The sequence below is a fragment of the Phocoena phocoena genome, chromosome 15 (assembly GCF_963924675.1).
Source record: "Phocoena phocoena chromosome 15, mPhoPho1.1, whole genome shotgun sequence".
In the NCBI taxonomy this organism is placed as follows: Eukaryota; Metazoa; Chordata; class Mammalia; order Artiodactyla; family Phocoenidae; genus Phocoena; species Phocoena phocoena.
The window spans coordinates 13,617,897-14,176,265 of record NC_089233.1 but is presented as its reverse complement, the minus strand read 5'-3'; the positions used below and the strand labels follow the sequence as shown (position 1 = coordinate 14,176,265).

The window sequence follows — 558,369 nt, the reverse complement described above, 5'->3', positions numbered from 1 at the left end:
AATACCCAGTAGTTTTTAAGAAGTATTATAGTTATTTTAAAAAATTCCTTTATCCTAAAATTTTAGTAAAATATCTTTTGTGAAGACTTGGACCACACATTTTCTTTTGAGCGCTTATTTTAAAGATGCTTCTAGTCCCGTGGTTCTAAGCCCTGTCAGACCCATCTCCTCCTTATATTCCTCCTCTATTCTCTGCTGAAGTAAAGTTCATAATAATATAATCTACTTACTCATTTAGTTGAAAACTGGGCACTGTATTTATTTCTAAGTAATAGAGTCTCTCTGTGCCATAGGATGAAATCAGATGTTCTTGAAGTCACCACATCTTCAAGCATGCGTTCAGTCTCCTGTTGACCCCTGAGACAGACAAGAGATGGGAGTGGTCCAGGCCAGTGAGGCAGGAGCTCACTGAAGCTCAGATGTGTTAATGGTCGTTGAGTAGAGATGGAAAATCTCTATTCAAACCTTAAATTAGAGCAGAATATTAAAAAGCAAGATCTCATGCTAAGGAGCGCACAGATGGGCTCCTGTTTGTGACAGCTAACTGGGCACACAGCTGTAGGAAGACCCCTCTGGGGCTGCCGTAAGGAGCAGGGCAGGCGGCAGTGCATGCTTGGCTTTGGACTGTCCCTCAACCTCTTTTTCAACCGAGCAACGCTGCCTTTATTTTTTATGCATTGAGGTTCTGCTCAAGATTTAATTTGAACGAAGATATTCTGTTGCTTCAAAGAAAAAAAACAAAAGCAAGCCTCTCACCACCAGAATGAGCCCTCCTGACTCCATTAACTTTAGGCACATAAATGAGCAGTTTTTCCTCCCTCTGCCACCCAGGAAGTGTTTGCTTTATATTTTAAAAAAAATAACATGGTATATTAATCCCAGTTCACAGTCACAGCAGAAAATTTTAAATGCCTAGGGGAAAAAAATACAGTGGAATCTGGATGAAAAAAACTAAATGTTTGCTGAGCAGTATTAAAGTAGAAGAGATGGGGAAGTTTGAATATTCTTAGAAGGTGAGCTATTTGAAAAGTAGCATTCTAGATGTCCAGTGGAAGTTATTGTTGGAGTTTGAGCAAGCGATTCTAAAATTCTGCCGAAAAACTAGCCAGGTAAGAATAGTTACAAGATTCTAGAAAAATAATTATTCAAGGAAAATTGCTTTACAAGATATTAAAGAATGTTGTCTAAAATAATTCAAACAACATGAAACAAGAGATCAGCTTCCAAAATGACAGAGTGAGAACCTCAGTGAACTCACTCTCCCTCTAAAACAGTGAAAATATGGGCAAAACAACTAAAATCAAAGAATTTTAGAACTCCGACAGTTTAACCAAAGCTTTGCCGTGAGCTGAAAATCATCTGTTAAGAGAAACTACTGAACCTTAATAAAATTAACAGTTTACTTCTCATCAGAAAGCATGGCGGCCAAAAGACAGTGGAATGGTATCTTAAAAGAGCTGGAAGAAGAGACTTTCAACCAAAAGTTCTATGCCTAGCTTAATCTTCCTTCAAAATTAAAGAAGAAATTAAGACATTTTCAGATAAGCAAGAAGTAAAGAATTCATCACCAGCAGACCTGCCTACGAGGAGGAGTCCTCAGGGCTTAATGAAAGTACGTTAGGCTTGAAACCACGTGAAGAAATAGACAGCACTGGCGGAAGTAACTACGTAAGTTTTATAGAAGACAATATAAATGTACTTTTGTTTGTAACTCTCCTATCTGTTTTATAAGATAGCTGCGTAAAGCAATATTTATAAAACTGTATTGATGGACTTAGAATGTATAAAGATGTAATTTGCGTGACAGTAATGACATGAAAGAAGTGTGAGGGGAACAGAGGTATATTGGAGCAAGTCTTGTCTACCCACTGTTGAAATTAAGTGGGTATGTTTCCAAAGCAGATTTTTTTAAGATGCTAATTGTAATCCCAAGAGCAGCCACTAAGAATAAATTTTGAAAGTTATAGTAAGAAAAAATACGATTCTGCTCACAGTTTCAATGTGTGGATTTTCCCCCCCCACCACCAAACATTTCTCCAACACCAGCTGGGTGTCCTGCAGTTTAGCTAATTCTGACACTGTCTACCTGGAGATAGCATCAGATCCCACAGGTTAAGTGCTCTGCCCCCCAACTTCAGATGCCAGTCACAAGTCCAGGTTGTCACCTGTGCTTCTGACCAACCAGCTGTAGATTGGAGGTTCCCGTGGGTTTGATAAATGTGCTAGAGCGGCTCACAACTCAGAGAAACATTTTACTTACTAGATTATTGGTTTATTATAGAAGGGTATATATAACTCAGGAACAGCCAGATGGAAGAGATACACAGGGCAACGTACGTGGGAAGGAAGATAGGGCTTCCATGCCTTTTGCAAGCACGCCACTCTCCCAGATCATGTGTTCACCAATCTGGAAGCTCTCCAAACCCAGTCCTTTTGGGTTTTTTTGTTTTTTACATCTTTATTGGAGTATAATTGCTTTACATTGGTGTGTCAGTTTCTGATTTCTTTTGGGTTTTTATAGAGACTTCATTACATAGGCACGATTGATTAAATCATTGGCCATTGGTGATTGACCTTAATCTCCAGCCCCTCTCCCCTCTCTAGAGGTCCAGGGGTGGTTCTGAAAGTTCCCAACCCTCTAATCACTTGGTTGGTGGCCCTGGCAACGAGTCCCCTTCCTTAGGTTACTAAGGGCTTTCCAAAAGTCGCCTCATTAACATAACAAAAGACACACGTTGTTGTTGTTATTGTTGTCATCGCTTAGGAAATTCCAAGGGTTTTAGGAACTCTATGCCAGGCACTGGGAGAGAATAAGTATATTTAATAATTTAATATTTATATTTAAATAATGTATATTTCTTATTATAAATCACAATATCACAAAGAAATGAGAATTTAAAAGGTACACTAGAAAATATCTATTTAGAAGACAGTAACAGTAACAAAACAACAAAGATCTAAGACATTCAAAAAACAAATAGCAAAAATGTCAGGCACAAATCTTGCCTTATTGGGTTAGTATATTATGTAAGTAGATTAAATACCCCAGTCAAAAGAGGCAGAATGTATTTTTCTTTTAAATCCAATTATATGCTGTTCGCAATAGACACACTTTACATTCAAAGACTAAAAGGATCGAGAAAGGTATACCATGGAAGCAGTTACCAAAAGAGAGCTAGAGTGGTTTTACTAATATCAAAAAAATAGACTTTAAGACAAAAATAAATTGTTAGTGGGGACAAAAGGGACATTTTATAATGATAAATTGTAATTATTTTAATTATTTATAATTACACTTTACTAGAAAGATGTAATGATTTTAAACATGCGTGGACCTAACTAACAACAGAGCCCCAAAATATGTGAAGTGAAACCTGACAGAGTTGAATCAGTAATTGGAGACTTACATAAGCCACTTACAACAATGGATAGAGCAACTAGGCCAAAGCCCAAAGAGGAAATAAGAGATTTGAGCAACACTATAAATCAAGTACACCTGAAGGCCTCCATAGGACGCTCCACCAACAACACATTATTCTCGAGTGCCATGGAACATTCTCCAGTATAGACCATATGTAAGATCATAAAACAAGTCTCAGTAAGTTTAAAAGGATTGAAATTATGCAAAGTATAGTCTCTGACCAATGGAATGAAATTAGAGATCATTAGAAATCAACAAAAGAAGAAAATTTTGGAAATTCATAAATATATAGCAGTTAACCAACGTCCTAAACAAACAATGGGTCAAAGAGGGAATCACAGGGAAATTAGGAAAGACTTTTGAGATGAATGAAAATGAAAACACAACATACCAAAACTTATGGGATGCTGCTAATATAGTGCTAGAGGGAATTTTTTTTTTTTTTTTTCCTTTGGTTACGTGGGCCTCTCACTGTTGTGGCCTCTCCCGTTGTGGAGCACAGGCTCCGGACGCGCAGGCTCAGGGGCCATGGCTCACGGGCCCAGCCGCTCCGTGGCATTTGGGATCTTCCCAGACCGGGACCTGAACCCGTGTCCCCTGCATCGGCAGGCGGACTCTCAACCACTGCGCCACCAGGGAAGCCCTGCTTAGAGGGAATTTATAACTGTAAATGCCTACATTAAAAAGAAGATACATCTCAAATTAATAACCTTCCATCTTAAGTAACTAGAAAAAGAACAACTAAACTCAAAGTGAGCTAAAGGAAAAAAACAATAAACACTAGGGGCAGAAATAAATAAGAGAAAGGAAAGAAAAGCAAAAGAAAAAATTAGTGAAACCGGAAGTTGGTTCTTTAAAAAAATCAACAAAATTGGCAGACCTTTAGCTAGACTCACCAAGAAAACAGGAAGATGCAAATAGCTAAAATCAGCTATGAATGCACAACTTTCTGAATATACTAAAAACTATACACTTTAAATGAGTGGATTTTAAGGTATATGGAATATATCTCAATAAAGCTTTTTTTTAAAAAGCACAGAGGCAAACCTTAATGTTTATGAAAAGCAGTATAGGATATAAGATAAGGAATATAGGATAAATCAATGGAGATTTGGGAGAAAAATTATGTAGTTTTGGTCTTTATACTAAATACCAAAAAGAGTCAAATAAAACAAAAAGCTCAGAAGAAACCTTGGGTGACGAAGGCCTTTCTGGACCAATGGCTTTCCAACTTACTCATGCTTCAGAGTCACTCGGAGGGCTTGTTAAAACATATTTGTGGACCCCACTCCAGAGTTTCTGATATAGTAGGTGTGCAATGCAGAAGAATTTGCTTTTCTAACAGGTTTCTGGGTTATGCAAATGCTGCTAAGAGACCACACGTTCAGAATCCCTTGTAGATATAAAAGCAATGTGAGATATCTAAGGACAGGGGAAGAAGAACACTGCAGGTAGAGGACTGAGCATGCTCAAAGGCCACGTGGGGGAGGGTTGTGGCACATTTGAGTAGCTGTAGGAAGGCCTCAGTGGCTGGAGAATGCTGCAGAAGATGTAGAAGACCAGGCCACGCAGGGGAACCAGGAGAACATAACAGTGATGACTCAGGGAGATGCAGGCCAGTCTAAGCCCTAAGAGCAATTATGCAAAGGAACAGCATGATTAGATGTGCATCTTAAGATCACTGTAGCTTTGGGTTAGATAATGGCCTGGAAAGACCAAAAGGGAAGGGGATGAGTTGGTAGGTGTTCTTGTAGAACAGGCCAGAAGTGATGGCCCGGGTGGTGGCATTCGTGCAGTGCACGCCCCTGCATGCTGACCCTGGTGGTTGGAATGGAGGGCAGTGGGTAGATTTGAAAGAGACCTTAGGAGGAAACACTGGTGGATCTGGCCACAATTTGGCTAGATGGGGGTGGGGGAGTGTGGGCAGGCAGGAGGGATGAGTCGTCAAGGATGACTCCTGGGTTTCTGGCTTGAGAACAGTAGAGAGGATGGTGGTGCTCTGTAGGCTGAGACTGGAAGAGGGCCAGGCCTGCGGGAGATCCTGAGTTCATTTGTGGACAGGTAGGCTTGGAACTGCCCAAAATTTCCAAGGGGAAGGTCAAGCCAGCGGTCAGGCATACAGGTCTGGGGTGGAAGAAATGTGTGAATCATCATGGTGTAGGTTATACTTGGAGCCTTAAGGAGGGCGGAGGTCATCTTCGGAGAGAGTATAAAATGAGGAGGAGGGGCCATGTCTCCAGGAACTCTAGCAGGTAGGGGTGGGACAGGGAAAGAAGTCCCCTGACATCTTCAACAGGGGAGACATTAGAGTAACCAGGCCTGTGGAGTCACAGAAACCTGGGGGAGTTGGGGGGCGGGGACAGATCAAGAAAAGACTGGAGAACAGTTCCAGAGGCCAGTGAGAAGTGAGCCAAAGAGGATGACAGCAAAACATCCCTTGCATAGGGGTCCTCATCAATACTTGTAGTGCAGTGCTCGCACCAGTGAAAGTTTTTAATGACAGAAGATGTTTATGATATAACGCTAAGTTTAAAATACAGAATACAAAATCGTAGTTATCCCCTTAATTATATAAAAATCCTATGTATGAAGCAACATATAAATGGATATGTATTATCTTAATTAGCACAATAAAAGGTATGAGGGAATGTGTTTTCTACCTTGTAGAATCAGACTCTAAGCTTTTTCCTTAAATAAGATCCTGAAGTTGGAATTCAGCCTATAGTTGGAGTTAAATATATTCAAAACTGCATATTTTGTCAGCTGAAAGATTCGTCTTTTTTTGTTTTTCTTTGCTGGGTTGCTTTTCTCACTTTTTATTTAAATACAAATTGATGAACCCCTCCCTGGGCACCGTTGATTTAATCTAAGTCGGCAGTGACTAATCTTGTTGGCTCTTAGCCTGCTTGGTGTTTTTGTCCTTTACTGATTTCCTTTCATTCATTATGAATAAAGTACGCTACTCTCATGACTAGGTTTTGAAGCTGTTTGGTACCGTGTTGTAAATTTCACTGCCTTTTCTGGAGAAAAAGACCCTCTTGTTTGGAAGGAACCCTAGCGTGTTTAGATTTCTCCTCACCGATTCCAAGAATTCCAGCTTAGATGTTAGAGAAAGAGAACTTGTAGTAGCCGCAGACCTCAGTCTAAGGCAGGTATGTTTGCAACGGGCAGTGAGGGAAGCTATCCACTTCCGGGTGAGACAGGAGCATGTATTTTTGCAAAATCGGAGCAGGCAAACATCTTGTGATTCCTTCTCTAGTTTCTGAGAATTCTCATCAAGACCCTGTGAAGCTCCAGCTAACGCTTTCACTTTTCTCTCATTGAGGAAGTGAGTTAATTGCGCAGCTATTAACTGGCTCTCATTGAGGACTACTAGATTTGTACTCTGATCGCTGGCTAAGAAGTGGGAAAAAAATCACTTGGACTGTTGAAAAAGGGAACTTTTTTTTTTTTCAGAAACTGGTCCCTCCCCTCCCCACTCTTGCCAGGAGGAGCTGCAGTTTCCTGATCTGCTCCCTACTCAGGCAGGAAGAGGGCCTGGGATGTCCCTCACTGTGTCCCCCGGCTCAGGGAGGGATTAGGAAATGCCAGTCTCACCGTGTTCACACCCCCCATCTGCCCCCAGAGAAGGGGGAAGTGAGGCCACAGAGAGGAGGGCTCAGGAGCATCACGCTGGAGCAGCGGGGCAGAAGGGGCTTCATGAGATCATGCCAGCAGGGTTCAGCTCACCCAAGCACTGCACTGGGGGCGTTCAGCACATCTGGCTTGAGCGGGGGAGCCCTACAGTCGGGTTGTGGTGTCTGAAGGGTGCGGGGTGGCCTTGGAACTCTTGCCACTTACCTGCCGCGCACAGAATAGGGATCCCTGGGGGCAAGGCCTTAAGGCACCTGGCACATTTCTTGCCAGGACCTTGGGCTCCTCTGACTAGTCTCTGACCCGGCCCCTTCCCAGGAGACCAGAAGTCAGCACTGCCTTTGTGCCGCAGTCTGAGCCCCAGTGTGGGGCTGGGAACTAGGCTTCAGGTCTGAAGAGCAAGGCCTCATGAGTCTGCTGGGCAGCGCAGGTGGGGAAGGCGCAGCTCTGAGGCCACGGGAGCAGGTTCCTGGCAAGCGTGTGCTGCATCTTTGGAGTTGGAGTGTTTGGCGTGGCAGATGGAACCCAGCGGCGTTCCTCTGGGGGCTGTGCTCTCCTTAGCCCCCAGCCTGCACACGGTGCTGGGGGGACACATGATCAGAGAAGGAATACCTGGCCGTTTATTGAGAGCCCTTTCTACTGATAACCAGAAAAGCTTATCAAAACTCCAGGCTCTTGTTCAACTCATCCAAAAGAATTGGGGCAAGGAACACAAAACACAAAAGAAGAAACACACACACACACACGCACACACACGCAAGCACACACTGAGGCTGAGGAGCAAAGAAAACAAAGAAGCAGGTTATGGAGGCAAAGAACACAGAGAAGAATGTGGGCGTCCTCATGAGCGAGGGGTGCACTGCAGGGTTATTTATTTATTTATTTTAAATATATTTGTTCGTTTATTTATCTTTTTATTTTTGGCTGCATTGGGTCTTCCTTGCTGCACACGGGCTTTCTCTAGTTGCAGTGAGCCAGGGCTACTCTTCATTGCGGTGGCTTCTCTTGTTGCAGAGCACGGGCTCTAGGAGTGCGGGCTTCAGTAGTTGTGGCACATGGGCTCAGTAGTTGTGGCTCGTGGGCTCAGTAGTTGTGGCTCGCGGGTTTCAGTAGTTGTGGCACGCGGGCTCAGTAGTTGTGTCTCAGAGGCTCTAGAGTGCAGGCTCAGTAGTTGTGGCGCATAGGCTTAGTTGCTCTGCAGCATGTGGGATCGTCCCGGACCAGGGATCGGACCCGTGTCCCCTGCATTGGGAGGTGGATTCTTAACCACTGTGCCACCAGGAAGTCCACTGCAGGGTAATTGATTCACCCTTTTATCTTATTTTACCCCTTTGAATGGATGGGGGTCTTTTGATTAGGGGTAGACTATTCATTGAGGGGAGGGTTGAGGTGGGGCCTGGATTGCACCAGGTTGCATCAGCGCATTTGTCTCCTGAAGCCACCACATATGTGCTCTAAGAGCTGTTTTCCCTTCAACTGTCCCTTAGTAGTCTAGTGGCCACACGTGGAAGGTTGTACAGGGTCATTGGCAACCTGCGCATTTTTACCGCACGTGCTCCACGGTTTCCATGGTCAGAGTTTCTTGTGCAGATGCTACAGAGGTTCTGTTTTAGATGCCATTCCTCCACGCGTCATGGCCTCATTAAGTGCAAACCAAGGAGGTGCCTTTGCCTTCTGCCTAATACCTATGCACGAGGAGGCTGTCCTTGGGCCTGGGCCTGTCTTTCCTGCCTGACTACATGCCAGGCTCTGTGCAGGACCTCTGCCTCCAGGCTGGGGGGTTAAATGGCAGGCACTGGTCAGAGCTGTAACTCCCTGCCTCACCCCAAACTCCGCCTCCCTCCTCTGTCTAGCCACCAGACAGGCTGCTGGAGTGAAAGTTCTCGAATGCACATCTGACCATGTCCCTTCCAAAACCCTCCCATTCCTCCTTTAAGCCCGTTGTCAAGTCCACACTCCTCAGCCTGACACACCTCACCACCGGTCCTGTGGAATAGCTCGTGCTGCTGCTTCCATCTCTAATCCCATCCTTTCCTCCATCCCCCTGACCGGCTCCTGCTCAGCTTCTAAATTCAGACTTTTGAGTTTGCAGTTAACCTCATTCAGATGATTTCATTGGCTTGCTCGTTAAAGTACACATTGGCCTTAAGTTTTTTCACCCAAGGCAACTTAGCACAGAGCTTTTCAACGCATTTCCAGAACTCATAGACTTTGAGCATCTTATTGAGTAAGATATTACCCTGGTGGCAGTGCATCCTTATTCGTATCGCCCTTTCTTCAGGATCAGAGCCTTGGCTGTGATGGTCCCCAAAGGACAGGAGCCATACCGAGCAGGTTCAAGTGGCTTAGACGCACATGCTCAGGAGTTCTGACCTCTGGGTTTATGCTCAAGCCAAAGAACATTATTGATCACTCTGTACTTTACTTGAAATGATTGATAGTTGGTAACAAAACATGGGCAATATTTTCATGTTTGATTTTTAGGTGGTTTTGTCCTCTCATTTTTCTAAACTGGTACTAGACGGAAAAAGATGTTTATACTATAGAGTCCCGAACTGCTGTCATGGCATGAAAGCATATAGCAGTCAGCATGCTCTCTGCTACCAGTAACAGAGTTAGTGGTTTTGAGCTAGTGGTTTCAAACAGTAGGGATTTTTATTGTCTCGTATAAGCAATCTGGAAGTAGGTGTTTCCAGGTTGAATCTAGGGATGAATAATCGAAGACCCAGGCAGTGTCCAAGCTTTCCACCACACCCTTTAGGACATGTTGATTTTTGTTTTCAGACTGTTGCCCCATGGTCTCAAAATGGCTGCCAAAGTTCCAGGCATCACATTCTCTCACAGCTGTGTTCAAAGCCTGGAAGGAAATGGATGAGGAAGAGAGCTCTCCTCTATTGAGTTGCTCTATTAACCAAAAAGGGAAAAACCCCTTAGAGACTTCTCTTTAAGTCTATTAACCATAAATGGGTCAGTTGACAACCTCCAATTGCAAGGGATGTGGAGAGCACAAGCATCTGGCATTTTCAGCCTCTAGTGTGGAAGGTAGGTACTATTAGGAGCGAAGAAGGTGGACAACAGCTCCACCTGCCGCAAAGAATATATATCTTGTGGGTGTAGTTCACCAGCACACCAAACAGGTATGGAGCACCTGCTGAGGGCCAGGTTCTTGCTCTGGGTGCTGGAAGAGGAGCTTCACGTCGTAAGACTTGGTCCCTGCCCTGTCCAGGAGAAAAGCAATACCCATGAGCCAGAGGTTAAAAATCAGCAAATTAAATGCAAAGTAGTCTTAGAACCTGGGAGTAGGACTGAGAAACTAGCTTTGTCTTGGAGAATGGAGAGCTTCATGGAGGAGGTGACATTTGAACTGTGTCTTCAAGGATGAATGGGAGTTTACCAGAGCAAGAAGGCAGGTAAAGGCCATTTCCGGCCAAAGGGCAGCATGGGCAGATTCAGAGCTCTGAAAAAGCCCGCTTTTGTTTTACTGATCGCCACCTCTTCCACCACCACCCCGGCTCTGAAGGAGAGCCACCCTTAATCAGAGCTGAGCCTCACGGCCCATTTGGTGGTTCTGAGAGCAGCAGTGATGAGTGCTCACTCCACTCGGGAACTCTTCATTCAGAGAGATGTGAAGTCCTTCAGACCTGCAGTGGGTGGTGTGGGCTGCTCTGTGGGGCATTTATTCTTTGTTCAGCCCACGGTGACACCCTGACTTTTGGGGTATGCACGGGTCCTCACCCACTGTATGGGGGAGTGTCTGGTGGAGGCTATGCTCTTAGTCTCCCCTTGCCCCTCCTGGCCCTGAGATTGGTCATATGACCCTGAACCAGGGCAGTAGCTATGCCTGCCCCCTGGGTCTGGTGATGGGTCCGGACGTGAGTGGGACCGATGGAAGGCCTTCCCTGGATTTCTTCAAGTCAAGCCTGCGGAGGCTGATCTGAGAGACGGAGCCCGTGTCCTGCCAGGGCTCTATGCCTGTATCCAGGTGTCCCTCTGCACAGCTTCCCCACGCGCCACCCTTATGGGGAGCGACAAGTCACGTCTTTCACTTGGGTTCATGGAGCTGGTTTTATCAGTTGCAGTAAAGTCTTGGCTAATCTAGTAGCACATCACTAGCGGAAGCCCACTGTCTGCCACCTCTCCTGGTAATATCCCTGACCCAGAGAGGCCTTCTCTTCTGTCCTGCTGAGTCTGGTTGGAGGAAGATCTCCTGTGAGGCCTGGCTCAGCAACTTCTCTCCCATTTCTCTGGGGCCTTCCCTCTGTGGCTCCTTTCACTCCAAGCCAGCCCCATGGCTCCTGTGACCCCAGCAGCCCAGGGCTGCCATGCTGCAGGCCCGTGTCATCCCACAGCTACGTGAGCATCCATGCTGCAGCTGGAGCCTGTACAGATGATAAAACTCTCTCCACCTTTCACTCCTTGGGACATACACACCTTCCCCTGGGCCTGGGGACCCTCTTCTTAGGTTCTTTCTTGCTCCTTTGCCTTGGGTGCCTCTGTCTGGGTCTGTCTGCTGCTGACATGCTGTGTGCAGGCCGTTAGGTAGAGCCCTACCCGGCTCTTGTTTCAGAGGCCTATTATCTTAATTCCCAAAGCTTTCACAGGGAACAGGCAGCAAATAACTGCAGCGGCAGCATGCACTCTGCCTGCCTCCTAATTATGACAGTTCATGACTCAGAATCTCAAACTGGTCATTTCTTTGGCCACAGACAGCATCCTGTCCCACTCTTCCCTGCATCCCCTCCGAAAGAGTCAGCCCATTGTTCCAGGAGGAGGGGATGCTGTTGCAATTCATCATGGTACAGATACTACTGTGCGGGGTGGAATAGCGATGCTGTCTGCAGCAGGGCAGGGCATGAAGGGAGGAATAAAACGTACTTCAGTAAGAGAAAATTGCATCAAGCCCTCATCCCTGCACACTCATTTTACTGTGCTCTGTTTACCAAAGCTCATGTGGGTTTATTTAATTTTATTGGAAAATAAGAAAATGCCCCCCAAAATCACTGCCTCACACAAACACGCCTAGCAATAAAATAAAGTGTGTGTGTATAATGCTTTTAGATTTTATCTCATTAACAGGCCACTTCCCTGACCCGGTGGGATCTGCATACTGTGGGGATGGGGAAACAGGCATCGGGGTATTTGTGCGTGTGCAGGGCAGGCCCCTTTCTCCTGGGGGTGCCGAGGCCCCCGCCGCCCTCCCTCTATGGTTAAAAAGCTTTCAAACGTTTTCTATTTCATGAGCCCTGACCCCGTCCCTCATTGTTTCATGTTCCCCCTAAACAACAACTGGAAATTTTTGTGTGAAATCAAGCTTCGTTTTTCCCATCCCCTGAGGAATACAAAGTCAGGCAAGGTGAAGAAACCCCCTTTCTCACCTCCAGTTAGTTCCCTGCGTTGTCTGCTCCAGCCACATCACCAAATCCGCTTCAACGAAGTCCCCGGTGATACCTCAACCTCAAAGCTAACAGATGCCCCCCTTCATCCCGCCTGACTCTCTAGCTTTTGGTCCCAGGACCACTTCGCTCTCACCTCCCCCTCCCGGCGTCCTGCCGGCACCTCCTGCCCGCCATGGTGATTCTCGCCCTGGCTTTCCATCTCCCTGTTCCTCTCCACCCCACACCCTGACCTCAGCCTTCCCGCCTGGCCCTCTCGAGTCTGTATCACTTCCACGTGGATGGCCCCAACCCCGGGTTCTCTTCTGAACCACAAGCCTGTTTATCCAAGTGCCTTTGAGGTTCCCTCACCTTGAGTCCCCTCCCAGCCCCGCCTTTTCCTGCTTGCCTGTCCCTTCAACACACGGTCAAGGTAGTAGGGCCCCTCAGAGGCCCTCTGTGCTCCCACCCGAAGGAACTGCCCCTTTGTACACAATTCTTTTTTGGGGGGGGGGCCGTGCAGCATGTGGGACCTTAGATCCCCAACCAGGGATTGAACCCGTGTCCCCTGCATTTGAAGGGTGGAGTCTTAACCACTGGACCACCAGGGAAGCCCCTGTACATACTTCTAATATTGTCCATTGCCCATGGGTTGTCTTTTATTGATCTAAATGTTTGCCTCCCCTCCCCCACCCAGACATGACCCCCAGCGGGAGTCTGAGGTGCCATCACCTTCCTCGGCAGTGCCCGGCTCTGGGCAGGCCCCTTGCGAAGCCATGATCGCCTGCCGAAGAATCACCACGGGCATTATTTCCTTTAGCAAACTCACCAGATAACAGATTTCTAGCTGTCCTCCTTCCCTCCTATTCAGGCAGTTCTCAGAGCCCTAATATCTCACAAATCCTTCCTAATGGCCTCATTTATAAAATCATTCTCTTTTTTAATAAGTCAGGGGTAACTTGCCATGTCTATTATTAATGGCCTCTTTCAAAATGCCTTGGCACCTCTTGGTTTTCGAAAGGCCCTAAGTGGTTTTCTGAGTTTGAGCGGCACCAGTTTTTCCTTTTAAGGTATACCAATCTGCAACAAGAACATTTCTGAATGACTCATAATTTCTATATCGCGGTTTTCTTCCAGTGGATTCAAAATATTTTGTACCTTTGATACTTTTGCCCTGATATGCGGTGTCAGCAGACCAGGGCCCCCTTTCAAGTGACTGTGGCTGCCTGGGGGCTGCAGTAGTTTATACGATCTGTCCACATATTCACTGCCTCTCTCTGGGCCCATCACTTCAGCAACCTCCCTGGTGCCTCCTCTATGGGAGGGGTGGACGCCCCTCCTGTCCCGCTGGCTTCAGGCTGGGCTGTTGGACTTACTTTGGCCAGTGGTATGTGATCAGATAGGACATCCAACGTGGCCCAGCAGAAGTTTTAAGAACCAGTGAGTGTTTCTACCCACTCTTTTCCTTCCCCCTTTGCCAAGAAAATGGCCTGTCCCCTTCTGCTCACCTCCCTAGAATGGTGAAGACACTTGGACCAGAGCCTCAGCCAAGCAGCAGAAGTTTGTGGTTATAAGCTCCTGCGATTTTGGAGTCGTCCATTGCTACAGCACGACAGGGCAAAAACGGACTGATACAGATGCTCTTGGTCACTCAGAGAAGACAGAGATTTATATGTTGAAAACTCTAAGGAGATTTTCTTACTAGCCCATTGGATCATGGGACACCTACTAGCTTGCTTTTTTAAAAGGAGTGCATTTTGGAGAAGACTCATTAAACCTTCAAAACCTTCATTTCCCATTGTGATGTCACCATCTCCCAGTTTTAGCGTCCATTCCTCCCATCACCATAGCAACACACATTCGGGGACAGGAGCTGGAAAATCCTCGAAAAGGATTGGGGGGGGCAATTTTCAATTCCTCCTTGGACCTCAGAAACCTCATCTTATCTTCTGTAGCTTTATTATCTCAGGTAAAGATGAAGGCGGAATGTTCTAAGACAAAGGGGGTCTGCTCAAGTATAAGGAAATGCCGTTCCTGCCCCTGGAGGAGGAGGAGAGGAAAGATTACTCAGAGCATGCTCCACTGCAAGGGAATGGCATATATGGGGCTCCAGAAGAGCTCCCCCAAATCCAGCTGAGTTGCACTCCACCGCCTCCAGGTGGTACTTTGCTGAGGATGTGTCTTTTTTTTTTTTTTTTTTTTTTCCGGAGTGAACAGACAAAGCCTTTATAAAATGTGTGAGATGGTTCAGAACTAAGATGAACTTTACACGGGAGCAATAACAAAACACGAGGATTATGATGCTTTCAATAGACATTATGAAAAAGCAAAGAAATCAATGCGTGTGAAAGAACACTGGAACAGATTGCGTTAAAAACTTCAAAGGGCTGTGATTCCTTCACTCAGAAGAGCCGCGGGACGGCGAGGGGCCGAGCGCAGCAGAGCAGGGGCAGCGCCGGAGCGGAGGGCGGGCAGCGCTGCCGGCCTGAGGATGTGTCTTGATTGGGAGTCTGCCCTGTGTGTCACTAGGATCACCTACATCTTGGAACCCGGCAACCCCAGATGCTCTGATGAATCGTGTATTTTGAGGTCCTTACATCTAAACCGGTGCAAACAGCTTATAACTCTGTCAGGATCTGGCAAGTGTATCCTCTCTTTCTTATATGGAAGCCTGAGTTTTGGTTGTCAATTCATTTCACCAAAGAGATAACACAAGAATTTTTTTTTCACCTGAACTTTTTATTTTTATCCTCTTATAATCCTTTTATTGTTAAATAATATCTTTTTAATTTATTTTTAATTTACTTTTTATTGAAGTATAGTTGAATTACAATGCATTAATTACTGCTATACAGCAAAGTGACTCAGTTATACATATATATATGTACATTCTTTTTCATATTCTTTTCCATTATGGTTTGTCCCAGGATATTGAATATAGTTCCCTGTGCTACACAGCAGGACCTTGTTGTTTATCCATTCTATATATACCAGTTTGCATCTGCTAATCCCAAACTCCCGATCCAACCCTCTCCCACCCCACCTGAATTTTTTAAAAGAGAAGATACGATGCTGGGCTTTGGAAATAAATGTCCTGGTAACTTTCCATGCTTACACCTGACTCAGAACCAAACCAGGGCAGATGGGAGCAATGACGTGTATCTGTGCCATGTGTGTGCATCCTGGTCTGGAGAACTTGGCTTTGAGACCCAACAGGAGGGCCTCAGCAACATGGGCCTGCATGGTAGGGAGGTAGGTGTACCAGTCAGGGTTCTCAAGAAAAAGAGAATCAATAGGAGGTTAGACATTTTGGTTAAAAGAAGTTAGTTCATGCAATTATGGGGCCTGAGAAGTCCTACAGTCTGCCATCTGCAAGCTGGAGACCCAGGAAAGTGATGGTAAAATTCAGTCTGAGTCTGAAGATCTAAAAACCACGGGAGCCAGTGGTGTAAATCCCAGTCCAAGGTCAGGAGAAGATGAGATAAAATACTCAAGCTGAAGCACTGAGGCAGAAAAGCAAAAGGGGGTGAATTCCTCCTTCCTCGCCTTCTGGCCCTCAATGGCTTGGATGATGCCAACCCACACTGGGGAGGGTGGATCTACCTTACTGAGTCCACTGATGCAGATGCTAATCTCATTGGAAACAACCTCTTATGGGGCATTCCCTGGTGGTCCAGTGGTTAGGACTTGGCGCTCCCATTGCCAGGGCTCGGGTTCGATCCCTGGTTGGGGAAATAAGATCCTACAAGCCGCATGGTGAGGCCAAAAAAAAAAAAAAAAAAAAAAAAAGGAAACCTCATAGAGACACCCAGAAATAACGTTTCACCTGGGCGTCCTATGGCCAGTCAAGTGGACACATAACATTAACCATCACAGGAGGGAAGCCAGAAGCAGCCCCCAAGCCTGGCCCCAAAGGATGGCACGTGAAGAAATGCCAGCAGCCTGAGAGGACGTGGGAAACAGAATCACACCCAGGGAGGCCCGATGGGGCCGGGGGCACACAGCCCGGGATAGGGGTACAGAGACCTCCACAATGTGATCTCAGGGTCATCCCTTATTAGCCAGACTCTCACCAGCACCTGGAACGAGAAGGGAGAGTTGGAAAAGAACTCAGAGGAAGGTGGGTGGCAGGAGTGGGCAGGGGCCATTGCCTTATTGGAGCAGGGCTGGATTTCTAGTAGGACCTTCCGGGAAACTAAGGCAGACTTCCGGCAGCCAGTTGTGCGCTGGACAAACGAACTGGGGAGGGTTGGGGGAGGGCCCTGTGACTTGTGAGCTTTGGGGCCCCCAAGGCTGCCCCCAGAAAGTTGAGACACAGGTTCCGGTGGAACGACCCCTTCCAGCCTCCCTGCGACGAGCTAGCCTGCCCCCTTGGCTGTCACAAGGTGTTTGCAGATTGCGCGGGAGCCTGCCGCCCCTCAGCCCCCCTCAACTCAGCCGCTTGTTTCTCTCTCCCACGCTGGCGATGGCATGTGACAGTTTCACTCTCTTGGGCTGTTAAGATGTTCATTTCCTCTCAGGTATAAATGGAAATTAGAGGAAATAAAATGCCCTAGAATTATTTGATGTTTTTCTGATTTGATTCCCAACAGCCCTCTGAACCTAATCATCTCATTGTTGCCACAGAAGGAAACACGAGAGTGCTGCTGGAGAATTTGGTCTCTGTCCTCTCCTCAGACCGCGCAAACCAAAGCTTCCCCTTGAGAGAGAACCTGTCCTGTTTTATCACAAATATGTGGATTCCCAGAAAGAGCTGAAAGACACTGAGTAATTCTGAAGGAATACTAAGAGAATTGTGTTCCTGTTTATGATCAATTTCTATCAGTTTCCTCCCCTCTCTTTCCCTGGGGGGAGACATCTGCAGGAAGCTTCATTCAAGAGTCATAGCCATCATGGTGCTTTGAGCATCGTGAGATGGGCAGTGGTTCCATTTTATGAGTCCCCTTGAATATTCCTCTCCTGCCACGTGAAGCAGAGGGCTGGGCTGGGCATCAGAATGCTGGTTTACTTGGGAATGCTGGTCTCCCATTACAGCTTTGAGAAGAGCCCCTGCTGTACTTCCTGGTATAGGGGTAGCAACTCCTGTTATCTGCTCCTCAGGCTACCAGATCTGGTTTAGAGGCAGGTACATCTCTTCCAGAATAACTTTCCAGAATTCTAGTGGAAGGCAGTGTGATGAGGGCTAACACTCAGCAAAGTGAGTTTTGAAGTTAAGCCTTTTTTTTTTTTTTTGGCCGCACCACATGGCTTGTGGGATCTTAGTTCCCGACCAGGTATTGAACCCATACCCCCTGCGGTGGAAGCGTGGAGTCCTAACCACTGGACCACCAGGGAATTCCCTGAAGTTGAGGCTTTTTAATGACTGTGTGTGTGTGTTTCTTTCAAATCTTTCCTATGGAATCTTCCCAATGTCAATGTACTAATAACCTGTCTAGTAACCACTGCACACAGAATACATGGAGATTTTAAGTAGAAAATCAAAGATTTAAAGGGCTGGAAGGGTCCCTCAAAGTCCTGGAACCCAACTTCCTGAGAGTGTTCCCATGATTTCTACAGAATCCTAACCCGGCATTATCCAGTCTAGAATGGAATGCCTCTGGTGATGGAGACCTTACTGCCACTCAGAGGGATGAAACCACTAACGAGAGATTTCTTTGGTTGAGGTGAAATAATTCTCTCACAGTAGTTCTCAGGCCCGGTCCTGGTTCTCACCATTGGGCAGTTCAGAGCCAGATAAAACTACTCCCTGAGGTTGTCTTCTCTGGACGGTCAACCAGTTGCTTCTACCATTGCCCAGATGAAAAGGGCTCAAGTCTCCTTGGGTTTCTGGCACATTCTGCTCATCAGTCCCTCTCTAAGGAAAACCAGGAGCCCAGGTTTCCTGAGCAGGGCAGCTGCTCCCTGCAGTTTGAGAACTTGGGGGGCATCCTGCCTTCCGTCAGGCGAGAGCCTCCTCATGCCCTCAATACAAACGTGCAAACAAGGGCTAAGGACCACGCAGCACACAAACCAGGCCTGCTGAGGACTTCAGACTCCAGCAGCAGGACCCCAGTCCTTGACTTGAGGGCCATTTAAAAATGGTTGTTAATGAATTTATTAAGGTATATTTGACCTAAAATAAACCACACATATCTGAAGTGTAGAGTTTGATCAATGTGACCTATGTATATATCCATCCATGAAACTATCACCTCAATCAAGATAATGGACAGTCCATCACCCCCCAGAATCTCCTTGTTGCCCTTTATAAACTCTCCTCTCCTCCCTCCCAGGCAACTGCTTGTCTGCTTTCTGTCACTAAAGATTAGTGTGCGTTTTATGGGGCTTTGTATAAGCTGAATCGTATGGTATGTACTCTTTATTTTCTGGCTTCTTTTACTCAGCATATTTATTTTGAGATCCATCCACGTTGTTGTTTACCTTCCCACCAACAGTGCACAAGTGTTCCCTTTTCTCTACATACTCACCAACACCTGTTATCTCATCTTTTTGACGACAACCATTTTATAGGTGTGAGGTAATATCTCTTCGTGGTTTTGATTCGCATTTCCCTGATGATTTGTGACATTGAGCACCTTTTCATGTACCTGATGGCCATCTGTATGTCTTCTTTGAAAGAATGTCCATTCAGGTTCTAAGTCCATTTTAAAATCAGATTGCTTGTTCTGTAGTTCTTTTTTTTTTTTTTTGATGAAGAGAGTATGGCATTTATTTTATTTATTTCAGTTTCCAGTTGTTCATTGCTAGTATTTAGACACATAGTTGGGGTTTTTGGTATATTGATCTTGTATTCTGCAAACTCTCTAAACTCATTTATTCATTCTAGTAGCTCTTTTGTAGATGCCACTAATCATGCCATCTGTGAATAAGTTTTGCTTATTCCTTTCTAATCTGGGTGAGTTTTGTTTCTTTTTCTTGTTTTATTCCATTGGTTAAAACCTCCAATAGAATGTTGAATAGAAGTGGTAAGAGCAGAAATGACTGTCATCTTCCTGATCTTTTAGGGAAACTGTTCAATCATGATTAAGTATGATGTTAGCTATAGGTGTTTTGTAGATGCCCCCTTTCAAGGCTAAAGAAGTTCCCTTCTATTCCTAGTTTTATGTGAGTTTTTTTGTTGTGGTGGTTTGGTTTTTTTAATAAATTTATTTATTTTATTTTTGGCTGCGTTGGGTCTTTGTTGCTGTGTGCGGGCTTTTCTCTAGTTGCGGTTAACGGGGGCAACTCTTCATTGCCATGTGCGGGCTTCATTGCGGTGGCTTCTCTTGTTGTGGAGCACGGGCTCTAGGTGCATGGGCTTCAGTAGTTGTGGCGCGCAGGCTCAGTAGTTGTGGCACACGGGCTTAGTTGCTCCGTGTCATGTGGGAACTTCGTGGACCAGGGCTCGAACCCGTGTTCCCTGCATTGGCAGGCGGATTATTAACCACTGCGCCACCAGGGAAGCCCTGATGTGAGTTTTTATTAGGGATGGATGCTGGATTTGGTCAAATAATTTTCTGCATCTTCTGGGATATATGTGCAGTTTTCTTTTTTTATTTAGTCTGTTAACGTGGTGAATTACACTGATTGGTTTTTGAATGTTAAGCCAACTATGCATTCCTGGGTTAAACCTCACTTGGTCATGATGTATCGTTTTTATGTATCATTGGATGGAATTTTCTAAAGTTTTGTTAAATTTGTTTGCAACTATATCTGTAATGGATTTTGGGCTGTGTAGTTTTATTTTCTTGTAATGTCCTTGTCTAGTTTTGGTATTAGGATAATGTCAGACTCATAGATTGAGTTGAGAAGTATTCCCTCTCATTCAATTTTCTGGTAAAGATTGAGCAGAATTGGTCTTATTTTTTGTTAGATTGTAGGCTTCAACAGTGAACCCATATGCGCCTAGCAGTTTCTTCGTATGAAGTTTTAAAACTACAGGTTCACTTTCTTTGATATGAACTTTTCAGGTTACCTGTTTCTTCTTCAGTGAGCTTTGTGACTTTCAAAAACTTTGTGCATTTCATCTAAGTGATGTAATCTATAAGCATAAAGATGTGCGTAATATTTCCTTATAATCCTTGTGATATCTGTTGAATCTATAGTGACATTATCTCTCCATTCTGAATGTCTTCTCTATGACTTGATTCCTTCTAACTTTATTGTGGTGTGCTTTATGGCCTAGACTATGGTCTGTCTCAATAAGTGTACTCTGGGCACCTGAAAATACCATGTAGTCTGCTGTAGTTGGGTGAAGTGCCCTCAAATGTCTACTATATCCTTGCTGATTCTGTTTATTCTGTCAGTGAGAGAATGGGCACTGAAATATATGCCTGTAATCATGGATTTTTCTACTTCTTCTTGCAGCCTCTGAGTTTTTGCTTCATTTATTTTACAACACTTATTATTCACATTTAGAATTGTCATGCCCTCTTGATTAACTGACCCCTTCATCATTACGAAATGACCTTCCTGGTAATATTCATTCCTCTGAAATCTACTTTGCCTGATATTAGTATTGCTGCTCCAGCTTTCTTTTGACTACTGTTACATGGTATATCTTTTAAAATGTATTTGCTTTCTTGTTTATTTATATTTATTTATTTGTTTATATTTAAGTGCAATTTAAGGGCAGCATGTAATTAGGTCTTGCTTTTTTACCCAATCTGACTATCTCTGCCTTTTATGTGGAGTGTTCAGAGCAATTTAGATTTAATGTTGTTATTAATTTTTTTAGGCTTGAATCAACTATCAATTCACTATTTATTGTCTATGTGTCCTATGTACTCTTGGTTCCTTTTCCCTCTTTTTCTGCCTTCTTTTGGTTTAATGGGTATTTTTTATGATCTCATTTTATCTCCTTTGTTGGCTCATTAAGTCTTAACACTTTTTAAAATTTTTAGTGGCTGCTTCAGGGTTTATTGAATACATTAAGTGATCTTATATGACTTCACATAGACAATAAGAACCTTTTAAGAGTAGACTTCCATCTCTCCCCCATAACCTTTATGCTACTGCTGCCCTGTGGCTTAATTTTTTTTTTTTTTTTTAATTTTTTCTTTGCGGTACGCAGGCCTCTCACTGTTCTGGCCTCTCCCGTTGCGGAGCACAGGCTCCGGACGCGCAGGCTCAGCGGCCATGGTTCACGGGCCCAGCTGCTCCGCGGCATGTGGAATCTTCCCGGACCGGGACACGAACCTGTGTCCCCTGTATCGGCAGGCGGACTCTCAACCACTGCGCCACCAGGGAAGCCCAAAAAGATGTTGCTTTATTGTTGTCTTGTTTGTTTCTGACAAGAAATCTCCTGTCATTTTCTCTTTGTTCTTGTGTGTGTGACATGTCCTTTTTTCTCTGGCTGCTGCTTTTTTTTTTTTTTTTTGCAGTACGCAGGCCTCTCTCACTGCTGTGGCCTCTCCCGTTGTGGAGCACAGGCTCCGGACGCACAGGCTTAGCGGCCATGGCTCACGGGCCCAGCCACTCCGTGGCATGTGGGATCCTCCCAGACCGGGGCACGAACCCACGTCCCCTGCATCGGCAGGCGGACTCTCAACCACTGCGCCACCAGGGAAGCCCTGGCTGCTGCTTTTAAGGCTTTCTTTTTTGTGCTTGGTTTTCAGGAACTGATAATGATATGCTTTGGGGTAGTTTTCTTCATGTTTCTCGTTTATAGTTTTCATCACAGTTGTAAATTTTTCAGCTATTGTTTCTTCAAATATTTTTTCTGTCCCTTCCCCTGCTTTGGGAATTATAATTACATGTATATTAGTCACCTGACATTTTCCCACACCTCACTGAGGCTCTTTTCATTTTTTAAAATTCATTTTTCTCTGTGTATTTCATTTTGGAAAGTTTCTCTTGCTAAATCTCCAAGCTTTCTTTTCTTCTGCTATGTCTAATCTGTCATTAATCCCATCCACTGTATTTTTCATCTTAGACATTGTGGTTTTCATCTCTATAATCTTTTTTTTTTTTAAACATCTCCCATGTCTCTACTTAACTTTTTGAACTTATAAATGTCCCTGTCAGATAATTCTAGTCTCTTTTTCACTTCTGGGGCATTTTCAGTTGATTGCCTTTTCTCCTCCTGATGGGTCCTGGTTTCCTCCTTCTTTGCATGCTTGGTAATCTTTGATTGGATGCAAGACATTGTAAATTTTACCTTATTGGGTGCTGGATATTTTTTTTTCCTGTATTCTTTGCTTTTGTTCTGGAATGCAGTGAAGCAACTTGGAAACAGTTTGATCCTTTAGGATCTTGCGTTTAAGATTTGTTAGGTGGAATCAGCAGTGTTCAGTTGAGGGTAATCATTCCTCATTATTGAAGCAACACTTTCCTGAACACTTTACCACAGGTCCCATAAGTTATAGGGTTTTCTTCCCCATCTGGGTAGTGGGAGCAGACATTACCCCTGTGCCTGTGTGAGTACTGGGTACCACTCACTCTAATCCTTTTGAATGGTTCTTTCCCCAGCCTTAGGCAGTTTTCCCTATACTAACATGCTGATCAATTTGGATGAATTCTCCAGGGGAACTTTCTACAGATCACTGAGGTTCTCTTTCTGTGTCCCTCTCTCCTTTCCTTTACTCAGTTCTGCAAACTCTAACTGCCTTCATCTCCCCACACTCTCAAGCTGAGAGATTTTTAAGCTACATAATTAGAAAAGCACTAGGCAAAACATACACTTCACATAATCAGAGGCTAAGATAAAATAACAATTTGACATGACAGAATCTTAGGTTTACCCCCATCCTACCAGCTCAAGATGTGTGTTTGGGGGAACAGACATCAGCTCCTATCCTGGCATGATCAGGAGGCTAGGGATTATTCTTGCAATTGCCACTGGCGGGGTTTATCACTGAAGTGCTCACAGTTGAGGCAGCACCTCCTCCTGTGATGCATGATGGGGAGGTTGGGGTCTAAGCCTTGTGGTTGAATGGGATTATTGCTTTAAGCACTGGGCTGTTAGTTTCTGTGCTTTGCAGGAGCTCCTTTCCTGTAAGGCTATCCTGCAGGGGATCAGTCTTGGAAAAGTTAATTTTTAAATTAAATTTTAAAATTTATATCAAAAACAATGCAGCAAAAATAAAACCAAATTTGTGCAAAATACATGTCAGAGTAAGTGGCTCAGAAGCAGCACATATAAAAGAACTAAGAGTATTAGTTGACATTATGTGAGTCAGACTTGACATGGCTGCCAAAAAAAAAAGCTAATGTGACCTCAGGTTAAATTAAAAGAAATATTTCATCTAAGGCAAAGGAGGTGACATTTACTCCACTCCAGCATCCTGCTAAGGGGGCAGGAACTGCAATGATACTGTTGACCTCCTCATTAAATCCGGAATCCTTTCCCTCTACACTTCTTGATTTCATAGATAATTAAATATCTGTAATTTAAAGCTGCTTTTGGCTTGATATTCTATAACTTGCAGCTGAATATTCCTCACTAATGCAACCTTCCCAAGTAAAATTAATTGTTCCCCACTCTAAGCAGATATGTCCTTTCCTCCTAGACTGTGATCTGATGGGACTAGACTCATTGCCTGGCACACTGTAGGAAATACAGATATATATTGAATGATGAACGAAAAAATGAAATTCTCTACACATCTGACTAGCCTTGGCCATTTTCCTCCATTGATGGATAATAGCAGAATATGGAGAAATGATCCTCAGAGTCTAAAGTGTGTCAGACTTCTTGGTGGGTGTTAAAATCCAGATTCCCAGGCTCCACTGCCCAGAGATTCACCTTTGGTAGATCTGGGGTGTGACCACGGAGTCAGCATTTTGAACCAGCACCAAAGATGAATCTAATGTTTAAGGTCTTCACGCTACTTTGAGAAATACTGATAAAGAAAATCAAGGACTGCTCAAATATATACATGGAGATTCTCCAAATTTGAAGGGTAAGTTTTACAGTCGCTGCCCAAATTATCTTTAAAGGCTCTTTATATGTCTTTAAAACTCTTGATGTGTTTTAAAGTGATGTGGACCAAAATCTCTTTTCCAGGATATCATAAAGATCTAGTCCAGCCCAACCCAACCTCATTCCTGGGATGTCCTCAAGATAGATGTCCTCCCATTTGTCCTCAGATGGCCCTCTGAAGTCTAGCTCATGCCTTCTCTTTTCATGACTCAGAAATTTCTCCCTGCCATTCCTTACATCTCCTACACACTGCATATTGTCTTTCCCTCCAAACAGGTTAGTCTTCTAGACTTGGCTTAGCGCTTTGTTCCAAGTCTGGAACACAGGGGAGAGAGAAAGAGGGTGAGAGAAGGAGGAGGGTTAGGGGAGGAAGAGGGGGAGGGGGAGGAGAAGGAGAAAGAGAAAAGACCATCAAACACAGATGGTGCGCTAAGTCTGTTTTTTCTTCAGAGAATTTATTCAGTTCTTCCGGATGGGTCGCTTAAGAACTTTTGAAAACATTCCCTTTTTGTTCAGAAGAAAATCTGTGCACTTAATCACTCGCACAGCAGGAAGGCACCTGACAGATAGGAACATTGGGACCAAAAACGTGATACTGGAACAAGAAAAACATATTTTCAGTCCCATAAGCCACGTGCAAGTCACACAGAAATTAGAACTTTTTAAAAGGAAATATTCAGTGTTATTTTTGATCATGTTTATTGTAGAATATTTAGATAATATGAAAAACACAAAGAAGACAATAAATATCATTATTTATAGCTCAATAACACAAATAAAACCACGGTTAGAGTTTCTTTGCTTACACAAACATATACTTTTTAACTGTTAAACAATGAGAATGAGGGACTTCCCTGGCGGTCCAGTGATTACAACTCCTTGCTTCCACTTCAGGGGGCACAGGTTCGATCTCTGGTCAGTGAACTAAGATCCCACATGCTTCGCGGTGCAGCCAAAAGGAAAAAAATGAGAATGATAGTTTTTAGCCTATATTTTCCACTTAAATTCTTTATGCACATTTTCTCTATGCCATCAAACATTCTCTAAAAACCTATTTTTAATGACTACAATATATATATAAATGTATATTCTAACATCTGCTTGTTGCTAGATATCAAGATTATTTCTTACTTTCCTCCATTAAATATAAATACTGTTCTTCCTTTCCTTTTTTCTCTTTCCTTCTCATATTCTCTTTCCTTCCTCTGTTTCTTTCCCTGCTCTTTCCCATCTTGCTTCCTATCCTAGTGTAAGGATGGCTTCACCCAGCATCCAGGGAAGCAGGTTGGCAAGGGGAAGAGGGGTGCTGTGGAGGCCCTCATGGGGTGCCACATGGAGGACTTGATGGCAGTGTACTCAGTGACTTTTGCCCCCATTTCTGATTACTTCCCAAGTGTGAACTTAATGGGTCCAAGGGGCTTCACTTTTAAGTCTTTTCAGATCAGTTGTAGGATATCATACATCCGTGTGTCGGGGATCTGTCTAATGATATCTGACTAGTGTTATGCCTTAGACCCTTGCCAGTATGACCGGTTAAAAAAAAAGTCTTTGATTACCAGTAAAGTTCAAAGTTCTTTACCCAAAAAATAGTATTTCTTCTTTTTGAATTGTCAGAGCATGTCTTTTGACCATTCTTTAAAAATTGGTGGGTTAGTATTTTACATACTGATTAAGAAGTAATTGATTTTGAAGGCTGTTGATCCTTTGTTTCCTTAGACATCTTTTTCTCAGCTTGTCAGTTTCTCTTTGCATTTTTAAATAAGTAATCGAATGATTTTTAGTCAAAATATGTCTTTTAAAAGCAATGTGTCCAGTTTTCCCAGCACCACTTATTGAAGAGGCTGTCTTTTCTCCATTGTATATTCTTGCCTCCTTTATCAAAGATAAGGTGACCATATGTGTGTGGGTTTATCTCTGGGCTTTCTATCCTGTTCCATTGATCTATATATCTGTTTTTGTGCCAGTACCATACTGTCTTGATTACTGTAGCTTTGTAGTATAGTCTGAAGTCAGGGAGCCTGATTCCTCCAGCTCGTTTTTCTTTCTCAAGATTGCTTTGGCTATTCAAGGTCTTTTGTGTTTCCATACAAATTGTGAAATTTTTTGTTCTAGTTCTGTGAAAAATGCCATTGGTAGTTTGATCGCATTTGATAGCTATACCAATTGATAGCATTCAGTTGGTAGCATCGAATCTGTAGATTGCTTTGGGTAGTATATAGTCATTTTCACAATGTTGGTTCTTCCAATCCAAGAACATGGTATAAAACTGGACAGCTACATGTAAAAGAATGAAATTAGAACACTCCCTAGCACCATACACAAAAATAAACTCAAAATGGATTAAAGACCTAAATGTAAGACCAGACACTATAAAACTCTTAGAGGAAAACATAGAACACTCTATGACATAAATCACAGCCCACCCCCTAGAGAAATGGAAATAAAAACAAAAATAAACAAAGGGAACTTAATGAAACTTCAGAGCTTTTGCACAGCAAAGGAAAACATAAACAATATGAAAACACAACCCGCAGAATGGGAGAAAATATTTGCAAATGAAACAACTGACAAAGGATTAATCTCCAAAATATACAAGCAGCTCATGCAGCTCAATATCAAAAAAACAAACTACCCAATCGAAAAATGGGCAGAAGACCTAAATAGACATTTCTCCAAAGAAGATATACAGATGGCCAACAAACACATGAAAGAATGCTTAACATCACTAATCATTAGAGAAATGCAAATCAAAACTACAATGAGGTATCACCTCGTGGACAGAATGGCCATCATCAAAAAACCCAGAAACAATAAGTGCTGGAGAGGGTGTGGAGAAAAGGGAACCCTCTTGCACTGTTGGTGGGAATGTAAATTGATACAGCCATTATGGAGAACAGTATGGAGTTTCCTTAAAAAACTAAAATCAGAACTACCATACGACCCATCAATCCCACTACTGGGCATATACCCTGAGAAAACCATAATTCAAAAAGAGTCATGTACCACAATGTTCATTGCAGCACCATTTACAACAACCAGGACATGGAAGCAACCTAAGTATCCATTGACAGATGAATGGGTAAAGAAGATGTGGCACATATTTACAATGGAATATTACTCAGCCATAAAAAGAAATGAAATTGAGTTATTTGTAGTGAGGTGGATGGACCTAGAGTCTGTCATACAGAGTGAAGTAAGTCAGAAAGAGAAAAACAAATACTGTATGCTAACACATATATATGGAATCTAAAAAAAAAAAAAAAGGGTTCTGAAGAGCCTATGGGCAGGACAGGAATAAAGATGCAGACGTAGAGAATGGATTTGAGGACTCGGGGAGGGGGAAGGGTAAGCTGGGACGAAGTGAGAGAGTAGCACTGACATATATACACTACCAAATGTAAAATAGGTGGCTAGTTAGAAGCAGCTGCATAGCAAAGGGAGATCAGCTCCATGCTTTGTGACCACCTAGAGGGGTGGGATAGGGAGGGTGGGAGGGAGACACAAGAGGGAAGGGATATAGGGATGTATGTGTACGTATAGCTGATTCACTTTGTTATACAGCAGAAACTAACATACCTTTGTAAAGCAATTATACTCCAATAAAGATGTTAAAAAAAAATAATGTCTACCTCTTTGATATTAAATAAAGGATTAAATAAGGCGATAAAGAAAAAAAAAAGTAATGTGTCTTGAATTAGATATATCGAATCCTGAACAGGAAAAAAAAGACATTAGTAGAAAAACTGATGAAATCAGAATAAAGTCTAGAGTTTAGTTAATAGAAATGTACCAATGTTGGCTTCTCAGTTTGACAAAAAGTCCCATGAAAATGTAAGATGATGACATTAGGGGAAAATGGGTGAGGGCTATATGGAAACTTTTTATACTATTTTTGTAATTTTTCTGCAAATCTGAAATTATTCCAAAATAAAAGTTTATCAAAAGCAAGCAAAAAAAGTCACCTTTGAATTATTTTTACTTATACTTTTTTCACTATTTTTAGAAAGTTTTTGCCCATATAGTAATCATGAATATAGTCATCATATTTTCCTTTAATGTTTTCATGTTTTAAGGTTTAGAATTTCATTTTACAATTTTGCCTCTGTGGAGTTTATTTCAGTGTATCTAATGAAAAAAAGGTTTAATTTGATATTTTCTCATATATTTAATTGCTTTCTCTAAAACAATTCATGATGTAAGATATCCTTTACCATTGATTTGATATGCTTCCTTTATCACATATAAAATTTGTATGTGTGTGACTTTTGGTTACTGGTCAAGAGGAAGTAACGGGGATTGGATTTACCCACTTGCCTGAAACAAGCAAAAATTGGGCAAAATATCCAAAATATATTTTTATATAAAAATATAAAATCAGAAAAATTATATGAAATAATGACTCTCAAGACAGTGCAAGCAGGCAATGAATAATGGTAATCTCTGAAAGACGAAACAATGAGATGAGCCCCATCTTGCCCCAGCTTGTAGCCTAAGGAGAGCTTCCAGGCCGTGGTGCCTGGAGGGAAAACCAGGCAGAGCCCAGTAGTCTCCTGGCTTGAGGATATAGTGCTGGGGTTCCAGAGAGAGTAAGAGGTATAGAGTTTTCAGGGCAGGGTATCGGAGAAAAGAGAGCTGCATAGAGAGAAAATGCCCGAGATCTGCAGAGTGTGCTTAGTCTTTAGCTGAGTTCCAATCGGAGGAACCACTTGGCATTGAGAAAGAGTCCTTTGAAAAGAGAAGCAGGAATAATCCTCAGAGTTCAGACAGGAGCAGAAAGAGTTCCTGTTCCCACCAGCCATAATAGCACTGGACAGAGTACTAGGAAGGTGAGGAAAATGGAACAAAGAACATATGGGATAAATAGAAAACAAGTCACAAAATGGTAGAATTAAATTCTACCATATCACTAATCACATTGAATATAAATAGTATAAACACCTTTTAAATTAAAGAGCATATACAGGTACCCTTTTATTTAAAAGGCAGAGATGGTCAAATGGGACAAAAGATTATGATGTAACTATATCCTGTCTTCAAGAAACCCACTTTAAATATAAAGACACACAAATAAGTTAAAAGAAAAAAGAAGGAAATAAATATACCATGCCAACTCCAACTTTTAGAAAAGCTAAATAGCTATGTTAATATCAAACAGAGTAGATTTCAGAGCAAATAATATTACCAGAGATAAAAAGGTCATTTCATAGCGATTAAGAGCTCAATTCATTAGGAAGACAAAATGATCCTAAACACTTATGCATCTAAAAAGAGCGTTTTGAAATATATGAAGCAAAAACCAATAGAGGTGCAGACAGAAGTGGCTGTAACCACCATTGTAGTTGGATATTTCAACAGTCTTCTCAATAACTGATAAAACAAGCAGGCAGAAAATCAGTAAGGATGTAGAAGAACTTAAACAACACTATCAATCAGCTTGACTTAATTGATATTTATAAAACACTCCATCCAACAGCACTATAGGGGAGGAAAAACTCCCTTTGACCCTTTAGGTTCTGTGGCTGGCCTAAGAATTAAACTGACATAAGGAAGATAAACAGGAGAAAAGCGTACAGATTTATTTAACATTTTTCCATGTAGATGGGAGTCTTCAGATGGGAAATGAAGACCTGAAGAAGCTGTTAAGCCCTAAAGCTTATATACCTTTTTACACAAAGAACACTGAATTGTGTGAATGTGACAGGCAAAGGGGCTTGGACTAGGGGCAGTAAATTGTAGAACAGGGACCAGAGAATATATGAGGAAGCTAGTGGAAGGTAAGGGTTATTTTAGTAACTTTGTTTGTACAGGTGCATTTTGGCATTGACTCCCAGTCTCTGATGATAAGAATAGTCTTCTCTTCCTGGTGCAGGGAAGGTGGCTTTCTCATGGGAAACTTTATGCCAGCTTTTAGGTAAAAACGGGGTCAGAGAGCCCTTCTTATCTGCTGTGTCTCAAGTGCCTTCAGCTCAAAATAATCAATAGGCCAAAGCAGCATGTTTTGGGATGGCAGTTCTGAACGCTTGCAACAAGAAAATACACATTCTTTTCAGAATAGACCATATTCTAGGCCAGAAGTTTTATACTTTCAAAAAGATGCAATTAATACAAAGTATAGTCTCTGATTACAGTGGAGTTAAATTAGAAATTTATTACAGAAAGATATCTGGAAAACCCCAAATATTTGGAAACTAACACATTTCTGAATAATCCCTGGGTCAAAGAAGAAATCAGAAGAGAAATTAGAAAATATTTTTGAACTGAATTAAAAGGAAAATAAAACACATCAACATTTGACATTCTAAGCAGAGCTTAGGATATTTATAATAATAAATGCTTATAATCAGAAAAGAAGAAAGGCCTTAAACCAATAATTGAAACTTCCACATCAAGAAATCAGAGAAAGAAGATCAAAATAAACCCAAATCAAGCAGAATGAAGGAAACAGTAGGGAAAATCAATGAAACTAAAAATTCATTCTCTGAAAAGATCATTAAAATTAACAAATTTTTCTCAAGTTTGGCAAAGTTAAAAGAGAGAAGATGGGCTTCCCTGGTGGCGCAGTGGTTGAGAGTCCGCCTGCCGATGCAGGGGACACGGGTTCGTGCCCCGGTCTGGGAAGATCCCACATGCCGCAGAGCGGCTGGGCCCGTGAGCCATGGCGGCTGAGCCTGAGCGTCCGGAGCCTGTTGCTCCGCAACGGGAGAGGCCACAACAGTGAGAGGCCCGCGTACCGCAAAAAAAAAAAAAGAGAGAAGATACAAATGACTAATATCAGAAATGAAGGATGGGACATCATTACACAACTCACACAAATTTAAGAAATAAAAAGGAAATAAAAAATCTTTACACCTGGGAATTCCCTGGCGATTCAGTGGTTAGGACTCTGTGCTTTCACTGCCGAGGGCCTGGGTTCGATGCCTGGTCAGGGAACTAGGATCCCACAAGCCATGCGGCGCAGCCAGAAAAATAAAGTATAAGACAAATTTGCCTGATATCAAAATATATGTTAAAAAAATTTCATACCCATAAATTTGATAACCTAGATGAATGGACCAATTCCTCCAAAAACTACAAACTACTAAAACTGAATCAAGATGAAATAGATACTCTTAATATTCCTATAACTATTAAAGACATTGCATTTGTAGTTCAAAATCTTCCAAAAACTAAATTCCCAGTGTATTAGTTTGCTAGGCTGCCATAGCAAAAGCACTATAGACTGGGTGGCTTAAACAGCAGAAATTTGTTTTCTTACAATTCTGGAGGATAGAAGTCTGAAATTAAGATGTCAGCAGAGTTGGTTTCTTCTGAGGCCTCTTTCCTTGGCTTGCAGATGGCTGTCACAGTTGGCCATTTTCTCCCTGTGTCTTCTCATAGTCCTCTCTGTGTGTTTCTGTATCCTAATTTCTTGGTGTAAGGATACCAGGCATATGGGATTAGGGCCCACTCTAATGACCTCATTTTATCTTAATTACCTCTTTAAAAATCCTATCTCTAAATAAAGTCGCTTTATAAGGTTTTGGGGGTCAGAACTTCAACATATGAATTTTTAGGGGGTACAATTCAGCCCGTATCACCAGCCCAGATGATTTCAGTTGTGAATTCTACCAAAACTTTAACAGAGAAATAACACCAATTCTATAAAATCTCCCAGAAAATAGAGAGGAAAACTTCCCAAATAATTTTACAAGGCTAGCATTATCCTAGTATCAAAACCAAATAAAGATAATACAATAAAAGAAAACTACAGAACGATATCCCTCATAAACATAAACATAAAAATACTAAATGAAATATTAGTACATCAATTTCAGCGATATAAAAAAGAATAATAGACCACCATCAAGTGGGCTTTATTCCAGAAATGCAAGGCTGGTTTAGCATTCAAAAATCAATCAAGGTAATCCTATTAACAATCTGTGGGGGAAAAAAAACACATGATCATATCAATTGGTATAGAAAAAGCATTTAACTCAATTCAGTACCCATTTGTGAAAACACTCAGCAAACTAGAAATAGGAAGGAACTAACTTCCTCAACTTGATAAAGGACATCTACAAAATACCTACAGGTAATATCATACTTTATATTGAAAGATAGAATGTGTTTCCCATAAAATTGAGTGCAAGGGAGGAATAGCCACTCTTACCACTCCTGTTCAACATAGTACTGAAAGTCTTAGCCAGTGCAATAAGTCAAGAAAAAGAAGTAAAAAGCATACATATTGGAAAGAAAGCAGTAAAACTGTCCACATAATTATCTGTGCAGAAATCCCACAAAATCTATAATAAAACTGCTAGAACTAGTAAATGAGGTTATTAGCAAGGTCACAGAATACAAGGTAAACATGTAAAAAATAATTGTCTGTCTATATATTAGCAATGAATGATTGAAAACAAAAATTAAAAACATAACACAATAGCTCCCCCAAATAAAAATTTTAGCTGTAAATATAACAAAACATGTACAAGCTTTGTATATTGAAAAGTGCAAAACAGTGATGAAAGAAATCAAAGACAAATAAATGGAGCAGCATACCATGTTCATGGATTGGAGGACTCAACAAAGTAAAGATGTCAGTTGTTCCCAAATTGATCTAGTATGTGTAATAAGGAATTCTGTGTCACCCAAAGAGAGGTCTAGCCATTGTCCCTGGCTCACTTCTAAACTTTTGGCATTTCCCAAGTGTCTGTTATTCATCATGGGCCCTTCAGATCACACCTGATAGTGTATGCTATTGAAGTTATTTGTGGTAGGCTTCTTGGACCACATGATATGAGCCCAGTATCTGGGGTGGGGAGGGTGTTGCTGAAGTTGAATTCAATCACATGGGCAGTGAATCAGTCAGTCATGCCTACGTAATGAAACCTCCATAAAACCTCTAGACATCAAAGCTTGAGTGGACTTACCTGGTTAGCATTTGTGTGTGTGTATTGTTACACATCATGGCTCAGAAGACATAACATCATCCATGACTCCACAGGGAAAGGATGACCCATCTTAGACTCTGCCCTATGTGTTTCTTCCTTTGGCTGGTTCTAATTTGATCATTGTACTATGGTTCCATTGGGGGAAGCTGAGTTTTAGCAACTTTGATGTAATCTAAAATTATTTCAAAGTGGAAAGGAAAAGAAAAAGCAATTAGATCTTTAATCCCCACTCCCACCCTTCTGTATAGCCCATAACTTCCTTCCTCTACTTGGCAAAGGCCAGAGGTTTATTATCAGAGAAGTGGGTATGGGTTGTAGTGGATGGGGGCCACTAGCCCAGCTGAAGGCAGGTGAACTGTGCTGAAATAAAATGATTATTTATATTCTGAATACAGAGACCCACCCCCAGTCCTCTTCCGTACTAAACCCCCATATTCAGACCACCTCCCGCTGACAGTCCTGACCAGACCAGGGAAAAGACTTAAAGATCCTGACACTGGGTATTTCCAACGAAATGGCCCCGTCAGACCATCTTCCATGCAAGGCCACAGTCTGTGGGTTCACACATTTCAACCAGCTGCTTAGTCCTCAAGTTCTAAACATGAGTAGAACACCAAGTACATCAGGCTAAGGAAATGCTCTAATGTGAAAAATTATTATGCAGACAACTAGCAAGCACCTGGGAGGAAACATAGACAATTCAGGAACAAGAACACTTTAAAAAGAACAGTCAGTAATAATCTCAGAGAAGTAAGAGAGCATAATACTTTCATTAAGCAAGAACAGATGCTACTTAAAAAAAATGTGTGGGGGGGAGACACAGAACAAAAAGGAACACCTGGAAATTAAAAGCAATGATAGAAGACGTGAGAAATGCAATAGAATGTTTGAAAAATAAAATTAAGAAACCTCCCATAAGGTAGAGCAAAAGGAGATGGAAAATAGGAGAGGAAAAGATGAGAAAATTCAAGGACTACTTGAAGCAGTCCAATATCCGAAGAATGGAAGTTCTAGAGATAGAGCACAGAGGAAAAGAAGGATGTATATAAGGAAATTAACAGATCCAGAAATTTCTCCAGAACTGAAGCTACAAATGAAAATAGACCCACACCATGGCCACTCATTCATTCATTCATTCGTCCGGCAACAGATACTCTGTCCTCACCTGGACTTTCCTGTGCATGCATGGGGAAAGAGAGATCTCTGGTCTCTCTTCTTTTTCTTCCAAGGACATCAGTCCTATCAGATTAGGACCCTACCCTTATATCATCCCGTTTAACCTTAATTACCTCCTTAAAAGTCCCATCTCCAACACAGGCACATTGAGTGGCAAGGGGTTACGGTTAGGGCTTCAACATATGAGTTTTGGGGAAACACAATTTAGTCCATAACAACTCCCAGCATTGATTTCATAGCAAAATTTATTTTTGACACATATGCACTTTTTAGATATATAATAGCATGTGCAGCTACTTATTATTTTATTAACTACTGTTATACGTTTTGAGTCAGTGTCAAGTTTGCATCAGTCAGAACGTCCACAGTGCGGTAAAAGAGTAATCGTGCTTTTCACAAGCAATTTCACAAGTACCCAGTTAAAGTGAGGGGAGAACAAAGCTATTTTTGGACGTGCAGGGTTCTCAAAATACAGCTCTTCTGCCCACACACCCCCTTTCGTTGTGCTATCAGAGAGTACACTCCAACAAAATGAGGGAAACAACCAAGAAATACCAAGAACTGGTACCCAGGAAACAGGGCATCTGATCCAGGAGAGAGGTGAAGGGAATCCCCAGAATGATGGTGCAAAGGGGTCCCACACTGATGCCTGTCATCCGGGCCAGAGGGCAACAGGTCCTCAAGGGAGCAGGTCAGGAGACACTGGAAGAAATTATGATTTTTCTTATTGGACCTAGTTTTTATGTCATTTCGTAATATTAGACATCTTAGTAGTCAACTGTCTTCAATACCTGAGATAAATTCTAGCGGGCCATGACTCTTTAACGTACGGTTAGATTTGGTTTGCCACTATTTTATTCTGTATTTGTCATTGAGGTTTGGGTAGACTTTTCCTCATTTCTATTGCTGTTTGTTTTCTCAGATTTTGGTGTTAGGGTTCTAGCTTTTTTCCTCCTTATCTTTGTATAGCATCAAAATCATTTATTTGAAAAGTATAAGGTGTTCTTGTTTAGGACATTGGACTGAACACACATTTTCCTTTCCTGTCCCCTAATTCCCTTTTAAATGAGCATAAAGAAGTACAAGGAGATATGTAGGCTGGGTGGGAATTTAAGAATGGAGAGAAATCTTAGCTGACCAGAGATACTGAGGATCTGCTGGAGGATTCTGCAGCCTTGATCCAAGAGATGCTGGAATCGGGGGGTTCTTCTGCCAGGCGCCCCAGAGAAGTCTCAAAGCCAGAGTGCGGGATGCTAAACAAAGCGGGAGAGGGCACAAATCCAGGTACAATCTCAAGGTTGGTCTGTGGAGTAGCTGCAGCATGGTAGCCAGTCCCCTGCCCTGCCCTGAGCCTTGTGTGTGCCAACAGCAATATCCTGCCTGTGGATTTCATTCACCCAAGACTTCATTTACTATCAGATCCACCATCTTTTTAGGTAGCATTAATGAAATGATGACACAATGTTTTCTTAAGACTTAGAATTCGTATTTTTTAAAATTTTTATTGAAATATAGTTGAATTACAATGTCGTGTTAGTTTCAGGTATATAGCAAAGTGATCAAGTTATTATATACATTATATATATTATATATATTCAGAATATATGTATATATATTCTTTTTTAGATTCTTTTCCGTTATAGGTTATTACAAGATATTGAGTATACTTCCCTGTGCTACACAGTAGGTCCTTGTTGGTTATCTATATTTTATATAGTAGGGTGTATATTTCAATTCCAAACTCCTAATTTATCCTCCCCCCTCCCCTTCCCCTCTGGTGACCATAAGCTTGTTTTTTACATCTGTGAGACTTAGAATTCTTATTTTTATACCTACACAAAGATTTTTTAGAATTTTTAGCAATAGATTTTTAAATCATATCTTTTTGTTACACATACATGAAAAGAAAAATATAAGTGAAGTGATTGAGTAAAGGATTGATTCTCAAACTGGAACATACATCAGTATCACCTGGAGAGTTTGTTAAGATACAGATTGCTGGGCCCCACCCCCAGAGCTTCTGATTTGGGAGGTCTGATTCAGTGGAACCCCCACATTTGCATTGTTACAGGTAAAGGCGATGCTGCTGGTCCAGAAGCCATGCTTCGAGCACCACAGCATGAATGACTAATACTTCTTCACATTCAGAGTTCACTCTTCTGAGTCATTTTTTTTTTCTGAATCATTTTTTTAACTCAAAGTCATTAGTGTGCATGATTTTCCCACAATTTTATGAACACTTAAGAGCATAGGTGGTGCAGTATTGTTAATGAGAATCCATTAAAGAATAAGGGCCATTGGTGCTGGGCTCCGGCTGCTTTTGCAATTATACAGAGCCACTTTTAAAAAAGAGCGTTATTGAAATGTAATTTACGTAATATAAAATCCATCCATTTTAAAGGTACGATTAGGGCTTCCCTGGTGGCGCAGTGGTTGAGAGTCCGTCTGCCGATGCAAGGCACACGGGTTCTGGGAGGATCCCACATGCTGTGGAGCGGCTGGGCCCGTGAGCCATGGCTGCTGAGCCTGCGCGTCCGGACCCTGTGCTCCGCAACGGGAGAGGCCACAGCAGTAGAGAGGCCCGCGTACCGCAAAAAAAAAACCAACAAACAAACAAAAAAAAATAAAGGTACAATTAAATGATTGTTAGCATATCTACAGAATTGGTCAAACATTGTCACAATGTAATTTGAGACCATTCCTGTCAGTCCAAAAGAAAGCTATAGATTTGCCTTTTCTGGACAGCCAGTATAAATGGAACTACACACTATGTGTTCTTTATGTGTTTGGCTTTTTTTCCACTGAGCGTGTTTTGAGTTTCATTCATGTTGTAGCTTGTATCCGTACTTCATTCTCTTTTTTTACCAAATGGTATTCCGTTATACAAATGTGCCATATTTTATCCATTTACCCGTTGAGAGACATTTGGGTTTTTTCCACTTTTTGACTACAAGAATAATGCTGCTATGAACATTCGAGTACAAGTCTGTGTACGTTTCTTTTGGAAACGTACCTAGGAGTGGAATTCTGAGTCATATGGTAACACTGTGCTTAGCATTTTGAGGAGCTGCCAGACCGTTTGGCAAAGGGGCTGCACCGTTTTACATTCCCACCTGCAGTTTATGAGGGTTCTGATTTTTCCACATCTAAGCCGACAGTTGTTATTATCTGTCCTTTTGATTGTAGCCATCCCAGTGAGTATGAAGTAATACTTCATTGTGGTTGTGTTTTGTGTTTCCATGATAACTAACGATCTCAAGCATCTCTTTGTGTGCTTATTGGTCATTTGTATCTTTTCTTAGGACAAAGAAGAGATCGTTTGCCCGTTTTAAAATAATTTAACTTTTTATTATTGAGTTATAAGGTTTATTCAAATATCCTGGATACGAGTCCCTTATCAGATATATGATTTGCAAAAATTTTCTCCCATTCTGTGAGTTGTCTTTTTACTTTATTAATGGTACTGTTTGGAGCATGAAAGTTTTAAATTTTGATGAAGGCCAACTTATCTATTTTTTCCTTAGTTGCTTGTGGTTTTGGTGTCATAGCTGAGAAACCATTGCCTAACCCAAGATTATGAAGGTCGTCTCCTCTGTCTTCTAAGAGTTTTAGCTCTTACATTTGAATTTTTGATTCATTTGAGTTAATTTTTGTGTATAGTGTCAGGAAGAAGTCCAGATTCATCTTTTTTCATGTGACACACGATTTTCCCACCACCATTTGTTAAAAAGGCTATTCTTTTATTATTGAAGCTTCTTGGAATCTTTGTTGAAAATCAATTGACTGTAAATGTAGAGATATATTTGGGGGGGTTATCTCAATTCTCTTCCATCTATCTATCTATCTATCTATCTGATCTTTATACCAGTACCACTTACTGGCAAAACTTACAGCACTAACATTGTAACAAGTTTTGAAATCAGGAGTTGCAAGTCTTCCAGCTCCTGGGTCTTTTTGAATTTTCATATGAATTTTAAGATCAGCTTCTCAATTTCTGCAAAAAATCCAGCTAAACCGGCCCACTTTTTATTCTCGCTTTTGTGAATGTTGTTAAACATCTCTTTCATTTCATCCACTCTCCTTGTCCTCAACCCATTGCTTTCTGTAGCTTAGGTGGTCACGTTTTTCTTATAAACCGTTGACACTTGTTTTGGAAGTATTGATGCAGGCATGGAAGTATTGATGCAGGCACTTTTAATATCTGGGTGGGTTAGGGGCAGGACAAGTTGCCTCTCCTGATAAAAAGACTCAAGAAAAGTTCTCTTTTTGCCCTAGTGATTTGAGGTGTCACCTTTATCATACATGAAAATTCCACATGTACTTGCATTTATTTCTGGATATTCTGTTTTTTTCACTGGTCTGTTTATCTATTCATGTACTAACACTACACTATTTTAATTATCAAAGCTTTCTAGTATATTTTAATACCAAATAGGACCAGTTGCCTTTCAGTTTTTATTTTGTGGTCGTTTCTGGGCTATGACTGAATGCTTATTTTTCCAGATGAAGTTTATTGTCATTTAGTGATATTTTCTTTGTTACCTAATGTTTGATGAGTTCTGGTCAATATACCACGTGTGCTTGAGAAGATGGATTTTCTACTATCAGAGGTGAAGTTTGATACATATCCATAAGGCCTATGGGATTTTAAAAAATTATCATATTAATTTCTTTTAGATCCTTACTTATTTTTTGTCCACTTATCCGGTGTCATTGAGCAGGTGAGACTTATCCAAGGGATACTTCAATCCTGATGACTTTGGGATTTAGCCTTTTGTTCCATCAGTGAGATTTTCACTGGTTCATGCTGTGATTTGTAGAATCTCATCTTGATACCCTGCTCACGCAGCCCCCTGCTGTCCTTGCAGTTTTTCTTAGATTAACACTATGAAGCTTGGCTTCTTTTTCCTTCTACATTCCCATCAATTAGTTGGAAGCTTATTTTCCTGGCAAAAAAATTCATGGTGATCATGAGTAATGGTTTAATATCACTTTTGTCATTTTCTGGTATGTACTTGGATCTGGGGATGATGGAGTATCTTGGGATGTAACACTGAGACACTGTCTGGGACAGAGTTGTGCTGAGGATTCTGGAGACAGTCATGGGAAGATAGTAGGGGAGGAGCTCAGAGGTTTGGGTATAAGGGTAGCCTGGAAAACACTGGACAAATGCTTGATGGAAGTGAGGTTAACTTCACGCCAGCCCCCTTCTGTTTCTCCAGGTTTGCCTTTGGCACATCTGGTTCCCAGGGAGACCTCTAGAAGACATGCTGGGAGGAGAGTGAACTCCATGGCTATTTTAATGGATTTTCACCTCCCTACCCCCAGACCCTCTAAGGTCCCTCTACTCAGCGGTCAGCAGAGACTGGCAACTGGTGATAAAGAAGACTGGCATTTCTTAATGCCCCAAAGACCAAAGCTCTTGGGCACTGGCCTTCTGTATCCTCAGCTCCCAGCTGCTACCCCTTTGTAACCTATTTTCTCCTACAAAGTGCCTTTTGTGAACTTTTCCCCTGAATTTCCATATAGAGGTGGCCTGGAGTGACTGGTGTCACCTCTGGCTTTCCTTCCATGACCTTAGAGCTACGGGGCGAGACCCTGCACACTCCACATGTGTGGGGGAAGAGGTAGAGGGAGAAAGGGAAGCCCCGCGAGCTCTTCTGGGAGGGAGCAGGAGATTCATTTGCAGACAGAGGGAAAGTAATCTGCAGTACCAAATGAAGACCTGTGTGATGAAAGGAAATCATGCTGCCAACCTTGAACCAGTGATCCCGGATGACATGCATTTTTACAAAGCCTGTGTTTCGATCCACTTCAAAGGACTCATTGGAGTTAGTTTTGTAAGTTTCCCAATCCATCAGCCAGCTGGGCTTGTGGAATAATATTTCATCTTGAAAACAGATTTATCAGGGAGAGGGTAAGAAGAATCAAAGACACAGGACATTTATGACCCCACCCCCCGCCCCAGGTCAAGCAGAGCAATCAGTTGGCCGTCATCACTTTAACCTTTCTGTTGCGGGAGTCTCGGCCTGGGCCTCAATCGTGGAGTTCACCCTGGTGTGGAGGTCTCCCCACTTGGGATATGGACACCTGCGTGAGGGAAGGGGACACCATAATGGCGACTCGGGACACAGCAGGACAGCAGTCCATTCGCCTTGTGTTCCCCCTTTTCTCCCCTTTGTTTTTCTCTCTCTTTTCTTCTCCCTCTTCATCCCCTCTATGGGTGACTTGATTTGTTTCTAGAACTCTTGGAAATAGGAGCAGTAACAAAAAATTTGAAAAAAAGTTTTTGTGCAATTCTCAAGGAGCCACTGAGAAACCAAGACATTTCCACCTTGACCGACGGCCTCGGTCCAGCACTAGCATTTCCAGCACGTCCTCAGCTCTGGCCATAAGCCCTCAGAGATCCTCGCAGCACACGGGATGATGCTGAGATGATGCGTGTGAACCCAGGAACCCAGGATGCCGCGGAGGATAGCAGGACTGTTTCACTTAATAGATGCGGAGGCAGACTCAGAGAAGATTACTGGTGTTGGATTAATCGGTTTTCAGGAGAAGTCATGATAGAAACAAAGTATGGGAAGCTGGAAATAAGAACGAATGGAAAGGAACTTAGCAACCTGGAGAAAGCGGAAACTCAAGCTTGCAGAGGGGAAAGGCTAAGTGTAACATGGTGGTGCCTGTCTGAACTCCAGAGGCCACAGGCATCTCTGAAAGTGGAAATACAACTTGGGTTCAAAATAGGAAGGTTGTTGGAAAGTCTCTAAGAAGAAGTTGAATCTCCATGTCCTCCCCAACACCCTGCAGCTGTGGTCAACTCTGTCCACCTTAGCAGAACCTTGCAGGGCTCTTCTTTGGAGAGCTTGATCTAAGTGGAATCTGGACTGTGGGGCACTGGGCCAGGGTACTGCAGGGAAAACAGGGGGATTAAGTACAAATGAACACACCGAATGGTATAGCGTCCCAGTCCTTGCCTTCCATCTGCTGCTTAGAATAACTCATAGCCAGAGTTATACATTTATATACAATTACTGATAGATGTAGAAAACAAGCAGATGAAATAATGAGACAATCATGATTAACTCCAAGGTGATGTTGCATAAGGGAGAAATTGTTTCCATAGTACACCACTCAGCCATGAATAATACTTATATAGGTTCTGAATATTGATTTCACCCAAAATTATAACAACATGCGGGAAGGTTTATAAGAAAGTTAAATCCTCATCTTCCATATTAGGAAGTCAATAGTTAATACTTAAAACTAAACAATCAAGAAATAGGATAAATATGCCATTTTCTAATGTGAAAATGGTGCAAAATGGTGAAAGTATTTACTCTGTGGAGGGAGGATGGGGGAATTTATTTTAAAGTTTTGAATGTGAATAATAGTAGTTAATGAGACTTGATAAGGTGGCTGAATTATAATTATAATATGTACTATATACAATATATGTGTAAACCCACACATACATAAAATGTTATAGGGTGGAGAGGCTGTCACAGTTTGAAAAATATGTTAAAGTGCTCAGATGTTTAGGAAATTATACCTTATATTTTCAGACCTTAATCATAAAATGTTCTGAAGGTTCTAAAGCCAAACATCTATCATCACGGTATTTAAATGAAATTCAGCAAGGAGAAGGTAGTATTTTGACCACTCCTTCCCAAAGTTATAAGGTTTCTTCCAACAGTACAGCAGGAAAATACATTTCAGTAATTGTTAAGTATGTAACTCAAATGAATCTTGAGGCCCTGAGTACAATGAAGAGACAATAGTCAGCAATTAAAAGTTTTTTAATTCCAATGTTTACTTATTTAAAGAATATTATAGTGGGTTTATTTATAACCCACAGCCACTGTTCTTAGAATGTCTGTTCCTTTCCACTGAGGCTCCCTCTCACCTCTGATTCACTTGAGTCAGCTAACCTTAAAACCCTTGATTATTCACCCTTTACCCCAACTTATCTCTAAGCATTTTACGTCTCCAGTCCTGGTGTCTTTCTGCCCATTCTCCTGAATTCATATCATCAAAGCTCTTCTTGGAAGGTGTGGGCAGAGAGGAAAGACAAAATTGTCTTCAGCAGGTAAAGGAGAAGAGAGATTCCTGAGACAATTAATTAATTAATTTCATTCTCATCACAAATGCCAATACTTATTATTAACAAATTCCCCATTTTGATAAATAAGTAACGTGGTAACTTAGGTATCGTTCTTTTGAATGTTTTCGTATAAATATTCTATGAAATCATGCATGTAAATTATTATTTTGATAAAAAATGATTTCAAGAGAAATTGACTCATACACAGTGACTCTGAAATGGAAATCACTGGAAATTTTTAACGAGAAGTTTTTAAACGTAGAAATGCACAAGGAATAAATAATAACACCAGTGCCTCACCACCGAGAATTAATATATGCTAACAAGTTTTCATGTTTGCTTTAGGTATTTTTTTATTTTAAGAAACAAGAAGTCAACCATTAAATTAAATAAATAAGGAGCAGACTCAAAAGATTTGAAGAGGTTATATAAGCAGAGGAGGGGGTTAGTAGGGAAAGGAAGGTAGGAAGGAGCAGAGTGTTATGAAAGTGAGTCCATGAGGCCCACAAAAGAGAGGCACAGAGAGGTATAGCTGGGAACTTACAGCAAAGTTCATAACTGATGGTGACTTTAATGTTAAGTGAATAAAATTAGTTATAACTAATTTTCAAATGAATAAATGGCACTATTTATATAAACTTATTTAGAAAGACGGGGAGTTGAGTAGGAAAATCATATACTTAGTTTCTATAGGAAAACAACTTTTTTCCCGACGTGTTCAAGTTGTTTTGATTAAAAAAACGAAACTCTGGAGAGCAGGCTTTATTATATGAAACTATATCTTCTTGGATGATCTGTTCATTGCTTGATTAAAGCCATATCTAGGAAAAAATCATTCCTTTTAGAAACAATTATTCTTGTAAATTTGCCCACATATTAACCATTTCCAATACTCCTCATGCCTTTTTGTAGATTCAGATTTCCAAGACAATTATTTCCCTTCAGCTTAAAGAACTTCCCCTAGCACTTTTTGCAGTGCGGGTCTGTTGGCAACAGATTATCTCAACTTTGATTTACCTGAAAATATCTCTTAGTTTTCAGTTTTGAAGAATGGTTTATACTGGGTATAGACTTCTGAAGTGACAGTTTTTTTCTTTCCACACATTAAAGATATTATTTCATTGTCTTCTGTACTCCATTTATCAGAAGAGAAGTTGCTTGTCAATCATTCCCCCGTATATGATACCTCATTTCTGCCTGGCTACTTGTAAGATTTTCTATTTCACTTTTATTTTTATCTGTGATGTGGCTAAGTGCAGGTTTTTGTTTTGTTTTGTTTTGGTTTGGTTTTGGTATTGATTCTTTTTGGAGGCTTGTTAAGCTTCTAATATATGATGTTTGATGTTTATAATTAAGTTTGGAAACATTTCTGCCAATATTCTTTCAAATATTTTTTATTCTCTATTCTCCTCTTTTCTCTTGAAACCCCAATTATACATATATTAAGATGTTTAATATTCTGGCTCTATTTGGTATTTGATATTGAGATTCCATTCATCTCTTTTTTAAATACTTTACTCTCACAGATTCTTTTTGGATAATTTCTATTTATTTCTCTTTAAATCAATAATCTTTCTTCTTTTTTCCCCCATGTGATCGTCTGTTAATCTCATGCTATTATTTTTTTTTAATGTTTTCATATATTGTATCTTTCAGTTCCAGGGATTCTACTTGGTACCTTTTTAGAGTTTTTGTATTTTTCTGAGATTCTCTGTCTCTTCCTCCAGTATATCCATTCTTCTCGTAAAACTCTTTAACATATTTATCACTTAAAGTCCTTTCCTCCTAAATCCTAAATGGTGGATCTTCTTTGTTGACTGCTTTTTTTCTTTTGACTTGTCATCACATTTTCTTATTTCTTCATATGTATTGTACTTTTTTATTGTATAGACATTGTGGTTGATTCATTGTAGAGAATCTGGATTCTGTTATCTTCCTCTGAAGACTGTTGGGTTTTGTTCTAGCCGATCTAGCAGATCTGCTGGCAGATCACCTGAATTTTGTGAAGGCTTGGTTTTAGGCTTTGTTAGGGTGGGTCTCTTTGAATTTTGCTTTTAGTTCTAAGGTATAGCACTTAGTCCTGGGATGTGCTTCCTAATCACAGGGCACGGCCTTTTTAGAGTTTTGTTGAAAAGCTTGAAGTGTTTACCAAACTCCTCTAATTTGGAGAGACTCGAACTCTAAAGTGTGCCTTTCTATTGAAATTTCTGCCCAGCGTTTTCCACCTTCCAGCTATACTTTTCCTGTGGGCTCATTAGAGTCTCTTCCTATGGATATGCATTTACAAAGTCAGCAAGGACTTGAGGGGGTATCCATATATAGATTTTTGGCCCCCTCCTTTCCCATATTTTCCCCACCTCTCAATTGCAAACTTCTCTGGCAGCTCCAAACTCTCATCTCAGATTCTTCAGCCTAATAAGACTGCTCCTTTTTGCTTGGACACTAGTCCTCACGCTCCAGGCAGACTGGGGAGTGCCTTCAGGAGAAAAGCTGGTTAAATGTGAGTCTCACAGAGTTTACTTCCATTCTTTCAAGGCTTGCATCCCCCTAATTTCTGCCTGCTTTTGGTTACTCTCTGAGGACATTATACAGTTATTTTAATATTTTGTCCATAACTTATAGTTGTCAGCATGTGGGTTTCATCTGATACAAGCTACCCTGCCATTATCAGAGCTGGAAGAAAAAAGAATTGATAAATAAAGTAGTCATGTCTACTATCACTGCTTCTATTCCATATTATAATGGAGGTCTTAACAAGTACAATAAAACAAGAAAAAAGAAAAGGTATATGAATTGGAAAGGAAGAAACAGAACTTGAATGATTTGCAGATGATATGAAAATCCAAAATAATCTATAGAAAAAGCCTTTATAATTACTGTAATTAGTAAGAGTTAAGGAAGGATGCTAGGTATTAGAGCAGTATTTTAAAAATCTGCTGCTTTCCATCAATCAGCTTACTATACTTTAAGAACATGAAAGATTTGTCTCAGATTTGGAGCAACTTTACCATCCCAATTCTTGTTCACATTTATCTGCTTTCTTGAAGCAATCTGAGTTTTTTTCTCTGTTGTTTGCTACCAGAAGAGCTTTGGCAAAAGAGAAGAGATTTCTCTGTGATCAGATATAGAGAAGATGGACAAGGGGTCCCTTGCTCATAGCGGGTGGTGTGGGCCTGCTGGAGTAGAGTGAGGAAGCTAAACCAAAAATGAGCTCTTTGGAGGCAAAAACTGTATCTTGTTCACTGCTGTATCCCCAGCTGCTAGCACACTGGGTCTGATGCTGACTAAGTCAATGTCTATTGGTGGAACATGGCTGCTCTTGATAAGTATTTGAAGGTCTCACATAGAGGAGGAACTGACTCAACCTGCAGAGGACGTCAGTGCCATCTGAGGACAGAGTGTTCAGAGTTGGAGGACCTTGAACTCCTGCCCAGAAGGATTCAGGCAGTGGTTGAATGAATACCTGGTAGAGGTTTAAAGAAGGGATTCAAACAGCAGCTAAGAATTTGTACTTTGACCTTCAGGGTGGAAAATGGAAGAAAAACTGAATAGTATTATGGTAGCCAGCCTCTGAGATGGCCCTCAGTGACTCTTGCCTCCTGGTTTTCATGTCCTTGTGGTCCCTCCCACATTGACTTGGGGCTGGCTTTGTGACTGATAGAATATGGTGGCAGTCATGTAGGTGACTGACTAAGACCAAGTCATAGAAGGCATTGCAGCTGTTAGCTGAGTCTCTTATATCATTCACTCTGGAGGAAGCCAGCCCTCAGGTGGTAAGGGCACATAGAGTCTTGTGGGAAGCCCATGTGGAGAGGAACAACCTTGCCAGCATCAACTTGCCAACTCTGGGAGTGAGCCACCCAGCAAGTATACCCTTCTGCCCCAGTCAAACTTTCAGATAATTCCAGCCCCAGCTGATATGATTACAGCCCCCACAAGAGACTCAGAACCAGAACGACTCACTGAGTTGCTCTTGAATTCTTGACCCATGAAAACTTTGAGAGATAATAAATTACTATTATTGTTTTAGGCCACTCAGGGTTTTTGGGTGATTTATTACACATAACCTTTGAGATTTGGGACTGTGGGATCTCACTCCAGTTCTCTTTCACTAAGGATCTATGCTGTTTTTACATCTTATCATCTCCCTCTGGGTTGCCTTTGACTTGCCAGCAGAGACAAGTGTTCTGGGCAGCGTCCCAGTCAAGGATCTCCTGGAGGACAAGGATCATTGCCCCATGTTTGTATTACTATTACTGCTAGCTCAGTGCCTACACAGTGTAGGTGCCCTTTAAATTGTTTCTGAATAATGAACAAATAAAGGTGAGTCTGTCAGAAACAGGTCCTCTGGCTCTTTGGTGTCTCTTCATATTCTTCTGACTTTTAGTCTTCCTGACATACTACTCAGCAGAGGGCAGGATAGTGTATCCCTAAGATGCAGGAAAATTCATCTGTTGAAATAGGGAGTTTTCCCAAGTTCCACAGCTCTGTTATTTTGGGAATAACTGCTTCTTGCAATAAGCCCCAGATTGATATATTACCAGAAAACTATACCCAAAAAGCACAGCTAAGCATTTCTGAAGCTGAGGTATCTAGTGACTGTTGGTGCAGGTACACAAACTGATTTACCTCATCTTAGAAATAATACAATGCCACCTTCATTAGCACACCAAAAGTTTGGATAAATAGAATTTATTTTCATTCTGATTTCCAATAATAACCAAAATGTTTGAGGATGGCCCAGAAAGCCCTGAAAGATCCAGAAAAGATGCTGTAAGAACTATGAAAAGAAGAATTAATCCAGAGCATAAATGAACCTTGAAAACATTATGTTAAGTGAAAAAGGCCCATTACAAAGGACCACATACTGTGACTCCATTTCTATGAAATGTCTAAGATAGGCAAATCTGTAGAGACAGAAAGTAGGTTAGTGGTGGCCTAGGGCAGGAGAAGATTGGGGAGCTGGGGGATGACAGCTAAGGGATGAGAAGTTTCTTTTTGGGGGTGATAAAAATGCTCTGAGATTAGGTTGTGATGATGGTTGTAGAATTATGTGAATCTATTAAAAACCATTGAATTGTATACCTTTAGTGAGTGAATAGCGTGGTATGTGAACTATATCTGAAAACTTTAACAAATAATTAATGATGTGCAGCTAAAGGTTTGTGTACATCTCGTTTATCCCCCAGTTTAGTCTCTGAAAATGTTAGTCATCAGTGATGGAGGTGATGACTTTCCAAGGACCAAACATATCATTGTCCACACAGCATGGATAGCACCCATGCAGAAACATGTCTGTTCCAGCACTTGGCAGTCAGTCTATCTTCTGATCATTACCATGGTTTTTGTGAGGGGCTCATCTGTTGTTCCCATCCACAGATAATGACCAGGCTGGGAAAGAAGTCAGTGTTCTCATTCTCATCACCAGCCCCACTGCTGGAGCCATGGAGACAACAACTGGAGGCTGGCATGGTGTCTTCTAGCCCTGCTGCCATTTGTTTGGGGTCTGCAAGAGCAGCCCCAGGACAAGACAAGTAGGAAGGCTTTGCTTCCAATTCTTACCCAACTGGCATCCAAGATCTGCCTTCTTCCAGTTTGTACAATGGCCTCTGTAGTAAGCACCTTCAGGAAGGTGGCACTTCCCAGAACCAGTAATCTCAGCAATTTGAGGCAAAACAATATCCATCTTTGGAGGAAGCATCCCTGGCTAGAAACTAGGAGGCTTGGCTTCTAGTCCTGGCCCTGCTATTTGAATTGACCTAAATCACTCCCTGAGTTCTCACTGACCTTGGGTATGTCAGTAAATCAAATTTCATACGGGAATCAATGCTTAGAACTGTAAGGTCATCCTCAGTTCTAAATTCCACGAGCTGTTGGTTTACCCTCTTGGGGACAAACGTATTTCACCTGTTGAAGGCCGACAGAAAAGGCAGTGAATCTCCACTTGTCTCTTTCCTGTTTGCTGTCTCTGCTGCTTGTAATTGCCGTAGTTGGAAGAGCTTTGGTTACTTTGCCTACTGCCCAGCCAAGGTGCCTGAGCCTTTGTGCCCACCAGGAGACGTGAGGCCGGGGGGGTGATGGGGCTCCAGAGAAGCTGCCTTTGACCGCTTGAGCCCTTTGTTTGGTCTCCATGGTTTGCCCCATATCTCAGGCAAGGGATATGGGGCAAACCATATCCCAGTGTCACATAATGGGATTCTGCCCATTATGTGACATTGGCAGGAAAGGAATGTAACTTAGAGCATCTTGGATGGCATAGTGCTTGAAAGAGCATCTCAGTGTTTTCTTGCTACTTGCACGTAGTGATGCTTGGTGTTCTTTCAGGGTCTTTGGTCACTTAGAGAGAGGAAAACAACACAGTTGTCTTCAGGGATGTTCCTTTCTAGTCCTTTGGGTCCCATTATCCCACTGGTCCCCATTGCAGAGGTTCCTCCAGCAGAAGAATGGTTTGCGCTCAGCAGGCCTGAAGACCCTTGTGAGGAGCCTCATTGACTAAGCCTAGATGGAAAGAACCCTTGTCAAGCTGCCAAGCTATGGTTCATCATATGTAATACATGTTCATCGTACAAAATATGGATGATACAAGCAAAGAGAAGGAAAAAGTTACCCATAGTCTCACTGCTTAGAAGCCACAGTAATCAATTGTTTCCCATTTTTAAGCATTATTTTAAGGACTAGGCACTCTGCTGTGTACTTGCAAACATTATGTAATGTAATTTTCACAACACCTCTCTCAAGTTTGTGCTATTATTTCCCTCTGCAGAGATGAAAACTGGGGTTTAGAGAAGTTAGACAACATACCCAAGGCAGCACAGCCGGTAAGTGGCAAAGCTGAGATGAAAATCCAAGCCTGGCTGACTCCAGGGTCGATGTCGTATGTAATCTAATTTCCTAACATTTTGTAGTCTTCTCTGCCAGTCTTTTTGTCTGCACAGTTTTTGTTTCTCTTTATCCTTGCATAATCATGGTCCTGCTGGGTTTTCTGGGGGTCTTCTACCTGCCAGACCCCCAAGCCCTCGGGGGTTCTTGGCTGTTGGAGCTCTGCAGAAATCCACACCATAGAAACCGTTTCTGGAGGACTCTAGTGCACTCTACCAATGTGGCGGGTCTGTTTCTGTTTGGCAAGGAGAAGACAGAGTCTCTTTTTCAATCTTTCTTCAGTCCTTAATCTCTTAAAGCTTTACTTGCAATTCTTTTGTCTAAAAAGCAAAGACCAAAGAGAGTTACCTGTGTCTCAGATGATCTCCACGGGGTGGTCCAGAGAGCCATGCAAGGAGCCAGGAGGGCTGGCCACATGTGCTGGCTCAGGCATGTGTGGGCTCCCCAATACCTGAGGCGTACAGTAAGGACATTGGGGTACACATCCCGGCAGCCCTGGGATGGGGGAGTGTTGAGGAAGAGTCTGTGTGGGGCCCCTGCAGGGAATGCAGCCAGATTCTACCTCATGAAACTTCAAACGTCCCTGCCCAGGCAGGGGGCTGCAGTTTGGGGCTGCAGCATGGATACAGCACCCTGTACAGGGCATCTCTCCACCAGGCCTTCCCTCCCATCCTCACTGACTCCCGGAGCTCGCTCTATCACCACCCCCCACCCCCGTGTCTTTTTGTTCCTTCCAGTTTTCAGGAACATCAAATAAAGGCTCTTGCAAGAGGCTCCCTTGAGGCCAACAGCCAAGAAACCACATTTCATTCTGCCGTTCCAGCAGACGAGCCGGCTTGATGGGATTTGGCCCCTTTAACAGAGAGAAGCTCTTCCCTGAGATTAGACTGTGTTGGGCCTGATCCCTCAACTTCGTAGGACATCAGGCTTAAGCCATGAGAAAAATATTATAAAGAAAAAGTGAGGGAGACCTTCAAGATGGCGGATGAATAAGACGTGTAGATCACCTCCCTCCCCACAAATACATCAAAAAATACATCTACATGTGGAATAACTCCTACAGAACACATACTGAACGCTGGCAGAAGACCTCAGATTTCCCAAAAGGCAAGAAACTCCCCACATACCTGGGTAGGGCAAAAGAAAAAAGGAAACACAGAGACAAAAGAATAGGGACGGGACCTGCACCTCTGGGAAGGAGCTGTGAAGGAGGAAAAGTTTACATACGCTAGGAAGCCCCTTCAATGGCAGAGACGGGGGGTGGCTGGGGGGAAGCTTCAGAGCCACGAGGGAGAGCGCAGCAACAGGGGTGCAGAGGGCAAAGCAGAGAGATTCCCGCACAGAGGATCAGTGCCGACCGGCACTCACCAGCCCGAGAGGCTTGTCTGCGGGGCGGGCGGGGGCTGAGAGCTGAGGCTCGGGCTTCAGAGGTCAGATCCCAGGGAAGGGACTGGGGTCGGCTGCATGAACACAGCCTGAGGGGGCTAGTGTGCCACAGCTAGCCGGGGGGGAGTCCGGGAAAAGGTCTGGAACTGGCTAAGAGTCAAGAGACCATTGTTTCACAGTGCGCGAGGAGAGGGGATTCAGAGCACCGCCTAAACGAGCTCCAGAGACGGGCGCGAGCCGCGGCTATCAGCGCGGACCCCAGAGATGGGCGTGAAACCCTAAGGCTGCTACTGCAGCCACCGAGAAGCCCGTGTGCAAGCACAGGTCACTATCCCCACCTCCCCTCCCAGGAGCCTGTGCCGCCCGCCACTGCCAGGGTCCCGTGATCCAGGGACAGTTTCCCCAGGAGAACACAAGGCGCGCCTCAGGCTGGTGCAACGTCACGCTGGCCTCTGCCGCTGCAGACTTGCCCCGCATTCCGCATTCTGTACTCCTCCCTGCCCACAGCCTGAGTGAGCCAGAGCCCCCTAATCAGACGCTCCTTTAACCCCCTCCTGTCTGGGCGAAGAACAGACACCAGAGGGCGACCTACACACAGAAGCAGGGCAGAATCCAAAGCTGAGCCCCTGGGAGCTGTGCTAACAAAGAAGAGAAAGGGAAATCTCTCCCAGCAGCCTCAGAAGCAGCAGATTAAATCTCCACAATCAACTTGATGTACCCTGCAACTGTGGAATACCTGAAGAGACAACGAATCATCCCAAAATTGATGTGGTGGACTTTGGGAGCAACTGTAGACTTGGGGTTTCCTGTATCTGACTGACTAGTTTCTGATTTTTATGTGTATCTTAGTATAGTTTTTAGCTCTTGTTATCATTGGTGGATTTGTTTATTGGTTTGGTTGCTCTCTCCTTTTTTTTTTAAAATTACTTTAAAAACTTTTTATTTTAATAATATTTAAAAAATTTTTACTTTAACAACTTTTTTTTTTTTTTTTTTTTTTTTTTCCCCCGTACGCGGGCCTCTCACTGTTGTGGCCTCTCCCGTTGCGGAGCACAGGCTCCGGATGCGCAGGCTCAGCGGCCATGGCTCACGGGCCCAGCCACTCCGCGGCATGTGGGGTCTTCCGAGACCGGGGCACGAACCCGTGTCCCCTGCATCGGCAGGCGGACTCTCAACCACTGCGCCACCAGGGAAGCCCCTTTAACAACTTTTTAATTCAATTTATTTTATTTTATTTTCTTTCTTTTTTTTTCTTCCTTTTATTCTGAGCCATGTGGCTGACAGGGTCTTAGTGCTCTGGCTGGGTGTCAGGCCTGAGCCTCTGAGGTGGGAGAGCTGAGTTCAGGACAATGGTCCACCAGAGACCTTCCAGCCCCATGTAATATCAATCGGTGAGAGCTCTCCCAGAGATCTCCGTCTCAACACTGAGACCCAGCTCCACTCAAAGACCAGCAAGCTCCAGTGCTGGACACCCCATGCCAAACAACTAGCAAGACAGCAGCACAACCCCACCCGTTAGCAGAGAGGCTGCCTAAAACCATAAGTTCACAGACACCCCAAAACACACCACCAGGCATGGTCCTGCCCACCAGAAACACAAGATCCAGCCTCAGCCACCAGAACACAGGCACTAGTCCACCAGGAAGTGTACACAATCCACTGAACCAACCTTACCCACTGGGGGCAGACACCAAAAACAAGGGGAACTATGAACCTGCAGCCTGCAAAAAGGAGACCCCAAACACAGTAAGTTAAGCAAAATGAGAAGACAGAGAAACATACAGCAGATGAAGGAGCAAGGTAAAAACTCACCAGACCAAACAAATGAAGAGGAAATAGGCAGTCTACCTGAAAAAGAATTCAGAGTAATGATAGTAAAGATGATCCAAAATCTTGGAAATAGAATGGAGAAAATACAAGAAATGTTTAACAAGGACCTAGAAGAACTAAAGAGCAAACAAACATTGATGAACAACACAATAAAGGAAATTAAAAATTCTCTAGAAGGAAACAATAGCAGAATAACTGAGGCAGAAGAACGGATAAGTGACTGGAAGATAAAATAGTGGAAATAACTACCGCAGAGCAGAATAAAGAAAAAAGAATGAAAAGAATTGAGGACAGTCTCAGAGACATCTGGGACAACGTTACATGCACCAACATTCGAATTATAGGGGTCCCAGAAGAAGAAGAGAGAAAGAAAGGGACTGAGAAAATATTTGAAGAGATTATAGTTGAAAACTCCCTAATATTGGAAAGGAAATAGTTAATCAAGTCCAGGAAGCACACAGAGTCCCATACAGGATAAATCCAAGGAGAAACGTGCCAAGACACATACTAATCAAACTATCAAAAATTAAATACAAAGAAAAAGTATTAAAAGCAGCAAGGGTAAAGCAACAAATAACATACAAGGGAATCCCCATAAGGTTAACTGCTGATCTTTCAGCAGAAACTCTGCAAGCCAGAAGGGAGTGGCAGGACATATTTAAAGTGATGAAAGGGAAAAACCTACAACCAAGGTTACTCTACCTAGTAAGGGTCTCATTCAGATTTGACAGAGAAATTAAAACCTTTACAGGCGAGCAAAAGCTAAGAGAATTCAGCACCACCAAACCAGCTTTACAACAAACGCTAAAGGAACTTCTCTAGGCAGGAAACACAAGAGAAAGAAAAGACCTACAATAACAAACCCAAAACAATTAAGAAAATGGTAATTGGAACATACATATCGATAATAACCTTAAATGTTAATGGATTAAGCGCTCCAACCAAAAGACGTAGACTGGCTGAATGGATACAAAAACAAGACCCATACATATGCTGTCTACAGAGACCCACTTCAGACGTAGGGACACATACAGGCTGAAAGTGAGGGGATGGAAGAAGATATTCCATGCAAATGAAAATCAGAAGAAAGCTGGAGTAGCAATTCTCATATCAGACAAAATAGACTTTAAAATAAAGACTATTACAAGAGACAAAGAAGGACACTACATAATGATCAAGGGATCAATCCAAGAAGAAGATATAACAATTGTAAATATTTATGCACGCAACATAGGAGCACCTCAATACATAAGGCAAATGCTAACAGCCATAAAAGGGAAAACCAACAATCGAAACTGTCGAAAATCGAATTGACAATCATAGTAGGGGACTTTAACACCCTAGTTTCACCAATGGACAGATTATCCAAAATGAAAATAAATAAGGAAACACAAGCTTTAAATGGCACATTAAACAAGATGGACTTAATTGATATTTATAGGACATTCCATCCAAAAGCAACTGAATACACGTTCTTCTCAAGTGCTCATGGAACATTCTCCAGGATAGATCATATCTTGGGTCACAAATCAAGCCTTGGTAAATTTAAGAAAATTGAAATCGTAGCAAGTATCTTTTCCAACCACAGTGCTATGAGACCAGATATCAATTACAGGAAAAAAACTGTAAAAAAATACAAACACATGGAGGCTAAACAATGCACTACTAAATAACCAAAAGATCACTGAAGAAATCAAAGAGGAAATAAAAAAAATACCTAGAAACAAAAGACAATGGAAACACGGTGACCCAAAATCTATGGGATGCAGCAAAAGCAGTTCTAAGAGGGAAGTTTATAGCAATAAAATCCTACCTTATGAAACAGGAAACATCTCTAATAAACAAACTAACCTTACAGCTAAAAAACCCAAAGTTAGCCAAAGGAAAGAAATAATAAAAATCAGATCAGAAATAAATGAAACAGAAATGAAGGAAACAATAGCAAAGATCAATAAAACTACAAGGTGGTTCTTTGAGAAGATAAACAAAATTGATAAACCATTAGCCAGACTCATCAAGAAAAAAAGGGAAAAGACTGAAATCAACAGAGTTAGAACTGAAAAAGGAGAAGTAACAACAGATACTGCAGAAATACAAAGGATCATGAGAGATTACTACAAGCAACTATATGCCAATAAAATGGACCACCTGGAAGAAATGGACAAATTCTTAGAAAAGGACAACCTTCTGAGACTGAACCAGGAAGAAATAGAAAATATAAACAGACCAATCACAAGCACTGAAATTGAAACAGTGATTAAAAATCTTCCAACAAACAAAAGCCCGGGACCAGATGGCTTCACAGGCAAATTCTATCAAACATTTAGAGAAGAGCTAACACCTATCATTCTCAAACTCTTCCAAAATATAGCAGAGGGAGGAACACTCCCAAACTCATTCTATGAGGCCACCATCACCCTGATACCAAAACCAGACAAAGATGTCACAAAAAAGGAAAACTACAGGCCAATATCACTGATGAACACAGATGCAAAAATCCTCAACAAAATACTAGCAAACAGAATCCAGCAGCACATTAAAAGGATCATACAGCATGATCAAGTGGGGTTTATCCCAGAAATGCAAGGATTCTTCAATATACGCAAATCAATCAATATGATTCACCATATTAACAAATTGAAGGATAAAAACTACATGATCATCTCAATAGATGCAGAAAAAGCTTTTGACGAAATTCAATACCCATTTATGATAAAAAAAAATACCTCCAAAAAGTAGGCATAGAGGGAATTTACCTCAACATAATAAAGGCCATGTATGACACACCTCAGCCAACATCATTCTCAATGGTGAAAAACTGAAACCATTTCCACTAAGATCAGGAACAAGACAAGGTTGCCCACTCTCACCACTATTATTCAACATAGTTTTGGAATTTTTAGCCACAGCAATCAGAGAAGAAAAAGGAATCCAAACTGGAAAAGAAGTAAAACTGTCACTGTTTGCAGATGACATGATACTATACATAGCTAATCCTAAGGATGCTACCAGAAAACTACTAGAGCTCATCAATGAATCTGGTAAAGTAGCAGGATACAAAATTAATGCACAGAAATCTCTTGCATTCCTATGCACTGATGAAAAATCTGAAAGAGAAATTAAGGAAATACTCCCATCTACCATTGCAACAAAAAGAATAAAATACTTAGGAATAAACCTACCTAAGGAGACAAATGATGTGTATGCAGAAAACTATAAGACACTGATGAAAGAAATTAAAGATGATACAAACAGATGGAGAGATATACCATGTTCTTGGATGGGAAGAATCAACATTGTGAAAATGAATATACTACCAAAGCAATCTACAGATTCAATGCAATCCTTATCAAACAACCAATGGTATTTTTCACGGAACCAGAACAAAAAATTTCACAATTCTTATTGAAACACAAAAGACCCCGAATAGCCAAAGCAATATTGAGAACGAAAAACGGAGCTGGAGGAATCAGGCTCCCTGACTTCAGGCCATACTACAGATCTACAGTAATCAAGACAGTATGGTACTGGCACAAAAACAGAAATATAGATCAATGGAACAGGATAGAAAGCCCAGATATAAACCTACGCACATATGGTCACCTTATCTTTCATAAAGAGGCAAAAGTATACAATGGAGAAAAGACAGCCTCTTTAGTAAGTGGTGCTGGGAAAACTGGATAGCTACATGTAAAAAATGAAATTAGAACACTCCCTAATGCCATACACAAAAATAAAATCAAAATGGATTAAAGACCTAAATGTAAGGCCAGACACTATAAAACTCTTAGAGGAAAACGTAGGCAGAACACTCTATGACATAAATCACAGCAAGATCCTTTTTGACCCACCTCCTAGAGAAATGGAAATAAAAACAAAAATAAATTAATGGAACCTAATGAAACTTAAAAGCTTTTGCAAAGCAAAGGAAACCATAAACAAGACGAAAAGACAACCCTCAGAATGGGAGAAAATATTTGCAAATGAAGCAACTGACAAAGGATTAATCTCCAAAATATACAAGCAGCTCATGCAGCTCAATATCAAAAAAACAAACTACCCAATCGAAAAATGGGCAGAAGACCTAAATAGACATTTCTCCAAAGAAGATATACAGATGGCCAACAAACACATGAAAGGATGCTCAACATCACTAATCATTAGAGAAATGCAAATCAAAACTACACTTAGATATCACCCCTCACTAGTCAGAATGGTCATCATCAAAAAGACTAGAAACAATAAGTGCTGGAGAGGGTGTGGAGGAAAGGGAACCCTCTTGCACTGTTGGTGGGAATGAAAATTGATACAGCCACTATGGAGAACAGTATGGAGGTTCCTTGAAAAACTAAAAATAGAGCTACGATATGACCCAGCTATCCCACTACTGGGCATATACCCTGAGAAAACCATAGTTCAAAAAGAGTCATGTACCACAATGTTCATTGCAGCACCATTTACAACAACCAGGACATGGAAGCAACCTAAGTATCCATTGACAGATGAATGGATAAAGAAGATGTGGCACATATTTACAATGGAATATTACTCAGCCATAAAAAGAAATGAAATTGATTTATTTGTAGTGAAGTGCGTTGACCTAGAGTCTGTCATACAGAGTGAAGTAAGTCAGAAAGAGAAAAACAAATACCGTATGCTAACACATATATATGGAATCTAGAAAAAAAAAACGTTCTGAAGAACCTAGGGCCAGGACAGGAATGAAGACACAGGCATAGAGAATAGACTTGAGGACACGGGGAGGGGGTAGGGGAAGCTGGGACGAAGTGCAAGAGTGGCATTAACATATATACAGTACCAAATGTTAAATAGATAGCTAGTGCGAAGCAGCTGCCTAGCGAAGGGAGATCAGCTCTGTGCTTCGTGACCACCTAGAGGGGTGGGATAGGGAGGGTGGGAGGGAGAAGCAAGAGGGAGGGGATATGGGGATATATGTATACGTATAGCTGATTCACTTTGTTATACAGCAGAAGCTAACACAACATTGTAAAGCAATTATACTCCAATAAAGATGTTTAAAAAAATAAAAAAGTTTTAAAAAGTTAAAAAAAAAAAAAAGAAAATTTGAGTTAAAAAATAAAATGCTCCGAACTCTGCTTTCTGACTTGTGCTGAGAATAATAACAGATAAGATTGTGTCAGAAATCCAAGCTCCAGGAGCGCCTGGAGCCACACACTCAGCAAATGTGTCTTGTTTTGAAGTTAGAGAAGCTATAACGATTCTTTCTGGTAAAGAGGGAGTCATTTTCCCTTTTTTCTGCATGTTTCCAAAGTGGAGATGCCCTCTGGTCTGTGTCCTGGAGGAGAAGTGTTGGGGTGAAAACCTCCACACCCGTTTCCACCACTTACTCAGTTCTTCACCTGGGCAGGGAGTGGCTTATGTTCTCTCAGATCCCATCAGGCCTTGATCCACATCATTGCGGGTTGTCACTGTTCTTCCAAAGCAAAAAATATTCCACCGCATCTCTCTAGGCCGTCTGCCTCCTGGGTGGGTAAGAGAGTCCATGGGCTCTCCTCGACTTCTGACTCCCGCGAGTATGCACACTTGGGTCAGGACAGAGACCCGTTTTGAGAAGTAACTGGGCGTATGAGTCCAGCCTGGGGTGCTCCATGAAGCTGGCAGGGTATGAGGAGATCCACCAGGAATATAGCCCAAGGCGCATGTGCTAACATAGTTTAGCAGAAAGCCCTATTCTTTGGAGTCATTGGTACTATCTGGCCCACTAGTAAGGATGATCCTCTGGTGTCCATTTGGCACCCCCATTGTGTGTGTTCTCTTACCAGTGAGAATCTTGGAGAAAGAGGAGAGTGAAACTTGGGTCCTCTGACCTCCAGCAACTTCCAAAGTACTTGACCTTGAACTCATGCTCCAGCTGCCCTCCATGCAGGTCTTACTTTCTCATCCCCTGTGGGGCGGTTTTCTTTCCTAGAGTCAACGTCCAGAAGAAGCTTCTCCAGTCTTTGTCATATGTGTCAAACTTTTATAACCTCCTTTTGATCCTTTTCCTATGCCTACTCCTCTTTTCTTTTTTTGTAACACCCTCCTCAACTTGACTATCTCTGCAAGTTTTTATCCATCCCTGATCCACATCAAAAAGCAAGTAGAGATACACCCACATCTATGATGATTATGCTTACGTGTGATACATGCATGGTGCATTGTGTCTACCTGTGCATCACATTCCAATGAATATCCCTGGATTTTGAATGCTGTAATGTTCTTTATAGAAGCAAAAAAAAGTTGCCCCAGATGCATTTTATAACTTTGTAATTAAAATAGCCATTAAAATAATTAAATTTGGTGTTTTATAAGGACTAGCATAGTACAGTACTAGGCAATTAGTGAATATTTGTTGAATGAATGTTTGAATGGAGGAAGGCTATGAAGGAAAAATAAACGGTGGTAATAAAAGTTTAAAAACATTAAATTTTATTTTTAACACTATATACAGTGAAGAGACAGCATAAATGGATCTTACTTGTATTGTAGAAAAGGATATGATTAACAGATTTACATATATTATTACCATAGTACCTTTGTTGAGAATTTCATCTGCATTATTATTATATGTATATTTGGTCTAGCAACAGTTCACTTTCAAATTACGCAAAATGACCATGGATCAATCTCGCTTATGTACAACGTGTATGTAGACAGCACCCCTTAAACTTTCTTCAGTTCCTTATTTTTAATGAGATTTATGCATAGATTTTAAAAATGTTTTAATTAAAATAGTGAAAATTTTCAATATAAATTCTGTGATTATTCATGATCACAACTATTAATGATGCATCAAAAATGGTGACATAGGTAAGAGAAGCTGTGGGTTATTTGCCTGTCTTTTAGGCCAGGTATTAGGTTGGCCAGAAAGTTCGTTTGGGTTTTTCTGTAAGATGTTATAGAAAAACCCAAACGAACTTTTTGGCCAGCCCAATATAGAATCACCACTTTCTCTCTCTTCATAAGAAAGTGTAGGACTTTCACTTCTGGTCATGGTGGAGTAACAGGGACCACATTTACTAACCAGCCTTAAATAACCAGCCAACAAATAGTATATATACTATATATATATATATATATATATATATATATATATATATATATATATATAACATTTTCAAGACAGTGGACACAGCCAAAAAATGAGTTTTCTTTAAGAGATGAAAAAAATGTGGTGGGCCCTGTAACTGCCTGGATACTCCTTTGAGAGAGTATCCAGGCAGTGTTGCAGGGAGGGGAAAGCCGGGCAGAGGCTGGCAGGCTCCCTGAGTTGAGAAGAGATAGCTGACAGTTTGGGGAGATGAAGGTGGCTAGAATTCAGAGGGCTGGGCACGAGGGAGGTGAAAGCCACACAGAGGAATCCTGAGATCTGCAGAGGGCAGCCCCCAGGTATTCAGCTGAATACTGACTGGTGCATGGATTATGAGGAAACTACTCAAGGCTGGTAAAAGAACCATCTGAAAGAATTAGAGGTAACAATGCTTGACACTCACACAGGATGGGAATAAAGCTTGCTCCCACCAGCCAGAACAGAGAACCTCATGATTCATGGGACATTTGGTAGGGTACATAAAGTGTCTTTCCTCAATAGAATAATTAAGTCTAATCACGGTTCTGGGTCCACCTAAGAAATCTTAAAGTCAAGTCCCAAATAGAGGGGAATTCCCTGGCAGTCCAGTGATTAAGACTCCATGCTTTCACTGCCAAGGGCCTGGGTTTGATCCCTGGTCAGGGAACTAAGATCCCACAAGCTGTGCAGTGTGGCCAAAACAAACAAACAAAGAAACAAAACCAACCTCAAGAATATTTATAAGAATTTAAAAATAGGCATCACCCAACAAGATAAAATTCAGTGTCTGGAATCCAATAAAAAATTACCAGACATGTAAAGAAGCAGGAAAATATCTATAATGAGAAGAAAACTCAATAAACAAAACCAAGGCAGAACTGCCAAAGATATTAGAATTAGCAGATAAGACATTGAAGCAATTATTTGGATGGTATTCAGTATGTTTAAAAAGTAGAGACATGGGGGATATAATAAAAAACGCAATCAAACTTCTGGAAATAAAACAATGTCTGAGATGAAGAAAACACTGGATGAGATTTATGACAAATTAGAAATTTCAGAATAAAAGTGATTTTTTTTTAGTGACTTGGAGTTATAGCAATAAAAATTATCCAAAATGAACCACAGAGAGAAGAGAGAAAAATAAAGAACAGAGTATCAGTGGACTTTTGGGACCTTAAGCAATCTAATAAATGTATAACTAGAAGCCATTAAGGAGAGACTCCTTCATAAAGCAGAAAAATATTTGAAGGAAAAATGGCTGAAATTTTCTAAATTTAATAAAAATTATAAACTCACAGATACAAGAAGCTCAATAAACCTAAAGCATGAGAAACACAGAAAAAAAAATATACCAAGGTATATCATAATCAAACTGCCAAAAACCAGTGATAAATAGAAAATCTTAAAGTCAGCCACAATAAAAAGACATGTGATGTATAAAAGAACAAGATTAAGATGATAGTGGATTTCTTGTTAGGAACAAACCAGCTGAGAGGATAGTGGAACAACATCTCTAAAATAATAAAACACTGAAAAACAAACAAAAAATACCTTTCACACTAGAAGCAAAATATCTTTCAAAAATGAAGGTGAAAGAAAGAGTTTTTTGGATATAGAAAATTGAAACTGTTAATCACCAGCAGACTCCCCAGATGTGAAATGTCTAAGGAGTTCCTTCAGGCAGAAGCAAGATGATACTGGAAAGAAATACAGGTCTACACAGAGAAATGCAGAACACTGGAAATGGTAACTACTCATATATGTAATATTGTTCATTATTACTTAACTTTGTTTAAAACATATTGACTGTTTAAACAAAAACATGAATAATGGAATATTGGGCTTATAACATATGGAAAAATAAAGTGTATGATAGCAATAGTGCATGGGTTGGGAGTAGTGAAACAGAAGAATACTACTATAATATTCTTACATTATACGTGAAGTAATATCATGTCACTTAAAGGTAGACTGTCATAAGTTAAAGATATATCCTATAAACCTGAAGCAACCACTAAAATAACAAAACAAAGCCAGCAAAGCAGATAGAAAAAGAGGAAAAAGTGACTAAGACCAATGGAACAAATAGAAAGGAAATACCAATATGCTAGGCTCAAACCTAATCATGTTAGTAATTACACTAAATGTAAATAATCTAAGCACTCCAATAAAAGGCAGAGACTTTCAGATTGGATAAAACAGCAAGACCTAAGTACATGCTGCCAACAAGAAACACATTTAAGTATAAAAATCCAGTTAGGTAAAATGTAAATTATGCCAACATTAATCAAAATAGAGCTGAAATGGCTATAGTAGTATGAGAAAAAGTAGATTGCAGAGCAAAGAGCATTCCCAGTGATTTAAAAAAATGTTGATTTCATAATAATAAAGAGATTGATTCATGAAGAGGACATTATGATTCTAAATGTTTATGCTTCTAATAAGAAAGCTTCAAAATATCTGAAGCAAAACCAGATGAAACTGCAAAGAAAAATAGACAAATCCACAATTATAATAAAAGGTTTGAATAACCCTCTATCAATATATAAGGAAACAGGTAAACACAAAATCAGTACAGGTGTAGAAGATTTGAACAACACTGTCAACCAAGTAGATCTGTATGACACTTATAGAATATATAAGTCTCAGTAAATTTCAAAGAATCCAAGTAATAGAGATACTTTCTATGACCACAATGGAATTGAATTAGAAATCAAATTAAATTCTAAGTCAATAACAGGAAAATCTTTTGAAAATCTCCAACTATTTGGAAACCAAATAACAAGCTTTTAGATAAACCATATGTCAAAGAAGAAATTGAAAATGAAATTAGAAAGCATTTTGAGTGGAATGAAAATCAGAATAAAACAAATCAAAATTCTGGGATGCTACTCAAGCAGAACTCAGAGGGACATATACAACACCTATATTAGAGAAGAAGAAAGGTCTTAAATCAGTAACCCCAGCTTCCACCTTAAGACCCTAGAAAATGAAGGGCAAAATAAATCCAAGGCAGGGTAAAAAAAAAAAAAAAAAAGAAATGATAACAGAATGAAAATCAGTAAATGGAAAACAGAAAACAATAGAAAATATCAATGAAATCAAAAGTTGGTTTTTAAATAATATCAATAAAATTGGCAGACATCTAGCCAGACCAGTCAGGAGAAAAGGAGAGAAGACATATATACATTGTCCATATTAGAGAAGACATATATACATTGTCCATATTAGGAATGAGACAGATAACATCATTAGAGATTCTACAGACAGTGAATGGATAATAGGAAATATTCTGAAGTACTTTTTTGCCAAAAAATTTGACAATAAAAGTGAAACAGGTGAATTCCTTGAAAGATACACTATCAAAACTCACTTGAGAAGACATAGATAACCTGAAAAACCCTGTATCTAGTGAAGAAATTGAATTTGTAGATTAAAACATTTCCACAAAGTAATTCCCAGGCCTAAACATCTTCATTGGTGAATTATACTAAACATTTAATGAAGAAATAGCACCAATTTGTGCAAATTCTTCTGGAAAATTGAAAGGGAGGGAATATGTCCCAACTGATTACCCTGACACCAAAACAGGACAAAGACATTGTTAAAAAAAAGAAAATTGCAACCCAATATCCCTCACGAACATAAGTGCAAAAATTCTAAACAACTTTTTGGTAAATCAAATCTAACAATATATAAAGAGGATAAACAAATGGAGTTCATGCCAAGGATGATGGGTTGGTTTAACATTTGAAAATCAACCAATACAACTTATAACAAAATCCAACATCCATTCCTGAAAAATAATTTCAGAAAACTAGGAACAGAAGGCAGCCTGATAAAGGGCATCTATGTTTTCCCCTAAGATTGAGAACAAGGTTAGGATGTCCACTCTTACCATTCTGTTCAACATTGTACTGGAAGTTCTAGCCACAATAAGGTAATGAAAAGAAATAAGAGGCCTCCTTATTGGAAAGAAAAAAAAAGCTAGAAAACTAACACTATTGATCTCAAGGCTTACTATAAAGCTTCAGTAGTTAAGACGGTGTGTTATTGGCATAAAAGAAGAAAAAACTTCAATGGGATAAAATAGAAAGTCCAGAAATATACCTGCACTTATATGGACAATTAATTTTCAACAAAGGTGCAAAGACAATTTCGTGGACAACGGCTAGTATAGTCTAGTCAATTATATCCATATGCGAAAAAGGAACTTAAATCTATACCTTATATCATATGCAAAATTAACTCAAAATGAATCAAAGACCCAAATGTAAAACCTAAAATTATAACATTTCATAGTAGAAAATCTTTGCAACCTGTTTTTTTTGAGCATAATGGGGTATCATTTATATACAAAACCCACATATTTAATATATATCATTTGATGACTTTGGACATATGTACACATCCATGATACCATCACCCAATTAAAGTGATAAACATATCCATCACTTCCAAAAATTTCCTTGATCAATTTTTTTGATGTGTGTGTGGTAAAAACACTTAACATGAGATCTACACTCTTAAAAAAATTTGAAGTCACAACACTGTCTTTAACTATAGGGATTATGTTGTACAGCAGGTCTCTAGAACTTATTCATCTTGTATAACTGTAAATTTATACCTATTGAATAGCTACTCCCTACTTCTCCCTCTTCTCACATCCTGGCAACTGCCAGTCTATTTTTTGCTTCTATAAATTTGACTATTTTAGATATCTCATATAAGGGGAATCAAATGTCCCTCAACAGATGAATGGATAAAGAAAATGTGATATATACATACAAAGGAATCTTATTCAGCCTTAAAAAAGAAGGAAATTTGCAACTACATGGATGGATCTGGAAGACATTATACTAAATGAAATAAGCCAGTTACAGAGGCAAAATTTTATTTGATACCAAAAGCATGATCCATAGAAGTACAAATAGATAAATTAGAGTTCATCAAAATGTTAAAAGTTCACTTGTCTATAAGATACTCTTAAGAGAATAAAAAGGCAAGGTACAGAAACATATTTGTGGGAGAAATATGTTAAAAATTATCATATTCAGAATATATAAAGAACTTTCAAAACCTAATACTAAGGAAACAACCCGTTAAAATGGGTAAAATATATGAACACACACTTCACTAGGAACTCATATGCGTAAGAAATAAGGCTGTGAGTAAAAGATTAGTACATTAGTCTTTAGGGACGTGCAAGTCAAAACTACGGTACTCCCCCTGTAATTTATTATTTTAATTAGATTATTTGCAAATGTTGATTTTATTTTTGGTATCCAATTATTCATGATACACTCACAATTCATCCCTGTGTACCAGGGTGTCAAGATACTATACTAGTTGGAGGGGAATCAGTGGTGGGCAGTCATTTGAAGACAGGAGGACAGGCACCCTCACTAGGCTCTGAGGTGTCAAGGGCCTCCTCTGGGCTTGCTACCCTCATTGAGATGAATCTGCCCAGAATGGCTGGTCTGCCCGTGTCATGTCCTGGTTACAGATGTTCTAGAGTTGTACTCAAATCATTCATTCACTCATGCATTCATTTATTTCCTGCCTATTCTGTTCTAGGCAATGTGCGAGGCCCTGAGGATATAAAGATGAACACCACACAATCCCCGTCTTAATGGAGCTTAGAAATGGATGGGTAAGATGAGGATGTAAGAAAAGAGTTTTGCTAACCTTTTCCACCTCCAGCTCCTAGTATGGTGTTTGGCACAGGGTAAGTGCTTAGCACCTTTGTGTGGAGTGAATGAATGAACAAACGAATGAATAGTTTGAAGAGAAGCTGAAGAAGCAGCCCTAAATGATATAGGCTGATCGTGTTTGAAGGCTGAGGGGCTTGGTCGTGCAGGCCCCCAGAGTGCTGACAGGCTCAGGCTGAGACATGATATGGGCACATCCAGTAGAATTCCACTATCTGCAAGCGACCTGAGAGATCTCCATCGGGAAGTGACTCACAGCACTACACTTCACCCAAGGGCCAGGCTTTGCCAGCTGAGGTCATTCCAGAGTTCCTAGGGACTCGCACCCAACTCCACAGTAGATGCCCTTTTCCCATGTCCTTCCTGTCTCTCTGTGGGAGCTGGGCTTGTCCAATTTCCAGATAGCCTTGGGCATTTTGTGCAGGGGACATGTGCCATGAAACTCGTTCCCTTGAATTCATGAAAATCGGCGTTAACAGTGTGAAAAATAAGGCATTCTAGAGTAGCGAAACAAATAGAGCTGTGCATCCGGAAGATCTGTGCTTGAGTCTTGCCTTGACCACTTTCCAACTGTGTGATCTTTAAGTGGGAAGTGGGATAAAATTATCTTTGTTCAACCATTCATGCAAGGTTTAAATTGGATAAGATCAGTAGATTATTTCGGACAAAGACTAATGTATGGTAAGAACCCAGTAATTGGTAGTGTCGCCAGAATTACCACTGTAAATACCGTATTGGGAGGGCTTGATTCCCCAAGTTTGGAGGAGTCGAGGAAGGATTTCTGGAATAAGTATTCCTTGAGGCAGGTCATGACGTAAGCATAGGAGTCATCCAGATGAACAAGTGGGGGAAGAATGTTCCAGGTTGAGAGTATAATGAGACTCGGGCAAAGTCAAGGATGGAAGAGGCCAGTATGTTCAGGGGTCTGCATGGGTCAGAGGGCTGGGTGCCTGTGCAGAGGTGGCAAGAGGTGGTCTGGTGAAGGGTTCAGTGCGTGCAGGGCTGTGGGTGTCCCGCCCAAGAGCTGGGCTTTATCCTTGAAGGAGACAATGAGGTGTCATTACAGGGTTCTAAACTCTGCAGGTCCATGTTTTAAGATATATTCCTGAGAGCCTAGCTCTCCTAGGTCTTAGGGAGACCTGCACAACCCATCCACAGAGTTCACACAAACAAACAAACAAACATCTAAATCTTGGAAATAAGGCAAAGAAAGGACAACACCTTTCAGCATCACACAGGGGCATTGTTGTGCAAGCCCCCCAGGTATTATTTAATTATAGGAGACTATTTCATCACTGGTTGAAAGCCCAGATACTATGGAATTACACGTTAACTCGATGTTTTGTTTTGTTTTGTTTTTCCCTAGTGGAGAGACAATTGATTTTTACCTGGTAGGAACTATAAATCCAAATGTTAAGGCCTTATTAGACTATCAGGACATTAACCAGTTTTGTATCTAACCTAACAACTTTATTCTTTTCTTTAAAACCCAGTTCCTCAAATGCTTTTTGAATCAGCTTTACCCAATGCTCTTATCTTCTCATTAATAAGTTAAATAAGTCTTTGACGTGTTTTCCTTCTATGTTTGCATGATAACTGTGTTCGCTTTTTGAAAGTCACTTTGGCGTCAGTGTTTTAGCCAAAAATCCCTGTGAAAGAGCAAGTGATGGAACTGGAAAGCCTGGAGCTGTTTTCTTAGTCTTTAGCCTTGGGATGCCCAGTCCCTGAGATCATTGGAAAGGTTACTCTGGGCATTAGTAGGGAGTACTGTGACTCAGGTTGGTACCCTGGGACCTCGGCAGCTTTGGTTGATGGTGAGAAGCAGCGAGCACAGGCACAGGGGAGCTGACTCAGCTCAGCTTGGTGAGAGGGGTTTGATTGGGGCCAGCGTGGACTCTGGTCCAGCAGATGGGACAGGCAGGAGGATTCCCTGCAGCAGGTGATATCAGAGTCAGACCCCTAGTAACACCCCTCCCTGTATGTTGCTAGATGTAAATCTCTTGAAGGCAGGACTCGAGCCAATAGCTGGCCAACATCAGGGATGCGGGCTGCATCCAGCCTCTTGTGGGAGGGTTAGCAAGGGTGTTCAGGCTGCAGGGACCCACATCCCAGTGGAGAACTGAAAACAAGCCCAAAGCACTGTCTTTCAGATCTGGCCAGTGGGTTAGGAGCAGGTGAGAGTGGGGAGACTACAGCTCAGGACTATAGCTCCTGGGGCCCAACCCCAGACCTGCCAGATACTGTGTCAGAGGCAAAGAAGCTCTGCCTACACTGTCTCATTTGTCCTTTCATTTATTCGTTCACCAGTACAAGGAGGTATTGCTGAGCAAATGCCAGGCTCAAGAGACCCAGTAGGTAGGAGTGTTTCCGTGACTACGTTGATAGGACTAGGGAAGATGCCCCTGTCATGTCCCATCTTTCTATTGACCCATTTCCCCTGCCTTCCCTGCAGTGTGATTGGGAGCAGAAGAGCGGTATTATGTTTACAAAGGCTAAATCGGACCTCATTAAGACACCCCGAGTGGTGAACAACTGTCATTAACATTCAGCTCCTTTGACCACCCAACCTGTGTTGGGAGAATCCCTCCCATGATGTGTCAGTGCCTCTCCAACGCAAAGCTCAGGAATAAGCTTCTCCGGATGCCCTTGCGGCTGGAGGCAGGCATGTGACGAGGCTCTGTCAGTCACAGGCACGCTGGACAAACTTCCGTTTGGAAGCATGTGACCCACAGAGGCAGGGACCACATGGGCTCCACTTTGGCAAGGGTGGTACAGAGACCCCCGGCCTCCAGAAGCAGCACAGGTCCAGCCTGTGCCCGGTGATGGGGGGGGGGGGGGCGCGAGTTTCCCAGGGAGGCTCAGGGATAAACACCACTGACTGTTGGCAATCTCTCTGTAGTACTTGGCTCAGGCCAGTTGCCCTGAAGCCCTGAGGGTTTCCAGGCCCATAATGGGCTCCTTCTCCAAAGAAGAGTCCAATTCGATACATCTGTCTCCATTTAGGCATTTACGTGAACCTCTAGGGAAGTTTCACACGAAAGAAATTCTGGGAAGCAGTTAGATAACCCTATGAGCTCTGTCTTGCCTCCTTCTTTAATAGAAACGTAGGATGATTAGTTATATTGGATCCCTTCCATCAGGAACGGAACAGGGATTGGTTATCACTGAAATAGACCCTCATTCTGTATTTGCTTTCCCTGTTCACCAAGCTTCTGACAACATTATTTGTGGACTTACAGAAAGCCTAACTTACCGTATGGTATCCCATAGAAGACTGTTCATTCATTCATTAGTAAAGGAGCTCATTTACAGCAAAGGAGGTAAAGACATATTAAAAAAGATCTATGTTGTCTCTTGTACTGCCTGGCTTGGCTCAGGGTGTGCCTGGGACGGATTAAAGCAGTCACGAGATCTACCCTCAATGAACACCCTTCCAGAGTAGGTATATCAGATCTTTGAGTAGTCAGGATATGCCGTGTTTCCATGGTCATTTCCCAATTCCATTCTGTGCGATTTATTCAGCAGATACTCTGGGCCAGATGCTTTATGTACCTTGTTGCACATATGCAGTTCTCACAACAGCCCATTTTCCACGTGACAAGACCAAGGACCAGAGAGCATAAGTTGTCCAAGACTACAAGCTAGTAGCTTCAGAGTTGGGCTGGAAACCCACCCATGCCCACATTCTTTTCACTTCATTATGCCGCCTCCTTTCATGGGGAACCGAAGAGACTAATTCCTGCATTGCCTCTCATGGCTCTCCCTCTTCCCCCTCCTTACTCTTACTCTAACTTCAGAATTAGAGTCATAATCCACAGTCCCAAAGGACATTTGAGAGTATGGCACTACTTATGAGGTATCCAGTTAGGGAAAGGAGCACTGCTTTAGGTCACCTCCCCTTGACTGGGTTTAGACAATATTAAGGAAAGAGATTTCACAACTTATTATAAAGCTATAGTAATCAAAATTGGTATTGGCTGTGGTATAGCACAGCGAGCTCAGCTTGGTGCTCTGTGATTACCTAGATGGGGGGGGAAAGGGAGGTCCAAGAGGGAGGGGATACATATGTATACATAGAGCTGATTCACTTCATTGTACAGCAGAAGCTAACACAACATTGTAAAACAATTATACTCCAATAAATAAAAAAAAATATATATATATAAACAAAAAACAAAAAAATGAAAAACAAAACAAAAAAGCTGGTGCTGGCACACGATAGACAGATAAACCAATGAAATAAAATCAAGGATCCAGAAATAAACCCATATATCTATGGCCAGTGAATTTTTGCCAAGGGTGTCAAGACCATTCAATGGGGAAAGAATAGTCTCTTCAACAAATGGATTGGGACAACTGGAAATTCACATGAAAAAGAATGAAGTTAGGAGGAGAGGTGGCCAAAATGGTGGAGTAGGAAGACCCTGAACATACCTCCTCCCATGGACACACCGAAATTACAGCTACTTACAGAGCAACTACCTGTGGGAATGACGTAAAGACTAGCAGAAAAGATTTTCCACAAATAAGACATAAAGAAGGAACCACAAGAGATGGGTAGGAGGGGCAGAGACACGGTATAGGGAAGACCTACACCCCAGGCCAGTGACCCACAAACAGGAGAAACACCACTATTGTAGAGGTCTTCTCCAAGGAGCAAGGGGTGTGAGCCCCACATTGGGCTTCTCAGCCCGGGGGTCATGCACTGGGAATATGAGGCCCCAGAATGTCTGGCTTTGAAAACTAGTGGGCCTATGTTTGGGAGAGCCAGAAGGCCACTGGAAACAGAGAATACACACTTAAAAAGTGCACACAAAATCTCACACACTCCGAGTCCCAGCCTAGAGGCAGTAGTTTGAAAGGAGCCTGTGTCAGACCCACTTGATGATCTTGGAGAACCTTCTGTAGAGGCAGGAGGCAACTGGGGACAGAGATGCTGACAGCCGCCATTAGTGGAAGATGGTTCTACTGTCATAACACCAGTGAGCCAACACCAGCTCTAAGTCTCACCCCTGGGACCAGGCAGACAGCCGTGTGGGGACCTGGCCCTGCCTACCAGCAGGCTGGCATCAGCCCCAACTGCCCCTGGGCTAAGTAGACAGCTGTGCTTGGACCCAGTCCCACCGATCCTGGCCACCCCCCACTCCCTGGGTCTGTGCAGCCAATTCTGCAGGAAGCCTACCTGGCCCTCAAGTAGGCCCACAGCTCTTGCATGAGGCACAGCCTGGTTTGGGGAACCAGCCCCACCTACCCACATGCCCACAGTAGTCAGCCCCGTCACAACAGAAGGGTGCAGGCCCATGTTTTTTTTCTAGTAGTTTTATGGTCTCAGGTCTTGCATTTAAGTCTTTAACCTACTTTGAGTTTATTTGTGTGAATGGTGTGAGAAAATAGTCCAGTTTTATTCTTTCGCATGTTCCTGTCCAGTTTTTCCAACACCATTTATTGAAGAGGCTGTCTTTTTTCCATTGTATATTCTTGCCTCCTTTGTTGTAGGTTAGTTGACCATATAAGTGTGGGTTTATTTCTGGGCTCTCTATTTTGTTCCTTTGATTTATGTTCATTTATTTTCAGTATGATACTGTTTGATTATTGTAGCTTTGTGGTATAGTTTGAAATTGGGAAAGGTGACGTAGGTTTTAGAAATTTTTTTTTCTTTTTGGATATGTCTCCTAAGGCAAGAGAAACAAAAGCAAAAATAACAACTGGGACCACATCAAACTAAAAATCTTTTGCATAGTGAAGGAAGCTATCAACAAAATGAAAAGGCAGCCTACTGAATGGGAGAAGATATTTGCAAACAATATATCTGATAAGGGATTAATACCCAAAGTATAAAAAGAACTCATACAATTCAGCATCAAAAAACCCGGCAGTGCAGTTAAAACTGTGCAGAGGATCTAAATAGACATTTTTCCCAAAGAAGACATGCAGATGGCCAACATACACATGAATAAATGCTCAATATCACTAATCATCAGGGAAATGCAAGTCAAAACCACCATGAGATACCACTTCACACCTGTCAGAATGACTATTCTCAAAAAGACAAGAAATAACTAGTGTTGGTGAGGATGTGGAGAAAAGGGAGCCTTCGTGCCCTGTTGGCAGGAATGTAAATTGGTGCAGCCACTATAGAGAACAATATGGAATTTCCTTGAAATATTAAAAATAGAGCTACCATTTGATCAGTAATTTCACTTCTGGGTATTTACACATAGAAAACAAAAACACTAATTGGAAAAATACATGCACCCCCACGTTCACTGCAGCATTATTTACAAAAGCCAAGACATGAAAGCAACCTAAGTGTCCATCAATAGATAAATGAATAAAGAAGATGTGGTACACATATACCATGGAATACTACACAGTCATACAAAAAATGAAATCTTGCCATTTGCAACAACATGGATGGATATAGAGGGTATTATATTAAGTGAAATAAGTCAGCTAGAGAAAGACAATTACCGTACGATCTCACTTATATATGGAATCTAAAAAAACCCCAAAACAAATGAATGCATATAACAAAACAGAGACAGACTCATAGATACAAAGAACAAATAGGTGTTTGCCAAGGGGGTGGGGGTCGAGGGGTGAAATAGATTAAAGGGATTAAGAAATGCAAACCTCCAGTTATAAAGTAAATAAGCCATGGGGAATGTAATATACAGCATAAGGAGTATGGTCAGTAGTATTGTAATAACTTTCTATGGGAACAGATGGTTACTAGACTTATCGTGGTGATCATTTCATAAGATATGCAAATGTCAAATCACTATGTAGTACACCTGAAACTCAGATAATATTATATGTCAACTATATTTTGATTTAAAAAAAGACCTCTGCCATGACTAGTCATTGGCTGGGAGCAGCCCAGCAGAAGCACGGCCTCCCTCTGTATGAATGTGATGGTAAATCCAGGTGGACCACAGCCAGGCTGCCAGTCATTTATGCTACCTACACTAGGAGCCCTGAAAGGTGAATTTTCATGGATGCCACACTGTTTGGCTGAGTTCCAGCCAATGGAATGTGGGCAGGACTGATGTGTGCCTCTCCTAGGTCTGGCCTATAAATGCTTTATGCTCATTTCTCCTTGTCTACTTGATATGAACAAGTATAGGAACCAACCTTGGAGCCATGTGTTGAAGAACCAAAGATAGAAGAAGCTTGACCCACCACTTGAAGAAGAGCCACCCACCAATCAGAAACACTCATTTAGGGCGAACCTTAAGTGAGAAGGTTCTATTGTGTTTATAAAAAAGAAAAGAGAAAGGAAAAGAATGAATTTGGACCCCTACCTCTACAAAAATCAACTCAAAATGGATCAAAGACCTAAGTATAAGAGATAAAACCATAAAACTCTTAGCAGAGAGCATAGGAGTAAATATTCATGACCTTGGATTTGGCAATGGATTCTTAGATATGACAGAAATAGCGCAAGCAACAAAAGAAAAAATAGATAAATTGGACTTCATCAAAATTTAAAATTTTTGTGCAACAAAGAACATTATCAAGTAAATGAAAAGACAGCCTACAGAATGGGAGAAAATATTGGCAAATCATATGTCCGATAAAGATCTGGAATATATAAAGAACTCTTACAATTCAACAGCAAAAGACAACCAATTTAAAAATGGGTGAAGACACCCTAACACCATACACAAAAATAAACTCAAAATGGATTAAAGACCTAAATGTAAGGCCAGACACTATAAAACTCTTAGAGGAGTGAAGGGTGAAGGATTTGAATAGACATTTCTTCAAAGAAGATGGCCAACAAGCAGGTGAAAAGACGCTCAACATCATTAGTCATTAAAGAAGTGCAAATCAAAACCTCAATGAGATTGCACTTTACAGTCACACAGATGACTATTAAGAAAAAAATAAGTGTTGGTGAGAATGTGGAGAATTTGGAACTCATGTACATTACTGGTGGGAATGTAAAATGGTTCAGTCATTGAAGAAAACATTGGTGATTCCTCAGAAAGTTAACATAGGGGCTTCCCTGGTGGTGCAGTGGTTAAGAATCCGCCTGCCAATGCAGGGGACACGGGTTCGACCCCTGGTCTGGGAAGATCCCACATGCCGCGGGGCAACTAAGCCCCGTGCGCTATAACTACTGAGCCTGCGCTCTAGAGCCCGCAAGCCACAACTACTGAGCCTGCATGCCTAGAGCCCGTGCTCCACAACAAGAGAAGCCACCACAATGAGAAGCCCATGCACTGCAACAAAGAGTAGCCCCCGCTCAGCCCAACTAGAGAAACCCAGCGCGTAGCAATGAAGACCCAACACAGCCATGAATAAATAAATAAATAAAATTTTTTTAAAAAGCTAAACTTAGAATTACCATGTGACCCAGCAATTCCACTCTTAGATCTATACCCCAAAGAAATGAAAACAAGTACTCAAAGAAGTGTACCTGAATGTTTACAGTAGCACTATTCAGAATCACCAAAAGGTAGAAAGCCAAATATGCATCAGTGGATGAATGGATACAAATATTGTGGTGTATACATACATGAAGTGCTATTTGGTTATGAAAAGGAATGAAGTACTGATACTTCGTACACCAATGTAGATGAACCTTGAAAACATTATGCTAAGTGAAAGAGACCAGACACGAAAGGTCACGTATTATACAATTACAATAGGCAAGTTCATAGAGGTGGAACACAGACTGTGGTTGTCCGGGGCTGGAGGGGAAGGAAGTGACTGCTTTATAGGTATAGGGTTTCCTTTTGTGGTCATGAAAATATTTTGCAACTAGATAGAGATGGTGGTTGCATAAAATAGTGGGTGTATTAAATGCTACTGAATTCTTCACTTTAAAAAGGTTAACTTTCTTTTGTGTGAATTTTACCTCAGTAAAATATATATTGGAAAAAACAAAAGGATTAGAGTGAGACAACAGCCAGTCCCGTAGCGGAGAACTCTACCCAGGGTGCGTGGCAGGTGGGGTGAGGCAGGAAGTACAGCTCAGATTTAAGCAGAGCTTAACCAGGAGCGTGTCTAGAAGGAGATGCACCCTCACCTGCCTGGGTGGCGCTCTGCAAGCGGCTCCTTGGGTCAGCCCGCTAATTCTACAGCTTCTCGCGAGTTAATCTGAGCCTCTGGAGGTTTTATCAGGCTCTCGCCAGCTCCTCCTCCACCTGCCTGGCTGGCCAGAGGGTCCTGGCCAGGCTCCAGGGAGCTCGTGGCTCACTTCTCCGTCTTGCAGCCCAAGCAGCCAGCCTCACCAGGGTCTGGCACACCTTCAGTGGGTTCCAAGGGGCCAGGCCGGGGCCAGCTCTGGAGTGGGGCTCCCCAGCTCTTCAGACACTGCAAATCCTTCTTCTTAGCACAGCTGGAAGGATTGGGACCACTTTGGCAGCTCTGGGAAAAGGGCTTGGGACCACCTCCAGGAACACCGGTAAGTGATAAGGTCTGAGCTCTGGGGCCTCACCAGGGGAGTAGACTGGCTCTCACACATTTGAGGTGTATCTCCTTACCTTAGACCCACAAGAGGGCTTTAGCTGTGTTCTGGGGGTAAGGGCGGGGGATGTCTCATGGACATGCTTCTGGCTAACTTCTACTTTATCTTCAGAGTTTAACACAGACATCACCTTCTGCAGGAAGCCTTCCCAAGCCCTAAGGTGCCCTTTCTCTGTGTCCTCAAGGCATCCTGCACTTTCTATATAGCATTTTCTATACTAGCTTACAAATGTCATATACTAGCCGGTGGACTCCCTTGTTGCTGGGTGCCCTCTTCCGGGGGTCCTCTTACCTCCACATCAGTGACCCTGTCTGTGTCTTGGGTGCCTGCTATTGATCTGGGGAAGGAGGGCTAGTCCCTTCTCTTAATTTGCCAGGCAAGTACCTGTTCACTCTTGTGTGCAAATGTACACACACACACACACACAACGTCAAGGAAAGTTCAGTCTGTTCCTCAATCCAGGTGCCTGTGATAGAATCTAAACTATACAGAACTGGGGTGGCAATGGGCCGAGTGATGGGCATAAGCTCAAATCCTTGCACCACACCAGGCATAGATCTCCCTGACCAGACCTTCAGGGCATTGACCCCCAAGTAGATGTCCTCTTGGTTGCTCAGATCTCCCACTTGGACCTGTTTCTCATCCTCATTCTTCTCCATCTTTCTTCTCTCCTCTCCCGGGTGGGAGCTGTTCCCTCCGTTGGGGTATCCCAGCTCCTCCTCAGTATTAGAGTCCCCGTTCAGTTATTGCTGCTCCGAGTGAGGGGGAGACTTGGAGCCTGGAAGTCAGACAAGAGAAGGGAGGGGACCCTGACCTCTGGGGGGAAGCTTGCTTTTTCTTTTTGTCTATGATCACTCCAAACTCTTTTAAACGACCAATCACTTATACTGCAAGTGTTAATCTCCTGCCCACAGACTTCAGTGATCTATACACAAGATTCATGTCTTCCTGCTGACATAATTTTTGGACTTTATTATGCTGGAAGAGTGTCTGTCTCTTTCCCAACCTTGACTGTGACATTACCAAACCCCCTTCTATTGGTTTGACCTTGGAGAGCTCTGTTTTCAAATCCCACTTCTCGTTTCCCCCCATTGCAGCAATTAGGGCTGGGGGTGAGTGGCAAGCTGTTAGTCTTGGTGCAGATAGACACAGGCCAGGTCTTAAAACTCAAGTTTTGGGCTGGGAGCAGCCAGGCAGATGCAGGAGGTCATGGCTATAGCCTCCCGTACGAGTGAGTAAGACACAGCCCCTAGGCTCAATAGCACACAGTCTAGTGTGTGTTTGGGTGCAGAGAAGCCCCTGGGAATTCAGAATGTGGTGTAATAAGTCTAAAAGGGAAGTACATGATGCTTTGAGAGCACAGAGAATGGGAGCCTAACCTTGTGCATGAAGGAAGACTTCCTGGATGAGGTGATGTCTGGGTTGGGCCATGAAGAGCAAACAGAAGTTATCCAGGAGCATATCCATCTGCACCATGATCCCCAAGTTCTCTCCTCTCTCAAGTTCTGGAGACACTAGAGAGGCATCTGAGATGCCCCCCTGTGCTTTGTCCGGGATAATTTTGTTTGATAACCTTCTGAAGCATTAGCTGGACCGAGGCACCCATGGCTATTCCTCTCTAACCCTAGGCAGATGTGGAGACCTCTAGAGGGACTGGAGGTTCTTGGAAAGGCTTGGGGTTGCCATATGTGGTACCACTCCTGATTTCTGTCCAGGAGAGTCTCAGATATGAGATGAATCCGAGTTTGGGATGTAGGATATTAGTGGTTTCCACTCTCAGCACCTTTGCTATGTGATGGCATCCGTCCCAAGGGCTAAAACATATGAATCCAAGTGGGAGCCATAAGCCATCCTCACAGTGACTGTTCCTCCTGTGGCTAAGGAAGGGAGCTGGAGATATTGCTCTAACCTTGCCTGAGTGGTGTACTTCCCAAAGCTGGAGTCGTTCAGGCTACAATATCACCTGGGACAGCCGCAACTAGAGAGTCCAGAGCAGGCTTTGCTCTGCCAAGTTCAATGAACAATCTCAGATGGGCTAAGGAAAACTTAGCTTAAGGGTTTGGTGGGACCTTGGCCACATGAAACAGAAGGCAAGATGAAAAAGCCGGGAGTATGTGGGATTAGCATGCCGGGATGGGCTAGCAGTGGGGTGCCCTTGGGGTGGATGTGTCTAATATTGCTATTTGGCCACTATCATAGTATGAAGTCAAGGGAGGGACCCTTTTCCTTCTTTTTCTTCTTCCTGTTGAGGGGGCTTGTGGTCTAGGTGGGCTGGGGGATGAGAATATACAAAATAGGGATGGCGTTTTTATTATTTTGCAAAGTAATATTAGTCGTACTTTACCCTAGCTTTTAGCTGTGTCCCTGAGTCCAGTTGCATACAGAACCCAATAAAGAGATACCTATCTATTCACGGCTGTACAAAGACACAACAGAGCCTTGACATTACTGGTTTTCAGGGTGCAAGGGGAACCATATAAGTATTTACCCCTTCTGCACAGCTACCCTGGGGTAGTGGGGCGGGGGTGGGGGCCGTTTGATGTAACCAACAGTGAGGTGGGGGCTCAGTGAGAGATCAGATCTGTCCCTTTCCCAACCAGTTTGGACTCAGCAATCTCAGCTTCTTCCATGTTTTTCCCTTTAAGCTCATAGTGATCTCCTCTAATCCTGCAGTGATCTTCCTCGCTCCCCTCTGAGCTGTCCTTGGATTCTTGGAGTTCTCTGAGTTCCTAGAAGAAATGGTAGTTGGCTCCAGGGTGGTCTTTTATCTCCTTAAAATGTGCTAGTTCTTGAACCTGAGAAGGCAGATGAGGGGGGTCCAGTCTTGACCTCCAGAGACAGCCTGTCCACTCAGGTGTTGAGCCCCTGTGGCCCAGCCTCTGCCCCCAACTGGCTCAGCAGGTGGGGCGCAAGCAGGCTGGGTCCTCCAGAAGAGGCTCAGAGCCCAGTCACCTTAGTGCCTGGTCACAGTTTATAAAGAAGCGGGCGATGGAGAAGGAGGCTTTTGCCAGGCTCTTATTGGCAATAAATCAAATAAATTTTCATGGCAGTGACCCTTGATTGGCAGCATTTGGAAAGATTCCCTCTGTGTTTTCCAACCTGCAAAGATGAGTGTGCATTAGTTGTGTCGAAATTGCACGGAAATTAACAAGGACTCTGGCCAGGGAAACCTCAGAGTGTACTAAGACAGGTGGCTGGACCGGAGAGAGCCACATGGGGGTCTTTTGTTTGGGGGAGGGGAGTGGGTGCTTTGGGCATCCTAGCAGCTCCCATCCCATTCCCCACTCAAGCTTCCTTGCACGGCTCCTGTCTCTTGGCCGGAAAAGACCCTGGTTGCAATGCTGGCTGGGGGCCATTCATGCCCCTGACAGGGCTGCCCTTTGCCTGGAATCTCGCCGCTTGACTGTAGCCCTCTCTCCACAGTGGGTTTTCTGTGTTTGGAGCCAGGATACTGGGGCTGTGGACATTGCTCTGCTTCACTTCTTCTGGCCTCAGCTTGTGTCTGAACACACAAGCTTGTCTGACTGGTTTGTTTTCTTAGAAGCCAATGGTTTTATTGTTGAGTTTGGCATCTCGTCCGGCTCTGAGATAGGAGAGGAAGTTTGGTCTTTGAACGTTGGTAGATGGCCTTGCTAAGTGACAGCAGTGTGATTTAGGGAAACGACACTGACGCTCGCTCACATCCACAGCACCCTGCGGGGCTGCTCTACTCCTAGAGGCTTGGACAGTTCGGCCGGCTGTGCTGATGCCCACGATCAGGTGGACAGAGCATGGCTATCCGTCAAGCTGCAAGCCACTCATCCCCTTCAGAAAGTTCACCTGGGGATGTCTCCCCACCTCCCCAGGCCGCTGCGTGAGCCAGTGAGCCGCTTGGGAGCCTAACATCTGCCCAGGCTGCACCTCTGTGTCTGGATTTAGAGGGGCTCCTGAGGCCCTAACCCTCCATGTTCTGGGAACAGATTTCACTAATAACTCCTCGCACGTCCAGTTCATGCTCTGAGTCTGTCGTGCCCTCTCATAAGGTGTTTGTGGCACCAGGTGTGCCACGCTCTCAGCCCAGGGAGCGGGACAGAGAGAAGGAAGGAGGAAGGAGAGGGGAACTGGAGAGGGAAGAATCTGGCCACTTGGAGAGAACAAAGCAGGCTGCCATTCCTGCTATTTGCAAATCCTCTGAGCCCTTGAACTGCAGGGCAGTGAAGCAGAACTCAGATTCACCAGGGATTCAGGAAAGCAAAGCTCTTTGCCCTGTAGTGGGGGATGGGGAGCAGAGCAACATCTGTACCAGATCCACATCCACCAGGTAAATGTGGCCATGGAGGCTGATATGTTAGAAAGCTGGGCATAAGAGCAGATCAAGAAGTTAGAGCTGGGATTCAACAGGAGACTTCAGCCAAGACCTTACGTTTATACAGTTGATCCCACGGGCTTACAGAAATCTCCTGGGGCAGTAAGCTTGGGGATTTTCGTCTCTGCTTTACCACTGGAGGAATGAGGTGGACGTCTTTTTACCTTCGTGGGAGAAGGCTGTACGTTGGCGCTTGGACTTTGGTGCTTTGTAAGCTGGTGGCTCCAAATCTTGCACGCCTGTATCCCATACACATGGAAGCCATGCCACGTTGGAGCACTTTCCCTTTAAACTGGGACCCTATACATTTACTTTGATTCGGCAACCCATGGGCAAGCCTACAGGAGCAGGGGCCTCTTGTTCTTGCATTGAGGGGGCATGTCTAGCCTACTGCTGCGGGCAAGGACACAGTGAAACCACTCTAGAAAATTTGACTAATGTGCGTAAAACGAGAAAATGAGTAAATCATTACTTGTGGTTTATTCCAACAAAGAAGACAACTATTTACTTACTGAGCAGACTTTCCCTTGATTATAGGCCATTAGTGGCTCCCAGATTGTTGACATTTGATTCGAAATTCATAGGTGTGAGTTTTACAAAGTTTGCATTTTACACCAGGGAGGAGCTAAGCTCGCTTAGTTTGTTAATGTGGAATTATATACTCTAGTTCATTTGAAACAGAATTTGTGGGACTGCCTTGTACGAGGCACTAAGAATAGGAGGACACCTGCTGGTACTCTTAGGGAGAACGAGGCAGTCATGTGGCTGTACAGGGTGGTAATTGCCCCCGGGGAGGTAGGTACCCTTCTCTGCCTGGGGGAAGCTGGGAGGAAAGGTGATCCCTGGGGTGACATCAGAGTCGGCCCTTGAGGGATAAGTAGGAGTTCACTAGGGCAGCAAGGAAGGACATTCCAGGATGGAGGAACAGCAGTGCTAAGGCTCCATGTGTGAGGCTGGCCTATTCTGGGAGTTGCAAATGGTTGCATGTGGCTGGAGCTGATTGAGGTGTGTTAGGAGGGGACCTGGGAGGAGATGAGAGGGGGATGAAAGGTAGATTGGTGCCACCAGTTTACAAAGGGCCTTTTAGATAGAATAAGGAGTTTGATCTTATCCCACACAACACGGGTAACAAATGTTTTGTATTTTAGACCCATCGATCCAACTGTGCTCCGACTGTCAAGCCTTGTTCACGTTTCCTTCGTTGCTTACTTGAATTGCACCGCAGATTCCTTAGAGAATGCGTATTGATGAAGGATCGTTTAGGTACATCTCACGATCCAGCCTAGCCCCATCACAGCTTCCTCTCTCCTTTACCGTGAAGCACGCAGGCCTCGCGGGTGTCCCTTGCTTACTTACTTCTCCACCTGACCACGAACCAGTGTCTCCGCTTGGTCAGTGTTGGCATCCTGCTTGCCTGGTGCCTGGTACCCTAGAGCCTGTTCTGTCTTTCGGGAGCAATCCCTCCCCCGTCACATCATCAACACCTACTTATTCACCAGGTCCCACCTCAGGAGCCTTCCCCAGTTCCTGCAGAGTAAATCAGTCCTCAGATGAGAGCTGGCCATCGCCCTGGGCATTTCTTGTTCTTTGTCCTTGTTCCCTTTTGCAATGGCTTTGATATTTGTCTTTCTCAAGCTCCTGAGCTCCCCAAAGGCTGGGCTGCATCTCCCCTACCTGCCACCATATCTCTGGTGCCTAGCAGGACACCAGGCATTATTGGTGAATGGAGGGAGGGGGATTCATTTAGAACTTTCTCGTAGGAGATCAGCTGAGAGAGAAAAGGGCTTGCGTGAAGCCGGTGACAGTGCGAATGGAGAGGAGAGGGCTGCGTAGGGCCATATCTCTAGGGTAGCACACGCTGACCATGCTGGATGTGGTGTCCTGGAAAACTGGGCAGAGGTCAAATGATGTAGTGGACTGCAAAAACATTTTGCCTCCACATTCTTACCCCTGCCCGAGGAACAATTTTGTCTTGATCTCTGTTCTCAGATCAGAACCCCAAGGGGATGAAATGAGAGATGAATTAAGGAGCTCCAATACGCTAATAGCCTACATGGTCCAAGTTCCAAAATATTGATGAAGCGTACTAAGATTTACTCAATGAACCTAACGTAGCATCTACCAGTAAGCAGAACGATCATGTGTAAGTTACCCTGAGTTCTTCCCCATTGGGCTGGCGTTCAGTTCAGTTCTGAGGTTGACTTCCTAAGTTGCCCCTGAAGAATCTTTTGTTTTGAATTCAGTAACTCTAAAATTGACCAGGAGTATTTTTTTTTTTTTTTTTTTTTTTTTGCGGTACGCGGGCCTCTCACTGTTGCAGCCTCTCCCGTTGCGGAGCACAGACTCCGGACGCACAGGCTCAGCAGCCATGGCTCACGGGCCCAGCCGCTCCGCGGCATGTGGGATCTTCCCGGACCCGGGCACGAACCCGTGTCCCCTGCATCGGAAGGAGGACTCTCAACCACTGCGCCACCAGGGAAGCCCTATTTTTTCTTTTTGATATCTGTAAATTTGGTGTAATAAATGACAAATATGTAACATAAGGATATGCCAGTGGGCTGCAACATGAGGAACAATCTTAAAACTTTCCTCTCTCTCGTAATTTCTTTTAACCTGCAAATGTTAACATTGATTTCCAAAACGTGTGGTATATGCCAGAATGTTCCGATTCTGACTTGAACATGACTATAAGAACGCTCCAATTTGGGATCTCCAAGGAAAATTCTTGTCCAGTCAGGAAAACAAAACCACACGAGCTATTTCAAACAGATGGCATTTAACACAGAGGATTAATTACACAGGAACTGGAAAGCTGAAATAATCCAAGAATTAATCACTGTGAGAACAGCTACCATCTCTAGGGCTGGGGAACACGAGAGAAGAGGTGGTCTTACCTGGCCTAAGAGAGGCCCTGATGGAGGCATCAACCCAGCAGGACTGCCACAGTGGAGGGGATGCGGCAGTTGGGGTGGAGTGTGGATGGCTGGTGAGTGGTCTGACTGCAGGGGGACATGACCCAGCTGCTGGCACCTCTGCGAGGCGGGCAAAACTGGTGCTGGACCTCGGAAGGGGTGCAGTGACGCTGGTCTCACCAGTAACGAAGGAGGCTGGGGGTGGGAGCCATCCCTCTGCGCTCTCTCCCTCCTGGCTTTCCCATCTGCCTCCTTTGGCTGAACCACTGGAAGCCAGTGGGCAGGGGTGCCTGGGAAGAGTAGTCTAGAGAAGGGGTGCAGTGAGGCTGGTCTCGGCAGTAACGAAGGAAGCTGGGGGCGGGAGTCATCCCTCTGCGCTCTCTCCCTCCTGGCTTTCCCATCTGCCTCCTTTGGCTGAACCACTAGAAGCCAGTGGGCAGGGGTGCCTGGGAAGAGTGGTCTAGAAAGCCCGGTCCCAGCATGGCAGAGCATCTGCGACTGGCCTGTGCCTAGGGGCCAGGGTGGATAACCAGATTCACAAAAACAGATTTGGGGGCAGGCCAATTTCGAGGCTCCACGGAATCAGTCCCACCGTTTAAAGAGTGAGGCCTCCTGAGTTGTATTCTGGTAAGCTTATCTTGCAAAAGTCAGATAAAGTTAAGCTCCTGCAGATAGGAATGAAGGGGGTGGATATTCTCATTTGTCAGTCACTGGAGGAGAGCCAGGTCATCATTTGGGCCAAAGGAGCGGAAACGGTGGACCTCAGACAGGTGGGGAGGGACCACCTGTCTCTTTAGGCCATGGTCTTTTCCGTTTGGACTTGGAGAGGTCAGGATCTTCCCAAGGGCACTTCCCCGTGGTGGGGGCCTCGGATGACCTCCCTTCCTAAGGGCCCACTGGGGGCTGTGGTGAGGCTGAGTAAGCCACTGTCTCTGCCCCGGGGGCCTAGATCCTGTCACTCTCTGCATTCATAGCTCTTTGTTCTGAGGAAAGACGTGTATTGCGCCATCATGGGGCACCAAGGGCCACGGGGCCATGGCACTGGCAGCTGTGGTCCCATGGGGAGAGTACTCCAGGGGTCCCCGAGCGAGGGGTATCGAGGCCACTGTTCCTCCCCAGGGAAGCACTCTCTTTGTTGCCAGTCTCAAAGATGTGGGGCTTGATTTTATTAATGAAAACTGGGGAAGAGACCCCAAGGATCTGATAGTAGGAATGGAGCTTGGAATTCCCTTGTTCCCTCCAGATACTTCCTTGTCATGTGGCTTTTCTTGGACACGTCTCTGCTGTGCCAGCTCTGTCAACCCCAGAGGCCACCTTCCTCAGAGATGCCCCGAGGGCCAGAGGGCTCTGGGGCTGTGAGTCTGTGGGGACACTTTCTGTGCCAGGCACACATCTCCCACCTCAGCCCCCAGCCCCGATCTCCCCATTTTTCTTGGTCACTCTCATTCAAGGCAAGAGAAGATGCCATATGCAAGTCTCCCCGGAGGATGGAGACAGGAAGTTACATGGAGCTGATGTCTAAGCGGGTGAGGGCAGGGTCTTTGCTAAGAAGGTTTGTATTGCCAGGGGGCTTGAGGGCACTGGCATCTGAGGGTGAGAGGAGGGTACCAGGCAGGGGTAAAGTGGGTATGGGCAAGGTGGGGAGAGACTGGAGCTGTCAGTGATTTTACCTGAGGCTCGGCTGGAATTGCAAGCACTTGCTTCCTGACGTGTGCAGGACCCATGGCTCAGAGGAGAAGCTGCAATCAGGGAGCGTGTGTCCGCCCCACTCCATCCCTCACTGACTCGGAGGCCTTTGGAGATAATCCCGCACAGTGTTTTTCTAGATTTTTTTTTAGCGGATGCCCTCTGCAGTGCACCGTCCCCATCAGCCGAGGAGAAGATGTGGTCCAGCTTGGTGTTTGGATAATGGAGCGTGCTTTCTGAGAGTCCCCACGTCTCCCTCCTTGCTTCCCCTCTCGGGGAAGGGCGCTGGCTCAGTTCAACCCTGTCATTTTACAAATGAGGAAATCCAGGCTCAAGATGGGGAGAGGGTCGCATCTGTGCTCGTACCAGAGCTGGGCAGGATCTGAGGTTCACCCGCATCCGGCGCTCAACTCCCCTCCCCACCCCACCCCCCGCCCCTGAGGGCTGGGCCCTGAGTCTGCTGAGCCCCAATTGGCCGGATTTCTTTTGGGTGCTTACTGGGAGAGAATGATATTAAAAGTATCACACTAGGTGCTGCTGTATCGGCTGAAGTGTCACAGAGAAAATCAACTCTTGTAAGGATGCCAAGCCCAGGATAGGTAAGTGTGAGGATGAGACAGTGAGGTCTTATCCAAGGTGAGGCCTCACGAATAGACAGCAGGAGCAGCTGGAGAGAGGCCATGTGGCCAGCGGGGCTCTGGGGGTCTTGGTCTTGAATTGAGACTCTCCCTGGCATAGAGCCCTGCTCCTGGACAGGCAGCATAGAGGCAGGGACCCCCCGGCCCCCCCACCCCTTGGGTCATACCTCCACCGCCTTACCCTAGACTCCCTTCTGGCTGTGCTCTGTGTTACAACTATTTCCCTTGTTGATCTACCTGTAAAATACAGGTATAGGACAGGACGTCTGGCTGGCTGCAGGTCATGTGCCTTTGTACCTGGGGGTCTGGAAGATGGGCATGTGTGCGTACCTAGATAGGTGTGTGTGTACCTGGACAGATATGTGTGTGCTCAGGCAGGCATGTGTGTGCATGGACAGGGGTGTGTGTGTACCTGGGCAGACGCTGGTACATGTGCAGGTACGTGTCTGTGTGCATGGACAGGGGTGTGTGTGTACCTGGACAGATACGTGTGTTTATGGGCAGGGGTGTGTGTACAGCGTACACGGTAGCTGTCACCCAGCCGTCCTTTCAGGAAGGAAGCACACAGCAGAGCCCCTGCTGCCCACTCTTCCTGGGCACTGTCCATCCAACCCCACATCTGGAGAGGGGGTTCCTGCCGTCACCTGCACCCAAGGAGCCCAGCTCTTCTCCCCGGTCTGGGAGACTGTGCAGGACTCACTCGGATGGGCAGTGCCTGGGTCCACGGCCCCGCAGTTCTGATTCAAACCACATAGCCCAAGATCCCCCCGGGGTTCCTGGCTGCACTTTTCCACCTTCATTGCTCCGCTTCCTTGCTGAAGAGAGAGGTCTGCAGGAAGCTGTTCCGGCAGCTGGGAGCGGTGGACGGAGCAGCAGCAAAGGCAGCAGCAGGCACAGCACCGGCACCCTCCAAATTGGGACTCTAGCCCTTTAAATCTTCTCAGTTACCAAAAAAGAAGAGGCATCAGACCCTGTTAATTAAAGCTCGCCCTGGTCCATCATTCTGAGGAGCTGCAGTGCTCCGCTCCTTCCTGATGGCTTAGAGATTCTCCTGAACTCCCAGCCATGGATCTTGGAGAGTTTCCCCCGAGATCAGCAGGAGGTATGATCCTTGTCGATGGCACTCTGGGGCTTGTGTGGCTCTAAATCAATAACACAACTGACTGCATGGACGCTGCCTGGCCCGCCTTTCTTTCCTGCTTCCCCTCTGCTTCCTCTCCAGTTTCCCAGCTTGTGTTTAGTCGAAACAAATCAAGTTTTCATGGGTTTCGGAGGAAGGGGAGGGGTCGGGGTCTGGAGGGAGCTCCCAATGTGTTTGTTTTGGCCCTGTCTTCACCTAGCTGCCCAAGTGGCTTGGAGGAGCCAGGAAACATGTTTCTTCAAGCTCGGGCTCCTGCCAAACCATTTCCTCCCTGGCCGGGTCCCCTGTCTCAGGTCAGCATGAAAAGGGCATAACCCTGACTTTGACTCGCTTCTTAAATCAATGACCTGCCACTGGGTCAGTCTGACAATGGCCGTTCCCCTGTGTTATTGGAAAACTCATCGCATAGAACTTTCTCTCTGTAAATTGTCCCGGCAGGAACACCGTGCGGCACCTCCCTTCCCCTTTACATTGAATGCGACTCGATTAAAATGCTTGCTGTAGTATTTCAGGAATCCATAACCCTTTCCCGGTGACTTTTGAGGAAACTCACTTCTAGCCGAGTCTGAGGTTCTGTGGCAAAGAGTTGCTTTGCTTCAGGAATCTGCTCTAGGCTGGCAGAGAGAGGGAGATTTATCTTCGTTCCCATTGCATTTTGTAAATTGTACTTGGGCCCAGAGAACATCTATCTGTAAATCCTTCATTGATTTGTTTTCATTCCTTCTGGGTGAAATGCTCTTCTCGAGTCGTACCCGAAAGAGAGGTTTCCTCTTAATCAGCTTGACACGACCTCACAGATGTCCCTGAAAGCCAGGCCCTGGCAGAGGGAGCCATTTTCATCGTCCTGGGTAACAGTCCCCGGGAGCCCGAAATACGGGGTCCATGTGCTTTGAGAGGAGGCTTGCAACCCCTGCCCCGGGAAAGTAGCTTCGGATGCAAAGCACTTCTACTGATGTTTCCAGGGGCTTTAAAACACTCTGGATGATTAACATTGCTTTTCCAATCTTGAGAGGGATCTGGGCCAAAGCATAGCTCACGGAAGTGGGGATTTCCCCACAAAGTCATTGCCTGCAGTGTCCCCAGCTGTTCACAGGAACAGTAGTTAGGGTGTGTGCAGTGAAATCCTTTCCGATCCCCCAGCAAAGAATGGGAACTTTCTCTGGGTGAGTGGCATGGGCGTCAGTGTCTGTGCCTCCCGGAGACCAGGGTTGCAATGTGATTCGTATTCTCAGGGCAATAAAACTCTCAGCCATGGCAGAAACACTCTGGTTAGGAGAGGCTATTCAGAACCCACAAATGAAGCACTTGATGGCATTCCTAATCGCTGTGCCCATCAGTGGATTCGTGTAGTAATCTGGAGGTTCTGAGGGAGGCATCCAGGGAGAGATGTTTCCTGTAAACTGAAAGCCACACGGGAAGCAGGATGACGGGGGGAGGCCTGTGGAGGGTTTCGTACCCCCTTCCCAGCTTTGCTTCCAGCTGGTCCGTGAATGGCATCGTGAGGGTTGGGCTTCTGCCTGGTGCTGGGATGCTAGGCGGGACCGTGGCCATGGCGAGCAGGGTACTTCCCTGAGCTCATAGACAGAGGGTCCAACCTGGGTGCTTCTCAGGCAGAGACGGGCCCCTCTTCCTGCCCTTTGCCCTTCACCCGGCTTGAGGCCCAGTGGTTAAATAGGTAGACTGTTCCTTTGTGTCAGTTTTTCTCTTCACCTTAATGATGTGTGTGTGTGTGTGTGTGTGTGTGTGTGTGTGTGGTCAAAATTTATTGGATGGCTGCTGGCTTTCAAGGCGCTATAAAGAGATCCCAATGGAGTTTGTTTAGACCCGGCAACTTCTTAAGAGTTTTGTGGTCCATGGGAATTCATTTAATGGCCTTGGCGGGCTCTCACATTACCAGGGTGATGGAGCAGAAAGGACGTGGCCTTCGGGGAAGGACAGACCTCTGTTGGAATCTCAGGTCCACCACTTACTAGCGTGTGGCCTGGGCCAGTTACCTAATCTCAGTGAGCTTCAGTTTCTTCAACTGTGATATGGTAAAGTTGTCAGGATTCAATGGAATAATGTAGCTAAGGTCTGAGGACACAGCAGGTATAAAAGAAATTGTTCTCTCCTTCCAATGAAGGCAGCCACCTTCAGTTAAGTAAACTGTATCACCGAGGATGGAACTATTGATATTTAAATAGCTCCAATGTCTCCTTCACTGGCTGCTGGCCCGTGCCTTCTCTCGGGGCAGGGACGACCTCATCCGTGCCATCACACCGCTCCCCATGGCTAGCACGGGGCCTGGCGCGGCCCTGAAACTACAGAAAAGTTTATTGAATAAACACATGATGGTCTGTGGACAGGTAACCTTCAACATAGGTGATCTTTAACGGCTAAACCAAACCACTGCTCACTCACTTTACTTAAGAGATGCAGTGGAGCCAGATGCGTCAAAGAGCCCCGTGACTGTCATAAATTGGGACTCAAATATGTCCTTTTATGGGGAAATCTGAACTAATACAAAATATCTCCTGCACGAGGACCTGGAGAAGGAGCCTGTGGACCCCAGGCGTGTCCTGGAAGCCGTTCGGCTTGCTGGGCGTCGAAGTCCCCACTGCCTTCCCTCACCGTGGGCTACCCCCTCTTTGTCACGTTTGAAGAAGAGAAGAGCCTTGAAAAGGGAAAACCGCTCTGTCACTCTGGTGTGTAGGACGAGTCAATTAATAGATCCGTCAGTTCATCAATCAGTTGATGTGTATGTAGACAGTGCCCATTGGGGAGAGTCACTGATTTAAATATTTATCAAAGATAATAGTAATTGTAATAATAATATAATAATAACAACAACAACTGATACCATCGCTACCTAGCATTCACCCAGGGCATCCAGCCCAGGATGACGGCACCTCTGCTGTCAAGTGGGAGACAGACAGTTGTGTCCATGCAGATGATGCGGGTTATGAGAGGCAGGAGTCCAGGGGACCACAGGCGCACAGCGGTAGGGCCCTAACTTGGGCTCAGCTCAGTTATTTGGGTGACCCCCAAAGTGAGTCCCCAAAGAGGTCGCTTTGGAAGAGCATTCTTGACAGAGGAGATGACACAAGCAAAGGCCAGAGGTGGAAGAGGCACTTGAGGGGGTGGTGGGTGATTCCACCTGGCTATGTTCTGGAGGGCCAGGTGGGAGAGAGGGGCCAGGCCCCAAAGGGCCTTGGGTGCCCGCAAAGGAGGGAACTTTATTCTAAGGGAGATAGGAGAGAGAGCCACTTGGGAAAATGGAATTCAACCAATACGTATTGAGCACAAAACGTGCACGGAGCTGCGGTCTAGGCGCAGCAGTGAACAAACCAGACAGAAAGCCCTGATCTTGTGAAACTTTCATCCAGTGGGGAAGACAAAAAGTAAGCAACAGCAGGGTGAATTGTAAATTGTAAATAGCATGTGCTGGAGAGAACATCACTCAGGGAGAGTGATGGGCCTGGGTGGGTGCAATCCCAGACAGGATGTGGGGAGAAGGCAGCGCTGGAGTAATGCCCTTGGAGGTGTCACCAGAACTTGGGCTCTGACTCTGAGGGAGGTGGAAGTTTGCACCGGGTTCTGAGCAGAGGAGGGACATTTAAAAATGATTCTTCTAACTACCGTGTTGGGAAACAATTGTAGGTGATGGGGTGGAAGCAGGAAGACCAGCTGGGAGATGATTACCAAATCCCAGTGAGAGGGGACGGTGGCTGGATGGGGGTTAACAGTGGATGTGTGCAAAGTACTAGGATTCTGTTTTTTTGTTACTGTTTTTTGTTTGTTTTGTTTTTTTGTTTTAAGAATGGAGGCAATGGGATTTGCTGATGGATTGGGTAATTGTGTGAGATGAAAAGATGAGTCAAGGATGACTCAAGCTTCTTTGGCCTCTGGTGGGGACAGCTGTGGGTGGAGCAGGTTTGGGAGAAGATCAGCAGTTGGTTCTGCTCACTTTGCAACAACGTCTGTTGAGCATCCCGGCAGAGATGTTGAGTGGGCTGTCCTGAGTTCACAGGAGAGATCTGGGCTGGGTACAGCCTTGGGGGCCATGAGCCCAGATGGTATTTAAAGCTTTATCAGATGAGATCATCAGGAGACAGGCTACGGATGGAGAGGACTCGGGACTGGATTCTGAGGCATTACAACTATTTACAGGTTAAAGAGAGGAAACTAGCAAAACCAGTCAAGGAGACGGAAAAAGAGGTGTCTCTCCTGTTTAAGACAATTCATCCCCTTCCTGTATTCTGTCTCTTCTCCTGGGAACAAGGCTCATAGATCATCCTCCCCATTTTCCACTTGTCTTTTTCTCTTGGCTTCTTCCCAACATCCTTAGAGATCTGCTCAGGTCTCCTTCATCTTAAAAGGACCCCTTTCTTGACTCCTGAGATCTCCATTTGCTTTTGCCCTATTTTTCTCTTTTCCTTTACAGATAGACTTTTCTTTCTTTCAATGTTAATTGAGTAACTACTATATGCCGGGCATGAAGGATGCAGAGACAAAAAATAGACTTTCTCCACTTGAAAGAAGATCTATTTATTTCTACCTTGGCTACTTCCAGAAAGCATTTTGGATAGCATTTTGGTGGTGGATATATAATGAAGTAGAAAATATATAAATCATAAACTAAGGAGAAAAATTCTGTACCAAGGAGAATACAGTTTAGAAGCACAAGATCAGAAAAAAATAGAATGCACAATTGAAGGTCAAAGGGTTGTATAAGAGTATAATTGAGGGACTTCCGTGGAGGTCTAGCAGTTAAGACTTGCACTTCCACTGCAGGGGGCGCGTGTTCGATCTCTGGTCAGGGAACTAAGATCCCACATGCCGCACGGTATGGCCAAAAAAAAAGAAAAAAACATAATAGAGCCACCAATCTGATCAGAACTTCTGGTCAGGAAAAAGGAAAATGGGCCAACAAGTACGTACTGTATAGCACAGGGAACTATACTCAATATCTTGTAATAACCTGTAATGGAAAAGGATTTTAAAAAGAGGATTATATATATATATATATATATATATATATATCACTTCGCTGAATCTAACACAACACTGTAAATCAGGTATATTTCAATTTTTTAAAAAAGAAAAATGGGAATTCTTTAAAATACTTACAGAAGTACAGTATGTATCCCAAAGGTCTCGTATCATTAATTATACAGCTTCGTACATTTTTACCAACTGAACACACTAAGCAGTACCCAGATCAAGAACTAGGACAGTATTCACACCCCAGATCCCTCCTCTCTCCATAGAGACTGACATTGTCGATTTGCCTGTTTCAAACTGTTGTGGGGAATTGCTTCTTGAGTTCCATTGTCCATGAGATGATACGCTAGTTCCGCAAGGATCCGTTGTCCATGAGATGATGCGCTAGTTCCGCAAGGATCCGTTGTCCATGAGATGATGCGCTAGTTCCGCAAGGAAAAGAAAATTTTCCTGGCATTTTGTTCTAAAAGAATATTTTCTTCTGGAGTTTCATTCAAGGGACACCGAAAAAATTGGGTAGACTATACCTTGTCTATTTCCCTAACATATTTTGGATAGTATAATGTATACATGTGTATGTAATGAAACATCAAATGTAAAAATTTAAACTAAGGATACAAAAGGTCGAAGGGTGGCAGTTACTTAGCATCAGAAGGCAGAACCTGGAGAGGATGGGATGTCATAGAGAACGAGGGCAGGGAGCAACCCTCGGGTTTGGAAAGTAGGAGGCGCCGAGCACACTTTCCTGGAACGATGGAGGTGGAAGCCAGATTGAGGGAGGTCAGGGAAGGAACTGGAGCTGTGAAGTGATGCCTTTGATTGGAGACCACTATTTCAAGGGGATTCATTCTGGTGGGAAGGAGAGAGAGGGTGGCAGACAGAGGGAGTTGCAAAACCTCAGGAAGCGTTGAGTTTACTTCTCAGTAGAATGGGAGAGACTTCATCATGTTCTCGGAGAAACAGATGGTCAAGAGATAGAGGAAAGAGATAAAGGGGAGAGAAAAGAAAACCAAAGGAGCAGGGACCTAGCTAAATTCTCCTAGTACGCATGTGCAGACACACACACACGCTCACACATTCAGCCTACCTTGCTTTCTCTCCCTCTGTCACTCTTGCTGGTCGTGGACCCCTCTCCTTGCCGTTGTTCTCCTTTGTTTGGAAGCTAAGATGCATTTAGCAACCACACACCCCAGTGGGGGCTGTAGGACGTGATCCACTCGGGCCTCTCCCTAAAGACAGGGGCACTGTGGGCACCTGCTGGGCTTCATTTCAGCCATCTGTCCCGGATGTCAGGGCTGCCTTAGTGAGGTCCAGCCTGTGTCCTTATCTTTCTAAATGAGGAGACTGAGGCCCAGGTTTTCCTGGCAGCGTAGAGACGGCAGCACAGAACTCACCCCCAGACCTCTGGACGGCTTGATCACAGCTTCAACAGACATTTCTAGAACGCTCTCTCTCTCTCTCTCTTTTTTTTTTCTCATGTTTTCCCACATCAGTTTATTTTACCTGAAGAGCAGTGAGAGGTTACAGCACTACACCCACATGGATAAGACATTTTATTAAATTCCATGTCATTCTGAAATAGCACATAAAGAAAATTTTTGTTTTCACTTGAGAATGCCGAACAATGCTGTGTGTATGTGTGTGTGTGTGCGTGTATACGTACACACACTCATATATACATATACTGATATCTATATACAAACATATGTATGTATGTATTTACATATGTATTTATGTATGTATCTACCTATTACTATCTTTTAAATAAGATTGGCAATAGAATGTAGAGGTCATGAAATGTGATTTTAAAGGCTTTGGAACTGAGTCCCATTAACTTGTAAGCATTCCTGGTGGCACTAGAGAATGCTCTCTCTTGACCTTTCAAACTTGAGTATTTCTCAAATTCCAGCGTGCATCAAAATCACCTGGGGGGTTTGTTAGGACACAGATTCCCTGAGCTCCACCCCCAGAACGTCAGATTGGGTTCTGAGGTGGGGCTGAGAACTTGCATGTCTAACAGCTTCCCAGGTGATGCAGAGGCTGCTGGTCTGGGGGCCAGGCTTTGAGAACCCTGCTGGGGACGTGCTGTGGGCAGGAGAGGCAGGGACGGAAGCTGGACCTAGTTCCTAAGAGGTTTTCATTTGGGCTGATCTCCTTTCCCTCAGGTCAGGCCTGAATGAGGTGGAGGTGGCCAGCTGCCAGCCCCAAGAAGATGAGCCATTCCACCTTCTAGCCACCAAAAGATCTAAGGAATGCGGTGGGGCAGGCTGTGTGCTCTGAGACTAATCCCGGCAGAGTCAGGCTGTCCTTAAACACGGCACCGTCCGGGCTATTCCATCCCTCCTGCCTGTCCTTCCGTGGGGGACAGAAACACAGGGAAACCCGCTGCTTGGACCCAGGTTGGGACCCCAGGTCACAGTCCACTCCCAGCAATTCTGAGAGCTGCTTTCCCTCCCGGATCCCCAGGGAAAGGAGGAACGCCTTGCTGGGTGTGACCCAAGGTTCTCCCTCTGCATATTCCATTATCTTAGCTCTCAGCGCATATGTCAAGTGAATTCTGTGTCTCTGGCAGGTTATTAGGTACTGAATTAGTGCGGTGAAATAAAAACTGTAATAAAGCTGTACCAGACTCTTAAATTGTTAAAATTTATTATAAAACGTGCATAGTTATTAACTGATTTTCGCCTGTGTGCGTTTGCTGGCTCCCGAAGCCAAAGAAGATGAAAAGTGGCTCTGTCAAAGGGAGGCCGAGGTTTGGCTCCTGGAATTCTCGAGTCCCAGCGGGGCAGCAATTCACAGATTCACGGAGAGCACTGGCTGGCCTCTCACTGATGGTTGCTGCCCCTCCCTGGCGCTGCCTGGAGCTCTCCAGGGCTGCAGGTCACGGTCGCATGGGAAGGCAGCCCCTCTGTCCACTTCAGGGAGGTCCTGGGGAGGCCGAGGGACACGTGGATACATGGGGCCTCGCACCTCACCAGTGTTTGCACTCAGGAGGCCTGGGTTCTCCCCCCTCTCTAATCCTGGGACCGAACATTTGAGCTTGGAAAGCTGCTGCCCGTGGCCTTCTACCACATTCTCTTCTGCCGTATCCTCAGGCTTATTTCCCACTCTGTCTTTATTTTTATTTTTATTTTTTCGTCCGCGTGGCATGTGGGATCTTAGTTCCCCTGAGGAGGGATCGAACCCGCGCCCCCTGCATTGGAAGCTCGGAGTCTTAACCACTGGACCACCAGAGAAGTCCCCCCGACCCTCCCCGCCTCTGTCTTTTGAGAACCAGATGAAGGGACCAAATTTTCCTCCACTCAGCTAAGGCTGTTTCCCGGTGGTTCCATCACCAGGGAGCTGGTCATTGGGCTGTCCGGGTCTCCCAAGCATTCTCCGGAAATGAGATGAGCGTGTTTTCCCAGCTGCTCAGTTCTGTGGGAAGTGGGAGGGTGATGTGTCCTCTGTTGCAGAGGGAGATGTTCTCTAGAGACCTTAGGATGGAGGGAGGGGATCCCTGGCTTCCAAGGTGCATTTTTTTTTTTTTTTCCAGTACGCGGGCCTCTCACTGTTTGTGGCCTCTCCCGTTGCGGAGCACAGGCTCCGGATGCACAGGCTCAGCAGCCATGGCTCATGGGCCTAGCTGCTCCGCAGCATGTGGGATCTTCCCGGACTGGGGCACGAACCCGTATCCCCTGCATCGGCAGGCAGACTCTCAACCACTGCGCCACCAGGGAAGCCCCCAAGGTGCATTTTGAATCAAGTCCAAGGTTGCTGTCTTGACCCTGGCTCCAACCCCCTAAGAGATGCTTTTGAGCCAATGCTGGTGTCCTGATTGGTGTTTTAGCCCTGAGTTCCTATTGCCACCTCGAGACTAGCTAGATTGTAAATTCACCTGAACCCAGAGGCACCTCTGCCTGAGAAAAAGTGAGAAAGAAAAGCTCAGATGTTTCCCAAATGCCAAGGCTGAGAGTTTTCTTGCATCTCTGCCACTGTGCCCTGCAGTTGCCCTCAGGGGCTTATCAATCCACTGGTACCCTGTAGATTTCCGCCCGTAACATACCAGGAACCACACACGCCCTCATGGAGTCCTTGGGGTGGGGGGGAAGGGGATTGGGCCCTGCGCTTAGGGAGCTCCCAGCCTTGCCATAATCTGTGTGGTTCAGGGTGAGCTGAAAAGCTCAGGGCCAGCATGGGAGATCTCCTTGTCTTTACAGTCCCTCTGGGAGAGGTTTTCCTCCAGCATGTTTCTGTTTAGTCCCTATGTATATAGTGTAGCTGATGCCTAAGCCTCAGAGCTCACCCTCCTACTAAGAGCTGGGGAAGCCCAGTAATTGAGTTCCTGCTTTCTTGTGGATACACTGCTCTTGTTGGGACACTGGTTTGTTTTTGTTTTTGTTTTTTGACCCCAGGTCACTAAGACTGCCCCTTGAGTGGGAGGTTGCTGGGAGCATGACCTATATTTTAAAGACTCCTGGATGGGGCAGATGGCTTTCTCCCTTCTAGTCACTGATTTGGAGGAAAGTGAAATTATACCAGCAAAAATGTAAGACATCTAAGCTTCAGTGATTGTCCAACACTCCAAATCCTCCCTTTCCTTTGCTCTGTCCCATCAGAGCCTAAGGGTAGTCCATGGCACGTGTAGGGAGAGTAACAAATATTTGGGATTCAAACAGAGTCATGAGTTTCTTCCTTCCTCACCTCCTCTTGGCATGGTTGTACCGTGCACAAGGAAGCTAACAAGATTACATGAATATGTAATAAAGTGAAGTCTAGCTAGTGCATCAGCATCGTCTTTTTGGCCAGGCAGAATGATTTCCTGGTTTTAAAAGACAGTGAAATTGCTGATGTGGGAGCTGGTCCCTGCTGAAGTCGGTTATAAAGTGGCCAACTTGAGAGCCATGGCGCACTGCAGAAACCCCACGTTTAGGATCCATTTATATCTTCACTACCTTGTTCCAGAAAGGATGCAAGGAGGTTTGCAAAGATGCATATCCAACTGCAAGGCATAATTAAATGAAAAAATAAATGGACAAAGAAAATAAGACAAAGGGAAAACAAGACAGCAAAAGCAAGAGTGGAGCCAGGAATGAGGTTAGGACACAAGATTCATGACATCAGTTCCTGTGCATTTGCTAGAGGTGGAACTCTGGGGCAGCCCTGAGCTTTCTCTCAGCCAACACAGAGAAGGAAGCGGTCCTTTATTAAAGCATCCTCGCCATAAGAGCCAACCAACTGCTCAGAAAAGGCACAGCTATTTCTGTTTCTGGAGGCAGAGAGAAATGTTCCCCGTGGGTCCTCAGAGAAGGGACACGGTGTAATACAACATGCAATGTCCTGAATGGCCTTACTGTCCATATGGCTGCCTCTTGGAACATTCCTCAAGGTTGGGGGGGGGATGGTTAGGGAGAGAGAGCTGCCCCAAAATACTCTCAGGAGGTCTGACTCAGAATTGAGATGATCGATGATAGGCTGCCTTCCCCTCAAGCCTTTTTCCATGATGAGTGATTCCAAGGCGTGGCATCAGAGGCTGCTGTAGTGTTCAAGGGTGTGTGTGTGTGTGTGTGTGTGTGTGTGTGTGTGTATGGGAGGGTGGTAAAGATGGCTGTGCTGAAGGTTTACCTACCCCAAACCCTCAGCTTCGTCCCTGTCATTTTTCATATTGGGGTTCCTCATAACATTTACCTGAAGAAAGGGTTTCCCCACTAGTCATAATAGCTTGAAAATCATGGTTTAGGAAAATGGCTTAAGTTAATTCGATGGGTGGGTTTTCTCCCAACAGCATGAGCACTGGGCAATGAATTCTGAGGTAATTCTCCTTGACAAGTTCTTGGAGGGCAGCTTCCCTGGGCTGCTGGATGGGTACAATCCCATATGCTTTAACAGGTGGTGGAGCTGGAGGGGGCCCTGAAATCCTCTTATGGAAACTGAGGAGGTGACCAGGACACCTTCCTGAGCAGGATGCTGTTTGGGATGCATCTTCCGCCACACCAGCTCCTTCGAACTGGCCTCTCTTCCGATTGGTTGGTGCTCGACTAGCGTCCATTTTGATTGGTCAGTGTCTGCGCCCTACGTGGTTGCTCATTTTGAATATCACCCTGTCTGCAGTGCGGCTGAGAAACTCCTCAGGGAGAATTTGGGGTCCCCTGTAGAGTCCAGACCAAGGGTCTAACAACTCTGACTATGGCAGAAAAACTTCTAATCCAGAAAGAAATGTAAACATCCACCTCAGTGATTAACCTCCCCATAAAAAAACCCATTATATTTAACTTAGGGCTTAACCATTTCCTCTGAAATAAACTGGCCACAAATTAAACTTGTAGGTCCCAGAATGAGCTAATTTTATATACATATTTTTGACTCCAAGGCAGTTAAGTGATGAAGAATGATTTCTGAAAAATGATGACATTGGATTTCAGAGTAGCTGATCTACATGCTTTCTTTTTGGCAGTGATTAGAGATCAAAGCCACTTGTCTGTAACAGCCCCTACTAATTCACGACCATAAAATCATGCCCTCTTTTCAAAAGGGAATAATGATCATTCTGTTCTCTGTTGGTGTTCAGTTCATCTAAGAGGGGCCTCGAGTGATAAAGACAGAAAATAAGGAGGAAGAAATACAGTCCTAGTTTGCATCACGTTTATATGCGTTCTGTGCACCATTTGCTATTCTGGGTGCTGGGTTAGAGCAAGGGACAGAGCTGATGAGGTTCCCACATTTGAAGAGCTCATGCTTTAGAGGGAGAGACAGACAATAAGCATTGAGCAAATATTTTCTTTTATGTCTTTGAACTAATTCCAATATCTGAGTCAGCTTGAGCTTGGTGTCCACCAGCTGCCTTTTCTCTTGAATACAGGTCACATTTGCCGGGTTGTATGTATGTCTAGTAATTTGAATTGCGTCCTGGGCTTTGTGAACGACACATGGCAGAGACTCTGGGTTCTGTTATGTGCATCTGAAGAGTGTCCACTTGTTTGTCAGTTTGTTTGTTTCGGCAGGAAGTTAACTTGGCTGGACGGGAGCTGAAACATCCTCTCAGTTCTCTGAGTCTTAGCTGGGCTGCCTGAGTCTGCCCTGGGTGTATAGTCCTGGGATTGACCAGAGGTTCGGCAGAGTTACTTGGGGTATTTGGGTCTCCCCTCTGTGACTCTCTCCCTTCTGGTACATCCCTGCTGCTGTTGACTCCCTGAACTCTTGTCTTCTGATTCCTTAACGGTAAGGTTTCAGTTTCTAGCCTCACAGGGCACTGACAGGGGGCTACCTTCAGGTGAAAACCATAAAAATGGGAAATCGCTTTCCCTCCTCCGAATATCAACTCCCTATCAGTTTCTTCCTATTTGCGGTCACTCTCAGTGACTTTTGAGCGTTGTCTTTTAGATACTCCCCAGAATTTGTGATTGTTATTTGTTGGAGAGTTAGTCTTCTGTGAACTGCTCTGCAATTATTATAAGTAGAACTCCCAAATTTATCAAGTAGATAGATAGATGGATAGATAAGATCATTTCAGATAGTGATAAATGCTATACTGGAAAAAAATAGGACAGAGAGCGTCTGGAGTGTCTGTGGAGGGGGCACTTCACCTGAGTGATTGGGAAGAGCCTCTCTTAGGAGGTGACATTGAGCGGAGACCTGAATGATAAGGAGAGGCAGGATGTTCATGGATCTGGCATGAGCCCTCCGGAGGGAGCACGAGGTATGCGAATACCCAGGCAAGCATGAGCTGGGTGCGTAGGAGGGCCAGGGATTAAGTGATGGGAAGAGGAGAGCAGGTGGTCAGAGGCTGGATCACACAGGGCCTCGTAGCCCACGGTAGGGCACTGGCAGTTTATCCTGCATATGATTGGAAAGTTAAACGAGCCATGATGTGATCTATTTTGTGCTTTGCAAAGATTGCTCTGACTCTTCGGAGAACAGGCAGGAGTGGGAGCAGGCTGCCGTGGTCATCTAGATGGGAAGGATGGAGGCTTGGACGATGGGCCCAGTAGTGGGGAGTCTGGATGAGCCCCAGACACCAGGGGTCAGTGCTGACCATAGCTAGACACTGTCCCCAGAACAAAGACCTAAATGAGGTTGTCAGAAGTGCTTCCTAAGAGACCACTTCTGGGGTGATCAGTTCAGCCCAGTGGTCATAGCAGAACAGCCCTGCCTGGCCCTGTCTGGCTTTCTGGGAAATTGGGGCTCACAGTTTCTCAAGCAGAGAACTAGTAGTCATGAGATGGGACAAGAGTCTCATCGAACTGGGCCGGGCCAGGCTCGTACCCCCTTCTGGTCCCTTTGCCCAGGTGAGGCTCTTCCATGCAGTCTGAGGGTAAGTGAACTCAAGTCTGGACCTCATATTCTGCCGTATAACAGTCCATTTCTAGAAGTCAGCAGCAGAAAGTCCCTCCTGGTTTCCTGGCCTAAGCCCAAGAGAGAAGCCCCTGCGTCCCACGCAGCCAGGGTGACCCCAAGACCCACTGATGAGACCCCCGCGACCGTGACTAATGGACACGAAGAGCTAATGGACTCCCCTCCATTCTCAAAGCCTCTGCCAACACTGCCACCAAGAATAACAGGCATTTAGAAACCAATTATGCATCTGGACAAATCTGTTTCAGTCTACTGGATTGAACATAATCATATTAAAATATAATGAATACGTTTCAACACATAGTGGAACCAGCGCCGGCAGGGGAGGCTGGCGTTTCAGAGAGTGGCGCTGGCGGAGCCCAGGGCTGCAGCATGTGGGAGCCGAGCCCCCCGCAGGCCGGTAACTGGTTTCCTTGTCACTTTTAGTTTAGGTCCTAATCTACCGCCTCCTGCCCGGACACGGGCTTGTCCACGCAAACTGGTGGCGGTTCTGGCCCTGACTTTGTTGTCTGGCGTTTGATCTTCGTCTCGTTTGGGTTGGAGAGGTGGAGTCGGGATTGCAGGATGTTTGGGGTGATGTGGTGACCACAGCCCTCTACCCTCTGGGCAGCCACAGTCCCTGGGAACGGGGGGTGGAGGGCACCAAACGACACTGGTGCTTCCCAAACCCCGGCCTCCAGATCCAGCCTGGACACCCTCAACCGTCCTCATGGAGCATGTCTCCTGCACTCCAGCTTGGACGAAGCCTCAGCCCTCTCCTGGGGATCCCTGAGAACCTGAGCCCCCTCTGGCAGCTGACCCGGCACCTGAAGCACGTTTTGGCCACGACACCCTGGACCAAGGCCTTGGCCTCAGCTCCCTGTGGCTTCTTGCTGCTGCCCTGTGCCACCTGTACCAGCCAAGCCCAGCCCAGCACAGTCCTCAGCTGGGTGTGATGTTCCAGGTGACTGGAAAGTGTCAAGGGTGGGGTGAAGGGGCCCCTGTAGGCATCAGTAGCCAGCTTCCGGAAGAGCAGCGCCACAGCATGGAAGCAGATTGGGTCTAGGGCTGAGGCTGTCTGTCTCTTTTGGTGCTGCCTCTAGGTGGAGGGTCCTGGACCCTGGGGAATACATCAGAGGCAGGCATCGGGGTGACCACTGCCGAAGGAAGCCACAGGTGAGAGCTTGATTGTACGTCCCAACCGGGTCCCCACGACGAGGCCAGTGGCCCAGTTGGTGACCTGCAGCCACACATCATCTCCCAGGCCTCTTCCCACTGCCTGGGGTCCCAGCATCTCAGTCACCGCTGTGGCTTCCAGAACTGTCCCAGGAGGTTCTTCTAAAATGAGATGGTGAACTGGGGGCTCCTGGGCAAAAGCCAACCCACAAAGAGGTTGGCCATTGTTGTTGTTTGGTTTTGAGTTGTTGTGTTTTTTAATTTTGTTGTTGTTTTCTCACAAAGTGTTTTAAACCTTTGAAGTAGGTGCCAGCACTTAAAAATCAGTCAATTTATTGTTTTAACCGTCTGGACTTCTAGCTTCTCTTTAACATTACGTCTGGCCGTGCCGTGCCAGACTCCCTCACAGCAGCAGTCAGTAGGTGATGAGCTGTGGCTACTCCTTTGGACAAGGTGAGCCATTCCACTGTGGCCACCTGCTTGCTTGACACTTGGCTGCTTTGCCTCTTTACATTACTGCCCAATCCCTGTAGGCACCGGAGTTGCCACCCCCTGTCTTATAATAAGAAGGAAATAATACTGATGCATCAGCAGTGGATCACACACTAGTATGAATTAGATTCTAGTGCCCCAGCGAAGAGAAGGATGCTAACTTCGTATAAGTCAGCCTGGGCTGCATAGCAAAGTACCATTGCTGGGGTGCTTGAACAACAGACATTTATCTTTTTCATAGCTCTGGAGGCTGAAAGTCTGAGATCAGGGTGCCAGCATGGTCAGGTTCTGGTGAGGGCTCTCATCCTGACTTGGAGATGTCCACCTTCTCACTGTGTCCTCACATGGCAGAAAGAGAGAGACAGAGTGAGAGAAAGAGAGAGATCATTTCCTCTTCTTTTAAAGCCACAGTCCTATGGGATTAGGCCCTTACACTTTTGACCTCATTTAACCTTCATTACTTCGTTAAAGGCCCTGTCTCATATACAGTCATGTTGAAGGTTAGGGCTGCAGTGTATGACATTGAGGGGGACACAGTTCAGTCTATAGCATACTTGGAATTCAGGATATACATTTGGAGGCAAGAGTCACGGGAAAGGGAAATTAAATGACTAATGGAGTCTCAGGCCATCCAGGCATGTCACAGAAATGGAAAGAGATGCTCGTGGAAGACTCAGCGGCTGAGAAGGCTGGGGGCAGGCAGCGGATGTCCCCTGGGCCGCGTGCTGGCAGTTTACATTGGACATTTCCAAACTCTGCTCTTCTGTCACATCTCTGGAAAGTTCTGTGCTCCCATATTGGGGTGAAGGTGAGAGCAGTGGGGGGTTCTGGGAGGGTGGTGTGAGTGTCTTTCTACCACCCAACGCAAGAGCCCTTGGGCTTGCATCACAGCCCTCTGGCCTGTGAGAGAAGCTGTGTAACCTTTGGAAGTGGATTGACCTCTCTGAGTTTTAGTCTCCCCAGCTGTGAGCTGTGACTGGATTGGTCCCTTTCCCTGGTTGCGTGTTGGATTTTAGCACATAACTTTAAGCCCTTGTTAAGGACCCAGCCCTGGGGGGGACACACAAAATGGCTGATCCAGCCCCAATCCCGACACGAGCTGTCCGGGGCCTCCAGCTGAACTCCCTGGTCTCAGATCCTCCCACAGTCTGATTCCGGCCTATGAATCAACCTCCTACCCCACTGCTCCCCACCTGGTGAGAGCGATGAGAAGATATATTAGCTGATAAGTAAGTTATTAGTTGCCAAAGCTTCATTGCTCTCAGAAGTATTTTAATTTTAACAGGGGACTCTGAAAAGCGGAAAGCCTTAGACACAGCAGAGACGTCCTGGAAGCAGAAGGAAGGGGGAGCGTGTGTGTGTGTGTGTGTGTGTGTGTGTGCGCGCGCGCGTGCGCGCGTGTATGTGTGTTTAGAGGATTCCGCCTCTGTAACCTCTGCCAGGATGCCCAGCAGTGAAAAAGCAGATACTGACACCTGCCCATGCATGAGGCGGCCCCCATGTCTGAAGGTGAGACTGCTCTGCTCTAGCTGGGGTCCACGTGCAGCCTGCATGGCCTGCAGGGAACATTCTCAGGAAGCCGGCAGCAGCAGGGCCAGCTGTGGCCAGGAGGTGGGTGGATGACTGTGGTCCTACAGGGAAAGCCAGGCCTGGGCTGTAGCCTCCATGATCTGGAAGCTTCTTTTCGCGGGGTGGGGAGAGGTATCCTCCAGGGAGAGCTGGGGGCGCTGGGGATTCCTCGCTCCTATGGTTGACTGGCTCTGGAAACCCGTCTTGGGGCTGGGGACAAAGGACTTGGACCAAGGCCTGGGGTTTCATTTGGAATGTGGGGTGGGTATGATGTTCCAGTCTGATTTTACTGAAGCAGGTTCAGTGGGGCAGGGTGGGGGGACAGGGGCTGGGGGTCGCCTCATCCAATGTCTGGCCCTGGGGGAGGGGCACTGGAACCAAAGGGCGTGGCAGGCTCAGCTACGCTGCAGATGACAGCTGGGGCCCAGCTGTGCCAGGTGGGGTCCAGGAGGCAGGCAGCACTCTGAGCCCGTATCTGGGACTCATCTGAGTACCTTTCACTATCCGAGGACAATGAAGCTTCCCTGCAGCCCGATTCCAGCTGGGAGCCTGGGTACCCTGGGGGCAGGGCCTCATCCTAGTGAGGGGAACAGGGTGGAGGAGACAGGGGACCAGGGCCCACACCAGAGTTCACGACAGAAGGCTGAGCGCCCGAACGCAAAGGTAGCACCCCCAAAGTTCTTGGCATGCTTGAGAGGCGGTGTGTGCTGTGTTTGCCGACGGCACATGTAGGAAGTGACAACATTTGTACAGAACACTAGGTAAAGAGAGAAGCTGGGAATTCCCTGCTGGTCCAGTGGTTAGGACTCGGTGCTTTCACTGCAGGGCCCCGTGTCCAGTCCCTGGTTGGGGAACTAAGATCCCGCAAGCCACACCAGGTACGGCCAGAAAAAAAGAAAAAGAAATAGAGAAGCTGCTGGTGGTCAGAAGGACCCTGCCGGGATGCTCTGGGCCCCCCGAGGGCTGGGAGTGGGAGCTCAGGTGAGGAGTGGTGTTTGGGAGCACAGCTTGCCCTTCTGCCACTCACCACCTCTGGACCTCAGTTTCTTCATCTCTGAAATGGGGACAGTATTAATCTTAGCACCTGCCTCATCGGGTTCTCATGCAGGCTAAATGAATAAATTCATGAAAAGCTCCTCGAAGTATACCTGGCATACTTGAGCAAGCACTCAACTTGTGTAACTGTTACTAGCTGTTTTGTCCAGTTTAAGATGCCAGTGATTGTAAAAGGCACCTTGATTTCAGAGCTTTTAAACCATGAAATAATCAGTCTTGGAACTGATGATAGATGGTGTCAGTTGGTGTTGATGATGAGGGGGTCAGGACAAAGGGGGCCTGCCTAAAGGGAAACCTGAGCCTGGGTCTGTGCCCACACGGCAAGCAGGGCTCCATCTGACTCCGAGACCCTTCAGGTCCCATGTCCTTGTGTCAGAGGCTGGATGCGGTGCCAAGTCATCAAGGGCCTGGGTGAGATTAAGGTGGGGGGCAGCATGGGGTCCCAGCCGAGTGACTCGGCCCGAAGGGCTGGGGCTGGTGGAATCGCTGAACACCAAGTCCCACTGGGTCTGCTGGCCTGGGAGAAGGGGACGTTCTGCCTGTTGTGCTTGGACCCTGCGTAGGAGTGAGAGCCTCCCAGGGCCTTTGAAGGGGGAGTAGATGTCCCCCCTGTTTTGTGCCATTCCACGCGAGACTCTCTGGTTATGTTAATATCCTCGTACTAGGAAGTAAGACTAACAACATACTTCTCTTAATTGTTTTACTATTATTAGTAACAACTTACTGGCCATTTACCTTATAACCAGTTAGGACCCTTCACTGTGTAGAGATCCCACATTTGAGAACAATCGCTATGACAACGCCAGCGACCGAAGGAGCGTCTATGATTGTGCAAATTAGAGTCATCGTCATAGGTTAGAGTGAGAGGGATAACTGTGAGCAGGGGTGAATTGTTTAAAATGCATCACAGCACAGCCTGTAGATGGTTGACTTGATAACATCTGACATTCATTCAACAAACATTTACTAGGTGTCTACCGATGCCGAGCTCTGAGCATACCTGTAGGGACAGGCCTAGCAGTGATCATAGCAAGGATGGCAGAAACCCTCTGATGCCATCTTACTCAGCCCAGGAAAGCTATGAAGAGACCCCTGTCTTGTGCCCTGGTTTCTAACCTGGCTTCCCCATCTCCATAACTGCTCATGTTAGAAAATGCTGTTAAGTGTCAGCCCCACTTGAATGCCAAATTGCCCTTATGTGTCCAGAGTATGTTTCGTTGCCCTTAATACACAAGATACCGTGCCAAGATCCAGATTCACCAAGCTCTGTTTCCAACCGTTTAAAAAACTTCTTACTATGGAAATTTTCAAATATACACAAAAGTAAGACAGACACGTGTAATGAAACTAATGTATCCAAACACATACTTCAGTAATTGCTGATGTTCTTTCAATCTTCTTTTACTTTTCTTCTTCTAACATGTAATTTCACATGTAAATACTTCTCTAACAGATAAAGATGCCTTTTATTTACTACAACTAAAATACTACTGTCACTCCCAACACAATTAACAATAATTCTTCAGTATCATCTCCGTGTTCTATATTCCCTGTTGCCTCAATTATGTAGTTTATTCATAGGGTCCGCACATCACAGCTGGTTGATAGTTCTCTCAGGTATTTTTTAATCCATAGTAGTTGCCCTCCTTTTCTTTCTATACCATTAATTTGTTGTTAGAAATGGTGTAATTTCCCTGTAAATTTCCCACATTCTGCTTTTGGCTTGCTCTCTTCTCACGTGTTGTTTACCATACTTCTCTCTGCTCTTGTGACCTTATATTTATAACTGAGGGTTTGATTAGATTCAGACTCTAGTCTTTATATAAAGAACTCTTTTAAGTCATGCCACGTGCTTCCTCTTGCCTCACATCAGAAGGCACTTTGTGTCTGGTAGTCCCACTTTGTTGATGCTAATTAAGGTTGTGGTTCCGTCAGCCTGATTCATCCGTCATCAAGTTCGCTATCAACCTTACACCTAATGATTTTAGTAGCCATTGATGATCATTACCTAGAGCTATTATTTCATTTGAGGTGGTAAAATGGTATGTTCTCATTCTATCATTCCATCTTAATTTATTAGTCATGATTCCTCGCTAAAGAAGGACTTTGTCTGATCAAATGTTTGGTTACCTTATAATGCAGTCTGTATAGAAAAGGCAGAGTAATTGCTCAGTTCTTTCATTTGTCATTTTTTTTTTTTTTTTACGGTACACAGGGCCTCTCACTGTTGTGGCCTCTCCCGTTGTGGAGTGCAGGCTCCGGACGCGCAGGCTCAGCAGCCACGGCTCACGGGCCCAGCCTCTCCACGGCATGTGGGATCTTCCCGGACCGGGGCACGAACCCGTGTCCCCCGCATCGGCAGGTGGACTCTCAACCACTGCGCCACCAGGGAAGCCCTCATTTGTCATTTTTAAAAATAATAATTAGTTGTTGCCTTAGCAGTTAACATTCATATCAATTTTCAGATTAACGAATTTCCCCATATCTGGCCGTTGGACATTTCTTCAAATTTGTTCCTCTGTCACTTGACATCACTGGGAGCCTACTTGCATTCAGGCCTGATAAGAAGTCCCAGTCTGACTTTTACATTTCCTCCCTTGGAGCTGATTACTTACAGCTAGAAATGGTATTTAGAGATCACAGTTTGAATGCTAGTGATGCTGTTGCTACTGAGTTTTATTACTTTGAAGCCTTCACAGAGGCAAAACTGGGACACACATTATCTTGAAAGAGAAAAATTAATCCTGAATTCATACTAATATTCTTATTCAAATTAGATTTCAGGCTTTTAATTTCACTTTATTTATTATTATTTTTTAAAATATTTATTTTTTTATTTATTTAGTTGCGCCGGGTCTTAGTTGCAGCACGCGGAATCTTCTTTGCGGCTTGTGGGATCTTTTGTTGCGGCATGCGAACTCTTAGTTGCGGCATGTGGGATCTAGTTCCCTGACCAGGGATCGAACCCGGGCCCCTTGCATTGGGAGCACAGAGTCTAAGCCACTGGACCACCAGGGAAGTCCCTATGTCACTTAAAAATTTTATATTTATGTTTCTTTTCTCTAAAACACAAAATCTTGATTCCTAAGGACGTTAACTTATATATACTTTCCCTGGGTTTTGTTTGTTTGTTTGTTTTGTCCTTAGGATCTGTCTCACTTTGAATTTATTTATTTATTCATTTTCTTTTTTTGCGGTACGCGGGCCTCTCACTGCTGTGGCCTCTCCCATTGTGGAGCACAGTCTCCGGACGCGCAGGCTCCGCAGCCATGGCTCACGGGCCCAGCCGCTCCGCGGCATGTGGGATCTTCCCGGACCGGGGCACGAACCCGTGTCCCCTGCATCGGCAGGCGGACTGTCAACCACTGCGCCACCAGGGAAGCCCTCACTTGGAATTTAGAGTCAAAATATTATGGGTTAAAGTAATTTGAAAAACTTCTTCCCTCCGCAGTTAAGCCATTAACCTGAAATACAGTTGTGTTTGCATGTTTTCGTTTATTTCCTGTTTTTAGGAATTGCTTTACTTCTCCTTTTGATATAATTGAAAAATATGTAAACATTCTAATTTATTTAATTATTTTTGCCATTGTAAATAGGTTCTGCTCAATGTATTGTTTCTTCTACCTCAGTATTGTATCTATATACGAAGTCTAATAAGTTCTGTGTGTTAATTTTATGCCCCCCAAGTTTACTAAATTCTGTTGTACTTTGTAATTGGTTTTAATTTTTCTTAAAAAATTTTTTCTTCCGGTTTTATTGACGTATAATTGACATACCGCCCTGTATAAGCCGCACAGCATAATGATTTGACTTACATACATCATGAAAGATTATCACAAGTTTAGTGAACATCCATCATCTCGTACAGATACAAAATTAAAGAAATAGAACATTTTCCCCTGTGATGAGAACTGTTAGGATTTACTCTCTTAATAAGCTTCATATGTAACATACAACAGTGTTCATTATATTTATCACATTGTACATTACCTCCCTAGTACTTATTTATCTTACAACTGGAATTTGTACCTTTTGACTGCCTTCATCTAATTCCCACTCCCCCGCAATCCCTGCCTCTGGTAACCAAAAATCTGATCTCTCTTTCTATGAGTTTGTTTGCTTTTGTTTTTGAAGTATAGTTGATCTACAACAGTATTTTAGTTTTGTTACACAAGATAGTGATTCGATATTTCTATACATTTTAAAATGATCACCATGATAACTCTAGGTGTCATCTGTCACCATATAAAGATATTACATAGTTATTGACTATATTCCCCACAATGTCCATTTAATATGTGTAACTCATTTATTTTGCAACTGGAAGCTTATACCCCTTAATATCCCTCACCTACTTCTTTCATTCCCTCACCCCTCTCCCCTCAGGCAACTACCTGTTTGTTCTCTGTATCTATGATTGTTTCTGTTTTGTTATGTTTGTTCATTTGTTTTTTTTTTTTTAGATTCCACTTATAAGTGAAATCATACACTTGTCTTTGTCTGACTTATTTCACTTAGCATAATACCCTTTAGGTCCATCCATGTTACCACAAATGGCAAGATTTCATTCTTTTTTACGGCTGAGTAATAATCCATTGTATGTATACACTACCTCTTCTTTATCCATTCACCTATTGATGGGCACTTAGGTTGCTTCCATATCTTGGCTATTGTAAAAAATGCTGCAATGAGTACAGAGGTGCATATATCTTTTTGCATTAGTGTTTTTGTTTTCTTTGCATAAATACCCTGGAGCAGAATTGCTGGATCATATGGTAGTTCTATTTTTTATTTTTTGAGGAATCTCCGTACTGTTCTCCATAGTGGCTGCACCGATTTACATTCCCACCAACGGTGCACGAGGGTTCCCACATCCTCACCAGCAACTGTTATTTGTTGCCTTTTTGATAATAGCCAACAGGTGTGAGGTGGTAGCTCATTGTGGTTTTGATTTGCATTTCTCTGATGATCAGTGATGTTGAGCATCTTTTCATGTGCCTGTTGGCCATCTGTATGTCTTCTTTGGAAACATGTCATTCAGATCTTTTGCCCATTTTAAAGTTGAGTTGTTTGTGTGTGTGTGTGGTTTTTTTTGATGTTGAGTTGTATGAGTTCTTTGTATATTTTGGACATTAATCCCTTATCAGATATATCATTTGCAAATATCGTTCTCCCATCCAGTAGGTGGCCTATTCATTGTGTTGATAGTTTCCTTCAGTGCGCAAAAGCTTTTTATTTTAAAATTTTTTTAATTTATTTTTTATTTTCTTTTTTTGGCCATGCTGCGTGGCTTGTGGGGTCTTTGTTCCCCAACCAGGGCTTGAATCCGGGCCCTCGGCAGTGAAAGCGTGGAGTCCTAACCACTGGACCACCAGGGAATTCCCCTGCAAAAGCTTTTTAATTTGAAGTGGTCCCATTGGTTTGGTTTTGCTTTTGTTTCCCTGTCTGAAGAGACATATCCAAAAAAGAAATTAGTAAGACCAATGTTAATGGGATTACTGCCTATGTTTTCTTCTAGAAGTTTCATGGTTTCAGGTCATACATTTAAGTCTTTAATCCATTTTGAATTTATTTTTGTGCCTGGTGTGAAAGAGTAGTCCAGTTTGATTCATTTGCATGTAGATGTCCAGTTTTCCCAGCACCAGTTTTTGAAGAGGCCTTCTTTTCCTGGTTGTATATATTCTTGCCTCCTTTTTGTAGATTAATTGCCCATATAAATGTGGGTTCATTTCTGGGCTCTGTATTCTGTTCCTTTGATCTATGTGTCTATTCTGGTGCCAGTACGTTATTTGTAATAGATTTTTCATGAATTCTTTTGGGTTTTCCAGATAGATGGTCATATCTTCAGGGAGAGTTTCATTTTGTTTTGTTTCTTGCTTTGCAATCTTATGTCTCTAATTGCTTGTCTAATCATGTTGGTTAATGCCTACAATACAGAGTTTCTAGTAGAGAAGGCAGTGAACAGGGCAGTGAATGGTCATCGTGACAGTGACTTTTTCCTGATTTTAACAATTAAGTCTCTGGTGTTTCTTCATAAGTAAGAGACTGGATGCTGCCTTTTTGTAAAAAATTTATTTATTCTTGGCTGCGTTGGGTCTTCGTTGCTGCACGCAGGCTTTCTCTAGTTGCGGCGAGCGGGGGCTACTCTTTCTTGCGGTGCAAGGGCTTCTCATTGCGGTGGCTTCTCTTGTTGCGGAGCACGGGCTCTAGGCGCGGGCTTCAGTAGTTGTGGCTCGCGGGCTCTAGAGCACAGGCTCAGTAGTTGTGGCACACGGGCTTAGTTGCTCCGCGGCATGTGGCATCTTCCTGGACCAGGGCTCGAACCCGTGTCCCCTGCATTGGCAGGTGGATTCTTAACCACTGCGTCAACAAGGAAGTCCCATGGATGCTGCCTTTTGAACTGATGTGGATGTGTGTGTTTATGTTAAGGAAATGTCCATTGTTTCCTGTTTTATTGTGGTTTTCAACTTTAATTGCTCTGATCTTTTTACAGTTCTTGGTTTTCATTTTGAGGAAATAGGGTTTAGGATGTTTTGCTCATGTGGCTCAGTACGTGAAGTGACATTAGGGCTCCTGAGATGTAGCACTCACAGAATTGTGTTGCAGGTGCTTTTGAGGGACTAGTTCTAGTTTTCTGACTTGGGCTTAGAATCTTGGCTTCACCTGGGTATACATTTTATTTTCATGATATCAAGCTGGTTTTGGACAAAACAGGGAGAAAATGACATTTCATTTTTATGTCACATTGAAGGGAGCAGTTAACGTGTGCTTTTGCATTTTTCAAGAACTCAGTGAACATTTCCTATGTGCTAGACCAGCAGGTTATTTTTAATCTTTTATTTGTGTTTTGAATACTCCTTAGTATTAAAATGCTTAAGAGACTGGTGAGCAATTACCTCCCAGGATGACAGTGTCTCAGAGTCAGTAAACACCAGCACAGTGGTCAGACCTTTTTGTTCATCGTCACTCTGAGCACGTCTCCTCTGTAGAAGGAGCTCCAGTGCTCGCGTGTTCCAGCGAAGGCAGGACTTAGCTTGGGGGCTGGCTGGACCTCACTACACTATGCCTCCGGCTTCCTGCTCTCAGCAAGTTCCTCGCTAAATCCCACGTGGCATGACCGACTCCACTCAACACTTTGTCCAGAAGGTACCTTCAAACAGAATTAGATTAACGGAAACCCTTGGGCACTGTTGGTGAGAACGTAAATTGGTACAACTGTGGAAAACAGTATGGAGGTTTCTCAAAAAATTAAAATAGAACTACTATAAGATCCAGCAATCTCACTTCTGGGTACATAGCCAAAGGAAATAAATCATTACCTTAAAGAAATAGCTTCACTCTCGTGTTCATTGCAGCATTATACACAGTAACCAAGATACGGAAACAACCTGTGTGCATCAACAGATGAGCAGATAAAGAAAATGTGGTGTATACATACAATGGAATATCGATTGACCATATAAAAGAAGGAAATACTGTTATTTGCAACAACATGGATGAACGTGGAAGACATTATGCTCAGTGAAATAAGACAAATCCAGAATAACAAATACTGCATGACCTCATTTACATATGGAATCTAAAAAAAAAGAAGTTGAACTCGTGGTAACAGAGTAGAATGGTAGTTAGCAGGGGCTGAGGGGTGGGGGCAAAGGGAAGATGTTGACCACAGGGTATAAACTTTCAGTTATAAGGTAAATAACTTCTGGAGACCTAATGTACAGCATTACGTAATAATAATGTATTAGCATTAGGTAATAATAATTAGGTAATAATAATCAGCATTAGGTAATAATAATGTATTATATACTTGAAAGATGCTAAAAACAACCCCAATAACAAGTTTTTAAAAAGTGATGAACAAAAAAACAGGATTATATTCAGTGGTAACAAAAATAAATTTTATTTGTGGATCGAATCTGATGACATGTGTGGAGGGTTTTGAGAGAAAAAACTCACATGCAAAACCCTTGTCAAGCAGTACAGAGGATACAATTATTATAACGTGGCTGTCAAGAGCCGTCAAATGTTTCAGGGGACACAAGACACAAGAGCCTCTAACCTGATGCCCAGTGTGATCAGAGTGGACAGGGCATATCCTGGTGAACGTTAGAACTAGGTCTTAGAGTATCAGCTTGGGAAGCACTGTTTCTTAGGTTTTCCAGAAACTAAATAGAACCATCTACCCCGTATTTATGAATTATTCATGCCAATAAACAATGCAGGCTCATACACTCTGTTCATAAACATTAGGTTTTCATCCATCCCCTGCTCCCACAGTGACTGTAATTTTAGATACGCCAAAAGGGACTGAAATCTGTGAAGGACTGAGTTTGCCTGTGACCCATGCACCCAACTGGATGCTCAGAGCCGCAGATGCTGGAATGCCGAGGTTGACCAGTTCTCCCAGACTGTATCCATATGCCCCCCTTCCTCAGAGGCAGTCGTGGGATCCATTTAAGAACATATTTGGTGACGCTGAAGAGGAGAATCAAAACCTCCCCCTCCCAAAATACCCTCAGGGACAAATTGACTCTTTTTTTATTTTATTTATTTTATTTTATTTTATTTATTTATTTATTTATTTATTTTGATTGGAATATAATTGCTTTACAATGGTGTGACAAACTGACTCTTCAAACTGAAAGAGCAGGAGCGGCCTCCTTTGGTCTGTGTATTTGTGTCTGTGTCTGCAGCTTCATTCTGAGCTCTGTGGGGCTGTATCTATGGTGGATTCACTTCTGCCCCTCCCCGCATTTCACTCTGGGGTCATCCCAGCACCATCTGAGCAGAGTGAGTGCTCAGCCACTGCCTGTTAGGTGCAAAAGGCAGGAATGAATAACGATAGCTAGGGGCTTCGCTGGTGGCGCAGTGGTTAAGAATCCGCCTGGCAATGCAAGGGGCACAGGTTCGATCTCTGGTCTGGGAAGATCCCACATGCCGCAGAGCAACTAAGCCCGTGAACCACAACTACTGAGCCTGCACTCTAGAGCCCGCAAACCACAACTACGGAGCCCGTGTGCCACAAATACTAAAGCCCACGTGCCTAGAGCCCGTGCTCCGCAACAAGAGAAGGTACTGCAATGAGAAGCCCGCACACTGCAGCAAAGAGTAGCCTCCCCTCACCACAACTAGAGAAAGCCTGTGCGTAGCAACAAAGACTCAATGCAGCCAAAAAGAAATAAAATAAATAAATAAATTTATGAATAACGATAGCTAGTGCACGTGGTACTTACTCTGTGCCAAACACTTTATATTACACGTACATAGTAGGTGCTATTATTAGGCCCGTTTTGCAGGTGAGGGAACTGAAGCACACAGAGTTTAGATCACACAGCCCATAAGTGGCAGAACCACTTTGCACTGCATGGTCTGATTCAATTAGCCACGTTCTTAACCGCGTCCGTCACTACCCCAATCCCTGCATATTATGGGTTGGTAAAAGTGACAGGGCCAATGGAGTACCTTGAGGGCAGAACCAAGGTAGCATCACATTTTGGGTAGCCTAGAGTGACTCACACTGGTTGGCCGGTGCTCAGGGAACATTTTAGGTGCTAAAGGAAGTGGGTGGGTCATTTGCTGAAATGAAAAGCTGAAAAGAACACACATATGGGTCCAGGAATTAGTCCAAAGCTCTAACTTCAAGACTTGGGCTCAAAAACCAGCTCCTGGCCAATCTTTCAGATGATGACAATAAAGACAACTGTCAGACAGACTCAGAGGAGAAATTCTGGAAATTAATTGCCCTTAGGAATCTCATCAGGACATGAGGTAACCAGTTAATTCGGGGACAAAGAGTAATTCCTGTAGGTACTTACTGTAGGCCATTGGCGACTTGGGAGGTGCATGTGCCATGGCTCAGTCTTTGAGAAGCTCCTAGCAAAATGGGGAGATGCAGGTCCATCTTCTATCCAGATGCCAACTTAGGGTGGCTCATTAGTTGGCCATGGGCGGTCAGTCCCAGCTTGTGGAAGGCAGCTTGGCTTCCGCCATCGTGTGTCAGGCCAGTCGTGACCTGGAGAGGAGCATTCTGGTGAGACGGCTTCTGGATGGAGGAGCCCACTCCCTTTTTGGCTGAGGGGCCAGCCCCTGGCTTCGCGTTTCTCTGGCACATCACGAATGCCACAGTGAAGGGCACCAGAGGCCAGCTGAACGGCAGGAACAATTGTTCCTTATGGGAAGCTGCCACCCCCAGTGCCATGCTCCTGTTGAGCTATGAGCAAGTTCCAAGTAATTAAGGGGATTGGGTTCTGAAGCCACCGTGACCATCGTCTGGCACATCCTTGCTGAGAGCTCCTGGCAGGTCCTATCACCTGCCGTCTTGGCAGCCAGACCAGCACTGCGGGCTGCTCCTGCCCTGGTGTCCACTCTGCCTGGAGGGAACTGACAAGGGAGGGCACTCGGTGTATTTGGAAGTTCGTGTATATAGGGAGCTAATTACTCTCTTTAGAAATCTGCATTTGCCACCAATCACAGCTTTCGCGGTGCTGGGACTGTCATGGCAACTAAAAGCATATCTGAAAATAAAATGTCACTTTTCTTTTGCATTTCTAGGATAATGACACAGGAAGCTTGTTTTTCCTTTTTAACTTAACATGATAACTAGAGACTCAGAGTATAGGTGTGTGCGCAGCACGTGTGGGTAAGCAGGCGCTGTAGTATGTGTGAACATGTGAGTTGTGTGTGTGTAAGGGTGTGTATGGGTGCTCATGTTGACGGGGGTGGCGTGTGCAGCTGTGTGGCTGTGGGGTGAGTCCTTCTTGTGTGTGTGTCCGAGGTTAGGGGCTGAATTTGGGGTTGAGATCACACACAGGCTGTGAGTGTTCGAAGGCTGGTCTGGAGAGTGTGTGTGACAGTGCTGGTGTGTGTGTGAGTGTGTTTGCGCCTGAAGACAAGTAGCGCTGGGGGAGGTGAGTCTGCAGACAAGTGCTAGTGCGTGAATGTGTTACACTCCCGTTTGGTGAGACAAGGCTTCTGGCTTTGGGAAGCTTTCTCTCTATAGGGTATCCCTGTGGTTCCAATCTTTGGGAGGTTCCAGCCCAATCACAGGAGATAGAAGCCCTCTTTTCGGGGAGGACCCAACGCTGTGCCTCAAACCTCATAGAATCAGGAGCACCCAGACACCATCTGGCCCAGCCCTGACCTAGATGATGGGGATTTCTGCTCAAGGTGGAAGGTATAAAACACACAGACAGTTTGTGTGTCTCTCATTCATTCATTCTACTAACTGACACACGTTAGGCATAGGGCTGAGCCTGTCCCATTTGACCTGGGGTGGGGCTGACACTCAATGCCTACCACATGTACAGATTTACAACCATGATCACATTTGCACACACCTCTCCAAGGCTTCATGCTTCCTAAGACCATTTTCTGAGCCTCATCTCCTATGGGCTGGCTTCTCCAGGAGGACACTTCCCAGGCATGGAAATGTACCTCTGGTCAGAATCAGGAGGCTGCAAGGGAGCCTTTTTCCAGGATGCGAGGTGCAGGGGCCGAGCTGTGAGGGATGGAAGATGGGGGTGGACGTTGCTGGGAGAGGCCACTGCCCACTGCCATGTGCAGACCATCCCACGGGACAGCTTTCTCAGGCAAGGACTCGATCCACAGTGTCCAGGGCTCGTTCAGTCCATCACCAGGATTCTTCCAGTTAACCTCTCTGTACTTCACATCTCTGGAGATTCTTTGTTTTATTATTATTATTTTTTAACTTCAATGTGAAACCAAAGAGAAACCAATATCAAGTAAATGTTAGTTCAATGAGTGTTTTATCGATCACTGCTTATTCTCAGGTCATCCCTGCCTGGGCCCAGGTGACACAAATGCATCTGAATGATTCCCTGCCTGGAGCTTTTCTCAGTGCAGTGTTGGGAGGAGAGAGAGATAGAGGCCATGGATGACAGCAGATGTAGGCACAGATGAGGGGTGCCGTAAGCCAGCCAGGTGCCTTAACCTAAGCAGAGTTGTAAAGGACAGTAGAGGTTGACCCGATGTCAGGGGTGGGGAGAGAGAGGAAGTCACCACTCGGTGACATCAAGCCCACCCAGAGGCTCCATACACCTGGGAAGCAAGTCTGGACTGGAGTTGGTAAAGGGCCATGTAGTCTGGGATGCTCTTTGCTTTGTCTAAGGAGGTTAGGATGACGTTGCCCTGGGATGGCAAGCGGCATCACAAGTTTAAGAGCTTTGGCAAGAGTCCTCTCCACTAGATGGCTGTGCTAACTTCTCTGCCCCCCCCTCCCCCCCGCCGCCACATACACTTTGTTTCTGTGGCTCTGTTGGTGTCAACGGCAAGGAAACAAATTCTGCTGGCAAGGCGCTGGGCTTTCTTGCAGGTTGCAATCACACTGGCTGTTCTAGCTCCCTCCGCATAGCTTACACCACAGCAAAGCCCGCAGGAGCGGGAGTGGAAAAGAACCTGTAAATATGTTGGTCGGTTCCAAAGGCACATTATTGGCTTGTTGTGTAATACCCCCTGGTGACATCGAGGCCTTATTAATAACTACACATCTGTCACAACCGCAATTATATTTCTTGTGCCAGGATTGTGTTTCTACGATTGTCCTGTTTAAATGTGGAAGGGAGGGTGTGAGTTATTGAGGCAACTGACTTTGAGTAGATTACCACCAGCACTGTACAGGCAGTAAGTTTCTGTCAACTCCTTGCAGAATCTCAGTGTCTCTGCTGACGTTCCCTTGCTGTACTCACAAATCTCTCTGAGAACATCGCCCTGGACCCCCGATGCGGCTGCCTGAGCAACCTGGAGAGGGGAAGCCTGAGAATGAGGAAAAGGGGGGCAGAGGAGCCCCCGGAGGGGGAGAGGAGCCGCTGAGGACCCGGGCCCCCGACTTCCCCACTTGGCAAGTCTTCTCCCCCAAACCCCCGGAGAAACGAGCTTTCTTGAATGTTTGCTCAGGACTTGATTGTGTTCAGCCCGCAGGTAGGGGGTGGCGTGGGGGCTGGAAGCCTTTGTGCCGAGTGTCTGGGGACAGGACACCCGGGAGGGGTCCCAAGGGGATGCGCGTCCCAGCTGGGCCAGAGATTTGACGATCCATCTTGAGCCTGACAGCTATCCATTGATTTTATCTGAGATGCGTGCAGCGGCAAGGGGATGGGTTTGAAAGCTGACTCTATTAGGGACTGATTAGGTTGGAGGGGGTTGTTAGAAAAAAAAAAGCAACGTGCCATTTATAGTGTGTGTACTCTGTGGTGGCATAGAAGCAGGAGCTCTGCATAGATAATTTCAATTAATCCTTACAATAACCCCATACGGGTGTTATTAACCCCATGTTTTACAGGAGAACAGTAAGACAACCAGTGAACAACGTCACATAGGCCAGATCAAACAGGCAAAGGTCAGCCCGGGACTCCTACCCATGTCTCTGAATCCAAAAACTTGTTCCTAACCGTTGGACTCCCCTGCCTCTCCCCCGATTATGGGTGAGAAGGTCAGCTCAGGGGGAGGGGTTGTATGTGTTCTAAGTCACAGGCTTCTGCGGGTTTGATCCTACTCTCTTCCTTTTCCTTGGAGACATTCATGGCTGTAAAAACTCAAGAGGAATTTCAACTCTGGGTGGTTTTGTATAGAAAGAAATTTTGATCTGTGTGAAGCTGACATTGGTCTGGGTGAGTCCTTTAAACGGGTATGCTCTGCAGTGATCTCCCCAAGGCTGTTCGGAATGGAATCCCCAGCCCCCTCTGTCACCAGCTCCTAGTGGGGGCCACGAGTGTTTATGGTGGGGACCGTGAGTTCAGGGTTAGGCTTCTGGGGGAATAAAGGAAGGGGACATGTTCCTGCTCTGCAGCAATTTCTCTCCAGAGCTGGAGGCTGGACAGCAGGGACCAGCACAGGATGCTGTAAGACTCTATCCAGAACCTTCTCCAGTACAACTCATTGTTTGGGAAATCAAGGTGGGAGCTGATAGGATCTTTGGCCAAGGGTGTGCTGACCTGCAGGGTGAGCCATTCTCATCGACTCTGAGGGAAGGTCTGGAAGAGGGCAACGTGAAGCTGAAATGACATATACTGAAGACAGGCTCAGAGGGAGGTTCTGCTCAGGAAAGTTGGTCAGGGGTCAGAGGACGACCTGGCCTGGGCCTCCCCAGCCTGGAGAGGAGCCCCAGCAGGAGGCATGATCCAGTCCAAGGATGAAATCCCTGTTTGGTTTATTCTCAGTCTGGAATAAGTGATAGCGTCCTGCGCACTTGCCCTGGGAGGGAAGGAGGGAAGGACTGGGGCAGAGAAATGGTTCTGCGTGTCCTATGGGGTCTGTGGCAAATGACATATGTGGCTGATGCTACAGAGGATAAGGAGAGTTTCCCACCTTAGTGGATGAGAAGATATCATGCAGCAAACAGAAAAAGAAGTCCAGTGCAGTCAGAAACCTTTTTTTTTTTTTTTTCCCAGCCCGCGACCCCCGAGAAACCTTTTTTTACTCAACATATTCCCACATTAAAAAGTATTTCCCTATTTGTTCCTGTGACTTTGGGATTTAGAGTTTCGGGGCCAGAACTGTGATGAGCACGAGTTAGGCAGTTTAGTTTCCCTCATTTCTGGGGGCAGCAGTAGCCCAAGAGGAATGAATCTGCTTCTCCCAAGCCATCAGCTTCTCCGTGGGGGAGAGCATGAACTCCTCTTGGACCCAAGGGCTGAGGGTCTCTAGGCTCCTGGCTTGTTCTCATCACACATTCACAGTCATACCCACACACCAACAGACATAACACTTTTGCTTACTCCTTCCTTGGGGGCAGATACACACATTTCTCAATGATTTCTTGGTGCAGTGCACAGAGAGAGACAGCTAAAAGGAGGAGGGGTGAGGTGGGGCCAAGGAATGAACTTCCACGGTCACAGTCTCTGCACCGGGGCTTGGATGTGGAGGGGAAAGGGAAAAGAGCCCACCTGGAACATGTTTTGTGTAACTTTCCATCAGCGAAGTCTTGCAGAGTAGAGAAGGTTGCATCCCTGTCCTCCGGTTCCTTGGCTGGGAACCTCCTTCAGATAAAACACGGATATTGAGTACTGGGACCAGTTTACAGAGCATCAGCGGCCTCAGTCCTTAAACACTGTGGGTCCAGGTGGTTGTGCCTGGGATGGGCAGGATGGGCAAAATTACTAAGTCAGGAGGGGTCTCCTCCATGTGTCCCACCTTCCTGCCCCAGATCATTTTCCCATCTCCTGGTACCAATTTGGTTCCTAGTAACAGAAGTCCAGTAGAAGACTCCTAAGTGAAAAGAGAAATATCTAACATCGTAACACAAGATCCCAGGCACTGGTGGAGGGTGGGAGAAGGCATGTCAGAAAATCCAAAGCCTCAGGGAAGTGAAAAACCCAAGAAAGCTGTTTCTTTCTGCCTGTCTATGTCTGTCTGGTTTCTCTGTCAATATACAATAAAAATTATCAAGTTGCTGCCAATTTGGCAGTCAGCCTCAACTGGGAATTAGTATGGTCCTAATTCCAAAATCCCCGGGGAACAGGCTCATAGCTGCCCACTCCTGATCAAATCAAGTGTCCAGGGGATGAGGGCAGAGAGTATGAACATGGTTGCTTCTGCTATAAATATGTGGGTGGAACCGGTGGAGAGACAATGAGAAGTGGGGCAGCTCCTCACCCCAGTTCCTTCAGATATTGGTTTTGTATTCCATTCTTGAAGTTGGTCAGCTACTCACAAGGTGCAGGTAAGGTGCTTGTTTTTCATACTCTTAAGTTGGAGCCTTTCAAAGAAGGTGGTCCCCAGGAGACGCAGAGGAGTGAACTATCACTGGTGGGACAAAAGCAGTGGGGTAGATGAAGCTGGCTGGGGGCACTGCAGTGGCCCGTGGAGAGAGACGTCATGCAGAGGCAGGGACGGGAGAGGTAGGACCCTCTAGCCTCCTCCCAGCCCATTCTCCTGCCTGTCAGTCTGGAAGATTACAGAATTCCCCAGAATGTCTACTCCTATGTCTTTGCCAAGGTGTGGCCAGGCTTTCTCTTGATGGATCTGGAGTTGGCCTGTAGCTGGGGACCTTCCTTCTCTTCTACTCTGAAGAGTCTTGCAAGGGCCCATAGCAGTGGAGCCCTGCTTCTCTCGGGCCCACCAAGGTGCTGACTCCTTGGGCTGGAGGCTTGAAAGGATGCTCTTCCCGTTTTGTCCAGACTCTGAGACCTGGAACTCTTTTGACCGGGTCTGGAGCTGACTCATGAATGGTCAGGAGGCCCAGGAGACCAACTGGAAGAGAGTCACCAAGGATAGAGAGATACCCAGGTAGCTTCAGAAAACCACAGCTAGTAAACAACCCCACTACCATGGTGCTGCTCCAACCCAGCCCAAAGGAAGCTTTTCTAATATGGGGAGAAATGGATGTGCACTATTGATACCCGAGCTAAAAATAGCCCATGTTCCAAACGAAGTGTTTTTTAGTATTTTGACATGAAAACGTGTAGACAAAGCAAGGATTTAGAATGCATGACTCATTAAATTGCTGGCTCTGAAAGCAATAGAAATTCAAAGGGAATTTTTCTCTCCCTATTACTCCCTCCCACCCCTGCTCTGAATAGCTTATAAAGAGAGTTTCTACATAAACAGGACCTATAAACTCCTCCATGATTTAAGGTCCTGAGCAGTGAGAGGCAGAACGAACTCAAGTTTTATTGCCTGGTTACTAAGTTGGCTTCCCTAGTTAGGTTGGAATCACCAACCAGAGTCCCGCCTGGTCTGCCCATCCTAATTTCTCCTCCTCATGTCCCTAACAGGTGTCCAGGGGATTCCATGGCCCCACCACGGCCACTGCTCCTCCCTCCCCACAATGCCCATCTCTGTTGGACCCCAGCAGCATTCATGTCACCAGCCCTAATGGGGATGTTTCATCACCGAGCATTAGCTCTGGGGGCTACATCCTCAGGGAGAGCACACACCATATGGTTCTGTAGAAGGATGCAGGAGTGGGCACCTCCATCAACTCACTGGGAGCCTCGGGTTCTTTCTGGGGTTGAATGCAAGGGTTGGGTCTCATCAGTGATGTTCATTTTTGTTTTGTTTTTTTTTTCCTCACAAAACCTTTCCAAAATATGTCTTCTGGGGAATCCCAGTATGTAAGGCAAAAAAAAAAAGAGAAGACCCATTCTGGTTGGAGCAAGGTTTGTGTGCGTTTGGGAGAACGGGGAGGTACTTCAGGGCCCCTGAGATGAACAGTGAGACCTTTCACTTGGAGAGACTATTGGTCGACCTTCATAGCATGGTTCCTAGAAAGCTGTGTAAAAATCTCACCTCTGACCTCTCCTTGCTGTCATCACCTGCTTTCCTTCCAATCATTCCCGTGCTCCTTGAATATCTTAGTGCTTGTTCCGTCTCACATCTGCCCAGAGTCCTGATGTCACGTGAGGAAGCTAAAACTTCCTTGTGGATGACAAGGCAACATTTCCACCTCATGTTCCTTCAGATTCAACTCACAGAACTCACACTGCAATACTCCCCTCTTTAACAACCTCCTTGATGGTGTTTACCACTGTTATTCCTATTTCAGGATAGAGAGCGTACTGAGAGAAAATCTTACATGGATATGGGACATGGGTAGGTGATACTCATAGCCTTCAACTCCAGCTGGTCTTCAGTGGGACGCAGAGGTCCTCCTAGGGACCAGGTCTCCTCCCCATTTTCCACCATGACTGCTTCGCCCACTGCCCACTCATCTAAGAATGATGCTAATTGCTCATTCCCAAATAAAACAAAGGCCCCAGGAGGAAACTTCTCAACTTCCTGAGCACCTGTCTGTCACCTTTTCTGCATCCAAGCTCATCTTTGCCCCTCCCTGCCCATCATAGTGGAGGAGGACGCCTTTCACCAGGTCAAGGACCACCTGCCACCTGTGCCCAGGCATCTGTTCCCTGCCACCCTCTCTTCAGGGACCTTATTCCATCAATTGTACCTCCTCGGTTATTCTTCAACCTCTTTCTTCTTCCCCTAAGCATAAACATTCGTTCTGATGTCACTTATCTTTAAAAAAAAAAGGCTGATATGAACTTTAAAAAAAATGTTCTTCAAACTTCTTGAAAAAATCGCCTACACTTGTTCTCTTTCTCCACCTTTCATTTACTTCTCAGCCTTCACTTGCTGTGATCTGGCCTCTGCCCCCATCAGTCCACTGATCGTGTTCTGGCTGGAACAAGGGATAGTGTTAGAGCAGAAGGACCAATGCCAAGGAGTGAGCAGTTCAAAATTTAGCTCATCGTCAAAATTTATCTGGTGAGTTTACAAAATCTATACGTTTGTGGGCTCTACCTACTAAACCAGGAGATTTTCAACTAGGACCTGGAAATCTGGTGACCCCAATTTCCTTCTCCCTGGGACCTTCACCGACAGGTCCCCAGAAGAATTGGGAGGGTCTCTGCTGAGACAATGTTACATCAGCGAGTGTACTTTGCCCTCTTTTGTTATGACGGCCAACTCTTTTCCCTTTCCCTTTCTCTATCAGTTCCAGCCGTCCAACTTGAATTTCAAATGATCTTGGCTAAGAAACTTTTAATCACTCTTTCATTCTCCTGGAGATTGACCCTATCTCTTGGAAATCTTCCTTTCAGGACCTATTTACTTCCTTTCTGATTCTTCAAATACAACATGTTCCAAGGTGATGATCCTCAGAATATCAATGTTAATAAATATTCTTCTAAAAGTGCTTCATGGTTGGTCAAATTCAGGAGATGCTCCATACTGTATCTACCTGTTAGAGAATATCAATGCATATTAATATCTTAGCGATGTCATACAGCAAAGAAAATGGTTTATCTTGGCTTAGCTCAGCTTTTCCAAACACACTTTGAGCCTGGAACACTGGGTATGAGTAAATATGTGTGTATGTGTGTGTGTAAAAGCCAAGAAATCACCTGCTAAGTGTTTATTTCCTCTCCCTAGGACACGCCTAGTTCTATGCAAATGATACATAACGGATATACCCTGGGCCCAGGGAATGCTAGCACCCATATTCAACCAAACACCATTAATTGGTGTGCCAGGATTTGTGCTGGGTGTTGGGAATTCGGAGACAAATAATCCCTTTCCTCTTACAGTTTATAGGCTCATGGAAAAGATGGATTAATACTCACCATAGAGTTTATGTGTTAGGGTAAATTCAGGCACAGGGTGTGCCTTGGAACACGTCACACACGCACACACACACACACACCAGGCAGTTGTACGGCTCCAGGCACACCATTCAATTATGAAACAAGAATACAATGTGAATGTCACCCCCCGAAGTTGTGCAGTATGCCTAGAATAAATAAACCTATATCCCCCTAAATATTCATAGTTGGTTCTCACTGATGTGGTCACATTACCCTGCAAGATTGTTTTCACTCAACAATTTATTACCGACATCCTTTTCTGTTGTACTCTGATCGATTTCACCAGTCCCCGCTCGATGGCTGTTTAGGCTGCTCTGTTTTGGGTCTCACAAGCAGTGCTGCGATGAGCATCTCTATCTATTTATCCCTTTGAACTTGTGCAAGTATATCTAAATATAAACTTTCTAGAAGTGAAATTTCTGGGTCAGAAAGTATACACTTTTTTTTTTTTCCTTTTGCTAGATTTGCCAAATTGCTCTCCAGAATTAGGAACCAATTTACCTAAGGGAAGGGCTTCTGAGGACAGGGGACACTGGAGTGGAGGGGAAGGAGGCAAGAGAGGAGAAGGCCTTGAAGGTGATAATTAATGGAGCGGTGTCTCTTAGGAAGCCAGGGGGCATGGGATCAAGAACACAGTCTTCATGAAGAAAAAATCTACACACACAGCCAAAGTGTAAATTCTGGACTCCATAGAAAATGTTACAAATGATCCTAGCTGAGAAATTCTGATCACTCTTGCACCCTCCTGGAGATTCTCTAACTCAAGTCTCTTCAAAATCCTCCTTTCAGCCAGGATCCATTATTTCCTGCATGATTTTTCTAAGAAAACATACCACATTTTTAAAAAATGTAATTTCTATTTTATATTGGAGTATAGTTGATTTACAATGTTGTGTTACTTTCAGGTATACAGCTAAGTGATTCAGTTATACATATACATACATCCGTTCTTTTTCAGATTCTTTTCCCATAATATTATGGGAAATATTATGGGTTAATACAGAATATTGAGTAGAGTTCCCTGTGTTGTACAGTAGGTCCTTGCTGATTATCTATTTTATATACAGTAGTATATGTTAATCCCAAACTCCTAATTTATCCCTCCTCCCTCACGTTTCCCCGTTAGTAACCATAAGTTTGTTTTCAAAGCCTGTGAGTCTGTTTCTGTTTTGTAAATAAGTTCATTTGTATCCTTTTTTTAAACAAGATTCTACATATAAGTGATAGCATATGTTATTTGTCTTTGTCTGGTTTACTTCACCTAGTATGATCGTATCTAGGTCCATCCATGTTGCTGCAAATGGCATTATTTTATTATTTTATGTGAAACATGCCACAAATTGATGGTTAATATTGTTATTAATAAGTATTCCTCTAAAAGTGCTCCATGGTCAGTAACCCAGTTGGCCCCTAGGAACCTGATTTCTTTGGAAGAGCTTTGGGTATCAGGATGCTATATGGCTATCTTCCTGGCATTTGCATGGGGGATGCAGCAACGGACCAGAGCATGTCCAGCATCATAGGATAAACAGGGTACATGTTCATGCGATGTACTTTTCACCTCATGGCTGGTAATCTAGGACAGCTTAATATTAAAACAAAGCTTGGTATGTTCTGGTGCAAGATACTAGTTTTTAAGACAAAAATCCTGGGCTTCAAAACTGGGTCCTTGCTTGCAGTGGGATGTTTTGGGCTATGACCCCGTCATTCTCTATCATCAGAAGCCCTTTTATGGAAAAATTGAGAAGCCCTGGGCCAGACCAAATTCATGTAGCACACTCCCTGTGTTTGTATCAAATTTTAATTTGAGCATTTTGCTCCTATCTGGAAAGTGGGGCAGGGGGAGGGGGAGACAGTGAAATCCATGCCCTGACAGACGTGCTGTCAGCAGAAGACTGTAGAAAACAGCACTTTCCCTCAGGGTTCAGTCAGTCCTCCCCGTCGTAGAGCTCAAAGGGGACTGGAGGGACACAGAGGCCCCGCAGGCCTGTCCCACCAGATGTCCCTTCCCCAGTCTCTCCCACCGGAGCCACATCCAGCTCTCTACCCATGGTCCACATGTGGCCATTGCAGGAACCTTTTCCCCCGGACCTCTGGGTTCTTCTTAGTCCAGCTACTACTGCTTTGCAATAAACCACCCCAAACTCAATGCCATAAACCAACAAACATCTTATGCTCTTGGGATCTCTGGGTCAGGAGTTCAGTGGGGATGGCTTATCTCTGCTCTGTGATGTCCGGTGCCTCTATTAGAAAGACTCCATGGCCAGGGGCTGGAATCGTTTGGTGACTCATATGTTTGGTGCCTGAGCTGGGCTGGCTGAAGGAGCAGCTCAGCTGGGAGTATCTACATATGACTTCTCCACATGGCTTGTCCTTCTCCCAGCATGGCCTCTGGCTGCTACGACAAGCATCTAGGGATGAGCCTTCCAAGAGCATCAGCTGGGGCCTGGTTGGCCTTTTATGACTTGGCCTTGTAAGCATCCCTTCTGGCATATTCTGGCAGTCAAAGCCGTCCAGATCCTCCTAGATTCAGGGGGTAGAGGCATAGAGAGCACATATCAGTGGCGAGGAGATTCAATTTGGGGACCACATTGTAAAATGCCCACAGTTTTCCTTCATGGATCCTGGATCGTTATGCTACTTGTTCCCAGTGATGTACCTCTTTCAGCGTCTTCTGGATTCCTGCCGGTGGCATGGAAGAATAAGAATCTGTGTGGCGGGGAGTCAAGATACCCACAATCCTGTGGATAACTCAGAACATTATTACGTTAGAAGAGCATTTGTCTGTCTTTAAATTATCCTATCCTGGTGTGTGCCAGACTCCAGAAGGAGAAAGGACAGGGCAGAAAGAGCCACGTTGGCAAATAGAGGAAGTTTCGCCACATGGGCAGAGACATTAACCAGGACAGGATTTCAGGGAAATCGATAAAATATGTTCCAGGAGAGAGAGTGGCCAGCCCATGTCATGATACAAGTGGTCCATTCCACAACTCTAAGGGTCACTCAGAGTGTCATTAATCGGGCCCAGGTCACACAGATCTTTGATGGGACTTACTTAAAGAAAAGGAGTAGCTGGTACCACTGTGCTGCTGTTGGCCGAATATCTGTCTCATTCCCTTAGCAGGGTCATCTCCTCATATTATATTTGGGGGAAACAGGTGGGCCTTCAGTATGTATGTGAGTCAATCCACCTGTAGCTGATTCTGGTTACCTGCCCCATCTAAGGGCTTAGCACCATCTCAGCCCCATTGCTGCTTCCCTTCCAGTACACACCTGGGACTCTGGGGCCTCCGTGTTTTCTCAGTAAGCAGGAGCTACCAAGTCATCAGCCCCTGGAGGGGTGGTGCTGGAGCAAGGGCGCGATTTCCTTTGCCTTCTCTCAATTCCCCACCCGGCCATCATCACACAGCAGATGGATATAAATCACAGATTTCACTGAAGGCTTGGGAATAACCAGAGTAGGGAAAATTTACCATCTACAAAGGAATCTTCATAGAGTCAGAAAAAATAATTTCAATGTAGGGAAAAATTACCATCTACGAAGAAATCTTCTTAGAGTCGGAAAAAATAAAAGTATTTTTAGAGGGGCTTTTCGTGCGTGCATCCTTTTGGCAGTCTGGTGAAGGCTGTGAATTATGTTTTTATTTATTTTTATTTTTAAATTTTATTTATTTATTTGCGGTACGCGGATCTCTCACTGCTGTGGCCTCTCCCGTTGCAGAGCACAGGCTCCGGACGCGCAGGCTCAGCGGCCATGGCTCACGGGCCCAGCCGCTCCGCGGCATGTGGGATGCTCCTGGACCGGGGCACGAACCCGTGTCCCCTGCATCGGCAGGCGGACTCTCAACCACTGCGCCACCAGGGAAGCCCCACAATGTTATTCTTATTACCTACTGCCAGGGTGGATTGATTTCTATGGCTTGTCCCTGCGGGGGAGGAAGTCAGAGGGAGCTGTGTCCTGTAGTTGGGGAACAGGTTTCCTACAAAGAGATGGCGACTTGCCCAGTAAAAGCCTGAAGAAAGGAGCCAGGAAACAGGACTAAGAAATGCACCAGACAGGGATCCTGGGGGACTCTCACCCTTGGCGGCCTGAGGATAGAATCAAAGGGCCCATGAATTTGGATGAGAAAGAATGTACCTTTACTTCCATCAATCTCTAAATGGAATCTAGCATTTCCTTCAATTACGAATGCAGACCACATGGTGCAATGGAATTAGCAGGACTGTGATTTTGCCGCTGTTTTCCTACCACGTTACAGTTGTCAGAATTACCTCCCCATGTTGTTTACACTTACGACTACAGTATTTCAAAATTATGATTGCTATTACACCCGCTGTCAGATCTTATTATTTAATGCACCAACAAGGAAGCGCAAGTATTATTACATCACACATTTGTTTTATCTAATAATTGTGACACTGTACTTAAAAATAATTGATTTCCTTTACTGTTCCCTTGATTATTCTATTTCATGCTTTTAAAAACATAATTCAGGGCTTCCCTGGTGGCGCAGTGGTTGGGAGTCCGCCTGCCGATGCAGGGGACACAGGTTCGTGCCCCGGTCCGGGAAGATCCCACATGCCGCGGAGCGGCTGGGCCCGTGAGCCATGGCCACTGGGCCTGCGCGTCCGGAGCCTGTGCTCCACAACGGGAGAGGCCACAGCAGTGAGAGGCCCGCATACCACAAAAAAAAAAAGAATAACATTGTGGCAAATATTACACGGGTGCATGTTAATATGAAGGCTGAGGCTAAGTCAAGAGCCTTCTTACCCCAGGGCAGGATGACAGGTGTTTGATTTCTTGGGGAGGCAATGGGCTTCCAAGCCAGACTTCATGGGCAGAGAAATCTTGCAAGATTAAAGTTCATTGGGAAGACTCAGACCTTTGGATTCTTCTCCTAGTGTAAAGAAGGTATCTCTGACCACCTTTCAGGCTTAACGGTGAGGCTGGAGCCGGGAAGAAGGAGCAGATGACACAGGAGAAGTAAAGGAAACTTCTTTATTTTCTGGTTAGAGTTTGGAGGGAGGAGGAGAAATGAGAAACAGGCAGGAGAGCTAAGGGATGCGCTGCTTCCATCTTCCTCTCGGCGCCCAGGGGCTGCATGAGGTCAGCACTAAGGACAGAGTCTCTGGTCTCAGCCCTCCATGGGGACCTTGGGAGCCCACCACATAGGGCACCTGCCCCAAGACGTCACCTCTGGTCTGGTTCAGTGTGTGGAGAGTGGAACAGGGTAGCTGTGGGGCAGAGACACTGAATGAAGAGGCGGCTGGTCTGCCACAGAGGCAATGCCAAGGTGTCCCCAGAACAGAGGATGGGTGTAGATTCCTGGGCCAGTCTTGGATGGAGGGTAAAGCAGAGACCCAGGGATGTCAGACACATAGAGCTGAGAGGAGGCCAAACAGGAAGGGCAGATACCAGGACTCCTGGGAGCATTGCACCAACTACAAGAAGGACCCCCAATCCGCCAGTTCTAAACTTCAGGTTTGGAGGCCAGCAGGATACCTCTGACTGTGTGACAAGACACATCACCTATGGGAGACAATATGAAAGACTAAACATTTTTTTAAAAATAAATTTTATTTGGGGGGAACACTTTTAGATTTACAGAAAAATTGAGACGATAATTGAGTTCCCATATACCTAACACTCAGGTTCCTCCCATTCACATTTCACACAGTACGGTATGTGTGTTGCAGTTAATGAATCAATATTGTTACAGTATTATTAACTAAGGTCCATACTTTGTTCACATTTCCTTAGGTTTTATCTCATGTCCTTTTTCTGTTCCGGGATCTCATCCAGGATATGACATTACATTTAGTCGTCATGTCTCTTCAGGCTCCTCTTGGCTGTGACAGTTTCTCAGACTTTTCTTGTTTTTGACGACTTTGATAGTTTTGAGGGGTATTGGTCAGGTGTTTAGTAGAATGTTCTTCAGTTGGGACAATAAAAAGATCAATGGTTGCTAGGAGTTTGTGGGGAGAGGGGAGATGAATACCCAAGAGTACAGAAGTTTTTATGAGCAACGAAAATACTTTGTATGACGTTATAATGATGGATATATGTCATTATACTTTTGTCCAAATCCATAGAACGTGCAATACTATTCACTTCATTAAAGTGAACCCTAAGATGAACTGAGGACTTTGGTGCTTATGATGTGTCAGTGCAGTTCATCCTTGGTTTAAAAAAATCTTAAAAAAAAAAAGAACACTCAGGGTAGACGTTTTTGGCAAAAGTTTTGTTTCATTTTTATATATGTATACATATTACATATGTGTGTGTGTTTGTTGGATTGTGATGTAAAATGTACTTTTTAGATCGAAAAAGTTTGCAGGCCACTGTAGGTAAATTATACTGGCAAATAAAAACACAAATTAGGGCTTCCCTGGTGGCGCAGTGGTTGAGAGTCCGCCTGCTGATGCAGGGGACACGGGTTCGTGCCCCGGTCCGGGAAGATCCCACATCCCACATGTCGCGGAGCGGCTGGGCCCGTGAGCCATGGCCGCTAAGCCTGCGCGTCCGGAGCCTGTGCTCCGCAATGGGAGAGGCCACAGCAGTGAGAGGCCCGCGTACCGCAAAAAAAAAAAAACAAAAAAAAAACACAAATTAATCTCAAAAAAAAAGTGAATGTCCCTCACTTGGGATTTGTCTGCTGCTTTTCTCATGATTAGGCTGGGGTTATGGGATTGGGGAGGAAGACGACAAAAGTCAAGTGCCATTTTCATCACATCATACCAAGGGTGCATAATATCAACATGTCTAATCGACGTTGACGTTGACCCTGATCACCTGGCTGAGGTGTGTTTGTCAGGATTCTTCACTCCAAAGTTACTAATTTTTCCCTTTTGCATACTGTACTCTTTGGAAGGAAGCTGCTCTACACAGGCTACCCAAGAAATGAGGAGTTATGCTGTGTCTCCATGAAGGCAGAGTATCTACATTAATTATTTGGAATTATTCTGTACAGGAGATTTTGTCTCTTTTTCCCCATTTATTTATTTCTGCAATCATGCATTTATTTAGTATGGACTCATGGGTATTTATTTCATATTTTAGGTAAAGATGCAATACAGCTTTCTTTTGTTGCTCAAATGGTTGTAGCCTTAGCCACTGGGAGCTCTTGGTTCCTGTGTTTTGAACACTTTCTCACTTCCTTACGGTACAGGATGCTCCAGGCTCATCTTGTGTATTTCCTGACCCAGTTTCCTGGCCTGGTTTCTTTTATTAGAGAATGGTGTTAGAGACCAAGGTCTGAGCCCTAGGCATGCTTGTTGCTACTGAAGCATTGTTGCTTCTAGGCCCCCTCAGCTAACAGAGCAAGAAAAAATATATGTAGGTGTTAACCTGTGTATATACACATATCTATACGTATTTCTATATATAACATCTGTAGCTATATCAAGCTAAATATAGCTCTATACTGATGTCTCCAACGCTACTCCATTACCACATGGATCCTTCTACCAGCCTTCCCTTTCTTACCTGTAAACTCCCACTCCAACAGAGAGAAATCAAGCTCCTATCATCCACCATCCATTTACTTAATTGTTTAACTGCGCTAACATGTATAGCAGTATCAGAACTGTTAACACGTACACCTGTGGGAAACAACTTTATCAACTAAAATGCTTTATAGCACCTTTGCCTTTAGTTTTCCAAATTCCGCTCATTTCCAAAGTTACTTATGTCAGCACTCCTCCCTTCAGTGAGGTTGCTTCATACATGTGTAATACAAATTGATTTGTCACATTCTGCGTTCCATTCTGGATATCTACTGACCTCCTGATTTCTTAACGTTGCATACATTAAGGTTCACTGTGTGCTGAAGTGATTTTGACAAGTGCATATTGTCATGTATCCACAATGACAGTATCATACGGAATAGTTTTGCTGCCCTAAAAATACCCTGAGCTTCACCTAGTCAGTCTTCCTCCTTGATTTCTGAACTTCGGCAACCACTGATCTTTTCTATATCTACAGTTTTGCCTTTCCAGAATGTCAAATAATTGGAACCATACCGTATGTAGCCTTTTTAGATTGGCTCCTTTCATTTACAAATACCCGTTTAAGATCCGTCTATGTCTTTTTGTGGCTTGGTATCTCATTTCTTTTTATTGCTGAATCGTATTCCATTTTATAGATGCACCACAGTTTATTCACCTATTGAAGGGCATCTTGGTTGCTTCTGATGCTTTGGTGATTATGAATAAAGCTGCTATAAATCTATATATTTACATTTGTATGTATAAATATATTTACAAGTAGATATAATGCTATAAAACAGCATGCAGATTTTTTGTGAACATAAGGTTTCAAGTTAGTTGGCTAAATACCTAGGAGCATGATTGCTGTATGGTATGCTAAGACTATGCTTAGCTTCGTAAGAAATTTCCCAACTGTCTTCCAAGGTGGCTGTACCACATTTGTATTACACCAGCAAGGAAGCAAATTCCTTTTGCTTCATATTTTTGATAGCAATTGGTATTGTCATTTTTGTTTTTGGTTTTAGCCATTCCGATAGGCGTGTAGTGTTATCTCATTGTTGTTTTAATTTGCATTTCCTGATGACGTATGATTCAGAGCATCTTTTCATATGCTTGTTTGCCATCTGTATATTTCCTTTGGTGAGGTATCTGTTCACATCTTTTCCCCATAGATTTCATTGGGTTGTTTGCTCTTTTTATTGTTGAGTTTCAAGATTTCTTTGTATATTTTGTCTATAAGTCCTTTATCAGATACATGTTTTTCAGATACTTTTTTCCAATTTGTTGTTTTGTCTTTTCATTCTCTTAGCAGTGTCTTTTGCAGAGCAGAAGATTTTGATCTTAATAAAATTCAACTTACCAAGTTTTTCTTTCATGGATCATGCTTTTGGTGTTTTACCTGAAAGCTCATTACCAAACACAAGATCATCTAGATTTTCTCCTAGAAATTTTATAGTTTAGCATTTTGCATTTAGGCCTGTGATCGATTTGAATTAATTTTTATGAAAGGTGTAATTTCTGTGTCTAGGTTCATGGTTTTTTTTTGCTTTTTTTGTTTTTTTTGCACATGGATCTCCAATTGTTCCAGCTCTATTTGTTGAAATCAACATATGCTTTCATTCTCTTTGTGATCTTCTGGTCTCCTAGGAGGGAATATGCATGCATGCCCACATTTGCAAATACTCACCCCACAAGGACAATCAATAATTCCCAGAGATCGTTCAGGATAAGTCCATATAAAACAAGAAAACTATTTTATTAAGGGTAACATAATCTGCAAAATGTCCCCTGCCCATAATGGAGAAAGCATTCTGCCTCCTTCTTTCTCTAAGTCATTCTCCGGGATGAAATTATGCACAAGAAATGCGGATTATATGATGATCATGTTACAACAGGGTCAACCTGCTCTATATTCCCACCCTTAGCTACGCTATGGATTGGAAATTAGCTATGAATTCACCGCTGTTTCTCTAGACTGGGCAGGACTCAATGTCTATATAGGACTTTTCTCCTCAGTATAAAGACTACCTCCACCCCTTCCCAGAACAACCCCCAGGAGGTGTGAATAAAGACCTGTATTTGCAGCTACACAAGGACCTTCTGTGCCAGCTACAGGGGACAAAAGTGGAGACAGTATCACATAGGTCCTGCTCTCCAGGGCTCACATTCTAACCAAAAATAGACCTGAGTTTTAAAAGCAGTGATGAGAACAGTCACCAAGTAGTCATTTTTCTGACTGCCTGCCCCTCACTTTTGAGGAACCTAAGCTCACCAAAGCCTCCAGAGGTGTTTCTCACATGCGTGTGTACCTGACGGTTGACATATTTCTATTTTCATCATCAAGGTGATGCCTCCTCTCCTGTGAACCTCTAGTGCCTGATAGGAAAGTTTCTATTGCTGAACCTGTGGATGTGGCCAGGGCTGGGACGTGACTGGACCACGCCCATGGACTTCAATCAGCTAGAGGGCTTGTCACCAACACGTACAGTATTCATTCAACTTAGAGTCCCTCCGAGAGGCTTGGGTTTTTTTTTTGTTTTGTGTTGTGTATTGCCTATACATTACAGTGATCCCCCCCCCGCCCCCATCCTTGAATTAAAAAAATTTTAACAGCACATCTCTATGTGTGAGTTTCTTCTTATTAATTTTGCCAGCAACATGTGATCCACTTTGATCTTCATCCGTATTTTTTAATCCATTCAAAATTTTTTCTTTTTTTTAATTATAACTGCTTTTCTATAGTTTTGGTTTATTTCTTGGGACCACCTATAATTCTCCATTAGGTTGCATCTCCATTTCTTTGCCCTACATACATAATACATTTTTCTTTCAACATATTAATATCTCTGTCCTTTCCTTGTGTATTCTGAGAGGGCTCTTCTCATTTTTCTCCCACATCAAAGCTTTGATTTGTTTTCCAATGAAACAGCTACTCTTTATTGCCTCTGATGAGGACCTGCATTCTGCCAGATATTTCTTTCCTTTTTCCTCCTTTTCCTGTTGGCCTCTTTGCCTTCACCTTGATTTGTCCTCTCTGTGTCCCCGTCTCACAAAGTTCACGCCTTCTTTATCCTTATGATGACTCTGAGGACATGGTTTCTAAAATTTACTTCTGTTTCTTAAGACGGCATCTTCAAGAACAGGCTCTTTCCCTGAGCCTTTAGGACAACATTTCCCTTCCTATATATTACAGTGTCATCTGATAGCCTTCATCTGAAACAGTAACAACAACAACAACAGAAACTAGATAAGTATATGAAACAATGGTTTTCAAGGTATTATAATAGGGCAATGAAAAATAGGGAGACCTAAGAAACAGGAAACAAAGTGAGTGCTATGATTGCCCCAAATTACTGCCTGAAGGGTTTCCAGCCCTCAGTGCGGGGAGGAGGACCTCAGACATAGCAGAGTTTTAAAATGCTGGAGTAAAATCTGATATGACTTTAAGGAGAAATAGACATATCTACGGTTATGGTTGGATATCTTAACACTGTCACAGACTTGAGTTGAATAACTCTACCATTCAACTTGATGTAATTAGAGTTTTCAGAATACGTCCAACAGCAGCAGAATACACATTCTTTTTATGTAACTATGGAACACTTACCAAGATGTATCATACTGTGGGCTATAAATAAATAAATAAAAGAATTCAAGTCACAGAAGATATGTTCAAATATCATCATGAAATTAAATTACAAATCAATAGCAGGCAGATATTTAGAAAAGCCCCAAAGTATTTGGGAGATAAATAATGTACTTCTACATACATTACCTATGAGTCAAAGAACTCAAAAGAGAAACCAAAAGTATGTTGAACTGAATGAAAATATATGTGGCATGTAGCTATACCAGTACTTAAAGAAAAATTTATAGCACTAAATATCCATTTTAGAAAAGAAGAAAGGTCTCAAACCTAAGGTCTCAAATCTAAGCTTCTACTTCTGCATGGTAATTTTTTTGCTCAGGTGTCTACTTTGTCTGATATTAACATTGCAACTTTAACTTTCTCTTGATTAGTATTTGCATTGTATATCTTTTTTCCATTCTTTTACTTATAACCGATCTATATCAATACATATGAAACTAGTTTCTTATAGATAGCATATAGTTCAGTCATAATCTTTATCCATTCTGGCAATCTCTGTCTTTTCATTGTACCTAGACCCTTTATATTTAATGTAATTATTAATATATTTGGATTTATGTCTATAATTTTATTGTTTCTTAGTGTTTATATACTCTGTTTTCATTCTTCTATTCCCCACTCCTTCCTGCTTTTGGTTTATTTGTTCATTTAGTATTTCATTTTAATTTATCCATTATTTTTTACTGTATCTCTTTGCATAATATTTCTACTTTTGCTTTAGGAATCACAATATACATAATGAACTTTTCACAATCTAATTAGAATCTGTATTTTAAAAATTTGTTTATTAAAAATTGTTTTATTGACATAAATATCATAGAATAGCATAATATTCAACATTTTAAAGTGTATACCTCAGTGGTTGATAGTATATTCATAGTGTTGTACAGCTGTTACAGCTAACTAATTCTGGAACATTTCCATCAACCCAAACAGAAATCCCATACCTCCCGTTTCCCTCTTCTCCCCATTCTATGGCAACCACTAATCTACACTTTGTCTCTATGGATTTGTCTATTCTGGACATATCTTATAAATGGAATTATACCATAAGTGGCCTTTTGTATCTGATTTCTTTCACTTAGCATAATGTGTTCAGATTCAGCCATGCTGTAGCATGTATCAGTGCTTCATTCTTTTATTTGGCTGAGTAATATTCCATTGTATGGATACAGTATATTTTGTTTATTCATCAATTGATGGACATTTGGGGTGTTTCCAGTTTTTAGCTATTATGAATAATGCTGCTAAGAACATTCATATATAAGTTTTTGTGTGGACATATGTTTTCAGTTCTTTTTGTATATCCCAGGAGCGGAATTACTAGGTTGAATGGTAGCTCTATGTTAACTTTTTGAAAAATTGCCAGACTGTTTCCCAAAGCCATGATATCATTTTACATTCCCACCAGGAATGCACAAGAGTTACAATGTCTCCACATCCTTGCCAACGTTTATTAATTTCACTCACTATTATTATTAAAAATTTTTTTTATTATTGCCATCCTAGTGGATTTTGATCTCATTTTGGTGTTTTTTTGTTTTGTTTTTTTTTTTTTTCGGTACGCAGGCCTCTCACTGTTGTGGCCTCTCCCGTTGCGGAGCACAGGTTCCAGACGCGCAGGCTCCGCGGCCATGTCACGGCATGTGGGGTCTTCCTGGACTGGGGCATGAACCCCTGTCTCCTGCATCGGCAGGCAGACTCTCAACCACTACGCCACCAGGGAAGCCCCTCATTTTGGTTTTGATTTGCATTTCTCTAATGACTAATGACATTGAGCATCTTTTTGTATATCTACTGATCATTTGTAGATCTTCTTTGAAGAAATAGCTATTTAAATCCTTTGCTCATTTTAAAATGTGTTGTCTTTTTGTTATTGAGTTGAAAGAGTTCTTTATATTCTAGATATTATACCATTATCAGATATTTGATTTGTAAATATTTTCTCCCATTCTGTGGGTTGTCTTTTCTTGATAGTGTCCTTTGCTTCACAGAAGTTTCTAATTTAAATGAAGTCCAATTTATCTGTTTATTCTTTCACTGCTTGTGATCTCTGTATCATATTTAAGAAGCTGTTGCCTAACCCAAGGTCATGAAGATTTATACCTATATTTCCTTCTAAGAATTTTATAGTTTTAGCTCTTTCATTTGTGTCTTTGATACACTTTGAGTTTATTTTTATATATGGTGTGAAGTAGGTGTTCACATTTGTCCTTTTGCGTTATGGATATCCAGTTGTCTGCACACCACTTGTTGAAAAGACTGTTTTTTCCCCAGTGAGTGATCTTGGCACCTTGTCAAAAATCAGTTGATCATAAACATATGGGTTTTATTTTTTTGGACTCTCAATTCTATTCCATTGATATATATTTTTATCCTTATGCCAGTACCACACTGTGTTGATAACTATAGCTTTGTAATAAGTTTTGCAATCAGGAATTGTGAGTCCTCAAACTTTGTTCTCTTTTTCAAGCCTGTCTGGATATTCAGGGTCCCTTGAAATTCCATATGAATTTTAGGATAAGCTTTTCCATTTTTGTAAAAACTCAGTGGAAATTTTGATATAGATTTCATTAAATCTGTAGGTCAGTTTGGAGAGTACTGTTCTTTAGTTCTTTAGATATATTTTCCTTTAGCTATTTAAACAGTTTAAAAGTAGCTAATTTAAAGTCTTGTCTAGTGAGTCCAACATCTCAGCTCCCTCAAGGATATTTTCCATTGATTGTCTTTTACTCTGAGGACCATATGAGCCATACTTTCTGGTTTCTTTGCATGTCTTATATTTTTTCTTAAATACTAGACATTTTGACTATTATAATGGGAAAATTTTGGAATTTAGATCCCCTTCCTCTCCCCAGAACTTGTTGTTGCTACTTGTTTTAGTTGTTAGTTTTTGTTTGTTTAGTGACTTCTCTGAACTACTTTTGTAAAATCTGTATTCTTTGTCATGGGTGGCCACAGAAGTCTCTTTTCTGTTAACTTAGTAGTCAGCCAATGATGGACAGAGATTTCCTTAAATTCTTGGAGCCAACAAATTTCCCAGTCTTTGCAGAGGGGCTCAGTTGGGGTATGCCTTTAACATTCAGTCAGGAAGTTAATGACTCAGCCTCAGTCTTCACTTTCTGCTTGAATAGAGCCTAAAGATCAGCCAGAGGTGAGTACCTTCAGGGAAGTACTCAGGTCTTTCCTGAGCATGCCCACAACCCTGGGAATTCATGTTGCCTTCTAAATTCCCAGGAATGTATTAGACCTTTTCAAAGTCCTTTTCCCCCCAAACATCCAGTTTCCCAGGCTTTCCTCCCAAACGTTTTGGTTAATCTATTGTTTACCCCAACTCTTATCTACTGGTTTAACACAGCAGTAGCTAAACATTTGTCTGAAAATGTTTTCAACTAATGACCCCTGGGCAGTGGCGTTAGAACTGAACAAGTTCCAAGTTAGATGAGATAAAGTCAAGTCTCTTGAGGCACCAGACAGGTACAAAATAAAGCAAAATAATTAAATTATTTGTGAGTGAGATCCATTCTGCTATCTCTGGTACCAGAACTGAAGATGTGGAGTGCCATTTTCAAGGCTACTATTGATCTGCGAAACAGGGACTAGGATAAGTTAACACACCACAAAGCTCATTGTTCTTACCAAGATTCACCCATTTTTCTTGAGTAAGTGGTTCCTGGTTTCTGCAAGCTTTTGGCTAGTTTCCAGACTTCCAAAATAGTGAATTCTCTCTCTTTTTTGGGCCAGTTTTTTTCATTACTTTTTTGTAAGGGCAGAATTGTAGAGTTCCCTACTCTGTCATTTTCACTGATATCACTTCCTATTTTATCACTTCAGGTGGAAAGTAGAAATCTTGCCACCATGTAGGCCCTTTATTCTCTTCTTTTATGTAGTGGTTGTCTTATATATTACTTCTACATACATTGGAAACCCCCTCAGATAGTGTTATAATTGTTACTTTCATCCATTAAGCATATTTCAACAGAAGAAGAATATAGTCTATTACATTAATTCTGATATTTACCTTTATGTTTCTTTCCCTTCATTCCCAATGTTCCAAGTTTCCTTTGTATCATTTACCTTCTGTCTGAAGAACTTCTTTTAGAGCAGGTATGCTGGCTAGAAATTCTCTTTGTTTTCCTGCATCTGAGAATGTCTTTATGTCACCTTCATTCTTGAAGGATATTTTTACTGTATACAGGAATCTTGGTCAGCAGTTCTTTTCTTTCAGCACTTTAAAAGTATTGTTCCATTTCCTTCTGACCTTCATGACTTCTCATGAGAAATCCATAGTTATGTGATTCACATTGTTCTCCTACAAGCAGTGGACAATTTTCGTTTGTCTGATTTCAAAATTTTTTTTGTCTTAGTTTCATCAATTGATGGTGTGTTTGACACGATTTCTTTGGATTTACCCTGTTGTAGTTCTCTGAGCTTCTTGGATCTGTAGGTTCATATCTTTTGCCAAATTTGGGAAGTTTTCAGCCATCATATCTTTACTTTTTCTATACCACATTCTTTTTCTTCTCCTTTAGGACTCTGGTAACGTGAATAGTATTATACCTTTCGGCATTGTCCCATAGGTCTATTAGGCTCTGTTCACTTTTTTTCCAAACTTTTTTTTCTGTGTTGTTCAGATTGCATGATTTCTGTGGGTCTATCTTCAAGATTTCTGGCCCTTTCCTTTATCATCTCATGTGGCGCTCATCAATGTGTTTTCATTTTGGTTACTGTATTTTTAAGTTCTGAAATTTCCATTTTGTTATTCTTTATATCTTCTATTTCTTTGCTGAGGCTTTCTCTCTTTTCATTCTTTTCAAAAGTTTTCACCTTTACTTGGAGAATTTTATGATAGCTGCTTTAAAATATCTGTCAGAATTCCAATGTCTGGGTCCTTTTGGCATTGACATTTGTTGGTTATTTTATTTCAAGCAAGTTTAGATTTTCTTGGTTCTTTGTATTTTGAGAATTTAGGATTGTATACTGGGCATTTAGAATACTTTGTTATGTGGTTCAGGGTCTTGTTTATACACTATGGATAATGTTGATTTTTTGGTGTGTTTTAGCAGGCAATCAGCCTGGTTGGATTCAGGTCTCAAGTTCTGACCAATTTTATATTGGTTGTAGTTCCAGTTGCAGTTAAGTTTTCAAAGCCTTTGCATTGCTATTCAGATCTGTCACACTGGTGTGTGATACCAATGACTAGTTCTGCACCTGGGCTATTATCTAATCCATTATTCAGTTCTTAAAGCCTCTGTGTGCTCGTTAAGGTCAGATCAATCTATTCATGTGGAATTGAGTCCCAAAGTTCATAAAAAATTCGAAGTAACCACTTTAGCAAATTTTTTCTACCCATGATCTTTTCAGCAGTTTTTACTTCTCTGATACCCTCTAATTTGGTCCTCTAGCTAGAAAGCTGCAACTTTAGTTACCCCAATCTACTGTACCCTTTGTGCAACTGCACTTATGTCCGGGACAAGCCAAGAGAGGACAGAAGGAGACAAGAAGAAATGGAGATTCTTGCTGTGCTTTTGGGACCACATATTATCTTATCATAGAGGATGGTTCTCCTTCCTCAAAGTTTTAGGCTCCAACCAGCTCTCATTGCCACTGCTACTTCTCCTTCCAAGTATTGTTTGGGGGCTGAGGCACAAAAGTACAGAGAAAAAGTAAAGAATGATGGGGAAATTCCATTCTGTGTGTGTGTGTTTGGAAACCACTTTCCTGTTCATCCACCCAGAACCTGAGGCATCTCATGGAGCCCCTTCTGTTGTGCTAATGCTCATTTTCAAGTTTCAGACTGCACTGAATTCAAGCCTGTAAATACCAGAAGAAAGAAAGGATAAACTCACCATCATTTGGTGGTCCTTTGAGTTTTCATGTTCTTCCTCAATGTGCCTGTTAGGAGTTATTTTCAGAGTCCTCAAATAGGTGCTCCATGAATTCTGCTCTGACTTTAGGCTTCCTTCCGTGGAAGATATAGGTGCAGTATGTTTACTTCATCTTACCCCGAAGTGGAAGCCTGGCCAACTGATTTTTCAAGAAAAGTGCATAGTTTTGTCAAAAAAAACTATGACAAAAGCATAGTTTTGTCAAAAAAACCTGTTGAAACACCTGGATACCCATATGTAATACATACATATATACATATATTCTTCAATCCCTACATCTCACTATATAATGCAACTCAACTCATAATGAATCATAGACCTAAATTTAAAGAAAAAAATTATAAAACTTCTAGAAGAAAACATAGGAGAAAAACTTTGTGACCTTGGATTAGGCAAATATTTAAAAAATATGACCCCAAAAGAATGATCCATAAAAGCACAAATCAATAAACTAGACTTCATCAAAGTTAAGAACTTTCTCTTTGGAAGATACTGTTAAAAGAATGAAAAGACAAGCCACAGACTCAGTGAAAATATTTGTAAATCACATATCTTATAAAAGACTTGTATCCAAAACATATAAAGAGCTTTCTCCTGCACTCTAGAGCCCACGAACCACAACTACCGAGCCCACGTGCCACAACTACTGAAGCCTGTGCGCCTAGAGCCCGTGCTCCGCAACAAGAGAAGCCACCGCAATGAAAAGCCCGCACACCACAATGAAGAGTAGCTCCCACTCACCGCAACTAGAGAAAGCCCACACGCAGCAACGAAGACCCAACACAGCCAAAAATAAATAAATAAAAGTAAATAAATTTATATATAATAAAACATATAAAGAGCTCTCCATTTTCAATAAAAAACAACCCAATATAAAAGTGGGTAAAAGATATAAACAGATAATTCACCAAAGAAGATATACAGATGGCCCCTGAGAAGATATTCAACATCATCAATCATTAGGGAAATGCAAATCAAAAATATGATGAGGTGCCATTACACACCTATTAAAATATCTAAAATTACAATGAGTGACTATACCAAGTGATGGTGAGAAAGCAGAACTGCTGGAACGCTCATGCACTGCTGGTGGGAATGTAAAATGGTAGAACCACTTTGTGTAACAATTTGACAGTTTTTTAAAACAGTTAAACATACATCTTAATACATTATTTTTTGCATTCTTTATACATCTGTCATATGATCTGCCATGCCACTTCTAGACATTTAACCAACAGAAATGAAAGCATACGTTCATACAAAGACTTAAACATGACTGCTCATTGCAGCTTTATTTGTAATAGTCAAAACTGGAAGCAACTTAAATGTCCATCAATAGGTTAGTGGAATAAAGATGCAGACCTAGTAGAGAATGGACTTGAGGGCACGGGGAGGGGGAAGGGTAAGCTGGGACAAAGTGAGAGAGTGGCATGGACATATATACACTACCAAATGTGAAATAGATAGCTAGTGGGAAGCAGCCGCATAGCACAGGGAGATCAGCTCGGTGCTTTCTGACCACCTAGAGGGGTGGGATAGGGAGGGTGGGAGGGAGGGAGATGCAAGAGGGAAGAGATAGGGGGATATATGTATATGTATAACTGATTCACTTTGTTATAAGGCAGAAACTAACACACCATTGTAAAGCAATTATACTGTAATAAAGATGTTAAAAAAATTCAAAAAAGGTTAGTGGATTAACAAATTACGATCTATTCATACAGTATAATGCTACTTAGCAAACTATTGTTACATACAAAATTACGGATGATTTTAAAAATAATTATACTACAGTAAAGAAGCCAGATAACAAAAGTGCATATAGTACAATTCTGTTTCTATAAATTCTAGAAAATAGAAACTGTAATCGTTCCTGTGGGTGAGGGGAAAAGGTGAAGTAAGAGGAAGGAATGGATTACAAAGAGATATGAGGAAACTGGGAGGCAGTGGATATATTTGTCGTCTTGATTGTGGTGATTGTTTCACAGGCGTATACATGCATTAAACACTTATCAAATTGTACACTTTATATGCAGTTTAATATATGTAAATTATATCTCAATAAGCCTGTTTTTTTTTTTTTTTTTTTTATTCTTTTTTTTTTTTTTTTTTGGTACGCGGGCCTCTCACTGTTGTGGCCTCTCCCGTTGCGGAGCACAGGCTCCAGACGCGCAGGCTCAGCGGCCATGGCTCACGGGCCCAGCCGCTCCGCGGCACGTAGGATCCTCCCGGACCGGAGCACGAACCCATGTCCCCTGCATCTGCAGGCGGACTCCCAACCACTGCGCCACCAGGGAAGCCCAGCCTGTTTTTAAAATGAGTTTTCAACTCATTCTCTGTGACGGTGAAATCAGGAGAAATCCCCTAATTCTTTGGTTTATGGTTAAAATGCTATTTTCCACTTTGTCTTTTTCTGTAAAATCATAAGTTCATTAGTGGTCATTTGAAATCAAATGTATCAAGCACTTCCAGGCTACCTCCATATTTTCTGATTGTTTTTTAGCTCTTGATTACTGCATTCAACCTTTTTCCCATTTTGATTGTTTATTTTTCCGACTTCTTGAGGCGAATGTTCATTCAGTAAATTTATTTTCATCCCTTCAGTTAAGTTGTATTTTTTTGTATATGAATCTATTGATACAGACAAATTATACAGAGGAAGCCAAATAATGCTAAACTCCCTCTCCAGATAAGACCACTATTAACATTTCTGCCAGCATCCTTCCTGACATCTTTCTGCGTGTGTATACCCTTTGTGTGCTTTTGTGTGTGTATGTGTTCAGAAAAGTGCACAAATCATGAGTGTACAGATTACCACAAACTGAACACACCCACGTAACCAGGACTCAGTCAGTTAACAAAAGCTTGCCGCATTCCAGAAGGCATCTTTGTATCCACTCCCGGTCATCGCCCACTCCCCACCAACCCAAGGATGACTACTGTCTTGACTTCTAATGGCATAGATTACTTTTGCCAGATTCAAAATTTTATTTAAATGTAATCATGAGCACGTATTCAGCTTTATCTTTCTGCTTTCACTCAATGTTGTATTTGTGAGGTTCATCCATAACGTTTTAGGGGTTGTATGTAGTTCATTCACAGTGGAGGTTCATTCTCACTCCATTGTGTGCATATATCATAATTTATTTATCCATTTTATTGTTGGTAGGCATCTGGATGGCTTCTAGTTTGGGGCTATTATGAATAGTGCTGCTATAAATACTTGAGTGTATGTCTTTTACGAGCAAATGTATGCCTTTTTTATTGGTTATATACTTATGAAAGAAATTGCTGGGTCCTATACCTGCAATTAAAATGTATATAACTTTGAATAAATGGTATCATACTAGGCAAACTATTTTGTAACTTGCATTAATCACTGAACAATAAGTCAAATGCGTCTTTCCATGTCAGTTAATATTATTCATTATATGGATGTACCAGGCTTTAATCATTTAGTTGTTTATGGATGGGCTTCTACTTTGCTTTCAATTTTCAATAATATGCAGTATTTCATATCCTTAGAAACATATTTACTCAATAGACTGAGTATCATCTTCAGGATAAATGCTTACAACTGAAATTCTGTGTCCAAGAGTATGCCCACATACATTTAAATTTTTATACACATTGTCCAGTTTCCGTCTTGAAAACAGGTACAATTTACAATCTCACCAACATTGACTAAGGGAACATTTTCCTATTTCTTCACTCATAGTGGATTTTCTCTATATTTTTAACTCCTGTCAATCTGATAAGAGAAGAATAACGTTACATTTTGATTATATGTAATACAATTAAAAATCTTTTTTTGGACTTCCCTGGGGCACAGTGGTTAAGAATCCACCTGCCAGTGCAGGGGATATAGGTTCGATCCCTGGTCTGGGAAGATCCCATATGCCGTGGAGCAACTGAGCCTGTGCGCCACAACTACTGAAGCCCGTGCAAAGCAACAAATACCCAACACAGCCAGATAAATATATTTTTAAAAAATCTATTTTTCTCTTTGGTGCTTTGGAATGCATGTTATATGGATATTTAGTTCCACTAATTTATAACTTTATTTTACATGCTTAAACATGTTTTTCAATTAAACAGTTTGAAATGAAACAGGTCCTATTTGAACCTTTCCTCTGGAAAATAAGGAATCAGGTTATTTTCTCCCAACTCTTCCCCTTATTTCTCTTCCTTCTCCTTCCCCCCTTCAGTTAACTCGTCCTGAGTCCAGTGTATGATAACCTGGTAAACTATGTTATCATGTATGTGTGGTACATACAGTGTATGATATCATGGTAAACTTTTTAAAAACATCTACAAGTTAACCTCTAGATAGGTGGAATCTTTATTTAATATTCATTCTACATATTAATGGATTTTATGGGAAGTGATTTTCAAATACTTAGCATTCAACCCTAGGGGACAAGGTTCTAGAAGCTTCTTGCTGAGCCTGGTTGTTGGGTCTGGGAAATCCAGGGGCTCCAGAAGTGGGGTGAGAGGGATTGGGCATACTTGGAGAGATGCTTAATCATTGATGTTTAATCCTGATTTGTACATGAATAATCAATGGACATTTTTTTTAATGAAAAAAAGTAAGCTTTTTAAAATACAAAATATTAAAAAAATACATTCTCATTGTAGCAAATGCCAACAAGGCAGAAGTAAATAGAATAAGGAATGTGATAGTAGTTATCCCTCATTCAAATTCCACCCCATTCTACCCCCCAGAGGTGAATGACAACCACTGCTGCCAGTGTGGTTTTTATTAAACCCATTTTTTATGCTTATATAAGCATGTATGATGTTTTCATTCTTTATCTAATTTTTTATTTAATTAATGTTAAACCTAGAGAAAGATTGCAAAAATAGTTTTTAAAAAAACCCTTCTACCCTTTCACATCATCCCCACTCATTCTTTCTCTCTCTCTCATTCTCTGTCCTCTGAACCTTTTGAAAATTAGATGAGAATAAATTGAAGACATCATGACAGACTTCACCCCTAAATATTCAGCATATATTTCTTAAGAACAACTACATTCCTTTACATGACCACAATATAATTATCATACTCAAGAAATTTAACATTGATGTAGTAAATACAGAACAACATAATTGCCATCATGTCCTTTACAGTTGTTTGTTTGTTTTAAATCTAAGATGCAATCATAATTACACATTACATGTAGTTGTCAGATCTTTAATCCAGAACAGTTTCCTAGCCTCTTTTTATGTATTTTGTGGCATTGACATTTCTGCAGAGTTGAGATCAGTTGTTTAGCAGAAGCTCCTTCAGTTTCAGTTTGTATGATGTTTCTTTGTGCTTGGTATCAGGTTATGCATTTTTGGCAAGAATACTACATATGTGATGTTATTCTATCAGTGTATCATGTTAAGACCTACATGCCAGTATGCCCCACTATTTGTTCTGCTAAATTCAAAACTTAGATAAAGCCACACCTGCCAGATTTCTCCATATTCTCTTCTCTAGCTTTCATCTAATGCAGAGGTAGGCAAACTTTTCTCTAAAGGGCTAGATCATACATATTTTAGGTTTTGCAGACTGCATAGGATCTCTGTCACATATTCTATTCTCCCCCAACCATTTATTTTTTAATTTATTTTTAGTTGCATTGAGTCTTCGTTGCTGCGTGTGGGCTTTCTCTAATTGTGGTGAGCGGCGACTACTCTTTGTTGTGGTGCGTGGGCTTCTCATTGCAGTGGCTTCTCTTGTTGCAGAGCACTGGCTCTAGGTGCGTGGGCTTCAGTAGTTGTGGCACATGGGCTCAGTAGTTGTGGCTTGTGGGCTCGAGAGTGCAGGTTTAGTAGTTGTGGCACTCGGGCTTAGTTGCTCTGTGGCATGTAGGATGTTCCCAGACCAGGGCTCGAACCCATGTCCCCTGCATTGGCAGGTGGATTCTTAACCACTGTGCCACCAAGGAAGTCCTACCCCAACCATTTAAAAATGTGAAATGTGAAACCATTCTTAACTGGAGAGCTGTACATAAACAGATAGATTGATAATTCTTGCCTATGTCAATCGTTACTGCAGTGGTTGTGAAGTGGTGACTTAAATTTCTATTATTCCTTTTTGTTTGTTTGTTTGTTTGTATTTTTGGCAGCATTGGGTCTTCGTTGCTGTGCGTGGGCTTTGTCTAGTTGCAGTGAGCGGGGGCTACTCTTCATTGTGGTGTGCAGGGTTTTCATCGCGGTGGCTTCTCTTGTTGCGGAGCACAGGCTCTAGGCGCGTGGGCTCAGTAGTTGTGGTACGCAGGCTCAGTAGTTGTGGTGTATGAGCCTAGTTGCTCCGTGGCATGTGGGATCTTCCCGGACCAGGGTTCGAACCCATGTCCCCTGCGTTGGCCAGCGGATTCCCAACCACTGTGGCACCAGGGAAGCCCTCTATTATTCCTTTTATATTTATTAGTTGGCATTCCTCTGCAAAAAGAACTGCGCCTCCTTCCCTCCCTCTTAGAAAATGTTTTGGGAATCAGTAAGGAGTTACGGATCCGTTTCCATTTTTTCAATGGCTGCAAAATATGCTGAGTGTGTTAATTTATTTTTCAATTAGAATTTATAGAGTGCCAACTGTGCTAGTCCCTGGAGATGCAATGCTGAACATAAATATAGTCCCTGTACCCATGGAACTTACCTTCCAATGGGGGAAACAGACATTAATCAAAGGATCACATAAATTAATGTAAACTTTCAGCTGCAATTAGTTCTGTAACTGGGAGCATTTAACAGAGTTATGAGCTGGTCAGGGCAGTCAACAGGAAACAAATGCTGCCCTGAGGAGGTGATGACTAGGCTGAGATCTGGAGGATGAATCCCATTAGTTCTGTGAGGATGGGGCTGCACGAGCAGGTCCTGAAGACAAAAGAACACAGAGGAACATCTGAGAGATGGGCGGGAGCCCGGCACGCAGGTAGAACTAAATGACGGCCGGCAGTGTGGAAAGGCAGAATGAATACACAGTAAAAAGTGACATCAGATGAGCACAGAGAGGTCATGGAACCAGACCATGGGCGGGGTGGGTGGGGTGGGGTCACTGTCTGTGGAGGAATTTGGGTCTTCATCCAGAGAGCGAAGAAAAGTCACAGAAGTGTATTTTATAGATGGAGTGGTGCCCAGACCAGATGAGCCTTTGAGAAAACCACTCTGCTGGAGTGTGATGCTGGGAGCCCCATCCCTTGGCCGCCGGATAAGCTGGTAGAGAGAGGATGGCAACTTGGATAGAGTATTCTATTGGCTATGGAGACAAGGTAACAAACTAAGAAATGCGTACGGTATGAAACTAAAATGACTCCGGGTGATGGAAATATTTGAATCTTGATTTTAAGGTGGTCACATAGGTGTATCATTTATCAAAAGTCATCAAATGGGCACACCTAAGGTCCAAGCACCTCACTAGATGTAAATTTTACTGAAAAACGGTATCCTTCCAAGTGAAAAAGAAGGGTGCAAAACAATCTGTGTACAGTGTGGTACCGTTTGTATAAAGAAGCAGCATATATCTGTACAATATCTCTGGCAGGACACACAAGAAGGTAATAATAGTGCTTGCTTGATGGGAGGAGAGCAGAGTATCTTGAAGGCAGGTAGAAGGGAGATGTTTTCCTGAATATTGTTCTTTACTTTGGAATTTTGAACCATTTGAGGAGACTTAGAGATGGATTGGATACACCTAATAACATATGCTGAAAATATATAAAGCAAAATTGATAGAATTAGACACATAGCCTAGCCCAATCCAACTGATACAGTAAATAATCAAAGATCTAAAAACAACCATAAATCAAAATATAAAAGAATCAAAATATATAAAATCTGTAAGTTAAGGAAAAAGTCTGAACCTATTATTTTAGTCTGTACATGTTGAAACAGATCTGTTTCAACATAGTTGCCTCAGGGTGGGTGAGAAAGCCTGGAGCAAGCATTCATTGCTTTTCAATGTAAATACTTCTGAGCTTTTTTTTTTTAATTCAGGGGTGGAAGGAGGGACTTCCAGGAAACATGGCAGCGAAAGTAGATATTTTTAAAGCTTCTTCCTTGAAACTTACAAAATCAACAAAAGCATTACCAACTAAAACGAAAACTAAGCTGAAACTTTGGGACAAGCTCATCCTCTTCCTAAAATGCTGAGGAATAGTTGCCAGACACAGCACAACTGGAACCAAAATGAAATAGGATGCTGGGGGCTGACCAAGTTTCCTGAGCTTGAGAACCAGCACAGTGCTGTCGGCCTAACAACCTCCCTGATAGCATTCCCCACCCCAAGCTAGAGCACAGATATGGAGAGGCGGGTGGGCCCAGAAGGAGCCAGGCTCCCCCTTCACCTCAGATCAGCTACAGCTGAGAGGCTAGGGAGTTGGGAGGGGGGGCTTCTGTGTCCCGGCACCACCAATTTTCATGTATCCCAGCTTTCTGATTGGGAAAGGGAGGAATTCGATTGGAAATAGAGCAAGTTTCTAATCAAAGCAGAACATCCAAGGTAGAGAAGAACATTAGCTGCCACCAATTCATCCGTCCCACAATAAAATGTCAGGGCTTTCTCAATCTTAGCTGTATAACACGATTGTCAGGAATGAGATTTTTGAATGTTTTAAAATGTTTTAAGTGTGTCATGCCAAACCAACCGCATCTGAACCTTACAAAAATGAGGCCCAGGCAACAACTGTAGTTGAAAAATTTCTCCATGACGAGATAATATTTTTAGCCCAATCAATTGGTAAAATTTTAAAGTATTCATAGCACCCAATATTGGTAGAAGTGTAGAGAAATAAACAAGGATAGGAATACTGAATGAAAAGTGAGTGGTAGGAAATCTTTTCTTGGATTCCATGTTTCCACGTGGAGTGATATCAATTAGTGTAGCTCTGCTCCCTCACTCACATCTCTAATTGTTAAGTTTGGAGGAAGAAAAAGCCTGATAGCTCAGCGTCTTGTTCTCTCCCTTATGGGCTCTTCCTGTCTGAAAAGAGCACTGCTGGCCTGGAGCTTGCATTGGCCCATCACCTCCTGTGAATGGCCAGGTGGTAAATTACCTAATTCTGCATGCAGCATATGGAAGCTGACATTTTGATCCCTGTCTTCCTGACCCCAGCATTTAAAAAAATTTCAACCAGAGAGAGAAGAAAAATGCAGTTTATTGATTCCTCTCCATCTGTCATCAGTGGCAAAGTCAACAAAAGATTTATGTAAAGATAATGTTGACTGCTACCTACTAAACACACCTACCACCTTCATGGCATGCATCCTGCATCCTGGATTCCTTCTTACCCGCAGAAAGGCCCTAAGTCTCTTCCTGCCTTAAAATTTGCTCCGTTTGATAACAGCACACCTGTCCCAACTTTCTTTCAGGTAGTGTTGCATATACCATCCTTTCATGTTTGACAATCCCACAGCCTCCTATTTAATGTGTGTTTATTATGAGCAAAATCTACAACTAATCTACTTATATCTAATCTAACAATCTTTGTCTGGAGGTTAGAATATATTTAGTCTGATAATATTGAATGCGATTCCTGATTTATTTGGATTTCAATCAACAATCCATTTACTTTCTGTTTATCTCATATGTTCTGTGTTCCCCTTTTCTCTTTTGTGGTATTAATCAAGTGCTTTTTATTATTCCATTTCCCCCTTACTAACTATACATTCTTTAAGCGATTATCCTAGAGATTGCAATGTATATCCTTGACCCACTGGTATATATCCTAAATGAGTACATTTATCACTTCAATATGATGGAAGAACCCGAGAACACTTTTAACTCCATTCTCCCCACTCCTACCGTTTGTACAATTGTTGTCATGGATTTTATTTCTTCATATACTTAACAACCTACCAAACATTGTTATTAAGATGTATTATTATAAGATTAAAATATAATAATTGCTATTTAGATTTACCACCTATTTATCATTACCAAGCTCTTTATTCTCCTGTTTCCATTCTTCTGTCTGGAATCATATTTCTTCTGCCTGGACAACTCACTCTACCATTTCTTTTAGGATGGGTGTTGGTGAAAAATTCTCTACCTGTGTGTCTAAAAATGTATTTACTTCACAAATAATTTTAAATCATAATATTTTTAAGGCTTCACCTTTTTTCTTTTAAAATTAAGTTCATTGAGGACAATTTATACACAATAACATGCATTCATTTTAAGTGTACAGTTTGATGAGTTTTGACAAATGTACAAACATTTGTATAAACATCAATCAAGACATAAGCATTTCCATCAATCCTAAAAAATTCCTTGGTGTCCCTTTGCAGTCAATCCCCCTCCCAGTCTCTACCCCAGGCATCCACTGAATTACTTTCTGTCACTATAGATTTATTTTGCCTGTTCTAGAATTTCATAAGAATGAAATAACGGGGTATGTATTCTTTTGTGTCTGGCTTCTTTCACTCAGAATAACATTTTTAAGGTTCAGCCATGATGTGGTGGGTATCTAGTTTTTTCCTTTTAATTACTGAGCAGTATCTCATCGTATGCATATACAATAATTTGTTTATCCATTCATCTATTGATGAACATTTGGATTATTTCCAGTTTGGGACTGTTATGAATAAGGCTGCTATGAACATCCACATAAAAGTCGTAGTGTGGACTTCATTTCTCTAAGAAAATTACCTACAACTGAAATCGCTGAGTCAGTGTAACTGTGCATTTAACTTTATAAGGAACTGATAGTTTTTCAAAATTATTTGATTATTTACATTCCCAGCAACATTGTATGAGAGTTCTAGTTGCTCCATATTTTTGGCAACACTTGGTACTGTCAGGTGTTTAAAATTTATCCATTCTACTGGCTGTGTAGTAGTATTCCATTGTGGTTTTAATTTGCATTCCCTGATGAGTAACAATGTTCAGCATGCTTTCCTGTGTGATTAGCCATTCCTCTATCTTGTGAAGTATTGTTCTATCATTTGCCCATTTAAAAACTGAGTTGTTTCTTTTCATTTTATTGAGTTGCAAGATTTCTTGATATAGTCTTAATTCAAGTTCTTTGCCAGATATACAGCATTATATACATAATATATAAATATAAATTATATAATATATATTAATTATATGTACATAATTTTTCCCTATCTGTGGCTTTTTTTTTGAAATGATAAATAATCTTTGGCCTTTTTTTTTGGCCGCACTGCATGGCTTGCGGGATCTTAGTTCCCCGACCAGGGATTGAACCCAGGCTATGGCAGTGAAAGTGCCGACTCCTAACCACTGGACTGCCAGGGAATTCCCAATATTTCCTATTTGTGGCTTTTTTCATTTTTTCAAAGGTGTCTTCTGAAGAGTAAAAGATTTTATTTTTGATGAAGTAAACCATCAATATTTTCCTTTTATAATTTGTGCTTTTTGTGTCCTGTTTAAGAAATTTCTGCCTTCTCCAAGTTGCAAAGATTTTTCTCCTATGTTTTTTTTAAAGGTTCTGTGGCTTTAGCATTTATTATTTAGGTCTGTGATCTAATTTTGAGTTATTTTTTGTGTATGGATAAGGTAAGTATCAAAGGTCATTTATTTCTACATGAATAAATTCCAGCAGAATTTGATGAAAAGACTAGCCTTTCCTCCATTGAATTCACTTGGCAATTTTGTCGAAAGTCAATTGATCATGTACCTGTAGATCTATTCCTGGTCTATAATATTATTTCCTTGGGTCTATACATCTATTCTTTTGCCAAAACCACACCCTCTTAATTAGCTTTATAGTACATCTTAAAATCAGGTAGTCCTTTCCAACTTTCTTCTTTTTAAAAATTGTTTTGGCTATTGTATGTCCTTTGCATTTATATATAAATTTTAGAACCAGCTTGTCACATTCTGAGGAAAAGCTTTCTGGCATTTTGACTTGGATTATGTTGAACCTAAAGATCAGTTTGGGGGACAATTAACATCTTAAAAATGTCAAAACTCTAAATCATGAACATGTTGTATCTTTTAATTTATTTTTGATCTTTTAAAATTTCTCTCAGCAGCGTTTTGTAGTTTTTAGCATACAGATCTTGGACTTATTTTGTTAAACGTATCCCTAATATTTCATGTTTTTGATACTATTGTGAATGGTGCTATTTCCCCAATTTCATTTTCCAGTTGCTTATTTGTGGTATTGATCCTGTATTCTGCGACCTTGCTAAAGTCACTTATTTAGTTCAAAAGCTTTTTCTGGTAGATTCCTTAAGATTCTCTACCTATACAATCATATTGACTTTGAGTAAAACAGTTTTACTTTTTTCTTACCAATTTGTATGCATTTAATTTATCTTAATTGACTTACTTCACTGGCTGGAGACCCCAACAAATTTTCAATAGAAGTCTTGTTCCTGGTTTTACAGGGACAGCATTCAATCTTTGACTATTTGGTATGATGGTTGCTGTCCATTTTTTGTAATGCACTTTATCAAGTTGAGGAAATTCCCTTCTATTCCAATTTTTCTGAGAATTTTCAATTGTGCGTGGGTGTTGAGCTTTGTCAAATGCTCTTTATGCATGCGTTAAGATGGTCATGATTTTTTCTTCTCTGAATATGATAAATTACACTGATTAATTTTTTAAAATTTAAACCAACTTTGCCGGCCTGGGAAAAACTCCACTTTGCCAAAAGGTGTGTTATCCTTTTGATACATTGCTGGGTTCCATTTGCTACTATACTGTTAAAGCTTTTGCATTTAAATTTATTTTATTTTCTTGTAAAGCCTTTATCTGATTTGGTAATGGGGTAATATTGAACTCATAAAATGACTTGAGTTGTGTTACTGTATTTTATGAAAGATTTTTATAAGATTGGTATTTGTTCTTTATTAAATGTGTGTTAGGATTCAACAGAGAAGTCATCTGGGCATGAAGGGATTTGCTTTTGTGTTTGGAAGGAAGAGGTTATTAATTATGAATTAAATTTCTTTAAAAGATATGAAACTATTCATATTTTCTATCTCTTCTTGGATCTGTTAATTTGTATTTTTCAAGGAATTTTTCTATTTTGTCTAAGTTGTCAAGTTTTTTGGAATAAAGTTTTTTATAATAGTCCCTTGTTGTTTTTAATGTCTTTAGGATCTATAGTGAAGCCCCTTCCATTAGGCCTGATCTTGGTAATTTGTATTTTCTCCAGATTTTAAAATCAGGTTAGAGATTTACCAATTTCATTGACATTTTCTCTATTATTGGTACATTTTCTATTTTATTGATTTCTGTTCTTATTTTTATTATTTCCTTCCTTCTATTTTCTTGGGGTTTAATTTGCTCTTTTTCTAGTTCTGAGAGTGGAATCTTAGAATATTGGTTTTAAACCTTTCATCTTTTTCTAAAATAAACACTTTAAGCTATAATTTTCCCTCTAAGCACTGTTCTAGCTGCATTTCACAAATTTTAACACATTGCATTTTCATTTCATTCAGTCTAAATTATTTTTAACTTCCTTTGTTTTTTATTCTTTGGCTTGTGCATTATGTAAAACTGTGTTTTACTTATAAAATATATGAGCATGTTCTAAGTATCTTACTGATTTCTAATTTATTTCCATTGTGGTCAGATAATGTTTTCTGTATGATCTCAGTATTTTGGAATTTATTGAGGATCCTCCCGAGGCCCAGCATATTGTCTTTTATGAACATTCCACGTGTACCTGAAAAGATTGTGTATCCCGCAGTTGCTAATGCAGTGCTTTATAAATTCAGTTTGGTCAAGTTATTTGCTAGTGTTTGACAAGTCTTCTATATCTTTACATGCTTTATCCGTGCTGAGGGAGGTGTGTTAAAGTCTCCCACTATGTTTGTGGATTTGTTGTTTTCTTCATGTATTGTGCGTCATGTATTTTAAAAGCTTTGTTATGGGTACATTTTGGATTACTATATTTTCTTAATGAATTGGCTCTTTATCATTATGAATTAATGCTATTTATGTCTGGCAGTACATCTTGTCCAATATTAATATAGCTGTTCCAGAAGTCTCATGATTAATATTCTCATGATATGTATTTTTCTATCCTTGTACTTTTAACCTATCTGTGTTTGTATATTTAAAGAGTGTATCTTGTCAATAGTCTATAGTCGAATCTTACTGTATTTTTATCCAGCCTGATGTTTTCTGCCCTTTAATTGTAGCATTAGACTCTTTAAATTAAATGTAATTAACAATATATTTAGGTGTCAATTTATTATTCTGCTGTTCATTTTCTCTTTGTCCCATCTCTACTTTTTCCTCTTTTCATGCCTTCTTTAGCATTAATTATTTTTCAAATATCCCATTTAATCTCCTCTATTGGAGATTGTTTGCTATCTCTTTGTGCTCTAGGGTTTACTATATGGACCTTCAACATATAGCAGTCTAATATCAAATAATATTATACTACTTCATGGACAATGTATCTTATAAGAGTATACTTCCATTTCTTCCTTCCCATCCTTTGTGCTGTTATTGTCATACACATTGTATTTATACATTTATTATAAATTCTGTAGTACATTGGTATTATTTTTGCTTTAAACAGTCAATTATCTTTTGGAGAAACTTAAAACTGAGAAAACCATATTGTTTATATTTGCTCAGATATTTACCATGTCCAGCTGTCCTCATTCTTGAGTTTCTAATGGTTATCATTTTACTTCAGCCTGATAGCTATAAACTCTTTTTTTTTTTTTTTTTTTTTTTTGCAGTACACGGGCCTCTCACTGTTGTGGCCTCTCCCGTTGTGGAGCACAGGCTCCGGACGTGCAGGCTCAGCGGCCATGGCTCACAGGCCTAGCCTCTCCGCTGCATGTGGGATCTTCCCGGACTGGGGCACGAACCCATGTCCCCTGCATCGGCAGGCAGACTCCCAACCACTGCGCCACCAGGGAAGCCCGCTATAAACTCTTTTACTTTTTGTTTATCTGAAAAACTATTTCATCTTCAAATTTGGAGAATATTTTTGCTGGATAGAGAATTCTATGGCTTCTTTTTTTAAATTTTGAAATGTGGTATTTTATATTATATTTTTTAATTTTATTGGAGTATAGTTGATTTACAATGTTGTGTTAGTTTCAGGTGTACAGCAAAGTGAATCAGTTATACATGTACATATATCCACTCTTTTTTAGATTCTTTTCACATATAGGCCATTGCAGAGTATGGAGTAGAGTGCTGGATAGAGAATTCTAGACATTTTTGTTTGTTTTTGTTTTCTTTTTCAGCACTTTAGATGCTGTTTCATTGTCTTCTGGCTTGCATTATTTGTGAAAAGAAGTTAGTTGATTCTTACCTCTGTTCTCCTGATAGAACATGCCCTTTTTTCCTGGATGCTTTAAGATTTTCTCTTTGCCACTGGTTTTCAGCAGCTTAATTATGGTGTACATTGGAGTGGTTTTCCTTGTGTTCTTCCTATATGGAGTACATTAAGCCACTTGGATCTGTGTATTTATAGCTTTTATCAAATTTGAAAAATTTTAGCCATTAGTTATTCAAAAAATTTTTTTCTGCCTAACTTCCTCACACACACACAGACTTAAGGTATTGAAATTGAACATATGTTATCAATATTGCTTGACATTGTCTCACAATTCACTGAGCTCTATTTTTTTCAAGGATTTTTCTCTGTGTGTTTCTGTTTCTATTGCTATGTCTGAAAGCTCACTTGTCTTTTTTTTCTACAGCATCTAATCTTATGTTAAGTCCATCAGGCAACTTTTTAATACTAAATACTATATTTTTCAGCTCCAGAATTTTATTTGCTCTCAAAATAATTTATACTCCTTTATTTATAGTGTTTATATTTTCCTTTAAATCCTTGAACATATTTATAATAGCTATATGAAAGCCCCCATTAGCTAATTCCATTATTCCTGTTATTTCTGCTTCCTTGTCTATGGATGCTGTGAATGTTACACTAGAATTTCCGGATTTTGTTGTTGTTCTTAAAGAGTTTTGAAGTTCGTTAGGCAAATAAGTTACTTGAGAATTAGCTTGATCCATTTGATGATTTTTTTTTAAGCTTGGTTGTAGTACTAGAATAACTTCTATTCTAATGCTAGTTCAGTACTACTTCTAAGGTACAATCTACCTGGGGTCTCTACTGGAATCCCAGGTATTTTGTCCACTCAGGCTCATCAGAACTTAAATGTCTTCCATTTCTTTCTTACCCTAGGAATTGTTCAGCTTACAGCTCTCTACCAGCTGTTCTTTGCCTGACCTCGTGGAATTTTATCCTGTGACTGTACATCTTAGTTATCAACCAGGAACTCAAGGGAATCCCTATGAAGATTTTCTCAGCTATTTGCTGCATAGTTTTCTCTCTCCAGTTTTCTACCTGACAAATTCCAGCTATCTAAGCCTCCATGAAGTGTGATCTCTGTTTCCTCAACTCAGTGAGACCACTGTGCTGTGCTTTGGTTTCTTTTCCCTTTGCAGTGTACAGAAAATGAATCCAGGCAGAGAGTAGGGCTCATCTCATTTCTTTCTTCTTTTCTTTTAAAATTTAATTTAATTAATTAATTTTTTATACAGCAAGTTCTTATTAGTTATCAGTTTTATACATATCAGTGCATATATGTCAATCCCAATCTCCCAATTCATCCCACCACCACCCCGCCCTCACTTTCCCTCCTTGGTGTCCATACGTTTGTTCTGTACATCTGTGTCTGTATTTCTGCCTTGCCAATGAGTTCATCTGTACCATTTTTCTAGATTCCACATATATCCGTTAATATACGATATTTGTTTTTCTCTTTCTGACTTACTTCACTCTGTGTAACAGTCTCTAGGTCCATCCACATCTCTACAAATGACCCAATTTTATTCCTTTTTATGGCTGAGTAATATTCCATTGTATATATGTACCACATCTTCTTTATCCATTCGTCTGTCAATGGGCATTTAGGTTGCTTCCATGACCTGGCTATTGTAAATAGTGCTGCAGTGAACATTGGGGTGTATGTATCTTTTTGAATTATGGTTTTCTCTGGGTATATGCCCAGTAGTGGGATTGCTGGGTCATACAGTAATTCTATTTTTAGTTTTTTAAGGAACCTCCATACTGTTCTCCATAGTGGCTGTATCAATTTACATTCCCCCCAACAGTGCAAGAGGGTTCCCTTTTCTCCACACCCTCTCCAGCATTTGTTGTTTGTAGATTTTCTGATGATGCCCATTCTAACTGGTGTGAGGTGATACCTCATTGTAGTTTTGATTTGCATTTCTCTAATGATTAGTGATGTTGAGCAGCTTTCCATGTGCTTCTTGGCCATCTGTATATCTTCTTTGGAGAAATGTCTACTTAGGTCTTCTGCCCATTTATTGATTGGGTTGTTTATTTTTTTAATATTGAGCTGCATGAGCTGTTTATGCATTTTGGAGATTAATCCTTTGTCCATTGATTTGTTTGCAAATATTTTCTCCCATTCTGAGGGTTGTCTTTTCGTCTCGTTTATAGTTTCCTTTGCTGTGCAAAAGCTTTTAAGTTTCATTAGGTCCCATTTGTTTATTTTTGTTTTGATTTCCATTACTCTGGGAGGTGGGTCAAAAAGGATCTTGTTGTGATTTATGTCAAAGAGTTTTCTTCCTGTTTTCCTCTAAGAGTTTTATAGTGTCTGGTCTTACATTTAGGTCTCTAATACGTTTTGAGTTTATTTTTGTGTATGGTGTTAGGGAGTGTTCTAATTTCATTCTTTTATATGTAGCTCTCCAGTTTTCCCAGCACCACTTATTGAAGATATTGTCTTCTCTCCATTGTATATCCTTGCCTCCTTTGTCATAGATTAGTTGACCATAGGTGCGTGGGTTTATCCCTGGGCTTTCTATCCTGTTCCATTGATCTGTATTTCTGTTTTTGTGCCAGTACCATATTGTCTTGATTACTGTAGCTTTGTAGTATAGTCTGAAGTCAGGGAGTCTGATTCATCCAGATCTGTTTTTCATCTCATTTATTTCTGTTCTCATATGGATTACAGTCCTTCACTGGCTATTGTCCAATTATTGAAAACAGCTAATTTATATATCTTTATATATAGTTTTCTAGTTATTAACAGTGGGGGGCAAGTCTGGTAGTAGCTCAGAAGCAAAAATTCCTCAGCTTTCTTTTTAATAAATATTTTTACTGCATTCAGAATTTTAGATGAACAGTTATTTTCTTTTAGCACATCAAAATTATACTGATGGTTGCAAGTTATACTAACTTTTATCATTTCTGTTGAGGAGTCATCTGTTGTTCCTTTGAAAGTACTGTGTGTGTGTGTGTGTGTGTGTGTGTGTGTGTGTGTGTGCATGTGCTTGCAAAGGTGGAAGGGACTGGCTTCTGTTACTATTTTGTCATTGGTTTTTAGAAATGTAATTATGATTGCCTATGTGTGCCTTTCTTTGTACCTATCCTGCTTGGAGTTATTAGGACTTCCTGAATCTGTAGCTTAATCAGTTTTTGGAAAATTCTCAGCCAAGATTGCATCTACCACATCCTTTCTCTCCCCCTTTTTTTTTTCAAACTTCAATTACTTGTTTGACTATTCATGATGTTCTATGTATCTCTCAAGCTCTTTTCGCTATTTTTCATTCTTTCCTCTGAAGAGAGGAAAGATACTTCAGTAAGATATTGTCTCCTGACCTAATTAACAGTTCACTGCTCTCTTTTGCTGTGTTGGTTCTGCTTTAAGAAGACCTACTGGATACATTTTTGTTGTTGTTGTTCTAGAATTACTATTTTATTCTGTTTTTAAAATAAATTCTAATTCTTCCCTGGTAAATTTATTCATCTTATCATTCATTATCTTGAACATTTATCACAGTCGTTTTAATGTTTGTTTTATATAACTCCAATATGTGGATAACCTATGTTTTTACTGTCTGTTTTTTTTTTCTCTTGATTTTTCTGAGTTTGGCCTTGTCCCCTGGCATGTTTGGCAATTTTTTATTAAATGCCAGATATTATATTTGAAACATTGTTGTGGTTCTACATGTTGTTCTCTCCCCTCAGATTTCAGTTTTCATCTGGCAGGCAGATAGGATAGATGTAGATCACCTTTTACTAATCAATAATTGAGGTAATTTGAAGATGGATTTGATTCTCTGAAAGCGTCTGGTTTTCTATTCATCTTAATGCATACAGTCTTTCAGGAGCCTCAACTAGAACCTTAGGGTGTGTATTTGTGCCCTTCCTTCTTGCAAGGTTCTAAACTCCAATTTTTGTTCTGCTGGCATTGTGACATTCCTGAGTATTCTTCATTGTGTAGCCACTTAGCTGCTGCTTGATTTCTTTTCTTTGCCTTTCACTCTGTGCAGGTTAAAATGAGGCAAATGCCTTTAGGAGGAAAGTGGAGCAGAATAATACGTTCGCTTTTCTGAGGTCGTCTTTCCTTGAGTTTTAGTCCCTCAGGTCCTGACTGTCTTGGTAGCACTGCGACCTGATTATTTTCTCTCCAAGCCTGTGGTATTCTCAAAATCTCTGAGATATTATTATCTTTTTGGCCTTTTGGTCCAATGTTACTTGGAAATCAGCTAATGTTTCAAAAGCAAAGGCAGCAGAGAATGTCAGGTTCACACCAATGCCCTTTCCTTCTCTCTGGGTTCTTGGCCCCATTCTCAAGCTCTTAACTTTGATTCCATTTTTTTTTTTTTTTTTTTTTTTTGATACGCGGGCCTCTCACCGCTGTGGCCTCTCCCGCTGCGGGGCACAGGCTCCGGACGCGCAGGCTCAGCGGCCATGGCTCACGGGCCCAGCCGCTCCGCGGCATGTGGGATCTTCCCGGACCGGGGCACGAACCCGTATCCCCCGCACTGGCAGGCAGACTCTCAACCACTGCACTACCAAGGAAGCCCTGATTCCATTTTTTTAATTGGCTAATAGAAGTCTTCGAGTATTTTTTCCAGAATATGTAAAAAAGCCATTTACTTTCTTACCTGTTTCATTTGGAAAATATTTTTCTCTTCCTTTCATACATGTTAACAACTTAAATGAATGTATAAGCCCTGGGTGATACCAATTACCCTCTCTCTCTTGTTTCATTTTTCATCTGTGATCTAGTGTTACATACACTCTTGAAGCTCTTTTTTTCCCTTGGTTGAGAACTTGTTTTGTTGATAATTTAAATTTTCTTATCCTAGAAATCAAAAGAATTATCAGCATATGTGTCAATATAATCTCTTTTCATTAATAATCCAGTCACAGAGTAAACCTTTTGTTTTTTGAAAGGCAGAGAGTGTGTTATTCTTTTCATAGGTATATACTAATGTTTATTGCTTTGAGAAAAAAATACAGGGTATTTTTCTCATTAAAAATATTAAGCCAATATTAAAAATATTTGTTGTAGCACATTCATATAATATATACCTAAAAAGTAGAAGTCTCCTTAATACTGATTCTCCAGAGTTAGGTAGGTAACAGATAGCATTCCAATAATATTATGTAACACCTTACAGAAAAATCTGAGTGAACTTTTTGGCCAACCCGGTATTTATGGACACTATGTATAAAGTTTTCTTTTTCAAAAATGGTATCATGCACATTATTTTGCAATTCGCTTTTTTCACTTTACAATATAGTTTGGAAATCTTTCCAAGTTAGCAAATTTTTCTGGTTATCTACTGCTGCATAACAAATCACCCCAAAATTAAATGGCTTAAAACATCAATGTATTACTACCCCTTTTAGTCTGTGGGTCAGAAATTCAGACAGGGCACAGTGTGGATGGTGTCTCTCTGCCCTATAATATCTGGGTCCTCAGCTGGGAAGACTCTTACAGCAGGGTCTAGAATAGCTGGGGAATGGCCAGATATCTATCTCTATCTTTCCCTCTTCCTCCCCCTCTCCATTTCTCCTTTATTAACTTGCTACCTCCTATCCTCCACACAGCTAGCTTGGGCTGCCTTGCAGTATGGCAGACTCTGGGTAATTGGACTCCTTACATGGTGACTTAGGGCTCTAAGAGAGTGTTCCAAGAGACAGGACATAAAAGCTTCCAGTTTAAGTCCTAAGCCTGGAAACTGGAACAAAATAACTTCTTTATTCGATTAAAGAAGTAACATATCCTGTCCAGATTCAAGGGAAGGGCGATGTAGATCCCAACTTGATGACAGGAATATTAAAGAATGTACAGCCATATTTAATGCAACACGGTAAAAAATTCACCTTCAATCAAGCATTATTTACATTCTTCTAACATGAAACATACCCAGACACATCCAAAAGTTCCAAAAGTCTCATCTCCTTGTGGCACCAGGTTCAGGCTTGAGGTCGTGGATCAGTTCATCTAAAGCAGGTTCAGGGGAGGTTCTTCTCAATCTGAAGATCTGTGAGCTCCTCCTTCCTCTTCACTAAATACCCTCCACACACCCGTGAGGCAGAGAGATAGTAACTGCAACAGACACCCCATTCAATAAGGGAGGATGTGGGTGGTGTTTCCTATAGCAGCCACACTGGTTCATAGCAATTGTGAAATCCAGCTGGGAATGTGTCATCGGTTCCTTAATTAAGGCCCAGTCCTGCTTCTTGGGAATGATTCTTCACAGCTCTTGGCCTCATCTTTTGGGCTTTTGGTTCCTCTATCAGCCATTCTCCCTCTCTCATAACTCTTCTTTGCAGCGTGTTTATTGTCCACGGACGGTCAGGGATCCAAAGGCCTCCTTTCCTTTTGTACTGTCTCCGTCCCTTTCAGCCCCAAACTGGTATGTTTTCTTTAAAAACATTGAGGGCTTCCTGTGAGTTAAACTAGAATCCATCCATTAGAGAGAAACTACACTTACACCCCTCTTTAAGAAGAGGCCCTTCTCTATTTTCAGCCCCTGGTGAGGCTGCTGAGGGACCATGTCTCTCAGATTCTTAAAAGCTCTTTTAGGCCTGCCCTTAGATTTGTGTGAGGTCTTAACAAAGGATTTGACTGTACCACATCCCCAACTTAATCTTTATCTGGAGACCACATTTTACTGCCCTGGATTTGAATGTTTTTGCCTGGAGATGTCAGAATGAGTAACAGTTCTCCTCTCGAACACAGCAAGTCCTGGTTCTTTCTACTTCCTCTAAATTCTACTCAGAACAATGGAATGATTTCTGCTTTAATTCCTCTCTGCTTGTCTTTTATCATAGGCATCTAGAAAAACCCAGTTGGCTCCTTCTATGCTCTACTTGGAACTCTTCTAGTCAGATCCATGAGTTCATTAGGTAGCCTTCTCATCTGTGTCACATTACTACAGGCAACTGTTTTGCTAACTGACCCACCAGTACATGGCTCAGGTGCTCCGTTTCCCAGCTTCCAGGAACAGTCTTCTTGGCGTCCTTCAAGTCATTTCCAGGAGTCTTCCTGAGGCCCTTGCGGCTTTCACTAACAGACTTACGAGGCACTTCTGCGTTGTCCAATCCCAAAGCCGACGTTTTAAGTGTTTGTTACAGCGCCAGTCTACTTCCAGATACTGGATTTTGTTCTGGTTTTCTGTTGCTGCCTAACAAACCACTCTAAAACCTCCTGCCACAAAGTAGAGAATGTGCGTTGTAAAGAAGCCAATGCATTCCATTGTCCGCATTTTGATAGGATACATGAAAAATGTTACCCTCCAGCACATACCCAAATGATTTTTTCTTTTTCTGCCTATTTCTCTTCAGAATGCAACAGACCCCGTCATCCCCCTCTACCCTTGACTGTCTTGGGCACTTGAAGTAGATGTAGTTATTGTAGTTATTATGTAGAACTGCTTTTTCAGGTAAAACAAAAGAAGGAAAGACAGGGGAAGGGCTGAGGTAGAGGTGGCAGTGACTTTGACCATGTTAGAAAATGTTTACCACTTGGTAAGGTAGCAATCGTCCAGGTGTCTGATTTGTATAACTCTGAGTCCCAAAGCTAGAGGTAGGTGATAGGACAAAGTTAATGCTTACTCCCAGCTGTTTGCTGGAGGGCTGTATTATTCTGGGTTGGACAGAGTACTTATGCCAAATCAAGGTACAAATGCATGGAACCCATTTTGTTCCATGTTGGTTTTAGCTTCCATTGTGATACTTGGTACGAGATTTTCTTTGGCAATTTAACAGGAAGGAGCTGACACATTTTGACCCTTAATAAATATATATTGAACAAATAAATAAAAGTTGGAGCAAGGGTACCAGGGCCTGAGAACCTGCAACCCTCTTAACCTGGAAGTCTCAAAACGGTCATAGTTGGCGAGGACCAGGAAACTGTATTTAGTGTAAAGTCTGCCACCTGGCTTCCTAGTTCTTGATGTCCACTGAGATCCTTGATTTTGTTTTCCCCTCAAGGTTATGTCTTTGACGTGTGTTAACTACTCATGAATAATGCCAATAGCCAGCATTTGTTGAACACCTACTATGCCTGGAGCTGAGTTAACTGAGCGAATGGCTATTCCAGGTCATCACATTTAATGGTTACAACAACCTTATGGAGTAGATACTCTAATTATCCCCATTTGACAGATGAGGACCGTGAGATTTAGAGAGAACCAACAGTTTGCCCAAATTCACACAGGCAGTGAGGGAAGAGATCTGACAGATGTGTCCTGCTCTGGTTAAATGGTTAAATCTACTTTCTACCAGGAACTCCATGTGTGTATATAGACTTGCTTAAGGGACTTTGGTGACTTGGTTGCCATCCAGAAAACGACAGAACAACTGCTACAGAGGCAACAGATTACTAGAAGATGCAGCTTTCATCCAAACTAAGAGATCGGTGGGAAAGATCATTCTGAGACTCTATCCACTCTTTTAGTTCATCTGCCTGTGACCCTTCAGGGAAACTCTTGGAAGTGCCTTCTCTGTATTGATACATCTCTGAACTAGGTAGGTAAGATTCAGCCAATGGCTTACGAAGATAAGTTTGGAAGTAGGGCAGGTACAAGGAAAGATAGTAAGAATACGAGATAGCAAATGCTAAATGCCAAAGGTATGGTACCAGCAATGAGTGCTACGAGGGCTCAGAGGAACCACGCCCAGGCTGCAAACCAGGAGGTGCAGACAAGGAGGGGACCCTGATTAACTTGGGCTGCTGGCTGGCAGCACCAATGCCCACGTTCTCTTGGCAGCCGCCCCAGCAGGAATAGAGGTGATTGCTGAGTTGTTTGGACAAGAGGCTTATGGCAGTATTGCCTGCTTGGCTCCTGATTGGTGTGAGAATTTTTATATATATCTTTTCTTTGATTCTGGGAATTGGAAGACTCTCAGTTGGTGGCACAGTCTTTCTGCCACCTAGAGGGGACAGGAAACTAGGGACCCTGGAAAAGAGAGTGCTGTGAGGAAAGAGTAGCCTGCTCCAGCCAGGTGGCTTCCTTCTCCTGTGGCGCACCCTTGGGAGGAGCAGAAAGGGACTGGTAGGTGCCTGATTCTGTCTATGGGACAGACAGAGATGCATCTTGGTGTTCTGGTTTTTCTTTTCTTTCTTTTCCTTTTTTTTTGACGACACAAAGCTTGGTAGCACTGTGTATTCTGTCAGCTTCTGGGCACATGAGAGGTAGACAGGTGGGGACCAGAAAAGGTGACTGGAGGCTCTAAGCTAACGGGTTGCCCTTGAGGCACAGGGCAGAGGAGGAAAGGGGTCTGTCTGGGTATGGGCTTGGCAGGGGGCAGTGCCAGGGCAGGTTGCAGACGGTCTTTGAGATGCCTAGCTCACATCTGTGTCCAAGCACCCTCTCCCCCTCGTCAAATCCATTCTGTGACCTTGGAAAGGGAAGTGGGGGGCCAAACCACGTGTTCTCAGGCCCTGGGGAGAGGGATCAGAGGTCGGTGGGCGATCGCCGCAGAAGTGCCTCCCTAGATGGTGCTGGGGTGAGCACCTCGAACCCTCCTCCTCCCCCGGTTTTGGCCGCCGGCACCTCAACTCGGCGCCCGCCCTCCCCCCGGGCGCAGATGCAGGTGTGATCCTGGCCCTGGGGATGAAGTAGTTAAGGTGGGGGGCGCTTGGGTAAGTTGTCCAATACCGAGGAACAGCAGTTTGCCGGAGTTAACGTGGGCAGCTTCTTTGGGGAGGAAGGAAGGAGGACCGTCTGCCAAGCTCCAGTTCGCCCCCCGCGCGTGTGCCTGTGTGTGCAGTGCGTGTGTGTGTGTGTGTATGCGCGAGTGTGAGTGCGCGCGCGCCGAGGCGTTCCTCAGGTTGCGCTGCCTGGAAACCGAGGGAGCCATTGGCAAGGCGGAGGGGTGGGGGTGGTGTCTTCCAGACCCCCCGAGGCGAGGCGCGCCCCGAACCCCGGCTCCTGACGCGGGCGAAGGCAGGGCGGGGAAGGCGCCGCGGGCGGTTTCAAGGCCCCGGGGGGCCCACCGGGGAGGAGCCGGGGAGGAGGCCGGAGCTGCATGGAGTTTCTAGGGCGCGCAACTCCGGCGGGGCCTCGGCCACTGGGCTCCGGGGCTCGGCGAGGCAGCCGCGCACATGGGCTGAGCCCGCGCGCCGGGGCTCTGCACGGCCAGCGGGAGCGGGAGGGGTAGAGGAGCGCGCCGAGCCGGGGGTGCGGGGCAGCGTCCCCAGACGGGAGCCGAGGACAAGGACAGGAGGAGCGCGCCCAGACCGCGCTCCGAGCCGACGAGGGGCTCGCGCCGGCCCCGGCGCGCGCTTGGGGAGCGGCCCGGGGCGCCGTGGGAGCCGGCGGCAGCGAGGATGCCGGCGCGGGGCCGCGGCGGCCGGCCGGGGGTGTGAGCGTGAGGCTGAGCGCTGCCCGCCGGCGCCTCCCCCCGCGCCGCCCCCTCCCTGCGGGCCTCGGAAGAAGCCCCCGGCGCGCGCGGAGGCGCCTCGGAACCCGGGCTTCGGGGCGGCGGGCCCGCGCGGCCGGCCCCGGCCCAGCCAGAGGTGAGTGCCGCCGCCCGCTCGCTCCCGCCCTCTCCTCTTCCCTCAGTCCTCGCCCCTCTGTACCGTACCCCAAACCCGCGGCTGTCGCGCGCCCCTGGCCCCGGAGTGGGCGGGCGACAACGCCTCCCATACCTGTTGGCGCTGGCAGAGGGCACCGGGCGGGCTGGGGGTTGTCCGAGCTGCCTTGCCCTCCCTGGGGGTGGCTGCTGGCCGCCAGCCCCAAGACGTGGGGCCGGGGCAGGGCCGCGGGTGTCCCACCCGGGTGTCCCGGAACTGTGCGGGCTGCAGGCTGGGAGCTGCTCCCCGAGTCCCCCGCGCCGGTGGCCGCTAGTCTGCGCGCCCCCGGCCGCGGGCGCCGGGGCGGTGGAAGGGAGGGGAGCTGCACCGCAGCCCAGGTGGGAGAGCGGGGCGGCTTCCAGGTATCCGGGAAGCCGGGAGTCATGGCGATCGGCGGCGGATTGTCTCCATCTCCAGCCCAGGCGCGGGCTGCTCGCCCTCCGGGGCGCACGCTCCTCGCTGCCACCCGCCCGGCGTCCGCGGGCCCTGGGGAGCGCGGGATCACCCGGAGGCCTCCGGCAGCCCAGCCCGGGACTTGACTGCCACTCAGCTGGACCCTGGGTCCCCAGCAGCTCCCTGAGTCCCGCTCTCGGGTAGAGGCGGGCGCCGACTCTGCCGGGCAGTCTGGGTTTACCGGGTGCCCCAGCCTCCCCGGACTGGCGCGACGGGGAGTGAACTTCCTCAGACTTGGCCTGAGGGCGCCTAGGCAGCAGCAGGTAGTTCTGGGGCCGGCGTCGGGGCCAGGGAGAGCGGAGGACGCCTAACCCGACGGGGTGGGGCCGCCGAGAGTGGACGGAGGGCCACTTTTTAGCATCGAGGCGCCAGCCACGTGTGCCCTCTGCCCCCACGCCCAGCATCATTTCCCTCTGCTCTTTTTCCTTTGCGGACCAGTGTGTGGGGCAAGCGCCTTCCTTGCCCTTGGTGTTGAAGCCCTTTGCCCCGGGGAACGGTGCCTGCAGTTCCTGAGGTGCCAAGACTGGGGCGCCATCCCCAGCCCCTGAGCTTGATTTTTGGCAGAATAGGACACTTTGCTGGGCTCGGAGAAGAGCAGCTCAGTGCCGGCTGTGTGTGTCTGTGTCCCCTGAAGTCTGATTAGCGGTACTATAGGAACTACATTCTAGCGTGGATAAGAGCAGCCTCGGAGATAGAGTTGAGGTGCCCTTCTCTGGGAAGAATGGGTAGATTTCTTCCCTCTGTGTGTACAGACACACAGACCATTTGTGCAAATGTGAAAACTCATAACTCTTAGGATTTCCACGTTCTGCTTCTTTAACTGCTGACTTCGGTCCAAAAGATAAACTCCTTTTCAATTTAGGCATCAGAGCTTTGGAAAGGGTTTTAAAGCCATTGGTGTGAAATTGTCTTGGGGCTGGAGCCTGATTCCAGCTCTCCTCCTTGGCTTGTTGGTGGTTTTTATTTCATCTTTGGGGGTGTTGGGAGAGTGGGACTCAGGGAGCTGCTGGGGACCCAGGTGTTGGTGGAGTCCCCATTTTCTTTGCTACGTGTTTCTTTGAGGCTCTGAAGTCTGGAGGGCAACTTGGACCTCTCCTGTGCTTGCTGCTCTATTGGGACACCCCGGCTAAGGATCCATTCCTGGGCTCCAGGAGCCACAGAGCTTTGCTGGTTCCTTAGGCGGCTGGGCCCCACGAGTGCCCGATGGATGCCCCCGGGCCATGTTCACCCCGCAGCCTGCTCTGGTGGAGGCCCAGCCGAGCGGCCCCCCCACCTTTCTGAGCTCACTGCAGACATGTGGGTTTTTCATGGCAGTAGCTGCCTGAAAAACAGACATGTTTACTGAGAAGCTGGTCTTCAACACTGGTGTTGGTTACTGGCTGTATCCAAGTGGAGTAATGAAAACAAAACTCTCTGGAAACCCAATCCCTCGGATATTTTATTGGAGGAGTGCTCAATCCGCTTAGAATTGTTCATAGAGATCACCTTTCTCTGACCTCGGACTGTAACTATTGCCAGTAATCAGGCCTTCGGTTTGGGTGCAGCATTAGGGCTTTGTAGGAAGGAAATCATTTCATTCAGCTGGTTCCGAGGAGAACGCACGATGGGCGGGACTTGATGGAGACCCACGGCTCCCTTTCCTCGCTGAGGGGTGATGGGGGTTGCGGGGGGGCGGTGAGGCTGCGCGTGTGACAGCTGCTTGGCCGAGTTTAACAGTTATCTCCGCAGTGGGAGGCCTCTGATAAGCGCCCAAGTATTGGGCAGGGTTCGGCTGAAATCTAGAAATTTCTTTTCCATAGCAAGTGGCTTTGGGAGGGACAGTGTGCTCCTGGGTCAACAGCCCGGGAGAGGTATCTGACGGCTGGTACTTCGGCGTCCGCGGTCTTGCTGGCTTTGCCAGCCCACTCCAGCGCTGACAGCCTCTGCAGTGCTCAGTGGGTGGCAGAAGGGGGCGCTAGTTCTTATACTGAGAGAAATTCTGGTGGCTCAGCGAGAACTTTGGACATTTACGGTCTTTGCAGACCCTCTTAATTCGGATTTTTGGGACCCTTCTTGATGCCAGGCACTTTACACATTGGAGCTCATGGAACTCCCATTTCTTCTTATTTGGAAACTGATGCTGAGGGTGGTTAACTAACTTTCCTGAGGCCACGTAGCTTGTGGGTAAGAGGCAGGGGTACGGTTTCATTCAAAGAGGCTGGGGTTCCTGATTGGAAGTCCAGGGATCTTTCCACACTGCTGCCTATGATCTGAAGAGCGGTTAAGTAACCTTTGACCTTCGGTGCCTCGTCTAGGGTCAGACCCATGGCGGGTGCCCCCTCTGTGTTTGCTGAGTGAATCTAGGGCAGCATCTCATTCCTCACTCCTGACGAGGAAACTCAGGCACGGGAGGAGCTCTGCCTGGTGCAGTGGGGTCAGGGGAGGAGGCCCTGCCCTCCACGTGTGCCCACACTGGAGCCACGTGAGGCTTGAGCCCAGACTGGCTTCATTATAGGCTGCCGCGTCTTTGTTTGTTTGCATGTTCCCTATCTGCGCCCACATCGGTATGGGGTGGGTGGCATCTTTGCTCTTCCTTCGAGGCTTAACCTGATGTAGTCATAGTGTCTGAAATGTCCTTTTGCAATGGAGAACCATGAGGCAGCGCAACCAGCAACAGCCCCCGATGCTCGTTAAAACCGCACGCGTCCTGACTCTCAAGCGATGAAACCATGCCTCGAGACGGGCAGGGCGTTGGCCGATCCCCCGGTTGCCCCACTGGAGGGTAATTCTGCATGTGGTTAGAAAGGAGGAAAATGAAAGCACAGTTGTTGCATCCAACCTGGGGCTTTCCGAGTGAATTATGGTTTTAATCATTTAACATCTAACAAAAATGTATTCAGTGTCTATTATGTGGTACGGATAGAGAGATGAATATGACACGGCGGCTGCCATCAAAAAATTCACAGATTAGTGGGGAAGGCAGACCATGTGTGAGGCATGCACATTTGCGAGCAGAGACGCAAGGCAGCCAGCCTAGCATGGCAGCGATGTCTGAGCAGAGCCTGAAGGATGGTTATGAAGTGGCCAGCCTTACTTGGGGATCCCAGTGCAGAGGAAGTCGGGTGAGAGATAAGAAAACATATGGAAAATGTGAGGAAGCAGCTGGTAGTTTGGAGCTCCTGGAGCTTCAAGGGTGAGGCAGGGAATGACAAGAGAAGAGGCTGGAATGGTAGAAGGAAGGTTTTGGTCAGGACCAGGGGGCAGGCGGCATGGTCAGATCTGAGTTTTAGGTAAGTCCGGTTGGGGCCCTCGTGGAGAGCGGATTTGGCATTGAGGAGACCAGAGGCGTGATGCCAGTGAGGCAGCTGGAGCTGAGGTTCTGGTGGGGAGTATGGAGAAGAGATGGACCGAGCAGACATTTAGGAGAATTCTCAGTTAGGGTTCCTGGGTTGCAAACAACAGAAACTAACTTGGGCTAGCAGCTAAAGCAAACAAGGAGAATGCTGTAGAAGTACTAATGGGAATTCACAGGGCTGAGGGCATGCCTGAAGAACCAGGCTTGGAGCAGCTGGGAATTAGGCAGTCGAGGGGATCTTGGTGGCTGGAGTAGTCTTTCGGTTTCTCTCAGGTGATGCTATGGAAGTAAATGATCTCCAGCCTTTTCCTCCATCATCATCATATTTATTATTATTTTTTAATTTTTATTATTCTGCTACATTCAGAATGCTCAGAGGAAATGTCTAACTGGCATAGCTTTGGGTCTTCATATCAGGAACAGTTTTCTGAAAGTTCATCCGAATGGGGAGAGGTAGTTTTTCGGAAAAAGGAAGTTGGAATGATCCTGCTAGAAGACTTGGGCATGTCCTCCACAGGAGGGATAGTTGGTGGGACTTACTGATCGATTGAGTAGGAGTAAGAGAAGGGAAGGGTATAGTGTGTTACCACAGAGTTTCTGGTTTAGGTAACGGGGTGGATAAACAAAATGAAAGTCTGGCCCAGACTAAATAACCCACTTGTTTTCCCGCCGGCAGGGCTGTGGGCCGCTCTCCGTTACCAGGCCACAGGAGAAGGTGACGGCCTATTTTAAAAAGTCTCATTAAGGGGCTGTGCTGCTGAGAATAAGGCCTGTTTAAGTAGGTTACTTAAGCTCATGCCACACAAATCTGGGTACTTTGAAAACATTTTCATTCATTCAACCAATATTTATTGAGCATCTGGTGTGGGTACTGGGGACAACGGTGAGTAGACAGAGGTGGGACTCTCATATTCTAGTGGTGTAAGACACAATAAAAAAATAAAAATGGAAAATAAAATTAGATGATATCATGGAGACAGATACAGGGGCCGCTTCGGATTGGGTGGTCAAGAAAGTTCTCACCGAAGAGCCATATTTAAGCTGGGTAGATCGGGGGAAGATCTGGGGAAGAACTTCCAGGCAGAGACAGCAGCCAGTGCAAAGGTGCTGAGGTGGGAACCACAGGGTGCTTTAGAGGAACAGGAAGGAGGCCAGTGTGGCAGGAGATGTGTACCGAGAAGCAGGGGCTAGTTCCTGAGGGGCCTCAGAGGTCACCCTGTAGAGTTTGGGCTTGATACTGAGTTTGATGGGAGCACAGGAGGGTGTTAAATGGCAAAGTGACATGATTTAATTTATGTTTTCAAAAGATCACCCTGGCGGCTGTGCATTCTGTGTGCACTCCCTTGGTGCAACAAAGTGAGTCTTTGTTCACTAGAGTATAAATGAAATGTAGTGTTTAAGAGTAACAGATGGAGAGAAAATGCTTTGGTGACCTTAATTTAGTGGTTTCTAATGTACCAATTAAATATGGGTATGGACAAAACCACATTTCTAGTATGATTTCAGTTTTGTTTAAAAACTTGGTACAGAAGAATAATAGAAAGAAGTGGACTAAATATGTTAACATTGTTGTCTCAAGGAGTTGGCATTATGAATATTTGTTTTGTTTTTTTTAAATGAACTCAAATGTGTTTTATAATCAGAAACAAATTGTTTTAAAATGTAGATGCCGATGACCACTAATGTCTTGAATGAATGGGGTGTTGTGAGACTATATCGACTAAACACTTTCTCCCTACCATTTTATTTCTGGAAATTTTAATGTCAAAAACCCATGGTCCTGGTTGGGGCAGAAATTAGGATGCTTCTTTTGCACCAGCTGTCCAATGGGTGACTTTTTTTTATGCTTAAAAAAATATTTTTCATTATGAAAGCCAACATTCTTCTTTTTAAAAGAAATTAAAGCCGTACAGAAATGTTACATAAAAAAATGAAAGCACCTTTCTGCACTCTCATTCCCCAGACCATTCACATTTCCGTACATAGGTTGTTAGATTTTCTTCCTTTGGATTTCAAATACCTATATCTATATTTTGTCGAAGTGTTTTGGAATATTGCTGTAACAGGTCACCCTATCTCCGAATGACTCTCCCAAATTCCTTCCTCTAGAGCTTGAAACCTTGATGACCTTTTTCCCCTTGAAACAAAATCATTAGGAAACTTGAACACATAACTTAGCTAGGAGAAAGGGTATCTTGTCTTTTATAGTATTCAGAGTGTTTACTGAAAGCATGCTTTATACTTATAAAGGATAGAGCAATTAAATATTCGTTAAAAGTTCATCTCCGAGCATTTAAACAATATTGCTCTAGTGTTATAGAGCCCCAAAGTTGGGTTCATGATTACAGATCACTTCTACTTTTTCATTAACACAAGTTAGCTCATATGAGAACTTAGAAGTGCAAGTCAGGGAGCTTGGTTCATTATTTTGGTGACGTATTTATTACCACGGAATATTATCCTTTGAAAACGGGAAAAGCAAAGTATTCCACTAAGTGTTACTTAGAGCTGTTGATGTGTTTGGGAAACGCTGTCCTGCGTGGTCTCACCACGCAGACTGGCTTTGGGGATTGCAGTGTCAGGAATGAACTGCTACCAACCCCATGCTAGTGTGTTGGATGGGAGACTCATTATGCGGTTCAGCAGAATTACTACCTTTCCTATCAGTATTTTAATTAAACACATCCTTTCTTGGGGGAAGAGAAGAGTGAAGACGTGCTTAGAAGGGAATGCTTGTAAAGTAATAGAACCATGGAGTTTATGAGAGAGCAGGGACCTCGGTTATCTCAGTTTACAGATGGGGAAAAAGAAGGACCAGAGAGAGCAAACAACATGCGCTCCGTTACACAGCCACTTTCCCCACCCCAGCGCCTCTTCCTTACACTCCGCACCGGCTCTGTGTTGTTAGAAAAATGAATTTATTTTGGTAAACCCGAGAATTAGGAAAGCATGCTGAACCTGATGAAAAATGGGAGGGTTTTTGTGCTGTTCGTTCATTCTGTAATCTGTGTACTGATAACAGGCCTAATTACTGTGTAAACATTTTTACAGGCTGGTAAGAAAACCTAAAACATCTGTCCTGCACATTGATGGAGCATTTCAGCCTCCAGCACCCTACTACTTGTTCTTAAAACCAGTTGCTCTGTTATTTCCTCTGGTCTATGGTGGATGATTCATTTTATGCACAGACACGTAAACACATATTCCGGATCCGGTGGGAAGTGACAAGTAGTCATAGCAAACTTGCATCGTGCTTACTACGTGTTGTCCACTCTCTGATTATTAGTATTTCCCCCATTTTACAGATGAAAAAATGAAGAAGCAGCTCAGGGGACCAGGTTAGCCCGCGTTGGATGGGACCCACCACACCATAGTCTCCCTTCCAGAGGCATGTTAACTCGCTAGGTAAAATCTGCACCTTCCCTTGCCTCCCAAAGACAAGCAGGCTTTCTGCAATAAAGATCAGGTGGGACTTTGTGAAATCACTTCAGTTAAGTCGCTTTTCGTTTGGGCAAACCCATGAATGTAGAGCTGCCAAGAGTTCCCCACGGGGATGACGTTTTCAAGTCTGCTTGGTGGGTTGCCGCAATCCCTTCCCTTCCTGAGTCACTTGGCAGTAACTGGTCCAGGACAGATCATCTGCCCTCAGCCGAGGATGGTGGCTCTGTTTGCACTCCAAGACTCAACCCTCAAGTTTGCTGTACCAATACTAACTGACCTGTGAGCCCTGGTAGATTCAAGAACTGCTGGCTCCCAGCTTGGCTCCTGTGCTGTCTTTACATAAACACCAAAGTCTCAGCTTCTCACACCTAAGGAGAGAAGTGCTTTCAATAACCCAGAAGCACAGAAACCATGGGGCCCTCAAAGGGCAGTAGGTAACAGGGAGGAATCATAACGGAAGGAAACACAGATGCTGGTGGTTACTGTCAGTGGGTCCTCCCTCAGAGATCTTAGCCTTAAGTTGTTAGGAATGATGCAGGCTGATTCGGAATCTTGCACACCAGAAGGGACTGAAGCCGAGGAGGATTTGCACTGGATTCTTCTGGCTGCCTGAGTTCCAGCTGCTGGCCCGAGGGTTCCATGTGCTTGGAGGTAGATCCCTGCATGGAAGGTGCTACTGTAGAAGCAGGTTCTGTCCTGTGATCTGAAGCACTGCGTTTGCCCTAAGAGACAGAGAAAGAAACAGAGAGAGAGAGAGAGACAGAGAGAGAGAGACTGAGCGCACCAGTGCTGCCATGTAGCTTTTCCTTGGAGGACGTGGAATGGTGACCCATCATCAACTAGCACTCCAGCTAGCGGGTGACCCTGCTGTGGCCTTGGGAAAGGTGATACAGATCTTCCTAGAGGGAGGTTAGTTGGCTCTGGATTTGAGTTTTCGAACCTGAACCTGAGAATTTCGTTCAGTGCTTCTCAGACTTCGCTGCGCGTTAGAATTCCCTGGGCAGCCTTAAAAAAAGTCCCAATGCCCCATCACACCCCAGACCTGTGAAATCTGAATCACTGCTGCGGGGAGGATGGGAGAAAGCCCCCCTCTCCCGCCCAGGTGATTCCACTGTGCAGCCAGCTTTGAGAACCAAGGCTTTAGGACAGCTTTTCTCAAAGGAAAATGCCTGCACGTTGCCAGGGGATCTTGTTCAAATGCAAATTCTGATGCCCTGGAGCAGGCTGAGTGCACCTGCATTTTTCACCAGCTCCACGTGCTGCTGGAGGGCAGGGCCTGGTTAAGAAGAATCCTGTTCTTGGCTTACTTAGCTTCACACGAGTGGCTTCTGGAATCGCCTTTTCATGAGAGTATGGCCTCTTTGGTTCATTCAAGGCAGGGTTGGAGAACAGGGGGCCCGGATCCTGCCTCCCCTCACTTTGTATTCTTATAAAGAAGAATAGAGCAATTAAATATTCATTAAAAGTTCATCTCTGAACATTTAAACCTTATTGCTCTAGTATTAGAGCCCAAAAGTTGGTATCGTGATTACAAATCACTTGCATTATTTGTCTTTCTGGATCCAGCACTTTGTCCCGTCCCTGGTCAGCATTTATAGAGTCAGAATCAAAGGCTCAGAGAGCTGGAAGGGACGTTAGGAATTTTCTAGTCTACACCACTCAGTTTTGGAGAGGGGGGTGCCGAGACTCAGAGAGATTTGTCCAGAGTCACAGATCATCAGGCTAGGGCTGCTGTGGATGCGAGACCAGGAGGAGGGACGCGGGAGGATGAATCCTGGAGGGAAGACACCCCCGAGCTGCTCCTGGGGCAAGGGAATCACAAGACACAGACATGCAGAAAGACCATGGATATAGTTACGTTCAAACACCGGTGAATCCAGAAACGTCACTGCCAGTGATACCTGTGATTCGCCATCCCCTCCTTCCAAATTTAGGTAAGGACACAGAAGTGTGACCAAGTTGTTTGCTTCTGTGGTTGGAGTTGACACCTTGACAGATATTCAGTAGCCTGGTCCCAGGCGGGATGCACACACAGGCTGCCTTACTTCATGCAAAATAATTACATTTACCATTTCCACCCCAAATATTTTCCTCCTGTCCAAACAAAGAAGGAACATTCTCGACATACAGGTTTCTGGATGTCACGGTGGCTTGTGTTAAACCCGCTGTAAGAATAGTTCATAATTGATGTTCTTGGCATTTATCACCTAGCCGTGACATGTTCAGCAGGTGATGACTAATAAATTATATTTTGTTGGATCCTTTTTTCCACTTTTTCAACTCCAGGCACCTGTTTCAGCATGTCAGTGTTGACAGAGACGTTTTCCTGCCCCTCTCTTTATGCTTCTTAAACTAACTTGAGATACAGACAGCGGGCGTGAAACCCAGGGGCTGAAATGGACATTGCTTTCTTAGGGTGTTTTATTTTGCCCTAGAAGGTCAGATTTTTTCTTTTTCTTTCTTTTTCTTTTTTTTTTTTTTTTGGCTGTGCCATGCTGCTTGCAGGATCTCAGTTCCCCGGCCAGGGACTGAACCCAGGCCACAGCAGTGAAAGCCTAGAATCCTAACCACTAGGCCACCAGGGAACTCCCAAAGGTCAGATCTTTAAACAGAGTGGGAGAAGACTTCTTAGGGGCACATGAAAGTTAGTATAAAGACTGAGGCAGTATAATTATAGCTAATGGTTATATAAGTCCTCCTTTCTGAGTACTTTACATGTGTTAACTCATTAAATCCTTTCAACAAGGATTTAATGAAATAGGTACTGCTGTTGTCTCCATGTGTATGGATGAGGACACCAAACCAGAGAGAGGTTAAGTACTTTACTGAAGGTCACACAGCTAATGAGTAGTGAAGCTTGACTCTAAAAGCTATGCCCTTAAGCTGTACTGCCAGCTTAACCAGGCTGTACTGCCTCTGTAATTCTGATTGCCCAGGACATGCCAGGGGCTGCAGAGAACTTCCACAGGACATTGTCACCCAGACCCCGACTCTGCCATTCCCCTCCTGGAGCACCCTTTGGCCTTTGAGTGGAGGCCTGCTAATTCCCACCGCTGGGCTGGGTCCTGATGGCATTGGCCTGGTCCTGTTTCCCCCGTCTTTGCTTTTCTAGCTCTCTGTAGATGTGTCCGCTGATGGGCCTACCTCTGGGCCGACCCTAGTTCATAAACTAAACTCCAGTTGGTAGGATTGGAGTGTCGTTTAGGGCAACTGTGTGTACGGTAGCATCAGATACCTGTGTCCCATTGGACTTTCAGACTTTACACCTTGCCGTGTTGGCCATGCATGGACTCAGTTCTGGCCTTCAGCCTCCCACTGAACTCAAGGGTGAGGACTGGGCCTTGAGTCTGTGACTCACTCTTGCTGGACTGTTCATATCGGTTGATCATATTCCCCTAACATGAGCCTCTAGTGGGGGTTCTGCCCCTGGCAAACAGATGGAACCCCTGGGTTCTCCCTCACTTCAGGCTTGTTCTCTGGCCTGGATCTCCTGGGTCTAGTCCTTGCCTGAGTTGTGCCATGATTGCTCTGCCCTTGGCCGTGGGCTTGGGGCCGCCCGATGCTTCACTGTCCCCAGCCCATGCCCACTGCCTTGGTCATCGGCTTGGCCTGGTCTTGGCTCTCCCTCTCTTCCTGTCTGTCTGGTGTTGCTGCCTGATCTTCACCTCTGTTCCTTTAGGGGCTGGCAGACTTTTTCTGTAAAGGGGCATAAAGTATATATTTTGGGCCTTGCAGGTCCTCTGGTCCCCGTTGCAATGACTCAGTTCTGCTGTAGTAGCTGGAAAGTAATAACCACGGACAAGATGTAAATGAACGCGTGTAGTTGTGTCGTGATACACTTTATTTACAGAAACAGAGGGTGGACTGGATTTCAGCCCGTGGTCGTAGTTCGCTGACCCCCGCTTCAGGATGCCATTGGCTGCCTCTTTCTTTCAGCCTACAGTGATTCTGTCTCTCTAGAGATCACTGGCATGCCTAGCCTAGAACCCTGGACCACAAATTCTACCCTGAATTCCCCATACCTGTGGACCTTCCTATAGCACCTATTGCTATATTCAGTTTGCAACCCTTGACCTTGAATAAAACCAACCATTCATTTTTCTAAGTTCTCAGTCGGCTAAATTGATTCCATTAAAAATATAGGTCATTCAACAACAGCTGGGTCTTAAATTCTTTTTACAAATCCTGGTATTGAATTCTGGATGGTTTCTTGACCAGAAATACAATGGCCGTATTCCTGAGTCTCTTCTCCTTTTAATGCCCTCCTCCCCTCCCCCACATGCATTTTAATCAGCTTCCATTTCTCCTTGGCCCAAATCTCAGATTTTCCTTCCTTTAACTCATCAGTGTAAGTCTCTCTAAAACTTTGCTTGATCTCGCTGTATCCCCAGGCTGCCATCCTATTTCACTCCCTCTCTTTAGGGCAAAGCTTCTAAAAAGAAGCCTCTGCCCCTGCCACACTCACTTTTTGACCTTATTCTTGTCTTGTCCATTAACCCTTGGCTGCTGTCCGACCCTACTGTTGGGCCCCTACTATAGTAAGTCTTATATACTTAATATATTGTAAACTTGCTTTTTGAAAGGTCACTGATATCCTCATTTTTAAAATCCAACGATGTGGACTCCTTTTTTTTTTTTTTTTTGCGGTATGCGGTCCTCTCACTGTTGTGGCTTCTCCTGTCGCGGAGCACAGGCTCGGGACGCGCAGGCTCAGCGGCCATGGCTCATGGGCCCAGCCGCTCCGCGGCATGTGGGATCCTCGCGGACAGGGGCACGAACCCGTGTCCCCCGCATTGGCAGGCAGACTCTCAACCACTGCGCCACCAGGGAAGCCCTGGACTCACTTCTCATACTTGGCAACATTTGACACCATTGACCGCCATTTCCTCAGGTAACTCCCCCCTGAATGAACTCCCCTGGCTTTATTCTCACCTCTAAGCTTTTTTTTTTTTTTTTAAATATTTATTTATTTGGTTGCACTGGGTCTTAGTTGCAGCTCACAGGCTCCTTACTTGTGGCTCGCCGGCTCCATAGTTGCAGCTTGCCAGCTCCTTAGTTGTGGCATGCATGTGGGATCTACTTCCCTGACCAGGGATCAAACCCAGGCCCCCTGCATTGAGAGCGTGGAGCCTTATCCACTGCACCATCAGGGAAGTCCCTCACCTCTTAGCTTTTTATATTAGTCTGCTAGGGCTGCTGTAACAAAGCACCACAGACTGGGCGGGTGAAGCAACAGAGATTTATTTTCTCACAGTTCTGGAGGCTGGAGTCCAAGATCAAGGTGTCAAGCAGGGTTGGTTTCGGAGGCCGAGGGAAGGATCTGTTCCAGGCCTCTTTTCCTGGCTTGCTGATGGCTGCCTTCTCTCTGTCTTCATGTGATCTTCCCTTGTCTGTGTCTGTGTCCAATTTCTTCTTTCTTATAAGGACACCAGTCATATTGGACTAGGACCCACTCTGATGATCTCATTTTAACTTAATTACCTCTTTAAATCCTATCTCCAAATATGGTCACATTCTAAGGTGCATTCTGAGGTTAGGACTTCAACATATGAATTTTCGGGGAGACACTATTCAGTCCATATCACTTTTCCATCTCCACGTTTCCCTTTACCACCCCTCAAATGCTGCTATTCCCAAAGTCCATTTCTTGGCCCCTTTCTTTTCATGCTCTCTCAAGTTTCTCTCTTGGAACAATCTTCTTTCCCTTCACGCTTTAACTAGCTCTTGTAACATCACATCTTATCAGACGTGAGATGTAAATTATCCCACAGGCACTCCAAACTCAACGTGGCCCAAACAGAACGGACCATTTCCTGTGCAATACACAGCACGTTCTCCTGCCTGGCCCGAGACCCCCAGCCCCGCAGACACTCAGAATAAGACGCTTGTTGTCATCTCTGGCCCTCTCTCCCCACCCACCGGTGACTGATGGGTGTGTCACTTCTGTTGTTTGGCACCGACATTCCGATCCCACTGGCACAGCTGTTATTCTGGGCTGGACGTGACCCTGCCCCTCCAGGTCCATCCACTGGAAATGCAAGGTGAGTAATGCCACTGTGGACCCTTCCAGACCCTTCCAGTTGCATCTCACTAAGGTTGAAATTCCAACGCCTTAGTGACTTTCATTTGGCCTCCTTGGCCGTTGACCACTGCCGCCTTCAAGTCCCACCAGACCACAGACTCCTGTACCTTTGCTCCTGCTGCTTCTGCAGCCTAGAAGCCCCTTGACATTTAAAGGCAGTTAAATCTGACTTTCCCGGTGGAGTGTTCCTTGATCCCCACGATGGATTTAATTTCTCCTTCTTCTGTGTTTGTGTAATTTTTATGACACAAATGTGTTTGTTACCTCGACATTTACTGTAATGCTTCTTGGCTTGGGCTAGGTATCGTATTTGGAATTTCAGAGTACAGGAAAAGTAAAAATAAAGGGATTTTAGAAGGTGTCTGCCTTCTTCCAATGAGGAAATACGCCCTCTACAAATTAACCTGCAGTTACGTCTTTGAGGGGAGAGCCTTGGTGGCGTGTGTGCGTATGTAGATGTGTGTGTGTGCGCACATGTGTGTGTTTTTCTCCACTGTTCTTGGCACGGTGCTTTGCCCATAAGACGTGTTTGGAGATGTTTCTTAATTTTAGTTAGAGGGCAGTGCTGTGGGAATCTAGCTGTGCGTTTGGCACTCTGTGGTCTTAAGACTTGGACATCGACATAGGAAGAACAGACCTGTGTTGGTCGGCAAGATGGTTCTCACTGCAGGTAACCTTTGTCTCCATCACTTGCTCTGTGATGATTTGCTGTAGTGTACACTTCTCGTACTGGGGAGGGGGCTGTAGAGGAGGAGAGGAAATGAATTAAATGAACCCCTTCTTTCCGGTCCTTGAATTCCTTGGAGAAGAGGTGGGAGAGGAAACAAAGGAAAATTAAAGTGTTTCTTAAAGGGACCTTTAAAGTAAATCTGAACAGACAAATAAGGGAGTCATTATTTGCAATGAAATCAAATAATTCACTGTAGGGTCCTCTTAAAAAAGGAAGTCCTGTCCTGAATTTGAGTGAGGTTTCCAGATCATTAGGTAATTGACAGAGGCAGGAAAAACCATCCCTGTGAACAGCTAGAGGAAGCACAGTTAGAAGTAACAAGCAAGCAGGTCAGATATTATAATGTACATCACTGGGAAATAGGGTTTGACCTATTGCACAGAGTCAAAGATTTTTCTGAAAGGGTGTGGTGGTTTAACGGTCTCTTTTCCGCCTTTCCAATGCATGCTCGAATCTCTACGTTTCACGCTTCTCAAGAAAGTCTTTGGGGTCCCGCGTTCACCAGGACTGGTGGCCAGCGGTGCGTCTTGGAGGGTCACCAATCCTTTCCCCTGGACGGGCTGGAAGAAGTGCACACACCCCTCGCCCCTTCCTTTCCTCTGGCTCAGAGCTCCTGGCTGTATCTGCGGGACATTTCCTAGACCAGGACTGTCTGGGGGCCACGAGGGCTCACCTTATGGTCACCGCTCTGTCTCCAGCGTTTGTTGTCCAGCTATCCTGTCCTGCCAGATGCCAGCTGTCATTGGTCCCCCGCTGGAGCCAGCCAGGCAGAGCGAGCAGAGTTGTGGGAACAGTTGTAGCACCAAATTGCCCGGTTTAGATCCATTCAGGCTTCGTTTAGAAACGTTTGGGAATAAAATCCCCTGTGGCATGATGGGCGCTCAGACTCACCAACCCCTCGGGGCTCTCTGAAGGAGAAAACTCCTGCCATTCTGGTCTTGGCCTTCTTGTATTAAAATGTTGCTTTAAGTACAAAAGTAGAAGATGTGTGGTCAAGCTTTGGAGAATAAGCAAAGAGAAGGACAATAAAACTTACTCTTAATCCTGTGAATCCAGAGGTAACTTGGGGATCACAGCTTAAGGATAAAATCTCCCAGAATTTGTGTTTGTACATGTGGGTGTTTTATGTGTGTTTACAAAGTATTCCTCTATTTATTTGAAGGGGTTGTGATACGAATACTCTTGTGCAAGCTGGTTTCTAACTGACTATATTGTGGATGTCTTCTCGCCGGGTTGTTGTATGTGTTCCCCACCTCATCATTTTTAATGCATGTATTCTATTCCACAAACAGGTGTGTGGTGTGTTATTTTTGACCTGTGTTATTTTTCTAAGGATAAATTCTTAGAAGTGGAATGATCAGGTCAAGGATTTGGGGACCTCTCCTAAAGATTTTCCCATTCCCACTTCTGATAGTGTGGGATGACTCATTCCAGATGGCTTATTTCCATACGTCCTCACCATCCACTATGGGCATTAACTCTTTTTAGAAATTCAGTAGCCAGATGGTTTTGCATTATTGTTTTATTCTGGATTTCTGGGATCATAAACAAACATGCACATTTTTTCATGTACTTATTGGCCTTTGATTTTTCCTTTTGTGAGTTATCTATTTATATATATATATATTTAACATCTTAATTGGAGTATAATTGTTTGTAGATTTTTTTGATGATGGCCATTCTGACTGGTGTGAGGTGATACCTCATTATAGTTTTGATTTGCATTTCTCTAATGATTAGTGATGTTGAGCATCCTTTCATGTGTTTGTTGGCCATCTGTATATCTTCTTTGGAGAAATGTCTATTTAGGTCTTCTGCCCATTTTTGGATTGGGTTGTTTGTTTTTTTGATATTGAGCTGCATGAGCTGCCTGTAAATTTTGGAGATTAATCCTTTGTCAGTTGCTTCATTTGCAAATATTTTCGCCCATTCTGAGGGTTGTCTTTTTGTCTTGTTTATGGTTTCTTTCGCTGTGCAAAAGCTTTTAAGTTTCATTAGGTCCCATTTGTTTATTTTTGGTTTTATTTCCATTTCTCTAGGAGGTGGGTCAAAAAGGATCTTGCTGTGATTGATGTCATAGAATGTTCTGCCTATGTTTTCCTCTTAAGGGTTTTATAGTGTCTGGCCTTACATTTAGGTCTTTAATCCATTTAGAGTTTATTTTTGTGTATGGTGTTAGGGAGTGTTCTAATTTCATTCTTTTACATGTAGCTGTCCAGTTTTCCCAGCACCACTTATTGAAGAGGCTATCTTCTCCATTGTATATTCTTGCCTCCTTTATCAAAAATAAGGTGACCATATGTGCATGGGTTTATCTCTGGGCTTTCTATCCTGTTCCATTGATCTATTGACATTTTATGTCTGTTTCTGTTGAGGGATTCTTCTGTAAAAATGATTTGTAAGAACTCTAATAGGAAGAATAGTACCCTGTGTTTATTCTATGTTGCAAAAATTTCCAGGTTTGCTGTTTATCTTTTTATTTCTTTTATATTAGTTTTAACTTACTTTTTTTTTTTTTAACGTTTTAAGCAAATTTTTTTCCTCCCCTTTTAAATACTTAAGTTCTGGAATCATGCTTAGAAAATGCTTCCTCACCCCCAAGAGTACATAAATATTTGCCTCTAAATTTAACATTTTCCTTCTAAATTAAAAAAATATATTAATGTAATGTATCGCACAGAGCTTAAAAGTTGAGTAGTATTCAATGGCTTCTTACACCAAGTGGCGTGGCGTCTGTGACTGTATTTCTGTTTTGTAAATAAATTCATATGTACCATTTTTTAAACAAACTTATGGTTACTGGGGGGAAGGGGGGGAGGGATAGACTGGGAGGTTGGGATTGACATATACACACTACTACATATAGAATAGATAACTAATAATGACCTACTGTATAGCACAGGGAAGTCTACTCAATACTCTGTAATGACCTATATGGGAAAAGAATCTACAAAAGAGTGGATATATGTATATGTATAACTGATTCACTTTGCTGTACAGCAGAAATTAACACAACATTGTAAATCAACTAGACTCCAATAAAAATTTTTTAAAAAGTGGCATGGCAGTCCCTTGCCGTCCTGGGGAGGTGCTCTGTGAAGCAGGGGTCCAAGGAGCTTGGGTGCAGGAATTCTGCCATCAGGTTGGGGCCCCCTAGTCCTGTGCACAGACTGACCCCTACATCCTTGTGGGCAGTGGGCACCTCATCCCAGCCCTGCGCTGGGCCTGGGATGCCCTCTCATTCATTTTTGCCGAGGCTGGCCTGCTGACTCTCAGGACACAGGGCACAGGAACCCTGGGGACAGGGCTCTTCTGTCTGCCCATGATCTGGGCCCCCGAGGCACCGGCAATGGCCAGTGTGCACCTCACAGGGTCCTGGCGCTGACTGGCTGGCTTCTTCCTAGTGTAGACCCTTGACAGGCACAGAATTCCTGTTACCCTTCTCTCTGTGAAGGTGGTAACTCCTTCTGCCGTCTGCCTTTCACATCTCCTCTGAGACCTCTCCAGCCACTTCCCTTTGTCCTTGTGGCTTACAAAGGAATAGCTCCCCTGCCTCCCATCCTTCATTTGTAATTGAGCAGCATTTGGGGAACGAAAGGTGATAAATGAGTAAGATTGATTTGACAGTGTTTACCAGTAATCTAATATATATTTTTATCATTAAATTTTTAAATCCATCTGAAATTTTGGCTATGATATGATATAGGGATCTAACTTTATTTTTTTTCCCAAATTGTTGTCAGTTTTTCCAATACTGAATTGAAGAATTTATTGAATTCTAAATTGAATAATTTAGAAATGCTGGTTTTGTTATGTACCAAATTATCATACTCATTTGGGCTCATGTCTAATCTGTTGGTTCTCCTCCACTGTAGCATCTATTCATTTTCCTGGTTTAATTATAGTAACTTTAAAAATCCTTGATAGGGCAAATTTCCCCTTATTGTTTCTTATATTTTTAAATTACCAATTTTTTTAATGGGAAAATAATTATGATTTTTTATGGTCACTATTTATCCAGATGTCCCAGAGCTTTCAACTTGTCAAAACCATTTTTTCTTAAAAAAGCTGCAGTTGTCATTTTGTTCCTTTGACTCACTTGTCCTTCCTGAATTTTCTAAACCTGAGGCATCTTTTCTGAAGTTATATTTCAAAAAAGTTATGTTGCAAAAAAACCCCCCAAAAAACCCTGGAATGGAATTTCTTGGTGTGTGTGGCTTACCTGTAACCCAGTCTTCTGTCCCCTCAAGTTCAAAGTGGCACTGTGCTGTCAGTCATGGGGAACAGAGTTTGTGCGTATAACCTGGGTTCAAAAGCAAAAACACCACAACATAGAGGAGTGACTCACTGGGACCAGACTTCTTGTAGTCTGGGCAGGTGGCCCTTGGCAGTGCTGGGAGGGGTCAGCTGAATGTTCCAGGCGTGAGTGGATCTTACATGGCTGGAAATGGCTGCCTTGTGGCAGGTGCCTTCTGTCATCTTTGGTTTGCTCCTTCCCTGTTTTCTCACCACTTTCCTGTGCATCTTTCCTGTTCCCTTGAATCATCTCTATTTTTCTTTAAAGTCTGGGCCTGGCTATGGCATCTGAACCTTTACAGATCACCTTACTCCTCTTAAACAAAAAAAAAGTATATATATATATATATATATATATCCATCCCATGTTTTTTGATCCTTTCATAATAGACCATCTTCATTTTCCTTGTTAGCCACTTCTAAGACGTCACGCTGTTCCTGGTGTGCTTCAATGCCGATGTCATCAGATGCATCAGATTTCCCCACTGCCATTCCAGTTGCTGACTGAGGTCTGGAACTCCCGGAGGTCTTGTCTAAGGTGGAGCCGGGGGATGTCAGCATCGTAGCCACTGAGGTCACATTCTCTTTGCTCTTCCCTCCCTTCCCCGCCTGGACCTTCCTTGCCCACTGATGTTAGTGAACACTGCCAGATTGAGACCATTGCTGTGGGTAATAGGATCCTGAGTGCCAGGAGCCGGATGTATTGCTTACTATGTGCCAGGCTCTACCCTAAGTATTTTCTGGAGAATCCCAGGCAATACTTATCACTGCTCAATGAGGTAGATACCTTGTGACTCCCATTTCATGGATGGGGAAACTATGCCTCAGAAGGGTTGCGTTGCCTAGGGTTTTACTGCTAGAACGTGGCAGAGCCAGGACTGGGTCAGGGGTCTGATTGGCTTGAACGTCAGTCGGCGATGCTGCTTCTTTGTGAGTGTTTAGAGGCCTAAGGGTTGGGAAGGGCCTCCTCCCTGAGCAAGTCCTTGAGTTGGAATTAGGAAGGGCCACCGATAGCAGAGGCTGATGACCTGAAGGGGTGGTACGTGGGGCACGATGGGAGACTCTGGCAGGGCACTCAGGTGGGAGAGGGCTGGCAGGTGTCCCTTTGGAGGTGTTGGCACCTTAACCGGAATCTGCTTCTTTCCTCAGCCTCCGGGCTGAAACCCCCTGCCCGCCGGGCAGCCTTAAAGAAGGAGGCACAGGCAAAGCACATCCTCATTTAAACTTGGACCATCTTCCTGGCCCTGGTGAGTAAGGTCATTTCAGGAGAGAGTGAGGAGAAGATGACTAAATGAGGTTGGCTTTTGTACCTCTTTGGCTTGGAGTACAGTGTGGGAAGCGATCCAGCGTTGCTTTTCCTGGCTGGCTGGAGGACAGAAGAAGACAGCAAACAGTAGGGGACCTTGCCCTCCTGTTTGTTTTGCCTCTTAGTGCCCTTTGCTGCCTGCCAATCCTGATCCGTCAGCTTCCCTCAGATGCCCTCGGCCAAGGGCTCTTAAAGGTGGCTTCCTTTCCTCCGCGATGGCCGCCACCCCCGAGTTCCATGAGTCCCCATTTGTTAACCTAGGCGAATGCTTCCCTACGCCATGTCTTCTGTACTGCCTTTTACACCCGATAGATTTGTGTTTCCAGTCCACATGACCTTGGCTGGGACCCTTTGTCAGAGGAGAGGGTTCCATTCCTGAATTTCTTGGGCCTTTTGAGTCTCACGCTGGCCTCCTGTGTATTTCTTTGTAGACAGACTAGTGTGTATGTTTCAAAGAACAGAGGACCTCCCTCATATTACAGCGTCAGAAAGATGAATACACATTTCTAGGATAAATGAATGCCTTCACTGGTGCTTTCGGTCCATCCCAGGATGAGCTCTGCGCATTCTGTCATTGGAACTGGCCTCTAGGTCGCTGTCTTAGGAGGTGGCTGGGGAGGTTTTCCTTAAGTGTGGGCTCTGGAGCCAACCCACTTGGATTTGAGTTCCTGCTCTACCACTGACTCGCTCTGCACTTTTTGGAGCCGTTTTAACATTTGCACGTGCTTCATTTTCCTCATCTGTAAAATGGGGATAATATTAATCCCGCCTCACAAAGTATAACCGAGATGTTACTTAACATTGCTTAATTAGAATTGCCTATCACACAGTAAGCCCTCTAAAAAGAGTCACTAATCATGCCTGACCTATTCTGAGAAATTTTCCTTTGGTCTTTTCAGGCCAGATGGGCATGGTACCCAGAGAAACTTCTAGCATCGTTACGGCTCCATGAGAGTTCTTGGTCCTGAGTTTTACTTTTCTGCCCCTACTGGCCCCAGGGACGTGTTTTGTTCCAGGTTTACTATGGAAGCATAGTAACTCCAGGGAATGGATCATCTTATTTCCTCTCTGTCATGGTGGTTCTCTGAAGGACAAGCTTCTTCATATCATTCATTCATTTATTCATGTATTCAAGCATGCGTGCATCCAGCAGACATTTTGAGTACTCCTTGTATGTCTGACACTGGGCTCGATGCTGCGACAACGTTGTGTCTGAAGAGCTCAGAGTCTGGTTGTACTTTGTGGATTTTTGCTGTTGTTGATGTTTGGTTTTTATGTCTCTTGAGCATAGAATAGCTTCTCATTTCTTTCAGCAGATTCCTCTCCATCACAGGGTCTTTGTGAAGGTTGGATCGTGACCAAGAGGGCTCACGGGATGTCCTCCCGATGAACTCAGCATCTTGGGTTGTGTCCATTTTTGGTCTCTGCATTTGGCGTCTCCTGTCAGCAGGGACCCTGCTCTTGCCAGCAGAAGTTCCTGAGGTGACTGCCACCCTGCCTTCGCTGTCCTCTGCCCGGCTGCTGGGGTGACCTTGTGTCCTGTTTGTGACATTCCTGGGGCCACCCGCTATCTTGGGCACTGCTGTCTTCAGGGCCCCAGTGTCTAGCCTGCAGGTGAGAGGCCTGTGCCCAGGGTCAGCCTCCTGCTACCACCTGGACCACAGGCTCAGCCAGGATGCTTGCTTCTGAGCCTCACTCTTTTCCAAGTGTCCAGCTCTCAAGCAATTGTGTGACTCAGATAGTCCTTGATCTTGAGGACCTGGGTGGTGCCTCTGCTGTTAACACCATCCTGGATCACAGCATTCTAGATGACCTAAGTCCACGCTGCTTGAACAGCTGAATGGATGAACGTGACCTCCCTTGTGGCTAGATCTGCTTCAAACCCCCACCCCCCCATCCTCAGGCATACCCCCAGTTTTAAGGCAGAATGAAATCTCAGAAAAAGTAAGTCCTTGTTCTCAGTGCTATAGCCTTATTTCCAAATATTCTTACGCTGTCAACTCCAAAACAATAAGTAAATTTCAGGCCACTTTCCATTCCAATGATGGATTGAATGAATCTAATTTACATGCTTTTCATGTAAATTGGCCCAAATGAGGCTAAATCTCCAGGGGTCCTGTACCTTTCTCTGTCAATCTCTTATAGCCTCTTCTGGGTAAAACAGGGCTAATTCAAGTTTAAAAAAATAACAGGAAGTGGCAGACTTAGACTTCTGCTTGGTCTTGTCCATCTTCAACTATATTTGCTCCCAACTTGGTTAGTCTCTATGGACAGAATTGTGTCCCTTCCAAAATTTATATCTTGAAGCCTTAACCCCCAGTGGGGTGGTAATTGAAGGTGGGGCCTTTGGAAGATAATTAGGTTTAGATGAGGTCATGAGGGTGGGATCTTCGTGATGGGATTAGTGCCCTTATAAGAAGAGACCCCACAGTTTGCTTGCTCTCTCTTCCCACCATGTGAGGACACAGTGAGAAAGCAGCTATCTAAAAACCAGCAGGAGAGCTCTCAACAGAAACCAATGCTGGAACCTTGACCTTGGACTACTAACCTCCGTAACTGTGAGAAAACAAATTTCTGTTGTTTAAGCCACCCAGTCTACGAAATTTTGTTATGGCAGCTAGTAAAGAATTGGAAGCGCCATTCTGAAGAACTCTCTACAGTCAATATTGGGGACCGTGTACAGCTATTTTCCGCAGATCCAACAATCTCTTGCTTCCCACTGGCTTGGGTGGTGGGCTCCCAACTCAGCCAACAGGAACCCCCACCTTTGCAGAAAGGTGTCTAGGGCTCTCAGTTTGATACAGATGCCGGAGCAGCCAGAAGTGTCTAGAAGAGGTAGCAGGACATCTTTATATGAGGATTGCAGAAGAAGAGGCATAAAATATATTAAAATTAAATCCTTTCACATTCAACTTATTAATTAAAGAAGATTATAATAGCCTTCAGGGGGAGCCTTAAAAAGCAGCTGAACTTTTTGTGTAATTACTTTCAGAAAGAACAACTCAAAGTCATCTGCCAGAAGCATTTCTGTTTGCAGGCGAGCTTCAGTATCCCTGTGACACTGGTGGACACTTCCTTCCACCAGGTGCATTCATCTAATCACCAGCCAGCTCTCGATCCTTGGAAATTCACGGACAGACGGTGCCATTCAAAATCAAGATTGGTTTAGGAGATGCACATCCCTTCTGGTCGACACAGCCTGTACTTGACGCTAGCCCTTTACGTTCTCTGGTCAAGGCTCTCTCTTCCAAGGTCTGTGCTGCAGCCACATCGTGTGCTCACACTTGATGGCTGTGGGTCATTTTAGTCCTGGCCTTGAAGCAGCCTTGGTTCTGCCTTCAGGCTCCCTGGGGCCCTACCCCCACGTGGAGGAAATTCCAGGCAGACTCTTTAGTTTGTAAAATGTTGTTAGTTTCTTTCTAGCTATAAAAATGAAATAGACCGGGTACAGAGTGTGGAAAGTTCAAACAAATAAGAATACAATGACAGTAAATCCATCACTCAGCAGTGACTAGTATTTACATTTTGGTTGATTCCCTTCCAATAACTTTTTCTGTGACTAGGTATATCAATATATATCATATATATATATATACTAGACTAGGCGTAATAATTATATTTATATAGTTGTGATTGTGCTCTCCATATAATTTTATGGCTTGACCTTACAAAAGTAATAGAAGAATAGGATAATAAAAAAACAATAGAAGTGGGTACAAATGAAATGTAAGAGTCCCCACCAGCCAAACTCTACATGTCAGAGGCAACTATTTTTAATCATTTGTCATCGTGAGTGCCTGTGGTGGGTGAAATCACTCTAAATGAAGTGCTTCTGTGTTTTTGATTCTCCACCTTAAATGGAATCTCTCCACCTTCTCTTATGAACCATAGATTCCTGCTGCCTTACAGCACTCCTCCCTTTCACCTTCCAGTGACTTTTATTTTTAAATCTTTAGATTAACTAGCTTTATTGCTTTAGCTCGTCTATTTAAATCTTTATTGCTTCATTCATTTTAAGCAGTACCTTCTGATCTCCCACCATGAAAGACAAGGTACTTCACACCCCACAATCCTTTATCCTTTTTTAAAAATAGATTTATTTATTTATTTATTTTCCGCTGCTGTTGGGCCTCCGTTGCTGCACGTGGGCTTTCTCTACTTGCGGTGAGCGGGGCTACTCTTCATTGTGGTGCGTGGGCTTCTCATTGCAGTGGCTTGTTGTGGAGCGTGGGCTTTAGGTGCACGGGCTTCAGTAGTTGTGGCACACAGGCTTCAGTAGTTGTGGCGTGTGGGCTTCAGTAGTTGTGGCTTGCGGACTCTAGAGCGCAGGCTTCAGCAGTTGTGGCACACGGGCTTAGTTGCTCTGAGGCATGTGGGATCTTCCCAGTACTAGGGCTTGAACCAGTGTCCCCTGAATTTGCAGGTGGATTCTTAACCACTGAGCCACCAGGGAAGCCCTCTTTTTCCTTTTTTAACCACTTTTGTCACTAGACCATCATGGGGTCAAACACACTCTGTTCTCTGTCTGGAATCGAAACTTCCATGATTCGTCTATTGATTTCAGGTTCAAAAACAAAATAGTGTTTATAATACTGTGATTATGTAAATATTATTCCCTGCAGAAACAAACATTGCATCATTAACCCTGTGCCGTTTGTAGGAGAAATGTATAAAAAAAGACTCAAACAAATCGTAACTTGGAAGGAAGAGTGAAGGGGGGGGGGAAGCCCACTTTACTTGTATTTGACATTTTTAAATAACTTTTTTAGAAGTTCTGTTTTATATTGCTAATATAAATAGTATTTTAATTGAAATATAGTTGATTTACAACATTATATTGGTTTCAGGTGTGTAACACAGTGATTCAATATTTTTATAGATTATACTCCATTTAAAGTTATTACAAAACAATGGCTATATTTCCCTGTGTTGTACAATATATCCTTGTTGATTATCTATTTTGTATGTAGTTGTTTGTATCTCTTAATCCCCTACCCCTATTTTGCCCCCCCCCTTCCCTCTCCCCACTGGTAACCACTCATTTCTCTGTATCTGTAAGTCTGTTTCTTTTTTCTTATATACATTCGTTTATTTTTTAGATTCTGCATATAAGCGATAACTTACAGTATTTGTCTGTCTGACTTATTTCACTGAGCATAATGCTCTCTAGGTCACCCACGTTGTTGCAAATGGCAGAATTTCATTCTTTTTTATGGCTGAGTAGTATTCCATTGTGTAAATATACCACGTCTTCTTCATCCATTCATCTGTTGATGAACAGTTAGGTTGCTTCCATATCTTGCCTATCGTAGATACTGCTGCTGTGAACATTGAAGTGCATGTGTCTTTTTGTATTTGACATTTGCTATGGACGTTTGGCCTCTCCTTCTTTTCCAGCAGATGATCCAGCTTCCGCTGCTGTTGGCTGCTGCGAGTCCCTTTTCTCCCTGCCCTCGGGACTCTGTGTCTTATTTGCTCCCACAGTGGTCCTCTGGGATTGCACCTCATCCATAGATTTCACCCACCAATTGTATCCCAAGTTCTGTCATTTCTTGGATTCCTTCTGTGTTTTGCTGAAATAATTTTTTGAGTGATTCTGTTAGGAAGTGTCTATGGATGGGAGACTTTCTAAGCCCCTATCCTGATTGGATTTGTCAATTAACTTTTCCTGTGAGGCTAAAGGGCTTGTTCCACTGTCACCTAGTATCTGATGATGCCAATGTACACCTAATGCTGGTATGATTGTCATTCATTAGAAAGTTGTCTGTTCTCTCTGTTAGAGGCTTGAGAGTGCTTTCTTTATGCTTGTGTTCTGAAACGTTATGAGGTTTTAGATGGATGAAGTTCTGGCTATTTGACAGGCCTTTTCAGTCTGAAGGTTCATATCATCAGCTCTTGAAGTTTTTTCTTCTATTGCTTCTTAAGTGGATGTGGCCCTTCTGTGTTAATCCTTACTGTTTATTAATTAAATTTTTTATTTCTATTTTGCTGTATTTTCTGTGCTTTCCATGACTTCTTGCTCTAGTGCTTCTGATTTTTTCTCCAGTCAAAATTTTCACTTCCCTGAATTCTTGATCTCAGACTGCACATTTTTCGTGGAAGCCTTTCAGATCTCCCTGAAGTGTTATGTGAACATCCTTTCAACTTGTCTAATTGATTTATTTTATTTTTGGCTGCATTGGGTCTTCATTGCTGCTTGCAGGCTTTCTCTAGTTGTGGCAAGTGGGGGCTACTCCTCGTTGCAGTGTGCCAGCTTCTTATTGCGGTGGCTTCTCTTATTGTGGAGCACGGGCTCTAGGCATGTGGGCTTCAGTAGTTGTGGCACACAGGCTCAGTAGTTGTGGTGCATGGGCTTAGTTGCTCCGTGGCATGTGGGATCTTCCCGGACCAGGGTTGGAACCTGTGTCCCCTGCATTGTCAGGCAGATTCTTAACCACTGAGCCACGAGGGAAGTCTCTGATGCTGATTTCCTTGAAGTCTCTGGGAATCCTTGTTTGACCATTGGCATTTCTGACATGTCTGAATGAAATGTGTCAAGAGTCAGGTTTCCTCTGAACACCAGCCTCCCCCACAAATGATAGGGATGGCAGCAAACCTTCAGAGGGTGGACCATGTTGATGAGAAAGATTCATTTTAAGGTTCAAGACTGGGAAGGGGTGAACACGTTGCCCCCATGCAAAGGCAAGAGGAGGAGGGTCTCACCCCGGGGCACCCACACCAACCCTCAGGCACATCACTCCTTTTATTTTATTTTATTTTATTTTTGCGGTATGTGGGCCTCTCACTGCTGTGGCCTCTCCCATTGCGGGGCACAGGTTCTGGACGCACAGGCTCAGCGGCCATGGCTCACGGGCCCAGCCGCTCCACGGCATGTGGGACCCTCCCAGACCAGGGCACAGACCCGTGTCGCCTGCATCGGCAGGCGGACTCTCAACCACTGCGCCACCAGGGAAGCCCACATCACTCCTTTTAAAAGAGCTTGTTCTCTGGGTGGGAGACCCAGCTCACTGTTCCAAGTAAAAGGCTCCGGGTCCACCCCATCTCCATCCAGCTCTTCGTACCAGTCACCTCGGGGTGCTCTGTGGCATCCCACCACTCCTGTCTCCACAGTGGCCTTCCCTTGTCACACTTTCAGCCCTGCCTCACTCTGCTTATCTTCGTCAAGATGAGCAAAATAATTCTGCCTTCCAGAGATTTGCCAATTTTTTGGACTGACAGTGGTCTCCCTCTCCCCCATATTCAAAGCCTTTATGATTTTATTACATTTTGTTCCTCTGTACCATGATTTTAATGGCATTTTAGGAGAGAGACGTATGTTCAGTTTTCCTTCTTGAAATACTTCGTAGAGTTAACAGCATGTTATGAAGATTTCTGACATCATTAAAAATTTAGGGAACATCACTGATGAACAGCATACACTGATATGAATGTACTTTGCTTATTGATTTCTATACTTTTAGATTTTTGTCTTGTTTTCTTCTTTCTTCCTTTCTTTTCTCGTCTTTGTGTTTCCATTTTAAATACAATGCAACACAATTTTTTGGTGCACAAATCTTTGACCATTTCTCAGGATAGATTTCAAACAATAGACTTTTGGGGTCAAAGGGTGAGAACCATTTTTTGAATGGATACCTAATTGCGCAGTTGTTTTCTCTAAGCTGTTGTTTTAACTGCTACAGAGTACTAGTCCCATTACAACCTCACTAGCATGTTAAAAACAAACAAAACCCTCCCACACTGAAAAAGCACATAGCAGCATAAAAATTACATTTCTTGATTACTTATGAGCTCAATTATTGTTGTCATATGTTTTATTGTTGTTTTTCCAGTTTAGTGAATTGTCTGCTGTGTCCTTTTTGTACTCCCAGTTTGCCTCTCACTCTTATTTATGGTGTTTATAATGTTTAGAAGTTTACATTGTTATAATGGCAAGGCTCTCAGTCTTTTCCTTTGTAATTTCTTTAGCTATATTTCAACTTTGAATGTCCTTTAACTATAAAAGATGAGTTAAAGTTTTACATATATTTCACTCTAGATTTTGATTATATGATGTTTTCTGGGTCTACTCCTTTTAAATAGTCTTGTGGTTTCCTTTATGTCTTACTGCATTAAGTAGAACTTGTAGAATAGTGTTACTTAACAGTAGAAGTAATGGGCACTTTGTCTTTTTCCTGATTTTAACAGCAATGTCTCTGCAGTGATTTTCAAAGTGGGGTGTGTAAGGTGTTCTTTTGGGGCGTAGGGAGAAAAGGGAAGAAGGAAGAAATTACACTTTACTAATATTCATTGTAGAGAGTGATACCGACAGTGCTCAGTTGTCCATATGTGTGCTGGTCTGGTGTGACAGGTGTGTTGTGTTCAAGAAGGTGGGCATCCTATAAAGTGAGATATTGCTGTAGGACCTTCCTCATGCACTTGTTACCAGTTACTTGAGACACCAGTGCCTGGCTGGGGGATTTACAGGTAATATTAGTCAATTTTAACTAGACTAACACCCAGAAAATAAGCAAGATGCCTGCCAAGGAGCCCCAGCTTTTAGATCATACTGATCATGCAGGCCCAAGAGGACCACAAGACAATGGCCAAGTTGGCATTTCCTGTGCTTCCCAGAGGAGACCTTCATCAGCCACTTCATGGGTTAAAATTGACAAGCCAGCAGATTGGGCAAAAACTTAAAAAACTTCTAAAAGACTACTTAAAATGTTGATCTATATTAACTTTCATGAATAATGAAACCTGGTCTAATCTTTGAAATGAGATGGAAAATGACTCTCAGTGGCCTTTGTACCCCAAGAAACTGTGCAGCTTCTATCAGGGCAAAGTTCTTCAAAGAGTTGTCAAACAGAAAGCAGAGTCACACTTTCTGTCATAAACAGGCAAATGGTCCATGTCTGTGATCTCTTCTGAGATGGCAGGATGTTGCCTGCTACACACACTGAAAGATGACATTTTAACAAAGATAGAGGAAATAACTGCTTTTTTAAAAAAAACATCTTTATTGGAGTATAATTGCTTTATACTGATGTGTTAGTTTCTGCTGTATAACCAAGTCAATCAGCTATACATGTACATATATCCCCATATCTCCTCCCTCTTGCGTCTCCCTCCCATTCCCCCATCCACCCCTCTAGGTGGACACAAAGCACCGAGCTGATCTCCTTGTGCTATGTGACTGCTTCCCACTAGCTATCTGTTTTACACTTGGTAGTGTATATATGTCCATGCCACTCTCTTACTTTGTCCCAGCTTACCCTTCCCCCCACCCCCATGTCCTCAAGTCCATTCTCTAGTAGGTCTGCGTCTTTATTCCTGTCCTGCCCCTAGGTTCTTCAGAACCTTTTTTTTTTTTTTTAAGATTCCACATATATGTGTTAGCATACGGTATTTGTTTTTCTCTATCTGACTTACTTCACTCTGTATGACAGTCTCTAGATCCATCCACCTCTCTACAAATAACTCAATTTTGTTTCTTTTTATGGCTGAATACTATTCCATTGTATATATGTGCCACATCTTCTTTATCCATTCATCTGTCAGTGGACATTTAGGTTGCTTCCATCTCCTGGCTATTGTAAATAGAGCTGCAGTGAACATTGTGGTACATGGCTCTTTTTGAATTATGGTTTTCTCAGGGTATATGCCCAGTAGTGGGATTGCTGGGTCATATAGTAGTTCTATTTTTAGTTTTTTAAGGAACCTCCATACTGTTCTCCATAGTGGCTGTATCAACTTACATTCCCACCAACAGTGCAAGAGGGTTCCCTTTTCTCCACACCCTCTCCAGCATTTATTGTTTGTAGATTTTTTGATGATGGCCATTCTGACCAGTGTGAAATGATACCTCATTGTAGTTTTGATTTGCATTTCTCTAATGATTAATGATGTTGAGCATTCTTTCATGTGTTTGTTGGCCATCTGTATATCTTCTTTGGAGAAATGTCTATTTAGGTCTTCTGCCCATTTTGGGGATGGGTTGTTTGTTTTTTTGATATTGAGCTGCATGAGCTGCTTGTATATTTTGGAGATTAAACATGGAGGCTAAACAATACACTACTAAATAACCAAGAGATCACTGTAGAAATCAAAGAGGAAATCAAAATGCCTAGAAATAAATGACAAAGAAAACATGACGACCCAAAACCTATGGGATGCAGCGAAAGCAGTTCTAAGAGGGAAGTTTATAGCAATACAATCCTACCTCAAGAAACAAGAAACATCTCAAATAAACAACCTAACCTTAAACCTAAAGCAATTAGAGAAGGAAGAACAAAAAACCCCCAAAGTTAGCAGAAGGAAAGAAATCATAAAGATCAGATCAGAAATAAATGAAAAAGAAATGAAGGAAATGATAGCAAAGATCAATAAAACTGAATGCTGGTTCTTTGAGAAAATAAACAAAATTGATAAACTATTAGCTGGGCTCATCAAGCAAAAAAGGGAGAAGACTCAAATCAATAGGATTAGAAATGAAAACGGAGAAGTAACAACTGACACTGCAGAAATACAAAGGATCATGAGAGATTACTACAAGCAACTATATGCCAATGAAATGGACAAATTCTTAGTAAAGCACAACCTTCTGAGACTGAACCAGGAAGAAATGGAAAATATAAACAGACCAATCACAAGCACTGAAATTGAGACTGTGATTAAATATCTTCCAACAAACAAAAGCCCAGGACCAGATGGCTTCACAGGTGAATTCTATCAAACGTTTGGAGAAGAGCTAACACCTATCATTCTCAAACTCTTCCAGAATATAGCAGAGGGAGGAACACTCCCAAACTCATTCTACGAGGCCACCATCACTCTGATGCCAAAACCAGACAAAGATGTCACAAAAAAGGAAAACTACAGGCCAATATCACTGATGAACACAGATGCAAAAATCCTCAACAAAATACTAGCAAACAGAATCCAGCAGCACATTAAAAGGATCATACACCATGATCAAGTGGGGTTTATCCCACGAATGCAAGGATTCCTGAATATATACAAATCAATCAATGTGATTCACCATATTAACAAACTGAAGGATAAAAACCATATGATAATCTCAATAGATGCAGAAAAAGCTTTGACAAAATTCAACACCCATTTATGATAAAAACGCTCCAGAAAGTAGACAAAGAGGGAACTTTCCTCAACATAATAAAGGCCATATATGACACACCCACAGCCAACATCGTTCTCAATGGTGAAAAACTGAAACCATTTCTACTAAGATCAGGAACAAGACAAGGTTGCCCACTCTCACCACTATTATTTAACATAGTTTTGGAAGTTTTAGCCACAGCAATCAGAGAAGAAAAAGAAATAAAAGGAATCCAAATCAGAAAAGAAGAAGTAAAGCTGTCACTGTTTGCAGATGACGTGATACTATACATAGATAATCCTAAGGATGCTACCAGAAAACTACTAGAGCTAATCAATGAATCTGGTAAAGTATCAGGATACAAAATTAATGCACAGAAATCTCTTGCATTCCTATACACCAATGATGAAAAATCTGAAAGAGAAATTAAGGAAACACTCCCATTTACCTTTGCAACAAAAAGAATAAAATACTTAGGAATAAACCTACCTAAGGAGACAAAAGGCCTGTATGCAGAAAACTATAAGACACTGATGAAGGAAATAAAAGATGATTCAAACAGATGGAGAGATATACCATGTTCTTGGATTGGAAGAATCAACATTGTGAAAATGACTCTACTACCCAAAGCAATCTACAGATTCAATGCAATCCTTATCAAACTACCAATGGCATTTTTCACAGAACTAGAACAAAAAATTTCACAATTTGAATGGAAACACAAAAGACCCTGAATAACCAAAGCAATCTTGAGAAAGAATAACGGAGCTGGAGGAATCAGGCTCCCTGACTTCAGAAATAATTGCTTTTTAAAGGAAACTCATGCTCAAAGCTCAAAAACAGTTTTGAGAATGGATGGTTTTGGAAATCTTTCTACCATTATGTGATTTTGTTGCTAAAAAACTGTTGTGAGTGTGCTATCTACAAACTCAAATTTGTGAAGTTAAAAAATCTGGGGGCTTCCCTGGTGGCACAGTGGTTAAGAATCTGTCTGCCAATGCAAGGGACACGGGTTCGAGCCCTGGCCGGGGAAGATCCCACGTGCTGTGGAGCAACTAAGCCTGTGAGCCAGAACTACTGAGCCTGTGCTCAAGAGCCACAGCTACTGAATCCTGCGCGCCTAGAGTCCGTGCTCCACAACAAGAGAAGCCACCCAATGAGAAGCCCGCGCACCGCAAGGAAGAGTAGCCCCAGCTTGCCGCAACTAGAGAAAGCCCGCATGCAGCAAGGAAGACCGAACATAGCCAAAAATAAAAACAAACAAATAAATTAATTTAAAAAAAGACCTGGAAACAGAATTTTGTTAACTGCTTAAGAATCTTCCAAATGAAGAAATCGATTGTTTTTTTGTTAAAACTATGAAAGTGCAACCGCTTTGAATCAGTTTGCAAAATCACCTGTTGAAATTCAGGAAGATGAAACTTTACCAGCAAAAGTCTTGGCATGCTTGTGGGATGGATTGAAGAATGAATATTGTGATGTAGTAAACCCTGCCAGTGACATTTTTCTTCGATTTGGATCTGTAAATTTTTTTGAGGTGTATTTTTGGTTATGGCAGATGTTTTAATCAAGTATGGAAATACACCCAACCTAAAACCAGATCTTCAAATCACTGTATAACAAAATGTTATGTCAAGATTTTCAGTAAGCATGAATAACAGTAAATCACACTGCTTTCAATAAAAATCCAATTTCTGTATTTTGAGAAACAAAGCATTCATTTAAGCAGTGTTTTAAAGTTTTTAGTCTAGAGTTGCATGTAGAATTCTCATATTTCATACTGTTGTCTATTTGTGCTTTCCCTGTTTGTTTTAATAAAGTTGTCAGAGATTTGTCTGGTTTTTTGCTTTTGTTTCAGAGAACCAGCTCTTTTAATTTATCTGTTTTTTAATTCAGCTCTGTCTCATTATTTCGTTTTTTCTGTTTTCTTAATTTATTTTGTTGTTCTTTTTCTAAAACGTTTGTGTTGAAAACTTATTTATTTATTTATTTTTGGCTGTCTTGGGTCATCGTTGCTGCGCATGGACTTTCTCTAGTTGCAGCGAGCGGGGAGTACTCTTTGTTGTGGTGTGCAGGCCTCTCATTGCGGTGACTTCTCTTGTTGCAGAGCTCGGGCTCTAGGTGCGTGAGCTTCAGTAGTTGTGGCTCACGGACTCCAGAGCGCAGGCTCAGTAGTTGTGGTGCACAGGCTTAGTTGCTCTGTGGCATGTGGGATCTTCCTGGACCAGGGCTCGAACCCCTGTCCCCTGCATTGGCAGGCGGATTCTTAACCACTGAGCCACCAGGGAAGCCCTTGAAGACTTATTTAGTGTTTATATTTTTCTCTTAAAAACAGTAAGAACATTTAAAGACCTCACAAGCTTATCTGAATACTACTTTGCTATACCTCATATGCTTTTTTTTTTTTTTTTGCGATACGTGGGCCTCTCACTGTTGTGGCCTCTCCTGTTGCGGAGCACAGGCTCTGGACGCGCAGGCTCAGTGGCCATGGCTCATGGGCCCAGCCGCTCTGCGGCAAGTTGGATCTTCCCGGACCGGGGCACGAACCCCTGTCCCCTGCATCGGCAGGCGGACTCACAACCACTGTGCCACCAGGGAAGCCCCCTCATATGCTTTTTAATAAGAATTATTTCCCTTTTTAAATTTTAAATAGAGCATATAATTTAAATTTTAATTTAAACTTTGATCTAGGAGTATATTAAAAATTTCAATTTTAATGAATAAGTTCTAGAGATCGAAGGTACAGCATGGTGATTATAGCTAATAATACTGTATCATATACTTGAAACTTGCTAAGAGAGTAGGTCTTAAATGGTCTCACCACAAAAAAAGAGAAAGGGTAATTATGGGACATGTTGGAGGTGTTAGGGAAAGCTGTGGTGGTCATCCTTTTGCAACGTATAAGGCTATCAACATCTTATACAGCTTAGACTTACACAATGTTGTATGTCAGTTATATCTCAACAAAGTTAGAAAAAACTGTCTTAGCATTTAAAAATATTGAATTTTATTATTGTTTCTGTTTATATTCAACTGTCTCAGACCTGCTTTTGAAGACCTTTACTGAAGTTTGCTTTGTGGTCTTATATTTGATAAATTTTTGTAAATATTCCACAGATATCTGAAAAGTGATCTCTGGGGGGTTGTGGGGACACACACACACTCACACACACACACTCACTCATATACAGAGACACATCAAATCGGCCTTCATAGAAAAATGTCTACATCATTCATATCCTCTTTGTTTTTTACCCAGGTAATTTACCAAAGGCTTAGAGGGTGTCTTTAAAATCTTCACCAGTTTTTAAAATCAAAAATATATTTAAATTAGTTTTGGTTTATAATGATATGTACATGATGCATAGGGGTTTGTGACTAATATATATATATATTTTGGATTTTCCCCTTTTTAAACATACCTGCACTATACTATAAGTGCTTTTTATTTCAAATTGCTTTGCACTTAGAACTTTCTTTTCTTTGACCTTTGCCTTTAAGTCTTTTCCCATAATTTAATTTGTAAACTTCTCTACTCATTTTACTTTAAATGACCTCTAAAGGCAGTAGCAGGTAGTGATTGTGTCTCTGTTGTGTCTGCTTGCTGTTATGAAGGGAGCTGCGTTTCATCTTATTCCTCTGTGGGTACCCTGTATTTTCTAACCTGGATGCTCAGAAGACATTTCCTTATCTTTGAAATTCAGAAATGTCACGAGGATATCTAGTTCTGTCAGCATGGTCACTAAGCTAACGTGGATTATTTTCCTGCAACAAATGAGATGCTGGATAAACATATAACAAAGAAGTTAACTCTGTAGCCCAGCCAGTCCTTTGCCTGCTAGCTTACGGATTTGTCCTTCTCTCTCCCCCTGCTCCACTCTGTATAGTAGGGTCTGTCCAAGCAAACTATGTTTCCAGATTCCCTGGCCAAAGGGAGGCACCAACAGGAGGTGAGAAGGTGAGGACAGAGAGTGAGGCTCCCCACCCCTACCTGCCTTTGACAGATGTCTCCATGGTACCTCTTCCTCTTAAGGGTTCCTGCCCTGCATCTTGGCAGAGCAGAGCTTTTCCCTGCATGGTCCCAGATCCTATTGGGCGACCCCTACCATGGTTCTAGCTCCTCTGGGCACCCCACCTTTGAGGTTCTGGTCATACTGCCATCGCCATATGTCCCTCCACAGTAGGGGTAGGGGCAACTTTCTGCTCTTGCTAATCTCTGCTAACCAGCCTCTCGACAGAGGGTTGGGGGGGGTGCTTTTCAGCCCTTCTGCCCACTTGGTAGGTAGCTCACTGTTGCACATCTTCTTCTTGAACTAGCTGACATAGGCTCTGTTTTCCTGACTACACTTTTCCTGCTTTACACATTAAAATAACTTAGTGTGAAAGAAAGGAAGGGGAAACTCAGAGCCCAGAGAGGAAAGCGTAGGGGTGGACGCTGCTTCAGGGTAGGGAAACCCCCGAAGGCTCTGGTAGGTGGGAGTCTTAATGTTCATGCCGGGAGGAAAGGTGTGGTCTTGGGTCCACAGCAGGCAGGAAGCAGGAACTCAGACCCTGGTTTGGCTGCCCCTCCCATAAGAGGGGACTAGACTCAGTCTGCCCACTGCTCAGCAAAGTGGCTGAGATGCTTATGTCTACCAGGAGCTATGGCTGCCAAAGGAAAAGGCCTCCGTGACAAATGAGAACTCCAAACCTGTGCCTCGGGGATGTGCACTCCATATCTACACTACCCATGTGGTGCACGCCTTCCAGGCCAAGAATGAATGGACAGACTGGTCCACAACTGGCGAAGCCTATGGCACCCGCGCCTCGGGCACAGCTCTCTGCGCATGTGAAGCTCCAAAGGGAAAAGCAACACCTGCTGAAGATGGCCCTGCCCACAAAGAGTGAAACCACACCTGGAAACTGTTTACTGCTAGAGAAATCAGAGAAGTACCACAAAGAAGATTAGTGCCTTAAGAAACTGAGATAATTGAGATTCTGAAAGAAAATATGCAAAGGTCAGAGAATAAAAATTGAAAGATTTATACTCAGTGATAAATAAAAGTTGGGTTTATAAAAGAAACTAAACTGCTGGAAATGGAAAACGTCATCATTTAGATGAAAACTGAGCAGACAGGTTAAAGTGTAAGTTAAGTTACAACTGAAAAAAGAATGTGTGAATGTAAAAATAGTTCTGAGGAAATTGCTTACAAGATACACAGATAAAAATATGAAAATTTTAAACAGATTTAAAGGGGGGGTGGGATGAATTGGGAGAGTGGGGTTGACATACATACACTATCGATACTATGTATAAAATACATAACTAATGAGAACCTACTATACAGCTCAGGGAACTCTCCGCAGTGCTCTGTGGTGACCTATACGGGAAGGAAATCTGAAAAGAGGGGACATAAGTATACGTACAACTGATTCACTTTGCTGTACAGGAGAAACTAACACAACATTGTAAAGCAGCTATACTCCAATAAAAATTAGTTAAAAAGAAGTTTAAGAAACTCGGAAAATACAGTAATATATCAGTTAAAGTTTAGTTCAAGGACCAGTAACCACACTGCGTATTTTAAGGAGGAAGGGATTTAATACAGGGAATTTGATGCTTACAAGATTGTTGAAGGGCTGAAGGAGTGGATTTTGGATGGCTCTCCAGAATGACTCCCAGAATAATTCAGATTGACCCTCCAGGAGATTTACTACCACTGAGGCTGCCACTGGAATCTGCTTGCTGTTCCTGAAACTTCCTCTGGACCCCCCAAAAGCTGGAAAATGGACTTGAAGTTGATCCGAGGATTCAGAAGCCATTGCTCTTCTGCCACCACCTTGACTACTTCTTCACAGCCAGGAAACTGGAGAGTAGACGGCGGAACACTGTTGCAGGAAAACATCATGTTTCCATGACTTTTCTTGCCTGTAGAAACAACCAGAAATGGTCAGGAAAAAGACCTTCATCCAGCGGCATGCTGGAGCCACCTCATGCCAGCATATGAAAGACACTTGTTGGGGCTTCCCTGGTGGTGCAGTGGTTAGGAATCCGCCTGCCAATGCAGGGCACACAGGTTCAATCCCTGGTCTGGGAAGATCCCACATGCCGCGGAGCAACTAAGCCTGTGCGCCACAACCACTGACCCTGTGCTCTAGAGCCCACGAGCCACAACTACTGAGCCTACGTGCCACAACTACTGAAGCCCGTGTGCCTAGAGCCCATGCTCTGCAACCAGAGAAGCCACCATAATGAGAAGCCTGTGCACCACAACAAAGAGTAGCCCCCGCTCGCCGCAACTAAAAAAAGCCCATGCACAGCAACAAGACCCAACACGGCCATAAATAATTAATTAAAAGCAGGGAAAAAAAGACACTTGTTAAATTTTCAGGAATTTTACGAGTCAGTTATTAAACATAGCCATTCTTAAATGCATGATAAATGAAATATAAACTTAAATTCTCAGATGAAGTATAAACTTACAGTGAAATAAATTATATTACATCACAAAGGTAATAAATACTAGAAAACTCTTCACTTCCTAATTATTTGACTACACTTTATTATTATCTATGATTTTGTGGTTAATTTAGTCTATGACATGTATATGGTGAAAATACTGTATAATGGTGTGCTGGTATACTACTTCACATCTCTTCACAATTCCATGTTCACTGATATCACGTTGTTGGCTCGGAATTGGCCATTGTGGGAGTATTTCCACCATGGATAGGGGTAAATGCTACGGATCAAGGTGTTTTGTGATACCCAGCACACATACCATTGTATTCATCTCTCTTCTGCATTCCGAACTTGGGCAAGTGCTTTCTAATTTTGGAACTAATTCTCATACAGAGCTCTAGTAGCAATGGAGTCTGGAAAACAAAGTTATTAGCTTTTCAGCTTTTTTAATCTGATGGGGTATGAATGAATGTTGGATGAACCAGTCAAGAGTATTGAGCTTGAATGAAGAGGTCCAACATACACCTAATACATCTCTTTATGAAAGAGAGAATATCGAGTTGGGGAGAGAGCCTGTTTCTGAAATTATAGACTTAGAATGGTCCAGAATGAGTATTAACAGGTGAACAAGTAGATTTCTCATCAGCAACAAAATATCCTCCAAGTTCTAAGTAAATAATTTGTAATTCTTTACCAAGTTGAACTATAATTCAAATGAGATTGAAATAAAGACTTTTTTTTTTAAGGAAAAAGACCAAAAAGCTTTCCATTTATAATTCCGTAATGAAAGAACTACTACATTCCCTTCATTAAGAAGGGAATTGAACCCAGAAGAGTGCAACAATGAGCAGAGAAATTAGTAAACTTGTAGAAAAGTCTAGGTAAGCATTGGTTGTAACATGTACCAATAACAACTACAATAATAATGACTAATAGTGAGGGGTTTAAAAGTAAGATTGAACTGAAATATTAGAAAGCAATAGCATGGAAGAACAAAGCAATCCCCAAATGATCAGCAACCCAGTAGATAAAGGTAAAAAGCAAATTGCAGGAGGGGAAATTAGAATGGCCAAAAAACACATAACAAATGCCCAAACTAGCAATCAAGGAAATCCAATTACAAATGGAACGGTCTGATCATACTCCTTGTCAGCAAGGCTGTGGGGGAAATAGACATGCCAGTAGGCTAATGGTGGGTCTGTAAGTTGCTACAACCGTGATGATGATTTTAAAAGATGTTTACAAATTCTTTGATACTCCATCTTGCAGAAGGTGGAGCCTAACTTCTCTCTCCGTGAGTGTAGGCTTTCCTTAGCGTCTTGCTTTTAATGAACAGAATGTGTCAAAAATGACGGTGTGATTTCTGAGACCGAATCATAAAAGCCCCTCATTCTGTGTCTTGGATCACCTGCTAGGGGAAGCCAGCTGTCATGTCATAAGAACACCTGAGCAGCCCTCTGGAGAGTCCCCTGAGGATGTTGTGAACGGCCATGTGAGTACACCATCTTGGAAGTGGATCCTCCAGCTGCAGTCACACCTTCTGACGGTGGTAGCCCTGATCAGTGTCTTGACTGCAACCTTCTGAGAACTCCTGAACCACCCAGCAAGGCAATTCCTGATTCCTGACCCACAGAACCTGTGAGATAATAAATATTTGCTCTTTTAAGCCACGAAGTTCAAGGGTAGTTTGTTATGTAGTGACAGACAACTAACCCAACCACTTGGGAGAGCACTTTGGAAAAATTCTGTAATATTTTATCTAGGTATGTGGGCTAGAGAAATTCCCTTAAATTTATGCAAAGAGACACATGAAGATGTTCTTTGCGGAATACTTTTCTTTCAATTGGATAGTGGATAAATGAATTGCAATATGCTTTTACAGTGGAAAACTATGGCACAGTTAAAAGTAAATTGCGTATATGGATTTGGGTAATTCCCTAAACTCTAATATAGATTGAAATGTGCAAATTGCAAAAGCCTATGTACAGTGTGATATTATTTATGTAAATTGAAAGATATATACAGCGATACTATAATATATTCTATATAGTTACACCCAAGTGTAGGAAAATTTAAAATCATGGACCGGAAGGATACATTCCACCTCCAGAATAGTGTTGTCACAGCTGAGTGAAGGAGGTGGAGGAATAGCATAGACGGGCAGGGCTTCGATGTCAGATATTTCTTTGAAAAAAACCTAAAGCAAATGAAGAAAAATATTAGCCCATGTTCAATCTGGGTGGTGGGTCCATGGGTGAATTATATTGTTTGCTGAATTTGCCGTTTGTTTGAAATACTCTTTGTTGCCAGTAATGTAGATTTTCATTCCACTACTGTTTCTGGATTTCTCCTTTGCTTTGCAAAGACCAGCACCTTTTCCAAATCAGCTTGCCTCTCAGCCAGCTGTCTTTGCTTTCTGACTTGATATCTCCTCACTGTATGTTGAGATTTCCTTATGAATTTGCATTTCTTATTTCATAGACACCCTGGTTTTCTACTTATTTTTAAGGATGTAACCAGAAGCTTTGTAAAACTGTCTTCTTTCTTGTATCATATTATTGTTGATAATCTGTTTTTGGCTCTACTTCTTCTTGAAAGTGCTTCCTCCTCTGATGATGCAGAATTTTTATTTAGACCCTCACGTTGGTGTTTTCTGCTTACTCACTGCTGTCTGATTTGAGCTCTATCCAAACCCTCCTTGCCAATTGGCCTGCCCCTGCAGGATCTTTACAAGAGAACACGATTGTTTTATAAGTGCTTAGCCCAACGCTCAGCTGGTATCCATCTAGTGCATCTTTGCTGGAGTAAGTAGGGATCTTCTCGTCCCTATAACTTAACTCTTGGACTCTGAGGAGGAGACATACATTTCTGGGGTATCTGAGGTCTTCTGCAGTTCTTCCTTAATCAGAAGCAAGACACGAAAAGCCATAAACCCCACAGGTCACTGTTCGTACTGACACTCATGCCCATAACAAATTTCACATCTTCACGTGCAGGGCCCGTGCCTCAGACCCTTCTATTCCTAGCCGTGTTGCAGACCGGGAGCCGTGTTGCATGATCCCTGGGTAGCTAGAGGAAGGGGTTTTTTTTGTTGATTCACAGTGGTGCTAAGGGCAGTGAGGGTTTGACCCTGGCTGCTTTGAAAAAGCAATTCCAACAGAGTCCGAAGGATGATTGTCTGATGTCATGGTTGGTCATTCCAGAGTCCCAGAAATAGAAGGGAATGTGGGTAGATAAAAATCTCCTCTTATTCCTTTACTATCTGACTCTATTATTTAGTCTGCATTCAACGTGTGGGTATGCCACTGATTATTTTCCATTTTAATCCTAACTGTGCCGACTTAATGGAAGCTTCTTCCACACCCTGGCATTGGTGCTGTTGGGAATATGATTATTTTTGTGTGCCTTCATGGATATTTTTAGGGGAATTTGACAAAGGCTCTATCACGGTTGGGTAGGCTCTTTAACTTCTAGAATGCAGGGTCAACATTGCCCCATGTAGTCTGCTAAGTGGAGGACAGAAACCCCAGCAATGTATTCCAGGCGCTCAGAAGATGGCCCAAACTTCAGCTGACATCTTGTACGTCCTTTCTTGTTTTGTTTTTTAAATTTAAAACAAAGGATATTATGGGGTTTTATTTCCATATATATTTGAAATGTTTATGACATTTAAATGCTTCAAATATTACTTTTTTTTTTTTTTGCGGTACACGGGCCTCTCACTGTTGCGGCCCCCCAAGTTGCGGAGCACAGCAGGCTTCGGACGCGCAGGCTCAGCGGCCATGGCTCACTGGCCCAGCCGCTCCGCGGCATGTGGGATCCACCTGGACTGGGGCACGAACCCGCGTCCCCTGCCCCGGAAGGCGGGCTCTCAACCACTGCGCCACCAGGGAAGCCCTCAAATATTACTTTTTAACACTAGACTTTTCAATGTGGTATAATAATTCTGTTTGAATAACACATTGTATATAGAGTATTTTTTTGGATTAAAAAATTTTTTTATTTCTTTAACTGTGGTTGATTTACAATATTGTGTTAGTTTCAGGTGTACAGCTTCAGATTCTTTTCCATTATAGGTTATTACAAGGCACTGAATATAGTTCCACGTGCTACATAGTGAATCCTAGTTATTTATCTATTTTATATATAGTTGTGTGTACCTATTAATCCTATACTCCTAATTTATCCCTCCCCATCCCCTTTCCCCTTTGGTAACCATAAGTTTGTTTTCTATGTCTGCTGTACCTCCTTTCCAAAGTCCATCTAAGACTTTAAAAAAATCTTAAATTAAGTTCTTTGAAAAAATTTCGGAGGCAAGTTCAAATACATTTCTCTACATGTCTTTCTTCCTCTCTCTCTGTATCTGTAGCCCATTACCAGAAATTGATGCAACTTAAAGTACTTTAGAGAGAAGTGCTTCTCAAACTAAACTATTTGTGGGGAAGGACTAGTGTTTTTGTTTTGTTTCGTTTTTTGTTTAAAGCTCCAGCCCTTGGCAGAGTGATTTCTGTAAAACGCAGAAAGAACGAATTAGTGGAAAAATAAAATAAAAAAAGCAAAGATATACAAAAATCAAGTCAACTGGTCATGTGCTTAGGTGTTGGGACAATGCTCCATATTGCTGTAAAAATTTCAATGCTTTCTTTCACTTCCTGTCCTTATCTATCTCGTTGCAAACAAGCAGTAGAGAGTATTCAGCTGGCAGGGGTCCACACACTACACTCTGGGTCGTGTTGCTTAAGAGGCCCTGCAGAATTATGTTCTGGGGTACTCTTTACCCAGAATAATAACATCAGCCTACAGGAATGTGCCTGGGTCTTCGGCACTGCTGAGAAAAAAAATGGAAGAGTTAGTCTGGGTTCTCCAGAGAAACATAACCACTAGGATATATATATAGAAAGAAATTTATTGTAAGGAATTGGCTTAGATGGTTTTGGAGGCTGAGAACTCCTACAATCTGGCGAGCTGGAAACCCAGGAGAGCTATTGGTGTCAGCTCCAGCCGGAGTCCAGGTCCAAAGGCAGGAGAAGACCAAAGTTCCAGCTCACACTGATGGAAAGAACACCTTTTCCCTTATTTTTCCTTTTTGTTTTATTCAGGCCTCTAACAGATTGGATAAGGCCCAGCCACCTTGGGAAGGGCAATCTTCTTTACTCAGACTACCGGCTTAAATGTTAATCTCACCCCAAAACACTCTCACAGACACACCCAGAGTAATGTTTAACCAAATATCTGGGCACCCTGTGATCCAGTCAAGTTGACACAAAATTAACTGTCTCTGAAGAGGATCATCTCTTGACATCTCTCAAGTCAAAGTGTGTGGGGCTCTTTGGTTTTTTTTTTTTTTAACATCTTTATTGGAGTATAATTGCTGTACAATGGTGTGTTAGTTTCTGCATTATAACAAAGTGAATCAGCTATACATATACATATATCCCCATATCCCCTCCCGCTTGCACCTCCCTCCCACCCTCCCTATCCCACCCCTCTAGGTGGTCACAAAGCGCTGAGCTGATCTCCCTGTGCTATGCGGCTGCTTCCCACTAGCTATCTATTTTACGTTTGGTAGTGTATATATGTCCATGCCACTCTCTCATTTTGTCCCAGCTTCCCCTTCCCCTTCCCCATATCCTCAAGTCCATTCTCTAGTAGGTCTATGTCTTTATTCCCATCTTGCCCCTAGGTTCTAAATGACCTTTTTTTTTTTTTTTTTTTTAAGATTCCATATATATGTGTTAGCATATGGTATTTGTTTTTCTCTTTCTGACTTACTTCACTCTGTATGACAGGCTCTAGGTCCAGCCACCTCACTACAAATAACTCAATTTCATTTCTTTTCATAGCTGAGTAATATTCCATTGTATATATGTGCCACATCTTCTTTATCCATTCATCTGTCAGTGGACACTTAGGTTGCTTCCATGTCCTGGCTATTGTAAATAGAGCTGCAATGAACATTTTGGTACATGACTCTTTTTGAATTATGGTTTTCTCAGGGTATATGCCCAGTAGTGGGATTGCTGGGTCGTGTGGTAGTTCTATTTTTAGTTTTTTAAGGAACCTCCATACTGTTCTCCATAGTGGCTGTATCAATTTACATTCCCACCAACAGTGCAAGAGGGTTGCCTTTTCTCCACACCCTCTCCAGCATTTATTGTTTCTAGATTTTTTGATGATGGCCATTCTGACCGGTGTGAGATGATATCTAAGTGTAGTTTTGATTTGCATTTCTCTAATGATTAATGATGTTGAGCATTCTTTCATGTGCCTCTTGGCCAGCTGTATATCTTCTTTGGAGAAATGTCTGTTTAGGTCTTCTGCCCATTTTTGGATTGGGTTGTTTGTATTTTTGATATTGAGCTGCATGAGCGGCTTGTATATTTTGGAGATTAATCCTTTGTCAGTTGCTTCATTTGCAAATATTTTCTCCCATTCTGAGGGTTGTCTTTTCTTCTTGTTTATGGTTTCCTTTGCTATGCAAAAGCTTTTAAGTTTCATTAGGTCCCATTTGTTTATTTTTGTTTTTATTTCCATTTCTCTAGGAGGTGGGTCAAAAAGGATCTTGCTATGATTTATGCCATAGAGTGTTCTGCCTATGTTTTCTTCTAAGAGTTTGATAGTGTCTGGCCTTAAATTTAGGTCTTTAATCCATTTTGAGTTTATTTTTGTGTATGGTGTTAGGGAGTGTTCTAATTTCATTCTTTTCCATGTAGCTGTCCAGTTTTCCCAGCACCACTTATTGAAGAGGCTGTCTTTTCTCCACTGTATATTCTTGCCTCTTTTATCAAAGATAAGGTGACCATATGTGCATGGGTTTATCTCTGGGCTTTCTATCCTGTTCATTGATCTATATTTCTGTTTTTGTGCCAGTACCAGAGTGTCTTGATTACTGTAGCTTTGTAGTATAGTCTGAAGTCAGGGAGCCTGAGTCCTCCAGCTCCATTTTTCTTTCTCAAGATTGCTTTGGCTATTCAGGGTCTTTTGTGTTTCAATAAGAATTGTGAAATTTTTTGTTCTATTCTGTGAAAAGTGCCAGTGGTCGTTTGATAGGGATTGCATTGAATCTGCAGATTGCTTTGGGTAATATAGTCATTTTCACAGTGTTGATTCTTCCCATCCAAGAACATGGTATATCTCTCCATCTCTTTGTATCATCTTTAATTTCTTTCATCAGTGTCTTATAAGTTTTTGCATACAGGTCTTTTGTCTCCTTAGGTAGATTTATTCCTAGATATTTTATTCTTTTTGTTGTCATGGTAAATGGGAGTGTTGTCTTTGGTTTATTACTTGCCAAGAAATGTACCAGTTCTTCGACACTGAAAACAGGAACCCACCCACCCCTTTGTTTTTAACCTGCTGACATCTTGTCCTTGATGTGACCATGATGCCAGGTGATACCCAGGAAATAGACTCTTTTTCAGCTCTGGTGCTTTTCATTCAAATAGCCCCCTCCTCCTGATACAGTCAGCTGCTTGCTGACACCGCCCAGCGCTGGGGCCCCCAGTGCTCTGTTGCTGACATTCTGGATCCCTTGGCACCTTAGTGTGCAATGCCAGCCAGCTCCTCTCTGAAGCTCACCCTCTGCCAGGTCATTCCTGACCCTCCTTCAAAACACGGTGTGTTTTATCTTCCACCTAACACATCATGAATTTCTTTTGCCCTGCATCCTGCTTCATGTAATCCTTAGCAAAGAATTACTGATGATGTTTATTGAGAACATACCTGATGCTAAGTCAAGTGCTTTCCATACCTTATCTTATTTCATAGTTACAAAAATACTATTCAGTATGTTTCCAAACCCCAGTTTTACAGAGGAGGAGACTGAGGCTTACAGAGGTTAATTAATTTACCTACATGGCTAATCAGAGCAGAGCTAGGATTTAAATCTAACACTGCTTTTGACCAGAAAGCCCTGATTCTTAGCCAGGAAACCATACTGCCTTACAGAAAATACAGAAAGATTGTTCACATGGTAAACAGTCACTTAAATACTATTTCTCAATGAGTAAAATGGCTGTTGAAAAGAAATATATATATATATATTCATTGCCCACCATGTAAGGATCCATCTCTTAAGTTTTAGCTCAGGACTGTGTTTTCCTTTGCTGGCAAACTTGTACATTTCCCTTCCATAGCCAAAGCGAGGATCTTAAAGCTTGGGTTTCCCCAGGTGGCTTGGAGTGAAATTTAGTCCTTAATTGCAGCAGCTGTTTTTAGCTTACTTGGTATAATGCTCTTCCTTTTTTTGAACATGACTTTATTTATCTATATGGCTGGTTCAATTGCACGTGTTTTCTTTCCCACTAGACTATGAGCATTTTGGGTGAATGAACTGAATACGTACCTAATTTTGTAAGCTGCTTTTTCCAGAAGCAATTATGCTGGTCTTTCAAGTGGGACTCAGTTGTGACCAGTTTTTTCTGCAAAGTACTCAGCGTTTCTTCTGTGGCCGAACGTGGCTTGGACACGCGTGTTTGAGTATAACCTTGTTACCGCAGCTGTAAAAATGTGTGTGTGGCCGGTCCAGAGCTTCAGGCAACCAAGTAAAAGGTGGTAATGGGAAGCTATTTACAAAATGCTGAGAAACTAGAGTGATGAGTGGTGAAATGGGGAGAAATGCCTTCCGGGCCTGTATCGACCTGAAGGGGGCCTCCCTCCAGGTGGCAAAATTAGAGAAGATCGGTGTGGGTATTTCCCCATGTTTAGGAAGGATTTAAATGATGGTTAAAAATAACAGCTGGTGAGACTACTGGGTCCCAGGGCCAGTGCTGAGAGGGAAGCGTTAGCCATTGTTGATGTCTCATCCCCTGGACCATGGGAATCTGTACAGGCTGAAATGACCATGGCCACACATGGCGCCCCAAATTAGGACTGGCCTTAGGAAAGGGAGAGCAGTCCTAGCTCGTGTGTCTGATTCTCACCTTTAAACCTGTTTGGTCTGAAATTTAACTTTGAGAAAAGAGGAGATGGTAATTGAAGTCTTCTTCCAAAGAAAGGTTCTTGCCTCTTTATGTATAAGGACAGATTTGGCCAGGAGGGGGGAAGTCTGACTTATATCAATAGTTAGCTGAATATGTACCCCTTATAACTGGCAAAGGCATGCGTACTCTGGAACCCCCACCCCCACCCCACCTCCGCCCCGTCACTTGCAATTGACCTGTGGATGTGTATGTACGTTTTGTTAGCTGTGGAAAGAGTTAAGACTGGGTTGGAGGCTGGCGGCTGGCTCTTGCCTCTGCCATGTGTTTGGGGCCCAGAACGTTTGTGAGAGTTGCCCCAGTTGTTATGATGAGAGAAAAGTACCTTTGATAGAAATAGAGAAATCAGGAAGTGTGGCCTATTTTTTAGGAAGATAATTAGTTCATTTTTGTACATCTTGAGTTTGAAATGAGAGTTTGACCTCCAGGTGGAAATGTCTGGTGCTGAGCCGAGGCTGCTTAGTGCAAAGAGAGCTCAGGCGGCTTGTGTTCTAGATCGGATTCTTTCACTAACTGGCATCCTGCTCTTGGTCAAGCCCTGTAACTTTTAAGAGGCTCTTGGGTTGATCTCTAAGTCAGCAGCTCTCAGCCCATGCAGGGGCATGCTGGAGTGAGCCCTAGTTGGGAGGGAGAGAGAGGAAGGGGCGTCCTCTCGGGCCTGCCACTCAGTGGTGTCACAGGGAAAAGAAGACAGGGGCCCCCGCCCCCCTCCAAACATCCTTCATCAGGGACAGTTGCTGTCATGAGTGTGGCTTGAGGGATGGCAAGGTTTGGGAACCCTGAAGCCCTGAGCAGTCATCCCCAGAGACTGGCCTTCTGTCGCTGTCTCTTCCTGTAACTTACACCTTGTTACTCAGCAGTGCCCGGAGGGGCCGCTAGGACCACTCCAGCTTAATGCACAGACGCAGACTTTAGCGCCCAAAGGGACCCTGTGGGGGACTCACATGGAGAATGATAGGTGTGTGGGGAGAGAGCACAGGGGCCGATTCTCTCCCACAGAACCCCTGTCAGGGAGGCCCTCAGCCTCTGCTTGGATGCCCCCATTGGCAGGGAGATTACCCCTTCTGGTGCTGCCCAGTTTACCTTCCTGGAGCTCTGTTAAAAGGGTGTTCCCTACCCACACCCTAGAATTGACTCCCCCTCCTGCCTGCCAATTCCCTAATTCTGCTCAGAGGCTTCTCAATCCTCTTAGGCCCCTTTGCAGATGGAGAAGCAGAACCGGACGTGCCCCATGGCTCACTCACTATAACAGAGCTGCTCTTTCCCCTATGGAGAGATCCAACTTTCTCTCTCTCTCTCTTTTTTCATATTCTTTTCCATTATGGTTTATTATAGGATATTGAATATAGTTCCCTGCGCTAAAAAAATAAGACCTTGTTTTTTTTTTAACATCTTTATTGGAGTATAATTGCTTTACAGTGGTGTGTTAGTTTCTGCTTTATAACAAAGTGAATCAGCTATACATATACGTATATCCCACTATCCCCTCCCTCTTGCGTCTCCCTCCCACCTTCCCTATCCCATCCCTCTAGGTGGTCAGAAAGCACCGAGCTGATCTCCCTGTGCCATGTGGCTGCTTCCCACTAGCTATCTATTTTACGTTTGGTAGTGTATATATGTCCATGCCACTCTCTCACTTTGTCCCAGCTTACCTTCCCCCTCCCCGTGTCCTCAAGTCCATTCTCTATGTCTGCGTCTTTATTCTTGTCCTGCCCCTAGAAGACCTTGTTTTTTATCCATTCAATATATAATAGTTTGCATCCCGAACTCCCAATCCAACCCTCCCCTGCCCCCCCGCCCTTGGCAACCACAGGTTTGTTCTCTATGTCTGTGAGTCTGTTTCTGTTTTGTTGATAAGTTCATCTATGTTCTATTTTAGATTCCACATATAAATGATACCATATGATATTTGTCTTCCTCTTTCTGACTTACTTCGCTTAGTATGATAATCTGTTGGTCCATCCATGTTGCTGCAAATGGCATGATTCCATTCTTTTTATGGCTGAGCAGTATTCCATTGTATATATGTACCACATCTTCTTTATCCATTCATCTGTCGATGGACATTTAGGTTGTTTCCATGTCTTGGCTATTGTAAATAGTGTTGCTGTGAACATAGGGGTGCATGTATCCTTTTGAATTAAGAGTTTTGTCTGGATATATGCCCAGGAGTGGGATTGCTGGATCATATGGCAACTCTAGTTTTTTGAGGAACCTCCCTGCTGTGAGAGACCCATCCTTCTAACTGCGTCTCTCTTCCCTCCCTTTCACCTTAGTCTGGAGCCTCTGGCCCGCCTTGCACTGGTGGGAACTTCAAAGTCCCGGGGGTGGTACTCTGGTGCGAGGAGCTTGGAGGGTTTGTTCATCTGGTCTAAGGGGATGCGATGCTTTCATTTCCTGTGAGCATGCTGGACGCTGCTTTGTTTTGGGACACCTTGAGATGCTGCCCACCTTTCCTGCAGGGCAGGCGTGATCGGTGTCTCAGAGGGCTATGCTCACGAGCCACTCGTGCAGGCAGGTGCAGGGCTCCTTCTCCGAGGTACCGACTGTTGTCGGTGTTTACTCAGAGTCTGGCATTTCCGCCCTGCTTTGGGTGCTGTGTAAGTACAGCACCTGCTTTACCTGGGAAAGCGAAACAGTTGGATTTCCGCACGGTCACGGCTAAGACATATGGTCACTGGGCAGCCTCACATTTTGGGGTGTGCAGTCCTTTCCTAGGAGGATGGAGGAAGCTTTTATCAGGCCAGGGAAAGGAGCAGAGAGTATCCTTGTTTGCATGGAGAGACAGTTGGGTGATACCAGGGTATCCCACAGTCTGCCAGGACCGCATGGCTCAAGTTCCTCGTTAAATGGGGAGAATGAAGTAAGACGTACAGTGAAGGAAGGGACAGAACTTGGGATCCTTCGGGAATTGCTCTGGCCGCGGGGACCCTGGAATTCTCTGACTTTCCCTCTACCAACGTTCTTGTTATTTAAAAAATACTCCTGGCCATCTGAACACCAGGGTGGTCCTTCAGGAAAGGAAAGGAGAAATGGATGATGATGTCTTTCTTTCCCCTGCCCCCTGTCTCTTGTGAGCAGGGAGAAGATGCCTTTTCACCACGTGACCGCCGGCCTGTTGTACAAGGGGAATTACCTCAACCGATCTCTGTCTGCCGGCAGCGACAGCGAGCAACTGGCTAACATCTCTGTGGAGGAGCTTGACGGTAAGGAGCCCGCCTTGCGTGGGAGGTGAGCCACCGAGGGAGGCATCTGGGGCCATTGTGCGTCTAAGACGCTGGCCGTCAGCTGTGGCCAAGTCTAACCGTGATGCAGCAGGAAAGAGTTCAGAGATCACTTCTGCCTAAATGACTTCTTTGTGTGGGATGGACCTGGTAGCCTGAAAAATCTATGGTGAATATTTCGGTTCCTTTGGATACCACAAGGAACCCTCTGACTGGGGAGACAGGCTTCTGCCCGTGACACGTATTTTCCAATTGATGGAATCTTGGTCGCCAGTAGTGTTGCCCTGTTTCCATCTTCTCATTCACCATGGGGCCCAGCTGCGGGGAGGTCATAGACCTGTTCATGGCCGTCTCTTGACTTGTGGCCATGGTGCTTGGAATCCTGCCCAGATCAGAATCATCTGGAAGCTGTGTCTAGGTGGGAATGGCCGGCAATTATTTTGATTGCCTCTGTGCCTCTGTAACAGTGTAGCCTTGGCTTTGGGATGCGAACGAACCTGGGGACATGGAGACTGAATTCATCCTGGGACAGTGCCCCTTTGTATCCTGGGGAGATCAACTCCTTGATTAAAAAAAAAAATTAAAACAAGGAAGAAGGTTTTTGTTTTTGTCTTTTAGAATAGAGAATTAGGTTGGTTCAGCCAGATGTTTGCCTAGGCATCTGCTGAGGCCACGCCAGATTGGTTTCCCTTCTTGTTTTGAAATGCTGTGTTCCTGGTGACACTGTTTTACAACAAGAAGTTTAAGTTTACTTTCTAAAATAGGGAAGTTAAAATTACCCCATATGGCCCATGTCTTTGCTTTGAGTATAATGGTCTGAACCAGTGTGATTTCTTTGTGCACATTTCTTACAAGGGGTATGGTAGGCGGGGAGATTCATCTCCGGGCCAGGGAAGACAGGCTCACTTCATGAAGGGCACGAGATGGGGCAGGCGAAGGACGGGGCCGTCGGATAGCTTTCTTGCTCTCACCCGCGTTGTTTGCTTGCTTCTCGACAGGCATACCATGTTTTATTACGCTTTGCTTTACAGCACTTCGCAGATACTGCATTTTTTTACGGATTGAAGGTTTGGGGGGCAACACTGCATTGTCAGATGCTGGTTAGCATTTTTTAGCAATAAAATATTTTAAAATGAAGGTATGCACATTGTTTGTTTGGACCTAATGCTATCACACATTTAACAGACTACAGCGTAGTGCAAACGTAACTTTTATATGTGCTGGGAAACTAAAAGATTCGGTGATTCGCTTTACTGTGCTATTTACTTTATTGCAGTGGTCTGGAACCGAGTGCGCGGTATCTCTGAAGCCTACCTGTAGAGGCTTGTTTATGTCCATGATGGAGCAGTGGAGCTCAGTGGCTGGTGGGCTGGGTCTGGAGGAGAGGCCAGAGGATATTAGAGGAAGGGGAGTCATGTGGGCAGAGCCAGACTCCCTAGGCCCAGCACCTGCTCACTGTGGTCTGGACAGACTGGGGGCCAGAGAGGAGAGCAGTATCCTCAGATCTCCTGGCCTTCAACTGGCCAGAGGATATTTGGACAAACAAGGACACGGAAGCAGAAAATAGAGCCCTGACCTCCTCCAAAATGAGCCCATCCTGGTGGCCACAAACAAGGCCGAGGCTGAGCTGGGTGTGTTGGCAAAGTGAGATGAGGCCCAAGCTTTCCAGTATCCTGGGAAGGAGTCCTACGAAGTGGAGAGCAGGGCAGTGGTGCATTGATTTGGGAGGGGGGCTGGTTGCTGGTCCTCCAGTTTTAGTCATCACTTAGCAGGGGCGACTGGGAGCCTCCTGTGTGGAGCCCTGTGGAGCAGAGGCCATGAGACTTGGGCAGAAAGTCTGTGTGTTTCGGGCAACTCTTTTTTGTTCTTTTAAATTGATGTATGGTTGATTTACAATGCTGTGCTAGTTTCAGGTGTATAGCAAAGTGTTTCAGTTATACATATACATATGTATATATATTCCTTTTCAGATTCTTTTCCTTTATAAGTTATTACAAAATATTGAGTATAGTTCCTTGTGCTATACAGTCGGTCGTTTATCTATTTTATACCTAGTAGTGTGTGTAAGTTATCCCCAAACTCCTAATGTATCCCCACCCCCTTTCCCCTTTGGTAGCCATAAGTGTGTTTTCTCTCTGTGGGTCTACTTCTGTTTTATATGTAAGTTCATTTGTATCATTTTTTTTTGAGTCCACATACGAGCAATATCATATGATATTTCTTTTTCTCTGTCTGACTCACTTCACTTAGTATGATAAGCCCCAGGTCCATCCATGTCGCTGCAAATGGCATTGTTTCATTCTCTTTTGCGGCCGAGTAGTATTCCATTGTATAAATATACTACATCTTCTTTATCTGTTCATCTGTCGATGCTCATTTGCGTGGCTTCCATGTCTTGGCTGCTGTAAATAGTGCTGCAGTGAACAGGGGGTGCATGTGTGCTTTTGAATGATGGTTTTCTCCGGATATATGTTGGGCAACTCTTGCAGAGGCTGCAATGCCTAACCCAGTGAAGTTTGGAAATCGTCTGTGGCTTTCACATACCCTGGCTTTCCATTTTTCTTCCTCCTCCTTCCCAGCTTTGCCATGAATAATCAAGAGATGATTTTTCCAAGACTTCTCAGAGTGATGGCTTTTTTCTCTGTGAAATCTGGGCCGCTGTCAGGGCGTATGGCTTTTCAAGAGATCCACCGCCTGGATTTCGGCCCTTCTCCGCTCGGGCACTGGCTGCACTCTGTTCTTGGGCAGCTGAATGGGGCTGAAAGGCGCCTTCTCAGCAGGTGAGGCGCCCTCACAGCCCTGGAGGTCCAGGTGGGTGGCCTTGGCCCTGGAAGCCCTGGCTGTGGGGGGCAGGGGTCTCTGGTTGAGTGAAGCTGGACTTTATGGCCTGAGGTCGGCTGGGGAAGATGTTGTATTTGTCCTTCAGGAGGGTAATCCAGGCTCTCAGCCTGGAGAAAGGCCATTTATTTTCTAATGGAAGATTCCTTCTACTTATTTATTTATTTATCTCTGCCAAGGTGAACCCTGAGTTATGACTGCTTACGCTTCGTTACGAGCATCTTGGGGCTCCAGGCAGGGCTGTGAGATGTGTTTTGAGTGCAGAACAGGCGGGCAGGGTCTGAAAACCAACTGGCTGGAATCGGTTCAGAGGACTGCAGCTTGGTTCTCGGGGAAGCCGGTTTCCGAGACTGTGCTTGTTTGCCGTTCTCTTGGAGCTGCCTTGTGTCAGCCAAGCCCTAACATCCTACTGCTCGGGGCCGCTCATTTATCCTCACGGGACGTGTGGTGCTGCACGGGGAGTAGATGTGTTGGACGCTGGTGGATATTGAAGCATCCTTTGTGGTCCAGCCGCCTTGGGTGCAGATGTTACTTGGGTACCATCCCCGCCCCGGGTGGCTGCAGCCTTTTGCTTATGGATCTCCAAGGGCAGGTTCCCTCACCTGGTCAGTGTTTGTCACTGGGGATGGAATGCCCCTTTCCTTCAGTGTAAGGATCAAGGGCGCCCAGTCCATGAGAGGTTACCCTCTGAGAACGAGGCCACTCAACCTGCAGGCCACCTCCAGTTGCCCTTCGCTCTGGGAAGTTTCTATTTCTTCTCTTGAAACAAAGCTTATGAGGAAATAAGGCAAAGCTGCATCAAATTGGCCAGACTGGAATTGGAAATCACCCAACAAACAAACTCAGCAATGATGAATTGGTTGAGATCCTTCCTTCCTCTCCTTCCTTCCTCTTCATTCATATTTTCATTCCTATTCATTCATTCATTACAGGAATGTTTACCCAAATGCTTTCTGGGTGGAGGAGGAATTCAAAGAAGTATAATCTTCGTTGCCTGGCTCAAGGATTTTACAGTCTGCTCAGGGAGTTTATGTACATACAAAATTTATTAGCAGTGTCTTGTACTTTTAGAGTGTGTCATGTGGAATTTTATTAGATGCATGAATTATAATTTTTAAAAAACAGTTTTTTCATTGCTATTTATTGAATACTCTTGTGAGGCAGTCTTAATCTTAAACTGAGCTTGCCTCTGTCTGAAGTTGACTCATTTTCGTTAATGTGTGGTGTTCCATTGTATATAAATATACCTCAATTTCCGTATCCTTTCTATTCAGGATGGATATTTGGGTTGTTTCCAGTTTGGGGCTATTAGGATGGATGTAATCAACCTCCCCTTCTGTTGCAGCTGTGATGTTGGGGGCTGCTGTCCTCACGGCTCCCTGTGGTCACTGTGAAATGTCTGCGTGTGGGTATTTCACGTTATTTTTGCCAGTAACAGTGTCAGCCTCTCAGATTAATTTCTTGGGTCTTCCTTTTAGCCTAGGTTAGTTTGCTGTCACATCTCGGATGGTTGTTATTTCTGTTTTTTTCTTCAGGAATGCCCGCCATTCTAATGCTAGATCTTCATTCGATGTTTTCCACAAAATGCGTGTCTTCTCACATCATTTTCCTCTGTTTTGCACTTCTACGTTCATTCTTGAGTCTGTCTACCACCTCGTTGATTTAGTTGTTTGCAGTCACTTAAAAAAATTTGTTTTTGATTCCCTTTAGAGTGTATTTTCATTATGGATGAAAGTTTCAGTTCCTCTGTAGTTTGATTTTATTTCAGTAGCTCCCCCTTAACTTTTTGGTCAAAGTATAATACAGGAAAGTATTACTGCACAGTTCAATGCTTATCAAACATGAACAGACATGCAGCAACCACCCAGGTTAAGGAATAAGGTGTTACCAGCACCCTGAAGTACCCCTGAGGTCCTTCCTAATACCTCTTCCTCAAAGACAACCACTGCCCTGAATTACCTATCATCACTTAATTGTGTTTGTGTTTTTCCTTCATCTCAAGGGGGTTATATTATATTTATTGTTTTTCATCCAGCCTCTTTTCTTCAACATTATACTTGTGAGGCTCAACCACGTTTTTGGGGGTAGTTGAAGTTCATTCGTTTTCATTAATATATAGTGTTTCGTCACATATAAATAGATCTGTTTATTTATCCATTATATTCTCAGTGGGTATCCGAGTTGTTTCCAGTTTGTAGCTGTTAGGATACAGCCCTTGGTGTTGCTGTTGTACTCTGCTCATGGCAACCTCTTCCTTTTACTGGAGCCATATTTTTATATCCTCTCCCAACTCTTTGTCTTATTGAGAACAATTTGTACACAGCTTGTGAAAGTCTCTTCTGTTTCTTGTCATAAATTCTATATAGAGATTTTTTTATAATAAATATCTGTTTCTCCAAGTCTCCCAGCTGATGCTACCTTTGTCTTCCATTAGAAGATGTTTTGTATGGTCCCCTTTGCTTTCTTCTGTTCTGCTTTGTGATTCAGCAATGAGAGTTCTTTGTAGGTCCACGATCTGTCAGCAAATAAGGTTTATAAAGAGTCTTTAGCCTTCTTCCTTCTATCTTCACTTTATTCCAGACCTGGGATAATTTCCCCCTTTTCAGCCCCAGCTGGAGAGTCCAGTTTCTAGAAGACGTGCATCTAGTCCACAGCTACTGGGCGGAGGGGGGATCTTGATGGCCAAGGTGAATCCCAAATCCCAAGGTGACTCCCAAACCCCCTCTTGGGTTTGCTCCTTATGTCACAGAATTCAATTAACTCCTTTATTCTTCTTTTCTTTTGGTCTCCTTCCTGTTCCCATGCTAGTATCCAACATTCTGGTACACATTCTGGCTCTCATCTCTCCCCCGCAAATAATCCAAGGTGGGACACACCCTCCCATGGCTCTTATTACTCTCAGAGAGTCATGTTCCCTGAAGGAGCTTAGAAAGGAGGTGCTGCTGAGGTGGGTTTGGGTTGAGGAATAGATCACCGTGGAGAACAGTTGCTATGAAATAGGGACCGACGGCTTGACTTGCTGGTCAGCATAGCCTCTGGGTCCCTGGTGGGGCAAACAATGGTGATGAGCCAATGTCTTCCTTCTGTACGTGTTTCTCTGGTTCCCAGGGTGGGTGGAAATTGTGTTTCTCCAGTTTCATTGGTGTGGCAACTAGCAAAAATTCTCCTCAGGCTCTGACATGTGTATACATCTCAAAGTTAATATTTCTGGGGATGTGCATACATTATCCTACATACATTTCTGGAGGGTATTTTAATTTGAGTTTGGGAGTGGAGGTATCAATCCGCCAACTTCCAAACACAAAAGCACCACTTCAATAGTTGACTACCTCCATCTGGACTGTTCCAGAGCCACTGCATCTGCAGAACCAGTTTCCTCAACGGCCCCCTGTTTGCCTGATCCAGGGGACTCTCAGGTGTTTATTCCGGACTTTCTGCAGCATTGCTCACACCCTTGGTTTTGGTTTGTCACTGCCTTGGCATCCATGTCACTAGCTGGCTCTCCTCCTTCCTCTTTTCTACCTCTTTGACATTCCCCTCATCTTCTGCCCACTGCTGATGCACTGTTTTTCCCCCGGGGTTGGTTTTAGCTGTCATCCCCAAGGGCAACTGCATACCGATCGCCTCTGGATAGATATCTTTGATCCCTGCCTCCCTCCTGAATTCTAGACCTGCTACCTATAGTCCTGTGTAGATGTCCCACGAATCCCTTAAACTCCAGTGATCCAAAGCTGGACAGATTTTCTTTTTCTCTCTCAAACTGCTCCTCTCCTGGAATTTTTCTCAGGAAATTATGTCACATTACACCCAGTCAGCCATGGTGGTAATTTGGGGGTCATCCTTGATTCCTCTTTTTCTCTTACTCCACACATATTATTGGCAAAGCCCTGCAGACCAACTTCCTTCTCCTCCAACCACATGGCTGTTTTCTTGGGCCAGGTTCTCCCACCAGCTAGACAACTGCAGTCACCAAGAGGTGATCTCCTTGTGCCTCATCCAGGATATCAGCCTTGTATCAGTTCAGTTCCATTTCACTGGAAGGATGCTTCTCAAATACACACTTGATTAGGTTATCATTTTTCCCTTCTTGTCCTGCAAACATGTGTACACACACACACACACACACACACACACACACACATAAAACAACAGTGTATTTAAAATTTCTTTAATCCTTTAAAAAATTTTTTAAATCTATAGAGGTTCTGGAAAGTACAGTGAATACCTGTATACCCTTTGTCTAATTGCTGACATTACAGCATTTGCTTTCTCTCTCTTTCCCTTTTTCTCAACACACACGCACAATTTTTTCAGTTCTAGAATTTTAATTTGGTTCTTTTTTATAGTTTCCATCTCTCTGCTGAAATACTCTGTTTACTCGTTTAAATGATATTTTTCTTTAATTCTTTGGACATATTTTCCTAAATCTATAGTAGCTCTTTAAAGTCTTTAGGTATTAAACCCATCATCTAGGCTCTAGATCATCTTCGGGTTGATTTCTGTTGTCTTTTTTAGATTATAGTCAGGTTTTCTTGTTTCTTTGCACACCTGTTAATATTTGACTGTACACTGAACATTTTGAATGCTATGTTGTATCGACTCTGTGTTCTTTTGGCTTTCTTTGAAGAGGGCTGGTTTTCTGTTCTAACAGGTAGTTCAGTTACTAGCCTACCACGTTAAACTTCTGTTGGTTCAATTTTGTTTTATTTTATGTTAGGGTAGATCTTTGGAAATCCCAGGGTGACTCCCAAGCCCCTCTAGCTTGGCAGGGACTCAGCCTCCAAACTCTGTCTCTCTTGTGGATCTTGTCAGGGCTTGGTTTTAGGTTTTGTTCAGGTGGGTCTTATGTAGGCCTTCAGAGTGTGTCCCTTACTCTTCTAGTGTCTGGATGCCTGGGGTATTAATGAGGTTTTTCAGACGTCCCCTAGGGATACTTAAACTCTAGCATCTGTCTTCCATTCTCAACCTCAGAGCAGCTGCTTCCTGGTGACTCTGGTTTAATCTCATTTTGCACTTGGGTTCCCAACCTTCAGCCAAGTATTCATAAGGAACCCCCCCCACAGGTTTCCGAAGCCCCCTCTGCTGCCTGACCCCACAGGTTCTAGCCCCTTCCACTACCCCAGTGTAAGAAATGTGCTTGGGAAATTGTCCCTGGGCAGAGGGCCAGGGTGAACATGTGAACATGGGGCTCACCACGTGAATTTCCTCTTGCCCTGCTATTGCAGCCTTGCAGCCTGCGCACAGTTGCTTTATGTATTTTGTTCAGGTACACGGTGGGAGGGTTATTCTCAAACCAGTTACTTTGTCACAGCAAAAGCTTATTATTAGTAATTTGTTTTTGACCCGAACCAGTTAAAAGTAATTTTCAACCATCGTAGCACTTTACCCTTTAACACTTCACTTCTGCCTATAGTTCTGAAATGGCTCTCCATAGCCTATAGCTGTGTTAGCTATAGCGCGTCTCTGTGTCAGAGCATATGAAGCCCTGTGTGGCCTGGACCTTTCATTTTGTCTGCTTCAACTCCCTACTTGCCTTCTAGATCATCTCCTGCTGCCTCACAGTCTCTCCTGCTTCCCTGCCTTTGTTTCAGTTGCTTCTTTCAGGAATGTTCTATCTACCTGGGAAAGACCTATCCATATTGTAAGTTTCAACATTGTCAGTTGTTGTCATCCTCCTCTTCATCGTCACAGCTGTTTATTGAAGGCTTACTGCGTTCCAGGAACTGTTCAAAGTGCATGAGATGAACTAACTCATTTAACCCTCTCAGTAATGCTCTGATGCAGGTGCTATTATTAACCCCAGTTTTGCAAATGTGGAAAAGGGAGACATTAAATAACCTTGTCCAAGGTCGCCTAAGTAGCATGTGTTGGAATGGGGATGCAGCCTACCACCTGGCTTCAGAGCTCGTGCTTTTTAAGTTCTATGTTCTGAATCCTCCCACCTGCTAAGTAAGACCCTTTGTGCCTTCCCTGCACCCTCATGTCACTATCATATATATCACTGCCACCACTGTGACACCTGGGTGAGAACTTGGCTGATTAATCAAACTTTCAGTGGGTGGAGAGATATTTTTAAAGCTCTGTGTGAGCCCAGTGTGTTTCTCACGGAGAGCAGAGGTACACAGCAGCCCAGAAAAGGCTGGTGATGGGCTTGAGTTCATGCTGGAAGGGGACTGCCTCCTGTGCTCTGAGCTCTGAAGAGCCCCTCTCCACCCCCACTTGTCTGGTACATCATATATTTTCTTGTCAAGAAGCCTCCCCCCACCCTTTTTTCTTTCTCCTCTACTTGTGCTCGTTGATTTAGAAATCTCAGAGGCACACCCTACTAACCTTTTTTGAGATGCTTCCCTCTACGGGCTTTTCAAGTGGGGTTTTAAGAAGGCAGAAACGTTACTGTCACAAGAAGAGAAGCTCTCAACTCTTATCTGAGAAGGCTGATGGCTCAAAGTTCTCTCCTCCAGAGGAGGCGATAAAACCTACACAATGAGCCACATCATCCAACAGGAGTGGGAGTGCCAGATAGACAGCTCTGCTCCGGAGCTGGGAATTAGCCTTACAACCCTGGTCTTTTATCTACCTGGGTGCTTTCCTCCTAGAGGCTTGACCTGCCTTTGAGCCTTGAGAGGGCAAGTCTTTTGTGGTGAGTTGTGAAGCTTTGTTAGCAGAGCCAAGGAGGGATTTCTCTGATGGCAGCTGCTTCTAAGGGCCCACTCCTTAAAGGGACATTTGTCTAAGTCGTCTTGATCTGAACATCTGTTTTGATAGCTGTGGCCAAGAAGGAAACCCGAGTACCACCCCTGCCGCTTTCATTTTCCTCATTGGTAATTTGTATGCTGCCTGCTTCCCAAAGTGATGGAGACATCATATGATAAAAGAAGAAACACAAACTGCAAAGGCTGTCAGAATAGAAATAGGAAATAAAAATCCATATACCAAGAGGAAGAAAAAAAATATGACCGTCCCTAACACTAATACATTTACTGTGAATGAGCATTAAACTTAGCTCCAGGCTTCCAGTTGGTTGGGGCAAAAAAGGTAACATACCTCATTCCAATGACAACCTTCAAGGATCCTATCGGAAGAATAGTCTTCTCATTTGTATTTTAAATAGCAGCCCTTTGGCTCATAATAAAAATACCCACCATACAAGCATTTTGCATTGTTATTCCAAAGATGTTGGTGGCTTTCAGATTTTTCTCAACCTCTAATTTCTGAAGGTTTTTTAAAACCTTTTTCCCCTAGTAATGGTGCCTTTTGATGGTGGTGATTCTCAGTGAAGGACTAGGTGCTAATCTTAGACTCCAGATATAGAAAGAGAAGGGCAGATGGTAGTTTAAAAAGCCTTCCCACCGGATGATGCCAAGTACCCCCTGTAGGACATGTTTCTCTGGTTTCCTCTCCTAAGAACCCTGCTTGAGGTAGTAGGAAGAAGTGATATCTTGGTATAAAAGTTTCCTACATGTAGCTCCTTCCCTTCATGTAGGTTCTATATGAAGGACCTACATCATAAAGTATGACCTTTGACTTGGGATATCTGCGGAACAGGAGTTACCAGCAATTCACCCCTGTCATAAAATAACCTTGATGTTCTTCCTGTGGAACCTTCAGCTTTCAACAGAAGTGCATCCTAATAGATCTGCTAAGGTAATCAAGCTCCACAGTGCTTCCCCAAATAACTGAATAAGTTAACCTGTTGAGTCGAATTGTTCTGCATTATCCATCTGGATACTGAAGAGAGTTTGCCAGAACTCATCATTTTGATGTTGGCTTCGTTGATACTGAGCTGTTTTCTCCTGGTGGTAATTGGCCAGCAGCAGGTTCAGCTGTTTCCTGGGACTACTGAGGGATGTGATATTAGCAATATGTTCTAGCAGGGATGGCTCACTGGTCTTTCCTCTTCACAGTGGCATCCGGAGCATCTCATCCAAACACTGCTCCAAACCATTTAAAAGCAGGTGATGAGCTAGTACACAGCCATTCAAAATATGGGTTTTCTCTATCAAGGTGGTCATTTCTACTTTCTCTAATTCTCAAGCCAGAAGAACACTGAATTCACATTGAGACCTATATTGCTGTATTGCTGTGTGACAAATTACTCCCAAACTTACTGGTTTAGAACAAAAAACATTTTTATCTCACAGTTTCTGTGGATCAAGAATCCGGGAGTGGCAAAGATGGCTGGTCTGGCCAAGTGTCTTTCAAAAGGTTGCAGTCAAGACACTTACTGGGATTGCAGTCATCTGAAGGCTTGGCTGTGGCTGGGGAATCTATCCAAACTCACTCCCAGGGCTGTTGGCTGGAGGCCTCAGTTCCTTCCTTGAGGGCCTCCCCCTAGGACTGCTTGAGCGACTTCATGACATGGGGTTTGGCTTTTCCTAGAATGAATGATCATTTTATGATCTTGTCTCAGATGTCACATATTGTCACTTCTGCCACATACATTCGCTAAAAGTGAGTCACTAAATGGAGCTTATACTTAAGGTAAGTGGAATTAGGCTTCATTGCCGAAGGGATGAATATCAAAGCATTAGCAGGTGTATTTTAAAGCCACCAAAGAACATACAAATTAGCTTGGAGATGGCTTCTAGCTGTTGAATTGAAAGCTAATGAAATGTTACAGAAAGTTCTAAAGTCATACTTAGCAATTTCTTTATGCAGTAAAGAAGAGAGGACCGAAGGTCATTGCTATAAAAATAGGAATTAAAGCCTACCTGATAGAGTAGGGTCTCTGGAGTTCCACAGATCTGGGACTGTTCCAGTTACACCACTTAGCAGTTGCAGCAGGGCTGGTTAGCTCTTCTCCAATATCGCTTCTTCCTTAGTAGAAGAAATTTTAGCCGGACAAGTGGGTGCTAGAATAAAGACTACATTTCCCAGTCTCCTTAAGAGCTAAGTGTGGCCATATTAGTAAGTTCTGGCCAATGAGATGTCAGCCAAAGTGACATTGGGCAACTTTGGTGCACTTTGCCTCTTCTTTATCCTTTCCTCCTTCTTATTACTGGAGTGGGAATGTCTTCATCTGACACCATGAAGACAAAGGTGGCAGAGTGGTGAGCTGGAAGGATCCTGGGTGCCTGGGGATAGTGGAACAGAGAGAAATTGACTTCTGTTTTGTTTTTTTGGGCACTCACAGCTGAGTGATCCAAACCCACCGGATCGGCAGCCGTATGACCACAGACAAGTAATCCAACCTTTAAACCTATTTTCCCATTTTTAAATTAGTGTCTTACATATAATGCTACTTTTAAGAATCTTCTGCTTACTATTTTTGAGGAGGAAGTATTGTTGTAGAAGATTAGAAGTGATGGATCTATTATTTCAAAGCAAGGGAAGTTTGTCCTTTTTCTAATACATATATGACTATATGTCAAATTCATCCATTGAAATGTGAAAGGAAGAGGTTCAGCAGGGGCAGAAAAGGGTGGAGCCAGCAGGGAAGGCTGGATGGCAGAGACCCAAAATGCCTCCAGGAGGACATTAACTTTTGCTGGGTTTGTTTCATTATGAGGGCAGCACCCAGTTACACTATGTTCATCCCTGTGAGCAAGCATAGTGAACGCTTAGACACATAGTGACTGCTCAGAAATACTTGTTGAATAAATGAATGCCAGGTCCTCTGATAAGAGAAGTTTGTCCCAAAGTGAGCTATTCATTCTATAATGAGAGTGGAATTGGGATGATGTATCTGGCAGTGAAACATGGTTGATGATGCATGGCATTTAGAGTCAGATGCTCCATGAGTTTTGGTTTTCTCGCATGTACAATGTGGATAACAGTATATACTTCAAAGGGATAATATGAGGTAATATATGCAGAGTGAGTTACTATTGTATATGGCATGTAGTAAGTGCCCAATAAATAGTAACAGCAGTAGTAATAGTAATTGTTGCTATTATTGTTGTTATGACAACGACGATGATGAAGATCGCCACAGTAATGACAAGACACATCCAGACAGAGGATTATTACTTCCACCTTGGGGCAAATTGGCTCCTTAGAGGAAAAAGGAAAACACTAGTCAGTATCCTATGCGGGACAGGCTCACTTCAGGCGGTGAATGCCCCGAATTGGAAAGACCTTTCAATGTGGAAGAGTCTGGGCACCCCACCACGATTCTCTGTGTCTAAGCCCATAAGGACATCTTTCCTGACCTTAACTTCAACGCTTTACCTTGCAAAGACCTTGTCCTCACTGGAGTGAAAGTAAGAGTCTAAGTTGTCGAAGGGGAGGAAGAGGACCCAATGACACTGACTTCCAAACCTTGGGTTGTCCTGAGAGATAGAACCAGATGTGGGAAACTGCTGCGGATGGTTGAAAATTCAGGCTTTCCGGCTCCTCACTGTGGCGCTTCCAAGGATCAGGAATGAACATGCCCATAAATTTCCTTTTTAAAAATATCTCACACGACTTATTCCATGGGTTGGAGCAGAGGTGGTGATGGTAGATAGGAAGGCCGAAATCATGGCCAGATGACCAGAACCCACTCCCTTTTAGAAGGGGACATCATCAGCTCTTTGAGTTCAACACATTGGAAAGAAGTCTTCCATTCCTTCCTCTTTGAACTGGTTCTGTTGGAATAGTGATGCTTTCTGGAAATGGAAGAGCCCAGCCATAGGTCTTGCTGGATGTAGCTTCTGTCCCTGTTTCCTGTTGTGTTCCCTTTGCTGGCTTTTTCTCACTCTCCCAGGGTTCCCCTAACCTTATTTGCTTAAAATTCAAGGCTATTCTTGTTTTAATGTTTCTTCCAAACTATAGACATCAACCTTCAGTATTAATGGTTTGTTTGTAACACTAAAGTTTTATGGTGATAGTGAAATAACTGTAGTTCCCCCCACACCCCATAAAGCTGCTCAAACAAATGGCCCCAGGACCTAAAGTCATGCTGGCCTAGGGAATGTGCCACCATTTTCATGCGCAGGTCACTCACCTATAATGAGGGCTTCCCCAGGCCACCATCAGGCCAAAGATAAAGAGCTTGGCTTCTAGGGACTTCCCTGGCGGTCCAGTGGTTAGGACTCCGTGCTCCCAGTGCAGGGGGCACAGGTTCGACCCCCGGTTGGTGAACTAAGATCCCACATGCCACAAAGTGTGGCCAAAAAAAAAAAAAAAGAGCTTAGCCTGGTGCCAGTTGGCTTTGCTGGTTATTACTCTGCTGGTATCCAGTACAATGAGCCTCAGGGTACATAGCTCACCTCCACCATCTGGGTGGCAATTTAACATCTCTGCCTAGAAGCATCTTAGGAAGGATGGGTCCCAAAAGTCTTGGTCTGATGCCTCTAAGCCATTTGTAGGAGATTTTATAGAGCTTAGTCATTCTGCCATCTGGTGCTCAGGTGGGGAAGGGGAGTCCCGGGGACCACACCTGAGAATTCACTGTTTCCTGCACCTCCCTGGTGCTTCGTCTCAGACCACCAAGCGCAATTTCTTAACCGGCACGTACTGGGGCTGCAAAAGCTCCTGAGCATTTCAAGTGCGTGACTGACCATGATTTGATGCTACTTTCTTTGAGAGCCCTTCAGAGGCACCATCTGTTTCTGGTGTAATGACCTATATGGGGAAAGACTCTAAAAAAAAGAGTTGATATATGTATATGTATAACCGATTCACTTTGCCTCACAACAGAAACCAGTACAACATTGTGAATCAACTAGACTCCGATAAAAATTTTTTAAAAAAAGAACTGAAGGTCATCCCACTAGAGACGGTCAGCGGGGCCCTTGAATATTGAATTCTGGGACTCATTAGCCTGGAGATCAAAGATTTTGGAATCTTCATTATATTGAAGTGACGGATTAAAAAGGAAAGAGGGGCAAAGACCAGACCCCAAGGCCCAACAGCCGTGCATTCCATGGACCACAGTTGGTCACTGGTGACCGGGGGATTGCGATGGACCACTTCTCTGGCTAAGCTTCTTCAGACCCTTTAACTGTGCTTTATATGCCATGGTTAGTCCCCTAGGACTATGAAGGATATAATATCCTTCATATGCTCAAAAGCGAAAATCCTCTATCAGAAGGAAGTACTCTTTGTGTTAAAAAATAGGTCACCTATTTGCGTTCAATTAATTTGCCTTATTGATTGATGGTGCCCCGCTCTTTCAAACTCTTTAAGTGAGAAACTTGCCTAAAACTCATTAGCTGTCTTAGATTTTCTAAGAAGTTTATGCTGCCTCCCGACCACAGAAATCTCTTTTTTAGGGTATCATAGAAATCCACTCTAGTTTTCTCTGCTAAATAGACCTACACAGAGACTGTGTTACTCCAAAGGTCACTCACCTATAATGAGGGCTTCCCCAGGCCACCATCAGGCCAAGGATAAAGAGCTTGGCTTCTAGGGACTTCCCTGGCGGTCCAGTGGTTAGGACTCCGTGCTCCCAGTGCAGGGGGCACAGGTTCGACCCCCGGTTGGTGAACTAAGATCCCACATGCCACAAAGTGTGGCCAAAAAAAAAAAAAAAGAGCTTGACTTCTTGCCTGCAGTGGCGAATTCCAGGGATTCTGGTGTTAGCCTGAACTTGGTTCAAATCCTAGACCTGTCATTTATTATCTCTGTGCCCTTGGGCAAGTTTTGCATACACATCTTCATGTCCTCATCTATAAAATGGTGTCATATGGTTCCCACCTCGTGGGAAGAGCAAGTAGCATGATTCCTGGTGCATGGCAGGGTGCTCGGCAGAGGCTTTTGGTATTCTTGCTTGGCAGGCTGTGGGGAAGGAGTAGGACTATAGGGAAATTCTGAATTTCTTTTCTCTTTCTTCTATGCAGGCAATTCAAAAGTGGATTGAACAAAATTAGGAAGGGTGAAGGATGTTTTAAAGGGGGGAGACAAAACTAAGTCTCATATGTGAATCTGAAATTTGGTCACCGTTACATCTTTTTCAGGGGTGTGTGTGTGTGTGTGTGTGTGTGTGTATGTGTAGCGGGGAGGGGTGCTGAGAGCCCAGGTTCTGGACTTGACCCTGAACCTTTTCTATAGAACCTCTGGAACTCCTCAGACCACGGGGTCCTTCCACCTCTGACATGACGTCATGGTTGTATGGAATTACAGTTCAACATTTTGCTGATGTTATGGGGCTGGGCGTGCAGGGGAGAGGGATCCACGATTACTGAGTATTTATTTCATACATACACTAGGCTATTTCTGTCATTCATCCTCCTCCTCATCACCCGGTAGAGTCACTCTCCTCCCTCATCCAACTCTCATTTTCTCCTTCCCTTTCTTTGAACCTCAGACACACATTGGTTCTGCTGCAGGAGAGAGGTTGCCCAAGTAGGGGTACTGGAGATTCAGGTAATACCCAGGTTTGAAGGGCCCAGGGTGTATTTCCTCATGGTCTAGGTGTGACCAGGGCCAGTCTGCCAATGATTAAGGCAAGAACTCTTCAAGATGGAATGTCTTTCTTGAAGCATAGAGGCGATAAAGGCTGCCATCGAATGCAATAGTAATAATGCCCCCATGAGTTGTTGAATCTTGAAATTTATCCATCTGTTCAGTATATCTCTCTTCAAAGAATATTTAAGTGAGATAAAACATCAAGGTATATGCTAATGGCTTCAGGTTGACTCGTGGCCCCGTCACTGCTGGGAGCTCAGAAATAGACTGTCCCCTACACACACACACACACACACACACACACACACACACACACACACACACAAAACTGTAGAAAGATCATGTTTTCCTCCAAGCCTCTGATGATGGTTTTTGATTAGAATACGTCTTTTGGCTCAAAAGCATTGCCTATTCACGGGAAAACACATTTGTCTTCACAGAGAAAGTGCCTCAGTGTGTGTGTGCTCGGCGTGGCTAGAAGTCACTTGGGAGGCTGATGAGTGGGGACAGCAGACAGCAGACCCGGGGCAGGGCACTCACACATCCCATTGTACCTTCATGGCCTTAACAGATTGCCAGGCAGAGACAAATCCAGTCCATTCTCACCATCATGTTCTTTGCGTTCTTCCCAAATCCAGTCCTGAGCAAATGCTAAACCAAAAACCCCCCCAAACAACTCTCCTTCCCCCAAACCCAGAAATTTGTAGAGAAGGCAGCTATAAAATTGTCCATTGCCAGGCTAAGGAAACTGGATGAGAAAAACCTCGTAGCAAGATTCTGCAGTGGGCAAAAAAGATAGCACGTCCGTGAGAAGCCCCAGAGGCTTCGTGAGTCCCAGTTTGTATCCCAGTAAAATGGGGATCATTATCTCAGAATTACATCTTGCCTAACACAGGAAAGTTATGAGAACCGAGGTACCAGTTATGTAGAGCTAATGCCTACGTGAGAAATATTATAAAAGCCGAAGTTGTGAGTTCGATGTGTTGAGTGGTTAAGAGTGCAGGCTCCGGAGCCCCACTGTGCACCCTGCATTCCTCTCATTCAGTTCTCACCACTGCTCTGCCAAGGCCTTGCTGTTATGATTCTCACTTCCAGGTGAGGAAACTGAAGCACAGAGAGGTTAAGTCACTGCCTCAAGGTCACACAGCTAGTGAGGACAAGCCAGGTCAAAGACACAGGCTGTCTGACTCCCAAGCTCCCAGTGTTAACCTTTAATGGTGGTTAGCCTCTCATAATACTTATTCAGAGGATAAGCTCATTTTTAAATAAAAAAATTTATTTTATTCAAGTATAGTTGTTTTACAATGTTGTGTTAATTTCTGCTGTATGGCAAAGTGATTCAGTTATCTATCTATCATCTGTCTATATTCTTTTTCATATTCTTTTCCATTATGGTTTGTTACAGGATATTGAATGTAGTTCCCTGTGCTCTACAGTAGGACTTCGTTGTTTATCCATTCTGTATATAATAGTTTGCATCTGCTAACCCCAAACTCCCAATCCATCCCTTCCCCACCTCCCATCCCCCTTGGCAACCACAAGTCTGTTCTCTATGTCTGTGAGTCTGTTTCTGTTTCGTAAATAAGTTCATCTGTGTCCTATTTTAGATTCCACAAATAAGTGATATCATATGGTATTTGTCTTTCTGTTTCTGATAAGCTCATTTTTTGAGGGGAGGAATCAGTGGATAGGGAAAAAGAAAACTGAGTGCCTTTGGATAGAATTTTGTAGTTAAATTGGAGGAGGGAGTGGCAGAGAGAGTGGGATGGAGCTGGAGGGGAGAGGAAAGATTTGGAATGAGGACTGTTGGAAATTGTGGAGAAGAGTCTGAGTTCAAGGAGGGATCTTCACAGGACCAGCAAGGCTCATTGAAGGTTTATTTACTGTCGAAGATTCTGTGGATGTGTTGATGGCTACTGGGGGGAAGGTGTACACTCTGGGCTGGTTCTGCCTTTACCGGGAATTAAGCATGCAACCTTGGTCAGGCTCTTGACTTCTAGACCTGACAGAGGAGGTGGATGTGCTTGGGTGGCCTCTCTGTAGGGTTAGGGTGATGGTTTCACGGGATGTGCGCTGGTTTGTGTCTGGTGCTTTGTACAGGAAGATGGTACCTCTGTGGCTTGCAGCTGGTGTCACGAGGCTGGCGAGTCCATTGGAGTTTCAGCTGCAGTGACCTGAGCCAGGCAGCGGTGGTCTGAGTCCGTCCCCACTCAGGAGAGGCACTGGGCAGAATGATGAACCTGCATGTCCCTGTCTAATCAGGTCACTTGGAACTATAGGATTCCTAGCTGCTTTTTGGTGCAAGCCATGTGGTTTCCCAATATTTCTTTAATGAAGGAATCTGTGATCTACCGCTGCTTATGTGATTGTTCATTATTTTACCTAGCTTTCCTTTCATCTTCTTGATTAAAAAAAATTAAAAATTTTACCTTTCTCTTGTATCTTGGAACACCCTAAAACTTAAAAGTCTTTTGAAAATGCCTTTCACAGCAACAAAAATGTAATCTATGATAGTCTACTCTCATAGTAGATAGTCTACTCTACTACTATTGATAGTCTACTCAAAATGTGATTGAGATTATACGTTTGAAAAAAAAATTTCAGATTGAAATTTACCCAGTCTTGTGGTAGGTTGAATAACGTCCCCCCAAATATGCCCATGTCCTTATTCCTGGTTCCTGTGAATATGTTACTTTACATGGCAAACGGTACATTGAAGATGTGCTTACACTAATGATCTTGGATTATCCGGGTGGGAACAATGTAATCTTAAGGGTTCTTATAAGAGGGAGGCAGGAGGGTCAGAGTCAGAAAGGATGTGAGGATGGAAGCAGAGAGAGAGAAAGACTGGAAGATGCTGTGCTGTTGGCTTTGAAGATGGAGGAAGGGGCCACAAACCGAAGAATGCAGGCAGTCGCTAGAAGCTGGAAAATGCAAAGAGACAGATTACCCCCTAGAGCCTCTAGAAGGAATGCAGCCCTCCTCACACCTTGACTTTAGGAATTCTGACCTCCAGCACTACACGAGAATAAATGTGTGGTTATTTGTTACAGCAGCAATAAGAAACTAATACAGATGTCTACTGGTGGACTAAGCTGCCACACCTGTAAAAGGGTCATGATAATCATGATTTGTCTTTTATAAAAACATGTTCTGGGCTTCCCTGGTGGCACAGTGGTTAAGAACCTGCCTGCCGATGCAGGGGACGCGGGTTCAAGCCCTGGTCCGGGTGGCTTCTCTTGTTGCGGAGCACGCGCTCTAGGTGCGTTTGCTCAGTGGTTGTGGCTGGCGGACTCTACAGAGCAGGCTCAGTAGTTGTGGCGCACAGGCTTAGTTGCTCTGCGGCATGTGGGATCCTCCCTTTGTCAATCGATAGTACAGGAAAAGTGCATCTTTCAATCTCCAAGCTGTTTATAAACATGTTTCCTCTGTCTAGGCCGCCCCTTCTGCCCATCCTTTATCTTCTGGGATCCTAGCAGACCTATTTCTCTTTCAATTGCCTCCTCTTCTATAAAACCTCCAAAACCTGCCCCCAACTAGATGGAATTCATTCTCTGTGCTGTAACTTGACTTATACCTGACTTACATCACAATAACAAATTTTGTTATTGGCTTTTTTGGTATGTCTTAGTTTCTCTAGAATACTTTACTAGACTGTAAGCTGGAGGGTAGGCACACACTTATTTTTGAATCTCTCGTAGAGTTTGCAGCAGAGCCTTGCACGTGGTAAGGACTTAATACGTGTTTGTGGACTCATTGAATCTCTTTAAATTGAAATAATCTGAAACTGGTTCCCAGAATTTCAATATAATCAGACTTGAGAGGTCTTTACCCTACCACGTTATTAGAATCCAGTGGAGATTTACTGAGTATCCCCGCCAGGCGCGGGGAATGCAGTGATGAAAAGTCAAGGTCTCTATGACTAAAATCAGAGATTTCTTCAAAAAGGAACTTCAGGCTCTCTTTCAGCATTCCAAAAAGGTTCAGCCCATCTCTTGTGTCTTCTACGTCAGTAGTCCTGAGCAAGGAGATTTAACCTTCAGAATGTCCTGGTTCCATTCAGTAAGACAGTATTCAAGACTGCAGTAGCTCCTGAGAAGATCATGTACAGTACACGGAGACAGGACAGTGGTCACTCACAGTGATCTTGGGTCAGTAAATAAAGGCTAGAGAGAAGGATTAGAAGTATGTTGTATGTTCTAGAAATATTTCCATTTCCATTGGGAATGTCTATGGATTTCAAATGTCCTTGCTAACCTTGGTATCATTTTACTGGCAATAATTGAGAGCCAGTTAGGTTTTTTTTTTTTTTAATTTCAAATGTATTTATGCAATACTTCTAGAAGTCTCTGAATGTATAATCATTTAATTTCTCTGAAACATTTATGAACAAGTGAAACCTGACATTTTCATATCCACCACTAGGGTGAATTTTATTTTCTCAACACTGTGTAAAAAATTATGAATTTGGGGCTTCCCTGGTGGCGCAGTGGTTGAGAGTCCGCCTGCCGATGTAGGGATGCGGGTTCGTGCCCTGGTCCGGGAGGATCCCACATGCCGTGGAGCAGCTGGGCCCGTGAGCCATGGCCGCTGAGCCTGTGCATCCGGAGCCTGTGCTCCGCAATGCGAGAGGCCACAGCAGTTGAGAGGCCCGCGTACCGCAAAAAAAAAAAAAATTACGAATTTGCTCCTCTTACTCCCGAAGGTTAAAAATACATTTAAGATTTTAAACCCAAACATAGAATTACCTACGATCCAGCCTTTGCCTTCTGGGTATACATCCAAAAGAACTGAAAGCAGGGACTTGAACATATCTCTGTACAGCTGTGTTCGTGATAGCATTATTCACAGTGGCCAAAAGGTGGGAACAAGCCAAATGTCCGTCAGCAGATGAATGGATAAACAAAATGTGTATATCCACACAATGGAATATTATTCACCCTTAAAAAGGAAGGAAATCCTGACACATGCTACAACATGGATGGACCTTGAGGACATTAGGCTAAGTGAAATAAACCAGACACAGAAGGACAAATACTGTGTGATTCTACTTCTACGCTGTACCTATAGTAGTTAAATTCACATAGACAGAAAGAAGAGGGGTGTTTGCCAGAGGATGGGGCTGGGGGAAGGGGGAGGTAATGTGTGATGGATGTGGAGTTTCATTTCTGTAAGATGAGAAGGTTGAAGAGGTGGATGTGCTGATGGTTGCACGACAATGTGAATGTACTTAACGCCACTGAATTATGTGCTTAAAAATAGTTTTAACAAAAAGATTTTAACTCCATAACCTTTCATCATAGTGGCCTGTGCTTTTCGGATAGCATATGGTGCCTTTGTTTGTAAACAGCGGTATGGCTGAGCTACAGTCTCTGTCATTTTAAACATGAAGGTGTGTTGTGTCAGATTTGAACCTTCCTTGTGCGAGGTTGAAACAAAATGATGCCCTTACCTTCTTTTTTTATTTTTAAATAAATTTATTTATTTTAGGCTGCATCGGGTCTTCGTTGCTGTGTGCGGGCTTTCTCTAGTTGCGGCGAGCAGGGGCTACTCTTTGTTGCGGTGCATGGGCTGCTCATTGTGTGGCTTCTCTTGTTGTGGTGTATGGGCCCTAGGCACGCGGGCTTCAGTAGTTGTGATGCACGGTCTCAGTAGTTGTGGCTTGCGGGCTCTAGAGCACAGGCTCAGGAGTTGTGGCGCATGGGCTCAGTAGTTGTGGCTCGTGGGCTCTAGAGCGCAGGCTCAGAAGTTGTGGTGCACGGCCTTAGCTGCTCCGCGGCATGTGGGATCTTCCTGGACCAGGGCTCGAACCCGTGTCCCCTGCATTGGCAGGCGGATTCTTAACCACTGCGCCACCACTGATCCTCTTACCTTCTTGACTTTTTAATATTATCAGAAACAGAAGAAAACAAAAACACCAAAAATCTGCAATGGAGACGTCTAAGAAAGGCTGCTACTGCTTCACATAGCCTCCTACGTGACACAGATTTGGTGCCCAGTAAATGCCTGTTGAGTGGGTGGGTGATTACGATATATTATGCAAGGCTGACCATAAAGTAAAGTGAGTGACTCTCAAGCAGACCTACTTGAACCAAAATATTCAAATTCAACAGATGTTAACTATGAATCTGCTGTGTGTTAGAGAGTGTAGTTCATGCTAGGTCTGAGTTGAAGGCATTAAAAAATAGTTTAACTCTGTTCCTATCCTTTGAGAGAGGCCACCGTGGGCACTGATGGCAAAACATGATAACAGATTTTAAAGCGTGGTCCATGGGACCGTAGAAGTGTGTACGTACAAGGCCAGAGGAAGGAGAACAAATTCATTCAGAGGGGTTGGTGGGGAGCATTCAGGGAAGGTTTCCTTGAGGGTCCGATGACTGAGCTGGTTTTAAGGGACCAGGTGTTTGTCCACTGCAAATGGGCACAGGGAACAGCAGTGGCAAAGACTTGGAGGCATGATGCCCTCTGATGTGCACAGGACACTCTGAAACATAATTCAGTCCAGTGGGAATGAAGGACCCTGCAAATCAGTCATTCTTTCTCCAAGAAAGCAACCCTTGTTCCCAAAGGACTAGATTTTTTTTTTTAAACAGGAGAAAAACATACAAGTTTACTTATCTTTTTAAAAATTGAGTCTAGTTGATTCACAATGTTATGTTACTTTCTGCTGAACAACAAGGTGAATCAGGTATACATATACACATATCCCCCATTTTGTAGATTCTTGTCCCATATAGGTCATTACAGAGTATCGAGTAGAGCTCCCTGTGCTATACAGTAGGTCCTTATTAGTTATCTATTTTATATCCAGTGGTGTGTATATGTCAATCCCAGTCTCCCATTTATCCCTCACACATTGGCCGTGGCAACCATAAGATTGTTTTCTACATCTGTAACTCTATTTCTGTTTTGTAAATAAGCTCATTTGTACCAGTTTTTTAGATCTACATATACGTGACATCATATGATATTTGTCCTTCTCTGTCTGACTTACTTCACTCAGTATGACAATCACTAGGTCCATCCATGTTGCTGCAAATGGCATTATTTCGTTCTTTTTTATGGCTGAGTAATACTCCATTGTATATATGTACCACATCTTCTTTATCCATTCTTCTGTTGATGGACATTTAGGTTGCTTCCATGTCCTGGCTATTGTAAACAGTGCAGCTACAAACATTGGGGTGCATATATCTTTTCGAATTATGTTTTTCTCCGGGTATATGCCCATCTCTTTTTTGGAAGCAGACTACAAGCCCCTGAGACCATCCTCAAGAATATACTCACTGGTGATGACTCTCTTTTTTGAGATTTTAGTTTCAGCATCGGCTGATGGCTGTTTCCAGTCAAATCACGGGCACCAGTTGACTGATCGAGCTGGCAATACTGCTTGCGTGATGGCACTGGAACCAGGTTGATTTGTCTTCCTTGGACACTGGCTCTAAAGGACATTCAGAAGAAGGTTCTCTGAGTGTTTTGAGCAATGGTAGCTGCAGGAGATCCTGTCAGGCTCCCCCAGGTGACCCCTAAGCTCACTAGAGAGTGTTAAAGGCATCACATATCATGAAAGTTAGAACTTTAGGGGAGAGCGATGAGCTGGTTGTAGGAGAGCGTCATTCGTATTTGAACCTGAAACTTGATTTCAGTGCTGCAGTGAGACTCGGGCAGAGCTCAGACTTGGACTAGAAACCACCAAGTCGTGTCACCCTTGGCTTGTCCCTAGCTCTCCTGGCTGTGATTGTCCAAAGCTAGCCTGCTTTCAGTAGGAGAGGCGCTTTGATGCTTGTTCTGCTGGTTTTCATAAAGGGGATGGTGCTGATCTAAGCTGGATCTGCTCTCTGTTCCGAACCTCACTGGCGCTGAGGACCCATTTAGTGCCAACTGGCAGGGGCTGGGCATGCTGAATCATTTGACAAGCCACACTTCTGGTTTTTCTGTAGAATTACATTGGCCTGCTGAGCCAGCTGACCTACAAGCCCACTGACCTTAGGTATTTAGAAAATGAACATCTCAGAAACGTGATACTCAGAGTTTAGAAAGATTTTGCTATTTTCATATAAAATACAGTAGTGTGCTAAATTTTTCTTGTATGTTGATATGACTACCGTGCAGGATGATTTCATGCAGGATACAACAGAAGTGAAAAATGTTATCCCTGCACTTGGAGGAGGAGTTGAGATGGCAGAGCATCATAGAACATTCAAATTGGCAACACCAAGAAGTGCTTTAGAAATCATGGCCTGCCCCATCTTACCTGACGGATGAGGAACTGAAGGCACACGCTGGTGTAGATGCGCCCGTGATTAACTGTCAGTGGAGGTTCAAGGGTTTGAGGCCCCTTCCTCTTGCTTCTTAGCCTTGTCTACTTCAGTGAGGGGCGTTTGACCATGGTGGGTTTCTGTCTCGTTATAATCTTGTTTTTCTCGACTATACCCCTTATTGCATGAATCCCTCTTAAATAGTTACCAGCAGCCCAGGCCCCTTCCTCCTAGCAATTGAGTTTTCTGAGTAAAGGCTCTACTTAAAATCAAAAAGGCCAAGAAAGAAAGTTAAAATATCGAGACTCCATTTCAATGTGCCCTTAGAACCAGCGTAAATTACCCCGAGCACAATTTCAATGCTTCCCAGGGTCAAACCACACAGCCTCCAAACAGCCAGCCCTCCCCTGGAGCTTGCTGTAGCCACCTGTCTTTCACAGGCCTTCCTGCTTTGGGGGGTCATTTCCCTCACAAGCTTCTGGAAGCCACCTCTGCTCTTGGAGGGCTTCAAGATGCTAGATTATGTGCATGCATTATCCGGGCAAAAGTCTCTTCCTTTACGCATTTGTGGCCAACAGCGCCTGGCAGAGAGGGCCGTGACATTGCAGGCACTTGCATTTTCCGTGGTAACACTTCTTGGGCACTCTTTGTGGAACGGTTCCATTCCCCTGCTGTCTGCAGTCTCACCTTTCTTACAGATTTCCACACGAGTGGCCAAAGAAACTCGGGTTCGTGGAGGGTCGAGAGAAGGATCCCTTTCCTTTTTGAGAGGAGGATCCCTTTCCTTCTGCCTTTGCGTTAGGCATTTTGGTGGAACTCCATCAGCCGAGGGCCTGATGGCTCTTGAGTGACGTCAAGCCACCCACAGATCAGTCCCAAGCACCTGAAAAAGCCCACCTCAGAGGCCCAGCTGCCTACAGCTTGTCCTTCGGGCCTTCTTCTTGTAGATGCTCGGGCCTGGGCTGGTGGAGAGTTGAGGACATGAGGCAGAGATTTGATTGACAGATTTAATCACAACATAAGACAACTGTGCGAGAGCTATCACGACGGAGTCCAGGATCACGGGGAACTGGAGAGCTTTCTCCTACTTTTAGAAATGTGCCAGGTCCCCTGAGTGGAGTCCCAAGCCCTTTTACAGTACAGTCCGTGAGGGCTGCTTTAACATCGTTCTCTGCTCCCCAGCACGGTGTGTGGGACTCTTTCTGATGGGCCTGTGAAGGGTTTCATTGGCAAGCCTGTCTGTTCTGGTGTTGAATAATTTTTACACCATGGAGATATTTCTTTAGGAGTTGCCCCCCAAATGGATTTCTATAAAGCAGACTCTTTTAAAAATGCCCTAGGGGAGCTCAGTATTTAAAGACATTCTATAAGGCAGGGTCACCTCAATTTGTCTGTTTTATGTTTTTATCTGTTGTTTCTTTTTTTAAAATTGTGTTTCTTTACAGCGTTTTTTTTAAACATAATTTTTATTCTTAATTTTTTTTAACATCTTTATTATTATTACTATATATATATATATTTTTTGGCTGCGTTGGGTCTTCGTTGCTGTGCGCAGGCTTTCTCTAGTTGTGGCGAGTGGGGGCTACTCTTTGTTGTGGTGCTTGGCCTTCTTATTGTCATGGCTTCTCTTGTTGTGGACCACGGGTTCTAGGCACGCGGACTTCAATAGTTGTGGCACGTGGGCTCAATAGTTGTGGCTCACGGGCTCTAGAGCGCAGGCCCAGTAGTTGTGGTGCACGGGCTTAGTTGCTCTGCGGCAAGTGGGATCTCTCCAGACCAGGGACCGAACCTGTGTCCCCTGTGTTGGCAGGCAGATTCTTAACCACTGCACCACCAGGGAAGTTCCTAAAGCAAGTTTTAACCAATATGTTGGGAAACCCTGACTATTGCTTCTCCTCCATTCCTTTCCACCCATCACTGGGTCCTCCTTGACCACCTTCTGAGATCCAGGATCTGGGATGTGTGCAAACTTAAATTAGAGATGGTCTCTGTCCTCAAGAAGCTGGGAAGATTAGAAAAGCCGACTTCAAATAACAATGGAGGGCTTCCCTGGTGGCGCAGTGGTTGGGAGTCTGCCTGCCGATGCAGGGGACATGGGTTCGTGCCCCGGTCTGGGAGGGTCCCGCATGCCGCGGAGCGGCTGGGCCTGTGAGCCATGGCCGCTGGGCCTGCCCGTCTGGAGCCTGTGCTCCGCAATGGGAGAGGCCACGGCGGTGAGAGGCCCGCGTACCGCAAAAAAAAAAAAAAAAAAAATAACAATGGAAACAACAGTTCAGGATTTGTGATGGATTGGCCTCAGGTGTGTTAGACTTTTGGGGGAGATACCCGGCCGGGTGGAGGCCCCGAGGTAGGGTCTAATCTTGGCCGGGCTCCGAGGGATGTTTCTTTTCTCTCGTTGACATCCAAAGCCGAGCTCTCAGCTTTTCTCTGCTCTCGGTAAGGCTCTGACAACCTCTCTCTATTTGCCATAAAAGATCAAGGCTGTCCAAGGCAAGCTCTTCTCAACTTTACTTTTTTCCTTGTAAATACCACTTTATCCCTTTTTACTCCTGTGCTCTCTCTCTTCACTTACGTCTCTTGAAAGGAAAAGTCTCTGTTTACACCACCTCTGTCTCTCCCCTCAAACCCTTATTAACTCTTCATCCCTCACCCCAACCCTAATCTAGCATCCAACGCTTGCTCTCCCGCGAGAATGTGAGTGTGTTCAGGAGCCCTTGACAGAAGAAACATTTTTCTTCCACTCGGCTCCCTGACCTAGTTACCATTTAATCCCTCTCGTTCTCTCCATCTCGCTTCTTAAGAATATGTCTCTTCTTCCTTCACTCTGTTGCTCCATCCCTCCCTTTGCAATCTGATTCCTGCCATCACCACGGTGTTGAGTTAGCCCCGGGAAGGTCACAGGTGACCTCAAAACCCTCTCCTCCTCCGGCTTATACTTTGCCATCTGGTTTGCTGCTTCTCCTTCTTCCAACACCGAAACGTGCCCATTATTCAAGCTGTCTCCTCGGGGGCTCTGCCCTGCTGTGCTGGTACTTGCTTCTATGACCTCAGTCACTTTGGGCTTTCATCTCTGCACTTTTGTCCCAGCTGCACTCCTAGGCATTTTTTTTTTTTGGCGGTACGCGGGCCTCCCACCGCTGCGGCCTCTCCCACTGCAGAGCACAGGCTCCGGACGCCCAGGCCCAGCGGCCATGGCTCAGGGGCCCAGCCGCTCCGCGGCATGTGGGATCCTCCCGGACCGGGGCACGAACCCGCGTCCCCCGCATCGGCAGGCAGACTCCCAACCACTGCGCCACCAGGGAAGCCCCACTCCTAGGCTTTTGACCCACGTTTTAAACTCCCTGCTTGATGCCTCCACTGGGTTTATCTGTGTTTCCACCTCCTCTTGGTACCTCTGTCCCTCCTGCGGCAGCTAGCTCTCCTAACCCCGTGGGTGGCATCCCTGTGCTCCCGTGAGCCAACCTTGTTGACCTCTTTGAGTCTCCTCTGGCCCTGGCATTGAGGAATTTACCAGATCAAGTGTGGTTTATCCACCCACTCTCCCCGCTGTGCACTCCACCCACCGCCACCCCAGCTGCCCCGCTCCTCGCCAGTTCACCGTCCTCTTCCACAAGACCAGCATCCTCGCCTGGCCACCCCGCTCCCTCTGTCCTCCTGCTCTACTGCATCTTTCATGCTGCCAAAACTTAATCTCACAAAACAAAACTCCAGTTTATCACTCTTCCCCTTACATCTACTCACCCTGGAAGTCAAGGCTGTCTGCAACCTGGTCCCTGTATAAGTTTCCTACGGCTGCTGTAACCCAGTACCACAAGCTTAGTGGCTTAAAATATACAGTTATTATCGTAAAATTCTGGAAATCAGAAGTTCGAAATGGGTCTTACTGGGCTAAGTTCAAGGTGTCGATAGGACTGTGTTCCTTCTGGAGATGTTGGGAGAGAATCTGCTTCCCTGCCTTTTCCAGCTCCTAGCGGCTGCCCACATTCCTTGGCACCTGGCCCCCTTCCTACACCTTTAAAACCATCAGTGTAACATCTTCCAATCTCGCTTCTGACTCTCCTACCTCCCTTTTCTATCTTTTAAGAACCCTTGTGATTACATTGTGCCCACTGAGATAATCCAGGATAATATCCCCATCTCAAGATCCCTAATTTAATCGCATCTGCAAAGGTCTCTTTGCCCTGTAAGATAATGCATTCACAGTTTCTGGGGATTGGGACATGCATGTCTTTTGGGGAGTCATTTTTCTGTTTATGACAGCACCCAAGCTTTCTTCCATATTACTTTTTTCCTTTTTCACAGTTATATCTTTTGTGCTGGACAGATGACAATAATAATAAAAAATAATAAAAATGGCAACGAACACTCGTGGAGTGCTTGCACTGGGCGAATAAGCGCCCTCCAGGCGTAACCTCATTTACACCTCACAGCTACTGTATAACATCAGCTACTGTCTCAGGTTACAGGTGAGGAAACTGAGGCACAGCGAGGTCATTTGCCCAAGACCACCTACTGATGGATGGTAGAGTTTTTACCAAATAGCTTGATTGAGGTGTAATTTACATACTGTAAAATTCACCTGTTTTAGGGTTATGAATCAATCATTGACTTTTTGTAAACTTACCGAGTTGTGCGTACATCACCACAGTCCAGTTTTAGAACATATCTATCACCCCTAAAATTTCATTAGGGAAGATCTCAGTCCAGAGGGGAAGCAAGATATTTAAACTATTATATGATTCACTAAGCTCAGGAATAGTTACTGATGTGTATTTTAGGAGCACAGAGGGCAGGAACATGGCGGCAGGGAAAGCTTTCTGGCCCTTAGAAACGCCACTCTGCCTCTTTGGCCAATCTAATTAAATGAGAAGACTAGCCACTGGGACCACAGACATCTCCCTGACATGAGCCCAACCCTGATTAGGCTGTTGCATTGATGGACGTGCCCGCCACCAGGAAAGGCAAAGCTGCATTGATGGGCATTGCAGGCATTCAGTATTCCAAAGCCTGTTCTGAACTGTTCCCATTTGCTGTGAAGCTGAAATTTGACATCGGAAGGCTCAGCAGAAATGAGACCAGGGGTCAGGGAGTCTTTACCGGCAGCCTGGCGCCCACGGTGTGACCTAGGGGAAGCTGCCCCAGCGTTGTGGTGCATTCCTCTCTCATCTTCATAATGGTACAGAGACTTCCTGCTGTCCGTCTTGTCTCCAGGGAAGATGCCGTTGGTGGTGATGACTTTCATCCTGTCCATGTAGGCCTGGAAGACACATGGTTGGTGGAGTTTGACCTTGGATGACACATCCGAGGGGGAATCCTAATAACAGGGGCTTGAAGTTGGGTCATCTATTATAGATGCCGCCCTTCTCTACCCTTCCTTGCAATTTATTAGGAGAGGAAACTGAGACCCCAGAGGGGAAGGGACAGGACCTACTAACGTGCTAGACTCTGTGCCAGGCGTGTCTGTGCCTTACGCCATCATGTCACCCCTGAGAGGTAGGTGGCATCATCTTCCTTTTGCAGGTGAGGGAATTGTGGTTCAGAGGAGTCTGGCTTCAGGAGCAATATCCCCACTGCTGTTTCTTTTCCGGTACCTTTTGCCTCGTGGGAAATGTGTACAGTTTAAACTGCGTGCCTCAGGCATGTGGGTGCCTGCCATGAGTTCAGAAGCAGCCGAGTTTGATTTTCTTGCAAAGAGCACATGGAAGTGGGGAACACACAAGATGGTGTGACATTTTCTGCCCTTTCACTGTAAATTCTACAAAATCATCAAGGTAGCACGGAGGGCTTGGCTCTAAAATAGAATACACACTGAGTTGTCTGCCTTCAGAGACTGAGCGCTGTCTGATCTTCCTGTCGAGCTGCTGGTCTTGGGCACAGAAACCTGAAAATGACCCCTTTCAACTGTCTGTCCGCTGCTTTTGAAGATCCACAAACATGGCTGAAATCCCCTGGTCACTCTTTGAAAAGGGACCTTTGGAGGGTGTCATTTCCCACCCCCATTCGAGTGCCTGGGAATGGGCGCTTAGAATAAAGTCAGTTGGAGGAGGAACAGTGTGTGGGAGGGAGGAAGCAGGGATGCACCGGAGGACGGCTCTGCCCGAGGTTTGCCCTGCTGGCCCACTAACACCCCTGGTGCTGGTACGGGTGATGGAACCTTCCCGAGATGAGAGGGAGGCATCAGGGTCTGTCTGAGCTCGTTCGGTGAGGGCCTGCTTGGAACCACAGAGGCTCCACGAACAACCAAGTTCAGGGAAAGCACTAGATTATCCTGCTCTTTTTAAGCAGCAGAACTGGGTCTTCCTTCAGTTCACTGGGTTTTATTTCTAAGCATGTGTAGCAGCAGTGGGCGAAAACAGTTGTTTCCTTTCCCCCCTATAATGTCTGTCAAAAAAATCCATCACAAAATGCGCTTATTTTCAAAACAGAAATAGGCTCTCAGACATAGAAAACACACTTATGGTTACTAAAGGGTAAAGGGAGGGGATAAATTAGGAGTTTGGGATTGACAGATACACACTAGCTACTGTATATAAAATAGATAAACAACAAGGACCTACGGTATAGCATAGGGAACTATATTTAATATCTTGTAATAAACTATAATGGAAAAGAATCTGGAAAAGACTATATGTATACAATTATACATATTTATATGTATATAATACGTATAACTGAATCACTTTGCTGTCCACCTGAAACTAACAGAACGTTGTAAGTCAACTATACTTCAGGAAAAAAAGAAAGCCATCACCTTCCATCCTACTTGTGGGCAGAGGAGCAGTTTCTCTGTGTGGGCTCATTTCTCGTTTTTGGTGTATAGGTGATGCTTCCTTTGTACTTTTCCTCCTCTGGGGCTTTGGAAGTCATTCCTCGGGATATAGTTCTCCCGGTAGTGCCCAGCTCCAGCCTCAATTCCAGATCAGGTTCAGCTCCTCTGGTCCCTGAGAATGGGATCATCTCTTCTACCCTCTGCCTGACGACAGCCCACCAAGTACACGGCAGCGAGGAAACCGGCCATCCTCATTCTGTTTTGCTGCCTCTGCCCCAGTGCTGCCCCAGAGCTGGGAGCCTGTAGCTCACCCTGGGCAGCGGGCAGCCTGTCCCCTTGCTCACCGTGTGATGTAAAGAGAGGTCCTGAGGGGCGGGTGGGAAATCAGCACTGGCTCCTCCAAGCCAGGCATCCGTGTGGTAGAGCTGAGGTTCTTAAGTGGTGGGGGAGCCCTGGGCACCCCAGAATCACCTGGGGAGCAGATACTCATCCATGGGTCTGGTGGCATGCCCCAGATTCTGACACAGAGAGGCTCTGGGGAAGCATGGGCATGGGAATTGCCATAAAGCCCACGCACAGGTACCCACCCAGCGAAAAGTCCTTCCATGATTGTTCTGTTCTGCACTTTGGTAGTGAAGCATCATTTTTCAGAAAGGCTTGCTGACATTTTTGGTGGGTAGGCACTAACATTGCTCTCCTGTGGCGGGCTGGGTTGGCGATGGGGAGGGGTGTTAGGGAGAGTTGGGGGGTGGGGTCCACATTAGCTGGGGCTCCATTTATCTTGGCCGGCATGAGTGTGCCACCAGCTCTGCTTTTCAGTCTGTCTGTCTGACTTGCAGGTTGTAGAAGTGCCTGTGTTAGACTTTGGTGTTTTTGTTTGTTTCTTCTTTGGCATCTAGTGGGCAATAGAGAACTGCTGTCTCAGACGCAGCAGCCAGATGCCATTTTAACCTGGAACCAACTTTCATTGATCGAGTGCCTAGTGCGTGCCCGGCAGCCCTGCTTCAGCCATGCTTTTAGCGAGGAGGTTTAGGGTACAAATGAGAAGGTTCGGTAATAGGAGGGAACTAGATCCTTCCTGCCCGCTGAGCCTTACTGTCTAGTGGAGGAGATGCAGGACCACTGAGAAGGTGTGAAGGTGTGAGAGCTCACGTCCAAGGAGGCCAGAGGGAGATTTGCCCTTGAGTTCTCAGCCTCGCTTATATATGAAGGAAGCATGAATATCGCCATCTTATTTCAGTACTTGGTAATAATGAATCCTTCCAACGGAACCATTCTATCTTTTTTTCTTAAATCAGACAATAGGAACTCTATTACCCAAAGTGTCTCCTGTTCTGCTGAGGCTATCAGGAGCCTCAGTGCTAAACTCAGTACCCGACTGTAATAATTAATCACTCCCTGGTGTCTGGTGGCAACTGGTTTTCTGCCCCTTTTATCTCTTTCCCCCTCCTTCCATTCTTTTTTTTTTTTTTTTTTTTGTGGAACGCGGGCCCCTCACTGTTGTGGCTTCTCCCGCTGTGGAGCACAGGCTCCGGACGCTCAGGCTCAGCGGCCATGGCTCACGGGCTCAGCCGCTCCGCGGCATGTGGGATCTTCCCGGACCGGGGCACGAACCCGTGTCCCCTGCATCGGCAGGCGGACCCCCAACCACTGCGCCACCAGGGAAGCCCCATTCTTATTTTTAATTGTTCTCCTTTTTTCTGGGTTTAGTTTCATAGGGAAATCAAGTCTTTTTAGCCTTTGGGAAGAACGCGGGGGTAGAAATCCCAACTAAATAAGACTGGCCGGTTCAGTATCCTGCATCCTTGTGTCCCTTCCTCAATTAATTCCCCCCGTGGATGCTTTGCTCCAGGTTAAGAATGGCTGTGTGGCTGCCACTACAGAAGGATTTTTTATGTTCTGTGCTCATGGTCAGATCTTCGAGTGACTAACAGTAATTAAGAAGTAGAGGGACTTCTCTGGTGGCACAGTGGATAAGACTCCATGCTCCCAATGCAGGGGGTCTGGGTTCGATCCCTGGTCAGGGATCTAGATCCCACATGCATGCCACAACTAAGAAGCCTGCGAGCTGCAACTAAGACCCAGCGCAACCAAATAAATAAATAAATATTAAAAAAGAAACAAGTAGAATGGCTGAGAGCTCACTTATGCAATGCGTATCCAATAAAAGTGCACGTCGGCAGACTCAGAGTCAGGGTAGGGAACTCCAGGGGGGGATGTTTTCCTGTTTCAGTTGTGTGCTGCCCGTGGCATCTGCAATTCCCTGCATCCAGCTGCTCTTGGAACAGCAAAATCTGCATCTCTTTTCTCCTCCATGACTTTTCGTTCTAGAACACACGAGGTGAATTTAGCCAAAGTACCACTGAATGGATCTCGAGGCACTCTCCCCCTACAGAGGAGACTCTAATGGGGGGCACGATGTCTGTTATGGACTGCAGGTTGTATCCACCCAGAATTCATATGTTGCAGCCCTAACCCTTCAAGGTGATGGTATTAGGAGGTGAGGCCTTTGGGAGATGATTAGGTTCAGATGAGGTCATGAGGATGGGGTCCCCATGATGGAACTAGTGCCCTGAAAAGAAGAAATACCAAAACTTCCTCTCTCCACCATGTGAGGACACGGTGAGAAGGTGGCCGTCTGCAAGCCAGGTCTATCACCTTGATCTTAGACTTCCACGCTCCAGAACTGTGAGAAGTAAATGTCTCTTTTAAGCAATCCAGTCTGTGGTATTTTGTTAAAGCAGCCTGAACAGGCTAAGGTGGTACCCTGTTGTTACCGTTTGTCAGGTCACATCTGCTAATGTCCCTAAGAAGGACTCAATGACCACATTGCACCTATGCTTCCCAGTGTCACTTTGAGTGGCCTTTAGTTCTTTGAAGGACAATTAACGATTATTTAGATCTTGTGTACTAAAGCGAAACGATGGGGCTTCCCTGGTGGCGCAGTGGTTGGGAGTCCGCCTGCCGATGCAGGGGACGCGGGTTCGTGCCCCGGTCTGGGAAGATCCCACATGCCGCGGAACGGCTGGGCCCATGAGCCATGGTCGCTGAGCCTGCGCGTCCGGAGCCTGTGCTCCGCAACGGGAGAGGCCACAACAGTGAGAGGCCCGCATACCACACACACACACACAAAAAGATGTTTAGTTTTTGGAAACTTCTTCATCGAACATGCTGTTCTCTGCGTGGCGAGGGTAGAGATCCCCCCACACCCCGGTCCCCTACCCCACAGAACAGAAAAACAAGCAATCACAACCGACCACTTCACCATTGCTTCAGGACACGGGACCTGACGATGCTTGTGACATCTCCCCTTCTTCCCCCAGACCTTCGTGGATGACAGCCTCTCAACTTTCATGTGGCTTTCTGGCCAGTTCACTCGTTTGGTATGACTTAGTGCCTTCAGTTTTTGATTCTGTTTTTTAGTCTCCCATACTTTGCTCTTTGATATGCACTGGTTGCCACAGAAGCGGTGATGTCAGGGCCAGGCAGAGAGCCTTATTGGCATGGACAAGCACCTTACAGAGTTGTTTTCCCAAATAATGTTTGGGGCTGGTGTTAGTCATACTACAAGCAGCAGGATGCCCAGCCCCAGACCTGCTGCCACCCCGAGGCTCCACAGTTCTGCTACTCACCCAGGGGCTCTGCTCCCCCACCCTAGGAAGCTGGCTATGCCACGCTCGCTCTCCTGGAACGCTCTTGTCTGTTTACCCACGTCCTACAGAGGATGCAGCCTTAGAGGGAGCCTGGAGGTGGGACAGGCCTGCAGCTTCATCATCGGGGAAGCAAACCCTCCGAAAAACCATTTCCTGCCACTTCTCTGAGTCCTCACTGGTGTTCTCACTATTTCCTGTAACATCTTGTCACATTCACACATTGCTTTAAAAATGCTGAAAATGTGCCTTTTCTGGAGAAAGAGCTCAGGTGGTGGGGTTGGGGGCGAGGAACCATACAGCTACACTGTCCCCTGCTTTATCTGGGCATCCAAGAGGCACCTGGCCCGACTTTTATGCCCAGTACCCACCAGGAAGAGGATATCCCCAGCCCCAGTTTATGTCAGACCTCAGGAGAGAGAAGACAGGTGAGGGGGAAAGAAAGGGACAAGAAGGTTAGAGCCGCTCACCCCAACCTTCCCTTCTCTGGGCCGACGCTTCTCTACCTCCCAAGGGTCAAGGCACCATCCACGTGGGATGTGCTCTCTGATAGGCAGAATAACGGCTCCTCCAAAGATGCCCACATCCTAATCCCTAGCACCTATGTGTATTATACATGGCACAGGGGAATTAAGATTGCAGATAGAATTAAGGTTGCTAGGCAACTGACCCCCAAGATAGGGAGACCATCCTGGATTATCCAGTGGGCCCAGCATAATCAAAGGGTCCTTAGAAATGAAAGGAGGAGGCAGGAAAATCAGGATCGATGTGATACAGAGGAGAAAAGACTCAACCAGCAGTGACTGGTTTTGAAGATAGGGGAGGGCCCCATGGGATGTGGGCCGCCCTTGGCAGTTTGAATAGTCAAGAAACAGACTTTCCCCTAGAGGCTCCAGAAGGAACTCAGCCCTGCCAACTCCTTGATTTTAGTTCAGTGAGACCCATGCCAGACTTCTGATCTCCTGAACTCTAAGACAGTAATTTTTTTCTGTGGTTTTAAGCTGCCAAGTGTGTAGCAATTTGTTATAGCAGCCATAGCAAACTGACACATACCTCTAGGCCCCCTCAAAAGGTCTGGCCCTTCCACTAAAAGACTCCAGCCCCTTAGACTGTATCTCTTTGGGGTTCATGACCTCCAGGGCAAGAACCCTTTGCCTTAGAAGTGAAAGTGTGACTGACTGCAGGTTTGGGATATGCATAGAAAGGGGGCATCACTGTGACTTTTAAGGTCATCAGCTGTGTCAGCTGGGTCTTCCTGGGAGCAGATGCTGAGATGGAGGGTGCAGGGCTTATCTGGGGGAAGGGAGACAATAATGGCTGTCAAACAGAAGGGGCTGGAAACAGGACTGGGCAGGGGGAGCCTCAAGCTGCTATGAGGATATGACCAAGCCTTGGCCAGACCAGTGGCCAACTCTGCAGCAAAGACTGCCCATCAAGGAGTCCCATGTTGGGTAGGAATGGCCAGGCCCAAGTCCCCTTGACTGGGGCTGCCTGGAGAGAGTGTGGCCAGGGCTCCAGAGCTGAGGCTGACTCTTTCTTGAAGGGAGATCCTGGCAGTGAATCCATACCTGCCATATATACGAAGGCAGTAGCTACTTTTGAAGTTGGTTTTAAGTCTTTCAGATTATGGGACAACAGTGATTCCCGTTGGGTCTTCGCTGCCTTTTCTACCCCCTGACTTGAATGTTTGAGACAGGTGCCGAGCAGAGGTTGCTGTTTCTGTTTGGGCCAGGCTCCTGTAAATATGATGTCACCTGGTGGTGTAGGCTTTGCAGAGTGGGTGAGAGTCAGCTTAGGAGCCGCCCGGATCTGTGCAGCCAGCCCCTTGCCACGTGAGGCCGGGCCACCCTAGCAACGCCCTTGCTTCTCTGATTGTAACAGCAGCCCCTCTACCTCTCCTGCTGCTCTAGACCACGGGCTCCCTGTGGCAGCTGCTCCTAGAGCCTCAGCTGGCTCAACACATGTCCCGACAGTGCCTTTGCCTCGCACCCCGAGTCTCTCCCCTTAGTCTCTGTCGCCCCTGAGGCGCTAGAAGCTGCTGGACCCTCTTTGGGCTCATTTGCAGCCCAGTAGTGCAGGCACGTGTGCATTTCTCTCCCTCCCTGCCTGGGACCCACAGTTCGGGGACAGACCACCTTCACAAAGATGTCAGCGAGGAGACGTGGCCATGCCATCTTCCCGAGCTCCTGTACCCCCTTCCCTGCCTTGTTCCCCGATCCCTTCTCTCTTGCTTCCCTAGGATTATGTCCCCCAATAAAATGTTAGCGCTTAAGTTTTTTTTTTTTAAATAGCTTGACTGAAGTATAATTTATATACCATAAAATTCACAGCATTGTCCAACCATAACCCAAATCTAATTTTAAAACATTTCCATCACCCCCCCAAAACGTCCCCGGGGCCATTTCCTGTCATCCCTGTTCCCCTCCAAGCCCCAGGCAACCACTAATCTGCTATCTGCTTCTCTAGATTTGCCTTTTCTACCCCATAAGCTTTTGCATCAGGCTTTGTTGTTTCAGGAACCCAGGTTAAAACCCAAAGCAAATGATCCAGAAAATTCCTTCCTCTTGGATTGCCACTTGGCCTCCTCTGACTCTGAGGCAGGAGTAACCATCCTAGACGACTTGCTCAGCATGGAGAAAGAGGGCGTGTGAACAGATTTTAGTTACTTTTCATTAGCACATGAGATGCATTAACGATGATGGTAATGAGGCAGGATAGAACGTGTCTTAGTGCTTGAATGGTTTCTGCTGAAACAGCCCAGTTTTCCTGAGAGTGATTTTCATTCTGGTCAGAAATTCCTCATCTGATCACATGCTCTGAGAAATAAGTGTCTGGCAGCAAGGAGGGCCCTGAGGTTCTGACACGGGGAGCTTTTTCTGGTGATCCGGCTGAGTCTCTTTTCTATTCTTTTTTTCTTATAGAATACTTTTTTTAAAAAGATTTTTATTTTATATTGGAGTATAGTTGATTAACAATGTTGTGTTAGTTTCAGCTATACACCAAAGTGATTCAGTTATACATATACCTCTTCTTTTTTCAAATTCTTTCCCATTTACGTTATTACAGAATATTAAGCAGAGTTCCCTGTGCTATACACTAAGTCCTTGCTGGTTATCTATTTTAAATATAATAGTGTGTAGTTCCCCTCAATGAAAGGTGTTTTGCGCTGTCGCTATTTACAGGGTAAAGTGCTACCCTCTTTAGAAATGCGTTCATATTAAGCCAGGGCTTTGACATCTTAAGCCCAATGCATCATTGAAGATGAGGAAGGTGTCTTGGAAGAGCTGTAGTCGGGGGGTGGGGTGGAGGGGGCTGGGGAAGGGACCGGGGGCGGGGCGCTCCTCCATCAAAGCCCTTAGTTTCCCATGTCACTTTCATATCAGGCAGATTGAGCCCCTCTATGGTGTAAAAAACAACAACAAAAAAGGTTCTGAAGTATTAAACAATCCAGTGTCTGGGAGCCGCAACAAAGGTTATTTGTCAAACATCTATTATGAGTCAGGTCTTAAATGATATATAAAACAATTTATTGTGCCTTTAATGCGGGCTCGAGTGTACACCAAGTACGTGTTATCCTCATGTCCTTTAATCCTCTTAACAACACCATCACGTTTCCATTTAGAGATGTGGAAACTGGCCCAGCTCATGGGTGGCAGGATATAAACTCAAACCCAGGCCCGATGCCATTGCAGGATGTATATCATCATTGATGGCAACGTAGATGCATAAGGCAGTGTTCAGGCGCTCACATGTTAGAAACGTGGAACGGAAATATGAACAAGCACATCCAGTGAAGTTGTTTGATAATAGCTAGAATTCATTGAACATTTGCGATGTACCAGGCACTTGCTTTAGGTGTGTTCGCAAATTTAATTCCCCAAAGGACCCACTGAGTTGTTTTTATCATTATCGTCATCTTACTGATGGACACACTGAGGTTCAGGGGGGTTAAGTCAGCCTGCCCAAAGTCAGGAGACAAGAGACATGCTATTCCGCACGACCTTCGTAGGTGATGAAACAGGCAAAATGGAACTTCATGGATGAGCTGGTCAGCTCTGCTGTGGGGAATCAGGAGGAGGTGTTTTAGTCCAGCCACCAAAAATTGGCAGGTGTTTGTTTACCAGGCCAACAGGGAAGGGAACAGAAAGGCAGGGCATTTTAGGCAGAAGGAACAGCTTCAGCCAAAGCAAGGGTGTGTGGAACAGCATATTGATTTGGGGAACCGTACAAGGCTCCCCTTGTTGGAAGCAAGGGTCCCCTTGTCTGGAGCATGGATGGGGCAGGGAAAGAGGTGCAAACACTGAGGTCCGAGATATTGGGAAAGGGGCAGATCAGGGACAGCCTGGAGGGCCGGGCTGCAGGGATCCTGAGTTAATTTCATTGGCAATGGAGAGCCTTTGGAAAGATTTAGTTAGAGGTGTAACAATCAAATTTTCATTTTAGAATGATTACCCTGACAGCACAAAATATCTTAACACAAAATAATTTATTCTTCACATACAGCCAGACTCCCAGGCATAGAATACACATAAGAGGAGTCTTATAGGGTGGGGACAGGAAAAAAAGGAATTACCAGTATGCACAGAGGGCCTTCTCAGGTGGGGGAGGGGGGCCAGAAGGGGCAGCGGGAGGGGGTGGGTATTAGCAAACCATTGTCCTTCTCAGTAGGACAAAGGGGAATCCTGTGGAGAGGGGGGCTGGAAGGTGGACGAGAATGGGAAGGGCGAGCATCTTCAGAAACGAGAGCCTCGGGGGGCACTGCTGGATGCTGGAACACCCTCTTTGGACTTTGTGTTTAATTTTTATTGTTTGGAATTCGTTACTGAAGTATCCTATATGTATAGAAAATACGTAAAGCGTAGTGTACGGCTCAGAGAATTTTCACAAAGTGGGGTAAGCAGCACTTATTTCCGGAAACAGCGCATGAGCCTGGAAAACATGAAGCTTACCGACAGAATCCAGACATAAAAGGCCCCATGTTGTATGATTCCATTTATACGAAATGTCCAGAATAGATATATCTATAGAGATAGAAGGTAGATTGGTGGTTACTTAGGATTGCAGGTGGGGGTGATAGCTAAAGGGTATGGGGTTTCTTTTTGAGGTGATGAAAATGTTCTAAAGTTGACTGTGATGATGACTGGATACGCACATACCTGTGAATATACTAAAAAAACCCCACTGATATGTAGAACAAAAGAAAGAGGAAAGGAAGGAGGGAAGGCTGGAAGGGTAGGTAGATGACCAGGTTTTCAGAGTCCAGGTGGTGATGCTTCCCATCTCCTCAGCGTTCCCGGAGGGTAGCCACAGCCCTCATTTCTAATTTATTTTATTATTTATTTATTTATTTTTGGCTGCGTTGGGTCTTCGTTGCTGCGGGTGGGCTTTCTCTAGTTGCGGCGAGCGGGGGCTAACTCTTCATTTCGGTGCGCGGGCTTCTCATTGCAGTGGCTTCTCTTGTTGTGGACCATGGACTCTAGGTGCGCGGGCTTCAGTAGTTGCGGCTCACGGGCTCTAGAGCACAGTAGTTGTGGCACACGGGTTTAGTTGCTCTGCAGCATGTGGGATCTTCCCGGACCAGCGCTCGAACCCGTGTCCCCTGCATTGGCAGGCGGATTCTTAACCACTGCGACACCGGGCAAGTCCCTGTGCCTGACTTCTTTAGCTCAACATTTTGTCTGTGAGATTCACCCATACTGCACGTGCACTTAGCTTTTTTAAGAATAGCTTTTTCCCATTACAAATTAATACACATACATGCAAAAAAAGTCCCTGGAAATTACAGAAAAGCAAAAAGAAGGAATAAATGTCTCCAAAGATTTCACCACCCAGGTAGAACCACTGTTAATATACTGGTGATTTATTTCAAGTATTTTGACTCTGCGTATTAGCTTTTACACAATTGCCAGTAGGAGGTATCACTCCATAGTTTTAAAAATATTTTCCATGAAACTGCCATCTTCCATGGACATGCTTCAGTGGTTTGTGTAAGTGTTGTATTCACATTTAGTATTTTAAATATATTCCAGTCTATTTAGAGCTGTAACAAAAATAACACACAATCAAATGCATTATAAACCAAATTTGTTAGAAACTACTAGTGTGAAAATTTGTGTAGCTTGGGTAATTTGTGATGGTATAAGCTTGAGAATAAGTTTTCTCTTAGACACCCTTTTTTTTTTTTTTGCGGTACGCGGGCCTCTCACTGTTGTGGCCTCTCCCGTTGCGGAGCACAGGCTCCGGACGCGCAGGCTCAGCGGCCATGGCTCATGGGCCCAGCCGCTCTGCGGCACGTGGGATCTTCCCGGACCGGGGCACGAACCCGTGTCCCCTGCATCGGCAGGCGGACTCTCAACCACTGCGCCACCAGGGAAGCCCAGAGTCTTTTTATTTTTTTTGATGTTTTGCTTTTTGTATCTTATCATACATATTGATATAGAGATGATATAGGAACTGTTTCAAAAACTTTCCAACAGACGATGGTATAAAGAGGGGTTAGGACTTCACTGGCAGTCCAGTGGTTAAGACTCCGTGCTTCCAATGCAGGGGGTGCGGGTTCGATCTCTGTTTGGGGAACTAAGATCCCACATGCCGCAAGGCGCAGCCAAAAAGAAAAAAAAAAATTTAAGAGGTGTTAATAACAGATAATGCCTGCATTTGGGTAGATGATTAGCCTTTATTTCTTATAAAATAAATACAGGGACCTCAGTCATTCAACATGATACCCAGCTTCCAAGTGGCCAGATGAGAAAAATATCATCAAGGAGTAAGTCTATCCTCAGTGAAGGCTGAATAAGCAGGAATAACAACCCTCCACATGGGACATATAAACAGATCTGCAACATGAATGGAGGTAAACATATCCTACAGGAGGTAAAGAAAGGGCAATTTAAAAAAAAGATTTTTCTTCAAAAACAAATTTTAGTCAGCATCTGTTTTAGTTGTAAGGAAACTTAAGAGACCATAGACTCTAAGAGACAAAATATAAGAAAGTTAAGCTTAGGTGATAAGGCAACAAGACTAAGATGAAACGAATTTGGCAAACTTTCGAAGAGAATACAAGGAAGCAAGTCATTTGGAGGCAAAGCTGTACGTAGTGTTAGAAGCAGCGAGGAGCAGAATTAATATTACAGTGAATCTATTTGGTGATAAGGAAGACGGGTTTCAGAAAAACCCTAGAAAGTAGAAGACAAGGACAAGAAACTATAAGTTATCCAAGAGGTTATGAACACAGAGGACAGACAGTGAAGATCCAACATATGGACAATTTATACTTCCGAAGAAGAATCCAAAACAAATAGCATGACAGCTGTTGTGTTTCAAATATAACAGCGACAACAAAAGTCCCACGGGGGGGACTTTTTGGTGGGGTGGGGGGAAAGTGACAGAATTATTCTGAAGTTCACCTGGAGAATAAATTGCTGAGAAGAGCCAATTAAGTCCTTTAAAAAACGAAAACAAGGGCTTCCCTGGTGGCGCAGTGGTTGAGAGTCCGCCTGCCGATGCAGGGGACACGGGTTTGTGCCCCGGTCCGGGATGATCCCACATGCCACGGAGTGGCTGGGCCCGTGAGCCATGGCCACTGAGCCTGTGCTTCGCAACGGGAGAGGCCACAACAGTGAGAGGCCCGTGTACCGCAAAAAAACAAAAACAAAAACAAAATGGTGAGTGAGCACTTGCTCTTCCAGACATTAGAATTCACTTTAAAACTATAATAATGAAGAGTGGGGCTAGTGTCAGAATAAGGAGAACATGAAAATGGAAAGGAGAAGCCAGTGGTATATTTGAGTTTACATGTTTAGTATATGGCAAAGGTCTGAAATCAGTGAGAAAAAGATTCAGTGAATATGGGTGGGAAAAGTTGTTAATATTTGAGGAGAAAATTGTTATTTTCTTTCCTTATGCTAATGCATAAAATAAATTGGATTTGGATAAAGAGTTAAATATAAAATATGAAACCACAGAGAACTGTCAGAGATGACAGTGTAGGTGGAATACATATAAACTTGGGTTTGGGAATGTCTTACCAACTATAATCCCAAAGTCTTAATTATAAAGGAAAAGTTTGGTAGAGTTGATGTTATAAAATTTAATGCATTAAAAAAATCAAAACATTATAAACAAATCTTTGTAATAGCTAGTGCCAGTGACAAACTGAGGTAAAATATTTCCAATATATAATATAAAGGTTTATTCCTAATATGTAAAAGATTTTGGCAATCAGTAGAAAAATACTCCTAGCAGAATGTGGGCAAAGAACATGAACAGATTTTGCATAAAAGGAAAAAAAATCAAAATGACATATAAACCTTCAGGAAAAAAATGGTCGGCTTTATTGGTAGTAGAAATGCAAAACAAGGCAACAAAATGTTGATTTTATCCATTATCTTAGCAGAGTTAGGGGAGAAAAAGTAGATACCCGGTGTTGGCAAGGCTGTGTGAAAATAGGCATTTTCATTTTTTATGAGTGGGATTATAAAATTGTACAACTTTTGGATGTGAAATTAGACAATATGTACACGAGTTTAAAGGTGAATTGCCTCTGGACCCAGCAATTCCGTTTCTAAGAATTTATCCAAAAATAATTGTATATGTTGTTTTGTTTTTTTAAAGATACGTATAGAAGGATGTTCATTCCACATTGTAGCAAAGAACTAGAAAAAGAATAACCTAAACGTATACTGTTTAACATGTTGGAGGGAGTGTTCTAAAGCCTTTACATGTGTTAATTTATTTCATCCACACAACTCTGAGTTAATTACCGTTATAATCCCCGTTACGTTTATGAGGAAACAGGCGCAGATTGTTGAACTAATTTACCTAACGTTGCATGGCTAATAAGCGGTGGAACAGGGATTTGATCTCAGGAAAGTTTGCTTCCGAATCTAAATTCTAGTTATTTCACTGCATAGTGTAATGTATAATGTAGAGTATAATTCCTTTAATGTCCAATGACCAGGGACTGATTAAGTCAACTCTGGGTCCATTATTCATGGCATGGAATGCTGTGCAGGCATTCAAAATAATAGTTTTTGATTGGGAATTTTAAAAATCATATGGTACTTTTTAAACAAAGGAAACTACAAACTTGATAGTTAAATACATTAATATGAAATATAGTACTCTTAGAAGAGAGGTGTGCATGGGAAATGCATGAATACCATGTAGGTTAGCAGTGTTTCTGTTTGGGCATCAGGATGGATGCTTGTCTGTATTTGTGGCATTGCACATGTGTTGCTTCTGCATTTCAAGAAAATGTTATTAAATAGTAAACTGAAAATCAGACCTCAAGTTGCTTGGTGATGAAAACACCTTTTGATCGGTTTTTGTTGCCCTGTTTGGGGAAAGGAGAAATAAAGCTGTTCGTATCAATTCTTACATGATGTGCAGCAGTATGAATGATTTAGCCTTTGTTGATTAGAATGGAACAGAGAAGCACCTGCTATTGTTTGAAGTGGTGGGGAAACCTGTGGTTTGAACTGCGGGGTGCAGGATGTGATCTCGGTTCCAGGAAGTGAACAGAGAAAGGAAGCCACCTAGGGAAGCATTGCAGGATGCTTGGCCCAGGGTCCCCAGAAACATCCCCACAGTCCTTAACCCACCTGGATGCTGGAGTTTGGGGACTAAATTAATTAAGGGAAAGCCCACAATTCCATTATAGCATGACCTACTCATTTTGGGTTGTAAGTTTAAATTGATTTTTTAAAAGATGGTAGTTGGTGGTATATATTCTCAGATCAGGAACAGCCAAGGATGCTGTCTTCACAGACTACACAAGTGCTTTTTCAAAATCTTGGGACTCTAATCCTTTACCTCAACTGTTACGTGGGGTTTCAGTGTTTTCTAGAACTTTTTATTGCAGAGGAGCTAGGTTCGCTCTGATCTTAGTTCCTTTCTAAGTATTTTTTCCCTTAGATCTTTGAGTGGTTTTAATTTTTCCAATATTTTAATAAATATTTTGCCAAGATATGTCCATGTAAGGATCTCTTTTCATAGAATATGATTTTTCTAAAGGTCAAGAAAAAAGTGTTTTCTATTCCTTTTTTCCTTAGTTTGTTGTCTTGTTCCGTTCTATTCTTCCGAAAAAGCAATTCTTTTTATGTTGGAGTTTTAAAATTGGATTTCCCATATCTATCATTCTCATTACTTTAATTTCTTTATGCTTTTCCTCTACATTCTTGGAGAACTTCTCAAGTGTATTCTTAACATCACTGATTTGATTTTTCCACAGTATCTGTCTTGCCTCACCTCTGAGTAGATATCCAAATGCATTTTGACTTCTTATAATTCTTGTATTACTCACAGACCTTTTCATCTCCTCTTGTTTTCTTTTTCTCTCAGGCTGTTCTCTCGCCGTAGAGTTTTGCTCCTGTTTCATGAAGTTCATGTGTCCTTGAATTCTTTTAAGGCATGCTCTTTCCGTGGGACTCTGGGATGCATTTCTGAAAGTTTTACAGACCTCCCTGTAAGGTTTTACACTTTATTTTAAAACAAGGTCTGTCTGGACGTAGTTCCTGACAACTGACAGGGTATGTGGAATGTTCTGGGCTGCCCCTCCTGTCCGCTTGGGTGACGGGCAGTCAGCTCTCCTTCTGAAACTACAGTCAAGTGTGATGTACGACATTCCGAATTTAGGTCTCGGGTCTAGTCAACTTTCATCTAATACAGCTACTGTTTTGACATGGTGACATCTTGTCATGTCCCCACTGTCTGGTTCTGTTTTATTTTCAACCCACAGTTTGCATGTGCAAAACAGCCATCATCACCGTATACTGCTACCCAGCTTGGTATTTCCTTTGTCCCCGTGCGTTGAACTTTAGCCACAGAGGGAGGTAGCATGGTGTGTGGATCAAAAGCCCCTAGGTTTGATGTCAGCCCTCAATTCAAGTCCCAGCTCTTCCCCTACTCGCTCCATTGCCTTGGGCTAGTTTCATAGGTTCTCAGAGCCTTGTCTGTTCATCCGTACAATGGCATGTCAAGCATTTTTGTGATGATTAATGAGATAATATGAGAGACTCTTTATCAAGTACTGAGAACCTGAGTGCTTACTATGGCCAAGCGCTGTTCTGAGTACCTCACATGTTTTAAAATAGGAGGGAAGGGGCTTCCCTGGTGGCGCAGTGGTTGTGAGTCCACCTGCCGATGCAGGGGACACGGGTTCGTGCCCCGGTCCGGGAGGATCCCACATGCCGCGGAGCGGCTGGGCCCGTGGGCCATGGCCGCTGAGCCTGCGCTTCCGGAGCCTGTGCTCCGCAACGGGAGAGGCCACAAGAGTGAGAGGCCCAAGTACTGCAAAAAAAAAAAAAAAAAAAATAGGAAGGCACTCAAGATTTCCAGTTCACAGACAGGAGCGAGGTCCTGAGAGGTTAAGGTACTTGCCCGTTGTTGCACAGCTAGTAGGGGTGATGCCAGGACTCACCCCAGGCAGTTGGCGCCAGAAGCCGGGCTCCTCACCGTTAGGTCCCCATGCAGACTGCCCTAGAAATGTGTCATCACTGCCACCCTCTCCACTCCCCACATTTCATCTTCATTTGGCTCTTTTTGAGTTAATTGATCTGAGCGTCAGAATGTTATGAAGAAAGACAATGGGGTATAGGGGGGAGGGCAGGGGCAGGGGAAGTTGGGGTGCAGAGTGCCCTGGATGGCTGGAAATTCATTTATTGGCAACCTAGTTTTCTGTTCTCTGAAGACTGATCGCAGATGGGAGGGTTAGTACGTAGAGGTCAGCTGAAGCGTCCTGCTGACTTTCCCAGCTGGCTGTCTTTATTTCATGAGCAGTGCTGGGGGTACCATGAAGCCAGACCTGGGTAGTTTTTGTCACACCAGCCATCTAGTTGGGGATGGGATGGGGAGATTGCGTCTAGACTTGGGCTGTAGTTTGACCACCAGCTTCGTTTTTGAGGGTGAACTGAGCTCCCATCTTTTGGGGTTTTGCCTTTCATGGGAAAAGTAAGAGAACGGGCATTAGATGCTCCCATTTAAGCCCCTACTCCTTATTCTTCAGATGGTTCTAGGAAGGTCCTTCCTTCCATGGGGATGCCTTTGAGAGCACAAAGGTCATTGTAGGGATTAGTGAGGGCTTGACGACCCCCTTCTCTGTTGGTAGCACCTCTTAGACTGTCCCCAGGGATAAAAATCTGCTCAGTGTGGATAAAAGCAAACATGGAGTCCTGGGGCATCTAGCTGCCTTTCAGTATGGACTGTACAGTGCGCGCAATGACAAGTTTGGTGCCTAAGGACCCTTCTGCTCTTCTCTGGCACAATTTTGATGATGAATTTTTTGTGTACTTCCTTGTTCTTTTTTAGGCTTGTGCCATACTATAAATGTAGCAGTTGGTGGAAGGCAGAATTGGTGGGAGTGGGTTATTTTAAGGGGAGGGGTGTGTAGCAGGCAGGGAAGAGAGGAGAGGGTAGGAGGGGTGGGAGGGGAATGGTTTCTATGTATAATATACTTGAAAATCCTGTTCTGTAGTCTTTGATGTCAGGACAAAGTGACCCTTGCTTGAAAAATTGTACATTATTTTAGGAAAAAGCCTGGTAGGGTTTGATAACAGTGATTTTTTTAATCTAATCCCAGGTAATAAATAAAGCAAGGTACTTGCGATCCTTTGCCAGAATTCAAATGTCAAATTGATTATGTAAAAAGCAGAGGAAGCCAAGTCTTTTACAAGAAGGTTTGTATCTTTTTATGGCCATTCATCGTGCTGATGGTAAAAGCTTTGCCCGTATTGAAATATCTGATTGCAAATGGCTGGGTTCTTCCTGGCCTTTTGAATTACTGAGACACACTCTTCGCCTTTTAACTTCTAAGCGTGTTGCTTGCATTAAGAATGTATTATTGAGAAGACCATTGCTCTTTTGAAAATAATTTAAGAAGAAATTGGAGTCTTCTTTTTTGAAGGTCTGTAAATGATAAAATATATTTACTATATCAGGGGAGCTTTGGCACCTCCTCTGTAAAGAAGAGAATGGACCTCCTTTCCTAGAGTCCCTGGGGTTTTTACAAAACTTGATAATACGTTAGATCACAAAGAAAATGTATTAAATCCCTCAGTGCAGAAACTGCGCCGGCCACATTCTCTGGGAATAATGTAACACGGTCTAAAGAAGCAAACCTACCATTTGAAAATGAAAAACCAACAAAGGGAAATCAAATATAGAAAAATCAAATTATTTGGACTATAAAAAATGAGGTCAGCACAAATGACATACAGCCAAAGTTCACTGAAAAATTACACGGAGGTAATTTCATAGATTTAAGTACTTTTCGTTATTAAAGAAAACAAACAATTCAACTAAAGAACTTTAAAAGATTAAACTCCCTTGCAAAAAATGAAAAGGAAAAAACTTCAACATACTTACCAACTCTATAAACAAAGCAAAATGATCGAAGTGTGTGGATTTTGGAGCTAGTCTGCTTGAAATTAAGTTCTGGTTTAAACTGGGTGCTGTTGGGCAAATGACTGGAATTGTCTTCGCCCCAGTCTTCTCATCTCTAAATAGGAATAAAAGCATCTAACTCGCGGGAATGAAAGGCAAAAAATGCAGATAAGGTGCCTAGCTAGTAAGTGGCACACAGAGGGAGTTTAGTATGTTTTAACCCTTATCCACTTCGCTGTTCATCATCGCCTGCCTGGATGTATATCCACCATCAGTTGGGTTTATCTCTCTGTGCCTCTCTGGTCCTTTTTTTTTTTCTCATTAATGAATCATATTTAGTTTGAACTTTTATATTTTTTTGGTAACAGCTTCCCTGAGATATAATTCACAAATCCACAGCTCACCCACTTAAAGTGTCCCGTTCAGTGGCTTTTAGTATATTCACATAGTTGTGGATCTGTCAGCATGACCAGTTTTACAACATTTTTATTGCTCCATAAAGAAACCCTGTACCCCTTAGCCTTTCCTCCCCCCAACTCCTCATGGCCCCTGCCCCCAGCCCAAAGCAACTAATCTTCCTTCTGTCTGTATGGATTTGCTTATTATGGACAATTCACATGAATGGAATCATACAATACGTGGTCTTTGTGACTGGCGTCCTTCACTTGGCCTAAGGTTTCTGAGATTCATCCATGTTAGAGCGTGTGTTGGTGCTCCATTCCTTTTGATCGCTGAATACTATTTCATTGTATGGATAGCCCATATTTTGGTTATCCATTCATCCGTTGATGGACCAAATATGACCTCTTACAACTTATAATGACCTTATTTTATTGTTCGTCTTTCTTCATCGATCGATCGATTGATTCACCAGACATTTACTTTAGAGGCTATAAAATGCTACGTTAGTCACCAAGAATGGGGTGATTAATAAGATACTGTTCTTGATTTCAGAATGCTTATCTTCCAGCAGCGGGACACTTAGGGATCTAAGTGGGTGCCTGTATTTAAATAGGGGAAGCCCATACCTGGTTCATGGAAAGGCGGAGGGCAGTGGTTGTTCTCCCTGGGAGGGCCGTAAAGGAATGCACAGAGGAGCGAAGCCTCAACAGATGAGGATGTGTGCACAGTCACAGCTGGACAGACAATCCAGGCAGTGGTGGCAGGATGAATGGTTGCATGAAGACAGCTGCTAACAGTGAGCCATATTGGGTAACAGGAACCATAAAGGGATTTGACTTGGCTGATGTTGTGGGTTGGAATGGGATGAGTGGTGAGAAATACAGCCGGAGGGAGACATAGGGAGGGACCAGACCATGAAGTGTCTTGTATGTTAGACTAAAGAGTTGATTTTAATGTAAACAAGTAGTTGTGGAGGATAGAAGGAGGGGAGGGAGGAACAGAAGGGAAGGGACCAGGTAGGAGAATCCCTTTGCCCAAACCTGCTCCACTTCGGAGTTTCCATCTTGGTTAATGGCATCACCCTCCTCATCCAGTCAGTCATCAAGTTCTGTCCAGTGTGCTTTCTCAGTAATTAGGTACCACTTACTATCCCCGCTGTTGTTGCTTTGCCTTGGTACGGTGTCTTAGCAGGTCTCCATGCTTCCCAGTCTGCTCCTGCTCTAGGCTGTCTTTTTTATTGCCATCGGAATTCTTTATCATGACCTCATCATGTCACTTTCCTACTTAAAAATCTCCCATGGCCCCTTCTTGCCTGCAGTGTCAAACCCAGACTCTAGGCAGGGCACACGAGGGCCTTGTGGTTGAGAGCATAATGCCCTCCTTCCCCAAAGATGTCCATATCCTAATCCCCAGAGCCTGCGAGTATGTTACCTCACAGTGAATCACAGGGCTCCTTGTACAAGGGAAGCAGGAGGGTCAGAGTCAGAGAAGAAAACGTGATGAAAGAAGCAGAGGGTCAGAGAGAAAAGAAGATGCTACACTGCTGGCTTTAAGGGTGGAGGAAGAGGCCACAAGGCAAGGAGTGTGGTGGGTGCTAGAAGCTGGAAAAGGCAGGGAAACCTTCCCCCTGAAAAGCTCTGGAGGGAGCACAGCCCTGCCGACACCTTGATTTCAGCCCAGTGAAACCCATTTCAGACTTCTGACTTCCAGAACTGTAAGATAATATACTTGTGTTGTTTTAAGCCATCAGGTTTGTGGTGATTTGTTACAGCAGCGGTAGGAAACTAATACAGGCTGAAACTTGTGGCTCAAACTCGTTTTACCAGCCTCACCTCCTGCCATCCTCCCACCCCATGTTCTCCAGATACCATTCCTCTCTCTCTTTTTTTTTTTAATTTTAAAAATTTTTATTGGAGTGTAGTTGATTTACAGTGTTGTGTTACTTTCTGCTGTACAGCAAAGCGAATCAGTTATACATATACATATATCCACTCTTTTTTAGATTCTTTTCCCATATAGGCCATGACAGAGAATTGAGTAGAGTTCCCCGTGCTATACAGTAGCTCTTAATTCACATGCCATTTTTCTCTCTTCTCTTGCTTGATCTGTAAAAATCGCCATGTGACTTGCTATTGGGTCTTTAGGACCTCTTTGAAGATGACATCAGTTCCTCCAGTCTGTTGGTCATGGTAAGGTTGTCTTCACAGCCTGATGGCCTGCCTGATTACAAGGAAGCGCATCCCTATTTTCAAGGCATCATAATTATTTTTTTATGTGTCTCTCACACTAGATCGTGAGTTTCCCCCAAACAATAACTTAGCCATTTTTCATGCCTGGCTTCAGCTCTGCAATCATCACTTCAAGTTCTTTGTTCCATGAACAAATGCAAAAGACTGAACAAAGTTAGAAATGAAAATGTGTACAAGACAATAGCGAGGAATCATATTTAAACGTGAGAACATACAATTGAATGCTAATCAGGTTTTCATCTTTAAACAAAGGAACACATTTTTTAACTGAAAAAAAAATTAACCTGCTAAACGTACGATACGTGACTAGGGCAGGGTAAGTAAGGGCTGAGTAAGAGGTTATAAAACTTCTCAAGGGCTTCCCTGGTGGCGCACTGGTTGAGAGTCCACCTGCCGATGCAGGGGACACGGGTTCGCGCCCCGGTCCGGGAAGATCCCACGTGCCGCGGAGTGGCTGGGCCCGTGAGCCATGGCCGCTGAGCCTGCGCGTCTGGAGCCTGTGCTCCGCAACAGGAGAGGCCACAGCAGTGAGAGGCCCGCATACCGCAAAAAAAAAAAAACAACAAAAAAAAACTTCTCAAAACGCTGCACTTTCCCATGAGACATCTGATGGAATCACAGGGAATTCTTTCAAATTTTCAAGGTATAGGTGATTCCTATATTGAAAAAGCCCTTCCAAATCGTGGACTCATTTTACTAAGTTTATTCTATTAGGCAAACATGATCCTGAATCCAAACCTCAGTAAAGGAATTTCAGAAACAAACAAAGAAAATACACAAGTCTTGCTCTTTAATTAACTGGCAATTTGAAAACAGGTGTTCTGCAGAGCACTGTTTTGGGATATTGAAATAGATGTACTGGAAAAAAGTTCCCTAGTCAAATGAGTTTGGGAAATACCGCATGATCCCTCCCCGTTTTTGAGATTCACGGTGCATGCCGGCCCGTTAGTGCCTCTGAGTATTCATGCAGGAGAGACCTGCTAATGTTGTTTTAACCTACCATCTCTGAAGCCAGAGAATAGGCCCTTTTAAAAATATCATTGCACATTTAATAACATCCTGCTGAACAGTTTATAAAATGCTGATATAAGCACAAAAGTCCACAAGAATTTACTAGCAGACAGAATTTGGTTATGTGCGTTCAATGTATGGCATCCCAAGATAGGAATGCTCGTTTTAGGAATGTAAGAATAATTCAGTATGAAATAATTAACCTGGTACATCTTTTTAATAGTTTAAGAAAGAGAAGAAAAAGAATCTCAATACCTACTGAAATGATTTAATAAAGTGCCACATTTATTCCCAACTAAAGCTTTATCATTCTAATAGAATAAAATCCTATCTGAAACTAGGAGCCAAATTTTAGCTGATAGAAACAAAAACATTCTCCATAAAGCTAGGAGTAAAGCAAAAGCGCCCATTTTCCCCATAATATTATGAATATTATTTTGGAAATTCTGACACAGAAGGAATAATCTAACTACTTGGCTTCTTGACATCAACTCCAAAAGTTGGGGTATTAATGAGTGCACTCATTTCCTGTAGTGATAATCCATGAGGACTCTCATCCATGACTACATCCACACCATTTCTGAAGACAATTTATATGAAAATTTCTTTCTTTTAGCCCTGATTTTATATAACTGTATCTAAGGACCCCTTGTTGGTTCTTCCTGCTTCCTTTCTTAGTCTGTTCAGTGTTCTCACTGCCAGACCCACAGTCCTGAAGGCAGGGAGAGTCTGGGCGAGAAGATGCTTGTTTGCCTTTCCTGGACCAGGATGGGGGAACATCCTCTGTGTGTGGTGGGGGGTGATGATGAAGGACTTGTGGAGTGATGCATGCTACTGGAGACCCTCAGTGCTTACCCAGTTCCTATATCAAGCTTTCCCTCAGTTATGGTACCAGAGGCAGCAATTATCCCGCTGTACCAAGCCCCCTGCCTGAGGGGAGCCCATTGTCAACCTCGTCCTTTGCCAAAGTACCATGGTTTTGGCCCTTGTGGTGCCTGGCCCTGTGGCACTACTGTTTGGTATCACAAAGTCAGCTCCTGGGCGGGTGGAATGGAGACAGACATACACACCTTTGGGCTTTATTAGCTATGTTACAGTTCTAGGCTAATCAAATATTACAGGATACATTTTTGAAAATGTGAACTCATGACTCTCGTACAGATGTAAAATGAACATGTGTCAAAGATTTTATTTCATTTAAGTCATCAATCGAGAGAGCCAGTAAGATGATAACACCTTGTTCCAAGGAACAGTCCAAGAACCAGACATATACAGGCAAATAAGGGATGCTGAAATGGATTTACAAATGGATGCAAAATCGTCCATCCCCTGGGCAGTGATCGCATTCCATTCTGCTACTGATCTGCACCTTTATGGGCAAGAATCACTTGTATTATTATAGTTTTCTAAAACTTACAGATTATATAATAGCTCAAAGTTGATGAAAGGCTGAGAGAACCTGGAAACGTGTGTTAGACAAGACACCCAGGAATCCTTTTCATCCATTTCAGAGTCTCACAATCTTCCCCCACCATCAAAAAGCACCATCATCGTCATCCTCGTCATCAATACTCTCTTGCAACTCCTGATTGACTAAAGCGATCACATTCTTTGGCCATATCCCATCAGGCTCAAATTGGTTCCACTTTCCTCTTCTTCTGAACGCCCTTCCCCCCGCCCCCTTACTCTTTAGCCAATAGTTCTCTAATTGCTTTGCCCACAACTTCTCTCTTGCTGTCTCCCGTCTTCTCCTTGCATATTCACGGCGCAGATGTGGACTTTGCTCCTAGCCCCTCCCTTTTTCCACTTGTGTATTTATTTCCTATCGCTGCTATAACAATGATCACAAACTTGGTGGTTTACTACAACATAAAGTTGTTACTCTCCGGTGCTGAAAGTCAGAAGTCTAAACTGGGTCAGCAGGGCTGCAGTTCTTTCTGGAGGGTTTCGTGGGGCATCCCTCTCCTTGCCTTTTCCAGCTTCTCGAGGCTGCCCGCGTTCCTCGGCTTAGGCCTGCATCACTGTGACTCTGCTCCCCTGCTCACAACTCCTCAGAAGCTCCCACCTTCCTCCTAGTAAGGACCCTCGTGATTACATCGGACCCACCCAGATAATCCAGTAGGATCGCCCCGACCTCAAGATCCTTAAATCACACCCACAAATTCCCTTTTGCCATGTAAGGTGACATATTCAGAGGATGTGGACATCTTTGGAGGGCCACAATTCCACCCACCACAACCTCGTTTGCTGGCCTTGAGAGGATGAGTCTGTGTCCTCCTCTGCTCATCTTGGGGCCTTTCCAGGAAAGCTTCTTAGACAATCCTGAAAAAAGTCTCTAATTTCTCCCCACCTACCCATTTGTCGTAGGCTCATCCTCCTTTTTGTCTGTCCTTTTCTTCTTTAAGGCAGTCTTCAGCATTTGCAGAAAACGTTCTTTCCTTTTATGTGTTGGTGTACATTTTCCCAGAGCGGAAACGCTATACCTGGACCCTTTGGGTGAGCTGGCTGACCCAGAGAAAGGGTCTTTGAGCCTATTGTCCAAAGGATGCAGATTTCTCACACCCACGAAGAGATGCCTTGGGTGGTTCCTCCTGACTGCTTTGTGCCCTACACACCTGCAGAATTCTCACCCAGTTCCTGAGGTGCCTTTGGAGCTCTGAGGTATTTTGGAATATTTTACTACAAAGTGGAATAAAAGGGTAAGACACGATGGGGAAAGGACCAGAAAATCATCTGTTGTTTGTATAACCAATGCTATGTGTTTCTCTCTCCAGATATGGCAGAGGACACGTGTAATAAGAACACCAGTCATAGCCAAGAGTTACTGAATGCTTACTGTGTGCCAGAACTCTGTCAAACACTTTAAATATTTTAACTTATTTAATGCTCACAACCCTGTCGGGGAGGGTACTATTACTATCTCCATTTTACAGATGAGGAAACTGAGGCACAGAGACATTGAAGAATTGCTCACGGCCAGGCAGATAGTAAGGACCAGAGCCAACATTCAAAACTGGGCTCCAGAGCTTGTGTCTTCAATGAGTACATGACATGTAAGATTATGGCCTCAGACATGTCAGTCTGTTTGGAGAAGACAACTGAAAAGTTAACCACTGTGCAGGGCTGTGACTCCAGGGTGGTACCAGTGAGAAGAGATTATCGTGGGCTGCGATTAGTCAAGGATGGGAAATAGGCACTAACATGTATTGAGAATTTTAGAAAGGTTCTTGGAAAGGTTCTTGGAGAAGGTGGGATGCCCCCTGCTGGTTGACCAAATTCCCTTTTCTTTAACTGCACCCAAGTCATAAGATCAGTGTTCAATGATCATTTCCCCCTGCTCTTGTTTGAGATCTGTGAAAGACTTCACTGGGGGGAAAAAAATGTCAGTTTTTCTCTGCTCAAGGGGACTCTGGTTGCTAAGCAACCTATACCTCAAATTTGGGACTCTTCTTCGACTCTACGGATGGCATAGTGGACATTCATAATTTACTATGAAGAGTACACTAAATTTTTAACATGGAGAGGCTATAAATGTTAGTGGCCCCGCATGTATTTTCAAAATGAAAATCCCAATGAGTTTATTGCTCTAAGATGTTTTTTGCAACCTGCCTATTTACAAATACACTCAATATGAATTCTTACTCCATTTGCCCTCTGATTTGGCTGGTTAGCAAATGGGATTGCATTTCCACCACTGCCTGTTGACCCTCAGAGACCTCGGAGTCATCCTCTAGTCTCTTTCTCCCTGACTCCTCACGTGTCCTCAAGCCACCCGGTTTTTTAAGGTTCACCTTTGAAAAGCTTCTTGATTCAATTTCTGCCTCCTTTTTTCTACCTGGCAAATTCAGCAATACTTCTAGGCCTCATGCTTTTTCATCAGGACTACAGTAAGCTTCTAATTCTTCTTTTTTCTTTACTTTTTCTCTCTTCTTATTCATCTGCCCCTTGATTTATCCTTTTAAAACGTAGATCTGACCATATTACTCTGCCTTAACAACCTGATGGTTCCCTACAGCCTAATGATAACATCCAGACGCCCTGTCCAGGTCCTCAGGGCTTTCACCACCTGACCCCACCCAACCTTTCTCTGCTCCTTTGCAAACACTTTCTGTCTCTGGCCTCGGAAACCTAAGCTATGTCCCTACTACTGTCACATCTCTATGCCTTTGCAGAAGCTGATCTCCCTGCTAGAATACCCTGTCCTTCTTTTCACCAACACTGGTTTCCAGTCATTGTTCAAAGCCCAAATCCTGTTTCCCCTCTCACTGAGATGTTTTGAATCATATGCTCATCTGTAATCCTGCAGCATTGTGAGAACATATCACATTGTGTTATGTTTATCTGATGATACGTTTCTCTTACTAGACCAGCATTTTTTTTTTTTTTTTTTAGACCATGACACACTTGATCAATGATGCAGATGTATGGGATGCCCTGCCATGTGCAAAGCCCTGTGCTCCAGCTGTGTCCACCTCCTGGTTCTCCGAGTATTAAGATGCATGGAGACAGGCAGTGTTGTAGGGCTGACACTGAACCTGTTCTCATTTATTTTTTAAAAAGCAAGCCGTTTGCAAACATCCCTACTCTTATCTATGGTGAGCCATAAATATTCACGACAAACTTCCCACCTGATTCTGAGGTGGGAATGGGCGGCATGCCCTGTCCACAAATGGTAGCTCTATAATCCATAAGGCTCTGAAGAACAGGGAATGTGCTTTATCTGCCTTTGTCGTCCAGCCACCTTACATGGTGCCTGGGACAGAGTAGGGAGCCAATAAATTCCTGTGATATAGATATATTGAATAAACTGAATAGTTGCATGCTTGTTGATAATTTTTTTTTTTTGGCTGTGCCATGCGGCATGCGGGATTCTAGTTCCCTGACCACGGATTGAACCTGTGCCCCCGGTGGAAGCACAGAGTCTTAACCACTGGACTGCCAGGGAAGTCCCCTTTGTTGATAATTTTCATGTGGAAATAAGTTTAGCTTTTATACGATCATAGATAAAAGTCATGGAACTTACTACTACGAGCTAGGTGGTATGTTAAGTCCAAAGACTAATGGGTCATCATGAGAACAGGGAGCCATAAAAAGGGGTTCTGCTGCCCCAGATAGGGTAATAGAAGTAAGTGTCAAAAGGAATGATACATGCAATTGGTATAAACACATTGGGAAAATTATAAGTCCTGATTTTATATATATATATATATATATATACACACACACACACACACATATATATATAGGTGCTATATATGTGATATATATCATATATATAGATACATATTTCAGTGTTTCTACCTGTATATGTTTATATAAATATATAAAAATACATACACACACGTATATATATGAAATATTTGCATCAAACAAGAGTCATCATGGAAGAAACCATGAGATGAAAAATTGATGGGGAAATTTTAATGCAAACTACAGGCCTTCACCACCTGAACCTCTGATCACCACTTTAATTGAGAGATCCAGATACTGTGGGGTCCAGATATGAAGCAACATGAAGCTCACAGCATCAGCTGTTCTAAAAAAGTAAACAAACAAAACTGAATATTAACTGAAATCAAGTCTCTAGAGCCAACTTCCATTTACAGGAAACCTGAGGGACAGAGGAGCACACTAAATGACACCACAAAGCCTTCCAGAATGTGGGTGTCTAGCAAAAACTCACTCTTTTCCTTTACTCTTCCATTATTACCACAGTCACAGCACTTCTGACTTGGAAAGTACGGGTTTATTCCCATATTGACTGATTCTCTGACACCACCTGGAGGTCCTACAATTCAATTCAGTTCTGACACTACCTGGAGTTAGCAACAGAGGCCACAAGTTAAGGGCTCAGTCCCGTAAGATGGTTCCTACTTCAGACTCCAGTAGCAAGTCCCAGCTTGTCCCTGGTACTTCTGACCAACTGGCTGTAAGTTAGGGCTCCCATGACCCCTACCTTGGGTTCAGTAATTTGCTAGAACTGCTCGTAGAACTCAGGGAAACACTTACTTAACTTTACCTGTTTATTGTATGATAAAGGATATGATAAGGATACAGATGATCAGCCAGATGAAGAGATACATAGGGTGAGGTCCAGAAGGGTCCCAAGTCTGGGAGCTTCTGTCCCCTTGGAGTTGGGGTGGGGCGCTACCCTCCCGGCATGTAGAGGTGTTCACCTACCTGGAAGTTTTCGGGACTTTTATGGAGGCTTCATTGTGTAGGCATGATCAATTTCCAGCCCCTCTCCCCTCTCTGGCAAATGGGGGAGTGGGGCTGAAAGCTTCAAGCTTCTAATCATGGCTTGGTCTTCCTGGTGACCAACCCCCAACCAGCGGCCATCCAAGAGTGGCTTCATTAGAACAAAAGATACTCCTGTCATCCAGGACATTCCAAAGGATTTAGGAGCTCTGTGTCAGGAACAGGATCAAAGACCAAATATTAGCAGGAACTGGAGTCAGAGACAATCTATATCTATATTTCTTATTATTTTACAGCCGGACTGTCTACAGGACGTGTGACCTAGTTTCTGTAACAAGTTAATCGCTGGGAAGAGGGTGGTCGGTTCTAGATGAAGACAGATGACGTGTGAGCCTTTTATTTTGTTGGTATGCTGATGTGATCATGTAAATGACCTTGTGGGACAATCAGGGAGATGGGATTATGGATGAGTATTAGATGATACTGAGGAATTATTGTTTTATTTTGTTAGTGCGATAACAGTATATGGTTATGTAAGAAAAAGTTTGGTTTTTCTTTTATAGGTGTTCACTGAAGTATGTAGGGGTAAAATGACATTTTGTCTGAGATGTGCTTTAAAATATTTCTGCAATAAAGGGGGGAAAACGGATAAAGCAGATATGACAAAGTCTTAAAAATTATTGAATCCAGATTACGGTTATGTGGAGATTCATTTAATTATGTCTGTAAATTTGAGCACGTTTGAAAAGTATGTGTACATATACAAGTATACATATGTATGTACACACATATATATATGCATATATATGTATAGGATATTTATTTTCCACTTCAGTTTTAATTTCCATGGTGGTAAGTTCAGTTATCCACAAGTGTACAATGAGACGACACTCTCCATTGAAGAAAACTTCCCAGTTTCAGTTGATGGAACCTAGGGTCTGCCTTAGAGTGTTTAATAACTCTCCCCTTCACTTGTTTGATTTTCTGGGGCAGATGTGTTCACCAAGGGCCAGCCACCACCCTGAGTCAGTGTAGGGACATTCAAGAAAATTCTGTGTCCTTTAAAAAAGAACTTTTAATCTCTGGCATATCAGTCTCCATGCAGGTGATATTAATTACCCATGAAATTTGTTTAGTCTTCAGAGCTGTCCTGGTTAGATATATAAATAGAATATTTTTCTTATCTACTTTCTTATGTTATTGAATGCCCTTGAAAGTCATATGAGGAATTTATTTTCAAGAATCTCTAATTCAGATCAACTTTTCCACCTAATAGTCCAAATGAAGTCTGAGTCCAACTAAGAACTTACGTGCACTTGAGAAAATATCTAAACGTTACTCTTTGTGAATTTTAGTCCAAAAAATTTACCAGTTTTCACTTAACGTCTCGTGTGTTTCAAAGGAAACCATTATTGTTTGAGTCAGTCTTTCAAGTAAGCCATGATGCCTGAAGACCAAAAAACCATTAAAATATGGAAAAGCTCGGACTTCAGATTTTTTCAAACAAATGTTATGTAAAATACAGGATAAAAGCATTTCAGAATTTACTTTTTGTTTTTAATGAACTCTAAATTTGACAAAAAAGAATTTTGCAGTCTCTAATTGAAATAGACATCTATGAGCTGCTTAAAAAGTACTAACCATGTGAAAAATAAAATGAGAATATGTTAAAGAACCCATTTTCAATGTTTATTAGTAGACAGTTTATTAACTCTAAAAAGATGCTTTAAGTAGATTTGTCATCTACCTAAATTTAAAAAAAAGAACCCATTTTCAAATTAGTTAATCACAGTGATTATGTGTTGGACCTTACTCAATTTGATCTCTTGCAGAAAGATTAAGTGCAGCCTTTTACAGGGCTCACACTTTCCATTGCCTTTTCTTTATTAGAATTTCCCTTTAATATAGAGCTAAAATAATTCTCAGTGCTGACCAGGGCCTGATCTGGATTTTCTGGAAAGGGGGGCCTTTTCTCCTGTGCCTGACCCTACCTTTGTTTCCAATCCTTTGTTTATTCTTCACAGATTCACGTTCCTTCATCCAGTACACACTGGACCTTATTCTCCCTCTGAATAGCTTATGGATTTTTCCGTTGCACTTTCTGGATGTTATTTGGAAGAGCTAAATGCAAACACACCTCCCTATTATCCTTTCAGATTGGGGCCAGTGAGATCAATGAAATTAAAAATCCTCAGATCAAGCTGCTGACCACAGGAGCTGCTGCCTTCCCTTTCTGAGCAAGAGTGGTTGGCTGGGAAACAAGCGGTTGGATCCGAGTGGGTTCCTTTTTTCTCCCTTGCTCAGCCCCTGGTGAAGGTGCAAATGAACACTGACCTATCCACGAAGGAGAGAGCTAGAACAGGGACAAGACAGAGCCAGAGCTTGACTGCCTCGGTGGCAGGGGTTCTGGGGAATGACTCTTCATCCTACGTTAGGGTAGATCTCCAGAAGATGTCCCATTTTAATTTAAAGTTTGGCTTAGAGGATATGAACCCCAAACCTCTCGAGCACAATCAGAAATTAACAACAGAAATCCTGATCTATTTATCAATCTATCACTGACCCTGTGGCCAGGCATAAGTCACCTGGCAGCTCAGGAGGTCTTATTTCTATATAATGTCCTTAAATGTGTCTCCTCCTAGGAGTATCCTCGTAAGTCAGGTTCATCACTTGAAATCACAGTGAGAACAGCTCACCGTCAAAAGCAGGGAGGAGAGCGTCCTGGTGCATTAGAATGCCCACATGTTCGTTGACTGAATGAATAAATGAATGAATGAGTTCTTGCAGTTTTTGAAGTTTGTCATGTTGCTTAAGCAAAACACCCATGCATCCCTCCAACACACTGTTTCAGCAGGAGACGAAGATGTGAGTTACATGTTACATGAGGCTGACGTTGAGAATCTGCTCCCACAAATGACGCTCGGTGTTTTTGCACCCAGCCACCGCTGTGTGTGCTCACTTCAGACAAGTTATTTACGATAATATGAGCTTTTGGAAAGGAGCAAAAACAAAAGTCATCTCTCTTCAGTGACAGTGTTCCTGGACCAAAAGAAAGAAGGAGGTCAGATACCAAATAGAGGGCCGAAAATTCCTCCTCGATTCCATCCTGACATTTTAATTGTCTTTGGGGAAAATCATCCAGTAAAGCGAGATGATGTAACTTTGGGCTTTTCTGTGCTAACAACAAGCAACAGGGAATGTCCAGTCTTGCAGAATTCTAGAATCTTCAGGTTGAAAGAAGCCTTAAAGGTCATCTCTGCCTTTCCAAAAATGTTTCTACAAAGTCTTAGTTGGCCCAGCTTCTCCATGAATATCTTGAGTACCAAGAAACTCCCTCTTCAACATGGCGGCCAGTTTTATTGTTAGATTATTCTTCTGGGTTAGGAAGCTGTTCTTTATTTGCAGATGAACTTTGTTGCCTTCAGATTCCACCAGGTTACCTTGGTGCTCGGACTCTTGAATTCGATGGCCCACCAGACTGCTGATGGCAGTGATTATGTTTCCCAAGAATCTTCCCTTTTTTTCTTAGATGGGATGCTTTCTTGCCCCCTCACCCTATTCTGAATTGGCTCTGGTTTATTCTTATTTTTAAAACAAAGCATATTGAGATATAGTTTACGTAGAATCAACTGCACTTATTTAAAGTGTGCAATGTGATGCGTTTTGACAAAGTACACACCTATGAAACTACCACCACGATCAAGACATCTATCTTGATTTCTATCTCACCGCTAAACATCCTTATTCCCCTTGAAATCCATCCCTTCCTCTACACACCTTCTTCCCTGTCCTTAAATAACCTGCATTCTGGCAGTACAGATTCATTTTCTAGAGTTTTATATGTGTGGAATTATACAGTATACACTCTTGTGTCTGGGGTTCTTCCTCATTCTTGATGTTTAGTGTTCTCTGGGGGAATGACAGGGATGATGCCACGGGGACTAACATTCAGCCTGACATTCCTGAGACTTTGATTGAATTACTCAACAATGACCATGAACTTTAAAAAATCCTTTTAAACCTTGTCTTGCAAGTGGTTACTGCTGCTGCTTATCTAGTCGGCTTTGAGTGGAGCTCTTTGTGGTCGAAGCCCGGATGACAGTTGCTAAAAGATTATGAGATGTTATATTTCTTATTTCAGAGTCATCGAGGCCATAAATAGACAAGAGAGTGGAACTAAATGGCAGCAAAAGAATAAGGGAGAGGGAGAGTGAGGGTATAAGCAAGAGGCCAGTAGGGGCCACAGAGGGTAAAATTCACTTTTGGGGGGAGCCTTTTTCTCCTTCAAGTCCTTTTTTTTTTTTTTGTGGTACGCGGGCCTCTCACCGTTGTGGCCTCTCCCGCTGCGGAGCACAGACTCCGGACGCGCAGGCTCAGCGGCCATGGCCCACAAGCCCAGCCGCTCCGCGGCACGTGGGATCCTCCCAGACCGGGGCACGAACCCGCGCCCCCTGCATCGGCAGGCGGACTCCCAACCACTGCGCCACCAGGGAAGCCCCTTCAAGTCCTTTTCATAAGAAGGAGGTGCAGTGTGTAATTAGAGTTCCGGTCCTTCATTCAATAATTATTTCTGTCCCACTACATCAAGTACGTGGAAATATAGAGGAGGGGGTGATAAACCAGATGTAGATATCACTGTCCACATCCTGGAAGAATTTATCATAAAAAAAGACACAAAACATACTACTATGAAACTGACAAAGGGTACTACGGTAAATCATATTGGCAAGTTTATAGCAAAGAAAAAATATAATAGACTGGATTACACAGGGGGGAAGTCAGAACATCCTCCCTTTTTACTTTTCTACTTATAGTCCATAAATCTGGTTTTGAAAATATATTGGAAGAGACAGATGGGCACAGTGTCTAGCTTCATGCAAACATTATAAATAAAACATTTCTTGTAATCCTTGGAATTCGCTTGGTGCATTTTAAAAGATCTATACCTTAAAGCCCTGAGCTGTAGATTCACTAGAAAATGCAATTTTACTACTGATGCTAAACATAAATACAAATCCATGTAATTTTCTACAGCTTGAGTAACTTTTTTTCCCCCAATTTATTTACCATCTGCTTCACAAATAATCAACTTCTGCTTCTCCGCCCTGAAGATTATTGACTTTGTGGATGGCTTATGTGACTGTTTCATCTCAGGCCTTCTTCCCAATTCATGATCCAAGTCATTCTTTGTTTATTTGTCTTTTTTTTTTTGCAAAAAATGTGTGTGCTGATAAAATGTTAATTAATGCTGACTTCAAGGGAGAAATAATTTTACTGTCTAAAGAAACCATCACTGTATCCTCAGAAGAAATAAAAATGGATGGCTTCTGGCCATTAATATAGATTATATAGCTGTGACAATAAAACCACATCTTACCTGGACAATAATTCCTCCTTAAGTTCGCGGCTGCTGTATTAGCATGTTGAGAGAGCTTAGGAAATTATTATCTTTATTGACAGAATTCTATCTTCTATATCCTGCCCTTACCATTTACACCAAGTGTTTGGAGCTTGGGATAATCGATTGCTATAGCTCCCTTGACATGACTGTGCTGTTTCATAAATATTTTATGAATTCTTACAAATCTAGACAAATTACTTGAGCCAAGTTACTTAAGCCACACTAAATAGGTTGGAAATTAGATTGTTAGATCTTAAGTGGACCCTGTGGATAATTACCTTAAAGGAAAGAAGAGTTATCCCGGAGATATTAAGTAATTCTCCAAATTCACAGAGCACATAAGTAATAGTGTCAAAACCAGAAGGCTCATCTACTGATTGTCAGTCTAGTGCTCTTTTCTACACAACTTTGGAAGCAGCCCCAGATACTTGGTTGACTCTAGCATCCTTACTGGTCCTGTTTCTCGACATCATCGTGGTATCATCTGAGTTGATAATGCAATGCATATAAATCACTCAGAACCTAGTAAGCCCTCAAAAAATGTTAACAATTCTCACTTTTTTCTCTTCCTGCTTCTTTTATTAGTAACTGCTTTACTTTTACTTTGATATTTTCATGCTAGAGGATGCCAACAAGTAGACTTAGATCCACTCATAGCCTTTGAAGAATATTGGTATATTTATAATTCATTTGCCACCCCCTCTATTTCCTATCTTTTTTCTCTTGTTTGCTAGACCTCTTAAGTAGGAGGGACAGAATGGTTAGTTTTATCAGTTAGGAATGCATTTGACAGCAAGTAACAGAAATCTTGATGAACAGTGGCTTAAATTACAAAGACAATTATTATTTACTTAATAAGAAATCTGAAGGTGGGCAGGTTATGGCAGCAATACACTGATGGTCTTCAGTCTTCAGGCTCTTTGCAGCTTTCTACCCTATCATAAATAGATGTTTACTTTTTGTTCTCATGTTTGGTGCTTCATGGTCTCAAGATGGCTGCCTAGGTCTAGGCATCACCCATGCATCTGCAGCATCAAGGAAAAGACAGGGGCAAAACACCTTCACTAAAAAAAAAAAAAAAAAAAAAAAAACACCTTCACTTACTGAGACTCTCTTTGTTTGAGAATAGGAGCTTTCTCCTAAGGTTTTTGGCCAGAACTGAAACACATGGCCAGCCTTAACTGCAAACAAGGATGGGAAAGTGAATACTTAGCTTTTCAGCCTCTTTAGTAAAGGATAGTAAAGGAGAAAGAGGTTAGGAATGGATGCTAGGTCAGCCAACTAAAAGATCTGTCGTAGACCACAATGATGGCTGCCTGGCACAATGCATCATGCCCTTCTTCCCTGATTTTATCTAGTGTGCACTCAACCTTCTATAAGGAGACAACTCCCATGGCTGGAGTTCTGTTTATTTCCAGGCAGCAGAACAATAGCTATAGATCTTATTTAGATATCATTTTTAAAATCTGATGATTCTTGTATGTTCCTATAACTTTCTGGGTTCTGCCTTCTTAGACCTAAGTTTACGGGCTAAGTCTATGACCTAAGTTTATGAAGAAATTTGAAGCAATAGGTTCCAGTGGGTAGAAAACATGGTAAATCTGTTCCTTGCTACCAGGGTCTCCAATCGTATATCTTGGTAAGGCATCTGCTTCCTTGGCTTATCCTTTTTTAAAAAGACTTTTTTCCCCTTTTTACTACCAATTAGAAACAGTGAGATGCACAGCTCTTTAGTGCACAATTTGATGAGTTCTGGTAAGCGTGTATGTTCGTGTAACGTTGTAAATACATACATCCATGTAATCGCATGTATTAGTTTTCTGGGCTGCTGTAACAAAGTACCACAAACTGGGTGGCTTAAAATAACAGAAGTTTATTGTCTCACAGTTCTGGGGGCTGGAAGTCTGAAGCTTGTGGGCGAGAATCCTTCCTTGCTTATTCCTAGCTTCTGGTAGTTTCCAACCATCTTTCGCATTCTTTGGCCTGCAACTGCATAACTCCAATCTCAGCATTCATCATCACGGGGTCCTCTCCTTTTCTCTGTCTTCACATGACTGTCTTCTCATAAGGACATCAGGCATATTGGCAGTGACTTTATTTCCAAATAAGGTCACATTCGCAGGTACTAGGCATTAAGACTTCAATATATATTTTGGGAGGGACATAATTCAACCCATCACTCCATGTAAATGTATATACCCGTGTGACTGTGTTATCCCATGGAATATGTACGTGTTGGAACAGAGGTCAACAACCTTTTTTTTCTGTAAAGGACCAGATGCAAATATTTCACAGTTTGTGGCCCATACTCTCTGTTTCACCTACTCAACTCTACCTTGTTGTGCAAAAGCAGCCATAGACCATACGTAAGCAAGTGAGCGTGCAAAAGCAGCCATAGACCATACGTAAGCAAGTGAGCATGGCTGTCTTACAATACAACTTTATTTACACAAATAGGAGGTAGGCTGGATTTGGCCAATGAGTCAGTTTGCTGACCCTTGTATTAAAACATTTCCACACCCCAGAAAGTTCTATCAGTCCCCCTTCCTGTTCAGTCCTCACCTCGCATAGGCAAACACTGTGGCTTCCTATCACTGTAGATTAGTTTTGCCTGTATTTGGACTTCATATAAATGGCATCTTACAGTATGTGCTCTTTTGTGTCTGTCTTCATTCATACAACATAATGTCCATGAGATGCAACCGGGATTGTATTCTTTTGGTTTTTTTTTAGGATTGTATTCTTTTTTCCAGATTTATTGAAGTATAATTGACAAACAAGATTGTAACATATTTAAAGTGTGCGACATGATGATTTGATATACATACACACTGTGAAATGATTACCATAATCAAGTTAATTAACACATCCTTCATCTCACATAATTACCTTTAAAAAAATTTGTTGAGAATGCTTTAGATCTACTCTCTTAGCAAATTTTAAGTATACAATGCAGTATCATTAACTACAGTCACCATGCTGTACATTGGATCTTCAGAACTTAATCATCTTATAACTGAAAGTTTTTACCCTTTGACTAACAATGGCCCCATTTCCCCCAAACCCAGTCCTGGGCAACCACTGTTCTACTCTCTGTTTGTATGAGTTCAACATGTTTAGATTTCACTTAAAAGTGATATCATACGGTATTTCTCTTTCTCTTTCTGGCTGATATCACTTAATGCCTTCCAGTTTCATTCATGTTGTCAGATATGGCAGAATTTCCTTTTTATGGCTGAATAGTATCCTATTGTATATGTATACCACAACTTCTTTATCTTTTCATCTGTTGATGGACGCTTAGGTTGTTTCCATATCTTGGCTATTGTGAATAATGCTACAATGAATGTGGGAGTGCAGATATCTCTTTGAGATAATGATTTCGTTTCCTTCTGATACATGCCTGGAAGTGAGATTGCTGGATCATGTGGTGGTTATTTTTAATCTGTTGAGGAACCTACATACTCTTTCCCATAATGGATTTACAAATTTACATTCTCATAAAAAATGTATAAGAGTTCTGTTTTCACAACATCCTCATCAACAATTGTTATCTCTTGTCTTTTTGACAATAAGCATTTTAACAGGTGTGAGGTGATATCTTATTGTGGTTTTGATTTGCATTTCTCTGATAATTACTGATGTTGAGCATCTTTTCATATACCTGTTGGCCATTTGTATGTCTTCTTTGGAAAAATGTTTGTTTGTTTGCTATTTTTATGAGTTGTTTACATATTTTGGATATTAACTCCTTATCAAATAAATGGTTTGCAAATATTTTCTCCCATCCCTACGTTACATTTTCATTTCATTGATTGTTCCCTTTACTGTGCAGAGACTTTTTAGTTGGTGTTTAGTTTAGTTGTTTATTTTTTATTTTGTTACCTGTGCTTTTGGTGCCAAATCCAAACAATCATTGCCAAGACCAATGTTGAAAATGCTTTGCCTATGTTTTCTTCTAGGACCTTTCTATAGTTTCAGGTCTTACAGTTAAGTCTTTAATCCATTTTGAGTTGATTTTTGTGTATTATTTAAGATAAGGATTCAACTTCATTCTTTTGCATGTGTATATACAGTTTTCCCAGTACCATTTATTGAAGAGACTCTTCTTTCTCCATTGTATATTTGTGGCACTTTCGTCAAAAATTAGTTGACTGTATATGTGTGGGTTTATTTCTGGGCTCTCTATTCTGTTCCATTAACCTATGTATGTTTTTATGCCAGTACCATACTGTTTTGATAATTATAGCTTTGTAACATAGTTTGAAATCAGGAAGTGTCATTTCCAGTATTGCTCTAGCTTTGCTCTTCTTTTTCAAGATAGCTTTAGCTATTTGGTGTCTTTTGTGATTCCATATGAATTTTAGAATTGTATTTTCTACTTCTTTGAAAAATGCCATGGAATTTTGGTAGTTATTGCATTGAATCTATAGACTGCTTTTGTAGTCTGGACATTTTAACAATATTAATTATTCCAATCTATGAACGTGAGATATTTTCCATTTTTATATGTCTTCTTCAATTTCTTTCATCAGTGCTTTATAGTGCTCAATGTACAGATTTTTCACCTCCTTCTTTAAATTTATTCCTAAGTATTTTATGTTTTGAAGCTATTGTAAATGGTATTGTTTTATTAATTTATTTTTCAGATGGTTTGTTGTTAGTGTATAGAAACACAACTGATTTTTGTATGTTGATGTACCCTGCAACTTTACTGAATTCATTTGTCAGTTCTAACAGTGTTTTGTTTTTTTTTTTTTGGAATCTTTTGAGTTGTCTATATATAAGACCATATTATCCACAGAGGTAATTTTATTTTTTCCTTTCCAATTTGGATGTCTTTTATTTCTTTTTCTTGCTTAATTGCTGTATTTTGGGCTGCCAGTACTATGTTGAATAGAAGTGGTAAGAGTGGGCACCCTTGTCTTGGTCATGATCTTAGAGGAAAAGCTTTCATCTTTTCATCATTGAATATAATGTTAGCTGTGGCCTCTATTATGCTGAGGTATATTCCTTCTATATGTAATTTGTTCAGAGGTTTTTTTTTTTATATCATGAAAGAATGTTGAATTTTGCCAAATTCTTTTTTGGCATCTGCCAAGAAGATCATATGGGTTTTATCTTTCATTCTATTAATGTGTATTATATTTATTGATTTATGTATGTTAAAGCATCCTTGTATCCCAGGAGAAAATCTCACTTTATTATGGTGTATGATCCTTTTAGTATATTTGTGAACTTAGTTTGCTAATATTTTGTTAAGGATATTTACATCTATGTTCTTCAGGGCTATTGGCTTGTAATTTTCTTTTCTTGTAGTGCACTTGTCTGGCTTTGGTATCAGGGTAATACTGGCCTCGTAAAATGAGTTTGGAAGTGTTCCCTTTAGTTTTTGGAAAAGTTTGCAAAGGATTGCTACTAATTCACCAGTGAAGGCATCTGGTCCTGGACTTTCCTTTTGTGAGAGATTTTTAATTAATGATTCAATTTCCATACACGTTATTGGTCTGTTCAGATTTTCTGTTTCTTTATAATTCAGTTTTGGTAGATTCTATGTATCTAGGCATTTATCCTTTTCTTCTAGGTTATACAATTTTTTGGTGTATGACTGTTCATAGTATAGTCTCTTATGATCCTTTGTATTTCTGTGGTATCAGTTTTAATGTTTCCTCTTTCATATCTAATTTTATTTATTTGTTCTTCTCTCTTTTTTTTTCTTAGTCAATTTTGTTTATCTTTTCAAATCACAAACTCTCAGTTTTGCTGATCTTTTTCTGTCTTTCTAGTCTATTTCATTTATTTCTGCTGTGGTCTTTATTATTTCTCCACTTCTACTAATTTTGGATTTGTTATTTCTTTTACTAGTTCCTTGAGATGTAAAGTTGGGTTGTTTATATGAGATCTTTTTTTTTTTTCTTAATGTAGGCACTTATCACAGTAATCTCTCCTAGTGCTGCCTTTTCTGCATCCTATACATTTTGGTATATTGTGTTTTCTTCACTGTCTCGAGATATTTTTTCATTTCCCTTTTGATTTATTCTTTGACCCATTGGTTGTTCAGGAGTATGTTGTTTAACCTTCACATATTTGTGAAGTTTTCAGTGTTCCTCCTTTTACTGATTGACAGTTTCATACTGGTTAGAAAAGATGCCTGATATGATTTTAATCTTAAATTTGTGGCCTAACATATGATCTATCCTGGAGAATGTTCTGTGTGCCCTTGGGAGGAATGTGTATTTTGCTGCTGTTGGATAGAATGTTCTGTATTTATTTGTTAAGTCTATTTAGTCCAATGTGTAGTTCAAGTACAATGTTTCCATATTGATTTTCTGTCTGGATGATCTATCTATTGTTGAATGTGGAGTTTTGAAGTCCTCGACTATTACTATATTGCTTTCTATATTTCCCTTCAGATCTGTTCATATTTGCTTTGTATATTTAGCTGCTCTGATGTTGGGTGCGTCTTTTTAAAATGGATGAGTGGTATTCCATTGCAAGAATACTGCAATTTGTTTACCCTGTCTTCTGATGATGGACAATTAGGTTGTTTTCCATTTGCGGCTCTTATGAAGAAAACTTTTTTGAACATTTTTGTGGAATTTTGTTTGTTTGTTTTTTTGTGGATATATATTCTCTTCTTCTTAGGTAAATATTCTGGGGTAGAATTGACGGGTTGGTATAAAGTTGATTTTATAAGAACTTGTCAAACAGTTCTCCAAAGTTGTATCATTTTACACCTTCACCAACTATTATGAAAGATTCAGTTGTTCCACATCCTCATCAAAATTTGATGTTGTCTGTCCTTTTGATTTTAGACAATCTAGTGGGTGTGTATTGATATCCCATTGTGATTTTAATTTACATTACCATGATGACTAATAATGTTGAGTTGATTTTCTCTCTCCCTTTCTTTCTTTCTTCCCTATCAATTCCTGAAAGAGGAGTGTTAAAAATCTCCAATAATGATTATGGAAAAATCTCCAATAATGATTATGGATTTATCTATTTCTTCCTTTAATTCTGTTAATTCTTGCTTCATGTATTTTGAAACTTCATTATTAGGTACATATGCATTTATACATTTAATTTAGGATTGTTGTGACTTCTTGATGAATTGATTCTTTTTAGCATTATGAAATGTCTTTTTCTATCTCTGGTAATACTCCTTGCCTTAAAATAAGCTTTTTCTGGTATTAATACACCCACACCAACTTTTTTATCCTTATTATTTTTATGGTATATCTTTCCCCTTTCTTTTACTTTCCTCTTATCTGTGTCATTTATTTAAAGTGCATATCTTGTAGATGGCGTATAGTTGAGTCTTCACATTTTATCTGGTCAGAAGATCTCTGCCTTTTTAATTGAAATGTTTAGTTTACTTACATAAAATGTAATTATTGTATAATTTGTTTTATTTACACCTTTTTGATATTTGCCTTTTATTTGATCCATATGTGCTCCTTTTCATCTGTTTCTCCTTTCCTGCCTTCATTTACCTTAATTATTTTTTGGTATTTAATTTTAATTCCTCTATTACATTTATTGCTATACTGCATTGATTTGTGTGTGTGTGTGTGTGTGTGTGTGTGTGTGTGTGTGGTTGCCGTAGGGTTGCAGTATACATCCTTTATCACAGTTTCCTTATATTTAATATGATTCTACCTCATTAAAAATGTCTACAACACCGTAATTTACACACACATATAAATATATAAGTACAACTATAACTATATAAATATATATACATATATATACTTATATATAAAATTATATGCTCTCTGTCCTGTTTGGTAACATTGTCATGTACTTTGCATATACATTACATATGTCATAAATCCCTCAATATTCAGTTTTATAAAATTTTCATAGTCAGTGGTCTTTTAAAAATTAAGGGAAGAAAAAAGTAATCTTTTTAATTTACCCGTATAGTTACCATTTCTAGCGCTCTTCATCTTTTCCTATAGATTGAATTTCCATCTGGTGTCATTTCCCTTCAGGGCTGCAGGAGACAAATTTTCCTAGATTATTTTGTTTGAAAATATCTTCATTTGACTTCATTTTTGAAAGATGGTTTCACAAGACAGAATTCTGGGTTGAAAATTCTTCAGGTTTTTTTTTCTTTTATAACCCCAACAATGCTGCTCCATTTTCCTCTGGCCTCCCTTTTTTCCTATTTCCTTTGCTTATCTATTTATTACTTCTATTTCTATTTTTTTGATATTTCTATGATTATTAATATGAACCCCTGATATTGAAGCAAATGGAGTGCATAACAGTCAATTTTAACTTCTCTGCCTGCTTGCAATCTGCTTACTCATTTATTGTCTCTCTCTTTCTCCTTCTCTGGGGTATTTTCACTGTTTCCCTCACTTTTCCATGGCCTCCCCTTTTTTCAAGTGTGAAGTCGATGGTACTTCTTGTCTTTCTTCCACTGTATGTAATGTGTCTTATTCTCTGGCTTTGATGTGTCTAGATTTTCCTTTTTATTTATCTTTACTTCATTTTTTCTTTGTTTTTTCTTTTGCATTTATCCTATTTGGGGTATTTATTTTATTTTTATATTTTTATTTTTTAAATTTAAGATCAGCTACCTCTAGTGGAGGTTTGTCCCTTCCTTATAGAATTTCAATGAAAACTTTAAAAGGGAACTAACACATACCAACATATGAAATTTATATACATCTATATATTTCATATATGTATACATATGTAAAATGCACAACATACAATCCTTGTAATGTGGCAGCTACAAATCTAGGAGCTGAACCTGTGTTGACATATATAATTAGTCAACACAGGTTCAGCTCCTAGATTTGTATATATAGTGTATATACATATGTTACATATAACATATATTAGTTATATAGATGTAATATGTAGCATATTTAGTATATGATATACTATATATTATATACAGTGTTGTATAGTATTATAGTATATTATAGTATTATATTTGTATGTATATATCAATACTATTATAGTACTCTAATACTGTATATATACTGTACTATATACTATGCTATGCTAGCTATAATACTATACACATATACTATATAATATGAATTAAGTACTATATACTACATAAAATACTATAATTCTATACTATATATGCTATATATAATAGGCCATATACAGTATACTGTACACTATATACCATATACACTATATACCATATACTGTATACTGTACACTATATACCATATACAGTATACTGTACACTATATACCATATATAGTATATATAATATACAGCATATATACAGTGTATATAATACATTATACACTATATATGATACATTATAAGTTATCTATATGTATACACACATATACACAGATTTAGGAGCTGATCCTATGTTGACTAATATATATATATATAGGTATATATAGCACAGGCTCAGCCCCTACATTTGTCTCCATCACATTACAAGGATCACCACCTTTTTAACCCAGGATAGTGAAGTCTTTTCTGCTTATCACTCCACCTCTTCATTCTGCCAATTCTACGTTTAGGGTCTGTTACCTGCCACCATTTCAAGTATCACATTCTAGATAATTTAGGATGCCTTAAAACTGTAAGTAACCAAAAACCAGTGGCTTGAACAAATAGGATGCATTTTTCCTTATATGGGAAATCTGGGGGCAAAAAGTCACAGCTTGGGTTCGACTGATCCATGATACCATTCAGGCCGCTCTCTGTCCTTCTCCTCCACCCACCTTATGTTCTTCTTTCATTTTCCTGCTTGGCTCCTCCAGGTCACAAGATGGCTCTAGGCAGAGTGACTTGACTTTGTAGAAAGCAGGGTGAAGGAAGATGGAAAGTGGCCATTTGTCTGTCTTTTTCATCAGAAAAGCAAAACCTGTTTCAGAAGCCCCTTGCCAGCATCTCCTTAAATTTCATGGACCGCAGCTGGGTTCCATGGTTAGCCCACATGGAGAGGAGGCTGGGAAAGTGGATATCCTGCTTCTCCTGGCTGTGTGGCGAGGCGGTATGGAAGGAGGGTGTGGGAATGGGTGTGAGGTCAGTCTAGCACTGGTGCTGCCCCAGTGGAGATGCTGCTTTCTGTCTCCAGTCAGATTTGCCATCAGCATCACGCCCCTGCTGGTCCTTGAGGTCTCGGGCTATAGGGAAGTGAGACAAATCCCCTTGTGATAACAATGCTTTACATCCGTGGATTTACCCTATTATTTATCAGTGCTGGAATGGATCCAAAAATGTCCATATTGGGCAACTACTAAGCATCAGAGGCTAACTGTAGCATTGCATAAAAATAAAGTGCTCCTTGAGTCACTTGTAGTATTGTGGACGGACCTAGAGTCCGTCATACAGAGTGAAGTAAGTCAGAAAGAGAAAAACCAATACCATATATTAACGCATATATGTGGAATCTAGAAAAATGGTGCTGATGAACCTAGTGGCAGAGCAGGAATAGAGACACAGACATAGAGAACGGACTTGTGGACACCAGCTGGGAGGGGGAGGCTGGGACGAATTGAGAGAGCAGCGTTGACATTATATACACTACTACATGTATAGCTAGTGAGAAGCTGCTGTATAGCACAGGGAGATCAGCTCGCTGCTTTGTGGTGACCTAGAGGGGTGGGATGGGGAGGGTAGGCGGCAGGCTCAAGAGGGAGGGGGTATATGTATACATAGAGCTGATTCACTTTGTTATGCAGTGGAAACTAACACAACACTGTAAAGCGATTATAATCCAATAAAGAGGTTAAAAGAAAAAAGTAAAGTGCTCCTTAATGCTGATGATTTTGACTTATGCCTTCTTTTCCCCATGTCCTTCATGAGAACTCAGAGGGGAGGTCATAATTTGATGGTGGCCTCGTCTCTTGCTCAACAGAAGAACCATGTTCTATTGTGTTGTCATTGTGTAATTTATAATGCAGATGACTGGATGGGGGAAGGTCTGTTGGACTTATTTGAGTTGGTTGCCCGTGCCTCTCTGCCAGTTCTCATTCAGCCTTCACTTGGACGTCTCAAAGGAACCGCCGCAATGTCCACATCTGCCCTTCTTCCTGGGTTCCCTGACACAGCCAATGACAGTCTACTTGCAAGTGGTCAAAGTCACAAACTTCAGGGACATATGTTTCTCTACTAATAATTAACCACCAAGCCCTGTTTTTCTTCCTTCTAAATATTTTTTTGCACCTGCCCACTTCTTTAAACTTCCACTGCCAGCATCCTAGCATTGCACTGTTTTGGGCTGCAGTAAATAGAATACCCAACAAAAAGCAGCTCAGTCTCTACAAGGCTTTGTGTTTTGTTTCTCTGTAAATCTCACATAGTAAGAAGTAAGAGTTAGGACAGTTCCAGGGCTAATTTAGTGAATGATAAGTATCGTCGAGATGCAAGTGCTTTCAAACTTTCTACTCCACTACCCTTAATGTATCAGCGATGTTATCCCCTTGGGGTCACAAGATGAGTGTGACAGTTCTCAGCATCATTTGTAGACACAACCACATCAGGCAAAGAGGAGAGACATGTGCTGCTTGTATGTCACTTTTTATGCACAAAGAAGACCTTCCTAAGATGTCCCTCTGCAGACTTACTCTCAGGACCCAGCGGTCATCACTGGGTCACTTGTCCATGCTCTAGTTGAAGAAGGCTGGAGAAGTGAGTTTCTGGCACGTTTAGCAGGTAGAGTGGAAGGCAGTTTCTGCTCTCCAGGAGGAAGATTGGGATGGGAGGGGTGGTGTAGATAGAGGGAATGTCATTTCAGGGCAACATCCAGTAGGGTCTCACACATACGCATTCACCTTTCCCATGGGTGATGGCCAGAGTCTCCTACTCATTCCCTCTGTTTCTGGTCTTACTTCCCTTCAATCCACTCTCTCCTGTTCCTGATACCAGAGGGGTCTTTCCAAGTGTACAGTTATCTGGTTAGTTTCTTCGCTTGCTTGTTTATTCTCAATATCTCTCAGAATTATGTAAACCGCATGAGGGACGAGACCTTGTTTGTTCTGTTCCCAGCTTTATGCCCTAGACTAGGGCCTCCGACATCAAAGGTACTATCATTAGATGTTTGTTGGCTGAATGACGAAAATGCACACCTGATTCCCTCAGTCCCCTTTTAAAACCTTCAAATGGGTTCCCTTTGCCTCTAGGATGAGGTCACATCTTCTGGAAATTTTCTGTAAGCTTTTTCGTGAAATGGTCCATGCCTACGTTTTTACCTCTCCCCACTCCTCCCTGCATCTCCCCTCTCCTCCAGCTCTCCGGAACTTCAGTCTTTCAGATACGCCACGAGTTTTCTTCCCTCTCCATGCCTCCCTCTGTCCGCCTAGAACCGTTTTAGCTTCTCACTTTGCTTGACTAAGTCCTTCCCTAGAAACAAATATCAATTTCAATGCCACCTTTTCCGGGAAATCTCTCAGACGTTTCTCTCGCTAGACGTTGTTGGAAGTGCCTGCGTATCTCCCGAGGCACCCTGGACCTCTCCATCCTAGAAGTCATCACATGCTATTGTGACTGCTTAATTGTGTTTCTCTACCACCATCATTAAAAGAAACATCAGCTTTATTGAGATAGTATTCGCATTCAAGACAGCCACCTGTTTAAAAAGTACAGTTCAACCATAGGGTTGTGCCATCATCATTACCATCAACTTTAGAGCATTTTTATCACTCCCCTCAAATACGCATACCCATTAGCAGCTACTCCCCATTTTTTTCCAGTCCTCCCAGTCCTAGACAACTACCAGTCTACTTGCTGTCGCCATGAATGTGCCAGTTCTGGGTATTTCATAGAGTGAAACTCAAGTTCTGTGTGGTTAGGGACTGTGCGTCCTGTCACCACTGTACACCCAGTGCCCAGCAGAGCGCCTGGTATGTGGTTGGCGCTCAAGAAATATGTGTTGTATGAGTGGCTGATTGAAAAGTTGAAAATATAGACGCCCCCCAAAGCCAGTTACTCTCTTTTCTGTATCTACTACGTTCTTACATGTATTCATCGCTGTTTTTATCAACCCGCGGTGACGTTTTTTAGGTGCTTGTTTATCTCCCTAGATCAGGAGTTTCTTGGGGACAAGAGCCTTGCCCGATTCGTCTTCGTACATCTTTGTTGAGTACAGTACTTGGCACGCCACGCGTTCGACAGATATTTGCCGAATGGGTAAATGAACAAATGAATTAGCTCTGAACCTCGTCCCCAGATCATCAGTCAAGCTCTCCCACGGGGACGGGTGGGCTCAGCACATTTGTTTGTTCATCCTGCCAGCGTTTATTAGGAAATTGGGGTGTTATTTTATCTTTCCCATCAGCATCCCGTGAATATCCGTCTCATCCGCGATGATCACCCACTCTGTGGTCAGAGGCTGTGTCTCGGTAATCCTGGGGTCCCCTCACGCCCCCGCACAGCCCCTCACACGGACTTAGGCATTCGTCAAATGCTGTGTGGTTTAAAGTCCATGCCTTGGAGGCTCTGAGGCTCTGTACGTCAAGGGCAGGGTCATTGTGCCAGACGGGGTCGTGATGTTTAATTCCCTCATCCTGAGGTGCGTTAGTAGGACCTACTGCCCGGAGGACTCCCGCCAGGGGTGGTTAGAGTGAAGGGTCATGTCACAGAGAGAACACTCTGCTTGGTAGTGCACCCGTGTCTGTATGGGGGTGGGCCTGTCTCCATATGTTGGTTTACCCGGCTTGAGCTATACCGGACCCTTTTCCAGAAGGCCGTCACTTTGACACAAAGGGAAGCACTTGGGCCTCTTCCTGCAGGCTGGCTCTCTGCTGGCTTCCGGTTGCAGAACTGGTGCTTCCTGGCCTGTCAATGTGTCGCTTTAGCCAAGCTCGGTGGCCCGGGTCTTGGTTCTTTGTGTCCAACTGCCCATGATGCTGCTAGGGAGCATCTCCTGCGGCACAGCCTGAGGACACGGGGCTCTTCCTGGCCTCCCGCGCGTGGGGTCCTCTCTAGAGCGGCAGCCGGCTCTGGCCTATCCACGCTGTTTTGCCTACAGTGCCCCTGTTCCTGATTTCCCTAGGAAATGATCAACCACTGGCCAGTAAACTCATGCCCTGCCCTGCAAATAAACACAGAGACCCACTGCTAGACCCCGGTGACTTCACAGGCCTCTGCTCCCCTGGGCTTTGGCTTCTTTTGGAGAATCCCAGAAAATGCCTGTAGACCGGCTGTTGCTGTGGTAGGCTGAATAACGGCCTCCCCAAAAGTATTCGCATCCTGACCCTAGGACCTATAAATATGTTACCTTATGGCAAAAGGGACTTTGCAGTTGTGATTAAGAGGTTCTCCTGGATTATCTGGGTAGGTCCAATGTAATCACAAGGGCCCTTGGAAGAGGGAGGCTGGAGCTCAGAGAAAAAAGAAGATGCCACATAGCCAACTTTGAAGGTGGAGGGAAGGGGCCGTGAGTATCCTCTAGAAGCTGGAAAAGGCAAGGGTTCTCCCCTGGAGACTCCAAAAGGAACCATCTCTTGCCAATACCTTGGTTTCAGCCCTGAAAGACTCATTTCAAACCTCTGACCTCCAGAACTGTAAGAGAATAAATGTGTGTTGCTTTAAGCCACCAAGTTTATGGGCATTTGTTACAGCAGAAATAGGAAATGGATCTATTGTCCCTACCTTGGTGTTGCAGCAGCCCTAGTACAAAGGGTTTGTGTCTGGCCAAATGGGGGGGGGTATTCATTTTTTGAACCCAAAGTGAGGCTGTATTCGTCAGCTTGGGCCACCATAATACAGTACCACAGACTGAGTGGCTTAAAGAACAGAAATGTATTTTCTCACAGTTCTGGAGACTGGGAGTCCAAGTTCAAGGTACCAGCAGTGTTGGTGTCTGGTGAGGGCTCTCTTCTTAGCTTGCAGACGGCCACCTTCTTGCTGTGCCCTGGCCTTTCCTCTATGTGTGCACAGAAAGAGAGAGCATGCTGGTGTCTCTTCTTCTTATAGGGACACCAGTCCTATTGGATTAGGGCCCCACCCTTATGATCTCATTTAGTCATAATTACCTCCTTAAAGACCCTATCTCTAAATACATTGGGGGGTTAGGGCTTTAACATATGAATCTGAGGGGGTGGGATGCAGTTCAGTCTATAACACAGGCCCTCTGCAATTATGTATATCCAAGCAGAAAGAGCAAAGGTTCCTCAGGCCATTCATTTCCTGGGGTCACAGTGCCCTTTGCAAATAACAGAGTGCAGTATGGGTGTCCTCAAGCCAATCTCCATGTGAACTTACCTTGTGCTTCTGTCATCCAGGGCTTCACAGAATAACTTGGGGTGTTTGAGGGTTTTTCACTGAACTCGTTTAGGCAATCCCACTGAGGGCAAGTGTAACCCCTCTGGGCTAGTCATCAGAAAAGTATGAGAGCGTTGAGAATTAGGGTACAAAGGAAGTTCTATTTGGCCAAGGCAATCTGGTAGCATTCTCCTCCCCTCCCCCTGCCACTGCTTTCCTTAGTAAAGGAAGCTCTGTGTCTGGTCACCTAGCCATGATTTCATCTTTCTAGGAGTTAAAACCATTTTATATCTTCCTACCCCAGCTTTCTCTGGTCCAGCCTGATGCTATATATACTGTTCAAAGGATGCTTCTAATACCATTCCAGGGGCATCTCATCCTAGGACCTATTCCTAGGGACCTCCATCCTAATGTCTAAGTCACAAAAAAGTTACTTCTGGCTAAGTCCACTCCACTGTGCTGGGATGTGAGCTGTCGGTGGTTTAGGCTGCCCAGGAAACAGGAAAGACTGATCTCAAGAGAGCCAGACACTGTGAGAGTGGATTCGGGACACCAAAGCCTGGGTTAGCCAGGACCGGCTCCCAGACTGACACCAGGCAGAGTGCTCTGGAGCAGCAGAATCTGCTGAGATGATGCCCCGTGATGGAAGCCACAGGCCCAGGGGACCGCAGAGTCCTCCCTATCCTGAGAGAGCCTCTTGTCTGACACTGTCTGGAAAGCCAGCACTGGCAGCAGGCAAACAAGTTCTGACCAAGATCCAGCCACCCCCACCCCCACCCCAGAGGTTCCCAAAGGACAGGGTTCAGACAGGGCCTCTCCTGTTGGCAGAGTGAGCATACTTCCTGGTGGAGGACCCCGCACGCACGTAGGTGTCACACTGGCTGGTGAGACCACAGCAGCCCAGAGGTGTTAAAGGCAGATCCTTAAATACACTTCTTGGAAGCGAATTTAGATCTGTAAGCAAGAAGTGTCAGTCTTAACAGTCACCATCTGAGACTGATTTGTAGGGAAAGTGATTCGATCCGCTTGCCTGGGGAGCCCAGTGCAAGCCCTGAGTTTTTATCCTCCTCTGGTGGGAGTCTTGATTTATACTCAGCTATGAAGGGACATAGCTTCAGGCGCTGAGAAAACAGCTGTGTATTTGGGTTTATTTGTCCAAGTGACCAGGGCCGTTTTGGGGACAAACTGTGCCTTACTGGGAGTTGTTTATGCTTACTATACCTCTCCCCCACAGGGTGACCTCAGATAACCTTGCTCAGCTTGGGAAGACCTGAGTCATCTTATGCACAGCCTAGGGGAACTTGTCCATAGCCTGGGGAAAGCTTCCATCACATTCAGAACCCTACGAAAAACTTGCAAACTCTCCAGACCTGTCCGAGTCCCTCTCCCTTGGCTGGTGGCAGGCAATTGAGTCTGAGGACCAGAATTTTCCCGAGGACCAGGCTTCCTTCAGGGAATCCTGTGCTTGCCTTGGTGGCATCTCAGATTTCTGCTTCCTGGAACATAACCATGGATTTCTCTGAGTTGTTCCTATGTCCGGGCTTCTGGACTCCTGCAGCTGTGGTTCCTGAGTGCCTCCTGGCAGGGAGATAGCTTGTGTCCAACCCTGTCGTTATGCACTGGATGTTGATGGGGCATTGGATGGACTGAAGTGCCCCTGTAAGGTTGTCTTCCATGTGTTACTCTCTTGGACCACGCAGGGTGCAGCTTCGTGAAGACCTTGGCTCGGTGGGACTCCCACAGGAAATCACATCTACAGAGATGGGTGGCAAATGTGACAGCGACTGTCTTAAAGTCACAGTCACCTGGCATAAGCAGAATATCCTGTTTTTCTTCATGGGGAACATGTGGCCTCCCATAGGGGGGGAGGCAGGGAGGCTGATGCATTCCCATCACAGCTTTGGATTTGGAAAGAATGTATATCTGCTGGGCAGGGACGTGGGTCCAGGTACCTGGCTGGTCTTTCAGTCATATTCAGAATGTTCTCTGGCTGGTCTGAAACATATGTCTGAGAATTGGATGTGGGAGTGGGGGTGGCACTGGATGGGGGACCTGCACATTTGAGGCAATGCTGATGGCAGAATCCCAAGTGTGAGCTGTGGGTCTGTTATGGGTCACATTGTGTCCCCCTACCCCAAAAGGTATGTTGGTGCCCTAACTCCCCAGTACCTCAGAATGTGACCTTATTTGGAGATAGGGTCATTGCAGAGGTAATCAAGTTAAAATGAGGACATTCGGGTGGGCCCTAATCCAGTATGACTGGTGTCCTTATAAAGGGAGATTTGGACAAAGACAAGCACATCTTCATGTGAAGATGGAGGCAGCGATGCACAAGCCCAGCACCACTAAAGACTGCCCGCACAGCACCAGAAGCTAGGGGAGAGGGGCAGGGGGCAGGTGCTCCCTCACGGCCTCAGGAGGAACCAACTCTGCCGGCACCTTGATCTCAGACTTCCAGCTTCCAGAACTGTGAGACCATAAACTTCTCTTGTTTAAGCCACCCAGTCTGTGGTGCTTTGTTATAGCAACCCTAGCAAATGGATACAGAGTCTTACAAGCAGGGATGAGCTTGTGAGAATGCAACCAGGGAAATGCTAATGACCAGAAGGCGGTGTGGGCCAAGGGTGAGAGTAGGGCCTTCTTGATAGATAGCGCAGAGTGTTCCTGTCACTGGGGAGGGCCTCAGCGATGGAAACTTTGGAGACCCTTGATGATAACATGGAGGTCCTTGACGATGACATCGTCATCATCATCTTACCTGTCATCGTCATCATCATTGTCGTCATCATCAACTTCTCCTTCCCCATAATTATATCATCTTTCCCATCATCGTCATCATCATTCTCTTCGTCGTCATCTTCCTCTTACCCATTATCATCATCATCACAGCTACTTTTATTATCTACTCTGTGCCTGAAATACGTACATCACATGTCTTATATCATTGAATCCTTACAACCTACAGGGTTGATGTTAGTATTATTCTCATTTTATAAATATAAGAAACTGAGGCACAGAGAAGGAAGTAACTTGCCCAGGAGCATACAGCTGATAGATGGAGAGGCCTGAACATGGCCACTCTGAGCCCCACTCACTGTGCTCCAGTCCGCACACGTTCCCTCTGTTCTCTCAGCGTCGAGCTCACCCTCTCAGGATCTTTGTGTTGGCTGTTCCCCTGCCTGGGTGGCTTTCCCACTAGCTTTCTGCATGGCCGACTCCTGTTTCTATTTGGGTCTCAGCCCTGATGCTTTGTCTTCGGGGAGGGCCTCTCACCCTCCCGGTCACCTCCACACACTGCATGTTTTATTTTATTTTTTATAGCCCTTGCCACTGTCTGAAGCTTCCTTCTTGTTTGTGAGTCATCTGTCTTACCCACTAGAACATAAGTTTGCCTGGCTTCTTCCATCGCAGAAACTGGGTGTATTCCTAAAGCAGAAAAAGTGTTCAATGCCTCAGTTCCCTTTACTTAATTATTCAAATAATTGGGGCCCTCCCAACCTGATTGGAACTTGGGCTCCATCTTGCATAGGTAACAGATTCGGGAAGATCTACTAAACAAAAGGTAGGTACTACCTGTCCTTGTACCCCTTTTGCAGTGCCTAGAAGCTGGAGGAAGCTTTAACACTGGGCCTTCCCCTCCCTGGGCCCCTTAGTCGAAGGGAGAAATTGACAGGGAAATTGACATTCCCAATGAATGATTGTTGGCGGCCTTCCCAGGAAGCAGAGAGGCTGGAGCCAGTGACTGTGGCCTTGGGTCAGTTGAACAATATGGTGCCAGGTCAGGCTCAGTCCCTGGGGCTGCTCTAGCCTGAGTCTGCCATGATCTCCACTGGGAGGTGGGTGTCCTCTACCCTCCCTTGTCGGGAGATTCAGAATGGTGCTACTTGCTTCCTCTCAGCTGGTGACCCGCTGCCATAGGGCTGCAGGGCAAGGCCCCAGTGCCCTGGGACGGGCAGTGGTGCTCGGCCCCGACACACCCTCCCTTCTTCTCCCAGGAGTCTGTGTGTGCAGAGAGGCAAAGCAACATTCTAGCCTGTCCTGTAAGTCCGTGAGCTCCAACAGCCTGCCACCTGGGACGCCCCACGCAGCTTCCGGGACCCTGCCGAGGCCACCCTATTATCTGTGTGCAGAGCCAGCTCCCGCCACTAAAGATCTACCCGGTGCTGTCCCCATTCGTTCATTTATTCTGCCATTGACAAGACAGTTATTGAGCTCCTCTGTGTGGGGGAAACAGATGGAGGGCCAGTAGCTCCAGGAACAGTTTATTAGAGACAATATTTCACTGGGACATGTGTCAAGAAGTGCCATCTGGCAGGTGGTTGGCCTTCAGTGCCCTGAGCTCCTTCTCTGGGCAGAGCTGGCTGGTCCCAGACTGACGGCATCCCACCTGCAGGGCTGGGGTGTCACCCCTGAGGGGGCTTCTTGCTTTGTCTACCCTGCAGGAGGTACAGGGGTGAGGCGGGGCTGTGGCCCAGGGCACTTCTGAGCGCACTTCCTAGCTACTCTGGTGGAATCGTCCGCAGGATTCCAGGGAGAGTCAGAGCTCTCCTCTCCCTTCCCAAGGAGCCCTTGGTAGGAAACCTGACTTCGGCTATAAATTCTAAAGATTAAATAGGTGTTCATCATTTGCGGAAGACAAAGGGAAGAGGGTATTCTGAGTAGCAAAATAGCCCATGGCCTTAAAGAAAAGGTCTGGTCCTGATACAGCAAAAAACGGTATCTGCCCCTAGGTTCTTCAGAACCAGTTTTTTTTGCAGGACAGGAATAAGGACTCAGACGCAGAGAATGGACTTGAGGACACGGGGAGGGGGCAGGGGAAGCTGGGACAAAGTGAGAGAGTGGCATGGACATATATACACTACCAAATGTAAAACAGATAGCTAGTGGGAAGCAGCCGCATAGCACAGGGAGATCAGCTCAGTGCTTTCTGACCACCTAGAGGGGTGGGATAGGGAGGGTGGGAGGGAGACGCAAGAGGGAGGAGATAGGGGGACATATGTACATGTATAGCTGACTCACTTTGTTACACAGCAGAAACTAACACACCATTGTAAAGTAATTATACTCCAATAAAGATGTTAAAAAAACAAAAATTAAAATAAAAATTAAAAAACAAAAGCGGTACCTGGCGTGTGGTGGGGTGGAGGATGCTGAGGTGTGGGGAGAGACCCAGATTGGCAAGAGCCTGGCACACCAAACAGGGGAGATCTTCCCTTCTGCATCGCCGTGGGCTCTGGCCTGGCATTGGACAGCAGCCCTGTAAATACTTGCTGAATGAATGAGTGGGTGGGAGGTAGTGAGGAATTTGATGCCAAGCAAACCTGGTTTGATGTGCTGCTTTAGTTTAGCCCCACTATTCTTCATGGTGGAGGTACAGTCACCAAGCAGGCAAGGGGTTGAGGGGGTATTTTTGAGGTTGAATTGTGGATAATGACATTGAAACCTTTAGAATGTGTTCAGGGGGAAAGAGCAGAATAATGAAATATTTTGTAGTTTTTTTTTTTTTTTTTTAATAGAATGTGTGAACCGTCCTGGTTCACTGCTCTAGAGTTTAAAAAATGTCCCAACTTGTTTCCCCATCGTGAAACCTTCATTTTCCATTCCAGGTGACACATCCGAGAGAAAAGGTGATGAGTAAAAGGGGGAGGATGCAGGCGGGGAGATGGGGTTGCCAACAGTTCCCTTACCTGCTGTCTTTTTTATCAGGCATATTGCTGTGAACCAGTTTTAATGTTGAAATGGCTTTTCTCCCCCTAAACAAATTGCTTTTTATGTTGTTGAATGGGATGGCAGGCACCCTCTTTGAAAATTAGCTAACTCAGTTGTCAGCCTGTGCTAAAATACGCATGCACCTTGCAAGCCCATCGAAGGGCAGTGTCTGTGGCTGGCTTGCTTCTCACGGCTGAACTGATGAATACAAGTTGGGAAAAAAAAAAAGAGTTTCCAGAGGAATCAGGTGTAAGAACAGATGCCTTGAGTTTTGTGGTTTCCCCTTTGAGATTTCAGATAGTCCCAGAAAAACGGACCCCAGAAGGGAGAGAGTGTTTGTACTCAAGCCCTCAGTTCATTCATGGCTTTTGGTTTTGTTTTTAATTTCATTTTGTTCTCATAAAAATTAGACACGTGGACACATTTGTAAATAAAGGAAAGTATAAAGACCACTCCCAACTGCCTGCAAGCATCTGGAATATCGCCATTCCACAATCATTCACCCTTACATTCGGTTGTATTGCCTTCCTGTCTTTTTATCCCTAGGCATGTTTTTACAGTTAAAATCACATTGCTTGTATACGTTTTTTTTTTTTTTCCTTGGGGGGTGGTACGCGGGCCCCTCACTGTTGTGGCTTCTCCCGCTGTGGAGCACAGGCTCCGGACGCGCAGGCTCAGCGGCCATGGCTCACGGGCTCAGCCGCTCCGCGGCATGTGGGATCTTCCCGGACCGGGGCACGAACGCGTGTCCCCTGCATCGGCAGGCGGACTCTCAACCACTGCGCCACCAGGGAAGCCCACTTATATAAGTTTTTATTCGAATTTTTTTTAAGAAAATAGGCTTTCTTATGTTGCTTAGTAAATGTGCTTTTAGATTGTGTGTAAATTCTATCATATGGATGTAATACAATTGACATCACATAGTCTTTTTTTTTTACTGTTTTATTTTATATAATTTCAAATCGAGAGGAATATTTCAAGAATAGTACAGTGAACTCCTGTTTGTCCTTTACGCAGGTTCCCTGATTGATGACATGTGAATACATTTACTTTATCATTCTCTCTCCCTCCCAAATCTATACAATTTTTAGAGTAAGCAGCAGATATGATGTCCCAATGAGTCTTGAATTCTCTGTGCATATTTTCCACACTTTCCTGCATAACCACGATATAATCATCAGAATCAGGAAACATAGTATAATACCATCACCTAATTGATAGTCTCCCTTCAAATTTTCCCACTTATCCCAGTACTGCTCTTTACAGCTAAATCATGCAATCCAGGATCATATTTAGCATTTTTCTGTGATGTCTTTTCGGTTTTCTCCAGTCTTGAAAGGTCCCTCAGGCTTTGTGTCTTGTTTTGTTATTTTGCTTTCACCACCCGGACATCTTTGAAGGTTATAGGCCCATTACTTTGTAACATGCCCTTCATGTTGGGTTTGTCTGATGCTTCCTTGTGGTAGATTTAAGTTGTGCAGCTTTGGCAGAAATATCACAGAGGTGATGGTGATGTGTCCGTCTCATGGCAACTGATCAGGTGACACAATGATGATTTGTCCCATTACTGGTGCTATTAACTTTGATCACTGAATTAAGATAGAGTCTGCCAGGCTTCTCACTGTAAAGTGACTCTTTCCCCCTTCATAATTAATAAGTGTTGTGGGGGAAATACTTTGAAACTATATATATGATCCTCATTAAACTTTCGCCCAGTGGTTTTAGTATCCATTAGTCATTCTTGCCTGAATCAATTATTATTGTGGTGGTTACCAAATGATGACTTTTCTAAGTCCGTCATTGCTTCTAGACTTACTGGCATTATGCTATAAGCAAGAGCCTTTTCTTATCCGCATTTATTCATTCATTCATTCATTTAGATCAGAATTAACTCATCAATTCCTGTTTTATTTAATGGATCATCATCTCTTTCTGTCAATGTTTATCCTGATGTTACTAATAGCCCCTTCAGGCTGATTCCTGGATCTTTTTGGTATAATCTCACCGTTCGATATGATGATCACATAACACATAAAGTTTAGAAATGTTTCCACTTGACAATAAATTATGAACATTTTCTATGTCACTAAGAATCTACAACATTATTTTTAGTAATTGCACAGCGTCCATCAGATGTACTTAATGCTTCAGCCTTCCTGGTGGCCGACATAGAAGAGACCCCTCCCACATGCTAAGGCCCTTCATTCATTAGGCAGGGACACAGAATGTTATCAGAAACAGAGTTGGCACACAAAGCAGAAGCATGTCCAGCGTATTTGAGCATAATTATTTCCTGGCCTCCAGCCTGTAACTCGCTGGGCAGCTGCTAAGACAGAGGCACTGGCTACACAGGCTGCAAGAATATTCATTGTGGGGATACCTTGCATATAAAAACATTTCAGCAACTTACATGCCAATCAACTGGAGATGGAATACTATACAATAGTCAAAATAAACGAGTTATATGAATCAACATGTGTATCTATGTGTGTATCCATGATATTATGTATGCATACCCATCACAGACATACAAACGTGCGGACACACACACACACACACACACACACACACACATATGAACACACACAAACACATATATATTCAAAATAAAGATGAAAAAGTCCAAGGTGACAATAAGTACTGAAATCATTGGGTTGAAAAGAGAGGAATGAAATAAGGAGGTGATCTATAGGGAGGGGTTTCAAACTATTGTACGTAAATTATACTTCAACGAAGCTATTTTTTAAAAAAGCTCTGAAGTGAACATGGTATAATGTAAAGACTTGATAAAGCCTGTGTTAAGTAAACACATGTTTATTATATTATTCTCTGTTTCGGACTCATGTTTGAAACATTTTATAAGAAATAAAGATTTTTAGAAAACACAAATGGGAATGATAAATACCGAAACCAAGACAGTGATTATATCTGGGCCATGAAAGAAATAGGAACAAGGAGAGAGATATGAGAACTTCACTTGTGTTTGTGATGTCTAATTTCGTTTTCTTTTTCTAAAAACTAAACCAACATGGCAGAGTGTTAAGATTTGATACAGTTTGGTTGTGGGATTATAAGGGTTTGCTCATATCATTCCCTAGGATTTTCTGTATAGAAGTGAGGGGATAACTAAAGTTCAAAGTCTCTGGACAAGAAGGAAGTAATGGAATTCATAATCTGCATGGCAGGTTAGCTCTGGAAGGCAGAGCCTGAGGCAAGGGTTAAGTACTAATGTCTTTGAGGAGGTGCAAACCCAGGGCAGCAAGAAAGGGAAAAGAGTAGTGAGAGAAAGAAGGATGGAAAGCAAACAACAAGGGATGCATTGCTAGGTTGACCATCTTTTCATGAGGTCTCAGCTATGCAGGATGACTCCAGATCAGCTGAAGAGAAACAGTGTTTGGGGACCGTCCATTGGAGAGAGGAAGAGAGAGGAAGTTTATTTCCTAGCTCTCTCCTTTCTTTTCTTTCTAATTGTTAAAATTGAATTTTCAGGAAGTGAATACACTTGTGCTTTTGGAGTGTGTCATCAAACCCATTTGGCCACCACTTGGAGGCCGGATTGCATACACTGTGTATTGCTCTATCCAAACGTAGAAGCTGTCGGGGAGTGAGAGACCCTGGCCTTGGCCTCAGGCCTTGGGGTCACGTGGCCCTAAAGGACTCTGACTCGAGTCACCATGGTGGCAATAGCTACAGCAAAGCAAATGGCCAAAAGTTTGGGAGAGGGACGAGGTCAAGAGACTCTGAGGAGTCCCATTAGATGAGGCCAACACAGATGGAATGGGATACCTCTTGTCTAAAACAAGAGAGGGAATGATAATGTATTTTGTAGTAGGTAAGTTTACAGGGGAAAAGGGGTGAAAAATTAAAGCCATTCTGGACTGATGACCCCTTTCTTTTGTGAAGAGCAACTGGAGGCCCACATTATTTACTGAGAGTTTGAGTATGGCTTCAGGAAGTGGGATTGGGAGCTTGAGGAGAACGATGAAGATCTTGAATAGGGCGATGGGGAAAGGATTGTGTCTGGCTATGGAGGTGGGGAGGCTGCTTGGGTTGCACAGAACAGGACTAGTGGGAAATTAGGAGGTGATAGTAAGAGTGTTGGGAAGAGAGTGGTTGAATTGAATTGGGCTCTAGGTAACTTGTCTAATTGGGTTGAACAGGAAAGGAAGACAGTGGCGGGCTGGCAGTCTGGAGAAATGCTGAGGAATTAAGGTCTTAGAAAGGGAAAAGAACAGCCTCGTGAGAGTGACCTTTGGAAAACTATGAAGTTGTTTCATGAGAGTGAAAAGTTAGAGCTTAAGCTTTCAGGGTTGGAGAATGATGGGTGAGGCCGAGGACCAGAATGAAGCCAGGTGTTGGGTTTCTTGAGTGGAGTGGAAGTAAGAGCTGTTCAAGAAGCAGTGATTAAGTATAGTGAGTTCACTTAGAAGAGGAGGAGTCTGGGAATGGAGCAAAATTGTTGTTCTGATACGTGGTCCAAGTGAAAAAGCATGAAGAGGAATGGTGAGTAGAGTTAGCTCAGCTCTGCACTGGAGAACTAATGTAGATGATTAGGAACTGTTTCAGTGCTAAGTCACCAAGGGTGGCCAGTTAATAAATGGGGTCAGCCGTTGCATCATTGACACTAGATTGAATCATCACCATATAATCTTGAATCCAATTACCACCCATCTTTAAAGATCTTATGCATTTTCCCCACTGAAGAATCAGTTTCTTCCCGTGACACCCGCCCCCACCCCCCAGCTTTCGTAAGTCGTGGGTATTATAGCACTTATCACATTGCACTGTAATTTCCTGTTTGCGTTTCTGCCTCTCTCCCTGCCTGCCCCATCATGAGAGCTTTAAGGGCAGAGCCAGAACTTGCCCAGCATCAGGTCCTCACCCAGCCTGGTCCCTGATGACCTGTGGATGTTCAGAGCACTGCACGGGGCGGCGGGGGAAGGACGAGGGCAGTGGCAGCATCAGACATCAGGGAGTCCGTGGGTCACCTTCTGTTTGATGGTTGAGACAAGCTCTTTGATTAAGTCATTTGCTGGTTTTGCTTTTTCAAATATAACCTCAGCCTCTCCCCCAGATTACTTAAGAGATACGTGTTCCTTGTAGAATGTTTGGAAAAGGATAATAATCACCCATAACCTTAACCTTCAGCAACAACCACTATTAATGATTTAGTGCATATTTTAATAATCATACATTTTATTTTTTATTTGAATATATATACATTAGTAGTACACATTTCAAAAGGAAGAAAAGTGTTTATAGTGAAAGTGTCCCTCTATCCTGTCCTTCCTCCCCACCTAGTTCCCTTCCCCAGGGGAACCACGGTCCCCTGAATCCTGTATGTTCATCCAGAGAGTGATTCTGGACATTTACAAGCAAGTTTGTGTCATCTTTTTTCCTTCTTCTTTTTATACAAATGGTAGCATTTGATGCACACCTTTCTGCATCTTGCTTTCTTCATTTCACAATACATCTTGCAGGTCATTCCACATCAGGATCTAGAGAGCATTCTTCCTCTTTTTACGGCTCTATACTCTTCCATTGCTTGGATGTACTCTGATTTATTGAATCCGTTCTCTGTTTATGGGCATTTGAGTTGATTATGATCTTTTAAAATTTTGATGTTTTATCATGGAAAATTCAAGTGTAATGAACACCTGTGGGCCCATCACCCAGCTTTAACTTGGGACCATGCTTGTTTTATCTGTACCCCATCTGCCAACTCTCCTCTTTCTTGTATTATTTTAAAGCAAATCCCAGACATTTTATCATTTCATCTGTAATTATTTTAGTATAGATTTTAAAAATGACTTAAAAAACAATACCGTTATCACACCTAACACAATTAACAATAATTCCTAAATGTCGTTAAAGCCGATCTTTTGAAACATATATATGTAATCACTGCTGCGACTGATAGCCTGGTTCAATGCTTCACTCCACACGTGTGTGATTAGAGCTGTAGGATACATTTCTAGAGGTTTGTTGAGTTAAAGTGTGCATTTTTAATAGAATAGACATTGCCATTTTGCACTTCAAAGAGATTATACTAACTTGCACTTCTACCCCCAAAGTTTCAGAGGGCCTGCTTCCTCACAGCTTTATCCACACAGCGTGTTATCACGTTTCTTGATCTTTACTTGCCTCACAGGTGAAAATATACAAATGACATTTTAATTTGCATTTCTCTTACTCTGAGTTGGGTTGAACATTGTTTTATAGTTTTAAGAGGCATTTGTAATACCTTTCCTGGGAGCTACTAAGTGTCTGCCCATATTCTTTGAGCATCTTCCTTTTGCTGGCCTTTTCTTCATTGATATACAGGAGCTTTTTAAATATGAAGGAATTGGCTCCTCGCTTGTAATGTAACTTGCATATATTTTTACTTTGTTTCTGATTTTTGACTTAGTTTACAGTGATTTTTGTCATGAGGAAGTTTTAAATTTTTACTTAGAATTTATCAGTCTTTCATTTAATGGCTTTTGGTGTTTGTTCCCTACTAAGGATAGCGTTATTCATTCAGATTATAAAATAGATTTCCTCATATTTTTTTTCTCTTATAATTATGGCTCCATCTTACGTATTTAATCTTTGGTTCTTTTGGAATATATTTGGGTATAAAGTGTGGAGTATAGTTTCATTTTCAATTTTTTCCAGATATCTACTTACTTGTCCCCAAATTATTTATTAAATCCATCTTTTCCCTTTATTTGAAATGTCACTCTTGTGATATACTAAAATTCTGTACATATCCAGACCAATTTCTGATCTTTCTACTGTTTTCAGTTGAATTGCTTATTATCATTAATTTAATTAGATTGCATAAAGCAATGTATTTAATGTTCATTGCAGCACTATTCATAATAGCCGCGACATGGAAGCAACTTAAAGGTCCATCAACAGAGGAACGGATAAAGAAGATGTGGTACAATGGAATATTACTCAGCCATAAAAAAGAATGCAATAATGCCATTTGCTGCAACATGGATGAGCCTAGAGATTGTCATACTGAGTGAAGTAAGTCAGACAGAGAAAGACAGAGATCATATGATATCGCTTATGTGGAATCTAAAAAATGGGTACAAATGAACTTATCTACAAAACAGAAATAGAGTTGCAGATGTAGAAAAGAGACTTATGGTTACCAGGGGGTAAGCAGGAGGAGAGGTAAATTGGAAGATTGGGACTGACATATACACACTACTATATGTAGATAACTAATAAGGGCCACTGCATAACACAGGGAACTCTACTCAACACTCTGTAATGGCTTATATGGGGGAAAGAATCTAAAACAAAAAAAGTGGATATATGTATATGTATAACTGATTCACTTTGCTGTACATCTGAAACTAACACAAAATTGTAAATCAACTATACTCCAATAAAAATTAAAAAAATAAAAACAAAATAGATTACATCTATTTTTTGTGGTTTCCCACTTTTATTATAATAATAATAATAATTATATATAAAATAACGCTGTGATAAGTAACTCTGTAAGTAAATCTTTACAAATAACTATCCTAAAACATTTTTTAGAATAAATTTCCACAAATGGAATTGCTGGGTCTAAAGGTATACACACCTTTAAAACAGTTCTATTATGGAAATTGTCAATCTTACTGACAAACAGAGGGGCTAGTGTAAGCCCTGGAGTAGCCACCGCTGGGCTTCAGTGCTTTTTCAGCATTTTACCAATTGTATTTATTCTGTCACCCCTGCCCCCTGCGTTTTTTTCCTGGAGTATGTTAAAGCAAAGCCCAAACAGTATATCATTTCCTCCAAAATACCATCGGTATAGCTAACTTAAATCAGCTTATTTCTCTATTATGCATCTCAAAAATGTCCATTTAAGACTTGCTCTATTTGGGATCCAAACAAGGTCCATATTCTTAAGGCTTTTGGTACTTGCCGCTTGGTTGCCCTGCAGAGGCAGCCAGTTCACACTCCCACCAGCAGGGTGCGGAGTTGCTTTTACCATCTCGTCTTGCTAATTCTGGGCACACCATCAAATGGGCCTTGCTGAACTTCCAGTTGCTGCAGCCAGAAACCTCCCGTTCCCCTCCTTTCCCATCCCATACCCCGTCTCTCAGGACATCCTGCTGGAGACTTAGCCTTCAAATCCATCCAGAACCACTTCTCCCTCCTGGCTTGCTCTCTCCCCTGGACCACTGTAGCATCTTCACTCGGCTCCCATGTTATCCTCACAATCTGCTATCAGCTCAGCAGCCAGAGGCATTCTTTTTTTAAAACTGAGGTATAATTGGTACATAACATTATCTTAGTTTCAGATATAATATTATCTGAATCATCACAACATAATGATTTGATATTTGTGTATATTGTGAAATGATCACCACAATAAGTGTAGGTAACATCTGTCACCATAGTTATAAAATTTTCTTCCTTGTGATGAGCACTTTTAAGATCTACTCTCTAAGCAACTTTCAAATATGCAATTCAGTGTTATTAACTATAGCCACCATGCTGTACATTATACCCCCCATGAGTTATTTGTATATAATTGGAAATTTGTCCCTTTTGACCACCTTTACCCATTCCCCCAGCCCCAACCTGACTCTGACAACCAACAATTTGTTCTCTGTATCTATGAGTTCAGGTTGCTTGCTTTGTTTGCTTTTAGATTCCACATCTATGTGAGATCATACAGTATTTGTCTTTCTCTGTCTGACTTATTTTACTTAGCGTAATGCCCTCAAGGTCCATCTACGTTATCGCAATTGGCAGTTGTCTCAACTCCTTTTATATGGCCGAATTATAGTCTATTGTATATATATGCCGCATTTTCTTTATCCGTTCTTCCATCGTTGGATGGAAGGTTGTTTCCATATCTTGGCTATCGTGACTAATGCTGCAGTGAACATGGGGTTGCAGATATCTTTTCAAGATAGTGATTTTGTTTTCTTTGGATATATACCCAGAAGTGGGATTGCTATATCATATGGTAGTTCAATTTTTAAGTTTTTTGAGGAACCTCCATACTGTGTTCCATAGTGGCTGCACCCATTTACATTCCCGCCAACAGTGCACAAGGGTTCCCTTTCTTCACATTCTCGCCAACACTTGTTATCTCTTGTCGTTTTGATAAGAACCATTCTAATAGCTGTGAGGTAATACCTCACTGTGGTTGTGATTTGCATGTCCCTGATGATTAGTGACGGTTGAGCCCCTTTTTAAGTACCTGTTGGCCACCTGTGTGTCTTCTTTGGACAGGGGCGTCCTTTTAACACACAAGTGAGACGGCATCACCCCTTGGCTCGGCAACCTGCCATGGCTCCCTCCTCATTCAGAGTGCCGACAGTGGCCCGCAAGGCCTTACGTGATCGGCCTTTGCACCCTCATCTCTCCACTATGCCCCCCTCCTTCTCCCCACCCCTGTCACTTGGCCCCCTCGGCAGCCCTCCAGCACTCCAGGCACATGACCACCTAAAGATTTAGCCCTGACTGTTCCCTCTGTCTGGAACAGTCTTCCCCAGAAAGCCCATGGCTATGCCCTTTCAAGTCTTTGCTCAGACGTCCCCCCCTCTGTGTTTACTCTGGAACCTGCTCCTTGCACCGCCCGACCCCCGCTGGTTCCTCAGTGCTGCGCCCCCACTAACTCTGTTATCCCTTTCCTACGCGTGGTGTTAAGTTACTTTACAAAAGGCCTATTGTTTACTGTCTGTCTCCCCCACCCCTTAGAATCCAAGTCCGTGGGACCTGGGATCTTTGTTGTGGTCCCTATCACATCCTAGCTTCTAGAACGTACCTGGCACGTGGTGGACACCAGCAAATCCTTATTGATATGAATCTGGATATGAATCTGATACATAAAACATGGTGTATTATGGTTCTACTCATTTGTGCTAGAAAATTAATAGTAAAAAGTACCACAAGTGAAAAAATTAATAGTGAGGTGGAATTCTATTTTATACGATTTTTGACTCTCTGTATTTTTCCTTTTAGGGCAAGTCTGCTTGTGTTTTTTTCCATTGTTCTGTTGGGGCATTCCAGTAAAACCTTTTACATACCAATGATGATCCCTTTGTTCGCCATATGTCAATTCATCTTGGCTTACTTTCTAGGTTGTCTCTTAGTGTTATCGGCTTTTTTATGTATCAATCTGCCTTCAGTCCTTTATTATTTTTTTTTTTCGTTTTTTGTTTTTTTGGTTTTTTTTGGCTGCACTGAGCAGCTTGCAAGATCTTAGCTCCCCGACCAGGGATTGAATCCAGGCGCTCGGCAGTGAGAGCGCCAAGTCCTAACCACTGGACTGCCAGGGAATTCCCAGCCTTCAGTTCTTTAGAAAGAACTTCTTTTGTTGTCTAATTATTATTGTTTTAATTCCCTCTATATTTTAATTTCTCAGAAGTAGATTTGGGTAGATGGTGTGATGTATAGTTGTAACTTAATATTTTCCAAGTTCTCAGCTGGTCATTACAGCCCTCTATATGAAGCCATCTTTCTTTTTCTCCATGGATTGAAATGTTGCCTTTATCACACTGTTGGCCTCCACGATCGGAAAATCCACACGACCAGACGTGGCGCTTCTCCTTGACTCCCAGACAGGTCACCTCTTCTTTAAGAGAAATCTGGAGTGATTTGCGTGTGCATGTGTGTGCACCTGTGTGTTCTGGGAGAGTTGGCTTCTTCTCTTGTGACTCCCTTAGGATTAAGTGTCTGGGTAGAATTCCTAAAGCAGTTTCCCCCCTTTCCTGAGCTGCCCTTGTAATATTGGAGGGTTGGCGCAGGATCAGTCTGCCTCAGCTGATTTCAGTTTTATTTCTCAAACTGGAGCCAGTGCCAGGTTTGCAAATCGTCTTTTCAGAGGTCCAAACTTAATTTGATAGAGAACCAGCACATTAAAACAAAATGCGAGAGTTGGCAATTTTAAGCAAATAAATTGCTTTCTGTTGATAACGGGATATCTATGTCAGCTGCAGTGGAGAACAATTTCTTCATATCCAGGCCCTCTATCAGTGATCAGGAGGGCACAGTGGAGTAGGAAGCAATGCGGCAGGGAGGTGTGCAGGAATTTGGTGAGCTGAAGGAGGGGGTCGCTCCGTGGGCTTCCCCCGAGTGGCTGTGAATGAGTCCAAACCTGTGTCTTTTCCTCTGCACAGTTGAGTGCGGGGCTTGGGCTCACGTTGTCTTGAATTCCATCTGACTACCTACCTTTCTCTAGGCAACAAGTCCAGGGCAGCTGTATTTGCCAGGCTACGAGAAACAAGACTTGGGCCATGTTTATGTGCGCCCTTGCCTGTGAGCAAAAGAAGGACAGGTCTGATGAGAGTTAAAATTGAAAAATTCCACAACAGAAGGGGAATTCTTTTCTGGATTCCAGCCAGTTCCTGCAACTTCCACCATTTGTCATTTTGCCCTGAGTCTCAGTGCCATGAATTGTTTGGAAGAAGACTTTAGGAGAATTTTCATTTCATGGACTGAGCGTGTCTTTTGGGCCCTGTTTTAGGTGCTGAAGATGCTTTGGCCTAAGAGACTACAACATGGATGAATTAGGAGCAGACAAGTCAAGCTATACACGTGTGACCATCACTGTCCTCTTGTTCTATTAGGCTTTGGTCTGTAAAACGGGTAAATCCTTGTGGCTGACGGAATCTGCCTGCTTCTGCCCCCCACCGAATCTTGGTACTGAACTCAGGTCCGGCTGTTTGACGCTCAAAAAATCAATACTCGTGAGAGAGATTAACGTCGGTAGAAAGGAAAGTTGCTTTTAATCAGAATGCCGGAAATCTGGGGAGAAGGTGGACTCAGTGTCTCCCAGAAACCATCTCTCTAGAGTCTGCTCAGCCATGAAAGCTTTTAAAGGGAAGAAAGGAAATAATTTCAGTTAATCATTGAGATTGGGGGTCAGAGTCATTGCCATCCCCCATGGTGTGTGGGCTTGTCCACTTCCTGTGATTTTTCTTTGGATGCTTTCTTGTTCACACAGTTTGTTCACGAGATTACTGAAGGGGAAGCTGGGGAAGAGATCTGGTCATCTGTTAATTACTTATTCTTCATTTCTACTTCTTTGATCTACGGAAAGAACCAACAAGTTAGGCAAGGTATTGTGTGATCAAAAGATTTGGAAGGTGTGCTAGGACCCGGAGATGAGGGGGCGGCTGATTTAAGGTTAGTGGGAAGACAAAGGACCCCCTGCAAAGAGCTGCCCAAAGCTGCTTACATCCTTTGGCTGAGGTTGTTACAGAAGGGGCAGGGGGCAGAGGGCAGGGGGCAGAGGGCAGGGGGCAGGGGCAGGCGAGGTGCAGCTGGGAGGTCTTAGACCTGCAAGGACTAAATCTGTCTCTCGGCAGGTCTTACGTCATAAGATTGGTTGGCCTACGGGGGTTCCAAAAACAAAGACTTTTCTCTAGCCTTCCAGAATGTAACATCCCTCTGGGACCCAAGAAAGATGGCTGTTTAAGTAGACAGTGGTACAAAGCTGGGTAGCATGTGCTGCTTTGTGGCAGTGAATGAGAGCTAACTGCTCAGTGCAGAAATAGGAAATGAGATGGTCCCATGACAGCCGCCATGATGGAGGAGGGCATTGATTCAGGAGAGACAGAGAGATGCCTGGGGCATTCTAGGACGAGCTTGGGAGACTGCTAGGGAGAGTCTGAAGTTGTAACATAACAAGAAGGGGGTGTACCAGAGAGTAATAGTGAGATAGAGGCTGCAGTGGGGAAGCTGAGACATGGGTGAGGTCAGAGCTTCTCCAAGAGTGGGGCCTGAGCCATGCATGAGTAGGGAGATCAAATTCACTGATTGGAGTGTGCGGGGAAAAAAAAAATAAGGAGAAAGAAATAGACTAGAAAATAGAGTGTGTCCCAGGTGGGAAGGGTGTGTCCTTCTCAGGAAGCATGTGTTTGAAGAGGTAGAGTGTGAAGTTGAGGAGTGCGCACTCTGGCCAGCAGGCCTGGATTCAAATCACTGCCCTGACACTTAGAACCACGTGGCCTCAGGTGAAGGGCAACGTTCCGTGGGTTGTTGCCGGGAATAAATGAGCTAACATACAAAGAACACTCAGAGCAGTGCCTGGTATAGTTAAGCCCACAGTAGGTTTAGCTCTTACATAGTAGTTGGAGCCAGAAGAAATTGCTACTGTTTGACCATTTTTTTATCTATACAAAAGCAGTTTTATATGGTTCAACCTAATATACTCATTCACCTCCCCCATATTCATTATAACTATATTTTGCATCTGTCATGATGTACTGTGCATTTCTTACTGTGGATTGGAATTTTAAAGGCTGTGTGCTATCCTGGCTTTCCCTGGCTAGGGAGTGGCTTTTTTAATAACAAAGTGTGGTATTTCCATAGGTACTTTGCTCTGAAGGGCCCCATCACATGCCCTTTTGCTGTCTTTGTCTAGCCCTCTTCCATGCGTCATTAAAGGGTGGGCTGGGTGCTGGGCTTTCTAGAGGTTGCCCCTACCTAGTGGCAAACAGAAGCATCTGGGTCACATAGTAGGGCCTGAGTCAACCTCACCGCCAACTCCAGGCCTCCTTCCTGGCTCCTCTTGAGGCCGGTGCACTGGCTGCCCTGCATCTTCTCCCCAAGCCTGGACTGACAGAATCAAAACAAAGCTGTATTGCAACATGGATGGACCTAGAGATTATCATACTGAGTGAAGTAAGTCAGACAGAGAAAGACAAATATCATAGGATAGCACTTATATGTGGAATCTAATTTTAAGAATGATACAAATGAACTTATTTACAAAACAGAAACAGACTTGCAGATATTGAAAATAAACTTGTGGTTACCACACACTACTATATATAAGATAGATAACCAACAAGGACCTACTGTACAGCACAGGGAACTCTACTCAGTATTCTGTGATAACCTATATGAGAAAAGAATCTGAAAAAGAATGAATATATGTAAATATATGTATAACAGAATCACTTTGCTGTACACCTGAAACGAGCACAACATTGTAAATCAACTCCACTCCAATAAAATTTAAACAAACAAAAAACCCAAAGCTGTGTTGCCTTTAAAAATAATTTTTGCCTCATTAAAAAGCAAAACCAAAAAGAGCCCTCATGTTCTCTTGGATTTAGTTGTTGGTTTTCTGTTAGAAAGTTCTTTTTTTTTTTTTTTTCAGCCCAGGAGAAATTCCAGAGGTCAGGGAAAAGACTTGGTTTCTAGAATAATACTCTGAGAGATCCAGAAAAAAATCTGAGTCCCAGCCACCAAGCTGTCCTCCACAGTCCCTTCCCACTGGGGGCTCCGTGTGGGCCCCACCTCTTCCAAATCCATGTCCTGTTTGCCTTATACCTTGGTTACCTAGGACCTGGCACCTAGAAGGGTGTCTGCCACACAGTCGGTGCCCGAGAAATATTTGTAAGGTTGAGTTAAATTGAACAATGCAAAGATAAACGTAGCTTTGATGATTCCTAAGACCCCAGGGAGGGGAGGGGGTGTGAGCCATGCCCGAGAGGCGCTCTCCTCGCCATTCAGTTTGCTTCTGGTTTATTTCTGGAACTTGCTCTTCTGGCCTCCACATCAGTGTTAAATCCACAAAATGATCTTGTTTGCTCAGAACCTGATTTTTCTCTATCTCAGGATATTCAGCTTAAGAGCAGTGTGACTTTATGAAAAATTAATTGTATTGATTATTACCAGGCTCACAGATAAATTCCACTCAGTTTGCTGCTTGCAGATCCATGCAGTATTGCCTCACGTGCCAGATGGTGCGATGCCTGTTTTCTGCCTTGGGCTATTTCCCTGAGAAGGTGCTTGTTGCCATGTGACAAATGACTCCTTCTGGGGAGAAGCACCAGGTTTGTCCCCAGGATGCTGGCTAGTCAGCTGGACTGTGGGAGATGGTCCATCTCCTCTTAGGAAGAACTACCCAGCATCCTGCCCTGGAAGCAGTCCTGGTCTGGACTCAGGAGGGTGGGTCTCTCCCCTCTCATCCCTCCTCCTCCCATGTTAGGGGAGCCCCTTTCCCCTCTCTGAGCCTCGGTTTCCTCATCTCAGCCATGAGTGTGGGTGTTTCCTGGGCACCTCCTTTGGGCCTGGTCCCGTGCTGAGTGTGAGATCCACCCAGGGTCCTGCGCTTACCCTGCAGGTCTTTTTCAGGCAATATCTGAATCGCCTCCTCTTCCTTGAAGCCTCCCTTTGTAATCACCTGGATCTTGAACTTCGGCATAGCTAGATGAAAGGTACATCTCAGAGGAGACTGGGTTTCTGTGCATAAAAATGATGCAAAATGGAGGACCCTGATAACTGATACTGCCTTTTTGGAGAGTGTGATATTGTATAAGAAATATATATGGGGCTTCCCTGGTGGCGCAGTGGTTGAGAGTCCGCCTGCCGATGCGGGGGACAGGGGTTCGTGCCCCGGTCCAGGAAGATCCCACATGCCACGGAGTGGCTGGGCCCGTGAGCCATGGCCGCTGAGCCTGCGCGTCCGGAGCCTGTGCTCCACAACGGGAGAGGCCACAACAGTGAGAGGCCCACGTACCGCAAAAAAAAGAAATATATATGGTTGGTCTTCTTCCCTGGCTCCTGCCCCAAACTTCTGAAACCCTAGGAACCTCTGGAGTGATGAGAGTGTCTTTTGTATGCTAATGAGATGACTGGTGGCTGGTGTCCTTAGATAGCTTTAGGATGGGGGCTGGTGGCCAGAAAGACCAAAGCATGATTAGAAGGTTGGAACTTTTAGCCCCATCCAGTGACTTCCAGGGAGAGGAGAGGGGCTGGAGATTGAGTTCTGTTGTCAATAGCCAATGATTCAAACAGCCAGGCTTACATAATGGAACCTTCATTAAAACCCCTAAATGATGGGGTTTGGAGAGCTTCCAGATTGGTGACTACATGGAGGTGCTGGGAGGGTGGTGTCCAGAAAGAATATGGAAGCTCTGTGCAAACCATACCCCGCCCCCATACCTGGCCCTATGCATTTCCTCCATTTGGCTGTTCCTGAGTTCTACCCTTTATAATGAACCAGTCAATGTAAGTAAAGAGCTTTCCTGAATTCTGTGAGCTATTCTAGCAAATTATCGAATCTGAAGAGGAGTTGTGGGAACCCTTGACTTCATAGCTGGTTGGTCACAAGTCCACGTGGCCTAGACTGGTGGCTGGCGTCTGAAGTGAGGACAGTTTTGTGGGACTTCCCCTTTAGGGTCTGCACTCACTCTGAGTAGTTAGTGTCAGAACTGGGTTAAATCACTGGACACCATCTTATTGGCATCCAGAGAGCTGGAGAATTAGTTGGTGTGGGATAAAAACCCCATACATTTGGTCTCAGAAGTGATGTGAGTAGAAACGGGTCATAGAGGACAACTTGGCAATATATGTTAAGAAACTGCCCTTCGACCCAATACTTGTGTTCCTAAGATATCATCTTAAGGAGGTGATCATCAAAAGACATGAAAATTTATGTACAAAGATTTACATTGTGGTATTATTTAAAATCAGAACTGATCTAAATGTCCCACACTAGGAGTTTGGTGACATCAATTTGGCTGTCGTGATTTAATGAGATACTACGTAACCATCGAAAATGATGTTTTAAAGCCTAGCTAACAATATGGAAGATTGAAATGATAGTGTGTTAAATGAAAAAAACAATGATATAAAGCTATAGAGAGAGCATGAGCCCAGTTGAGGAATATCTGTACTTAAAAAAAGTTTGGAATAAAATGCCCTAATATGTTAACAGTGGTTATTGCTGACCAGTGAATTATAGATAATTTTTTTCTTTATACATTTTGGGGGCATTTTTCATTAGAAGCATCAACTAATGTATAAACTGAAAAATGTAGCATTCCCCTGTAGGTCTAGCTCTGGTCTTTTGAGGGGGTTGTCCCCATTCCCAGAGGTCAAGTCCAGAACCTCTCAAGACAAAGAAAACTGCAGTCTTGATAGATGTGCTCTTCCTTTCTCTTTGCCCATCACCCTGTTTTTCAGTAGAGAGACCCTCCAGCGATGATCACTCTCATCCATATTCAAATCATTTTAATGGTTCTCCTTTCAGCCCTATGGAGCGTTCAGTCCATCACTGGGTGCCCGTGGCCCAGATGGGCTTTCATTGTGAGTTTCAGTTCTCATTTGCTTTGTTCTTTTGCTGTTGGGGAATTTTCCAATAGCTTTAACGGACCTGGTATGCTAAAATCAATTCAGCTTCATCTGTGGAGGTGTAAACTTTGGGGACAGATAAACTCTGTTTTAGCTCCTAAACCCTGAGAAATGCCCCTGGCTTTCTGACCACCTGGTGCCACCCTACATTAGGAGAGAATGATTATTTTTCATGACCTGGGCTACTTCGTCCGTGTAATTTCTCTACCTAATAAGTTACTGACATGCTTTTCTTTCTGAATGCTAGCTAGGGAAGGAGTTGGCGTTATTTTTGAATTCAAGGTATCATTTGAGGCAATAGGTAAGGAAAAAGGCCAGGAGCGTGGTGACACCAGAGATCCACAGTATGAACCTTGAATCACTGTCCCACCAGCCTTGAGCACAGGGCTGAGGGAGAGGCCTGCCCTGGTCGCAGGGCAGAGCTAGATGGACTTCCTTGTAGGCTGACTCCCGTCTCAGGAGACCTCCCTCTGTATCCTCCTGCCCTTGGCGTCGAGACGTCGGCTGAGTGAGGCGTGGTCTCTGCCCCAGTGTCCTTGAGCACTGTGTGACGTGATCTCAAGCTGAGCCGTGGCTCTAAGCTCTTTTAGGGCCACCTGGCACCTGGTAGGAAAACATATGGCCGCTTTAGGTAATCTTGGGCATGTTGCATTGATGAGAAAATTCTCAAAATGCAGACAAACCTCTTAATTCAGAATTTGGAAAGGGCTAAAATGTTTTCTATATCATCAATGGAAAAAAGAGGGGTGTTTGAACAGCAGATCAATAGGGTGTGAAAGAGAACACAGGCTTCCTGTTCTTCTCTTAACACTTTAACGATGTGCACAGATCCTTAGAAAGGGGCTCAAAGGACCTTAAGGATTCTCTTGGCCAACCCAGCTCATTTACACGTGAACAAACCGAGGCCTCAGTATTTGGCCGCAGACCTAATTAGCTAACATGCCTGGCTGGGAGCCCAGGGTCTTGGCTCCCAGGCTGCTTCCCTCTGCCGGAGCACACATTTATTCACGTAGCGCATTCAGAGCGCTGAATTAGCACCGATGATAATGAATCTGCTGCTAATATCTGATGCTTATTTGTTCAGACCCATCGTGCATTGAACAGCTGTCCGTCTAGCGCCTCCTTCAGAGCGTAGGTGGGAACATACCGCTGTGAATGAAATGTACGAGGAGCTTGCAGCTCCGAGAAGCCGTGATTTCTGCACCATGATTTCATCCTATTTCTAGTTGGCACGTGCGAGGTGTCACGTGGGAGGAGTAAATGACCTGCTGGACAGTCGGCAGTGAGGGAACTTGGCTGTGGTGAGCGAAGGTGTTTTTGTGAAATATGCTGCCCTCATCTTGGTCTTGGAGGACCGATATGATTTGGGCAGGTAAAGAGGATTGCAAGGTATTTCAGGTGGAAGCACTTGATGGTAGAGTGTAGAGGGCTGAAAAACAACCCCCAAAGGTATCAGATGCCCATCCCTGGAACTTGTAAATGTCACCTTGGAAAAAGGGTCTTTGCAGATGTCTTTAAATTAAGGATCCTGGGATGGGGAGATTATCCTGGATTATACGGTGGTCCCTAAATGCAATCGCAAGTGTCCTTGTAAGTGGGAGGCAGAGGGACATCACAGACGGAAGACGAGAAGGTGATGTGATCACAGAGCAGCTAGCTATTGGAGTGATGCGGCCACACGCCAAGGAAGTAAGCTTGTAGGAAGAGGCAGGAAAAGAATCTTCCTTGGATCCTCTGGAGGAGTACGGGTCTGTCCCCACCTTGATTTTGGCCCAGTGATACTGATTTGAGAGTTTTGGCCTCCAGACTGTGAGACAATAACTTTCTGTTATTTAAGCCACCACGTTTGTGTGATTGATTAGAGCAGCCCCAGGGAATTAATACAAATAGGAAAGGGAAAGCCTGCTCGGGTAAGGGTTCAGTGTGTTTGCTGGGAGGATAGTCAGATATTGAGAGAAGTGGTAATTACAGTTGACCCTTCATGGATGCTGAACCCATGGATTCGAGGGCCAGCTGCCCTGCCGATACCAAGGGATGACTGTAAATGGTTAGGGCCAGCATCTTGCATTAGTTTGAAGAGTTCTTTCAAATTTCTGCCTGGATCTTATCTTCCCACCTGGAGTGAGGGGCTCTGGAGGGGAACCACGATGTCCGGCAGATTTCTCTGCAGTCCTAACTCCCGTGTTCCTTAGGTATAGGCAGCCGCTGCTTGTTGATTGGCCTGATGAATACTGGCAGCTGCTGTAGCTGGGCTCACACTGGGTTTATTGATGACAAATCAAAGCTGTCTGGAGCTCAGAGACAATTGATGTACCTCTCATCCGCAGACTGTGATCTCCAATCGAATTCCCATGACCTACCTCGCAGGGGTGTGATGTGTTAGGAAATGCTCAGCCGACCCAGGACGAACAGGCGGCGGCAGAGGTGGGGCTCCGGAGGGAGGCACTCTGGGTGGAAAGCAGAGCAGCTCTGGTTGGGGTAAGAGGATGGGAGTTTCCCTGCTGGGTGAAATGGCCTTCTTGATGGCAGAGTCAAATTCTCTGCCAGCCCCAGAGAATGTGATTAAAGGTGGCTCTGGGGCTCTTAATGACACTCTTATTGATCTGAGGTCGTTTATGGCCGTAAAACAGCTGTAAATTAGAGGAATGAAATAAAACCAGCAGGGTACTTAACTCCTGTCCTCCTAGGAGGTTGAGAAAGCTTTCGGCACAGCTCCTGCGGCAGCAGGGAGCTGAAATGTAAGTCTGCAAAGGGGAATCTCATTCTCTTTCCTCCTGACGGTCCAAGCTAGTAACTGTCTTCTCACCGCTGAAACCTAATCGTCATCCTTGTTGGGAAAGTGTCGGCTAACACAATTCCCAGCTGGGACCACCGTTTAATTGTTTACCGGCTACTGTGTGTTAGATGCTCAGGGCCAGTTATCTCCTCCTTCCAAAGCTGTTCTTCTGTTTTTATCCCTCTTCTCTCCCTTTCCTTTACTCCCATCTCCTTTTCTCTCCCTCTTTTTTTTCTTCCTTTCTTTTGTTCCTCTTTTGGCCACCCTTTTTATCAGATTAAAGGGTTTTGACACATCACTATTTGTAAAGCAGCTAGAAGTTTCCAACAATCGCCAACCATTTCAATGCAGTAGACCACACCTTGTGACATTGGACTTTCTTTGCTTTCCCCTTGTAGAGATCCGAGAGGCCTTTCGGGTTCTGGACCGAGACGGCAATGGCTTCATCTCCAAGCAGGAGCTGGGAATGGCCATGCGCTCGTTGGGGTACATGCCGAGTGAGGTGGAACTGGCCATCATAATGCAGCGCCTGGACATGGACGGTGAGACCCGGGCCTGCAGCGTCCCCCCACTGGAATGAGCCTGGACTCATCAGGGAGATCTTGGGTTTAAGGGCCCTTGCACTTGGAGTCGAAAGACTTTGATTCATGTCTTGGTTTACCTTTGAGGAGTGGAAACTTGAACTAGATCAGGGTTTTTCAAACCACACTCCGTAGACCTCTAGGGGTCTGCAGAAGTGGTTCTGGGGCCTCTAGAGGGAGCAGGGTGAGGAAGGGGGCCTGGCTGGTGGAGCACTGAGAAGGGTTTTGTTTTGCTTTCAGAACAGCTTTGTTGAGACAGAATTCACACACCATGAAATTCACCCATGTAACTTATACAATTCAATGGCTTTGAGTGTATTCACAGATTTGTGCAACCAATGGCATAATCAATTTTAGAACATTTTCACCATCCAAAGAGAAACCCTGTACCTCTTATTCATCACCTCCCAATCCCTCTATCCCCCACCAAGTCCTAGGCAACCACTCATCTACTTTCTGTCTCTATGGACTGACCTCTTCTGGCTGTTTCATATAAATGGGATCATGTAATAACAGTCCTTTGTGATGGGCTTCTTTCACTTAGGGTAATATTTGTAGGGTTCATTCATATTGTGGCATGTATCACTACTTCGTTGCTTTTTATGGCCAAATCACATTCCATCATTTGGCTATAACAGCTTCTTTTCTCTGTCTTACATACTGGGTTTCTACATACAATCACATTGAGGAAAAGGGGTTCACTGTATCTAAACAGTTCTGAAAAATGACGGCATTTGATGATCCTTAAGATTCTTTCCTGCTCTAAAACTGGCTGTGACCTTCCTGCCTTGGCTGAAGGTCCAGGAAGGAGCCTTCTTATTTTGTTGTTTTCAACACACACTCTCCCCCTCTGAAAAGCAGCTTGATTCCAGGTGTAAAGGGTTCAAAGTGGTGGGCTCTGGGGACTCTTGGGTATACTCATGAAGTAGAGACCAAGTAGAAGGAAATATAGGAGGGGGGCAGGATGTCTTTGGGAGAGACAGATGAAGACCCTGGTAGGGAGGTGTTTGCTTGGCCTGCAGACTAATTGCAAGAACATGGCTGTGTCCTGTTATCCTGCTGGATTTGTTGGAAGGATGATAATAAGTGTGACCGTATGGTGAATGGACCCCAGTGCCAACCACCAAGTGCAGCTGTGGGCATTTATTTGCTGGTTCAGGAAAGAGATATTTTATCAGCGATGTTCAGTTGTATGTGGAGTGCCAACCCTGTCCTCACAGCCTTGATGGATTGTGACTCACTGGGTCTTTGCAGGCCTGAATCGACCTTGCTTTGTATGTAGAGGTATTTCTGACAACCTGGAGCAAAGCACATGTTGTATATGTCCATGAATTCCCATCATCACTTCAGAGATACATTTCCAGAAAAAAGAAAAAAAAGAGTTTCTTCCTTAAAAGAAACTCTCCCACAACTTGTAAAATAAAACATGGTCCACTGGACTAAGAGCAAATGGAATTAGCAACGTTTAGTCCAGATGATCTGGGGCTATCGTGGGAGAGTCACTCCTCTGAGATTTAAGGGTCTTCGTCCAGGTCCATCCTTGTTCTGTGTATATCCATTCATCAGACCCTGGCTCACGGGGAATTTTTATATTTTTTTTCAAATCCTCCCTGATTCCACCAGGACTCGGGAGTCCCCAGGGGATCTCGTGTTGATGGTGCTGTTCAGTGGGCCCGTCAGGACTCAGGCATCCATATCCATATAGGGGTTACAGTTTAAGAGACTTCAGGTTTCACCAGTTTAGCGGCGGGCGGGCTCTAGAGCTCAGGCTCAGTAGTTGTGGCGCACGGGCTTAGCTGCTCTGCGGCATGTGGGGTCTTCCCGGACCAGGGTTCGAACCCACAGCTTCCTCAAACTTTTGTTGCCTCCAAAAGATTCAGCGTACAACAAATGTACAAACAATGTAGCAGAGTAGGCAAAAGGAATTGCTTTTGCAACATATCAAATGCTTAAGTGTGAAAAGAGCTAAGGGAAGAAAAATGCCCAAGCTGAGGCTGAAGTGTGTGTTTTTACATGTTTTGCAAATGATGCTGGTAAGTAAAATTTCTGGGGTCCTGAGTTCTGGATATGGATGGTCTGTCAGTGTCCTTCTCTTAATGGGGCCTTTTGAGCTGTTCTGTTAAAAAAAAAAAAAAAAATCAGGTTCTAATTATATCCTTCCTCCCCAGCTTCTGTAACTGGGGATTCTCTGCAGAGATTTGGCCCTACCTAATTAAGCTTCTCTTTGGCGTGAAACTTGTAGAATGGCAGAGGTTTTTATGGCGAAATGCCACACACACACACACACACAAGTGTTTGGGCCAGAACTTAGCATTCTTTGCTGTAAGATGACCGCGCCTCCTGGCCCGCAGATCCTGGTCCTGGTATCCAGGGGCGGCAGGAAGATGGCGGTGCCTCCCTGCATCCCAGCTGGCTGTGATTAGCAGCAGGTCTGGCCCACATACTGATCTTTTCTTTCTGGGGTCCCTGTTGGTTTGCCCAACGGTGAGGTCATAGCTTCGGCACGAGGCCCAGATGGAATTAGCCTGAGTCTGTGCAACCTTAGTCTCTCCATGAGGCTTTCATTAGGTGGTTCCTTGGGAGTGGGGTGCCTTGCCGGCTCTGCGTGTAACAGTAACCTCCCTGGATTAGGGAGCTCAGTGGGGTTTCCTGGACACAGAGCCAGCAGGAGCCTGACGGTACCAGTGTGTGTGGAGCTGGTTTTCCAGAGGGTGGAATGGAAGACAGGCAGTAGGGTCTGGAATTGCTCACCTGGCCGTGGCCCATTTGCCTTCAGTGCTGAGAATGAGCTGTGTGTGTGCACCGCCTAGGCCAAACTACTCCAAGTTAGATAAACAGAAAACCCAAACTTCTGCCCAATGCCCAGTGCTTGCTTTATGGCCCATGACTGCAAATGTTCTTTCAGCCTCTGCAGCTGATATGCCTTTTGTCCTGACACCAGTTTGGGACCAAGATTCACCTTTCCTGGATGCTTTATGCCAGGATCTCACCTTCAGCCCAGTTTCTGGAAGCCTGCAGTCCTCTCCGTCAGGCTCCTGGAGGCATTTAAGCCCAGTGCCCTAAGGCACTCCTGGCATTGGGAAATCAATTTCTCTCCAATGCATCGCAGTACCAGTTATGTACCATCCTTGGAGGAATTGATCAAATAGTCACCCCACCACCACCGAAAGTATCTACAAAGCTTAAATCTTTTATATTAGAAACAGGTTGAGAAAGAGACTGTGGGCTCTGCCATGCCCCCATCTGCTCCCATCAGCTCTGTGGCTCCCATGATAGCTCCTGGGGCCCCTCAGAGCTTCCTGTACTGTTCACTGGGGGATAAGGGCTTGGTATCTTCAAGACCAAAGGGATATTTTTGACTCTTTTCTACGTTTTAATGGTTTCACAAACCACACCACTGTGGCCATCTGGAGTGAATCCAGCCAGCTTTGCAAGTAATTTCCTGAAACCATCAAACCATCAAACCAGGAGATGCTTTCAGCAGCCAATGGCCTCTGCATGGGTCCCACTCACATTTCTTAACGCAACCCTCTCCTGTTCCAAGCTGCCCTCACCTCTCGTTCACTCAAGGAACAAAACAAATGCAGCCCTTGCCCTCTGCATCCTTGATTTTCCTTCTACCCCTCAGAGATGCAGAATCTCGTGAAATTCCAATGAATTTGGGGTTTTGAAATGAATTCTTATCTCTCAACAGGTTTGTAGGGCTTTTTTTTGTTCTTTTTTTAAGGTTCACCACTGTCTGGATGGCGAGTATGATTCAGCTTAGTTCCATTTAAAAAGGATTTATCTGGTGTCCATTATGTGTGAATTTGCTTAATTTTATGGTTGGCAAGATGCTCTTTCGGTTCATTCTGAGGCAAACCACTAGCTGCAAAGAACGAAATTATGGCCAGAGTCACATGAAAAAGTTAGCAGTGTCCCCATTTTTAGCCTGTGTATTGATCCTTTGATGATTAGTCATATAATTATGACTTTGCTGCTTTCATTTGTGATCGTCTAGAAGACAGAAAAGTATAAGCTTTATTCCAAGTATAGCTCACCTCCACTTCACATTCAAACACTAATTTGGGTGCTCTGAAACTGGCCTAGGTCTATTGTGTGAGCTCAAATACACACTTCTTTTATTTATTTATTTATTTAGAAGTACAGTTGATTTACAAGGTCATGTTATTTTCAGGTGTACAGCAATGTGATTTAGTTATACATACACACACACACACACACACACACACACACACACTTTTCAGGATTCTTTTCCATTATAGGTTATAACAGATATTGAGTATAGTTCCCTGTGCTATGCAGTAGGTCCTTGTTGCTTATCTATTTTGTATACAGTACTATGTATATGTTAATCCCAAACTCCTAATTTATCTCTACCCTTCCTTTCCCCTTTGGTAACCATAAGTTAGCTTTCTAAGTCTGTGAGTCTATTTCTGTTTTGTAAATAATTTCATTTGTATCATTTTTTTAGATTCTTCCTGTAAGTGATATCACATGGTATTTGTCTTTCTCTGACTTACTTCGCTTAGTATGATAATCTCTAGGTCCATCCATGTTGCTGCAAATGGCATTACTCCATTCTTTTTTATGGCTGAGTAGTATTCCATTGTCTCTATACACTTTTTTCCTGTATGTGAGGGAAGATGCTCACCCACAGACTCCGTGAAGTGGGACCATCTGATGGAAGCAGCTGGGGCTTTTTAGCATTGAGCACAGGTTCCTGAACTTGAGTGCACATCAAAAAAAAAAAAAAAAAAGGAAACGTGCTAAACAAACAGACCAGTGGAGTCAAAAACCCCAGGGTGGGGCACAGGAACCTGCGTCCTTTAACAAGGCTGAGCAAGAAGGTCTGAGGAGGAATAAATGCCTAAAAAGCAAATAAGGATTTTTTTTCTGCTGGGGATTTGATGAAGAAAGAACAGTCTGTGGTCAGTCAGTCCTGCCTAAAAGCTGGAGGCTCTCCCAGTGCTTGCACATGCTGGGGCCTTGGCTTCCTCCCTCCTCCAGCTGTGGCCCAGGGGCTTGCAGAATCGCCATCACCTGGGAGCTTGCTTAAAATGCTGACTCTCAGGCCCACCCCAGACCTGCTGATTCAGAGCCTGCATTTTACCAAGACTCATGTGCACAGCCAAGTTTGAGAGGTATTAGTCTAGGGCACACCATCAGAAACAGGAAGCAAACCCAAGTGTGCTTCCTTCTTTGAGGATCTCTCCCATGCAGTTGCAGCCCTTCCCTAATCTGCCAGTAACTCAAGGCAAAGATTTGTAACTAAAAGCTGCAAGTAATTCACAAAGCCAAAGTTTTGGTGAAGGTCAATCAGGAAAATCTCTCTCCATCTGTTTGCATCTGTGAATAAGCATGATTGGCATCAAACTATTTCATATTTCATTCTATGTTAGGGAGTTATTGTTGAATGTATTTCGACCTTATTACGGTAAGTCTTCGCTGGGTAATGATAATAATAACTAATACTTACGTAATGCTTGCCATGCTCCCAATAATAACTTTGAGTATGATAGTACTGTCTAACACATCAGAGTCTTCACCATGAGCTGCTGTTCTAGCACTTTACTTATTAACTTATTTAGTCCTCATAACAGCCATAGGTACTAATATGATCCTCATTTATTACATGAGAATAATGAAAGACCAGAGTTTCAAGTTACTTGCCCGTGTCATGCTACTAGTAAGAGCCCTACGCATTTAAGATCTTAACCACATATCTTGTAGATATGTTGTTATTCTTTTTGTGATTTAATGGACGTAGATCACTCAGGGTGACAATGGGACATTGAAGCAGTGACTTAACAGGACACAGGCACACATGCATACACATACCAGAGTCATGATGTCACGCAGATATTTCAAACCTATATGTGAGTGTTTTGGTTATCAATTACCATTCCAGGTAGTCTCCTGCTGTCAACTTTGGTTGGATGATAAACTCCAGCTACTCTCCAGGTTATCCTTGAATGAGTCAAGCCCGACCCTAAAGCAGAATTTGTGAAATGAAGATGTGTGAGCTATTGGATTTCTTGTTGCTTTAGCGAGGGGTGTCCTTTAGGGCCTTGTGGGATATATAGTGATAGTGGATGTTTGCGAAAACTCCACTCCGACTTTCCTATTACCCTAGGCAGCTCCTGACAGGAAGGGTCTGCCATCTCAATTGTATTGACTGTTGCTCACATTGGACCCAAGTTTCCACTAAAGACCAAACTGTTCAAGCCACTTCCAGCTACTCAGTCCAGCATACTAAAAACAGAATTTCTGGTCCTTAGGCTCATTTCATTAAGAGCCTCCTCAGCCAATATTATATTCTGTCTCCCTTGTTTTAACACCCTGGAACCCATCGCTACACCTCTCCCCCCCGTTTACAATGAGATAAATTAGCAACATCTTGTGACTGTGTTCTTCTCCCATTAGCAGACTTGGAACTTCTCCTGGGATGTGCTGATCTGATTCTAGTCATGGGTTTAGAGGCAGTGAAACTTGGTAGAAGTAGATCTTGAAAATGGGCATCTCTGTTCAAGGCAACTGCCTCATCTTTGTTTATTTCCAGTCTTCAGGGTCACCAGGCTCTGCGAGCTGATCTTGTCTGACCTAAGGGACGTATCAGAGAGGACACCAAGGAGACTTGGCCATTCAGTTTTCTGAACCCACGCAGAGGTCCCCACTCTAAGTCCCAGGTCCCACTTCTTTCCAACCAGTGCCCTAAATTTCACATAAGAGACTTGATGAGTCTGTGACTTCAACTTAATACTTCTTTTGACCACCCAATTAAATTTGGGGTCTTCCCTTCAGTTGTAAGAAATAAGTGATTATCTGGGGCTACCCTAGAAGCACTCTGGTTGTCTGACTGTAACCTGAGCTGAGAGTTTCAAGGCCTGAGCTTGTTAGAAGCAGCCTTGTTGTCATAATTGCTGTTGTAAAAGTCAAACATAGTAGCTACATGAGTCTTCAAAAACCTTGCTTCAATAATTATTTTATCCCAAGAAACCACAGATGACATTTAGTTAATTATGATGCCAGTCATGCCGTAGATAACAGTATGCCATTTTTCATTAGCAAGGAGGTCAGCACTTCATTTAAGATCACAGATAAGCAAGCCAATCTCAGAATCCCACTTGAGTAGTGTGTTTTCTCCTGGTACCACATACTGTGTCATCGAGAAAACAGAAGTCATCCTGGATTCCTAGGAGGGAGAGTATTATGTGAAATGTAAGAACCTGCTGAAATTCTTCATACATAAATAATGTTTCTCTTAGGCAGGATTTACCAAAAGGAATATATGAAAATGCCCATCTCAGAACACCCAGACCAGTATCGAGTATTATTTAACAAATCATTACTAATAGGATTGGTGAAAAACGGGGACTTAGTTTTTACTCATAAGTGAGATGATATATTTTTCATATGTTGATTGGTTATCTATTTTTTTTCCTTTTTGCAGATTGTCTTTTTTTTTTTTTTTTTGGTCTGTTTCAGTAAGGACAGGCTAAATTATGCTGTAGTGATAAATAATCCCCCCAAATATCAGTGGCTTAATACTACAAAGTAAAACGTCTCACCCAGGCTATATGTCCATTGGGGGCTGGTTGGGAGTTTCCTCTTAGTCATCCTCACTCAGGAATCCTGGCAGAGGGAGACTTCTGTCTGTACTTCCATGATAGCTGTGGCAAGGGAAAGAGACTGAGTGAAGCACTTAGTGATTCTTAAAGTTTTTGTCGCTTCTCTTCTCATCTCATTGGATAGAGCAAGTCATGTGGCTGTGCCTCATATCAAGGGCTGTTGGGAAGTTGAATCTGACTCCGTGACCACAAGGGCATGAACTAGAAATGTTTGAACAACACTAATGATGACTTATGGATTTTAGGCTTTTTCTTTTTTCATTAGAATGTTACATTCATTGCAAAATTTTATTTCAGGAAAAATTTTTAGAAATACTATGAATAGGGGCAAAAATGATTATTATGGGAGATTTTACACATTCCTTTAGACTTGATCAAGTACGTAAAACTAAGTAACAGAATTTGAATGACATTGAATGTGCATGTATATGAGTGTGTGTGAGTGTGTGTGTGTGTGTGTGTGTGTGTAATATAAATTTTGTTCCTTTGAAAAGAGAATACTCTTCTTTCGAAGTGATTCTGGAATGTTAGCAAACATAACTGTGTATTAGGCCACAAAGACAACCTAATTAAATTCCAAAGGACAAATATTACAGGCACATTCTTTGACTACAATGCAGTAAACCAGAAATTAATAACAAACTTTTGAATAAGAATCCCACCCACTTGGAAATGTGAAAATGAAAAACCAAAAATCTTTCAATTTAATTAACAGATCCAAGAGCTGATTCTTTGGGGGAAAAAATGCAATAAATTGACAAATAAAGCATATTTATTTAAGAATTAAAGAGAGTTATCACTAAACTAAACTAGAAATGAAAAAATATGGAAGAGTTTTAAAAAGAATACTTGATACAATTTTATGTGAATACATTTGAACAGCTACATGAAATGGAGATTTCTGGAAAAAGATAAGTAATTGAAACTGATTCAAGCTGAAATAAGTAGTCTAAATCAGAAGTTGCATACTTGCAGCCTACCAGCCAAATTCAGCTCTTAGCCATGTTTTGTCTCACACATCATTTTATAAAGCAGAAAATCTCATATTAAAAATCTGCATTTTTCCCTCTTAAAATATGGGAGAATTTGACAAGTCTGGACCTGCATTCCTTCACTGCAATAATTTGGTGGAGTTGAGTAGCTATCCTCTCTAGGCAGGGCAAATGCCACAGTCTCCACCAGTCCCTATTGTCTTACATCTGCCTGTTTTCTTTTGATGGACTAGCTTAGGCCCTATGGACATGGGAGTTTGTGACTCTGCCTTAATCGACCAGTGAGTGATGAGGGCCTCTTTCACTGCTGAGGCAATCAATTTCTCATTTCCTTTAGTTTTAATTGTAAGGTGTTTTTGTTTTGATTTTCTGTTTTGGTTTATGTATTGCTTATTTTTTGTCATTTCTAGCAACTTCAGTAGATTACTTATTTTAATTTAATTCCTCGTTATTTAATAATTAAGGCAACTAGGACAATAAATTTGCCACTGAGAAGACTTTAGTAATCTCTCCAAAATTCTGATAGATAGTTTTGTTTCATTCTTCTCTATATAATATTTTATTATAGTTTTTAATTCCCTCTGCTCCCCTACAATCTTTTTAGGGAAGTGTTTTGTAGTTTCCAAGTGACTGGGATTCTAAATTTCTAGTTTACATTTAAATTTTCTATTTTCATTGCCCATTGGAAAATAAATATGACCTGCTATTTGCTAGGATTTTCTTTGCAAGCAAGAATAAGATGAACTTTTATGAAGGTATTTCCTCTATGGTATAGGCTTTTACATATGCATAGAAGTTATCTTCATATTACGTATATCCCTTCCACCTGTATTTTTGGTTATTTTATCTGAGATAAATTACTGTGATGTGTCAAAGTCTCCCACTGCTGTTACCTTACTTCCTCGGTGTACTTCCAACTGTTTTTATTTTAATTTTTAATGCACTGTCTGCCCTCATAGTGGATTTTACCTTTTATCAATGTAAATGTTCTTGAAATGCTTTTGAGTTATGCTTTTGCTTTCTGTTGATTTTTACCACATAACCTTTTTGCCTGTGTTTGCATAACATTTATTGTTATGTGTGGTCATTGGGGAACATTCACAATTATTCAGCTTCTTCCAGGAACACAGTGCACTGCACTCCTGCCCTTTCTGTGTGATTTTGTTAGGTGTATAAAGCAATTTGTGCCACTATGTTTTAATTTTTAATTATTCTGAGAGCCTTTTTATGGGCAAGCTTAGCCTATCGTTTGTTTCAGAATTTTTCAGTTGGGTCTTAATTCTTTTGTTTTATGCTGGTTTCCATGTGTACCTAAGGTATTTAATTTGTCTTCTTTCTTGACTACAGTGGGTTGTTTTGTTTTTTTTTAATACAACGGATTTTTTTTTTTTGGCCATGTCATGTGGCTTGCAGGATCTCAGTTCCCCAACCAGGGATCCGACCTGGGCCATGGCAGTGAAAGCCTGGAATCCTAACCACTAGGCCACCAGGGAACTCCCACAGTGGGTTTTTTTAATTGAAATATAATTGACATATAACTTTATATGAGTTTCAGGTGTACAACATAATGATTTGATATTTATTTATGTTGCAAAATGATCAACACAATAAGCCTAGTTAACGTCCATCACCGTACATAGTTACATAATTTTTTCTCTTGATAAGAACTTTTAAGATCTATTCTCGTAGCAACTTTCAATTATGCAATACAGAATTATTGTTAACAATAGTCACCATGCTGTACATTACATTCCCATGACTTATTTATTTTATAATTGGAAGTTTGTACCTTTTGTCCACCTTCACCCATTTCACCCACCCTCCACCCGCTACCTCTGGCAACCACCCATCTGTTCTCCAAATTAATGAGCTTGGCTTTTTTTTTTTTAAGATTCCGTATACAAATGAGATCATGTGGTATTTGTCTTTCTCTGACTTATTTCACTGATACCCTCAAGTTCCATCCATGTTGTCACAAATGGCAAATACCTTTCCTCTTTTTTTATGGCTAAATAATATTGCTGTGTGTGTGTGTGTGTGTGTGTTTGTGTGTGTACGTGTGTGTGCTGTATCCTCTTGATCCATTCATCCATCAGTGGACACTTAATTTGTTTCTATATCTTGCCTATTGTAAGCAGTGCTGCAGTGAACAAGGGGATGCAGGTATCTCTTTGAGTTAGTGTTTTCATTTTCTTCAGATAAGTACTCAGAAGTGGAATTGCTGGATCATATGGAATTTCTGTTTTTAATTTTTTGAGGAACTTCTATACTGTTTTCCAGAGTGGCTGCACCAGTTTGCATTACCACCAGCAGTGCACAAGGGTTCTCTTTCCTCCACATCCTCATTCACACTTGTTATTTCTTGTCTTTTTTTTTTTTTTTTTTTTTTTTTTTTTGCGGTACACGGGCCTCTCAATGTTGTGGCCTCCCCCATTGCAGAGCACAGGCTCCGGACGCGCAGGCTCGGCGGCCATGGCTCACGGGCCCAGCTGCTCCGCGGCACGTGGGATCCTCCCGGACCGGGGCACGAACCCGTGTCCCCTGCATCGGCAGGCGGACTCTCAACCACTGCGCCACCAGGGAAGCCCTTCTTGTCTTTTTGATAATGGCCATTTAGCAGGCATGAAGTAGTATCTCATTATGGTTTCAGTTTGCATTTCCCTGATGATTGCATTTTCACGTGCCTGTTGGCCGTCTGCATGTCTTCTTTGGAAAGACGTCTATGCAGATCTTTTGTCCATTTTTAAATCGAATTTTTTTTCGCTATTGACTTCTATCAGTTCTTTATATATTTTGGAAATTAACCCCTTATTAGATATATGATTTGAAAATAAAATTTCCCATTCAGTAGGTTGCCTTTTCATTTTGTTGATGATTTCCTTTGCTGTACGGAAAGCGTGCTTTTGTTTTGTTTTGTTTTTTTAGTATTACCCTCTCAGTTGTTTGGAAGTTAGATATCTTACTTTCAATTTTTCTAGTAATGGCCACAAAGTTTTTGCGAGTTTAACTCCTAACATCAGCTACAAATTAATAATACTTGCTTTTGTGGAAGATGAGAAGTTAACTGTCTCCCCCTTTTCTCTTTTCTATTCTTTGTTAATTTCAATATATGGCTGTTATAAATATGCCTCCCCCTTTTTAAAAACAATTTTTATTCTTTTCAATTTTAAAGAATATGATCAGTTTTATCACCATATTTGAAACACTTATTTTGCCTGAACATTTAACTGGTTTGAGTGCTTATTTAACTCATTTTCTGCTTCTTATTTTAATTAGTATGCATTTGTTTCTGCATAAACTTTCTAAAATGTCATTGTTATTGTTTTGGTTTTTTTTTCCAGAAGTTTACTTCAATCCTAAATCTTCTGAGTATTTGAAATCTGAGAATGTCCTTCTCTTGATAAACAGATGACAACTTGGTTTAGGTATAGAATTCTTGCGTTTCAGCCTTTTGTTTTTAAAGTTCTGTGATTGCTACTCCATGATTTTTGGTTTTTCATGTTGTGAGGAAGCTCATGACCAACCTACTTCTTATTCCTTGTGAATAACCTTATGTTTTCAGGATGTGATTATTATCTGTGAAGTGTGAACATCTCACCCGCCTGTTTACTTTTCTGTAGTTGCTAACGGTGGTTGGTGCTTGGTTATCGAAGATGTTGGGGTTCTTTGCAGTATGAGTCACTCTCAATTTTCCAGAGTTTTTTCCCTAGGAAATCTTTTTTCCACCCTTTTTGTTTTCCACCCTCTTTGCTCCACAGATTTCACTCTCTCTTTCTAGCCTTATATGCAGATTAGATCCTGGGCTGTGGTTTCTGCATCTCCCCCTCAGCTGTCCTTTCTCCTTCTTTGTCTTCAGTCTTCTGCATTTCTCACATATATTTTGTTCTTCTCTACTTTGAGGTTTTCCAGTGAAAAGTCTACTGATCACTGGATTTTATTTCTGTGACACTGCCTTCTCATCTCCGTAATCTTTTTCTTGTCACTTTTCTAACTTGGTTGATACAGCATCTTCTCGGTGTTGTTGAGGAATACATTGGATACTTTTTGAACATTCTTTGGTATATCTGTTTGAGAGTGAGGTAGTTGCCAAGTTCTGAGCAACTGGTTGTCACTTTTGAACCACAGCATCTCTTCATAGGTCTCTTGATTTTCCAGTAGAGGCCGACTCAGGGTCAGGTCAGACTAGGCTCCAGCAGAGATGGATGCAGGACAGTAGGCAAATCTGCTTCTAGCGCCATGCAAAGAAGGGGTGGTGTGAAGGAATTATAGGCGGTACTTACTCAACAACCTAGGAAATCGAAGAGGAAGCCAAGTAGGTGTCTCTTATAAGAGGGATCCCAGTATACCTGGAATCCCTGTAAAAAATGATCCCTGAAGTTTCTGTGTCTGTGTTATGTGGGTCCATCTCATTTTTCCTTTTTGCCTTTTTGCCTTATTTCCGTGAGTAGAAATTTTTAGATCAAATAGTAATGGTAATTGCAGACAGTTTTTTTCTTGGTTTTGATTTTAATGGAAAAGTCCCCAGATTTTGAACTTAAGCTTGCAAATGGTATTGATTGCTGTTTGATATGAATATTAGTTACAATGTTAAGCTAATATATCGTATTCTTGATTTACCTTTTCTTCTTTTAAAGCAATCATGGCTATTAGGTAACTTTTTGACATCTATTGAGATAATTATATAGTGTTTATTATTTTACCCGTTGATCATATGTATTATTTAATTGAATTTACTAAAATTAAAAAACTCCTGCAGTTCAGGGATGATTCTTCAGGATGAGTTTCTCTTACAATATCCTGTTGTGTTTGACTAGCTATTGTCTGGGGTTTTTATTTAGGTTTTTGCATTTATATCGGTGAAAAATAATTGATCCATTGCTTTTTCTTTCCATTTGGCAGGTTTTTGTATCAGGGTTTGCTGAACTTATAAAGGTATTGGAGACTTTTCCATCTTTTTATGCACCAGAAGAGATTATAAAATAATTATTTCTTAATATTCACACATATTCCTGTGAAATCATGTAAACATAAAAGTTTGGGAGTATTCTTTAACAGTATTTAGTTTATATTGTGTTTACTAATCTGTTCAAATGGTCATTTTCTTTAGTGAATTTGATTATCTATTTGTTCCCGGAAATTACCCATTTCTTTTGGTTTTCAAATGTGTTAACCTAAATGTATACTTGTTTGTCATTCTTTATATGTTGATATCCTTTAATTCTGTAAATATATCATCTTTGTGATTTCTAATATATATACTTATTTTATCTCTTTATTCTTACTTTGATTTTCAGATGATTTTCCTTATATATATATTTTCTCAGAGAATTATATCACCATCTTGATTATCAGTGATATTAGTTCAGTTTTTGGAGGGAGGGTTTACATTGTGAACTTTACTTCTGCTAGTAGTTTTTTAGTTTTGTTGTATTCTTTCCTTATTTTCCCCAGCTTCTTGCTCATCTCAGCCTTTACCAACTGATTTCTAATTTTTAATTGATTCATAATTCAAATAACCTAAAATGCATAATTCTTGAGTGCAGTTTGAGGGGTTTTGACAATTATATATGGCAGTGTAATTCATACCCTAATATAAAATATAGAAACTTTCTTTAGTTCCTTGACAAATAAATTTTCCTATTCTGTGGCTTATATATTCATTTCTTAATAGAGTCTTTTGATTAGCAGATACTTTAAGTTTTGATTAAATCCAATTTATCACTTTTTTTCATGTTCAGTGATTCTTGTCTAAAAATTTTTGCTTACATCAATAATGTTATAAAAATATTTTACTACATTTTCTTCTAGAAAATTTATGATTCTAGCTTTTAAATTTAGGTTTGTGATCCATATGAAATTCATTTTTGTGTATGGAGTGTGGTAGAAGTTGAGGTTCAGTTTGCCCACTACAAGTTTTTGGTTATTTTAAGCACAATTTGTTAAAAAGACTTTTCTATCCAAGTCATTGAATTGACTTGGAACCTTGATTGGGTATCGATCGACCATAAGTGTGACAGCCTGTTTCTGGATTCTGTCTTCTATTCTATTGACCTATTTGACTATTTATTTTGTACACTAACACATACTGTCTTGATTCCTATAGTTTTATGTCAACTCTTGAAATCAGGATGTGTATGTCCTGAAACTGTTCATCTTTTCCAAAATTATTATGGTTATTCTAGATCCTTTGCATTTCCACATAGATTTTAAAATCAGCTTGTAAGTTTTGTCAACAAAACTACCTGGGATTTGGATAGCGATTGCATTAAATCTGTAGATGAATTTTAATAGAATGGACATATTAACAACAGTAAGTCTATAAAAAGGGTATGTCTCTCCATTTCTTTAGATCATATTGAACTTTTCTCAACCATATTTTATGTTTTATTTTGGATGACTTGCACATCTTTTGTTAGATTTATTCCTAGGTACTGATGCTTTTTTTTTTTTAATTTTTATTGGAGTATGGTTGCTTTACAATGTTGTATTAGTTTCTGCTGTACAGCAAAGTGAATCAGTTTTATGTATACATATGGCCCCTCTTTTTTAGATTTCCTTCCCATTTAGGTCACCACAGAGCACTGAGTAGAGTTCCCTGTGCTATACAGTAGGTTCTCATTAGCTATCTATGTTGTACATAGTAGTGTATATATGTCCATCCCAATCTCCTAATTCATCCCACTCCCCCTTCCCCCCCTCGATATTGACACCATTGTAAATTATATTGTTTTAAAATTTTGCTTTCAGATTGTTTGCTACTGGTATGTAGAAACACAGTTGCTTTTTTTTTTTGGTAATACAGTTGCTTTTAAAATTGAATTTCTATTCTGATATCTTGCTAGTTCTAGTAGTTTTTAATACTTCCATGAGATTTTCTACATACTCAAAGGTATTGTTTGTGACAAATAGTTTTACTTCTTCCCTTCTAAGTTTTATGTCTTTTATATTTCTTTTCTTGCCTTGTCATACCAGCTAGGATTGATTAAAGTGATAAGAGGAGACATTTTTATTTCTTTCTTGATCTTAGGGAAAATCTTTCACCATTAAGCTTTTTGTTGATGCTTTTTTCAGATTTTTTTCAGATTCTAGATTGCTGAGAATTTTTATCTGGAACAAGTGTTGAATTTTTTCAGCTACTTTTACTGCATCTATCAAAGTGATCATATTTTTTTTCTTATATTCTGTTAATGTACTGAATTATGTTGATATATTTTCATGTTAAACCAACTTTATATTCCTAGAATACACCAGATCAGGACATGATATATTTTCCTTTTCAGATATTGCTGGACTTGATTTGCTGAAATTTTGTTAAGGATATTTGCATCTATGTGTATGAGGCATATTGGTCTGTAATTTTCTTGTAATTTCCCTGTCAAGTTAAGGTGTCAGGTTTAAGCTTGTCCCATAAAATGAGTTAGAAAGCTTTTTTCTTTTTGTTTTCTCTTTTATGTTCTGAAAGAGTTTGTATAAGATTGGCATTTTTCTTCCTTAAATGTTTATTTGAAGCTATCTAGACCTGGAATTTTCTTTGTTAAAAGGATTTTTTACTATTATATTATGAAAATTTTCAATCATGCAGAAATGTTGAATGAATTTGTGCAGTGAGCACCTACATACTCATCACATTGATTTTACAATGCTATATTTGCTTTAGCATTTATCTCTTCATCTCTCTATAGGAGTAGCTTTTTGATTATAAAACACTTCCTTTAAAATCATGGAGCTGTTTAGATTTTCTCTTTCTTCTTGTATTAATTTTTGTCACTTTTGTATTTCAAGGCATCTTTTCATTTTAGTAAATTGTCAACTTTATTGATGTAAATTTTTCTTAATATTTTCTAATTAAGAAAGATCCCATAGGATCTTTCATTCCTAATATTATTAATTGTTTTTACTGTGTTTTGTCTTCATCAAGCTTGTTAAAGGATTTTCAATTTTCTTGATCACTTAAAAAAACTATCTTTGACAGTTTTCTCTACTGTTTTTATTTCATTGATTTCTGCTTTTATTTTTTAATTATTTCTTTTCTTCAAGTTACTAAGGCTTAATTTCCTCTTCTTTCTCTCACTTGTTAAAGTGGAAGCTTAGATCATTGATTTTAGACCTGTCTTTTCTAATACAAGTATTTAAAGCTTTAAAGTTTCAGCCATATTCTACAAATCCTTTTTTGAAAATTATAGTAAATTTTATTACATATTCAGAGAATTGGGCCTGGTTTGAATAGAGAGAAGAAGTCAGGTAGACTAACATTGATTGAGGACTTCATATGGTAAGGAGGGAAGCACAAACCCATTTTACAGATGAGGAAACCAAGATACAGGTCAGTTCATGCCTCAGCCAAGACGCCGCAGACCTGGAAAATAATGGGGCTGGGGTTTCACCTCTAGCCTTTCTGGCTTCCCACTCCACTCTGCTGCCACCCAGAAAAGACAGATCCTGGAATGTTTGGAAAGTGTCCTCACCTCTTTCCTCTCACCTGTTTTTCCATCATTCCCGTGGTGATCAGTGCAGGTGTGTGTGTAGCTGCACAGGTGGGATGTATCTTGGGAGAAAAGGGGAAATGGAGACAGAGGAGACCATGCCTGCTCTTCCAGGCTGCATGAAGAATGCTGCATTCTCTTTTCCAGGCATTCAACCTGTTTCTCATTCCATAAATGCATAATTTTTTTTCATTTTCAGTTTTTTCTAATTTCTCTCATGTGTGTGTTTTTTCCCTCTGACTCCTGAGCTGGTTAGAGATATCATGCTTAGTTTCTAACTAATAGGAGATTTTATAGATATCTTCCTGTCATCATTAAATATCATCAAGGTATCTTTACTGTTATCGTTTGATTATCATTGTCATCAGAAAGCATACCTTGCGTGAATTTGACCCTTTGAAATTTACCACGTCTTGTTTTGTACCCCAGCACGTGTTTCCTTATGCACTTAAAAAGAATGTGTATTTTGCACTATTGGGTGTCGTGTTCTATAAATGTCAGTTAGGTCAAACTCCTTGGTAGTGCTGTTCAGATCTTCTGTATCTTCCTTGAAACTTTTTTTTCTTCTACCACTACTGTCAAGAGGTGTTAGATTCTCCAGCTGTGTGGGCTTGTGTGTTTCTCCCTTTAGGTCTGTAATTTTTTTGTATGTGTATTTTGATGCTCTATTATTAGATGCACACGCATTTAAAATTATGTTTTCTTTATTAACGGATACTTTTGTTGTTATGAAATGTCTGATAATACTCTTTGTCTTGAAGTCAACTTTGTGTGATATAAATATAGCCACACCAGCTATATTGCTTAAGGTGTGTATGGCTTACTTTTTCAACTGTTTTACTTCTAAGTTATTACCATCTTTATATTTAAAGCCTGTTTATTAGAAGCTTCAAATAATTGGGTTTCCTTTTAATCCAGTCAGCCAAGTTTTTAATAATTAGTGTCTAATTTATGTCATTATTGATAAGATTGGATTTGTCCGTCATGTTGTTATATATTTTCTGTTAGAACCATGTATTCTGTGTTCTTCTCTTTCTCCTTTCCTGCCATCTTTCGAGTGAAATGAGAGTGTTTCAGTATTCCATTTCGTCCCTCTTATTGCCTTATTAGCTATATTACTTTGTACATATGTATTTAGTGGTTGCTCTAGAGATTACAAATGCATCTTTAACTAATCACATTTTTCTTTGAATAATCTTATGCTACTTCATGAACAATCTAAGAATCTTACAACATATAAACGTTGTCACGTATTTTACATCTCCATATTTTATATTGTATTTATCACCATTTCACCTTTTCTGGGATTCTTTATTCCTTCTCGTGTATCTGAGCTTTCATCTTGTTTCATTTCCTTTCAACCTAAAAGTCCTTTAGCATTTCTTTCACTGCACTCCTACTAGAGAAGAATAATCTTAGGTTTTGACTGACAGGAAATGTCCTTTTTATTTTTGAATGTTTTATTGTGATTAAGCATATATAACATGAGGTTTGCCATTTTAAGCGTTTTTAAGTGTACAATTCAGCAGCCTTAAGTACATTCATGCTGTTATGCAGCCATCACCACTATTTCCAAAACTCTTCCATCACCCCAAACAGAACCTCTATAACTATTAAGCAATAACCCACCATTATTCCATTAACCCCACCCCAGGGAATCTCTGATGTACTGTCTCTATGAATTTACCTATTTTAGTTATTTCATATATGTGGAACCATACAATACTTCTCTTCTTGTGGTTGGCTTATTTGACTTAGCATAATGTTTTTAAGGTTCGTCCATGGCATGGCATGTATCAGAGCTTCATTCCTTTTCATGGCTGAATAATATTCCACTATTTGTCTCTAGCACATTTTGTTGATCCATTCATCTGTTGATGGACACTCGGGTTGTTTCTACCATTTTGCTCTTGTGAATAATGCTGGCATAAGCATTGGTATCCAAGTATCTGATTGAAGAAAATATCTTTATTTTGTCTTCTTTTCTGAAGGATATGTAGAACATGGAAAATTCTAGGTTAACAGTTTTTTTCCTTTGGGTATTTTGAACATATCATTCTATTATTTTCCATTGTTTCTGATGAGACCGCCACAATTATTTTTGATGTAGATACTTTTTATTATCCAGTGTGTCTCCTTCCTTGACTGTTCTTAAGATTTCTTCTGAGTTTTTGGCAGCTTGTGCTATGCTTATGTATGGTTTCCATCGCGTTCATGATGCTTGATGTGTGTCAAGCTTCTTGGATCTATGGGTTGATTTTTTTCATTCATTTTGGTAAATCCACAGCTATTATATTTTGGAATATTTCTTCTTCCTTATTCCCTATCTTTTCTTTTTCTGGTACTCCAATTACATACTTGTTAGGCCATTTGATAGTGTTCCCCAGACCTTCAGTGCTATGTTCTGATGTTTTTCATTCCCCTTTTCTTTTCTGTGTTTCAATAGATACGTTTTATTGACTGAGCCTTTTATTTGCTGTGTCCAGTCTGCTTTTAAGTCCTTACAAAGTGAGTTCTTCATTTCCATGTTTTATCTTTTAATTCCTAGCATTTTCATTTGTTTCTTTTATATAATTCCCATGTCTCTGCTGAAATTCCCCATTTGTTCACTTATTTTCTCTAACATACTTACCATAGTCGTTATAAAGTCTGATCATTAAAACACCTAGGCCATCTGTTAGGTCTGCGTCTGAATTCTCCTCTCTAGACTATCAGTCACACTTTCTTGCTTTTTCTCATAATTTTTACTGAATGCCAGATATTGTGTGTAAAAAAAAAAAAAAAAACCTGTAAGACTGAAATAAACAAAAAATGTACCCCCAAAGGATGGCAGGACCTTCCTTCTGCCAGACACCTGTGTCAGGGTCACGGTCCATCTAACCTAATTGATCTGGACAGGGGCTTAGTTACAACTTTAGTTAATAGATTTGGTTCCTGGAGCTTTCAAGGGCTTTGAGGGAGCTGTCAGGACTTTGTAATTGCCAAGGCCTGCAATCTGAGCACTGATGAGGTCCTGCAGATCTCTTTTTTGCTGCAGAGCTGAGCTGCCAGGTTTTCTGTAGCATGACAGGGGAGTTATCTTTGCTCTCCTGGTTTTCTGGGTTCTCAGGAGCTCTGTCTTTGTTCTGCTACCTGTTCCTGGTCGTTGGAGAGCAGATGCAGATGCTCCATGAAGCCTGGGGGCCTCAGAAGGATTCCTCTTAGCTCACCTGCCCTCTCTCCCCAGCCTTCACCCTACTTGCTGCGGCCACTCAGCAGAGGTCCAGGGGATGGAGATGGAGTAGTGGTGGGGACCGAGTGCCCTGCAGCCAGGCTTCTCAGGATTCAAATCTGTCACAACAGCCCACATGCAGCTCCTGCAAGTCTGTTAAAAGTTAGGCTGATTCCTCCTTAACCCAACATGAACCATGAATGAAAGCAGCCAGGGGTGCTTCCTTCCTTGCAAGGGTTCATCACTTCCTGGAATTTAGTTCCTTTAAGTTTCTTTGATTCCTCAGCTCTCTGAGAGCTTAAAAAAGAAAGAAAGAAACTTTGAATTTGTGATTTATCCTGCTTGTTCTTATCATAGGTGAGGAGGGTGGTCTCTGTGACTTTCCATATTCCAACCATAAGTGCGATCCTTCTAGTTTCTTTTGCCTTGTCTTTCAGAGCCCATGTTTTCTAGGAGTTTCTGAGAACAAGTAGATTCTCTTTTAAACATTTCTTGTGGTTTCTGCAGTAAATTTTTTTTTCCCTAAAGCGAAATCTTTTCAGACACCCTACAAGTAGAACACTACCGCTGCCATACACTGGTCTCCGAATGAGAAACAGATAAGGAGGCCTGAGGTGCACGTTGGCCGAAAGAGAGGGCACGTGGATTGCCCTCGGCCCACACTGATGGTGTCTCAGATTTGCCGAGCACAGCCCTCCTCCCATCCCTGGACTAGCCAGAGCTCATCCAGAGTGTCACACAGGTACCCCTGCCCTGTTCTCTGTCCTGTTTCTCTATCAGAGCAGACACCATGCCAATGGCCTCCCTGTTTCAGCACATCTGCCAGTGTGCCCTGTTCTGTGGGCACTTCCTCAGCCCTGTGCAGACATCTCTCCTCCTGTGCCAAAGGCCCCAGGGCCCAGTACCCCCGGGACTCCCCTGGTACCCTGCTCACACCCTCTCCCCCTCGCATTCAGAGTTAATCGTCAACTCATTCATTCCCTAGACACTTACGAAGCCCCAGTTGACCGAAAAAAGACATGCACAACCTAAAAGTTGAGGATTATGTTTTATTCGGTGGACTTGCTGAGGAACTTAGCCTGGGAGGTAGCCTCTCGGAAAGCTCTGAGTGACTTTTCCGAAGAGGTAAGGGAGGAGCCAGGTTATATAGGAATTTTTGCAAAAGCAAAAACAAACAAACGAAAAAACCCCAGGTAGTCAGAACATCAGAAGATTACTGTTAAAGAGCCGGGAGGATCCCACATGCCGCGGAGCGGCTGGGCCCGTGAGCCATGGCCGCTGAGCCTGCGCATCCGGAGCCTGTGCTCCGCAATGGGAGAGGCCACAGCGGTGAAAGGCCCGCGTACCACAAAAAAAAAAAAAAAAAGAGAACCAGACATCTCAAGTTAATGAATTCAGTGCTTTTCTATGTTTGGGAGGTTGCCAGAGTCTGGGCTCGTTGAAATCATGCCTTTGATATGCCCCTTAACTATCTAGGGCCAGTATCTTGTTTTTTCTCCATCCTGAATCCCCTCAGGGTACACTCTCAGGGCGGCTACAGTAGCTGATGGCTTGATGGCCGCAACATCCTTTGTTTACTTATGTGGCAGGTGACATTCTTTGTCCGTACCCCCTCTATGTGCCACACGGCGTTCTAGGCACTTGGCACTGATGTGTGGGTGACACAAGCAAGCCACGGCCCCGCCTGCATGGAGCTTCCATCCAGTGGGGAAATAACTCAGTTTATGCGTCTGAATTCCTTTAATCCTGGCAAGAACCTTATGAAGTAGTTTCTTTTATTGATCTCATTTTCCATATGAGAAAACAGAAGCACAGAGGAATTAAGTAAATTGCCCAAGGTCTCCCAAAATTATATGGATGATGATTCCTACAGGAACAGAATTAATTTGCAGGGCAGGAGGGGCTGCTTCCTTCCCAGTCGTTGTCGCGAGGATTGAAGTATTCCTACCCAGAGGATCCACTTCCGAACAGCATGGTTACTTGACAGTCTGCAGATCTGGGCTCTGGATTTCGCTTGTATAAGTTGCTGTTGCCAGTTTTTGTGTGTTTGTGGATTTTCAGGGCATTTTCGTTAGGAATCAGGGGAGGGAAGGCAGACACTGTTAGTCTTTTGAGGGGACACCTTGGGAGTCTCTTAAGCCTTACTTATGACACAAATTACCTACGTGGACCAAAATTTGGGCTCACTGCTTGTGATTTAAATGTTTGCTGCTGTTTTCTCTGAGGGGCACTGAGTACAGGTGGCCTATTCCATGTGTTTCTGTTTGATTCCATTTCTCTTCCTAGAGTAGGTAGCTGCAGATAAATCATTTTATGAGGGTACTACCCAAAATAATCATTTCTCATGGGGAGCTCTGAACATTTCACCAGAATTTTATGAAACGTATGCTTTTCTAACATCCCACCCCTCACTCTCCCAAGCCTCAGAAAGGGCAAGCACTTAGCGCAGCTGGTAAATGATGAATAAATTCTCCCCTCATTTACATACCTATTCATTAGCTAGGATCGCCATGGCAACGGTACCTTCCAGACACAGACCTGTGGGCCCAGCACAACTTCATTTTGGAAACTGTCTGGAAGCCTGTACTATCCTCTTAGCACCTGACAGGTGAGGGTGATTTTAGGTGGGTAGGGGCCTAGAGGTTTCCAGCGTCTGTAGGTGACAGTTACCAGGTAGTGGACATAGGAATAGCTGCATTTTGGTGGAAAACAGTCTGCAACGCTATGGCTGTTCCCTGCCTGTCCCTGGGTGTAAGACAGTCAAATGCAAGCATGATGGGTGAGCTCTTACTTCATCCCTGTCATTTGTACCCTTGGACACATGCCTGTCTATGTGAGATCCTGGGATACAAACACACACACATACACATCCCTATAGACTTTTTTCCAGGAAAGGCAAGACCTCTTTTGGGGAAAAGGGGTTTGGGAATTGGGGGAGTGTGAGAAAGAGAGAGAGAGAGGGGTTTGGGAATTGGGGGAGTGTGAGAAAGAGAGAGAGAGAGGGCTGGAGACTTTTCGGGGTGGGCTGTAAACTTTTCCTTGCCTCTGGCTGGTCCAGGATTATAGCCCAATCTGGTGGCCTTGAAGCTTCTTTCACCCAATTTGGAGACAGTTCCAGGTTTGCAAGGGATAGTGAATAGGCTCCAAGGGGTGGCTGCCTGAAGCTCCCTTCCTGGGGACCCTGGAGAAGCAGGTGACAGATGGACAGACACAGCTCACAACCGACATCTTCGCTAAGGTGGGCACCGATGCTGCTGCACTTATGCATTGAGAAGTGAGGTCATCAACCCCCTTAAGCTTCCCATCCCTGAAGATTTTCACTGAGCTTGACTATATATTAACTAGCCTAGAACAGAGCCTGGCATCTCGTAGGTACTCAAGAAGTATTAATGGAATGAGTGAATTGGCCTTGTCCACGCCAGGCTTTTTTCTCCCTTGTTGACACCCCAGCCCTTGCTAACCTCTTTTGGCCATAAGTCTTGTGCCGTGTGCCCTGGAGAGACATCTGCCCTCTGACCCTTGAGCGCTTCCGCCTCTACATCTTCACATTTGTTTTCTCTGCTGAGCTTAACTTCCCCTGCACTGAGATTTCTCTGTTGAAATCGTATTGAAATCGTATGGCTTGAAGCATCTGTGCTGGCTCAGGGGTCTTCAGGGACATGGCAGGTGAGCTCAGGACGTAGGGCTGGATGAAACTCTCTGATGGGGGAGCATACTTGGCAGTGAGACTCCCCAGTGTCCCAGGGGATCTGAATGAATTAATGCAGAGATGGAGCTGGTCAGGGGATGGGGCTGGGCCTGGGCAGGGTCACCCAGGAGAGGCAGGGGTGATGCTGCCTCTATCAGGGCGAGGTGCACTAATTCCCCCCCTCCCTGGGGTTTACTAAGCTCTTTCTCTGCAGCCGTCACCCTTCAAGGTGGACCATAGATTGATAACACACAGGCTCAACAGGTAGACTGAAAACTGTAATAAAATAATAAAGCTCCAAAATTCTCTAAAGATAAGGAAACTGCTTTAACTGAGCCAAAATGTGGTGTATTTCCAGTGCATATTTTTTCCCTTCCAGCCCGCTTGCCTTTTATTCCCACTTATGACAGTAGCTTTTATATGGCAACTTGACTGGGCCACAGGCTGCCCAGATATTTCGTCAAACATTATTCTGGGTGTGTACGTGTGAGGCTGTTTGGGGATGAGATTAACGTTTGAATCAATAGGCTGAGTTATGCATATGCCTCTCCCTAGTGTGGGTGGGCCTCATCCAATCAGGTAAAGACCTGAATAGAATAAAAAAGCTGATCCTCTCACTAGTAAGAGGGAACTCCTTCTGCCTGACTCTTTGAGCTGGAACATCGGTCGTTTCCTGCCTTCAGACTTGAACTGAAATGTCGGCTCCTCTTGGGTCCTGAGCCTGCTGGCTTTTGGTCAGAAACTACACCATTGGTTCTCCTGGTTGTCAGGCCTTTGGACTCAGACAGGAATTACACCATCCCTTCTCTTGGGTCTCCGGTTGGTCAACTACAGATATTGGGGCTTCCCAGCCTTCATAATCTCATGAGCCAGTTCCTTACGATAATCTCTTTTATATATAGAGTATCTATATAGCTATCCTATTGCTTCTCTTTCTCTGGAGAACCCTGACTATACAGATACTGAGAGTGGTTCTAGAGAAACAGAATTCTACAGATAAATCTTCTGAATTGGTTCTGGGGTTTCTGGAACTGTCCCTCTAATCTGATTAGAATTTTTTTTTTTTTTTTTTTTGCGGTTACACGGGCCTCTCACTGTTGTGGCCTCTTCCGTTGCGGAGCACAGGCTCCGGACGCGCAGGCTCAGCGGCCATGGCTCACGGGCCCAGCCGCTCCACGGCATGTGGGATCCTCCCAGACCGGGGCACGAACCCGCGTCCCCTGCATCAGCAGGCGGACTCTCAACCACTGCGCCACCAGGGAAGCCCCCTGATTAGATTTAAAGACGCTAATTCCAGTGGTAAAGAGAGCACTGATAGTCCGTGGTGTGATCTGACAATCAAATTATGCAAAATACCATCATTGGATACTCCTAATCCATCATTTCTAAGAAGCAAGGATCTGGGTGATTGCATATATGAAACTTTTGAACATTTTTGGAAAACTAGTAAATATGACGAGACTGGCTGGTTGTTCCTAATATTGCTGGACAATGTAGGGAAAGAAAAGGGTCAGGGATTCAAATTCTCATCTCAGGTACCACATACCTGATCTGGAAGATTCTATGTGTGCCCTGAAGGAGAGCCTCACCTCTAAGAGCTGCAGGGCTCAGAGTGCTGGAAATCAGACCCCGGAATCTTAAACTGCCATTGGCTGAATTATAATTCAGATTGAACTTCTAGCTTCCTGGAGTACTTACTTTTGAAGTAAAGGCATTGATTGGGAAGGAATGGGATCCTGAAAATTGGAATGGGCATGTCTAGGAAGACCCTGATGAAGCTGGGGACAGTGGGGGCAGCCTCTCCACCTCTGAGGGGATTCACCCTGCTTTGTCTGAGGAGACTGCAGTGGCCTCCCCTGAGGCAGTTGTCATGTAAGACAGCGCTGAGTCTCCTCAGGAACTACCGCCACCTGCCCTCTTTGCTTCTAGACCTGTAACTCAAGACTCAAGGCCCAGCAGGCCCCTAAAGGAAAGGTACGAAGTGTGACCCACGAGGAGGTGTGCTCTCCTGGCCTGGAGGTCTTAGCTGCCAAGGGAAGAGTGCTCCCACCAGGAGATACAACCATGATTCTACTGAACTGGAAGTTAAGACGGCCACCTAGCCACTTTGGGTTCCTCCTGCCTCTGAATCGACAGCAAAGGAGAGAGTTACTGTGCTGACTCGGGTGTTTAACCCTGAATACCCACCGGAAAATTGGATTACTTCTTCACAGTGGAGGTAAGGAAGAGTATGTCTGGGATACAGGCGATCCCAGAAGGTCTTGTAGTATTACCATGCCCTATGATTAAGGTCAATGGAAAACTGTAACAACCCAATCCAGGCAGGGCTACTAGTGGCCCATATCCTTCAGGAATGAAGGTTTAGGTCACCCCACCATGTAGAGGACCGAATCAGCTGAAGTGTTTGCTGAAGGCGAAGAGAATACAGAATGGGTAGTAGGAGGCTCCCAGCTATGAAACATGTGACCAGTTACAGAAATGAGGGCTGTAATGCTCATAAATATTTTCTCCTTATTTTGTTGTGAATATATTTGTATGTGTATAAAATATGCGACGAATTCCTTTGCTTTCTTCTCTTCTTTCCTTATCATGTAACATAAGATGTATTGATTTAATATCATAGTATTTAAGTATTGTTAATTTTCTGGTATAGTATTTAAGTTATTGGATATCAAGGAGAAGATAAAATATCATTCAAGGACTTACGTCTTCTTCTGGGGAAGGGGATGAAGCATCTTTTTTTCTCATCTCTGTGAGTTCATGTCTTCATGTACTTTCTTTTCCACAAAGTCTTCTCTAATTCCTTCCTGCCTATCTAGAAGTAATGTCTCCTTCCTTCAATTTTTATAGCATTTAACTGATAACCCTTACATCTTTCTTTTTTTTTTTAATCGATCTTATCTCATGAGACTTTAACCTTCTCCCAGGCATGATCTACTCAAATTTACATTTGACTCCTAGCACAGTGGCTCCTAGTACAGTGGCTCCTAGTACAGTGCCTGTCACATGGTAGATATTCTGTAAATATTTGTTGATTAGTAGAATAAATGAATGTCTGTGGACTTGGCAAGCAGGTTGTCAGGGAACCATATCGATGCCAGGTTTCCCATAAAATGGGCAGCTGTGCTAATTCATTCTAAGGTGAGGAGCTGGTCACACAGGGTCATCGAGGTGGGCCCTGAGGGGTCCTGCCCATATGACTAGGGGACTGCCTCGCCTCTGAGACCCAGTTTGGACCACATCTTCTCTCTGGAAATGTTTTTTGTCATGAGTCCAAATGTAATATTTTCCTCCCCTGAACTCATAGCATGATTTTTTATGTGATCTTTCTGGTTTACCTTCTCAATTAACTGACCAAAGTCTGGTCTTGCCTGTCTCATCGAGAAAGACTGATGTGGAAGTTGAACTCATGTTTAATGCCCCCGTGGGATGGTCAGCTTCTTTTCTTATATATTAATCTTTTATTAAGCTATAATTGACACATAACATTGTATTAGTTTTCAGTGTACAACATAATGATTTGAGATAAATATATATATATACACATATATATATACATATATATATATATATACATATATATATATATATATATACATATATATATATATATATATATATATATACTGTGACATGATCACCACAATTAGTTTAGCTACCATCCATTACCATATGTAGTTACATTTTTTTTCTTGTGATGAGAACTTTTAAGATCTACTCTTTTAGCAGCTTTCAAATATGCAGTACAGTATTGTTAACTATAGTTACCATGCTGTACCTTACATCCCCAGGACATATTTGTCTTTAAAAAAGTTTGTACCTTTTGCCCACCTCTCCCCATTTTGCCCATATCCCCACCTCCCCAGCCCACTTCTGAGAGCCACCAATCTCTTCTCTGTACCTGTGAGTTTGTTTTTTTTATGTTCCAAATATAAGTGAGATCATACAGTATTTGACATGTCTGACCTATTATTTCACTTAGCATAATACCATCTGTGTGGTCGCAAATGGCAAAATTTCCCTTTTTTATGGCTGAATCATACTCCTGTATCTATATGTACACACCAGATTTTCTTTATCCATTCAGTAGGCCAACTTCTTAAGTTCAGGGGCTTGGCATATTGACATTTGATTCCCTCAGTTATCTGACCCTTTGTACATAGTAGATGCTCCACAAAAATTTTTGGAAGAGGGACTAAATGCAACCCTAATCCCACCTCTTATGTTCCCAGAGAAACACTCTTATGATACACCCCCCCCCCCGCCCCAGGCTAAGTTTTAATGTCCGCACTTATAGCAAGGAATTGTAGGTTCTTGAAGTCATAGGGAACTAGGAAGAAATCAGGACTGATGGGAGACTCTCCACCTGCTTCTGTTTTGACCTTCCAAGTGAGTTCAATCGGGCCTTGGGATTGGAGGCACCTCTGCTTAATTCCACAACAAGACGTATTGAATCAAACCTCCAACAGGACTTAAGAAACAGTCATCAGGGTGGGGTGAGGGTGTAGTTTACAAAAATACATGATAAAGTCTAGTCCCCTCAGAATGAAGATGCAAAGGGTAAGAGGGGATGCAATTAAAATCTAGAATATTCTTTAGCTCATCTAGGTCTTTGTTAAACATTTCTTGCATCTTCTTGATCTTTGCCTCCATTCTTTTTCCGAGTTGATGGATCATCTTCACTGTCGTTATTCTGAATTCTTTTTCCAGAAGGTTGCCTATCTCCCTTCACTTAGTAGTTTCTCTGGGGTTTTATCTTGTTGCTTCAGCTGCGACACAGCCCTCTGCCTTTTCATTTTGTCTAACTTTCTGTGATTGTGGTTTTCGTTCCACAGGCTGCAGGATTGTAGTTCTTCTTGCTTCTGCTGCTCTGAAGGCATTTCTGTTGCTCTGAAATCTTGAAATAGATATGGAAAGAAATGGCATCAAGTGTTCACGATGAGTGATTGCACCAAGTGCTAAAATCTATAATATTGTCATTGCAGACAGTTAACCCAGGATGATACATCAGATTTTGAAACTGGTGCTTTGGGGTCCCTTTGATCTTGAATGAGAGGTTTTGTATACAAAAAAGTAAGTCCTACTTCATAGACCCATGATACATTCAGGAAACTCTTCTCTCTTGAAGAGGAGAGAAGCGGGGGATATAAATGGATTCCAAAGCAGTAAAGGAGATTTGTGAATCACACATATCTATCGGGAGCAGGTGGAATATATTCCATGTCTGAGGTCGCCATAATGATGAGGAACCTGGCTGAGTCCCAGAGCCCTCCATGAAGAGCAGAATGCTGGGCCAGGGGGAGCCTCAGAGACCTGAGACAGTCGGACAAATTCTCCAGCCCAGAGCAGACCTCCCTTATCCTGGCCTAGCGTCCTGAAGAAGCAATGTGAAAATGATGACCTAGTGCAGGTTGTCCTCTAACTTTCTGGGGAAAAAGAAAGATGAGAATGTAGTAACTGTTCTGCATTTCTGAAAGCATTTCACCTTCATCTGCCCTCTCCCTTCATATGTGTCACTGTGGTCTGCTGACCAAACTAGTCTTGACAGAGAGGCCGTTTGCTTTGTAGTGACAAGAGTTTTTCCTCAAGCAATTAGAAAACATCAGGTGGAAGGGAGAAGAGGTTAGGACAGCCCAGGGCCAGGGGGCGTTGCCTAGGGACTGACAGGCACTGGGACTCTCCTCTGTGCCCCATGAGATTTGGGGGCAGATGCTGTGTTCACGGGATGGATGCTCCCTATGGGGGTCTCTGTACATCACCAGGAGGCCAAGGTCAGGCTATGTCTCCACCCCTGACTGCTTTTGCATTCATTATGCCAATCATATAGCACCTTACTTTATCTGTGCTGTTGCATATGCATTAACTCTACGATCATAGGATCTCAGGGTAAGGGGAACTGGAGAGCAGTATGGTAGGCTGAAACTTGGACCCCCAAAGATGGCAGGTTCTAAGCCTTGAAACTTATAAATGTTACCTTATTTAGAACAAAAGGGTCTCCGCAGATGTGATTTAAGCGAAGAATCTTGAGCTGGGGAGATTATCCTATATGATCAGGGTGGACCCTAAATGCCATCACATCTATTGTTATAAGAGGGAAGCAGAGGACAGATTTGGCACACACAGAGGAGAAAGCCATGTGAAAACAGAGGCAGAGATGGGAGTGATGTAGCCACAAAACCAAGGAACACCAGCAGACACCAGAAGCTGGAAGAGGCAAGGTCTCCCTTAGAGGTTCTGGCGGAAACGATCTTGATTTTGACCCAGTAATGCTGATTTCAGGTTCCTGGCCTCCAGAACTGTGAGAGAATACGTTTTTCTTGTTCTAAGCCACCAAGTGTGTGATGATTTGTTATAGCAGCCACAGGAAGCTAATACAAGATGCCACTTACTGCAGGCCAATGTCCCACCCATCCTTGATGGATGTCTTCCCAAGTAGCCCCTGCTTGAACCTAGTACCTTCTACAGCCACGCATTCCACAGTCAGAGAGTTCTGACAGTCAGCGTGGTTCTCATGAAGTCTGTAACTCAACCCATGGGTGTTCAGCCACTCCTCAGGGTCACCTGTGTTCCCCACGTGCTTTGACATCTGCTGTTCTTGTTGACTAGTCAAACTGTCCTTGATGGGGAAGTGATTTTCATTGTACTCAAAAATGGTTCTTAACTCTACTGCAGCTTAGAATCAATCTCCTTCTACTTCTGAGCGTTCTCAATGCGTCTTTTCCCTCCAGTTTTCCCGCAATCATCAGCATGAAAATCGCGATAATAAAAATAGTATCGTTTTGCATTGTCACTATGGTTTAACGTTTTTGGAGATTTTTTTTTTTTTTTTTTTACATCTTGAGTAAGGTAGCTTAGTGAGCTAAATTAGTCCAATAGAAAAATGTGGAAAATGATGTGCAAAGAGGAGGAATGACATAGCCCAGGTCAGTAAGTAATTAATGTAAAGCCATGATTGCATCCAGGATCCCTTCAAGTTCATCACGGTCTACACCACTGGGATCCAAAGTGGTGTGAATGCAGTCTAGGGGGTATGGGAAGAATCCACAGAGGTGTAGGAAGAAAGTACTAGAAATTCCTCATATCTAGTTTTAATCTAAAATTAAGAAGAAAATTGAACTTTGCTAATATTTGACAGTAGTACATGCAGCTGATTTATGAATAAATGAATGTCACATATGTTTTCAAATCTTCCACTGATGGAAGTGTATACTTTTTTAAAAGTAGGGAGGTTGCTGTTCTTCCCCATCCTGTCCCTTTTTAGACAAAACGGATGATTTGAGGTTCGATTCAGGGTGATATTTATGCATGAACGTGTGGACACAAATTGGTAGGTGATAATGAGATTACTGAATTAGTCTAGTTTAACTCGTCATCTACTAGGGGAGCCAGACATATAAACAATGGCTAATATACAATGCACAGAGACGCAGAGAGAGATGGAGGGATTGACTTTTGAAAAATTAAGATACTCTGCAAAGTTTGTGAGGTGTGATGGAATCAGCTGACTTCCCTGGCCCTCGGCCTCTGGTTTGTATCGGCCACTTTGTGCAGATGAGGAAGGCAGCAGAGGTGGCCTGAGGTCGGCCCTTGCTGGACCAGGGCCCACACAGTGTGATACATGGACACGTGACAGAGGTAGGCCATTTAGTACATCACTGGGCAGCCCATGCCCACTCCTCCTTAGCAAAGTGGGTTATTGACCAATTCCCCTATACTTTTTAAAAGAGATACCTGATGCAGTTTAAACTTTTCTCCCTACAAAATATTGCTCTCCAGAGTGTTCTGGAAATGCAGGAGAGCCATGCAGAAGGTGTGAGGGACCCATTTTGGTTCTGCAGACGTCAGACTCAGCTTGAATTTCTGCCTCTATTTTCTCATCTCCCCATCACTAAACCAAAACATAAAAGTAGCCTCACCTTCTATTTCAGACCAGCCTACTGGGGGAGTAAGTACTTATGGAGTTTCCTCTTCAGGGGCTCTTAACTGCTCTGTGCCTTACTCTCTTATCTATAAGATGGGAGATAAAAATAGTACCTACCTCGTTGTTGTGTGGATTAAGTGACTTGGATGTTTAAATTTCTTAGAATAGTGTCTGCCACATAATAAGTGGTCAAAGGTGTAAGCTCATGTTATCGTTACTGTTGTGAAAGTGGCCAGTAAAGGTGTGGATCTAATGCTTCCTAACTCTTTCTGTCTGGTGGGGTACCCTCTTCTAGAACAGGTGCGTGGATCACTCTGAACCTGAGCTCCTCAGACACTGAGAGCTCCAGTCTCTTTCCACTACTGGTATGCAACGTCCATAAAGATCCTCAGGAGACCTTATAAAGTTTCAATGTATTGGGTTGGCCGAAAAGTTCGTTTGGGTTTTTCTGTATGATCTTACGGAAAACCCAGACAAAACTTTTGGCCAAACAATATGGTCAGACTCCTCCCCTCACCCCCTTCCCCACCCTGGCCCAGGACAAACCATTGTCCTAGAGCAGGGAGTTCTCAAAGGTTGGTCCTTACTGACTTCTGACACTTCCACTGGCCTTTGCAGAAGCCAGAACACACAGAATTCCATCATAATTTTAGTATTGTTTCTGTTGAAGGTTTGGATCCTTTTTAAAATTCACAGACTGATTGTCACCACCTGCAATCAATTCATGCATGGTTGGATTTGTTCATACAGCCATAAGCAGAAAAGGATGCTTGGTCCTGGAAGCATTTGCTTTTATTGAAAAGAATTTTTTTATGGAAAAGGACTAATGGATAAGCCGGAAGAGGATGGGCTGGATGCTAAATTATAATTAGGTAGATTTGTAACTGGATGAATAACTAGGCTCAAGGGAAGGTTCCCAGCCACACGCCACGGGGCTTTGCCACCAACTTTATTTTGTTCAAAAATTTTAGCAGTGATTTGCTGAAGCCAGTGCCTGATGGAATTAGGATCCAAAAAGGTCTTGACAGGCTGGAATGATTAGGCTGAATCCAGCAAGCTGAGATTGAGCAGAAACAATTGTAAGGTCTCGCCTTGCCTCCAAGCTACCAGCGATAGAGGCATAGGAGGCGAAAAGCGTGACCAGAGAGGGGCAACTCTCAGCACAGGTGCAGATGCTTGGCACTGTGTTGGACGTGGATCAACAGTACCGTGGAACCGTACTTCCGGGCTGTGCAATTAGAGGTACTGTACCACAACAAGACAAGTATGGGGTTCAGTTCTGGCCTCCTGACCTTAAGGTCCCATGTAGCACATGGGAGGAGAGGACCAGGATAGCAACTGGACTCCAGATCATATTCTCTGATGAATCGTATGGAATTGGGCATGCTTGCTTTGTAGAGAAGATTCCAGGAGGTAATGAGCATTGTCTTCAAATACTTTAGGTGATAGTTGAAGGGCTGTCATGCTGAAGGATTAAGCAGTTTCTGGGGTTGTCCCTCAGGACTAGAACAAAGGTCAATGAGTGAAAACCCCTGCTGGGAAGGCAGAGTTTGATGTAGAGGAAGGAATGCCATCCCTACTAACAGTTCCAGCAGTCCACAGATGATTGGATTATAGTGGGGACACATCTTAGAACTAGGGAGTTAAGAGTTGAGATCGCTGGCCAAGATTTAAGGATAGGTTGTGTGGCTGATTTAAAGGTAGCTCATGCTTTTTTTTTAGATTCCAGATGTATACGTGACAAAGGTCATTAAAATGTAATAGCCTGATGTCTGTTCGTGCCCACATGTAGTAGCCCCAGAACCTCATAAAAGCAAGGTCAGGATTTTTTTTTTCAGAGGTGAGTTTGGAATCAGGTAAATGCCTGAGCAAGTAACTCACTGGACAGCTAGGGGTCCTGCATCAAGGAGCGTGAAGGAAATGACCTTGAGTCAGAAGATTTGATGCCAGGATTTACAAACACCTCTTCCTACTTTAAAATAACATAATCATTACAAAATATAGTTTTCAACGGGATTACACCATCAAAGATTATCCAAATGAGCTGGCTCCCAAACCCTTCCCCACCTAACTCAATGAGTTACCCAATCTAATTGGGGTGTTTGGACTTGTCTGTCCAGCAAAAGTGTCTGCCAAAAGTGATTTGTTTTGTTACCTTAATTGGCTTTGAATAATTTTCTCAGTAAAAGGTTCAAATGCACCTTGACGGTTCATAGAATCTTTATAGAGAAAAACATGGTTTTCCCTTATTTTCTATTAACATGTATCCAGCTCATCAATAAAAGCTGTTCAGAGTAGTTCAAATATACATTCAGGTTTACTCTACGAGTTAGACTTTTTCAGCTGCCAGAATGTGAAATGATATGGCTTTATTAACCTTCACGATGAGTCTGGAGGTAAGATGAGTTTCTGGCTGTTTAATTTAGCCACTCAAGGTGTCAGAGTTTTAAGTCAGCAACTCTCCAGTTTTCTTGGCTTCCTCTCATGGGCTGCCACATAGCTTATCTTCATAGGGCAGCGTCCAAAGCAAGGCATGTTCCCTTTTAAAAGAGAGGAAACCTTTCCCAAGAGACCACCAACTCCCTTTTCTTACATTGCATCACGTCATACCATTTTGAAAGATTACTACAGGGCTTTGCAGATGTCAAAGCCTGCCAATTCATGCAGTCTGAGAGTTACAGCCTTAAAAGATTTCCTCTTTTTAATTTTAAAAAGATATTTAAATTAACATACAGTACAATTGACCTCTTTTGGGTGTACAGTTCTATGAATTTTAACGCATGTAGGTTTACATAACCATTAACACATTCATCATACAGAACTGCTTGACCATGCCCCCTAAATCCTTTGTGTCTACGTTCCTGAGAGATATTAGACCTAGGTTTTTTGTTTGTTTTTTCCTTGTAATGTCCTTGGCTGGTTTTTGGTTTCAGGGTAATGTTAGCCTCATAAAATAAGCTGAGAGGTGTTCCTCCCTGTTTTATTCTTCTGGAAGAGATTGTATAGAGTTGATATTATTTCTCCTTAAATGCTTGGTAGAATTTGCCAGTGCAGCCATCTGGGCCTCAAGATTTCTTTTTCAGAAAGTTTTAAATTATGAACACAATTACTTCAATGGGACTATTCAGGTTACATCATTATATTCATTTTTGGTGAGTTTTGTATTATCTGAGAAATCAGTCCATTTCCTTTGTCTTTCTTGCTCGAAGTTTTTATATTGTATCTAACTACATTGAAAACTCCATCAGACATGTTGTAATTTTTGTTTTCAATCCTCAAACGTTTTGTAAGGAACAAAATGGGGGAAGGATAGTCTATCTCATTTACCCAAGAGATTTACCTTTCCTTCACGCCTAATGTTCTAAGTTTCCCTCTGATGTAATTTTCTTTCTTTTTGAGGAATTTCCTTTGTCTGCTGACAAGGAATTTCTCTGCTTTTTTTTCATCTGAAAATTTCTTTGTTTTCTCTCCATCCCTGAGGATATTTTCACTGGATGTAGAAATCCGAGTTGATGGTTCTTTTCTCTTAGCGTTTTAAATATGCTGTTCTGCTTCCGCAGACCTCCATGTTACATCATGAGAAGTCAAGAGTCATTTGAATTGTTGCTTCCCTGTTGGTAATGCATCCTTTTTCTCTGGCTGCTTTCTAGACTTTTTTCTCTGTCTTTACTCATCAGCAATTTGATTATGATGTATCTGGGCATGTACACGGAAAAACCCAAAAGAGCTTTTTGGCCACCCCAATATTTCTTTAAGTTTACCCTGTTTGAGATTCACTGAGTTTCTTGAATCTGGTGGTTTATTTCGATTAACAAATTTGGGAAGTGCTCAGTCATTACTTCCTTAAATGTTATTTCTTCTCTGTAGCTTTTCTCATCTCCTTTTGTGATCCTGATAGAATGGACAGTAATCACAGGAGAGGAGAAGGACCCATAATTTTTATTGATCTATCTTCAAGTTCATTAACTCTTTCTTCTATCTTTTCCATTTTGTTATTGAACTTATCTATAGAGGTGTTTTGTTGTTTTCAGTTCTAAAATATCCTTTAGGTTCTTATTTATATCATCTATTTCTTTGTTGAAAATTTCTGTCAAGAATATTTGCTCTCAGTTGTTGCAGTATTTCTATAATGGTTTTGTTCAAGCTTTTTTCAGATAATTCCAATACATGTGTCATTGGCATCTGTTGTTTGTATTTTCTTATGCAGGTAGAAACTTTCCTTGTTCTTCATATACTGAGTAATTTTGCATTATGCTTAGAAATTTTGAATATTATCTTATGAGACTCTGGGCCTTCTTTAAACCCTGTGGAGAATGTTGATATTTTTGTTTAAGCAGGCAATTGCTTTGGTTGGGTTTAAGCCATTAGTTCTGACCAGCTTTCTTCAGGTTGTGGTTCCAATGTCTGTTCAGTTTTCAGAGACTTTGCAAGGCTATTCAGATCTGTTCTGCTTGTGCACCTCCCACTGGCCATTCTGGGATCTGAGTAGTGGTCAGTCCATTTTTCAGCTCAAAGTCTAAGCTGGTAAGCTGTTTAGGGTCTGCTGCATAAGCAACGTGTGGGTGAGCCCAGGATTTCATGAACAATATTATGGAGTAGCTTTGCCAAGCTCTTCACTCTCCCAGATCTCCCTGACACTTTCCAATTCTTTTCTTTTTTTATTCCTACAGCCAGAAATCTGGGTCTTTATTTGTCCCATTCTGTTGTGCACTTTCCATGCACAGCCTCTTGGTCCAAACAGTGGAAGAACACAAAGAGAAAACAAACTAATCAGAGGTGAAGTTTCTTTTCCCTCAGAGCTTTTAGGCACCTACAGGTTACTGTGGTTTGGGACATGAGGAAATGGAGAAATGAAAAAACCTAAGTATTTCCCCCACCTTTCTGAGTATTGACAGACCTCTTTCCCACCCCTGAAGCCAACACTGGAGGGCCTCCTGGGGCTCTCACTGTCCACACCAGTGTCCATTTCCAGACTTTACACCATACTTAGTGCATCTAGCCTGGGAATATCACAGTAAAAGTACAGTAAACTCTTTGCTGGTTTGGTGGTACTTCAAATTCAGGTCTTCTTCCCCAATTCCCCTGCTCTGTGTACTTGTCAGAATCTTCAAGTCACTGCTGTAGGCATTCTGTCCAAGTTTCTTAGCTGCATTCAGTGTAAGACATGGGGTGATGTGTCATTCTATCTACCCATAACCAGAAACCCTTGGAAAATTTACACAAAAGTTTTCTTCAGCCTGTGTGGTTAATTGAGTGTTCTATCACAAATGAAGTCACTAAATCTGAGCTATGGAGAGTCATGGTCTGTAAAATACTGAGTGAATGCCCTAGGACTCACCAGAAATAGGGATATCAGCTTTCATGAGTCTTTCACTGTTGGTACACTGTGAACATCTGGGTCTGTGACTGACAGCTCTTGTCTGAAATCTATTATAATTCAATTTTTTTTTGAAATATTGTGCCTATAATAAGATTTCAAAGCAAACTAATTTCCAAATATGTAGTTTCTATTAAGTTTAGTCTGAAGTGCTGACTTACTGGATTTTTCTTTTAGGAAGTTTCTGTCAAAGCAGAATACTTAGAGAGCTCCCTAAGTATGAGGAATGTCAGGATTTTTGGCTCAATCTGTCCATATTTCCTTGGCATGTGTTATTAAAGAAACCTTCACCTCTAATATTCTCACTTGAGTGTTGCTCTTATACACCATTCCTGTAGTAGTGTTGCTAAGGAAGAGACAGGGTTGGTGTTGGGAGGAAGTAATCCCTGCTGACCTAGGTTAGGAGGTCATACTTGGAAATACATAAGTGGAGAAAGATTCTGAAATCCATACATTGGGTGACATTCCTAAGAGTGGTTTGTTCATTTTCCTTGATAAATATTTTTTTAAGAGATCACTTAAAAGAAGTAAATTCTGCATGTTTCTTGTATATCCTGGAATTCTTTGAACTGTTTCATACACTTCTAAAGTTTCAGTTTAAAAATGTATATGAAATTGGGCTTCCCTGGTGGCGCAGTGGTTGAGAGTCCGCCTGCCAATGCAGGGGACACGGGTTCGTGCCCCAGTCCGGGAAGATCCCACATGCCACGGAGCGACTGGGCCCGTGAGCCATGGCTGCTGAGCCTGCGCGTCCGGAGCCTGTGCTCCACAACGGGAGAAGCCACAACAGTGAGAGGCCTGCATACTGCAAAAAAAAAAAAAAAAAAAAAAAAAATATATATATATATGAAATTGGATAGTCACAATCCAGGAAGCATAACATCTAGGTTTACGTCCAAATTTAAAACCTTGAATCTTCAGTGAAATGGAAACATGTCAAAATGCTTATACTTCCCCCTGTTGACAGCCATGTTTTAAAGCCAGATGGTTCTAGAAGTTGTTTATTTTTAACTCCTGTTTATTTAATGCAGAATGTCATAGATTCTTTCGCACATTACTGTCCCTTGCATCATCTCTCCGGGTGACCAATGCTGGTGATCCACATGGGGCAAAGGCATAATTTCCATAAGGAGTTAGGTAAAGTTACTTCCGCCACTATTTCAGTTTAGAAGTCACTATCTTCCAAAGCCCTGGACCCTTGGCCTTCTGCCCAGTGTGTGGACACATGGTATGGAAACACCCGTGGGCATGCTCTAAAGAGTCCAGGTGGTTTCAGCCTTCGTCAGCCCAGCAGCCACCCCACAATATTTACTCCTACTTTATATTTATAATCTTTTAATATATAAACTTTATATATTATAATCAAGCTAATAATTTCTAGAAGTAGAACAGTCAAACGTATTATCATCCAAGGACTTGTTGGAGCGAGATATGCAGCATATAGAGAGATTTAACGTGCTGTGCTTTTTTTTTTTTATATGTCACATAGCAATGGAGCCCCAGAACAGCAATTTTCTATACAATTCTAATTTTGCATGAAATGATCTGGGTGGCGGTTGTATAACATTCTGTATAAGATGGGTTGGTACCAAGGGACATCTGTATACTTCTGTATAGCTTGGAAAGCTGTGGTACATGTTCCACAGAGGAAGTCCTCCAGATTCAGCTGCATGCTTGGTCCAGCAGAACCGTTAACCCTTAAGAGCTATTTTATATGGCAGATACATAAAATAGTTCTTAAATTAGGAGTTAGGGATTAACATATACACACTACTATATATAAAATAGGTAATCAACAAGGACCTACTGTAGAGCATAGGGAGCTCTACTCAATATTCTGTAATAACCCTATGTGGGAAAAGAATCTGAAAAAAAATGGATATATGTATATGTATAACTGAACCACTTTGCTGTACACCTGAAACTAATACAACATTGTAAATCAACTATACAAAGTGAAAATTAAATTTAAAAAAAGGACTATTTTATATGGACCCTTAAAAGCCTTAAACAAGAGAAATAGCTTACTCTTTTTTTTACAGCCATATTACACGCTCTTACAGAAACATTCAGACTTTCTGAAAATAGGGGATTGATTGAGAAAACTATGGGTCCCTGTAAGGTGTTATATGACCAATCACATTTTAAAGATCTTTAATAACATGTGAAATGTTCACAATAGGATGTCACATAGAAAGGACAGGAAAATATTATTTCAATTATTTTATTTACTTGCTTAGAAGAGAAGACTCATATGTTATGTCTGGGTAAGGTATTGATTTTTAATTTCCTATTTGTATTCTTTATTCTTTTCCATTTTTCATTAGTATAAATAATGCCATGGTCAGCAACATGGTGCAGAGATATTTATCCAAATTTCTGATTAATTCCTTAGGACAGACTCCAGAAAAGAAATTATGGAATCAAAGGAAAAGAACATTAAAGAGGAACATTTGATCTAAATGGCATTGCCAAGTTAATATCCAGAAAGGCAGTGCCAAGGGCCTGCTGCCATCAATGGGGATGAGGAGTCTCAACAGACCGCACACTGTCTTCTCACTTAGAAATAAAATCTTCGCGTCCTGGGGATGTGGGAAATGCCATCTTATTATTGCTTTAATTTGCATTTATTTTCATACTATTGAAGTTGAACATTCCCACATGTTCAACAATCGTATTTGTCCTTTGTGAATTATCTATTTGCATCCTTTAGCATTTATGTCTTTTAATGAATTCCTTTGTATTTGAGCAGTATTACGCCTTTGTCAAATTCATTGTGTACAGTTTTCCTAGTTTATTGCTAAATATTTAATTTCGTCGCTGATGTTTTTAACATGAGGAGTATGTTATCAAGGATGTGAATCTTTACTTTTCTGCTTTTCTTGCATTGATTTGAAGCTTAGAAAAGTTTTCCCCCATCTTACCTGTATATTTCCTCTACATTTCTTTAGGGTTTTAGAGTAAAATAGGAAGTGAGGAGCAAAATTGATCTTTATTTCCAAATTCTTAACTTATCTTCCCAACACCATTTGTCAAGTAAACCTATTTTCTATTCAGCTGTTTCTGTTTATTATCTATATTTCCTGAATCTTACTTCTGAATAGTCCTGTTTTATTTATTTCCTATCCATTCAGTACTTTTTTCATTATTGTAGTTTTGTAATATATTTTATTATTTGTTATAGCATTACGTTCTTAATCATTTTTAAAGCTTTTCTTGCCTGCTCATTTTCCAAATGACCTTAAGAGTCGTTGGGAAATCTTCAAAAAACATTCCATAAGGATTTTTATTGGAATTGCATTAAACATATAAATTAATTTGGGAAGAATTAACATCTTTACAATAATCTTTCCATCAAGAAGCATGGTATTATTTGCCATTTTCCTTAGATGCTTTTAAAATATTTCACTAAAATTGGGTAGTTGTATAGATGTGTGTGTGTATATACATATATATATTATACATATATAAATAAAATTGCATCTTCATATGGGTCCTAAATACCATTTTCAATTTCAGCCTGCTTTTTTGTCTCTTCCTTGTGGTTATAAATTAGAGATTTTCCTTTTTAGATGGGGATCATTTTCTCATTGCTTAACATACTGACTAATCATTGCTGGCTTTATGGCTAAAATCCTGGTCCCTGGAGTCAGGCTCCCCACATTCAGACTCCACCCAGCCGGGTACGGCCAGTGTGAATCAGGCACAACCTCCCCTGGTTTCTGCTTGCTGATTTAGGACATGAGGTAATAATCAAAAGACCTACTTTATAGGTGTGCTGTGAACAAGTTAATTCATGATGCATTAATGCAGTGCCTGGCAGATAGAAAACTCAATGGATGTTAGCTAGCTATCATGAAGAGCTTTGCTCCCCCATCTGTTCTTTTATTCTTTATCTGGACTCCCTGTCCTTCCCACCTGAAGTCTCAGGGATATAGGCTCCACGTCCATGAGCCTTTCCTGCCTGGCTGCTGCCTCAGCCCTCTGCACTTAACACCTGCTTTTTCAGTGCATCTTTGAACTCGCATCATTGGAAATCAAGCGTTTTAGTTCCCGAGACTCTTTGCTGTGCTCTAATTCCGCACGGAAAGATCTTGTATTTCTTTCCTCTCTGTTTTCTTTTTCCTCTAAGTTCTGGTCAAGTTCTTCTTCCTCCAGCTGTAATTCAGTGGGAGCCTAGTGCTCTAAAGGCTCAGTTTGGTCATCCCCTCTTTGTCACCATACTCCCTGAAATGAGCTGCCTTTTCTTTGCCTGCCTATGCTTTTCTGTCCTCCTTTGGCAGCCAAGTCAGGGCCTCTCAGGCAGTGGCAAAGCTAAGAATGGATAAAGAAGATGTGGTACATATATATGGAATATTACTCAGCCATATAAAAGAAGGAAATAATGCCATTTGCAGCAACATGGATGGACCTAGAGATAATCGTACCGAGTGAAGTAAGTCAGACTGAGAAAGACAAATATCCTATAATATCACTTATGTGTGGAATCTAACAAAAATGATACAAATGAACTTATTACAAAACAGAAACAGACTCACAGACTTTGAAAACAAACTTATGGTTACCAAAGGGGAAACGTGGTGCGGGGGGGAAGGGATAAATTAGGAGTTTGGGATTAACCTATACACACTACTATATGTAAAATAGATAATCAACAAGGACCTGTGTATAACACAAGGAAATCTACTCAATATTCTGTAATAACCTAGATAGGAAAAGAATCTGGAAAAGAATGGATATATGTATACATAAAAAAGGAATCTCTTTGCTGTACATCTGAAACTAACACAGCACTGTGAATCAACTATACCCCAATATAAAATAAAAATTAAATTACAAAAAAAAAAGCTACAGGGAGAAGGAGGCCCCAGCTCACACCTTGTGGCTGAGCAGAGAACAAATGCCTGTCCTCTGAGGCTGCAGGGAGCTTCCCTACATAGAAGCAGGGAGACCCCAGCCCACAGAGCAGATTTTTCTCCAAGTGCTTGGAGTCAGTGGGTCAGGAACCACCCCGCCTTCCATCCTGCTCATGTACACAGGTGAGGTCCTTTCTTCAGGAGCCTCCCAGGTGAGGCAGGCCCCCTTTCTGCTAGCCCCTGGACAGTGCAGACCCTCTCTACCTTCTTTGTACCATCCCTCTACCTTCGCTCCATCTTCTCCGGGAGCCCTGCCTGCCTGGGCCTAGGCCCACAGCAGAGGGGACTTGCCAGGAAGCTGGGAGGGAGAGCGGGTTGGGATCCTGCTGCTGCCTGCAGGCTCAGAAGTCCCTGGGCTCTTATTTTCTGTTAAGTTTTCTAAATGGTTATTGCTGTCACACAAGGAAACTATTGATTTTTAAATGTGTGTCTGGTGCCTAGCCACTGTTACTAAATTCTGCAGAATTACTGTTGTTCTTCCTAGGCAGACAATCACACTGCCCTCTGAATGGTGATAAGCTTATCTTCATTTCTGAGGTCGTATGTCTCACTTTCATTTCGCATCGTAATATTGGCCAGCACGTTGAGAACAATATTGAATGAAAATGGTAGCAAGCACCCAGGGTCTCGCTTATCTGAATGGGGATTGCTCCCTGTATGAGGATATCTGTTCTTGTCTTAAGATCAGTCACTCTTAATTTTAAGGAAGTATTTTTCTTTTCCCAGTACTAAAATGTCCTGAAGGGATATTATATTTAACTCAGCTTCTTTGCAATATCCATAGAGATCACCACTTTTTAATTCTATCTGTTGATTTGATTTAATGTATTAATTGAGTTTTCCTAATATTAAGTTGTACTCAACTCCTGGAATAACCTGTACTTGGCTATGGTACACTATGCTTTTAGTGTATTTTTTTTTTAGATTGTTTTTTTTTTGATGTGGACCATTTTTAAAGTCTTTATTGAATTTGTTACAATATTGCTTCTGGGTTGGTTTGTTTTCTTTATGTTTTGGCCACAAGGCATGTGGGATCTTAGCTCCCCGACCAGGGGTCGAACCCACACCCTCTGCATTGGAAGGTGAAGTCTTAACCACTGGACCTCCAGGGAAGTCCCGTAGTGTATTTTATTTAATTAATTAATTTATTTATTTATTTATTTTTTGCGGTACGCGGGCCTCTCACTGTTGTGGCCTCTCCCGTTGCGGAGCACAGGCTCCGGACGCGCAGGCTCAGCGGCCATGGCTCACGGGCCCGGCCACTCTGTGGCATGTGGGATCTTTCCGGACCGGGGCACGAACCTGCGTCCCCTGCATCGGCAGGCGGACTCTCAACCACTGCGCCACCAGGGAAGCCCTGCCCTAGTTTATTTTAAATGAGATTTTCCAGCTTAGGCTTTAGGATTTCTGCCTGTATCCATAAGTGAGGTTTGCCAGTTGTTTTCCTTTTGTGTATTTTGCTACCAGTTTTAATGACACTTCCTCTTTCTCATCATCCTGGAATAGTTTATACGACATGAGGAGTATCTTTTTTTCAAAAATATGAAAAAACTCAGATGTGATTTTTCCTATTTGAGTAGCTTTTCAGGTTTTATTAAAAATTACTTTTCTAGTTATTAAATCTCATTCCATTGCTTTTCTGCCTGGTAACTTATTCTTTGTCAATAAAAGCACTAGTTTCAAAACAATTTTTAAAATATTAGCTTTAAGTTATACAAAAAAATGTTTCATGATTTTTATTTCTTCTGTATTCATTGCTACATATCTTTTCTCAGTTGTAATTTTGATTCTTTCTAAATTTGATATGCCAGTAATTTATATATTTTGTAGGTTTTTTTTTTGAAGAATTGGCTCTTTTCTTTTTAGTACAGTAATTACCATACCTATTGTTTATTCCCCAATTAATTAATTCTTCCCCTACCCCAATTTTATTATATCCTTACCCCTATTATCTTTATGTCTGACTTCTTTTCTAAATGTTTCTGTGAATGTTTTCTTTCCTTCCCGCCCACCGCCATCTTTTAAAATGATGAAATTACTTTTAATGCTTTGAATTTACCTCTGAGGACAGCTTTGATTAATACCTACATAGTTGAGATATGTAATGTTCTTACTGCCATTTTCTTTAAAAATTACCTCAAAATTGTACAGTAAGTTCCCTATATATGAACGAGTTCCATCCCAAGAGTGTGTTCGTAAGTCCAACAAAGTTAGCCTAGGTACCCAACTAACACAATCAGCTATATAGTACTATACTGTAATTGGTTTATAATAATTTTCACACTAATAATATGTAAAAAACAAACACAGAAGATAGAGAAAACATTTCTAATCTTAGAGCACCTTGAAAGGTACGGTAGTGCAGTACAACAGCTGGCATACAGGGGCTGGTATCAAGTGAACAGGCAAGAAGAGTTACTGACTGGAGGAGGGAGAGGAGGTGGGAGATGGTAGAGCTGAAGGATCGTCAGCAATAGGAGACGGAGGACAAGCTGCAATTTCTCTCACACCTGACGCTAATGGCACAGTTCTGGTTCCTTGCTGGATTCAATTCTATCTACCATCTTGAAAAACGGTCCAGTGATGTCTGGGTAGTAGCTCTTTTTTTTTCTCATCATGATGACATGGTAGCACTGGATTGCATTCTGAAAGGCTGCTGCAGCCTTCGTGTACCGTTCTTTGTTCAGGTCCTGTGCCTCAAAAACTAACAGTGCCTCCTCAAATAAAGAAAATTGCACTGCCATTTCCTGCATCATGAATCTTTTCAGTTCTTCAGTTACTTTTTCTTCCTCTTGTCTCTCTCTTCGTCCTTTCTCTGGGCCTCCAATTCCATCAGGTCTCCATTAGTAAGCTCCTTGTGTTGCATAGCAAGGAGTTCAATGAAGTCGTCCTCTTGCAGAGCTAGCTTCAAATAAAGATACTGTACTACAGTACTCTATACAGTACTGTACAGTAAAGTACACAAAAGCACAACCACCTGTAGAGGATGCACGCACGTGACGATGCATGCTAGACATGCGAACTAACTTATGTGATTGGACATGTGAATGCACGTTTGCATCTTTGAAAGTTTGAAACTTGAAGGTTCGTATGTAGGGGACTTGCTGTATTCTTTACTGTTTAGGAGAGTGTTTTTCAGTTCCAGAGCGGTTTAGGGATTTCTGCTTAAGTGTTTACTATGAAGTCCCACTTTCTTTGGGTTTGAGTAGGAGAATGTAGCCTGCTCATTTCAGCTCTGGAGAATTAGTTGATGTTCTCTCTGTTATCTTGCGTGTAATCCTACATTTATAAATGTTTCACACATGTTTTGAGAGGTGTAGCCTTTGTTTGCCACAGCATTCAGTATTGCAATTGTATTACTTAAATTATCATCTTTGAAGACAACACAGCCAAAAGGAAAGGGCAAATGCAGAGTCAAGATCAACCAGGGTTCAAATCTGGATTTTGTTACAATTAATGGCATAATCTTATACAGGTGACCTAATAAGGGAACCTCCTCTATGCCTTAGTAAAATCGGGAGGTCAATCTCTATCTTTCACTGTTGCCTTGAGAAGTAAATGTGGCCCCTTAGGTAAAATATCTCAGCAGGGTGTTTGGCCTGCAGCTTGCCCTAATAAATGGCAACCGTTATTAATTTTTGCCCACCTGATCTGCTACTGACGGATAGTATATCAAAATCTTTTCTCTCTCTGCTCAGGAAAATCTCTTGTTATTGTACGTTTGAGGATTCTCATGTTTTTCCCCCTTGTGAAATTCAAGTCTCCAATTTCTGTCTTTCATCTCTATCATCTTCTCTTTCATCATTTCATTTCTCTCTTATTTCCCTCTGTCTTTATTTAGAATAACTTAGGGCTATAGCTTATTCCTATAATTGTGTCTGCTGCTGCTGCAATGGCTACTTTTATTATTGCTACTGCAATTGCTCCCCTCCCCCCACATACTATGACATTATATTTTCCAAATAGCCCTTATGTTTGCTTACATAAAATTAATATACTAATACACTACTTTTAAGTAACAGACAAAGGAGTAGACCAAGTAGAAGTGTATAAGTAGCAAGTTCATAATGTGCAGATTTCGGCTTTCCCAGTTCCCAGTGACCCCTCTTTTCTGCCCTTCTCGGCTCGTGCACCCTCCCCTCCCTGTTTATTTGTCATATTACGTGCAGGCACTTCTGTACTAATATATTTTGGACCTCATAGCACATACCCAAAAGTAAAAAGATAAGTATGGAGCTTGTGATACTTTTTCTGGCACCACGGTGAGTGTTCTTGAGCATCCCTTGCCTTGCCCCCACCTCGGAGACTCCTGTCCTAGACCATATCGAATTTCTCTGCTTTTGGCCTTTGTAACACTTCCCCTTTTATAGTCGACACACACCCTTGATGTCTTGTTTTTCTCTCTTCCCAGCTGAACTCTAATTTCCTAGATGACCGTGCTGACGTCCTCATGCAGCATCCCCACACCTAGCACAGTGGCTCTCACATAATGGGTTTGGATACCTATCTGTTGGCTTGACTTAGAAGTTGTGGTTTTCTGCCAGTGGATCCCAAGTAGACCTTGACTCTGCTAGAGCATTGTTGGTGTCCTCACATTTTCTCCTCACTGAAGCCGGGTCCCTCCTCCTTCCATTCATGTCTTGGCCTCTTGCCTTTCACCTCATCCTCATATGTCTGTACAACCTCTGGTTTGCATAGGGCTGTTTTCATCTGTCATAGTGAGAATACAAGCAGGTGTTCCTTAAGCTTTCTTCTCTTTCTAATAGTGAGTGACTTTTGGGAGTAAATCTTTCTTTGGGTGTTCAGGGTAATGTTTCTCTTCTCTTTTGGACTAATCCCAATTTTTTCCCTTCGTTTTCAATTCTTAACGTGGAGACCTGGGTCTCAGCAATGGCCAACCATCAGCATGTATGGGTGTCACTGACCACGTTCTTTTCCCACTTGGGTTTCAGAATATCCGGTTATGGGGTAGAAGTGTGCAGTACCTTGTGCGGTTTCTAGTGGCTAGTAAGTATTCAGTAAAAGAATACTGGACGGAGTTTGTTATTCTGCTTCCACTTGCCACTTGTGTAAATCTGAGAATTATGGTGAAAGAATCATGATCAAGAAGCATCATATTGGGCTTCCCTGGTGGCGCAGTGGTTGAGAATCTGCCTGCTAATGCAGGGGACACGGGTTCGAGCCCTGGTCTGGGAAGATCCCACATGCCACGGAGCAACTAGACCCGTGAGCCACAGCTACTGAGCCTGCGCGTCTGGAGCCTGTGCTCCGCAACAAGAGAGGCCGTGATCGTGAGAGTCCCGCGCACCGCGATGAAGAGTGGCCCCCGCTTGCCACAACTGGAGAAAGCCCTCACACAGAAACGAAGACCCAACACAGCAAAACTTAATTAATTAATTAATAAACTCCTACCCCCAACATCTAATAAAAAAAAAAAAAGAATTACTAGGAGGTCGAATTAATAGGATGTAGTGACTTCTAAAAAAAAAAGAAGAAAGAAGCATCATATTAAAAAATGATAACTCCCAACACTTACTACACTCTGGGTTCCTACTGTCTCTGCCCTGCTTAGGGCATGGAGACTGGAGCCTGCAGCGTGATGCTGGCCAGTGCTGGAACTTCTACTCTTGTGATATGCTGGGGTTGTAGCTACAAATGGAGGTTGAAAGGGAGGTACCAGGGAAGGAGAGAAAAGGGATGACAAGAGACGAGGACAAGGTGCGAGACTTCCTGGCAGCCCAGGCACACACGCTTGGGACCTGGTTGCCTGGGTTTCTAGGTTTGCAGAGTCTGGGTCTCTGAGCTTGGGGGGGACTGGGTATGAGGCTCATGCCTCTTCCTACCACTTTTTGGCAGCTCCTTTGCAAGAGTGCAGCCTGCACAGACCACCAGTTTTATTTCTCCATCTGCTTCGCCGAGGCTGTGGTTGATAAACATTTCCCCAGGGTTTTTTTCAAGTGGTTGATGGGTGGCCTCAGCTTTTAGAACTTCTGTGATTCTTTGGTCTTTTTCTAGTTGCATGGACTCTTTAACGGAAAGTTGAGTGAAGACACATTAGAAATTATCTTCATTCTTTTTTCTACTTGATACATTTATACTGCGGTATGATTATCAGAGTGGCGTTAGCTAACACCTCTATCATGTCACATAATTATTTTCTTCTAATATTGGGAACAATTAAGATCTATTCTCTTAGCAAGTTTAACGTTTATAATACAGTTTTGTTGGCTATCATCACTTAGTGTGTGTTAGATCTCCAGGACTTATTTCTCCACTAGTTGGAAGTCTGTACCCTTAAACAACATCATCCAACTCTGATTCACCAAAAAGACCCGAACAATCTGATTTAAATATGGACAGAACAAAATAGATTTTTTTTTTCCAAAGAAGACATCCAGATGGCCAACGGGTCCATGAAAAGGTGCTCAGTATCTGTTCTTCTTAATCCTGAAGTCAAGATTATTCTGTAGTCACAGCATCCATTTTCTCATAACTTATTCCCTAATGTATTTCAGATCAGAAACTTTTAAGTCAAAACTATTCTCTGAAGTTTAGAAATGACCTTGCAGCAGTTGGAGTAGAAGGCGGATTTGGTGCTAGTAAGATGCATGGTCTGTCTTGTCTTGACAGTTTCTCTTCCACACGGATCCCTGAGGGAGATGTGTGCATAAGAGCAGTAGGAATAAGAAATAAAGTGCTCCTTTATATTCACCCTTTTTCATGGCCTGTATCCCCATGTAGAAAATAAGAGAGGAGGTAGGATAGCTGGACTTACTCAGAGCAGACCAGGCTTGGATGAACCTATAGCATTGATGAGAAACACTACCAGGGTGTGAGCCCCAGCTGTGAGCACAATCTTTGCACACCTCCTGAGAGCCAGCTCTGTTGACTAGCTGCTGCTCCTCTTTGGAGGAGAAGTGAGAGTGGGTAGTGGCAGTGCTAGGAGGTGCCACCAGCCTCCACCAACCCCCCTTCACCACCACTACCGCTCGACTTTCTCGTTCTACTGTGGTCAATTGCTATTTCCCATTCAGAGGTAGGGGAAGTAAAAACATCTTTTCTGTTACTCTGGGTTATATAATAGATGTAAAAACTCTGCTTAATGTTCAGCTCTCATGGGAAACGGGCTTCCCGGGATGCTGAAGGCAGGTGCACTGCTTGGGGTTGTCTGGGCCTTGGTGTTGCTTTGACCGACAGGTTGAGGATGGGGCAGTTCAGGAACTAGGAGGACTTGATGTATGTAAACTTCTGTGAGCAGAAGCAGAGGTTGGAGGGACTGTGCTAGTCCTTTCAGAAGAATGGCCAAGCCGGGTTGCTGCACAGAGGCAAGCCTCTCGGATCTAGGAAGACGGTCCCTTGTGTCATCAGCCACTGCGAGGTCTATTATTAGGGACTCTGAACCATGAGAAGCCGTGCATCTATTCCTGTTCTAGGTGTAAATGTTGATTTCCCCAGATATCTGTGGTCTTGGCTTGATGACTCGAGACCTTAGAATGAAGGTAGAGGTGTGTTCAGAAAAGAGTTAACACAACAGGCTATCCTTTGAAAGTCCTGTTTGCAAGGTTAGCCCTCTGCTGGTGTCTGGGAGATTGGATTTGGGGAGCGTCCCCATCATTCCTAAAAGAAACAAGTGGCTCACTGCACCTAAACTGTACGTACAATATGGTTTATGTTTAAGCACCTGCTTTCCTCCTGGGAGTCTTGACTTTTAGTCCATGCCAGGGACAGATTGCCTACCTGACCAGCCCCCAGTAAATACCTTGGACAGCGGGACTCTAGTGAGCTCTCCTGGTGGACGGGATTTCGCCTATGTTACCACTGCTCATTGCTGGCGGAATTAAGCATGTCCTCTTGACTCTACTGGGAGAGGATTCTGGAAACTTGTGCCTGGTTTCCTCCAGACTTCACCCCAGTCACCTTTTCTCTTTGATAATTGTGCTTTCTAATCTTTCATGGTAATAAATCCTAGCTGTGAGTAGGACTATATTCTGAGTCTTGGGAATCTCTTAGTGAGCTGTTGAACTTGGGGGTGGGTCTTGAGATGCCTCCAATACATAGCCCAGTGATCCAGGGTGTGATCCCTCTAATATGTATCCCACCCGAAGAACTGTAGACCCCTTCCAACCAAGGCGCTGCTCCTGAGCCCCTTTTCTGTAAAAATTCAGGTGCTGCTGTTGGGACAAGGGCTTGGTTTTGGCACCCCACCGCCAGGTCCAGTCATCATCCTTACAATGTCCCTTTCTCAGCCTTCATCCTACTGGGTTCCCTGTGGCAGTCAACACTACTGGAGGCTAACTGTCAGCCCCTTACTGAATCTTGGTGTCCCCTGTTATCTAGGGCACCCCTCTCATGCTTGGTTCTCCTCTCAAACTCTTCCTTTCCAGTGCCTTTCTCCTGCCTCTTACCTAGACTGTAACAGGATATCAAAATGGCACCCTTAAGTCTCTATTTTACTTTCTTTTATTAAAAATTTTTTTTATTATTTTTTTTTTGGCTGCACCATGTGGCATGCGGTATCTTAGTTCCCCGACCAGAGATCCAACCCATGCCCCCTGCATTGGGAGCGCGAAGTCCTAACCACTGGACCACCAAGGAAGTCCCGTAAGTCTCAATTTTAGGTTCTAACTCACAGGAACAGTGCAAAAAGCGCCAAGTCTCCCAAGAGCCCATTGTTCTTCCCTACCTTGATGTGTTAGTTAGCTCGGGCTGCGGTAATAAAACGGCACAGCCTGGGTGGCTTAAACAACAGAAATTTATTCCTCTCAGTTCCAGGGGCTGGGAATCCAAGATCAAGGTCCTGACAGGGTTGGTTTCTGGTGGGAGCTCACTCTTTGGCTTGCAGATGGCCACCCTCTCGCTGTGTCCTCACATGGTCTTTCCTCTGTGCTTGCACTCCTGGTGTCTCGTCCACTCCTTATAAGGACACCAGTCTTATTGGCTTAGGGCCCCACCCTTATGACCTCATTTAACCTTAATTACCTCCTTCAAGTCTTTGTCAACAAATACAGTCACACTGGAGGTGGGGGGTGGGGGAGTTAGGGCTTCAGCAGATGAATCTGGGCATAGTTCAGTCCCTAACACTTTATGAGGGGTTGAAGCATTAGGCAAAAGAATTTCACTGGATGGTGTTGGTGGTGGGTGATGCTCTTACTCCCCACTTGGACCCTTTCCACTGACTCTGCATCGAGGACCAGCAGTGCTTATCTCATCCTGTTCTCTTCCCATAGGAACACTGGATCCAGCGTGAAGGGAGGGCGGTTGCTGTTCCAGCCACCCTCCATCCTTCCTGGGGGCCCCATGTTGTTCAGGGTGCTCACCTCATCTCCCCTTTCAGCTCATTAGAACCTTCCCTCCATTGAGGGCACACTGCCGAGCCATTGAGAATTTCCTAATTGGAGCCTTTGCTCCCAGCTTGGTGCTGCCCTAGCTCGGTGCTTCTAGGTAAGTCCCAGCTCCCACTTGATTCTGTCCCAGGTTTCGGACTACAACCTCCCGGAAGCAAGCCTGTGTCTGTTCGTCTCTTTCTTGCCCCACCGTACATCTCCCGCTCTTCTGCTCCTTGGTAGGCATGCTTCTGGAATTGAGTCAGTTGATTTGAGTGGAGTCTCAGGCAGACGTTTCTTCCTGCTCCTAATCCGTCTCCTCGTTACCCTTCCGAGTGCACCATTTTTTCTGTATACGCCTCTTTCCTTCCTTTTATTTTGCAGGGATTTTTACTGTTAGTTTAGCTCTTGGTGAAAGTTTCAGCTGGTTGGTCTTAATGAATATTGTGCAGTCCTGGCCCTCCCTCAGCTTGCTGCCCTCGTTCAAGTTCATTACTCTGACTTCCATAGCAGTGGGAAGCAATCAGACGCAGTCCCGGGCAGGTTAGCTTCCCGCGCGTCTTGCTAAGTGGATCATGATATTTGGAAGCTTGTGGAGTGGGACTGAGGCCCCGTAGGCGTGAATTTCATTCTTTCACTCTGCACTCACTTGCCCGTTCAAGACTCGTAAAACAATTTAACCAAGTAAAGTTTTTTGCATTCGGAATCCGCTGCATTCTGTGAAAGGTTGGGGAGTCTGGGAAGATACCCACTTTGTTTTTAGGGGACTGCGAATCCGGAATGCCAGCCTCATGTCATGCTGCTAGGCCTGCACAGGCCTCCTTCGTCAGACCAATTCTTTTTGGTGGAAGAGGATGCCTGGAGGGTTGTATGTGAGATACCTGGGTCCTCAGAGTATTGACCATCCAAGGAGAATTACTGAGAGCCTCGCTGCAGGCAGAATGGCAGTTCGGGGAACAAATAGCTTTCAGGCAGTGGTCATTTGCATTAAATGCCCCTAAAGGCCATCCTCCCAAATTCCTACTAAATTTCTTCCCAAAGGCCCAGATAGGAAAACATATTAAACTCTCAAACTTTGAAGAGCGATATGAACCTGGGCTAGGAATTATGCTGGGGCCTCTGACACGGAGGGAGGCTTTGCAACACGGGGGTTAGCATCAGGGGTTCCAAGCTGATCCATTTGCTGGTGCCTACTAGCTTCCCAGCCTTGACCTAGCTCCTTTTAACCTCTTCTTGCCAAGATTTTCTCAAGGGCAAAATGTGGAAGGGCGGAACCTATTCATAGTGTTGGGATAGAATCAAACAATAATATATGTGAGGCCTTGAGTTCAGCGTCTGGCATATCGCAAATGTCAAATCAGTATTTCCTATTACTTATTGTCATTCTTTCGAATGCTTAAGAAAGACCTCCAGCAGCTGACCTGAGACCCAAGAGAGCAACTTAGATTTCAGTTTGCCTCTGTGTGCCAGGCAGCCATAGCACTCCCCAGCCAGGGAACGCCGGGTTCAGGGGGAATAGTGTTCTGACAGAGCCACACATCGCCCGGCCTCCTGAGAGACAGCAAAAGCATAGGCAGACTGCTGGGTTTGGAATCCCAGCTCTGCTCCCCTGTGTGAGCTTCTGCAAGTTACTGAACCTCTCTGTGCTTCAGTTTTCTCATCTGTAAAATGGGCCGCTGGCAGCCTTAAATGAACTAGGGTGTGGCGATTTCTTTAAATGATGCCATGGCATGGTGACTGCTCAGTATGTTAGATGTCAAGGTCATCATCAGACTTCCCAGACCTTGCCTCGGCCTGGGGCTGGTTTCTGTTCAAGGGGCTTAGGGAGAAACTGGTCTCTGAGATTGTATTCATCTCAGTTCTCCTGGAATGGATGCAGGGAGAGGGTGGGGACATGGGGGCCAGACTTCTGGGAACAGCACTGATAGCTTGTGGGGTGTACCCAGTCCTATTTGTCCTTCAAACTAGGATCTGCTGAAGACAGGTTTTCCTCAGTCTAAATCTGAATAGAACCTTTGTACTGCGGGCAGGTCTGATGTCGAGCTGTGTATGTGAAAGGAGGAGTCTTTGTGTACTGACAGTCTGCAGAAAATGTGCAACGTACACACATACTCAGGAGCCAGAGCTGAGAAGATGCCAAGAGAGATAGAGATAGCTGAGGGGGCCCCACCCTGATTATTTCTCCAACTGTGGGCCTGCAGGAATCTCCCTTGGCTCAATGATAGTTTAAAAAAAAAGGGGGGGGGGGAATCACATTCTGACCAATAACAGACCTGAAGTTCCAAATGTCATCTGCTTATCAGCTGGAAGCAGATCCTCCTGTGAGCCAGACTCTCCTCCAAGTAGCAGAAAGGCTCTACCAAGCCACCCGTGCACCAGCGCTACAGCTGGCACTGCCATGGGGTCCTGAGCACTGCCCCCCAACCCAAGCACTTCCCCTCTGGCCAAGGATCTGAGTAGTGAATAAGCTGCTCCCTTCACTGCGGCCAGGATGTAGTTTGAAGCATCATCTCCGCTTGTGAGCTTTGGGTTTGCTGTTCTCAGCCAAGGGCACCGTCCGTGAGTGCTCTCTGGTGACTTTGACCAGAGTTCCGTGGGGACCCTTGAAATGCGCCGGTTCCACATGCTGCTCTCCCATCACCAGGAGTGGTGGGGGAGGCTTTGGAGAGGTGGGTGGTCTCTCTCCTCCTACCTGGAAGGTAGATTGTTTAAAGACAGCCTCATGCTGAGAAGCAGGTGTTTTGCTAAGTCCTGTGGACCCCCAAGCCCATCCCATTCGACTCCCAGGGGAGAGTGGTGCCTACGACACTATGGGCGGGAGCTGGTGTGGCCCAGCTGGTGGACATATTTTTGTTAAGTTCTCATGAGGTCTCTTTATTTATTTTTACACCTTTATTGGAGTATAATTGCTTTACAGTGGTGTGCTAGTTTCTGCTTTATAACAAAGTGAATCAGTTATACATATACATATGTTCCCATATCTCTTCCCTCTTGCATCTCCCTCCCTCCCACTTGCCCTATCCCACCCCTCCAGGCGGTCACAAAGCACCGAGCTGATCTCCCTGTGCTATGCGGCTGCTTCCCACTAGCTAGCTATTTTACGTTTGGTCGTGTATATATGTCCATGCCACTCTCTCACTTCGTCCCAGCTTACCCTTCCCCCTCCCCGTGTCCTCAAGTCCATTCTCTAGTAGGTCTGTGTCTTTATTCCTGTCTTACCCGTACTAGGTTCTTCATGACCTTTTTTTTTTTTTTTAGATTCCATATATATGTGTTAGCATACGGTATTTGTTTTTCTCTTTCTGACTTACTTCACTCTGTATGACAGACTCTAGGTCTATCCACCTCCTTACAAATAGCTCAATTTCGTTTCTTTTTATGGCTGAGTAATATTCCATTGTATATATGTGCCACATCTTCTTTATCCATTCATCCAATGATGGACACTTAGGTTGTTTCCATCTCCGCACACCCTCGAGCTTCTAAACTTTTATGAACTGTTGGACCTCGCCCTGGGTGACAGACACTTGGGATGATGCCCACTGCTAATAGACCAACATCTCAGAGAGAGGGCCCCGGAAGGAGAGCCATAGTACCTGGGACATTATCTAGTCCAGTGTTTCTTGAACTACTTCCTCTTCCTCTTCCTCTTGTCCTGTTCCTCCTTCTTGTTCTGCCACTCCCCCACTCAGGTGCCTTTTAAGAAACTTGTTTCCCTAGTTGCCCTTACCCCATGGCATTTTATTATAATTGGACAGATATACTGTATGTATATATGTTTATACACTGTGACGTTAGGAGGACCACAAACCATAATATCTAAGTTATTTTTGGTCCCCTAAGAATCACTTTCCATCTCACGGAAGGTGATGCTCTCTCTCTTGAGAATGCACCCTCTGGCCTGAGGCTTTTTGGTCATCCAGAACCAGCTTTGACTAGTGGGAGTGGCTTGGGGTGAGCTGGGGGTTAGCGCATGTATATAACAAGCGCGGTTGTCCGAGCCTCACGGTTCTCGCTCAGTATGAACGCCAGCAAGACTGGGCCACTCTCATTCCTCCAGCTGCCAACTTTCCACTTTCACAAATACTGGATGACTTATCTTTGGGCAAACAGCTTGGTCTGCATTTAAGATCATTTCCTTGCTTTGTCTTTTTCTTTAAAGGTGAAGTTGTTAGGTACAAAAGAACCAGAATGTTACAGCATCTTGAACACTGCTAGTCAATATCTGGGTGAATATACCCAGAGACGCGTCAGAGAGTCCATCTCTCATCTGCATCTCTGCCAGCACTGAGCAGTATTCTTTCTTATAAGTATTTGCTCATTTGAAAGGCAAGATGCTAACTCATTGTTGCTTGAATTAGCCATCTTATGATGACCAGCCAAGGTGAAATTTTGGATCCTTTCGTCTTGCTGACAGGTGAGAGATACATCCATTTCCTCTCAGTAGTCCATCCTACTGACGTGTCATGCTTCCCCTGTCCTCTGGGAAGTTTTCTCTACACTGGGATCTGTTCCTGGACTGTCTGTTCTGAATTATTGACGTCTTGATGATGACGTCTGCTTGACTTTTGGAAATAGGTTTCCAATGAAGATTCTTGGAAGGCGATTGCACTCCAGGAGTGGATTGATGTGTCTGCACTTTGGCAAACATGTATGCAGACACCTGGACTGTCCCTGCCTGGGGCCAAGATGTGGTGAGCTCTTGGTGGAGACACCCTCCTGAGCCGTCCTAAGGGTGCAGAATGCCACACTGATGAGTCATTGAGGCTCAGACAGTACCCTGAAGGTCTAATTTTGTCTAATTTGGCTCAAGTTCACCTTTGGTCAGTGTCAGCTCTAGTATGAAAGATCCAATGCATGTTGAACTGAGCAAAGGAAAAACAAACAAGCAGGAAATGTCATTCATTCTCTAAGTGCATATTGAGCGCCTACCATGGTGTCAGATATAGAGAAGTTTCAGACTGGGTCCCTGGCCTTGCAGAGCTCACAATCCAGGTGGGAGGTAGGTGTGCAAATTAGTGGCTGAGATATAGGGTGATCTGTTCTAAATAGATGCACACTAAATTAGTAGAAGGGACAGAAGAAAGTGCCCAACTCTGTCTAGTGAGATGAGGAAGGGTCAGGAAAAATACAAAAAGAGAACATGATGTTTAAGCTCCATTGTACAGAACAAGTTAGAGATCACCAGGTAGACAAATGGGGAAGGGCATCCCGGATGGAGGGAACAGCATGTACAGAGTTATGGAGCTCTGAAAGAGCATGGCATTCTGTGCAGAGGTGGGAAGCAAAGCGTGTCAAAAGGAATAGTGGGACTTGAATACCATCCCGAGGTGGTTTCCTTATTTTTGGTCAAAGATGCCTTTGAAGTTTATAAAGCACGGACAGATATGCTTTGGGGAAAAAAGCACGGTCACATATGATTTGGGGAAGTAAACGCAACTGTCTGGAAGAGAGTGTGGAGGTGAGAGTATGAGGGCAAATGCCATTTTACTAGTAACATTGTAATTATAACTAGGAACATTCATTCTTGGAAGCATTTTCCCACCACAGTCTTTTTGGAAATGGACTAGCAATTGGATTAACAAAAAAGGTGGAGCAGCCACAGGTATTTAAGAAGTGAAATCAGTAAGACTTGATGACTGAATTTATGTGTGATTGGCAAGGATGAAGGAAGAGATAGGGATGAAGATGTGATTTCTCTCCTGTACAGCTGGGCAATTTGGGGTCCAGGTACAGCAGGTGTGAAGCTGTGGCCATTTAAGTGGGAGGTGTTGGTTGGGCATTTAGACACAAATCCTGACAAATGATTAGGAATATGAGGTATCAGAGGTACTCACGGTTGCGAATTTCTTGTATTTCTTTTGGTATTTTAAGAATGAAGCCCAATTTTCAGAAATGGTTTCAGCTCTTCATTGATTGAGGTCATGCCATGGAGAAAAGCATGGAGATGTTTATTTCATTGGGTACAGTAGGTCAATTTCAGCTACTTTTCAACTCGTATTTATATCTTCTCCTTCCAGGGGATGGTCAGGTGGATTTTGATGAATTCATGACAATCCTTGGCCCCAAACTGGTGTCTTCAGAAGGTCGCGATGGTTTTCTTGGAAACACAATAGATAGCATATTCTGGCAGGTGAGTAAGAATTTTTTGAAAAATTAAGTTTGACAGTAAACATGTGTCTGGGACTCACATTGACTGTGAATTCTTGAGCTTCTGTTCAGCACGTGAAGCTCCCTTCTGGGCTTGGGTGACATACATTCCTTGAACTGGACATCTAAGTTGAGATCCATACTAGGCCCCCTGAACAAAGAATCAAAACTATACTCATTTAAGGCTTGGAAGAGTGAAATATCTCCCTATTTTCCCTTATATCAAAAATAGTTTTACATTTTGGAGAAATGAGATTCCTCCACTTCTGATTCACAAAAGACTTTTTCCTGGGGACACTTAGAAAGGACATACTGGTATTACCTGAGCCCACTCTGTCCCTGGTTCCAGCAGATCCTTGCTGGGACGATGGCATGGTTGCCTTGTGTGTTTGGATCCTAGCAATACTCTTAATAGGACAGAATGGTTTTATCTAAAAATTTGCATTTGATGCTTCTCAATTTGCTTCTATTTCTCTCTTGTAAAATCTCTTAGGAAATTCCAAATAATACCTTCAAATGATTAATTGTGCTATAAATCATTTCTCTATATTAGTTCTTTAGTCTTAAAATGTGACTATTATTTTGTGACTATGGAATTTGGGGAATGACTCATCAATAATTATTTTAAAAAATTAGGGACTCCCCTGGCGGTCCAGTGGTTGGGACTCCATGCTTCCACTGCAGGGGGCGCGGGTTCAATCCCTGGTCAGGGAAGTGGGATCACACATGCTGCACAGCATAGCCAAAAAAAAAGAAAAAAAAATTGAGTTAATTTGTCAAGTTAAATTGAATTACTGTTTAAACATGTAAAATACCATTCAAACACGGTGTGGTTTCTTTAATTTCTTGATGTGTTCTTTTCCTTAACCAAAGATACTTCTCTGTATCTCTAGATAAGGATTGCAGTTGACATATATCTCTAGTCTTATTCTGCTACCCATCTCGCATATAACCAACAAGTACTTAGTAAGAACTTGTTACTGGCCCTGTAGTCTAACAGTCATTATGGGTTTTACAAAAGATGCTTAAGACACAGTCCTGGCTGTTTAATAATTTGGTTGGGGAAACACAACTAAGAGAGAAAACAAAGAGTAATTAATTGGCTTGATGGTTACTAGACTGTAATCTCCTTGCAGCCAGGGACTTCATTGTTGTGGTGCCCTCAGCAGTTAGCCCATGTACTCAGCAGACACTCAATAACTTTTTTTTAAATAAAATGAATAGAAGTTCAAGAAAGGAGACACATGTGGTCTTGAGAGGTCAGATAAGGCTTCAGGAAATGGGGGTACTTGCTTCAAACCTTGAAATAGGTGGGGGATTAAGTGAGAAAAGAAAGAAAAGAGAGCATCCCCAGCCTGTCACAATGAGAGTTTGAAAAAAGGTGGAGGCAATGAGCACAGGAAAGTCACTGACCATGAGGAAGATATGGTTGAAAGCGAAAGAGCTCAGGATCCACTGGCAGAGTGGATTTAGAGCCTGAGGAGAGAAGGCTTGAGATGACTGACTCCAAGTTTCCCAACTGGCTACTACTGCCAGGAATACGATCATAGAGAAAAGACATCTTTGTGGAGTTGAATTCTAAATTGGACACTTTGAGGGTCAGTCACCAAGGAAAGTCTATGCAGGGCTGAAATCAAGGATGGATCGTGGGTGAGAGGCCAGGGCTGGGAACCCAGATTTGGGATTCATCAGAGCTAGTGGGTGAAACTATAGTCAAGGATGAGCTCAACAAGGAAAGTCGTATACCTGAAGATGACCAGAGAGACAGGACCTTGTCCTGGAGGATAGCCAGGGCAGGGGAGAGTGAGACATGGCGTCTGACCGCCACACTGCTGATACCCATCAGGAGAACATCATCTCCCTGTGGTTATGATCAGCCGTGACTCTCCCTAGAGAAGGACCTCCATGACCCTACTTGCCACATGATCAGAATATTTCAGCGCTCAGGTAACCTTTCGATGTGGAAAGATAGACGGGTGGACTCCACTGGCCAAAATCAAAAGTGAGCACATAGTGGGACTTCCCTGGGGATCCAGTGGTTAAGACCACGTGCTTCCAATACAGGGGGCACGGGTTCGATACCTGGTCAGGGAACTAAAATCCCGCATGCAGCAAAAAAAAAAAAAAAGTGAGCATATAGTTAACAAGATGGAGAAACATTATTTCCCACCTGGCCTCTTGCAGCCCATACAGATGTGCTCTGTTTGGACATCTGGGAGTTACTTCTCTTCTCGGTTTCTCTTCTTCCCTGCGCTTTCTGAATGCTTTCTACCCTTTGGATGCTTTCTACCCTTGGCCTCTGTCTTCAGGGCCCACTCTAGCCTAGAAGGATGCTGCAAGCCCTTCCAGGCTCTAAGCATTCTTCCTGGCCCCGATCCTGAAGGGGAAGGAGCTGCAGGTACTTAATTATATCTTAAGTGGAGGCCTCACATCTGCCAGATTCTTCCCAGTAGAGCATCTACACGAGGAAATATTTCCTTTCTAATATATTGATTGCCTCTTGCATAATTGGGACATGCTACTATGCTCATGAAGGCTCTGCGTTTCTGCCTTACCAAAGACCCTCCCCCTCACCCAGGGTGATAAATGGGATGGGAAAAAGAGAATAAAACGGGAAAATGCAATTCTGAAATATCTAAACGAATGTGGGACCGTGTGGACTGGTGGCTGTGACTTCCTCTCCTGCCGGCGCTCCCCCAGCTCAGACTTTGACGACTAGCAAAGGAGAAAGACCGTCAACCCATTCTTGATAGTCAGCCTTCTCTGCTGCCCGCCCCCCGTCTGCCCATTCAGTGACAGTGTGAGAAAACTGTACTCAGAGCATCTGGTCCTTCCTGGAAAAAAAGCTCATATTCCCAGCACTTGAGTGATTTTTCAGGTTTAAAAGAAAGCTCTGTGTGCGCACAGGTGTATGTGTGCACGTGCGTCTGTGTACACGTGAGTGTTTACTTTGCTGCTGTGGTTGAAGATGGTCTAGAAGAGAAGCAGCAGAGAGGCAGCTTTCTGCCTCTGAATTTCCAGGCAGGAGATTTTGATATCAGGAGTTACTGATATTCTAGAAAGGAGAAGACCGTCCATTTGAGACACTGACAAGGCTTCCTGTGAGGGACAAAAGTCAGTTTCCTGTGGAAGCAGACATGATGGTACACTTGGAAGGCCGTATTAGTGATCTATTGCTCCATAATATATTACACCAAAAGCTAGTGACACAAAGCAGGAAGTATTTACTATCTCACTGTTTCTGTGGGTCAGGAATTCAATAGCAGCTTAGCTGGGTGGTTCTCGTTCAGGGTCTCTGATGAGGTTGCAGTCAAAATGCTGGCTGGGGCTGTGATCCTCTGAAGGCTTGACTGGGGCTGGAGAATGTGCTCTCAGGTGCTTGCTCACGTGGCTGGCAAGGTGATGCTGGCTGTTGGCAGGAGGCCTCAGGTCCTTGCCACACGGACCTCTCCGTGGTGCTGCCTGAGTGTCCTCATGACGTGGCAGCTGGCTTCCAGAAAAACAAATGCTCCAAGAGAGTACAAGGCAGAAGCTGTCATGTCTTTTCTGACCTAGCACTGGAAGTCAAACTCCATCATTTCTGCAATATCCTGTTGGTTACACAGGTCATCCCCATTCGGTGGGGAGGGGACTACCTCCCAGTGATTACCGGGAGGCAGGGGTCATTGGGGACCACCTTGGAGACTGGCTACCACAAAGGGGGATGATTGGACTTCAACTTCTGACCCGACATTGCTGCCACAGCCTTTCATTTTCCCTAGGCTTTGGTTTCTTCCTACCTTAGAGGAAAACTGTGACCATGGCTGTTCTCTGTGTTCTGAGAAGTGATCCCACCAGGTCCTAGGCTCACCTTGCTAATTAAATAATTAGCTCTCGGTGCTCGCTCCTTACTGGCATTCTAGCCTACGGTGCCGAGGGTAAAATAAAGTCAAACGGGATTCTGCAAAAGCAGCTATTTATCAGTTGGTGCTCATCCCGAAAGCTGTGAGCCTCCGGCTCTTTGTGAGAAATTGGTGTCAGCGAGGGCGGAGTGTAATTGGCTATGCAGCCTCCTTTCCAAAGAGGCTGGTCTGAGGGCTACGACTCAGAGTCTCCATCCTCCCAGGATACTCGGTCCGCTGGGTGTGAGGCTCACAGATTTCTTGGTAGCCAGTTCAGAACCTCTCTCTTACGTAGCAAATAATAACTTGTGAAATTCTTATCGTCTTCTTTCCCTTCACTCATCAGAGTTCTGTGTGTTGGCTGTTACTGCTGTGATGTAGTTGAGCAGGGCTTGTGAAATTATTTTTGGAATCAGCCTTAGGACTTGGTGTATGTTAATGGTAGAGAGAAGGGGAGGGAGGGGCTGAGGGGGCCGGGCTCAGGATGGGCGGGGAGGGCTTTCATGCTCATGGCTTCAGGTCCATCGCAATCGCAGAGGAGCAGGGTCCTCAAAGTCACTTTGTTCCGCCAGTCACTCGCACCACACACCATGAGGCCACTTGTGCCCAAGACTGTGTCTTTAACGCAACAAATGCTCCCGGGTGGAAGGGGCATCTGCGTCTCAGCTTCACCTGAGTCCCCACAGCAGCCCTTCATCTTTTCTCCTCCTTGACCTCCAGCGCTGTGCTAGCCGGGTTCCGCCGTGAGCTTGCAGACAGCACACAACGGCAAAGGAAATGACAAGCATCACGGGAGATCATGTAGCACTACTGATCTATCCTAGGTCCAGCCAACACTTCCATTAAACTCTTCTCCCTCTGAAGGAAGAGATGAGTCCTGCCCTTCGCTAGGAGAGGAGCCAGTGGTGTCGGCTTCTTCTTCTTTTTTTTTTTTTTTTTAAATTTATTTATATTTGTTTATTTTTGGCTGTGTTGGGTCTTCGTTTCTGTGCGAGGGCTTTCTCTCTAGTTGTGGCAAGGGGGGGCCACTCTTCATCGCAGTGCGCGGGCCTCTCATTGTCATGGCCTCTCTTGCTGCGGAGCACAGGCTCCAGACGCGCAGGCTCAGTAGTTGTGGCTCACGGGCCCAGTTGCTGCGCGGCACGTGGGATCCTCCCGGACCAGGGCTCGAACCCGTGTCCGCTGCATTTGGCAGGCAGACTCTCAACCACTGCGCCACCAGGGAAGCCCGGTGTCGGCTTCTTGACTCACATTTTTATCTTATTCACAATCCGACTTCATTCATTAAGACTTGACTCAGAGTTTCTGACTTAAGAAATGAAGCATTAATATTTATGCAAATGGATCTGTTCACTGGATGGTGCTAGATGTGTGGGAATGGATCTGGGGCTGGAGATGGAGAACTAAGAAACTCACAGGGCTGCCTGGTCTTTGTGCTCCAGAGTACCCTTCGCTTGTCCATATGCAAGCAGGTCGTTGTCATAGCTAGTTTATCTCACAGCTATATGCAACGTCCAAGACACTGAAAGTTATCCTAACATAAAAGTGCCTGGGGCAGCCGTCCCCAGACTTGGTCTAGATCAAGGCCTGCTTGCCACCCCGACTTCACCCACAGGCCTGCTCAGCATCCTTTCCATCTGTCCATTCCTCCCCCACTGGTGGGAGAAGACACAGCTGGGGAAATACAATACCTGCAGCTGCTCCCCAGGTACCTCTCCATGCTTGGCCGCTGTCCCTCCATCCCAAATTCTTACTCTGGCCTCATGTCTTTTCGGGTTTCCACTTCTGGTTTGGCCCTAGACTCTTGATCTCTCTCTGTTCCATGCTCTGATCCAGAGGCCCATCCTCCCCAGCCCAGGTCCCAGGCTTTAGCTTGGGACATTTCATGCGCTGGTTCCAGGGCCATGGCTGAGATGGACAGGGAGCTCAGTTTAAAATTCTTGACCCGGGACTTCCCTGGCGGGGAAGTCCGGTAGTTAAGATTTCACCTTCCAATGCAGGGGGTGCAGGTTCGATCCCTGGTTGGGGAGCTAAGATCCCACATGCCTCAGGGCCAAAAAACCAAAACATAAAACAGAAGCAATATTGTAACAGATTCAATAAAGACTTTTAAAAAATGGTCCATATCAGAAAAAAATCTGTAAAATTCTTGACTCGGTTCAGAATACTCGACATTCCATGTTCACAACACAGGAAAGAAACATTACACAAAGCTCCAGGTACAGTATGATCCCAAATCTGTTACGCATAAAAGAACTGGAAAGAAATATATCAAAATATTGACAGTGTTGTTTCATGTGATAGGATGATGGGTGATCACATCCTGTATTTTTCAAAAGCTTGACAATAGGCATGCATTATTTCTATAATCAGAAAAAGAAAATTAAAGGGAAGAAGATATAGTCCCCAGCTAGTCAAATATTTATTAAATACCTACAGTGTTTTCATCTGTGAAACTGTAGATCACCTGTCCCATGAGGTCGACTGTGGATGAAATTTGCAGGGAAAGCAAATGAAACGGAAGAAATCATATTCATTCATATAAGGTATTTGTTGCACGGGGCCAAGACCTAGAAAATTCCAGGACTTTGACTTTTGTTCTTTGAAGGATAACTTGCATTCTAGCAGGCTGAGTCTCTCCTCACATCCAATCTGGCACCAACGGGATGGTCCTCCCCCCAGTATTTTGTCAACGTGCCACTCTGTCAGAGTTTGCTGTTCTTAATCATCTCACAGGAGCTAAATAGCTTTCAGCAGCCATGTGCATCACAAGGCCTGTTAGACTGACAGCGAACATTTGAATCCCCAAAGCGATTTTACTGCTTGTGAAATATGGAGCGTGGAAAACATTAGTGTCTCAAAGTGTGGTTCCTGAACCAGCCGCATCAGCATCACCTGGGACTCGTTAGAAATGCAAATTCCTGGACCCCACCTAAGTAACACTGAACCGGAAACTCCAGGGTGGGGCCGGCTTCCGGGAGTTCAATACGCCCTCCAGGTGACTCTGATGCTCCCTGGAGTCTGAGAGCCGCTGAGATTTCAGTGATCCTGGCATACGGGGCAGGCATCTGGTCAGGCTTACTACTCAGACCTTGGTAATTTGGGTTTTTCTTTCATTTATCCATATTCACAAACGTCATTGGTCTTTAGTCTATATAACAGTATATGTTTCAACTGTTTTTAAAAGATGGAGGAATTACATGTCAACATGTAACTAATTTTCTAAGCAGGAAATGCCTTTCTAAGCATTAAAGCAATGGAAGAATCATAAATAAAAACTGTTAAACTATTAAGTTGAAAGAATATTTCAAAAAGTAATAGGAAAAATACAGCAATTAATAGGCTAAGGTATATGTGAAGAGCATTTCTAAAAAATATGAAAACGTCTAGATATGACAATAGAAAAATGGGATAAGGAATAACAGACAATTGATACTTAAAACAAACATATTAAAACAATTTTCAACCTCACTAGAAATCTAAGGAATATAAACTAAAATAGTAATCGGAGAACAGTTTTCACCTATCCGGTTGGAAAAGAATAAAACATATGATAATAGTACTGTCAAGAGTAAGATAAAATGGGCAAACTCATATACTAATGGTAGAAATGTACATGGTAAAACTATTCTGAAAACTATTTGGTGATACTTAGCTACAACTTTTCCAATGTTAAACCCTATAATTAAAAATAATTCTACATCTAAGACTCTGCATATGAAATTAGAGATGCACTTAAAAAGATGGAATATTGTACAATTATTTAAAATAATATTTTCACTTTACAGTCTAGAGATTTAATTTATAGTATAATTACATTGCTGTTCTACCTCTATTATATATCCATGTATATTCATACAGAGACAAAAACTGGGGAAAATGTAATAATTCTTTTCTTTTTAACATCTTTATTGGAGTATAATTGCTTTACATTGTTGTATTAGTTTCTGCTGTATAACAAAGTGAATCAGCTATACGTATACATATATCCCCATATCCCCTCCCTCTTACGTCTCCCTCCCACCCTCCCTATCCCACCTCTCTAGGTGGACACAAAGCACAGAGCTGATCTCCCTGTGCTATGCAGCTGCTTCCCACTAGCTATCTATTTTACATTTGGTAGTGTATATACCTCAAAGCCACTCTCTCACTTTATCCCAGCTTACCCTTCCCTCTCCCCATGTCCTCAGTTCCATTCTCTACGTCTGCGTCTTTATTCCTGTCCTGCCCCTACGTCTTTCATAACTTTTTCTTTTTTTTTTTAGATTCCATATATATGTGTTAGCATATGGTATTTGTTTTTCTCTTTCTGACTTACTTCACTCTGTATGACAGACTCTAAGTCCATCCACCTCACTACAAATAACTCAATTTCATTTCTTTTTATGGATGAGTAATATTCCATTGTATATATGTGCCACATCTTCTTATCCATTCATCTGTCGATGGACACTTAGGTTGCTTCCATCTCCTGGCTACTGTAAATAGGGCTGCAATGAACACTGTGGTACATGACTATTTTTGAATTATGGTTTTCTCTGGGTATATGCCCAGTAGTGGGATTGCTGGGTCATATGGTAGTTCTAGTTTTAGTTTTTTAAGGAACCTCCATACTGTTCTCCATAGTGGCTGTATCAATTTACATTCCCAGCAACAGTGCAAGAGGGTTCCCTTTTCTCCGCACCCTCTCCAGCATTTGTTGTTTGTAGATATTTTGATGATGGCCATTCTGACTGGTGTGAGGTGATACCTCATTGTAGTTTTGATTTGCATTTCTCTAATGATTAGTGATGTTGAGCATCCTTTCATGTGTTTGTTGGCAATCTGTATATCTTCTTTGGAGAAATGTCTATTTAGGTCTTCTGCCCATTTTTGGATTGGGTTGTTTGTTTTATTGATATTGAGCTGCATGAGCTGCTTGTATATTTTCTAGATTAATCCTTTGTCAGTTGCTTTGTTTGCAAATGTTTTCTCCCATTCTGAGGGTTGTCTTTTGGTCTTGTTTATGGTTTCCTTTGCTGTGCAAAAGCTTTTAAGTTTCATTAGGTTCCATTTGTTTATTTTTGTTTTTGTTTCTATTTCTCTAGGAGGTGGATCAAAAAGGATCTTGCTGTGATTTATGTCATAGAGTGTTCTACCTAGTTTTCCTCTAAGAGTTTTACAGTGTTTGGCCTTTTAGGTCTTTAGTCCATTTTGAGTTTATTTTTGTGTATGGTGTTAGGAAGTGCTCTAATTTCATTCTTTTACATGTAGCTGTCCAGTGGGAAAATGTAATAATTCTGACGCTACTAATTATTATGGATTGGAATAAAGGTGAATGTAAATTTTCTTTGTCCTTGTATGTATTTTCCAAAATTTCTGCAATTTGGCCATAGGATCTATTCTGTTATTATTCAGCAAAGTTAACGAAGTCTCAAATTAACAAAATCACATTGTAAAACAGCTGTTTTCAGTGGCAAAAAAAGTGATTGGATTTTCTAATACACTTGCCCACTGTTATGGTAAGTAAAGCACAAACTTTACATGAGAGTACACAAGCATCCAGTCAAAATGGCAACCGCCACTGCCAGGAGGAAAGGAATTCAGGCTGAAGCCTCTGAGAGGCAGCCACCACCCAAAGCAGCTGGGTGGCCCCTTGTTGTAGAAGCTACAGGATGCCCGAGGCCGGCTGCAGCCCCCCACTGTATCAGTTGCCTTATATCCATTTAGTATGCCGAAAACTTACCCTTTAGAAGAATGTCTGAATCGATTTCATAATCAGAAAAATAAATTGAAAGTAATTTTAAATATTATTTCTAAATAATTTCATGATGAGTCTGTGGCTGGGTTGAGTTGACAAGTTATCTCAGCCAAAAAGAGGAAAAAGGTCATATTATCAAGAAGGTCCTGGCCCCAGTAACTTAATTCTTAGGTCCAATGAAATCTTCCCAAGTTTTATGTGAAGTTATTTTCTTTTATTCAATCTACTTACCCTTAAGGAGCTAACACACAGGGTTTATATGTAATATGTATATACTGTAGACCTCAGAAAAGCATAAATTTTCATTAAAAGGTACCTAAATGGGGACTGATTCTATCAACGGTAGAAACTTGCATTCAAGTTCAGGGGGAGCAGAGAAAGGAACAAGACAGGGTGAAGCCGGTGGGGACCTCTTGCGGTCAGGCAGATGAATCCTCTAAAACCCACAAGCGGCACCCAAAGGCAGGCTTCTGAAGGGGACAAGGGTCTCCTGTGCTTCAGGGGTGGTGTCCTGGTGGCACTTTTTAAAAAAAAACCATTTTCTTGAGTTATTATTGACATATAAAAGCTGTACATATTTAATGTACACAACTCAAAGAGTTCGGGGATAACTATACACCTGTGAAGCCATCACTACCATCAAGGCCATAAGCATCCATCTCCCCCTGAAGATTTCTCTTACCTTATTATTATTGTTGTTGTTGTTTGTGTGTGGTAAGAACACTTAACATAAAATCTACCCTCTCAGCAAATTTTAAGTATACAGTATTGTTAGCTGTAGGCACTACGCCATATAATAGATCTCCAGAACTTTTCTTATGTTGACCTGAAATAAACAGACTGCCAGATATTTCTCCAGCAAAGGTGGGTTTATTTGGGATGAGGATCAGTAGAGAATTGTAATTCAGGGTCTGCAACCATGGTGAGCCACGTGCAAACCCCCCCATGTCCAGGGAAGGAGACACTTTTATAGAGAGGAAAAGGAAGTTGGGAGGTCTATAGTAAATAAAGGGTCCAGGGCTTTTCTTGCCAGGAAATGAGTCTTCTTGGGCTCTGCTATCATCACAGGGCATGAGAGCTCCCCCTTCTGGTCTCCCAGCTCTATTTAATTGAGGTTTCTGTTTATTTTTTACAACTGAAACTTTGTACCCTTTGACCATCACCTCTCCACCTCTATTCCCAGCCCCTGGCAACCACCATACCACTGCCTGCTTCTGTGAGTTTGACGAATTTAGATTCTACACATAAGTGATATCATACAGTATTTGCTAGACACACCTTCTGACCATGGCTCCAATGATCTTGATGCCACAGGACCGAGTTTCTGAGGTTCACAGATGCACCAGGGTGGCAGGGAGAAGTGACCACAGTAACTCTTCCATCTGGTCCAAGCTCCTGGCCCTCACTCGGCTACACACTGGGCTGTAGACCCCATGCTTGCTTGTGGCCGTACCACTGTCTATTTTTTTTTTTCTATTTTTACTACTGCAAATAGGATTTTTTCATTGCATGTTTCTAACCACTTTCTGCCAGTATAGTGGAAAGCAGTTTTGGGGATTCTGGCTTTTATCTTGCTTCCTTACTGAATTCACTCATGAGAGAATTAGCAAATTCTCATTACAGAATTAGAGATTTTCTCAGGTTCTCTATGTCTGCTGGGACTTTGTCCACAAACTGCAGTGATTTTGTTTCCTCCTTTCTGGCAGTGTCTGTCTTGGTTCCATTTGTATTGACTGAAACCTGTGTATTAATAATACACAAGAAGGGTGAAATGTGATATTAGGAAATTGACATCTTACTTACCAATAGTTTTTTAAATTGTGAATATATGATAGCTTTTACCAAATGTCCTTTTAATCTCCAATAAGAGGATCATGTGATTATTCTTGTTTTCACTTACCGATATGATTTAATGATTACTAAATGCCCTAATGTACGTTCCTAGGATTTACATTTGCTGTTATGGCAGGTTATTTTCTTAATATAATTTAAATTTCTAGTGTAATTTAAAACTTTGATTTGCCATCAATTTTGAGTTTTTTCATCTGTATTCATAAATAAAAGGAGCCTGTAGTTTGCACAAAACTATAAGTGTCATTGTCAGGTTTTGAAACATAGTTATTCTAGCATGATAAAATTAATTTGTCGACTTTCTTTTTTGCCAATCTACAACAAATTCTACAGTATGGAATTTATTTATGACCTTAAATTTGAGTAGGTTAGTTCATAAAACTACCTTGATCTAGTGGTAGGGTTTTCGGTTTTGGTTTGGGGATTTTTTTTTTTTTGAGGTATTTCTTAATGATAAGTTTTAATTATTTGTTACTCTACTTTGAAATTTTATATTATCTTCAGGAAGTTTCCAATTTCTCAAAATTACTTAATTTATTAGCATTTACTTGTCCATAGTATTGTTTAAAATCTTCTTTGCAAGTACTATTTTACCATCGTTATAGCCTCTCTTAATTGTAATTTTTGTTTTTCTCATTTTTTATTCATCTGATTTGCCAGAAATTTGTCTATTTTATTGATTTTTTGGAAAAAATGTACTCTTCAACTTAATTAACAATTCTTTTTTTTCTTTTCCTGTTTCCTATTCTGGTATTTTCAACTTTGATCTTCACTTCCTTTTTCCTATTCTCTTGTTATTATTTATAAACTTCTGCATTAAATGACTATTTCACCTAGTTTTATCTTTTTATATTCATGAAAGAATTTAGATGTGAATTTTCCTCTTAGTATAGCTTTATCACCGTCCTGAGATTTTGATGTGTAGTGTCTACCATTTACTCTGTGGTCTGTAATTATAATTAATCTTTCTTCACTCAGTATTTATTTGGGATAATATTACTTCATACTATGTTTAAACATTTGTTATTAATTTATCATTTTATTGCACTGTAGTCATAGAAGATCACTTATGTCATCGCTTCTTCATGCTATCTACTGTGTTCATTTACTGCATCTCAGTATGTGTTCAGTTTCTGCAAATGAAACATGACAACTGAATACACTGCTTTCACAGTTTGTAGGAAGTAGAACTATTGATATATGCCCCCTTTCCAGTAATAATTAAAATCTTGAATGTCCTAGTTTATTTTATATCTATTCAATCTGTCTTAGATTGATAGTATTAAGGTCTATCTCAATTCTGTTTCTGTCATTTTCTCTCTGTGTGTGTGTGTGTGTGTGTGTGTGTGTTATTGAAAGCCTCTATGGGCCAGCGTGGATATAGTGGTGAATGAGAGACAAGTCTCTTGTTCTCATGGAATTTATATTCTAGTGTAGAGGGTAGGGGAGAGATAGACATTAAAGCAATGGATAATAATAAATAAGATAAACTCAGATAATATTAAGTTCTTTGAAGTACATAAAATAGGATGACATAATCGAGGGCAGTCAGGGTAGGTACTACACAGCTTTAAACAGAGTGTGAAGAGAAGACTGCTCTGAGGAGGTGATGTTTGAACTTACCCCTAAATCGTGAGGAAGGTCCAGCTGTGCAAGCTGTGGGGGAAGTGCTCACCACCGGGAGGCAACAGCAAATTCTAGGGCCCTGAGGAGGGAGAAGCTTGACTCCAGCTTGGTGGGCAAGTGGTTGGAGATGAGGTTGGAGATGCTGGGGTAGAGATCAGCTCTTGTGGGACACCATGGGCTCTGCGTGGGGATCTAGGTTCAGCAGAATGTGATTGAGAGCAATCTAACAGAATAGAAGCAGATATAAATCACTCTCACCAAGCTCTCTGCTGCCATCTGGTTCATTGTTCTGAAATCCTAGAGTGTTGCCCTATCCATGTGGTTTATGTCCACATCTGCGCTCCACCCATCAGAAAGCCAAGGAAGGGAAAGGGAGCACAAGTCTTTGAAGAAGTTGCACCCAGCACTTCTACGTGTGTCCCCTTGGCCAGAAGTTAGTCACGTGTTTGACCAGAAGTTGGTTATGTTGCCACACCCAGCAGCAAGGCATGTTGGGAAATGTAGTCTTTCTTTTGGACAGCTATGTTCCCAGATTCTTAACTTGAGGGTTTTGTTGCTATTAATAGTGAAGTGACCCTTAGGGGGGAACGCTGTGTCTCAGGTCCCATCAAGACAAGGAGTTTGGGTGTGATTTTATGTAGAAGCAGTACTACTTGGAGTATGCTGAGCAATGGATTGGTATATTTTAATTTACATGCAGAAAACATCGCTACCGCTGTGTGGAAGGAGTATGGGGGGAAGAATGGGGCTGGGGACTCAGGAAGTCATTTCAAAAGTAGGAGACACATGCTGAAGGCTTACACCAGGGTGGGAGCAGCTGGGTAGTGAGAAGGGGGCAGGTACAGGCTTCATGTATTTTGGGTCTCTGTTTTTTTGGTGGGTCCACATTTAAGATCATATGTACGCTCACTGATCCTCTTGGTGGGCTGATCCTTTTACTATTATGTAATGTCCTCTTTGCCTCTAGTACTTTGCTTGCTCTTAAGTCTACTCTACTGGATGGATATTAACATAGCCACTCCTGCTTCTTAAAATTAATATTTGTATGGTATACCTTTTTCTATCCTACCTATGTTGTTGAATTTGTAGTAAGTCTCTTGTAAACAGCATACAATTGAGCTGTGTTTTTTATCTGTTCTGTCAGCCTGTTTTTTGATTGATGTAATTTGACTATTTCTATTTAATTTTTGAAGCGTGTAAGTCTGCCCTTCTGTTATTTTTCTCTTGGTTCTTGTTTTTCTTGTCTTATCTTCCTGCAGGTTACTTGAACATTTTTAAGAATCCCATCTTGATTTCGTTATAGTCTTTTTTTTTTTTTTTTTTTTTTTGTGGTACACGGGCCTCTCACTGTTGTGGCCTCTCCCGTTGCGGAGCACAGGCCCCGGACGCGCAGGCCCAGTGGCCATGGCCCACGGGCCCAGCCGCTCCGCGGCATGTGGGATCCTCCCAGACCGGGGCACGAACCCGTGTCCGCTGCATCGGCAGGCGGACTCTCAACCACTGCGCCACCAGGGAAGCCCCTAGTTGTAGTATTTTTAAATGTATCTCTTTGTATAGTTTTCGTAGTGGTTGCTTTGGATATTACAGTGTACATGTGTGTCCTCACAATCTACTTGTATCAACATTTTGCCTCTTTGAGTGGAGTGTGAAAACAGCACTTGCATTTAGGTTCTTTTGCCTTCCCACTTTTAAATATCATTTCCTTGAGTGTCAGATGGTATTATAATTTTTGTCCCAATCATTAAATATTATTTATAAAACTCATGAGGAAAAGAATATTCTATCGTATGAACCCAGAATATTTTTATTCTTTCTGTTATTCCATCTTCCTTCTTGATTCTCCAAGATTCTTTATTTCATCATTTCTTTTTTAGTCTGAAGAACTTCCTTTAGGCAGTTTTTAAAGATAAATTTGATAATAACAAATTCTTTTAGCTTTTCTTCATCTGAGAATGTTTTGATTTCCCCTCATTCCTAAAGGATAATTTTGCCAGTTATATACTGCAGATGATAGGTTTTTGTTTCTTGTTTTTTCTCTCTCAGAACTTGAAAAACGTTATGCCACTTCCTTCTGGTCGCCATGATTTCAGAGGAGCGATCTGTTGTGTTTGAATTGTTTTCCCGCTGTAGGTAATGCATCATTTCTCTCTGGCTGCTTTCCAAAATTTTTTTGAGTTTTTGATTTTTCAAAGTTTAATTATGAAATGTCTTGGAATGGATTCATTTGGGGTTCATCCATTTTGAGATACGATCAACTTCTTGAATTTGTAGATGTGCGTTTTTCACCAAATTTGGAAAATGTTAGCCACTTCTTTGAACGCTCTTTGCCTACCACTCTATGATCCCTCTCCCTGGACTCAGATGAGTGTTGGAACTTTGTATTGTCCCACAGGTCCCTGCGGTTGTTATTTGTTTCATGTAGTCTATTTTCTTTCTTTTGTTCATACTGAGTGAACTCTATTGATCTATCCTCAGTTTAGTGATTTTAACCTCTGTCCTCTCTACTCTGCTGTCCTGTCCAGCAACTTGTTTTGTTTCTGCAATTGTATTTTTCAGTTCTGGAATTTTCATTTGGTTCTTTTCTATAACTTCTATTTCCTTGTTGAGATTTTCTCATTTTTCATTTGTTTCAAGAGAGCTCGTGATTGATTGTTGGATTTTTATGGTGCTTTCTTTAAAATCCTTGTCAGGTAATTTCAACATCTGATTCATCTCAGTGTTCACGTGCATTGAATGTCTTTTCTCATTCAAATTGTGATTTTCTTGGTCCTGGATGGGATGGGAGGCTTCTATTATAACCTGGACATTTTTCCTAATGTATTAATGGATTCTGGATTCTATATAAATCTTTTATTTTAGTAGGCAGTCACCCTCTTTAGGATTAACATGCAGGTCGTGTCTTACTTTTGTTGTGCCATGGTTCCAATGACAGCTTCATTTCAGAGCCTTTGTGGTGATATTTTGGTCTCCTTAGTTTATCTGGTGCTGCCAGGGCTCCCATTAGTTCTTCCTCATGCTTCTCAAGGGGTGGAAAGGATTTCCTTAGGCCAGGATGACAGGTGTCTTTCCTTGGGGGAGAAGACCCTCAGGCAAGAAAGGAGTGGTTTGCTTAGCCAAGCATGTCTCTTGGTGGGATTCTCCCCTGCCTCTGGGGAACAAACAGTGCTTCCCAGGCCTTGTTGAGATCCCATGTGCTTGTTGAGATCCATTTGATCCAATGGATCCACAATGAGATCCATTTTGCTGTTGCGCCCAGTCTCTGGGCAGGGGTGGGGAGTTTCCATCCCATGGAGAGAGAGGTTTCCTGGGTCCGACCATTTGTTTGGGTGAAGGTCCTTTTTGCTGTGGCTACCTTGTTAATCCCTATAGGTGACGGGAATTTCAAGCCTGCTAGGGAAGGAAAGCACTTCCCTTGGCTGTTTATTGTTAGTGAGGCTCCCAATAGATCCCCATGGCCCTTTGTGGGCTTGCCTGATGTGATCTAAGGGACTCCCAGGCAGTCTGGGGGAGGACTGGGCCTACCTTCTGTTGCTAGGTTCAGGGACAGGAAATGTCAGATATAGATTGCTTTCTTCTCTTGGGTGGGAGAACGTAAAATGTCCTGCCACCATGTTGTTCCTCCAGTGCTGGGCCCCAAACTGGTTCAGCTTCCTCTTAGCATCTTTGGGAGTTCTCCTTTGGTTATCTCTTACATTATTTCCACAGGTTATAGTTGTAGTTGGCAGGGAGAAGCAGGGAGAAATGGGTCTATACCATGTTGCCTGGGCTAAAAGTCCAATTGTTACTAATCAGCTCCTTTAATCATTAAATACTCCTTTTCCAGAATATTTTTGGTCTTGGTGTTTAGTTTTGTCACCATGTTTACAACAGTTAATTTTGCTTATCTCTAAGCAGTTTTTATTTACACTGTCATTGCTTTATACTTTAAAACTCTTATATTTGAATTGTTCATTATAATTCATTTCTCAGTTGACTGGAGAACTTTTATTTGTCTGTAATTTTTCATAGTGGGGATCAGAGGATTACTTAAGAGAGGTGTTTTTCAAGCCCTTTGCAGACTTAAAAATATCCTTCTGTTAACTTTGCTCATGAAGGAAAAATGGTTGAATATACAGTCCTTGGGTCATAAAATGTTAACCTCAATATCCTATAATCATTTTTCATAGTATTTTACATAGAACTCTGCTTTTCCAGAAGCTTCCTAGAAGGAAAATGCAAGTTCCTTGGTCAAACAAATTATAGAAATGCTTCCTATTTCAAGCAGTTTACCTCTTGGAGATTCATAATGTCCATTAGTTTAGTGAAAGCTCTGATACTGCCTTCATGTGAGAAACTGATTTAATTTTGTTCAGCCTGTTGCTGCAATGATGACGGTGGACTCCCTTTTTTAAAAAAAATATTTATTTATTTATTTATTTATGGCCGTGTTGGGTCTTCGTTTCTGCACGAGGGCTTTCTCCAGTTGCGGCGAGCGGGGGCCACTCTTCATCGTGGTGCGCGGGCCTCTCACTGTCACGGCCTCTCGTTGCGGAGCATGACTCCAGACGCGCAGCAGGCTCAGTAGTTGTGGCTCACGGGCCCAGTTGCTCCGCGGCATGTGGGATCCTCCCAGACCAGGCCTCGAACCCGTGTCCCCTGCATTAGCAGGTGGATTCTCAGCCACTGTGCCACCAGGGAAGCCCTGGACTCCCTTTTTTGTGCTTTTCCTATTAATACTTATATGCTTGATACTTTCAGTTATAAGTAAGAGGAAACCTAACCCTAGATTAAATGGTAGACATAGATCTAATTTAGTAAGAAGTCTGGAGTGGGCTGTCGGGACGGAGCACAGGCTCAGTAATGTCATCCCGGGCCTCTAAGCCTCAGTCTTCCATTCCCCACTCTCAGCCTGTTGGAAGCTCATCTTCATTCATGTTGCCTTCTGGATGCAAGACAGCTGCTAAAGCTTTGGACACCAGAACTGTAGTAGGAATGGGATGGAGGTGGTAGAAAAAGGTCTTTTTCTGAAAATGGTTCTTTCTTAAAAACAAAGGGAAAGCTTTCTCAGGAGGCTCCCAGCAGGTTTTCCCTTTAAATCTCATCAGCCAAACAGAATCACATGCCTACTGCTAGCTGCAAGGGAGGCTGAGAAGATGGGTACCTGGCAGAGAAGAATGGGATAGCTTAGATCTGTTATGATCCACCCTTGGGGTTCGACTCATTGTTCTGAATCAAATCAGGTTTCTTTAAGAAAGCAAGATGGCAGGCAATTGGTTGCAGGGTACACCACAAATGGTGCCCGCCACAACCTTCCTCTAAGTAAAATGGCGGGCAGAATGCATCACTGGAAATACTTTCAGGTATCTGTCCACTGTGTTTTGTACTTTGTAGGGAGGAAGTTGGAGGATGTCTTGATTCTATCCCTCATAGAGAACCTGTTTTGTTTTGCCCGATGCTTATAACTTTTCTTATTTATTTATTTAAAATCATATTAGGTAGAATGAGTCTTTTTTATTACTTTGCCTGGATCTCAGACTGCTCTTCTAATATGTGAACGCAGGCCTTCCTTCCACCCAGTACAGTTTTCTATTATTATCTATTAAATTATCGCTTCTTCTCTTACTGTTCTGTTTTCCTCCTGTGCGACCGATAAAATTCTTAAGTTGAACTTCCGTTCCCTTCTTTCTTATTTGTCAGTTTCTCTCTGTTTCATTCCTTTCCCCCCCTAATTCTGAGAAGGTCTAAAGTTGGTCCTTTGCGTATTAATCCTGTATCACCTTCAATGGAATTTTAATTTTGCTCTTGGCTTTTGAGTTTCTTAACATTCTTTGTTTTTTTTTTTCTTCCTCATTTAAATTTCTGTTTCTTTCTTTCTTTCAGCATTTTTCTCCTATAGCTTCCTATTTCTGTTCCATAGTGACCACATCCTCTTGGATATTTTGAAGACTCTAAGGTATTTTAAAGTATCATTTTTTTGAGAAAAAATGATTTTTTCAGAGTTATTGTTCCCCCTGTAATCAGGGTAATGTTTATTTTCCCTTGTTCTTCATTATCTTTTCAAAAGTACTATGTTAACATTTTTTTCTGATCCACGTTGCCCCAATGTCCTGGGATTTGTCACAGAGCACAGAAGTTGTTTAGCGTGGTTTCCCGGCTTTTTCAGGACTGATTTTCCTCTCGCGGCTGAGATGGTGTAGTTGGTGGTTTCTTTCCACGTTCATCCCCAGGACCGTGGCCATTAGTGGAAATTCCTCCCAGATTTTGGCCTGTGGTCTTCTCTTATCTTCAGTTCACAGTTGGTCTGGCTGCCTTTCCTTTTTATTTACTTCTGTGTATATTCTTTGGGGAAATTAGCAAGCGAATTTAGTTTGACACTGGGCCAGCACTCATATTCAGTTGGTGGAGACTTGAGAAATTCCCAGGAAGGCAGTATGCGGTAATAGGAAAAAGCCCAGGGCTTCTGAGGCAGACAGTCTTCCTCCCAGATCTGCCTCTTGCTTGCTGTGTGACTGTAAGCTTGTTACTGTACCACTTGGAGCCTCTGCTTCCTTAGCTGTAATAGGAATATCCAGGTGACAGTGATATTGAGAATCAAATGAAAACCGCATCTGAGGAGCTTGTAAGCTCTGTCCCCTCCCTCCTGTTCCCGATGCTCCACAGTGAAACAGCAAGCATCCAGACCGACTTCTTGCAGATAGCGCTGCTCTCGTGGCCCAGACACTGTCCTGTGCCTAGACCCCATTCTCCTAGTGGGGACTTCTTCATATTGAGAGACCCCTTCCACATGGACAGTGGGCTTGGGGTGCCGAGTATCTTTCCTGAGATACCCCTCTGCCGACTTTTCTCTGCCAGGCAGGACTCTCTCGATGTTCCTTTTTGAGAGTCAGATTAACCTAATGGTTAGGATCACAGGCTGCTTGTGAGTTTTGGGTCTGCCTCTGATGGGCTGTGGGACCACAGTCAGTGTCCTCCTCTCTGCTTCATTCTCCTCATCTTGAAAACGGCGATAGTGATATACATGGGTTAACTGCCGTGTGAAGCCCTTAGATCACTTCCCGGCACGTGGCAAGTATGATATCAGTGTTTGCTGCCGTGATGTTGATGCTGATGGCGGCCACCAGCATCATCGTCATTAGACCTTCCTGCCGCAGACCGCCACATCGGGACACACCCCTTTCTGCGAGCCTGATGCAGTCATCATCGCCGCATCACCCCTCCTTGCCCCACTACCCCTGTGCCTGTCGGCCCCCTGAGTTGCACTTGATTCCCTTCCTGGTCTTCCTTGCCCTACAGCGGTCACCTTGTCCACTCCCAGCTATATTTGCACCAACACTGTGAAAGATGAAGGGTGGAGACTGCAGAGTCTCTGTCCTTGGAGATGTTGCAAAAGAGACAAGCCCGCCGTCCGGAAAGATTGAGACATTTATCTGCCTACAAGCAAGAGACTGAACTGATGCTCCTTCAAGGTCATGCCTCTGCTCAAAATCTTCCAAAGGCTCCACTTCTCCCTCAGGACAGAGTCCGGGTTCCCAAACTCCTTCCCATCTGCCCTGCTCACCTCTTGAGCCCAGGGCCCCAGGCAATGCCCTCAAAAGCCTCCCCAGGGAGACTCCAAAACTACTCAGAGTCCCGGCCACACCCCACGTCCTCGTGCCTCCAAGCCTTCCCACTGGTGCTCACCTTTGCCCAGACAGCCCCTCCCTTCCTGCCTGCATCCCTAAACCTGGGGAAACCCTAGGTATCCCCACCAGGAGATCTAGCCTGCATGTCCTTCAGCCCCCACTGGGGAAACAGTTGGCCTGCCCATCCCTGGGGCCCTGCTCCCCAGTCCCCACAGCCTCCACTTATGTAACAGCACGTGGACCATTGGTCTGAACCAGTGATTTCTTATGGTAACGGGATGCTGAGTAAGCACCATTTGTGACATCACCAAAGTACAACTTTCTGTCCTCTGTTGCCCTTTTACAACTCATCTGGTCCCAGTCACTCTGCCCCTAGATGAAAACCCTGGCAGCCTGTGACTTTTGTTCACAAGACCCTTAAGAATGAGATACATAGCTGATACAGAAAAGCACAGAGCAAATAGAACAAACACGGTGTTACATAACGCATCACCCATATTGAGCAAATGGTAACGTGATGTAATATTTGCTTCAGAATTTCTTAAGAAATTCAATATTATAGACACGGGCTCATGTTCCTTCCTTTTGCCCATTAAGCTGAAGTCGGTTTTTATCTTTTCTATTCATATTTTTAGACTTTTACTTTGTACGTACGGTCTGTGAACAATCATTTCTTTTACTGCTTTACATGAAAGGTATCAATTGGAGGGGGTGCCTAGAAAGATCAAGACTTTCATCTCTACTCAGCCAGATTTCCGTGCACTCTGTGTGTCTAGAACAAGGTCTCATCCTGACGTTTCATCTAAGTTGTATAATATTGTAACTCGCTGGGTTTTTGTTTTTATGCAAGATGCTTTTTAAGATTTATCCATGTTGATGTGTAGATCTAGATTATTTTAAATGCCGCGAAGCAGTCCATTGTACCATCAGTGAGGTCGTCAATCTCATACCCTGGGTTATTTAGACTGTTTCCAGGTTTTTGTTATTATAAAGTAATGCTGCTATTAAAATCTCCTTAAGTACCTATGCATGAGTTTCTCTAGGACATATACCTGGAATTAGAATCGCTGTGTTCTGGGGATACACGTCTTCAGCTCTGTTAAGAATTGTCCAGTTGTTTTCCAAGAGCTCATTTCAATTTACAACTCTACCCATACTTCATGTGGCCCCACTTACCCGCATCCTTGGCAACTTAATCTTTGCCAAGATGCAGAATGTGAAATGGTATTTCTTGGTTGTTTTAGTTTGTTCTGCCTGTAACGCTGGAGAGGGTGACCATTTTCCCCCTATGCGTATTGGCCATTTGGGTTTTCTCTTTTGTGACTTGCCCACTTATATTCTTTGCCAGATTTTCAATTTAGTGGTGTGTCTTTTTTCTTATTTATTTGTTTGACTCATTGTTCTACTTCTAGGTGACTCAGTTCTCCTGGGTACTAGCAAAGGTAGAGAGAATAATTTAAGCCTGGATTGTTACAAACTCAAGCCAAATCACCACTTCCCCCAGGACAGAGAGAACTTTCATTTTTTCTCCAGTAGAAGAATCTAGATGAAATGAATAAAACAGTCAAGATAGCATGGCTCGGTAACTGCTGTATGTTGGAACTGGTCTGCATTACCTGTATGCTCTTCTGAGGTCTTGGGGGCCAGTTAACCCTTCTATATACAACTCAAGGTGTTCCCCTTTATAACACCATTTTTTGCTACTTTTGCTGTGGTGATTCTTAAAGGGGACTCACTAAATCTCTTCAGATAACTGCTTATTTCATGGGATGAGTGTTCCCTACGCCATGGTAGCCCAGCATGGATGACACACCTTGCAGCTTTGATAGAACATTTAACCCTGCTTGGTTGTATTCCTACTATTTGCTCAGCCTCCTTATTTGTATGGTCGAAAGGATCCCAACCATTTCACGCTTCTGCCCGTTAGTTCTTGCTCTTTCCTGCACCCCACCCCCCGAATGAGCTCTGACCTTTCTACAAGGCCTGGGGGACCTGTTCTGTTTTACCTGAATCTAGTAACTTCACTGGCTGGGTGGCCACAATGCTTTTCTTGACCTCACTGCAAGAGATCGTTCCTTTGATTAATTTTTCATACATACTTAATAATTTATAGACATTTTTGAGAAGATTAGCTACTATTTTTTTTGATTCGGTTTACTGTCTCCCCTACTTTTTAGATTCTAATGTATTAATGTCTGGTCTTTTAATGTAGTTCCAGTCTATGTATTTTCACCACTGCTGTGTATTTTTCCTCAGGTTCGTTTTTGTAAGTAGCATATAGCTGGATTTTTAAAAATCCAGCAAGTTAGTCTTTGTGAAATACATAAGTTTAGCCCACTTCCTCTCTCTCTCTCTCTCTCTCTCTCTCTCTCTCTGTGTGTGTATGTGTGTGTGTGTGTGTGTGTGTGTGTGTGTGTGTGTGTGTGTTTGAGACTGTAGACCTGTAGACACTTTTGGACTCATTTGTACCATCCTTATTTTGTGTTTTCTCTTTCCCATTGGATGGATGATATTGTTACCTATTGAATAGATTACTCCCCCCTTTTTTTCTTTCCTGCTTGGAAGCTATACATTGTATACTTGTATAAATTATATTTGTGTTATTTTACATACAAAACATATGCTTAAGAATTTCAAACAAAGTTCAGAGTTATTTAGCATCTGTAGGATTCTAAGTTAGACCATGACCACCTTTTTCCTACTCTTGACAATTGTTGTCTAGAATTTGGGTGGCGCTGATTATCACCAAGGGCAGCTTGGCTCACGCCCTGGTGTGAGGTTTGTCTGCATCCCCTGGCCTCCCTAGAATTGGTACTGTTTCAGCCCCAGGCGTGGTTGGAATCTTGTGGTCTCCTCTCCTGTGTAGGGAGCCCTGTCTCAGTGTCTGGTCTCAGCAGTGAGACAAGTTCAGGTTCCTCGATTCACGTAGGGCAATTCTACCTCTTTACCCAGCGGGACAGTTGCTCCCCACCTCTGTCTGTTTCTACCCCTGAAGCCAGCAGCCCTCAGGGTCACTGCCATTTTCTACATTACATTTGTTCTCCATGTTTGGCCCATGGAAAAGATGCCTTTGTTCTTGAGTAGGACTATGTCTTTCCTTCTCCTTACTCATATTGGAGTGGGGTGGGGAGTGGTGCTCAAAGCATGTCCTTCTAATGCCAAGTTGACTGGTGCCTTCTTGTTGGATTTTGAGTTTCCTGAGGGTAAGAAGCACTTTTTTTCATTTGTGTGTTCCTATTAGGAAGAGCACTGTGCCAGGTTTATAAAGTCGTGTCAAGGACTCTGATGGATCTGAGATTTCATACCACTTGCAGGCTATCAAGTGAGCCTGCCATGGTTTCCTGAATGCCGGCAGGAGACACGAGACTTGGTCAGAGACAGGGACCATTGCTGACAGCAATAGCAATAGCAGGTTACCATCATTTTTAGCTGGTTCTCTGAACCCCAATTCCCGCTAAGGAGGGCCTGGTGTCACCTGCATCAGATTATAGGTGAGGACCCCAGAGCTTAAGGAAACTGAATCTTTTATAACAGGCAGTAAGCCGACCTGCCTTTGTCCTAGAGAGACACACTGTCTTAACATACTGGACCATAATTAAACTTGCCCTTTGGAGGGAGACGTTATATCTTCAAAGGCTGTTCTCTCTACAGACATCCTTGGGAAGATAGTCCTGAGCAACGGTGAGCAGTGCCTGTGCTATAAGATGTACAGAAATGTGAGAGACACAGGCAGAATTGTAGCTGTTTGCTAAAGTCTTCTCTGCGGTTCCATTGTGTGCATAATGCATTATAGTAATAGCTGTGTAGGAAAAGCGCAACAGGCATAGAAATGGAGGGCGGGTCTGCAGTGTTGCCCGTGCTCTGTGGCAGTGAATGCAGGGAGAATCTGGTTTCTTTTTATGTGCAATAACAAGATAGGCAGTAGGACGAGGCAAAGGCCCGTCAAGAATGGGTCCCGTGAGGACTCCACAACCCCTGCGGCCCAGCCCAGGAGCCACAGCTCGTGCTATCTCCACCCGCAGTGTTGGTCACGGCTTCACTGCCAGCTCCATAAAGAACTCTCAAGAGTCCCTGATTTTGTGCAACGTGGGCTCAGGATTCAAGATCCTGCATGAACGCATCTGGTTGAACAAACCTTAGGTATAGAAGCTGACTTTATGAGGATTTATTCTGAGAAGTAGGCTCAGATTCCCACCAAGACACTTATGGTCGGGAAGTTTCCAGACTTAAGAAGGGAATACAGATCCTGAGCCTGTTCTTTGCTTTAGCGCACGTCTTTAGTAGCAGCTTGGCTTTGATTCAGGAGCTGGTAGACATGAAGACAGGTGATTTTGTTTTTCTTTGCATTGCTTTTTGTAAGCACCATGGCACATACATGTATCAGGTAAGCCCCTGCAGGTATCCATCACCCATGGGACAGGCCTGTCAGGCTGAGTATCATACACCAGCCCCTCTGACTGTAAAATCTGGTGGGAGGAAGCAGGTAACCTAACCTCAACAAACACACGTTTTCAAATACGATAAAGTGTCCAAGGCAGGACCTAGTTCCCCTCCCACCTCTGGGGACATCTCAGCCGTTCCTCACCTGGCCCTCTTTTCCCAGCTGATGTGAACCTGGGCAAGATTCCATGTACGAATCTGCAGAGGCTACTGTTGCTTGAGGACAACATCCCCTGATGTTTCTGTGTTTGGAGAGGGGTCAGCTCTGGGAGAAAGAGCAGAGCTCAGCACTGGGAGTGTGTGGCCCTAGACCATCCCCATCACTTACCTCTCTGAAAGAAGGGCCGCCTAGGATGTCCAATCCAGCTGCCAGATTTGCCTTTTCCTCTGGTTTCTCTGTCAACCCTGCTCGGGGACACTACAGTGTCCATGACCCTTTAGTCATGGGTATGACCCGCTTGAGCAGCTTTTTCTTTACCCTCAGATGTTTCACACCCCTCTATCCTATGACACTTTTTTGTCCTTGACTGCTGTCATTGTCCAAAGTCAAGTGTTGACCCAGGCCCAAGTACCAAAAAGAAAAAAAAAAAAGGATTTATCTCAAGAACCCTCTAAATCAGTTGTGCATAGTTGGAAATTGTCTCTCACGGAGCCCTAAGTCTGGCATAGAGTGTACTTGAGATCTCAAACAGAAACACCTTAATATAGCTGATAATACTGTGTTTCATACTGGAACTGATATGAAGAGAAGATGAAGGAGCAAGAGGGTGTGGAAGTCAAGGCATAGAAGAGGGACCACAGGACACAGAGCTTTCAAGAGCAAAGGAGTTTCCCATGAAGCACCTGGTAGATGTTGGGTGTGGGTCATGTCAGGAAAATTAACAAGGGGCGATGAATGGGAGAGGGAACATAAGTACTGATTTTGACATTGGACTTAAACGTCATTCTTTTTTTTGTATTTCTAAAATTGAGATGTAACAGATTATAACACCATAATGTTATGGTGAACAACATAATGACTTGATAGTTGTATATATGGTGAAACGATCACCACAGTAAGTCTAGTTAACGTCCATCACCACACATAGTTGCAAATTTTTTTTCTTGTGATGAAAATTTTTAAGATCTCTCTTAGCAACTTTCAAATACATAATAGTGTATTATTAATATAGTCACCCTGCTGTACATTGCATCCCCAGGACTTATTTATTTTATAACTGGAAGTTTGTACCTTTTGGCCCGCTTCACCCATTTCACCCACCCCCACCCCCTGCCTCTAGCAATCGCCAGTCTGTTCTCTGTATCTAGGAGTTTGGGGGTTTTGTTGGTTTTTAGATCCCACGTATAAGCAAGATCGTACAGTATTTGTCTTTCTCTGTCTGACTTATTTCCCTCGGCATAATGCTCTCGAGATCCATCCACATTGTTGCAAATGGCAAGATGTCTTTTTTTATGGCCGAATAGTATTTCACTGTACTGTCTGTATATACATGTGTATATATGTGCCACATCTTCTTTATCCATTCATCCATCGATGGACACTTAGGTTGCTTCCGTGTCTTGGCTACTGTAATTAATACTGCAGGGGATGTGGGGATGCAAATATCTTTTTGAGTTAGCACTTAAACTTCATTCTTTCAAATGACTGAGGACAGAGGTGTGGCCGACCAGAGGCACAAATGTCACATGGGGAGCAAAGCGGGAAAGAGGCTAGAACATGCTCAGATTCCCTCCTGAATGTGTACCCCAGCTGCAGCATCTCTCCTTGGGCCTGCTTGTCTGGGGTAGGTCTGCCCAGAGAAGCACATTTATGAATGTACATCACCCTCCTTTCTGATGAGAGGTCGTTGAGCCAGGGACTAATTGGATTCGGTGGAAGGCCCAGCAGATGTGAAGCCCTGCTATGGGCTCCTGGATGGAGGACAGGACCTTCTTCCCTGAGACAGGAGGTTAATGAAAACACAGAGCAAAATGTCTCAGGAGCCTTTGTCCCAGCTGCCAGAGCTGCTGCCCAGTTGGAGCCTGTGCTGGCTCCCAACCTAGTTGCTAATCTGAGCATCACTGCCGGGTCCAGGCGGGGGCTGCAGGGCTGTGAGCAGAGCCGGGACCAGTTGTGACCAGCTCTTCTCCTCCGGTGCTGGGAAAGTTCCTTCCAACCAACAGTGGGGTCAGGGAAAGAACATCTGCTCCTACATTTCCCGAGTCACAGCTGTCTGCTGACGGCTCATTCCTTAGAACTTATTCTTGCTGGCTCATCCAGGTCACCGAGTTTCACAGCTGTCACTGTTGTCCACAGATTCTGTCCTAGAGCCTCTAGGGGTCGAATGATCAGTCCGTATAGTAGCAGACGAAAACACCCAAGAGATCAGTGGGGCAAGGGCCCGAAAGCCAGGGAGAACCTGGCCATTCCTTCCTTCCCAGGAGACAGGCGAGCAGCGTGGTAGCTCTGCCTTAACCCTAACCCTAACCCTAACTGCAAGGACGATCCAAGTTAATAGAGATGATCATTTGTTGACTACATATTTGGTTGCGCTGCATCGTTTCAGACCACATAGGGAAGGTCAGCCTGAATTCGTTAGAGGTATCTCATTACTTAGCCATTTTCAAGAAATGGGGTTTTATCACAGCATTTCCCCACATTTTTGTATGTCGAAGGTAATTGGAATTAACTGCTACCTTTAAAAAGTGTTGTTAAATGGAAGCTCTGAGACACATTGATAATTAACATCATATACCCTAAATTAAACTGCCAAAGTCCCTAGCAGTTTTCTTGTTTCTCAAGTTACTTAAACATAGCTGTGTAATTGTGTTTACCCAATTTGTTTGCCCAGGCAGCTCTTTTATCAGTGATAATGAAGAGGAAGACTTAAGCCCTACTTGCATCAAATTATCATAAGTACTAAATTTGCCCAGTTAAAAATTCTTAATGGAGGTTTACAGTTTATAAGTGCATTGTTGGTTTAAAAAACCTACATCTTGAGCAAAGAGAAGACGCATTTCTGTTCTAATGACAGAGCGAGTCTACTGTCTGTTGGCTCACAGACCCGTATCTGCCAACTTATTCTTTTTTTGTGTGTGTGGTGTGAACATCAGAAACAGAGAACCCTTGGAGCAGAATTCAGTTCTCAGGAAATGTGTCAAGTAGCGCAGGATTATTTTTTCAGAAACGTGATGAGTACCTGCCTGTTCTGTGTGCTATGAGACCACCAACCATATCAGTGTCTACCCTCAAGGAACTCACCACCCAGTTTGGGGATGATGGGAGGGGTTCAAAGAGTAAGCATGTTTGTGACCTGCCGGGCGCCGCCTGGTCCTCCGTGCTGGGCACCTGGCCTTCTTGTGAGCTGCAAAATCTGGGGAACACACGGGAGATCACAGGAGATCACACTCTGGCCACGTCCGCTGCAGGTCTCCAAACCATCCTCTCCTGATTGCAGCTAAGACAGCAGATGCTTGACTGCTTTACAGGAATCAAATTAAAGGCATTAAAATGCCTATCAATCACTGCCAAGCACACGTGCCAGCGAAGCTTGATGTCAAAAGCTCTACGGTAATCAACGGTGAATAGCTCATTAAAACCCACTGACTTCCCTAAATTGAAAATTGGTTGCTCCCACCCGGCACACCTTCTAAATCTCATCTGAGAGCTTTGTCTGATACCGTTTATCACTCGTGACAAAATATGAACGGAGAGGGCTTCCCTGGTGGCGCAGTGGTTGAGAGTCTGCCTGCCGATGCAGGGGACACGGGTTCGTGCCCCGGTCTGGGAAGATCCCACATGCCGCGGAGCGGCTGGACCTGTGAGCCATGGCCGCTGAGCCTGCGCGTCCGGAGCCTGTGCTCCGCAACGGGAGAGGCCATGACGGTGAGAGGCCCGCGTACAGAAATAAAGAAAAAAAGTATGAACGGAGAAGTGGACACGCCTTTGGTCCAATTATCACACTTTGGTTGTGTTTTTTTCTGTGTTACGTGGAGGTGACTGAACTCTCTCCTAGCAGACAAAAATAGAAGAGGAGATAAAAAAGTTCTCCTTTCAGATATAAACTAAAACAAGTCTTAAAAAATGGATTAGACTTCCGTATCATGATTCCCCAGAAAGGCCCCCGTAACTTGGTATCTTTTAGGCAAAGCAGCTTTGACATCAGATGCACACTTTCTTTTCCCCAGACATGCAACAAAAATGCAAATGGTTGCTACTGAAACATCCTATGGGGAGTTCAGAGTTAGCTGCATGTCATCGTTGAGCTTTGGGCCTGTGTAGCCCCGCAAGGCTGAAGGTTTCAAAGGGATATGAAAATTCCAGTATATTAGGGCCCAGATATATGAAGGCCATTGTGTGTCCATTTGCTGGATTCATTTGTGGGTATTAGACCTGTATTCAGCTCTTTTGAGTTGGGCTGAACTTGGACAGTTAGCTGAAATACTCTGACCCTCTGTTTCTTCACTTGTACAATGGGGAGGATAGTATAATACTGTCTTACAGTTGTGAGGATCAAGTGAATAAGGTACATAAAATACCTAGTTTGGTACTTAGCGCATAGTAGGTACTCAATAAATATTTGTTTATTGTTTTGAGCCCTTCCCACTTCTTTGTTTGCCCCCAGCTTTATTGAGATGGAATTGACATATCACACTATGTAAATTTAAGGTGCACAATGTGATAATTCGAAACACATCTGTATTGGGAAATGATTCCACACTAAGATTAGTTAAGACCTCCTTCACCTCACATAGTTACCTTTTCTTACATTGTTGTTGTTGTGATAACACTTAGGATCTACTCTCTTAGCAATTTTCAAGTGTGTAATATACAGTATTGTTAACCTTAGTCATACTATACATTAGAACTCCAGAACTTATTCATCCTATAAGCGGAAGCTTGTACCCTTTGACCAACATCTCCCCATTTCTCTCTGCCCCTGGCAACTACCGATCTACTCTCTGTTTCTATGAGTTCAGCTTTTTTAGATTCCACATATAAGTGAGACCATACCATCTTTTTTAAAAGAATTTTATTGGAGTATTATTGATTTACAATATTGTGTCAGTGATCATGCCATCTTTGTCCTTCTCAATCTGACTTATTTCTATCTGACTTACCCTCAGGGTCCGTTCATGTTGTCCCAAATGTCAGGATTTCCTTCCTTTATGGCTGAATAATATTCCATTGTGTGTGTATATGAAATATGCACCCCCAAGTGGGACTGATATTTTTAACGGTAGTTCTATTTTTAATTTTTGGAGAAAGTTCTATTTTTAATTTTTGGAGGAACCTCCCTACCGTCTTCCATAGTGGCTACACCAATTTACAATCCCACCAACAGGAAAGGGTTCCCTTTTCTCCACACCCTCGCCAACACTTGTTATCTCTTGTTGATAATGGCCACACTAACAGGTGTGAGGTGGTATCTCATGGTGGTTTTGATTTGCATTTCTCTGATGATTAGTGATGTTGAGCACCTTTTCATATACCCCTTGGTCATTTGTACATCTTCTTTGGAAACATGTCTATCAAGGTTCTTTGGTTTTGGCCTCTTTTATACTGTGCCTTCCAGTAAACACACTCACTTAACGGGTCTTCTTTTGTAGCTGTGCCTGTAATTTCCGCTCATACTACAGAGTTGCTTTTACTCTTTCCTTTGCTCAGTTCCTAGTTTGGTTGTTAGACCGAAAATGTCTTCAGGATGTTTCTCACCAGTTACTTGTGTCTTTTGGGGTTGCTAGGGAAACCCACGCTGCCTTGGAACCTAGGCATTCAAGCCAACCTGAAATTAGCTCTCAATTTTGCAGAACCAATAATCCTCGGTCCCTTGTACTGATGGACGTGAGTTTTAAATCGTAGGTCTGACTGCTTGGCAAAGACTGGGCTTTCTCAAATGGGAAAATGCCAGGATGATGCTGGCTAGGGCTTTTTCATGAAAAAGTAGCACTTCTCTTTCTCGGCTTTTTATTGAAAATGTCGTGAGCTTTATTGCCTAAGTGTTAAAGCACAAGGACAAAGGGGGAAATCGCTTAAACTTCCATTCAGAGAGTGCTGTATTGCCAGCCTGTTTCCAGAGGGCAAAAAAGGGCAGCTGGCTGACCAAGAAAAGGGTGTATTTTGCAAATATGAGTCGTAAAACTCTAAATATAATTTTGTATTTTATTTTTTAAGGGCCTGTATGAATGTCTGCTTGCTACAACCTTTTTACTTGTCCTGACGTATTGGGATTATGATACAACTTAATATAACAAAACAAATTGATGAGGAAGACTATAATGGTGTTTGCTTAGTCAAAGTAAGTTTGTTTCACATTGGAAGGGTACTGTTTTCTCATAAGATTAAGTAACTATTGAATCTTGGGATTACAAGGGAGCAACCATGTGTCTAAATGAATCTTTATACGAGATCCTAGCCAATTGATTTTCCAGCTTGTGTTTGGTTATGTCCACTGCCAGAAACTCTTTCCTCAGACAATACCTTGCATCTGTGCTGTGCTACATTAGAAATATGTTTCTTAACATGGATGGACCTAGAGATTGTCATACCGAGTGAGGTTAAGACAGAGAAAAACAAATATCGTATATCGCTCATATATGGAATCTAAAAAAATGGTACAAATGAACTCATTTACAAAACAGAAATAGAGTCACAGATGTAGAAAACAAACTTATGGTTACCAGGGGGGAAAGGGGGAAGAAGGATAAATTGGGAGATTGGGATTGACATATACGCAATACTATATATAAAATAGATAACTAATAAGGACCTGCTGTATAGCATAGGGAACTCTTCTCAATATTCAATAATGACCTATATGGGAAAAGAATTTTAAAGAGTGGATATATGTATATGTATGACTGATTCACTTTGCTGTACACCTGAAACTAACACAACATTGTAAATCAACTATAATCCAATAAAAATTGGAGAAGAAGAAGAAATATATTTCTTACATTAAGCCCCAGTTGGTCGTGGTATAGTGTATACCCATTGGTTTCATTTCTAATCCAAAAGGACGAGTCAGAATTGATTCACCTCTCTTCTACCTGACAACCTGTAAAATACTTGGAGACAGCTTTTGTATTTTCCCTGTCTTTTCTCTTCTCCAAGATAAACTTTCTTGGTCCTCTGTTTCCTACGTACCATTCTGTTTACTTTTTCACAATAATGCTATCTTTGATTCTCAGTCCTTGTAAAGAGAAGCATCCAGAAACGAATAAACCATGTTAGGTCCTGCATGATGGTATGGAATTAAGATTTCTTGGCATGCACTTTTATTAATGTGTGCCAGGAGGAGATACTTCTATGACTTATTACATATTCCAGTATGCATGTATTAATTTTGTTATGGGTACTGTACCTTAATTAAAAAATACTTAGTCTCTGAAAAGTACATAGACCACATTAAGATAAAAGCCTTTATCAGGGAGAACTCAGGTCAAAAGGCAAATGAAAACAGGAAAAATAAGATGATGGCCAGGGTAAGATTAACACCTAAAGTCCATGTCAGACACCTGACTCTCTGCTTTCAAAGCACAAGCAAAGAGGTAATTCTAATCAGGTATATGAGTCACAGTCTTCAGAAAATAAAAACAACCTCAGTACTCAAGAGAGGTGTAACCACTTCTGGTATCAAGACATTTCTTCCATGGCTCTATGTGAAAAGGATACTGGACGGAGTATTTTGAGATATAATTTCCAAAATGTCATTTAAGATGTACAGTTCTATGAATTTTCATGAACTTATATACTCGCGTTACCACCACCATAATAAAGATATGAAATACTCCCATCGCCCCCAAAATTCCTCATGCCCCTTTGGTGTCAGTTCCCCCAGGTCCCTTGCAACTACTGATCTGATCTCACTTCTATAGTTTTGCCCTTTCTATAATGTCATATAACTAGGATCATACTATATGTAACCTTTTCATCTGGCTTCGTTCATTTAGCATAACGCTTTTGAGATTCATCCATGTTGTTGTGTGTATCGGTGGTGCACTCCACGATTGCTTAGCAGGACCCCAGTGTCCTATTGTAACTTGCACCCAGTTTGTTTATCCCATCACCAATTAGTGGATGTTTGGGTTGTTTCCAGTTTAGAGTGTGTCTAGTCCATTCAGGCTGCTGTAACAAAAATACCATAGACCAGGTGGTTATAAACAATAGGAACATATTGCTCACAACTCTGGAGGCTGAAAAGATCAAGGCACCAGCAGATTTGGTCTGGTGAGGACACCTGTGAGACACCTGGCTCGTAGATGGTCATCTTTTCAATATATCCTCACGTGGCAGAGGAGACAGGGAGCTCTCTGGGGTCTCTTTTATGAGGACACTAATCCCATTTGTGAGGGCTCCATCCTCATGACCTAATCACCTCTCAAAGCCCTCACCTCCTAAGACCATCATCTTGGGGGTTAGGCTTCAATATATGGATTTTGTTGGCGGGGGGGGACACAAACACTGATTCCATGGCAGAGTGATTATGAATAAAGTTTCTATAAATTTTCATGTACAAGTCTTTATGTGGATATATGTTTTCATTTCTGTTGAGTAAATACCTTGGTGTGAGAATGCTGGATCATATATCAAGTGTATATTTAACTCCATAAAAATTACCAAAATATTTTCCAAAGTGGCTGGACCATCTTAAACCCCCAGCAGCAATGTCTGAATGTTTCGGTTGCTTTACATCCTTGCCAGCACTTTATATCTCAGCTTTTATTTTTCTTTTACATTTTAGGTAAATAGTATATAGGTATATAGTGTTATCTGATTGTGATTTTCACTTGCTTAATCCTCTTAGTGATATTTATCTTCAAATCTTTCACCCATTTTTTTACTGCATTGACTATTTTCTCATGATTGAATTTGGGAAGTTCTTTATATATTCTTCACAGAGGTTTTATTTAACAAGCATTTATTTTGCACATATTTTATGCCTGATTGTGGCTTGTGTTTTCATTGCCTTAACAGTGTCTTTTAAAAAATAAGTCTCCAGGTTTTTTTTTTTGCAGCTCCCTGTGCATATTTAATTTTGTTTTCCCTCTTTAACTACAAATCTAAGAGAAAGAAAGACTATTTTTTACAACTTAGCTTTCTATTTTTTTAAATTAATTAACTTATTTTTTGGCTGCGTTGGGTCTTCGTTGCCGCACATGGGCTTTCTCGAGTTGTGGCAAGCAGGGTCTACTCTTCATTGCGGTGTGCGGGCTTCTCATTGCGGTGGCTTCTCTTGTTGCGGAGCACGGGCTCTAGGCACGCAGGCTTCAGTAGTTGTGGTGCACGGGCTCAGTAGTTGTGGCTCACGGGCTCTAGAGCACAGGCTCAGTAGTTGTGGTGCACAGGTTTAGTTGCTCCATGGCATGTGGGATCTTCCCGGACCAGAGCTAAAACCCATGTCCCCTGCATTGGCAGGCAGATTCTTAACCACTTTGCCACCAGGGAAGTCCCTACAACTTAACTTTCTAAATGAAGAAGTCTCCAATTTTTGTGAAGTCCAATTTGCCATTTATTTTCTTTTATGATTCATGTTGTTTGTGTTCTATCTAAGAAATCTATGCCTAACTCAAGACGTCCTGTGTTTTCTTCTATGCATTTTATTCTTTTAGGTTTAATATTTGGGTTGTGTTACTTTTTAATAGATTCTCGTTACATTATTGGAATAAGCATGTGGATGAGTTTCAAAGATATTTTTCCCTAAACTGTTCTTAGTGAAAACCAATGACATTGTGTCAAAGAATAATTGAGAAACAACTTCTATTGGGGAAGATGAACCAAGGACATAGCTCTCTGCTGTTCTGTTGTTCTGACGTAATTCAGTGACAGATTACAGTTTCTAGAGAAAGGTTCTTGACTTGGGGGTTTTAAAACTTATAATGTTGCACATAAAATTAATCCAGTTGCATTGTTTTGAGAAGAAGTATAATTTTCATCCGACTTTCAAAGGAGACAGTGACCACCACTTACCCTGCCCCACTGCCCACTTGTTAAGAACCATTGACCTAAAGCAGGAGTCCACAAACTATAGCCCACCGGCCAAGTCCAGCCTGCCCCCTGTTTTGTTAATAAAGTTTTAGGGCAACGTAGCCACACTAGTTTGTATTGTCTGTGGATGCTTTCTCATTATAACAGTAGAGTTAAGTAGTTAGGACAGACCCTATATGGCCCACAAAACCTAAAATATTTATCATGTGACCCTTTACAGGGGAAGGGATGGATTGCATATCCTTCAGGATAACCTGAAAAAATAGAAATTGTCTCAACTCGGTTTCTATTGACCATTGTGTATATTGAATTCAAGGTTGCACTCCCTGGTGTATGAGCAGATGTATGTTGTTGCTGGCTATACGCAGAACTCCGTATCTTAACAATTGAAAGCTCTAAGAAGCCCACCACCTTGACTAGAAAGCTACCTTCCTTTCCCCAGAAGAGCAAAGAAGATCTTCTAGGCTTGTAAATATCAAGTTATCTTTGCAGAATTATGTACAGATCAATGGAGCAATCCTGGTGTTCCATTTTATGTCTCAGAATGTGGTGCAATAATTTTCAATTGGGAAACACCACGAACGGTCATTACCGTACACCCAGCTTTGAACTTTGAGCAGCGTGGCTTTTGGCTGTGGTTGTGGTTGGAAATGTGTCTCTAGGAAATGAGCGAGGTGACTTGCTTCATGGGAAGTTAGCTATAAGCCATTGAAGTGCATTTAATGCTTGTTTGTTGTTACCATTTTTTAATAGCAGGTCGGAAGCCCTTCTTTGTAAAATGAATTCAGTGTCTGTTAAAGCTACTCCTGACTCATGATGGTAAAAATCATGCTCTCTGCAAACAGGAAGAGGTTTTCAGTTTTCCTTTCCAGAAGGTGGGAGGAAAGGGCACACACAAAGGATCGAGATTTTTCCAAAAGTAGTATCTGAGCAATTAAGAGCACACTTCTAGAGAAATGTGAGCCAGAGGACATTTCTCTTTTTCCCTGAACGCTCAGAAACGATTTCTACCAACGTAGACTCTAGTAGCATTTTTAGGGTGCTGATTCAGAGGTCAACCCAAGTCCATAAAACCATGTTATTCCTTATAGGTTTCTCCTTAGAGTGATAGAATATTGCATCGCTCAGTATTAGAGGAGCCATACCTAAAGTCCACCTCATTTAGAATATTGTTTGAGGAGCCTAGACTTGTGATTTATATAGAGGAAAACATGCATCAATGAAATGTTCAATCAGTTGAGTACATGTATACTTTGAAGAACTGTCCTTTCGAAAATGATATTAATGGTGACTGGGTAAAACTAGATAGGGCCACCCCCGAAGTTGATGGAACACTTTTCTGGGGTACCTTTTGACTATCTTCACCCATTTCACCCACTCCTTACCCCTTGCCTCTGGCAACCACCAGTCTGATCTTTATATCTGTGAGTTTGGGTTTTCTTTTTTAGATTCAATGTATCTGTGAGATCACACAGTGTTTGTCTTCCTTTCTTTGACGGAAACACTTTTAAGTTCTTAAGGACTAGACTCTAAGTTCAGTGTGCTTAGAATCCACACCTTTCTTGCTTTTATCCCCCATTCCTTGCTCAATGCCTGTCACACAGTAGACAATGAATGAATGAATGAATAGATGGATGATCGAATGTATGTTTCCCAGACCCAGTTAAAAAATTGCCTGGGCAATCGGTAAGTACTTAATGGTATTAAGTATGCGTATGCCCAGAAATCCCAGGCTAGGTATTCTTCCTAGAGACATTCTCACACAGAGCATATCGAAGGATGCTCATCATGGTCTGTTTGAGATACTGAGTTGAAGGTAGCCTAGGTGTCCGTCCCTAGCAGAATGGTTAAGTCCATGTATATAATATGAAACACTTTGCAACAATCCAGATGTACTTACATAGCCGTGTGGATGAATCACAAGACTGGAGATTTAGTCAACATGTACAAAACACAGTGAGATTCATAGCATGATACATTCATGTAGCACTAAGCACAGAGGCACTTAACACAACACGTATTTTGAGGCGGTGTATCAGAGGGGATATGAGATCATGGATTCTGGAGCGAGACTTCAGGGGTCCAAATCCCATCTCTGTCGCTTATGGCTTATCTTAGGTGAGTTACTTAATTTCTTTGTGCCTCGGTTTCCTCATTTGCTAAATGGTGGTACCTAATGGTGTTGTTATCCAGATTAGATGAGTTAATATATGTGAAGCATTTAGAACACATCATAAGTATCCCACAGGTGTTATCTGTTATAACTTTTGTTACAAAGGAATATGAATAAAGTCGTATCAGACACATTAGAGTGTGTGGTCAAGGGGTGAGGGAAAGGGAGTGGGATTTGGAGTTGAAGAGGGGAGGAGGGAAGATAAGAAAGGGGAAAAGAAAGTTACGTAGAGCTTACTGTTTGGGGCAGGCGACCTCAACTGGCGACACTGGGAAGAGTAAACTTTCCAGGTTTCCCTGGTATAAGATACTCTAAAACTTCAATACCAGGTTCAAATCTTGGATACCTATGTCTAGATCTGTCCTCATTGTAGTATTTGAAAGCCAAACTTAGATCCTCATGGAAGAATTTATTGTACCGGAATCTTTAAAGGTTGCTAGACATTTGAGTAAGTGTTGAACTGATGAGATCTCTGCTGATGGCTTCTGATTTCACTTTTCCTTGTCACTTTGTTAACCTCATCAGGGTTTGTCTTTTTTTTTCTTTTTCCTCCTACCACTGGCAATCCCTGAGAGGTCAGGCATTGGAAGGAAGAGACCCACAATTGCTGTGACCTAATATAGATAAAACTGGTTTTAAATTTTCAGCCATTTGTAGATAAGATGTAGAAGAAAAGTCTTTTCCTCAAGGCAGCCAAGATGGAATTTTAAAAGGTCATTGGATAATGAAAAGTTTCTAGTGGTATTTAAAATCTTCCTAGTCAATCTCACTCTTTTGCGTCCCCAATCTCACCAATGTAAAGGGTTAAAATGAGGGGAAATAGTCACTCTTTATATAGTGCAGAATGTCCATCCAAACGTTGGTAGCAAGCACACAGGGACCAAATACAACCGGGTCTTGGTCAGCCATTCCCCAACATGGAGCCAGTATTGGTAGTGAGGTTTGTTACAAGTAATTTGCTCCGGTTTTTGTATGTATACTTGTATGTATACAAGTAATTTGTATCGGTTTTTTGTGCATATGTGAGTGGATTCAGGCTATTCCCATAATAATTTCCCTCTCCATTATTTGCATTTTATATCAGAATTTCATGAGGAAACAGAATACACCCAGATACAAATGAGGAGGCATTAATGCAGAGACTGTTTACATAGCGTAGGGAGGTAAATGGAAGAAACAAGGTATTATGAGATTAATGTAGCTGGAAGATGTTCACATCCCACCAAGGGCTGAAGGGAAAGGGTTACTGGAAGAGGGCCACCCAGTGGGAACTGGGGTCACCAAGGGACATAGCCACTGCCAGAGTAGCACAGTCTTACTAGGAAGTGAATAGAAGAGAAATACCCCAACCTCTCCCTCAGATTTCCTGCCATTGTCTACCATTGGCCTAACCCAATGAGAAGCCAAATAGCAAGGTTGTGTAGGAGATGCAACCCATAGGGATTAGCTTCCCAGGACCTAGGACAGGGAGGTGCAGAAAATGGATTGGGGGGATGGCAGATGGAGAATTTCCATCACACATTTTCATATTCCTTTTTTTTTAAAACAAGGAGAGAAAGAAGTTCTGAAAATTTCATTTAACAGTACCCATGGGAATGTGGTACAAATGTGAACATAATCTACTAATCGTCGTATGGCAGAAAAGAGACTGGGAATTACTGGTCCATGAGGCTGACTCCTAAGGCAGAAATATAGGTAACATTTTCCTCAGCTAAATCTCATATGCTATCATTGAGCACAGCTATGTGCTACCTATAAATATATTTGGAAGGCAAATTTCTATTAAGATTTAAATATCTGTCTTTAGAGGAGAGGTCCCCAGGGAATGTAGGCTCCATTTCTGACTCTCTGCCTGTCTTCTTTGCCATTGTATACCCAGCATCCAGCACAGTGCCTGACATTGTGAATGAATTAATGGGAAGTGATCTTTGTGCACCTTAAATGTTCTAGGTATGGGCTCATTGGACCCACATCCAATACAGAGATAATGACAGTCACTTTGCCGATTATGTAAAATTTGATTAGAATAAATGATCTTAATATCATGACCAGATAGTGATGTAGGTATTTGCATCCTGTTGGTAAAGTAGAGGGACATAACTGTGAAGGCACATCACATTCAGTTTGCCAAGGAGTGGAAATAGATGCTGGTCTTACGAGCCATGGAGTTTGACCATGGTCCTCTGTGCTGATAGCGATAGGGGTGGGGGAGCAGTCATCTCTTACCTTTGCTGTAAGTATTCACTACACATAACTATCCCCTCCCCACAAAGTTGGAAAGGTAAAAAGTAAAAAACCTGGTATATATAGAGATGTCCTAAACTCCAAGTCTCTTCTCATTGGGAAAATTTGTATGCCTCAATGCTCCATGTTCTGGGAAAAGACCCTTAGTCATTTTGGTGGACGTTCTGAGGATGCAGCTAGACGACATGATTAAAAAGGACGGGGGCAAACCATTGAGGTCACTCTTTGTCCTAACGTCGGATAATGCCACAGCTTCCAGTAGAGTGGCTTGCTGTAGATCAAACAGTCTATGCTCATCTGTTATGACTAGCAGATACCCCAAAGTAGAGGCATCTGTGGACTGGACACTCCAGGTCACCCATCATGGGGAAGCCAATCTAAGAAGTCAGGCAATGCGTAGGAAAGTGACCGGAGGGTCTGATCTCTCAACAAAGAAAACACTATGGGCAATTTTGTTGTGAGGTTGGGTGGGAGATACAGCCTGTCGAGGTGGGCAGTGATAGGTCAGGTGCCATGGTGGGAAAGGAGCTGCCCTTCTGTGGGGTCTTACAGACAAGCCAACACAATGCCTAATGGAAGGAACTACATAATGCAACTACTGCCACTGTGATCAGTTCTAAAGTGTGAGCAAGTTGTCCAGTGTGTTCTGTCCTTTCTTGGGTACCACAGACATAGGATTGGAGAATCCAGGCTCTGTTGTTATCATGTAATTCAGAGAACTTTCCTATGATGGATGGGAAAGTAAGGTCCCTCGGAGAAGAAGCAAAAGGGTCTTCCCTTCTCCCCAGAGCTGGATATTCCAGGTGTCTCTGGGCCAACCAATGAGGACCCTGACAAATGGGAAAACTATCCTCAGGGGCGTCATTGAGTTGTTTGTTGTGTCTCTATAATGAGGAAGGGAATTAGAGGAAGCCAAGAGCCGAGGTCCTCCTGGGAGAAGAGCAGATCAAACCAACAGTAAGCTCAATTCAGATGGGCCAGGATGAGAGCAGTACAAGAAGCCCAACTCCCAGCCCACTAATGTCCTCTCAGTGGACTGTCCTTACCCCCACTACCCTCTGCTGGCCAATGACTCCCAGAACCAGTTGTGGAAAGTATAGAGCAGAGTGTGGAAGCTAAATTTCCACCTTTTAGCCAGAAGGGCAGGAAAGGGGACCCTGAGCACACACAGAGGAGGGACCTTGGAAAAGTAACTTGATGAACTTGTATGAACTTCTGAACTCACCCCCAAGTTACACGGTCATGGATCTGACCCTGAACCAAAGTCTTTGAGAACTGATTCATAGTGTAGACCATCACCTGGATTCCAGACTGGCTGGCAGATGGCACATACACAGGACAGATCTAAATAGCACTACAGAGACTTTGTCAACTGAACCGAGGTTGGAACTACAGGGGGTGGGTCAGAACTTGTGGCCTTGGTGTTAGGCAGAGACCTTTCATGACCTTGGGATAGGCAAAGAGTTCTTAGATATGACAATAAAAGGACAACCCATAAGGGAAAGAAAAAAAAAAAGATCAGTTGGACCTCATCAAAAGTAAAAGACTTGCTCTGTTAAAAGAATGCAAGGACAAACGACAGAGTAAGAGAAAATATCTGTATCACACACCCAAAAGACTTGTATTCGGAATATATGAAGAATTCTCCTAAGTCAACAGCAAGTAAGCAAACAGCCCAATGCAAAAATGGGCAAAAGATGTGAACAGACACTTCACCAAAGAAAGTATTTGGATGGCAAAGATATTTAACATCATTAGTCTTTAGGGAAATACAAATGTAAAACCACAGGAGATACACCTATTAGACTGACTAAACTAAACTAACAAAACAATAAAAAACCTAATAATACTAAGTGTTGGTGAGGATACAGAGCAACTGGAACTCTTGTACATTGCTGATGGGTATGCAAGATGGTATATCTACTCTAGAAAATACTTTGACAATTTCTTACAAAGTTGAACATACAGTTTTCAGATGACCCAACAATTCCACTAAGTAGTTGTCCTAGTTGAATGAAAAACCTATGTGCACACAGGTGTGACTTGTACATAACTGTTTATAGCAGCTCTTTTTATAATTGCTGAAAACTGGAAATGACCTCATATCTGTCAACTGGTAAACAGATAAAGTGTGGTACTTCCATACTGTGGAGTACAACTCCACGATAAAACAATGAATGAATTATTGATACACATAAGAACTTGAACGGATCTCAAAGGATTATGCTGAGTGAAAGAAGCCTGTATCCAAAAGAGATACACTGTATGATTCCACTTATATGACGCTCTGGAGAAGATAGGATTATAGGGACTGAAAAGAAGAGTTCTCAAGGTTTGGGATTAAAAGAAGATTTGACCTCAAAGGGATACACAAAACTATTTTGGGGGATGAGGGAACTGAATGTGGTGATGGTTATATGAATCTATCCTGTCTTAAAATTAGAACATGATTCTATCAGTTCTATAAAATTGTACATAACACCAAGAAGAAAAAAAAACTAGAACCATATGTGTGTGTGTGTGTGTGTGTGTGTGTGTGTATTTTGATATGGTGGTGGTCACATGGGTATACACATTCCTCAAAACTCACTGAATGTTAAAATCAGTCATTTTTGTTATATGTAAACTGTACCTCAATAAAGTTGAATTAAAATATTGATGAATCAAGCGAATCATAATGAGATACCATTACACACTTTTCTGCATGGTTCAAATGAAAACGGTGGCAGTACCAAATGTTGGCAAGGACACAGAGCAGCCAAAACTCACATTTCCTACAAGTGGGGGAACACAGTTTTTGGAAAACTCTTTGGCACTGACTCCATATGCTGTGCATACCTGTACTTGAGAATATTTCTCATTGGGCACCTTACCAAGAACACACAGAGCTCCAAGACCCATTAATGCCAGTATTCAGAGCCGTGCTAGCCCAGCTGTGACCTGGAGACAAGCCAGGTGTGCGTCAAAAAGTGAAGAAACATACTGTGCTCATTCCCTGGAATATTTTATAGCAGTGAAAGAAGACAGACTTCTGCAGGCTGTACAAGGGGACAGTGATACGGACAGCAGTCAGCGTAACCTCAGCAAACTTCCCAAACATCACATCTACCATATTAGAGTCAAAGAAAAGTTTCCCAGTCTTAAAATGAAAACACTCCATTTTTTCCCCCTTGTTCGAAAAACCAGCACCAGCAAAATCCAGAGTATCAAGCAGCTCATTTCTGTCTAACTCACCTCCTGGAAATCGCCTTCGTGTGTCTGAGAACTGAAGTTACTTAATCAGACACTTGTGATTTGTAAAGCTGAGCCGGGCATCCTAGGGTGATCAGTACGGGTGACAGTAGGCTGAGGGCTTTGCCCGGGGAGGGGGCGAGGCGGGGGGAGAATGTCAGGTTTTGGGAGCAGTGTCTTTTGGGTTTTGAGTTTTTGAAGGGTGAGCTCTTTCATTCCTGAGTTTCCTACAACAAAAGACTGTCTTTGTTTTATTTTTCAAACCTTTTTGTTTTACTTTTCATGCCTTTATATCAGGTTTCTTGATGTTTTCATCTTTCCAGAATCAATAATGATAAATGTCTTGCGGTCAAGAAAAGTATTAGGTTTAACCACGAATCAGAGTCACGCCCCACCCACCTCCTATCAACCTTCCCCAAAAGAGTAAACCAGAATTCTTTAACAGAAAATGGAAGAGGATTGTCAGTCTAAGCTGAGTGGCTGTTAGATTGCTCAGATGTCCAAACCATGACTTCTGCTGAGATAAAAACAAGATGATTAATTTCAGAGTCTCTCTCCGTGTCTCATTTAACTTTCCCCGCTCTCCACCAATTCATAAAGCTCCTGTGAAGGGAGATGAAGGGCCCGACTATCAAAAAATAAAATATAAATGCTCCTGGCTCACTGTGTCTGCATTGCTAAGTTCAATCAAGACTTTGAATTGAAATAACACAGAATCATAAAATTTCCAGACACCCATGTCTGCACTCTTTGCCTTGCTCGCCACTCTTCCCCTACAGCACACACGTGCTCCAGTTCCGCAGCCATCACCAAAGGGGTTCTTTTCTGCTACTAAAACGCCAGAGATGCAGACTGCTCGGTCTGCACTTTCCAGGTTGGGGGTTTCAGCAAAACCGCCGGCTCTGGGATCACCAGGGACCACCCAGCTGTCAGATTGCACACTTGACTTCAATCTCAAGCCCCCAGGCCATCCTGAACTATGTTATATTTCTGACCTTCCTTGCGGGGGTGGTCATCCACCCACTTGGCATTAAGTACATCCTAGTCAAGTTATGCTAGAATCTGTCTCCTGCCTACGTGGCTCCCCCAGGGTCCAGGGCATCACAGGCCCACTGAGCCTGGATCCCCCAAACCCTTAGGCCCATCCCATATACTGACTTGATATTGATTAGCTGGTGTTTTTTTTTAAAAATTAATTTATTTATTTTATCTTATTTATTTTTGGCTGCGTTAGGCCTTTGTTGCCACGCATGGGTTTTCTCTAGTTGCGACGAGCAGGGGCTACTCTTCGTTGCGGTGCGCAGGCCTCTCATTGAAGTGGCTTCTCTTGTTTCAGAGCAAGGGCTCTAGAGCGCGTGGGCTCAGTAGTTGCAGCACACAGGCTCACTAGTTGTGGCTTGCGGGCTCTAGAGCGCAGGCTCAGTAGTTGTGGCACACAGGCTTAGCTGCTCCGCAGCATTTGGGATCTTCCTGGACCAGGGATCGAACCTGTGTCCCCTGCAGTGGCAGATGGATTCTTAACCACTGAGCCACCAGGGAAGCCCGATTGGTTGGTTTCTGAATCAAAGGGAACTGAAACTGATGTGGCCTGTTCCATGTCCCACACGGAACAGTGGGAAAAATGGGAAACAGTGGGAAAACATGTTGGAGCCTAGCAGACCTGCGTTTGAACTCCAGCTGTGCCATTTACTATGTCATCTCTGAATACACTAATTTACAGTCCTCACTTATAAAGCAAGAAGCACGGCTACCTCCTTGAGCATTTTGAGGATTAAGGAAAAGAACAAACGTATATATAATGTTCAGCGCTTCTCTCTCTCCACTGTTCGTTCCATTAGGATACAAACATCCTAAGACAACCCTCATCCTAAAAAACAACGGACAAAACTCTGTTCACACCCCCGCCTCCTCTGACTTATAACTCATTTCTCTTCTCCCCATGGAGAACCCTCCGAAAAGTAGCCTGTACTCACTGCCACCAATTCCCTCCTCGAGCTGACTCCTGAATCCACTCTGATCGGCCAGATTCCCATTCCTCCCACTCCCTTAACAGCTCTAGTCAAGGTCACGGCTGACCTCCATCCAGAGGTCAATTCTGACCCATATATTTTTGGCCTTCCAGCAGCTCCAGCACGATCTAGCAAAGCGATGAGGTGCAGAACGCTAATGCCAACACGTTCTGGTTGTATAACCTATGGCCTTGGGGGAATTATTTTACTCCTCTGTGCTTCTGTTTCTTCAAGTGTAAAGCAAAATGCTAATAAAACCCATCTCTGTCCTCCTTGCAGCACCCCCTTCACTTGGCTTCCAGGATGGTACGTGCTCCCGTTCTGTCTGTCAGCTCCTTCTTCATCTCCTCTGCTGAGTCCTCCTCAGCTCTGGCTGCTAAACCCTGCAGGGCCCTGACTCTTCTTGCCCCTGGACTCATCTCATTGTAGACCCCACCCATGCCCACGGATTCAGATACCTGTCTATGCTAAAGGCTGAACTCTAGACTCCTATGATAGCCACACTCGGTCATTGCCACTCTGTCATCACACCCCACATCCAATCCGTCAGCGAGTCCTATCAAAACAGATACAGAATCTGGCCCCTTCTCACCTCTCCTCCTGGTTCAGATCACCATCATCTCCTGCCTGGATTAGTGCAAGCAACTTCCTCACTGATCTTTGTACTTCTGGCCCTCCCTGCCCCACTTCACCAGCATAACCAAAGTTATCATGTTACGATGCGAGACAGACCAGGTCACTCTTGTGCTCCCTCTAAGGTCTGTTTAAAAGCCCAAATCCTCCTTGGGGTGCCTCTGCTGCCTTTCCTTCTCTTCTCACCCTCATCTGCTGCAGCCACCTTGGCTTCCTTGCTACTCCTCAGACACACCAAGCAGGTACCTTGCCTGCCTCAGAGCCTTTGCACTTGCCATTTCCTCTGGTTGGAAAACCCTTCCCTCAAACACCTAAGCGCCCTTGTTCTCTTCAGAAGCTGAGAGGTCATTATTGACCACGCTGTCTAAAGTAGCACCTCCTTCCCTCCTGCCCCTCCCCTGGCCTTCCTTATCCCCCTTGCCCTGCCTTAGTTTTCTCCACAGCACGTCTCATGTTCTTTCATAAAATGTGATAGCTTTTTGTTAATTTATTGTCTGTCTTACCTCGCTGAAAGATAAGCTTATCCAGCAGGTTATGAAACCTATGTCTCAGTTTCCTCGGCTAACCAAACAGGTGAAAAAGCCCGTTTTTCATAGCCACCTCCCAAGGACATTGTGAGAAGGTGACATCATAATAAAAAATTGCATTGAAAAATCATTAAAATTGCTACCCAGATGTAAGGCATTAATTCCATCATCATAACGAAGAAGATTCCAGGGTGTTCCTGCTTCCACCTTCTTTGGGGTATCTGCCTTGTGGGAAGATTTTCCCTCTTCTTACAAATGGAGACGAAGCCCAAATCTCTCGTCACCTACAACAGAGAGGACAGCTATCTGATGAGGGGGCCATCTAGGTCAGGGAATGGGATGAGTGGCCATGGGTAAGCCACAGTGTTTCAGAACCTTAATTTCCAAACTATGCCCCAAATGAGGTATTTATTAGATCTCCTCTGCCTCAACTCTCAGAGTTGATGAGATCAAAAAATAATAGCTATGCAATTATTTGTTCTACACAAAAGATCTGGCAAAGTGGCTAGGTGCAGAATGCTGATGCCAACACGTTCTGGTTGTGTAACCTATGACCTCGGGCAAGTCATTTTACTCCTCTGTGCCTCTGTTTCTTCAAGTGTAAAGCAAGATGCTAACAGAGCCCATCTCTTGGGGTTGTAGTGTGGTTAACTGCCCAGCACTTAGAGCCGTATCTCGCTGCACCAAATCATGTTACCTATCTTTATAATTACCTTATTATATTATTATTTGTAAAGTATGGAGCACCAGGCCATTTTATATTATTGTATATTCTTTTTCTCTGGGGCCATTGAAAAAGATTAAGGAAAACTTCATTTACACACATTTATTGAAACCTAACTACCCACTAAAAGCATTTTAAAGAGATGTTTAATGACCAAAGTCAAATTTATATATAAAAGACTTCACTCTCAGTCTTTTAGAATTCTTCTGGTGTCCTTTGATAACTCTCTTAGGGAAGAATAAGTGCCAGAAATCAGAAGATTCAAGAACTCTCTGGTATAAAACGAGAGATAATAGGAAGGGTATGTGAGCATAAGCTCGGTTCGCACCCAGAGTTTGTGATTAGAACTGTGCATTTCATGGGGGTCTTTCCCAAAGGTATTTGGGGTGTGCATTAGCTCTTTATAGACAGTAAGTTACTTCCTATAAGTTACTACCCTTTTTTTGAGCCTTAGTTTCCACGTTGTAAATTTGAGAGTAGTAATAACGGCCCTAAAAATAACAGCAGTCACCCTCTATCGCCATCCCACCTTCGCTTTTCTAGCAATCATGAATTAATTGCAGTTGTGCGAAAAAGCCAGGTCCTCCCTTAGCTCTGGGTCTGGATTGCGCCCTTCTTTGCACGGCCGACCCCAACCCCATCTTGCCAGCCTATCTTCTCCCTCTCTTTCAAGATTGTCCCTAGCTGTATTCCTCTGGGAGAGGGGTCCCTCCTATGTGCCCCTATAGAAACATATGCCCCCGCCATCAGAGCACTGACTATGTGATATGGAAATTGCTCCCGTATTTGTCAGTCTCTGTCATTAGCCTGCAGGCCCTGCTGACCGTTGGATCCACAATACCTAGCACAATGCCTAGCACATAAACAGCACTCAGTATATAGTTAACTTCTTAGGAAACTTTATTTACAATTATTCAAAACACTTTTACACACATCTTGGAAGAATTGTTATGCAGATGAAATGTCACAACAGATGTGAAAACACCTTAGAAAGATAAAAGCACTATGAAAAGAATATATATTAAAAATCAAATAGACCTTTCAGAAAAACCTTGATAATGTGTAAAGGAGAAAAAGTGGTAATTGCATCTTTCCCCTGTCAATGATACAGCCATTTTATTGGCCTAATTTAACCCCTTTAAATAATAAACCCATTCTCTTAACACATGTGTGTACTGATAGCACCTACTTAAACAGTGCAAGGCACATGGTTGTGTGGAGAATGCAAAGAAGAACAAAGTGGTGGAGATAATCCGTGGGCACCAACAAGTCAAGGTAGAAAGTGTGGAGGACTGAGACACAAAAGAAGTGCAGAGGCATTTACGAGAGTTTAGAGGGGGAAGCACTTCCTACCACTAGAGGAATCAAAACAGACTTTATGGAGAGGACCTGGGGGATGAATAGAAGCTGGACAGGTCGTCCTGATGGACTTTGAATGTGAAGGTGAGAAGGATGCAGGCACCCCACTGTGCTGAGCTGACAAGAGTATGTTGAGAACTTAGTTTCAGAAAGAATAACCCTAGCAGATCGTGCAAGGAGGACCAGTCCAGAGCATGGGGCATCGGTCAGCACATAATAGTCCAGGTAAGGACTGAGAGGGTCTCGTGTAGATGGAGGGCAGGGGATGACAAGTAAAGATGTTGTAGAGGAAGAAATGATTTCAGTTATACGTAGGAGGCCGCTGGGAGGAAGTTGAGGCATCAGGGGTGGAGCCAGGAATGTGAGGGCATGAGTTTGAGGATTTCACGGTTCAGGAAAGTGCTGACAAGTTGTCTCCGATTTAGTAGTTGCACTCAGCGTATCTCACTCAACAGATCAGTGACTTGATTGAGACACAAGAAGGAAGCAGTTGGAAAGAAGAGGCTGTTCATTTTTCATGCTTCAGCAAGCAGTTGTTTCCCTTCCAGATGCCCTAGAAAGCAGAATCCGTTCTGGGGTGGTCCTGCCCTGGTTCTCACTTGGCAATCAGCAGCTACATCTGTTCGTTTGGGCAAGTGATTGACGGCTGAGTCTGCCTGCTGGGGCGGGGATGGGGAGGAGGAGACTGAAGCAGTTTGACAAACTAGAGCACAGAAAAAAAACCCGAGAAGGAAGAAGATCCACCATTGTTCAGGTCACTTGACTGCGATTCAAAGTCAAGTGCTTTGATTTCAAATGCTGGGTGAACCAAGCTGAACAAGCTTGGCCAAGAGAGCCAAAGCTGCTGGCTCTTCAGGTTATTATCTGTGTGGCCTTAGTATGGAATGTGATACCTTCAAGTCCAAAGAGTATATTTTGAGACACTGTAACAGCCAATATCCTCTCTGAGTTCTCTGGGATGCTTGTCTCTGTTATTTACCTCTTCCCTGAAGTGTTCTCCTGAAACTACCTGACGTTAGAGCTCTTTGATCGAATTCCAGGATGCCATCCAAAAAAGGGTGCTGTGTCCTAGGGGAGGCCACGGTAGTCATCCTTTAACAAAGTCATCAAACCCATAGCTATTAAGAGCCTACTATGTGCCAGGCGGGCTTCAGGCACTAGCAATGAATGAAACAGAGGGAGAGACAGTTAATAAAGAAGGAAAGGTCATTTACTGATAAGTGCTATAGTGAAAATAAAGCAGGGTGATAGAGACTGAGGCTACTTGGGATTGGCTGGTCGGGGCAGCCTTCTCCAAGGAGGTAGAATGGCTGGGAAAGGAATGTGAGGATGGAGCCAGCTTTCTGTGTAGAAGGTGGGAACGACTGGGCGTGTGCCCGGAACAGCAAGACACCCGGTCTGGCTAGAGCACAGTGAGGTGGGCAGGTGGGCAGGGCAGATCGGAGGGAATGCACAGGCCACCGCGTGGAATTTGGATTTTATTCTTCCTCTGGTGGGAAGCCATTGTGACTTTAAACAGAGGTGTGTCCTGATTGGATCCATGGTTTCAAAGGCTGACTCTGGTGGCTGTGGGATCAGGGTGTGAGGGACACAGGGAATAGATTCTTTGAGCAAGAAATAGTCTGGCGTATCAGAAAGTATGCTAGTGGGGGCCAGATCCTACTCTCAACCCTTCTACATATCCGTGTGTGACCTTGGACCAGACCCACCACCCAGTTCCACCTCGGTTTCCTCGTCTGTAAAATGATGGAGCGGATCACACCCGGGATCCCTTGCCACTCATCCAGGTCTAAGCTGCAGGATAAAACAAGTGTGAGCAATTATCCCTAAGGAACTTCCTTCCCAGACAGTGGGGGAACAGTGTGCTTCCTCTGAATGTCCATCATATTAACGACCAGTCCTTCAGTGCAGGTCACGCTGTAATAATGACAAACTGGCAGCAGAGGAAACAAATCCTAATGGAGTCCAGCGTAGCATGTGTTTGGTACTCCTGCCCAGATAGTCATGGCTCCTTTGTATCATACGAATGACACAGATAGAGCTCGAGCATTTTGAAGACCCATCAAGGCACCTTTCATCTGCCATGTGCCCCGTGGAGGAACATTTGCTACCTGGCCGGGAGAGGAGGTTACCAGGCACGCTTTCCCCCACCCAGAGCAGAGTCCATGCAGAACAGCCCCTTCTCTGCAGACACTCACAACTCTCCCAGACCCATCGCTGAGTCACCCTAATGCCTACCGTCTCCCGTAGGTGCTCGCTCAGTGTGCCCCTTCCCGTCATGCTCCACCACCACCACATCGTCTCCAAGTCTGGCGGACATGTTACCACCTGAACAAAGTCTGGTACCCTCATGCCTTCCTCCCTGGAAAGGAGAAAAGGAAAGCACAGCCACAGCTTCTCTGAGAGGCAGCTCTCTTAGGCAGCTTTTTCGTCTCTATTTTCAGGATGCCACTGGCCTTCCTCTCATCAGATCAGGTGTCTTTCTTTGGGACTAGATGTCTTTTTTTTTTTTTTTTTTCAGCCATGCCTCACGGGATCTTATTTCCCCAACCAGGAATTGAACCCCCGCCCTTGGCAGTGAAAGTGCAGAGTCCTAACCACTGGACCACCAGGGAATTCCTGGCACTAGATGTCTTAAACTCATCCACACATCTACCCCTTTCTGTCTTCCTTCTAAACCAGTCTTAAATAGAAAGGAAGCAAGACTCCCATGGGTGGCCTGGAAGTTTCCTTGGAAGAGGGGTTATTTGCACCCAAACCTGAAGATGGGCAGAGGTATTGAGGGAATGGAGAGGGAATCAATATGGCTGAAGCAGTGGGTTCTAGAAACTGCCAGGAATCATTGAGAAGCAGTAGCTTTAGTCTCTCTAAATATTGGTCCTTAGAACAAGCAGTATCTCAACAGCAAGAGGTTGGTAATACCAAAAGTCACCAAAAGAGGTGAATTTGAATAGGTAGGGGCTATTTACACCTGGTGATTTTTCTGATCATAGCTGCATTGTGGGAAGAGTATTCCAAGGTAGCACAATTTATGTGGAGATTTTTAGGGAAAAAAATAGCTCCAGTACAATTAAAAAAAATTTTTAAGTCCAATAATATTTTCAGAAATTCCAAAACAGACACAGGGAAATTGTGTGGTAAAAGAGTCTTTGGGATTAAATTCCTGGTCTAGTTCTTATTTTAAGTACTGCAACTGTATTGTAAATTGTAACTTAAACAAGTTGCTTCACCTTTCTGATTTCTCAGTAAAATTGTCTTGGTTCATGGTGTGATCACCTGAACTGAGATAATGAACTCCCAGCAAAGAGCTAGTGCATGATAGACACTCAGTAAGTGGGAATTAATTGTCACTGCAGCCACTCCCCTCAGGTTTCAGATTACTGCAAACCAGAAGTTTCCTTGCCATCACACACCGCATGGGATTCAAAATCAGGAGGCCTGGTTTGAGTGTGTCGGGTGTCACCCGCCCGGCCTCAAAGCCTATTTTCCATCTCAGGAAAAAAAGGCCTTGCAGCGCTTGTCTCAGTAAGACACGTGTGGAAAATTATGTGTTTGTATAAAGAGTTCTTGGAGCCCTCGGGATGTAAAATAATATATAAATTCAGGCTACCTTAATCATCATCGCTATTTTTATGTGAATTGGATTTTGTTACTTAAGGTCTTTGGAAACAGACAAAAATAGCAATGTATGAAGATACCCTGATTTCTCTCCTTCGGAGGGACTTTTTTCTTATTATGTGATTCATCTAATTAAAAGAAAATGAACCCAGAGTCTACCATTTCCCTGGAGACTACTGTTTCCGGAAATGCTTTCGGTATCTGAGCTGCCTGATGGATCTTACAAAGAAGGCATTCCGGCTTCTGCCAGGAGCCGTCCCCAGAGTGGCCTTTACCCTGTGCCTGTCCTCAGCAGAAGTCCCTTTTGTGGATACATCCTTTAGAAACCTGTCCAGGGTATCACTCTACTACCCTCTCTGAACTCTTGGAGCCCTTCTGGTCTGTGCCACTGGCATTCATACTCACTGTGTTCTCCCTTGTCTCGGGGCTGAACTGTACCATTTGTGTGTCTGGTTCGCTTTGCTGGATTTCAGCATGGTCACCTCTAAGGGACACCATTAGTGTGTTTTCTCCCCACTCTTTTCCAGAGGTGCTGAGCAGCAGGTACCACATTGCTCCCCAGTTTCGTCATGAACACAGTTCAAAGATCAGAGGGAGGGTAGCAAGTGTTTGTAAACATAACAGATCCTCGGCGTGGGACTTACTAAGTAATTGTCTAGTTCATAATTAGTTAACTAAACAGAAATTAGTTTTTTAAGTAACTCGATCAGCCACAATAGAAAAATTATTCACGAATTTACTCAGCAGTTTTGCTCAACTCCACAGACACGCCGCATAAGTAAGATTTTAGTTTAGACTAAAACTCGTCTGCAGAAGAAGGTGCTAACACTTAATACTCAGGAACGGGATTTGAATTTGACTCTTTCAGGTTTGGGGGATCTCAGGCTCAGAATGCTGAGTTAATTATTATTATTCAGTTCAGGACGCACTATTACCAACAGCCCGTGAAAGACTCTGACCCTCCCCTCCATTGACTTATTTCATTTTTTAAAAAAATTTATTTAATTAATTTTTTTTTTTTTTTTGCGGTACGCGGGCCTCTCACTGTTGCGGCCTCTCCCGTTGCGGAGCACAGGCTCTGGACACGCAGGCTCAGCGGCCATGGCTCACGGGCCTAGCCGCTCTGCGGCATGTGGGATCTTCCCGGACCGGGGCACGAACCCGCGTCCCCTGCATCAGCAGGCGGACTCTCAACCACTGCGCCACCAGGGAAGCCCCTTTCATTATTTTTTCATCTCATCTTTACGCCCCCATTTTCATCCTACCTATACATACCCACTCTGAAGGTACTGATCAATGTCTTTGATAATAATAATTATTGATAACTCTAAGTGAATTTACCAGGGCCCTGTTCTAAGCACGTTTTACATACTCTTGTCTTTTTTAATCCTCCCAACAGCACTATGAGATAAATTCTTTTGTCGTTTCCCCTTAACAGATGAGGAAACCGAGGCACAGATGTATTAAGTAACTTTCCCACTTAGCACCTGCCAGAGGGAGGCTTCACCCAGGCAACTTATGCAGGGAGCCTGAGCTCTTAGCATGGCGCAGGACTGTATCTACTATATATTTTAAAATACAGTGTGTTGTTTTGTGTATTTGGATATTATGCTGCTATAGATCACCTTCTATATCTTACTTTTCTCATTCTACATTATGTTTTAAAGATCTAAACAATTCCTAAATGTACCTCTGGTTCATTAGTTGTCACAGCGCATCCCCTCATCCGTCCTAGTGTACTCTTTAATTTCCTTAGCATCGGACACTTAGAATGTCTCCCGATCCCTAATTGCCGAACATTGTTGAGATACATATCCTCATGCATGTCCCCTTATAGACCTGGAATATCATTTGGAACATGGAATGCTGGGTTATAAAGTACATACTGACTGTCAAATTGAGTTCTGGAATGGTGGTACCAACCTTCCCACCGGCAGTGCAGAAGGTCCTCTCTTCCCTAAATTCTCCTAACATTTGTCTGACTTTTTGATTTCTACCAATTTGATGATTGTAAACTGGTATACCACTGCTGTTTGTTTGCATTTCTCTTTAATCACTCATGAAATTGAACGTCTCTTCATAAACTTGCGATTTGTTTTACCTTTATGTGAACTGCTTATTCATAACTTTTGCCCATTTTTAATGCTGGGTCTCCTATCCTGTCGTGCTCTAGGTACTAACTGTTGGTTACTTTTAGAGATTTTAAGTGTGGCCTCTCAGTCTTCCCCCGACCAGTTAACTTTGTGGTGTCCTTTGTTGAATAAGTTCCCAGTATTGATAGAAGTACAGTAAGTCCCTTACATACAAATGACTTCCATTCTGAGAGCACGCTCGTAAGTCCAGTTTGTTTGTAAGTCCAACAAAGTTAACCTGGGTACCCAGCTAACACAGTCGGCTATATAGTACTGTACTGTAATAGGCTTATAATAATTTTCACACAAATAATACATAAAAACCAAACAAACACAAAAAATAGAAAGCATTTTTAATCTCACAGTAGAGTACCTTGAAAGGTACAGTAGCGCAGTACCACAGCTGGCGTACAGGGGCTGGTATCAAGTGAACAGGCAAGAAGAGTTACTGACTGGAGGAGGGAGAGGAGGTGAAAGATGGTAGAGCTGAGGGATCGTCAGCAATAGGAGACGGAGGGCGAGCTGCAATTTCTCTCACACCTGACGCTAATGGCACAGTTCTGGTTCCTTGCTGGATTCAATTCTATCTACCATCTTGAAAAACGATCCAGTGATATCTGGGTAGTAGCTCTTTCTTTCTCATTATAGATGACACAGTAACACTGGATTGCATTATGAACGGCTGCTGCAACCTTCCTGTACCATTCTACGTTCAGGTCCTGTGCCTCAAAAACTAACAGTGCCTCCTCAAATAAAGAAAATCCCCTTGCCATTTCCTGTATCGTGAACCTCTTTGATTCTTCAGTTACTTCTTCTTCCTCTTATCTCTCTTGGTGCTTCTTAGTAGTACCAGCTACATCACCGCTGCTTTTACACTTGCTTCCGGACATCCTGGGCTTGAAATACAGAAACTGTACTACTGTACTCTATACACTACTGTACAGTAAAGTACACAAAAGCACAACCGCTTGTAGAGGATGCAGGCATGTGACAATGTACGCCAGACACGTGAACTAACTTATGTGATTGGACATGCGAACACACATTCACATCTTTGAAAGTTCACAACTTGAAGGTTCATATGTAGGGGACTTACTGTATATCCCCTGATTCTTTTGCTTTTATTATTTGAACTTTGGAGTCTTGTTTTTAAAATAATTCCTCTAGACATCTGCTTCTGAATATAATGGAGAAACTTTGTATAAGACTGAACTTCTATCACAAAGAACTATAATAGCTGGATTAAAAAAGAAACCATGAAAAACCAGATGTTTGAAGGCATTGGAAAGTAACCAAGGCAACTAAGACTTGAGGGTCCAAAAACTCAGAGACGCATTTGTCACAGCATTTTAACTCTGGGGAATTTCCTATAACAAGTCTAAAGGTGGAACAAAAAGCGATGGCTTTGAGCTTATGGTATTCCCACTGGGATGAGGATACAAAGTTGGAGTTGAGAGCTACTAATTCAGCATGAACTTGAAGGGCCATTATCTCAGGAATAAGGACTGCATGAAATTTCACCTCAAGGCATTTGCCAACTTCTAAGCTGTAAATACACACGTTCAAGGTATCTTTGTTTTTAGGGTCTAAGAGGATAAGTTATTCAGAGATTAAAATCAGAGATTGTGTCAGTCTCACAGAGTTGGGGAGATATAAATAGGATTTCTGGGCCTGCAAAGAAAGAGGAGCACTGGTGAACATCTAAGGCTTCCAGATGAGACCTTGAAAGGGATGTGGCCTAGAAGTAAGGGTACACTGACTGGAGATAGACATGTAACTCATGCTTGACTGGATGGACATCAGCCCATGCTCTCTCTACTGGACAGAATAAAATTAAGTCCTCTGTGAATCAAAAATAAATGGACATGGGAAGAAATGTGTCAAATGACCAACATCAGTAGAAAAAATAGATCATGGAAACAGACCCCAAAGTGAGCTAGATCTGAATTATGAGACATGGTTTTTAAATAACTATGATTAATATGTTCAAGGAAGTAGATAAGAAGATAGAAAAATTTACCAGAGGCTGGGGTCTTTTTTTAAAGAAAGATTCAAATTGAAATTCTGGAAACAACAAAACACTATAACTGAAATTGATAATTCGGTGGGTTTAACAGCAAATCAGACACAACAAAGAATAGGCTAAATGAACTGGAAGACAAATGAGAGAAAATTTCCTTACTGAAGCAAGAGAAAAATGATGGAAAATATAGAAAGACATAATGAAAAATTCTATTACATACGTGTTACTGGAATATCTGAAGGAGAGTTGAAAACGAGTAGGCAGAAGGAATATCTGAAGAGCCACTAACTCTAAATTTCCAAAATTAATGAAAAACATCAAGCCACAGATTTCTGAAACTCTATGAACCTTAATCAGGACAAATACAAAGAAAATCACACCTAAGTATATTACAGATCTTACTTGACTTATGATGGGGTTATATCCCAATAAACCCATTGTAAGTTGAAATACCATAAATTGGAAAGGCATTTAATATGCCTAACCTACCAAACATCATAGCTTAGCCTAGTCCGCATTAAGTGTTCTCAGAACACTTACGTTAGCCTACAGTTGGGCAAAATCATCTAACACAAAGCCTGTTTTATAATGAAGTATTGAATATCTTATGTAATTTATTGAATACTGCACTGAAAGTGAGAAACAGAATGGTTGTGTGGGTACAGAATGGTTGTAAGTGTACCGGTTTTTTACCCCCATGATTGCGTGGCTGCCTGGGAGCTGCAGCTCACCGCTGTTGCCTAGCGTCATGAAGAGTATCTGACCACAGATTGCTAGCCTGGGAAAGGATCAGAGTTCAAAATTTGAAGTAGTTTCTACTGAATGCATCATAATGTCAAAAAATCAAAGTCGAACCATCATAAGTCAGGGATGGTCTGTATAGTAAAACTGATGAAAACTAAAGACAAGGAAAAACCTTAAAAGCAGCCAGGGAGAAAAAGATATATTATTAAGGAGTAACTATGACTCACAGCTGACTTTTCAATAGAAGTGATAAGAGTAAGAAGACAATGAATAGAAACTTTAAAATGCTGAAAGAAAAAAAAATGCTGTTGTGAAAATCTATACCCATAAAAAATATCCTTCAGAAATGAAGGTGAAATAAAGACATTTTCAGGCACACAAAAACTGAGATATTTTGTTGCTAGCAGATATGAACTAAAAGAAATACCAAAGAGAGTTCTTCAGGACGAAAAAAAGAAATGATCCCAGATGGAAATACGATGATTCAGGAAGGAATGAAGGGAACTCAAAAGCATAAAATGTGATAGATATGTGGGTAAAACTAATGAATATTGAGTGTTTTAAACAATAATGTGTTGTAGGGTTTTAAATATGCATAATTAAAAACATGGCAATAACAGTACAAAAAAGAAAGGAAATGGATTGGGTTAACGTGTTGTAAGGTCCTTGCATTTTCTCAGAAATGCTGAGTATACTAATTCGAAATCATCTTTTATAACTCAAGGAGGCAATTAACAAGGTATATTTAAGCCCAAATATATTCATAATTACATTAGCATTAAATGGACTAAGTATTCTAATGAATGATAAAGATTTCCAGAATTAAAGATAATCCAAATCCAACAGTATGCAGCTTGACACACATTAAATATAAAGACGCAGAAATATTGTAAATATAAAGGCATAAACATACGTGCTCAGCAAACATAAGCCAAAAGAAAAGTGGTGTCATTATATCAGTATCAAAGTAGACTTTTAAGACACGCATTACTAGAGATAAAAGGGTCAATTCAGCAGGAGGATGTAGCGGTTCTAAATTTATATGCATCCTAATAGCACAGTTTCAAACTTCAGAAAATAAAAACTGAGTCAACTAAAAAAGCAGTCAACACATCCACAGTTATATTTCTAAACTTTAACGTACTCTTCCGTAGCTGGTAGAAGAAGCAAGCAGTTAATCAATGAGGACATAGGAACTTGGAGAATCATGAATAACAAATTAATGACTTAATTGATGTATAAAAATATTTTATCCAGCAACTGTAGATTATACATTGTTTTCAAGTGCATGCGGAACATTTACCAGTAAGGACCAGATGGTGGAATTTAAAGCGAGTTTCAAAAGTGAAATAATAAAGTATGTTCTCGTATCACAATGGAATTAATCTAGAAAACAATAAATGAAAGAGAAAATTAAAATCCCCAGTACTCTCCTAAATAAGCCATGGGTCAGAAAGAAACCACAATAGAATTTTAAGTTATTTTGAACTGAATGAAAATGAAAATACGGCATACCAAAATATGTGGAATCCGTATATTGAAATGCCACTCATTTCCTTTTCTGTGAACTGTTCGTTTGGATCTTTCTACTGAAAATATATAAAACTGTCTTCTGTGTGAAAATATGGTCTTATGAATTTACAGGAACTTTTAATATAATAAGGAAATTAGTGCTTTTTATGTAATTTGAGCTACATTTTTTTTTTCTGGCATGTCAGTTGGCTTTTAAGTTTTTAAAGACAGAGCGAAAGATTTTACTAAAAAGTTTTATGTAATCAAATTTATAAATCTTTTTTTGATGGCTTCTGGATTTTGTGGCATAGTTAGAAAATCCATCCCCCCTCCACGTATTACATTTAAATATACATTCGTTTGGAATTTATGCTAACACATGGTGTGAGATGTGGATTCAATATTCTTTCTCTAGAGACAACAATCCTTTTATCTCATTATCAGGCTTCTATTGACGGAGAAAATTTCCAGGATTTTGCTATTACAAGTTCTTTAAAACAATGAACCTTGTACTTTTATTATTTATATATGTGTAAGTATAACAGAGGGATACATTTGTAGAGGTGGATTTGCTGGGTCAAAGGATAGGTCTGTAATTTAAATTCAGTGCTGCTCTTAGGAGGTATGATGCCAATACAATCCTTGCTCCTGGGAAATCTCCAGGATAGCTTCTAGAAGGAAGCCAGCAACCCGTTTTGGACTTCCACCTTAGCAGCAGCCAGAACCCCACCCTTGGATCTCAGCGTGTTCTTTTCTCGACGTGTGCAACCCACTGAGTGAGATGGCAGACTGAGGACCCAGACCACTGAGTCCCAGTCCCAGCTCCATTACTTCCAGGCGATGTGACTTGGGCAACTTACTGCCTTCTCCTGCCCCAATCCTTACCTATAAAATAGGAGGAATTATCATAACTACTGTAACTGCCATCTATAAATACTAAGTGTATTAATACTGGGGTCACTGCTAGATGCCTAGCATCACTTCTGGCACGTGGTAAGCGCAGAATAAATCCTATCTATTACACAATATCGTTACTTCCTGACCGACTTGCCTTTGCGTATCATTTGTGTAGCAAGAAACTTAATATTTATACCTGCCTTTACTCTGTCCTCTTGTTCTTTTATTAGAACTTTGCTGAAAGTCTTTTTTTTTTTTTTGTATCATTTTGCTTCCTTCCAACATTCCACTTAAGATTCAGTCATTCATTTATTCACTCGTCCTGAAAGCATTAAGTGCAAGTGTTGGGCTGTCTCTTGCTCCTAAAAGCCATGTGTCCCCTCCTGCCATCCCAACGTGCCTCTCTCGACTGTAGATGGATCTGTGTGCCAGCTCCATCCTTATCATGTTCCTCCTGATGCTGAAAACTTGGCCTCGGTGCACTGGTGGAGAATCTCAGAGACAGAGTCTTGGGTGAAGTAGAAAAGAATAGCTTTATTGCTTTGCCAGGCAAAGGGGGACACAGAGGGCTCCTGTCCTCTAAAACCGTGTGTCACAACCCGGGAGGATTTGGTGAGGAGTTGTGGTGTTCTGTATTTTTTTTTTTTTTGGTGCGTTGCTACACGTGGGCTTTCTCTAGTTGTGGCGAGTGGCGGCTACTCTTCGTTGCAGTGCATGGGCTTCTCATTGCGGTAGCTTCTCTTGTTGCGGAGCAAAGGCTCTAGGCGCACGGGCTTCAGACCATGGGATCTTCCCAGACCAGGGCTCGAACCTGTGTCCCTTGCATTGGCAGGCGGATTCTTAACCACTGCGCCACCAGGGAAGTCCCTGGTGGGGAGTTTTATAGCAGTAGTTCAAGGGTGGGGTTTAGGATGTGTGCAGGACCTGCACTCCTTTCATCTGGTCTCAGATGGTCTTCTCTAGAATGAAGAATGCTGATATCTTCCATTTGTTGGAGGTTTTAGTTCTATAAACAGCTCAAAGATATTGTTATATGTATCCCCTGCGGTGGAACCAGGACTCTGCCCCAAGGCTGCACTGTTGTTTCTTGGGTGCTCCTCCCTTGTCTCTGCATCCCCTCCCTTCCCTGCTTGACAACTGTTTGAATCTGCCCACTGGGCCTCAGGGAAGGTCTTGGAGGCTGGAGTCTGTTCCCTGCCAACAAGGACTGGGGGACACGGAAAGGCTTCCGTGCCCAGGAGCCCCACAGGGTCCTGCACGGTTTCACTCTCACATCCCTCACATACTCATCCATCCACCTCCCCCTGACACACACGTGTTATGGTTATCATGCCCCCTGAAAAGAAGTTCTTGGAAGCCCAATAAATGACCCTGCCCTGATTCCTGCCCTTCTTATCTCTGACCTCACTCCATTTGTTCATTTATTTACCAAATGTTTATTGAGAATCTTCTGTCTTCCAGGCCCTGGGGATATAGCACTGAACAAGCAACAAACACTCTTTTTCGGGGCGGGGTAGGGACAGCTACTTATATCTGTCTGGAAATTATCCGTATAGCATGAAGGTCCAGCATTCTTGGTGGAGGGTAACAGGGAACCCTTTGGCACCAGGAAAATATGCAACCCCCATCCCTATGATACTCCCTGATTTTATCTCTTGGGAACATTACTCACTCTTTGTCTGCTGTACTGTTTCTCATTCTACAAGCCTCAACTCAGATGTTGCCTAAAATGTCGCACCTTTCCTGACTCCCCCAGGGGACCACTCTGAGTGCTACATCGACCTGTATTAGATAAGTATGGACATGGATAAAAATAAATGTGGTTCTAAAAAAGGGCAACCAGATTGGTGGAAGCATGGTCTCTTGAGTAGTGGTTGATGGGACCTGGATTTTTTTTCTCAAAAAATAGCATGTAGGAAGAAGACATAACACAACCTTCAAATATTTAAAATTTAAATATTTAAAGAGCTGCCTAATGGAGTTGGGGATTGGGGAGCAAAGTTGAGAAAAGCATTCAGGAAGGTCGATGACAGGGGTGGAATACGTTGGAAACAAGAGCAGCTCAGCAGACAAGACCCAAACATCCACTTGGAGCCTTTCTGCAGCTCAGGCATCTGACATGGAGGGTTCTGTGTCCCAGAGCCCTGAGTAAATGTTGACCTCCCACCAGAAGTTCCCAAAGACCCAGAGGGTGCTCAGGTAGTATCAGTTACCCTTCTGGCTCAGTGTTCAATGCCAGTGGAGGGAAACAAAGCTCTGTGCACCTCTAATTTTAAGCAGTCAGATTTATGCAGCCATGCCTAAGAGGCCCTGGGAGACTGTTTATTGTTAAATTAAAACTGTGGTTTCTGGAAGCCTTTTTCTAACTCAGCAGGCTATGCCATTAGAGGCCTGACATGGTTTCGAGTTGTGCAGAGAAGAACTTCCAGGGTATTATTTTAAGAACCTCCCAATTCTTTGTACAACTTCACCCAGCACACCTGGGAGTCTGTACTGTGCTCCTCTGCTTGCCTGCCTCGTCAAAATGAGGTTATAGGAAAGGGTTCAGAGGAGAGCAGAACCCTCCGATGCACCTTTCACCTGTAGATTGCATTTCGTGGCCTCGGGTCCCCTTTTACCACGGGGCAGATGAATATCTTCACAGTTAAAGGAGGGAGAAGGGAAAGCAGTGCCCTGTGCGGTGACCGGAGGGGTGCGTCTTCCTTCACTCCTCTCCACCTGCTGATGCAGTGACCAGACAGCCTTGCTTCTAGCAGACAGGCCTCTCCATTCGTCGCTGGGGCCATGACTGCCTTGTCTTTCTTTCATTCTTATAGATCATTCCTGTTCTACCCCTGCTCTCTTTTCTTCATCACAACCCTCTCTGGTCTGTGAATAGCTGGAACAACTTCTTTGCCGGATGGTTACAAATGCTAGCAGACCTCTGTCTAGTTATTCTCCAGTAAAGCCCCACCACTGCTTTTGTCGTGGACTTCCCAAGCGTTTGCATCAAGCCCAGACCCAGAAATGACAAAATCTACACCGGTGACCTCAGCTTCATGTATCCCATGAATACTAACAACCTTCCCCAGGGTGTCCATCAGTTCCAGTCACAGCACATTTTCACCATCCCTGGTGGTCTAGTGGTTAGGATTCAGTGCTCTCAGTAGAATGTTTTCAGATATTAGAAGAAAAAACAAGTCTCATCAAACATGATCTTTCTTTGGTAATTCAAGTTCTTTTGGGTTGTCATGAAAACTGTTTAAGACAGAGGTTGCAAAGTGCTGGCCCATGAGCCAAGTCTAACCTGCAGCCCTGTTTTGTCTGGCAAATACAAGGTAAATTTTTTTAATTCGTTGCCAACATTTTAAAACAGGGCGATCTCTCTTTCATGTTTTTAATCAAAGTAACTTTGATGTATACTATTATATTAGTTGTAGGTATATAGCATAGGGATTCAATATTTTTATAGATTATACTCCACTTAAAGTTATTGTAAAATATTAACTATGTTCCCTGTGCTGTACAAGATAGCTTTGGATCCTATTTATTTTATACATAGTAGTTTGTATCTCTTAACCCTCCACCCCTCTCCTGCCCTTCCCCCATCCCTCTGCCCACTGGTAACCACTACTTTGTTCTCTAGATCCAAGAGTCTGCTTCTGTTTTATTATTTTATTCGTTTGCTTTATAAAATAGGGCGATTTCATATCAACAGCTCAGATGAACTGTTCTGGAAAGAGCAGGCTGGCATTCCCACATTCCCACATGGCAACCTCAGTGAAGCTGAGCATAGCTGCTACTTTTGGACTGAGATGCATTTCTAGCTTCCTCCGTCTTTGTTGCCCTGACTGGTCTGCACCCACCCCATTTCACCCACTTATGTTACCTGTCTGGCCCTGGAGGTGACACCCATCGACTCCTCCAAGGCCCATAGTTATCAATACCACTGTGACCCTAGCACCGTGACTTAGAATCTTTACTTTAAAACGTCTCTCGGCATAAAGGAATCTGTATTCATTACCAGCAAGACTGTACTATAGGAAATGGAAAGGACGTTCTTAAAGCAGAACGAGTAAGATAAGGAAAGAAATTTGGATCTACATATAAAAATGAAGATTTCTAGGAAGAGTTGTGCAGGGCAATATAAATTTACTTTTTAATCACTCTAAAAACTATTAACCTTTTAAAGCAAAAATAGTTGTAAGGTTTTGCCTGTTTGTAGCACTTGTAAAGTTAGATGTATGACAGCAGTAGAATAAAAGATGGGAGGGAAGAATTGGGAGAGTACTGTTTTCAGGCGGTTATACTCTGTGTGATGTAGCATTGAATTATTTGAAATTAGGTACATCATAGTCAAACTGCTGAAATTCCAAGGAAAAGAGAAATCATGAAGGCAGACAGAAAAAAGGAAACCTTATACAGAAAAAAACAAAATAAGGCAGAGCCATTTAAAAGCAAGGAATTCGAAACACAGCCTTCAGACATTGTTGTTTCCCCCTGCCAGGTGAATTTTTAATTTTTAATTGAAGTATCGTTGATTTACAATGTTGTGTTAATTTCTGGTATACAGCAAAATGATTCAGAATATATATTCTTTTTCAGGTTCTTTTCCATTATAGGTTATTATGAGACACTTAATATAGTTCCCTGTGCTATATAGTAGGACCTTGTTGTTTATCTATTTTATATATAGTAGTTCATATCTGCTCATGCCAAACTCCTAATTTATCCCTCCTCCCACTTCCCCTTTGGTAACCATGTTTTTTTTCTATATCTGTGAGTCTGTTTCTGTTTTGTAAATAAGTTCATTTGTATCATTTTTTTAGATTCCACATATAAGCGATATATATTTGTCTTTCTCTTTCTGACTTACCTCACTTAGTATGCTAATCTCTAGGTCCATCTATGTTGCTACAAATGGCATTATTTCATTCTTTTTTATGGCTTAATAATATTCCACTGTGTATATATACCACATCTTGTTTATCCACTCATCTGTTGATGGACATTTAGGTTGTTTCCATGTCTTGGCTATTGTACATAGTGCTGCTATGAACACTGGGATGCATGTATCTTTTCAAATTAAATTTTTCTCCGAATATAGGCCAGGAGTGGGATTGCTGGATCATACGGTAGTTCTATTTTTAGTTTTTTAAGGAAACCTCCATACTGTTCTCTGTAGTGGCTGCACCAGATTACATTCCCACCAACAGTGTAGAGGGTTCCCTTTTCTCCACACCCTTTCCAGCATTCAAATATTATTTTATCTGAGCTAGTATGCAAAAGGATGGGACTGGGAAGACCGTATAGGTAAAGTCAAGAGTATTGGTTGTGTTCTGGTTCTTAAGATGGATAATGGCCTCATAGGCGTTTGGTCTGTTATGCTTCATAGCTTCACAAGTAATATACGTGCATTATTTCATATGTATTAAATATTATATTAAAATTTTGTTAATTATTTAATTTCATATCTCCTACCAAGAAAATATAATCTATATCTGAAAGCAGGCTCTGAGGAGGGTTGGGTTAGTTCTAGCAGCCACTGCGAAAACAAAAAACCAAAAACCTGAAATCCCAGTCTTAGGCTGCGAGCATCTGGTTACAGACTCATCAAAGATAGTGCTGACATTGGTGGCTAATGGAATATTATTCAACCATAAAAAGAAACAAAATTGAGTTATTTGTAGTGAGGTGGATGGACCTAGAGTCTGTCATACAGAGTGAAGTAAGTCAGAAAGAGAAAAACAAATACCGTATGCTAGCACATATATATGGAATCGAAGAAAAAAAAAAGTCATGAAGAACTTAGGGGCAAGATGGGAATAAAGACACAGACCTACTAGAGAATGGACTTGAGGATATGGGGAGGGGGAAGGGTAAGCTGGGACAAAGTGAGAGAGTGGTGTGGACATATATGCACTACCAAACGTAAAATAGATAGCTAGTGGGAAGCAGCCCCGTAGCACAGGGAGATCAGCTCCGTGCTTTGTGACCACCTAGGGGGTGGGATAGGGGGGGTGGGATAGGGAGGGTGGGAGGGAGGGAGACACAAGAGGGATGAGATATGGGAACATATGTATATGTATAACTGATTCACTTTGTTATAAAGCAGAAACTAACACACCATTGTAAAGCAATTATACTCCAATAAAGATGTTTAAAAAGACAAAACAAAACCAAGTAGCCTTGGGGGAGGGGATGGTGTTGTCTTTTGTGATGCTTTAAAAAATGTTTGTGTGTCTCTCTACCTCTCTCCAGGAAGGATGAGAATGTCCTTATGTGCGCTTTCTAATTTTTCACGAAATCTGAAAATTATATGTGGATATTATCCCTGAGCCAGGTCATTGCTCTAAATCTTCTTGGCACCCAGAAAAAAAAAAAACGAGCGAGCTGTTTCTTTAAATTAGGTAATCACACTGTCTGCCCCTCAGAATCACAAGGCAGGCAGGAAGGTGGTTTAATGAAGGATTTTGGAATAATGGAGTGTGTCTATTGTCTGGACCCTCCCTTGGCACACTTTTGAGGTTAATTGGATGAATCATATATATTTGCTTCCTGTCTTAATCACAAGTGCGGGGGTGGGGAGGGAGCCACCATGTCCCACATAAAATGCATTCTTCCTTTGAGCCCATTCTCATTTGAAGCCATTGATTATGTTTGCGTTTTTACAGGGCCTGAGAGAACCAGTCAAATAAAACCAAGTATCAACACAACACAGAAGTAATTGTTCTGATGTTGGCTGTGGGCTTCCAAGTGTTCTCCCACTTTAAACGAGAGTAATACCCTACATTGTCACTAATTAGTTGTCACCTCAGGCAAACCCTGTGTATCCCAGTTTTAACTCATTGAATTCAGCAGTCACTCATTCATTCAGGAGGTAATACACACTCAATAGATGTGAGCACAGTACTGGGCCAAGTTACACAAATGTGAACCAGACACAGACAGCAGAGGAGGCATCAAGGTAAACCATGAAAACAGAACCTCTTGACTCTTACATCTTTTTTATCCCTTCATAACACTTTCTCAGTGTGTACCACTTTACTCATCTGTTTACCCGTTTGGTGGCTGCTGTCCCATCGGGCTGTAGCTCCAGGAGGGCAGAACCACCTCTGTTTGGCCATCAATTGCATCCTCAGATCCCCGGTCATAGTAGCCACTTGGTAAGAAAGCATTAAACGTTGTTTACCGGAAGTGCTCAGGACGCTCGCTCTAGGAGCCAAGGGGATATTGCCTACTTCAACCTGGGGAGTCAAGGAAGCTTCCTTTCAAAGGAAATGATGCTTGGGCTGAGTCTTCAAGGATGTGTGGGAGTTTCCTGGGGAGGCAAAGTGTGAAAGAGTTTACAAGGTCGAGGATAGAGCATGTGCTCCAGGCCATATATAGAAAAGAGCGCTGCCTCACCTGCTTTTAAAAACCTGCTGGTTAAGATTCCAGCTCTAACATACCGTCATCTTAATCCTAACATGGCAAATATTTCTGTTTCCAAGACTACATTTTATGTAGCTTATTTTTCAAACACTGTCGCGCATCGGGCTACTCTGAACATTACAGTACCTTACGTAAGAAAGTCAGTCTGTTCCTGATAATGTGTGTATTAAGGTTATTTTTTCTTCTTTCTATTGCAATTTTTATAATTGCAGTCTTTGTGGAATTCTTTTAGACTTAAGTTTGAATATCGGTAGACAAGAACAATTTGAGAACCACTGTGAAGAAACGGCACTAGAATTCTGAGGGAAGAGTTAAGCTATATAATTCATAAGTTTCTTACAAGTATTTCAGCTCATATAGTTGATTCGTAACTGTTAGCCAATGATAATGAAAGGAACTTCTTTAAGTACATATTATGTGTCAGGCAGATGTGCTCCATGAAACCACCCTAGAGAGAAAGTATATTTTATGCCCACTTTGTAGACGAGGAAACTGTCCATCAAAGATGCTAAGTAACTTGTCCAATATCAAACAGTAAGGAAGTGATGGAGAAAAGATTCAAAACCAAGAGTGTTTGTCCCTGAAACCCATGATGAGGGTAAACATATAGACCAGCGTTTCCACATGTTAGCAGTCCTTGGATCCCATTCTGCAGCAAATACACAGCGGTGTTCTTTTCTTTGGATAAATAAATTCGGAACACTATAAACAGCTTGTTTTATTGTGCAAGACTTAGCAGAGCCTTTACTATGCTTTATGAACAACATTGTAACTTGCCAAAGTGAAAGAGAGCATATATTTACTTTGCAAAATTTTTTGACCACAGAACACTTAAAATGTTTTTTGTCCTGATGGCAGTCTTCTTGATGCCTCTCAGAACTGGGTTCAGGAAGACAAGTTGAGAAATACTGACATAGATCATCAGTACCACTTCACACACCTCAAGGATTCCCTTTAGTTTGAGTTCAGCTCGAAATAGGTCTTCCTGAACCCCACCTATCAATTTATACCATGTTCTCATAATGTCCTTGGTTTTCCTGCATATTCGATTCTCTCTGTATCAGATGCCCTCCCTTTACCCCACCTTACCGGGTCTTCTTGGAAAACCACTCTGACTTGTTCCCTTTTCTGCTAACTTTCCCCTGAGTCCCTTAGGCCAACCTGGGCACTGGCTTTTCTGCACTGCCAGGATCTCTTATCACTTAGAATTGTAATATTCTCGTCACTTTCTGCCAATCCACTGGATGGTAATTGCATTGGTATCAGGGACTATGCCTTTTTATATATAGATCCCTGCCACCTAACACAGTGATGGCACAGAGCAGACACTTAACCCATGTTGGATGGATGGATGGATGAGGGAAGGAACAAGTGAATGGGTCAACCCGTCTCACTGATTTGGGAATGTATGGGTTAAATAAGTTTAACTAGCTGGACTAGAGCCAGCTGGTGGAGAGTCTTACCTTCAAGGCTTTGAAGTTTTTACTTTTACGTGTAGGCAGTGCAAAGCCTTTAAAAGATTTTGAGTAGGAAATTTGAATAAGATATTAAAATGGCATTCAAAGAAGATGAATCGGGAAGGCCAGTCTGAAGACAAGAGGTGTGTTAAGAAGTGTTGCAGCATCCAGGCATCATGTGATGATAGGAAAGATAGCCCTCATTGCTTATTTATAGGATTGGTTTAGATGGATGATGAGGTGAGAGTTTGAAATATATTTCATTCAAAAAGTAGATATCATTACGGAGCAAGGTAAGGGACACAGAGATGACAAATACATACTCCTTGCTCTCCAAAACCTCATAGGGAAGATCGATCTAAGATGCACACAGAATAATAAACTGTGCAGGCTATATATAAGGATGCTATAGTGGGACCAAAAAAGGTGAGAGAAACCATGGAAATTCCAAATGAGGAAGTCTGGGAGCAGCTAACAAAGGAGGGAGGACTTGAGAATGGCGTTAAGAGGTGGATGGAATTCCAAGGGGCTGGGCTTGATTTGAGCATTTGGTGGACTCCAAGAAGGGGCTCTCCCTGGTGACCCTCAGCCAATGTCCTTGGTCTAGGCTGGTTCAGGTTGGCCCTCACCCTTCTGGGGACATGCAGTTTCTGCTTGGGAAGGTAAGGGGTGTATTTGTCCCCAGTACCTTCTTCAAGAATTTCAGGCCTAGGGCCAACTATCCCTCCAGGTTTTCCCATTCTGGTGCCTGTATGCAAAAGCAAACAAAGGAACAAAAACCTTGACATGCCTCAGTTCTCCTGGTGAGAAAGTAGCCTACACACACCACCTGCTTTACTCATTAGAAATCCTATAGGGCTGAGTTACTGTTCCCGTTTTACAGATGAAGCAACTTGAGGTTCAGAGATGTTAATGCCTTTGTTCCCTTAGCACAGTCTTGGATCAGCTTAATATTGAGAAGCCCTAATTCACACCCCCGATTCACAGATACACCATTTCATAGGAAGCAGCCTGACACACTTTGGTAGTCTTCAGTTGGACAAAGATAGCAAGAGACATTTTTTTCTCAGGTCTTCCTGAAAACAGTTCACCCAGGCAGCACACACAGGCGTCTCTGGTGTTTTACTCTTGGTAAGAATAGTGGTAGGAACATATGTCTGTATACGTTGCAAAGCACTCATCTATGTGTTATTCAATTTGATTCTTACGCTAGCCCTATTTTCTAGATAAGTCAGAGATTATCTTCCACATTTTATAGGTGAGGAATCTGGAGCTAAATGAGGAATCAAAGAGAATCCTTTCGTAACGTGTACAATTAACCCAAAATACGTTTGCTCCTAAGTCTGGATTTTTCAGATCATGGGGTTTCGTAAAGGTCCCCAGCTCTCCATCATAGTTGCAGCCATGCTGTGGGTCATGAGATGATTCCAGGTAAAGCGCCCGAAAAGATGAAACGCTGTGCTTCTAATGCTCCGGGTTCAAGGTTTCCAAATCTCAGGGGGGCACCTTCTAGGCAAGCTCAGTTCTCGCCCTTAAGCTGTGATGTCCACTGTCTCCAGAGGAAGCATGTTGATTTTTGCCATCTCTGCTGGGTCTAAGGCGGCAAATGGTGTCCCTGACTTCCTAGGTGAGGGCCTCACAGTCTGATAAGGACCCCAGCTGTCCTCAGACAACAGGGTGTTCCCACTTCAGGAGGCTGCTCATGGCCCAGAGAAAGAACTTCAGAGTTTCCCTGAGCCTTTCTTCCCTGTGTCTGCTGTGTGTTTAACATCTCCCCTGATTCTTAAAAATTCCCATTTGCTTCAACCCTATCCTCCACTTGGAGGCAGTTGACTCGCCATCTCTTCTGGAGGAGTCTATGTTTTACCTCTCTTTTCCTGCACTGAGAATGCTGGATTGGCTGCCAGATATGTTTGTACCTCTAGTATATACCCAAGATTCTCTTCCTTATGCTGCTGTCCTAGGCAGCCTTAAAGAGCACAACCCTTTGGTTTGAAACCCACCTCCACTCTTGACTCACATGGATGTCACATCCCACGTTATAAAAATAACCCTCTCTTGGCGTTGATTTCCAGGAAGGCTCACTGTGGATCCAATCTTGAGATCTGCCTGGCTGGGGGTAGGGGTGGAAGGACAGGGTGAGGAGGAAGAATGCTGTCTCACTATGGCTTTAATTCATCTCCAGAATTGGTGGAACTTGGGTGGTGTCTTTCAGCTACTAGACACACGTCGCTGCAGATGTGCAGTGACAATGGTGCCCCCTATTTCTGGGGGTTGGGAGGCTGAGGCTATGTCCCTGAGATTCCTAAGCATGGTCTTCTCAAGGAAGTATCTTGGCCTCAGGGCCCTTCTCCACCTCTTGGTTAGATTGGTGTTTCTTATCTATACTTTTTTTTGTAGCTTCTTGACATCCATCAGACTGTATCCCTCTTCCTTGACGTTTGGTTTCAGAGTCTGATGTGTTGATTTTGAGAGGAAGACATGAAAAGGGAGACAGAGAGACTGTCAAAAACCTAATGGGTTCACCTCTCTTCCACAGGAAGTGCCGTTGAGATGGCCTCATTTATTTTCTGATTTCCAAGCGAGGAAGTACACGTGTTGCTCAGAGGTCATCCTTACTTGGTCTCTCCTTGCTCTGAGGAGCTTGAACCTCTAGGAGGGTGAGATTTGGTCCTACAATAGAGCTAAGGTTACGAAGAGGAGAAAACCCAGGCCTTTTTGAAAGCTGTCCTGCAGAGACCCAGGGTGGCAGAGACTCTAATCCCTTTCTGATCTTGCCTCAAACAATACACAGAAGTGGTCTTGTACCAGTGTCCTGTGGCTACCACACTCTACATGTGGAGAAAATTATACTTTGGTAAGAGTTGGAGGCATTTTATAAACTTTATTTTTGGAGATGTTGTGGCAACTTAAAGAATTCCAAGTCTGCCCCTTCCTAGCTTGTTATCTGGGCAGGCATGTGCTCTCAGCACTTCTGGTCTACCATCTGAAAACCACAGACGTGATTCCCGACTCACCCCTTCCGAGGCCTGTGACGAGGATTTAACCGACAGCCAGCACCGAAAACCTTTTGTAGGCTCTGTACCACTATCCTTCTCTCTCGTGAAAAGGAGAAGCCAGGCCCTGAGTTCTGTAACTAGGACCTATGCAATGGGCACTGTTTATCTCCTCAGCTGAAACATTGGCCCCAGGGCGTTCCTGACCCTCTGACCTTCTGAGTAATTTCTGGCTCTCAGAAGCTAGATGGCAGAATCCTTAAGCGTCACTATAGAGCTTAGCCTAGCAAGGCACAGGAGTGCCCCTAAGTGACTTATTGCTGGAATTCAGAACTGATGGAAGCCGGCCTCCACGCCCAGCTGGCGCGCCCTCCATTGCTCTTTTTTCTTCATCCCTTCACCTCTCCTCCCTCCTGGTGAGAAGCAGCAAAAGCACCCAGGTGAACAAGTAGCCCTGGGGGACGGTGCACAGCTGGTCCGAGCGTCAGCCTGTAATGGGAAATACTCTTTTCTACGTCGCCTGCAGATGTTTGTGCTGGATGCTGCTCCCAGCCTCCACTTTATAGGTGCTGGCTCGCCACCAGCTCAGCACCCCAAGCCCTCGCTCCAAGGGCTTCTGGCTCCATTGTACCCTTGGCTGAGCCCCACAAGCCCATCTGAGCTGAAACTGCTGAGTTTGTGAGAATCCCATGTGCGGATTGTTTTTACAAGGTGGTGTCCTGGAATCGGACACTGCAAAACACAACTCAGAGCTGCCAGACCCAGAGTGAAGGCCGTAACACAATCACTGGACACCGGATTCCTGGATCCAGAAGATAATCCCCACCCCCAGCCCACTACTTCCAGAGGCGGACTCCTTGCTTCTCGGGTTGCACGGACAAGGCTTCCGTTCCGCCAAATTCTTGGGCTCGCTCTCTCCTGCCAAGGTCAGTGGGAACTCAGTTCATCTGCTGGGTGAGTGAGTCCTAGCTGGGAAATCGCCAGAACTTGAGGGGAGCAAATCATTTAACAAAATCCCCTACCATGCATTACAGACGGAAACGTTGCAAGCCACATTTCCGACATCAAACACAAACAGGCACCTCTTTGGCGTGGGTGGTTTCTCTATGTTTAAGTCACCGCAGGTATAGCAGTTGCAACTGTGTTAAAAAAGAGAAATGGCTTTGGACTTCCCTGGTGGCGCAGTGGTTAAGAATCTGCCTGCCAATGCAGGGGACACAGGTTTCAGCCCTGGTCCGCTGCGGAGCAACTAAGCCCATGCGCCACAACTACTGAGCCCACGAGCCACAACTACTGAAGCCCACGCGCCTAGAGCCTGTGCTCTGCAACAAGAGAAGCCACCACAATGAGAAGCTCACACACCGCAAGAAAGAGTAGCCCCCGCTTGCCACAACTAGAGAAAGCCCGCGCACAGCAACGAAGACCCAACGCAGCCAAAAATTAATTAATTTTTTTTTTTAATGGCTTTTTTGAAACGCTTGAGAACCTGGGCTCCTAGAGCAACAAGCCCCTCAGATTGTTAACTGAGAGTGTTTTCTGGGCAAATCCATCAGGATTTTGTGCCCAGCGGAAAGCCTCAGATTTCATAGGAGGGGCCCTGGCTTGTCAGGACCTTCTGGAATCTCTGGGCTACCAATGTCTCTTTTGCTCAACTGCTCAAGCCTTTAGACTGAGCCCTTTCAAGTCAGGTAGCTTAGCTTTGCAGAGAGGAAAAAAGGAAGCTCATAACCAGAGGTTGCCTCTGACCATAACCTGTGGAACCAACGGCCCCGAGGTTCCCCTGACCATGGTCTTCTGTGATTTGGTGAAACTCCTCCATGTGTATGCAAGACAGGACATCACAATTGCCCATTAGCGCCTGGACTTCATTCTTACTTCACCAGGGCTGAATATCTTGAAAAGTCCCTTCTTTATAAATCTGAGAGGGAGAGAGAATCAACTTTGACACAAGGCAGGAAGAATAATGTGTACAGAGAGGCCCCTCTGATTTAGTGAGTCATTCATATCCCGGTACATCATCCTTTTCTTCTAGGCAGAATTTTAATCAGAGGTGAAACTTATCCACAGGGAAAGTCATCTCATTTTTCATCTGTGCACCCACCTGCTGAGAAATACTTAGGATTTTCGCTCTGCCCAGTGCCTGGGGTTCTTCTAATTAGAGCCAGAAAGCTGAGGGTTTTGTAATCATTACTTTTATTGATATTAATATGTCACAGTGTTCTGGAAATGCCAGGTTCTTCTGCCTCTTGGGGATGGGTACCAAGCTGATGTAGAAATGAAGGACCATCAGCTCATCTAAGAAAACTAAAGGATGGCTTCCCTGGTGGCACACTGGATAAGAATCTGCCTGCCAATACAGGGGACACGGGTTCGAGCCCTGGTCCGGGAAGATCCCACATGCTGCAGAGCCACTAAGTCCATGTGCCACAACTACTGAAGCCTGCATGCCTAGAGCCCGTGCTCCACAACAAGAGGAGCCACCGCAATGAGAAGCCCGTGTACCGCAACAAAGAGCAGCCGCCACGCCGCAACTAGAGGAAGCCCGTGTGCAGCAACGAAGACCCAACGCAGCCAAAAATAAATAAATTAATTAATTTTTAAAAAACACAGACAGCTGAAGGACGTGGCCCATGATATGTAGGAATCAGATAAGCGACGGGCATGATCGCTTGGCATTGAATGTCACCCCTGATGCTGAGGTGAATTGCCAGGGTGGATGGCGTGTCCTCAGACAGATGTCAGGATCTCTGTGCATTTGAAATGTAAAATATAAGCAATCCATGATTTCCTCGGCTAATGTGATTCCAAGCAAACGTTGACAAGTTATTTTTTGAAGTGTGGGGCTTGGATTTGGTTTCAATCAGGGACCAAAATACAGGGTTTGTGCTTGTTTCAGCAATCCCCAAATGACACAGTCACGGTTCACTGGAGCCAGGAAGGATGTGGAAGATCAACTTGTCCCAGACCCTCATTTTACAGATGAGTTTTGGGGTTTACTCGAGTTCATACAGCAAGATGAATGACAAAGCTGAGACTGGGACCCGATTTTCCTGGCTTCAAGCTTGATGTTCTTCCCCACATCCCCCAGCCAGTACACACCCATCTCTGTATCGTATTGCACCCAAATCACATCAGCTGGGCATTTTGTCTACATCTTTTGTTTTCTGTTTGGGAAAATTTGGGTGCAGGTAACAAAAATCTAGTCTTACTAAGCAGAAAAGGATTATATTGGGGAAGTATTGGTAGCCCTCAACATTCCTAGGAAAGCTAAAGAAACAGGCTGAGCAGAAAGGGTCAGAAAGCAAGGGTAGCTTCAGGGGAGTAGATTACAGAACGTCATTGACAGTACTAGCAGAAGAAGGCAGTTAGAATGAATGAGCCCTTTTCTCTCCTGTTGTTTTGGAACTCTACTCATGAACTCCACTCAGAGTTCCCTGGAGAGACTTTGATCTCCAGACCCAGCTCACTCTTTGGTATTTCAGGCTAAAGAAACATTATTTGGGATTGTCTAACCGAAGCATTTGGTGGATTGGATACCGTGGAGGGAGGGTACAGTTGGTCCAGTGTGGATCACCTGCCCGTTAGGTGTGGATGCCGAGCGACCAAAGCCAGCACGTGTCCTGCGTGTAGACGTTACTAGTGTTCACCAGTATTTCCTGATCTTGACTTTCAGCACATAGAAGGAATACATTTCCCGTCCCCTGGAACTTAGGCATGGCCACGTGGCTTGACGTAGCTAATGAAACTTAAGCAGAAGCAGTGTGCTTTGCCTCTGGGATGGAAGCATTTAAGAGCTGGTGGGTGACTCTGCACATGTTCCCCCAACAAGAGCAAACCCTTGGAACTTATGTCCACACAGAGGCTTCATAAGCTAATGGAACCTCTGTCACCCAGGTCTCCGAGGGACGGTCATTGACAGTGTTTGGCATTGTTACAATAGCATAATCCAGACTCTCCTAAACAACGCATCCACTTACAGCATCCTGCAGAGCGTTCATATAAGGGGAACCCAGTGATATCAAAGGTCCACCATGTAACTTGAGGAGAAATCTGGCTTGCAACTTGCAGCACCATCCGTATGACGTAAAGATGGGGTAGCCTGTATTTCATCCCGATCCTGTTCCGACGCGTGTCTGCGTAACTTCATCCTATGAATCTGAGATGCCGAGATTTAGAGGATTATTGTTGGATAGGAAGCTAATGTGCCAAAGACGTCAGGCACAAAAATGCCTCCGTGAGCAGCCAGCGTGTTTGTGTTTTTAACCAGCGAGTGTTCGTATAAAGGAGGAATCAATTGTGTGTTTGTACGAGAAACATAGGCCTATCCTTACAGACATCATTTCATTTCGAGGCAGTTAGGTCGGACAGGTAAAGCTGGTCTAACACGATGGGAAACTCAAAACTAAATATCATATAAAAAATAAGATTATGGGGCTTCCCTGGTGGCGCAGTGGTTGAGAGTCCGCCTGCCGATGCAGGGGACGCGGGTTCGTGCCCCGGTCCGGGAAGATCCCACATGCCGTGGAGTGGCTGGACCTGTGAGCCATGGCCGCTGAGCCTGCGCGTCCGGAGCCTGTACTCCGCAACGGGAGAGGCCACAGCAGTGAGAGGCCCGCGTACCGAAAAAAGATACCTAGACAGACACAGGAGAGAGTTTTGAGTCAAGGCAGGCTAGTTATGTGTTGTTCAGTGCATTTCATGGTGTCCTTTACTATGTCTGCTCTTCTCCTAAATCTGAGAACTTAGAAAATTAAAGCAAGGTAATTTTTGTCTTCCATCCCCGGCCAAACTTCCCAGATCACCTTTAGGTTTGGTCTTTCTCCGGGGACCTCAGTAACCTTTCAATGTTAACTTTTTGATTTATGTTCTGTCTCGCTTTGGCATTGAAAATAGCTATTCTTGACCAAAGCCTATGCTCTGTGATTGAGTCTAAATTGGAAGAAAGATAATTCCAAAATAAAACCATGTGATTAAAAAAAAATTATAGGGTGTAAGTATAGAAGAAGAGTCCCAGTTTGCAACATCGGAAGCTTACATTTGTGGGAGACAGGGGCCCAAAGTGGGATAATTTGGGGTGGAGGCTGAGAGCAATGGAAGTCAGTGAGCGAGGGAGAGAAAACAGTATTCGATCTGAATTAATTGCAGGTGTGAATTAATGGCAGCTTCTTTTCTTTCAGAGAAGTCAAGAAGAATCACGTGTCCAAAGGGTAACAGAACCAAGTAAAAATGATTAGGATGATAGTTTGAAGCCTGTATCTAAAATCCACTATGATCTGCTATGGGAAACATTTCTCATTCGAAAGAGTCATTTTTCACGCCATCTACATGCACACATGCACTCGCGCACACACACTTTCTGTTAGTCTTTCATCTCTGGGGACAAGATATCGTCAGATGTAACGCTTTTGAATACAGCGTGTGAGCACGACAAGTCATCTTACAGACTGGTGGGAGAGCTAGCTACGTGCGCTCTACATGTTACATATACCAGCTCTAAAATAGGAATTGAATTGTTTTCACCTTTCAGGGATATTTGCACCTGAGAATCCACAGAGTGCTAAACTTTGTACCTGGCACATAATAAGGGCTTAATACAGGCTAGCTACTATTGTTATTATGAAGTCACCTGATTCTCAGCAAGACCTGGTAAAGTACGTGTAATTGCTCTTTAGACATGAGGAAACTGAGGCCCAGAAGTTAAGCATTTTGCCCCAAGATCACACAGTGGATGAACTGAAATTAGAGTTCAGGTCTTTTTTTCTGGCTCCAAACCAGGTTCTTACCCACCACTTTATTCTGCTGATGTTAATGCCTTGTGTGGTGTTCTTCACAGCTTATGCATGGAGAATCACTGACCTTTGCAAGCGAGAAAAAGAACATTGCCATTCAAATCCACCCGCCCCCGCCACTGCATTTGTCATCTTGGTTGTCACACACAAATGTGTAAGCATGGCTTTACAGAGAGGAAGATACACAGTTCTGGGGACCCTTGCGCTGAAACACATCAAGACTTAATTTAGCTGTTTTTTTTTTTTTTAAACCTCATTTCTGTTTAGAAATAAATCGATTTAGCAATTTGCACAGTGCCCTCCCTGGACCATACTTCATGAAGTGGAACAATCAGGTAAATGTTCAATTATCCTAAGCAGGAAAGGTCAGAGGAAACACACACAGACCACACCCGGAGTACGGCTCCCCCTCCACAGCCGGCCGGGCCTGGCCCAGGGTGGAAGCACCAGGCCCTGCCCTCCAGTTCCGCTACCCGAACGAGGCTTGACACCTCCCCATCCAGATGCACGAAGGCAGTAAGTGGAGCAGAGCCATGGGCCTCAAAAGTACATGCAGCGTATATCTGGGGGAAGCCATAATCCGAAAGGATACACGCACCCCAATGTTCATTGCAACACTATTTACAACAGCCAAGACATGAAAACAACCTAAATATCCATCGACAGAGGAATGGATAAAGGAAATGTGGTACATGTATACAATGGAATATTAGCCAGAAAAAAGAATGAAATAATGCCATTTGCAGCAACATGATGGACCTAAAGATTATCACACTAAGTGAAGTAAGTCAGACAAAGACAAATATCATATGAGGTCACTCATAAGTGGAATCTAATTTAAAAAAAAAGAACGAAAAGAAACGAACTTATTTACAAAACAGAAACAGACTTACAGATATCGAAAACAATCTTATGGTTACCAAAGGGGAAACAAACATGGCGGGGGGAGGGATGAACACACATACACTACTACATATAAGATAGATAACCAACAAGGACCTACTGTATAGCACAGGGAACTCTACTCAATATTCTGTGATAACCTATATGAGAGAAGAATCTAAAAAAGAATGAATATAGGTATATGTATAACTGAATCACTTTGCCGTACACCTGAAACTAACACAACATTGTAAATCAACTATACTCAAAAAAATAAAAAAGAAAGAGGTACATGCAGGCATTTCTTTCCCCAGAAAGAGACACTGTGCACCTGTTTGCCACCTGAACAACCCAAATGTCACCTAGGTTGCTGCCAGTCTCACTTCCCTCCTTCCTTTCTGTTTTACTCTGTAAATTAGGGCCCACACCCTAACTCTGTCTCAATGTCATGTTTATTTCCTTCATCACACTCATGGAAACTTGCATTATTTTGTCTGTTTGCCTGCTTTTTGGGGGGGTGGGTATTTTTATCTTGTTTCCAGTCTCCCAGGCTACACTGTCCTCTCCTTGATGCTAGATTGCATCAACCCTGTCACCATTGGATTCCCAGCACTGACACGGGGCCTGGTCTAAAGCTCTTGATCTGTATTATCTGCTGAGTCAAAGCTCTTCGATGCAGCTTTAACCACCATTGTTACGTGCTGTCTTCCTGGCTCCTGACCAAGGTTATTTTTTTGTTCTTTGTTTTTAATTTTATTGTGGTAAGAAGACTTAGCATGAGACCTACCCTCTTAAACAAATTTCAAGTGTACAATACATGATTGTTGACTCCAGGATCATTGTTGTACAGCTCACTCTTATAAGATTTTTAGAGCTTATTCATCTTGCTTAACTGAAGCTTGATGCCCATTGATCTTAACCTGACCGTGACCTGTGCCTGCTGTCCCGGGCTTTGGAACTCCCGGGACCTCCTGTATTCCTTCCTGAATTCTGAACCCCATATACAGCTCCCCACACATTCCAAGCCTTTAGGTCAGTGTCTTAGCTTCCCCTCACCGCCTGCTGGCTCCTGGTCCTGGAAATACATTGTCTACATCTGAACTGTACTTTCCAAAGCCTGGAAAATGGAAAGTTACGCTTAACTGCTGCTAAACTCCATAGCATAAAGTATTTATAGTACTGATTGATGGAACGTGCTGGAGAAGTTGCACCAAGTACACTGCCCCCAGAAGAGCCATTCAGAGTCCATTTCACAGCATTAATATATATTAATACTATATGTGTATTTTAAGTTTTGCCAATTTGATCGATTTTAAAGCTTCTCATTTAAATATGCCATTTTAAAAGATAACCAGAGCTGTTTGCATTTTCTTTTCTGTGACCCAAACTGTTTTCCTTATTAATCTATAAGAGCAACTGTTTTACTTATTAATCAATAAAGCTCCAAGACTCAGGATGTTAAGCGATTGTCTGTCACAACTGTGGAGAATATTTTACAAGTTTCCCTTTGTGTTTTTGTTTTGTTTCTCAAGTTTTTGACATGGTAAAGTTTTAAAAATTGAAAGTTGACAAGTCCAGAAATTTTTAATTTTGTTATTTACTCCATCGTTTTTGCAATTAAAGCTTCTTTGCCCATTTAGTGATGAGTTCGTTGCCTATCCTAATTTTCATGGTTTATAGCTTGATTTAGTAACATTAAATTCTTAAATCCTTCTAGAATTTACTTTCATTTACACAGTGAGGATTTCACTTGAGTTTTTCCCCAGAGAACCAAATATCTTAATGTGCCTTATATATGCCTAGGCATAGTCTCACCATGGACACATATGTTGATTATTTCACCATTACCACATCATGTCAGTTATTCTGAACTATGTCATATGCTTTAATATCTGGAGATTCAGTCCTTTCACATTATTCTTCCATGTTTATTTTTCATATCAACTTTAGAATGTTTTTTCTAATCTCAAAATAAATATCATTGGCATGTTTATTAAATTACTTTAAGAACTGGCACCTTTAAGATATAGGCTCCTGCCGTTCAAGAACACGAAATGGCTCTCTAAATATTTATTTTTTCCTTTATAAATTTCAGTAGAGATTTTCACTATTTTCCATAGAAGTCCCATATATTTCTTGTTAGCATTATTTCTTGACATTTTATAAAGGGTATTTGTGTGGGCATGGGTCTGGGAGGGAAAATAGAAGAGGGAAGTTTTGTGTGTGTGTGTGTGTGTGTGTGTGTGTGTGTGTGTGGTGAGTGGAATTTTTTTCTTTGTCATATTGGCTGTAGAGGAGCTACTGGGTTTTACTGAATTTCATTAATCTCTTTGAATCTGAGTCTTTTAGGTTTTATAGATATATGATTCCATAGAGTTCAACAATTATAATTTGGCCTTCTATTTTCTGATAGTTATGCCCCTTATTTTCCTCAATGTGATTGTACTATTCCATCTTCTTCTTGCTTCTGTTGTTGCTGAGAAGACAATGAATTTTATTTCTGTGAAGGTAATCTGTCAGCTGTCAATCTATCTACCGCTTCTTTTTTTTTAACATCTTTATTGGGGTATAATTGCTTTACAGTGGTGTGTTAGTTTCTGCTTTATAACAAAGTGAATCAGTTATACATATACATATGTTCCCATATCTCTTCCCTCTTGCATCTCCCTCCCTCCCACCCTCCCTATCCCACCCCCCCAGGCGGTCACAAAGCACCGAGCTGATCTCCCCGTGCTATGCGGCTGCTTCCCACTAGCTATCTACCTTACGTTTGGTAGTGTATATATGTCCATGACTCTCTCTCGCTTTGTCACAGCTCACCCTTCCCCCTCCCCATATCCTCAAGTCCGTTCTCCAGTAGGTCTGTGTCTTTATTCCCGTCTTACCCCTAGGTTCTTCATGACATTTTTTTTTCTTAAATTCCATATATATGTTAGCATACGGTATTTGTCTTTCTCTTTCTGACTTACTTCACTCTGTATCTACTGCTTCTTTGAGGATCATCTCTCATTATTTTCTCTAGCTGCTTTTGGGGGTTCTGCCCTGTCTTTGCATTTTGCAATTTTGCTATGACATGTCTAGTTGTGGATTTCTTTTTTATGTGTCTTCCTTGGACTTTGCTGGGTTTCTTCAAACCACGGATTGCATAGCTCAGCCTTTAAATCCTCACATATTGCCTCTGCCAAATTTTCTCCTCTCCTGCAGCTCTGAAAGTGTCTTATGCCAGATCTTCTCCCTGTATCCTTTATGTCTCTTATACTCTCCTACCTCTACCTGCTTCGTTCTGGAGTATTTCTTCTGACCTATATTTCAATGTATAAATCCTTTCAATGGCTGTGTTGCATCTGCTCTTTAGACCCATCCTTTGACTTTTAAATGTTTGGTTATTGTTTAGTTCTATCCTTTATTTCTTTATTAAATTGGCAATGTCTGTGTTCTTCTTGATAGTTTCCAATTCATTGCCAAAATTGTCAAACTTGGTTTATTTCGTCACGCACAATGTAAGCCTCATTGTTTTACAATCTGCATCTATAATCTCAGTATTGAAGTCCCAGCAGGTCTATTTCTATTCTCTGTTGTTTCTGTTGGCCCTGGCTCATGGTGTGCTGTCTTCATTTGCCACACTATTTTTGATTGTTTGCTGGACATAGGATTCGAACACTATGTATTGAAATATTTTGAGGCCTGGAATGATGCTATCTTTCTCCAGCTCCTCTTCTCATTTCCCAGAGCAGAGTCTCCTGGTATCCTGTTGATATTGAGCACACGCTCAATTTCCTGCCTTCTCTATCCTTAGGAAATAAATTCCAAAGATATATAATACTTACCTTGAGTACTCACAGTTATATCCCCTTTACTTTTTTTTTTTTAATTTTTTAAAAATTTTTAGCTGCATTGGGTCTTCATTGCTATGTGCAGGCTCTCTCTAGTTGCGGCGAGCGGGGGCTACTCTTTGTTGCGGTGCGCGGGCTTCTCATCACGGTGGCTCCTCTTGTCACGGAGCACGGGCTTTAGGCACGCGGGCTTCAGTAGTTGTGACACGTGGGCTGAGTAGTTGTGGTTCGCGGGCTCAGTAGTTGTGGCACACAGGCTTAGTTGCTCTGCAGCATGTGGGATCTTCCTGGACCAGGGCTCGAACCTGTGTGCCCTGCACTGGCAGGCGGATTCTTATCCACTGCACCACCAGGGAAGCCCTCCCCTTTACTTGGGGTTAGAGTAACTTTCCATAGGTTTGATGTAAGTTTTTAAATTTTTGTCTGGATTTTGAACAGGAAGAAATGTATTCAGAACTAGTGTTTACCAACACACAGCCCACGTGGCAAATCCCTGGTTCTGCTCACTGACCCTTTGGGTGCTGGTAGAAAAACCCTGACATATCCGTGTCTGGAGGATGCATTAAATTCCAGAGCTGCTTGCAAATTTCCAGGGGTTTGTGTTTTGTCTGTTTTTAGCCAGTGTTCATCCAATAAAGTCCTGCTGGACTGAGATAAGGTCTTCTCATGCCCTTATTTCCTGGTTCCTTGAAACAGAGAAAAGGTAAAGTACAGGAAAACCTCTACTCCAGCACATTCCAGTCTTCACTTTGGCCCACATGCAGGGCTTTGCAAGTGAGAGCCCTCCTTCCAGGAAGCTCACTAATCCTGTACTTACAGCAGAGTGTTATCTGGGAGTTGCAGACTCTGTGTGGACAGAGAAAAAGATTAAGGTAGAAGGGAAGATGGGGAGGTGCTAACAGCACCCGCATATCCCTCCCACCCTCAACAGCTTTGTTGTTGATTCAGCCTGTGGCTCTCAGGGCCTGAGGGAGATGCTGACGGTTTTCCAAAGCCTTTTCCTCCTTCCATTCATACTCTAGAGGAAGAAGCTTCATGGACCTACACAAGGCCTCCTTTTATGTTGTTAATCCATCACCACAGGCCTTCAGCTGTGAATTCCTTCAAGATTCTGGTCTAATTTCAGCGTTTATTGTTTTTTGTTCTTTCACAAGTATTTCAGTGAGAATTTGGGAACTGTTGCATCAGAACTGGTAAGCGGATTCCATTTTAACCAGCTCAGCTATTTCTTGGAAACCTAATCTTTTATTAAACATTAGGAAGTGCTGAGCTTGCAAGAGAACCAAATTCTCTCAGGACATGCTGACTTAATAAAGAGAGATGATAGTTCATGACAAATCAGCCCTCAACTGTTGAGTTTATAGAGTCCCAGACTTTTAAGTATTCATGCTGTCTATGAGGCTCGGTGTCCTGCAAAGAAATGTGACATTACCAATCAAGTCACATCCTGTCTCATGTCTGGGTGATGACTCCAAATGAACAGGCTGTTTAAAAAAAAAATTAAGCATATATTATTAAAACTGAAAGACATTGTATGTGTCATTTCATTTTCATGATAATGGGTGCTCTTTGTAGAACTCAGTTGACTTCTGAGACACAGCAGGCATCATATAGGCATTCTACTCCTATTTTAGGTAGCTTACTGAGGTGATTATTTTGAGGAAATAAGCATATCAAGATATTTTTATGGCCAGCATGGTTCCAAGCGTATTAACAATTGAAATTTGTAGCATCTCTGCAACAAGTTCAGCATCTAAGATAAGGATGTTGTGGAACTATTTATGTGTTACTTTGTACTCAGCTGGAGTCAGGCAGGAACTCTGTCTGGCTGGATGTAACCAGTGGGTGTACTTCTGAAAGGCCTAATTCCTCCTCTCAGGTTCTTTCTTTTCAAGGTAATTTTGTTCTCCTTCATATCAGTTTGTTATTCTATCATAGCTCTTAGAGACAGCTCTGGTGCCCTCGTGTGCATATTGCATGAGTGCAATATTTATATCAGCATTCAGTCCCCATGAGACCAAATCAGAAATTTCACCCACCAGGGAAGGGGGAAAATCAACCCAGCCAAAAATGACGCACGGGAAGCGTTCCCACCAAAACCAGAAAGAAAACAAGTCATTAGTCGACTGAATGAAATATCAGGGTTGTCGTAATTACTTGACATTCATCTAGAAGTTCTAGGCAATTCAGTGAAATAAAAACAAGAGGAACAATTAAAATGTGATCAGATTGTCAAGAGAATCACTAGAAATAATACTAGAATTAAAATTAGAATTTATGAAGGTAGCCCAATACAACATAAATATTACAAAGTCAGTTTTTCTTATATAGCAAAAACCAGTCAGAAATATGGAAGAGGATTTCATTCCTAAGAACAATGAAAATCTAAAGCACAGAGGAATAACCTTAATAAGAAATATACAGCAATGATATAAAGTAAACTACTGAGAATTAAAATGAGTTGATTAAATAAAGAAGCATATCCAGCTCTCAGAAAACAAAATAAATATAGTAAAGATATGAGGTTTTTTCTCAAGTTAATGCATAGGTTAATGCAGTGTGAATCAAAATACCAATGGAACTTTTAGTGAAATGACAGATATATTCTAATTCTATCTGGAAGGATAAAAACTTGAGAATATGAAGAAGAAAAGAAATTTTGGGTTGAGTGATGCTGGAAAGAATAATTAATGTTTTCAACAGGATATTAAAACATTTTATAAAGCTACAGTATTTAACTCAGTGAAATCAGCAAAATGATGATTTCTGGACAGGGGTCCAGAAATAAACCCCTATATCAATAAGACCAGAGGATATGACTAAGGAGTAGGACTTGGGAATCTGGTTAGGATATTAGGTGCCAGGACCCAGTTTCAGTAGCTATGGGATTTTGAATCCTGGGCAACTTGACAAAATAGAAGAGACCAAACTTTCCAAGCTCTATAAATCTTGGGAGGTTTTATCGACTTCGTAATATCTAGCTGGGCAGTATCACGGGCGGCAGCCCGAGCCTGACTGGCAGAGGAAACATCCACAAATCCCTCCAAGATGAGCTTTGGCCCGGTAGTATTTCCTTAGCCTCTCCTCAAGTGTGTCCTTCCATTTCCACAAGGACTCGAGTCTCAAAAAGAGAAGAATGAGGGAGGCTCAGAGGGAACCCTAAGGTTCCATCTCACAGTATTACCTTTTTGAAATTCCAAGCATAGCCTCAGACATCCCAGAAGCGTAACTAGATTGTAGTCGTCAGGTTAAAACAAGGTTGTTCAACTTCAAGGTTATTGAAATTTGGAGGCCAGATAATTCTTTGTAGTGGGGGGCTGCTGTGTGGTGAAGGATGTTTGACCTTCAAGCCCACTCACCTCTTCCACCATCAGAGGTACTCTTCCTCCGATGTAACCCGTTTCACACACACATTATCAGTAACATCCTTTACTCTGTCACTCAAGGTAAGCCATGTCGTTCTGTACTCCTTCTCCCTCATCCTCCATCTCCAGCCTGTCACCCAGCTCTGATGTCTCTAAATTCCTAAGCATGTCTTATCTGCATCCCACCTCTCTACCTGGACTGCTGCTGTCCTAGTTCACACATTCATTACCTCTTGCTTTGACTCTTGCAGATTAGAGACCCCCTAATCTGATCTCCCTGCCTCCACATTTGCTACCAGGGCTCACTTCCTGGACAGTGCCTAGTGCACTTGCCCTAATAGAGCAAGCCTGCACATTTGAGTAGAGTTGCAAGGTCCTGTCTGAGCAGAACCTTATTTGCCTTGCCAACCTCACACAGCTCTCCTTCAATACAACCACCCCACCACACAGAATCCCCAATGTTCCCTGTATGCACCATCCTTGTTACTTCTTCATATTTGAAACTGTTTGGAATTTCCTCTGTTAAGAATTTCCCCTTTGCAGAATCTCATGCATCCTGTAAGATGCAACTCCATCACTTCAAATTGAGGTAGACGCTCTCCCCTAGGTCCCTCATCCTATTTTGACATTTCCACATTGTTGTGGCTTTGCCCCAGGGACATGTCACCAAACCACATAAGAGTTCTTTAAGAACAAGTACCCATTCTCAGTCCTTTTGGATCCTCAGTGCTTAATACCATACCCTCGAAATAGAAGACATGTAAGAACTAGCGAATAAATGAACGAGCAGATGAACCTATGTCTTGAGCCCTTTCAGCACAGAGCTTGACTGCTAAAGGGGAAGGAGAAGTGGTGTAAATGTTGGACATTGAAGTGAAGAGCTGGCTCTAAAATCTCTCCCGGGGCAGTTCGGGCCACTTGGGCTGCCATGACTTTGAGTTGTCATGTGGACCCAGCTGCATTTAATAATGAAGTTTCAAAGGGGACATTTGCCTCAGGGGCTGAGGGCTTTGTGGGTCACAGTGACATGATGAATCACTCCCTTCAAATGGGAGAAAACTTGCTACTTCCTTTTTGATTTGTGTTAAAATTGTGTCAGATTGGACTTGGAATCTACCCTGAATTTCTGAGCAGGCTATTTCTCTGGACCCTCAGATTGACTTCTTTGTGCCATTCCTGTGGATAGGTTTGCTGGAATGTATCAAATCGGCTCATTCTTCTGGCAGCCGGGATGGTTCAGAGCCTGTTACTATGGAAATGAATTTGTTACTTCTGTGGTTCCTTCCTGATTTTCAGACTGTATGGCAACATTTGCAATGCTCCTGTGAATTTCTCCCCAAACAGGGGGAAAGATGAAAATAGAATCACAGAGGTGGAGAGCCAGGGATCTGTAATAGTCAAAAACATTTGGTAAATTTCCTTGCTTCAGGTCAGCCCATCTTACCCCTGTTTATTTGTTTTGTTTATAATTTATGTGCTAAACTCAGAAATTCCCTGAGTTTGCTCACTCTGCCCAGACAGAACTCACTTTCTTTCTTTTTTTTTTTTATTTTTTTTTTATTTTGAAACATCTTTATTGGAGTATAATTGTTTTACAGTGGTGTGTTAGTTTCTGCTTTATAACAAAGTGAATCAGCTAAACATATACATATATCCCCATATCTCCTCCCTCTTGCATCTCCCTCCCACCCTCCCTATCCCACCCCTCTAGGTGGTCACAAAGCATCTCCCTGTGCTATGCGGCTGCTTCCCACTAGCCATCCATTTTACATTTGGCAGTGTATATATGTCAGTGCCACTCTCTCACTTCGTCCCAGCTTACCCTTCCCCCTCCCTGTGTCCTCAAGTCCATTCTCTACCTCTGCATCTTTATTCCTGTCCTGCCCCTAGGTTCTTCAGAACCTTTTTTTATTTTTTAGATTCCATATATATTAGCATACGGTATTTATTTCTCTTTCTGACTTACTTCACTCTGTATGACAGATTCCAGGTCCATCCACCTCACTACAAATAACTCAATTTCATTTCTTTTTATGGCTGGGTAATATTCCATTATATATATGTGCCACATCTTCTTTATCCATTCATCTCTTGATGGACACTTAGGTTGCTTCCATGTCCTGGCTATTGTAAATAGAGCTGAAGTGAACATTGTGGTACATGACTCTTTTTGAATTATGGTTTTCTCAGGGTATATGCCCAGTACTGAGATTGCTGGGTCATATGGTAGTTCTATTTTTAGTTTTTTAAGGAACCTCCATACTGTTCTCCATAGTGGCTGGGTCAATTTACATTCCCACCAACAGTGCAAGAGGGTTCCCTTTTCTCCACATCCTCTCCAGCATTTATTGTTTGCAGATTTTTTGATGATGGCCATTCTGACTGGTGTGAGGTAATACCTCATTGTAGTTTTGATTTGCATTTCTCTAATGATTAGTGATGTTGAGCATCCCTTCATGTGTTTGTTGGCAATCCGTATATCTTCTTTGGAGAAATATCTATTTAGGTCTTCTGCCCATTTTTGGATTAGGTTGTTTGTTTTTTTTGATACTGAGCTGCGTAAGCTACTTGTATATTTTGAAGATTAATCCTTTGTCAGTTGCTTCATTTGCAAATATTTTCTCCCGTTCTGAGGGTTGTCTTTTCATCTTGTTTATGGTTTCCTTTGCTGTGCAAAAGCTTCTAAATTTCATTTGGTCCCGTTTGTTATTTTTGTTTTTATTTCCATTTCTCTAGGAGGTGGGTCAAAAAGGATCTTGCTGTGATGTATGTCATAGAGTGTTCTGCCTATGTTTTCCTCTAAGAGTTTGATAGTGTCTGGCCTTACATTTAGGTCTTTACTCCATTTTTAGTTTATTTTTGTGTATGGACTTAGGGAGTGTTCTAATTTCATTCTTTCACATGTAGCTGTCCAGTTTTCCCCACACCACTCATTGAAGAGGCTGTCTATTCTCCATTGTATATTCTTGTCTCCTTTATCAAAAATAAGGTGACCATATGTGCATGGGTTTATCTCTGGGCTTTCTATGCTGTTCCATTGATCTTTATTTCTTTTTTTGTGCCAGTACCGTACTGTCTTGAGTACTGTAGCTCTGTATTATAGTCTGAATTCTGGGACCCTGATTCCTCCAGCTCCCTTTTTCTCAAGATTGCTTTGGCTATTTGGGGTCTTTTGTGTTTCCATACAAATTGTGAAATTTTCTGTTCTAGTTCTGTGAAAAATGCCATTGGTAGTTTGATAGGGATTGCACTGAATCTGTAGATTGCTTTGGGTAGTATAGTCATTTTCACAATGTTGATTCTTCCCATCCAAGACCATGGTATATCTCTCCATCTGTTTCTGTCATCTTTAATTTCTTTCATCAGCGTCTTATAGTTTTCTGCATACAGGTCTTTTGTCTCCTTAGGTAAGTTTATTCCTAGGTATTTTATTCTTTTTGTTTTGTTTTGTTTTGTTTGTTTTTGTTTTTTTTTTTCGGTACGCGGGCCTCTCACTGTTGTGGCCTCTCCCGTTGCGGGGCACAGGCTCTGGACGCGCCGGCTCAGCCGCCATGGCTCACGGGCCCAGCCGCTCCACGGCATGTGGGATCCTCCCGGACAAGGGCACGAACCCGCGTCCCCTGCATCGGCAGGCGGACTCTCAACCACTGCACCACCAGGGAAGCCCCTATTTTATTCTTTTTGTTGCAGTGGTAAATGGAAGTGTTTCTTGATTTCTCTTTCAGATTGTTCATCATTAGTGTATAGGAATGCAAGAGATTTCTGTGCATTGATTTTGTATCCTACAACTTTACCAAATTCGTTGGTTAGCTCTAGTAGTTTTCTGGTAACATCTTTAGAATTCTCTATGTATAGTATCATGTCACCTGCAAACAGTGACCAATTTACTTCTTCTGTTTCGATTTGGATTCTTTTTATTTCTTTCTTCTCTGATTTCTGTGGTTAGAACTTCCAAAACTATGTTGAATAATAGTGGTGAGAGTGGACAACCTTGTCTTGCTCCTGATCTTAGAGGAAGTGGTTTCAGTTTTTCACCATTGAAAACGATGTTGGCTGTGGGTTTGTCATATATGTCCTTTATTATGTTGAGGTAAGTTCCCTCTATGCCTACTTTCTGGAGGATTTTTATCATAAATTGGTGTTTAATTTTGTCGAAAGCTTTTTCTGCATCTATTGAGATGATCATATGGTTTTTCTCCTTCAATTTGTTAATATGGTATATCACATTGATTGATTTGTGTATATTGAAGAATCCTTGCATTCCTAGGATAAACCCCACTTGATCATGGTGTATGATCCTTTTAATGTGCTGTTGGATTCTGTTTGGTAGTATTTTGTTGAGGATTTTTGCAACAATGTTCACCAGTGATATTGGCCTGTAGTTTTCTTTCTTTGTGACATCTTTGTCTGCTTTTGGTATCAGAGTGATGGTCACCTCGTAGAATGAGTTTGGGAGTGTTCCTCCCTCTGCTATATTTTGGAAGAGTTTGAGAAGCATAGGTGTTAGCTCTTCTGTAAATGATTGATAGAATTGGCCTGTGAAGCCATCTGGTCCTGGGATTTTGTCTGTTGGAAGATTTTTAATCACAGTCTCAATTTCAGTGTTTGTGATTGGTCTGTTTATATTTTCAATTTCTTCCTCATTCAGTCTTGAAAGATTGTGCTCTTCTAAGAATTTGTCCATTTCTTCCATTTTATTGGCATATAGTTGCTTGTAGTAATCTCTCATGATCCTTTGTATTTCTGCAGTGTCAGTTGTTACTTCTCATTTTTCATTTCTAATTCTATTGATTTGAGTCTTCTCCCTTTTTTTCTTGATGAGTCTGGCTAATGATTTATCAATTTTGTTTATCTTCTCAAAGAACCAGCTCTTAGTTTTATTGATCTTTGATATCATTTCCTTCATTTCTTTTTCATTTATTTCTGATCAGATCGTTATGATTCCTTCTGCTAACTTTGGGGGTTTTTTTGTTCTTCTTTCTCTAATTGCTTTAGGAGTAAGGTTAGGCTGTTTATTTGAGATATTTCTTGTTTCTTGAGGTAGGATTGTATTGCTATAAACTTGCCTCTTAGAACTGCTTTTGCTACATCCCATAGGTTTTAGGTTGTCTTGTTTTCATTTTCATTTGTTTCTAGGTATTTTTTGATTTCCTCTTTGATTACTTCAGTGAACTCTTGGTTATTAAATAGTGTATTGTTTAGCCTCCATGTGTTCATATTTTTTACAGATCTTTTCCTGTAATTGATATCTAGTCTCATAGCACTGTGGTCGGTTGATATGATTTCAATTTTCTTAAATTTACCAAGGCTTGAGTTGTGATGCAAGATATGATCTATCCTAGAGAATGTTCCATGAGCACTTGAGAAGAAAGTGTATTCTGTTGTTTTTGGATGCAATGTCCTATAAATATCAATTAAGTCCATCTTGTTTAATGTATCATTTAAAGCTTGTGTTTCCTTATTAATTTTCACTTTGGATGATCTGACCGTTGGTGAAAATAGGGTGTTAAAGTCCCCTACTATGATTCTGTTACTGTCAATTTCCCCTTTTATGGCTGTTAGCATTTGCCTTATGTATTGAGGTGCTGCTATGTTGGGCGCATAAATATTTACAATTGTTGTATCTTCTTCTTGGATTGATCCCATGATCATTATGTAGTATCCTTCTTTGTCTCTTGCAATAGTCTTTATTTTAAAGTCTATTTTGTCTCATATGAAATTGCTACTCCAGCTTTCTTTTGATTTTCATTTGCATGGCATATCTTTTTCCATCCCCTCACTTTCAGTCTGTATTTGTCCCTAGGTCTGAAGTGGGTCTGTTGTAGACAGCATATATATGGGTCTTGTTTTTGTATCCATTCAGCCAGTCTATGTCTTTTGGTGGGAGCATTTAATCCATTTACATTTAAGGTAATTATCGATATGTATGTTCCTATTACCATTTTCTTAATTGTTTTTGCTTTTCCTTCTCTTGTGTTTCCTGCCTAGAGAAGTTCCTTTAGCATTTGTTGTAAAGCTGGTGTGGTGGTGCTGAATTCTGGTAGCTTTTGCTTGTCTGTAAATGTTTTAATTTCTCCATCGAAGCTGAATGAGATCCTTTCTGGGTAGAGTAATCTTGGATGTAGTTGCTTCCCTTTCATCACTTTAAATATGTCCTGCCACTCCCTTCTGTCTTGCAGAGTTTCTGCTGAAAGATCAGCCGTTAACCTTATGGGGATTCCCTTGTATGTTATTTGTTGCTTTACCCTTGCTGTTTTTAATAGTTTTTATTTGTATTTAATTTTTGATAGTTTGATTAATATTTGTCATGGCGTGTTTCTCCTTAGATTTATCCTGTATGGGACTCTCTGCACTTCCTGGACTTGACTATTTCCTTTTCCATATTAAGGAAGTTTTCAACTACAATCTCTTCAAATATTTTCTCAGTCCCTTTCTTTTTCTCTTCTTCTTCCGGGACCCCTATAATTAAAATGTTGGTGTGTTGAATGTTGTCCCAGAGGTCTCTAAGATTGTCCTCAATTCTTTTCATTCTTGTTTCTTTAATCTGCTCTACAGTAGTTATTTCCACTGTTTTATCTTCCAGGTCACTTATCCGTTCTTCTGCCTCAGTTATTCTACTATTGCTTCCTTCTAGAGGATTTTTAATTTCATTTACTGGGTTGTTCATCATTGTTTGTTCTCTCTTTAGTTCTTCTAGGTCCTTGTTAAGCATTTCTTGTATTTTTCTCCATTCTATTTCCAAGATTTTGCATCATCTTTACTATTATTATTCTGAATTCTTCTTCAGGTAGACTGCCTATTTCCTCTTCATTTCTTTGGTCTGGTGGACTTTTACCTTGCTCCTTCATCTGCTGTGTGTTTCTCTGTCTTCTCATTTTGCTTAACTTACTGTGTTTGTGGTCTCCTTTTTGCAGGCTGCAGGTTCATGGTTCCCGTTGTATTCGGTGTCTGCCCCCAGTGGCTAAGCTTGGTTCAGTGGGTTGTGTAGGCTTCCTGGTGGAGGGGACTAGTGCCTGTGTTCTGGTGGATGAGGGTGGATCTTGTCTTTCTGGTGGGCAGGACCACGTCCAGTGGTATTTTTTGGGGTGTCTGTGACCTTATTATGATTTTATGCAGCCTCTCTGCTAATGGGAGGGGTTGTGTTCCTGTCTTGCTAGTTGTTTGGCATAAGGTGTCCAGCACTGTAGCTTGCTGGTCGTTGAGTGGAGCTGGGTCTTAGCATTGAGATGGAGATCTCTGTGAGAGCTTTTGCCGTTTGATACTACGTAGAGCTGGGAGGTCTCTTGTGGACCAATGTCCTGAACTCGGCTCTCCCACTTCAGAGGCACAGGACTGACTCCCAGCCGGAGCACCAAGACCCTGCCAGCCACATCAGGGAAACCATGGCACATGCTCTGGGTCCTTGATGCTGTCACCATCCCCAGCAGGAAACTCTTGCCAGCTCTTTCTTCCTGCTCCTTCTGCTGCTGCAGTCTGCAATGTCAGGGGTGAAACCACACAGTGTAGTTGGGACCGTCTGCCGGTCTTTACCACAAAGATTTTGCTAGCCGAGCCACACTTGGACTGGACTTCGGGAGAGTGAATCGTGTTCCGTGAATTGATTTTGTGCATCGCGTCACCCTCGATTACTGACTAGTCCACCCTTGGAGTTAGAACTCACTTTCTATGAGAAAGTATCGTTTTTTAAAAGCACCTGTCCCCAACATACAGTCCCACCACAGAGGGATCAGCCGGGCCCCAGTTGGGAGTATGATGACTTCATGGCCCCAGTTCCCTCCTCCCCCAGCCCCACAGTCTGTAGCCTTTGTCCATTTTTCCATCCACTGATTTTTGTCAAATTCTGTGGCATGATAGGGTAATGCTTCAGCCCTGTCTAATGCCTTGATGGAGGAGAGGGAAGAAGGAGCCTCGCACCTCCTGAGATGTGGAAGCTGCTTAGGTTGTTACTTCTTGCTCCTTGTATTCCTAAGAAGAAGTAGGAGGAGGGGAAAAAGAGAAGTTGAAAACTCAGAGATCTAAAATGCTCCCGAGTTCTGAGACCTCTTAAAGGTAGCCTCTCATCTTGTCGTTCTACGTGGTTAGATAAAGCGAGGTTCATTCGTTTATTCATACAGCATCAAATACTTCAGAGTCCCTATTTTGTACTACACACTTTCCTAGATATTGGTGTTCTACAGAGAACTGCTTGATGTGGGAAAACCCCACACAGCTGATGTCAGAAATATCATGAGTGTGGAAGTAGCATGACAGTAAAGGAGAAACACAGGAAGGGTATGCCTTTCCTTCTCACCAGGGGAGAGGTTGGACCAGAGAAATAAATACAAGAGTTGTCCATAGAAAATGAGACAGGGGAAAGGGAGGGGATGGAAAGGAGGTGAGCAGAGGTGGACTAAGCCTTGAGCCATTCCCAAATTTAGAGGCCAGACTGAGCCATGTGGCCATAGAAAGGCAGAGCAAAGTGCACTCGATAATGATGATGAAGTAATTACATTTCTCCTGTGCAGGAATCCGAGCTGCTCCAGGAAATAGAATCAACCCTAGGAGAGTGCCATCCAATGTAGAATTAGCACTGTGTCAGGTTAATTTCTTTCCCAGCCTCTCCTTAGGTTGATGAGCTCAATTTTTTTTCTCCAACATCCTAAATGTTTCATTTCTTTTTTTTTTTCACATCTTTATTCGGGTATAAATGCATTACAATGTTGTGTTAGTTTCTGCTGTACCACAAAGTGAATTAACTGTATGTATACATATATCCCCATATCCCCTCCCTTTTGAGCCTCCCTCCCACCCTCCCTATCCCATCCCTGCAGGTCTTCAAAGAGCACCGGACTGATCTCCCTGTGCTATGCAGCCATCCATTTTACATTTTGTAGTGTATATATGTCAATGCTACTCTCTCACTTCATCCCAGCTTCCCCTTACCCCCCGTGCCCTCAAGTCCATTCTCTATGTTTGCGTCTTTATTCCTGCCCTGCCACTAGGTTCATCAGTACTGCTTTTTAAAATCCCATATATATGCATTAGCATACGGTATTTATTTTTCTCTTTCTGACTTACTTCACTCTGTATGACAGATTCTAGGTCCATCCACCTCACTACAAATAATTCAGTTTCGTTCCTTTTTATGGCTGAGTAATATTCCATTGTATATATGTGCCACATCTTTATCCATTCATCTGTTGATAGACATTTAGGTTGCTTCCATGTCCTGGCTATTGTAAAGAGAGCTGCAATGAACACTGGGGTACATGTCTCTTTTTGAATTGTGGATTTCTCAGGGTATATGCCCAGTACTGAGATTGCTGGGTCATATGGTAGTTCTATTTTTAGTTTTTTGAGGAACCTCCATACTGTTCTCCATAGTGGATGTATCAATTTACATTCCCACCAACAGTGCAAGAGGGTTCCCGTTTCTCCACACCCTCTCCAGCATTTACTGTTTGCAGATTTTTTGATGATGGCCATTCTGACTGGTGTGAGGTGATACCTCATTGTAGTTTTGATTTGCATTTCTCTAATGATTAGTGATGTTGAGCATCCTTTCACGTGTTCGTTGGCAATCTGTATATCTTTGGAGAAATGTCTATTTAGGTTTTCTGCCCATTTTTGGATTGGGTTGTTTGTTTTTTTGATACTGAGATGCATGAGCTGCTTGTATATTTTGGAGATTAATCCTTTGTCAGTTCTTTCATTTGCAAATACTTTCTCCCATTCTGAGGGTTGTCTTTTCGTCTTATTTATGGTTTCCTTTGCTGTGCAAAAGCTTTTAAGTTTCATTAAGTCCCATATGTTTATTTTTGTTTTTATTTCCCTTACTCTAGGAGGTGGGTCAAAAAAGATCTTGCTATGATTTATGTCATAGTTTTCTACCTATGTTTTCCTCTAAGAGTTTGATAGTGTCTGGCCTTATATTTAGATCTTTAATCCATTTTCAGTTTATTTTTGTGTATGGAGTTAGGGATTGTTCTAATTTCATTCTTTTGCATGTAGCTGTCCAGTTTTCCCAGCACCACTTATTGAAGAGGCTGTCTTTTCTCCATTGTATATTCTTGCCTCCTTTGTCAAAGATAAGGTGACCATATGTGAGTGGGTTTATCTCTGGGCTTTCTATCCTATTCCATTGATCTATATTTCTGTTTTTGTGCCAGTACCATACTGTCTTGATTACTGTAGCTTTGTACTATAGTCTGAAGTCAGGGAGCCTGAATCCTCCACCTCCGTTTTTGTTTCTTAAGATTGCTTTGGCTATTCAGGGCCTTTTGTGTTTCCATACAAATTGTAACATTTCTTGTTCTAGTTCTGTGAAAAATTCCATGGGTAATTTGATAGGGATTGCATTGAACCTATAGATTGCTTTGGGTAGTATAGTCATTTTCACAATATTGATTCTTCCAATCCAGGAGCATGGTATATCTCTCCATCTGTTTATGTTATCTTTGATTTCTTTCATCAGTGTTTTATAGTTTTCTGAATACAGGTCTTTTGCCTCCTTAGGTAGGTTTATTCCTAGGTATTTTATTCTTTTTGTTGCAGTGGTAAATGGGATTGTTTCCTTAATTTCTCTTTCTGATCTTTTGTTGTTAGTGTATAGGAATGCAAGAGATTTCTGTGCATTACTTTTGTATTCTGCAACCTTACCAAATTCATTGATTAGTTCTCGTAGTTTTCTGTTGGCATCTTAAGGATTTTCTATGTATAGTATCATGTCATCAGCAAACAGTGACAGTTTTACTTCTTCTTTTCCAATTCGGATTCCTTTTATTTCTTTTTGTTCTCTGATTGCTGTGGCTAGAACTTCCAATACTTTGTTGAATAATAGTGGCGAGAGTGGACATCCTTGTCTTGTTCCTGATCTTAGAGGAAATGCTTTCAGTTTTTCACCGTTGAGAATGATGTTTGCTGTGGGTTTGTCATATATGGCTTTTATTATGTTGAGGTAGGTTCCCTCTATGCCCACTTTCTGGAGAGTTTTTATGATAAATGAGTGTTGAATTTTGTCAGAAGCTTTTTCTGTATCTATCGAGATGATCATATGGTTTTTATTCTTTAATTTGTTGTATCACATTGATTGTTTTGCATATATTGAATCATCCTTGCATCCCTGGGATAAATCCCACTTGATCATGGTTTATGATCCTTTTAATGTGCTGTTGGATTCTGTTTGCTAGTATTTTGCATCTATATTCATCAATGATCTTGGTCTATAGTTTTCTCTTTTTGTAATATCTTTGTCTGATTTTGGTATCAGGGTGATGGTGTCCTCGTAGAATGAGTTTTAGAGATTTCCTCCCTCGCCAGTTTTCTGGAAGAGTTTGAGAAAGATAGGTGTTAACTATTCTCTAAATGTTTGATAGAATTCGCCTGTGAAGCCATTTGTTCCTGGGCTTTTGTTTGTTGGAAGATTTTTAATTACAGTTTCAATTTAATTACCTGTGATTGGTCTGTTTATATTTTCTAAATCTTCCTGGTTCAATCTTGGAAGGTTGTACTTTTACTTGAATTTGTCCATTTCTTCCAGGCTGTCCATTTTATTGGCATATAATTGCTTGTAGTAGTCTCTTTTGATCCTTTGTATTTCTGCAGTGTCAGTTCTAATCTGTCCTTTTTCATTTCTAGTTTTATTGATTTGAGACCTCTCCCTTTTTTTCTTGATAAGTCTGGCTAAAGGTTTATCAATTTTATTTATCATCTCAAAGAACAAGGTTGTAGTTTTATTGGTCTTTGCTGTTGTTTTCTTTGTTTCAATTTCATTTATTTCTGCTCTGATCTTTATGATTTCTTTCCTTCTACTAATTTTGGGTTTTCTTTGTTCATCTTTTTCTAGTTCCTTTAGGTGTAAAGTTAGATTGTTTATTTGAGATTTTTCTTGTTTCTTGAGATGAGCCTGAATTGCTATGGACTTCCCTCTTAGAACTGCTTTTGCTGCATCCCATATGTTTTGGATCGTTGTGTTTTTGTTGTCATTTGTTTCTAGGTATTTTTTGATTTCCTCTTTGATGTCTTCAGTGATCTCTTGGTTATTTAGTGGTGCACTGTTTAGCCTCCATGTATGTGTGTTTTTTACTGCTTTTTTCCTGTAATCGATTTCTAATCTCATAGCATTGAGCTTGGAAAAGATGCTTGATACGATTTCAATTTTCTTAAATTTTCCACAGCTTGATTTGTGGCCCAAGATGTGATCTATTCTGGAGAACATTCCATGTGCACTTGAGAAGAAAGTGTATTCTTCTGCTTTCAGGTGGAATGTCCTAAAAATATCAGTTAAGTCTGTCTAGCCTATTGTGTCATTTAAAGCTTGTGTTTCCTTATTTCTTTTCTGTCTGGATGATCTGTCTATTGCTGTAAGTGCAGTGTTAAAGTCCCCTACTATTATTGTGTTACTGTCAATTTCTCCTTTTATGGCTCTTAGAATTTGCCTTATGTATTGAGGTGCTCCTGTGTTGGGTGCATAAATATTTATAATTGTTATGTTTTCTTTTTGATTGATCCCTTGATCATTATCTAGTGTCCTTCCTTATCTCTTGTAACAGTCTTTATTTTAAAGTCTATTTTATCTGATATGAGTATTGCTACCCCAGCTTTCTTGTGATTTCTATTTGCCTGAAATATCTTTTCCCATCCCCTCACTTTCAGTCTGTATGTGTCCCTAGGTCTGAAGTGGGTTTCTTGTAGACAGCATATATAAAGTTCTTGTTTTTGTATCCATTCAGCCAGTCTGTGTCTTTTGGTTGCAGCATTTAATTCATTTACATTCAAGGTGATTGTCAATATGTATGTTCCTGTTACCATTTTATTAATTGATTTGGGTTTGTTTTTGTGGGTCTTTTTCTTCTCTTGTGTTTCCCACTTAGAGAAGTTCCTTTAGCATTTGTTTAAAGCTGGTGTGGTGGTGCCAAATTCTGGTAACTTTTGCTTGTCTGTAAGCTTTTGATTTCTCTATCGAATGTGAATGAGATCCTTGCTGGGTAGAGTAATCTTGGTTGTAGTTTTTTCCTTTTCATCACTTTAAATATGTCCTGCCACTCCCTTCTGTTTTGCAGTTTCTGCTGAAAGATCAACTGTTAACCTTATGGGGATTCCCTTGTATGTTATTTGTTGCTTTTCCCTTGCTGCTTTTAATATTTTTTCTTTGTATTTACATTTTGATAGTTTGATTAATATGAGTCTCGGCGTGTTTCTCTTTGGATTTATCCTGTATGGGACTCTCTGTGCTTCCTGGACTTGATTGACTATTTCCTTTCCCATGTTAGGGAAATTTTTGACTATAATCTCTTCAAATATTTTCTCAGTCACTTTCTTTTTCTCTTCTTCTTGTGTGTTTAATGTTGTCCCAGAGGTCTCTGAGACTGTCCTCAATCCTTTTCATTCTTTTTTCTTTATTCTTCTCCCTGGCAGTTATTTCCACCATTTTTATCTTCCAGGTCACTTGTCTGTTCTTCTGCCTCAGTTATTCTGCTATTGATTCCTTCTAGAGTACTTTTTTTTGTTTGTTTGTTTTTTTGCGGTACGCAGGCCTCTCACCGCCGTGGCCTCTCCCATTGAGGAGCGCAGGCTCCGGACGTGCAGGCTCAGTGGCCATGGCTCACGGGCCCAGCCGCTCCGCAGCATGTGGGATCTTCCCAGACCGGGGCACCAACCCGTGTCCCCTGCATCGGCAGGCGGACTCTCAACCACTGTGCCACCAGGGAAGCCTCTAGAGTATTTTTAATTTCAGTTATTGTGTTGTTCATCGCTGTTTGTTTGCTCTTTAGTTCTTGTAGATCTTCGTTAAATGTTTCTTGTAGTTTCTCCATTCTGTTTCTGAGATTTTAGATCATCTTTACTATCATTACTCTGAATTCTTTTTCAGGTAGGTTGACTATTTCATCTTCATTTATTTGGTCTTGTAGGTTTTAACATTGCTCCTTCATTTGTAACATTTTTGTTGTTGTTTCTTTTTTTTTCTTTTATGGGTGGGGCTGTATTCCTTTCTTACTGGTTGTTTGGCCTGAGGTGTCCAGCACTGGAGTTTGCAGGCAGTTGGTTTGATCCGGGTCTTGGTGCTGAGATGAGGACCTCTGGGAGGCCTCACTCTGATTAATATTCCCTGGGGTCTGAGGTTCTCTGTTAGTCCAGTGGTTTGGACTTGGAGCTCGGTCTCGGCCTCTGGCCTGGGAACGAAGATGCTGCAAGCCGTGTGGTGTGGCAAAAAAAAAGAAAAGAAAAAAGAAAACGAAAGAAAGGAGCAGTACAATAACAAAGAATAAAAAACAAAATAAAATTAGAAAGATAAAAAATATATTAGGAAAAATAAAAATATAATTGAAGCAACTGAGACAAGGTAAAACAAAACCACAACAGAAAAAAGAAAAAGAAAAGAAAAGGGTGGGGGAGAACAAACCAAAAGGAGCAGAAATATTAAAGAGTATAAAGAATAAAATAAAATTAGAAACCTAAAAGATTAGAAAAATAAAAATATAAATGAATCAACAACAGTGAATCAACAGCAAGGTAAAACAGAACTCCAATCTAAAAGAGGAAAAAGAAAAAAAAAAAAGCCTTGACTATGGGGGGTGGAGTTTAGAAGGGGGTGGAACTTAGGCAGGGGTGGGGTTTAGGGTGGGGTGGGACCTAGGCTGGGGGAGTGAAGTTTGAGTGTGGGGCGGGGCCTAGGCTCAGGACCCACAGAGGCAGAAAAGGCCTTGGGGGTGGGGCCTATGTGGGGCGACTTTCACACATGGGGAAGAGCCTCTGCTTAGGACCAGCACAGAGGCAGCATGTCCAAAGCGAGGCCTCCGAAGTGTGGAGTTCCAGAGTTTGGAGGTAAGGCCCTGGGTGAGGGTGTGTGGGTGGGGTTTAGTCCCAGCGCGGTTGGAGGGGCTCTCAGAGGGAGTCTCCAAGTGTAGATGTAGGGCCCTTGGTGGGTGTGTAGGGGCAGGGCTTGGGCTTTGCATGGCAGGAGGGAGGGTCTAAAGGCAGAGAATTAGGCCTGGGAGCCCAACAGGCTCCCCGGTGCCTAGTGGACAGGGAAAGCGCTGGCCGCAATCCCTTCCATTCCTCTGCACCCTGTCCTCCATGGCTTAGGACCTCTCCCCTGGAGGTCCCATGTCAGGTCAAAGCCATCTACATCCCAGCTGGTCACTTTCCTCTTTCCCAGCCCCTAGGGATTCGTGGTACTTTTAGCTTCTCTCCATCTACATCCCAGCTGGCCACTTTCCTCTTTCCCAGCCCCTAGGGATTCATGGTACTTTTAGCTTCTCTGCACTGAGGTCATTTGTCCCCTCTCAATGGCTGTCCGTCTTTCTCCTTCACTCACCTTCATTTTCTCCTTCACCCTCATACTCACACTTCTGACACCAGAATTGTGGGTTTTCCACACCAATCAATTCTGATATGAACTGCCTGGGGACAGCATCAGATCCCACAGGGTAAGGGCCCCATCCCACATGACTGTCCCCATTTTAGAAGTCAATCTCAAGACTCAGCTTGTCACCTGTACTTCTGATCAACCAGCTATAAATCAGGGTTCCTGCAACCCCCTCATCAGGTTCAGTAATTTGCTAAAGTGGCTCATAGATCAGGAAGCAGTTTACAAATTGCCAATTTATTACAAAGGATATTTTAAGGGATACAAATGAACAGCCAGATGAAGGTATGCATAGGGTAGGTTTGGAAGGGTCCTGTGCACAGGAGCTTCTGTTCCCGTGGAGTGTCGCCAGCCTCCCGTACATAGATGTGTTCACTGACCTGGAAGCTCTCTACACCCCATACTTTTGGGGTTTTTACAGAGGTTTCATCACATAGGCATGACTGATCATTAACTCAGTTTCCAACCTCTCTCCCTTTCCTGGAGGATGGGGGTAAGGGCTGAAAATTCTAAGCTTCTCATTATGGCTTGGTCTTTTTAAAAATTTTTCATTAATAATATTTTCTTCATCACTTTCTTTTGTTCAGCTTTATTGGGGTATATTTGATAAAATTGTAATATAGTTCAACATGATTTGATATATGTACCCATTGTGAAAGAATTCTCACCACGTGTTAACACGTCCATCACCTTTGTGTGTGTGTGTGTGTGTATGAGAACACTTAAGTTCTACTCTCTTAGCAAATTTCAAATTTCAATTATATAATACAGTGTTACCAACTGTAGTCACCATGTTACACATTAGATTCTCAGGCCTTATTCATTTTGTAACTGAAAGTTTTTACCCTTTTACCAGCCTCTCCCCATCTCCCTCACCCCTCTGCCACCACCATTTTACTCTCTGTTTCTATGAGGTCAACTTTTTTTTTTTTTTAGGTTCCACATATAAAGGATACCGTACAGTATTTGTTTTTCTCTATCTGGCTTATTTCACTTAGCATAATGCTCTCCAGTTTCATCCATGATGTCACAAATGGCAGAATTCCCTTCTTTTTAAGGGCTTAATAATATTCCATTATATACATATACCACATATTCTTTATCCATTCATCAGTTGATGGACACTTAGGTTGTTTCCATATCTTGGCTACTGAGAATAATGCCACAATGAACTTGTAAGTACAGATATCTCTTCAAGACAGTGATTTTTTTTTCTCCGATATATACCCAAAAGTGGGATTGCTGAATCATGTGGTAGTTCTATTTTTCATTTCTTGTGGAACCTCTATACTGTTTTCTACAATGGGTGCACCAATTAACATTCCCACCAGCAGTGCACAAGGGAGTGTTCTTTTCTCCACATCCTCACCAACACTTGTTATCTCTTATATTTTTAATAATAGTCATCCTAACAGCTCTGAGACAATATGTCATTGAGTTTTGATGTCTTGGTCTTTCTGGTGACCAGCCCCCATTCCGAAGCTAACCAGGAACCCACCAAGAGTCACCTCATAGAACAAAAGACAGTCCTATCACACAGGACATTCCAAGGGATTTAGGAGCTCTGTGTCAGGAACCAGGATCAAAGACCAAATATTAGAATAAGAGATGCTTTTAGTGTTCTTATCACTTTGGAAATTACAAGAGTTCCAGGAGCTCAGTGCCAGGACCAAGGTCAGATATCTATCTATCTATCTATTATCTATCTATCTATATATGTATATGTATTCTATTATTTTACAGTGGCCCTCTGGACAGCCCCATACCAACTCTGTCTCATATGGCCCATCTGGTCCATGAGAAACTCATCCTGTGCCAACAGGGACCGTACATCCAGTGTGCCCAGGACCATCCTGTTTATGCCTGTTTTCTGAGCATAATATTTTCATGCTCGAAAATGTCCCATTTTGGATGAAAAAATTATGTGATCACGCTACATATTTCCAAACTTCTGGGAGTGGAGAATACCCAACACAGCCCCCTTTCCTTCCCTCTGTTGTCCTCTGCCACTTAGCAAGCCTTCTAGATTTCCCGGACAGAAGTCAGACCTCAGTCCACTCTGCCCCTGAGCTGCAGGAATCCCCCTGGAGACCCGTCTCAAGGCTTGAGAGGAGGGGCAGGTGTCCCCCCCACTTTCCAGCGGGGGGATGATTCTCTCTGAACATCCTCTCCTCAACAGTGCCAATCCCTGTGATGTGGGCCCAGTAACAAGCTTCCTTCACCTTCTTTTTGATAAATCCTTCAAGGCACAAATTCACTAGAAAGTGAGCTCCATGAGAGAGGGCTTTATTTTGTTTGCTGTCTAGATCAGAGCCTCATACATCATAGCCATTTAGTATTTATTTGTGGAGTGAATGGTAAATGGGAGTGCCTGGAATCTCACTTTGGAACGTAGTTTCTGTTGTCTTTGGATCACAGCTCAAACTCCATAGTCATAAACACACCATTAATCGTGTCCATGTGTAACTGTACGTAAATGCATTAATGTGATAATATCCTATATGGTGGTAATTTTTTAATGGTGCTTTTTTTTCTTTTCCTTTTGGCTGGGCCCCCCCACTCCTCCTCTTCTCTCCCATCTTCATTTCCTTCAACCTGTGTTAACTGTGTATATACATAATGTATACATTTATACACACACACACACAGTATTGTATTTTCTTTGAGACGACACTATACAAGCTTTCATACATAATAGCGATACTTTTACCCAGTCACACTTCATGGATATCCTTTGTCATTTATTAAATACTCATAGGTATTAGGCTAGTTTCTGGCTTCTTTAGTCTATTCTACTGGTTTGTTTATTTTATTTCAAAGTTTCCTAATATTATTTTGACTTGTTGCAGTAATGGTTCTCAAAGAACATTCCCTAGCCCAGCAACAGCAGCAGCATCTGGGAACTTGCTACAAATACAAATTATTGGGCCCCACTCAGACCTACTGGATCAAAAACTCTGGGGGTGGGGGCGGCCCAGCCATCTGTTGTTTTTTTTATATATATATAAATTTATTTATTTATTTATTTTTGGCTGCGTTGGGTCTTCGTTGCTGCTTGCAGGTTTTCTCTAGTTGCAGCAAGCAGGGGCTACTCTTCGTTGCGGTGTGCGGGCTTCTTATTGCGGTGGCTTCTCTTGTTGCGGAGCACGGGCTCTAGGCACACGGGCTTCAGTAGTTGTGGCACGTGGGCTCAGTAGTTGCGGCACACTGGCTTAGTTACTCCGCAGCATGTGGGATCTTCATGGACCAAGGATCGAACCCATGTCCCCTGCATTGGCAGGCAGATTCTTAACCTGTGGTTCCAGTGGGAAATTGCAGTCAATTGTATATTAATGTTGGGATAATTGGCATTTTTGTGACACTGAGTGTTTATATTTGAGAAAATAAAATGTCTTTTCACTTGTTAACAATGAAATTTTATTGTTTTTATTCATAACGATCCCCTGACTTTCTTGTCAAATTTATTCATAAATAATTACAGTTTGAGATAACTATATTGGGCTAACTACTGTTCCCATGTCCATTTCTAAACTAGAAAGAAAACTATAAGATAACTAAATATTTATCTTATACATAGTCAGTCTATTAAAATCTCTTGTTAATTCCAGTAGTTTGTAATTTCCAGCAATGCCATTGTCAACTAAAAGATGATTATATTTCGTGTTTTCCTGTGAACATATTTTTCTTGATTTTATTGTGTTACATTTACTAGGACCTCCAAAGCAGTGTTGAAAAAATAATAGCAGAAGCAAATGTACCTGTCTAGTTCCTGATTTAATTCGAAATGGCTTTACTGTTTCAACACTTAGAATAATATTTACTATTGGACTCTGCAGGTCATTAATACATTTAAGTGGTTTCCTTATAGTCTGATTTTAATCAGGATTTTTATTAGAAATGGCTGTTGATTTGTATCAGATGTCTTTTCAGCATCTATTGATGTGTTCCGATGGTTTTTTTCTGTTTAGTGTGTTGTTCTCATTCCTTGGAGTGTCCTTCTGTAGCAAGAATGAAACACAATTACTGTCTCAATCAGTTTTCCTGCCTGATTAATTTTACTTTAAAAAAAAAAGAATTCTAATTGCTTACTTGGGTAAATTATCTGAAGCTAAGAGGCTGGCAGGAAAACAACATGAGTCTGATAAGCTGAAACACAAAGGCAGGGACACCTGACTCTTGGAGCTGTTTCCTCTTTGGCCAGCTCAACTAAGCAAAACTACAAATAAAAAAGAATAATTGGGGACAGTAATCATGTAGAGGGCCAGATCTTGGTTCTGCCACTTGCAAACTGGGCAGCTTTGGGTAGTAAAAATGGCTAGCCTTTATGGAATTTTTACTATGTTTTTCTAAACATTTTATATGGATTCATTTTGGTTACTTGCTTCCTCCCTCTAAGTCACATGCTTCCCCTTACTAAACAGAGAGCAGTATATCTACTTCACAGGGTATACGAATTGCAAGGGCATACGAATTGCAAGGAATTCTGAAAAGTTAGCTCCATACTCTCAGTTGTGGACTCTTTCATTAAAAGCCTTTTCTTTTTCCTCGATAACTGCCAAGGATTAACATACCATGAAGCAGAGGGAGTCATTTGCAGGGTTTCTTGGCCAAACAGCCCCAACTTCTCATCTGATAAATAGGTTCCCGTGGGGATGGGGGTGGAGGTTTCCTTTTGACTGTTGGCCTTGAGCCAGCGCTCACGGTCAGGCGCACGTTTCCCACTGACCGTGGTCCATGGGCGTGACATTTTCCTCACCACAGTGGACTGAGGACGGAATGATGAAAGTGCCAACAGACCACACTCTCCCTGCAGAGCCTCCCAGGGACAGAAACCTATGGCGTTCCTGGAAGTTGAGCCTGTGTATTGAGAACCTATGTGGGCTCCCTTAGGCCACCCCTTTCTCTTCTTCCAAAGCAAGACGACCCATTGTTCAGATCATCCTCCGAGTGCCCCTGGTGGCCGTTACTCAGTGGCTGAGCAGAGGGTTGGGGCATGCTCTCCCTCCTCTCTTCGCAGTGTCAGTGTCCCAGTGCTTGGTTTCCTGCTGTGACCTCCCACCGTCGGCTTGTACGTGGAGACTGTACCCTGTGACCCAGACCCTCCATAACTGGCTTCCTTATACCACAATCCAGCACTCCCTCAGTTGGCTTTCTACCACGTTTCCCCAGTCCGCCAAATGATTGACCGCTCTGCACCCGGACTCTTCGGTGACTGCAGTTCCTGCCTGGGAATCCAGGTTTCCCTGTAAACTGAGACGCGGTGGCCGGCTTCGACATGGCCCACCCTTTGGGTTGGGTTGTCCCAGTTCTGGTGGAACTCAAGACTCCTGCATTGCTCCTTACATTTGCACATCTGCTAACGCAGCTGGTGCCCTCGGTAAATGGCAAGTCCGTCCTCGCCAGTTGCTCAGACCCAAGCCTTAATTCCAGTTGGCTTAGCTGTGATCCCACTCCCTTACACCTTACATCCAGAAAATCCTCCTGTCTCTACTTTCAAAGCACATCCAGAATCTAACCATCTTCCCACCTCATTGCTACCATGCTGGTCCAAGTCGCCATCATCCCGTATTTAGACTACCGTTAAATCTCCTAACTGGTCCCTGCTTCAGTCCTTGCCCTCTCTCAGTCTGCGCACCGCACGACAGCAGGACGGTTCTCCATCCCTCTCCAAACAAAAAGGGACGTCCTCCCTGTGGCAGTAAGATGGTATTCCCCCCACCTTACATCTCTGATTTCATCCCCTCCACCCCCTCATATTACCAATCCCGCGACCCCACCCCAAGCACATACAGCTCTCCTGAATGTGTGCTCTGCCTTGCTTGACTTGGCTTTTGTGTCCCCACTCTGAGCCTTCATCTACTTGGACTCCCCAGTGGACCCTGGTCTCCTCTAGACTTGCCTTTCACCACTCAGTCTCAGAAATCACGGTAAAAACCAAAAGCATTGCCAGGAACTCTTCTTGTTAGAAATCACAGAAAAGGAGAGTTGTTCTCTCGTCCTCCAGACCTGGTGGCTGCAGTGACTGGCGACTATACACAAATAACACCCAAACTCAAGGCAGTCCCAGTTCACGTATCCACCGAGGCTTTCAGTCACAAAGTCATCGCCTGCTCTGGAAACCAAGTCGGAGAACGTGAGCTTAGCTGCAGTGCACGAGCGCTTGCTTCTGCCGTACGTGACCTTGTTTATCTCAAGGAAGAATCACCTTTCAGATTCCTGTTATTAGTCTTGACGGCAGTGATATCCTCGTAGGTCTTCATTCTTGATAAATGGATCTCTGTATTCCCCAGGCCGCGCTGAAAGGATCTAGAAGTATTTCCTGACCTGTGATCTGCCATTGGAACACGTTTTCTATTGGTCACCTCTCTGTTTACTGTACAGTACGGGCAGATCAGTTGACCGTGTATATCAGCACTTAAAATCCTCATTTGGTTTGCAACAGAGTAGTTGTTACAAGTTTGTCAGTAGGGAGCTCATAAAAAGAGTATCATTCTTTCCCCCACAGAATAAAAACTCAGCGTAGCTTATGCTTCTAATCAGAAAGTAAACTTAGCTCAGAGGACCTCAAAGTCCACGATGCATCAAATCTGTAGATTTCTAGGTCCCACCCCCAAGATCAGATCCAGCAGGTTTAGTGGGGAGGCCAGTGCAAGTCATTTTTAGTAGACGGTTTTGAACTGTACTTTTGAGAAGAACTGGATTCAATAAGAGAACTTTGAACTTAGAGGGAAACACTTGGGTCTTAATTCTCACTCAATGGCCTTAGGTTTCAATCCTTTGATTTTTGTTTTCCAGTCTGTCAAAGGGAACCAGAAATAACCCTCTTTGTTGTTATAGATATTATTTTCATGAGGCTTGTTTTTGCAGGAAACCAACCCCTCTGAACGGCCTGTGAATGTAACCACAGCAAAAGTCACAAATCTTATGCATTTAACCCTGTGGAAGAAGAGAAGCACCCTCAAGCCTTTTTTTCCAGTTATTTCTGTTGAAAAATAAATGAGGCACATATTAGAGACAGCAGCAGGAAAAACTTACTGATAAACAGTCATTTAGTAGAAAGACTATAAAAAACTCAGCAATCTGGTGCAGTTAATGAAAGGATGACATTAATGGTCTCTGAGGACACAATTTATGGCAGCATCACGATTTCTGTACAGAAAAGTGACATAGAAATTGCAGGGAAACCATATATTCGGGTTAAATTAAGAAAAGGACACACTCGGCAGATCTTAGAACAATTTCTAAAAATGTTTAAAATAAAAACAAACTTTGGCACTTAAAACGATAAACTTGAGGTAAAGGTCACTCATTCAGCAAATATTTATTGAATACCCATTCTGTGTAGGGCACCGAAGAGATGTTCCCTCATGGAGCTTACATTCTAGTGGAGGGGGTAAGAAAATGATAGATATTATTGTCATGAAGATCGTGTTTATAGGCAGCCAACCTTTGAACCAACTAGTGGGGGGATAAGTAAACTACAGTAGAGTATAAGTAAATTATAGAATTAATGAAAATTGTCCAATTGCAGGAAATTCTATTGGACAGTGCTGATCTAGACTATGGTATATGATGAAATATAGTCTGGTGGACAGTAAAGCAGGACAGGATGACAGGCCACGCAGGGAACCAGGGCGGTTGTCATTTAAATAGACCTGAGAATGTCTCTAAGAAGGTGCCATTGGAGGAAGGACATAAAAGAGAGGAGAGTAAATCATGGGAAATCAGAGGGAAGAGCATTCTGGGAGAGGGGACAGAAAGCACAAATACCCTGAGGAGGAGCTAAGTCCGGGTGGTCCAGGAACAAGAGGGAGTCCCATGTGAGTGGAGGAGGTGGCGGGATGAAATCAGAGACTTAAGGTGAGAAGTGCCACCTTACTGCCACGGGGAGGGATGGAGAGCCATCCTGCTGTTGTGTGGTGCACAGCACGCAGACTGAAATAGAGCAAGGTCTGAAGCAGGGACCAGTAAGGAGATTTAACAGTAGTCCAAATAAAGGATGATGGTGACTTGGACCAGCATGAAAGCAGTGAAGGGGGAAGATGGTTAGATTCTGGATGTGCTCTGAAAGTAGAGACAAGAGGATTTTATAGATGTAAGGGAGCAGAATCAGGGCTGAGCCAACCGGAGTTAAAGACTGGGGTCTGGGGCTTCCCTGGTGGCGCAGTGGTTGAGAGTCCGCCTGCCGATGCAGGGGACACGGGTTCGTGCCCCGGTCTGGGAAGATCCCACATGCCGCGGAGCAGCTGGGCCCGTGAGCCGTGGCCGCTGAGCCTGCGCGTCTGGAGCCTGTGCTCCGCAACGGGAGAGGCCACAACAGTGAGAGGCCCGCGTACCGCAAAAAAAAAAAGAAAAAGACTGGGGTCTGAGCAACTGGCAGGACGGACTTAGCATTTACTGAGATGTGCAGGACTGAAACCAGCAGACTTGGTGAGAACAGTCACAAGTCCACGGTAGGGCGTATTAAGATGGGGATGCCTGTTAGACATCAAAGTGGAGAAGAGGAGGAGATGATGGGATTCATGAATCTGGAGTGCATAGAGGAGGTACATCTCTGATAATCGCCTGTGTCTTGGCCATGAGAGTGGATGAGGTCACCCAGCAAGCAAGGGTAGGTGAGTTCCAAGAACCCACCTGGGCACTTGAACATGACGAGGTCTGAACAATACGGAGGGACCAGCAAAGGAGGTAGAGAAGGAGGGGGTCCAGGAATGTGGTGTCCTGGAAAACAAAAGAAGAAAGGATTTCAAGGTGACAAAAACCTTGATAGGTCAGGTAATCATACCTCCTTCCTGATTTGCTGGACACAGTCTGGAGTCCACCTGTTATCCTGTCACAATTATTAATAGTGTCCCTCTTCATTCTCAATATTCACATCACAAGACATTATAATATATTGTCACCTTACTGATAGATAACGTAAAAAATGAACCATTGGATTTAGCAACGTGGAGGTCATCAGTGACCTTGACAAGGGGATTGGGGTGGCATGGTGGGATGGGTTCTTGAGCAAATGGGGGATGAGACTTGAGAGGTCAGTAGCAGCAGCATCTCTTTGGAGGAGTTTTGCTAAGACAAGAAATAGAGTGGTAGCTGGAAGGGAAATGGGGTCAAGACAGGTTTTGCTTTTAGCTTTTGCTCTTGTAATATAAGAAAAATAATAGCTCATTTGTATGCTGGTGGGAAAGATCCAGTGGAGAGGATTATTGATGATGTGGGACAGAGGGGAGACTTGTGGAGAAATGAGCGGGGCTGAGCTGCAATGCACAAGTAAAGGTACCCTGGCAGGGGCACAGAAGGGAGGGCCAGGTGTACTGGTGCAGGCGAAAGGGAATGGGAGGGGGTGGGGGGATCTGGTGAAAGTGCTAGTCGGCTAGCACTTTAATGCTTTTTAGTAAAGTAGAAGGTGCAAGTCATCAGTAGAGAAGGAGGGAGGAATGGGTGTGAGGAAGGGGAGTGAGGGCAGGGGAGGAGAAGGTGTGATCCGTTGTCTAGGGAAGTAGGAGAGCGTGGACAGGGAAATATTATTGCTCTCCAACAAGGACTTTCTTGAGGATGGGGCTGGTGAATTTCCAGTGAGTCCAGGCAACCTGGTGGGTGTTCTTCTCCAGCCACATTCAGCTATGTAACTGCAGACCTGGAGTAGGGGGAAAACTGGAAGTGCCCCATTTTTGTTTAAGAGAGTCCTACAGGGGACTTCCCTGGTGGCACAGTGGTTAAGAATCCACCTGCCAGTGCAGGGGACATGGGTTCGATCCTTGGTCCAGGAAGATCCCACATGCTGTGGAGCACCTAAGCCCGTGCGCCACAACTACTGAGCCCGTGCTCTGGAGCTCACGAGCCACAACTATTGAAGCCGGTGCACCCTAGAGCCCGTGCTCCAAAACAAGAGAGGCCACCGCAATGAGAAGCCTGTGCACTGCAACGAAGAGTAGCCCGCGCTCGCAGCAACTAGAGAAAGCCCGCACAGCAGCAAAGACCCAACGCAGCCAAAAATAAATAAATAAAATATAAATAAATTTATATATATATAAAAGAAGAGAGTCCTACAGGCCATACATACCAGGGAAATGAGGCTTTATGATAATTCACAGTGATTAAAAAAAAGAGGTCAGTCAGTGTTAGCAAATACATCGTTTTCTGAAAAGTTCTTTTAGTCATTAAAAATTTATTCTATAACTGAAGTTCCACTGGATCTTGCTAAAACGAATAAATAAAGCTGTGTTTAATTAGCTACAGTATTTACATTTCAACACTTAATGAGCTAACAGCTATTAAAAGAGTTTGTTCTCTTAAGTAGATTTAGAATCTCCCTGCAGTTTTGCTCACCTTTTGCGCTGAATCATTCTTTTACAGGTGTGGGTTTTCAGCCAGTCTAGGGCCCAGAAATCCCTGGAATGGATAGAGAAACCAAACTTGTAGGAAACACATCCCCTGCCTCGAGGAAATGTGTGGTTGGACTACAGGATATAGTAAGAATCAAGAATAGAATGCCACCTGGTACTAATAAGCAAAGTCTTTCCTCACAGGTTGTGCAGGGTCCAATCCCATTGTCCACTAATTAATTCAGAATAAGTAAAATACAGTTTCATGAGATTTAGCCACATTTTATGCTTTGTCATTTCCTTTTTCATTTGCTATTTTATCAGCATCATTCTTGATCCATGCTCCTTTCAGTACATTCCTGTTTATCTCAGTTGATTAGTTACATGACTTCAGTTTTTCTTAATTATAAAAGTAATTCTTTTAGAATTTATGTTTTCCTAATTATAAAAGTAACAAGGACTCAATATAAAAATTTTGGAAAATAATTAGGAAAGAGGGGAAAAAATCCTTCTTTTCAAAGGCAGCCAATAATAGTATTTTGTCTTTCTTTTTAGCCTTTTTTCTTAAAAATTAATCTTTAATTATGAATCATTTCAAATATACGGACAAGTATGAAAAAATAATTAACAAACAACTCAGATTAATGGATGTTAACATTTTGCTATATTTGCTTTAGAGCACTCTTTATTTTTTTAAGAAATAAAATATTATAGATCCAGGTAAAGCCTATGCCCATTCCTTGCCCCACCTTCCCTCCCCAGAGGTAACTACTGCCCTTGGCTATTGCCTGCAGTTCATTAATCAGTGGCCATCTGGGTTTGGAGACCTGGTTTTGGCTTATATGAGGAAACCTCAGGGGTCTGGTCAGCGAAACTGAGGCCCTCCCCATCCCCAAGACACTCTGAGAGCAGCCATCAGACTCACTCACTTACTTTTCTGTGACATTTTCCAACTGTATTACAAGATTACATTTTCTCCTTCACATAACTCGTAATAACTCAAAGAGTAGGGTACAAATTGGACTACTCATACAAATATTAAAATATATGCAGTATGTTACAAGAGTGAAATTATTCCGAGGTTAAAATGGTGGCAAAGTAGCTCGAATTGCTCTATCTTGACTTCAAATTCACATTCAAAAACTACTGAATGCCTGTTATGTTTTATATGAAGAAACACCGAAGGACAAATACAATAGTATTAGAACCCAAGGCCAGAGGTTGGGGCTGTAATCCCTCCAAAGGAAAAGGAGATTGTACTACCACCATCCCCTCGCCACTGGCAGAGCAAGAGGAAGTGGACTCAGTGAAAAAACAACATGCAAGGAGTGAGGACTCTCCAGGGAAAAAAAATCCACTTTTACTCTACCAATTTAAAGTTTTGTTTCTATGCATATATGTATATATTCCTCAAATTAAGACTAATTCTAATTGTTACGTTTCTAGGAATTTGTGCATTCCATCTAGGTTATCCAAATTTTTGATGAACAATTGTGCATAGCACTCCTTTATAAAGCTTTTTATTTCTGTAGAATTGGTAGTAATGTCCCGAATTTCACTTCTGAGTTTAGTAATTTGAGTCTTCTCCCTTTTTTCTCAGTCCATCTAGCTAAAGATTTGTCCATTTTGTTGATCTTTTCAAAGAACCAACTTTTGGTGTCATTGATTTTCTCTATTGTTTTTCTATTCTCTATTTCATTTATCTCTGCTCTAATCTTTATTATTTCCTTCCTTCTGGTAACTTTGGATTTAGTTTGTTCTTCTTTTTCTAGTTCTTTAAGTTGTAAAGTTAGGTTTTTGATTTGAGACGTTCCTTATTTTTCAATGTAAACATTTATAACTATAAATAACCCACTTAGCACCACTTTCACTCTATTCCATAGGTTTTGGTATGTTGTGGTTTTGTTTTCTTTTATTGCTGAAGTATTTTCTAATTTCCCTTGTGATTTCTTCTGTTACCCATTGTTTTTTGTGTGTGTGTTGCTTAATTTCTGCACTTTTGTGAATTTCCCAGTTTTCTGTTGTTGTTACTGTTTTCTAACTTCATCCTGTTGTGGCCAGAGAAGACACTTTGTGTGATATCTATCTTTTTAAATCTATCGATACTTAATTTGTGGCTTAATATATGGTTTATTCTGGAAAAATTCCATGTACACTTGAGAAGAATGTGTATACTGCTGTTTTGGGGTAGAATGTTCTGTATATGTCTGTTGGATTTAGTTGGTTTATTGTATTGTTTGAGTCCTCTGTTTCCTTACTTATCTTCTGTATTATGGTTCTTTTATCCATTATTGTGAGTGGGGTATTCAAGTCTTCACCTATTATTGTAGAACTGTCTCTTTCTCTCTTTCTGTCCATTTTTGCTTCATATATTTTGATGGTCTGTCATTAGTTGCATAAACGTTAATAATTTTTATCCCTTCTTACTGTAGTGAACCTTTTATTAATATATAATTTCCTTCTAAGTCTCTTGTAAACTTTAAAAATTTAAAGTCTATTTTTATGATATTAGTATAGCCAGTTCTGCTCTTGTTTGGTTACTATCAATATTACCATCCTTTAACTTTCAATCTATTTGTGTCATAGGATCTAAGTGAGCCTCTTGTAGAGAGCACAAAGTTGAATCATGTATTTTTATCCATCCTGTCAATCTCTGACTTTTTACTGGACAGCTTAATTCATTTACATTTAAAGTAATTACTGACAAGGAGGGACTTCCTTCTGTCATTCTGATGTTGGTTTTCCATATACCTTGTAGCTTCTTTTCTCCGTCATTTTCTGATTACCTTTCCTTCTTTTACCATTCCTTCTTCTGTGTTTAGTTGATCTTTTTATAGTAAAATGTTTAAATTCCTTCTCATTTCCTTTTGTGCATATTCTATAGCTATAGCTATTTTCTTTGTGGTTACCATAAGGATTACATTTACTATCCTGAACTTATAACACTCTAATTTGAATTTATGCCAACGTATCTTCAATTATATGCAAAACTCTGCTTCTTTACAGCTCTGTCTCCATCCCTTTCAGGTGTTGATGTCACAGAATTACATCTCTATACATTGAGTATGCAAAAAACAGAAACTAATAATTCTTTCAAATTTATTAGTATCTTAAATTATGTGGAAAGCAGGATTTGGACTTACAAACTAACGTTACAATAATACTATTAGTTTTTAGGCTAATAATTGAGGTTTTGTCTTTAAATGTATTTATCTCTTAAATCATGTAGAAATTTAAAAACTACAGTTACAAACCACTGTTACAATAATACCAGCTTTTATAATTGCCCATGCAGTTAGTTTTATTGCAATCTTTATTTCTCCATACAGTTTTAAGTTACTGTCTAGTATCCTTTCGTTTTACTGTGTAGGACTCCCTTGAGCATTTCTTGCAGGACAGGTCTGGTGGTAACAAACACTCTCAGCTGTTGTGTATTCTGAGGATATAGGATTCTTGGTCAACAGGTTCTTTTTTCTTTTAGTGCTTTAAATATATCAGCCCACTACTTTCTGGCCTCCAAAATTTCTGATGAGAAATCTGATGATAATCTTATTGAGGAACGCTTGTATTTGATAATTTGCTTCTTTCAAGATGCTCTCTTTGTCTTTGCCTTTCAGAATTTGATTATCATGTGTCTTGGTATGGGTCTCTTGGAGTTTATCTTCCCTGGAATTCATTAAGCTTCTTTGATGTGTATATATTTCTTCAAATTTGGAGAGTGTCCAGCCATTATTTCTTTCAATATTTTTTGTTCCCGTTTCTCTCTCTTCTCCTTCTGGAACTCCCACAATGTGTATGTTTCCATTTGATGATGTCCCTCAGGCCCCTTAGGCTCTGTTCATTTTTCTTCAAGCTTTTTTTTCTGTTCCTCAGACTTGATAATTTCCTTTGTCCTATGTTCAGGGTCACTTTCTTCTGTCTGCTCTAGTCTGCCTTTGACTCCCTCTAGTGGATGTTTCATTTCAGTTATAGTACATTTCATCTTTAGAATTTCTTTGGGGTTTCCTTTCAGGTTTTCTATCTCTTTATTGATATTCTCACTTTGTTCATACATCATTTTCTTGACTTTCTTCACATCTTTTTTTAGTTCTTTGAGCACATTTAAGATGGCTGCTTTAAAGTATTTGTCTACTGTATCTGCCATCAGGTCACTTCCAGAGGCAGTTTCTGTTGACTTTTTTCTTTGAATGGCCCATACTTTCCTGTTTCTTTCATGCCTTTTGATTTTTTTGTTGAAACTGGGACATTTGAATCTAATAATGTGGTAACTCTAGAAATCCATTCTCCTCCTTCCCCAGAGTTTGCTGATTTTCTTATTGTTTTTTATTTTTTTGTTGTTGTTGTAGGGTCTCTCCGTGCCAAGGGTTAGCCTGAAGCGTAAACCTGGGTTTTCTCAGGTCTCTTCTGAGCCTGCACCTTTCTCTGGGCATGTATGGTCACTTTCTAATTTTCCCTGTATATGCAGTTTATTTTTAATGTCCTGCTCTTTAATATCTGGCTCCCAAAGGAGGAAAAGAGAAAAATGAAGGTGGGGGGAGGGAAGAGCAGTGGCCCTTTAAATCCCCTGGAAGTTACTTCAGTCAGAGGAGGAGGACCTTGTGACAACAGGGTTAAGTGCAAAAACAATGGCTGCTTACCTCTTTGTCTGGTCCTCTCTGAAGAGAAGCAAAAATCCATAATCAGGGCACAGCTCCCCAATATTTGGAGGACAAGGCCCTTTCTGCCCACCCTGGCTCCAGCGTGTTATGTGTAGCTTCTCCAGGAACATGTGCATAGCTGCCTGCCCTGGGGCTGGGGTAGAGCATGGGTAGCTGCTACTGTACTAAAGCTGAAATTAATTGAAATTAACTATAATTTGTCATTCAAATCAAGAGTTCCCACATCAGACAAATTCTGCCAGTGCCAGTGTTTTCTAGGTGGGGAGACAGATTCCTAGTACTTACTACTCTGCCATCTTCCCAGAATCCTCCCAGCATAAATATTTTGAAAGTATAAATAAACAAAACATTGGTAATAGATTTTGAAACAAAAATTAAAACTTTTGTATATAAAAATACCATAAATTAAGATAAATGGCAAAAAGGGGGAAATGTCTATCATATATTATAAAAGCAGAAGTTTATTGTTTTTAATATATAAATAGTCCTTATGAATCAATAAGAGCTGAGTCAAAGAATAGTTCAGTTACCTGTAAGCCTGCCTTTGGCATGGCTATGTTTGCTCTCACAGCTCAGACATAGCTCTCTAAATACTGTAGATCTTTGATGGCTGAAGGAGAGGAAGGAAGGAAGGAAGGGAGGGAAGGAGGGAGGAAGAGGGAGAGAGGAAGTAGATAGTATGCCTACACTATATTGGTTTGAAATTCTAGAGTAATGTTAAGTTATTTTGAAGCTAAAAGGTATCCTGTATTATCCCTGATTTTAACTGGATCATGTCTAGGCTCTTGCATTCAATAGGATGTTAACTAGTGGTTTCAGTTAGATAATCCCAGTCATTTTAAGGATTCTATTCATTCCATTATTAGCTTGCTAAGAAGTTTAAAAATCAGAATGGGATGTTGCATTTTATCAAATCTCTTTCCAGAATCTATCAGCTATCCGCATTTTTTAACCTATAGCATGTTTATGTTAATTAACATAAAATAAATAGCAAACGTGGGGAGGAATGTCTGTGATATGTGTTATTTCATGTGTTACACATATTATATATAATACATGTATAGTATGTGTATTGCGTGTACATATATATGTAATAAATAATTTTAAATTTCCTAGTATTAAACAATTTTTGCATTCTTCATAAAACTATTAATATACTTTTAAGTTCTATTTGCTATTCTTTTAATTACCAAATTTAAATTGGTAATTTTATTTGGACTTTTTTCACTTAAATATTAAAAATGAGCATTTTGTCATGTCATTAAATATTAATCTAAAGAAGTATTTATTTATTATTTTTGGCTGCATTGGGTCTTTGTTGCTACCTGCGGGCATTCTCTAGTTGTGGCGAGCAGGGGATACTCTTCATTGCAGTGCGCTGTCTTCTCATTGCGGTGGCTTCTCTTGTTGCAGAGCACAGGCTCTAGGCGCGTGGGCTTCAGTAGTTGTGGCACACGGGCTTAGCTGCTCCACGGCATGTGGGGTCTTCCCGGACCAGGGGTCGAACCCATGTCCCCTGCACTGGCAGGCAGATTCTTTACCACTGTGCCACCAGGGAAGTCCTAAAAAAGTAATTTTAAGTAAGCTTTATATTGAATCTCTCAGAGATAAATAAAAGTATAGCTGAATGAACTTTCATAAATTAAACACCTGACCGAACAGTATCCAGCTCAAGAAATGGAATATTTCAACACTCCAGAAGCCCTCTAACTGTCCCTCCAAGGTTAACCATGTGATGAAATTGTGTTTTAATAACTGCATGATGAGTGAGGAAGAAGAAGAATAGCAGACAAAGCCAGAGAGTCAGGGAAGAACCAGATAAATTAAGGCTTTGAGAACCACACTTTATTTATTTTCTATTGCTACATAATAGATTGCTCCAAGCTAAGGGTCTTAAAACAGTGCAAATTTATTATCTCCCAGTTCCCATTGCTCAGGAGTCTGGGCAAGGCTCAGCTGGATCCTCTGCTCAGGGCTTTACAGGGTGTCAGCTGCACTGTGGTGCCCATATAGAATTCAAGCTCAGCCAGGCTCATTCTGTTTCGTTGTCAGAATTCAGTTCCTTGTGGCTGCAGAACTGGTGTCCCTGTTTTGTCACTAGTCGTGGGCCAGGGACCACTCTCAGCTCCTGGGGGCTGCCCACAGTTCCTTGCCGTGTGGACCACATCGTCATTTCACAGCACGGGCACTTGCTTTCTGCCAGGCCAGCAGGAGCATGTCTCACTGACTTCACCTTCTTTTAAAGGATCCTCTGATTTGGTCAGGCCCTCCCAGTGTAATTGACTTTGACTAACTCGAAGTCTACAGTAACCTAGTCACAGGAGTGATATCCTGCACTAAAGGGGAGGGGATAATGGAAGGGTGCAGGTCGTTGGGGGTTATCTTATAATCCTACTTGCCACAAATGGAGAGAAGTGTATTTTCTTCTGCTTGCAATGAGGAGCTATTTGAAGGAGCTTAATCATGGGGTGGGAGATCTGATTTAAATGTATATAAAGCTAACATCGATAGAGAATCTAAAGAACAAAGCTAACTGGGTGCTGTGTGGACAACGGGATAGGATTTGGGTGTCATTAGGAGGAGATGGTAACATTTTCTGAGACCAAAAAGAGCATGAAGTGGAAATGAAGAGCTCAACTTGGGACATGCTAAATTTTAGATTGCTGTTCTATTTAGACATCCAGCAGAGTTCACAGTTAGATATATGTACATGGAGCCCAAGGGAGAGATGAGAGCTGGAAATGTAGATTGAGAAATCATTATCTGGGGTGGAATGTGAACTCCAGAGACTGGATGAAAACACTAGGGGGGAGATCTAGATGCAGACTGCTGCAGATTCCATATTTCTTAAATTATAATTCTTAGTCTTACAATTAGTTACACAGACAGATTCTTGCCTGGAGTCTTCCCAGAAGTGACCCCTTTGTTTTACAGTATATTTTCTATGGCATCAAGTTAGTTTTCCTTCTTTCTTTATAGATGCTCTATTGAGGCAAGTTCTATCCACAATGAATTCTTGTCATCGGAGGGGACTTGTTCTCTGTTCATTTGATCAGATTGGAGGGCACCCTAACCTCCTTCCTGAATTTCTGCGCTCTAGTAGGTTCTCATCTTGGGCAGCTCTGATGCACTCACCACAGCCAGGTTCTCTGATAGACTGAACCAATGGATGGTTCAGGGATTAGTGCCATCGTACGTAACCATCGTTCCTTACTTAGAAGAAACACTGAGCAAAATCTGGGAGTTTGGACACTAGTCAAGATAATGTATCCAAAGATGTGAGCTTGTCGAGATTGCTGGAATCTATCTGGCAATTACAGATCTAGAATCTGGAATAGATTTATCTGTCGATTCTAGCTCAGGATGTTTGGGCTTTAACAGTATATAGTAGAGTCTCCAGCATGTGCTAATCTTATTCCAGTCCCACCCTCCCACCCTTGATTTTTCAAGGGGGAGTAATCCTTCGATCCCAAGCTGCTCACAGCAGGTTCCTTTGCTGATTATGAGGGGCTAGTTCATTCTGAGAATTAGGCTCAGGAGCTCTGTCTAGCCCTACAAGGTCAGGGGAAAGATCAGATGACCACGTCATAGAGAAAGTGCTAACCTTTGAGGAACCAGGCACATCTCACATGCCAGTACCTTCAAGGTGAAACTCCCCCATTCCCTGCTTCTACCTGTTAGGATCTCTTGGATGGTCAAGGATTTCCACCTAATAGACCAGCAGCCCTGACAGCTACTAAGGAAACTGCCCTTGGTGCCATTAGGGACCTGAAAAGGTCCATATCAGTGAAGTCCTTGAGGCCCAAAACCCAATCAACATTCTTGGCCATTACTCTTGAATACCGATTTGATAGCCTACAGAATCCTTCTGAGAATGAGGCCTATATCTGAATTTCATCTGACACTTAAATAATACCTGAAGGGATTCAAAAAGCAATTTTAAGCTAATTCACTTTGTTGTACAGCAGAAACTGACACAACATTGTAAAGCAATTATACTCCAATAAAGATGTTTAAAAAAAAAAGGAAAGCAATTTTATTAAAGACGATAAGTAAGTGAAGAACACTGATTCCAATTAATGGGCAGAGCAATTATAGGCACCTTGAAGGCAAGGGAAGGTGTTCTTCTTCTTTATATACTGAGTTTAGTGCCTTCCGCAAGTAGAAACACAAGTGATGTATATTGACTGACTTGTACTTGCGTGAGCGGGCGCACCCACACACACACACACACGCACACACCCCAAATTGCTTCACACGTACAAAGTCGTGTTCCAGATCCAGGGTTAACCATGCATCTCCATGCACTAAGAGCAAGAGAAGCCCTCTTGGAGATATGGGTGGGGAGTGTCCATTCTGTCTAACTGCCCTTCTCTCCTAGTTCTGTCTGTATATGTGACCCAAAGGTCCCCTTTGAAGATCCACCTGTGATTGCTTGTTAATCTAATAATGTAGGCTACCTCGAACTAGATGTTTTCCTTTGATACTGTTGGGATACCAATCGCATGGAGTTTCCTGGAGGATCTTCCTCTCCCTGTAAATGTCCCTTAGCAAATGCTCCCTGTGGCTTCAGTGAGAGGATCACTGAAGATGGCTCAGGGATTAAGTGCCACGGATGGAAGACTCCCTGGAAGTTTCCTGTTGCACACACCCACTGCCTCTTCTCTGTCTTTTCACTTCGGACTGCCTCTCCCAGCAGTGGTTGGTGGCCTTAAAAGCTTGCAACATAATGTTGACCCAGTGATCAATACCATAGCATTTTTTACAAGTTACATCATAACTGCGGGTCTGTGTCAGCATGGGCTCAATGAGGGTGAATTAGCAACAATGGTTATGTCATCCCGTGCTCATCCAAATGCACTGACGGGGCAGTGCCACTTGACCAAGACGGACAATCTTTTATTTGGTTTCTAGTTTGGTATCCTTCACTGACGTGGAAACTTTCAAGATTGGAATGGCAGGAGGAGCCAGATCAGATGAATTTGGAGTGCACTTGACACAGGGGTCACCGCTTGGTCTTAAATTCATAGAATGAACACTTAGTCTTAAATTCATATAGCCAAGGGTCATGATGTAAATTGGGAGTTAGAAGTTGAAGGAGAAATCAAAATTCATAAGAGCCTCTGATTGGAACACCCCACAGACCTTCCTTGCAGAGACAACATTGAGTAATAGGAACAAGGCCACACAGATTGTAGGCTGATTGGGTGTCATGGGGTAAATAGAGAAAGGAAGCAACTGTTCCCGAGGAGAGGAACCCTGGCACTCTGAGCTCAAGGAAGCTTGTTCAGTTTGAATCTTCTGTAACCTTTTTATCGCTGCCTGATTTCTATGTGCCAGGATCCTGGAACTCTAGCTTTCCTTCCTTGACCATTGAAATACAGAATGAGCAATGTTCCCGTAAACCCCGTGTGATCTTTGGAGTTTCTGAACCATGAGAAACTCAGCTATTACTCATTATGCCCTTTCCTTTTCTAATTATTGTTTTATATTTTCATCAAACATCTTGGTTAAAGATACCTCGGTCCTTGGACCCTTCTCCAGTCGAAGGAGTAAATTAGACAATTTATATTAGAATTCAGGAGGGATTGCAGAGCCCTCACCTGGGGCGACCAGCCACTGACACCTCAGAGGCCTGGGCTGCTGGTGTGAGGAAGTGAGCGTGGGCAGCTCCGCAGCAAAGAGAGCAGGACAGGGGAGGGGAAATGAGTCAGTGAGACATCCAATTGGCTGGAGATCTGCATGAAGGAATGGATGGGTGCAGACCTCCTCTGATGATTTCCAGGGGGATCAATTCTTTGAGATGCCCCAGGCAGCAGCTCTCGGCCAGAATGGATGATGTCCTATTAAGGCACGTAGCGGGTTGGATCATGCCCACGTTGGTGAGGGTGAGCTTCTTTATTCAGTCTACCAATTTAAATGCTCATCTCTTCCAGAAACACCGTCACAGACACCCAGAAATAAGCTTTGACCAGCTATCCAGGCACCCCTTAGCCCAGTCAAATTGATACAGAAAATGAACCATCACAGGTGCTGTATGTCTAAAAATAAATTGTCAGCTTTCTACTAGAGCAGTAATTTTCCAAGATCAGAAAAGAATTCCCAGGAGAGCTTCATAAAGCGTGGATTCCCGGGCTACACCTGTGGAGATTGTGTGGTTCTGGGGTGAAACCCGTGGATCTGCATCTGTAGTGAGCACTCAGGTCGACGCTGATGCTGCCGTTCCAAACACCTCACTTTAAACACTGCCCTGGAGCACATACTAATTTTTAACTGACCATGGCCCACCACTGATGCATGCAATTATATGCTCCTTTCTTCTTCATTAGTGCAAAGTTTGAGTTTAAACTGTATCCACATTTAGTATGGAGAATCACTTTCATCCTAAACCCTAAATCACTTTTGGCCATCCGCATTTCTTTAGACAGAACCTCAGAACACCACCCAGCTTTATATATATATATATATATCCCTCGTCGTGACAAATTCAGCATTGTTTTGAATTACAGTATAACGTTGGGGTGTATCAAAGAATTCTGAGGTTTCACGCCCTTCATATTTACAAGAAGCCATAGATTCTTTGCTTTGCTTAATTGAATTATGTTTAGCTTCACATTAAATAGTTTCTCTTGGTATCTTGACAGATATCACCTCCTGAGTGACAGACATTCACAAAGAATGAAGCAACCACATGGCCTCTCCAAGTTTGAAATTTTCTGTGATCTTTAGTGAGAGATTTGGCAATATCTACTGCATTTAAGTGTATTGTCTAACATGAAACTGCTAATCTTCATCGTTCAAAGTAACTTCTTTACTGCTATATTATAATGTACTTTTTTAATATGAAGACATTTTAGATGGGGAAAAGAGCATGCCTTTCCAACAAACACCAATGTAGTCACTGTGCAAAACATCACCAACTTCCTATAATTGCTTCTGACCTTTTCCTTCCTCTTAAAAAAATAGCACATTACTGATCTAGTTGATATCCCTTTTATATACTCTTTCAATCTCTCCCCTCTCCATGCCTTTTCAGAGGAAACCACTGTTATGAGTTTGGGGTGTTTTCTTCTAGCCTACGTTTTGTGGAGATATTTTTTAAGCAAAAATCTAGGATCCAGATTTAAGTTCAGATTCTACCATCTGCTTGACCTCTATCTCATACCCTACACACATACCCATAAATCAATTTAGGGGTGATTCATAGACCCAAAAGACCAGAACTTTGAAGAGACAAGGAGGAAATAGGAGAATATCTTTACAACCTGGAGATAGGCAGAAGTTTTCTGGACAGAACACAAAAATCACTAATCATGAAAACCCTGAATCATTCAACTCATCAAAATGTAAAACTTACGTTCTTCATTCTTCTCCCAGAATTTTCCCAAGAGATGTGAAAATCCAAGTCCGTGAAATGATATGCACAATATTGTTTGTAACACCCTTAATCATCACAGCTGCAAACTAGAAACAACCAAATGTCCATCAACAAGGGAATGGAGAAACACAATTGTGGCAAATGCATACAATATCTGTCTCCTACTGTTCTGTTTCTCTGGAGAACCCTCACTAATGCAACTTCCCCAGGAGCAGTGCTTGGTGCCTTTCCTGTTCAGCAGACAACTGAAAGCCCTTCTTTCATCATGAAGGATCAGTGTTGCAACTTTCATAACCATGGACAGGGCCTGGTTCGGGCCTTAACTTCAGCCTGGCACCTCCCAAAGGTCCTCTCATCTCTGTAAAATAAGAGAATCAGAATTGCAAACATTACACCATGTGAGGAGTTTCAACCTCCACAGCCCTTGACCTAAATATATACCCAGTGTGAAGTGTATCTAACCTCAAAGGGCGATTTTTTGTTGGCATATCCGAAATGCCCCACTCGGTGCTAGAGATCCAGCCCTCCTCACGTGTGGTCAGAAGCCGGGGGCACCCAGGTGGAGAGCGCCAATCAACCCAGCAGGGAAACCCAGGTCAGCACCAGAAGTGGTGTGTCAGAATCACCCGGATTCCTCGTGTTGGACCCCACTTCCCAGAGTCCCTGGGGCCTGAGAATGTTCATTTCTAACAAGTTCCCGGCAATACTGATGAACCTCTGCGTTAGGGCTCAGGGCTGGGGGAAAGGGCAGGAAGTCAGGAGCCTTACACAAAAGTCAGGCAGCAGGGGCCAAGGTATAGGAAGACCAGGACTTGGACCATGGACAACACCAAGTTCCAAGAGCTTTTTTACATTGGATGCCGGCCTCTAAAAGTGGAGATGGGGTGGCTTATTGAAATACACAGGACCAGGCCACACCTAAACAGAAACACAAGTGTGAACCCACTCAGGCCTTCCCGCCTCAGTCCCTTCTTTCTGGCAGGTAGCATGTGTGCCAGATTGGAAAGAGCAATACATTCTGTCAACATAGATGTACAGTATAAAATGCTCAATTGACACTGATTTTCAAGCTTAGCTTGTTTGATCAGGAGGCGGGAGCTGTGGGAAGCTAAACTAATAAGACACAGTTACAGAGCACAGATGGGGGAGTATGTTCTCTCCTGTTTGTAACATGTAATGTTTCCAATAAGTCGTAGATCCTTAGGTTAAGGCAGAATTTACTATACGATGCTATTTCTTCCCTTCCTCCGACATCTTTACCGGCGATGAGTCCAATTCACAATCATTTCTTAGTTTACCCAGGTTTCCTTCCTTTTCTCTCCTGCCCTTCCCATCAAGGGCCTTAGTTCCCTCTGTCACTCCAGCCTATTCAATATTAATCCCTTTCCATCATCTTAAAAACTTTTAATTAGCTACTTTGATGTATCCCCTAATAACTCTGGAGTCTGATTCATCCAAGTGATAACAAGAAGATATTTGGGGAATTTGTTCCAATTTAAATGACTCAATTATTTCCCCATTTGTTATTTATCTGCTTATGGATATTTGAAGACTCGATACCAGATTTATACTTGAGAAGCTGGCTCTCTGTAAGTCAGCTTTTTCCAGGGTGAGTGAAGCACAAGCTGAGAACCTGAGTTGTAGCCTTCAGCAACACGTTTCTGAGTCAGGTAGGAAATAAGAAGAAAACAGGAAATAAGAAGAAAACAATATTTCCCTGGGAAGAACAAATCTCTGGTGTGGTGATGGCGATGACATCTGACAGGGCAGGAAGTTGATCCCATCCTAAAAGGATTCCATCCCAAGTGTGAGGCTTCCGAAATACAGCTCTTCCACCCCTGGAAAATCAGGCCTCCTCTTGTAGTAGCCCGCCCTCTGAAGAAAGAAAAGACGTATCACATTGTGCTCCTTGTACAAACGTGACATTACTCTCGCACCTTCAGGATCCATCTCTACAAAGTCAGGAAGGCCCAGAGCATCCCATTGACTACAAAGCTGCTGAGATCAGTTCTTGAGTCACCAGCATTTTCGTGTCTGGTCTGCTTCCCTTACTCCACTTCTTCTCCCCTATACACAAATCTAGGAAATCAAACACACTGTGCAGAGCTACTCAGACCACCTGCTGTGTGGGCTTCAGTCACCGCACAAGAAGAAAAGGGAACACACAGGGGGAAGAAATGAACATTTATCGAGGGCCTGCTGCTACCAGGCTAGGCAGTCAACATACCTCATGTCACAGCAGCCCGTGAGGTGTGTGTAATGGATCAGTTCCATCTTAGCCCCGTTTGACAAACGAGGACACGGGGGCTTAGCTTCACCGTGAAGAAATTAGCTTAGCTCTCTGTTATAAATAAAAATAATATAGAACTTGTATTACTTATTATTATACTCTTGCCAGGGACTTTACTTAATCCTCACAACAATCGTACAGCATTATTATTGTTATGCCCATTTTATAGCTGAGAACGCTAAGGAACAGGGTGCTTAAGTAACTTGCCCTAAGTCCCAGGGTTAGTCAGAAGAGAGGTGAGATTGGAATCCAGGTATTTTGGCTGAAGAGTCTGCACTCTTTAAAATTTTATTTTATCGAAGTACAGTTGGTTTACAATGTTGTATTAATTTCTGCTGTACAGTCAAATGGTTCAGTTATATATATATATTCTTTTTCATATTCTTTTCCATTATGGTTTATCACAGGATATTAAATGTAGTTCCCTGTGCTCTACAGTAGGACCTTGTTGTTTATCCATTTTCTGTATAATAGTTTGCACCTGCCAATTCCAAACTCCCAATCCAGCCTTCCCCCGCACCCTCCCCCAACCTTGGCAACTGTATGTCCATGAGTCTATTTCTATTTCGTACGTAAGTTCATTTGTGTCGTATTTTAGATTCCACATATAAGTGATATCATATGGTATTTCTCTTTCTCTTTCTGACTTACTTCGCTTAGTATGATAATTTCTAGGTCCATCCATGTTGCTGCAAATGGGATTATTTCGTTCTTTTTTATGGCTGAGTAATATTCCATTGTGTGGAATATATGTATTTCATATATATATGTATGTATGTATATCCATCGTGTGGAATATATATATTTCATATATATGTATTTCATATATATGTGTGTGTGTATACACACACACACACACACACACACACACACACACACACACACACACACACCCCTAAATGGTGGACATTTAGGTTGCTTCCATGTCTTGGCTTTTGTGAATAGTGCTGCTATGAACATTGTGGTGCATGTATCTTTTGGGATTATAATCTCGTCTGGATATATATGCCCAGGAGTGAGATTGCTGGATCATATGGCAAGGAGTCTGCACTCTTAACCACTTAATACCATAGTACTTCTAGTTACAAAACTGTACAGTTAGCTGGAATGAATGTTCACAAAATATAAGTGATAGAGCCAGAAGGTTATCTCATTTATACCTTACAATTACATCAAGTAATTAAGAACTGGGAAAAGTGAAAATCTAGGATGGCCTGGTCACTCAAGGTGTGGGCTTTATGTAGATGGGCAACAGGGTTCGGCTCTTCCCATTACCAGACCTGTCCTCAGATTTTAGATTATCACCCTCCCCAGTTCTCTCTGAATCTTTACAGGAGTCAGTTAGTAAAAGACTCTTGGATTTAGAGATGCCAGATTCCTTCATGATTCCAAAAGTGAGGTCATTCTTAGCCTACCCAAAAGAGGCTTATCAGAATCAATTTGAGGGTTTTTTCCTTTCCCTCCCAAGTTTTTTTGGAGCTAGAATTCTCATCACCACTCACTGACACAAACAAAAACAAACAAAACACAGATAAGGATTTGGAGTGTGATTCTTTTATTCCCCAACACCATGGCTATGACACCAGAAAGCCCACTCAGTCCTGCACAAGTAAACGGCAATCAGGGTTGGACTCTGCAATTCCAAGGAGGTATAACTCCGAAGTTAGGCAATGCTAGGGTTCAGGGAAAGACCTGTAGGCTCTTCGGGATAATTACTTACAGAAGTGCTCATAATTGTGGGGTTCATATCCAGGAAAGCTCCAAGAGGCCTATTATTTCTTTTTACCTCGCTGAGCGTATTAGCATGTTATCAAAGCACTCCGTAACAAGCACAGCTTGCAGGCATCGGTAAAGGCTGCAGATGGAAACAGAGAAGCTAATGTACCAGTGCATTTCTCTGGCTGCATTCCAGGCTACACGGACGTTTGCTTAATTTAGCACTGACTGTACACTTGGGTGTCTTGCTCTTGTGCCACCAGCCACGCTGCCAGCATCCCAGGAAGGAATCAGCTAAGCCACAGGGGCAAAATACCGAGAGCTCTGACTCATCCCCTGATTTTCTGAAACAAGCATTGAGTCCCCTGAAGATGGAATCTGAGTCGCTAGAACCCACACAAGATGGCAGCTGTCTATATCAGAGGAGAAATTTGGAAAGGACCCCGGATGAATCGGAGTCATGTGGAGAACGGTGCCGAGTCCCTAGTGTGTACTCCCCAGAGGAGCCACAAGCAACCCCAGCAAAGGCAACATGGCATTTCTTTCTTGAATCATCCCAGTTCCGGTGCTTAAGCTGTGATTTTCCAAATGTCACACCCAGTGAATCCTGTCCTTCGGAGGCAGACTTGTGACTCCATGTAGCCGCCTACCCTTGTCTCTCCAAGTGAGGTCTAAGCCATGCATCTCTCCCCACTGTCAGAGCCAGAACCTGGGTGGACCTTTGACCAGGATGGGCTGGGGTGTGTTTGTCTTCTTGGAGTTGACCCTCAGTGATTTTATTCAGTCTTTGTTGGCATGAACTGAAGGGTCGTGCACGGCCCCTTCCTGCCATGGACACAAAGAAGCAGAAAGAGTTGAGGGTCTTAAGAGTCCCAGGTTCGGGGCAGGGCACAGCAGCCCCTTCCCCAGGGAGCCCCCATGCTCTGCTTTCAGTCATCCTATTTGTTGCCCTTGGGTCCTGAGAATTGTATCCGTCACGTACTCTCTTATAATTCTTTATCTCCCTCACCCCCTTATCCTTCCTAAATAGCCCTTGTTTATTACTTACCTCAGTTTGGATGGATTTCTGGGTTTTTGCCAAATATCTCCACTAAGACATCTAAGATCCCTTGGCCATTATTTTGTGACAGATGTGTCCATGATTTTTTACATTCAAAAGTGCACTCTTTCAGAGAAGAAGGAAGATTAATTTAATAAATACCTAAAACACACACACATACCCAAGTAAAATATAGAAAGGATACATCCTAAACGTGGTTTTTTCCCCCAAATGGCATATATTTCATGGTAAAACAGTGTCAGTGAAGGCTATCATTTGTTGTTTTCTCTGTGTCAGGCACAGCAATAAACATTTTACAAATGCTGGTTCATTTCATCCTCACAATCACCCTATTAGTGTTATTATTCCCATTTTACAGATAAGGACACTGAGGCTTGGCCCTGAGAGGTTCAGCAAATGCCCAAGAAGACCCAGTAATTAAATCCCAGGTCTGTCTTACTCAAATGCCTGCATTCTTTACCAGCACACAAGCACTGTCTGGACGATTTGCTCCACACACTTGGCTCTGTGGGGTATTAATAGCTGTTTGTTTCTGTTAGAATGCTTTTTCCACAAGTAGCAAAAGCAGCAATTCAAATTGGCTTAAAGGGTTAGGAATTATCACAGAAAACAGAAGTCCAGAGTTGAACAAGCTTCAGGGTTGGTTGAGTCACTGGCTTTGCTTCTCTTCCTCCTTATTCATGTTGACACCTGTGCAGATTGTATTCTCCAAATATGGCCATGGTGCTCCATGTTCTTCTGTGATGTGACCTTGGCAGACCTGCCATAAATAGAGAGGTCCACCTTCCCACCCTTTGAATCTGGGTGGGCTTGTGACTTGTTTTAACCAGTAGAATGCCATGGAAGTGACACAGCCATGCCTGCTGTTGCTAGGTCCACAAAGGCCTCCAACAGCTGCCTTGTGTACTGGAACGTGCACTTGGAGCCCTGAGTTGCCGTGTAAGAGGTCCAACCACCTTTCAGCCGCCATGATGTGAGGACACTAAGCCACATGAGGAGGTCGTGGGTAGGCTCTATCACTGGTGATCCTAGTCTGGAATCCTCTTAGCCCTGGCGCCAGACTTGTGAGTGAACGAGTCTTCAGATGATTCCACCCCAACTGTCGAGTCACCCCAGCTTTTGAGTCTTTCCAGATGAGGCCCCCGACATTAGAGAACATAGACAAACTGTGGTACCAGAACAAGGTCATTTTCATACTGGTAACAAGATGACATCACATTTAGACACGACAGTACTCAGAGCTTAAAGAGGGGCCGTCTCTTTCTGTGGCTCTCAGTCCCTCAACAAGGACAAAATACTTCACAGAGACCCTCAGCAGGCATTATAGCATGTGTCTTTGGTCAAAAAAATGGGTCACATGCCCACCTGGGACAGGATGGATGTTAGTGGACAACCTCAATGTCAGCTACAGTTATTACCCACAAAAAGGTTTCCCTGGTTAATTATTGGCAAACACTACACTAAAGAAAGTTAAACTGATCTCTTTAACTACAAGACAGCTCAGAAACGTTTACACTAATTACAGTTTTCATTTCCAGTAGGGGAAATCGTATGCCACATTTGTCATTCGTATTGACCATGAAAGTTTTTCTAATTTTTTGGAGGGTGGGGGACGGTTGAAGAACACTTCATTTCCTGGAGCTATATTCTATAGAACAAAATAGGAAAAAACAGTACAATTATATACAGCCTCTAAAGATATTTGTTAAAATCAGAAACATGACAAATATGCCCATTACCAAAACTATCATTTAATATTCATCTAGTAACCAGTGTAATTAAATAAGAACTCTGCCCTGTATTTAAATGAAAAAGTATATAGTACTTCTTTTCCTCCTCCTTATTCTTCCTGTTTCTACTTTTTAAAAAATCTTTGCTTATGCAGTATGTTATTTAGATCCAATAGATTACGGTTAAATTATTGGTTTTTCCTATTACGTCTTCCCTTTTAAGAAGTAGCCACCTCGGTATGATCAAAATTAGATATCTGTTTCACACTATTTGTTGAAAACACTATCCTTTCTGCACTTAATTGCCTTTGCACCTTTGTTAAAATTTTATTGATTAGGGGCTTCCCTGGTGGCGCAGTGGTTGAGAGTCCGCCTGCTGATGCAGCGGACACGGGTTCGTGCCCCGGTCCGGGAAGATCCCACATGCCGTGGAGCGGCTGGGCCCGTGAGCCATGGCCACTGAGCCTGCGCGTCCGGAGCCTGTGCTCCGCAACGGGAGAGGCCACAACAGTGAGAGGCCCACGTACCGCAAAAAAAAAAAAAAAAAAAAAAAAATTTATTGATTATATATGTGTAGGTGTATTTCTAAGTTCTTATGCTCTATTGATCTATTTCTTTCTTTTGCTAATTTCACCCTTATTAAGAAAACAAGCATCCAGTTAAAAAGTGGACAAACGATTTGAAACGTATATTTAAAATGGTACAACCTCTTTGGAAAACAGTTCAGCAGTTTCCTAAAATGTTAAACATGTACCTACTCTATGTACCAGCCATTCCGCTCCTAAGTATTTTCCCAAGAGAAATGAAAGCAAATGCCAATACAAAGACTTGTACACAACAACTTTGTTCAAAACAGCTTTATTTGTGAGATCCAAAAACTAGAAATAACCTAAGGTTCTAACAGGTGAGTGGTTAAACAAACCATAATATCAACACATGGAGTACTATTTGGCAATAAAAAGGAATGAAGTATTGATGTGCAGTAGATGAATCTCAAGATAATTTTACTCAGCGAAAGAAGTTAGAATCATATAGTATGTGCTTTTTTTGGTCTATCTATGCAGAATTGTTGAAAATTAATGTATAATGATAGAAAGCAGATAAATGGCTACAGGAACAACTTGTTAGTGGTAAAGCGAGGGGGTGGTAATGGTGGATGGTAAGAGAGGCAGGGAGAGACAGAAGAAAGGGATTACCAGAAGAAGGGAGGGGTGACAGATGTGTTATCTTGATTGTGGCAATGTTTTCATAGGAGCAAACATACCAAAACTTATCCAATTGTATCCTTTATATATGTGCAGTTTGTATGTTAATTGTACCTCAACAAAAACTTAAAACAATACCAATAACTCTGCTTAACTCTTACCAATTTCTTGATTCTCTGTGAGGTACCTTTCCTAGATGCTTGCTTAATGCCTACCACACACCTCTATTACTTCCCATGTTTTAAAAGTATTTGTTTTTATATTTATCCAGGTAGAAGATAGGCTCTGAGTTCCCTGGGGATGTCTAATTTATCTTGTTACCACCAGGGTCTAGATCACAGGTGTTAAAAAAAAAAAAAAGTTTTGGAATTGAAAATGACAAGGAACCTAACATTTATTGACTGCTCACTGTGCCCCAGGCATAGTTCAAAGCATGTTAATATCTCATTTAATTCCTAAAATACCCTGTGCATTTGTTTATATCATGGCAATTTACTGTTGTAGAAGCTGAGATCACATGAGGACTCCAGCTCAGGAACTTCTGGCTCCAGAGCCCCTGTGCTTAACCAACACTGTCCACTGAGTATGCCGAAAGTAGTGGCCCACCTTGTTTTCAACATTATAGTCTTTCAGAATATGAAAGTAATGGAAATACTTTTCAGAGAATTTGGAAACTAAGGAAAAGAAAATTTGTCATCAGAAATCCTGCCAGCAATGTTTATAGTTTACCTATTACGTTATATTCCTTCCAAGTCATTCCCATTAATCATTTATATAATTTACATAGTAAACATCATTTTTACATGGTTTTAATTTGATTTTTCTTACTTAATATTATATCATAATATTTTACATGTTACCAGATTACTGTCATAAGAGTGAATTTTAATGGCTGTGGAATATTCTCTTGCATGGATAAAACATTTAGTTCAGCATTTCCTTACCTTTGGACATTTTGTTAGGTTCTAATTCTTTTCATATTTGTAAATAAGGGTGCATTGATCTTGTGATTTCATATTTCATTAATATTTTGGATTGTTTTCTGAGAACAGATTTCATATTTGATATTAGGAGAATAAATAGAGTTCAGTATTTTTTAAAATAGCTTAATCTGGGTCCTTTACAAAAGTGATATTTAAAATTACTGTGTGAAAGTTTTAGAGAAACTTGTAACTGGCAACCATTTAGTAATACTGTTATTATGATATTTAAGATATGAATGTAAATTAGTCACATGGTTTAGTGAGATTCCCATGGGGTCTTGTCAGGGTAAAATTTATGAAACGGTGCAACTATATACTTAACAATTTGTTGTATAAAATACAGTACAGGGCTTCCCTGGTGGTGCAGTGGTTGAGAGTCTGCCTGCCGATGCAGGGGACGCGGGTTCGTGCCCCGGTCCAGGAAGATCCCACATGCCGCGGAGCCTGCGTGTCCGGAGCCTGTGCTCTGCAACGGGAGAGGCCGCAACAGTGAAAGGCCTGCGTACCGCAAACAAACAAACAAACAAACAAAAAAGTACAAAAAGCTATAAGCTTAAAAAAAAAAAAAGTAGCCACCTCATTTGCATTTGATTCTGTCGTCATGTTTATACATTTCTTTTGTTAAATTTTAGATTTGGATGGTTTCAGTTCTCGGAAAAGCTTCCTTTATACCATGAGTTCTACCTTCTTGAACTCCTTTATTTTGGGCTTCCCTGGTGGCGCAGTGGTTGAGAGTCCGCCTGCCGATGCAGGGGATGCGGGTTCGTGCCCCGGTCTGGGAGAATCCCACATGCCGCGGAGCGGCTGGGCCCGTGAGCCATGGCCGCTGAGCCTGCACGTCCGGAGTCTGTGTCCCGCAACGGGAGAGGCCACGGCGGTGAGAGGCCCGCGTACCGCAAAGAAAAAAAAAAAAAAAGAAAAAGAACTCCTTTATTTTGATTCATCTCTCAGTGGGCTGACGTGCGTTTTAGATAAATTATTTAGGAAGGATGGTGTTGGGTTTTGTGCTTTCGAAGCTCTTGCATAGCTGATTTATGTTCTGGTGTTTTTGTAGTTGAAGCATAAACCCACCAGGTGTCAAATTCTTAAGTAAGAGCCCTTTCCTCTAAAATCTCAGTGGCGTCTCCCCACCGTCTCCTGGAGTTGGGAGTTGCACAGGACATGGTTCTCTTACCATTACCCACTTTTTATGCCAAGACGTTTGCAGAATTTTTTCTTTATTCTTGCATTTCAAACACATCATCAAGATATACCTAAGTGTTGACAGTTTTAAATATTACTGCTTAACAGTAAACCCTAAAGTTCCAGAGAACTAAATTTTTAGGAAGTGGGTTTTTTGGGGGATTTTTTTATTCTGTCTTTTGGCTTCTTGCTTCTGGTCTGCTTCCTCTTGGCTCTTCTTTAGAAATAATGATTCTCTGCATATCTCTACTTTACGTTCTTCATGTTTATCATCTCTTCTTATAGGTTTTTCATCCCTGAATCCCTCTTTCTGCAGGTCAGAGCTAATGATATTTATTTTGCCATCTGAGTCACTGAGTCCATTTTCTCTTCCGTAAATCTTGCTCTTTACTGGTTCTCTTGTCCTTTCTGCTATGGCATTGTTAGATTCTTAAAGTATTACTTCTTCTATATTAATCAGTTTTCTTCTAATCGACGAGTATGTGTATATATGAATACTATAGGGAACCACAAAGCAATTGCTAGGTAAAGTTTACTTTTATTTCCTGTAAATATTTTTCAAAAGTATGTTTTCCTCAGTCTCCAAAGTGCTTGGTTCTCCTGCAGTTTTTATGTCTTGAGTCTTTTTCACAGGTTGCAAACTTTGTATGTGTTCATTTCCTCCCATATACCCATCCTTTGCATAAAGAAAGATGAATAATGGAAGAGAATTTGCCATAAAATAGTACAAGTCTCAGTAAGGCAGCAACACTTCTTTTTTTTATTTTACTGAAGTATAGTTGGTTTACACTGTTGTGTTACTTTCTGCTGTACAGCAAAGTGATTCAGTTATACATATATATATATACATTCTTTTTCATATTCTTTTCCATTATGGTTTATCACAGGATATTGAATATAGTTCCCTGTACTGTACAGTAGGACCTTGTTATTTATCCATTTCCTACATCATACTTTGCATGTGCTAATCCCAAATTCCCAACCCGTCCCTCCCACACGCTCTCCCCCATGGCAACCACAAGTTTGTTCTCTGTCTGAGAGTCAGTTTCTGTTTCATAGATAAGTTCATTTGTGTCATATTTTAGATTCCACATGTAAGTGACTTACTTCGCTTAGTATGATAATCTCTAGGTCCATCCATGTTGCTGCAAATGGTATTATTTCATTCTTTTTTTATGGCTGAGTAGTCTTCTGTTGTATATATGTGCCACATCTGGTTGTTTCCATGTCTTGGCTATTGTGCAAGTCCATTAATGGAAGTTCATCTCTGTGGGGCTGCTTCTCCAGAAGGGTAAAGCCGGTGAACCTAGGTCAACTTTCCATCTCTGTCTCTGTTGGACTTGACCTCCATTCCAGAGCCACGTCCAGCTGCATGGCCTTCTCCTTTGTGCTGCTTCCTGCTCCTATCATGTGACGTCTCTTGCCCTTGGAAATTCCAAGCATGTCAATTAATGTTTCTGTGCAACAAGTCACCCCAAAACACAATGACTTAGCAAGAAGCACTGATACAGATGTTCGTGGGTCTGCAAGGCAGCTGAGGCTCAGCTGGGAGGCTCTGCTTCTAGTGCAAGTTGGGTCCAGGTCTGCCCCACGTGTGTTCATTCTGGGCCCAGGCAGCAGAAACTTGGGGAACGTTTTCTCATTGACGAGTCATTGTGTGAGAGGGCGTACCCAACTGCCTCTGCTCATGTCACACCCACTACCATCTCACTGGGCAAAGCAAGTCATGTGACCAAGTCCAACACCAATGGGACAGGAATATTTTCCAGTCAACGGTAGAAATGGGGGGAGGGGTAAATATTTGCTTTGCAATAATTCAAATTATAACATCCATCTCTTCTCCAGTGTGATGATCCACAATTGCAAAAGAACTTCAAATGGAGTGTCCTTGGTCTATCCCATTGCTGCTCTGATGCCCTCACATCACCCAGTCTGGTGCAGTTGGTGTGTTTCTTCCAGAATCCTTAGCCTCAACCCCCTAACTTCCTGGGCACGATCTTGATCTGCCTTTTTAAGTGCTTTTATGGCCTCAGTTTTCTCGTTACTATAAAATGTTTGTTTTTCTTTAATTATATTTTCATAGGCAACAAGTAAAATTTTTTTAAATGAGGCTGGGATGTGTAACTGAATCCAATAAATGTGGCCCTGTACAGCTTAGCCGTGCACTCACTTTGTGTCTGAGAGGCAATGCCACCTGCCATCTGTGTGATCTGTTTATTAAAAGGGAGAGGCCACAGCTTAACCACAGGCTGAGGTTGTAGTCTGCTTCCTAAGTTGGAAAGTTCTACCACTCACCCACGTGCCATGCTCGTGATCTGGTTACTAAAACAGAGAGTTGTAATTCCTAAGCACGTGCCTTATTTGTGATCTGGTGAAACAAACAGAAGGAAGCATGACTTACCCAAGTGCCATATTGGCATTCTGGTTACTGAACACATGACCATACAGCTTGACCACATTGTTGCATTTGTGATCCGTTCCTAAAACAGAAGGCCAGGGGCTTAACCAAGTGTCATGCTTGTGGTCTGGTTAATAAAACAGAGTGCCACCCTACATTCCCACACACCATATTTGTAATCCAATTACTAAAACAGAGAGGCAAAGGGCTTAACGCAGTCTGCCTTTGTGATCTGGGTGATGAACAGAGGACCGTGGGCCTAACCTTGGACTCCTGTCTGGTTGTTTCCTAGAGGAAAAAGGAGGTCTCTGAACTGTGTGGGGTTTCCTCTGGGAAACAAAATTGGGTCAAGTATATTCTAACTAATTATGGGTTCTAAGAAAAAAACCATCTAGGTTACACATCTCAATCTCAGAACAAAGTATCTTAGTTCTCTTAATTCTTAACAATTGGTGCTAATATGTCTATAACATGGAAGGGACACACAGCCTTACACTGCCATTCTTTTCTCTCACTTCTACATACTCCTTTTGTTTCCTACTCTCCATTTAGCCTAGACCCATTTGATTTGGGCCTTCTGATTCTTTAGCCTCTATTTGGTCACCTTTTCTTTTCTTCATCCACTTTACATCCCATATTTTCCATTCTTCACGTCTCTTAATTGTCACTAGATCTTATTCAATTCCTCTTCTTGTTTTAACGCTGCAATGTATTCAAGGCCCCTTTTGTTGAGTATTTCCATTTGCCAAGTGTTTCTCTTCATGCCTGGGGGTTTTCCTCAACGCATTGGTTGCTGTTTCGCTCTCCCTCCTACCCCCATCCCGTCAGAAATGGCTCTCCTCTCTCTGAAGATATTCACCAAGAATGACTTGTCTAGAGTCATGGGTGTAGTAAAAGGAATGTCCCTGAGTGAGACAAGTGATGCAATGATGTCTCATCCTATTGCTTTGCTGAAAGCCAGATGGAGGCTGTCAGGAGAATCCTAAAAGCATAAATGACATTCTCTAAATGAGAAAGAAAAGCGGGTGTGCTGTGGCCACGAGGAACTGAAGTTCCTTCTCAGACAGAATTATGTGTTGACCAACTTCAACCTCCAGCCTGGAGCAGACGTGGATACTGTGAACCTAAAGACAGAGATGAGATTGGATATCCCATCATGAACAGCTATCAAAATTATGCCTTAATTCCTATTACCTTGCATTTTTCACTAAAAAGATTTAACATTTCTTATTTGATTTGATACAAAATCTCTCTGAGGTGGATAAGGCAGGTATTCTTCTTGCCATTATTACTGTTATTCTCTCATTATTACTAGTCTTATTATTCTTTTCATTATTAATATTACCTATTCAGTGGTTGAGGAAACAGAGTCCAAGCTATTAAGTGACCTGACTAAGGACACTTAGATAGTGGCAGAACCTGTTTTAGGTTGCGAGTCCTTGCACATAAGACATTTCCATCAACCCCCTCGCCCGTATATTCTGAACTCGTTTCTGCATTTATTTTCATCATGGTGCAGATAACTCAGCTGATTAGGCTTATTTTCTGAAACAACCACCGTTGCCAACCAAGGTGTGAGGAAACGACTCTGGACGTAGCATCTGGGCATCAGTTGAGTCTTACGTCTGTGGTAACTAACCCGGTGACTCGGGTTCCACTTAACTTTTCACGTATGAGCCACAGCAAAACAAAGGGTTGGAGAATGAAAATGTATAAAGAGAAAGGAACTGTGCGTTTGAAAATAAAAAGACCTTTATCCACATTGCAGCCCTACGACATAAATAACATTATCTCTATTTTTCATAGGGAAAACTGAGGAACAGAGAAGTTCAGTAGCTTTCACTGGGTCACGCAGCCTGTACACGACAGTGCCTACACAGAAACCAAGGTTATGGACCTTTTCTCAATTTATTCCTACTAAGGACGCATGCATGTGTGCACGACACACACACACACACACACACACACACACACACACACGCACAGAGGCTTCTTCATTATGCCTTCCCCTTCAGTCAGATCTGTCTTGCATACTTGCCTTAGCCCTGTCTCACATTAATAAAATGAACCACATGGGCCCATCAGCACATCCTTTTGGATGTGCAAAGGGGAATTTCGTATGTTTTTTAGTCTCAAGAGTTGCTGTGAGGACATGAATACTATTCCTATGCTCTCCTGCGTGTTTCCCATCTTTCCATTGCATCATCCTGAGACACCACAGACTCTGCAAACATCTCCCAGGGGTTGGCTAGAGTGGGCTCCCTGTCGGGACCCTCTGCCTGTATCTCATGGAAACCAGCTCTTTGCGAAAGTGTTCACCATTTACACTGTGCCCCCAGACTGCGCGGTCCAGTAGCTGTGACACCCTCGCCCAACAAAGCACGACGTACCCTGTGTCCAAACTCGGGAAAATGAGATGACTTCTTCCCAGACCTAAGTGAGCTCTTGGCAAAAATGCCTTTACTTTATAAACAAAAACTAACCGTAAACCTGTATTAGATTCTTGTTGCTGCTGTAACAAATGACCACACGCTTTGTGGTTTAAAGCAATATAGATTTATTCTCCTAGAGTCCTGGAGATCAGAAGTCGGAAATCAGTTTCACTGGGCTGAAATCAAGGTGTCAGCATGGCTGTGTTCTTTCTGGAGCCTCTGAGGGGAGACTCTTGTTTCCCCATCATTTCCAGCTTCTGATGACCGCCTGCATTCCGTGGCTCATGGCCCCTTCCTCCATCTTCAAGAGCATCACTCCAGTCTCTGCTTCCTTCGTTATGTTGCCTCTCCTCTTTAGCCAAATCTCCCTCCGCCTCCCTCTCAGAAGGACCCTGGTGATTACATTTAGCGCCCACCCAGATAATCCAGGGTAATCTCCACCCCACCCCCCCAATCCTGCATCTCAAGGCCCTTCACTCAGTCACATCTGCAAAGTCCCTTTTATCATGTAAAGGAACAGGTTTATAAATTCCTGGGATTAGTATGTGGGTATCTTTGGGGCCATTATTCAACCTACTACAAAACCCACTTCTAGGGCAGTAGAAATAACTCTGGAGCTCCCACAGGTTCACACTTGTGCACACAGACAGTTCATACCAAATCTAAAATCATATATCTCCTTGTCTTCTGCTACATTATTTAACCTCTCTGAACTCTGACATCTTTATCTGTAAAATGGGCATAACGTAGGCTCCACCTCCTCAGTGCGTTAACCCCTGTGAGGCTTAAGTGAGGTCACGTCTGTGATGTACCTGGCACAGAAGAAGCTTGCCATGCATCCATCTAGCCTTTCCTCCTACCTGCTACCAGACAGGCCAGCTGGATGCTAAGCCCTTGGTATCCAAATAGTCCGTTCCTGGGGGATGTGCTTTCTCAGATCTGCAGCCAGAGGACCCATCAGTGGGTACAGCTCCCAGGCAAGTTCTCCATATTACAGATCTTCATGTAGAAAGGCACTGCCAATTGAAATGCAGCCCCTCCTTACCCACACTGTAGTCAAACACATCTTCCGTGGAGCCGGGGCTCTGTGATGAGGCAACAGCCACATAGAGTCAACGCGACCCTGGACTCTGGCTAAAACGTATCAGTATGTGCATAGTTTCCTCCAGGGCTTGGAGGCCAGTTCTTCAACTGAGCATCACTGATGGGGTTGTCTCGGGTTCAGAGCCACGCCCTATAAGAAATATGGAGCTGGAAGTACTACTGCGACCTCCTGTGGGCTGAGCAGAAACACACGGAAATGAGGGCAGAGGTGGGAGCAGACAAAACCCACCTTGTCTATCGGGTACTGGCCAGCAGTGGGGGGAAATGGGCCACTTCAGCGTCCCCTCCAACCTGCCTTGTGGTCCAGCACCCTTGAAAAGGAACAGAAGGAGAATCACTGCCCGGAAGGGCTGGGGTCTGAGCTGCTTCAGGAGCAGAGACTGGGGAGGGGAACCTGCCGAGAGTGTTAGCCCCTTCCTGACGTCATTCAGAGTGGAGACTCTTTTCCAGAGGGCAAAGCTTGTCCGTGTCAGCCAGAGACTCTGGGTCACATGTCTGCTCCATAGGGCTTGCAGGGGGTGGAAAATTCCTTCCAGACTGTGGCAGTAAATAGGTGCTCAATCTCAGTTTTGGCGTGATTGTGGGTTTTCATCTTTCTTCTGAGTCGCCCCTGCATTCCAGGGGGCATTTGCAGAGGCTGAACCACGTGTTACGACCCAGTCCCTGACTTGATCCGATTCCTTGTGAGACTGAAGAGCACAGTGCTTTCCCTCCCTCTGTGTCGTCATGTCCCCCGTCCCAAGGGCAGGGACACCTGTGCGAGTCCAGACGGAGCCATCCCAGCCTGGCACTGACTGTTGTTTTTTCAGTGCCTTTACCAGCCTCCCATTTCTTTGCCCAACCTGTGCATCTTGTCTAAGGCTCCAGGTGTCTGCCTCTTTGCTCATGGCAAGGAGGGTGACTCCCAACACCTTGCATTTCAATCTCACTGTTTAATTCTTCGTGTGGGGAAAATCTTGGAGCCAGGAATGACTGCAGGAGTCTCTCTGGTTACACTGGTGTTGTGCCCGAACGTCACAACTGGGCACCACTGGCAGGCTGATGGCAAGACACACCCTTTGGGAGGGTCTCCTTCTTAGACAGGGGAAGCTGTATTGCCCGTGGTGGGGAGCCAACCATGAAACGGAAGGTGCAGGCAGGAAGTTCTGTAGCTCTAATGACCTTGCGTGACCTTGCCGCATTGATGCTCAGGGCACACTTAGAAGATGGCTATATTTTTATGCTGTACCCAGATAAATGGATGAGCCATGTGGATGGGACTCTGCCCGAGATCCTGTCCAAATGCCCCAGAGTATAGGGGTCACCACCGTGGCAAACTGTAACCAATTCCACCCCCTGGCTGGGAAGCTCTGACCCACTGCGCTTCCCTGCAGCCCTCTTTCTCTGTGGCATCATGCCTTTTGATGATGGGCAGAGAAAAGAATAAACATGGGCTTGTCCCACTGCTTATTCAGCTCACCCTTCTCTCAGAAGAGGAAGCAACTGTGTCACCAAAGTCACTTCAAATAATGGCCCCAAAGATGCCCACATACTAATCCCTTCTGTGAAAGTTGAAATATTTGGATTCACCTAAAAGCTGGTCGGGGAAGATGCAGCCTCCAGCTGGGCAGGTCTCGGCAGGAGGCAGGGACGGGGCCTGGGGGCCAAGGCCTCAGAGAGCAGAGCACCCGGAAGACAGCAGAGAGCTCCGTCCTAACAGCGGCCGGGCATTTCATCCCATCAAGGATTCAGGACTTGCCTGGAGACACAGGCACCCCTGCTCGTTCACATTGAAAAGATAGGGAATCTGATCATGGGAAGTTTCATTGCACTGGGAGCTCTTCCTGGCCTTCTCATGGATTTGGTGGGGGAACACTGAGTGGGGGAGAGAAGGCATAGGAAAGTCTTTGCTTTGGAGCAAATGGAGAAGTCACATTTATTCATTCAGCAAACGTATGTCCTGCATCCAGCTGGGACCAGGCTCTGTAAAGGGACTGGGTGTAAACACTGTGTAAGGTGCAGTGCACGCCCTCAGAGGCCTCACCAGCTGCTGGCAGAGGCCGATCAACAGACAAAAGTAACTCCCAGTGGAAGAGCAGTGGTAAAGAGATCTGGGGGGCCCGAGGCTCCAGTGCTGCCCCTGTTTGAACCCCCTGAGCTGGTGGAGGGAGGGGGGTCTAGAGGGTCCAGCTTGCAGCCAATCCTGCATGCTTCTCCCTGTGAGTCCAACTAGGAGAGGGGACCCCCGAAAGGCCAGGGGAATCCTTTGACACCCCCATCGTTTACATCAATTCCCCAGAAGAGAAAAACAGAGGGGATCTTGAGAAAATGATCTTCTTTTTCTGTCGGCGCCACAGAGCTGCCTGACTTCTATGACCCATCACAGAAGGGTCACATGCACCTATTTAGAGACTATAATTCCTGGAAAGCACAGCAGGAAGGCCTGGATGTTTTGCCACCATGGTGGGCAGCCATGTGCTGGGAGAAGGATCTTCTTTCTGGACTAGAACTTTATATGCCTTAGTTCAAACCTAACATCAGAATCCTCTGGAGGGCTTGTTAAATACGGGTTCCCAGGACCCACCCCCAAAGCCTGTGATTCATGAGGTCTGGGATGGGGCTGGAATTCTGCATTTCCAGCTAGTTTCTGGGTGATACTGGTGCCGCTGGTCCAGGGAACGAACACACTTTAGAATCACTGGGCTAGATGTATCAAGGATGAACAGCCATCTTCCCACTTTAAGAGAACCAGGCTTCCTGAGCAAGAGAAAATCTGTATCCACAGAGCGGCTCATGGACACGCACAGTGCCTGATGCTCAGCGAAAATCCCCACAACCAACTGGACAATAGGACCCAGGAACATCCTAGCCACTCTCTCCTTTGGCAAGTCGCGCATTTGGGTCGTGTGTTTCTCATTTATGTATTCGGAAACAGAAACAATAACAACTATAACATTGGATTAATTACAATTTAACAAGCCTAAGAAAAAGAATGCAGAGGAGGAGCTAATCATGTGAGAATGGTAGGAGAAGCCTGTCTCATGTTCTTTAATATTTTAATCTTTAAAAGTGATGCAAGAGATTGTTAGATTTTTTTTTTTTTTAAGTAGCAACCATAACCAACTGGGACACAAAAGGAATGGGTAAATAAAATAATCATATAATACATAATACAATAAATAATATAAAATAATAAGATTATGGAAGGAAACAAAATTACACTGCAGAATTAAAATCTTCTCCAGAGACAGTAGGAACAGAATTAACAGTGCAAAACAAAAAAAAATGAGTAATGTGAAATACAAAACAAAGTGATGAAAATTATTAGAGAAAAAAATGAAAACTTTGGGGCTTCCCTGGTGGCACAGTGGTTGAGAGTCCGCCTGCCGATGCAGGGGACACAGGTTCGTGCCCCGGTCCGGGAGGATCCCACATGACACGGAGCGGCTGGGCCCGTGAGCCATGGCCGCTGAGCCTGTGCGTCCGGAGCCTGTGCTCCGCAACGGGAGAGGCCACAACAGTGAGAGGCCCGCGTACCGAAAAAAAAAAAAAAACACGAAAACTTTGGAAACAAAGAATAGAAATCTAAGAAGCATTCGTGTTCTGGAGAAAGGAACGTATTAGATAGAACAGGAGAAAGACAAGAACCAAAGTGATTGTCAGGAAACAGGAGGCAGAAAATGACATTGGTGTAAAAATTAAAAGCCCCCTCACAGGGCTTCCCTGGTGGCGCAGTGGTTGAGAATCTGCCTGCTAATGCAGGGGACACGGGTTCGAGCCCTGGTCTGGGAAGATCCCACATGCCGCGGAGCAACTAGGCCGTGAGCCACAACTACTGAGCCTGTGCGTCTGGAGCCTGTGCTTCACAGCAAGAGAGGCCGTGACAGTGAGAGGCCCGCGCACCGAGATGAAGGGTGGCCCCCGCCTGCCACAACTAGAGAAAGCCCTCGCACAGAAACGAAGACCCAACACAGCCAAAAATAAATGAATTAATTAATTTTTTTAAAAAGCCACCTCACAAAATTCCAGCCAAGATTAATGCAAAAACATATCGTTTAGCAGAGCATGGAAAACATTTTTTTAGTTTCACGGCTAATGAAATATTCCTACTAGTGTCCAGGAAGAAACAAAAATGATCTTCAAAGTGAAAGATTAGGCCACCATCCAATCTCTTTGCTCCTCCCCTGCAATAAACAACACTGGAACTGGAGAAGTTCCAATGGAGCTTGGAGGGGAAATTTTGTGCGATTCTAGAATTTTCTACCAAACTAAGTTGTCTGTCATGGGATGTGGGGAATGGGGAAGTATTATCAGATTAGAAGAACTCAGAAAATGTAATGTTCACAAATGCTTCATTGTCAAACTATTTTTTTAATTTTTGTAGCAGATAATTGGATGGAAGTCAGGTACTCAGGGTTGGGAGAGTCATAGAAAAATGGAACTGAGCATTGAAGTCAATTAAATACAATGAAATAGCAGTAGCTGTTATAAATGTTACAAAATTAAACGCAGAAGCCAAATACTCTAGAACAAGATGCAAATAGTAGAAAACATGTCATGATAAATCTCAAATTAAACTTATGAAGACTATAAAGTGTCAGGTAAGAGATAGGAACATGAAGGTTTATAAATTTTCTTATCATACGTAAGGAAAGATGAGAAAATGCAGTTTAATTTCTTGAATTTGATAATATAAGAAATTATGGCTTAAGTAATGCAGTTGATAAATGGAAAGATATCCACCACTATAATCAAAACTAGGACAACTGTAGGGTTTTCTTTTTTCAAAAGACAAAAGGCAAGGAAAACCTAAGGAAGGTCTGAAGGCTAGAAAGCAGGAGGTGAACTAACAGAAGTACAGCCAAACATGTTTATAACAATATATGAAAATGTAACTAGACTCCACCATTGGAAGGCAAAGAATCTCACGTTAGATTTTTTTTAAATCCAACTCTATTCTCTTTGTAAGAAATGTACATTCTCTTTATGAGACATACCTTTTTTTGAAGTTTGTAAAAAACTTCTATTGAAATATAGTTGATTTACAGTGTTGTGTTAGTTTCAGATGTACAGCAAAGTGATTCAGTTATGTGTGAGTATATATATGTATGTATATATATACATATATATGAAATGTGTGTATATCATATATATATTCTTTTTTAGATTATTTTCCGCTATAGGTTATTACAAGATATTGAGTACAGTTCTCTGTGCTATACAGTAGGTCCTTGTTGGTTATGATTTTATATATAGTAGTGTGTATATTTTAATCCCCAAATCCTAATTTATCCCTCCCAAGAGACATACCTTTTTAAAAAGACGTGTGTATAATATAACACAGAAAGTTTAAAAACCAAAGGAGAGATGTTTAATGGAAAATGCACACAGAAAGAAAGCAAGCACAGCCATATTGATGTATAAACAGATGCTTTTTCCAATAGAAGGCACTTAAATATTTTTAATGACAGATTGTGTGTATTGATAACAACGCACAGTACAATTCGGTACCCATTTCCAATGTGTGGGTCTTTTCCCCACACCACCAAGCAATTCTCCATCACCAGCTGGGTGTTCTACAGTTCAACTCAATTTTGACACTCTCTACCCAGAGACTATATCGGATCTCAGAAGTTAAGGACTTGAGCTCACAAGACTGCCCCCGACGCCACCACCTCAGATGCCAATCACAAGTCCAGCTTCTCACCTGTGCTCCTGATTGGCCTGTAAATCGGAGTTTCCCACAACCCACCCCTTGGGTTCTATTCATTTGCTAGAGCAGCTCACAGAACTCAGGAAATCCGTTTAGTAAACGGATTTAGTTTAGTAAACTAGATTACCAGTTTATTACAAGGCTATTAAAGGATACAAATCAATGGCTAGATACATAGGGTGAGATCCCAAACAAAAAGGCATCTGTCCTCATGGAGGTGGGGGCCTGGCATGGCAGCACATGGATGCATTCTGGTTCACTCACCTAGAAGCTCTCTAAACCCCCTCCTTCTGGGTTTTTATGGAGGCTTCACGACATAGCCATGGTTGATTAAATTATTGGCCATGAGTGATTGATTCAACCTCCAGCCCCTCTCTCCTCCCTGGATAGCAGGGGATGAGACTGAAAGTTCCAACCCTCTATTTATGACTGATTCCTCCGGTGACCATCTCCTCCATCTTTAGAGGATTTCCAAAAGTCACCTCATTAACATAAACTCCGTTGTGGATGAAAGGGGCTTGTTATGAATAATGAGACACCCATTTATGGCTCTGATGTGATTTCAGGAACTGAGGACAAGAAACCAAATATGACAAAGATGCTCTACGGCGTTTATCACTTAAGAAATTCCAAGGGTGTGGGGAGATGTGAGCCAGGAACAATGGACGGAAGACCAAAATATATACTTACTATAACTCCTAATATCACACATACCTCACGCATTCTGTAAGGGAGGCTGCCCATCCGTTTATCTTGATATCCTCCCAGTGCCTTTCCTGGGCTTTTTCGTACCCAGTACGCTCTTCCCAGGTGTTACCATCTTTTCTGATGACTTTTATTATCATCTGTATGCAAATGACTTCCAGGTCATTAGCCCATATTTGTACATCCTACTGCCTCCTGGGCTGTTCTGTTGGGCTGTCCCTCCAGAACCGCCAATGCACACATCCATAATTTCACGTCACCTTTCTCTCCAGGCCTTTTCTTCCTCAGTTCCCATTCGGCTGAACGTAAAACCCAGGTGTGATCCTGATTGGTTCACTGAGCTTCACCCTCCACACACGAGTCATCTTGTCAAACTCTCTTACATGGCTCTTGAATGCTCTCTGTCGCCACAGTCCACAGTTAAAAAATGATTAAAGAAGACAATTTCGGCCATATCAGCAAACTTTATTTAACATTTCATGAAGCGGACAGGCTCCATTCCGAGAACTGCAAAATGGGGTAGAAGGCAGGAAGCTCTTATAGGATAAAGAAAAAAGAAGAGAAAAAACAGAGAATATTTGATTGGCTGGGGTCACAAGGTCACCCTTGTTTGGCGTGAGAAAGCCCGGAGTTGGGTTGGCATTTGGGCGTTGGCCGACTGGACATACGGTGTTTCTGGTCAAGAGGAGTGTTTACAGGGACATGAAAGTTATCTAGGTTTTGGTTTGCTGGCGTGACACCCCGGGGCAGAATTGTCTTCATCTTGGGCCTGGCAGGCTACTTCAACACCACCATAGTTTCTAAACCTGTTATTTCAATAGCCTTCCCTCCGGTCATCTTGCAGCTTGTGCCGGCAAAGGGTAATTTTTCTCAGGCTCAATCACGATGAAGTGAGTTCTCTGTTGAAAATCCTTTCGTGGCACCCCATCCTACCCAAAAGGTAAAACTAAGCTCCATTCCTCAAAATATTAAGCATAGAATTACCATTGATTTGGCCATTCCAATTCTAGGTATATACCCAAAAAAACTGAAAACAGGGACACGAGCAGATGCTTGGACACTTACATTCATAGCAGTAACAGCCACAAGGCAGAAGCAATACCAGTATTCAGGGATGGATAAATAGAAAAACAAAGTATACATACGATGGAATATTGTTCAGCCTCAAAGAGGAATAAACACTACGACATTGATGCCACTGAACTGGACCCTTAAAAATGGATAAAATGGTAAATGTGTGTTATGTATATTCTACCACAATGAAAAAGTAAAAGCAAACAAGCAAAAAACAACCAAGCTGTGGATGGACCTTGAGATTATCCTAGTAAGTGAAGCAAGTCAGACAGAGAAAGACAAGTATATCACGTATATGTGGAATCTTAAAAAAAAAAAAAAATGACACACATGAACTTATTTACAAAACAGAAACAGACTCACAGACATAGAAAACAAACTTATGGTTACCAAAGGGGAAAGAGGAGGGGGAGGGATATATTAGGAGTCTGGGATTCACAGAGGCACATACTAAATATAAAATAAACAAGGACCTACTGCATGGCACAGGGAACTGTATTCAGTATCTTGTAATAACCTATAATGAAAAAGAACCTGAAAAGGAATATATAGATCTATATAACTGGATCACTTTGCTGTACACCTGAAACGAACACAACATTGTAAAGCAACTCTACTCCAATAAAAACAACAACAACAACCAAGCTCCTCTCTATGGCCTTTATTGACTCGCACCCCGCCCACAGCTCTCATCTCGTCCCCCGACCACCTTCTCGAGCTCCAAACTCAACACATGGCCGCTTGATGGACCTGTGAGCTTTTACATTCCCCAGGGGTTTCCAAGCCATCCTGGGTGGCCCTTATCACAGCGAGTTATCCCACTGAATTAAAATCACTCATTTGCTTGGCTTTTGAAAGCAATCAACATCTCGCTCACCTTTGTGTCTCCATCACAGTGTCTGGTGTGGAGTCAGCCTCAATAACCATTTGTTGAATGAGGAAATCCATCTTTCTGCTGTAAAGGATAGCCTCGTTTAGAAAATATTAGGACTAAAAACAATTTGTGGAGATGCAGTTATTTTCCACAGACTGCAGTGTGTTACTCATGGTCTTTGACACATCAAGTCATCCCCAGAAACTAAGGTTATACGAGATACAGATGATAATTATAAGACTACATAATACAATTAATAAGGATAACTATATTTGTGTAATTGACTCTACAGAGGTTTTACCATAAGGGAAGACTCTTTAGGTTCCTAAAAATAGCAGCTGTACAGGCTAAAGTGGATCTTTAACCAAGATTCACTAAAAACAGAATAAAACATCAAAAATCAAACCTAGAGGAAAGAAAAGCAAATAGGGTTAAAAATACCAAATGGGCTAGAAGAAGCATTGAGAGAAATTTTAAATTGTGGAACTGTTGTGCATAGTTACATGCTAACAGTGATGAAAATCTTTTGGCTGGTTTTCTGAAAAAGGACGTGATTTCAAAATTGACTCAGGGCTTCCCTGGTGGCGCAGCAGTTGAGAGTCCACCTGCTGATGCAGGGGACGCGGGTTCGTGCCCCGGTCCAGGAATATCCCACATGCCGCACAGCGGCTGGGCCCATGAGCTGTGGCCACTGAGCCTGCGTGCCCGGAGCCTGTGCTCCACAACGGGAGAGGCCACAACAGCGAGAGGCCCGCGTACCGCAAAAAAAAAAAAAAATCAAAATTGACTCAAGAAAAATTTACAAGCTCAATGGATTGATCACCATGGAAGAAATACTTGTTGGCATTGTGCCTATATTGTTTTATAGTGATTTCTTTCAAACTTGTAAAAGACAGCTCTATTCTGACAATGCAGAAAACATGGAATTCTACTCAACTGATTTTGCTTAAGTATTAATATCCTCACATTAAAACATGACCCAGAGAACCAAATAAAAGGAAAACTATAGATTTCTGGAATCTCCATTTTTTCTTCTCTTTTTTTTTTTTCTTTTTAAAATTTAATTAATTATTTTTTTTACATCTTTATTGGAGTATAATTGCTTTACAATGGTGTGTTAGTTTCTGCTTTATAACAAAGTGAATCAGATATACATATACATATGTTCCCATATCTCTTCCCTCTTGCGTCTCCCTCCCTCCCACCCTCCCTATCCCACCCCTCTAGGTGGTCACAAAGCACCGAGCTGATCTCCTTCTCTTTTTACAGCCCCTGACTAGTTCTTTTCACCTAATATCTGAATTTCAGCAAATTCTCAGCTGGTGAGAGTTTTTCCAGGTACTCTGGTCCTTCAAATTGGTCTTTCAGGAAATGGTTACTCATTTTCTCAGAGTTTCTTTGACTTTGTCATTCTTTGTCTCTAACCATGGCAGAGGGGCCCCAGATTTCCCATCTGTGAGGTCCATCACCCTCACCATGCATTTTGCCAGGCTTCTCTCGATATCCAGGCTAATATCCACATGCCCTCCTGTCAAATCTAAAGGGAGATTATGTCGTGGGTCAACCCTAAGTGTCTCGGAATTCACTTTCATAGTCAATTAAACTGTGATGCAGAAAACAAGTCCGCTTTACACACACACACTCCCCCTTCAATTATTCTTACTCATATAAATGGCTTTGAACTTGAGTCATTTAGGTTTCCAGCAAGTTCCAGTAACCCAATTTTATTTGTCAGAACAAGGGGCATATTGAAGGCCAGGTAGGAATTGCTTTACAAAGGAAGCAGAGGGAAAAAATGTCTCAAACTTCCTTCCATCATGATCCAGACTAACTTAAAACATTGATTTCTGTATTCAGTCTTGGATGAGTTATACTGCAGAAATCCTGAAGTCTTAGTGGCTAATAACCAGGGTTTATTTCTCACTCAGATTACATGCCCTTTGTGGATTAGTGCCATGTTGCACTCACTCTGGGACCTAGGATGAAGGAACGGCCCATATTTAGTGTGTTTTTGTGGCAGAAGAAAAAGAGAAATGGCAGAACACATGGATAACCTTGAGACTTCTCCTTGGAATTCCATCACTTTCATATAGATCACTTTCACCCTCGTTCAATTGGCCAAAGCCTGGTGCTAATGGGTAGGGAGATATAATCCTCTCACAGGAAGGGGAAAGAAATCATTGGAAATAATCTAACCAATTACAGCCCACACTCTTGCTCATAAATATTTATTTCCCTCCCTTTAGCCACAAAATATACTCATCCTTTCCCCAAGGGAGACACTCAAAAGTCCCATCCAATGACAACAGAAGACAAGATGTAGAATCTCAAGATGTACATCAAATCTGGGTGTGACTTCTCATGATCTGGAGACATATGAGCTGCAAAGTCAAATTACCCCCCTGAATCCACCCCATCGCCAACACACACTCAATTTTTAGTAGTGGAACGGGGTCAGGTTAACCACCAAAAATATTCCCATCCAGAAAGCAAGCAATGGAACACGCATAGCAGTCCAAGTCTCAGAGCAATTCTGAAATCCTGTTGAACAGACCTTGAGGTGAGGTATGTTCCTTAATTAGACCCTACTTGTGTTTCCTGGAAATGGTGCTTGATGTCGTTGCATGATTTCATCACCATCTGGGAGATCCATCCTTTTCCTCTTGTTCTCTTTGTACTCACCTGATGAGGGTGAAACTGCACTCCTTCTCAGATGGGACTCGAACCTAGCCAAAGCTCAGACTGGGACTCGAACCCACGGGCTGGGACTTGAATCCACGATCCTTGACTAGAAGGGGACTAGAACCCAGTGTCTTTTTTTTTTTTTTTAACATTTTTATTGGAGTATAATTGCTTTACAATGGTGTGTTAGTTTCTGCTTTATAACACAGTGACTCAGTTATACATATACATATGTCCCCATATCTCCTCCCTCTGGCATCTCCCTCCCACCCTCCTTATCCCACCCTTCTAGCTGGTCACAAAGCACCCAGCTGATCTCCCTGTGCTATGCAACTGCTTCCCACTAGCCATCTATTTTACATTTGGTAGTGTATATATTTCCATATATACACTACCACTCTCTCACTTTGTCCCAGCTTACCCTTCCCCACCCCGTGTCCTTAAGTCTATTCTCTAGTACGTTTACATCTTCATTCCCATCTTGCCCCTAGGTTCTTCGTGACCTTTTTTTTTTTTTTTTAGATCATATATATGTGTTAGCATACAGTATTTGTTTTTCTCTTTCTGACTAACTTCACTCTGTATGACAGACTCTAGGTCCATCCACCTCACTACAAATAACTCAATTTCGTTTCTCTTTACGGCTGGGTAATATTCTATTGTATATATGTGCCACATCTTCTTTATCCATTCATCTGTCGATGGACACTTAGGCTGCTTCCATGTCCTGGCTATTGTGAATAGTGCTGCAGTGAACACTGTGGTACATGACTCTTTTTGAATTATGGTTTTCTCTGGGTATATGCCCAGTAGTGGGATTGCTGGGTCATATGGTAGTTCTATTTTTAGTTTTTTAAGGAACCTCCATACTGTTCTCCATAGTGACTGTATCAATTTACATTCCCACCAACAGTGCAAGAGAGTTCCCTTTTCTCCACACCCTCTCCAGTATTTATTGTTTGTAGATTTTTTGATGATGGCTGTCTTTTGATTAAAACCACTCACCTGGTGTCAGGACTTACTGGAGCTCAGGTTCTTTTGCCTCATCACAGAAAGAACTCAGTGTGAGGCAAAGCGGCAGGCCAAGAGTGAGTTTATCAGCATAGGACGCTTGTGGGAGATACAAGTGGGCCGGCAAGGAAACACAGCCCTGAGAACAAAGAGGGCTACATTTTTATAATCAAATAAAACGTGGGGAGGAGAGAAGACCACCTCTTCCTCATTCTTGGGCAGATGTCATGGTGCTGTTTAGATCATATATATATTACTAAAATATGGTAATTTATCTCAGGTTTTGGTATAATGTCCCCTTTCACCTAGTTTCTTTCCCCTTTCACCTATATTTCTGTCCTGGCCACATGCAGAAATGCTACTCTTCAAGGACTCTTAACTCTCTGAGTTCATGTAACAGGATTCACATCCCGTATCTATTGTCTTGTGTTTTAAATATCAGGGTTTGTGGCTTGAGTGTGTCTGGCACTTGGATGCACCTGGTCTTTCAAGGTAGAGTAGATTGTTGCTAGGTTACTGGATTCTTTTCTTGAGTGGTTATTAGCTTACAACAGTCTCCCAAACTCCCTTAAAATTCCTTTTCTGTCTTAATCCCCTAGTGAGATTTCTAAACTGACTATTTAATTATCCTACTCTATCCCTATCAGGGGTATTGGAAGATATACCCTTCTTGGGGCCTCTGTAACTTATCCTCAAAGTGGCTTGTGCCCATAAAAGGTTGGGAGCCCAAAGATGATTTTAAGTTTTGAACAGTCATAGTCTTTTAGTCCCAGGCTGTTTGCTCTTGGCTCTCTCAAAAAGTTAGTCATTTTTAAAAATCCATTTAACTCCAGTTGGTTTCTGCTAGTATCCAAAATTATTTTTGAGACATACCTCTCTCTCTCTAAACTCAATGACCAGCTTTCTGGGAGAGCCACCTAACATATTCAGAGATTTTAAGAAGGGACATTTTGATTTGTTTTAATAGGCTTGGATTGTTATTTATAGCATTTCTCAATTTTCTCTCTTCCTAGTAGGAGATGAGAAACGATTGCTTCTTTCAATGCTGCAAGACCAGAAATGTTGGGGTTGTCTCTGCTCCCGGCTTGCAAAACAATCCATTCTTCCCTGAGTTCATCACCTTTTTTTCAAATTGAGTATAATTAACATATAACATTATATGTGTTTCCTATGTATAAGATAAAGATTTGAAATTTGTGTATACTGTGAAATGCTCACCACAAGAGGTCTAGTTAACATCCATCACCACACATAGTTACACATTTTTTGTGTGTGAGGAGAACTTTTTTTTTTTTTTTTTGAGGAGAACTTTTAAGATCTATTCTCTTAGCAACTTTCAAATACACAATACAATGTTATTAACTATAGTCACCATGCTGGATATTACATCTGCAGGACTTATTTTATAACTGGAAGTTTGTACCTTTTGACCCCCTTCACCCATTTCACCCACTCCCCACCCCCGTGCCTCTGGAAACTACCCATCTGTTCTCTGGATCCGTGAATACGGGTTGGTTCGTTGGTTTGTGGATTACGCACGTAAGTGAGATCATACAGTATTTGTCTTTCTCTGTCTGATTTAGTTCACTCTGAGCTCGTCTCTTTCTTGTAGATGAGCAACCAATCGCAACCAGAGCCTGCTGTGTCCCAAACTTTTTACCTAAAGCCACAAACCCATTCAATGTGTATCTGCCCTCTGAGTTATCACAGGAAACAACTTTACCAAATGTTTTGCTACTGCATAACATGGGTTGTTATCTTTCCAGCCTCCAATAACAGCTTTCTTATTTTCCTGGCCCTGCAATCCATACATCATCTTTTAGAATTTTTGTTATAGTAGCTTTTCATTTCTACGTACTAATTTCTATATTGTTGACGTAAACCAAGTTATACCAAATCTCTATGGCTACAGCGAAGGGCATTTGTTACTCCCATTACTTTTCCTTTTTGGGCTATCTTCTCCACTTTATCCTCATTCTGGGACCCCAACAGAAGGAACAGCCTCTTTGTAGGACAGAAGGAAAAGGACACAGGCTAGAACCACGCAATGGCTCTTAAAGATTTTAATCGATGTGACCTATGTTAGTTCTACTCACATTTCATTGGCCAAGAAAGTGACATGACCAAATCTGATAGAAATGGAGTGGAAAAGCAAATCGTCTCCCTTGTAGCGGAAGAACACAAGTGGAAACGCTACACCTTTTTTTCAGCTGTTCTTCCTCATAAACATGGCTTGGAACGTGCATTTTATCTTGTTAGAGCAAGATACATGCTGGCTTCTTGGAAGATTTAAAACTTTCTAGAGACATATGCATTGTCTGAAGTGTGACACACTCCAAAGTACATGAGGTGTGGAGGGGTGACAGCAGATGGCTGGATGAGTAGGAAACCAAACTAGCAGGTGGCATCTTTTTCTCCAAGATTCTCTACTGAGGGGGGAATCGCATTCCTTGAATTCCCGAGAAGTTCACAAGTGTGCCTGGAGCTGAGCGTGGCAGAAAACTGCTCATCTGATGTCTTGAAAAGCTGGGACAAATCTCTGTAGGAAGGCTTAGGGCTTGCTGGTCATGCCCCAAGCCGAGTTCTCACCCCCAAGTGCCCCAGACCCTCTCACTCCTCTCTTCTTTTTGTAAATTTGATTGATTGATTTTTGGCTGCCTTGGGTCTTTGTTGCTGCACACAGGCTTTCTCTAGTTGCAGCGAGTGGGGGCTACTCTTCGTTGCGGTGCGGAGGCTTCTCATTGCGGAGGCTTCTCTTGTTGCGGAGCACGGGCTCTAGGCGTGTGGGCTTCAGTAGTGTGGCACACTGGCTCAGTAGTTGTGGGTCGCGGGCTTAGTAGTTGTGGCTCGCGGGCTCTAGAGCATAGGCTGTAGTTGTGGGGCTCACGGGCTTAGTTGCTCCGCGGCATGTGGGATCTTCCCGGACCAGGGTTCGAACCCATGTCCCCTGCACTGGCAGGTGGATTCTTAACCACTGTGCCACCAGGGAAGTCCCCCTCTCACTCCTCTTTATCTCCACAGTTCGACATGCAGAGGATAACTCTGGAAGAGCTGAAGCACATCCTCTATCACGCCTTCCGGGACCACTTAACGATGAAGGACATTGAGAATATCATCATCAACGAGGAAGAGAGCCTGAATGAGACCTCGGGGAACTGCCAGACAGAGTTTGAGGGCGGTAGGTACCTCTGCTTCTGCTCTCTGCCTGGTCTGGGTTAGGCCAGCCGTTCCACATCCTCTGTATGAAAAATGGGTTTACAGTCTCTTGGGCCGAAGTGGCCTTGGACGGAAGCCACAAATCCAGGACCGAGGTTAAAAGATCCTTTTTGCCAAGATGTAGTAGGTTTCTTTTTTTTCTGCTTTTTTCCCCCAACTCTGCATTTTTGCAAGACCTGTATTGACCCTTCCTTCCTCCGGTGACCCTGAGGTCTGTGACTTGAGTGGCTTTGTGGTGTTGGCCTTTATTTAGTGGGGGCTGCATGGGGTGTCTGCAAACCTGGGTCAAGTCCAGTGGCTAATTGTGTGACCTTGGGCAAGGGGTGTATCTTCTCTGAATGAGTTTCCTCACCTATAAACATCAGGATAATTACACCTACTTCACAGGATCCTTAGGAATGAATGAATTACCTCCATTCTATGCTCTCTGAATGTACACTGGCCAACAAAAGCCCTGCTCATGAAAAAACTCTCATGAACTCCACCGAGAAAATAAGGCTCTCCTGGGGTCAAAAAAGAGACCCGTGAGAGGTCATTTTTCTTGGACTCACGAAGGAAAGCTTAAAAAAAAAAAAAAAATAGGCTACCTTATTCCCTAATCAGTAGAGAGTTCCAGGGAAGTTAAATAATTGAATACCTCTTTCCAACTTTGAAAATCAAAGCTGCTTTAACAGCTCTGATGTACAGAAGTTTGTTTAATTACCTTAAAACAGCATAGCAGGCTACGGGCAATTTTTAACTTATTTAAGGTTGAGGCTTTTTTAAAAGGTCTACTGTTTTTTTTCGGTTCTTTTTTTCTGAACATTACAACAAGCCAATGTGTACAGATGGTAAGCTGTCACATAGACACCAGAATGGAATTTGGTTCTTTGGTTTGGGAGCTGCTGTGTTAGAATCAGCCGAGGCCCACGACAGGCAGACAACACGGGGCTGAGCTTGTCTAGGTGGACACAGTGGTACATCCAGACCTGGGCGTCCGTGGGCCCTGTGAGGGCTGAACTGCTACAGGAAACGGGAGGTGGCTTATACCCCGAGGTGACAAAATTAACTCGTCAGGGAAATAGGGAGTGGTGGGATTGGGGTCAACTTGACAGAAATGCCTCCTTGTAAAGGCGTTCACAGTGAAAATTTTCAAAAGTGCTGTGTACGGCAAACAAAACCCAGCTGTGGTCCAGAAGGTGCCTTGGTTGCCCTGCTTGGGACTTGGACCATAGCATCAATGTCTGCGTTTGGAGTTGGAGCCGCAGGGACCACACAAGGGCGGGAAGGTCACAGCCAACGCCGTCTGCAGGCGGGCAGGCAGGGGAATTGGGAGGACGAGGACGGGTGAAGAGCGCAGAGATTGGATTGAAATTTGAGAAAACAGCAGGCCTGGCTTCTCCGTTCCATCTTGATTTTAGCTGACAGACTCAGTGCTCAAACGGTAGAAGTATTTGGGGGCTCTAGTCGCCCTGCTGTGAGACACACTCTTGAAATGAGTAGGAAGAGTATTTCTGAGCACTGCATTTTCCACAAGAACCTATGTTCATGGATTGGTGCTTTATTCAGAGAAATGTCACAAGTCTTAGTACTTTCAGAAAGGTCAGACTGCCCTGGGAAAGAGTCTGAACTCTAAGCACTGTCTTTTTATTACTCAAAAGCTCATCTACTAATAAAACAAATAGCTAACTTAGGGGTTTCCAGATAGAAGTCTTCCTGGGTCTGCTTTAATGACTAGTGCATATAGCGTTAGCAGCACTTACCGTTTGGGGGTGATTGATAAGGGCCAGGGCCAGGCACTGTGCTTTAAAATCCATGATCTTATTTAATAAAAGGAATACTATTTGTAACTCACACCTTGATTTCTTGAATGACCTCTGTGAGCTTGATTACATAATCCCTTTTACAGATTTTCATGTCAGAGAGGGTTTTTAAAATACATCAGCGCTTTTTGGCCCCAAACACAACCTCATCGTGTTTGCGTTTAGGTGTAAGATTTTTCCCATCTCGGATATGACCAAAGTCACCAGTGCATGTATTTTAATGCCCACGGCTCTCTCCAGATTCAGGAAAGGGGCTCCCTGATTTTACTCAGGGCAAAGGAGTCTGGGAAGAGATGGACGCACAGACACAGAATTCACCCTGGTGCCCTAGGACTGAGAGAGTCCATTTGAGACCTTGTGGTGACCTTGGCCTTCTCCCTGCCATCTTTCCCCCATGCCTGCTGCCCACAAACGGGGACCTACTGGCAGTTTGAGCCTCTCCCTGCTTCTACCGATGTCTGATGGCGTAGGTGCATGGCTTGTGCTTCCTAAATCTTCTCAGCCTCCGGCTGTTTGCGCTGCCCCATCGCCCCAGTGATCAACTCCTTCCTGTCTGCTCTCGCCCTTGACCCAGGCTGCCCCCTCGCCTGTCCGGCCACTTCAGCCAAGGCCTCGCTGACATTTCAGAATCCCCCTCCCACCTATCAGCTGGCACCATCCCACATCTTGGTAAATCCAGCATCTAACTCTGTAGGGACAAGGTGATTGCCTTTCCTTCTTTCAATGATGGAACTTTTTTTTCTTTTGTTTGGCCGCGCACCACGAGGCATGCAGGATCTTAGTTCTCCGACCGGGGATCAAACCCCCCCACCACCACCACTGCGGTGGAAGTGCGGAGTCTTAACCATTGGACCACCAGGGAAGTCCCAGCAATGGAACTCTTATCTCTCCAAATTTTATCTTCTCTGCAACCCCAAATGACTGATGGGGGGACGGGAGCTGGGACATTTCCCCCAGGCCCCAGAGCCCCCCACAGGCCACCTCCACTCTTTCTGCTCCCCACTCAGGAAGCTCTCTCCTGCTCTTCTGAGAGCTTTGCCACAGCAAATATGTTCCCATGCTGATTGGCTCGCCTATAAAGCTGGGTGATCCATGGCGCTTGGAAATTCTGCTCTGTTTGGTGTCAGAGGAAGGAATCAAGGTGTAAGGACCTATTACACCTAAAGATGTAAGAAGTCTGCCTTAAAAAAGTGAAAGGGCACATCGGTCTCTGAGCAAAGAACGAGGCGATAGTCAGAGAAACAGGCATTCTGTAGCAGGGTCAGAATTTGAAGAAGCCCACGTCAGATGTCTTCGAGTTCAGCAAAGCTGGAGCTTCTGGAGTGAGGAAGAGGTTTGAAAACGCTGCAGCGTGTGTCCATTAGAAATTAACAGGAGGGCTTCCAAAGGCCATCAGCGTCATTCTATGTCAATGATTATATTTTTCACTTCTATAAATCTTGGGTCTGGTACTTTCACAAAGGTGTTCGGATTCTGTCCATTAAGCCAGGAAGTATTGATTATTCCTTCCACATAAATGGAAGAATAAAGAACAGAGAAATAGGCCAGGGGTCCAAAGGGTGTGGTACCCCTGATGGGAAAGGTTTGAGGGGTTTTTTGGTCTTCTTTTTAGTTTTCATTTTGCCTTGATTTTGTTTTATTTATTGGATTTTTAGGTTAATACAAACAACGCACACACACACACATACACAGAGCCCCTCACACAGTCTGATTTGCCTAATCTTTACGGTGCGTAGGGCTCTGTGATCATAGGTAGGCGTTACCTTTTCCATCTTCTCCCAAGGAGAGGACAAGAGGAAATAGGATGAAATTCCAAGTTACATGTAAGGAACGTTTTCCTGACTTCTTCAGGAAGTCCTGAATTGGGGTGTCACACCATGGATAGAACCCACTTTCCTAGAGCACCAGAAGAAGTCACCTGCAGAAGCCCCTGGGAAGGCAGAGAAGAGACTAGAAGCTAGAAGGATCTAATGCAAGGATTCTGAAGTGGACTTTTCCTTCATTCACACCTGATTTCCGAGTGGAAAATCAGCTTGAGTCAGACACTTGCCCAGGTGTCACCCACATGCTGGGTGCTTTGGGCAAGAGCTCACTTAACCCCACTCAGTTCAGGGGCTCTCTGGTGTTACCCACTGGTGGGCAGCCTGTGTGTCCCCAATCCAATGAGAATATTTCACTAAAAGTTGGACTTCCAGACCCTTCCAATCCCTCAGACATTTTTTTAAGTCCTTTACTAAGATAGATTATGCCTGATGTACTAATGTCTTATCACATGGGTCAGATACAAGATTACGTGACTACCCACAATGCCCAATCACCATCCATGCTAAATAAGAGAGGTTTAAGCTGGTTTGCTTCGGTGGGACCACTTGTAATCACCAGCTGTTTTGATTTTGGAGAACATAAGCTCAGTGACACTGAGAGACGAATTTCACATTTTATTATTTGGTTCCAGTCGCTGACATCTGTGAAACTAAGTGGTCTTATGATTGAATCATCTATTTGCCTGTCACCAGATCCTTATTAAGTGCTCTTAGGATAAATTATGTTATGTACTAAGTCCAGGAGGAAAGGGATGAGGGAAAGCTGTCTGGTGTGCTTCCCAAGTGCTGGTCATTTGTTAACACGTTAGACCGACCTGTCAGCACGGCCTGAGGGATCAGTTCTGTGGTTCCTGTGGGACAGATGAGGGAACTGAGGCTCAGCAAGATGGAGTCATTTGTCCGAAGTCAAACTTCGAGTAAGGCTTTAAATCTAGGTCCACCTGACCAAACCCCGCCCTGGCTCCCCTTTAGTGGCCCTGGGTCATTTCCCCGAGCTTAGGCGTTTCAAAGACTCTTTACAGAACGACTCTTCATCATCCTCACTCCTTTTCCGTTTCGTCGCCAGTGAAATCACATTATATTTGGAAGTCAAGTAGACGTGCAGCAAGATCTGTGTGTGAGCCCTTTCAAGATGCGTCCCCCAAGTCTTGTCCCTAAATGGAATACCAGCTGTCAGGGTTTTGTAGGCTTCTGACAACATGCACGGGAGACGGAAATCAAGCAGAAATCATCAACTGGGGAATAAATAGTTTCTGTGAAAGATGCGGCAAAGCTGCTCTGTACCATTCAGTACGATGGACAAGAGAAACAAATGTCAGAGTGGTGACCCAGGCCAGGTAGCCCCCAAAGCACCCCTGTGTAGTCATGTGGGTTCTGTTCCCTGCCCTGTGTAGACTAGCTGTGTGACCCTGGGAACTTATTTTAAAACTCTCTGAGCCTTATTTTTTTCCTCTGTCCGATGATGCAAAGATTGGACAACGGTGGTCATATCTAGATTCAAATATTTCTGGGCTCCTTGGAAGGTGAGAAAGAATTTTGCAGCCATGTCCCAGGGCTCCAGCTCAAGCCATCCCTGCTGAAGTCGCAATGTTTCTGTCGGGATGTCAAATGCACACCTGGATTGGGAGACCTGGCTCATCACCTGGCCGTACACCTTGGGCATTTCATGCCCATTCAACTGAAAAGGGCATGATGTGTCATCCACACCATCTGCTCCCAGCTCACCAGGTGCCGTGACTTTCCTGAAATAAAACCTGTTCTCCTGGGGTAGATGTAGGAGGTTAAGGCGTAGGTGAGGTCCATGGCAGGTGGTGAGACAAGAGACAGTTTGAAAGAAAGTTGGGGCTTCGGACAAAAAAGGATTTTTCTTTTTCTAGTTGGGGACCTATTAAAGCAAACCTGTAGGAAAGTCTTCTGGAGCCATGAGTGAGGAGTGAAGGGATTCTGAAATACAAGATAGAGACCTGGAGAGCTATAGGCATGATAGCTAAGAACTCCAGCTCTGCACTCTGGACAGGGCTGGCTTAAAATCCTGCCTCACCACCTACAGATCACTTGAGTAAGGCACTTAAGTTTTTTTCATCTGTGAAATGGGAATCTTATCATGACCTACCTCATATGGTTATTATGAGGATTAAATGGGATAACACGTGAGAAGATTTAGTACAACGCTTAACACATTAGTAAGCAATCATAACAAACAAAACTGGCCGGTCCCTGGTCCCAGTTCTCTTCTTATTGTTACTTTTTACCTGGAGACATTGCAGAGTATGTACTGCTGGAACACCACATCTTTGAAAGATGGTGCAGGGACCAAATTTACAGGGTTTGAACCATCCTCTTGACACATTTCATCCCTAAAGTTAAGTCCTTGCCAACGTTGGAGTGCCCAAGAGTATTGGTCAAGACTCTTTTGGCTTCAAGTAACAGAAACTCAACCCCCACCCCATTAAACTAAAAAGCACTGGCTCAAATAATGGGGGAAGCCAAAGGGATGAGCTTTGGTTGACTTGGACCCAAAGAGCTCAGGCAACATTCTCTCCCTGCCCCCACCTTGCTCTCATTCTCTCTGTCCTTTCCTCTCTGTTGGCATCATTCTTGGGCAGGCCCTCTCTCCCCAAGGTCAACAGGATTCTCTCTCTTGAGATTCAGCTCCATTCCAAGAAGGGGCTCCACATCTGCTTGGCCCGTGTGCCTACCTCTGGACAAGCCAAGAGCTTAGGGTACTCTACTGGCCAATCTGGTTTGTTACTAGTGGAAAGGTGAGGCCCTGGATTGAGAGTTCCACCAGGTGGAGAGGCACAGATCCCCAAACCAAAAGATGAATTTTGTTACATGAAGGGGAAGGATGGCTGGAAAGACCAAAATAACACCTGGCCACACCATGCCAGGGAGCCTTGCAGGACCCTTAAAGCCAGACACAGCTGTCTGACACCCGGAAACCCAAGATGATTTTGTGGTGACGAAGGGCCAGCTCATACCCACACAAGTACAGGTGGCCTGTCTTCCTCCTACGAAAGCATCACCTGTTCCCTTAGAGACCACATCCTCCACCTCTAACTTCAGGTCTTACCTGAGTGCCTGGACGCTCTGTTATCACCGATGAAAAATCTCTTTCACAAGCTCTTAATTAACTCCACCTTAGACTATGGAACTATCCAATTTCATACAATCATGAAGTGTCAGACCTGGAAGGATCACAGAACTCTAGCTCCCATACCTAGTAGATCTGGCTAATTGTTAGAATCATCTGAGCTGGGTTTTATATTGTTTTACCATTTCCTGAGCCCCAAACTCCCTGCCAGGAACAGCACTTACATACATCTGCATTAGGGCAGTTAGAATTGTTATGATGCTGACTTGCCTTATTTGGGAGCCAGTGTCTCTGAAGATTGAAGCCAGAAGGATTATGAACCCATTCTACATAGGCTCACCCGGCTGGTCAATGGCAAAATCCGTGTAGACTCCTGTCTCCGGGAAAAGATTCGAGAGCCACTGCCTGGCATTTGCCGAGCAGAGCCATGTGAACCTCTGTCAAAATAAGAAGGGGAAGGAGCAGTCTGTCACTAGAGCTTACAAACCCAGGTCCTGCCACAGCAGCCAGGAGTCTGCTGGTGCACGGACTCGCTAATGAACTTTTAAGAAAACAGGAAACCTCCCTTCTGTGTCCTCCTGTGTCAACCTCCCCTGACTCACATTTCATCCCCATGTACCTTCTGGACTCCTACTGTGACAAGTACTATGTAGAAAGATATCAACATCTACTGGGAAGAAAAACATAGAAAAGATCACCAATAGCATGATGTATTCTTGCCATTTTCAGTGCTCAACGAGATCCAAAAAGGAATAGGTTCCTCGACAAGTTAAACATAGAGTTGCCATATGACCCAGCAGTGTGGCTCTAAGATTTGTACCCAAGGGAACTGAAAACACGTCCACACAAACACTTGTACATGAACGTTCATAGCAGCATTATTTATAACAGCCAAAAAAGTAGAAACAACCCAAATGTCTGTCAGTTGGTGAATGGATAAACAGAATGTGGTACGTCCATCCAATGGAATATTATTCAGCCACCAAGAGGGATGAAGTACCCACACATGCTACAGCATGGATGAACCTGGGAAAGATTATGTTAAGTGAAAGAAGCCAGACACAAAAGGTCACATAGTGTATGATGCCATGTATATGAGATGCCCAGAATAGGCAAATCCATAGAGACAGAAAGTAGATTAATGATTACCAGGGGCTGGGGAGGGAGGGCGATGAGGAGTGCCTTCTAATGTGTATGGGGTTTCTTTTGAGGGTGATGAGAACTTTCTAGAATTAGGTGGTGGTGATGGTTTCACAACCCTTGGGAACGTACTAAATACCACTGAATTGTACACCCTAAAAGGGTGAATGTTATGGTATGTGAATTCTTTCTCAATTGAAAGTAAATATTAAGAGCTAGATTTTTTAAAAAATTAAAATATCAGGCCCTTTGAGAGCACGATAGATGTTCAGGAGAAGCCTCATAGGAAAGTGAAGTTTAGGTTAGGCCTGGAAGAAATGAGAGGGAAGGTAAGCGGACACCCTTAACAGAGGGAAAGGTATGAACAGTGCTGCAGCGCCTTAGGTAGAGAGCATAGCTGCTTGGCTGAGACAAAGGTCGCTGGGGGAGGGGAGGAGGGGTGGCCTAGGGACAGAGGGGCAAAGGGGATAGGAGGTGATCTGCGGTCCTGCCTACCTGCTGAGCTTAGGAGCTGGATAGAACTGCTTCCCCCAGCAAGGGGGGGCCTTCAGGGAGACTGCAGGGCGTGATGACGCATACCAAGCACTGCTCCAGGAAGGAGTCTGGCTGCAGTTCAGGATGAATAATTGAAGGAAGGGACCAAAGCAAAGTTTTGGGAGCATCTGCTGTAGTCTCAGCCCGGGGCTAGAGGCTGCAGGAAACAGGAGAAAAACCATCAGATCTTTTCTCCAGCCCTCAGGGGATACAGGAAGGATACCTTGCATTTCTCTAGCAAGTCAGGGTTGCACAATAGTTTTTGATTTTTTTATGAGCCCGTTGATCTCCGAAATAATTTTTGAAATTAACAGAACAATTATCATTAGCTCCTTTTACAGAGAGAGAAACTGAGGCTCAGAGAAATTCAGCCTCTTGCCCGGGGCTCTTCGTAAGTGGCAGTGAAGAGAAGAAGCCATATCTCCAACTCACAGTTCATCCTGGGCTGACCTGTCATCTTGTTGGGGAAACCAAGTGTAGACACTGAGAATGAATAAGTACACAAAAATATAGCGCAATGCAAATATATGATAGCCAAAGACAGGCATTAAATTATTATCAACAAACACATTAATCAGTGCTGCGTTATACTGTCGACCACACCAAGTGTTTGAAGGACATTTCTTTTGGATCTTCCTCTGGCTGTACTTTCTATCGCTAAACAAAAGATCAGGAGAGAGTTTGTGTAGAACTTTTGAACCTGGATATTAGAATCAGACGTGGGTTCAAATCCCACCTTCACCATTTTCCGAAAGACCTTGGACTCTACTTCTCGGAGCTTCAGAGCCCTCACCTACCAACTGAGGGTCACACACCCAATTCACAAAGGACTATCGCTATTAATTCTGCAAGGGCGTCTATAAAGCACATAGGCGTACCTTGCCCACTGAGGTGGGTGCTCAGTAAGTAAAGGGGAATTTTTTCAAGGTTTCCATATAGGAATTAGCATTCACTGGGCACAGACAACATTCAAGTACCTTCCTATGTTCATAATCCTCACCACAAGGTAGGTCTTATTTACCCACATTTTATAGACGGGGAAATTGAGGCCCAGGGAGCTTGGCTTGCCCCAGCTCACACAGCTGCAATGTGGGCTAAGATGATTGCGATTAAGATTGGTGTCGGGCTTCTTCACTCTGCCACACAACTTACATCAGAACTGGATGTGAAAGAATTCTCATCCTGGGACTTCCCTGGTGGCATAGTGGTTAAGAATCCACCTGCCAATGCAGGGGACACAAGTTCAAGCCCTGGTCCAGGAAGATCCCACGTGCCGTGGAGCATCTAAGCCCGTGCGCCACAACTACTGAGCCCGTGTGCCTAGAGCCCGTGCTCTGCAACAAGAGAAGCCACCGCAATGAGAAGCCCGCGTACCACAGTGAAGAGTAGCCCCCGCTCGTCGCAACTAAAGAAAGCCCACGTGCAGCAATGAGGACCCAACGCAACCAGACATTAATTAATTAATTTAAAAAAATAAAAAAGAATTCTCATCCTTGCACAGAATCTGAATTAAAGTCTCTAATCTCCAATGATGGTGGGTTTCAGAACTACCCAGGAGAGAGCTGGAAGCTGCACTTTGCCTGTAGTATTCACGTCTGGATCCAGACTGGCATGACCTCACGTACAAACTATCAGGTCCCCAGGCCTTGCCTCCTTCCTTATCTCTCCCCTCCTACTGCTTTGAAGGATTTTTAGATCAAAGGTGCAGCCACTCTCCTGGGGGATAATCCTCTTGCCTGTAACCTTGTTTTCTGAGTGTCCTTCACAAAGAAGGGCTTCAGCAAAAAATTTCTCCCTCAGCCCAATCACACAATTTTTCTTTTCCTTAAGCCTTCGCCAGCCCTCAAGATAGGAAGGTAGATGTCTGCCTTCAGAAGCAGTTTTATACTGAGGAGCTGCCGGAATAAATTATAGTCCTCAGAATGTGTTAGATACGCCATTTCCACATCCTCACCTTATTTTCTGCTTTGGGTCCTTTCCTTCCCAAACACCACCTCCCTTTTCCTTCCTGAGGCTGATATAACTTTTTACATTTGCCCACTTCTGGGGGCAGGCATGTCTCTGCACCGAGGAGATTTTCTTCCTCCAGGTAAGAACTTATAAGATTCTAAGACCCAGACAGGATGAGCGAGTAGTAGAGAACTGAGCCAAAAATACTTTCAATCACCAGGGGACCCAGTGGACCCAGAAGGATTAAAGATACCAAGACAAGGCCTAAGAGACTAAGGCAGAAATAACCGACAGGTACTGGGGAGGGAGCCGGGAGCTGTGCCCCGGGCATCGGGCCTCTGTGAAGTGTGGCTTGCTGGAGAAACTTTCCGGTGGATGTAATTTGTAGAGGCCCCCCTGAGCCTTGTCTCAGGGGAAGGTCCTTTGCCTTTGGAAACATCACCCACTTCCTGCTTCTTCCCTGCTATTTCTAGGGCATGAGAGGAGCCACTCAGTGTCAAGGGGGAGAGGGGCGTGAACTTGAACGTTTTTTTTAGGTTTTTTTAAAGGCATGTGGACCCTACCTTGACCTTTTCTTTTGCCTTCTTTCCAGCAGAGAGTAATTTTAAGGGAAATTACGCTTCTTTTCTTTCTTTTTTCACTCAATTTAGCCTAAAGAAAAACCACTTTCCCTCAGCTGGTGGTTGTTTGCAAAGGTACAGTAGAATGTCTAGCAGAAGGACCCCTTTGCAAAATGGAAGGTAATCTGAAAATGTTCTTCAGTCCTGGCCTTGGGTTTCTGCAGTACCCACACCCCGATGTCCCTAACACACACCTACACACACACACAGCCCTCCTGCCCCCAGCAACTCAAGCTCTATCAGATTCTTGGGCCCCACCCAGATGTACTGAACCAAAAAGCCTGGGGCTGGGGCCCGGAGATCCCCTAATCACCTGCAGAGCTTATTAAAAATACACACTCCTGGCCTCCACCCCCATAGATGTGGATTCGGTCATTCTGTGATGGGGTGGGGGAATTCGCATTGACATCAGACTCCCAGACGGTGCCGAGGCAGCTGGTCCAACGAGTAGCCCTGGTGTAGGTCGCCTCCCGCCAGCCTCCCAGGAAGGGATTTCTTCCACAAGCTAAGTGGTAAACTGTGTGTAAAGCTTACTGCGGGACCAGGACGGACAGGGAAGGAGGTGTAGACAAAAAGAGGAAAGAGAAGGAAAAGAAATTCTGGTGTGGGAAGCAATGCCTGGAGGAGAGAGCCGTTCTTTCCTTTCTTGTTATTTCCATTTCCCTATTTCTGGCCCATATTCCTAACCCACTAGTTAACGCCTTCTGATCGAGACCAACTAATGGTTTCTCGTGGGCCTTATAAAAATGGTGACTCAAGACCTGGCCCAACAAAAGGATTAAGACAGCGTCACCCCAGGACCCAAGGTCAGACCCTTGGGGCCGCAGGATCTGGGGGTAGGGACACCCTGCCTCCGAAAAGCCTGAGAGGATTCTGCACCTCCTTGCTTCACGCGGGTCCTATCCACAGCTCACGTGGTCTCCACAACCCAGATTTCAGCAGGCACCACGATCACCTAGTTAAACTGGGGAGATCACTGGCCAGAGTCCCCCATTCAACAGATCTGTGGGGAGCATGGGCCGGCCTGAGAATCTGCCTTTTTAAGAAGTTCTTGGTGCTGTGATGTAGCTTACCCAGGGACCCCGCGCTCGAACCACTGCTGCGCGTATCTGCCATAATGCCAGAAGTCCCTTAGAGTCATTTCAACTGGCAGCCACCCAAGAACAGTCCTGGGAAAGGTAAGTGGCTTCCAGCCCATCCTGTAGGGATGCATCCGAACCTCGCTCTGTCTGTAACAGCTGCCTCAAACACGGGAGGCTGGCTTTCTGCAGAAACGACATGGCCAGGCCTGGATGATGCCTTTGGTGAGACTCACGCTGAAGATGTGGTGTATTTCCTCGCTCCGAAATCGCTGTAGCGCTATTGCATCTGGAAGCCTAGACCTCACTTGGAACACATCTGGCACGATTTTTGAAGTTTGGCCACTTCATACCATTTGCCAGGAGCAGGGACGCCCAGTCTCTTCTGAGAGCTGACCTAGAGATGCTTTACTTGATGTGACCGGTCTTCTTCCTGTGGACCGGTCCCTGGGCTCGTTGAGGAAGAAGTGCAATCTGTCTCACTGTGTCATTTCTCTCTTCCCTCCCTGCCTTCCCTCCGTGCCTCCTTGCCCTCTGCCCTACACCCCACTCCAGTGCATTCCCAGAAACAGAACAGACAGACCTGCGTACGGAAGAGCCTCATCTGCGCCTTCGCCATGGCCTTCATCATAAGCGTCATGCTGATCGCGGCCAACCAGATCCTCCGGAGCGGCATGGAGTAGCGGCCTCCCCGGCAGCTGCGTTCCTGGCTCACGCGCATGTGCTTGCCCCGCGGGCAGACTCTTCCTCCACAAAAAAAGCAGATACGGACGGTGCAGACGCGGCACAGTCCAGCGAAGAACCCAAGGTTGCAGTGCAACCCGTGTTGTTGCAAACCCACTTCATCCCCTTGGCAGGTACACAAAAGGGCTGTCTTCAATGCTTTAATGGTCTTGTTTCTTAATGCAATAAATAGCCGCCTGTAGGAACTCTAAAGAGAAACTTCATCTTCATCTCGGAATTCCCATGGCCATCCAGGTTGGCGGAGTAAGGCAGCAAGAGAGAGGCGCAACACGCAATCACCTCCGCGCCCCGTTCTTTCAACCCAGGGGTCAACTGGAGACTCCCTCCCTCCCCCACCCCAGGGCAACCCTCAGTGCCAAGAAGCTGACTTCTGAGTTGCTGCAGAAGTGGGGGCTTCCCGTCCTACCCTGACTTCCTTCCCCAACCTAGTGGAGGCCCCCCGGCAAGGCATGAGGGGAAAGCCATCGAATGGGGTGCAGCGCCCAGCGGTCTGCAAGTTGCACCCCCTTTGCTTCTGTTCTACTGCCTTTTCTACAGGACTCTTGTTGGCAGAGTTGGGGAGCTCTCGGTTTCCGTCGGCACTTGGCTTTCTGTTCCTAGAGCCCATCGCGCACCAGCATTTTGGAATCTGCAGAGAGCCTTTCTCCCAGCTTTGCCGTCTGTGCTGCCATTTAGACAAAAAAAAGAAGCATAACCGTGGGCATCTCTATCACGTAGACACACAGACAGACGTATATATTGGGTTTCTTCATGTGTGACATCCATCGTCCCTAATTGCTTTACTGCTGATAGAAGCTTGTCCTCCGACACACATCCCTGCCTCCCTGGGGTGGGTCGTTTGGGGATGGAGAGGGACATAGGCTGGTGGTGAGGAGGTATTGCAAGCCACGCCCCAGTGGTCCAGAGTGATGGAGTCCAAACACATCTCCATGCTGGGAGGCCACTGCAAGTTAAGGTCCTTGTGCATCTCACCTTTCTCTCATCTTCCGATTTGCTTTCTTAGTCTGTCTTCCCAGATAGAAAGAGAAACACCAACCCAAACGGAAAGCTGGAAAGATCAAACCACTGTATTTTACGTAACGTCTTCAGGCAGTCAGATTCTGCAACTGACTCATTTTCACAAGAAAACAAAAAGATGTTAATGAGCTTAGCCAACTCGACAGGTGAAATACTTCTGTTGGGGAAGGGAACTGAAGCCAACCCCATTTCAAGTTTGCAGTTTCCTGACTTTTCCTAGATGCCATATCCACCGCTGCTATTCATTCAAGCTTGCATAGTCTGACTAGCCAATAACCTTTCGCTGTAATTCTTCCCTCTGTACGTTTCCAAGCTCAGGTCTTTATTTCTGTGATTGGAGTTGTCTTACTCTTATTTCTTTCCGTTGCATCTTAAAGCTACAAGCTATTCCCCTCTCCCTTTTCCCTTTTCGTTCAGTATGGAGGTGCCAGAATTTTTCCTCTCTTGCTGCAGCCGGGTGGTTTTGGGGTGCGGTGTGTGTTTATGAATCCCTCCTCAAGCCTCCCCTCTCTCTCTGCTGTCTCCCTCTGATCTTCTCAGACTTGGAGCATCCAAGGTCCCAGTTTGGGGTCTTCTTCCAAATCACCTCTGCAAGCACTTTGGGCAACAGCCTGGGAGCAACTCTAGAAACCTCCCCACTGCAAATATCCATGATGAGCACAAGTAAAACTAGGGATTGAGCCGTAGTATGGAGGAGGGAGCAGGTGTAAGCTCCCGGGAACCTGGGAGGTTACAAGTCCCTCTGTGAAAATGCCTGGGGTCCCACACATCCAGGCCAAGTAAGGCAATGGCCTGCCTGTCCCTGTAGCCTGCCCTGCCCCGCTAGACACTTCACGTGTGTCTATCTCTCCTCTCTCCCCTCTCACCAGACTCACCTCGGTCCCTCAGGACCAGGCTTCAGAACGAGAACAGGTCCAAATGCAGAATACGGACACACAGGACAAGTTTATCATTAGTTTCTGCCCAAAGCAGTTTGCTCTCTCTCTTTAGGTGGGAGGGACCCCGTGAATGACTTGGCCATGTCCTCCTGGGGAGCGGGGTGAGAGACCCCAAGTAGACTGGATAGAGACCCCAGGCATGATTCTTAAAGGACCCTGCCCTGTGAGAGGGCAGTGCTGGACTTCAGGGCAAAAAAAATGAGTACTTCTTTAAAGGCCACAGGTTCTTCTGCCTCCTACTGGGGAGCAGGGACCTTGAAGGATGTGAGGATTAGACTTCATTGGAAGAGCAATTAGCCACTGTGCAAGGGTGTGAATTAAACGGCAACCTGAGAGACACCAACAGCCTGTTCCCCACCAAGTCCTTCGCATCCTCTCCCTAAAGGACCATTTTCCTCTCTCCCAGTGAGTCCGTGGAACCGAGTCCATCCTACCCAGGAGAAGGCATCCCTTGTGGGTGTTGCTAGGGAGAGAGGGTGAGAAAGAAGCCATAGAATTCTCTTTGATGGGCTAGAAGTGAACCTCCTGCCGTGGTAACCTCACACATGGCACCAGGAGCTGAGTGTGTGGGAGCATCCCAGAGCTAACGGCACCCCGGAGACTCTGGGCACCAAGATCCTGTAGCTTGGCAGCTTCGCCTGGACGGTCTGTCAACGGTGTTGGGCTGAAAGTGCTGACTTCCCACCGCCCCACCCCCAAGTTCTGTGCACACCAGTGTTACTCCAGGGCCCCAGGCCAGCCAGTGCCTTCCCCACGGGAGTTACTGTGCTCACGGATGAAGACTCTAGAAGTCCTGGTCCCCCATGTCCACGGTGTGCCATGTGGCCCTGGCTGAAAGTGACCTTTGCAGGAACTGAGCGGGAGAAACCCAACGCTCACTCTGTCCTCCCAGCAAATAGACTTAAGAGTCTATTATGGGGTGGCTGAGAGACTGGCAAACCGAGCGTGGCTCATTCTTGCCTCCACCCCTGACCACGCGAGTGATGATCAGGGAGGCACTTTGCTTGGGGGACAAGGGGTGCAGACGCTGACCCTTTGACCCCCAAAGAAGCTGTCTCTCATCACTCCCAGAGCCCCCAAACAGGACCTAGCACGGGAACTATTAACCGTGGCTTCCAGAATGTGCGTGGGTCCCACATGACCTATCTGTGTTTAAAAAAAAAAAAAAAAAGGATGTTGCCATGGCAACCCTTGCATTCCACCCTGAGTTTGCCAAGGCACACAAAAATAGGGAACATTTCCTTAAAGAACAAACACTTGGGTTCTGCCTGCTTGCATCCTGACTCCCTGAATCTGTATCCCACTGGTGGGAGAAATTAGCCTCAAAGGATCTGGTCATTTCTCTGCCTTTTCCTCTTCTGTTCGGACCTGTCCTTCCATTTGCTCAGGAGAACAGGAGCTATCTGTGAGCCGGGTGGTACCCTCCCTCCCCACTTCCCAGAGCCCAGAGCAAAGACCCCTTATTCTGGGCAAAAAAGCAGAAATGCCATCTGGAAGACAAAAAATATTTTAAGCCCCAGTCTTTAAAAGCATCTGTTTGCCTGTTGAGAAGCTCTCCCACAAGCCAGAAATGTGAACTAAAGTGAACTGAGGTTTACATGTGGTCTCCAGCAAGCCAGTGGTTTGCAGAGTTTCTAGGTGGTTTATTTGCAGAGGACAAAATGTGTGCGACACGTCTTCTTTCTTGATATCTGCTTCCTGTCTCAATTTTCACCTGACAAATGGTCTCCTCTCTGCAGTTAGCCGAAAGAGCCTAATGAAAGATGGCAAGCTCGTCTTGATGATCACGCCCCCATCCCAACCTCCCATCCACAGAATCACAAAACGATATATCGGACGCCTGGGAGAGAAATTTATCTTTTATTCCAAATGCCTTCTCTAGGTTCAGTCCAGACTCAGGTCATAAATCAAAGAGAGTTTTGCTCTTAACCCATAGCTAGCAGCTCCTCAGCTTGGCGGGCATGGCCTTGTGTGGGTGCACACCGTAAAGCCCCGTTCCGCTGTCCTCTAGCTCTCCATGCCTGCTGAAGCTGCCGAGTTCTGCTCCTTCCGGCTGGAGGTCTCAAAACATATGAGGTCATTTTATTGCACTATTTCTCCAAAAGCCCGTAGTGATCGTGTTGTTCATTCCGTTCCACTAAGATACACAAAAGGTCTGGAACCCCACTGCAAAAAGGAGGGGCCCCCTTTCCTATAATGCCATGACGATACAGATAGACTTAAGCTTCTAGACTTCGGCATATACTGGTTGTGTCACCAGGCGGACCGCGGAACCGTCTTCCCTGGAGAACATCTATCTGAAATGACCTCGGATCAGAGATTTCACATTGGCCTCTTCTGTGATCCTCCCAGGGCTAAGCCTCCGTAACCTAAAGGCGTTGCCATAGCTATCCTCCCAGACCGCCTCAACTCCCTCCGGAAGGGGAAAAAAAAATCCATCAGAAACAGAAAAGAAACATTATTCCGCAGCTAGGGGTTTCAATTTGAATTATTTAAAGCAATGGCAAAATGCAGGGAGGTTCAGGCTGCCTTGAAGCACTCTGTCTCCATGACAATTTAAATGTCAGAAGTGTTCAGCTTCACTTCTTACTTCCTTTGACTAAGTCACTCAGAGGACTGTCCTCCGTTATGTGGCCTTGTCATAGACACTTGGTTTGGAGGGAAAAGGTCAGGCACTCAAACCAGCCAAGCATTTCTCTTAGTATCCTATGCTCCATGCCAAGTCCATGGTCATTGAAACAGCCGTGGTTTCTACTGAATACTGGTTTGGGACTCTCTTTATAAGGTCTCAAGAGTCATGACAACAATGCTCCAAAAGTCTTGGAAGCAAAATTAATTTGATTCAGGGTTTCCCTGGTGGCGCAGTGGGTGAGAGACCGCCTGCCGATGCAGGGGACGCGGGTTCGTGCCCGGTCCAGGAGGATCCCGCATGCTGCGGAGCGGCTTGGCCCGTGAGCCATGGCCGCTGAGCCTGCGCGTCCGGAGCCTGTGCTCCGCAACGGGAGAGGCCACGGCAGTGAGAGGCCCACGTAACGCAAAAAAAAAAAAAAAAAAATTAATTTGATTCAGTTGGCTTGAAATACAGTCACAATCGGGTTCTGCCAGTCCCCCACAGACAGTCCTCTGAAACTGGGAAAGACTTGCGAAGCATCCTGACCTCTGCCTCCGCCTTGGGTAGCTAATCCGTTGAGTGGGCCCACCATGCTGGGCATAGCCCTCATCCATCTCTTTCCCTTGAGCCTGATGGGTTGGCTTTCAAACCTGTGCTTCTCACACTGTTAGACTTTATTGTCCAAGTGAAACAGATGCAGAGGCTGGAATTTTCCAGGGGGCAGAGCAGCAGGTTAATTAGGAAGGAATATTCCAGGGACTGAAAACTTCAAGTGTGTTGTTGCTCCATCCCTGGCCCTGGGAGTGAAAAAGAAAGTTTTTAAAGGGTCGCTGAGGCTGATCTCTGAACATTTTCCCTGTACGTCTGGTCTACTCTGGGAGCATACAGGGGTTTGAGTGCCATGGGGCTACTGCCCAACAACCTGATCCCAACGACAAGTGCTGGGAACTTCAAGAGGTGGCTGGTAGCCTGCCGTTCCTCGGGGGCTGCTGACATTTGCCAAGGCCAAAATGCCTTTCCCAGGGTGCACTGTCTGGGCTCAGACCGGTTGAACTGAGGCGAAGAGAGAAGACCTTAGCCCTGGACGTGTAAGAAGCAGTGTCAGCCAGGGAGGGCACAGGAGGCAGGGCCCCAGGTGCTTCTGCCACCCACCAGCCAGATAATTCTGAGTGATTCCCCTTCCCAGCCTCAGGTGTCTCATCTCTAAAGCAAAGGGAAAGGTCAACCAGATGACGCAAAAGAGCCCTCCTCTTGTGACAGTCTGAAATAAATCAAAGTGAACGCCCACACTTTGAGAGGGTCCCTATGTCCCCTATGAATTGCATTAGGGACCGGCAGTTCCTTTTTTTTAAACGCAAATCCCAAGAGGCAGTTGTAAGAAGCTATCTCTTTAGGTGTCCGTTGTCTGTAGATGAAAGATGCAAGTCGGCTTCTGTCGAGTGTGTCTTGCAGGCAAGAGGTTTTATTTACTCCCTAAGGACTTGCTGATTCAAGGGAGCATCCAAGATGGGCTTTGTGCCCTGCCTGAGCCAGTGTCACAATGAAGGACGTGGGATCACCTTACCAGAGGTCCCGTGAATCAGAATTCCTGCCTAAGTAGGGTGAGACAAAGCCAGATTCCAGGAGAAGATGCTGCTTCCCCATCTGAAAAAGCCTAACTGGAAGTTACTGAATAAACAGCACAACTTCTGATCATTTCTTTCTTTTTTTTTCTGACCCATGGAACAGCAGTTCCCATATATAGGATAGTGGCTTGTAATTATTCGTAACATTGAAGAAGGGAGTCACGATCTCTGGGGATTGTTAGGGATTTGATGAAGAGTCTGCGGAGACCAGACGCCTGCGGTGGTCCTTAGGTGGCTGATGAGTGATGCTGAGTACAGGTGCCTGCTTTAGATGCGATCCAACCACGAGGAGGGATAAAGGGCAGAGAGATGACAGCCGCAGTATCCACAAAAGTCTCCGGCCCTTCTGTGCCATGACAACCTAAATTCCTAGGTTTCCTTTTTTTTTTCTCTTCCCAAAGTAAATGGAGGCCGTCATTGCTTTTCTAGCAAGCCCTGCTGGTCTTCCCTGGAAAGACCTAGATTGGCCAAGGAAAGGGCCCTCTCAGCTCCTGGTGGAAATTTACACAAGTCACTGTCTCTCAGCTCTCTCCAAGGAAAATCAAAGAATGTTCTTTCTTTCTAAGCTGGAAATGAGGCTTCAGGGGTCTTTAAATGGCTTCTTAGTGGGGGTTGATTTTTCTTCCCCAACTCTGAATCCAGGAAGAAGCTATTTCTCCAAGGGCTAACCAAAGACAATGCCCTTGGAGGAAAATCAGCCCCCAGAATCTGGCCAGGGAATGGGTTGGCAAGCTGTCGTCTGCTGGGGGTAGGGGTCGTTGTGACCCTAGGGGGTCATTAGACTTGAGACAGGAGTTTTTTCTCAAAGCACGGTGGTAAATGGCTAGATACAAATCAGAGCACAGCTGAGGACTGTTACAACCAGGCTGACCGGAGCTTGGCAGGTCTCATATCCAGAATGGGCCACTAAGACTGAAATCCTGGGTCACAATCTTCCCATTTACCTCATTCACGTTCCTTTTTTTTTTTTTTTTCATTCAGTATTCGTTGATGATTTCTGCTATTAAATGATGAGAGAGTCAGCAGATTAGTCAAAAGAAAATCTTTATATAAAATGTAAATATTAATATAAATTAACTTGGCATGCAACGCACTGATCCCATGAAGTACATATTATTAATATGTTATCTTAGTGTATAAAGGAAAACTGACTGCCATATTTACCAGATGTTTTTCTCTAACCAAACTTGTCTGTAAATATATAATCTGTATAAAAAAGAGTCTAATTTACCATTATTTATGCAATAGAAAAAAATAAAAGTTTTTTTTTCTTTTGATGAGAGATTCAGCTCGTTATCTGGGGCTGTGATTTGCAAAAGGGTCATGAAATTCATTTCCGTGACCCTGAAGGGAAACCAGATCTCTTTGATGGACCGTCCAGCAACATCACCCCCTTCCAAGAAGCAGCCAGTGAGAAAGCAGCTGGGGATCTTTGGTGGGGCTTTGGAGGGGAATGATTGACATCAGGGGAAGTAAGCCGACTATGGAACATATGGTGAGCAATACGAACCAGCTTCTGGCTGGGGAGCAGACAGTCTAATTAAGAAAACTTTGCAGACACCCAAGCTAATGGTGTCATCCTTTTGGTATGCCATTTGCCAAACCCTTCCCAACATTAGCATTCAGGTACTCCTTAGCTTTTGCTTAAGCATTTGGAATTTTTAATGTTATTTGAGCTTCTTGGGCATAGGAAAAAAACCACCCGTTCCCTTATAATATATTTATATGAGGAAACAAAGGGCACCAAAAAGGCAAGTGACTTGCTTAAAAGCACTACCAGGGATCCTGCCTGGATCCGGCTCATAACATTGGCCTTCTGTCTCCAAGCCTCATGAGGGCATCTCATATTTTCTTTCCTTTCCAAAAATGTTATCACATGTTTCCCCAAATATCCTGTACTTAAGTCAAAACCCTGAGTTTCCTGTGGGTAGAATCTCCCAGAATCTCTCAGGGTCCTCAGTTCTAAGTGCTGCATTTTATACACCTTCTTCAGAAACTTATGAGGTAAAATCACTATGCGTTTGTTTTTGTTTAAAAATTCTAAAAATAGAGTGTTCTAGGCATAGAGCATGTGTTTTGTTTTGTTCTTTCTTTCCCCTTGTTAAAGGGGGCGTCTGGCAAATTCCAGTGAGATAATAACTTGGATTTTATCCTCTCTGATCTGGGTTTTAAGAACTTTTTTATTATACAGGAACAGTTAGTCATGAATATTCATTCTCCTGAGTCCTTACCCCAGCAGCGGGTGTTCTGCAGGACAAAAGACCCCACAGGGGACTGAGAACAGAACTCAGGTCTGACCCTGACCACAGAGATGAGAAGCCTGAAGGGTCATGGGTAACATTCAAGGGAAAACAAAGCTGTCCCTGAAAAGGTGATCGTATCTTTGAATTCTGTTGGGATTTTTCCATACTTTTGGTAAGTGAATTTCAAAGGCTTTTCTTTCAGAGAAGTATATGTCTGTGGTCCGGCCATGTGCACAGTTAGAAAGCCGGGCCCATCACTTCTCCTGCGGACTCTGGAAGGTCTACCTGTAGCAGGTTGCCTGGCCTTGAGCAGCAAAGGATGGGTGACCCGGCTGACGGAGGACCTGAGGCCACGTTCCCAGGCCGATCTCTGCTCCCTGGTTTTATTTCAACCCAGAACACTTGGACTTCAATCACTGGGTGACGAGCCAAGGGAGGACACAGCTGTGCTCCAGCCTAGCTGCAATCACCCCCAGGTCCTGGGGTATCATACTTGGACCCAAGCTCCAGCCCCTAAGCACAGGCCAGTGTGTGGTCAGAAGGCTCTTCTGACTTGGGACGTCTTCAGCAACCAGTCCTGCAGCTGTGCTCAGAGCTGGCAAGGCCCTGGCTCTCACTTCTGAATTTCCTAGGATGAGGAAGTAAAGATGCCAATGTCTCCTGGCAGAGATGCTTCAGGGCTGTGCTAAGGGTGACACGCTGGTAGACCCTTTGGGACCCATTGCCCCATTCTGGCTCTCGTAATTTTTGTCCCCCACCCTCTCCCCTTTTTTCTACGCTCTCAAGATAGTTGGAAGTTAGCCAAGCTTTTTTTTTTTTTTCCTCTCGGTACGCTGGCCTCTCACTGTTGTGGCCTCTCCCGTTGCAGAGCACAGGCTCCGGACGCGCAGGCTCAGCGGCCATGGCTCACGGGCCTAGCCGCTCCACGGCATGTGGGATTTTCCCGGACCGGGGCTCGAACCCGTGTCCCCTGCATTGGCAGGCGGACTCTCAACCACTGCTCCACCAGGGAAGCCCCTAGCCAAGCTTTAAACAGGGCAGTGGTTCCCAACCCTGGTTGCACATGGGAATTGCCTGGGGAGCTTTAAAAAATCCCAAGTCTTGGTGCTGACCCCAGATACCCCAATTCCATTGCTCTGGGATGCAGCCTGGCAGCAGGGCTGCCCACTCTCCAGGTGACTGTAATCAGGGCGAAGCACTAGGGCAGGGAGTTCCTACTCTTTCAGATTTGGATGATTTCCGGAGAAGCAGGTCAGTCCCCCTTAGCGCAATGGTCCTCAAAGTGCGGCCCCTCAGCTAGAACCTGGGAGCTTGTTAGAAATGCAATTTCTCGGGCTGCACCCCAGCCTACGGAATCGGAGATTCTGGAGGTGAAACAGGCCCTGCAGGTAATTTGGAAGGTGATGCTCCCTTAAGTTTAAGAACCTCTGTTTTTCACAATGATGGACGGCGGAATCAATCCATAATTATGAGAATCACTGGGTGCTTTATAAATGTCGAGATGCCTGGGCCTCTCACTGTAGGCCTGTGGGATCAGAGCCACAGGGGAAAGGGTCGCCAGTGAGGGTCATTTGAGGAGTCCTACAGGGATATTCGGAAGGGAGGTGTGAACTTGAGTCAGCTCAGCGGCCAGACGCAGCAAGCCAGGATCGAGAGCCAGTTCCTTGACGGCCCTGCGATAATGCTCCCAGCGCCTGAGTCTCAGAAGGTATTTCCTGGGCGTGGCCCCCAGGGTGTCATCTGCGGTTGCGGCCCATATCCCCTGAGCACAGCAGCGGAGACCTCTGCTCTCCCTCCCAGGGAGGTGCCGCCGGCTTATGAACTAGGGGCTCTTGATGTCTTTCCAATGTCAAAGCCATGGCTGCCAGGCTGTCCCTAGGAAGCCAGGGGGTGGGAGTGGAGTATGCAGGATGAGTGACACCCTCCCACTTTCCCCTAAGATTCATCTGGATGAGAGCAAAATAAAACTGAGCGCAAAGAAGGAGTGAATTGTCTGGTGTGTGAATTACATCTCGATAAAGCTGTTACAAAAAAATGAGCACACGTGTAGCTCTGGAAGAGGAAAAGAAGCCAGAGGTGGAGGCCTGGGGATGGCACTGAGCCTCCTGTGTGTCTGGCGGCCTCAGGTGGTGATCTGGGGCAGCTGGCACGGTCCTGGCTTCTCCTGGTTGCCTCAGGCAGAAAGTCCTGAATCTCAGAAGCAATGCAGCCAGGAGTGGGTACCCTGATCCCAGGGTCTCTGCTAGGGGACCTCCTTCAGCCTCGGCTCTCCCCAGCCTTTCAGAATAAAGAGGACCCAGCCTAATCCTCCTGGGTTTGAGCCTCTCTGGTCCAGGAACCGCGTAGAATGCTTTCTTCTTGGTCAGTGTCACTCCAGGGCCATCCCCCCATCCCTCCGCCAGCCTTTTCCTCTAAGAATGACGTGTCCAGTCTGGAAAAGAGAATTCGGGGCTTGGGAGGCCCTGGAGGTGTCTGCAGTGCCATCGTTAGGGAGGAAATGGGGTTGTGTTGTACAGGGCGGGGACAGGCTATGCACAGGCTCCAGTTTATCTGTGACCCTGGATGGACAAATGGCCTCAGCCATGTCACTAAAATAAGCTGATTTAGCCACAAGACAGCTTATTTTGCTCATCTTTGTATTCCCAGCACCTAGCATTGCACTGATCACATAGTAGGTGCTCAATAAATAATTTGCTAAAGGGATAAACACCCCAGATTAGCTCATCTTGCTCAGATACCCAAATTCTCTAGTGGCTCCGAATTTGTTCCTGGGGCCTCTTTCTCTCTGCCACATTCCTCAATCTCCTGTCCTCATGACCCTAGTTCCCATGCCTTTGTCAAAATCAGGTATGCCCTGTCTTTACAGCTTTATTTGTTCTGTTTTAATTCCTCCAGTCGATCCAGGAATTCTTTATCCCCTTTGAAGAACCAAGTTCAGCCCCTTCGGTTTCTTCTTAAGGGCGCTCCCAGCTGGCCTTTGGTGCCACAGAGCTGGGTTCTCCTCTGACGGGAAAACAAGCCCCATCGCCTTTCCTAAAAGCCACAGCATCAATCCCCTTGGCTTGGTTTGATGCTAGGGCCTTAAGGTCTTCAAGCCTCAACACACCACCCTCCTGGGCTGGGATGGATGCAGTCCTGCCAACTGCTCTACACAGCTCTCTCACCTCTGCAGGTCTCCATCACACCTGTCGACTGCCAACCCCACCATGGAACACCAGCCTTCACTATACGGCTAATACTTTAGAGACTCATCTGAGAAACTAGCAAATGTCTACCAGGTACCAGTAGGGTGCAAAGAGAAACAAACAGAACACCAGGAGTTTCTAGTCTAGCAGAAAGGATGGACAAGTAAGCCTGCCATTACAGCCCAGGGTCAGAAGCCCTAGGGAAGAATTCACTAGAAGATCATAGCGATACAAAGGAAGGAGTGCTGCTCATTTTAAAACTTAAAATTGCTTTTTGTTATGAAATATTTCAAACACATAAAATAATACAGCAGTATACTCATCGCTCACATTTAACAGATGTGAATGTTTTGACTGGGACTTCTCGTCTTCTCGTTCTCCTTTAAGAAATAAAACCTTAGAGATATGGCCAATGTTGCGGCCCAATTCTATCATTTTTTCCTTCCCCTCCCTCTTCTGATGTGACCACCTTCCTGCAACTGATCATTCCTATCCCTATTTTTTTTTTTTTTTTGGTAGGGGGATTCTTGGAGGGGTAGGACAAAGAAGTTAGCAGAGCGCAGGGGGACAGCGCATTACAGGAGAGGGACCGGCACGTGCAAAGGCCCACAGGCACAGCATACTTGGCTGAGAGACCAGTTGTGAAGACTTCGTGTTAATCCAGAGGAGACATGATGGTGACCTAAACTCGGGGAGAATGGGGGGTGGAGAAAAGAGGGCAGTGCCTGGAGAGATTGAGGAAAGAGAGTAGGACCTGGCGACTGGTTTGACATGTGGCTTGTTGGAAAAGAATGGCTCAAGGATGACGTGGGTTTCTGGTTTAGGAAAGGGTGGGGGAGACGTAGAATTTAATTTATAATGATTAATTGGAGATACGTGTAGGGCATCGAGTGATATTAGATAGAGAGATCTGGGCTATATCACTTTTGCTGCAAAAAAACAAGTGGCCATTTGGTTTGTCTGTCCCTTTATGAGCTAGAGAAAAGTGTACCCCACTAGAAAAGTTTGTTTTCAAATCTTTTCCACCCATTTCTTCCTTCCTTCTCCATCTTGTGGCAAGAGAGAAAACTGCAGTCTGTCTTGGGTGGTGTACACCGTTCAAACCCTGGGCTGTACCCATGCCCAGTGTCAAGGCAATTGCTCAATTTCAGCTCTTTGGTATCATGTAGACCCTGCATCAGCCTGGCTCTTCAGGAGCTGGGAAAATGAGAGAGTTTCATGTGAGGGGCAGGCTGGAAGGTGGGAATAAAATCAAAGTCATCTCTGAGCCAGTAAACAGGCTGGTACCTTGGAGACAGAGCATGGCGCCTCAGTTGCCCACATGGCAAGAAACCCCGCTGCTGACTTTGTCATTGTTTCCTTTGCAGCCAATGACCTCCCAAAAAATTGGGGGAGAAACTCTGTAGGGATTTCCTAGGGTCTAAACAGGCAGAGGTGGTGGTTGTGGGATCAGAACTGTCATCCCCAGAGCTTTGCTCTCTTCAGCTCAAATGAACAGCTGGCACAGACTCCCGTAAGCCCTTTTCCAATGTGGACACCTAAGCAGTTGTCAATCAAACTCTGAGCCGCCACCCCACCTGCTGGCCACACACGTTGCTAATTTTGACCTTAGCTCTATTATTTAACAGATTCATTGCCAAACCTGGGTTTTCATAAATTATTTCCAGGAAATGCGAAGGTTGAAGTCAAGTTGAACTCATGTGGTTTTGCTCGTTAACTTGAGCGTCCTCTGTGATTTCTGGAAGATCTTTTGCAGCTCTGCCTTTCAGTAACCACGGCTGGTTGCTTGTTTTGACTCCAGGAAGCTCCGAGGTAATCTCGCCTATTAAACCCAAATAGAATGTTGGCAAGTCAAAGTCTCAGCCTCAGCCCACACAGAAGAATAGTTTATCTTGCCTGAGAAGTATAAAATCAAATATCCATGTCATGGGAGCACATTCTCCTCGCTTGGCTTTCAGAAGAAAATATGCTTTGAACCCCCTCCCCAGAGGTAGAAATGAAAAAGTGAAAGATCTTTGTTTGAGTCATTTTGGCAAGACCACTGTCCTGGCTTCCTTCTCTCAGCCAGTTTGGAGACTTCAGAATTTTTACACAAGCGTGAGCACTGAGCCCTTTCCCAAGCATCCTCACTACAGCTGCATCTTGAAGGCCCTGGGCATCGGTTAACACTCACTTTGTCAGGACAGAAAGCTTTAGTCAGAGCCGAGCTAAAATATGAGACCTCACAGCACAACTGGATGATTGGAACATCTTCTGGCTTTATGTGGCCGCCCCTTAGTTTCCAAATATATCTTAGCTCAGCGATGAGATTTATATACCCATAGGGATTAGTACCTGGCCCTGCCTGACAAGCCTCCTGTCTGCCATTCCACAAAGCAAATAAAAGCATCTATTCGCAAGAACCAATCTAGTTTCTTATCGTGGTCATTTTCTCCGTGCTTTTCCTTACTTCGTTGCTTATCTGTAGTGAAAGCCGCTCAAGGAGTTATAAACATGGTTCAGAGATGATGCTGCATTTTCCTCCTCCCAGTTTCCATTCAAACAATCATGAAGATGGAAAAACACAACACTGGACACCAAAGATAAGAGTTTAAAGGGAAGTTTCTCATAACCACAGAACCAGTGAGGGTGAATGAAGAAGTACAGTGGATGAGATCAACTCACATTCTACATTCTGGGCCATGATAACACAGTCTAACTACAAGTGGTAGGGAGTCTGCAGCCATCTTAAAGCAGAGAGGTGCCTCTCTGACATAATAAGGGTCCTTCCTCGCCATTACTCTACAAGTGTGGTTCCGGGGCACCAGAAACTCTCCTTCCTAGGGACATTGGCTAGTCTCTCCTTGAACTCATCTGGGGAACACAAACTAGGACTTAACAGCTAATGTTTCATCAGAGACCATGAAGCCCAAAGGCCAAGAGGATGACATATTCAAAGTGCTGAAAGAATCTTACATCTAAAGAAACTAAAGACAGTATGAATGTATTTTTGTTTGTAACTCCTTTTTTCTATCTGACTGAAAAGACAACAGCATAAAGCTATACTTGTAAACCTACGTTGATGGACACACAATGTATAAAGGTATAATGTCTGAAAGTAACGGCATGAGGGGACCGAGATATACAGGAGAAGTTTTTATATAGTATTGACATTAAATTGGTATTAATCTGGACT

The 558,369-nt window shown here is 43.2% G+C and overlaps 1 protein-coding gene across 2 annotated transcripts; it reads left to right on the top strand.

Annotated features, from left to right (window-relative positions):
* Positions 1-85,191: 85,191 nt before the first annotated feature.
* Positions 85,192-543,514, top strand: CALN1 (calneuron 1). Of its 2 annotated transcripts, none has more exons than XM_065893121.1 (6): positions 85,192-85,595; positions 115,888-116,079; positions 214,378-214,502; positions 319,187-319,330; positions 376,932-377,044; positions 530,595-531,254. In XM_065893121.1, exons 2-6 carry the CDS (start codon positions 115,961-115,963, stop codon positions 530,790-530,792), a joined length of 699 nt encoding a protein of 232 aa, XP_065749193.1. In that variant the 5' UTR covers positions 85,192-85,595; positions 115,888-115,960; the 3' UTR covers positions 530,793-531,254. The 2 variants fall into 2 exon arrangements, with proteins under 2 accessions (XP_065749193.1, XP_065749192.1); XM_065893120.1 differs by lacking the exon at positions 85,192-85,595 and adding an exon at positions 543,387-543,514 and having other exon boundaries at positions 115,961-116,083; positions 214,382-214,502; positions 530,595-530,751.
* The last annotated feature ends 14,855 nt before the right edge of the window (positions 543,515-558,369 follow it).

Bases quoted from the DNA above. Each gene is read 5' to 3' on its own strand.
- CALN1 (XM_065893120.1), top strand. From the start codon at position 115,961: ATGCGGCTGCCTGAGCAACCTGGAGAGGGGAAGCCTGAGAATGAGGAA. The intron at 214,503-319,186 runs GTAAGGAGCCCG...TTCCCCTTGTAG, and splicing joins CTCTGTGGAGGAGCTTGACG to AGATCCGAGAGGCCTTTCGG. The intron at 319,331-376,931 runs GTGAGACCCGGG...TTCTCCTTCCAG, and splicing joins GCAGCGCCTGGACATGGACG to GGGATGGTCAGGTGGATTTT.